We start from the raw sequence: 559,281 nt of genomic DNA, 5'->3' as shown, positions 1-559,281 counted from the left end.
CTGTGAGCTGCAAACTCCTGGGCCATAAGACGACCAATTCCACTGCCTGCCCCAGTGATTAGAACTACCTCACCAGATATGTTCTTTCTCTTCTTGGGTATAAAGCAGTAAATGAAAGACTCCACACTGTACCATATGGACAACAGGATGACTTGTATGGTTTCCAGGAAGAAATTCATTTTTAAGTGATAGACTGGTCTAAAACATGGATGAAAAGAAGAACAACGGACACAAGTTAGAACTAATAATGAACAAAGACTCAATTACTATGAAAAGAGGTGATAAAAACAAGAGACAAACGGCGTTAATATGACTACTCTTAATTGATATTACGCTAGCACTATACGTCTACATTACATGAACATCCCGACAACGAGCATATTTTACAGTATCTCCGCTCGTACTGTAAGGAAACACGCTTTGCACACACAAATTCGAAGCCTGAAAACGCAAAAACAATACAGAGAGACGTTAGAACGAACAAGTTCGTGTTAGTCTGTTAACGTACCGTGGATGTTTGCACAACTGGAGCAGGGGTATAACTGAAAACTTCTAGTCGGGCTCATTAACCCATAGTACCGTTTGTTTATGTAGCCTCAGGGCGTGTAACTTCAGGATGTTACGTATGCGGAACACAACTGGGAGGTGTCAGACAAGTCACGTGACTTGTTAGTAACTTCTCATAAACCTGTCACTGAGCGAAAGCTCCCCTAAATTTGGACTTTAAACGTCTTCTTGTGTCCATGAAAAGCACCCAAATGGTGATTCACTTATGCTATTGACTATTTTGATCTTATTTTTATGTCTAACTAGCTAGTAACGTTTCGGCGTGATGATACTACTAGTCCCACAATGCAATGCGATCAATGGGACGTGGCTGTCCTCTCGCCCATGTGCTGCCAGTGCAGTTCAGGTGATGATAATAATAATAATTAATAATAATAAAAGGAGGCAACCTGTAGAATAATTTGCACAGCAGTCCCTCTTTTCCACATTCTATTCAATATATTATGCCACTTACAATTGAGAAATACTCAAGACTAAAGATGAATAGAGAGCCCTCAAAAAGTGGTCAGAAGTGTAAGTCCCCGCCCAACTGATATGTTTTTCTGGTCTTTCAGAACCGACAAATGTATTTGGCTCCTACTTTAGTCACATGTTTGTAATTAAAGTTAGAACCACTGGCACATACGTTACTCAGCCAGTGACTTGGATGGTAGGTTGGCAAGATAAAAATAACCAATTTGAAGTGGTGGCTGAAGCACTGTCATGTCAAGCCAAAAAGTAAGCACAGCTGTAGTGTTGGCATGGCATACATTTGCTCACCAACATGTAGCATTGGTTTCTAATATTAAAGTTATAATCATGTTCAACTACGTTTTCGAGGTAAGGATGGGGATATTTATGTTTGGTGATGTTTTGCACCGAACCAGTTTATCAACTGACAGGTGCAATTTTGTAGATCGGTGATAAGATGCTGATTTAACGAGTGTCAATGTGATATAATCTCTATGGATGCTTGCTTTTGTGTAAATAATCCAGTGGTGACTTGATGTAAAACGTAAGTAAAAAGAGTTCTGCTTAACACACACAAAAACATTAGTTGATAACTAGCCACTTACAGTACTTGATTGCTCAGTGATGTCAATGTGGTGGCAAGGGGCACGGGATGTTTTTGTTTGGCAATGTTTCAGTGTGTCACATGTAAATGTGAATGGCAATCTAAATGAGCAACAACAACAAGAGAAATGCTCACTCTGAGGTCTGTTTCTACAAATAGAAGCAATCATCCGGCAAGTGACACAGAAGAGGATATGACCAAACACCGGCCCACATTCACCTGCAAACGAAAGCCGGCCTTCCCCATGGGGTGGGAGGACGGCTTACTGCATTAGACGGATCTGCAAACCTAGCCACTCATGAAGCTAGCCACCAATCCCCACACACAGCGCACAAGTTTAGTGAGCTTCGGCCACATTTCTCACAATAATCAGAGAGTACACTACGATTCTAAGACATCAAAATGTTGCGACCGTTGTTGTTCTGAAAGTTCTTCAGTGTCACAGATGCAGGCTTATAAACTGAGTGCTGATAACAACTTAGGTTGTCCTTGTCCTCTTTAGTCAGCATGATATTGCGCCCCAGTTTTCCACAAAGAACTTGGAATCGTGATTCCTCTGATCACAAAACCGGTTTCCACTTTGCCACACTCCATTTTAAATGACCCCTGGCCCAGAGAAACACCTGCGCTTCATGGTCTGCTTTAAAAAATGGCTTCTTCTTTGTACTGTGGCGTTTCATCTGGCAACGGCGGCTGGCACGGTGGATTGTGTTCACCCACAATGTTTTCTGGAAGTATTGCTGAGCCCTTTCTGTGATTTCCCTCACAGTAAGCATTCCTGAGGTGCAGTGCCGTTTAAGGGCCCAAAGATCATGGGCATCCAGTATGATTTTTCGGCCTTGACCCTTACACACAGAAATTTTTCCAGATTCTCTCAATCTTTGGATGATGATTACTTCAACCTTTTTGCAATTTTTCACTAGTAAACACCTTTCTGATATTTATCCACTATGTTTCTGTGCAACATTGGAGGAATTGGTGATTCTCTACCCATCTTGGCTTCTGAGAGACACTGCCACTCCGAGAAGCTCTTTTTATACTCCAATCAAGTTGCCAATGGACCTCATTAGTGGTAACTGGTCTCCCAGCTGTTTTTTTTTTATAAGTGCAATTGACTTTTCCAGCCTCTTATTGCTACCTGTCCCAACTTTTTGATTTGTTGGCACCGTGAAATTTACAATCAATATATTTTTCCCTTAAAATTATACATTTTCTCATTTTAAACTTTTGACCTGTCCTCTATGTTCTATTCTGAACAAAATACTGAAACAGTTTTTATTCACAATTTGTATAGTGTCCCAACATTTTTTGAATTGGATTTATATTATAGCAAAGTAAATGTATTTTTTTTAATTTAAAAAAAATATATATATTTTTTAGGAAATATCCTGTTGAGATTAAAACCCTCTTTTTCAACAAACAGAAACATGGAGTTACATATTGAACACAGAATTTTACAAAGACATTAAGAAAAACAAGTGCATATTGTGGAATTTTTCTCAAAAACTCTTAGTTTGGATTAAAAAGTGTTTCAAGAAAATCAGTTACCTTGCAACTTTTCAACAGCATATTCCATGCATAACATAAAAGAGGAGCTGATTAAAAAAAAAAAAAGTTTTACCAAACTCTGTTCGAGCATTAGGATTCAGCATTGTTCAGAGTAATTATGGCACAAATACTGTATATGAAGGTAATAATCCCAATAGTTTCCTTTACATAGTAAATAAAAAATAAGATAAAATAAAAGTATACCAGTGAAGTGACTGGCCTTTCGAGTGGCTCGAGCTGGCTATCCTACTCAAGAATTCACAGTGGTGAGTGGACATTCTAAAGTTAGTAATGAACCTCAAAGAAACGTGATAAACAGTAATGTAGACAATGCCACCATGGGAATTTCAAACACACTCAAGTAGAAAACTAGGCTTTCAGGTTCCCCACTTGAATCGTGTCAGACGTGATCTCAAACAAAATTCGAATTTACTGCAGTCCAACAAGAGTGTACAAAACAGATACTTGAGGAGAACGCTTTTCAGAGATGAGGATTCACAATGGGCAGTCTGGGAATAGGTGAAGAGCTTCTGAAGAGGACACCATATGGTAGCCAACAAAGTGCAATGGAGAGAACAAAAGCAAGCGCATAACTGCAAATAGCCACAACACAATTACAAATCACCACAACAGAAATGGACATCACTGCGACTACTTTAATGAAGTGGCTTGACAACAGAGTTTGACAATGGGAGGCTGGGAATTTGGGCAAGAAGTGAAACAAGGGTTGAGATTGGCTGGGGACCAGTTAGGATGCAATTCTGTGATTCACCTATCAAGGGAGTTGGGTGTTTCAGTTGGTGTCATGTTTGGGTTCTGTTGTTCCTTGTGTGTCTCCCTTGGTCTTGTTAAGTGTAATCCTGCCCTTCCTCGTGTCAACCAATCAGTGCCCTCAGCCACTTGTGTCTTGCCCCAGGTGTGTTTTGTTGTGGCGTTAGTGTGTGTGTATTTAGTCTCCTGTCTCCCCTCTGTCTGCGTCGAGTCATTGTCACACCCATGCCATTGGATTACACTTAACAAGATCAAAGGAGACACACAAGGAAAAACAGAACCCAAACATTACAGTTGGCTCTGTCTCTGAATGACTGTACTGACAAACAAACTGGCCGGTTGTGTGTTATCCCACTCACAGGGAACTTTTATTAATGCTGCTTCCACAATCCCAGCGCATTCAACATACACTGTCTGTCACTCACAACGGGAGCGGGGGCTGTGGGCCGGTGGGGTTCCTGATGGGCCTGCAGTGCCCCATCCTGCTGCATTGGGTTGGGGGCGCGGGCCGCGTTGGGGTTGGGGGGCGCTCCTGCTCCTGGGTTTGCTCTCCGGCCGGTGGCCCCTGCGGGGCCCGGGGGTCGTCCTTTGGCGCTGCCGCGGCCTGGGGGGCCCTGAGGTGTTGCGCTTGCTCTGTCCTGGCGGGGGTCGACGGCTCCCCTCTTTGGTGGAGATTTTCATGCATGCCAGATCGACCACACCAGCATCTATCGAAACTCAGACACAATCTTCCTCAGGTCATTGAATCGATGGAGGCTGGTGTCTGTGGATCTCACTCTGCTTCGTCTGTCCTTCCTTCCTTTCCTCAGTCTCTCCTTTGGTCTCTTGAGGTCTCCCTGATTTGTTGAAATTTAGATGTCTCTGGGGTTGGTGAAGGACTCTGGTTGGTGGCCTGGTAGGTGGTGTCTGGTCGGTGCTGGATTTCACTTTCCTTTCTTTTCTTTGGTCCTTCCTTGGGTTTCCTGACGGCCTCACGACTCTGGCTGGAAGTGTTCGGTTTAGGTGAACAGTATGGGATTTTTTTTTCAATAGGTTTTAGGTGAACTAATGAATACACACTCACTCGCACGCACGCACGCACTGTTAGACATTATTAACATTTTAATTCTTTATTTCATATATTAACCATGTTGAAATGTCTTATAGATGTGTAAAGTAGGTGAAATAGTGTTGAACTCAGTATAATTTGACCTTAACCTAAGCTGGTAAATTGTTTGGTCTAAAAAAATTCCTTCTCAGTGTTCTGTGCGAAAACACATTTGGTCCTTGAGAACAGAATCTGCTTCGAACACACACACACCCACGCACACACTGACTCTGCTGGCATCATCGCTCACGGCCACTTTAAATCTGATTCAATTTGTTTATGAGATGTTGTTGTGAGAAAAGTACCCGAAGAAGTATATTTTGTCTGGAGACCGGCACAGCTGCAAATCTGTTGTAAAACGTGTTTTAAAAAGGCGTTTCACTTTCCAAGCTCGATACTATAAGAAGCCTCTTCCGCAAGGGAGGGGGCACAATGGGCACTCTGAAAATTCACCCTCCTACGTGATGTTTCAGGGTCGGCCCCAATGTCCGGAGATCTCTGTTTTTAATAAATAAATCATTTTTGCAAAGGTGTTTTTTCTTACATTAAAAATCTGTCTTCATATTTTTGGAACACGCAAAAGAGGAATAAAATTTAACCTCTTCAGCACACGCACGCACGCACATACACCTAATCACCCACATACAAACTGTAATTTGTGGCTTCTTAGGGACTGGGACAATGGTGGAGGATTTAAACAGGGTGGCATGTGGCAGAGGTGTTGAAAATGTCAATGAGGACAGAAGCCACCTCATCCGCAGAGTGTCTTAGGGTGCCTTAAGGCCTATACCAAAGGAACTGAGATTGTCAAATGGAAGACAATCCCTAATTTTATGGAAAAAAAAAAGTCAATTGCTGAATCAAGAAAGTAGTCATAGTTTATTCATTTTAACTGTATGTAGGCCTATAGTTATTTTGTTTGTTTGTATTTGTGAACACTCCATATATACACTACTAACATTTTTTGGGGATATTTGGCTTTTAGGTGAAATTTCAGGACGAGCCTGAAAGGCATTCAAACCTTTACAAGTAACTTAAGGTGACCTAAATTTTCAGTATTTTTTGCAAAAGTTGCTGTTCTTTAACGTGGAGCTTAATGCCAAAATTCACAAAAGGTGTTTGATCCTTGAATCGACCAACAAATGTCTTGGTTCAATAAGAGCTTCTTTTTTTTTTAAAAAAAAGTCCTCCTCATCATGCTGTTCACATTGAAGTGGCCACTAAGCTTAGAGTGTCAAGGAGTGTCATCAGCAGGTTGCAACAGAGATACTGAGAGACTGGAAGAGTCACCGAAAGAAGTAGAAGTGAACGTCCTTTGGCCTCATCTCATGCTGATGACCGCTACATTGTGAACAATGTCCTGAGAAGCCGGATGTTGAATGTCACTCAACTCCAGGCATGTTGAAGGGAGGTGAGAGGCACCCAAGTGTCACGTCAGACGACCATTTGAAACTGTTTACATCAGTGTGCTCTGCTTGCTAGACGACCTGCAAGGGTACTTGACCGCACCACCAGGCACAGGTGTCATCGTCTTGCAAGGGCCAGGGCAGGGGCATAGCCAGAATTTTTTTATTGGGGTGGCCAGGGTGAAACCATTATTCATATAGGGGTGGCCATAAGTTCATATCTGAAATGTCTAAATAAGTGGTTCTTAACCATGCAGCTACACCGGTCACATGCCGACCTTGGGCAGCGAGCACCGACTAGTGGGCTGCATAAAAGAATTTCAGACTTATGAATTTAATGCATTGGAGCTGTTACAATTGTCAATGAGTTGCTCAGTTACAAAATAACTTTCTGCCACATGGTGGCAATAAGGCAAATGTCAGTTACTGACCTGTACACAATAAGTAGAAAAGGAAACCAGACAACAAAATTCATGACGAACTAAAAAAAAAGAAGAAAAAAAATTGATTTTACACACATTTATTTGTTCAAAACACTGAACATTAAACATACAAATAAATGAATAACAAAAACAGATAAATTATGCCTTTTCATGGACTAACATAGCATTAACATAGGCTGACTTTCAGGCAACATGACAACTGTGTCCAAAAACACACCCGCCAATGCGACACAGTTGTTTGTTGATTTTTTTTTTTTTTTTAAGGTTTACAATAAAAAAAAAAAAGTATTATGTTTCTATCTGCTTCAGGGTCTAAGATATTAATTATGTAGTAGCCATTGACAATATTGTTGAATATCCAGTATATATCCAGGGTGGGGTATGGCCGGGGAGATGGGGTGGCCGTGGCCACCACGTTCCTCCGCCATTGGGCCAGGGAGAATTTACGCTGGATGAGGGACTAGTGGGCCTCAGTGCTGTTCTCTGATAAAAGTCGATTCACGTTGAGCAGAAATGATGGCTGGCAACGATTTTGGAGACGTCACCAGATAAGCTTTTTGTTACAGTGTGGGCAGGTGTGTCCAGTCGGTACAGAGCTGCCCTACACTTTGTGAATGGTACAGTGACAAGCCCATACTACCTGAATAACATCATCAATCCAATGATTGTGCGCTTCCATGAACAACACGGGCCTAATTTCATCTTCATGGACGACAATGCTCCAGCTCATGGAGGTGGCATCATCAGGGAACGGCTGTTGGAAACTGGTGCACCTCATATGGAAAGGCCTGTACTTTTTCCAGACCTGAATCCTATTGAAAAGCTGTGGGATCAGCTGAGTGGCCATCTGGAGGCTGGAAACTCCGCACCCCAGAACCTCAATGAGCTGAGGGCTGCCCTTCAAGAAGAGTGGGATGCCATGCCTCAGCAGATAATGAGTCGACTTGTGAACAGCATGAGATGTCGTTGTCAAACTGTAATAGATGATCAAGTGGAATGTTGTGGTGTACCCACCATTGTTGTTAACTTTTGTTTCAATCAATTGTTTGAGATGAGGAAATCACCCGTGCATAATTCTACTTAAATGTCCTACTTTCATGATGTAGCGTGAACTTTTTACATTTTCCATAAATTTCACCTAAAAGCCAAATATCCCTAACTTTTTGTGAGTGGTGTATTTAAGAAATGTGAATTATATAAACTGTTTATATCTTGTGATCGTTCAAGATGTATGGAATTGTCTGAGACAGGCACAATGACAAGAAACTCTGTTTTACCTTGTTCTGAGGTGAGTCTTCTGACGAACCACCAGAATTTAGGGTAGAAATCCACATTGCCTCATAACTGGTATTTCAATGCATAGCAAACTCAAAATTGGATGAAACAAAATTCTTGTTAAAAGCAGCAATTCTTTATTTTAAAATGCTAAATATTTTATTTTTTAGCACAGTGATACATTGAATTGGCATATGCCCCACAAAATTGTGCTTCGCAGTATCTCTGAATAATTCAGCCTATATGTTTTTTGACTTATGGATGTATGTGATTGTTGGTGTGATTGGGAGAGAAATAGAAGTAGAAATATTGTATAAAATGTTTTCCTTGTGTGCGTATTTGTAAACACTACTAATATCCATTGCTTTATGGTAAATATTAACTCATTCGCTGCCATTGACGGCTATAGACGTCAACAATTCATTTGAACTATTTCTATTTAACATTTTTTTCCATTTTTGTTAACAAGAGTATGAAAACCTAGATTTTTTTTTGTACATTTAGAACAGATGTAAAATTTGTGATTAATCGTGAGTTAACTAGTGAAGTCATGCGATTAATTACGATTACAAATTTTAATCGCCTGATGCCCCTAATTTTCAATCATCTTTTCTTTAAAAAAATAAAAATGAATAAACTTTTTTTTAATTTAAGAAAAGATTTTTAAAAATTAGGGGCGTCAGGCGATTACAATTTTTAATTGTAATTAATCGCATGACTTCACTAGTTAACTCACGATTAATCCCAATTTTTATATCTGTTTTAATACAATAAAAACATTCTAGGTTTTCAAACTCTTGTTAACAAGAGTGGGAAAAAATGTTAAACTAATAAAAATAGTTTAAATGAATTTTTGACGTCTATAGCCATCAATGGCAGTGAATGAGTTAATTATAGTGCATTTATGTGGCTATAGTTGTCATACACTCCATAGACTATAAAGACAAATTGTGCAATTTGATTTATTTAAAACAACGCAAGGCAAATTAACAACGTTATAAAAGTATACAAAACACAACCAAACAACTTTGATCAACACAGTATTTTAATAAATAATATATTCAAATTCAATACAGCCAAATATTGATTTTGACAGAATGCATAATTATTTTTCATGTCATCACAGGACCCACTGAAGCAACAAAGTAGGCAGCAACACTTTATACAAAGCCATACGAAGGTGGCGGAAGGTTGAATATTTGGGATTATATGAGCCAGAACTGAATGAGGTTCGAATTTTGGGCTTCTAGTCCATGAACCCACCATACCTTTTCTGGAGCTCGCCATTTTCCCATGCGCGCTTTGATACTCCCGCATTCTTGTTGCCGTCCACCAGCCACTCAGGCCTGCCCACACGCCTCATGAAACCTCCATAACGCTTTCTCAACCCACGGCCTAACACTGCCTCTAATAGATCACCCTGTACTTCCCCGTCATCAGCACGACGCAAAAAGCCTCCGTAGCGCTTTACAGCTTCACCATCTTGAATGCCCCCCTCTTTGCCATGCTGAGAAGCCGTATTAAGGACCTTTAGGATCTCCAGGCGTATTTTTTCTTCCTCATCTTGGTTTACGGAATCATCTAACAACCCTTCTGAAAAAGAACGCCGGGACATGAAGCCACCGTAACGCTTCATAAAGCCGCCGTATTTCTTGGCCAGCTGGTGTCCTGGTGATGTTGCAGCCTCGTCATTAGTTGTAATGATGCCAGCTGCTTGTGGTTCGTCTTGTTGCCGTAGGTCCCCATCAAAAGGAGCACGGGTTTCTTCCTCTAGTAGGATGTCCCAGCAGAGGCGGAGCTTCTCACTGTCCAATTCACCATCACACTCAAGTGAGCATGCCTGGAGGAGAATGATCAAAACTTAATCATCATAATAAAAGTTTTTGTTAGTCCACACCCACTGAAACTATAATTGTTTGTGTAAATATTTACATTCTGTTTACAATTCTACTCTTACATGTTGTTAACTTAAAGTGGAAGTCTACCTGAAACGATTCTTGACAATAATGTGTTATATGTGACACCACTAGTCTAAACATGACATTCGGATTAATATTACGTTTGTGGAATTTGAGTTAAGCAGCAAAATCCAGCCATTTTTGTCCATCTGAGGAGCGGCCATTTTGCCACTTGCTGTTGACTGAAGATGGCATCAATGTTGCTCAGGTCTCAGGTAACAACCAATCACAGCTCAGCTTCAGAAAGCAGGTGAACTGTGATTGGTCGTTGCCTGAGCTGTGAGCAACAGTGATGTCATTTTCACTCGACAGCAAGTGGCAAAATGGCCGCCTTCTGATACTGATAAAAACTGTTGGATTTTGCTGCTTAACTCATGTTTCACTAATGCAATATTAACCAGAATACCATATTTAGACTAGCGGGGCTGCATAGAACATATTATTGTAAAAAAGAAAAGGAGAAAAAAAAAGGGTTTGACTTCCCCTTTAACATTCTAAATTGCCCAAAACGGATAGACTGTCCCAGCAATTGACTGCCAATCTGTCTGAGAAACCCACAAGCCATATGCCATTGATATTGTTCAGCCAGTCAGCGTTCTTAAAAACAGCTCGGGACGCGTCTCAAACTGGACCAGGTACCTCTTTAAACCAGGCCTCCAGGTCATCTCATACAAATTACAAATTACACAAATTCACAGCAGATGTTAGCAGCAGTGCTTTCCTTCATCTTCCACTCGATTTGTGATATTGATACATAAGTGAGTCCCTTGGGATCTCGCTGTTTTTAGATGATGCGCAACATTTGTTACTCTGCAACTCTAGTAGATCAATTACAGCTGTGCACATTCAGTTGCTGATATGCTGATCATTTTCATGCGGGAGACCAATGAGTACTGCAAACATAATTTGTTTGAAGGACTCCGTTTTATTACAACATCTTGTTGCAAATGGGCAGCCACCATGTAGTGTCGAGAAATGAAATATTCTAAGCAGTTGTATGTTGGTTAAATAAACAGGCACAAAAAACTAATCTTACAAATAAGTCACTAATACAATTTTTATTTTATTTTAAATAATGTGGAATTATAATTTTAAGGGCTACAAATAAATATTACAAAATCAACAATGTTGTCAGTCAAGAGTATCAACATTAAAATTGTTCATGGCTGATTAAAAGGATCTATTTTCCTATTCAAGTGCTGGCTATGGCCAGGGTACTATTTTAATGGAAATTGATTCCTTTCTACTTTCCATCAGGGATTTTCAATCATATGGGACCCATTCAATCTATCTTTGTTTCATTAACCCTCCACGCCACCCTCACCTCACACCCATTCCCCGAGCCATATGCCAAGCCATGCTGAATTGGCACTTGGACTAAAAGGAAGAAAAGGGGATATTGTTATCTGGGGAATGACTGACATGCTCTAAAAAAGAAGGAATGGCTTGACAAGGAGGTTACAACACATTACAGATCAGATCAAAAAAAGCCAAAATGTATCTCAAGCTCCATCACACTTGCACTCCTTTAACAATCAAGGAAAACACTCAACATTTTCCTCAGTTAATGACACAATGTTCAGCGCTGAAAATGAAAGTCTGTATTTCATATTTCAAAACTGCTCTCTTCACACTCTACCAAACACATCAGGACACCTACTATGACCCGGGGGTGGCTATTTGGAATATAATATGCTCCAAATCTCCTATGTGTCATTGGTTTTCACTTATTTGAACCATCAGAAACTCCTGTTAGACTGTACTGAGAACGGATTCTTGCTGAGCTTTCAGTGCCGCTGTCTTATGAAGACAGAATTAATGGACAGGAAAATTGAATTGAGGACATATTGGCACCTCAGGGGTGGCCCCCTCTCTTGGCAGTGATGAAAAGTATACAATAAACAGCTATTGTGTAGAGCAGGATGTGCTTGATTGTATATATATATATATATATACATATATATATTTGCGCATCACGCATTACTCCACTTCTTCACATCATAAAGTGACATGTGCATTATTATTATTAGTATTTCTGACCTGCAGATTAACTTGATAAATTGCAAACCAGACTGCTATTCTTCAGTAATGACCATTTTCAAAATATCCACTCAATAATAGTGTTACCAAATAATAGTTGTATTATTATTATTATTATTATTATTATTATTATTATTATTATTATTATTATTATTATTATTATTATGTTATGATATAATAGTAGCCTAATTTGTAATACCGGTACTATTATTGAGTGGCTCCCACGCATTTTAATATAATTGTATTTATTTATTTATTTAATGCTTTAACGTACTTATTTAAATTATTGGTACTGTGCATGTCCTTTGGGATGAATGAAGTGATTGATTGTTTGACTACAGGAACAAACAAAAAACAAACAAAAAAAACTATTAAGCATATAGTAACGTTACCAGAGAGGATAAACCAGCATGTTGTCCAAGCAGGCGGTAGACACAGAGAGCGCACTCTTTTCCACAGTCGGTCCCAACTACCAGCGACACGCATGCTCCCAGAAGCAACATCCATATGCAGCTGCGGTGTGCGGGGAAAGCCATGGACTGAGAGAAAGAAATAATGGAAGGAGGGGGAAAAAAGCAACAACAACAAAGCATGGAACTCTTATTAAATTTTTGATTAATCTTTTATATATATATATATATATATATATATATATATATATATATACAGTATAAGAAAACGCTACTATTGTTGGAAGTGCACAAGAATCTTACCTTATGACTATATCAAAGTTATGAAGTCGTTGTTAGCAATTCCTTCTTCAAACGTACTCACGGGATGACTGACGGACGCAGACGGTGCTCGCAATTTAAGTGCGTGCGCTCACTGAGTGGCACAGACGGTCACCTTTCAGCCAATCAGCAAATAGGCTACTTAGAGAGGAGAGAAAAAAGCAAATCTGCATTTCATTTTTCTTTCTTTTAAAAATTAAGGTGCATGTGCTACTCAACGTGTCAGTGTAGTGGAGCTTTTTAAGTATTGTTTTCTAGTTTACGTGACATGACGTGTTAGGGAGAGGAGGCGGCAGTCGGGGTGTTACTGTATTAAAAGCGACGTCATATTGCTAAAGGCAATATATAATGGAGGAGGAGTGTATAACTACTGCTGCATTTGTCAAAGTCAAAATTTAAATAGTTACATATGGTGCATAATATCATACTGTAATCTGATGGTGGTAACCGGTTGCTTGTGAATGATGACAATAAAATCATCATCCAGTCATTGTCTTCATCACCAGAGACGTGAGATTCATTCATTATCCCCAATTTCACACCGTGTCCTGAAACAAAAGGCAAAACCAACCTGTGACGACCAAACAGATATTATGTTCCCTTTTTCTCTTTGTATTTTGATAACTGACTTTCAGAGACAAAACAGCATTTCCAAATCAATTACGAGCCCTTTTAGGTTTCCATTTCAAAAAACAGCTAGCAGCCATGCTTAATAGCTATGCAGGGATGGGGGGGGGGGGGGGGCTTCATGCAAACAGCTCCTTGTAGTGAGCACATAGAAGGTATGATGTACTGATGTCACTTTTTCTGAGTGGTGAAACATGCTACTAGCAATTACAGTACTCATATTAAAAACATCTGTACTCTTAATAATTAATTATTGATTACGAACAAAGTGTCTATATGTGGCTGACTGACTAACTAACTAAAAATATGAAGGAAAAAAGCAAACATTAGTCATGTAAATAGTTTGATGAACAATGCATAGCTGGAGTCACCACCACCATCATCATCATCATCATCATCATCATCGAATCGTGAGACAATCAAAGATTCCCACCTCTAATAATTACATCTCCCTGTCATGAGGTTAAAGTCCCACTGATTGTCACACCCACCTAAGTGGGGCGAAATTAATTCCTCACATTTGACCCATCAACCCCCACCCCTGAGGGATTGGTGAGCAGCAGCAGCAGCAGCAGCAGCAGCAGCAGCAGCAGCAGCAGCAGCAGCAGCAGCAGCAGCAGCAGCAGCCGCACCAACCCGCCCCCCTCATTCCAGCACATAATGCTGAGTGTCAAGCAGGGAGGCAAATGGGTACCATTTTTAAAGGCTTTGGTTTGACCCAGCCAGGGATTGAACCCACAACCTCCCAGTCTCAGAACAGACATTCTACCATTGAGCTGATATAGCAATCTATAAGTGATTAAAAAATAATAATTACAAAACAGCAAGTGCAGCAACAAGACAAAAATGGTGGGGGCCGCACTAATATTAAATCTTTATGTTAAATAGGGGGCAGCAAAATATCATCCTGTGGGTCACAAATGGCCACCAGGCCACAAGTTTTATTTGGGGTATGAATTCCTGGTTTTATTAATACCTGTATTCATTAATACCTTTCTTCTTTTGTCAATGTATTTCAGTGGGATAGTTTATTTGGCATTTGTGTTGATGATCAGCTGCAACAAGAATCCAACCAGTCCCTTTGGGCATCACTTACTCCACAGCTTTAATGTGCTTTAAGAAAGCAAGCCGTTTTTATGGTTGCCATCAGGTCACATTGTTTTCTTCTATTCAAATTAGTGGCAGCAGGATGCAACACCACCACCATGGCACCTCAGGGGCTGTAGCCTGTAACATGGAGCAAGTTCATCTTATCCAGTTAATCTTTTAGCTGGGATAATAATCACAGATTGATCTTTCTCAGTCGTAGAATCCTCATTAGTCTATATAAAGTGTAAATGCATTTTTCACTGCTGCTAATGTTTTGGGATTTTTTCTGAAATGGGATTGTACGTAATATGAAGGAGACACTAAATATCTTACCATAGTATAGAGTAAGCCTATACAAAAGTCTTATGCTGTCACATTTCAGTTTTGTATGGGTTAGGGTTTTGTTTATTTTGGTGTGTTTGTTGTGTCGTTCTGTGATTGGTGTTTGTCTTGTGTTTCTGAGTGTTTCCCCCTGTCTCGTTATGTCTGATTACGTCCACCTGTGTGCCTGTACCCTTCCCAGTGTGTTTGACCAATCTGTGCCCTCTTCCTATTGTGTTCCCCAGGTGTGTCTCATTAGTGTTAGTGTATTTAGTCTGTTGTGTTTGTCCAGTCGGTGTGGGATCATACGTCAGGTGTCAAAGTCCTGGGTGGGAGTCTGTGTGTGTCCCGTCCCGTCCCGTCCCGTCCCGTCCCGTCCCGTCCCGTCCCGTCCCGTCCCGTCAAGCTAAGCCTCGTCACAGTTAAGTCGTCTTTGTTTCAGTCTAGTTGTCTACGTCTCAGTCTAGTCGTCCTCTTCACAGTCTAGTTGTCCTCGTTCCTGCTAAGTTCTCCACGTCCAGCCAAGCTTCCCAAGTTCTGCCAAGTCAACCCCGGTCAAGCCAGTCCAGGCACGGCAACCATCCTCCTTTCGCTCAGTCCCGTCACGGCAACCAGCCTCCTCTCGCCCAGTCCCGCCACGTCTTCCCCAGCCTCCTCTCGCCCAGTCCCGTCACGTCTTCCCCAGCCTCCTCTCCACCAGTCCCATCGCGTCGTCCCCAGCCTCCTCTCCCCCAGTCCAGTTGCGTCGTCCCCAGCCTCCTCTCGCCCATTCCCGTCTTCTCCAGCCTCCTCTCGCCCAGTCCCGTCACGTCTTCCCCAGCCTCCTCTTGCCCAGTCACTGCTTCCCCAGCCTCCGTCCTCTCCCCCGTCCCCACTTGTTCCAATAAAGTTTCTCTTTTTGTTCACAATTCCTGTCTCCCTGATGTGTCTCCTCGCCTTTGAGTCCACCCTCTCCTACGCACACCATTTCATGACATATGCTGTACACATAAATAATAATTAAATTACTATGCTATCTGCAACATAGCTCTTCAAAATATATGTAAGGTTTGGAGACAGAAATGTCAGTTGTCTGGGTGATCGTTGGTAAGTTGTCAGGGGATTTTATGCCTACACACATGGGCCCAAATAGGTCATGTGTATCCCCACTTTCCATTGGCTAACCACTTGTGAGAGAGGCCAAAGGGGTCGAATTGCAGTGTGATGGGGTGGTGGCTTTGGTGTTTTTTTGTTACCTCTGACTGACGGAAGATGGCTCTAGAGACATGGAATGTCATCTTTCTAGCATGGGAGAATCCTGAGGGTGTTTGCAAGTCGAGAAATATAATATAGTCAGGCTCACTGCCTAATATTTGTGGTGGATGAGACTGTGACTGGAGGGAAAGGCCTCAGGGTAATGTGTGTGTGAGTTTTGTTGTTAATTTTGTTTGCTAATCACAGTTCAATTAGCAGTCAAGAAACTATATCATCTAGAGAACTATAATCTATAGTCTTACACAATCTATAAATCTCATTTATGAGAGCCTGCACATGTCCCCGCAAGCCTCTCTAAGTGGCAGTGCATGCTAACAAATGATTGACGCATCCCCCAGTCACGACTTCTGTCTCTACAGTCTCTGATTGGCTAATTTTGTCCCACTATAGGTGAAGAGATAGCAATTCAAATTAAGAGGCATATAAGATGGGACCAGAGAGGGATGGTTTTCCAAAAGATCATTTAAATAATATTCTACTGTCAGGCCATACTGACAGTTTTACCATACGCGGTATGTTATTACTATTATTATTACTGTTTTTTTTTTAATGAGACTGGAGTGAAAAGCAATAATGCAAGTCCACAATCTACAGTAAAGTAGTACTAAAAATCTATATAGTGAAGTGATTGAGTGGCAGTGTGAAGCCTTAAGTGATTGTGCTTCAAGTCTCATTTCCCCTCTGCACATCTTTATACACATATTGAACCTGCTATTGTATTTCTTCATTGTCCATTATTCCACCGTGAAAATATAAGGCTTTCGCCAGTGGCGGTTCATCAATAGAGGGAGGTAGGGCGCCGCCCTCCCCACTCAGCTGAGCCACCTTGAAAGCGACAAAAATGAAAATGAATGAATGAATCAGATGAGCAAGATAAATAGTGTACAGTTATTTATGAGTCAAATTGGTTAGTTTATCTCTGACATCCCATATGATGATGTAACTTCCAGTTTAGGGCACATAGGACATCAATCGTAGACTCTCGTTAAAAGTTTGACATGCATATTTAGTCCTTGCGCAATGCACACATATTGAGCACCGTGTGGTGTAACTTTCACCATCCTAGGCCAATAACATATACACAGAGTTAACGTAAAAATTGTAGACAATATGTCGCGATCATTTTTGTTTGGCATTTCTTGAGGTATACCCGAAGAGACAAAATGGGAACAGGTGTAAAAGTGGTGGAGAGTGACGTATTTACAGCAAATTATGGTTTTTGGGCCTTTGGTACCCCACGACCCTTGTGAGGACAAGCGGTTAAGAAAATGGATGGATGGATGCTTTAGGTAGTGCAGTTGGTTTTCAACATGGTAAATTAAATTGAAAGTGATGGAATTGGAAGTGTAAGTGGAATACAAACAAACATATAACTATTAAGTAACAGAAAATAAATCTATCGCAACAATAATTTTGACATAGGCAGATACCCCATATAAGTATTTTTATTTAACTTGCCCGGAGTCAACATACTCGTGTAAAATTAGGTTTAAAACAATGGACAGCACACCAAAGAAGCTGCAATGGGAAAGGCCAATACCACAAAATGGTCACAGAGCTAAAATGACCTTGACACAAAGAAATGCAGAATTAAATGAGTTTTTTCATAGATGATATGGACTGACTTCTTCTTGTGACTGACTCCAAGTCAGCCCTTAGAACAGTGGTCCCCAACCACCGGGCCGCGGACCTGTTCCGGGCCGTGGGCACCTTTGGACCGGGCCGCACAGTTGAAAGAATAAAAAAAACTTACCGTACTTCCGGTTAATTGATTAGCCGAGGCTTAAAAATATTTTATTTTGAAAAGTGACCAGATTCTCTCTGTTTACGACGGACACTTGACACATGTCAATATGCTAATTATCTCAGTCGCGTTTTGTTACCCTTGTTATGGTAGTGGACTTGCGTTTGTTGTCGTAGCCTTTTATTAATCAGCCGACGAACAGCCAAGCAAACCCACCAAACCCAACCCACTGGGTTACCGGTCCGCCAAAGTTGTGGACATATATGAACCGGTCCGTGCTGAAAAAAAGGTTGGGGACCACTGCCTTAGAACATTCACAAACTCCAAAATTGCATCGTTGAATATGATATGTTGCGATGATTTGTGGCATTTAAAAAACGTTTACTCGAGCGGCATTTCTCACGATGCTATTTAAAGCCACAAAATCAGTCATCGTGAATTGCCTCATGTTTGATAAATCACATTGCGTGTGGTAATCTATTTGCATGTACTCCTCCCAGAATATGCCAAATGAACTGCACATTTGCCTGATGCAATCCAACCTTTCAGAAATGAGGCCAAAACATTAGGACACAATTTTAGAACACATAGGTCAAAACTGTAGAAACACTTAAGTGTCAAAATATTAGGAACATTCATTATATTAGGTACACATGACATCTAACCAACATCTTATGCCAAACTATTGAGCAAAGCCCAATATAAGGTACACCTGATTCCATCCACATCCACAATATTGCGTGTCCTCATTGATGCACATCGCAGATGAGGCGGAGCCTATATTTAACATGACTTTGGGTGATATTTGTAGTGTGCGCACTGGACTGGTTGCCATTAAAGAAAACACACACAGTGAGATCAGAAACCAAGATCAAATTTAAACTCAGATTCTCTCAAATGCAAAAGAACACCTTAACGACAACTTCAAAAATGGGAAGTTCTTATACGTTATTTTCCTGAGAAGGAAAAGGGTGGCTATCTATTTGGGGAGTGGTAGTGGGATTTGTCGAATTTTTTTTTTGAGACACACTCACTTCAAGTCGATTGCATAGAGTTGGGTCCACTATTTGAGGAAATACCACATATGCATATAAAACATCCACCTTCCTTTGTCATACACTGTGTATGCTCTATGCATAAGGGAAAAAGAAATTCCTCAAACACTATCTCCCTTTCACAGTAATCTGTTATCATTGCTGTGGCTATAACAAGCTTTTTAATTAAGAACAGGCATACAGCTAACATAAGCAAGTCGCCTCATTGTTTGTTCTTGGCACTTATTTGTCAGGAACAGGAACGACAATAAAGATTAAGCAGCAAAGCCAGTTAGGTGGACTTTGCATATACGTTATTCAGTGTGTGTGTGTGTGTGTGTGTGTGTGTGTGTGTGTGTGCTTAAAATCATTTGAGTAACAGGTATCAGGTGTGCTATAGAGTGGAAGCAATATCGTTATAATTCATCAAGAATTTGTAAGGGAAAATTACACAAAATGGGTCCAAAATAGCAAATTCAAAGTAAATAAAGGCGTCCTCAGTTAATGATAGTGCTGACACGTTTGGAGGTTATGAAAGATGCACACAATTAATTATGTGGCGCCACATGGTAAGAGTATGTCACGTGGGTCAAAAAGGTACAGTTATCACCTTCTTTACAGTTTAATATTTATAGCCTAGTGTTTTTCATACAAATATTTAATGCAATAATGAATCTTGGCTGGCAACCAGTTCAGGGCCCGCGACCCTCGTGAGGATAAGCGGTTCAGAAAATGGATGGATGGATGATTTTATTACTGCATTAATGTAGGTTAGTGATAAAATACAGCACATTTTGACTTAGGCCTACAACAATTTGGGTCACGTTGCCGCTTTAGAAATGGAAGTCCATCATCAACTACTGACCCTTCCAAATTTATTCATTTATCATACTAGTTTAATCCCTCGAGGAACATTCTGCTTTCACTGTACTATACGGTTGTATTTCAAGAAATCCAAATCTAACACATGCAGTAGTGCGGTAAAAAAACAAAACAACAAAAAACATCAATATCACAATGTATTGTATTGTTAGTTCAAACAATACAAAATCAATATGCAGGGCTGGACTGGGACAAAAAAAATAATCAGCCATGGTATTTTTTGTCAGATCGTCAGCCCCTCAAAATTAGCAGAGCACAACCGATTAGTATTTCATGTATGTGTTCCCCACAGAAATGTATTTTACTATTTGCTCAAACCCAACTCTAATTATTAAAGTGTGGTGTACAGATATACAGGATATGTTATATATTATGTCATTTCACCTCTCCCCTCAACTGTTGGGTCTGCTAGGTAGGACAGGCAACTTCCCCCACCATCGATCCAACACGCGACCAGATGGGGTTCAGTTGACAGCACCATCCTCTCTTCACTTGAGTGTCCAAAACAGGCCAGGACGCAAACTAACCACAAAGTCGAACTGCGGCTGGTGCCAAGTGCACATGTGGACGCCTGTATGTCTTATTGTAGTGTTTAGGGATGGCTCGATCCGATCCACTGGATCGGTATTGTTGTTGAGTAGATCTTGTCCTCCGCGTGTTTGTTTTCTTTCGGGTAGTGAGAATATTGGTTATCTGAATACAGGCTGGAGATCGATGAACAGTTTCTTCAAAGCTTTTATTTCTACAGAATATTCCGGGCACAAGTGAGTTACAGACAATGGCTGTAGCCTCTCACAAGTGAGAAGATTACAAAGGATTTACAATATTCTTATACTATCTTGAAGGGCGGTACCACACAGTTTCCAGTAAACAGTTCACCCGGAGTTGACCGGACATGAGATAAAACTCAAGGACATCATTCAAACCCAAAGCCCATTTGAAGAATAGAGGAGTTTATTCAGTCATGACTGCACCTGGCTGAAATTGCGATAACACTCACAAGGATACATCCGCAGAACAAAGCTCTACAGAGGAAATGAGGAAATTAAAACAGTTGTGACTAAATCTGGGCAAAAGATACATTTCAGTATCCAGTCCGATCCAGGCCAAAATAGCTGGATCGGGATTGAATACTTTTTCATTATAACCAATCCGATCCATTCCATAATCCATCTCACTTTGTGTGACATACCGTAAACACGGACGCACCGTCACCATGGTTGCCATGCGCCTGTGTTTTCGTCACGTGAGCAGAAGCCAACAGTGGTCATGTCTGCGGTGTGGAGTTACTTTGTGTTAAAGGAGGAGAAAAGCAGAACAGCTGAGTGCAATGCTTGCAAAATTAGTGTGTCAAAGGGGCAGTAGCAAAACCGAACATTTCAACATAACGAACTTGATAAAGCATCTGAAGAAGCATCCTGCAAAAGGAGTATGGAGAATTTATACAGGCGGGTGAAAACGAAATGCGCGGCAAACACATGCTGGAAACACTATAGACGACTACAAAACTTGCTCCGGAGAGCACCAGTGCCAAAACGATAACAAAGTTATTGAGTTCATTTTGCTGGATGACCAACCACTTTGTGTCGTGGAAAATGTGGGGTTTCGAGGGTCGAGCATTTGGAGCCGCGCTATCAACGACCAAACCGGCACACCATCTCTGATACACTAATCCCACTGAAATACAAACAGGTGAGCGAGTGGAAAGTGCAATTATGGTTAGTTTAACAACTGACATTTGGAGTTCAGACGTGTGTCCAGTGTCCTTAATCAGTCTGACAGCACAGTGGATAGACCCAAGTTTTACTTTGCGGACAGCTGTGCTACAAGCTAAGCAGTTTTGTGGCTCACACGCAGGAGAGGCCATCGCTAAAGCAACAGAGGAAATATTGTATGAATGGAAAATTGACAAGAGCAGAGTCCATGTAATCTTGCAGGACAATACCAACAATATGATAAAGGAAATGGACCATCTTGGGGTTGCTAGTATTGGATGCTTTGCCCACACACTGCAGCTTGTTGTTAACGAGGGGCTGCTGTCGCAGCGGAGCGTGTGTGACGCGGTGGCTGTTGGAAGGAAAATCGTGGGTCAATTCAAGCACTCACAACTTGCATACTCAGGGTTAGGGTACAGCTCATATTATATGATTCAGAGTCTCCTTGCAGACTTCCTGAGTTATACTTACCTTATTCTAGTTGAGTTGCAGTTATTTTAGGGAAATTTATTGCAGTTTTGCAACGACAGTGACTTTTCTGCTTATATACGAGGATTATTTTATTCATTTTAAATATTTGCACTAGATTATCACTGCACATTGTTTTATTTAAAACATTTGTATGGTGCAGCTGGGTCTGCTGTGTTTACAGTGTTGATATATCAGATGTGAGTATCAGAAGCCGCAGCAATTACACATAACCAGTGTTTTTTCCTTTTTTCTTTAGGGGACCAGAATAGTTGTTGTGGGGTGTTTTTATGTCAGTATCCAAAAAATGACATCCACGTATTATAAAAAAAACTTTTAGCGTGACAAAAAGAATCGGATCGGTATTGGCCATCAAGGCTGCAGTATCGGGATCGACATCGGTTAGGAAAAAGTGGTATCAAGCCATCCCTAGTAGTGCTTTATGGTCCAATTACAAAAAAACACTCGGGTTCTGATCGGGGTTGCCGTTCCTCAGGCGACAAGCCGTGAGTCAATAACTATGCCCACACATTCTCTGTGCCTCTCACTGTGGACAACTCCAGGGTAGAAGAGAGTCGAACCCCTCTTGAGAGCATCAGAACCAGAGCCAAATCTGGATGTGGAAGCAAATCCAACTATATCTACTCTACTTTACTATATTTGCACTTTGCAAATTTTACATCTATGTGGCTATGAATCCTCTTTATTGTGAGTTTTTTTTTTTTCAGTGACTGCTGCTGAATCATCCTCAAATGGCTCCAGTGAGATCTGTGCCAGCGCTCCAGAGGAGTTCTGATTCAGTGAAGCTGACCTAAAGCCCAATACACCCCTGGATGAATCCACCATGTATGGAGGCAAAACGGCATCCTCACTAGTCGGAGAGAAATGTTCACTTATTGCTAAAGCACAAAATACTTTATATTGCATTGTTCATTGTTACATTACACTAGATTTAGGTTTCTATTACATCAAGGGGGGAAAAAAAAGTAAAAAAAAATATGACACACTGTTGTGAGGTAAAAAAAAGAAGAAGAATATTTTGGGCATTTAGGCGCCATACATTTATATTGGGCAAAGGAACATGTATCGACAGGCAAAAAACAAAACAAGAAACAAAAGACATAATACAATAAAATTATTTGCAAGTCAGATCTTTTTTAAAAAAAAGCTCATTTAAATGTCCAGTGTTGGGTCTGATATCTTTGGTGTGTGTCATGACCAATTGTAAATGATTATGAAGGACATACAATGACATTCTCCGGGAGCGTTTGCAGGATGTGGCCGATGAGCTGATAATGAAGACAATTGGTTTGCGACTGGGTGTGTTATTATACTAAATTATACTCCTGACTGAATCAGCAGAGGAAACACTTCTTGATGACTGCTATGGAAATTTTTTCATAATAGCCTGCGTTTAAGACGGTACATACCTCAGAAACATTTCTCCCAATTGTTCTGCTTTATTTCCTGCTAGCTGACAAAAATATCCGACACCAATTCTACCCTTTATGAGCAAGCAAAGGGTACAGTTTTTCTTTTTAGTATCCCCCTTGTAAAATAATTGAGAACTTGTATGAAAAATTAAAATAAAATCACAGATTCCATGGGAAATTGTGGCTAAAATCACAGTGATCAATTGACCAGCATTCAAGTATTGTCCAAAATGAGTTTTGTTGTGTGTTATTGAGCTTACTTTACTACGCCTTGAATGTGCAATTTTGTAGTTGTACAACAAAATACTGTACAATGGAACCTTGGCTTTAAATCTGTAAATCCAACAACACTTAATGCAGCCCTAGCCTTTTGGCTTTGTCACTTTGCAATTCCTACTCCTAAAGGGAGGTTTGGTCAACAGCATTGAGGTAACAGACTAGTAGCTCTCAAACAACGAGTTGCAATTCGCAGAGTCATTCTGTCCACTGTAGACTTTCTTGTTGACCGTCTGGACGAAAGTCAAGCACACATTCAAAAGGGTATAAAACTGTCAAGAGAGTGGGAGAACCGAATGGCAAAAATGCACACAACACTAATAATGGGCCAAAATGTGTCAATGCTTCGCAGTGAGTCAGGAATTCCTATACTTAATTTATGAAGCTCGTATCATAGTGCATCACTGATGGAGATTTCTCCAATTTCCCATGACAAAGACGAGTGCTTATTTGTGGAGTGGCAACAATTCGATTCGATTTGTCGAAATAACACATAATATGCGAGTATATCATCAAATTTGCAATTACAGTAATGTCCCCCCCCCCCCTCCCCCCATCACATTAAGTTTTTGAGCTGCTTCTTTTGAGTTATGTATTCATTTTTAGCAGTTTTTCTTTTCAGGAAACTTGGTTCATTTACAGGTGCATCAATAAGCCTACATTGCAGAACCAAATGTTGCACATGAAGCTTTGAGAAATGACGCTTTAATTGACCAATTGGATGGAAAACTTCCAAGTTTGATTAGGATTCATCTGGTTGTCAATATACAACAAAGAATTCAAGCTTCACTGGATTTGGAGTTGTGTTTCATAAGCTGGTCTTAAACTGGGGTTTCCCGCTGTCCTACGACCCAGAGTTCTCCCTGTGAACCAGGCTGGCCAACACATTCAATGCGGGTAGAAAGCAGGTATATAGATTCAATCATCGAACAATACAGGCAAACAGAAGGGAGGTGTTATACAGAGGTGATGAGAGAAGTTCAGGAACAGACCGGGTTGGAACCCGACACACTCTAAAAATAGATTGGTTAAAAAAACTACCAATCTAGTAGGTTAAGCTCATATCGGCTTGATTAGCCAATAGATTGGTCAGACATTGACCATTCCGGGTGGTTACGGGCATACCAATTTTATTGATTAGCCAAAAAACAAACAATGAAAGTGGTTACAATAGAAAGTACGTCTAGATAGATCACTTGGAAATATATTGCATCAATTTATTGTAATCTAAATGTATTTATTATTATGTGATTTACTATAATGTAGTTTAAAAATGGAAATGTGTGTCTAGATAGATCACTAGGTGTGACCAGCTCAGTGGCTAGTGGTAGGGTGTCTGCCCTGAAACTGGGAGGTTGTGGGTTCAATCCCTGGCCGTTGCATACCTAAGACTATAAAAATGGGACCCATTTGCATCCCTGCTTGACACTCAGCATTATGGGTTGAAATTGGGAGGTTTCCCGAGTGCAGCCCCTGCTGCTGCGCACTGTTCCCTCAGGGGATGGGTCAAATAAGGAGAACAATTTTTGCCCTACTTAGGTGGGTGTGACAATCAGTGGTACTTTTTCCCGGGATTCCAAAGCTGCCTTTAAGGCCCCGTCCACACGAAAGCCAGTTTCAATGTATCCTTACAAGTTTCTTACCGTTTAAGCCGTTCGTCCACATGACGGCGCGGTTTCGGAGCTTGAAACCGATCACTTTTGAAAGCGGGCTCCAGAGTGAAAAGATTTCAATACGCGTCCGTCTGGACACCATATGCAGGATACTCCTCCAGCGATGACGTAATGGTCGCAGCGTCGATGACGATGCATTGTCGCATACTGATGACGTATGTGCCAATTCTCGTGTGACTACGCGCAAACCGTCAGTCTCTCAACAACAATGGTGGATAGCCGTGTCGTAGTCATTCTGCGCGGCCTCCTTAGCTTGCTTATGCAGCAAAATATTTTGCTTCTTTATTCCCACGTTCAACAAGCGGTGTTGCACTTGAATCACCCGCCATTGTCACTTCTCCTGTGTTCGTCTTTTTCATGTTGTTTTAATACATGCAAAGCCATGTTTGTTCCGTAGATTGCAATAAAGTATTAATTTTTTTAAAGTGTCCGTCTTCTTCGCTGATTCTTCTTCTACGCTTTCCATTAACTCCTTGTGGCTGCGCTACAGCGCCACTCCAGACTTGGCATATACATTACAGCCGTTAAACGTCCTCAGCGTCTTCTTTTGGACAAACGCGAGTCTTGAAATGCTTCTGTGTGTACGAGATTTGTTTGAGGAACGAAGCCGGTTTTGTTTCCGTCTGGACGGGGCCTAAGATAGTTGGGGAATGAGCCTCAGCTGGCAGCTGCAGGTGTGGGTGGCAGATTAATGAGGAGTGACCAAGAGCAGAGTGGAAAATTCCCCCACAGCATTAGAAGGTAGGTAGAAAGCATTGTGACAGAAATGACTCAAAACGTATGATTCAAATATAAATCAGCTGTAGAATGTAATGGACCATGCTGTACTTTCTATTTAAATACATTTTAAAATAGGTGAATCTCCCTGAGTCAAGAACACTTTTGTAAGAACAACACTGTATTAGCTTTGAATAAGCAACCCACACTTAATGGACTTGGAGTTGTGTTACTGCATGTGCCACACACACATACTAATTGAACTTTGCCACCACCCAGAATTTCAAAGAAGATTGGTCTAATCCGTTGTTCGAGGTGTAGGCGTAAACATCAGTCAGCTTTCCTCGATGATGCAAGGTTCTCCAAATTCAGTCATTTTGCAACCACAATCACTAGTTGGCTCTTTTTCTCCTCACATCTTGAGCTTGACTTGTCATCTTTAAATTTTATTGAATTTTCCTCATTCCTAAACAGGAATGACAAAATGTTCTTATGTTTCCTGGATGTCGGGCCTTGATATTATCAAGTCCTGTCCCACAAGCTGTAAAAATAAGCACATCAATGTATCTGAATGCAACACTGATTGCAATATTCGCGTGTCAGTCAATCAATGAACCATTGTCCACTCCCTTAGTCCTAGGGGAGAATGTTCTCAGAATTTACATTGTTACGTTTTAAGTGTTCTGCGGAAACAATGTGTTATTATGCATTGTAATCCATGCCTCACTCGTTTTCTTTCCACACTCTAGACAATGCTTAAGCAAGTATTTGTCTTATCTATGCTTAAGGAATTATCTGCATATCTGTATCTCACCTGTGGAATGATGAGATAATGAGATCCCGCCCCGCCCGTGTACAAGATCCATCTTGCTGCCATGCATGTATTTTTCAGCAAGAGGACAAGAGGCAGCGAGCGGATGTGTCTCTACCCTCAAAGCTCAGAATCAGTCCCTGGTTGTCATGGTAATGAAAGCCAGGGCTGATTTTAGTAAGGCAATAAATACGTGATGTATGTATGAGGTTATTTGACAAAAACATGTCACCGATATGTTATTAATCAGAACGCCAATGTTGGCTGTCATACTTATGCAGATGACACAACTGTATTTATCAATGTCCCTGAATGACAACAGTTTAATCAACGTAATGTCACTGTCTAGAGCAAATTAACAACCAAAATCTTCTTCAGATAAACTAAAAAACTGAGGTAATTATTTTCGGAAATAAATACAAGACAACAAAACACCTTGAGTTTAAAATCTTGGGGTTCTGATAGACTCAGACCTGACTTTGAGCAATCATATCAAATCAATCAATCACAAATCCAGACTGAAGGACTGCATGCTCCAAGCAAACCAAGAGAAGCTTATCCATAATTTTATCTCCAGCTGACTCAATTATTGTAACTGTCTTCTGACTGGACTCTCTCAAAAGAACATCGGCAGTTGCTGCTCATTCAGAATGCTGCAACTCGAGTTCTGACCAAAACAAAGAGATCAGAACATATCACTCGAGTCCTATAGGTTTTACAGTGGCTCCCTGTCAGCTGTAGGATAGATTTCAAAATTCTGCTATGGGTCTATAAAGAACTGAATGCTTTGGGTTCTGAATACATTCAAGAAATGCTGATTTAATATGAACCCAGTAGGACTGTGAGATCTGCAGACTTGGGTCAATTAGTGGACCCAAGACCTTAACTTAACTTAACTTACTTTTGTCTCGTGTTTCAAGACAGATCTTCATGTCGAGTAGAGAGGAACATTCTTGGCTTATACGTGACGAATACATCAATGTTGGCGCGCAAGAGTCATGTACATTTTGTACAAGTGAAGCTGCAAGTTTCCGAGGACGCTGGCACACAAGACAAGTGAGGAGGGACATACTAGAAACTACGTTCGTGTCGGCAAATAAAGAGCCACTTGGAAAAAGAAACCACGGGAGCCACATATCGTTTGGGCGTCTAAAGTGAGGTTTGGATTTTGCTTTACTTTTTTCTTTTTAATTCTGCTGCAGACACCGTTCAAACAGGTGTCACGTTCCAAGTGATATGTCAGCGCATCCGCCATATTGGATGTGGCAGTTGTATTCGCCATTAAATGTCGGCAAATAATTAGTAAGATTGAGTCAGAATGGGATAATATAATCAAAGGTAACGGTTCCTTATTAATCCAATGAGTTGTGGCTTGATGATACATCTCTAAGGAGAAACTGAATGAGGCATCTTTACAAATAGCTTCACTTTGCCTCATCCAATATGGCTGTGGCGTCAATGTACTCACGATGGAGTTGCCGTCTACTGTATGTGTATGTACTGTAGATGCTGTCTATGAAAATACTGTCAGCGGGTGCCATTCAATGGATAGATGCACGGCAGTGCTATGTGAATTTATCCAAATATTTGGGGCAAGTTAATGCTGTCTGTAGGGTATTCCTAATAATTGGGCCCACCCATGCATTTCATGTGCCCCCCTTAAGCCTGAGCTCTGGTGACGGGTCGTACTGGCATTGCTGTTCTGTCTTGTATTACTCATGCACCTGTGTCAGTGTGACGCCAGCGACAGTCACGACTCGCACAGCCTCTGGGCAAAAAGACATACAATGCTGGAACTCGATCCAAATTAAGTGCTCTTTATTTCTTCCTTTTGGACTTCTATTTATGTAAAAGCACTTTACAGGTGGGGAAGACAGCACCTTGCACTTCTGTTTATAGCTGATATTTCCAACCTACTATTCTTTCCACATGAGCAAAATTCAAAATCACTCCCTGGTTTTACCTGGTCAAAGATGGAAGGTGTGAGGTTACAGCGCATTGATTTTGTTGTTCCTCTTCTCACCCTTTGTGTTCCTGTCATCTAACTTGCCATTATAAAAAGCGTAAACAACAGCCACTTAGCTTTCCTTCTCTATTGGTTTGATCATATCATTAAACTGGGTGAGGGGGCACTGAACAATGCGGTGAACATGCATTGGGAATGATTGATCGGTATAAATAACCTGAAGCAGCATAATTGGTGTTGGTCATAATGGCGGGAAGAAAATTACTCTTTGCAAAGTAGAGGATAATTTTCTCTTATGCTGGTGTCTAACATAATCTAAATTATGTTGATGTGATTTCAAAATTATAGGTAATTAGATGTAAAAAACTAGCTGGGATATGTGTGATGATACGCTACATCAAACAGTGCACGGGTCGGATACATTGTATCTGCCAGTATCTGTAATTTAACTTTTAAGGCGATGGCTCCCATTTTCTCACACAGGTTCGATTACCCAGTCACGTGTGGTCAGGATAGGCAAGGTAAGCACTGCCTACCCTCAGGCTGAAATGATGCTCATACCTCAATTTAAAATGACTGATTACTTCGTCTGGCCTGCAGGCAAAAATGCTGCAAAAATGATCTTCCTGAAGGCACACCGCTACTGTGCTTTTCCCAGCCCTGTCCGCGTAGCGATGTGTGTTTGCGCATGCAATGTCAGTTTCCCAGTAGAAAAGTCCTTTACGCAAATAGGCAGATCGCTACGCAGCCTTTTTACATCTCTGTATTATTCCTATGCGAACGTACATTCATGAAAACGATAGGATGACGCCGCTCTGGAGAATATAAAACTATTTTCACGCCTTTCTTTTGAGGGAAAACGCCATCTTTTAAAGGATGGGAGAGCAACGCCTTAGCTACCGGATCTTCAGCAAATTAAGGGACAAAGAATTAGTCGTACTTTTCACAAAGAATGGTGCAAAAGGAAAGGTTGGCTTTGTGGATGTGCTTTGTTAGATATTATAACATTTTTAATACTTCATTTTATTCTATTAGCCATTGTTACACATTATTAACATTCCAATTCTTTATATTAACCTTGTCGAGATGTTTTGTGTCCTTAGCAGAGCAGATGGTGTTGATCTCGGTATGGTCTGACCTTAGGCTGGTACACACTGATTGGTCCAAAATTCCTTGTTTTATTTTGTACACGCACATTTCGGTCTTGAAAACAAAATTTGCTTTGAAATAACACACACACACTCTTTACTTTCTTCATCAGTCACGGCCACCGTAAATTTGGTTCAACTTGTTTGTGAGATTTTGTTATGGGGAAAAATAGAACCTTCAACTATATAACATATTCAGTCCCGAACACACACCCAAATCTGACCTTGTTTACGCCACTGCTCACGGAAAAGTACCAGAGAGTATGTTTAGTCTATAAATGAAAAGGAGGAGGTCTTTTTAACTATAAGAAGCTATTGTACACGTAGAGGAGTACATTTGACGCTCTGAATCCCACGATGTTTAAGTGATGATAGAGGTTGTTATTTGTCCAGAGATTCTCTGTTTTTTATTAAATCATTTTTGAAAAAGGTGTGTTTTTCTTACATTAAATCTATCTTCATTTTTGGAACACGCAAAGAGGACAAAATTCCTTAATTCCTTCAGCTTCCATTAACTGGCTGTTTCACTTTACATGGTGTTTGGAATTGCTATTGCTAGCTTGATTTTGTGAGGAATTAGCCTGTTTTACAGGGAGATATTCACTTTGTTACATTCTTTCCGGGCGTCCGGGCGTGTTTGAAATTGTCCGTTTTTCGTTGTGCGGCAAATGGGAGACGGAGTGCACTGCAACGTTTACTGTGGCTGGCAGACCGCACACTGGCTGACGGTGGCCCAGAACTTTAGCTGAATGGCAAGTGTTGAGCTTCCGCAGCGGAGGCGATGGGATACGAACCCCGCTCGAAGTAAAAAATAAATAAATAAATATTGCGGAGCAAAAAATTTAAGACTTCAAAAGAGAGTAATGTTGTTTTGTTTTATTTTCTACCCACACATTGGAGGCATATGTTAAAATAGTTTGAATGTATTGCATCTTGTACCTGAGTATCAAGTATCTCGAGGTCAAGCTGAGTGTCCTCTTTTTTTGGAAATGAAAATATGGTCACCTTAGGATACGTTGTACACTCGCCTGCCGACACACAAATTTGTAATTGGTGTGTGCGTCTCAATTTGCGACTGCCTGCCTACTCAAACCTAGAGCTGCACGTCACTGCTTTTACCTAATTTTATTAAGTCAAGACAGTCTTATTGAATTTTACCAAGACACTTTACTCTCTACCAGTAATGGGAACTCAAGGCAAAAACTTTCTTTGCAATAATATATTCTATGTGCCCCCCACACGTCGAAATGGCGTAATATGATTATTTTTGTGTTAATGGAGTAAGAATTAAGCAGATTAATCCAACCATTTTCATCAATGTCATGGCGCTGCCATTTTGTCCTGTTCCGCACTCTGATGTCGACTGAAATTGATGTCAGAGTGCCCTCAGGTTCGTATTGCGAATGTCACGTGACAAAACCCAAAAGGCAGGGGAGTCGTTTTTTAGTCCTGCTGCGGACATACGGTAAATGTGAAAAAAGAGTGTAGTTGAGATTCTATTCTGCTTGCTGGGTACAGCCGAGAGTCTCTTGAGCAAGGCACTGTCCTGTCCCCACAGCTTAAGTGGTGTAAAATTGTTTTTGTGCCTCTTTTACTCTGACATATCTCCTTGAAGGTGAGGATGCAGGACAGAATTGAACATCTTAGAGGAATCAGGTACAAGAACAGTGCATTTTATCAAATCTATGACAATACAAACAATAGCGACGAAAAGGTCAGCTGTTGTTGGGCTCTGCAAAAGATATTTAGAAGTTTTGATTTAGAAAGCAAAAAGCAATTTTGTCCAAACCTCACAATAGGGGCACAATAGCTCAAAGCATTTCCACGATCAAAGATGTATTCACTATGCTGTCAGTTGTGTTTGTATGATTGCATTATTATGGTTGATGGCCACAATTCGGAAAACCCAATTGGAAAACTTCAAGTATTTTTATCCTTTCTTTCTTGACTCACTCACTTGAGGCATAAAGTAATTTGTCCCGGCCATACCTGCCAGAAAATTGTAATTCACAACTATCAACACATAAACATACAAAACACAACGGAAAGGAAGTAGTAGTGTTGCAGTTTATGTAAGATTAAAGAAGTTCAGAAGATTACGCGTATTACACATCCCTGAGGGCATACTTTGCAAAAGCCAATTTTCAAAGGGATGCCCTATAAAAAGGCATTGAAAAACAGCATGCAACATACACCTGCAACAACACAATAAACAAGTTTAGCTACCAGAAAGCTACAGAATCAATTGAAATAGACAATTTGTACAGAGCTCACAAAACTGGTGCCTACATGACATTTCATAGCAAATTTGTATGGCCGCTGACGTCGCTGAGTTATGCAGTCATTGTTAAATTCGAATGGGTCGAGAAACTTGCTCGTCCTTCTGCATACCGGTATTTAACGTTTGACTTAGTGCAAAATATTTTGTAAAAAAAAAAGATTGAGTAAATAGGACTTGAAATTGAGCAATGACCATCGAACGGAATTAGACTACAATTAAGTCATAAACATATTTGATACAATTGTCAGTCATGTTCCAATTATTTTACTCAAAAATGTAAAATGTGTGGGTTCAAACTAATTATTTATCTTCTAGGATGTGTACTTGATCCAGATGTAAATATTTGGAAATAAAAGTTGATTTTTTTCAGAATTGGCTTCACTATTCCAATACCTTCCAAGGGGAGTCTAAAGTTATCAGTTTGATTCTTTTTGGGGGAAAATATACATCTGGTATGGGTTTTGTCCATCTGCATACCACATTCATAATTTAAATACTTGAAAGTGTTGATGCTTGACATAATTCTTTCAAAGATGCCTTTCAAATTTTGTAACGGCCACCGCATGAAAGGAAAAAACAACTACAGAATTGTACCCTCAAACCAGCAGCTGAGGCTGATGCATTGTGAGAAATGTCTCCTTTTAAAGGACTGGTCCTCCAGAATAATGAGGCTATTCCATTGAAAGCACTTAAATTGTTCAACACACCCACACCCACTCAAACACACGCACCTACTGAGTCCAAATGATTTTTTTTCTCTTCTGGGATTTGCTTATTTTTGTTTTGTTTTTCTTTACCGAGCGGTGATTGTCATTGCCTTATCAACTTGAGTGTTTTTGCAGGGAGAAAATAATATGGATTGGCAAAAATAAATAAATAAATAAATAAATAAATAAATAAATAAATAAACGTGTCTCCATTTGCAGACAGTTGGAGATTATTGATTAATAACAGTAAATTTGGCTTTGCTGTAAATTTGATTTAGCATGCATGACAGGTTTCAAACTCATGTTTTGGTCGTTTTTTTTAGACTTTGATTTAAAAAAAAAAACTAGAAGAAAATGGTTGAACTAGCACACATTCAAATTAAGTGATTCAACTGTCACTATAATGTAATATAATAGTGCATGCTTAACTCAAGTCCCTGGATGCTAAATTCAGAGTCTTGTAATTATTGAACATGACACAAGTAGAAAATCTACTCGCCGTCGTGCCACTGAGTATGTGAGAGGGTAATTTTCACAACCTTAATTGCAATTTGTTTTTATCTGTTCTCCTCAGACTTGTTCACAAAGCAGTGAATAAAGGAAAACTGTGTACTATGTTGTATATATGCTTTTTAACAAAGCACAATTTAAATGATAATTTGTGGAGTCAATCTATTCAAAGACATTGGTGTGCAAAACATATTATTTCCTTCTTTTTTTTTTTAAGGATCTTGAGGACAAACTTTTCTTTGCATGTGAGTTGGCTCTTACAGATCAGTCCTGCGTAATTTTTTTACTCTAGATCTAATCTGGGTCACAACAAAAATTAGAAACCTAAAGACCATTGGTCTGCACTATTTCTCAGTTGCTTAGGTACATTTCTCAGATCAGAATGGAGAGTGTCAAAACTACTTCAATGTTCAAATCGCAGTGTCACATCTGTACAGAAAGAAAAGTGATTCCTACACTACTGCCTATACGATATAATTTTTCCTAAAGAAACTGTACCATGTTCAAATGTCCATTTTTGTGTTATGCAGTGTTGTCTCAATCATAATGAGATGGTCCGTCAACAAATTACAGTACGAACAGAAAAAGAGAAAATGTGAATCTTGTCCAGGCACTTGCAATTGATCTTCTATACACATGTAGTTGTAACTTTCAACTTAGAGTAATTGTCATCAAAACTTTAGCTACAGTTTACATCAGAACATCAGTCCACGCAGACTACACTATTGTATTGATAGCATGACTAAGCAGAAGAAATAGAATAGAAGAAATATACCAATGTGAATTAAACCATAAATTAATAAAAAGCTGTCAGTTATCTTTTCTCTTTGTCTGTGTTTTTTTGCCACTCTGATGTGACATAATTGTTTGAGTTGCTTTCAAGTTTTGATAGGACTGTTGCAAATAAAAACTGTCAAAAATATATTAATGAATGGATTTAGCATTTATCAATTAACAGTGAAAAATACAAAGGCAAAGGAGGGTTAATTGTTAAAGTTTCAATGTAATTGTTTCGAGGAAAATCTGGGGAGAAAATCACGACAGGAAGGGAGGAGACTACTTAGCAGAATCGAATCAGAAGAGAAGGGAAAATTGTGTGTCTGTTTGTGTGTGTTTGCATCCATGCTTGTGCATACATGTATGCAGATGTGTGTTAGAAAAGTTTCACAACCAGAGTTGCAAAAGATGTATATCAAACGCAAAATACAAACCATGACTTTTTTTTTTCAGTTCTGTGTGGTCCAGATGAGCATCTGCACAGGCAAGAGTTGGAAAACTTGTGCCTGCGCACAATCCCCTGAGCATCTGACAGTTCCTGACCAAGAAGAACATCACCGTGCTGGAGAACCCTTCCTACACACTTGACCTGGCTCTGTGTGATTTTCCAAAACACCATCAGGTGAGCAAGGGGACCCATTTCGAAGACTTTGACGAGATCCAAACTGCCATGGCGACAAAAGCTGCAGTGGATCCTTAAAATAATTCTTCCAGTGGTGCATGAAGAGGGAGAAAGTGCATCGGACTCCTGGAGGGTTACTTCAAAAGCTGAAAACCAGTAGTTTGTGGTTTGTATTTGAAATGTATGCTTTGTGACACAAGTCCTGGAACTTTTCTGACACAAGGCGTTTAATTTTTTTTTGGTGAGATTAAAATCGAATTTGATCTGTAACTTTGCCACACTGTTCACCTATGATTCAAATTTTGGATCACAGCAAAACTTGTTGTGGTAGGTCAGCCACTCAAGAGAACTAATTCCGGTCTCAAATCCAGAAGTAAATATATGGAAGTCAGACGTATTTTCTTGATCTTTTGTCACCTATTTATAGTTTGATGTCAAACCTTAAAGATGCATTGTGCCGTTTAAAAAAGGTACCATATTAAAGCTTTTTCTACATCATGCATGCTCCGCCAATGCCCAGATGAGTATGAAGTGCCCTGACTGTTTTACTCCGACTGCTTTTATCTTCTCTTTTTATAATAGAGTGTGTGGACCCTGACACTCCACATTTTCATTGAGGAGGGGCGGGGTGGAGTTTTTCTTACCTCATTTGAAGTCATGTCTTTGTTTGTCAACTGTGGCTGTCGCTTTAAGATGGTGCACATACTTGCACACGCACCATGAACGAGCCTGACACAGATGCTGCAGTTACGCTTTATGCCAGAGGTGGCAGTCGCGAGTAAAGAAGTGACAATCTGCACAAAGATCCTTTAATGTTTTCAATCAAAAGCAAAAATAAAGTAAGTCGCCTTAATATTCCCATATTTTGGATGGGCGTGTTTATCAACATTATTTCTGGATTATTACATTGGTTTTCATATTATCATTGGAAAGCCTCGGTTTGCATAGTGATTGTGAATGTTTTTGTGATCTCTATGTTGTGAAAACCAACCACTGAAAGGCAGGGTGAGTGCAACTAGGTTGTTTTAGACAAGTGAGTGGTATGAAAATAGAAGCTCTCCTGTACTTGACCCGAGGACAAGCAGCTACCACCATTCTGCATATGAGTGCTGTCATAACCACTGCTGTTTAGCTCAAACAAACATACTGTAACTGCAGCAGTTAGAAGAGAGGCTGGGGTACACGAATCCTATCCTCATAGCTGGTAAACAAAGTGCTTCAATTTGTACACTTTAAGCTTGAAGGTTGGCTTTTATAGTCACTGAATTTGGGAAAAAGTGCCGGAAGCACCTCTTGATCCATTTCAATGTAACTGCAGTGGTCAAATTTGGGCAAGGCGGCATTTAGTTAGGAACCATTTTTGAGCAGTCAGACCTTCTTCCGCAGTCAACAAAAGGCTCCACAGCTGTGTACTAAATGCAGTCTTCTGGTTGTTATTATTAGTATTGGGCAGGGTTATGGGAATCCAGGTCCATTAAGTAAAACCCCTGAAACAGTTGGGTTGACCAACCCTGGCTTTGCGAGCATTAAAGCCTAGATACACTAATTCGACGTCGGGAGTCGGACAGCGTTGGGCCGACAGCGTTGGGCCGACAGCATGCGCCGTCTGATCAGTGTATAAATTACTGTTGTGAAGTCGATTCGAGTTAACCTACATCATGTTGAATCGGCGTCGGGGCATTTGATCACTGTGATTGGCTGTTAGTTGACGAATCAGAGGATGGGACGAACACGGATGAACAGTACTCAACTCAACTTTATGTTTTTTTAGGACAGCACACGTGAATATTAAAGTCCCCCATATAGAGGATATGATCATATTTCAGCATGATTTCAGCAAGAAGATTGGCAAAGTTGTTTAAAAAGTCCTTATTGTATTTTGGAGGTAAATGACACAGCACAGCACAGTGACAGTTTGGCTGATTTCAAAGAAGGTGGTTTCAAAGCTATTGACATTGTTTACATTTAAATTAGTTTTTAAAAATAGTCGCCGTTCCTCCACCTTGGCCTGACGTCCTCTGAGCGTCCAAGTAAACACAGCCAGGCGGTAGTAATTCAATCATAGCGGTGGACTCACCGGCGACAGTCTCGGTCTCCGTCATGCAGTGGCGCTCCTGTCCGGCCCAAATCGGTCCATACCACAAAACGTACCGTCTTGTATGATATTACTGTTAAAGAGTATGCCGACAAAGGTGTGACAGCCAAACTATGGCATGAAATGGGGACACGACTGGATATAGCAGGTAGGATTTACTTTTATATATGATACTGTGCAAAAAGTCGGAGGGTTTCATTCACGTGGTAGGACATTGTGAGAGAAAAAGTAACCACCGGTAGGCAATGTTTACGTTTTTATATCCCGCCCCCGTAAAGAGGTTTCCAGTTGCCTTTAGGAATAATGACTACCGCCGCCGATGGTATGAAGGTACGTAATAGTCGGGTCGGTGCGGTGTGTATTTACGTCATTTTTCTACGCAACGTGCCGACGTCTGGGCCGACGCCCCAGGGGGTAGGGGTCAGTCACATTTGGCCGACGTCGGATTGGTGTATAAAGGCCTTTAAAGATAAAAGGACCGGGCAGAAGTTCCCTCAAAACCTTTCAATTGGTGCCGTGACCTGGATATAATCTGTGACTTAAATGTCAGGCAGCTTTTTACCATTTTACCACATAAATCTAAACATGTTTCTGAGCACATTCTTCATCACTTTATATTCTTTCACAAACTTACAATACTATCCATTCATAAAATAATCAAACTGTTACTTGGATATGTTTTAGTAGCAGGTGTGAAATTGTTTTAAAAGAGAGTGAATATTTGGCCTCACTTGATAAATCCATGGATAGTCCTTGACATTGAAAAAGTCTTTAAAATATGAGTTTGTGAAAATGACATAACTACTGTATATTGTTTTATAGCCGAAGGCAGGGACAAGGCATGGTGCGTATAGGCTATGCGCCACCCTCTGACTCACAGATGGTGATGGTAATTGTGAGCATAGGCCTGAAGCACACACATAGTGTTACATACTGTAGTCTCTCCACACTGACAATTCTTGTGAGATACACTCAAAGTTACGAATAATCTGTCTTAAAGGGAGATTCAGTGATTCCTAGCACCATCTAGTGGTCAAAGAATATCATTTGAAGCAGGCAGAAGCACGCACACTACGGTGGCTGAGAGAGACCACATTTCCCAAGCCTACCACCAATTCTTATTTTGCGTGAATAAACGAGCATCTCGGCAGGCGACAGCAACTTAGCAGCCATTAAGAAGCCCGGCGAGCGACGCCGAAACCGAGCGAGCCAAAATTAGCCGGAGCAGACAGCGGGAGTTAGTCTGGGCCATAGGCTAGAGTAGCTAACAAGAGCGGCTAGCGGGAGGAGCTAGTAAAAAAAAAAAAACAAGTGACAAGCGACGGGACCAAATCACGAGAGTTAGTGATGACCACCTGCAGGCCCCAGTTGTGGAAAGTAAGCTGCGGTCGACCCATTGGTTCCGACACTCGATGCCATACCACCCGGGCTAACTATGTACGAAGTTGTCCCTTGGGCATCCGTAGCAAGAAGATGGCGGTGAAACATGGCAGCTCTAGTAAGGTGAAAGTGCAGCCATGTAATATAATTAGTGATTACTAGACCTACGATTATAAAATATATATATATATACGTTTATGCGATACAACAATTTTTTTTGCATACTATTGACATAAACAGAAAATGAATGAATTATTAGTTCACCACTAGATGGCACTAGGGCTCACTGAATGTTCCTTTAAACCTGAAATTCAATCAAAACAAAACTTTTGTGGTGGTGCATGCATGTTATACCGCTTGTCTTGTTTAGCGTCACTCTGTCCAGTCCACCTGTCAACTGGGTGCAGTCATTAAGGTTGCGTTTTCTATACCACTTACCGTGTTACGTCACAGAGAGATGGGCATAAGGGGCAAATGTTCTTTTTTATTTTCCAAGGAAGCAGCCCTCTACTTAAATGGCCCGCAGTCATTTACTTATGAAATGTCCCAAATTAGGCCCCACAATTATACACAAAGTGGTGATTACAAACTGTATAATGAATGTTCCACCATTATGTTTGTCTTTGGAGCAAAGACAGACGCAGTACAAAACTCAGTGATTATGGTATATATATATATATTTTTTAGGAGTACTTTGCGTAAATAAACATTTAGTATAAAGATAAATGACAAACACTCCTAAATAAAGAAATAAGAAAATGTCTTTTCTTCAGCAATAAAGAGTCTATAGAATATAATCAGTGAACATCCATTTAGAGACATATAGACACAAACATGAATTGCGTTCATTTTATGCCTTCAAAACATTGATTTATGTCAAAAATTGCTGTAAAGGCATCAAAAGTAAGGCAACCAATACACATCTCATTACCTTGCCTCCTTGCTATATCACAGGTCCATTTCTGACGTGCGATATGCTAATATAACTCATGACATTGACAGAGCAAACATGTTCTCTGCATGAAGTTAATTACTTATTATAGTCAGGGTTTAATAAAAAAAAAAAAAGATTGTTGACTTGTTATGCTGTGACACCAGAAGCCATTATCACCCACAGGCAGGTTTGCACACATGCACAAACACACACACTCGGTGGTGTCACATTTCTCACTAAGGGTGGTGGTTGCATTGATTTTGCAGAATTTGCTATGGCCACGTTTGTCACATTTAACGTGCAACCACATTAGACCCCACGTCATCTGGGACGCCAACTCAAACTCTCTTGGGTGTTGTTGGTGCTAATGTGGCGTTCAGTGACGGCTGACTCTTTTGTGAATGCAGAATAATGAGGATTATGTTATGGTAACCTCTGCCTGAAAGCTTTGTCTTTGGACTCAGGGCAGTTTGTAGCATCAAGCACGCATTGATAACGCCCAAGTTGATGGTTTGTTTTGATTGAATTGCTCCACAACAAAGTTTGTCTTGTGGCTCAGTTCACATTTCTTGTCATATCACTTGTCAATAACCATGTTTTCATCTTTTTCCGCCCTGGTATCAACAGATCATCTATCTGCCTCTCTTGGCCCCAAATTACCCAGTCGATTGCCACAGAGTATTCTTTCAAAGTAGATTTGTCGCTAAAAAGAAGCATCAGCAATAGTTATACTGAAGAAAATAAATTGCCTGTAAACACTTCAATGTTTTGATTTGATTGAGTTGAAGTGAGTTGTGCTCCTCCAGGGTGACATCGCTGAAACATGGAAAGACATGGACGGATCTTCCAACACTTATCCATTCCTGTTGGACAAGCCAGTGTTGTCAACTAAATTGAGTGATATCAGCAAGGTCTGAAAACGGTAGCGTGACATGTAATCTGACATCATAGAACACTGTGTGTCATTTTTCCAGTAGGCATAAAATTCTCAACATCTGATAAAGACCCATGCTTAGGTACTGCACTAAATGCCCCACAGTATTTTTTTTTATTTTTTTTTTTACATAATTTTAAAAAATATGGAAATTCAGACAATTCTTTGACGTCATGTCCTCATGCCACCCTCACGGCTTGCTCTCGCTGTTCACCTTCTGTTCTTCCTTCCAGAAAGAAGCAGAGAGCAGCTAGTCGTGCTGATGCGTTGTTGCTATGCCATGCCTTAGTCATTGTGGCAACTCCCTACAAAAACATTACCTAATAAGGACTATCTAGCTTCTAATTCGATCTAATTTAGTTTACTTTACACCTGTTGTTTATCCAATTAGCAACAGCTGGTAAAACTGATTTCACTGATTCTATTATAATGTCCCTGAAATGTGATTGACTTGAGTCACACTGTGAAGATTATGGGCTTTTATTTATTTATTTATTTAATTATAGACTTGTTGTCCCTTGCTTGTCTTTCATTTTAAATGATCTCCCCTGGAAGATGTGAGTATCAGTACACCAATTCTGACTCAAATGGGAAATACAGATTAGGGGCCAAGACCCATATCAAATAATTGTGAATAGTAGAAGACCCACGCTAACATGGTATAATCACTTACATTAATAGTTTCAACCCTAAAAATACCACAAAGTATCCCTTATTTTGCATTTATATTTTCTTCTTCATACCTAATGTTTACAAGGTGAGCCGTGATGGGTTGTTACTTGAGCCCTCAACACATGTGATGTCATTTTAAGTCTACAGCAAGTGGCACATTGTGGTTTTAAAGGGGTTAATTGCACATGAGAAATAATGATGTTATCAAATTCATGATAGACAAAATATTAAATTGGAAAATTAGTAAAGTATTACTTTAAGGGTTTCCAATGACTTAAAAAAAAGCTGTGTCAAACTGAGTGAGGATGCTCTTCATCGCAGCTTCACCACCAATAGAAATGGCAATTGCTACTTTTGTATTAGCCATTTCTTCACCTCAGTGATACATCGACAGTCATATTTAAAGAAATAAAAATACATAGGCTACTGTATATTCAAAATTATCACTACTTCGGCACCTAGTGTAGTCCTACCTTACATTGAGCAGCCAAGCCATTACCATTGGATCAGCTTCCCATGACTAGAAAATTGGCACTATTAATCAAAACATTTCTCTGAATCACCTTGAGAAGTTTCCTACTGTTGTGTCTCCGATGACAACCACGCAAGGAACCTCGCCTGCCTGTTGGACCTATCACATGAACTCAATGCAATAATTCTACATTGCGTCAATTACCTTCGGGCACTCTGGATATTGCATTATTATTATTATTATTTCGCCCCCACCACAACACATTAAGATTAAGATTCAATATATCTGTCAATTGGTTGGCTGCCATGACGTCTGCACAGACTCCATTCTCAGTATTTGAAAGAAGGACCAATTTCAGTCCAGCTCCAAAACGAAATATGGAAATTGGGACTGGTGCTTACAGTAATTGAACCCATAACTGTATGGTAATGGTTTTTATCCTTTTGGGGATGCTTTCTTTTCGTTTAAGTGCTGGCATAATTTTTGAACCACATAATTAGTTATTTTAGGGGAGTTTAGTGAATGTGAACATTTCCATCCTAACAAAAGGTTATTTGCGGGAGAGGCCTCACACAGCTACTTAAGTGACATAAAATGAGCTTCATTTTCACATAATTGGTTAGGAATGATTAGAGATATATGTTTTTGTTTTTACGTAAGCAGGTGTGATGAACTGGAGTGCAATATTAAAAGGTGCTGCTGATTTATAGGGAGTACAGTCCAAGTAAAGTAAAAGTGACCAGATTAGAAATAGCTATGTTTTTGATAGCCCGTTTTTGTCTAACAGACAAGTCGAGTGGCTTTGTTTTTACGTCGCATCTGCAAATCCAATCCTAGCTAACTGATCTGATTATTCTCCCGGTGATTCTTGGGTGAAAGACAATCAAAACTCGTTTGAGAAAATGTCTCCTCTCTTCCAGCTGGGCTGTAATAGGACACTCGAGAATGAATCTGACAAAAACTATTACTGCGTGCCTCTTGAGTTTCTCAACCTTTTTAATAAGAGGGGGCGGGTGTATGTAATTTCAAATCCAATGTTCAGTCTCATGTATCAGTTCTAATTTGTGTTCACAGAAATATCACCATTATCAACCTTCCCATCACCTAAGCCAATCTTTTCTACAAAATTTTGATTAAATTGCTAACACGTTATTATTATTATTATTAGCATTACACTGTTTCTTTTCCACAGTAGCTATATCACATGTGCAAGTCACAAGTCTCAAATCATAACCTTCGAGTTTCAAGCAAGTCCCCAGCGGCAAACAAATAAGCGCCATACATTTCAAACAAGTTGAGGCAAGTCATTACTTGGGTCAAGCAATACAATCTTGTTCAAAGCATATCTTGGTGTGATTGCAGCCACCATCAAAGTTCTCCAGAATTTGTCACATCTGTGAAGAGATTAAAAATTCTGCCAATATTCTGGTGTTCTTTGGCAAATATTTTATATGCACAGTGCCAGGTTTTGAGCACCACAAGTGTGGACATCCAAAAGGGACGTGGCATGTCACAGAAAGGGCACAAATTGATCATTTGTGAAACTTTGTGAAATTTTTCTTAAAATGTTAATTGTGATAAGTAAGTCTTTTTTCTTTCTTTTTTTTTTACACGAGACCTATTTTGTTTTGTTTAATGGAGAAAACAAACCCAAGCACAGCGAGAACATTCCTGACTGATCCGTGCTGCCTCGATCGATTTCCGTTTGTGACATTTAAAGTTTCCAACCGTTAACTTTCTACAGTTTAAATAATTATTTGGCTCAGTCTGAACATGTTCAACAATAATTGATCGATACATTGCTATTATTCTAAGGTTTTCCTTTTAAGCAGAATAATGTGCTGTAGTGATTTTGCACAATATTTTAACTACGTAGGCTATTGCATACCAGCCAAACCACATGATCAAAACGCATTGAACGCCAATATTGATGTAGCCCAACAGGGGTCAATGCACCTTAAATAAGGAGCATGAATAGTCGTTATATCTCAAGGAGCAGGTGCAGCTGCACCGCACACCTTGTTCAATAACCAAGTGCACCCCGCAGGAACAAGCGCTTCGCTGCGCTGACAATTTGCCATTTAAGGACAATTTATTAAGTTGAAACCTCAGACAGGATGTGGAGACCAGACTAGACTACATACTTTTCCTTGTAGCCCCTCCCTCATTTGTTACTTTAAGATTACATCACTGATTGGTCCCTCCAATTTCCCATTTACAGATTAAAAATTGATACAATTTTTGGGAAGTGACTGATACCTTTCTAATGGATTGCTGTTCTACGCGTGAGTTTTTACTGCCATCTTGTGTTTCAGGTATCCTACTACAAGATTTTTCACGTGCCTACTTCTTTCCACTCATTTTAAGTGTCAGGTAGCTTATTATTGCCATCTTGTGTTACAATTGCACTACCACACCTAGACAATGAGAGGTATAATTAGGAAAATATTTGGTTCATTTATATACTTAAATCGAATAAAGTGTTGTTGTTGTTGTTGTAATAGTTGTTGTTGTTGTTTTTCATTTCATTTGGGTTTACATACCCAAAATGTAAACTCATTTTTAAACCCATGCAACCCCTTTTTTTCTTTTCTTTTTTTTTTTAGAATAGGCCTGTATGTCTACTTGAGTCTGCACGCCTCTGCAATTTGTGCATACTGTGTAACGTGAATATATGTCACAATTTACAGTACATGTTCAAACGTTTGCAGACTGTTATAACAGCATATTTCAGTAGAGGGCAGCACTGTACAATGGAAGGACGTTAATATATGTTCTTTGTTTAAAAAAGTAAAAATAAAAAAAAAACATTAAATCATACTTCGAGTAGTTGCATAGCACACGTGCCTGGACAAAAAATGTGCTACACCTAGAAAATATATAAATATTTGGCCAGAGGAGCATGCTCAACATATGTGTCCCCTAATTAGCATCACAGGTGTCTTCAAATATGTAAACAGTCACACTTAACATGAACCAGAAATTCCCTCACAGAAATATTTCAATGCTAACTTAAGATTTATGTAATTTTTTTTACATGACAAATTCCCATTTACCTTTTTTTCCTTTTTTTTTTAAAGATAATTTTAACACAAACCTACCAAATAAAACTTATATGACACATCTTCATTAATCTAATAAAGCCTATTTATTTGAAATGCATAATCCTCAGGTTTATGTATTTAGTATTAACAAAGTATAATTACTCTGAATTAATAATAATGAGAGTTTTTATTTAAAACACATAAAGTATATTGTTGGAATTGCATAATAATCAGGTTACCAATACACAATAAATATATATGTGTGATATGTGAAAAACACTTATGTCCATTTTTTTTTCCTTTTTAAAATGTTTTTTTTTTTAAATGATTTTGGGGTGAAACTAAATGCAGACATCCCAAAAACGTTTTAAAAAAGACATTATACTTTATTAATACTAAATACATAAACTTGAGGAATATGCATTTCAAATAATTAGGCTTTGTTAGACTAATGAATATATATCATATACGTTGTATTTGGTAGGTTTGTGTTAAAATGATGTTTAAAAAAAAAGTAAGTGGGATTTTGTTATGTAAAAAAAATTACATAAATCTAAAATTAGGCTTGAAATATTTCTGTGAGTGAGGAAGAAGACTGTTTTAGGAGATTACAAGGGAGAAAATTATAGTGCCTCCGGAAAGAATTCACAGCACTTCATGATTTTCACTTCTTGTTATGTTACAGCTTCATTCCAAAATTTATTAATTTTTTTTTGAATTTTGTTTTTCCTCAAAATTCTAACACTCCATAATGACGATTGTATTAAATGTATTAAAAATACAAAACCAAAAAAATCACACACATGTATTCACTACCTTCGGCACGAAGCTAAAAATTGAGCTCCCCCTCCCCTGGGCCGGGGGCTCCATCCCTAGCCCAGCCTGCTGTGCCCCATTCTGCTGCGTTGGGCTTGGGGCACGGGCCGTGTTGGGGTGGGGGGCACTCCGGGCTCCTGGGTATGCTCTCCAGCTGGTGGCCTAGGGGGCTTTGCGGGTTGTGCTCCCTTTTTTGGTGGAGGTTTTCATGCATGCTAGATCCACCACACCAGCATCTACCGAAATTTAAACACAATCTGCTTCTTCCTCTAGTGGCTGAATCGGTGGAGGCTGATGTCTGTGGATCTTACTCTGCTTCATCTATCCTTCCTTCCTTTCTTCAGTCTTTCCTTTGGTCTCTTGAGGTCTCCCTAATTTGTTGGAATTTAGAAGTTTCTTGGGTTGGTGAAAGATTCTGGTTTGTAACCCTGTGGGTAGTGCGTGGTGCTGGATTTCACTTTTCATTCTTTTCTTTGATCCTTCCTCGAGTCTCCTGATAACTTCACGACTCTAGCGGGATTCTGATGTATTCGGTTTAGGTGAAGGGTATGGGATTTTTAATAGGTTTCACGTGAGCTCGGGTGAATGTTTACCTTCCAACAGGGCAATGATCCAAAGGATACAGCCCAGGCAACAAAGGAGTGGCTTCAGGATGTGAATGGCCTTGAGTAGCCCAACCAGAGCTCATGCAGACTTGAATCCAATCGAACATCTCCGGAGAAATCTGAAAATGGCTGAGCACCAATGCTCCCCATACAACCCGATAAAGCTTGAGAGGTGCTGCAAAAAAGAATGGGCAAAACTGCCCAAAAATTTGTGTGCCAAGCTTGTGGCTTAATATTCAAAAAGACTTGAGGCTCTAAATATTTGCCAAAGGTGCCACAACAAAGTACTGAGCAAAAGCTGTGAATATTTATGTACATGTGGTATTAGTTTATTTACCGGTATTTATTTTTTTAAATAAATAAACAAAAATAAGAAACATTTGGGTATTTTGAGATGAGGGTCGCTGTATAGTAATATAAAATGTGAAAACAGTGAAAATATGTGAAATCTTAATTAAATTAAATTAAATTAAATGTAAAAGAAAAAGTGTAAGTTTTAGTTCCGTCTTTGACAAAAAACCTTGTTGAAAAGTAAGACGTTTTTTGTTGATTTTTTTCCCAAATTTTGATTGGTCCCTCCACAGCTAGATTGTCCATATTTTGTAACGGAAATCAATCAACATTAACTCGTTACGCTCATAACACTGATGGTCTCAGATATTTTACAGCATCCAGCTCTAAAATTTATAAAAGTAGCGTTGGAAACGATGGAAAATAGGAGCCATTGTGGGTCAGAGTAAATTCACAAGTAGGCTACCAAGCAAACTGTATGCTGAAAAAAGGCATCTGTAAGTTGACCAATTTGCTTGAAATTTGGCAGAAGAGTACAAAAATATATAATATATAAGGTCATATGGATTTGAAGAATGGCCTTACTCACCAAACAGTTTTTGAAGAGGATGTGTCAACTACTGTACAAATTCTGGAAATGTTGACCGAGTTGTTTTCCACGTGTTGGTCTTTAATGAAATTTCAAAGTCGTAATTAAAATAACTAGCACACCTGTTCTACGTCATCATGGCTTATAGTAATTCGATGAAAACCCTAATACAGCCAAACATGGACAACTGTGTTTCCGAAATCACTCAAAATGCACAGTTATGGGGATTGCTTGTTGAGTGACCATTTTGCAGAGACATTCAGCGGTGGATGTGCGCACACATATGCAGCAACTTCTTTCCTGTAGCCCATTTATTTGGCAATTTTTATCATCCTTTTTATTTAGCTCCCTCAGGGGATGGGTCAAATGCGGAGAACAAATTCCGCCCCACTTAGATGGGTGTGACAATCAGTGGATCTTATCTTATCTTATTTTCAAAAAGCACAAATTACTAATTTTGTGATTTTTTTTTTATTCCTCGCTTGCAGTGGTTTTTGACAGCACAGCATCAACTTCCCTTACTCATTCATTCATTCTCCAAAATAATTATCCTCACAAATTGTCTTTACAATTTGGAGATGTTGACTGAAATGTTTCCACCTTAAAAGAAACGATGGTTCATTGGCAGCTATACATGTGGGGTTTCAACTGTAAGAACAGGTGTGACTGTATCTAAATTTAGAAAAACAGCAAAGTTAATGACCCCCAGTAGAGCAGGACTGGTCTTACCAAGTTAAACATTAAAATTCAAAGTCAACATATTTTCTGTTTGTTTGTTTTTTGGCTAAAACAACAAAGCATTGTTAATCATGAACTTTCATTTGTTTTATTTATTTTTATTCTATTAAATACCACAGCAGCTGCTCATCTATGGCTTCGTCCTTCTAATAGAAGATTATATGTCTCCCTCCGGTTTGTGAACGTCGTATTAAAACGTAGCGCTCTCTATAAAACATTTTCTGAAACCTCATTAAGGGCAACGTCGATAACCGGACATGCGGTGTTGTTTTATTTTGAAAATCTCAAAAGGAAGCAGCATGTCCTAACCCCCAAGATAGTATTGCGGACAGTGTGGCAGCCTCCAAGTAGCGAGAACCGTCACAGCTCTCAGCTGTGGAGTGACTGTGCCGCCTGTCGTGCTCCATGTCCCGTCACTACCGATGCTCCCAGCCGCCCCCCATCAGCGTTCCCCCCCAACCCCGCTGAGAGTTCGCATTCTCACCGGGTCTTGCCAGTCTACAGTAACGCGCTTTTAAAAATCACCAAAGTCTCTCAAGTAACACAGTTCTACTTTCTACTCTTTTTTCTGAATGACGGGCGGTCGTTTCGACTTTGACGATGGCGGCACCTACTGCGGAGGCTGGGAGGACGGCAAAGCTCACGGCCACGGTGTGTGCACCGGACCCAAGGGCCAGGGCGAATATTCGGGCTCGTGGTCCAACGGCTTCGAGGTGGTCGGAGTGTACACCTGGCCCAGCGGGAACGTGTACCAAGGCTACTGGGCGCAAGGGAAGCGGCACGGACTCGGCGTAGAAACCAAGGGCAGGTGGATATATCGGGGAGAGTGGACGCACGGGTTCAAGGGTCGCTACGGAGTACGACTGAGCCTGAACACACCAGCCAGGTACGAGGGCACCTGGAGTAACGGGCTGCAGGACGGCTATGGCGTCGAGACCTACTCTGATGGGGGTAAGTCTGTGGTATAGGAGATGATGATCCAACAAGTGAGTTCTTCCTGGATAGCATTATTATGCTTTTTTTTTTTGTAATGCAAAACAAAACAGCATTATTAATAAGCATCCTTGTGTGATGCTAATAAGCTGTTAATGTCAATTTAAAAAAAAAATAGAAGATACTAATAGTTTCAAAGTAGTCATGTTGATCATAGCGTGACCAAGCTAATCTAAGACAAACTGGAATATCATTCAGAGAATGCCGTGGACAGGTAAATGTTTTATATAAGTAATAGCACATAATGCCTGCAAATTTAAGTAATGTTATCACATCCACTCCCACCATTTTCCTGACAGTTATTACAAACACTCACATAAATGGTCTCAAAATATGCAGAAAGCAATTACATTTTAAATCACATTTGAAAATTGAAATTATTTATAAAATTTTAAAAACTGGTGAATTGCCTGCTAATATGTTTAGAGCAGAGGTGTCAAATTAATTTTTGTTATGGGCCTCATTGTAGTTAGGGTTTCCCTCAGAAGATGGTTATGACTGTGAAAGCATATAAATGTTTAATTGTCATTATATTCAAAGATTTGAAAATAATATTAATGCATACAGAATGAAAATGTTGTAGATTCATGAAAGTTGATGCATAAGATTTGCTTTTGCGGACCACATAAAATGATGTGGCGGGTCTGAGTTACTTTGACACCTGTGGTTTACTGATCTAAAGACAGGCTGAGGTTGAGGAACATGCTGAAAAGGAATCAGAGTTCAACCTGTCAAACCAGTAAACGGGCTTTCACATGTCTTTGCCTCTTTTCTACCTACAAGGTACTCAAGTCAAAACACTTCACTAATCACCCACCTACTGATAAAGCAGCATCACAAGCAACTGGGGGTTAAATACCTTGCTTAAGGACAACTCGACATGGTAACAGGGGCTGAGGCTTGAACCCACACACTCTACCACCTGAGCCATGCCAACCCCCAAGCGCCATCTTGATTCACAAATAAGCTTGTTTCTGAACACATTTTCAGACGTGCCTCAGCTTGCGAGCAATCACAGCTTGCATGTCTACTTGTTTTTTTCTTTAATTAAATCAATATGGCCCCCAAAAAGTGAAAAGTGCAAGTAATTATACTATTATTAGGATTATGTGCTGTTAGGAAGCCCTGGAAAGGGTCACGATTCCAGCGGTGTCGGGTGAGATCACGCTGGTGGCGCTCGGCGTGTGCTGCCCTGCTGTTAAAGCTGCGGTGCAGCGGGTCATGCTACAGCTCGCTGGGAGGCTTCCGGCTGGGCAAGTTGACCCGTGCTGGGGTGCCTCTATCTGTGCTGGCCACGTGTGAAGGTGACATATTTCTGGGGCTGGAACGGTTTCTATTTTCATTCATTTTTATGGAAAAATTGGTTTGTTTCGTGAATAGAGTCTCGGAATGAACAAACTTCATCAAATGCGGTTCCAGTTTATTCATTCTGACTGATCTTGTTGCTACTTAAAACATTACGCTATCCACTTTTAGAAGAAGTGAATAACATTTTAATTCTGAACATGTTGTTTAGAATTCATGGATTGAAGTAGTAATGTGACAAGATTTCCCAAATTGCTGAGTCTGGTTGGATTGGCCACTTCAACCTGAGTACAACGCACCAAGAGTTTTGAAAATCGGACAATGGCTTTTGGAGAAATTGAGTTTTTGTTTTTGTCTTGGAAACAAATGGCGTTTTTGGGGAATTCTTCTGTGTGAGATCACCTATGCAAAATCTGTCCCAAAAACACCTTCAAATTAGGGTAAAACAGTCTAACTTTATTATTTCTCAACATTTTTCTCGATGTCAATGTGTCAAAATTACTGTAATGTTTCAAATGCCGACACTTGCCCTAAAAACTCGATTTAAAGTAGCACTAAGAAACTTTTCAATCTTAATAAATATATTTTCATAACTCTTCTGATGAAACATTGACTTAAAACTAGTTGAATGGTACCTTTGCCATAGCCTCATTGGGTCTGTATCATTTTTACTGGCACGAAGCAACTTTGAGGAGAATGGGAGGAACACTGCCACACAAAAAAACTACAAATATGCTGACTGCTTTATGACATACGTCACTTCATGGCATACGTCACTTCCCCTTTTTCCCATTCATAAAACAAAAAAGAAAAAGGGAAGCATACCCGGATAAATGGACAGTCAAGGATCAACATTGGCCTGGCTTTCACTCGCTGGTGTGAGGTAACAAACGACAATGCGCTTGTCCTCATGGCAAATGTGGTCTTCCTTCAGACATAACATTACCGCTTGTGTCCTTATGGCACTGCCATAAACAACGTAAACTGAAAGTTTCTTACACTCTAAAAACAGTTACGTTAAAAATAACCGAACTATGGGTAAAAAAATTGACCGATCGTCTACTTGGGTCATTTTAACCCAACTTTGAGTCAAGAAATGGGTCTTTTAGTGTAAAACAACTCAGAAATATTGGTCAGATCCTTTACTTGGGTCAAAAAATTGGGTCATTTTGATAAAACAACCCAGTAAGTTGGGTCAAATTGATCCATAAAGTGGATTGGTCCTTTTTTTTTTTAATCCATAATTGGGTTACTTTTAACTAACTGTTTTTAGAGTGTAGTGTTGCTTTAAAGCTCCTGAATGCAGAAAATTTTATTTTTAATCACTACTGCCACCTGTGGCCAAATAATGAAACTGTATTTTCCCTCCTTCACATACACAACATGCACATGACTTCACATCCGCTGATAGACAGTAAACTTGCGCACATGGAGGATTATTTGTGAAAAGAACAGTGTGGGCAGTAGAATAGGTCATTCAGCAGTCAATTGTTTTTTCATCGATTTATTTGTTATTGACGATCTTAGAGGCATTTGAAGTGCTCATTTTGTTTTGCTTTTAATACAGGGTGACACAAAAAAAAAAAACGGTCATCACCAAAAATCTAATAACTTTTGAAATAATTAGTCAATTATTTTTATTTTTCAGATTTACCAAGATCATTTTGTGCACAAACTTTTATTAATGTTGTCTTTCTCCAACTGACAGAAGGGACAAAATGTAAATGCATGAAGAATTTTACACATACTGTAATCTTAATTGGGAAATATAATCAAGATCATGACAGTATAGCTGTTAGCATCCCTTGGTATGAGTTCAAGTTAATGATGGGAATGAATAGTTTTGTCTCTCTATATATGTGCCCTGATTGGTAGCTAGTTGAATACACGCAGAAATGCAAAATGCTTTGTAACTTTCTAATGAATTGATAGGAAGGAATTTCCACATCCATTCAGTATATAACACAGCATATCTGTTTAACTTGCAATATAGATTTCAGACACAGCCATGATAAGATAGATAGATAGATAGATAGATAGATAGATAGATAGATAGATAGATAGATAGAAAGACAGACAGACAGACAAAGATACAAAGTGCTATAATAAGTTGTCAGTTTCAACATAACTTTATTTAGAACATAAAGAAGACACGACAACTCAAAGTAAGCCACATTCTGTCTATCAGTGCACAAGAAATATTCATCATGCTACATTAGCAAGAAGCCCCCACAGAGATAAGGGGGGGGGTGTTTGAGGTGTGGTTGGGTGGGGGGCTTGATTTTAATTGGCTGTATATACAGTGGAACCTCGAAGTTTGAACGTCTCGGAACTCATACAATTCGGACTTCAACCCAAAAATCGGAGTAAAAAATGCTTCGGAGTTTGAACTCATTTTCGGAGTTTGAACACCCAAGCAAAGCAAGCTAAGCCGAACGTACCTTGAAAACGGGTAGACGAGTAAAGCCGAGCAATGCTGAATCCTCACGTTGCGGTAGTTGAGACGATGCACTGCTCATTTCCAGTCAGATCACATATACTCCCGCAGGTGCTCCATTCACAAGTGCGTTTTGATTTTTCCACGACAATTTTCTTTGCCATGGGCCCAAAGAAAGACAACAATGCCAGTGGCAGCAAAGAAAAACATGCAGTGATGCGAACCACAGTAGAATTAGGAAGGAGATTATTGCGCCATTGTAACTACCGTGACTACTTCTGTAAAAATTGGCACGAGGACCCCCCTTAGCTGTTCAACAACGTGCCTGACGTTAAACAACGCACGCAAGGACCGCTTAGTAGTCTTACAATATGCCCAATGTAAAATACACAAACTCAGCACTGAACTAAAGCTAGCATTAACATAGCATTTATCATCCACTGATGCCATCACGCCACAACAAAAAAGGTAAGGTATTGTTATTGTTTAAATACTGTACTGTACTGTAAATTAAAAAAAAAAAATCATAAATAGAAATTAAAATATGAATTTTCTGTTTTTGGAGCTTGGGAACGGATTTATTGCATTTACATTATTTCCTATGGGAAAAATTTTTTCGGAGGTTGAACAATTCGGACTTTGAACACTTCGCAGAAACGAATTATGTTCAAACTGCGAGGTACCACTGTGCTGTGTAGTTGTGATCAGCTTGCATGTTAATAATGGTAAAATAGCATTTGAAGCTTAACTTGCTACTCTATAGCAAGTTTGTCAGTTTTATTTATAGGCACTGTACTGTAGTGCTGACTGAACACAGAGTGTGGAAAACATCGCTGATGGTTGTCACCATATGTTTTGAGCTTCTTAGTTGGCTGATCTCCATTCAATAACTTGACATGGGGTATCTATTTCAGTTAAGTAAGGCTACGTTTATGATATGTTCTCAGCGTCCCCATTTGCCTAAAGAGAGACAGAGAGACAGGCAGAATGAAATTCAATATTAACCATTACAGATAAGATATGTCATGACGAGCATTGTAGAGAAAATTAAACCCATGGCTTAGGTTTAGAAGAGTTGTAGGCGGTGAATGTGGGAAACCAAGGAATTCATATGCTTCCCGTCCCTCAACGTACAGCCTTCAAATTGCCTAATACCCGATCACGTACAGTCAGTTTGAGAATCCATACTGTATGAAAGCTATGTAAAAAAGACCATTGGCATATTGGTTTTGTAAAAGTAAGTAAATCCGCTTCATGGCAATGAAATCAACTGCCCTCACAAGAATGGCATTATATCTGCAGCAAATGTTTAGGAGGGCTCTTTATACCAACTTGTGGTTACATGAAACCTGCCTTCCTAACACAGTGGCATGTGCCTCTTTTGCACTCCCTTCATTTTTAGCACTGTTAAAGATCTCTGTATAGCTGCTGCTCACATTTTACTTGGGATTCAGATTTAAGGACAACGCAGTATTCCAAAGAAATAGAAATGGGAAAAGAAATAGAATAGAATGGATAAGAAACCAACCAATTTCATTGTTAGTGTCCTCATCATACCGGGCATATAACATTTATAATGTTCATGCACGTATCATGAAATGATGTGGACACATGAATGCGATTACTGCTCGTGCTTGTGACGTGATTTACATTAATTGGTTGATTTACTGTCTGCTTAGCTGTATTGTACTGCACATATACTGTAGGACAGAGATGTGTTTACTACCGTATTTTACAGGGATGTGCGAGTGCCAATACCAGGTATCGATATCTGGCCAATACCAGCCTTATTCAAGATGTCGGGTATTCGTAAAGAAGGCCGATACCAGCTACAGATATGTATGGCAAAAAACAAACAAACATTAATTTAAGTCCCCACTGCCAGTAGCTGGTGCTACACTGCGACTCTTTGACACATCGGCGAATCCTCATTTGTTTTAGTTCTTCTCATTGTTGTTTTAATTCTTCATTTTAGTTTCATGTTATTTTTGTTCGTGAGTTTTCTATCTATCTATCTATCTATCTATCTATCTATCTATCTATCTATCTATCTAGCTATCTATCTATCCTCGAGAGATTTTAAGAACTTCTCCTAGCTCAGGAAGAAGGAGATTTTCCTCGAATTCATACTTTTAGGTGATAAAGATTAGTATTTAAAAATATTTGGTGGTAAATATTAGTAGTAGGCTAACTTTAGCTTGTCAGATAAGTGTAACACATTGAAAAAGCAGGACAAAGTGGCCTGTGTTTCATAGCACACCTTTTGTAAAAATTGAACTGAAGTACACGAGGGCGGGGAGCTCTGACTATGTTTGCTTTGGGCCCCCAAATAACTAGCTGCGGCCCTGGACTGAACCAGCTAAAGTGTGATTTGCATTGGCTCCTGCATTGATGCCGAAAGCTACTTGGAGCTGCCAGAACTGTGAATTGTGTTGCAGTAATAATGCTTCAGTTATGCAGCGACATTCTCACTCAGCATTGAGGTTCTTGACCCCTGATTGGCTATGAGCAGATTAGTGATGTAACAGTCAACAGGGCTAACACTGGACAATGTGGCCTCTGCTATTGGCGTGTTCTCAAACACATCACAACTGTCTACTACTATCTATTTTTGCTCATTTAGTAAGGTATTGTAAAGAAGCCGCCCGCGTAGGACGGAACCAAGAACAGTTCAAATGAATTAGTTTGCTTCTGCGGAGAGCATGACTGGTGTGAAAATTGTTACATGACGTAGGTGCTCGCCTTGCATTTCAATCTTTTTTGTGGCATTTTTCTTTACCACTTCGTCAACCACATGTGCCAAATAAACTTTAAAACTACATATGAGGAGAATATGAAATCCAAATACAGCTCAGGTAATTTTTTTGCGCTTTATACATTACCATACTGAGATGGTGAGGGCAGTGCACAATTGCTCACATGCACAGTTTCGAGGGAACATTGGTTGTCTGCACCTATTTTGGATTTAGGAATGAACATGTGGCTCAAAGTAAGGTATTGTTTAGAATGTGTCTTGTTACCGTAGCTACAACATAGCATTTACAAAAGTATCGTAAGGCTGTGTATGACAAGTGCATTGCTTAAAAAAATGACGAGCAGTGTGTCAAGTCGGCTGAGTACCATGCGACAGGGATCACTACTAACCGACATGTTTGAAAGCATATCTGCGGATGAACAAGATTTAAAACAGCACTGTGAAATTACTCATGCCATAGCAGAGTTCATTGGGCAATATATGATGCCCCCTCAACACAGTTACCATGGTTGGGATTACAGCTATGGTAAAGACACGGGATAAACATTACGGCATTCCATCCCACACATATTTTAGCCAGGTTGCCATACCAGAGCTACACTATACAAATTATGCAGACAAAGAGTCGCAGTAGCGCTAAATACAGGAGCGTTTTTTCACTATTTCTACGCACATGTGGTCAAGAAGGACAGCAGAACCCCTTACACCGTGCATTTGGTCAACAAAGAATTCAACCGTAAAGCTCATCATCTTCAGACTGCTTACTTCCCAGATGACCACACAGTGGAGAACATTGCAGTTGGCCTGTGCAAGAAGCTAGTGGGGCACTCCTCCCACAGTTCAAAGCCAAGAGCTATGACTCTTTGTACAGTGGGCGCCCAATCATCTGAGCAGTCCTTCAAAACAACAACAACATTGGAATCAAAAGAATTGATGGTAGCAAAAGTGCTGGAACAGATCAAAGTCTTTTCAAAGTACAAAGTACAAATCAATTCGTTTGAACCTGGCAGGATATTGACTTGTTAGTCATTCACAAGGCTCAACATCCTCTGTAGAAATTTACTACAATCCACAATTACATAATTCCAGTTGTAAAGCCACAACCTGGTTTATAGCCTACTGTAAATATTTTTCTACACTTAAGTTTGTGTGATTTGTCGCTAGGCATGGGCCGATCACTGGTTTTACAGTTTATCGTGGTTTGTTAAAAGTCAAGGTTTCAATAACCGCTAATAATGCCTGTCACCAGTAATGAGTAATTTCTCTTTTTTGAGGGGATGTTTAAGCAGGGCAAAATATGATTGGTTGCTCTCAGAGCTGAGTAAACAAGGCAGCACTTTAAAGTAAATTCACTCCAATTTCTTCTCCTTCTTGGCAAGCAGAGAGCAGTTGCACACGGAAAAAAGCGCTATATAAATAAAGATGACTTGACTTGACTGATGTGTTTTGCTGTGATTGATGTGCATTGTTCTAAAAACAAACAAACAGGTGCAAGCAGGTACTAGTTTGCCCCAAGGACAACATGAGTCGTAGTAAAGAGTGACTTATTTAATGCAGTAAAGACCTCAAATATTTAAAGAGTTGTAAAAATTACTCGTGTGACTGGCGATTGGCAAAAGCGAGGCTTACCGACTAGAGCCAGCACACTGACTAACTGTACCCGCTGGTGAGATTGCTTTGAAGTGCGTCATTCTCCGCTGTGACTGTGCCGACACCACGACGAAAAGGAATGAGAGAGGGAGAGCAGGGAAGGAAAGTGTTGAGAATCAACTAACCTGAGTTTTTCTGCTGGCGAGGCCACTTTAAAGCACGTCATTCTCGGTTGTTATTTTGCTGACACCACAAAGAAAAAGTAATGAAGGAAGAGAAGAGGGCAAAAAAAATAATTCTTTAATTTTAAACTACATGGAGAGATATCAAGTAAAAAAAATCTTCTGGGGCTAGAATGGATTTTATTTCCATTTATTTCAATGCGATGCTTGCCTATTGTTCCCTCTAAGGTGTGCGTGTGATCAATTGCGCACCTCTCATATTCTCAGCACGCGGCAAATGTATGCAGTGCATAAAAAAAATTCCAACCTGAGCTGGATTTGCAGTTTGTATTTTCATATTCTCCTCATATAAATACATTCATTTGTCACGTGGTTGACAGAGCGCGGCAACAGTGGCAAAGAATTTAGTGATTTCATCATCTCTGGTCCATAATACTGTATAATCCAGAAAATCCAGAGAATTTGGAGAAATCTCTGCATGAAAAAAAATCCAAAAACCAACTTGCAATGCACCTGATCGTTGATTCCACCGGCGGCACAGCATTAAAAACTAATTAAAAAGACCAAATGAGTAGCCAAATGAGAATTTAGATGTTCACGGTGTTGCCGTGTCTTAAGAGTATTGCGAGTTTAGGTTTCCATACTTTATCGTTATTCCCAATTTAATTCACTGTGTTTTTTTTGCGACTTTCAGTTAAGTCAAGCTGGGCCTGTTGTAGCTACTGGTACTACTGTAGCGTGTCAGCCAACACAACACAACTTGTCGACCAGCCACTCCGAACGGAACTCACAAAAATCGAGGTACATAAATGTGCATGCCACAAAATCAGGTCAGGGTATCAAACTGCGCTGTTGTATTTACTGTGTTTCTATATGCAGGGGGTCCTCTGCACCACCTCTAATGGAGTTTCATTTCTACATTAGCAGTGGAAACCCAATTTGTACGCAAGTCGTAATGAGCCACTGTCATTAACCTATGCCAGGGGTCTGCAACCTACTACTCTGGAGCCACATGTGGCTCTTTAGTCCCTCTCCTGTGGCTCCCTGTGGATCTCTGAAAAAAATCGTAGAAATTTGTATTTTTTTAAACATATTTATTTTTTATTTTTTAGATAAAATATTCTTCAAATGAATTAATGATTTAGATTTAAAAAAAAATTGTTAAATGTTCAAAAAATGTCAATCCAAATTTTAAGGTCATCAGAAAAAGACAAAAAGTAGCTGAAAAAGTTTTGAAAAGTACCTAAAAATGTTCAAAAAGGAAAAGGAAAACCAGAAAATTGCCATAAAATGAAATTGAAGAGAGAAATTAATAAATAAAAATCAAGAAAAGAAAACGTTCAAAAAGTAATCATAAAATGTCCCAAAACAAAAGAAGAAATCCAGAAAATTAATATTAAATGTCCACAATATTGCCAAAAATGTCAGAAATTTTAAAGAAAAGCATAAAATCCTAAAAATTTATGAAAAACAAAGTATGAAAAATTACCAAAAAGGAAAAAAAAATCCAAAGAGGAAGGAGGAAATGTAGAAGAAAATGAATGTTTACGTATTGGATGTTGCTGTCATATTTTTGTGTCGTGGTGCAGCTCTAATTAGCTCTTCGGTCCTCAGTACAATAGACTAACACTTCCTTCATCACAATCTTTAAATGTTTTGCAGCTCCAGACAGATTTTTTTTTAACCTTAAATGGCTCTTTTGACAGTAAAGGTTGCTGACCCCTGACCTATGCAAATGCAGGAGAAAGTCATGTGAAAAGCAATTTTTGGCCATAAATATAGAACAACAAACTGAGCGTGGTTTTTGTGCCGCTTCACAATGTATTGTTAGTTTCAATTTCTTCAAAAACTCTTACGTCAAGGCCCTTATCACCTCCTGTAATGTTTAAGAGGAAAGAGAAAGCAGGACGTTTGTCTCTGTGTGCCCTGTGATTGGCTGGCAACCAGTTCAGGGTGTACCCCGCCCGCCTATTGCCCGAAGCCAGCTGGGATAGGCTCCAGCGCCCCCCGTGATCCTTGTGAGGACAAGCGGTTAAGAAAATGGGTAATGTACGTGCTGTAATGTATGGAGTAATCAACAATGCCATTTAAACAGCCAAGCCCAGAGCAGTATGACACCTCAAAGTTTCAGCTGCAGGAGAAGAGAATTTTTTGAAAATATAGACCTGATATTCTGTTTCTGATTCAGAAGAAATGAGCTTTCCCACCACTGAAGCAGTCGTTCTCCCCTTATATTCATTTCTAATCAACAAATATGGCAACAAAATTTGTGTATATTGTCTATGATTGTATTCCACTTAAGTCATATTAACACTTTTAATATATTTCAACCATCCATCTATTTTCTTCCACTTATCCAAAGTCCGACCGCAGGGACAGCAGCTTAAACAGGGAAGCCCACACTTTGCTCTCCCCAGCCACTTTCTCCAGCTCCCCTGGGGGGATTCCGAGGCGTAATCCCCGGTGGGCTATGCCCCGAACACTTCACTAGGTGTCCAGAAGGCAGATGCCCGAGCCACCTCATCTGGCTCATCTCGATTCGACCAAGCTTCTCACCCTATCTAGCCCAGAGCAGGCACCCTACGTCAAAAACGTATTTCGACCTCTTGTGTCCGGGATCTTGTTGTTTCAGTCTCGACACACAGCTTGTCACCATAGATGAAGGTAGGAACGTAGCTCGACTGGTAAATCGAGAGCTTCACCTTTCGGCTCAGCTCCTTCTTCACCACGTCAGACCAAGAACGACGCTGCACAGATCCGTCTGTCAATCTTCCTCTCCATCCTGCCCTCACTCATGAACAAGACCCCAAGATACTTGGTGTAGGATCTCCTTCTCAACCTGGAGAGGGCACCCCGACACAGGAGGACCATGGCCTCATATTGGGAGGTGCTGATTCTCACCCCAACCACTTCGCACTCGGATGCGAACTCCTCTAGTGAGAAGTGGAAATCGCTGCTTGATAAAGCCAACAGAACCATCTACAAAAAGCAGACGTGATACGAAGATCACCAAACTGGACACCCTCAATGCTTCAGCTATATCTAGATACAGTATTCTGTCCAAAAAGGTTATACACAGAACCTGTGCCATCCTTGGCAGAGTCAAACCCTCACTGAAAATAAATCGACATTGTGGACCAAACTCTGACACCGGTTATATAGGGACCGAGCAGATCGTACTGCTGGAGCACCCCACCACAGAACTCCTTGAGGGACATAGTCTAACGCCTTCTCCAAGTCCACAAAGAAATTGTAGACTGGTAGGGCAAAACATCCATGTACCTTTGGGGACCCTGCTGAGGGTGCAGACCTCGTACGCTGTTCCTCACTTAATTCTTCACACCTTACTCTTCTTCTGATTTTTCTGCTCTAATTTCTGCATTTATTCAAACCCGGTTCCAACTTTCAACTGTTCAGCTCTTTCCAGGTCATTGTGCAGCATTCCATGACATTCAATATCATTGCAAATCATTCCACAGTTTTTCATTCAGCCTCACAGCCTTCACACGCAATTTCTACAGAAATTGCATTAATCAGTTATGTATGTGGTATACACTGTAGAGCAGGCATATCCGAAGTCCAGCCTTGGGGCCAAATGCGGCCCGTGTTGAGATTTCCACAATCAGTACTGTTGACCACAATAGAAAATATACACATTAAAAAAGCTGTTTTATATTTCACCAGAAATGGGTTCGGGGGCATTCGGAAACACGCTCCGAGCACACTCTGCCTTTCCAAACACACCACTCTAACAGTCGTGTTGGGCGTCAAGTGAATTTCCGAACGCACCTCAAGCTGCATGATTCTTGTTGTGTGTAAAAGCACCTTTGGCGAATGTGCTTCTATTCAACCGGCAAGTAGACAAGCTCGTTTACCTGCCGGTTGAGTAGAAGTACCTGTGGCAAACTCTGGGAAGCATTTTCACATTGTGGATCTGGATTTCCCATCTCTGGTGTTTTGTTTTTTCTATTGGCTCCTACATTTGACGTCTAGTGCAGTTTTCCATATGTCTGAATGCAAAACAACAGTACTGTACTCCAGAGGGAATATTTGTCTCAGGAACTAATGTGTCAAGATTGAAGTTCCCTGCTAATTAAGCACTAAAAGCGCCTTGATATGCTTGATTTGACTGTGGTCAAGTGTAATGTCAGCCAAATGTAGAAATGACAGGAAGGACAAACCTACTCAAATTAAACTGGTAGCAGCACTAAACATCCTAAGAGAAGTCATCCGCACAAGGGATTATCTCAGAAATTGGATGCAGCTTGAGTCTTTTCTGTTCATAATGTGATTCTGCTTATTGTTACATACAATGTCCCAAAGTTGTTACACCTAGAATGGGGCATATCTATATCTTCTTTTGTTCAAGCAAGATGAAATTTTCGTTGGCCTGGCAACTGGCTGGGAACCAGCTCAGAGTGCATTTGAATTGGCTCCAGTTCACCCTGAAGTAGTGATGGGAATTATTTTCACAAAAATAAGTCCTTGTTAATGTAGAACCCTGCATAACATTGAGTACAATACATTGATGGTTTGTTGAATTTTCATCATTTGCCAAATTTTAAGATTCTAAGCTGCGTAGACGCCTTTATCTCGTAGTGTATTTTTTTAGCTCTTTCGTCAAGTCAGTCGGTAAGGCTTCTTCCATATAGCAAGATAGTTGCACTGAGATATCTTTGGCAAGCCAACAGACTTCCAAGTGTCTCGAGTTACTTCCATCTTTTAAAATAGCTCATTCTCACATTCTCCAGCTAACTCATCGGGGCCAAGACCCAAGCCCGAGGCCAAAGCTCTCATAACCAGACCATGAAGCTAACTATTTTATCACCACAGTATATTCTCGAGATGGTTAGAATGTCATCTGCTTGCGAGTTGAAGAAACTCCTCTTTTGCTCATTGCACTGCGGGAAAGCTATTGTTGTCTTTTTTTCAAAGATTACGTAACCTGATTTTATGTCTCAGGAAAATGATTCAAGCTTTTTTGTAGCTAAGGTACTGTACTTAATTTTTCACATCTACAATCCACAGTTAAATGTATTCTATGCAGTTAGTCTATCTCTGATAAGCAATGGGCAGCAACGATGTCAAGTCTGGGGAATGAATCCAGATCTTGTGTCAGCACCTTGGTCAATGAACCTTACACATGTTTTAGTTGTAGGAAATTGGAGTACTTGGGAGAAAACTCTACACCTGTTCTTTCTGTGAGCAGTGCTAACCACTCTTACTTGGGCTGGCGATGGTTAAAAATAACCGTTTCAATTACTTTTGGTGGATATTGAAATCCCAACTCATATTCATTGATTTCAAAACTACTAAAACTCAACTTTAAATATAACTTGAAATAAAATCCAGAAACTAAATTAGTAACAAGAAATATAACAATATAATAAAACAACGGCGATTTAAAAAATATTCATCCATCCATCCATTTTCTTAACCGCTTATTCCTCACTAGGGTCGCGGGGGGTGCTGGAGCCTATCCCAGCTGGCTTTGGGCAGTAGGCGGGGTACACCTTGAACTGGTTGCCAGCCAATCACAGCAATTAAAAAATAAAAAAATAAAAATACTAATAATACCTGCTGTGCGCGCTCGGCCGTGAGCTGTGATTGGTCATTACTGGAGCCCTTAAGCACTGTGATGTCATTTTCAGTCTAAGTGGCAAAATGGTTGCCCCTGAGAAGGATACAAATGGGTGGATTTTGCTGCTTAAATCACAAAGGTAATATTAATCAGAATACCGTGTTTAGTGGGGCATGCAACATATTATTGTGAAGAAATTTTTTGACTTGACTACCCCTTTAATAATGTATTACAAATTACAATTTCATTTTGAGAACTGCGACACTCCTTTCAGTACAACATCATTGCATCTGGGGCTGAACCGCTTGTTGCTGTCGCTGTGCAACAGGAGTGTTGTGTGTGAGAAAACATGTGCATCCAGTCAATACTTTGCGTATGTACCTGTCACTCGTGTCACTGTCAGCATTACATTTTGTATGTGGTGGAAAAATTATATTAGATATATTTTCCATATGCACTTTTGTTGCTGCACGTATTCTACACCAAAAAAAAACATGCATTTTAGGCAGTGTTGGGCAGTAACGGCTTTACAAGTAGCAGCTAGCCTTTCAGTATTGAACCTACTTTTGTGATCACGTAATGCAGCAGTGTCTACGGAAGCTACATTTTTACATGTGGCGCTTAACCTTAAATGCATCTCTTATGTTTGACATGATGTACCATTTGACCCTAGATGTTGGATAAAATTATGTCGGTGAACTATTTGAAAACATAACGTAACAAATCCATGTTATCTATTGAGTCTTCACAGAAGTTTCCTTGTTTATTTTGTAATCTCATAAGAAAGCTACAGTCAACACACAAAAGATCCAATACAAATCGGATGTTTTGTTTATTGGATTTTTTATTTTTTTTACTATTAAATGTGATAGACTCTAAGAGAGAGAGAGAGAGAGATTGGCGTTGTCAATTTAAGTAATTAAGTTGATTTACTGAAACAAAAAATAATTAACAATACAAAAGACCGATGACCACCTCTTCAACTGTAACACATTATTTGTTTAGTACACACTGTTCAGTAATGTTTATAATAATACATTGCTGTCACTGAATTAGTCCAAGACATTGTTATTGTATTCTTTCCGTGGCTCCACCCAACTGTAGTTTAGCTTCTTGTGCCATTTTTGTGTGTGTTACATTTCTCTTTTGAGTAGCTTCAGTAGAGTAGCAGAGCTCCATTTAATGTAGAATAACTGGTAAACTAGGGCTGGACGATATGGACCAAAAGTCATATCCCGATATATGTTGGCTTAATATCAATATACAATATATATCCCGATATATAGTCCGCCACACCACCCGCAAGCAAGATTTCAGTCAAAGCCAAATATGACATGTCACTAGCTTTCTTGAAACCAGTTATTTCAGTGAACAGTGGCAAAATCGAATGAATACATTATAATAAAATTTTAATATCAATTTTACATAACAATAGCAGTACCCTTTTTAAATTTAAGCTCTGCAAGGTGCACACTGCAGAAATATATCTTAGATAAATATAGCCTATAAAATATAGTAGGCTAATCTTTTTTTCTGAGATCTACTCACAAGAAAAATGCAATAAACATTTTTATTTTATTTGGTAGCTATAAATGGTTTGCTGAAATCAAATTACAAAATTTCTTCCCCTTTCTGACAAATCCACAGGTGCAATTACGGATCGTTATGAAAAGAACAAAATATGACAAACCCTAACTTGTGGACGGTTCACAACTGGGGCTTCTGCAGCATGCAGCTTCACACACTTTATACTGACATTTGTGGTACTGTTTTAGACAGTGAAAATGATTTGTAGTGCTTCCACGTTCCACACCTCGCTAGAACTTGTCTATCGTACTCGTCGCTAACTCTAGCTCCTCGTTGTCGGGCTGCTCGCTAGCTCACTCGCCATCATTAGCCAGGCCTGCTCACACCCTCCCTACTACAGATTGCAATTCTTCCGTCGTGCTCTGCGCAGCCATTGTTGACAACAAATGACAAGTGTGAAATGGGTTGACCGCCGCTTACCTTCCACTGCTTTGGTCATCGCTGAGTCCCGTGACAGTCCTGCAGCTTGTCTACCTCTGCTTTGCTCGCTCTAGCTTTTGCTAGCTTCTCCCATTCACCGTTCTTGCTAGCCACTCTTGCTCGCCGCTCACACTAGCTCCTGCTTGCCAGGTAGGCGTGGGACTCTTTGAATGTCTCACGATTCGATTCAATTCCGATTTATGGGTGTGCATTTCGAGTCAATTTTTGATTAAGAACGATTTTTGATTCAAAATTATTTGATTGACAATGATTTTTGATTCAATCTATAGATGTGCAAGGAATTGTAGTGATCTACTCCAGTCTGACTCGCTAATGCTACTTAGCGCGCTACTCGCGGCACTTTTATCACTCAAAAGAACGGCTCCACGCTGCAAAAAAACAACTTTTATTCGAATAACTTGATGGTGACTTTTTCCTTCTACTCTCTAATGTGGCTACAACTTAACAGTGTATTAGACCGCGTGGAACCACACTGCCCCTAAGTGGCCCAATCGGGTACAACATGAACAGCGCTCCAAATAAAGGCACACACAGACAAAGGCAAGACAGTATACAATAATTGAAATAAAATCAATTTTGGGACATTTAAAATTGATTCTGAATCGTACTAAATGAGAATCGCGATTCTTATGGGAATCGATTTTTTGGGCACACCCCTATTGCCAGGTTGCTTGCTCACCCGCTCACTCCAAATAATAATTGGTAGTAATCGATGGTAAGCTTGCAAATGTGGTCTCTCTGAGTGCAGGTGCTTCAAAATTGTTGCTTTCTTTTAGTTTACCACTAGGTGGCACTAAATTCTACAAAGTACACATTGTACCTTCAAAGAAAATATTCGGCCTGAGTGTTGCATATTTCTATAACCTACTGTTGTTTTCATGGTTCCACTGTACCTCACCTAAGCTCACTGCAAATTATTTTTATTGATACTTTTATTACATCGTATTACTTTTTTTGAGAACACTGCAAAAGTGCAGATTATCATGGATTTCACATGTAGTCACTGTTTCTCTTTAACGTCTTAAACTGCTTTTCTGTCTCTGTTGTTGCTGCAGGGACATACCAGGGTCAGTGGACTGGCGGCATGCGGCACGGGTATGGTGTTCGTCAGAGTGTCCCATATGGTATGGCATCGGTCATCCGCTCACCGCTTCGAACCTCACTGGCTTCCCTGCGCAGCGAACAGAGTAACGGCACAGTTTTACGAGACAGTCTGTCTGATAGCCCTGCTGGCACACGTGGTGGCTTTGTGCTCAACTTCCATTCAGATGGTGAAGGTACTGAGAAAAAGAAGGGTCTCTTTCGTCGTGGCTCTCTTTTCGGCAGCCTGCAACGATTGCGCAAATCAGATTCGCGCTCTTCCATCTCCAGTAAGCGCAGCTCGGCACGTAGTGAAACCACCATGAGTCGTATCAGTTCAAGTGATGCCAATTCCACCATCAGCTTTGGAGACGGAGACCCAGCTGATGACTACTTGACTCTAGAGGACAATGTAGATGCCACCACTACTGAGTCCTACATGGGCGAGTGGAAGAATGACAAACGCAACGGCTTTGGCGTCTCGGAGCGTTCCAATGGAATGAAGTATGAAGGAGAATGGTTAAACAATAAGCGCCATGGCTACGGCTGTACTGTCTTTCCGAACGGCATCAAAGAAGAAGGGAAGTATAAAAATAACGTATTGGCCCGAGGTATCAGAAAGCAGTTATTCCCACTGAAGAACACCAAGACCAAACAGAAGGTGGATCGCGCCATTGAAGGAGCAGTGAGAGCCGCTGCCATTGCCAGAACCAAAGTAGAGATTGCCACTTCCAGGTAATCACAACCCCTGGTCACTCTCCTACGTGAATAACGCGACTCCACTGTAACTATATATGCGAGTTATTGCGTCATTTACACATGCTGCCAATTACTCTCACTTGTTAAGCAAAATTTATTGATCGCTATATTGCGTTACACACGAAGAATGGATGGCAGGATCTATATTTTAGATTCAAAATTTTAGAACAACGTGCGTTTTGCTTTACCTGAATTTAAAACATTTTTTTTTGTGAACAGACTTAACATCAAAAGATACATATTGTGCATTTTTTCCGCAATTGAATAATAATAAGAATGATAAGAATAATAGTGCAAGCTAAATAAAATGAGTAATTCCAAAAATCAAATAATGTTCATAAAAAAAAAGGGATTTAAAAAATAAAATAAACTAAAAGAAGTAAAAGAAAATAAAAGTTAAATAAGAACTACATGATTAAGAAACGAGATAAGAAAACCTCAACTATTAAAAGCCAATCTATAAAAGTGGGTCTTAAGAAGTGACTTAAAAGAGGGAACGGAATTTGTACGTCTCAGATCCAGAAGCAGGTTGTTCCAAAGTCGAGGCGTTCTGACTGAAAAAGCTCTATCACATTTATTTATAAGCCTTGACGTTGGGACAACCAGGAGAATTTCACTGACTATTTGATCTGAGACTGCGGGCTGGCTCATACAGTAATTATAAGTTTGGATAAATAGATTGGGGCCAGCCCCATACGAGTTTTTAAGGTAATCAGTAAAATCTTAAAATCAATTCTAAAACGCAGAGGGAGCAAGTGCAGTGATGCTAAAATGGGAGTAATATATTGCTTCCTAGTGGGTTCCATGATATTACTACCCTGTGTTACAATTTATTAAAAATGATATTTTCTTTGATTTTACATTTGAGTTGAGTTGATAGTCAATGCAAATAAGTCAGCATAATTGTCACTTCACATCAGATGTTAAGAATATAATTTGAATGAGTTTGAACAAACCTCCCAATAATAACAGTATTATTATTATTTTTAAATGCACTGTTCAAAAATCTTATACACAACTGAATTTCAAATAATTTTGTGTTGTACTGTAAAAAAAAAGAGCGAAAAAATAACCATTTGTTGAATTTGCAGCATTATAGGGTACGTTAACTAAAATTAAAATTTTAATTACATTGCAACATAGAATCCCTTAATTGATAGCAGCTTCGCCATATTTCTATTGATTGGAGATCAGTTTTTGCTTGAAAAGTGTAGAACCATCAAAACGTTTTTATTTTCATCACCTGGCCAAATGAACTTAAGAAAAAGCAACCTAATTACTACAAAGTACAAACCTTAGAAATAGGCACTTGGTTGGGTATAGTAACAATGAGCCAGTATAATTAAGCCATTTTGGTATCAAATGCTGCCCTTAATATAGAACAGTCAGCTAAATAAACAATCAAATACTCAAATAAATGGAAACTGCTGTTGACCTGATTATCTCAACCTGTTTTTGTTTTTGTTTTGTTTTTTTGGGGGGGAAGGGGCAACAACTTTTATGATACATGCGGCACCAGTCAAGAGTGCACTATTGCAATAAAAGGATGTATCTACAAACTTGTGACTGGTGCTGTTTATATACTGCAGTACATGATCCAACGAAGGCTGGCAGGTTGGTTACAATGTTGCTGCCCGCGGTCATGCACTCCTAATTTTCGTTATTATTGCATTTGCAAAATTGCAATAATAAGTGACAGCTCCGTCCTCATGTCCTTTTTCTTGCCATTACTAAACTATGGACTTTTGCAGGACATCCCACACTCGGGCCAAAGCAGAGGCAGCAGATCAGGCTGCACATTCAGCTAGCCAAGACGCAGATATTGCAAGAACCGTGGCCAGAGAACTCTCACCAAGTTTCCATCAGCCAGGTAACTATGACATTGGAACAACACTTTTATTGTCACTTAAGGTGGTGGTCTCCAGAATTTTGCATCGTAGAATGTTACCACAACAATTCGGTGGTGCTTTGTATGTTTTGGTGGGTTATGTTTGTTTGTGCACTTAACCACGCCTACCAAAAGACTAGGGCTGGGTATCTTTGTGAACCCGGCGATACGATATCTACTTGGATACACAGGTCACGATACCATACGTAACTCGATATGATTCAATACAATTTTACACAATTTGATACAGTACAGTAATATACAGTATGGCGTTACTGCTCCTTAGAACACAAACATCCATATACTCAACAAAGTTAAAATGTGCATATATCTTCAATTCATTGAAGGAAAAAAAAGCATAAAATGTGCTTAGAGATTTAAACATCATCTGAACAATAAATGGAGAGGCACGACGGTGCTCCAAAAATCTTGCTGGCCATTCTCATTAACGCAAAGCTGCCAACCTACTGAAATTATCTTCCAGAACAATTTGTTTAAATTTCCATATTTTTAACCTTTTGTCAAGAACATTATCGTGGGATCACGTTACCGCAGTATATTTTCTATTTCATTCAATGGCAATGACTGTATACTAACCTTTAATTGTGGAAATTAATATTAATGCTTCAAAGCATAAATCAATCCCAAAAATAAACTCTCTTCATTTTCATGTTGTCAAGCACCAAAAAAAAAAAAAGATTAAAAATATCACTCACAATTAGCTACACTTCACATACAGTCATTCATGTGTTTATTATTCTATGATAAATAACGTTGTCGTTAGCACAGACAGTGTCTTTCTGCACATTATTGGACGTAATAACATGCAGATGAAGCTTCACTTATGTTAACTTTTTGGAGTGTTTTGGTTTGGGTTGCTGTGAACGCAGCTCTCGTCTCAATCAGGTAAAATCCAGACGAAGGGAACCGGGTGTTGCATTGCTTATTCAACTCAGGCTTTATTCGCATTTCAACAGCAAATAATTTGCTTGGTGACATTTTGGTCGCGGAAGAAAAAGTTTGATCGCTGTAAACAAGCGTTCACCCGCTACACACACAAACGTAATACGTAACACTTACTATTAAAAAAGAATCGAGAAGCAGTAGATTAACCCCAAGTCCGTGAATAGCAAAACTGAAATCTGTTGGAAAGCTGTCATGTGTTATAATTTCGTTTTGGGAACTGTCTTGCAGGCCCAGACTATATACGGCAGAAATACAATGAACCAGTGGAGGTGAAGGAGGTCCCCGAGGAGAGTAAAATGGAGAAAACGCCGTCAAGTAGCCCGCATTTCTACCGCAAAGGCACGACACCAACACATTCTCCGTCTCAGAGCCCCACTCCCTCACCAACTCCCATGAAGAAGACGGTCTTCAGCAGTAAACCATCCGCCACTGTCAGTCCCCCAAAGCCTCCTGGGAAAGTAAACAAAAGCCCAACAGCTGAGACTTTAACTGAAGGTAAGATCTGTTTGATTGTTGTTGTTTGATTGTCGTCGTGATGAGTCGTTGCAAGTAAATATTTACTACGTGCTTGCATTTATTCATTTGGAAAGCATTTTTTTTCTTTCATTTTGATGTGGGCGGTACAAGCAAGAAAAGAATGGAATTGTCCTCATGTTGACAACATTCTTATTATTTCCTTCATGGTGGAATGGATTTGCCCTGATAGTGAGTAAAGATTTTGAAAATGAGGAACAATTAAGGCACACTCATAAGTGAGTACACCCCTCACATTTTTGTAAATATTTTATTGCCTTGTAAGCAGTGTGCTGTAACCACAAAACTGAGCAGACCTCTCAAAGCCAAATTATCCAAATTATACCCAAATTGCCAATATTTTGAGAGGCCACCTTTATTTTCCAGCACTGGCAATGGAGTTCACCAGAGCTTCACAGGTTGCCTCTGGAATCCAGTTACAGGGGGTTGCCAATCTTGTTATCGCCTGGACAATATTTATGTAGAGCAGGGGTGGACAAACTCGGTCCTCGAGGGCCGGAGTCTTGCAGGTTTTGGATGTTTCCCTGCTCCAACGCACCTGATTCCAATGAACAGGATCGTTATCAGGCTTATGAGAGCTTGTTGATGAGCTTCAGGTGTGTTGGAGAAGGGAAGCATCAAAAAGCTGTAGGATTCCGGCCAACGAAGACTGAGTTTACCCACCTCTGATGTAGAGCAACAATTTGTTTTTCATCGCCTCAGAGTTCTTTGCCACATTCCGGTGACCCTTATTAGAGCATATTAAAGTGGTGACGCAAAATTAAAAATTGTAAAATGGCTCATTGGGCACATTTGGGACGTTTTCACTTCTGTTGCTAAAAGGGAAAGAAGAAACAAGATTCACAAAACTTGTATAAAATTGAAAAAAAAGAAGAAAAAAATGTATAAAAACTTTGTTTCTTTACTTGAGTAGTTTTTTTCAGTACTTTGTACTTTCCTGAGTATTTATTTTTTAGACTACTTTTTAACTCCTATCTTTCAAACTGACGTAGGAGGAACATACGGTAAATATACTTTTTACTTTTACTTATGAAGTACATTTCAGAGCCTGTACTTTTGTATTTTACTTGAGTAATTTTTTGAGTGAGTACTTTTACTTTTACCAAAGTTGTTTTTACGCAAGTAATTGTACTTTTACCCAAGTAGAGAATGTCAGTACTTTTCCCATCTTTGGCCATAATTATGTGGGTTTTGAAATGCAATGCAATGTCTTTATTTATTGTTTGACATATACAGGTAACACATCTGACATTTTCATGTTTTTTTTATTTTTATGATCCAGGCATTACAAAGGCAGCAACGAAAGTCTCTCTGGGACAGGAAGTGAGGCAGCAGGCAGAATCTTCATCCGTGAAACCAGCCATGCCAAATAGTGGTTACCCTAACAATGGACAAATCCACTCCCAATATCATGGTTACTACGTCAAGGATGTCAAGATGCAGCCACCTGAAGAACCAGTTGAAGATGATTTTCACCCATCAAGCCTTGCGTGCTTGCCAACCCCCGCCAAGCAAGTTTGGGCACCAGCACCAAAAGCCTCACCCGTGCCCAGTCCTTCTCCAGTCCCACCAAAAGAGAACACCAAAGCTCCGGAGTCTTCCAAGACAAAAACGATGGAATCAATCAAACCAAAAAGTTTTGCAGAAACCAAGAAAGCAAGTGTGGAAATTAGCCCTGACATTGTTGAGGAGGAGTCGGTAAGTGTTAACATAGGATATTGGAAGTACAAAAGGAAGTTTGAAATGATCGACTTCAAAGTGTTAGTGGAAAAGGCATAAAACGTTTTACAAAAACAAATCCAGTGCTTTGATAATTAGGGGAAAGATAACCAATTCATAAAAGCCATGTTTTGTTTGATTTAACTCTCCACAAGTGCGTGGGAATGGGATGTACAATATCAACCATTCCTGCGTTTCAAACTTGGAACAGTTGTTGTTTGACTTTTGGCTTAGTCCCTGTCAGTCAGGGGTCACCACAGCACGAGTGGGAAAAAAAAATGCTGAGAGACTTGCACCAATTTTCACCATGCACTGAAGTGATCCATATGCATGCAGTTCAGCATTGCAAATGAAAATCTGTCCTCAATTGCCTTACCTGGATAAATCAAGGTTAAATACAGTTAAATAAAGATATTACATGATATTGCCATCAAATCAAATTTTGAATTTTTCCACAGGGTCCCAACTCGATCTTGGTGGCTCTGGTGATGCTATTAAATGTGGGTCTAGCCATTATTTTTGTCCATTTCCTGACTTGATCAAATCTAACCTGGGGTAAGTAACAACAACATACACATTTTTTTTCATCCTGAAATTTCTGAAATTGGATAGGTGAACTCAATTTTAGTATTACCATAACAATGGAACTTCCAAAGTCAAACTGTTTCGAGATTCTGCGATGTATGAAATTTGTTTTACTATAATGTCAATTAGGGGTGTTAGAAAAAATCGATTCGGCAATTTATCGCGATATTACAGCGCGCAATTCTCGAATTGATTCAATATGCGGCCGAATCGATTTTTAAACATAAATTTTTTATGGGAATATTCAACAAAACGTCTTACTGAGGGTTAGGATTTACACATCACGCATCGAAGAATGTTATATTAATGGAACATTAAGCTTTAATATTTTATTTCAGTGCTGTTCAAACATGAAACAGACTGAAACCTGAATTTTCTGATAAATATATTATCATACAAATCTTACAGTGTACATGTACAAGTTTACTGATTAGTATTTTCTATATTTGAGTTTTAAAAATCGCAATAGTCAATTTATAGATTCGTATCGGGATTAATCGGTATCGAATCATAATCGAATCGCCAGGTACGAGGCAATTCACACCCCTAATGTCCATCCATCGGGTGGCAGGGGCAGAAGCCTTAACAGGAAAGCCCAGATTTCCCTCTCCCCAGCCACTTCATCCAGCTCTTTCTAGGGGATCCCAGGCCATCTTGGTCCTCTCCAGCTTGTCCTGGGTTTTCCTGGAGCCTCTTTCCAGCGGGACGTGCCCTGGAAATTTAAGCAGCGCGGCATCCTGGAGGAATCCGAACCAAATGACCTAATGTGGGTCCTCTCGATGCAGAGCAACACTGGCTCTATTCTGAGCCATGGACAAGCTTCTCATCCTGCTGTTATCTTCCCTTTGGAGAAAACTCATTTTGGCTACTTAGAATCAGAATTGAATGTATTGTCATTGCACATGCATAAAATCTGGCACATACTGTGTAGCACAATACAACAATCTCTAGACTTTAACATGTAGGGGACAGGGAGTGATGAATGGGAGGTGGAGTGGGGACTTGTAGGCACTTATATCTGTGATCTTGTTCTTTCGGTCACCACCCGTACGTAGCTCATGGGAACACAGATCCACCAGTAAATGGATAGCTGTACCTTTCCACTCGCAAATCAAGATGCACTGTCCCCGATATCCACGCGACGTTGCAGAGGCACGTCAACCAGGACAGCCCCACAACATCCAGAGCCTTTAGGAACTCCAGGGGGATCCCATCCGGCCCGGGGGCTTTACCACTACACTGAGGAGCTTTTTTATCCATCTCAGCGACTTAAACACCAGCGATAGGAGAGTTCGCTTCAGTCTCCAGATTCTGTTTCCTCATAGGAAGCTGTGTCAATGAAATTGAAGCCATCTTCCAAGTATCTTCCCACCAACCCCAAAATGTCATTTGGCTATACATATGGCTGTTTTCATAAAAATGGATGTAAAGTCATGTAAAATATCGGAATATGTATCACCATGTATTGGGAGACGTGTATTGCGATATGCATCATATTGTGACCCCTGTGTCATGATATGCATTGTATTGCGATGCTGTTGATAATAACCAGCCCTACTGATTAGTTTACTTTCGACTATTCTATATTATCCCTTCTGTTCATTGATGCGTCAGTCTGAAACATCTGAGATTTGTAACTCACATTTGTAGGAGGCCTGATGGCGTTTGAAGATATCCGATTGCATGTGTTTCTTTTTCTCTTCGTGCTGCTTTGAGACACATCCCAAATTAATATGTGCTCTGTATCTCTTCTTCACTTGACGGCTCAAACTTGGAATGGTGTCACTTGTATTTGCGGACGAAATCGAGACTTAGATGAAGACCGTTTTAAAGTCTGATGACATGTTGACGTGAATGCTGACTGCTTGTTTGACCTTTTTTTTTCCCAGGATTTTTTTGTATGACTTTAGGAACATCTAACTGTTGATCTTTTTTCTTTTGACATCAATATTTGGACAGTGTTCAGACTGACCAGCCATGTCTGGTGATTGTCCAATCAGGCAACTGATACCCCAAGCCAGATATACACTCGCAGGCAGGCAGTCAGTGTCGAGGCTTTTCAGAATGTGTAAACCGCGCACGGTCGTGTTGCAAGGACAAAGTTAGTCAGATGCTTAAGGCACAATCTCCTTGCTGAACATGTGTTAAAAATGATTGCAAATAAAACATACTAAATAAATCACATTGGAACTCTTATAGAGGACATTTTTGTTTTATTTCTGAATATTTTAGTATCTAACATTTACGTTCTGTCGTGCACATGAAGAGCAAGCAGCATACATCCAATTCCAGTCAGTGACCATGACAAAACTGCATTTATACTTTTTATATATTTCAAAAGAGATCTCCAATTCTGTACTTTGAAAGTCATTTGCTTGGACACGGACTTTCACAGTCTTATATTCTTCTGCTGTTTCTTCACTGTGGCAATTTATCGCAGTGGTATTCAAAACATGCCAGGAACTTTGAAAGAATTCCTCACAGGGCATTAAGGTATCACTTGCAGAGCTGCCAGTTAAATTTGCATTGTCCAAAAAGCTCAACTGTGACACTGGTGATCCTGGTTTACTTTTACTGCCCTTCACTAGAAGATGATAAGTTTGTTTTTGTTTTTTGTTTCAATTAGGTTAGTGGTCACATTAATGGTGGGAAAAGTTTTGAAATGATTTATATTGGTTTCAAAAAAACAACTTTTATTTGTGAATTATTTTGGGCTGCATTAACCTGTACACATATCCATTACAATTGTTATTTAATAATAAACCAATCTAAAAATACATCATTATTCCAGTAGTGTTAATGTATGACTTCCACCATTAATCTCCAGCTTTTCCCATCTTTCAGATTTATCCAAATTTGTCACCCCAGACGATTACTCTCCACCAGCCAGGGGCCTTTTAAAATGGTTTCCAATCAGAATGGCAGACATGGGCAAAATGGAGGACTGAAAATAGATGAGTGAGGAAGGGAAGAAGAAAGTGGCGCAAGACGAACGCAAGCAGTGGGCGAGAGAAAGAGGAAACCGCCGCCACCACCACCACCGTCCCCGGATGGACTCAACGGCTGCCTCTGGTGCTGGGCACAACCTGATTGGGCTGGGGGTGATTTGCGATTCCACTTGGAGCGCAGTGAAAGTTGAAGCAAGTGGTCACCGGTCGGAAATAGGAAGGAAGAAAATAACAACACCTGAGACTCAACATTAGTGTCTCGATCAAGTTTCAAAACTACAGCGCACATGGACAAGTTGATTATGAATGCGAATGAGCGTGCAGACTTTGCCGTCTTTTTTAAATGGCTTGTGTTTGAGCTCCATTTGCACCCAGCAACTCTTGAAATTTGGAAGTGCTTCAATGCTGCAATAAAGTTTGTGCCTCGTCCATCGTATCTGAAGAGCGCACTTCTTTTTTGTTTTGTTGATTGAATGCAATTTTCCCCTACTAGTTAAACTCCAGTTATGTTATTCAATTCATTACAAGTGATCGGGAACTTCACAATCACATCAAGCTCATTTATGAAGCCGGTCTGTGCATTTCAACTGCCATTTGCTGTGCAAGATGGTAAGTATAGAACTAAGTCACAACATATTTCAAATAGTATTTTAATGTGTAAAAGGTATTTAAATGGACACAGATATCAATACAAGTCAGTGTTAGATTTGTGTCTGATTCTGTTGCTGTGTGTGTGTGTGCGCGATGTGTTCATAGATGCACTTTGAGCTGACGGATGTGGACAGCTGCCTTACAGTTTTACAGAGTGACGTGTTGGTGGGTGAAAAGGGCCCGGACAGGAATGTGAAGCGCTTGGCAGATTCTCTCCCTGCCGGGTCCTCGGAGAGCGACTCTATTTCTATCAGCCTGTCGTCTATTGATCTGTTCGGATCCGCTTCGTCTGTATCTGGGTTAGTCCAGGCCTGCCACAAAGCTGCCGGTTAGTAACTGACAACAGGCAAATGAGTGGAATTTGTCCAGATACAGAGCACATATTAATGAAAGGGGAAATGTTATGTTACAGATCCATACATATGCATGCATATACTTTCCCCTTTTTTTTGTGTTTGATTTCAATCATCTAAGTCGAGTAGCTGATGAGTGTGTTGATAATGCAAGTTGTGATTTTAGGATGTGGGAGGAAGCCGAAGTACACGGACTAAATCAAAAACGCTTGAATTTAATCATTATTTGTGTTTCCTTTTAAACATTTATGTAGGTACAATTGTATTTATTAAACTAACGTGCAGTATAAATTGAACTATTATTTTAATGATTTTTTTTATTTTCCTATATTTAAACCATTGTTCATAATGGTGCTGTGGCTTATAATAGGAAATATATTTTTTATTAGTTTTAATGTTGGTCAATGTGGTAGGCCTACTTGGAGACCTTTTTTGTTTTGTTTTGTTTTTTAGGTGGTACTTGTAAAACATTTAAGGAACACTGCTCTAGATTGCCAATATTATTTGATAATTACAAATTTAGACATGGCGACTTTGTTTTTTCAGGGAAATAAAAGGCAAGTCAAATTCTTTGATGTATGGTACCCTCTATTTGTGATTAATTGTGAGGCGTAAACTACAGCAACAATTCTTCCGTAGGTGGTTTGAAGACATTGCCGGTATGTAAACTTACTTGCGTGTTTGGTTAAATAAAGAATTATTTGGCAAATATTTGGCACAACAGTTTAGCATAGCATAAACGAACGTGTGTGTGTGTTTGCAAAAATCCATACCTCACATTTCTAGAAATTCGTCAAGGTTCAAATAGCGCAGCCACTCGCGTGGTGCAATCAATGTAGACTCATTTCGACACTTTCCAAACATCATTCTAATCAGGGACATTTTACATAAAGATACAGCATTGTGAAGATGTAACATTTTCATGTGGGTCACTATACAATACTTCGGTTTCCTGCATTTGTTCCACAAGATACATGTCATAAAATTTCTGCAATGGTATCCCAATATTGAAAGATATTGTGTCAGTGAGATTTATTTTACTAATTTGTCTTTAAAAATACCATTTTCATCAATTTATTACACTACCTATATAGAACTGTATCCTTCAGTTTTACCAAAAGGGTACAAATTAATTAATGTAAATAATAATAGTAAACTTTGGAGTTTTTGTTTTATTGGGGTACCTCCATGTTTTTTGCTAGATCACAGATAAAAGTCCCGAATATCATCAACACACAGTTTCTATATAAAATGGAGATAAAGCATGAAGGTGATTTATGTTATAAATATGTAATGCAAAATATGACATTTGTTTCAGAGTTTTTACAACTTTATTTTTTTAAGCTGTTGCGCATAATTTGGAAAATGAACAAAAAACATCTGTATTGAACTGATTCTGTTGAAATCTGTTAACTGTCCGCCACCTCATGGCCTGTCCATATAATCTGTTCTGAAGGTGAAGGGTTTATCATAACCCATGAGGTGGTTGTAATCCTGAGGGAGGGCAAACATGTCCGGGTTCACCAGCATCCCTGCGTTGTTGGCGTAGAAGGTGGTGAACATTTTGCTGACAGCTGGTACGCTAACCTCTTTCTGGTGGAAAACGGTCCTTTGCTCCATGAGGAAGACGCTGCAGGTTATCGCAGTGTATGTGTCCTTGTCTGGATTGTGGTACAGACGGATCACATAACCCTTGGTAAGGAAGTGGAGGAGCAGAGGGGTAAAGAAGGTGAAGAAGCCGATAATGCCGCAGAAAGCCACTTGCAGGGCAATGCTCTGAACTCCTAGTCCAGTTTTAAAGAGAATCTGCGGCATGAGAAGGAGACTGGCTCCACTTGAGCTATAAGAGAAGAATTTCACCCCTGAGACCAAACAAAAAGACAAAGGCAAACATTAGAGAAGTGTTAAAATGTGTATTAATACATCTCAATTAGGAAGAGATTCTTCACCAAAACCAGAAACTGATCATGGAGCTTCACAGTGATGGTCATGGTTGTTAACTTAACAAAAAGAATATAAAGCAATCTTCTTTTCTTGCAGGTTGACATGAGGGGAATAAAGCAATTTACCACGAACTGCAGTTCCCAAGCTTCCTGTGTAAATAAGGTTCCCATCTTCAGATTGGGGCACAGTAGAGAAACAAGACGATGGAGGGCGAGACTGTACCTAGAAAAAAAAAGACACATTTACTATTTATTACTCATCATCCACACATTTGCTTTCTATACTGTATGTCCTGATTAGTAAAATTGGTGGTGCCCCTGTAAATGAAAGAAAAACCCACAATGGTCACTGAAATTACCTAATATGATTTATGTAATCATCTGAAAACTTATCAATGAAATCGGAACATTTTGTTTGGAGTTGTGGTTCTACAGAATCACCGTCTCCACAAACGCATCCGACTGCTGCTTGTTGTGGCTGAGTTGAGTTCGCACACCGCCACCATTTTTTTTTTTTGCTCACAAGTGAAAGGAGAAAAATCTGCCAAACAATGGCTTGTGTTTTGAAAAAACGAGTCTTCGCTGCACCTGTACATGATCAAAATAAAAGCATTTCGAAATATGTAAAAGTCATCAGATTTTCATTCTTCTGTATCATATCATTCGTTCGTCTTGATTCTACACTCTTTACTCAAGGGGCACGTCTACCGACTATGTGTTCATATTGAAGCCTTGATAAATCCAACTCGGTACCTTAGGTTTCAGGTTAAGAGATGACCTTCTGACAGCATGGAGATGATTTACCCTCGGTCGACCAAAATTAGTAGACACGCTCCACAACGCTCCACATCGCGTGGCAGCAATGCATGTTGTACTCATCGAGTTAGAAATAAAACAAACTCGCGTCCTTAACATGCTATGAAGGGAAAGCATGTTTGCCTTGCAAAAGATGTCTAAAATGTAAATATGAATTGAATATCAGAAGCGACGAATACTATAAACTTCCGTTTAGCTTCTTCTTCTACGCCAAATTTCTTCTTCTCTTTTCAAACATAGACGATGACGTCATATTGAGCAGCCAGAGCTAGAGTTTTTTTGTTTGTTTTTATTTATTTACTTTATTTTATTTTATTTTTTTAGCTATTATACACAAACAAATAAGACACACATGTATTATCAAATGAGTCAAATCTAGAGTGGCTTGGCTGGTTTACGATGTGCAGACGTAGCCGCCATCTTGAACCGGGACTCCCCGGCAAGCGCTTCCATTCAACGAATGAATCATAAGTGGCGAATACTTGATCAATTTTGACACGGGTTGGTTTGTTATAAAAAAAAACACAGGCATGCAGTTAGGGTACCAGACACGTAGGCAATCGGGGCTTTCATAACATAATATCTTAATGTTTATAGTCAACTTTAAGCACCACTGAAGTACCTATTAAGACCTTTTTTTAATTCATAATTTCAAAAACAAACAATTGCGGCACACATTGTGCACTAAACTGCATCAATAAATAAAAAATAAAAAACAAAGGAGAAAAAAAAGTGAGGAACTAATTCCAAAAGAACATACAGGTCCATTAAAGAAAATAGTACCAATTAAGACCTAAGTAAGACATTGCATGGCTGATGGTTGCCCACAAGAGTGGTTGAAAGATCACGGCTGTTAGTTGCATTGTCTATGAGGTCGCCGCAATAGTTACATTAGTTTTTTTGTTTTTTGTTGGGGAAGCAAGACACAATATTGACAAATTTGACAACCACGTTATACGTTGTTGTTATTATTCATTTCCATATTTCATGACTTAAACATAAAAAAGGTCTCTAAATAGGCCTACCACAATAAGGACCAATATTAAAACTAGTAAAAAGTATATTTCCTATTATAGCGTTTAAAAGCGTTTTTAGTGTCATGATGTGACAGTGTGTTTTGAAATTAAATCAATTAAATCAATAATACTTATAGGCCTATTGTACATGCTACTTCAAAAGACTTGTATGTATTATTACTACTAATCGGTGTGCTGTATTGTGCAACTGCAATCCAAATTTTGAAAAGGAGTGGCTGAGCTTATTATTTTTAAATATGTATTTTACCAAACAAGTGATTAGCTCATTTTTACATAAATAATAAATAATCTAACAAAGTATTTATTATTCATAATTAAAATAAATTGTGAATACACGTTATATACAGTGCATACACATTTATTTATTTATTCATTTATGTATTTATTTTATTTTATTTATTTTACCATCCGGCCCGTCAGTCACAAGAGTTTGCATGAGTCTTTTACGCCATTCATCCAGTTGAGGAGCAATGTCCAGCAGATGGCAGTCAAACACCATTCTGCTCATTGTGCTGGAAGAACTTACTATTGAAAATTGAAAATGAAATGTGTTTAAATAATGACTATAAATTCCCAGTTATCCTCACGCAGTGAGTATAAACAGTTAATTGTTATTATTATGCTATTTAAATTACTCGGGAGAGTTTGAACGACCTGACTGGTTTGCTTTTGATCTAAAGAAGTAAAAAGGCCAGTTCAAATAAAGGACAGCGTGTAGAAAATGTTATTAGTGAAGTTATCTTAAACATAATTCACCAGAGACATTCACCTTTTAATATTTTAGAAAATGGCCAAACTCCAACCACTTAGGCCTACATACAGGTACTAATTGACAGGCGTATCTTCTTTATTTCCAAATTCTTACAGTCTCATGTACTTATTTTGATTCCAATTTATTTTCAAAAAGCATTGCTTAAATCGAATGGTATACATTTTTATTCACTATAAAACTTTAGGGGTGCAGTAAAAGTGACCATATGTATTGTTGCAATTCATAACTGTTTTGATTGTTTTGCTGTGCAGTATTTGATTTGACATCTTTTCATGTTTATGTGTTTGTGTCGCTGTCCTGTAAAAAACACTATGAATGTACTGTAAATCTTTGACCTTCAGGGTGATCTGTAAAGGCTTTTTTAGTTCATCCAGCTCTTTCTCAATAACATGTTTGCAGTCTCACACTGCTTGTACAAATATTCAAGTGGTGGGCAGAGGGCAATGATTGCCACAGCAATGACTTCCATTTGTTTAACAAAAAACACCCCTGCTGTTGGGTGACAGTTATATTAAGCACGTGACTCCTGATAGTAAAACATTTTATTAACCGAAGTTAACCTGTGAGACATGGAACCCTAATACCCTATGAAAATTACATATAAACTTTATGGCAGAAAGTTAAGGAAATGCATCAAAAAATATTTTTGGAAGAATGCTGGACTGTCCAACTTTGTGCCCATAATTTTATCTCTCTGGAGTCTAAGTTCCTTTACGAAGTGACTGGAGTGCACGACTTGTTTAATGTTATAATTATTTGATCTCTCAAAAACGAAATACTTTGGTCATTGAATATCTCCGTGAGCCGGCACCTTATCGTGGTGGAGGGGTTTGTGTGTCCCAATGATCCGAGGAGCTATGTTGTCTGGGGCTTTATGTCCCTGGCAGGGTCACCCATGGCAAAAAAGTCCTAGGTGAGGGACCAGACCAAGCACGGCTTACATGACTCCTTATGATGAATACAACCATTGGCAAAATGTTTCCCTTGCCTGGACGCGGGTTACCGGGGCCCCCCTCTGGAGCCAGGCCTGGAGGTGGGGCTCATTGGCAAGCGCCTGGTGGCCGGGCCTGCACCCATGAGCTTTGAGGTCCTCTGATAGACCGTCAGCAAAAATGGTCTTGAGACCCGCCTCATTCCACCCGCTTTCCGAAGCCAATATTCGGAATTTGATGGAATAATCGGCATCAGACTGTAGGCCTTGTTGTAGGGAGAGCAATCTCTTGCCAGGTTGGCTGCGAAAAGGGTGGTCAAAGACCTTGCGCATCTCAGCAGTAAAAGAGTCATATGATTCTAGGACTGGTGATTTCGATTCCCACAGGGAATTGGCCCACTTCCCAGCTCTGCCTTTGAGCAGGATGATTACATGAGTCAATTTGGAATGGTCAGAAGCGAATGCGCTAGGCTGTTGGTCAAAGACTAACAAGCAATTAAGAAGGAACTGTCTGCAAGCTCCTACCTCCCCCATGTAATGCTTTGGTGGAGGGATGGATGGCTCTCTTGTTGCGGTGAGGGCCGCAGCTTGACTGGCAGTGGGGGGTTGGGCTGGGGAAGAGACGCCCTGGTTTTGATTGGAGGCCAATGAACCGACATCGGCAGTAAGGCCCCGGAGACAATCAAGAACTTCGTTAAGGAGCTTGTCATGTTTGCCGAGGAGCGTTCCATGAGCTCGGACGGCATGTCGAAGTGAGTCCGCGTCTGCTGGGTCCATGTTTAGGCCAGAACGTACTGTTAAAGGTGTGGCTGGCTTATTACCCAGGAGCAGACACAAACTTCAAAGTAACAACTGAATTTTATTCAACAAAGGAGTAAACAAACAAAAAAGAAGCTTCTCAAAAACACCTAAGTAAAAAAACACTCGAAACTAGGGAAAAAACAGGATTGTTTTCAGCTTGTACCGTGAATACGATGAGATGTTCTGGTGAGTAGTGGAGGTCAGACCAGAGCTTAAGTACTGAGGGTGATTAAAGATTGGAGGCAGCTGTGTGAGGAGCCCACCCAGACCTGAAAGGAAAAAACCTTTAACCTTCGTCCTATCCTTTCTAATAAGAGATGTGCACCTTCTACCATATTACTGACGTATTTTTTGTGCCAAAAGTGGGAGCTACATTTTTCATGTAGAGGTTGTTTGGTTACAAGAGGCCAGATATGATAAAGCAGACGGTGGTTGGATAATACGAATCGGTTCCGTATTGTTTTGTCAAGATACAATCCGCAGTGGTTAATTTGCCGTGACTGGCAACTCGCCATGACTTTGTAATGCTAATCGGCTGCCAAGTGGTCTTGACGAGACCGCGCAGTGGCCTAAATGTGCACATTTGTGTTATTCATAACCGCTTGTAAATGTCTACAAGCATTCACGGCAAATCAGAGACATTCACGGCAAAATAATGTTCGCGGGAGATTTGCCGGTTTCGGCAAAATAACCATTGCCTAAACAATCACAAACTAACGCTACAACATAGTCTCTGTAGTAACGTTAGGTAAAACGTTATGCCACTTTTCCACATATTGAAATAGTTCTCAAATTTCTTTTCATCTGCTCCCATGGCCAGTCGTTTCCATTCACAACATTAGCACATGACTACCATGACCGAAATCACTTCCCCTTCGAGAGAGAAGGGTATGGCCTAGGCGTGGCCTGGTGCAGCTATTTACATAAAAGTGACACGCCCCCAAAACAGGCTGTTTTGAACAGAGCGTTTTTTGGCTGATTTAGGGACAGCAAAAATATTAGATCCAAAGTCAATTTTGACGAATGCATGTCACAGACATGCCTTTTACACATTTGAGAACTATTTTAGTATGTTGGAAAGTTGAATAATATGAGACCTTTAAATTGGCTTGAGAGGTGGTCAGGTTAGAACTTAACCAGTCCCAAGTTTGCCTGATTAGAAGAAGTCCTTCACGGTGTGTTAAGATTGTTCCTTTTTAGCTGATTTTATTGGATGAGTGTTATTTTAAACTTCTAAGTTCTCACTTGTTGCTATTCCTATGGCAGTAGTTGTTTGTCTAGTTTCCTGACCCTTTAAATTCCCAAGTTGTTTAGAAAAATAAACGTGCACACATTTAGAACTTGATGGTGTAGTATGTTTGTTTTAACAATTTATATTAACGTCTAAACTGAAAACAAACTCATAAACTATTAAAATGCAGCATCCTTCACTTTAATGACTGATTTTCCCAGGTGCCTCATGTTATTCTCTTAAAGCTACCTAAAAACCAAAGTGGTGCTCTGAAATAATTGAAATTGAAATATTAAACTCGAGTCTCGTCCAATTAATTAATCAATCAAATATTTAATACAATAGTTAATTGACTCAATTTACTCTACTCTAGTGTTTTTTGTTTGTTTGTTTTGTTTTTTAATTAAGGTTCCTCTCAGCGTATTCAAAGGTGGACATGAAAGTAAAATGAACGAGAATCAGAATAACTTTTGAGTCTGGACAGTAAGACAAAACCTTTTTTGGAATAAATAGCCCAACAGCTGAAATAATGAGTAAAAAAAAACTGATGTGCCTTTTGATCCCCAAGGCATATCAGCCTTTTCGGAATCATTATAGTTGGGGGTATTTCAGTTCAACCTGTCCGGTCCTATGTTAAGTGATGAGGTTACTGCAGGCAAATGGGGTTATTACAGTTAACACACTTACTTGCAAATGCTTATACAATGATTGAGACAAAGTAACTTGCAAAATCCAAATTATGTCATGTTACAACCCTAAACTTACATTTACAGTTATTTATAAATATTTCCTGTGATAGAAGTGGCTCATAAATGCACGGTGGAAGAAAAATAGTGCAAGGTTTTTAAATATATTTCCAAATGAAAATCTAAAAAGTCCATATTTTGGAAAACCACCTTTTGCTTATGATTCAGTCTGGATGTTTGTATGTTTCTTACACTCTGCTTGGTTCTCACTCTCAGGATCTTCAACATCTCTCTTTCCTGCTCAGTGTGCGGTTGCAGCCTAGGCTTGCTTGATTTTGTGATGTTTTAATTAACATCAGCTAGGAGCCATGTTGGGAAAGTTCATTGCCTACGTGAACTAGTTCAATTCACAAAATGAACTACTTCAATTCATTGTTCATTATTAAACATTTTACACTATGTGTACCATTTGAAAAAATTATGTAGTTCATATCATGCTTTATATTTTTATTGCTCATGCGGCCATGGGAGTGGCTTGGGTTGCCAAATAAGGTGATGAAAACTTGTTTACCAAGCGATTGGCCGAGTTTTATCCTGGAAGTCTTACAAAACGTAGCACTTTTGAACAAAAATTAACCATCATTCAAAAACTGCTCACAGACGCCAGAATGAGCACGTTCACAAAAACGGTCAGGCAGAAATACACGACATTCAGTTCACGTTTGCTCAAAACGAGTTCATGAACTTTTTTCATTAAACTTGTTCAGGTTCAACACTGCCTAGCAACATACAAAAAACTCAAGCTGCCATTAACATTGGTCTGACAGGCTGCTATTACTGTATGAGTCATAAAGTTGGCCAGCAACCTGTCTTGACAAGAAGCCTGGCCTTTATTTTTAGTAGCAATTATTTCTTGGTTATGATTGCCTCACGACGGGTGGATGCTAACTGGGTTGTATCAACAAAACACAGTAGGCCTAAAGATCATACTTGAATAATCGACTTGAGCGATGCATATTCTTGAATCAGTGCAAAATATCACAATTGTAATAATTATGGTATCATAGTATCGGAAACAAGTGGATGCTGACTTTGCGGCATGTTGTACATAGTTGTGGTAATTGCATGCTGGTTTTCATGTCATTGAATTGTTGGGATGTGTGCGCACTGCGAGTGTACTTTGTTGTCTGCTAGTGACGGCCTGCGTATTTATTCATCATGTGGTAAGTATCATGTACATCACCACGATATTGTACATCTTTGTCTGCCAACTTTGTTGTTGCAATGAAGCAAATAATAATAATAATAATAATAATAATAATAATTATAATAATAATTATAATAATAATTATAATAATAATAATTATTATTATTATTATTATTATTATTATTATTATTATGCTGCATAAAAGGTGCTGTACAGTAAAAATCAGTCATGCAATAAAGACAGGTAAAATACTACTACTACTACTACTACTAATACTACTACTACTACTACTAATAATAATAATAATAATAATAATAATAATAATTATTATTATTATTATTATTATACAGTAGAAATCTGTAAACATTTACAGTAAAAATCAGTCATGCAATAAAGACAGGTAAAATAATAATAATAATGATAATAATAATTAATATTATTATTATTATCCAGTCATGCAATAAAGACAGGTAAAATAATAATAATAATTTTACCTGTCTTTATTGCATGACTGATTTTTACTGTACAGCACTTCTTATGCAGCAATGGTTGTTTTAAAGTGCTTTATGAAGGTGAGTTGAGCTCATAGTGCTGTTTCATTATTATTCACAGCAAACGCAATAGCTGTGTTTCTGAAAGTGAATAAAATGTCTTCTTTCAACTTATGTAGGGTTTTGTTTTGTTTTTAAATACAGCATAACAGTGACAACAAATCAAGTTACAAGGAATGTGCAATGATAGGGGAGTTAACTCGTTTGTCAGGTGTGGTTAGTTGTTGTAGTTAGTTGCCAACTTGTCACTCAAGATGTATGGTGCACAGTTGTGTTTAAAGCATTGCAGCACAAAGTTGACTTTTCTCTACGTATGCATCACTATAGGGGAATATTTTTTGCAGGTTTGTGTGATATGCTTTTAGATATGCCAGATTCTGAACTTTATTGGCATTACACAACTTTTTTCATAGCAGGAATAGTGGACAGGAACATCTGTACCAAATATGGACTAGAGGTCCCAAAATCAAGATGGCAGACACCTCGGAAGGTGGTTGACAATAAACGGGACAAGATCCTGTTGGACTTCCAGATCCAGACTGACAAACTGGTGATAACCAACCAGCCTGACATAGTGGTGGTGGATAAACATCAAATATCCGGAAAAATGGACATGAAAAGCTGGAGAAATACCAAAGAATGAAGGAAGAACTGGAGAAAATGCGGAGGGTGAAGGCAACAGTGGTCCAGAGCACAAATGCTTTTAATATACAGCAGTGAAAACAACTATTTACATATGTAGCGAGACGTCTACATTAACATTTAAATATACACTATTTACATTTTGACACAACATGTAATTAAAAGTTAGATTTCAATTTGTATCTAAAATCAATATCATATGTTGGTTGAAGGATTCCTAAGCCAGCACGTGACTGGTCAAGAAGTGGGACTTTGATGGCAGGGTCCAGAAGTTCCATTTCGAAGTAAGACAGAACCAAAGTCAAGAACTGCTTAATTTCATATATGGCAAAAAATCTGCCAGGGCATTTGGTGACCCCAGACCCAAAGGGCATGTAGAAGTAGCGTAATCTCCTGCCGTTGCGATAGAACGTGCTTTTCTCCTGACCAGTTTCATCCAAAAATCGGTCAAATTTATATTCCTGCAGGTTCAAGAAGACAGAAATGTACAATTAACAAACTTTCTGTACTTGATGCTGATCATGCTCCTATACTAAATTTGAATGATTCTTACATAGGGGTCTTCGTAGATTTCTGGATCGTAGTGCAACAAAGGTGGGTACAGTGCAATGACATCATCTTTCCTTATATGGTATGCCTCCTGGTTGTCAAGGTGAAGTAAAAAGTCCTCTTTGGCAACACGCACATTCATGGAAGCACTGGAGAGACGCATGGCTTCCTTGATGATACTGTCTGTGATTGAAAGATATGTCAATATAATATAAACTTGCAACAGTTTTCTTGACTGATTGTGTAAAAATGCACTATGACGATTTACTTTTGTACTGCAATCAACTCACCTAAAACAGGCATATTGTCCAATTGGTCCCTTTTCAAATTCAATGTGGGGTCACTCGGGTTAACGGTCTGACCTGAAGCCTCCAGTACTCTTTTCACCTCCTCACGAGCTGCTTTCATTGCATCTGGACTTCTGTAATCACAGACAGGAGCAAGCGGGTCATTCACATGTGCCGTATTGTCATTTCTTTTGAACGAGAAAATCAGTTATAAGACAGATTGCTCATGAAATTAAAGGGGAAGTCAAGCCTACAAATTTTTGGGGGACAATAATGTGTTCTATGCAGCCCTACTATTCTAAATATGGTATTCTGTTTGATATTATGTTAGTGGAATATGTTTAAGCAGCAAAATCCAGCCATTTTTATCCATCTCAGAGGGCGGCCATTTTGCCACTTGATGTCGACTGAAGATGATATCAATGTTGCTCAGGTCTCAGGTACCAACCAATAGGTGCGCTCTGATTGGTTGTTACCTGACCTGAGCAACTGTGATGTCATCTTCAGTTAACAGCAAGTGGCAAAATGGCCGCCCCCTGAGATGGATAAAAATGGCTGGATTTTGTTTCATAAGTCATATTCCAAAAATGTGATATTAATCAGAATGTCATGTTTATACATGTGAGGTCTCATATAAAATATTATTGTCAATAATTTTTTATGGTTAGTAAGCATACTGTACTGATTTTTTTGTGTCGGTTTTCTTGTTATCACTATTTCAATGTACTGTGCGTTCATTGGTGTTTTATGCCTATGTTCTGTCTAAGTTCTAGTCAACAAATTAGGTGTGCTGGGGACATGTGACAGAAAACACATATCCTCAAACACTAACACTCAGCAAGGCCTTTAAACCCCAAGCCTTACAGCTAAGGGCAAAAATGCTAAGCACTAGGCTGCTATGCTGCCATATTCATAACCAGTTATCTGAAGTTGATAAAAGTTTGATAACATGATGTAACTCCAGCACAGAAACGACGTGTACAAGATGACTGGCGGAGGCGACAAAGTTTACTACTGAGTTTTCTTGATTACATTTTGATACATCAATAAATCAATTGCTTTCTGTTTGATTGTTGTATTTCATGACATTTAAAAAAAAAAAAAATCAATAGTAGATTGATAATAGATTATGATATGTGCACACTAGCAGATAGATGGCTACATTAGATGGAATAAAACATCTAGCAGTTTGTCAGCCAAAATAAAATTTAAAAAATGAAATGATCATACCTTATCATGTAAAAAAGACTCCAAAAGGTTGCCGGCAAGGTATTAGCTTGTGAAGCCCAGAGCAGTGCAACGTGAGTTCTGGCCTTGCTTACATCATTGAAGGTGGATAAGGAATCGTTGAGGATGATCCTCATGGAGATCAGATCCGAAACGTTCTCCCTTTTGGACAAGTTTTCAGCATGCATCGTTTTTGCTAGATTCTACACATTTATAAGAAAAAGACACATCAAGACATTAATCGAAATATTGAAACAAAAGTGTTTGCAGTAAATGAATGGTTTGGTCTTGTCCAGGTTGCCACTGACCTCTCTGGCACTGTAGGCACTCTTAAAGACATGGATAGGCAGTCCAGCCACCAAAGCTGGGAAGATCTTGTCGAACTCTTTGAAATTCTCTAACGCGTTCAGCACCAAGGCTTTCTGAGCTGCCTGCCGGGCCTGGCACTTATCCTCACCAAGATCTTTACCGAACAATGTCAGATAGCCTGACTCAAACATCACCTGGAGAACACAGTTTAAAGGGAAGTTTCATCAAATCTGTTCAGTCTTTACTACAAGCGGGGTACGCTGTTGGCTTACCTTGTAGCAAAAAGCAAAAATGCCATCCACTTCCCAGCGGTCCTTGCTGGGACTGAGTGTGTTGGACTTCAACATTACGTCCTGGAGGTGCTCCATCATGCTGTCAATCAGGGAGGGCAATGCCTCGCCTTGCAAAGTCTTCAGAAAAGTATGATGGAGATTTTCTGTGGTGTGACCGTGCCGAGGGTCGAAGCTATCGTGCCCAAATGCCTAAAGAAAAGATCAACAGTTGATAGTGTACAATATAAGCAAATGGGTGAGAAAACCCCCCCATTACACAACCTGGAGTTATTAAATTCTCTAAACATACCTTTACTGATGTAGCGAAGTGGAATTTCCTCCAGTCCAGGTGTCGACCTTGTCTGATGACTGAGTGGTACGAGAAGGGGTCACACAGGAAGTGAATGTATTGGCCCGCAATCTTGCAGGTGAAAATGTGGCCGCACTTCTTCTGACGGCTACGGAGGAACTGGAGAGGGTTGGCCCCAAATTGAAGAGCACAACCAAGAAAGGGGATCCAACCATTTTCAACTGCAGGCTCCCCAGGTTGCCTGCGGACATTGAAGGGGAAAAGACATTATTTACCTCCACAGATGAAAATCGGTTTGTTTATTCAATGAGACTTGCATGTTTTGTGGCTTTTCTTTTCTGCTCGATTACAAATAATGCTACAGACATTTGCTCTGTGGTATATCAATTTGTGAATGTTCCCTGATGTGTTTCTTAGATTGTTATCACCAGTTAAAGATGGCATTTTTGCATTAAGCCTTAATCACATAGATGTCCTTAATTCCTTTTTCTATTATAAAGAAGTATTGTGATTATTTTAACGTTGTATTATTATCTTACTGCATGATTATAATTTTTGTGATAATTCCAAGATAGAAGCAATACACTGCTCGCTCGTGAATGCTTCTCTAAGAAATAATTGGCCCGTGAGTTTATTGTACTTGATGGTGCAGTGGCATTGTTTTTAAAGCAGACATTAATCAAGCACAAGATATAAAATAAAAATATATGTATATAAAGAAGAGTACTGGAATTTATACTTGTGAATGAATTATTTTTTTTCAACATTCAACACAAATGTTTGTGCTGTCAAAAATTGTGACAATTAAATTGTGGTCTTACCTGCGTCGTGTCCCCACAGCCAGCCAAAGGACGCAGCAGAACCCCACCAACACTGCCCATATTAGAGCGATGCTTATTATCATATTGCCGACAATAGTAATGAGGGGAAGGTCCAAGAGAATAAAAGGCTCAGGTGTTTGACGAAGAACAAAATTGTGTAAATGTGCATGTGCGTCAATGAGCAGCATGCATGAGCCCAAGTGGGAGTGATGACACATTGCCATGTGGGAGGTTTTTATAACTGCATTGTGTCTTGGGGTGGGTCCAAAGGCGGACCAAAAAAAAAAAAAGTTGAATTATGTCATCACTGTCAATTCAGCAGGGTGATGATTTGTCACTATTGCTTTGTCACTACTACACTGAATAAAGACTTGTTGTTTCTCTCTTCAAATGTGATTACCGCTGTTTGTAACTTTGTTAGCTCTTGAGATTGATTATAACCAATTCATCCACATCCACCATGATGTCAATGCTTCTCTGGGAAACCCAGTTCCATGCATGCAGTGGACTGATTGTGCTTGTGTGTATGATGGCCTTGACCAGAGTCCATGGACAGTGCTACCTGAAAGACATAAGCGTTAGTAAATAGATTCAAGGTCCCTGCTTTGTGCTTGCTTTGTTTTCAATGGAACTGGATGTGTAACGCGGCAGAATCAGTTGTGTGATAAATACTGTATTCGTCCATTAGAGATGATTATTTGTTAAATTGAAGCACTTTTTATGGCCGATACCCAGTCCATTACAAAATAATTGTAAATAAATATGAAAAAGCCTTAGAAAAGTTTTAAAGTTTATCCAAACTCACCTCACTGGTGCTTGGGGGGGTGCAATGGTGTGCTCAATGTTAGTATGCTTCCTTTTTTCACCTCCGTTACAATTTCATAGATAAAAGCTGTATACTATACCAAAAATAGCATGTTCAAAATGTACACGACTAGCAGCTGAGTAAACAACATCCATCAAAATCAATAGGTAGATACGGCACACTCCTTTTGAGCTGTGTGTCTATGGTGATGCTAAGCTAATGTCCATGGAATAGAACTTTATTTGTCAGTTAAGATAAACAGAAATTCATCTTTGAACACAGCCTTCAAATCTACATCCAATACTCTCTCACATACCACAATTCTAAAAAGATTAAAAAAAATAAAATTTGACGCTTAAAAAAATGCTTTCCGTTACCTCTGAAGAGACCGTTATCCCTGCCAACATGGCTGCCTCTAGGATGTCGTAGGATGTCTACGGCCAATTTGACTGTAAATCTGCTGTAATCTGCTATACATCATCTCTGTGGCGATGCATCCAACCATCCTCTGCACAGCATAAAGGTCGCAGGCGTGTTTGGAGTCGTTCCAAAATGACTTTGTCTGGTTGCTGTATCATCTGTCTGTCAATGAGCTAATAGACTGTTAAAAGGTCATGGCTGGTTTAGATACCGTAGGTAAAGGGAATGAATGAACAGTCCATTGTGTCGGTTGGCGTATTTTGCGCTTCATAATGCTCCACACGTTTTCATGGACACGGGTCTGGACTGCTGGCAGGCCCGTCTAGTCTATCTGTTGTAACACGTGTGAAATGCGGCATGGCTGAAATAAGCAGCGATATCCGAGATGTTGGTTTTTGAACTGATAACTAAAAGCAATCTTGATGGTCCTCCTTTTCCTCGTTGGCACTAAGAACATGACTGCCATGATTTCCCAAAACTATTGGACTCGTCAGACCACAGCCTACTTTTCCACTTTGTGCCAGCCCATCTCAGATGAGCACAGGCCCAGAAAAGCCGGTGGCACTTCTGATTTGTTGCTGATATATGGATGGCTATATAGTGCATTGCACGGTAGCATTTTAACTTTTGCATTTGTAGAAGTTGCGACAAACAGTGTTAAGTGAAAATGGTTTCCCTAAGTGTTCCTGAGCCCACATTGCAATATCCTTTACACAATGACGCTTTACGGCTTTGCTACTTGCGTGATGGTATTATGGAGCGTAGATGATGAAATCCCTTAATTACTTGCACTTGTAGGTTGGGAAATGTTGCTCACAATGTTGTTTACCAAGGGGTGAACCCCGCCCCATCTTTGCGTGTGAGCAATTGAGTCTTTTGGAGATACAGTACTCCTTATATATATAATCATATTCCTCTGTGGAATGCGCCAAAAATGTGTTTGTTGTTGTTGTCATAATTGTTGTTTAGCGTTCCTCAATTTGGCCAGTCTTTTGCGCTCCTTTATTGGAATGTAGCGCAGGCATGAAATTCAAAATGAGGTTTCTCAGTTTGAACATTATGTATTTTGTCTTTGCAGTGTAATTAACTGCATAAACGGTAGGTTGAATAGGATTTGCAAATCATTGTACTCTGTTTTTATGTTTTACACAAGGACCACATTTCACTGGAATTGGGTATTGTAATATATTTGAATGCTCAAAAGCATTCCCAAAAGATCCACTCTGCAGCAACAGGGTTTGAAAAAAACAAAAATATGGAGGTTAAGAAGCTGCGGAGGGGACTCGACCCCACCAACCCCTCAGGCTACTTCAAATCATGACAATGACTTTACAGGGAGGTTTTGGTGTCTGTCTTGTTCTTTGCGTCAGTCAGCTCCACCTCATCAACCCCCATCTCATCAATTTGTTTGTATTTAGTACCCTAGTTTCTGTCTGTCAATGTTGGGTTGTTGTTGTTGTGGCAAGTCACATTCCCCGTGTCATTTCATGCTTCATGTAGTCGTGATCGTTTGTTTTCTTGTGTTTCTTTGTTACTTTAAATTTTAGGATTTTGATTTTCCACAAACTGTGTTTGCCTTTTATTTGTTAGTAAATACTTTACCTCCTTTCCCGCATTTGGGTCTATCTACTGGTGGAAACTGTGCACAATCCTTTTTAAGCGATTACAGAAAACAATCCTGAGAGTGACAACAAAGATTCAGTAGGGATTGAGTGGGCAAAAATGTATTGTGGTTGCAACTGTACAAATTAATTATCACAAATTACAGTAAGTAACTTTTTGAAATGTTTGCTTTTTACGACATGCTAAATAAACTAAAAACATATATATTTTTTTAAATCTGGATTCCAATAATTTTATTCAATTATCTTTACACTCTGCTCCACGTTTGTTGACATACATGCAAGACAGAGAGTGTGCAGTGACCTCATGAAAAGAACGCTATCAGAAATAGTCAAAATGTACAAATTACATTGTGAAGGAGTGTCAAAGTTGGAACTGTTGACCTTGGCATCTGCAGAGTTAACTTATCTGCGGGAAACATCTTGGCTTATCGCCTTTGTGCTCAAGCCAAGTTCTTGCAACACAAGTGCATGTAAAAAAGAAAAAAGAAAAAAATGAGAAAGGAAAAAGTAGAGAAAAAATAAGTTTTTGCAATGCTGTATACAGGTGACATAATTTTGTCACTGAGTATGTATGCTCAGGACAGTATAATTTTACACCACTATAGTACCAGTACAAACATAAAATAATACGAAGGACAGAAATCAATATTTAAAATGTTGCAGCAAAAGTCTGCCATTCTTATGAAAGGTCACTTGAAATACACAGATCTTCATTTTAGAACTAGAAAGACCTGATTAGAATTGAATTGCAGCGCTGTAAATGCTGATAGAGAGTGATATGCATTATCCTGATGAATTCAGCTAGTTGCCTTCTCAAGGTCAAGGCTGCGAGACTGACGGGGAGTTGTATTATTCTCTTGTCATTCACAGTCATGTGACCTTTGTACCCATGTCACCGAAGCCATTGCAGCATTGACGAGTGGATTGCTTGACCAAGATAGATACTGTTTTTTGAAACTAAACAATCAAAAAAGAAAAAAAAAAACTGCAATCCGCACTGCCACTAAAACAGTGAGACTTGAAAGCTGTTAAACATTAAATGATGAGTTTATATTATACATTTGGCTGTCGAAAAAACTGGTGTTCATGAAAAATGACTTACAAACCTGTAATATGTGTTTCATACAATAACGCTTTTAATGAACAAGAAATGCTCTCAACTCCATTCCTCTGTTCTAGTTAACATGAGTTCACACTCTAGTAACCTGGAGTGCCCCTCCCCTTTTAGGTCACTACCGGCTAAATTAAATCTGGCTTTCATGAATCTCTGGATTGTTGACACATGACACATGCACATCACACATGCCTCTGCACAAGTGGAGGTTTCAAAGAAGTACAAATAAATGTTTCAGTCATGTTGTCTTAAACAAGTCAAGACTGAAATGTTGTTGTAGAATGCCGAACGTCAAATTTACAAATAATTATATAAAAACACACTCATCACATGATTTAAAAATCATTGAATAATGAACAAAAATAATTGTGCATTAAGCATAATTGTAAACTCTTATCACAGTTAAAGATAAGAATTTTTATTTTTTGCTGTTTCTGTGCCTGCTTTGTGGCCCCTCTGACACCAGTTGTTGAAATATTACTGAACATGCAGGGTCACAACACGCTTGTGATATTTTAAATGCGTTGCCATTCCCCGTAAAGAAGGTAGAGGGCAGCCGATAGTTTCAGCCACAGTGAATGAGGATGTCCTTACAAGCAGTTTATCAGAGACGGATTTTTTTTTTCAATATTGTCGCTGCTGCGCCTTTTTCTGTCCACGTCAGCCTGTCAGAGATGGCGGTTCCCAGAATTTAAAGCTGTCTAACCTCTCCGTAGAGTTACCATTAATGGACTAGGAAGGGTTGGGGTTGCGTCAGAATCACACTTCCTAAGTCTTTTTTTTTTCTGTGCTGCGTGTCAGCTTGTTTCTTTTGCTGCATGTGACCAATTTGGACCTCTGCTCCGTATGACGGCACGTCTCCCCGAAATAAGTTCGGTGGGACTTTACCATGCTGTTACTGAAGCGGGACGAGGTGCAGTCATGTTGTGTACAGGATGTGTGAGAGTGAGGGAGGAGGGCACATGGGGGCGGAGCTTCACTGTTTGAGGTTGAGTTGGTGAGAAAATCCATTATCAAGCAGCAGATACTGTACAGTATGGTGTGATATGTCAAGATCACATGATGAGGATGTTTAAGATGAAGCAGTATTTTCACATGTGTGCTCCATGGATCTGTTTGGTCTGTTTGCAAACGGCAGTCGGTGGGAATTTGGTTTTGATGTGCTTTACCAGTCTTTCGAAACACTTGATTACTATATGGTTCAGTGCCACAGGTTTGTAGTCATTTAAGAAACTTTTCCGTCGTGCCGGTGTGGTCACTTTTCCAAAACACATTTGCAATCAATATTTTTTTTTTAGAAAGTTGTTACACTTGGTCAGTCCCTACGTGCGTTTGTTATTTTTACAAATTAATAACCAATCTTAAGTGTTAAGCAAAGCATGAAAGAAGTGGTCTTCACCCCAGGAGGTTTTGTAACTCCTCCTCTTCGATCGGCAGGATCTTTGAGGCATTTTTTCTCCTCAAGATTGAAAATAGCAGTAATAAATCCTCGTCAAACATGTCCTCAAAACACTGTATTCTTCATTCAATTCAGTTATTTACATGCCAAATAAGAATTGTCATTTCTGATGATGCTAGATGTTCCTTTCTGGGAAGTTTTTCACGGTTTCGTGGTAATAGTTGCAGTAGATTATCTACATTTACAATTAAGTAGGCATGCTTTATTAAAATGGATTTCTGCACTGCTTGGGTGCAAAATGAATCCTGGAAGCCACACGTTTCCAGACTAAATAAGCTTAAATAACTTGTTATTTGTAATCCATCACCATTTCTTATTTCATATATCTCAGCTTTAGTATCTACAATTGATCTTGATTTGTAGAAATAAATTGATTTGTCTGGGTTATCAGATTACAATCCTATTGCCAGAGTCAGTCCATGACCTTAACATGAAATTAACCTAACTGGCAGAGATATACTGTAGACATGAGATCAATGATAGTCACCAAGCTGCAATAAACCAAAAAACACTCCCTACAATCAGTTGTTAAGGCAGCGTGGCCTTGAAACTCCTGATAAACTGCAAAGAAGTGAAATCACACACATGCCGGTGGTGACGTGATCATTGCAGAAATGAATTCTGCAAGTGTGATATTGTTCCAGCAAACTTCAATCCTCAATTGAACTAGAAACTCACACATCGTCCTGTGCATATAAAAAGAGCACAAAGTTAATTTTTGACTTGTTTAAAACTGTTAGCATTGGTTTGAGCAAAAACCTGGCATGTTCATGCATTTTTTTCCCCATTAATGTCAGAGAAAGAGCTATTGTTAACATTACATGTTATATTTAATGCTTTTCCGCTTCTTCTTTTAAATATAATTTTTGGAGTTTTTACCCCCCGGTGTATTTTAATGGGAATCAATATTACGTGGAGTTGTGCGAAGGCAGGAGTTAGACTATAGAGTGAATATACATGTTGTTTAAAAAAACATAGATCTCCATCTTCTGATTGAACTGAAGATTGAGTATCTTTTTTTTTCGAACTCGCTTTGGCCTAAAAACTCTCATTGTTTTACATTTTGTGGTGTCATAAAACCCAAAATATAAAAGCATCAAAGCTGTACTGCTTGACGTTTTTCTTTTCCCAAAATGTTTTCTCCCTACCTCTTTTTGCTAAAAAATCATTGGTTTTGCTCAAACAGACAGACAGACAAACCCATACACTGTACACCCGAACGTTCAAAATAATCAAATAGATTAAGTACACAATACTCAAAGTTTTATGAAAACTACTCCTAATTTAACTTTTTTTAAGTTGCTGTAACTTTGTATGCTTTTATGAGTAATTTGTACTAAAAAGTTTTGATTAAATTGAAGTATACTAGTTTTTGGGGTAACTTAAAAACATAAATTATCTGTAACTTAATAAAATTGAGTTATTTCGTGATTAAAACCTTGTTTTTATCATTTCAAAAAAGTGAACATTTACAACTAAAATATAAAACATACTAAAAATAAAAATGTATGTAATGTAATATTTTATGTTTTGTGTATATGTTTCATAATTTATTTTACTTGATCATTTGTAATTTTATTTTAGCCCTATAGTTAACATTGTAAATGATCATTTGTTCTCAGTTTCTTACCTGGTTTAAATAAATTAATAATAATTTATGTTAGATTATAAACATATGCTCATAGCAGGCAGCATGGTGGCCAACTGGTTAACATGTCTGCCTCCGAGTCCAGAGGTTGGGAGATCGTATCCAGCCCTCTGGCCTTCCTGGCTGGGGGTTGCATGTTCTCTACGTTCCTGCGTGGGTTTTCTTCGGGTACTCCAGTTTCTTCCCACATTCCCAAAAATATGCATGGTATGTTAATTGAACACTCAATTGTCCCTGGATTGTTTGTCTGTGTATGCCCTGCAATGGCGGGCAACCAGTTCAGGGTGTACCCCGCCTACTTCCCGAAGACCGCTGTGATGGGCTCCAGCATTCCTGCGACCCTCGTGAAAACACCGTGTACTTATGGTTTGGACTTCTGTTAACTTAATCCAGTGGTTTTATAACATTTATAAGTTAGTAACTGAGAATAATTGAGTTGCTGTAACAGAAAGCTTCTAAGTAACTATGTATCAAAAACATGTTTTTTTGTGTGATCAAACCATTCAAGTTCTGCAAAACTTCAACTGTCAACTGAAAAAAAGTGAGGCAACCGATTACCTCACTTTTTTTTAGTTCTGCTAACTTCTTCGGGTTAACAGTATATCATACCACCCATTTTTGCAATGATTTCTTTAAATAAGTCAGTATTTCCTTGTCAACGGGGAATCAAGACAACAAACAAAACAAAAAAGAGGAAAATATTTTTTCAGAGACCAAATTTCAGATGCTGATATCAACATGTGGAAACATGAAGAGAATATTGTTTGGTGGCCTTGGCAGCGTACATAAAAAACACCAGGAAGGTCAAAGGGGCAAATAAAAAAGTGGTCAGATAAGTAGAGAAACGTAGCACACAAATATCGTCCATCTTCCGGAATGCAAATGTTGCTGGCCTTACGTCAGGAAGTGGAGGGAGACATCGACATGGCTTAGAGTCAGACAAAATCAGAAAAGCAATGTTCAGCATTTTATTGCAAACAAAATACAACATGTAAAAGAGCAATGACACAATAAAAGAAGTGGTCCAATGTGTTCTTCATTCCTCTAGATTTGGGAGTGGTAGGTGGCAAGGAGCAAGCCCCTCCCCTGCACTAGTGCGCATGCCACACAGCAATTATGTGATTTTTGCAATAAAAACATCTTGTATCACCAGCGGTCATTTTAAAAGGCATGAACAACATCAGTGAAAAGACTGACAAAACGTTAACAACAAAGTCGTACACGTGTAAAATCTGTAGGTAGTAGAGTGGGTCATCCAGTGATCGTAAGGTTAATGGTTCAAATCCCAACTCTGGCTGTCCCTAAATTGCTCCCAGTGGGCCTGGCAGTGTACGTGGCCCTGCTAGCAGGTGACACCAGCTCAGAGACTGATAATGAAACTGAAAATCAAAACCTCTGTCAAAATGCTACTTTGAAAAGGGGAACATGCTAAATAAAGAAGTTCTTCTTCCTTGGAAGTCCTTAAGGTACAGCTTATTGCTTGTTGAAGCTAACAAATAGCTACTGCGCTCTATTTTGTTATGTCTCATTGGAAGCATTTTGAATCAAGCTAATCTTTTTCTTGCTAACTAATACCTGAAGGAATATTTTGATTACTATTTTAAGTGTAATCTTTGCGTGTCCAAAATAATTGTATTCAGGATCTGATGAAGAAGTTTTCTTGCAAGAATTTATTTAGAGGCCTCTAAAGACACAGTCAGGACACCACATCAGAATGCAACGTGGATCCCCCCAAGTGTGTCACAATTTACAAAACATCGACTCATTTATACAAAAAAGATAAAAGGTTCCTCCTCCCGGCTCTTGATTGAACAAAGGGCAGACATGTCAACTCCTAGTGACCAAATGTGTGATGTTATTAGCAAGCAGACGTGATGTTATTAGTAAGCAGAAGTTTACATACAGACATGTTGATTCCAGGTTGGCCAAAGGTGTAATCTTATTAGTAAACAGACATTTACATACAGTTCCCCTTCTTGACTGGGGGAAAAATGCAATTAGGATCTAACCCCAGACTTTTAGACTCCAATGCCAAAAGGCTCTAAATAACATCATGCACATTCCTATCTTCAATAGCTTTGAGGGTGAGAGGATAAAATAAAGTTCACAAAATCATTACTCCACTGTATTATTTTAAACACTCATGATTATATCACATTGATATGCCTATAAGTAAACTCAAAAACAGTAAAACATCAAATTGAAAATATTAAATGTCTTCATACCCCATCTACCTTACTTTAAATAGATGTAATTAGAATGTGTGCCTGTAAAAAGAAATAATAGTCCCACCAAAATGTCAAATGATCTCAACTACCCAACTCAGCTTTCTTCAGACACAGTCGGGGCCTGTCTCCCAAAGATGCTAGCTAATGATTTGAATGACTGCCCCCAATCCCCAAGAGAGCTCAAATCTCCTAAATCATCCATTACCCATGACTCGGCTATAGAACAAAGGGAGCCTGCCACAGAGCGATGATCTTCAGATGCAAAAGTGGCGAGAGAGTCATATGCTGATACGACATAACTCTTCCGGCTCTCCCCCACACGCTCTTCAACAAACTCTCGGATTATTTCTGATTTACCTTGAGTCACTCTGCAACAGGGAACAAGCAACTGGCTATTAACAGGGGAGATAATGCTGGCGGTTTGCTGATGGATGTCTGGTGACTTGACTTCATCATTGCGAGTCCTAAGATGCAACAGAACCCCATGACCGTAGCTGTTTCTGTCCTTCTTGGAGTTGAGGCTGTTAGTGAGCACATGTTGTGAGTGCGTGTTACACAGGGTGCCAAAATCAAAGGCGTGAGTATCTTGCTCACCGCCACCCTCATCATCATAATGTATGACGGTATCACGGATATCTTCTTTGGACGTGATGACAGCCTTTTTGTCTTTGTGGTGTCTTCGACCAATATAGAGTACGAGAATAACTGCAAAATAAAGAAAAAGTGAACAATTTTATTTTGCTTTGTTTTACTCTTTTCTCTGCGTGTAATTTGCTTTCGTAACAGATTACACGTGCCCTGTACACTGATACTGTAGAATAAGTACAATAATGTAATTGAACATCGTCGCTGCTATGTGAAAAACACTTATGTCCATTTTTTTTGCACAATTTTTACATTTTTACGTTTTGGGGATGTTTGCATTTAGTTTCATCCCAAAAACACAAACTTGTAAAAAAAAAAAAAGAAGTGTTTTTCACATGGCAATGACGATATTGTTGTAATGAAAGGACAATTTGTACATGAATTGTCTGAGTTTAATGGATATGCATGAAATAGTAATAGTGGTGATTTAACAAGTAGAGAGCTCTCTATTGTAGTGATGTGAAAATGAAGCTTCATAAACCACTTGCAATATAGTTGTACTCCTCTCGATAGTGCTCTTGGTTTAAAGATGCAATGGAAATTGATTACATTTCCAGCCCATCTTGAGGAGTAAAAATATATTGCAAGTGGTTCGTGAAGCTTCCTTTTACCATCACTCCTTCATTGCATTGATAGACGCAAATCAAGAACTCTTTTCCATATATCATCATGGAGAATGTGTTAGACGCTTAAACATTTTAGGAAACGTAGGAATAAGAGAGGTGTGTGGTGTTTGATTGACAGTCAACATTTCAGCGGGGTGTGGTTTTCGCATATTCAACAAGACGCCCACAGTATTTGAAAGTAGAGAGGAGGGCATGATTTTTACCAAATAAAATCTCATTCCTTTTTTTTTATACACGGCCTTTTTCTAAATTGTATTATTATTTTCAAATTTGGCAGGGTTGCGGACATCTTCTCGGTGGCGTATCAAATTTAAAAGCAGAGTAATCTATTTTTACTGGAGTACAGAGAGCTGAAAACTACAAAAGCTGAGGAACTAGTTGTGAACTTTAGGAGGACCAGGAGACCTTTAAAGCACATAATTATCTCTTTGGGGACAATAATAAAATGGTAGTGTAATATACACACTCGATAGTACATTTGAACAATGAAATAGACTAGAGTACCAATGGATACTGTGTACAAAACAGGAATGTGACATACCAAGTAGGGATGAATGAGTTTACGATTTACTTTTTTTTTTTATTGCTACTTGCACAATGTGCTTTGCTGTGTGTGAACCCGCCAAGAGAGAGAGAGAGAGAGAGAGATGTGTGTGCATGTTACATAAGAATCTCCTATGCCACTTGTACTCATCAGGATTGCTGGTGTGCTGTAGCCTATCCCAGCTCACTTTGGGCAGGAGACGGCAGAAATGGGAAGGAGGGACAATTGTAAGATTTTTTTTAATTTGTGTCTATCTTTGAGCAAATATGTAATGTAGCATAAAATGCAGTTTCTAAATGGTGATTTAGTAATTTAAAAAAAAATGCAACCTTATGTGAACTACGTAACCTATTGAATAGTTGTGGATAAGTGTATATGGGAGAATTCTGGTCTGCTCTTCTTCATAGATTTTTTTTAAATCAGTCATATTGAAGGGATTTTGAATATGAATAATTGCACACACACATCATCTCAATTGGATATACAATACGTACTTTAAGTCTGGCTTTTGACTTGGCCACGCCAAAATTTATAAAGATGTCCCGATACATAACCACCAACCTTGTGCTTGCCAGAATACAGCAGAATTTTGGAACTAGCTTCCAAAAAGGGTAAATTTGGCTTGTCAGTCCACAGAATATTTTCCCAAATGTCTTGGGGATTATCAACATGCTTATCGACAACTATACAAGCCAAACTATACAATAATTGTATTATTCTTTGTCAGCAGTGGTTAGATGTAATTTTTGCCCCGTTTCAGCATTCTTAGGTCACATCCTTTAGGTGAAATTTCCGATTTTCAGTCCTGTCTTTCATGTTCTCATGTCTGCTTTCATTTTGGAGTAAATCCGGTGTGCTTTTCATTTTTTCAGTGCGCATGCGCAATAGACCACCATATGTGCGCCCTTGCATATATTCCTCACCTACCTGCTCTGTCCTTCATATTTTCATTATTAATAATATAGCTAGCTTAAGTTAGCAGTGTACAAAAAACTAACAACATACACATTATAGGCTATATTGTGGGTTAATTATGTACAGTAATTGATAACAAAAGAAAAGAACGTACCAATTAAGAGAACTACACACAGCAGAATAGCCATTGCAGTTCCAGTGCTGAGACGCATGGGCAGGAAGATTGCTTCAGCAGAACAAGTAAGCAGCGAGCCTTCTGTCCCACACAAGCACACTCGGATAGTGAGCGTCGATGTACTACTCCGAACAGGGTAACCGCTATCTTCAACCACAACAGGGAGGACATATATGTCGTGTAACCCATGCTGGATGCCAGAGCGTCGCGTCACTATACCAGCTGTGTTGTCTGAAAAAACATGGCATGTCAAATTAGAGAAAAAAAAAACACTTCACTGACAGTTATTCTTGATCATCTGTGAAATATGATCTGGTTTGATTACGTTAGACTAGAGCACAGTCTATACTGTGTATACACTCACTACTTATCCATCACATTTGAATCACTGAGTAGACACACGTCATCACTGAGGTTGAATGAGACATTTCTTACTTCCATAATCTCGAACAGTGAACTTTCTGTTGCGAATATCCTTTGGGGTCTTGAAGAAAAACCTTTGAGTGATAGGCGGAAGGTCCAAGTCCACAGCACTGACTATTTGAATCACCTGTATACAGGAGATGATAACAACAAATGATCGATTATAAGGCAAGCTGGAACCAAGCCCAGTTGACTGTGGGCCACCTATTTTGTTTAAAAATTGAGTTGTACAGATTTATAAGTCACAATGGTGGAAAAGGTTTTGAAAGGAGGGTATTATTTTGATATCACAAACACCTGGCATTTTAATAGGGGGGTGTAGACTTTTCATATCCACTGTACTGTATATCCATCAATTTGGGATAGTATCATGGAACCTTTTTTGATATTTTGTCCATTTATCATTTTCTGCAAATAAATGCTCTAAATGCCGATATTTGTATTTGTGTATGTAAAGTGTTTGTGCAGGTCTCTGTTTGTTGGAATGCAACTTTATACTGAATGGTTTGATCATGACACCATTGCATTACGACTCAAAGCAGAAGATACCTCAAGATACCTGACAGTTTACCTGTCCAGCTTTGGAAGTTTCACAGACAAATGTATCTGATGGAAACACCAGTTTAGGAGGGAACTCGTTCACATCCAGGACGTTGACGGTCACTACCACTTTGGTGGACAGCAAAGGGTTTACTGAAAATGGTCAACACAAAACCATCAATAAAAGCGTGATTAAAATTGTGCACAATCAACTTTTTGTAATGATCAGAAATGCTGCCGTACAAGCAGTTCTCACACATAAATATTCAAAAACATGCAAATCTTCCGCCTTGCCACACTAGTTTCACATACACTTAAGGTTAAAAACAGAACATTTGTTCTCTGGTCTTTTCATATCCTGCTAATTACAGTAATGCAATTTGTAGCACAAAGCTATTGTCACTAGATCAAAGAAGGCACTCGTGAAAAAATTCACATGAGTTCCTGTGTTCCAGTGTCTTTTTCTGGCACCCGTCTTTCATATTTCCAGCCATTCCTGTTCATCCTACCCTCAAAGAAGTCATTTAGAGTTTAAAAGCATTGAGGTTGGGATGACGTTTTATGTGGAAATTCTCATATCAGTTTAATCACCCACTGTAGCAGCAACACAAACATTTATAGTTCTGCCTAATAATGATTACTCACAGACTTTAGTTGCTACCACAGTGATGTTGTGCTGAAATGCTTCCTCTCTGTCCAAGTATTCATTCAAGGAAATGCTGCCATCAATGCTGTCAATGTCAAAATAGCTGTCATACTCTTTATGCCATTTGAGTGAATATCTGCAGAAATCAGGGCAAAATGGCAGACAAAGCTTAGGTGAGGGACAAGGAACAGACATTGACAACAAAAATAATTACACAATTATTTCAAATATTTCCGTAGGAATAATTTATATTGTTAAGTTAACATGCAGTATTGTCCAAAGGTCTTAGGTCAACATACATTTGATTTAGCAATGCTATAAAGACTTGATTTTCAGACAGTAAAACACAGACCTCAACCAACCACCTACTGTTAATAAATAAATAAATAAATAAATAAAATCTGTGGAATGCCGTATTTGTCTATGTTTTTAGTTAGTAGGATTCTTGATGACAAATGAATGGAGAGCTTTGCATCGTACTAAAAAAAAAAAATCAATCAGATCATGTCATGCTTGGCTAAAACACACTAAACAAGTTGGGCATCAACAATCATCTTGTAAGGCACTCTTCTATTTCCAAAGCATTCCATTTATGAAATGTGGCCTTCCAATAAATAATTCTTACCTAAATAACTCAGTATTTATAAACCACACTAGTTTTACCTGACTGCACTGCTACTGGCATCAAGGTCATGAGCTGTAACAGAGCCAATGGTGGATCCTGATGGAGTGTCTTCATATGCGTCCATAGAGTAATACGATTCCGTAAAGACTGGAGGCTCTTCCATGTCCAAGACGTTCACCTTGACGGTAGCGGAATCACTAAAGGGTCCCAAGTGCAGAAAACGGGGATCCAACTGTACATTAGAAGCTTCGATGTTGAAAGTGTAGGACTCCTTTGTTTCATAGTCCAGAGCCTGAAACGTCATGAGAAACAGATAATGTTACATAAACTGACAAGTAATTGCATTCTATAACATATTTAACATGTACAGTTGTGCTTGAACGTTTACACACCCCAAGGGTAAACTTATGAGTACAACTGTAAATGTACAAAAGTCACTTAATGACACAAAAATGGTATGAATTGTCACCAAAAATCACATGCACATTTCTACTCATGTCAACTTCAGCCTTTGGAAATATAAGATTTGCCACATTATTTTGGATTATATGGGCATTAAACTTTCAAGCACAACTGTATCCAGTCAATGCAAATGAATGTGAATAAAATGGATCTAACTATCCATCTTCTACCGCTTATCCGAGATAGGGTCACGGGGGCAGCAACTTTAGCAGGGAAGCCCAGACTTCCCTCTCGCCAGCAACTTCAACCAGCTCCTCCGACGGGATCCCAAGGTGTTCCCAGGCCAGCCGAGAGACATAGTCACTCCAGCGTGTCCTGGCTCGCCCCCAGGGCATCCCGCCGTTGGGACATTCCCGGAACACCTCTCCAGGCAGGCGTCCAGGAGGCATCAGAACCAGATGCCAGAGCCACCTCAGCTGGCTCCTCTCAATGTGGAGGAGCAGCAGCTATACTCCGAGTCCCTCCTGGATGACCGAACTTCTCATCCGATCTCTAAAAGAGAGCCCGGACACCCTTCATTTGGTCACGACCCACAGCTTGTGATCATAGGTGAGGGTAGGAACGTAGATCGACAGGTAAATCGAGAGCTTTGCCTTTCGGCTCAGCTCCTTCTTTACCACAACGGACTGATACAGAGTCCGCATCACTGCAGACGCTGCACGGATCCACCTGTCGATCTCCCACTCCATCCTGCCCTCACTCGCGAACAAGACACCAAGATACTGGAACTCCTTCTCTTGAGGCAGGATCTCATCCCCGACCCGGAGAGGGCACACCACCCTTTTCCGACTGAGGACCATGGTCTCAGATTTGGAGGTGCTGATTTTCATCCCAACCGCTTCACACTGGGCCGCGAACCGCTCCAGTGAGAGTTGAAGATCACAGCTTGATGAAGCCAACAGCACCACATCATCTGCAAAAAGCAGAGATGCAATGTTGAGGTCACCAAACCGGACCTGTTCAACGCCTAGAAATTCTGTCCATAAAAGTTATGACCAGAAACGAGTCCAACCCTCACTAGAAACAAATCCGACTTACTGCCGCCAATGAGGACCAAACTCTGACACTGGTCGTACAGGGTCCGGACAGTCCGTATCAGGGGGCTCTGTTCCCCGTACTCCCGAAGCACCCTCCACAGGGCTCCCCGAGGAACACGGTTGAACACCTTCTCCAAATCTACAAAACACATGTAGACTGATTGGGCAAACTCCCATGCACCCTCGAGGATCCTGCCGAGGATGTAGAGCTGGAAAACCACACTGCTCCTCCTGAATCCGAGATTCGACTTCCCGACGGACCCTCCTCTCCAGCACCCCTGAATAGATCTTACCAGGGAGGCTGAGGAGTGTGATCCCTCTATAGTTGGAACACACCCTGCGGTCCCCCTTCTTAAAAAGGGGGACCACCACCCCGGTCTGCCAATCCAGAGGCACTGTCCCCGATGTCCATGCGATGTTGTAGAGGCATGTCAACCAGGACAGCCCCACGACATCCAGAGCCTTTGGGAACTCCGGGCAGCTCTCATCCAACTCTGGGGCTCTGCCACCGAGGAGCTTTCCAACCACGGTGACTTCAACCCCAGAGATAGGAGAGCCCACCTCAGAGGGTCCAGACTCTGCTTCCTCAGAGGAAGACGTGTCAGTGGAATTGAGGAGGTCTTCGAAGTACTCTTCCCACCGAGTCACGACGTGCTGAGTCGAGTTCAGAATCACTCCATCTCCACTAAAAATGCATTTATATAAAATGGATATAGTTCAAAAATTTTAATGAACAATTTATCTAATAACATTTTAGAAACAAATGTTTTTTGAAATCATTTAAATATTGTTCCGCATGGGAAGCAATTTTGATAAGGTCGTACAATAACGATTATTCTACTCACACTGATGTATGGAAGGTGCGAATGTTTGGTGGTGGTCGGCGTGGCCGTAGGCGCATTCTGGCAGCCACGCTTCCACCACCAATAAATAATAATGTATCCATTCCATTGTAAAGCGTCTTTGAGTGTTTCGAAAAACACTATATGTATAAAACTGATGCATCATTATTATTATTATGAAAAAGAATTCACATTTTTAGCTGAACATCTAAATGGTGGGCATAGCAGCTACGGTAAATTAAACACAAGGCTTACATTTATTTTAAATAAGAGCGCACTACATTTACAGTCTTTATTTAGTCAAAAGGGTCACATAATCTAATCTAAGTATTTATCAAAACTACACATGGGTCATTGATAAAAATAAAAAAAAAATTTCAAAAAAAGGTTATATACTGTAAAACAACTATAAAAATAAAAAAAAGCAAATTAGTAATGAATTACAGTACCTTTGTTAAGACAACAACACCCTCTTGACTTTGAGCATTAGGGATGATGTCAAACATGGTGCTGCCATCCCCAGCTACAATGGAATAATCCACTTTTGCATTTCTGCCAATGTCTAGATCATCGGCCAGAATCCGGCCCACAACTGAACCCAGTAACGCGTTTTCAGGAACCTGAAGATAAAAAATACCTACGGATCATAGACAGACAATTAGATGATTTAAAAGGATGAAGATTCAAGTACTGAATTTATGATTGATTTTATTGGAAAGAAGTTGCAGTCACTCTTATCAAAACGGGGTGGGTTGTCATTGACGTCTCCGAGTGTGATGTTGATTGTAGTGGTGGAGGCAAGTCCCCCCAGATGGCCGCCCATATCCTTGGCTTGGATTATAACCTGATACTCCTCCTTCACTTCACGGTCCATGTTGGCTAAAGCTGTCCTGATCACTCCTGGAGGAAAAGCAATGCATTTACTTGTGTAGGATTTCATTACAGTAATAATGGATTTATTTTAAACTATATAAATGGATTCAGATGTGAATATCTGAAAGATGAACAATGTTAAGATTAAATATACAAGTGCGGTCACTGAGTTGCTATGTATGTTTTGTAGTACAGCTTGATGTTTTCCAGCAACATATTCTTTTCCTATTGCAGGCCTTGGATCTATGTAAAGTTTTAAGCGTTCTTCCTCCATAGCAGCTGGTAACCCACTAATCTTTTCTCAGACACAAGTGATACATTTACAATTGTCACTCAAGGCAATCCAGATTAACACTGTGTGGGTCCATCTGCTGGCATTTGTGTCAGAAACACATTTTACTTGTTGGATTGTAAAACTTCCCTGGCAGTTTTCCAAAAAACATTCATTGAAATTAAGTGTGAGGAGAGCTGCAGGTACTTCCCTGCCACATGAATTTATTTAGGAAATCAAGGAATCCACTAAAGCAAATAAAGTGTAGCCTAGTTTTTATTTGTAGCCTACCTATCATTAAAATGTCCCTTCTAGAAAAACAAACAAAAATGATATGTGATTATTCAAAAACAACAATGCAAAACCTTAAGTATCTCACCTGACTTGGCGTCCACAGAAAAGAATGGCTGTCCATGAAGGATGCTGTAGACAATTTTTGCACTGTTACCATATGTTGGGTCATCTGCATCTGTTGCAGTGACCTGCGTCACAAATGTCCCTAGACAAACAATGTGATAAAGCAAATTTACAAAAGTGAAGCCTCCCATACTACGCGTACTGTACTTTAGTTTTTACTTAAAACAGATTTTGAAGGCAAATTTGTTCTTGAAAATAAAGTCAGGTCTTAATCTAAACTTATAATGAATGTATTGACTAAATCATTTGAGATGACAAATTTACTGAATACCAATCAAGCTTTGCTAACCAACTGTAAAAGACAAAACTTTGCACTAGTCCCAACGTATTAACAGCTTTAGATCTAAAGACCATGATTGTTAAATTACCTCATAGTAGTAATAGCATTTGGCAGACAGATGGGCCACTAAGTCAGGCTTTGCACGCGTGCTTATGTTTCTGTTAAATTCAATTTCATCCCTGTTCAAGCACAACAAGTGAATCTTACACAAAGAGTATTGTGTTGTATCAATGTATATGTGTTAATGTATATAATCTATAGATGATCCTGGAAAAAGTCTTTAATAACTGATACCCCAATTTGTTTTCTGTTTTTGGAATTGTAGGAAAATTATTTGCAGTACCTGTTGCGGACATCTCAGGGACAACAGCAGTGTATGGTCCATCTGGAAATTGAGGTTCATTGTCATTGATGTCCTGCACCTTGACAATGAACTCTGACTCGGGTTCCAGAGGAAGACCTGTTCTGACATCTACGGCTTGGGCTTTGAGTATGTAGAAGGACTTTTCTTCTCTGCCACATAAGAGAAACACAATCACTTACTGAAAAAAATATGGAAAAAAAAACGCTGTGCTAGTTATAACTACATTGTCATTTCACTTTGGAAACAGTTGTGTGCAAAACTATTTGGCAGCATTCAATATATTGTTTTAGCCATTCTATAACGACCCTGTACTGTAAACTGTAAACATGGCTGGTAACAAATGAAAGAAAAAAAGTGGCGGTAGTTTGTGCCATTACAAATTTGGAGCGTGAACTGTCACATTGACAGAAAAAATAGACTCAGCTTTATATGCACATTTAACCATAAGCTCATCAAAATTCCATGTTTTCTTTTTTCTTTAGCACATGCACGCAGTGGCGGAGGCTAAACAGGTTAAATGACTAATATGCAATGAAATACTTTTATCGTGATACGCTTCTCAGCCATATCTCGCAACCCAAACAAGTACTGTACTAGCAATACTGACCTGTCTAGCGTCACCACAACATGTATGTCTCCTGTAATTTGATCAATTGTGAAGATAGAACCAGCTCCTTCTCCGGAAAGAGTGTACTTAACTGTACTGTCACCTTGGTCCATATCTGTGTGGAGCTGAAAGAACAAAATGCAGAGATGGTATAATGCATTTAGTTATACATACTGATTTCATCTCCACAGTGTCTGTCTTCAGTATTAGCAAGCTTGTCAAAAATGCTGCTTGCACAGGAAAATGTACTTTTTTATATATTTTTATACGCACACACAAGATTGTGATTTTTTTTTTGTCATAATACAATAAAGTGTACGTGGTAATTGCATATCAACTAGTACTACAGTAGATGGCAATCTTTTCTTCTTTTTTGTGTGTGTGTGTGGGGGGGGGGGGATTAGCATAACAAAAATAATCGAGAAGCACTGTACTAAATGCAAAAACTTTACATATACATACTGTGAAAAAAAACAAAAAAAAACATAATTTTCCGGCAGCTGGGGCTCCCGAAAAATACTGTAAAATAACAGAAAATTACTTTCACAATAAAAAAAAAACGTTAATTTTCCAGCACTTGGGGTGCCAGAAAATACTGTGAAATAACACAAAATTACCTTTTCGTAAAGGTTCTTTTTTACCATAATTAAAGTACCGATTTAACTGTAATTTTAACAAGATTGTATGTAATATAACACTATATGACAAAAAAATTAATGTGATTAATCTTTCAAAAAACGGCCAAAAACTGTTGAAAAACTAAATATTGGGTTTCAAAGTGCAACAGCTTTTCTGTTAAAGTAGATCATTCATATAGCATTTTTCCCCCTTATAAGGTTCTCAAACTGCTTTACATTTTAATGAGTCATTCACTTTCTTATGGCACAGCATTAGGAGTTTTTTGCTCAAGGACACTTCAACCTGTTCACAAAGGGGATCAAACCCACAACCTCAGGGATACCAGACAGTCACTCTACCACTGATCCACGGCTGTTTACAATTTTAGACGTATACTTGGTTGTGCTGAAGCCTCAGCAGAGGCAGCATCCGTAGATCCAATTGTTTGCTTTGCATATTATTTACCCTTTTAAGCTTTCCCCTGTTATATTCCATTTACTACCGCTTATCCGGGGTCAGGTTGCGGGGGCAGCAGCTTTAGGAGGAAAGCCCATACTTCCCTCTCCCCAGCCACTTCGACCAGCTCCTCCGACAGGATCCCAAGGCGTTCCCAGACCAGCTGCGAGACATAGTCTCTCCAACGTGTCGGGGTCATCCCGCCGGTGGAACAAGCCCGGAACACCTCTCCAGGGAGGCGTCCAGGAGGCATCAGAACCAGATGCCCAAGCCACCTCAGCTGGTTCCTCTCAACGAGGAGGAGTAGCAGCTATACTATCAGCTATATAATCCGTCCCGGATGACCGAGCTTCTCACCCTATCTCTAAGGAAGAGCCAGGACACCCTACGGAGGAAACTCATTTCGGCCGCTTGTATCCGGGATCTTGTTCTTTCGGTCACGGCCCACAGCTCGTGATCATTGGTGAGGGTAGGAACGTAGATCGACCGGTAAATCGAGGCCACCAAACCCGATCACTCAATGCTTCGAATGCGCCTAGAAATTCTGTCCATTAAAGTTTGTTGAATCGTTGACAAAGGGCATCCTTGGCGGAGTCCAACCCTCACTGGGAACAAATCTGACACACTGCCGGCAACGCGGACCAAACCCTGTTATATTGTATTGTTATATTACTTACAATCTTATTAAAATTACAGTTAAAAACTGTACTTTAATAATGGGAAATTGCTGGGGCAGTTTTAACGAGAGAGTAATTTTCTGTTATTTCACAGTAATTTTCTGGCGCCCAAGCTGCTGAAAAAATACAGTTGATTTAAAAAAAACATTTTTTTACAATGTATATCTCATTAGATGTACTTTCAAAATAAATGTTAATACAATGAATGCTACCATCTATAGGACATTACAAAAAAATTGTCACTGTCACAAAGACATTATGGTAAAATTATGAATTTTTACTATTAATTTCTCCTCAGCAAATATTTTTTTCTTTTTTGGGGGGGTTTTAAAGATGATTTTTACATTTATTGTCATTACATTAAATAACACAAATATTTGTGAAATTACGATACATTTGTGAACGTATTTTAACAATCAATATACTGTATGTATTTCTAATGGAGTTTTTTTTTAAGAACAGAATAAATGTGTTGTTTTTACAGATGCAGTGATTTCATGTTATTTTAAATTTTACATGTAAAATCTGAGTTTATTTTTGTAAATTAAATGATCATTTCAAAATACAGAAAAAAACTGTAGTTTTTTTTTTACAGTGTATGAATTGCTCAATCAATGAGACAAATTTGATTTGTATAGCACTTTTGTTGCAACTCAAGAGTGCAACAAGTGCCTTAGATTAATTAAAATGCAACCCTCCCTGAAAATATTCCAAAAATAAATATTAATCCGTAAAATCAGTTTTTTTAAATAAGTGATTTATGAACAAATTTAAATTTTTACTTTTTTATGCAAAATATCCTCACTTTAATGTTTATGATCAAATAAATAGTAGTATCAGGAAAACATAAATCCATGTTGCTATATATAGAGTTTGACAATAAAAAAGTTGATCTTATTACCATACCTTACCAACGTACTGTGGTCCAGAGCCCATGTATTCTTCCAGAACAAAGAACTGGTTCCATACCCAGCCTCTTTTAATACGCTGAACGTGAGACCTGCCGTGCCTCAGCCTTGTCCTGCCCTCTAAGGATGTCATGGCGGACATCATCACCCTGCAGTTTTTCCTAAACTGGAGCTGAGGGCATCGGGGATTGGGGGAACTGTAGTCCAACAGCAAACAGGAGCATACCAGAAATATTGTGGCATGTTCCCATGTGATCATCACTGGTCATTACACTTGTTGGTTATTTCAAGGGTGGAGCAAAGATTGCATCAAAAACTGGGTTAGCTGGTAGGTATGCACAACAAAGTTGGATCTTTTCAGTGTTGATCAAGTCAATGTATGGATATTAGGGTAAATGTTCACCAATGGCTGATAAAGGGTGTGTTTTAATTGCTACTGCCTGCTCTTCTTTTCAGGTCGCCTTTGGAAAAAGCCTAGAGAAAAAGACAGATTACAAGATATTTACCTCTGAAACTTTTATAGGTTTTACAGAACATGTGAGAGATTATATTTCATGAAAAATTATCTTCAGGTCAATTTCAAGGTCAAAAGGTTACTAAAATATGCACCAATCTTATAAATGATTTGGAATCCTTCTTGAATTCCCTTTCCAACAATACCTGTTTTGTAAAGCTTGTCCCAGTAGTTCCTGAGATACAAGGGTTCAAAGGAAGGCCACACCCTTTGTCACAAAAATATAAAAATTTGGTGGGCCGTAGCTGACAAAACCCTGCTCCGATTGACCCAAATTTCTTTTCTTGAATGAAAATGTATTTGGTTCATTGACAAGATAAATTAAAAAAAATAAATCAACATGAACAAAAACAAATTCCATACATAAATATACAACCAAGAGTGTGTAGGCAGAAGCAAAAGCTTTTCAGCATTTTTAGGGGGTAATTTGGCATGGAATTGACACCCCCATCGTCAATGGAATTGGGGTTTGCATTTTTAATGTAAATAAGAATGTACCTAACTAAATATGTAATTTTAATTAAATGTATCTATTGGGCACTTTGCTTTCCTTGCTCCTTTATGGTTTTGAATTGTGGCCATTTTGTTTATGTCTCTGAAGGTCCATAAATGATGAGCTGTAATGGAAATGTTATTATTTACTGTTTTTATTCAATAGTACATTCGTTCACTTAATAACAAAGGCCTCATCCTAAATGAATTCATCACTGACAGCAAACTGGATTTTCTCTGTCTGACTGAAACCTGGCACAAACCGTTGGACTATTTCTCTATAAATTCGCCCACACCTCCTGTATTCACATACATTGAAAACCTAGTTCTGATGGACGGGGTGGTGGTTGAGCAGTCATCTAAAAAAAGCACATTAAAGTAAGTCCCATTTCTCTTCTCAATATTTACTCATTTGAATACACTGCCTTCAAATTGTCTGGCCACTCCCCCCTAGTCACTGCTGCCCTCCCAAACCAAATTCTTTCTTCCTCTCAGAATTCATGGACCTTTTGACTCAGTTAAGTGCTATTTTATCGTCTACCCTACCCCTTCGACTTGGCGATTTTAACTTTCACATTGACTATAATAACTCCAAACCAGCAGTGGAATTAATTTCTGGATCTTCTCGACTCTTTCGACATCACTCAGCAAGTCAACTTCCCCACTCACACCCAAGGTCACATCCTGGATCTGGTCTGCTCCACTGGTCTCACGGTCTACAACCTCGCTAGCCATAACCTACACATGTCGGAACATCTGGCCATCACATTGGACATAAACATTACCATTACTACCACCAAAACGAAACGTGAAATAACATTCAGAAATCTTTAATCCATCGACTCTTCTGCTTTTTCCACGCTTCTTACCACCAAACTGGACATCTCCCCTCCCCCTCTGTCTGATGACCCCCATGAACTGGCTACTCACTACAACAACATTCTCTCTTCCTGCCTTGATGAAATAGCACCCATAAAAACAAAAATGGTCTCCTTCACTCACACCGCCCTTTGGTACACCCTGAGCTCCATAAAATGAAACATGGTAAGTGACAACTTGAGAGTCTGTACAAAAAAATCTAGATTAACTGTCCATCATCAAGCTTATATTGACTTCATACATCAACACAAAGATGCATTAAATTCTGCTCAGTCCAACTTCTACTCCAACCTCATTCACTCTGGCTCCTGCAACCCCAAATCTCTTTTCACAACAATCGACACACTTCTAAAGTCCAACCAAAGTACCGCCTCATCTTTCACCATGACTAAATGCAATAATTTCCAATCAAGTCCAAAATGAACACCATTTACAGTTAGTTCCCTTGATCTTTCTTCTGCCCATACTGCACCTCCCGAGTCACCGCCCTCCAGCTCCAAACAGCAGCTCTCTCAATTCACGCCCATCCACTCTGTACAACTCCCGGAACTTCTGTGAGCCATCAAAACTCCCACCTGCTCCCTGGATCCTGTTCCCTCTCCACTCATCAAATCCTGTCTTTCCATAATCTCTTCTTTGATCTCAAGAATCATCAATTCCTCACTTATCTCTAGCTCCGTTCCACAGTCTCTCAAGCTGGCAGCTATCATCCCAATACTCAAGAAACCTGGTCTGGACCCTGATGACCCTGCAAACTTCCGGCCTATATCCTTCCTTTTCTGTTTGAAATCCTCGAGCGTGTCGTAGCTGCACAACTTCAAACCCACCTCAACTACAATAGTCTGTATGAACCGTTCCAATCCGGTTTTCGTCCAGAACACAGCACCAAAACAGCTCAAGGTCAGAAATGATCTTCTTCTCTCCTCCGATTCCGGCCATTTTAGCATCCTCATCCTTCTGGACCTCACCGCTGCATTCGACACCATCAGCCACTCTATCCTCCTGTCCCATCTCAAGACTGATTTTAAAATCATTGGTTCCGCTCTGTCTTGGTTTCAGTCCTACCTCACAAACAGACAACAGTTCATTCACATCAATCGCTCCTCCTCCTCCATCGCAGGGTGTTCCCCAAGGTTCGGTGCTTGGTCCCCTCCTTTTCATTATCTACAATCTCCCCCTTGACAACATCATCCGTCGCCATGGCCTTTGTTTCCACTGCTACGCCGATGACATACAGCTTTACATCTCCATCACATCCATAAACTCCAATACCATACCCACTGTCTAACTGATATAAAAACCTGGATGAAACACAATTTTCTCAAACTCAACAGGGACAAAACCGACATAATCCTCAATGGTCCAAAAAACCTCACTAAATTCACTCAAAGTTTCTGCATTAATTTCGATGACAATATCCGCACTCCATCCCCACTCATCTGGAATCTTGGCATCCTTCTTGACACTACTCTTTTGTTTGAACCTCACATTAGGCAAAAACCCAGACAGCATTTTTCCATCTCAAAAATATAGCACAACTTCGCTCTTCACTCACCTTCTCTGCTGCTGAAACCCTGATCCATGCTTTCAATGCATCCAGAATTGACTACTGCAATAGCACTCTTTACGGCATACCATCCAAAACCCTTAATAAGCTACAATTCATCCAAAACTCTGCTGCCCGCCTCCTCACCCACACCCGTTCCCGTGAATACCTTGAAAAGCGCTATACAAAATAAATGTATTATTATTATTCATTCAATTTATGGTTTAGTTTTATGTTGCTCCAACTTTAACTTTCACAATTTATAACAACATTCAAGACTCACAGCGCGCCACATGTAATAACAAATGTGTGTGTTTTTTTTCCTGCTCTTTGCTCCTTGAATCAAGACAGCACAAAACAAATACGGAGCTCAATAAATTATTCCTCTATTCCAGAAATTACACAACACTAATCAACATCCTGGGCTACAACTGATAAGAGATAACCTGTTACGTCAAACAAACCTGCTGTGTCCCTTGCGGTGGCTACTGCTTAGATTGGGTCCAAAAAAAAAATTGTCCAGGTCAATTTTTCTTCTTTTTGGAGGTCTGTCCAACTAAATCACAAAATCATTCCTCTTTCCCACCTCATCCTCTTTCTCTCTCTGTGTTCCCACAGCTATCGCTCATTCTGTCTGTATCCCTCCCTCTCATCATGTCTTTTGGTCCCACATATCCCTTGATCCCTTTTCCCTCCCTCCAATCTCTGTCACGTCATTCACTTGAGAATAACTTTTGCATTATTACGGATTTTTTTTTTTTGGGGGGGGGGGGGGTGCAGGATTCTCAATTTATTCTCAGAATTCTCACTTTAAAGTCAGAAGTTTGACTTTATTCTCAGAATTCTGACTTTAAAGTGAAAATAATAGTAGCACTAAAATCAGAATTCTGACTATTTTCAGAATTCTGAGAATAAAGTGAAAATTCTGATTTAAAAGTCAGAATTCTTAGATTAAAGGCAGAATTCTCACTTTAAAGTTAGAATTCTGAGATTGAAGTAAGGATTATGACTTTAAAGTGAGAATTCTGAATTTAAAGTGAGAATCCTGCCAAACTTTTTTTCTCTTTCTTCACTGGCCTTAATCCTCTTCCGTACATATTTGTTTCTTAAATTTAAGTTTTGTTTTATATTTTTTATAGCCCAATGGGTTGTTCTATATTCTTCTCTGTGCATTACTCAGTGCTCAGATGAATTTCAGTCCTTTTACAGTTTTTTAGAAGCTAACTAACATCTCTACGTTCTTCGTTTGATATATTTCAGTTTTTTTGGTTTTTGGGGAAACCAAGAAAGGCTGAGATTCTCCAACAGGCATTAGAAAATTCACTCCTACATTAACACAAGTGAACATGACGCCTCCTAAAACCATAGTTAAGCCAAGAACTTGTTTGTGTGTGTTTTAGCCCTTTTCACTGCGTTCTTCCCTGCAGAGTTGATTACAGTGGATTACAATCAAATGATTGAATTGATTTAAGAACACAGCCACATTGTATGTGTTTGTTCCCTGGTCCGCCCTCGCACAGATGGTACGTCCCCCTTGAGTGATGCACAACTTAATCTCTCAGACACATGGTAGGCTTAATCGGAGCAACTTTAAGTATTTGTGTGTTTGAAAATATTGTCAAGTGGAGTTGCAATAATACGCCATGGCTGTGAATGCCAATTATTAATGAGCCACAGGAAGTTTCTAAGGTAAAGTACAAAAAACGCAGTTAATTAGCAAACTTTTCAAGTGATGCCTTAAATTTGCCAGTCAGGACATCATATGAGATGTCTGCATTTGCATATCTCATGTGATTAGCTAAAGTCTTCAGACTTCATTATAGTTCAAGAGCATTGAAAGATTAACTACATGGAAAAGAGGAAAAGAGGGATGGCTACTATAGGAAACTTATCGTGGCATACAAAAACTGCTCACACCTTGTTTGGCTGCTTCATTATAGCGTGGCAGTAATATGTTCCATTAAAAGGGAAAAAATAATAATCGGGGTACATTTTACACCAGAAAAGTCCAGTCACTTTTGAGTCACTTTCTATCCAATGGTAAGACAATTTTACGTTTTTATGTTTACCATTAACAATATATTGTTTGATCATTCTTATCAATCAAGTGTAAAATAAAGTAATTGTAATTACTTTATTTTACACTTGATTGATATGATCAAACTTTACCAAGATGACATTACTTATCAGCGAATAAACTTTTATCTTTTATTTGTAGCAGGAAAAGCCAAGTGCCAACATCATCAGGTATTTAAAGTATGTAAAATACTGTTAAAAAAAAAAAAAACAAGACAAAAAAAACACCCAAGTAACGGTGGTCCCTTAAGCCAAGTTGTGTTCTTTGATTTATTTTTCAAAATCTGCTTTTAGGGTATGGTTGTCCACACTGTCCACACTGTCACTCAGCACTCATGTGCTGGTGGGAGATGTTGGTTTCTGTATACTTGTTGCTTTGAAAATAAATCTATGTAAAGAACTTTGTGTTGCATTTGAATGTATGAAAAGTGTTATATAAATAAAATTTAATTTGATTTGATAGACCATGAACAAAAAAACAAAAACACCAAAAATATAATATGCGCCTATGGAGGGCGCTGTCCTCAACGTCATAAGTATGATATTCCCCTGTAGGCCCTTATGACTGAATACCATATAAGAGTCACCTCGCCATATTTAATATACACAATTGCATATTTGCAATTGGTTGTTACATATTGTTAACAATTAATTGAATTTGAATTTTTCAGAAGTCATGAAAAATTGTGGCACACAAATATGATTGATTGATTGATTCATCTGCAATATGAAGTGTACAACTATTTTTCACTTCCAAAGAAGAGATTTGTTGGAGAAAAAAAAACAAGTTTGTAATGTCTGTTAAAGTTTAGAAAAACTGCAATAAATACACATTTAGCAAGAAATCCCAAGTAGACACTTTAATTGCTTTAGGGGGCCGCATTAAGTGTTGCGGTGGGCTGGATCGAGCCACCAGGGCCTTTGATTTAGGGTCCCAAAAGATGCAATGGCCTCAACTTAAAATAGTACCTTTGGTAAGAGCAGTTTTATTTAACTTTTAAGTACAATACATTGGCATTTAAATGTACTTTATTTAGATTTATTTTTGAGTTTTTCTAGACGTGCAACAAGTACTGATTAAATGACAAGTAATCAATTAGAAAATTAATCTACAATTATTTTTGGTAAGCAAAATGATTAATTTAAGTCATTTAGATACCTTTTATGTATATATATATATATATATATATATATAAAATTGTTCCAATCCTCAGAATTTCAGTTTCTCATCAGTAAATGTTCTCCAATTTTTGTGTTCCTCCATGAAAGCAAACTGATTATCTTTGTGCTAAATCAAAATAAAACATTTTCTTTTACTTTGAAAAATAATGACCAATGAACATTTTTTGCCTAATTTCCCACATTACAGAACAAACCAATAACTGAATCAAAATTTATCAGTTTCAGTTTGAAATAATGCCCTGTTTTTGAATAAAAGAATATAAATTAACGTGGGGCGGGGGGGGGGGGGGGGGTTATACATCAACAAAATAATTATTAGTTGCAGCCACAAAATTTGTATTTAACTTTTATGTGTAACACATTTTAATTAAATCCCAAAGTACAGTTTGCATGAGTGAAGTTAACTTTGAAATTGATGAGAGGAAGTAATAAATTTTGTCTCTAATAGTATGGATTGTATAATTAAAAAAAAAAATCATGAAATCATCATGACTGGGAGTGATGGGAATGCAAACGTCAACTAACTCATATAAAATAAGCACAATGCATGTTCAAAGAGAGACATAGTCTGGACTTTCATTTGTTTTTAGCCAGGAAACGAATACCTCTGGGAGGCTCTGTGTCCAAATGACCTTCAAAGTGGACACCATACCAGCTCGAAGAGGAAGCAAAGAGGTAGAATCTCACATTCCGGTCAGGAAGTGGTGAAACGCGGGCAAGGCCATCTTTTATTTCAGCTGGGGAATCATCTCTCTAAATCCTTCATCATCATGAGCTGATGCGCTAAAAGGCACAACTGTGGCATCCTGTTTGTCAGCCAGGCAAGTGAGGTAAGGTTCTCTGTTAAAGAGAGTTGTTAATTGAAAATAGATATAATCATTTTTAAATATGAATCCTTTTGCATATTCTTCTAATTGTATGTCGATGAAATAATGTAATTAATTCCAAGCTGAACTTCTGTAGAATGAGGTCAGGAAACAGACAGCTTCGGGGGACTCCCTTTTGTTCAAAGTGTCCTTGAAACAGACGCCATGACAGCCAAAACAGGAAGGGACAGCAATGTACAATTTAGGACAGTGAGTAATGAAATGTTAGAAAAGCCAACTTTTTGTTCGTTCGAATAACTTGTTAACGCTGACAATATTTAAAAAGTACTGCTTTGAGTCGGCAGCCTATTACAACAGTTTTTCTGTTCCAGCATTTTTATAATCATGTAGTGTTTGCGTGCATCGTGCTAACTGTCTTGGGCTGTTTTCAGCATTTTGTCCATGACGTTCTTTGCCATTCACATTTCAGTCACCCTTAGTTGTTTTTGCGTCATGCCTAATCATTTACACTATTGCAGTGTTTTAGCTGTCATGTTCTTTTCAACCAAAAATATTGTCGCGATTGGACTTCTGTCATTCGTTTACGACGCTACAACCATAAGGAGCTTCCCCCCGGCATGATGAAGTCATGGAGAGGGACGTCGGTGATAAAGTGAAGTGAGAGAGAGAGGACTAAATGAGTCAGAAGAACAGTTCTTTCTGTATATGTGTGGATGGTGATCCGATGGATAAACTAACGGCATTTGTTTGTTTATAATCAAATTGCAATCACATTGCAAGCAATGTCAAATACATGATGTGACACTTTCAGCACTTTCACCTCTGCCTGTGGGGAACTTCATATACTATAACATCACAAAGGATTCCTGAGCAGCTGGCCAAAATTTGGGCCTCAAGGGTTGGGTTTGCCCGTCACATACTGCCTTATTAGGCTGTGTGTCCTTCTGAAGGACACCAATTGTTCATCAATTGAGTCATGTTCCTCCTGAGAGACATCTAGACATTGTCTCCAAAATAAACCATGGACCGATATTTCAGCACTTAATAAGTGTTCTTATGGAGAGATTTCAGCAGGGTTTGAAAGCGTTTGCATGATATGTTATCTGCAACCAAAATATTGTCGGCCGTTTTCCCATGAGGTATTATTTCCCAACATTTGACAAAAACTCAAATGCATGAAGAGGCCTATGAGTTTTTTCCAGTTCTATATGTGCACCGTTAACATGCTGCGACTCTCAGATTTTTATAAGCAGATTTTTCACTTTTTGTTTGTCTGATCTCTTAATAAGTCAAAAAATTCCTGCTGTCATAAACTTGCTGAAATTCTCAGAGAGTATGAAGACCAAGTGGAAGTCATAGGGTGCGATATACTGTTTTTTTTTAAATGCACACTCGTTGGCCTCAAAAGTTAAATATTTTGGACAATGTCTTAATCTGTGACATTTGTCAGCCCTGCAGACCATTTAATACGGTTGTCACAGAGTCACATCGAGTCACATGACTTGACCAGGATTGTGTAGATGTCACTTAGGTAGGCATCCACCTCAGCTTGGTGGGATCCACAAGCAGAATACAGGCCCAACCTGAGAAATGATGAGTAGGCAGACTGAATCAATCAGGATAAAGGATTAAAAAATTTTTTTTTTAAAGCAGCCACACCCCTTTCCTTCATACTGAATAGAGCTAAATAGAAGAAACTAATCAAATAAGATGAAAAAGCAAGTAGGCTATTAGATAGTACCATATTATAGGGCTTTAGTTGCATAGATTATGATAAAGTTTTTCCAAAAAGTTAAAATATTTTTAGTTTGAGTTAATTTTGCTTTAAAATCGCCACATAAACATTTGTAATAACCTCTCCTCTGAGTGTGTGCATGCAGTATGCGTGTGAGTGTCTGTGTGTGCCTACATGGTCTGGGGTGGGGTGAAGGGAGGGCTGAGGTCAGTCACGGAAGTGAGGTGCGAGGGGTTTGGGGAGGCTATGTGACGTGTGGGAGTGTGAATGGGAGAAAAGCTGTGAACGTGCCACATGTGTTTTGGAGGTCCACTGTACGTGGCTTGGTTTCAAGAAAAACTGCTCACCTTGGTAAGTGGCTTCTGGCTAAATTATTAACTAGTATTTGATATCATATTTTAAATAATGCCAACATGTTTTATTGTTGGAAATCTAAATAAAATGGTACATTATTTAACTAACATTTTGTCTTTATTAAACAACCAAAAAAGGTGTTGAACCTTTCAACTCATTCACTGCCATTGACGGCTATAGACGTCAAAAATTCATTTGAACTATTTCTATTAGTTTCACATTTTTTTCCACTTTTGTTAACAAGAGTATGAAAACCTGGAAAAAAAATGTATTGTACATTTAGAACAGATATAAAATTTGTGATTAATCGTAAGTTAACTAGTGAAGTCATGTGATTAATTACAATTAAAAAATTTAATCGCCTAATGCCCCAAATTAAAAAGAAAAGAAAAGATTATTAAAAATGAGGGGCGTAGTAAGTAGGCTATTACTTGATTTTTAAGTACCGGTAGATTAAAACACAAGAATGGGGGCAAATAGTTTAAGATTCAGCATAAAACAATACTAAAGTCTAACCAGACTGTTTTTCACTATTTTTGTTCATTGTTCACTAAATATTGTAATTTGTTATATAACATATGCTTTATGCTTCCCTCATGATAAATACATATTACATTATTTCAGACTACTTGTATTACCAAACGGTTCTTAACAAGTCATGATGATTTTATTATTGTGAGTACAAATGATGCATTTTTATTTCATACATGTCACCGTTTCTAAAAGAGGACATTTTTTCTGGACTATTAAAAAATAAAAATAAAAAATGGTGAAAATTGAGAGTATACCCACTTCTTCAGGGACCACTACACCACTGTTCACATATATCTTTCAACCAGCCACATCAAAAAAGCAAAGAGCTAAAATTTAGGTGAACTTATGTCTTGACAATGACAAAAAATAAACACCTCCTAATTTGTGGAGTGCAAACAATTACTAATTCATGTGTGTGTTCCTCATAGCAATATACTGTATGCTTTTATCCCAAACACAACTCTAGTTATTGTGGTTAGGAGTGTATATTTTAGATGTACAACAAATGGTGGCTCGTGAGAAAGCTGAGACAACTTGAAAAAAAAAAAGCCCTGGGACTGACTGGAGATCAGTTCAGGGTATAGTCCGCCTTTCGCCCAAAGTCACCTGGGACAGACGCTGAGCAGGATAACCAGTGATATACTTCTAAATATATGTTTATGTGTTTTTACAAGAATAGGACAAATAGTATACAGTTGTTAATGAGTCAAATGGATTAATCTATCTCTGTCGTCTCATCTCATGATGTATTGTCCGGTTTGTGTGTGCATTTTAAAAACAAATGAAATGCCTTTCTTAATTGGAATGTCAAGTAATAATTTTGTTAAGTTCCAGTGTGTCTCTCAGGGATTTCTGGGAAAGGGGTACTTTGAGAGTAAGGTACTGGATCCCTGATAAGGACTGTTCAGTGTCGTATGACCATTATCAGAGTCAATGTCAGAAACTGTGCACCTCTCCCCACGCTGATTTGAATGAGAGGAGACTTTTCCACTGGCTAGAAGACTGGATAACAACAAGTACAAAATTTAGATCAAATAAAACTGTATTCAGTCAACTAAGAAAGTCCCATACACAACATCCATCCATCCATTTTCTTAACCGCTTGTCCTCACAAGGGTCGCTGGAGCATTTCCCAGCTGGCTTCGGGCAGTAGGCGGGTTACACCCTGAACTGGTTGCCAGCCAATCGCAGGGCACACAGAGACAAACAACCATCCACACTCATAACCTAGTGACAATTTGCAGTGTTCAATTAACCTCGCTGAATGTGGGAGGAAACCGGAGCACCCGGAGAGAACCCACGCAAGCACAGGGAGAACATGCAAACTCCACCCAGGAAGGCCGAAACCCGGACTCGATCTCACATCCTCTGCACTGTGAGGCGGACGTGCTAACCAGTCAGCCACCATGCCTCCTGCATACACAACAAAGTAGATAAAAATAAATGAATACATACATAAAATATGTTCAGATGTTTTAAAAAATAACTTTAACTTAGTAAATTGAGAACAAACTCCTAATTCAGAATCAGAGTCAGTCAGAATCATCTGTCTTGGTATGTTAAAATAGACAAGGAATTTGTCTCCAGTTGAAGCCACTCTTCCAATGCAGCAAAAAAAAAAAAAGTAACTGTAACAAATTGTACATTTAGTACATAAACAGAGAAGTACAGAAAGTAACACAATGGAGTAATACATAGAGAGTCATGTATGGCGATAGTTGACGTTGACGATGCAGGATTCGAAGGTGAGTTGAGTCCACACTTTTGTCAACTGTGCACACAGACTATTTTTTGTATTTTTAAATATGTCGTGAATGCTGCTGTTTACAAGCTGCAATCACTGCAGCTTGCACCATGATGGGTTAAATGGATTCAAATATGGCAAGAAAATCTGCAGCAACAAAAAAGGGGTCTTAATTTCAGTACTTTATTAATTGTTCGATCTTAATTTTGATCCATTCTTTTTTTTTCACAAAGCCTTCTCTGTTTCTCTTTCCAGGGAAAACTTGACTTCCTGTTAGACCCATATCACAATTCAAAGCGATGTTGCTGGGAAAATAACACATCAGCCAAAATTCATACAAATAGAAACAAATATGAGAACTGCCTTAATTGGCTTTCTATGGCTCAGTCTTGGCCTTCATCGGGATGCTTTATCTTTGAATGGAATGAGGGCAGACTCGGCAGAGGAAGAAGCTTCTAAGGGCATCCCAGAAAAAGAGACACATAAAAGAGTTAGACGAGGCTGGCTATGGAAACAGTTTTTCCTGCAAGAGGAGTACACAGGCAGTGACTACCAGTACATTGGAAAGGTAAGAGGTATGTTACTTCTTTGCCGGGATCATCCATTTTGGGGGAAATCAGAGCTACTGCTTGGGTACTGATTAATGCAAAGGGCTACCAGTTTGATACACACTTCTGAAATAACACATTTGCTCAAATTACAGTTTGTACTGGCTTACATTATATGTTATTATTACTAATTTGATATGTATTGATAACGATTTGATGTCTGTTTTCATTTTCAAATCTACAACATTTCTTCATATCCCATTTTCACTAGCCACTAACACAGACAAATTGAGCTAGTTTTAGTACAGACAGAGGAAAAATCCTACTATGACCCTAACATAACAAAATATTGATGGGAAAATGAAGCTTCGTGAACTACTTGTGATATATTTTTTTACTCCTCTAGATGGTGCTCTCGGTTTAAAGATAGAAGCTAGAGCAATGGAAATTGATTACATTTCCACTACATATTTAACCCATCTGATTCTAGAATCTAGATGATTTTTTAAATATATATATATCGCAAGTGGTTTATGAAGCTTTATTTTCCCATCGCTACAAAATAACATGTAGCCAAAGTTGTTGCCATTGCAAGTAAAAATTGTCTTTTCAGGTAAATTTACATGGATGGATCATTTCATTTGGAAATAAATCTAGCAATCTGAAATCCAAAATATCATTGAGTTTAGTCATTCAGCTATTCCAAACCCTTTGAAGGTCGGAGGAAGACTTTTTTGGCACTCAACCTCAGAACTGATACATTGAATTGAATGATCTGCTTTAAATTACGCAAAGATTAATCAAGGGAAAACATGACATATTTTGTGTGATTTGGAAATTTAGCTTTGCTTTACTTTACTTTGTATTTATTTCATCCTAGATTTAATGCAAGTCTATTGATTGTACTGGTCGAATCAGAAAAACTAAACAACTGAAACAATTGCTGATTGTGTTTTTGTTTGCACTGTAGCTCCAGTCAGATCGAGACAGTGGAAATGGCCTTGTCCGGTATGTTCTCTCTGGTGAGGGGGCAGGCACCATCTTTGTTATTGATGAGACTAATGGCGACCTACATGCCACGCGCCGCCTGGATCGGGAAGAGAAGGCTTTTTACATCCTCAGTGCGACAGTTGTCAACAAAATCACAGGCAAAGTGTTAGAACCAGAGACAGAGTTCATTGTTAAACTCCATGATATCAATGATAATGAACCTCAGTTCAGCAAGGAGTTTTATACTGGGAGCGTACCTGAGTGGTCTGATATTGGTAAGGGGTGTGCATTAATTGGCATTACAGTATATCCAATAATCTTCTCCTGTCATATTAATGTGTGTCTTCTGAATGTGTTTTAGGTACATCAGTCATCTGTGTGACAGCTACAGATGCTGATGACGACATGTATGGCAACAGCGCTAAACTGGTGTACAGTATCAAACAAGGACACCCATACTTTTCTATTGACCCAAATACAGGTTTGTATTTCATTTCGTACTAGCTGTGTGTGACCCACACAGCATTAAGAGAAGATTAAATGAGAGCATGATGCTCCTATGATGGAGAAAGTCTGCAACAACAAAAAAGCACAACTGTTATAGATGAAAGACAAAGCTATCTATGAGAAAAACATTGCTGGATTCAACAAAGTATTATTGTTGTCTAGGTGTGATCAGGACTGCTTTGGGTCCGGGCGACATGGACCGTGAGCAGAGGGAGCACTATCGAGTAGTGATAGAGGCCAAAGACATGGCTGGACATAGAGGAGGACTCACCGGGACCACCGTAGTTAACATCACCCTCACTGATGTCAACGACAATCCCCCACATTTCACTCATAGTAAGAACATCACCATCCAGCTTAATATGTTATCACTTAGCCTGGTGACGAGTGAGCTGAAGCCTATCCCATCTGACTTTGGGTGATATAAGCAAGGTGCACAAATTGAGCACCGGGGCAGCATGGCTCAGTGATAGAGTGGCCGTCTCCCATCCGTGAGGTTGTGGGTTCAATCTTCAACCTGGTGACTGTGTCGAATTGTCACTGAACCGTGATTTGCTCTCAGTGGATGTGGCAGCAGCCGTCCATTGGTGTGTGAATGTGTGTGTGACAGGGTGAATGTGAGGCATTGTAAAGCGCTTCGGTTTGGTCACCATTTGGTGTAGTTAAAGTGCTATATAAAAAGCAATCCAGCTACCATTGACAGCTTTGAGCAATTTAGAGTTAGATCAATCAATCACATTTTCTAAATGTTTAAGATTGCTTGTGTTTCCCCCTAACTAAAAAAAAAAAAAGTCAAGTAGGTGTAAATTTGTTTTTGTGTTTTAAGGTATATACCAGTTCAGAATTTCTGAATTGTCCATACCTGGCTCTGAAGTTGGGAGGATTAAAGCCACAGACAGAGACATCGGAAAGAATGCAGAGATGCATTTCACAATCATTAGTGGAGAGGCAATGGACATGTTTGACATATTCACCAAGAAAGAAACCCAGGAGGGTGTAATAACTGTCAGCAAGGTAAGAAAAACAGAACTTCTGTAAGAAAAAAGCAAAAACGTTATTTAAGTCCCTTTGTAGCTTGATGCAACATTCAAGTTTAAAACACAGTAAAAAATAAAAATAAAAATAAAAATAAAAATAAAAATAAAAATAAAAATAAAAATAAAAATAAAAATAAAAATAAAAATAAAAATAAAAATAAAAACAAAAATAAAAATAAAAAGTCACCACTCTTGCAGGATGATCATTCAATGTTTAATTTGGGGGAAATGTAAACAAATTAGCATTACCTTGTTCATTTTGTATTATGTCTACAGCCTTTGGATTATGAGAACAAACAGTCCTACACAGTAGAGGTCCAAGTCCAAAACACCCAGGAAGACCTTCGCTTCACATTCTCAAGCTCCAGAGACATGGCCACTATTCAGATTGCCGTGGAGGACATAGATGAGCCACCAGTGTTTGACAAGCACAGTTATCTAATGGAGCTTAAGGAAGATGCTGCAGTGGGCAAGGTCATAGGCTTGGTCAGTGCCATGGACCCTGATGCAGCACACAGTCCAGTCAAGTAAGACAAAACAGACTTTGATGAATGGCATGTAACATTTTATCTTACATGAGGCATTCTAGAATCTTTTTGCATTGACTTTCACAGGTACTCAGTTGATCTCCGGACAGACATGGATCATCTGTTCAATATCCATCCAGCAAATGGAACTTTATTCCTTCTGAAAAATGTGGATAGAGAGAAGAATGCCTGGCATAACATTTCAGTCATCGCCACTGAGATCTGTAAATCTTTCCACTGCTGACTGCATGACAAGAGGCTTTTACAATCAAGTTTTATTTAAAGAATACATTCTCATCATGACTACGACACACTGAAGTAAAGGTGTAGAAATGAGTGAAGTGGTTCCCCTTAATGAAGCTTTTGTGTTGTCATTTTAGATAATCCTCAGAAGAGTAGTCCTGTTTCAGTTTACATCAAGCTACTGGATGTGAACGACAATGCTCCAACATTTGCCACAGTTTATGAAAGCTTTGTCTGTGAGAAGACCAAGAAGGGTCAGGTACGTGCGCACTCTCACTTATGGGTGGATGAATGGATGGCTTGATGGATGGATGGATGGTGAAAACTAATGGGAATCACACTTTCAACAATAAACAATACTTAATCCAGGAATAGACAAGTCAGATAGACAAAAATATCCATACGTAGCTCTTAATCATTGTTTATTCATATTTGTTGTTGTCCAACAGCGCATTCAAATAATAAGTGCTGTCGATGCAGATGAGCCATCAGTGGGGCACAATTTTTTCTTCAATCTTGCAACAGAGGAAAGCAACTACAGTAATTTCACTGTCCAAGACAATGGAGGTAATTTTTTTACAAACATGTTGTTTTGTGGAAAACACTACTTCACCTTTATATTTTTATACAAGATCGTGAGTGGTCGGCGGCAACAATGAATACACAGAGACTTGATATGCTTTGCTAGAATAACCGTGTCTTTTATTCCCCGCAAACAGCAATCAACATTTGTACTGTGCTAGGATAATCGTACGTTTTATCCCCCGCAAACAGTAATCAACACCTGCGCTATGCTAGAATGATTATCAGTTCATTCCCCGCAAACAGCAACAGTCACAACTCGATTTTCTTGAATTTACCTTTTATTCCCCGCAAATAGAAATAATCACAACTTGCTTTGCTAGAATTATTGTACATTTTATTCCCCGCAAACAGCAATCAATACACTACAACGTTAAGCAGCATAATATGATGATCATCAGCGCTTACCTTGACACTAGACCGGAGAGCCTACGGTCCAGGTAGAACGAGCTGCAAAACGGCTGGGCAATCGTACGTGTTCCGCAGCTGACTCTGTCGGGACCGCGTGTCGCTCCGTCTTTTATTCATTAGTGTGGGAAACCGGGTTAGCAAATCCCTTTCTCAAACACTTTCGAAAACATGTTTTGCAAAGCAGGGAAGGCTGTAGTATAAACAAGGAAGAGTTCCCAGGCTGATCCCGCCCTTTATTTACAAATTGTTGGGCACCTGGATTCGTACAACAGTTCAAGACAACAACATATCCTTATATAAGAGGTTTCATGAGGACATATCAAACCATGTTTTTTTTCCCTTCACATGTTCATAATCTCTGCTTAAAAAAAAAACAAATTCCGCACCACTTATGTGGGTGTGACAATCAAATGATACTTTAACTTATATTTAAAACTTTATAATCAACCAATGTGTTTAAAAAGTCACTACATACATCCAGATTTACTGTCCCAAACTATAGATTTGTGATTTTTAAACATGCTTTTGCCTGTGAAAATGTGTGAGCCATTTTGTGTTGCTCAACAAATGATCTAACTGAATTTTCCAAACTCAGATAACACTGGCAGCATTGTGACACGTAGGGCCAGCTACGATCGCCTTCAACAGAGTGTCCACCTGGTTTCCGTAGTGATCACTGATGGTGATTATCCGATGCAAAGCAGCACAGGAACTTTAACTGTGCGAGTGTGCACCTGTGATGATGAAGGCAACATCCAGATGTGTAACGTTAATGCTCAGATAAGCGCTCCAGGGATCAGCGCTGGAGCGCTCATCGCCATCCTGCTGTGTGTCATCATACTACTATGTAAGTGCAGGAACAGTGATTTGTCCTGTAACATACTCAAATTTATTAATTTTCAATCATTATAATGCCATTACTATTATTGTCAAATTATGTTTCACGTTACTTTACTAGATCAACAAAAATGTTTTCATCAGAATCAAACCAACGAGATCGCTTTTTTGTTGTTTTTTTGTATTTTACTATTTTTCATGAGTAGAGATGAAATAACCACATAATGATGATAATTGGCTGAGGTAAAGTTGAATTTCGTCGTTAGCCAATCAAAAGTAAACGAGGCCGTGTGTTATTGACACAAACTGGCAGCAAGGATGGTTGCGCAAACACACACAACAAATGGACATGCACTGGTAAGTTGTGACAGGGGACTATGGAAATAAAATGGTGAGTCCGGAGCCAACACCGCATCCTTTAACGAGAAGTAGAAATTACTTCTCTAAAGGCTTAAATACACCAATCTGATGTCGGTTGTGATTGGCTGTTAGCTAGCGAATTAGCGCACGGGGCAAGAAGAGCAAGTGACAACGCGGATAAACAGTACTCAACTCAACTCAACTTGTGTTTTTTCAGGACAGCACACGTGAATATTAAAGTCCCCCATAAAGAGGATACGATCATATTTCAGCATGATTTCGGCAAGAAGATTTGCAAAGTCGTTTAAAAAGTCCTTATTGTATTTTGGAGGTCGGTAAATGACACAGTTTGGCCGACTTCAAAGAAGGTGACTTCAAAGCTGAGATCGATGTGGTAAATAGACATCTTTACATTTAAATGTGTTTTTTGTTTTTTAAATAGTCGCAGTTCCTCCACCTCGACCCAACGTCCTGGGAGAGTCCAAGTAAGCACAGCCAGGCGGTAGTAATTCAATCATAGCGGTGGACTCACCAGGGACAGTCCAGGTCTCCGTCAGGCAGAGGAAATCGAAGTTGTTGGAAAGGAAAAACTCCCTCAAAATCGCGCATTTAACAGCGTTTTTATCCGTTTTTATGTTTAGCTGTCAACACCGGTATGAGTTGTTTACGTTGTTATATCTCGCCCCGTAAAGAGGTTGCCAGTTGCCTTTAGGAATAATGACTACCGCCGCCGATGGTACGGAGGGGAATTACTTCTCGCGCATGCGCTGAAGGTACGTAATAGGTATGGTGTGTATTTACGTCATTTTTCTACGCGACGTGCCGACGTCTGGGCCAACGCCACGGGGTAGGCGTCGGTCACATTTGGCCAACGTCGGATTGGTGTGTCTAGGCCTTTAAAGAATGTATACGTCAAATGCATATTGTGTGTTGTCAAGTACAGCGGAGATCATAAAAGCTTGTTTTCTCTTGGTTTGTGCGAAACGGCAATGTTTGGTGAACCCAACCTTTCTTCTATTTCTGACTACTAAAGAACAGAAAAAGGTTGACTCCAATTTTTTTTCTTGTGGAAGAAGAATACCTGTCGCTGTTTTCATAAAACGGGGATCAGAGGCATCCCAAAGCTAAGCTAACTAGCTGCGGAGATGTTTGCTCTTTGGAGCCGTTTCTTTTAGCAAAGTACTACGTCCGGTTTGAAATGCTCGGCACCAATGTGGGCGGGGGGACGCTTCTGTCCGTAACATAATGTGCATTGCATTCATCATGTAGATATTTTCATTGAATTTAGTCCACAGAAAAAAATAAAACACAAACCCTACCACCTAACTACCGTCACTACCCATCTTAACAAAACCTAAAAATTCAATTCAAATTCAAACCTAAAATTCCAATTTGAAACATGCACTCCTAGTCTGAAAAACCGTAGGAATAGGTCAAGATTATAATTACTGGTAATGGTAAATGGTACTTCATTTATATAGACCTTTTCCACCTTCGGCCCTTAAAGCACTTTACATTTGACTCCTCATTCACCTATGGGTCTTCAGTATTTTGCTCAAGGATACTTCAACGTAGTCACATGGGCATAGGATCAAAACCACAACGCCTGGGTTGGGAGACGAACACTCTACCACTGAGCCACACCACCTACAAAAATGTATGTCTATACAGTACTTCCAATTCAAGAAGACTGCTTTGCATGTAGATTTAACCATACCATTCACTTCACAACTCGCTATTGTGTCAACTTGTTGAGTGTGCATTGGTGTAACCACCCTTGCTTTTGTTTTTGTCAACAACTGCCTAACGCTACCATTGGATGGCTTGCAATGAAATATAACTACCTCTGCCAATCATCAGAAAGTATACGGTTGTCATGTGTTCCCCCTAATAGTAAAAAAATAATAATAAAAAGATAAAATGCCATTGGGTTTAGCGATCTCATGGTCAGATAAAAACAGCATCAATGATCTAAAAAAGTTACAAGTGGCATTTTTTGACAGTAACAATAACAGTTATCCTTATTTAAAAAGTAATTAAGTAAATTAGCTGTTACTGAGGAAAAAGTAACTCAGTAATTTCCTGAGGTTTTTTTCCCACTAAAAGGTAACCTAATTATATTCAAGCGATTTTGAAATTGTGAATGTAGATGTGACTGTTCACCGTCAAATGTGATCTCTGCATCATTTTTTTCAGTGATTATGGTTCTGCTTCTAAAATTAAAACGGCAAAGGAAAAAGGAGCCTTTGATTGTCTCCGAGGAACATTTCCGTGACAATGTGATGAGCTACAATGACGAGGGCGGAGGTGAAGAGGACACTCAGGCTTTTGACATTGCAGCACTGTATTACCAAGAAGCGACAACAGTTATGGAGGACTCTGCTCAACAGAGGCGTGACATCATACCCACGGACATGCTGAGCTACCCGATGCACTGTCAACATGCTCCTGATGCCTTCTATCCGGTCTTGCCGCCTGTCAGCTTGGTATCACGTGATGATAAGAGCATGCGGGAATTCATCAATGAAAGAGTTCAAGAGAAAGACTATACTCCGACTGCACCACCGTATGACTCACTGGCCACCTATGCTTACGAGGGAGCAGGTTCAGTTGCCGGGTCATTAAGTTCACTGGGCTCTACTTTATCTGAAGATGAGCAAGACTACAACTACCTGAGTGATTGGGGGCCCAGGTTCAAGAAATTAGCTGAATTGTATAAGAGTGAGGATAGTACAGCCTCCTAACAACATTTCTACAATAGAATTCTTACTACTCACATATTTTTACTCTGACACATGCATCTATCTTGAATTTCCTCCTGCCTATTCATTGCAATTTTTAAGAAAGCATTCATTTTGCTTGTACGGTTACATTTTCCATGTGTGCTTGTTAATTCTAAATCCACACTGTTCTAGTGCACACCAGAGGTTTTTGTGAATGTTTTGTTTGGAGTAGCATGGCTGACTGCACCGTATACAGTATGATCGAACGCATACTTCAGAAACATGTTTACATTTTCAAGTGCCTTTTACATGTCACAATACGTCTGTTAGCAAACTATCAAACAAGTAAATAAAGTGCCTTAAAGAGTACTTAAGGTGTGTAAATGAGATAGTCTTGTTTGGTGCTTCTGATGCTAGAATGCAATGTTTTTGGATTTAAGAAGTAGCTTTTGGTATTAGACGGGATGATAGGGGGTGTTCGGTTACCATTATATTGGATATACTGTAGTAACTGTACATTCCTTGGTGTTTGGCGTCATCTAGTGGCAAGCTCATTTATTACGGCCTCAGTATTTGTCCTTTTTGATCATTTCTGTAGACTATAATAATGTAAACAATGTTGAGGGGAAAACGCTAAATGACTTTTGCACGAAATAAACAGACCATGATGGGACGACAGTGGCTCGGTCTGAAAGGACTTGGGAGTCAGGACACTTGATGTAACTCCCAATGTTATAGGGACAAAATAGTAAAATAAGTGATAATGCAGAGAGGGAAATGCTTCCCTGCTAAAGCTGCTGCCCCCGCGACCTGGATACGCGATAGTAAATGGATGGATGGATGGGTGCAATGATGCTAGTCTGCTTGCTGGAAACTGTCGAGGTGCCCTTGAGCAAAGCATCGTCCGATTTGTCCCACTTAGTCCGAACCAACCCAGCTCAAGTGGTGCAGCTACTGCAGCGCTCTTTGCTCACCTCGTTCTGAATCTCTCAATGCCCGCATGCATATGTGTGATCTGGTTCGTGTGGGGTGGGCAACACAAAGAATAGATCTAGGAGATAACTGAATTTCCCCTAGACATGAAAATTTACAATAAAAAATGATGATGGCGATAAATTACTGGGACAATTTACACAGTTACAAAGAAAAGCATAATCCAACCGTGAAGGTTCTTTATAGGAGAGTCAGTGGCCAATCAAAGACTGATTGTTATGGGGACAAACAATTCAGTTTTGTGTTTTGCTCTCTAGCCCCAACCTAGCCCTCTGACATACACTCCATCACAATAGGTGGCGGTAATGTACCATAAACATTAGATGCCACCCGCCAAACAGGAAGAAGAAGGATAAGAACGAAGAAGAAAATTATTACGTCTGTCCAGTGACGCTCACGAACTATTTAAAGTCTCATTTTGGCTTACTGATGGGTTTGACAAGAGTCTGCATCCCATGTTTTTTGTTTTGCATGGTTTCGAACTAAGGTGCGCTATTTTATAATGAGTGTTAATCAGCCAGTGCGAGTCTATAAACACCTGCCGGTGTGGATCGTGGAGGATCACCACGATGTAAGTCAATACTTTAAATTTTTTATTAGTACACTACTACTGTAGCCCCAACCCCCTCCAGCGAAATCTTGATTGCTTGATTGTGAAACCTTAATTTTCATTTGAACTATATTATCGTACTATGGCTCGGGGGTGAATTGGGATCAATGGACTATTAAATTGTAGGTGCATGTAATTGTTTGATTCTTTTGCAGTTGATTCTATTGTGCGAAATAAATACAATAAGACGTGCAATGTTTATGTTAAAACTTCTGCAATTTATTTATTTATTTTATTTATTTTTACAAAAGATGGTTCGATTGTTTGCATATGAATAGGGGTGTACATTTATGAAATAAAAATAAAAGCTTCATGATGTTGATTGTTTCTAATTAGTTAGTTGAATTGAGTAATTCCAGTAACAATGTGAATCAGTTTGTACATCTCTGCAAAACAAAAGCCAATATAATTTGAAAAGTAATTGACGTTTTCAACAGAAAATAACCTGAAAGCCTTTTAGTAAAGCAATATTAATATAACGTTCACATAAAAGTAAAGTAAACGTAGTGAAATACAGCAAACAAGGCAAAGAGAGAAGAATACGTACTTTAGAGGTGTGCTCAGAAGTATTTTCTTACTGCTGTGCTGTTGGAATGATAAAAATGCCCGAGGTTTATAAACCAAGAGGTGCGACTGTTGTGCTTACAAGACCACTTAGTGAAAGGGAAAATTACAATAACATATGTACATTTATCTGTGTGCTTGCAGTCGATAAGTAACAAAAAATGTAAACATTTGAACAGATGAATGCAATTTTGTTTTCCAAATGTAAGATGCTCATGTTATTGTCTCCACTAGGTGGTGTGCCATATATATCGTGCCATTGCATCAAGACATCTGCCCATGAAGAACATTAAGCTTGTTCATTTAGACTCCCATCCAGATCTACTTATTCCTGTCAACTTGTGTGCTGATGCAGTTTTTGAAAAGGATAAATTGTTCAGGTATGTTTTATCAAGAATCGTCATATCACATTATTGATAGTGAGACTGATGTATTAATAATTAATTAATTAATAATAGACACCATTCATCTTTTTACAGTGAGTTGAGTATAGAAAACTGGATCATGCCCATGGTTTATGCTGGCCATGTCTCTTGTGTGGCATGGCTGCATCCCTACTGGTCGCAGCAAATCATGGAAGGGGAACACAAGATGACTGTTGGCAAAGACACATCCACCACCACCATCAGGTATTATGCACACCATAGCTGATTGAACATTGATTTGGCTTTGCCTGATTTTTTTTTTTTGTCTTGATTTGTCATTGAAGTTAATTTGTCTTTCCAACTTTCACTTTTTCCTTTCCGGCAGGGTGACAAGTAAAGATCATTACTTCCTCAGTGATGGTTTGTATGTTCCAGAGGAACAGCTTGAAAACCCCAAACCTCTCATATTAAATGTGATCAAAGTCAACCCTGTCAGTCGTCAGCAGCCTTTCACAGGCAGCAGAGGTGGGTAGTAACGTGCCACACGAGGCCATCAATGTTGTCCAAATGTTGATCACAGAACATGTTCCAGTCTGTGCGCTCAAAGTAACCCTTCAGCACCTCATTGGTCACTTGACTTCCTAACTACCCTTGAGGTTACATGAACTCTTTGAACTGCAGGGACAAAGTCAGGTGTTAACAGTAAATTATTGTGATCCGATAAGTGGGAGCAAGGGTAAAGCAGTGCATGCATCTCTGGTGATTGCAAACTGCGAGTCCAATGTATTATTGACCCTTTTTGTGCAGTGGACATACGGGTAAAGAGTGGGTAGTCCAAAGTCCAGTGACTAAAATCCCCAGTGATGATGCAAACCTCTTAAATGCTGGTTGGCCTTTCACGAAAAAGATCTCAACTTATCGTTCAATAAATAAAATGGATGTGATAGTTTTTTTTTTTCCCCTTTTACATGAGTGTATGTGTGTACTTCCTAAAAAGGATGTACTTGAAATATTCAGCTATAATATTATTGTATCAATGACTTAATTAAAAAAAAAAAAAAATCAAACATACTATCATATATTGTGATAGTTTAGTGGTACATACATACGTACATTGCCAAAATATTTTTCTTTGCCTTTTCCCCCCCAAAAATAAATACTACAGAAATGAAAACGTCTGAGGAGGACTCTGAGATCTGGCTTGCCAAGAAACCCAAAAGAGAATGTTCACAAGTTGGGGAAGCCAGTTGCTCTCTCCCGCTTTCAAGAACTGATGTGCCACAACTTGCACAGGTCAGCTCTGTTAATAAAGATGCCAGACAAGAAGACCAGAGCTGCAGTTTAAAAGGGGATTACAATGGTGAAGATGACGTAGGATCCACAAGTTATGTTGTTAAGAGGATATCAACTTTCCTGAGTCACACAGAGCCATACATCCTGGATATTGATTTGGATTTCTTTTCCTGTAAGAATCCATTCAAGGAGTTGTATACTGAGGTACCGATGGCTTCTTATTTTCATTTTGTGTTTGTGGATTTGTTAGAAGCAGATTTGTTATGGTGTACTCTGAGGTGTGATTGTTTTTTTTTGTTTTGTTTTGTTGAGTTTTCTGCCATTTTCCTACACTTAAATATGAACATAATAATTTGTTGGGCTTGTTTTAAATAGCATTTTAAATCAGTCAAGTATATAAGATTAATTAGACTGCCACAAATACAATTATAAATGGCAATAATTCAAATGCTGTGCCATTTAAGGATGCAATAGCATTTCTTTTGAGTTTATGCTTAAAGTGGAAGTCAGCCTTCAACAGTTCTTGACAATAATGTTATATGTGACTTCACTAGTCTAAACATTCTGATTAATGTTACATTTGTGGAATGAGTTAAGCAGCAAAATCAATTCTTTAAAAAAAAAATCCATCTCATGGGGCGGCCATTTTGCCACTTGCTGTCGACTGAAGATGACATCAATGTTGCTCAGGGCTCAGGCAACGTCCAATCACTGCTCACATGTTTTCTGAAGCTGAGCTGTGATTGGTTGTTACCTGAGATCTGAGCAACATCGATATCGTCTTTAGTCAACAGCAAGTGGCAAAATGGCCGCCCCCTGAGATGAACTAAAACGGTTGGGTTTTGCTTTATAACTCATATTCCACAAATGTAATATTAATCAGAAAGTCATGTTTAGACTAGTGAGGTCACATATAACATAATTGTCAAGATTATTCATGTTGTATTTTATTTATACATTTTTATTTTTATTTTATTTTATTTTTTTATTTTTTTTTGGGCGGGGGGGATGACTTCCTCTTTAAGGCATATCAGACAATACAAAAATCATTTAAATGCACCACTTGCCATAACACACCTTTGTCGGACATATTGTCCATATTGTCAAATTAATTTCAGTGTTTATTAGGAGTGCCATCATTTTTTTCCCCAGGCCTGTTTATTTTAAAAAGATAATTCTGTTGAACCAAAATTCAAAAGCAATGTCTGATTTTCATTGGTTATTTTTCATGACATTGGCATTTATTATTTCTATTATTTGTCTTTCCTTGATTATTATTAATTGTATTCATTAACAGAGGGGTGTCAACAATTAAGTCCATGTGTATGTCCCTTTTAATAGGACATTGTTTTAAAGGATACATGATTTTTAAATGCGAAACTGTTGTTGGAAAACCCCCCAGCAATCCTTGCTTTGAATACAGTATTTGGATATCTGAAGCAGGAGCATTTGTGAATTTTCGATTGTCTTCCAGGAGGAACAGTATTATACTGTACTGGTTAAGCCAATATTGCTTCAGAATGAACAGCTTGTCCACATAACTTTTCATTTACATTTGATTGAAAACTCAATTAAACAAATATATAAAGCATTTTATTACTCTAATGGTTTCCATCATACCAACCTCCTAATGGAATTGGGATTTACTTGTAAATTGCTTCATTAGGATTTCATTTTCATTTACTATAAAATATGATCAATTAATTAATTGTGTCTATTTCAAGGAGGAGTATGCCATCCTCCAGGAACTCTTCAGCTTTAGAGGGCCTGTCCCTAATGCTAATGAGGTAAGACTAATGAATACAGTGAATATCTCTCAATCACAACGGTTACGTTCCAGAACACCCCACCAATAAGTGAAATCTCCATCCATCCATTATCTGAACCGCTTTTCCTCAAGTCTGTAAAACAGAAATGCACACTAGGCATTTTGGGGTATGGTACTTTAAAGGTCTTTATATAAATAAATAGATAGAGCAAGATCAAAATATTATCCAAAAATATTGTGTAAATAAATGAGAAATTGTGTACTCTCCAGCAAAGGCAATGATGATGATGATGAAGAAGCTGTGCCCTGATGCAGTACATTCCTGTTTCAAAGTCTAAATAATATTTTTCGCTGCACACTGTTTGCCGTTTGCAAAGAAAAATGAGGCTGTTATTGAATGTGTAAAGCTGGGTGAAAACTCATGAAACTTTGAACACACATCAGGCTTGTCACAAACTACAGTATTACTTTTTAGAGGGTTATTTATTTATTGTGCAATTTCTTATAATTTTTGTCCTTTATAAAAAAATTTTTTAGCAAAGCACCCCTGGTTGTACATTTCATGATATATATATATATATTATTACTGGAATTTGATTTCATTTTTGGTCTTTTATAGAGGTCATATTTTAACAAACCGTTCCTACAGAATTTATCCAAACGTATTCAAGCTTTAAGCGTTTCAGCTAATGGCGTTTAAGATGAAAATGTATTGAAACCTTTTGATTTAGTCACATTTTCCTGCCGTGGCGATGCACTGTTGCAGAGAAAAATGATGCTGTTTTTTAGTGTGTAAAGCTAGGTGAACACATGAAAACTTTGCACACACCAATCAGGCCTGTCTTCTACATGACTATTGTCCCGTGTACCACAACCCCACCGTGGCCAAGGCTGCATAATTAAGTCCACTCTGAATCCACTCCGGCATTGTTGTCTTGTCCTTGCACAAATCATCCAAAAAGCAAAATCTCAAGGAGAAGGAATACATTATATTCTGAAAGAAATGCTTATTTTCTTGCTAGGAGATTAAATGTATTTAAAATGTGTATGTTCTTACAGTTAAAGCTATTAACATGTTTTTGTCCACATCTCCAGGAGGAGCTCGATGAGTGTGTGGATCATCGTATACGCCAGTTAGAGGACTTGGAAGCAGCATTCGCTGATCTGCTAGAGGATGATCGAGAAGAGGTTGTTTCACATTGGGTCAGCAAACTTGGGTGAGGAGGCTGTTTTTCTTAACATTGACCGAATGTTCTCTCTTTCTTGAGTTTTCATAGGTCTGACCCCTCCCAGATTTAGTGTCAATCAAAAGGTAGTTAAAAAATGTCATGATAGATCAGGGTGGCAAGCTTGTTTTCATTGTAGACCACCTTGCAGTTATGGTTGCTCTCAGGGGGCTGGTTTAATTGTGAAACCAAATAAATGTGAAATTGCTAGGGGTGTAATGGTATGTCGAAAATCAGGAACAGATTTAAAGACATTTAAAATGAAACATCAATAGCTTGAATCTTTTCTTCTTAGTAAAACTTGATGTCAATAGTGTGACTTTTTAGGAAATGACGGATGTAGACAAGTGCAACACTAAAAGTTTCAACTGTCTCAATTAAGTCAAGTTATTTCAATTAATCAATCACAATTAAAATAATTACACTCCTAAGGGAGGACAACACAGATAGTTTTAACAGCGGTCAGGGAAAAATTGTGGTAAGCTCTCAAGGGCCACATAAAATGATGTGGTTGCCTTGAGTTTGCCACCTGTGTAATCAAACATCATTATTTAAAAGTATGGTAACTTCCAGAGTGCTTAGTTACTTCGTCTTTTTTTTTTGTCTTCAGAAAGGAATGTTTTGTCCGCCTGGTTTCCAGTTTAAAGTCAAGAAATCCACACCCAGATTATGAAATGGTAAGAATGATAAATGTTTGTACAGAATGCACAGATGCATAATGACTCATTGAAATGTGCCCATAATGCTAATCAAACGTTGGGGGCATATATTGGCCCCAAGAATCTCTTCATTTGTCTGACCTGGACCTGGGGATTATATGACCCCTCTTTGGTTGACTGTAAAGATTGTTTGTGTTCTTTGGCTAATACTTGGTTGTTTTTCACGGCGGGTGATGCCAAATAGAATGATTGCGACCGATGACAGCACTTTTTCCCTAGCCTAAAAAAAATGAATGAAAGTGTGGACATCTTCACTACACTTTTTGATGGGATTTTTGCTAACTTCTTCACATCTGATTTGGTACTCTGTTGTGCTTTCTCATCCCCAGGTACATCAGGCAGGTTTAACCTGTGACTCAATCGAGTTGCCTCATCATATTAGCTCTGATGAAGAAATTGACAGACTTGTATCAGCTGTACAACACTTTCTGAAGCACCTGCCTCCACCTACTCTGGTGACAATGTCCAGGTGAACAGTTAGTCAGCCGTTAGTTTTAGCGCCGATGAGTCTAGGGCATTACAGTGAACTTCCGCATATGAGCAATTTTGCATTTTAAAATGATGTATTTTAACTTATCATCAGTAATTTGGGGAAAAAACATACTTATCTTGTGTGTTTATGCTTAAGCCAAAAAATATAATATATTCATCTTGTGGCTTCTTGTTGCCAATGAGCTATTTTACAGTGAGTTGAGGAACTTCATCTAGACAAAAGTTCTGCTTTGCCGCCATCTTAAAGTGTCTATTGACAATTATAATCCTTATTAGGGCGGGGTGTCAAGTATTCGCAAATTTTCACTATTCGTAGAAGGGCTCGGGCCCTATCCCACACAAATAGCGGGGGTCTCTGTATCTACAAAGAGATATGACTCTGCTGATTGTATACTGTTAATTATTCTTATTCTGCCTTGTGTATTTTTGCATGTACCTTAGATCCAGTCTCGATGAGTACTGCCCTGTAGAACAAGTGGATTCAGTCCAAAGCAGAGTTCTGGGTGTACTAGAAAAGCAGTATGGACCATTGGACATCCAAAAGGACTATGAAAACAGTAACACAGAGGTTCAAGACAGCCAACCTCAGATAAATCCAGGACTTCCTTGAAGTGATTCAAATTGTGTTTTGTCAAGCACTCCTGCATGTAAATTTCTGTCATTTTATTTTGTCTGCATGTTTCTGTATGGTTTGTGCCAAGACTATTAAAAACAAGACTGGTAAAAACAACATACATTCTTTGTCATGCAGCAAACAAGTTTGAATACTGTGCTCCCACTCAGAAGCTCTAAAACAAAAATAAAACAGAGCACTTTTATTTGTTTATATATATATATATATATATATATACAGTATATATATATATATACATATTAGGGGTGTGAATTGCCCTAGTACCGAGTATCGATTCGATTTGTATCAATCCATAGGTCACGATTCGATTCGATTCGATACCCATTAATCCCAATACAAATCTATAAATTAATTATTGCGATTTTTTTTTAACTCAAATTTAGAAAATACTTATCAGTAAACTAGTACATGTACACTGTAAGATTTGTATGAAAATGTATTTATCTGAAAATTCAGGTTGCAGTCTGTTTCATGTTTGAACAGCACTGAAATGAAATATTAAGGCTTAATGTTCCATTATTAATAACATTCTTCCATGCTTAATGTGTAAATCTTAACCCCAAGTCAGACGTTTTGTTGAATATTCCCATAAGAAATTGATGTTTAAAAATCAATTCGGACGTATATTGAATCGATTCGAGAATTGCGCGCTGTAATATCGCGATATATTGCCGAATCGTGCAGCAAGGTGCTCATCTAATCTCGCCCTAAACTAGCCAAGCCCCCAGGATACAGAAACCAAGGAACTGCCAGGAACCCCGAAAGCGCATACGACTAAGGCGCTGCATGGGCAGCCCCCAAGGAACCGCCAGACACTCCCTCCACCACCCTAGCGAAGACCACAGTACACCAACTGTCACCCTTCAGTTGCTCCCTTCCAATATTGTATTTCTGGGTTTGCATGAAAGGGGTGTATCATGTATGTTCTGTAGTCGTAAAAAACACGTCAAAGCTACTTTTCAGGTTGACAGATTCAATATTTGTATTTTAATATTTGCCATCACAGTAATTGTTTTACATATAATGGTAGCTGTAACAAAAAATACAATAGGACTTCACAGGTTAGTTTGGTGTTTGAGTAAACATAATGATCAGATTAAAAGTTACATAATTACTGTATTGTATATTGAATTGGGGGCATATTTTTACCCCGAGTGTATTAGTATGTGTGACTGAGAAGCGTAGAACGCAAAGCACTTTTTAAAGCGATTATTGAAGTTCAGTGTGCAGCTCTGCCATATCCAATTTGACAGACTCCCTTGGCGGTAAAGCATTGTATGATATGCAACCACATATATATCCTTTTAGGTAGATACGACACACCCTTCGTGAGATGCGTGCCTACAACGTCGCTAAGATAGTAGGGGCAAAGGGGTCCGCCCATTTTACGTATGTAGACGGCAAAAATAGCGAAAGACCGCATACGCTTTTGCAAAACGGTCTACAATTGGGAATAATCTTACACACGTTATCACTGTGTTTGTACCCCCCCCCCCCCAAAAAAAAGACAATAAAATTAAATAAATACAAATAATAAATATATATGTATTTATAGCACACTGTTTGCCATTGACAACAACAAAAAGTAAACCTCATGTACATGGTTGTGATACGAGCACGTTTTGACTTAATTTCGATGTCCATGCATTTCAGTTAATGGGAACGTCACCCCTACCAACATGGCCGCCACGTAGGCACGTAGTTTAGCCAGCCTGCGACAACTTGTTGGCGTGTCTTTTCTGATCGGAACCACCCGACAACGGACTTGCATAAATAAGTTGTAGTTCAAGTAGTTAAAATGAGAGACATTATTTTCACCCGAATCTTTGTCATCGTCCTGTGTGCGGTGGTTTTTGTGGCAGTTTTGGTCGTTAATGCCTTAGCTGGATCAGGTAGAGGTGAGTATGTTGGCGGTACTGTAACTTCGCTAGTGATTCGTTGGTGTAGGCAGCACTGCCACATAACATTTTAGTGTGTATACTCTGTGTATAAAATGTAATGGATTACCAATCTACATGAAACCAGCAAGCGCGGACAGACCGATTCCATAGATAGAAGTATCATTTTCCTTTGACAAACGTTATGAAAGCTACGAATCGGTGAAAACGCACCAATTTCTGGCAAACGTCTGGATGTTGATAGAATTAAATGGTGGGCGAATTTTTAGGTGTGTCCTTTTTTGTATAATCCGAGTTTCAAGACTCCATAACTTTCTTAATCTGCATCCTATTTTCACAAGACAATCACTATTGGAAAACTTGCTAAATACAGAAACGACTAACATGTAAACGTGATTCTGATTAATTTTCGCAGTGATTGGAGGTAAATGAATAAAGTGGTTGAGTAGATTTGTGCCCTCTGCTGGTTCATTGCTTCCAGACAAGACTTGAGCAACATATATGACATCATTTTATACACAGTATATATACAGTGGGTGAGTTTTGACGGAATTTTGAATATGTGGGTGAACGCTACTCTAAATTGTGCATATGTGTTAATGTCAACGTTTATTAGTCTATATGAGCTCTTGAGTTCAGTGGGCGACCAGTCGAGGGTGTACCCTGCCCCTCATCCAAAATCAACTAGGATAGGCCCCACTTTACCTGTGACCCTGAACAGACTAAGTGGGAGAAAATAAAATTAAATGAATGACTCTGTCTTGCAGGTTTGTTTGATTCCTCAACAGGTAATGTATCAGCCCGTTATGAGACAAACATCACACCTGCTGGCTGGACCTTCTCAATTTGGGGTGTTATTTATACCTGGCTCTCCTTGATGGTCTTATATATCACCCTATTTGTGTTCAGAGGGTAAGCAAATATCAGAGTGCATACTTCAGTCTAATATTTATTCTCAGATCAGCTGAAAGATATTTTTCACTTTTTGAACAGATCCTGGGCTCAGTGTCTGCTGCCATATGCCTTCTATTTTTTCTGGCTGCTCAGCATTGTGCTGAATATGATATGGCTGCTGTTGTGGGACAGAGAGTATGTCTGTTTTCTTATTCGTCTTTTTACAGAATGCAAGTTAATGTTAAAATGTCCATGTCACACCCATATGTTAATATGGGTGACTTAAAGTGCTCACCACCGGCGTATCCATTGTCAGACTGTAAAAGAGGCATATCAACTGAACATAATGCACATCCATGGCTGGATGCACACAACAGGAGTATGGCTGTATTTATACTCAGCTACTCCAGGTCCACTACTGTTTCACTATCTCATTAAGAGAGTGCTCATACTGTAATGTCCAACAAAAAATAGTTTGTTTGGCTCTATATAAATAAGACAAGCGTATAACAAAATACTTTTATAAAACATCTGCCTGTCAGAAAAATATTGATCATACGGCTAATTTGATTTTATGGCTTGTCTCTCTCTCTCTTTTTTTTTCTTCTTCTCATTTTCAGGTTAATGCTGTCAGCACTGGTTGTGTTGATCCTGATAGTGATTTCCAACTACGGTGCCTTGAGTATCTGTTGCTTTATCACAGATTACTATGGACTCTGGTTAAAAACCTATTATCCCAAAGACAAGACCTGCCTCACAATTCTGGTAGGTAGACGTACGTGCTTGTGTGCGTGCGTGCGTGCGTCCGTGTGTGTGTGTGCTCTTCACCATATCTATATAGCTGTCTGGCTGTTTGGCTGGCGTGTGCACATTAGCCACCTGGGGGCAGTATAAGACAGGCATACGGATATACGTACCCGGTATCAGCTCCTCTCTGTTTTCAGAAGAACAGTAACATAAATCGTTCTAATCTTCGCAGAGGATGAAGATTATATGTCTGTGAATATTGTTATACATGTTATACATATGTAACATGCTGTACCATTTGCATTTCGATGCTTAGAGTAAATGCTCATCATGTGCCTGTGGTGTTTCCTCAATCCTCATGTAAGATATCTGAGGATATGTGGTTGTTTCAAACCCACAACGTGAAATTGTCTTTTAGTTGGCAACAGCTTGAAGCCTTTTTTTGTAAGAATATTTACTAATTACAGTATATCAGCGAAACTCCTGCTTGTTGTCAAGTGAGTTGAGACACCTGCCACCAATCCTATCTAAAGTTTGCGCTTGAAAGTCAAAGAAAAAAAAACAGCAGATTGATGGGTCATATGTTGCAAGTCGACCACTGTATATAAAATGTTTATAGTAATTGTGGATGGTTGTTCGTTTATCTGTGCCCTGCGATTGGCTGGTCACCAGTTCAGGGTGTACCCTACCTACTGCCCGAAGCCAGTTGGGATGGGCTCCAGCACCGCCGCGACCCTTGTGAGGAATAAGCGGTTCGGGGAAATGGATGGATGGCTGATTTTTGCACAAAATCTATTTATTTGTTTTCAGTCATTTCATTTTGTCTCCGTGTATGCCAACTTTGAAGGTTCAGAATGGTTTGGCTCTCTACACTACGTGGACAACCATTGCATCCTTGATCAACTTCACCCTCGTTCTTCAATTGTGGGGTGTGGTCAAGAGCACGGCAGCAACGGTCTCCCTTTGCCTCCTGTTTGCTGAGCTGGTGGGCTGGTAAGCTTACTTAAGGCGTTTTGGCTTTGTTTAAATTTTGTTCCTGGCTGCCAGTCAAGAGAAAACAAACTAAGCCATTTTCCCCCTGTGGTCAAGCCTTGCCAAATTTTATACCGGTCCATCACATTATCCGTGACACTGCTCTATTAATATTTGGTAGTTTTTTTTTTTTGTCAACATGTACTTTTGTAATCTACCTCAACACATGCAAAATTCCCAATTTTTCACATTAACACTGCGCAGTGAGTTTGCTCTCAATTTCGCATTCATAGTCAGTGTTAAGTGTTATAAATAGGTATACCACAAGCAAGTATTGTGGGTAAATTAAACATGTGGCCTAAAAAAGGTAGTGTTAATGTAGTCTGTAATAATCTCTTGTCATTCTCCATTCATGAATGTTCTTACAGTAATGGACGGTTTAGCAGGCACCAAGCAAGCATTTAGTTTCTGCATTTATAAAGATAAAAACATTTGTTTTCGTTGTAATGTAGTACTGCCAGGGTTTGGGAATCCAGGTCCAGAAATAAAATAAAAAACTGCCACAGATTGACTTAAGCAACACGTGCTTCTACTCAACTGTCAGATAAACGAGCTTGTCTCCACCTGTTGAGTAGAAGCACCTGTGACCGAAGCCAAACTGTGTCAGGGTTTCTACTTTCTGGACCTGGATTCCCCAACTCTGATACTGCCCACTGTGTCCAGCATCATACTGAAACTTGTCATATTTTAGTTTCCTCATGTATTACATGAACAACAATAAGAGATCTCTGTCCAGGTTTATTCTTGAAAACTGGGTCCTGGATCGCTGGGTGCGCAACATTCTGACAGTGTACCCGGTTGTGATCGTGGCACTGCTTGGAAATGTCTTCAAACATTTTGTCCCAGCGGACCCCAGCCCAAATGCCATCTTTATGGGTGAGTTTAATGTAATCTCATCTTGACAGAAAATTCACTTCAATTTTGTGACTAATGCAGAGAAAGGAGAAGGGATGAGAAAACTATTCAAAATAATAATTTTATCTATAGCATTAGTAGTAATCTACCCCAAAAAATGTCTTTACAAAAATGTGTTTTATGTGCTACCACTAGTCCAAACAGAGCGTTCTGATTAATATTGTTTGTGGAATATGAGTTAAGCAGCAAAATCCCCCTTATCGATTTCAGGGGGCGGCCATTTTGTCCCTTGCTGTCTACTGAAAATTGCTCAGGTTATGACCAATCACGGCTCAGCTACAGATAACAGGTGAGCCGTGATTGATCATTGGGGCTGGCGGGAAAAGCCTCCCGTTTACTTCCTGGTTGGCTGTTACATACAAGCATTTTCAAATATAGGCATGCTTACATCGGGGCCCCGTTGTCATCACGCACTTTCCCCGAAAGGATTGCTCGGCTGAGAAAGTGATGCGCTAAAGCGCTTCAACATTATTGACTTATATTATATGTGTGTAGAAATATTTGATTGCCATGCATGCATAACAGTGGAAAGCAGACAATAAAAATGACTGCGAAAGGTGTGGAAAAACACAAGGGTAGACACTTCTACTGGTATGCAGAGTGCAGACACAAGCTATCCCAACTGACATGCTCCACAAAGCATAATGAACAATAAATGGCGGCTGATGCAAATGTTGATGCCATAAAAATTTACTTTGCATGGATTTTATTGGCTTGCACAAGAATTTTTGGACCTTCGTGGTCTTAAGAAAAAAGGAGGAACAGGCATCCGAGGCAAAGACTTTACAAGAAAATGTGGCCATAGAGCAGGAAGAAATTGCAACAAAGGCAAGGAAGGAAATGCATGCAATGCAAACTGTACTTGTTGAGTCTGATGCTAACGTGGAGATTTTACCAAAATATGAAAACACACGAAAAGAAAATAGTATCAATTCCTGGTAAGAAGATTGGTAAAACACAAACCCTACCACGTAACTACCATCACTACCCATCTTAACAAAACCTAAAAATTCAATTCAAATTCAAAATTCCAATTTGAAACATGCACTCCTAGTCCGAAAAGGAGTAGGCAGAAGTCAATATTATAATGACTGTTAATCGTACTTCACTTATATAACACTTTTTCACCTTACAAGGCCCTCAAAGCGCTTTAGATTCAACTACTCATTCACCTATTGATGACGCAGCATCAAGAGCAACTGAGTTGCCGGTAGACTATTAACATTCATTTATTTACTGTCTTTGAAATTCAACTTATTGATTTTTATTTTGGCATAATATTTTGGATGGTACCATATAGATGATACAGAATTAGATTTATTGTCTTCCGATTTTTATTTGTAAATGCCCATGACAATGGAACGCTTACATTGTAGGCCAAATAGTAAAAATGAACATCAGATTCAATACAGGCATCCTTCCCTTTTATAGGCATAGCCAGTTTTGTATGACAGATTCTAGGCTTCTTGGCTTATTAAAAACTCGGGGCGTCAGGCAATTAAAGTTTTTAATCGTAATTAATCGCATGACTTCAATAGTTAACTCGCGATTAATCACTAATTTAATATCTGTTCTAAATGTACAATAAAAAAATTCTAGGTTTTCATACTATTGTTAGCAAAAGTGGAAAAACATGTTAAACTAATAGAAATAGTTTAAATGAATTTTTGACGTTTATAGCCGTCAATGGCAGTGAATGAGTTAATACCTGTTATATAGTGGCCAACCTGTCTTAGCCAGTGGTTCTAATGCCAAAATAAAAATGGATGATGATCATGATATGTCTTGATCTACTGTATACATTTTGGTCCAAAATCAAACTTGGTGAATAAAAAAAGAATGGCCATTCTAGGCAGTGAAAAGCTTTTGAATCATCCAGCGGATTTCTTTGCCCTTTTAACAAATGTCACACTCAGTCATACTATAGTCCTAATGGTGTGGTGGGCTGATGTATGTTGTTGTTGTTGGTTGGTTTTATTGAACATATAAACATGAAGAAAACGCATTACAAGTCTAAAATATAAATTGAAATAAAAAACGAAAACAAGAATAGGAAGAAAGAAAAGAGTTTATATGTTGAAAAGGAGTAGAGGAAGTTAAAAACGTATCTAGTCCTACCCCTTATTCGTTTTATGTTAATAAAATTATATGTAATGTATTTCAACAATGTATATGAAACATTGCTGTATCATCATTCATGTCATGACTCAGTAATAATATGCAATGATTCTGGACTTTTGTGTGTGTTTTATTACGGTAGTTACTTTGCTGGTGTTGGCATGTATCCTGCTGCTGTTCCGAATCTGTAATGTCATCTGGAGAAACAAATGGAGGCCCCTCTTCTCTCCAGGGTCAGCACGGGAGCTGATCTCGCCCCTCGATGGAAACAAAATTAAACTCTTAACATAAATAGAACAAATCTTGTTTCCTTCAGACCACTAGGCGCAGTGGGCACATAAAGCCCCTTTAGACGTGTCGTTACCATTACTTGATACTTCAAACTTGGACTTGAATATGTTAACACGGAAACAATACGGTGCCCATAAATGGGATCATCATGGTGGAGGATGAAGTTACGCTTATGCTGTCTACATAAATGCACTTAATGCAAGCTAATGTGGAGTCAGTCATGCATACCTAACAGCGTCACGGTCAATGAAATGATACTTTCTTATAATATTTGATACATGGATACATTTTTATATAGATTAAAAAATAGATACCATTTTGGAATAAGGTGTAACACTTTTCACTTAACTTTTCCACTAAGGTGGTTGCCAATATTCAGGTCAAGATGTACGAAGCTTGCATTTCTACAATTATAGAACAGGTTTGCTTTTTTATATATTTTTTTTTAATAGCACATTTTGTGAGTCAAATGTGTATCCAATATTTGTTTCCAGATCAATTAACTGGCTTTCAAGACAATCTCACATGCATAAATGTGTGTTCGTGATTAGTAGTAGTTGAATTATACACTATTTGAACTGATGATGACTGCAGCAGACCTCATTCTGTCACCCACTGACATTTTTAGAAAAAGATGCAATAACACCAAACCAAGTTTATTTTGCTGTAAATGTCTTTCGCTTGTGTTTCGATGCCTGTTCAAGATTCAGATTTCACCTTAATGTCCAGCTTCCCCCTGCTGCTTGGCCTTTCCAGTGTGCTGGTTTTACTTTTTTGTTTAAACAAGGTGATTAATAGTATATAGTTAATTACACTTATAATTATTTGAAGTAATTTGTTAATTATATAGACAATTATTACTACTCCTGCTTAAATGTTTTCACTCATACTGCTGCCATTAGAAAACGTGCCTATGAAATGCATGCCACGTTCAGCTCTGCATGTAATCTTCAGTATCCTGTGTTTTTATTTTTTACTATTATTGTTGTTACAGCCCATATCTACTGACATGCACTAGTTATTTTATCAACCCTTTGCCATTTTGAAGCGTGTTCAATTTCATATTAAATAATTATGTTTTTGTGTATTCACAATCAATATACTGCACAGTCGTGCACTTAAAATATACATCTAAAATAGTCAAGTGAATACTCTCTTGATATTTTCAGTTGTTAATAAAGGACAAAAAAGACAAACATCCTTTTGTGTCTGAGGTGTAACCTATTTGGAAGGTGCTGAAGAGAAGCCTCGGATTCAGGAGCGGCAGTGTACAGTCGTTTTACACATGGATCAGGTCGAAGACCAAACTTCTAACCTATTAAAAGGCCAACTGAGCCCCTCATGAGCATTTAAAACTCCCTCTTGAGAAGAAACCTCGTGAAGATACGAGGTGCGAGGCTGTCTCCCTTGAGAAGTTAGTTCAGAGAGCAGAAGAGGGAGGAGTGACAGACAGAAAGACATTTTTGCATTTTCTGAACTGTTATGGACCAAACCAGTAACTGAATCGTAATGGATTTATGTTTGTGCACTGTCGATTTGAAATAATGTCCTGTTTTTTAATAAAATGATGGAAATTTATATATATGTTTAAAACCGGATTCATGGATTAATAAACAAAATGAGCGGCAGATTAATTGATTATTAAAATAATCGTTATTTGTCTGTTTTTATGTGTGGCATGGGACAATCTATGAATTTGGAAGCGGCCTTTTTGCATCTGCCATTTTTTCTGGATGCGACCCTTGGAGGAATAAGTTTGACACACATGGCCTAGTTTGGAGTAGACTGGCCATTACCTGGCACCTTCAGATGTTTGAATAGTCAGATTACTTATACAGTGTTGCCTCACTATAACGCGGTTCACTTTTCGCGGTCTCGCTGTTTTGCGGATTTTAGTGCAATTTTGCATGCATTTTTATTTACAGTAATGTACTTATTTGATCAAATTTATGAAAGTTTGAACATTGAGAATGTTTAAACAAGAGAGAAATGTAAGAAAATGTAAATGCCTCGATGGGGAAAATGTATAAACTGTGTGGTGAGGGGTTTTAGAGCCTAAAACATTTATAATAAATGTAAAACATAAAGCTAACTACTTTGCGGATTTCATTTGTCGCGAGTATTTTTGGGAATCTAACCCCAGCAGAAAACGAGGGAACACTGTATAACCATTCAATGTCAGTCGATTGAAAAATATAATTTACGTTTAATTATGTCTATAACTCCAATGCATAAAAAAACGTCCAGATGCACTTCAGTTATAGAGAATTCAAACACATTTAGGGGAATTAAAGTGCCAAAAGAATCACACATACTTTTAAAAGGAAATTATTTGAACCATTAATGGTGAGCTGGTTGAACTATAATAAGATGATTTTATTCTCATCGTCATCAACCTAACTTATTACAACATAAAACCAGCCCTGTTCAGTCGTAATTTTGTTGCGTTACATTGGGTTATTACGGTAACCTCTACTGCCTGCTTTTCTGTGCCACGCCTCCCGTCCCGTCTCAAATGCCACAGTAAAACAGTCGCTGCATAGCGAATAGATTGCCACTTCCCAGGACGGAGAATCCATACGGTCAACACGCAACGGGGTCAGTCGTTTAAAATCACTTTGTCAACATAATCATAATGTCATGTGTCGTGGTCCTGCTCTGCCGTAGTCGACGGAGCCTGTGATCGTGAGAGAATCGGGAATTAACCCTCCGGATTTGCAAAGGCATTTCTGGTTCAAAAGGCAACATTTCGGATGTTGAAATAGACCAACATAACGTTTTGTACTTTACTCGAAGATGCTCCGTCGTAACGAGACTGCGTCACACATGCGTGAAAGGGCTGACAGTGTTGTCATTTGTGCACTTTCATTTGTTATGCTAATGTAAACCCCCCAGAAACATGTATGCATTACGAGCAGTTGAAGGGTTTAAAAATAATAATCAGGCCATGTGTGTTGTTTGTTTTGTTGCATACGTATTCGACATATAAACGGTTTGCTATTTCCTTAGGAATGTGCAGTTTGTGCCGTTTGAAGCTACATTTGCACTTGCTGTTTGTGCTATGTATGTTTTGCACTGTAACTTGTAATCTTGCCGTAAGGGTTTACATGAGCTGAGGCTGTCAAGCAAGTTCAACAGTGACAAGAGTTTTATAAATACACGTTGACATTATCGGTTAGATTCCTGACCTTGTCCGAGGAAAAGCACGACGCAGAATCAGGCTCCAATGACCCTGCCTGCTTTATAAGATGTCATTTCATATTGCCTAAACCAGAGGCAACAACCTGCTTCATTTTCATCTGAAACGATGGATTTCAATTTGTGGGTTGCAGGAGCATGGGTCTACTGTCATTGGTAGTGTGATTTTATTATCAAAGTAAGTTAATTTCTTGAGTGTTTTGCTTGCTCCTCTATTCTTATTTATTTTGAAATAATGTCCTATTTTTGTATAATAAAGGGAAGGAAATTGGATTTATATATTTTTTGTCTGCTTCGAAAAGCAGATGAAAAGATGAGTTTCTGCGACTCTGAATGCCTCCATTGTTTTTTATTTGTGATAGAGAGACATGTAGATTCATCAACATTTCAATTGTAAAATGTAAATGCACCCAATTATAGCCAAAAGGTTAATTTCCTTTGGTAGTCCTCTTGCCTGAAGGAATATAGCCATACGGAGCTGATGCGAAAACAGGAAAACAAGCTATAGGCATGAAAGACATATACGTACAATATTTATAAAAACGGCAAGATTACACATGACTAATTAAACCTACTACAGGTGTTAATGTTGACAAATTTGGTTGTCATTTAGCCATTTTTATATATTTAAATGAGCTGTATGAGATGGACTTTCTTATGTTTTGTGGGATCACATTCCACTCATTACCTGTCATATAAGAAAGAATTCATCCATGCATCCATCCATACATTTTCTTAAGCGCTTGTCCTCACAAGGGTCGCGGGGTGTGCTGGAGCCTATCCCAGATGGCTTCGGGCAGTAGGCGGGGTACACCCTGAACTGGTTGCCAGCCAATGGCAGGGCATAAGAAAGAATTGATTGACCAAATAAAGTTATTTTTAGCGGAATGTCACAATCTTTTTGAGTAACCCCTAGTACCATAGTTGCAAGTGATCTAAATTGTATAAAGCTAGAGTGGAAGTGGGGCTAAACTGTGAGGGATTTTATAGACATGGCAGCAGTCCTTAAAAATAAGGGCTTTCCAGCTTTGCGGCCTATATTTGCTGAGTATTGTGCAATGGTGAAAGGATCTTGATTTTTATTTTTTAATCCAGAATTTTAAGCGTTTGTTTGTATGAAGACATTACCAGGTTTAGAGTAGTATAATTTGCAGTAGCCCAGGTGGGTAGAGTAATCTGAAGTATTGTAGAAAAAACTGGCATATTTGTGTTGCTTCTGTCAACATTTAATTTCTAAAGTGCCTGAAATTTGCAAGGGTGAATTTTAGAATTGTACTCACTTTATTAACTTGATGTTTAAAAGTGAGATATTAAGTATTCATACTCATTTACAATGTCAATTTTATGTCCACAAATGAAAACAAAAGAATCTATGTGTGGTGTAGTTTGGGCAAAAACAGTTTTGGACAAGTTAAGTTGTAAATGACAGTTACTCAACCAGTTTGAAATGTTTTACTACGACCTTTGTACGCGATGCAGCAGCCCCAAAATGATCTTTACCCTTTACAAAAATCACATTCAACAACTACACACATTAGGCACATTGTGGCCTAAAGATTAGACTCTAAACCAATTAGAGAGAGTGAAAGATGCTGCCACTCTCTGATTGTCCAGATAGTCACATTCATGTGTGTGTGATTTTGAAAATGCGTATGCTGCAGTCAGATATCGCTCAGACCAGAAATTAATATACTTTTGTGGGGAAAAAATTAAATTTTCTAAATTGTTACATGGAAGGTTTCGCTCGACATCAGTGATATGCATCAATTGTACTCCTCCTGGACATTTTGGGATCATTATTTGTATTTTTCCATTCCACTTGTTGGGAAAGTAGAATTAATGTGGATACGTAGTACGTACATAATACATTGCGATCTAGTGGAGTGATGCCATCTTGGAGAACATAATTGACATGCATTGTGGACATGTAGTTTATGAATGGTCAACGCACACTTTAGACTTATTCATTTGGAGACAATCGGGGCTTTTTAAGTTCTCATGGGCCACATTAAATGACGTAGCGAGCCACATTTGGCCTGCTGACCTTGAGTTTGACATCTGTGCTTTAGAGCAGAGATTGTCAACTGGCCGGTCGGGACCCAAAAGCGACTCATTTTGGGAGTGTTGCAGACAATTAATTTAAAATGTCATGTATTATTATTGGGATTTTTATGCTGCAGTGCAGAAGTGTACCAGCATGGAACATATTGGGTAAGTGACAGGAAGTGTAGCTGCTACCTGCAGTTTACTTTGTAAAGAAATACAGTGCAGCTTTTGGAGATATATATGACACTTGTGTTATCAAAGGCTATTTTTAAACCAAATATGTCAATTTCTGTTAATTTCTTAGTGTGTATAAAAGTGGGTTGTGACTTTACAACAAAGGGAAATGCACCTCCCAGGGTGAATGCATTGGATTTAGTTTAAGAATCTGTTTGAGGTATAATAACGCATCATGAAGAATTCTGATGAAATGTCCTCTTTGCAGGTGACCAGTATTCAGGAAGAACTCAAAATGTTGCCTCAAGACTTGAAGCAGATCCGAGTGCTTATCCTCAATGACAAAGAGAATTTGGAGAGGACCCTATTCAGACTTGATCAAGGTAAACTTTGTTCAAAATTTAAATCATCGCTATGATCCATAAGAAGGGAACATATCACAACCAACCTGCTGTTTTTCTTGTGGATTAAATTCTCTAACGCTGCATCTGGTTTTGCTGAAGTAACTTGAAAATGCATTTCTTTACAAAGTACAAGGAACAGGTTAATACTAATATGGTTGGTGTGACCTGCAATGGGCTGCTATTTTGGTGATCGTGGCCGGATGGTATGGAGGTGTGCAAAATGGTTGACATAACCCAACCTAAGTCATTCAAGTGTGCTGCAAAAAAAAACAAAAACAAAAAGCGGTCACTTGACTACGCTGCCTGAAATCACAATTTTGATCCTAAAATGATAAATCATTCAACCACCCATTTTAGTTTTGCCAGACTCTTGAAACCACATCTTGCTCGAGTCAGTACTTGAGCCGCAGCATTTTGAACCAGCCGGAGAGTTTTCTTAACGACTTGACTTGCTCAGGCAGCATGCTCATAGAATTACAATTACCCAGCCAAGAGGTTACAAAGCACTAATCACAAGTGTTTTCTAATAATGCAGCCTGCGGCAAGAATGTCAACACAGTACAGGTCTAAGCACAGACACCCGTGGGACGACATGATTGATTTTACACAAACTGAGTCTTCGTTAGTGATATTTATTCATTGTAAGCAAGGAGGATATTAACCAGTTTAGGCTTAATGCCAATGACATACTCTACTCTCTGTAGGAGGATGTGATGATCAATGGTGTCAATGATTACTGAGTGGTGTGAGCCTTTAAAAATGACTTTTCATTACAAACATTACTTTTAAATACAGATTTTATTTTATTTTCAGTTAGTCTTCTGTATTTACAATACAGAAAAAAATAAAATACAATTATCCTAAATAACAAGAGTCTCAGACTCCAAAGAGTTAATGCGCTTATGCTTCCTCAGGTTTTGAGCTCCAGTTCCGTCTTGGTCCAAGTCTTCAGGGCAGGAGAGTTACAGTGCACACCAACTACCCACTTGAAGGGCAGCGGTTTGAACGAACCACTTTCCGTGTTTTGGCCTGGAAAAACCCAACAGGACGTGAGGATGACTCTGATAAGTTTTGCTTTCTGGATATCAAGGTGGCTGGTTCTTTTCAGTACTACTTTGGATTTGGGTAAGATTCCACTTTAAACTGTCAGAATGTAATTGATCGGTTTTATTTATTTGATTTGACTAAATCGCTGCATTACCGTTTGCTAGGGCTGGGCAATAAATCAAATTAATTCGATTTAATCATCAAAAACAGCTCAGTGACCTAGTGGTAGAGTGTCCGCCCTATGACTGGGACGTTGTGGGTTCAATCCCTGGCCGAGTCATACCAAAAGACTGTAAAAATGGGACCCATTTGCCTCTCTGCTTGACACTCCGCATTAAGGGTTGGAATTGGGGGGTTAGATCACCAAATTATTCCCAAGCGTGGCTGCTGCTGCTGCTCACCTCACCGCTCCCTCAGGGGGATGGGTCAAATGCGGAGAATGAATTTCGCCCCACTTAGGTGGGTGCGACAATCAGTGAATATTTGTATTTTTTATTTTTATTTTCCTGGAGAGCTCATAATCAGTGAATCTTAATCTTAATTTTGAAAATCAAATCGTTGAAAATTTGCTAAATTGCAAAATCGAATTTTGTCTTCTGGATTATTAAAAGCTCTTGTTCTTATGTTCTGTTACATATTGTGAGTTGTAATTTTGCACAAGTGGCGTAATGTTGGATGGGTGGTTTACAAGACATGTTTACAATAGCTACCAACTGTTTTAATTGTGGCAATTAAGCACAAACTATGAATGTTAAAGTTTATGCTAAAACTGATTTAGAACCGGTATACATTATTGTTGTCTGAACATTTTATTTTGCACAGGAATTATTTTTGAATAAATTAAACATTTAAATAAACATTTGTTGGGTTTATTAGATTAAAATCAATTAAAATTGTAATCGTCCTGAATGACTGGGGGAAAAAATTTAGATTTTATTTTTCGGCCATATCTCCCAGCCCAGCAAAATAATATTGCACTGGGGAGAATTAAAAAAAAAAAATCAGTTGAGTTTTATTTTTACACTGATTAAAACCAAAATTGACTTGCTGATTTCAAAATTCCAGTCATTTTTTTCCCAGTACATCTAGGCCCGGTTTCACAGAAAAGGCTTAAAACTAGTCTCAGACTAATTTGCTGTTTGAGCTGGCCTAATTTGAGGTCACTTGCCAAGATGTATCCTAAAATAGTCATAGAATTAGCCTGTTCTGGTTTAACCAAAACCAATTGCAAGAGTGCAGATTAGAGCTACTCTTGGACTAAATTGAAGATTAAATTAACTTCATTTTAGTACTGTTAGTGAAAGGGAGCACAGATAGTTTGGGAGCAGGGAGTACTTAGAATATCGAAATGAACAACAACATTAACTACAGAGGTTCCCATCATGGTGGCAGAAAAACCAAGGACTTACATTCAGAGCTCCTTTCAAGTTGCAGCTCTTCAGTTATAAAATATATATTTTTTAACCATGAAATGATTGATTATGGCTTGCTTTTCCTCAATTGTGTTTGTGATACATAACATAACAACATATATAAATAACATGCTGAAAAATTGAATGACAAAACTAAAACAAGGCTTTTGTGGTGGACAAAATACTCTCAAGTCCGATTTAAAAATAAAAAATAAAAAAAATCATTACACAGCTTTCTCATACATCTGTCTTTGAACATCTCTCTCTTCTAATTTCATATTCATATTCTACGTGCAAAATTAAAGTTTTCATGTCTTTCATATATTTCATTTTCTGCTCACGAAATTCCAAGACTATCTTCATGCATGGACATCCTTTTTGGTTCTCTGCTTGGAAGGCAACATCTTCTCTTCAGGGATGCCTTACCAGATGTAGAGGATTCACAGTCTTTGTGCAATCGCTCCTTCACAAGGGTTAGAGTAATTTCCTCTGGGAAAACATCAGTATTAGAAAAACTTACATTGTTCTTAGAATGAAATAAAAATAATGGGAGAGACAGACAGTGGAATAATCTGTATTTACAAGTGGTAACTAATTTGGGTTCAGTTTTTCTTCTCCATTGTCCAAATGTTCATTACCTGGTTTCTTCTACAGTGTATATCATTCAGTGTAAGTAAGCAATGTCATGGAATTTTATGGTGTATGTGAACTCATAACAGACAACCGCAGTTATTTGCATTGAAATTAATTGCAAATGGCAGCCCAAGCACTCCTCTTATGTTCAATGGCAGCTGTATGGGATTTACTTTCAATAACAGCATGGTTTCCCACAATTTGTTTCTGTAGAGGTTTTTGTTTTCATACTCTATAGCTTTTTGATGTGTTCTTTTTCTTTCAGCCATGCTTTCGGGCCAGAGTTTCCTCCATCAAAGTTGTCCTGAATTCCATTTCAGGTTTTCATTAGCACCATTTTCGTTTAAGCTTACTTCAGGACTCCTTCATAGTCTAGGACCAACTAAGACAGATTTAAGACACACTCATGCAAGCCACTTAAATGAACTAGCGTTAGTAATTTGATTTAGGCCTAGTCCTGTCTTGATATAAGCCTTGTCTGTGAAACCGGGCCTATGTTTTGTTCCCCACAGCTTCCCTTGCAGATTAGCTGTAGTAAAACTGTAGTAAGAAGAGCTGATTACGATTGGACTCATCGACAGCTATGTGGCAACTTGTTTGTGCAGTCACAGTTGAGACCTTTAGATCAATATCTGCAAACGGAAAGCTGGCATACTTGTGCTTTTTTTTGTAGTTTTCAAAGCTTAGCTGTTATCTTAGTGTTTTATTAACATACACATTTAAAAAAAAAAAAAAATGTATTCTTCTTTTTTTAAAACGGATCCTGCAGCTCAAAAACCTGACATGATAGAGAAAAACTGAGACCAGTTTTGGATTCCGTACCCAAAAGTTAAAAGCAGCTGTCAGACCCAACTGAATAAATATTATGTTCCACAGTGTTATTGTTACTCATTAGCACAAGTCAATGAATAGTCCACTTCCTCACATAATGGAGTATGGTTTTTTTTTACATCACATTTATTCACCTCATATCTCATTGAACTGAAGCAATTAAATATAAAGCTTTATTGGCATCAATTTATGGCTCCCCTTACTGACTTTTTATTCAATTGTAAAGATAATTTATGGAGACACAGTACAGTATATGGAGTTGCATTCAAATTGAAAAATAACTTTTTTCCCCTCACAGAGACACGGAGAAGTCTGGAGGAGGCTACATTGTTGTCAACCCAGTTCTTCGTGTTGGACCAGAGAACCGCGTCCTCCCATTAGATTGCATCAGCATTCAGACCTATTTATCCAAGTGTTTGGGACACTTGGATGACTGGCCAGCCAGATTGCAAGTTGCAAAGGAGTCAGGTATGTGTGTGACTTCTTTTTAAGCAGAACATTTTACCAAACGCACTATACTGTATATGGAACTGATGTCATCATACACTCTAAAAAGAGAATTGTTGAACCAATTTAAGATTACAAATTTAATTGTTGACCAACTTTTTTTAAAAAATTGCTTCAATTGGTGACACACAATTGAATTAAGTTAATACAAAGTTGGGCTGCTTGATTATGGAAAACAAATAATCACGATTATTTTAGCAATAATTGAAATCATGATTATTCAAACAATTATTTTATTTTTTTGTACAAAACAAGAACATGTTTAAGCATTTAAAAATATTAAGACCAATAAATAAATAAAAAAGTAGAAACACTATAATTATGTAAGCTCCTTTTGGCCCAAGCAGAATTTATAATAATATATATTTATTATACTAATAATATTTATTTATTTATTTTTATGTTTGCAAAAACTTGAAGTTGTAGTGCAGCATGTGCACTGTGCACAGGGACAATCATTTATTTTTTGGTACAAAACAAGAAAATGTTTAAACATAAAAAAACTATTAAAAAATATTAAGAACCATGAAATTATTTGAAACGCTATAATTATGAAAGTTCTTTTTGGATGAAACAAAATGTATTAAATTAGTTATTTTAACTACTGCCCGAAGCCAGCTGGTATATGCTCCAAGCGCCCCCCTCCCTTGTGAAGACAAGCGGTTAAGAAAATGGATGGATGGATGGTTAGTTATTTTAAAATTTAAAAAAGGTGCAAATGTAGAAATTTAAGCAACTCAAAAATTTGTATTAATAATCTTTTTTTGCGATTATGTTGATTTTATAATTGTGGAGTGTGATAATTGAAATTGTAATTGAATTTCGATGAATTACACAACCCTAGTACAAAGTGAATATATTAAGTTTAATTAATTATGAGTTCATTAAACTTAATGTATTCATTTGAATTAAGTTAATCCAAAACAATCCAAAATTAATTTATTAAGTTTAATGAACTCATTAAATGAATCCAAAATTAATCCTAATTGAATACAACAATTCTCTTTTTATAGTGTACTTATCACCTGAGAGTTTGATTCTGTCTCGGCTGTGTGCATTTGTGCACATTACCTTGAACGCAGATTCATCATTATTATTCATGTGTGGCTGTTTTTTTTCCCGGGAATGTAGCAATCAAGCGTGTACCATATCATACGCGAATAATGCATATGTTTATTCCATTTCCTAGGGTACAACATGATCCATTTCACGCCTTTGCAGACGCTAGGAGAATCCAGGTCATGTTACTCCTTGGCAGACCAGCTGACCTTTAGCCCTGAGTTCAGCCCGGATGGCCGAAACTATAGCTGGACAGATGTGGGGGCACTAGTGGAGAAGATGAAGAAAGAATGGAACATGCTGTGTATTACTGATGTGGTGTACAACCATACTGGTAGGTGACTGAATATGTGTTGATGTGTGTTGTATTGACCTTTTGCACGTGACGTCACAGCCCTCATGGGAACGCCCACTCGGCGACACTGGACGGCAAAAGAGCCACTTGCCTGTATTGGAACCATTGAATCTCATACAGCGTAAAGTCCTTTATCTAATTGATTATTTTATAAAATGGTCATAACTTGCTGTGCGGTCGGTTGTACAGACAGACAAAGGAGTAAACCAAATGTTGCTTTTTATCGCATACCTACTAATGAAGACAAAAGACGTCGATTGATAGCAGCAATCAACAGAAAGGACGGGCAGTCCACAAAGTATTCACGGATTTGCAGCAATTATTTTTTGCGAGGTTAGTAGATAAATGTTCATACATTTTATTAGTAAACGTACACTCTAACAAAGATTGTAACAGAGGTGTCGAATTGAGTGTTTCAAATCACATTAACGAGCCAGATAGTTAGCGTCCACTACAACTGCACGAACACATAGCTTAGTTTTAAAATGTACCTTCTTCAAAACTATTAATAATGGGAGATTTCGTCTTTGTGCTTGGAGTTTTTCTGGAGCCGGAGTCATATTCACGAAATTACTGCATAGCTTGCCACTGCGATTTGTTCCATGCTAGTAAACATAGTAACATAACATCATCACAGCGTCTCAATATAAAAACAGACTATTTAAAAATAAGTCAGTTAGCATGATACACAAGTTTTACCTTTGCATTACGAGGTATATTGTCCCCCGGTGTGAGCGTAGCATCTCGTCCCAGAGACTCAGCCAGCGACAAGCTTTTGAATCAGAAGAGACGGCATTGACTACATAGTGATTTAGGTCGTGCGCTGTGAATTCCGGCAAAGTCGGGGATTTGATTAACTTGGTAAAAACAGCAGGCAACAGAAGGTAAGGGGCTGTTTTCAAACTAGCGATCTCCAACTTAAGTAAATATCGCGCTCTATGAGTCCCGATTAAATGTGCAACTTTGACTGACAGGCGAACATTTTTTTGAAGTCTCTATTGGCAATAATAACTTTTAATTTGTAAAATAACAGTCGCTAAGTCACTAAGTTGCTTTGCTCCGGGTCAGGTTCACTTCCATTCAACAATCATTTCCTTCCGCCGTCCGTCATAGGGCAGTCACGTGATCACGTGACGTCGGTGCAAATGGTCAATAGGATGTGGTCCAGAAGTATTTGGACACTGACATAGTTTTTATGATTTTTCCTCGCAACACAATCACAAGGGTTTTATTTTAAAACAAATCATGGTTGATGGTTACAAATTTCTTCCTGATGTCCACAATATTGTGCAGAAGGTTGGCATATGATTGGCAAATTCTACAATCGAGAGACACTTTTCTTCATTTTTCTTTTCCTGTATGCAGCCGCTAATAGCAAGTGGATCCGAGAGCATCCCGAATGTGGTTACAACCTGGTGAACTCTCCCCATCTACGTCCAGCCTGGGTCTTGGACAGAGCCATCTGGCATCTAACCACCAGAATAGCAGAAGGGCGGTACAAGGACATTGGCCTTTCTGCCGATATCACCAATGAAAATCATCTGAATGTAAGTGCACGACTGCTTTTTGCACTTTATCTTTGAGACTGCTGTTGAGGAATAGATCTGAGGAGGGTACAGGAAATGTTCTGCAACATTGAATTTGAATATTCAAATGAGATTAGTGGCCTTTATCATCTGTAAATGGACAAAGTTCAGAACCGCCAAGACTCTTCCTAGAATTGTCCGTCGTTTAAATTAAGCGATCGGGGGAGATGGTCCTACAAAAAAAAAAATAAAAAAAATGATAGCATACAATTTCATTTATTTATTTATTTATTTGACGATACAATAGTGTGTAACATTTGAATTTCAAACTATTTTCTGTGTGTTCTTGTGTGTTTGCGTACTTGTGTGTGTTTGTCAGGAGATCCGAAGTGTGCTGTGGCAGGATGTGTACCCTCAGATCAAACTGTGGGAGTTCTTCCAGGTGAAAGTGGACAGTGCTGTGGAGCAGTTCAGAACTCTCTTGCAAAATGGTCAGTAGTACAACAATTCCGCTCAGATACTGGACACTGTCTTTCAAAAGTATTCGAACAGAACCCTAAAATCCTTCATTTTTGCCTTAGATCAAAACCATTTGGGTTTCACATCAAAATATGAAACGCAACTTGTGTTCAATTGCTATTGGAAAAAATTATTCTCTTTAAGCGGTCCCTGGATGCACAAAGTTTGAGAAGCCCTGCTGTAGTTTGTCTGTTTTGACCTTTTGTCTCATATTTACTTTTTGTCTTTTGATGTCAAACCCAAACATTTTTAGTTCGCAGGACAAATTAAGGAACTGACTTTGCTCTTGCTGTCTCGTACTTTTGAATCGTGTCTGAATAACCTAACACACAAGATTTGGAGTATATGACTAATGTAACTTTTCATAATCAAAACAGATTTTATTATATACAGTACAGTGTGCCTTGACACACAAGTTTGATTCATTGCCTGACCAGGCTCATCACTCAAAACACTCCTATGCAAAAGCACCTTTTCTCATTGACTTGAATAGAAATGACATTACCGGTAATCGGTTCCAGCCTCCCCTGAAAAACAAAAACAAATGAGTACTGTTGCATTTAATTAACAATATATAAAAATGTACTTTATAAAAACAGTGTTATTGTTTGTGCATCAAGATAAATTCATCTTGGCTCCTTTGTTGTGACACTGGTGAGCAGTGTGCTGACAAACAAAAAATTGGTTCTACTATTTTGAAAATTGGTTCCACAACTGTGACTCAATAAGATGAAGTAACATTGGTTGTTTTTTGCAGAGGACAACTCATGTATGCCAATATTGGTATCTTGTCTGTTTACATGTGTTGAGGCACCATGATCAAATAAGCGTGATAGCACCGCCATGAAAATATTTGCTCGCAAGTCAAAGCAAAAATATCAGCTGAATGACGACTTGTATCTCAAAAACACTTGTGTGGTCACTCGTATTTCAAGGCACAACTGTATCTCTACAGTGAAAGTGAAGTACTGTAATGTCTTGATCGAGTCTCTCGCTGCAGCCTCAACAGGGAGGTCCAAACTTTTCTCTTCCGGCGGGATGCCGCGGTTTTCCCAGCACACCTGAGAGACAGTCTCTCCAGCGTGTCCTGGGTCTTGAATCTCACTAACCTGATCATTATGTGTCACATGTACTGTACCATATCTGTATGTGTATTGGAAGGTGCAAAACCAGATCGTAGTAAGACTAGAGGGGAAAAAGGCCTAATCATCATCCAGGATCCTGGTTGGCGACGTTATGGCAAAACAGTGGACATGAACTCGGCTCTTGAAACATTTGGACCTTCCAGGTAAGACACATTTTAACACAGTTCATTGTATAAATGTGTTAAGTGTTTTTTTTCTTCCTTGTTTGTATGTTCAATGTGTGGAAGAAGGATTACATTAATGTCATTTGGATTGTTTTTTTTCTCCCCACAAATGCTTTGTAGTGATCTGTTCTTCCAATTCCACAATACCATTCCAACATGAAAACATTTAGAAAATTGTCGTGAATATCAATTTGTACATAGGCTACTTCTTGAATCTGATATTACTAAATATATTGTAAATGGATCACGTAGTTTACATTCCTCTTTTCTTATTTTTAACTTTCTGTTCAAGGTGTATTCAAGAATCTTTTGTCACTGCGTCTTCTGGGTGGATCATCTTAACGGTTAGTTCTCGATCCCGTTAATCAATCTGCCGTAACGACGTCGTGCGTGCTCGTTCCTAGCTGAGCATGCACACTTGGGAGTGTTTGTAGCGTGTAGCCGCTGAGCTTCGGATTCAGCTATTCATCGTTGTAGCTCCACCGATCTCACCGCATACTTTGAAAATGGCTGAGTGCCGCAAGAGAACATCTGTCTATGAAGTGAGGCCGGCTGCAGAGGCTGATGAAGATGATGATGAAGATGAGCCCGCACGTTCTCGACATCTGATAGGCGTTTCCCCCGGACGAGCAGGAGAGCTGCTAGGATGGTCTTTCGCATGCGAATATTTAAAAAAGTGACAAACGGACGTTTGGCTTCTACTTTTCGTGAAGATTCTTGAATACAGCTTTAAACAGAAAAACGTTGATGCATGTAGTTGTATTATTTACCTAACTTTAATTTTCAAAGCATGTATTGAATTTGACAATTTAACAAATATTTCAAAACACTTTCAATAAGATTCAAACATGACTATATTACCACTATTACTATTAAGTAGGGTTAAATAGTATAAAGTTGTAAATGTTTTTGGAGTAAATCTTTGTGATTGTAGTAAAGGACTTTCAAGGGACTCCTCTCACCTAACATGAGATAGCGTAAATAGTAGCATAGAAATTTTATTTCTTCAGTTACTTGGATATAAATGTGTTATATTTATGTAAGTAATACAATTTTTTTCACCTTCAAATTGCACTTATGAAGTGTCTGTCCTGTTATGTAACACTGGCTATAATAATACATTTTTCAAAAGTTATTTTCTTTGTATGTATTTTTCTATATGGCTTATAAGCAGGGGTGAAAGTGGGCAGGAACGGTCCGGAACTGCGTTCCGGTAAAAAAAAACATCATTCCGGTCCGAAAATATGATGGCAACTGTCAAAACCCCATGTTAAATAACCTGCCAGGCTGCCACCCAAGAATTACTATTATAATTAAGTCATATATAATTAACAAATTATTATTAATTAAGATTTACATACACGACAAGTCACCAAAAGCGGGGGGAGCGCGAGGCGGCACGATTGCATATCACGTGCACCTGCGCGCCTGCGTGGGGCGGCGCGGAGGACGCGTTTGGAGACACGGTGCGGTGCGGCGAAAATTCGCATATTCGCCAAAGTTGAAAAATTTGAACTTTCTTTGCATTTCGCATCGCGGCCTGATAGGCTGAAATATGTGCCACATCGGCTTCGGGGATGGACTACATCACACACAGTGTACCTCTCATTTTATTTGATCTGCAATTAATTTTTATGCGTGAAAGTGCGTAAGAGTAATTGTTTTTACTCAACCCACAGCTATTCCCCACAGCACATAGAGGAGTGTTGCTATTTGTTGCGACAGAAACTTAACCAGCTGAATGAGGAACAACTCCACATTGTGCATCAGCATCAAGAGCAGGTAGAGTAAGAAAATGTTTCTGAGCTAAGATAAGAGATAAGGAATAATTCTTAAAGCGGAAGTCAAGCCAAAATGTTCTTTACAATAACAACTTCTATGCGCCCCCACTTGTCAAAACATTTCATTCTGATTAATATTGTGTTTGTGGAATATGAATTAAGCAGAAAAACACACCTCTTTTTTCCTTCTAAGTGGGCGGCCATTTTGCCACTCGCTGTTGTCTGAAAATGACACATTGCCTAAGGGCTGGATAAGAATGGGTAGAATTTGCTGCTTAATTAATATTCCACAAACGCAATATCTAAATTGTGAAAACAGGATCATTTCCTTGTGATTTGTTTTAAGCATTATGTAAATCATTTTTGCTACTTATCAACTGTTAAGGTGGTAAGCCTTATAAAAAAGTCAATGGAAATCATTATCTTATATTACTCTTTTTAGTTCATATTTGCTTGTGATTGTTTGCTTGCAGGCTGCCAACTGCATTGTGGGAAATGTAACATATGAACGTCTGGCAGAACATGGACCCAAATTAGGCCCTATTAGCAAGAAGAACCCTCTTGTTACCAGGTACATTTATTTTAATTCTTTGCTTGTATTTTTGTTCAGCCCTACCAGGACTGTTGTAACGAAATAATAGAAACACACAAGCACTATGGAGTGTTAAATAGTCAAATTTAAAAAGTTGTTAAAAAAAAATAAGTACCTAGAATGCTACATTAATAATATATACTATTTGTAATAAATCAAATTTGACCAAGATCAGGCCTGCTGTAGCTTTTGGCTCCAGTGTGTTGGGATCACAGGTTCAGATGGTACCAGGGCAAACCAGCCACCATGCCACACTGATCAGACCAGTGTTCTTCTTTCAAGCTTTCTCAATTTCAGCGAGTGGAATACTTGCTGAATGCACTCGGTCTGATCCAAAATGCAACTCTTCATTTGTAGCATTGTTCAGCGGACTGTTCTCAGTAGTTTTCGTAAAAAGGGCTTGATTTTTTTTTCTTCTGTTTTTCTCAGGTATTTCACCTTCCCATATCAAGATATGACTTTGGAGCAGGAGATGCAGATGCTGAATGACCCAGACAAGACACGTAACTTCCTGGCTCACAATGGTTGGGTGATGGGGGATGATCCGCTGCGCAACTTTGCTGAGCCAGGTAAACACTTTACTGCAATTTAATTACTGATTTGGTATTTTCTTTTTCTTTTCCTAAATTACATTTAGTCCTTGTTGTCAGATTGGTCTTGCTCTAATTCTTTGTGTCTGTGGTCTTAATTTATGCTTACATTAGGATCCAATGTCTACATTCGGCGTGAGTTGATATGCTGGGGCGACAGCGTCAAACTTCGCTACGGCAAAGGACCTAAAGACTGCCCTTTCCTGTGGGCTCACATGAAGAAGTACACGGAAATAACCGCCAAATATTTTCATGGAGTCAGACTGGATAACTGCCACTCTACACCATTACATGTTGCAGAGGTAAGCTATCCAGTAATAGCCGTCGATGTGACCTGAGCAATTTAAATAACCTGTTCTATTGAGTGACAGTAAAGACGCTGATATTTTATTAAAAAAAAAAAAAAAACTCTCCAAAACTACTGTATCCTGTTTACAAGTCTCTTTTTTTCTCCCTGTCTGTAATGTAATGTTTTGTCCAGGCTATGCTTGATGCAGCCAGAGTGGTCAGACCCAATTTGTATTTGATAGCTGAACTGTTTACAGGCAGCGAAATCATTGACAATGTATTTGTGAATCGGCTGGGAATTAGCAGCCTCGTGCGAGGTACTTGTTCAAACAAACTAATATTGTGGCATTTCTCTTCTCTTTCCCCTGCATTTTGTGTTCTTTCACTTTCCTTCCCATTCTCTTTTCCTGGACTGCATGGATTAATGTGGCGTTACTTTTCCCATTCTGTCCGCTGTCACTAACTGGCTTGACAATCGTTTCATATGTCCATTCCTCCACTTCCTTTTTGCCTACCTTAATTACTTTATATTGCCTTCTTGGACTTTGATGTGTTGCTTTGTGGTGCTGGTTGACCAGTTCATGCTAGATGTGGCTAGAACAGTGTGCCCTAACCTGTATGTGGTGGCTGAACTCTTCACTGGCAGTGAGGAACTGGATAACATCTTCGTTACAGATCTAGGGATTACATCACTGATACGAGGTACAGTATTGTATGTGTTTTTAAAAATACGCATTTAATGTCTTTATTCACAGATTGTATATGAAGTATTTAGCTATGACATAAGTCCAATGATTCTGCACTATTAGATCCGCAATGAATTTGAACTCATTCACTGCCATTATTGGCTATCAATGTCCAAAATTAATTTGAACTATTTCTATTAGTTAAATTTTTTCACTTTTGTGAGTATGAAAAACCTGAAAAAAATGATTGTACATTTCGAACAGATATAAAATTTTTGATAAATCGTGAGTTAACTAGTGAAGTCATGCGAAAAAATTTTAATCGCCTGACGCCCCTAATTTTAATAATCTTTTCTTTTTTCCAAAAAGAGTAATTTTAATTTATTTATTTTTTCTTTTTTTTATAATCTTTTCTTCAAATTTTTTTTTTAAGAAAAGATTATTAAAAAATAGGGGTGTCAGGCAATTAATTTTTTAAAATCATAATTAATCGCATGACTTCACTAGTTAACTCACGATTAATCACACATTTTATATCTGTTCTTAATGTACAATAAAAAAAAATCTTGGTTTTCATACTCTTGTTAAAAAAAGAGGGAAAAAAATTTAAACCAATAGAAATAGTTCAAATGAATTTTTGACGTCTATAGCCGTCAATGGCAGTGAATGAGTTAATTAAACAATCAAATATGTCAATTAAATCTATACTACTTTCAATTTAATTTAGGTCGGAAGCTTATCCGAAAGGACTTTGAGTTGACCAGGTCACGGTTCCCGTTCCAGTCCCACTGCAAACATAAATAATAATGGCAACTGTTCATGTGGCTGCTGATAGAAGTAACAAGATAAATGCGGACGTTTATAGCCCATTTTCAGCCAAATGCTCTGATACAGTAGACAGTACTTCACCATGCAGATGAAACGTGACCCTGAAGAAGTAACTTAAGACTTTTTGAAGGCAAAAAAATATATACTAATCAATGCCATATTTTGACAGGCATGGTTGTCATTGGATAACAATGATCACATTCAGAGCTGACCAAACTACAGTATACGACATTGCTAATCTTACAGATGTAATCATTTGCTACAACTCTTTTGCATATATCATCTTAACCACAATAACCTAATCAACTACAAAATCCTAATATTTTTTCATCATCACTCTGAAATGGATTGGAAACGTGACATAGCTGGCTTTGTAATCAAATAATTACCACTCATTTAAGAAGCCAGCCATCCATCCACTTCCTCTATCGTTAGACCTCACTTGGGTTGCAGGTGAAATGGAACGTTTCCCAACTGACTTGGAGCGAGGTACAGCCTAGATTGGCCGATAGCCAACTGCATGGCACATATAGACAAGCAATCATTTACACTCACATCACACTTATGGGCAAATTTCTTCATCAATTAACATAACTTTAATGCATGTTTTTGGAATATGAAAGGATGCCCAGAGAACATGGAAACCCCCCCATAAAATGTGCACAAATGTACATAGAACTAGGTACTACCAAATGTAACCATCTATCCATTTTGTAATATTGTGAGTTAAAGTTGTCTAACATCCAGTGAAAAGAGAAACTACTTAGGAAGAAAGGGGAAGTAAATAAAGAAGTTATTTGCAAGCTACACTATGTGACACTATGGGAAGTCTGTCATCAATGTTTGTCAAGCAACACCAATTACCGGAGATTTCTTTACTACAGTTTGGGACCTCAAAAACTATTACCACCATACCAGTGTTGTATTAACATTGCATTCAATTTTCCATTAACATACTAACTTTAATAACAGATTGACTGCTGTGTTGTATGAAACTACAATATCTGGGGGGGGGGGCAACTTTTGAGCACAACGAGCAACGCAACGGAGCACAACTGAAATCGAAAATTGCAAACAAGTTAGTTGCCGCACACACCTGACCACCAAATTACCGCAATGCAAAACTGCGACCCATGTTTTTGTTTCGAGGGGCTACATATGATCATTTTATTGAACCACAACGACATGCTGTGATTGTCAAAGAAGAAGCAGATTGATAGCGATAGTGAAATAATAACAAATAAAGGACATTTCATTTTTTAGTCGCAGGTACATAGGAAATTATAGTTAAGTATTATTGTAAAAGACACTGAATAGTGAGTTATATCATGTGATTCGGGAGGTCATTTTTGATTGAAATTGCAGCAAAACTAGTCGCCAGCCAAACATAAAAACGAGTTGCACAAACGTTTTACTCCCATTCTGTCGCGTTGTTCGGTGTGCAGCGGCCATAAGCAAGCCATTTTGTGATGTCATTAAAGCCACAAGATTTCCCTTCTCTCACCTTTTAGAGGCCCTGTCAGCTGGCGACAGCCATGAAGAGGGCAGATTGGTCTATCGTTATGGCGGTGAACCAGTTGGAGCGTTTGTTCAGCCAAGTCTCCGCCCACTGATGCCCTGCATTGCCCATGCCATGTTTCTTGATGTAACCCATGACAACGAATGTCCTATACAGGTGTTTTATCAAGAGCATATAATTACAGAACGTCTATCATTTTAATGAAATTATATTTGCTAGTATTTAAATACCGGTCATGTTTGATGTAATTTGTGTCTATTGTGCAGCTGCGTTCAGCACTCGACTCACTTCCGAGTTCGGCAATGGTCTCGATGGCCTGCTGTGCTACTGGCTCTACCCGAGGATATGATGAATTAGTACCACATCAGGTTATGCATGCATACACACACATGATTCAAGTACATGTCATAATCTGTCTAATGCCACTAAAATGGACGTGATGGTCAACCAGTTTAATCTACTTGTAAAAAAAAAAAAATCCAGTGTAAATTTTAAACAGATCGACAGACAGTTCCTTAGATTTCATGCTTGTTTTTTGTGCTGCAATGTGAGACATTATATTTCCAAATCATTTCCAAAGTTGCCAACAGTTGGTTGGTATATCCTGAGTAAAGAAACCACAAATGTGAATCGATAAGGAGTTAACATTGTGGCCTGTAGTTGGTATTATTTTGAAAGACGAGTAGCAGACACTTAACAGGAGAACTCAAATCAATATAAAAGTGCTTAGGCAGATTGAGAGTCATTTCAGGGAATTGTGTCAGATTATAACATCTTTTTATACCTCACTTGAAATATATTCAATGGTATGGACTTTATTAACTCATTCACTGCATTTGACAGCTATAGACTTAAAAAAAAAAACATTTTAACTATTTTTATTAGTTTAACATTTTTTCTTCCATTTTTGTTAACAAGAGTATGGAAACCTAGAAAAAAAATTTGTACATTTAGAACAGATATGCAATTTTGGATTAATCGTGAGTTAACTAGTGAAGTCATGTGATTAATTACGACTGCACATTTTAATCGCCTGATGCCCCTAATTTTTAATAATCTTTTCTTTTAAACAAAAAAAAACATTAAAAAAAAATGATAATCCTTTTTTTTTTTGTTATTTTACGGAAAAGATTATCAAAAAATTTGGGGTTCCAGGCAATCGCCAATTTTTAATCGTAATTAATCGCATGACTTCACTAGTTAACTCCCGATTAATCACACATTTTATATCTGTTCTAATACAATAAAAAAAAAAACTAGGTTTTCATAATTTTGTTAACAAAAGTGGGAAAAAATGTTAAACTAATCGAAATAGTTCAAATGAATTTTTGACGTCTATAGTACAATGTGAAAAAAATACAACACCAAAACAGAATTATAAATAAATAATTGTGAGCAATAACAATATCTATGACTATGAAGAATGCAACCGGCATTATTATAGCTTTTCGCCATCACCCTGCAATTTTTCACTTGTCGCACTATAATCTAATATAATACTGCTGCACTTTGCATTTCAAATTATTGTTTTGTTTATGTGTGTAGATTTCTGTTGTTAAAGAGGAGCGTTTCTACCCGAGGTGGAACCCTTCTGCCTCCCTGACCAGCGCCAGCGAGGTTGGACCACCGACTGGCATCATTGCTGGGAAACTGGCACTCAATAAGTTGCATCAAGAACTGGCTGCTCAGGGCTTCATACAGGTATCCTTTTTTTCTTTTAGTAAAGAGTATTTATTTGTAACCTTTGCCCATTTAAAGGCAAGGAACGTCAGGCGATCTGTTTGGTGTTTTGCATCGTTGTCCTAAATGTAGTTGCCTGTTCTGATCTGTTTCCTCGACAGGTCTATGTCGACCAGGTTGATGAAGATATTGTTGCCATTACGCGCCACTGTCCCAGCACCCATCAGTCAGTGGTGGCAGTGTGCAGGACAGCTTTCAAGGACTCCAAAACACACCAGTATAGAACGGATGTGCCACCAATGTTCATACCTGGTAGGAGAATCACACGCAGCTCAAATAGTTGCAGTGCAGGATTTGATGCTCTCATACACTTGTCTTCTGTTTTATATATTAAAAAGCCCTTTCTTGACACTAATATTATGTCTTTCCTTTTATTACATTTCTCAGTATTTGCACAATTTCAAGGGGAACTGTGATTTCCTGCTGGACAATGCAGTTTACATAGAAATTGCATGTCAAAGCTGATAATACTAATGTTGAGCGGGAATACCAAAAAATGTGTTAAAATTAGGGGTGTTCGAAAAAATCAATTCGGCAATATATCGCGATATTACAGCACGCAATTCTCGAATCGATTCAATATGCGGCCAAATTGATTTTTATGGAAATATTCAACAAAACGTCTTACTTAGGGTTAGGATTCACACATTAAGCATGGAAGAATGTTATATTAATGGAATATTAAACCTTAATATTTTTTTGCTGTTCAAACATGAAACAGACTGCAACCTGTTTGTTAAATGCAGTGGCTCAGTTATAAGCCTAAATTTTCAGATAAATAAATACATGTCCATACAAATGTTACAGTGTACATGTACAAGTTTACTGATTTGCATTTTCTAAATTTGAGTAAAAAAAAAAATCGCAATAATCAATTTATAGATTCGTATCGGGATTAATCGGTATCGAATCGTGACCTATGAATCATGATACGAATCGAATCGCCAGGTACTAGGCAATTTACACCCCTAGTTAAAATGGAGTTTGAGCATCTTTAATGATACAAAGTTAATGGAAAAAGTGTGGCTAAAATGTGAATATTATTTTAAGAAGCTTATAGACTATTGTAGTGTGTTTTAGCATTTGATTGGGGATCGAGAATCAAGGCAATAATAGTTGTTATTTGACTCATTAGTTATTTTGCATGTTTTTTTGTTTGTTTATTTTTTTGTCATGTTATTGTTGTCACGCATTAATTCTCTTATACAACTTTTCTCTGCAGGGAAAATTGAGGAGGTGGTGTTGGAGGCAAGGACAGTGGAAAGACATGCTGGCAGTTTCAAAAAGGATGACAACTACATTAATGGCATGCCTGAATACACCGTAGAGATAAAAGAACATATTACAGTCAGTAAAATACACATTTTCTTCAGCATTATTGTGTGCATGCCAGAGTTCTCTTTATTGAAGTGGAAAATGATTTGCTTCATTTATTTTAGATAGCAATAGTAATTAATTGTGCATGTTGATGCCAGTTATCACAACGGTTTATGCTTTAATATACATTTATATACATTTCCAGTTAGAGGAGAGCTCAGTGGTGAAACAAGCTGGAGTGACATCTAAAGGTCCATCCGAGTTTGTTCAGGAAATCAGCTTTAAGAAACTGACACCGGGAAGTGTCATTGCCTTCAGGTACGACAGCACACGCCTACACAAAACTGCATCCTGACCGTAAACATTTCAGCCCACGTTGAACGTTATTTACTTACAGTACATAGCTCATACAGTTATGTTTAATATACAGGTTATTAGGGGTGGGAATCTTTGAATGTCTCACGATTCGATTCCGATTTTTGGGTGTGCGATTCGATTCAGAATCGATTTTCGGTTAAGAACGATTTTTTTATTTATTTATTTTTTAATTCAAAATGATTTGATTGACAATGATTTTTGCTTCAATTTCTAGCGTAATGATCTACTCCAGTCTGACTCGCTTAATGCTAATCAGTGCTCTACTCGCGGCACTCTTATCACTCAAAGGAACGGCTCCACGCTGCAAAAAAAAAAAAAAAACTTTTGTTGGAATAACTAGATCGTGACTTTTTCCTTCTACTCTCTAATGTAGCTACAACTTAACAGTGTATCAGACCGCGTGAAGCCATACTGCCCTTGGCCAAATTGGGTACAACATGAACAGCGCTCCCAATAAAGGCACACACAAACAAAGGGAAGATAGTATAAAATAATTTAAATAAAATTGATTTTGGGACATTTAAAATCGATTCTGAATCGTACTAAATGAGATTTGCGATTCTTATAAGAATCGATTTTTTGGCACACCCCGACAGGTAATCCTCTGTTTTTCAGAGAGGTTTTAATCTCTATTCATGTTTTTAAACACTGATATTATTTTGAAAACAATTGTTAGTATATCACAAGATGCTAAACCTTTTCTCTTTTTTGTAGGGTTAGCTTGGACCCCAAAGCGCAGAGGTTGGTTGGGGCACTCCGGTATTTTCTGTCCCAATTTAGCCTAAAATACAGAAAAGGCAGTATAGCGGATGAAAACCCATCGGAGGCTCTGAAGATGCCTTTGGCACAGTGAGTAATCATCAACATGTACAGTTTTGAGTGTCCAGAAAGGCACAATGTAAATGTATTATTATTACGTTTCTTCTTCTTATTGTTGTTGTTATTGTTATTATTTTTATTATTATTGTTAATTGTCCCTGTTTTGTTGATTGTTCATCGGTTTTAATTATATCAGCACAACAAAGACAATAGTTGGCAAAAGATACTGCCTAATAATAAGCAGCCATTTGCAAATGACCGTATTCAGTTACAGTGATTTTAAAAACCACACACGCTTTGAATAGTTAATTTGAGTGGTTTTGTCTTTTAGAGCAATACTATGTTGTCCAGTATTTATCATCTTGAGTGAAATTCTCACCTAGGTTGATGTCAAAACTAACGCTAGCAGACATGAATGTCTTGCTATTTCGCTGCGATTCAGAAGAGCAAGAGGATGGCGGAGGCTGTTACAATATTCCTGAATGGGGAACGTTCAAATATGCAGGCCTCCAAGGTAAGTGATTTTGGAGTACCGGGAATTTTCCTGATCCACGGCAAGGCTTGGTCCTCATCCCGTGATTATTGATCTGTGAGTAAAGGTTTATAATTGCCATTGTAATCGTAACACTGGAGTCCTGGATATATTGGATTGGTAACATCACGTTTTAACAGGAAACTGACTGTTCTTCAATTGGGCCCAATTAAATGTTTGTTTGCTTTCATAGTTGACCCCGGTACACACATAGATTTTTCGAATCTTAAAAGATTGTTTAACTGTTGCAAACGTTTTGCGTGCTCTGATAATCTCAATAGAGAACATCACACACATCTACCACCAAAGTCAAAAGGCAGAAATTTCACGTGATCACATGTGATGTACCAAAAACGAAGTATAACTTTCGCTACTGGATATGTTGCGCCAATATTTTCCAAATCTGGAGTGTTGTAGCATGACAATGGCAAAAAAACAACCTTCCCTTGGAAAACACTTCTTGCCATCTTGGAACCTACTTTTATACAAAAAACAAAGTCGGTGGGACATTATTTTTATTTTATTTACGGCCACTTTTTTTTCCCCTTATGTCACAATTCATAGAGACATGATTTCGAAAGGCGCCGATGTTCCCCACACACAAAGACATTTGGTCAGAAATATTGAACACGTTTGAATAAATGAAAAATGTATTCGGTTCATTGGCAAATTAAAAATTCAACATAGTCAAAAAACAAATTCCATACATAAATATATAACCGAAAGGGTGTAGACAGAAGCAAAAGCTTTTCATTTCTGTGCCTACCCCTCTAGCAGTACAAAATAGAAGAAATAATGAATAATTCAATAATTGTACATTTTATAAAGCACCAAATCAAGACCAGGCGCTCCACGGCAGGGTCTATCCTTGCACGTACCCATTTAACATTTAAGATAGTCGGCCCTAACCCGTTTTGGACCCTGTTATCCGGACATCATCACTCTTAACACTCCTCAGACCACGGGATAATCTTATAGCATAATCTTCTAAAACGCAAATCTGCTGTTCATCATCCTTAGTCGGAAATGGGCAAAATGGGGACAAAATCATCCCGTTTATCTTTGTGTGTACAGACAGCCCTTGTGTAATGACAATCTTTGGAACAAACCAACTAATTGTCTAGTCTGTAGTTTTACAGTGTAATTTATGTGTATGCTAGTGAACACCAAAGTAATATTATTTCAGTGTGGGGCGGAGAATGTAAATGGAATGAGTCTTTATTTGCAATCTGGTACGGTTAGATCAACCAGTACCTGACTCTGAATATTGCGGTTCTGCCTTTGCAGGTCTGATGTCAGTTTTTGCTGATATTCGTGCCAACAATGACCTGGGCCATCCTGTGTGTTCTAACCTCAGACAAGGTGACTGGCTAATGGAATATATCTCCAATCGACTCATACATAGAGAAGGACCTCTGGCACAGGTAAAACTTAAAAGTGTAGGAAAAAAACCTCTTTGTATATGATCATACGCAACTACGGGGGGAAAAAAAGACTTGCTCACACTGAAATCTCGGTAAAGTGTGACTTGCATAATTGAAACACTTACAGTACATGTAATCGTTTAATGTGTGCAGGTCGGACAATGGCTGGAAGCCATGTTTGCTTATCTGAAGCACATCCCACGCTATTTGATTCCCTCTTACTTTGACGCTATCATCGTATCAACTTTCACCACAGCTCTGGATGCAATTTACAAACTCATGTCAAGGTAGTTGTTTCCTAATTATGCAACTTTGAGCACAGTCCTTTCACATGGAATTGAATCAAATCACAATACAACCTGAAGGCTGACTCCATGTTCTGCCTTTTATCCAGTTTTGTCCAGAGTGGCTCAAGCTTTGTGCGACACTTGGCGTTGGGATCACTTCAGATGTGTGGCGTCGGACGCTTCCCTGCCCTTCCTCCGCTTTCAATGAAAATTGACAACGTTCCGTATTGCATCAGCCCAATAACTGGACAGAAGGAGCAGCGCTGTGTGACAGTGGCCGCAGGTCACCGAACATCTAAAGTGTTTTGATGGCTTTAGAAAAAATTATGTATGATTTTATGGCTACTCGCGATTTGTACTCATTGAAATGTATTCTATCAGGTCTTCCTCATTTCTCTACTGGAATTTTCCGTTGCTGGGGCCGAGACACTTTTATTGCTCTGCGGGGACTGATGCTGCTCACTGGGAGACACATCGAAGCCCGGTAGGCATCTGCGTCTGTGTGATTCTTATATGCCATTGTCAGGGTTGGGAGGGTTACTTTTAAAATGTAATCCATTACAGTTACAAATTACCTGCTAAAAAATGTAGCTAGTAACGTAATCCAAGTACCATAATATGAAAATAATGTAACTGGATTACTTTTGGATTACTCCAATATTGAGTATGCCCATAAAGACGAAATAAAAATAAATATCACCACAATATATATTCTATACAATGTGCCCCTGTTATTTGCGGGTGATAGGGACCCGGGCAGCCTACAAATAGCAAAAATCCTTGTGTAATAAAAAAGTATGTAGGCTATTGATTGATTGATTGATTGATGGAATGATTTATTGAAGGCCATATGCTGTTTTCAAACTGTCAACTGAAAGCAACCACGCCTCATAGATAGATAGATAGATAGATAGATAGATATAGATACAATGAAGATGGTGATGCGTGACATCAATTGCGAAATTAATTTTTATCCCAGCCACAAGTTGAGCTGTGTATATGTTGCGCATGATGTTTAAATAATGAATTGGTGGGAGGAAGATTTGTTTGGAAGGTGTAACTCACATTACGGTTGTAGGCTAGCGGGCTAGCTAGCAAGAAGCTACAGCGCGTAGCATGCCGCTGGACTTTTAGCTCAAACTTTCGCTCCGAGTAAATTACAGTGAATACCGGTCGCCATTTCCTGAAATTGTAATCCCTCGAAGTAATCCCCATTTTTAATAAATGTACCTGTAATCTAATTACATGTCTTTTCCTGTAACTGTATTTTTTTTGCAATCTGATTACGTATCGGCGGTACATGTATTCCGCTACTCCCCAAGCCTGGCCATTGTACGACTTCCTGCTTCCTGGGAACAGTAATTGAACAATAAATGAGGCCTTCTGCTGTGTCCTCAGAAACATCATCTTGGCCTTCGCAGGGACATTACGTCATGGTTTGATCCCAAACCTGCTTGGAGAGGGCCGCTGTGCTAGATACAATTGCCGTGATGCCGTGTGGTGGTGGCTGCAGTGCCTCCAGGTAGGAGGAAAACAGAAAGAACATATGAAGCCATACTGCTTATGGGTTTAAAGGATTTAAATGCAATAATAGAATTCCACTTTTCATTTAGACAGTCAAAAGATCTTAAACAAGTCTTTATTGTATGCAGCTTTATTGAGACTGCGGTCAACAGAGTGTCATGGTTGAATGCTAAATGGGAGACGCCTTCATAAAATGGTTTGTCACTATTGTCAACTATCACATTGTTTATCTTTTTTTCCCCTACTTTTCAGGATTATGTCCTTCATGTTCCCCAAGGGCATTGCATCCTTCAGTCTCCTGTCACACGCATGTACCCAACTGATGATAGTGAGCCCAGCGTACCAGGAGAAGTGGTTTGTACCTTCATGTGTCGATTGACACCTCCCAAAATTACTGTAATTCAAAAATACTAATCCTACTAATCCAAAAAAATATATATATCATGTTGAATTTTGTATTGAGATATACAGTGTTTATGAACAGGAGCAGCCACTATATGATGTGATCCAAGAGGTTCTGCAGCGCCACCTCGAGGGAATTGCCTTCAGAGAGCGAAATGCTGGATCCAAGATAGATATGAACATGAGAGACGAAGGTGTGTTTGTTTGTTTGAAGAGTGTTACCCTACACTTAAGAGTTTTGGCAACATTTTCAAAATCTCTGCTGCGTCTGCGGCACAGAAAGCAGGAGCATATACGAAAAAGAGAGAAAGAGTGAGAGTAAAAAAACAAGTGAATGATGAAAACAAATCATGACTATAGTATGTAGAGTGTGCAAAGGGATAAAGTGCCAGCCAAGGCTTTGCAAACACATTATTGCTGTGTCTTACATTGACTTATGTAAGAAGAGTCAATTGTTTAAAAAGTCAATGTCATGGGCAATTTGAAAAACAACATTTTGGAAAGGTTATGACCATGTTGGGATGAGTCCTAAGAGTATTTTTCAAGCCTACCTCAAATTGAAAGGAAACAAAAATGTTTTCGTTAATGAAATGAAATAAAAACAAAAATGCTTTTAAAAAACAAAAATCTCAAACTACTGTACATTTCAAAATGTCCTTTATTTTCGTCTGTCAAACAAACAAACATCAGGGTTCATTTTCATTATTTCATTTTTGATGTACGTTCGCACCGAAAAAGGAAGATCATACTTTCAGTGTTTCAAAATTGTTGTTTATCACACAATACTCGTGACCTTTTTTTTTTCTTATCTTACAATCGAGAAATATTTCAAGTACTTAAGGAAAAAAAATCTAACTAATAAACACTAGTCTAAAACAAAGCATTTTAGAAAAAATCTAAACTAACAAAACTAACTGTATTTCAAAAACAGAAGTCAAAACGAAATAAAACTGTTAGAAAAATCCCAAACTAGTATAACTGGCCACAACTTCGATAGCAATCCTAGTTAAAGTTGAAATCAAGTTAAAAATAAAAAAAAACTCTTCACAATAATATGTTCTTTGCAACCCCACTAGTTTAAACACGGTATTATTATTTCAATGGTGGAATATGAGTTAAGCAGCAAAATCTACCCACTTTTATCAATCTCAGGGGGCGGCCATTTTGCCACTTGCTGTCGACTGAAAATGAAATCACACGGTGCCTAAGGGCTCACATAACCACCAATCATGGCTCACCTGCTCTCTGGTTGATTTCGCCGACAGCTGACTTCAACTTGATGATTTCGGCTACTTATCAGCTAGCGTTAGCAGTGTATTTTTGGATGGATGTTAAATAGCACTTGTGCTTTTCTTGTATTTGAGGATAGACTTTCTTATTTTCTAAGTGACAACCACCTGTTGATTTCTGTGATTTCTCATAATACCAAAACATGTGACATGGGATTACTCCACTTCAAACCGTAATTGTTATTGCAGAGAGATCAAGTAGAAGCGTTGACTATTTGACTAGTTGCTTCAGAACCTACAAATGGCGCGGCTTTGCCGGTGATAGTATTTTTTTCCCCCAAAAATTTGTAAATGCAGCATTGGGGGAAAATGTTGACAGTAGTCTGCCTGATGCTGAACAAGGCTTTCCCTGTGCATATGATAGTGCTGCCAAAAAATCAAGAAAATAAACAAAAAAGGTACTAAAGAGCACGGTACTGAGGCGACCATAAGCGGCACCATCTCAATGTGTTCCTCTTCCTTGTAGGGTTCAATGTGGTTATTAACGTGGATCCTGCAACGGGCTTTGTCCATGGAGGAAACCGTTTTAACTGTGGCACTTGGATGGATAAAATGGGAGAGAGTGAGAAAGCAAGAAACAAAGGCATGCCAGCGACTCCCAGGTAACATAGAGACTGATCACACATGAATTGGTGGATGAGTTAATGTTTGATATGTAATTCACAAAAAAAGAGGTCACAATTTTTTTTAAACAAATTACTTTTACCCTGGTGGGCTACTATTCACATTTGTTCTGTCAATTAAGGTTTAACAAATGACAGACAACAACCCAAAGGACAGAAGTAAGTCAATAATTGAACACCAAACATCCAAAGAATATTGATTGATTTGATCTTGGACTTTAGTTGTCCGTTTTGCTGTCACTTATAGAGATCCGGACGTTGACATCACGCGTCCCAAAATGTGCGTTAGCGAAGCCATTTTGGCAGCATAGAAAACAAAACACGTCTGCCACTTTTGTGTGAACGGCAAACACCACACTTTAACAATGATTGATAGCTATTGTGGACTAGCTGCCACAACAAGAACAGGCACACAAAAAAAAAGGATCGAGCATGCTCCAGGCTACCATAAGAGGAACCAATGCGTAGCCAATGTTGCACTTTGTACATCAGTTATGTATCTATAGCAAGTTGAGACACCGTCACTATGAAGAATTTTTTTTTTTAATTAACATTGCTAGAATAGCGCAAAAGAGACAACATTGATTGCATATTAAACTAAAGCATTTGAAGAAACACCTCAATTTCATTTCCCCAATTTTTAGAGTCAACTATTGCAAAACATGTCAATGAAAACCTGGAATTTGACATGATTACTAACGTGAATGAGATGGAATGTGGAATTGTCTATGCAGGGACGGAGCAGCTGTGGAGATAATTGGTCTAAGTAAGTCAACCATCCGCTGGATTGTGGAGCTACATGCCAAAGGACTGTTTCCTTATGATGGAGCAAAAGTACACAGAAATGGTAAATATAGTCTCAAGCACATTGCAAATGCACATTTAGATTTCTTGCCCGATTAGTTTGTTTTGATTTGATGCTGCTTATTGTGCTTTCACATAGTATTGATGGTTTCTATAATCAGGGTTAGGAGGGTTACTTTTAAAATGTATTCCGTTACAGTTAGAAGTTACCCGCTAAAAAAATGTAGTTAGTAATGTAATCCAAGTACCATAATATTAATGTAATGTAACTTGACTACTTTGGATTACTCCAATAGCGAGTATGCTCATGAAGACAAGATACAAATAAATATCACCACAATATATATGTTATACAATGTGCCCTTGCTATTTGCGGGGGTTATAGGGACCCGGCAGCCTACAAATAGCAAAAATCCTTGTGTAATTAAAAAGCATGTTGGCTATTGATTGATTGATTGATTGATTGATTGATTGATTGATGTCCATATGCTGCTTTCGAACTGTCACTGAAAGCATAGATAGATAGATAGATAGATATACAGATAGATACCAATGAGGATGACGATGTGTGACATCAACTGCAAAATTAACTTTTATCCCAGTCACAAGTTTAGCCGTGTATATGTTGTGTATGATGTTTAAATAGTGAATTAGTGGGAGGGAGATTTGTTTGGAAGGTGTAACTCACATTCTGGTTGTAGGCTAGCGGGTTAGCTAGCAAGAAGCTACAGCGTGTAGCATGCCGCTGGACTCTCAGCTCAAACTTTCGCTCAGAGTAAGTGCCAGTAAATGCCGATCGCCATTTCCTCCTCCCGTCCGTGAAGCTTTTTCAAACTGCTCATGTGTCTGATTACATGTTTTTTCCTGTAACTGTAAGGGAACACAGTTTAAAAAAAATTGTAATCTGATTACGTAACGGCGGTACATGTATTTCGTTGCTCCCCAAGCCTGTCTATAATTAGTTGTTACTTGACAGTAGTACACCCAAAGATTGCCCTGTGTGAAGACTTGCTAAAATGAGGTACCTCTGATTAATTGTGTAGTGTTTGTTGTCATAATGTAAACAGTATGCTAAAGAGGACTTTGTAAATGTCATTTTTAATTGGACCAGGTAGTGTATTGCATGATTTTCCACACTTTGTGGAAAACCAGAAACGTAAATGTTTCATACACTAATTTTGAAAATGGTGCGTGATTTGCGCAAGTGTGGTGCCAAAGTATTAAGTCCCATTTATTCTGATGCACCTAAATTCAATTTAGTACAGTATCCTGTGAAGCCCTCAGAGGTTTGTTAGAGAACATTATTGAATATATATCACCTTACAACCAAAGGACATAGTTGATCAGGGGTACAGTAGAAAATGAAAACAGGATTATGTTTGTTTTTCTTTTTTTAAAAACCCCAAGGTTTGAACATATTACCAAGCACTATTCAGTCCATCCATCCATTCATGTTTATTCTCGCTTGTCCTCATAAGGGTCGTGGGTGAGTTTGAGCATCTCCCAACTGACTACACCCTGGTCTGGTCAACATATAGACAACCTACCATTCACTCACACACCTATGGACGATTTCAGCTCAGTTAGTCTCATGTGTGTTTTTGGAATGTTGTAAGCCATGGTACAAGGAGAAATCCCACAACAGAACAGGGAGAGCTTACAAACTCTACATATGAGTGCCTGAGATATGCAAGTTTTGAAACTAAAAGCTCTTGACTGTGCAGCAGACGTGCTAACCACTAGCCTTCATGTTCCCCATGGAAATATATACAAACTAATACATTTATAATGCTGCACATTTCAAAAACTAAGTTTCAGATTTGGTTGCATTGTGTTTCAGGTAAAGAGGTGTTCATTTTGTACGCCAAATGGAATGAACAGATCCAGCAGTCCTTTGAGCCAAGTTTCTGGGTGTCCGGTGAGCCAATGGACCCCAATGAGAAGCATTCTGACCTTGTACACAAAAAAGGCATCTATAAGGACAGTTATGGAGCATCTAGCCCCTGGTGTGACTACCAACTCAGACCAAACTTTGCTATTGCCATGGTCGTGGTAAGTTGGTAATGCTACGATTATAATACACTTAGTATTAAGTACTGACAGAGCTGGGCGGGGGGGTTCCTTTTCTTTTCATGACAGGCTCCAGAACTGTTTACCGTGCAAAGAGCCTGGAAAGCTCTTGAATTGGCTGAGGAGAAATTACTGGGACCCCTTGGAATGAAAACCCTTGACCCTGAGTAATACATCTTTCTCATTTCTCCATACCCAAAAAAATTTTTTTAAGTGGGGATCATAACAATCAAATGGCAAAATATAATGTAGTGTGAGAGTTAAGGGGTAAATCAACCCAAAAAACATTTCTTGACAATAATATCTTCTATGCAGCCTAACTAGTCTGAATACGGAATTCTGATTAATATTGCGTTAGTGGAATATGAGTTAAGCAGCAAAACCCAACAGTTTTTGTGAATATCGTTTTGCCACTTGATGTCAAGTGAAAATGACATCACAGTTGCTCAGGTCTCAGGTAACAACCAATCACAACTCAGCTTCAGAAAGCAGGAGAGCTTTGATTGGTCGTGAAACTTTTTGAGTAACTGTGATGTTATCTTCAGTCAACAGCAAGTGGCAAAATAGCCACCCCCTGAGATGGATAAAAATGGTTCGATTTTGCTTCATAACTCATATTCAACAAATGTAATATTAATCAGAATGTCATGTTTAGACTAGTGAGGTCACATATAAACATATCGTTGTCAAGAAATTTTCAAGGTTGACTTCACATTAATGATGCAATATCAGTATTTTGTCCCATCCTGATGAACACATACACTTTCAATGCCATGTTTTTGTGATCTACACAAATGAGGCAAAACTAACCCTAAGAATATGCATATAACTTAAAGGGTTCACCAATTCCGGCCGTCAAGGTTTGGAATCCTGCAGGTTTTAGATGTTTCCGCCTACCAACACATCTGATACTACAGATCAGGATTGTTATCAGGCATGATGATGAGCTGATTATATGAATCTAGTGGGCGGAAACAACTAAAACCTGGAGTACTCCGGACCTCGAGGACCGGAATTGGTGAACACCGATGGTCCTATAATATAAATACAAAAAATGCAGTAAACTTACAGTACATTAACTCTTTATGTCTATGTGCCAAACTATGAAGGAAAAGCCATCAAAAGCATTAGAACATATAAACAAAAATATTGACCTTTAAAACTTCCAACAGCTCATTGTTTTGTTTTTACTGTGGTTGTATTTTTAAATCTGCTTCCTTATTGTGTGTATTTGCAGTGATATGGTCTACTGCGGTGTGTATGACAATGCACTGGACAATGACAACTATAACGTGGCAAGGGGCTTCAACTACCATCAAGGACCGGTGAGAAAGCCAATTTGAGTTTGATGATTGGTAGTGACAGTGACGGACGATGACAGTCATTGTTTAAAACTTAGGGTGAATGACATAATATTTTTTTGTTGTCAACTATATATTTTTTTACATGATTTTACAAAACATCCTCAGATTTCTGAAGAAGATTTTGCATTTTTTTCACTTTTAAATTCATCCTGTGGGCCAGATTAAAGTGCTTAGCGGGCTGAGGCCCGTAGGTTGTTTGTTGGATAGCACTGGACGAGTCGACGAATCAGTTCAGCTCTTATTTCACACTCGTGTGTTTGTCCAGGAATGGCTTTGGCCTGTTGGCTACTTCTTGCGTGCTAAACTGTACTTCGCCAGAAAGCTTGGCGAAAAAACCTACGCCGAGACGGTGACCCTGGTCAAAAATGTTCTTTCACGACACTATACTCATCTGGAAAGGTAGGAATGTTACATACATGAAAATGATGCTCGTTTCAATTTGTATTTTATTTTGAATGTGAATTTCCGCATCTTATTGTGGGCATAGTCATGGAAAAGACATCATGGAGAACATTAATCTGTGACCAATTGTTGCTTTCCACCTTTTCCTAAACTTTTTTCGACCTCTATCTATAGGTCTCCATGGAAAGGTCTGCCAGAGTTAACTAATGAGAATGGCCAGTACTGCCCATTTAGCTGTGAGACACAAGCATGGTCTTTGGCTACTCTGCTGGAAGTGTTGTATGACTTCTAGAAAACTTCTGCAAGGCCCTTTCCAATGCCTCTTTTACGCTTAGATGAATGTGTTGAATTGTCAAGCCACTGAAATTTATTGCATGTTGAAATTAATTTGAAAGAAGTGTCATACTCGTCGTACAAGTGTTTCTCATTAAATAAAACACGTCATTTTTAATACAGTTAGGTGATTTAAATCCACACAAAATGTAAACTTAAAGCAGTACATTTAATTAATATGGGGTGGTTACACTATTGCACTTTGGACAAAATTGTATTGATTGTTGCGAATGATCGCGTGAATTTGGCAGCTTCACACAAAGTGTCAAATGTATGTGTGTAGGGTGGCTAGTTCAACACTCGACTCACTGCGTTTGCCCATTTGAAGGGAAATCAGTTGTCGCTGTCCCAGAACATGGCAAAGAAGTTGCGATGCATCTAATGACCTGACTGCAAAGCCACAATGACTGAACGCTCACCTGACATTTTTCCTCCTCTGGGGATTTTTGTATAAAAGAGACAGGTGACCACTGCACCAGCCACCAATTTGCTGGGAAAGCAGTGCAACAGAATAGAATAGAATAGAATAGAAACGCCTTTTGGGGTGTAAAGCTGAGTTTGTTAAAAAAATAATAATTTTGAATACAACTATCAATAAAGTAAAACTAATAACTATGCTAATAAGAAATTAAATTATGCTGTGCAAATAGTGAGGCACAGTGGATTAATGTTATGTGTACAGGTAGCAGCGGAATCAGCAATCGTTTTAAATGTAAAGACAAAAGAAGCAGCCATAAGGGATAAGTGTGTTAATTGTGAGTTTGTGCAACAAAGGTGACAGACAGACAGCTAGACTAACAGTCAGACCAACGGTCAATTTAGTGTTTTTGGACAGTGAGAGGAAGCAGAAAGATCATGCAAGCGAAAGGATAAATATTCATGCACAAGGGCAAAAATCGAGGATTCACATGATGACGGGCAAAGAATGCAGAATATCTTACAATTGTGCAACATTACCATGATGCTGATAGCTTTGTACCATACTAGAGGTATGTACATGATTTAAAAAATAAAAAGAAAAAAATGAATATAACAAATATTGCAAACCACAATCACCTGCCAAGTTTGGATCATATGTCCTCATCATTCGTGTCCCTTGTTGTTCTTGTCTCACTTTTGCTGTTATTTTTAACTGTAAGCCAAGTAACTACTAGTCATTTGTAGCACCTTTTGTTATGTTCACACACTGTTCATTACTGGAAAAAGTCAGCCTAGTGCATCTGCACTGTACTGTATTGACTAATTCATTAAAAACGTGATACATGCTAATCTGTTGCCAATTTTTCATTCATATAATGGTATTCCTCTAGCCAAGGTACTTTTAGCATGCTAGACAAAATACTCCAGTTTGCACATTTTTCTTATGCTCCTTAGCTGGCCCACTTTTCATCGACACATTCTCCTGTCCAGAGTTTTGACACACCCACCATGTGTAACCAGGGAATTATTATGTTTTCATTTTCACACACCAAAGATGCGCGGTTTATTGAAGGCTAGTGTAAATCATGGAGTATGCTCTCTTCTTTTTTTTTGAGATATGAATGTCTTTGGAGTACACGGGGGAAAAGCTAACACACTTAAAATATGACAATACTGTACGTAGTTGAGACCCCCCCCCCCCCCCCCTCCTCCCTTTTATGTGGTACTGTACAACGGTACAGTCGACACCTGCATATTTGGGTATTTTTGAAATCCATTTTTTCCCTAAAATATTTTAAGTATTTTTTGGAAGTGGGCGGTCGGGAAATTTTTGAGATTTTTTTTCTCTAGGTTTTGGAAAATGTGGACAGTGTCTGTAGCTTCCCAGCCTTTAAAATAAAATAATCTATCTGACTATTATATCTTTGTCCATTATCTTCAGTGCCGGCCTGTAGCTCTATACAATTTACATAAAAGGAGCTCTTGGTTTACTTAGCCAATTGTTCCACGCAAATGTTCAGTAGGGTGCTATAAATTTGTATTGAACGGCCACAAATTGGCATTGTATGCACATATAATATTGTTTCTACAGGTATTTTCTTTAAGTGTGATATGTGCCGCTTTTTTAACTTTGCACATCAACACATCCAAATGTCTTTTGCATTCAGTCCTTTGCATTCTTCTGCTTCAGTCGCATGAGCACAAAATACAAATTCAAGAGCTGATGTCAGCTACAACTCGTGCCCACGCTCCACGCAGACTGATCATTGTCCTTTGCGCTTTCATTTTGTTGTCACAACGGCCCTTCGTCAGGCCCGCCCCTAACACATTTACGGATATTACTGTATTACGTATGATCGCAGGCGACATGACCAACTTCAATAAATGGCCTTTTTGTCTCATGTATTATTATTATTTATTTATTTCATTTTTTTATTTTCAATTTTTTTTTTAAACTACGAAACCAGTCTGGCCTGGACGACGCTCCATTTCAGAAGGTGGCGGTAATGCGCATTTGAGCTTCCTGAGCACCGGTCGAGACAAAAGGAGGAGGAGAAGAAGAAAGCCTCCTCGGCTGGTACTCCTCGGCCATATTGCATACACTGAAACGGACTGTGTTCCATCGACCTGTACCGTGAAGTAAGTACGGAGACGTTGTTATTGTAGACAATTTACGAGTGTTATTGGATGTATGTTCGTGTTGTCTGTGTTTTGTGTGGCTATTTACAACCGTCAAAACGTTGGAATTAATGTTTGGAATTCATACTTGTGGTGGTAGGGTTGGAGGGTTAATTAGGTCGGACACTACTGTTGTTATTTTCCATGTCACTACGACTAGCTAACTCTTCGGCACGTTTGTGATGCTGACGTTTTATTTGAAAGCATTTTGATGTTTTTAGTGGCCTGTTAAATATAACACGATTCAGTCGATGTTTCCTCGGGCTTCTTGTTAGATGATTACGACTCCAATAGTTGGACCAGGAAGAATTGGCCTAATGGCGAAGAAGGTTAGCATTAGCCTTCCATTTTAATATTACTGAGGCTGAGATGGGGGTAAAAGGTTTGAAAAAAATAATGTAGTTCTGATTCCCTACATCATTGTTTTAAATACGATCTAATTTGAGCCCCCCCCCCCCCCCCCATGTCATAATTTGTATTCTATTACAATGAACAAAATCAGATTTGTTATAAATACATATTTTGGTCTTTAGGTGAGGTTTACGCTAAAATAAATTAAATATATATATATTCTGCTATGTTAGTTTGTGCTGTCACCGTGACAACTGATAAAGCTTAAACACGTACACAACACACAGTCACCATCATACCGATACGAAATGACTGAGCTCAGTGAAAGCTAAGTGTATTTCAGACAGATAAAAAGGTCATAATACAGAAGGATGTGGAAAGTGCAGTTTTATTGATTAGAACTTACTGTCAGTTGTTTGTCATTGGCTGGCTTCACTTGTCAATAAAGGGCATGCATGAAATGAGGTTTGTTGCTGGCTGGCAAAGCATAAAATGAATGTTTGGGAATGTACATCCTTACCATTTTTATACTTTGCGGTATCAGTATTTTAAATGTTCATATCTAGTAGATATTGATGTAGTAATGGGTTATCGTTCAGTCCTACAGCTTACATTAGGTAAACAAAGACCCACACAAAATTCATAACATGGATGCTGCATATTAAGGATATTATTTATTAGCATTTCATTGGTCTTTAGTTACCATCCTAACTACATCTGTAAATGTTGATTGTTTTACAGCAATGACTCAAACCGTTCAGACCAATGGGGTTCAACCCCTGAGTAAGACGTGGGAGTTGAGCCTTTATGAACTACAGAGGACTCCTCAGGTAAAATGTTTTTTACTACATCATTAATTTCTAAGTTGTGTAAAAGGATGAGATGTAACCAGAATGTCCGCATTTTTCCAGCTTTTCTATCTAAGATTGCTAACTAACTATGTTGTATGTTGCTTTAGGAAGCTATAACAGATGGGTTGGAGATTGCAGTTTCGCCCAGGTCATTACACAGTGAACTAATGTGTCCTATCTGTCTGGATATGCTGAAAAACACAATGACAACCAAAGAATGCCTGCACCGTTTCTGTGCTGATTGCATTATCACAGCTTTGCGATCTGGGTAAGTATGATTTGTATGTGAGTGTTTTTAAACAATTGTTCTTATTTGTTATTTCAGTGTACGGTAAGTCTTGCTATTCGCTAGGGATAGGGATAGACACCTGCCACATATAGTAAAAACAAGTACTATATATATATAAACAAAGAAGTTTAGAATTGGGATGCACCGATATGAAAATTCTTGGCTGATGCGGAAAACTGAAAATGAGAAATTCTATGCTGAAAACCAAAACACACAAAGACATTATAACGCTGTACCTTAAAAAAAATCTAAGAGAAAAATCCTTGGCTGGATCATTTTCTGCACTTTGCCAAAATTGTCCAAGGCTATGTTCATACTGCAGGTCAATTCCATTTTTTTTTAACAAATGTGTCATGTATCTGATTTTTATGCCAATGTAAATTATTGGCAATTTTCTATTGTCTTTTGCCATTTGTTGATAAAATTTGTATTTTGTATAGAACACACAATAATTGAAGTTGTTATTGTTGAGATAAACCATGTGTTTAACCATTTTTTTTCCTTCTTTTTTGAGAGCTCAGTATTGTTCATTCGGTAATCTTACAGATTCAACATGTCATCATCATTTCTCATTAAAAAAAAATATATTTATTTATTTATTTATTTATTTATTGTGCATGCGTGTGAGTTTGTGCTCATTAATTCACCTAAAACCTATTAAAAATCCCATACCCTTCACCTAAACCGAAGACTTCAGAATCCTGCTAGAGTTGTGAGGTTGTCAGTAGACCGGAGGAAGGATCAAAGAAAAGAAAGAAAAGTGAAATCCAGCACCGACCAGACACCACCTACTACCCATAGGGTTACAAACCAAAATCTTTCACCAATTCCAGAAACATCTAAATTCCAACAAATTAAGGAGACCTCAAAAGACCAAAGGAAAGACTGAAGGAAGGAAGGAAGGATAGATGAAGCAGAGTGAGATCCACAGACATCAACCTCCGCCGTCGACCCTGGCCAGGACAGGCCAAGCACAACCCCCGGGCCCCGCAGTGGCAACCGGCCGGAGAGCAAATCCAGGAGCCCGGATTCCCCCCGACACGGCCCGCAGCCCAAACCCAACGCAGCAGAACGGGCCACGACAGGCCCACCAGGCACCCCACCGACCCACAGCCCCCGCCCCTCAACCACACCCGCCACTCTCCACAACCCAGCCCCCGCCACCCCCAGACACCCCCCAACAAGCCGCCTCAAGATCATCAGTTTGCGTTCATTGAGGACTATAGAAATCTGAGAATATTTACTGTTGTAAGGCTAAAATTCAAAGGATTTGAACTGTTGTAAATTTAAAAAGTCTCTAAATGACTAATTGATTATCAAGAATAATTATTGATTAATTTGATAATTGATAAGTTCCCGGGTAATAGATTACTCATTGCACCACTATTATTTTTTATACAGCAAATTTATTTTCTTTGTCTTGTGATATTTGTGATTTTTAGCAATAAAGAATGTCCTACGTGTCGCAAGAAGTTGGTTTCCAAGAGGTCGCTGCGTCCAGACCCTAATTTCGATGCCCTGATAAGTAAGTTTCCTATACAATACTTGTTTATTTTGTTGACTGCCGTTATCATTTCTGCAATTTCTTGAACTCGAATGACCTATTCAATAAAATATCATGTTTCAGATCTCATCACAGTACAGATACAGCGCTTATTAAAATACTAAATGATATAGGATTGAACACTTACAGAAGAAAGATCAACTCTAGTCTTATTGGATCTCAGTGCAGCATTTTGATACAGTAAATCATAATATATTGTTGGACAGGTTGGAAACTTGGATAGGACTAAATGGAACACTCGTAAAATGATTCAGGTCCTACTTGGAAGCATGGAGTTATTTTGTAACCATTAGAAGTTTGGCCCCTCAAGGGTCAGTCCTGGGACCCCTGTTAAATCTGTATATGCTACCCTTTTGGACAAATTCTTCAGGCTTTTAAAATTTTGGATGAGTTGTAGGGCCAAATTTATCTGACACGGCATGGTTGCTTCTTAATTAGAATGATTTCCCCACAATGAAAATCGATTGCAAACCCCTGGAATGTAATGCAGGTCGGCGGATGTCCATTTGGTTACATTGTTGTCATCCACGACTGTACTTTTCTAATTATAATGTTTACATTATTGCTATGGACAAATATGCAGACTCATTTGCATGTTTCACTGCCATTTGAGTAGTACCTGCTGAGTTCTTGCACCAATCTTTGATTCCTTATTTTTGCTTTGCGTTAACCCTAGAAGGACGTTCCTCTGAATGAGTTTGTCAACAAGCAAAAATAAAGAAATACTTGTGGTATATTGTTTAGTGATCCTCAAGAAGCAGTCTTAAACGGCGAGAAAAATAATTTAAGTTCTTCTTTTGATTTATCCCATTAGGTAAAATTTACCCCAGCCGGGATGAGTATGAAGCACACCAGGAAAGAGTGTTGGCCCGCATTAGCAAACATAACAACCAGCAAGCACTTTCCCACAGCATAGAGGAAGGTCTGAAGATACAGGCTATGACCAGGTAAACCAGTTTCTCACATGCATTCACGTAGACTCCCATATTCAGACAAAGCCATACAGTACCGTTTGTTTCCTCCACCTTTTATTAGACTTGCCTTTGCTCAGCAAGTGTGTGTGTGTAAAGAAAACAGAACATGGCACATTGTTCTATTTGGACAGGAAATAACTGGGGATGCACAAAATTTATCGAACCAATACAATATCTGCTGATTTGGGAAAAGATGGTACATTTTATCCGATGAAAAGGAAGAAACAAGAAGTTATGTCTTCAGAAAAATCACTACTATGCCCAGTGCAGTTAAAGCATTAATATTGTAGCGTCTGTGAATGTTTAGGCCAAGTGGTGAACTTAACTACTCTTTAACCAATTAAGGCCTAAAGTGCCTGACAAAACATGTCTCTAAAACCTATGGGTGACGTTAGTCACCCCCCAAAACCTGAAGTTTTCCTGGAAATTCAACAATATTATAAATCTCAGCTCCTGAAGCAGATAGAAACATAATTCTAAAAACATTTCAGAGCTTACACCTGTGGCGTTAATACAAACATAAGTGTATTATTATAAACCTTCAATATATATATTTTTTAAATCAACAAGCAAATGTTGCATGTGCTATATATATATATATATATATATATATATATATATATATATATATATATATATTTATATTTACCTTTACCTTCAACACTGGAGCGCAGTTGTAATAACCTCGGAGAATCGAGTGGTAATTGGGCTGTTTGTCGTCCATTCCGTTTCAAAGCCGATAAAATTTTCAACACCCTCATTATCTACAATATATTTCTTAACAATATGCCACTGTCGACTGGTTCCACTGATTTGAAGACCACCCGCGCCGTCGCCAATCACGTCATTTATTTCATAACTCGCGCAAATCTGCGTAAGCCATAAATGCTCAAATAAAATTCCAGGACATGCTACGAGGCCCACGTCACCCTCTCGTGCACATTCTGCTGCATTTCATTGGCTAAGAGACCAAGAATTGTTCGAAACAAAATGACTTTTCCACGCTTCCGGGTTTAAAGGGAGAAGAGCGCAGGTGCGCTCCCGGCTTAAACGGTAGAAACGTGTTTGCGCGCTCTCTGCCTTAAAGGGGCCAATTTGCAACAGTTATTGTTGACCGTAATCACGCCAAAATACAACTTGATAACGTGCGTTTTATGTTAGCCATTTCATATTATAAATGTTTGTCCTGTGATGAGTGTCTTTGCTACTGTTATTGTCATCAACAGAAAATGACCACAAATATATGCATGTTTATGAAAATAAGCATTTGAAAGAAAAATAAAACATTTGCTGTTATAGATCAGAGCGACTAAAATATCAGTTTTTCATCACTACAGCCTAGATTTGTTGCTCTCCTGGATGCACAAACTGCAGATAATATGAAGTTTTGAACACTATATTAAATATAACAATATCAATTTATCGGCATCGGCCATGCAAAGCAGGAAATCATCGGTATCGGTTGAAATTTTTCATATTGTGCATCAATATAAATAATACAAACTGTATAAATAATTATTTCCAGCTAAATCTACAATATTTTTTAAATAAGTTAATATTTTTTTTAAACCTCTACTTTGCTCAATTATATTTCTGAAGTAGTATTTAAACTTCAAAAATGTGACTGGCACTCTTGCAAAGACATGCTGGAAAGTGGGATTGCCTGGGTCAGATACTCTGAAAATGTGTGCTGAACTGAACTGCCCTGTACTGTAATGTTGGTGAAAACACTGTTTATATACTGCACACTACTAATTGCATTCCTTTATTGTCAGACTGCAGCGTGGTAAAAGACAAACGGTGGAGAATGGTAGTGGAGCTGAAGATAATGGAGACTCCTCACACTGCAGTAATGCGTCTGTCCACAGCAATCAGGTAATTCCTAATCGACAGCACATCATAATACTTTATGATCCCAAAGGAAAATTACATTTTTACTCTGCTCTATACTTGGTAGCGCTGGGTCATTAATCTAAACTTAATAGTAATTTTGGTTTTGGCTCCTCTTTATCATAAAAACATTAAGCATTGGGGTGGCTCAGTGGTAGCGTGGTCATCTCGCATCCCGGAGGTTGTGGGTTCGACCCCATTTTCCATTAGTATGTCAATGTAAAATCACATTGACATACTAATGGAAAATTAGCATTGATTTTAGAGTTATATTCCTTTATTCACGCATAAAGACAGGTAATGTAACAATACTAAAAAGCATATTCTACACTAGACAGGGAGAAACCTTAAAGTTTGGGTCCTGAACTGCCGATCATTATTTCACTTTACATGAAAATAGGGGCAACAGCCATTGTGCCACCGTAGTGCCTCCTGTCCATTTAACAATTCTTAAAACATGTGTGGGTGAAAAATATGGTTATTTTAACACCCCAATTTGCATCAATATTGCAACATGCACCTTTAAAGTAATAATTCTCACTTTAATCACAGAATTCTGACTTTAAAGTGAGAATTGTCAGAATTCTCACTTTAAAATGAGAATAATAGTAGCATTTATAAGTGAGAATTCTGAGAATAAAGTGAGAATCCTGCCAACCTTTTTCTTTCTCTTTTCACTGGCCTCAATCCTCTTCCGTAGTTTACCTTATGCCTGACCAGGAGTCAAAATATTTAATGACCGCTTCTGATGTTTTTTTTTAACGAGGCTGTTAATGTCAAACAAACGATTGGAAAATGTAATTAATCTCAATACGGAATTTTGATTTGAAGTTGGACCGCTGTTCAATGATGAGGAACCGCAGTAGTAAAAAATTGCGCTTATATTTTCAATTAAAGCCAAGCGTCTACACTTCAGTTGCATCTTAACGATCCTTATCAGTTGCAAGAGTGTACAGCTAAATTATGCAAGATCTCAGCTTCTTCTTTTTTTTCCCCCCATACTAACTATGAATGTGACACAATCCCCCAGGAGGCTGGTCCAAGCATAAAGCGCACCAAGACAAGTGATGACAGTGGACTTGACATGGACAATGCTGCTGAGAACGGAGGAGGCGACTCTGTGATTGACAGCGGTGCCAGCGAAATAGAATTGGTTTTCAGGCCTCATCCCACACTCATGGAAAAGGATGACGGTCACAACAGGTAAATCAAAACTTAATGGGCCAGCTCCCCGTACAGGGAATATACCTAGTTCTAGATTAAGTCATATTTACCAACTCAGTGGCCTTGTGGTAGAGTGTCCGCCCTGAGACTGGGAGGTTGTGGGTTCAATCCCTGGCCAGGTCATACCAAAGACTATAAAAATGGGACCCATTGTCTCCCTGCTTGACGCTCAGTATAAAGGGTTGGAATTGGGGGGATTAGATCACCATGTGATTCCCATTCGCAATCATTGCTGCTCACCGCTCCCTCAGGGGATGGGTCAAATGCGGAGAACGAATTTCGCCCCCACTTAGTTGGGTGTGACAATCAGTGGAATTTACCTTTACCTTATTTTAATTAAGGATTTACTGAAATGGCTTTCTCAGACATGGATTAGAATAGTCTCAGACGAGTCCTAGTCTTGAGTTAACTGAGATTAAATTAGGCCGGCCAGGGGCAACCGGGGTTTCTACAACATTCCTAAGAAATCAATCACTAATGAGCTGTTTTAATAACCGGCCTGTGGACATGTTAATGATAATTGTTTCTGTTTGTATCGATGTAGTGTGGAGTTTGTTCCTCGCTACATAAAGACATCTGGAAACGCAACAGTGGACCACCTGTCAAAATACTTGGCTGTCCGTCTGGCCTTGGAGGAGCTTCGAAGAAACACAGAGGCCAATCCTGTGAATGTGGAGGCAGCTTCAGAGAAACAGTACACCATCTACATACCTACTGCTGGAAACCAGTTCACCGTGAGTACATATGCATATTTATATATATCAAGGCACCACTGTGTATATATTAGGACTGTGTGATAGGACAGAAAAAAAGAATAGTAATATTAATTGTTATAGTATTACTAATTTGAAGACACAACTACAAATGTTGTTATCATAATAGGTCATTATGTGCTGCATTTTATTTATTAATTTATTTAATTAATTAAGGTATTGAAAGTGACACCGTTGCCATTTTTTGACACCCCCGGGATACCGTTTTACCGCCAACCCTAGTAGCCAAGATTCAATGCAAGCTCTATCAAAGGGTGTAAAAATGCAGTCAGTTTGTCTTATAAGACTGCAGAAATTGAACAATGTCACACCAGGCTTTATTAAAGAAAGTGTTTAATTGATTCAATAAGTTCCCTAATCAGATAGGGTTCGTCATTTGTGTATTTATGGTGTTTCTAAATTTCTAAATTCTCTCTGCAGGTTCTGAATGGTTCTTTCTCTTTGGAGCTGGTCAGCGAAAAATACTGGAAGGTGAACAAACCCATGGAACTTTACTTTGCCCCTACTAAAGAACATAAGTAAAGCAAATATAAGCAGCTTCAGTCATCACCCCCACCACCAAATTTTGCATTTCAGTTATGCAGATTTTCGCTCTTCATGTGCCAGCCAGGCCCCTAACACTCTGAACTAGCAGGGGTCCACTGTATTGGCATTTACTTCTCTCAATTCCCCTTAAAAATTAGTGTATAGTTTGATCAATGAATGACCGATTGCCTGATCTAACATGTTGTCGCATTATTCCATGTGTAGTCAGTCGATCACTCCTTCAGTGTGCCGTTTTTGTTGTGTTCTTGTGTTACTGTTAAACTTCTTAAGCTCAATTATATTGTATTCCTTAAAAAAAACTTAAAAAAAAAACATTTTCATCTGATGTTTAAGTGCCATTTTGTAACATTAAAACTGACTTCCAAAATGTTGTACAGTATTTTGTGACGGGCAGTTGCCATGTCTTCCGAGCGAGTAGTTATCTCGCGCGGCGCATGCATGTTACGCGGCATGTGATTGGCAGACACAAGGAATCACGAACTTCAGAGAAACTTCTGACGGGCAAACAGCTTAGAAGTTAACACGCTCCCCTCACCTTTGTAAACATTCTTCCACCTGCTCCCTGCTTTGACTGCAGATCACATCATCTGCAAACAATGTGGTCCATGAGGATTCTAGCCTATCTACTATTGCAAAGGGGTTTAGCGCCTCACCACTGTTCTGTTCGAACATCCTTCTGTTACTCCAGACTTCCTCGCAGTGCCACCAACCGTCGCGTAACCCTGTCATAGTCTTTCTCTAGATCGACAAAGACACAATGCAGCTCCTTTTCTCTGTACTTATTCATCAACACTCTCAAGGCAAATAATGCATCATTGGTACTTTTCCTAGGCATGAAACATCACTACTCTAACGGTATGTCATCAGGGCCAACTCCGTTTAAATTTTTCACCCTTTTTAACATCTTCCCTACCAATTATGGTTTCTTCCCGTTCCTCTCATTTTTCTCATTCAACTCAAAGTATTTCATCTATCCAGCACATTACTGGCACCAGTCAATACATTTCCATCTGTAAAGCCAATCACCATATGACCCTAACCTTGCTGCACACCCTTTCAATCTTTGGCCAACCAGTAAAGATCTGTACCGTCTAACCTGCCATAGGCCTTTTCTACCTCCGCGTTTGCTCTACGTCTGAACTCCTTAGTCCTCTCAATAATGTTGAAACCCGAGGTTTTACATACAATAAATAAAAAGATTCACACACACATCCTTCATTATCTGACATGAAATCAGACTAAATTTCTTTAAGGTTAATTATATAAGGGATTATAAAAAATATATATATTTTTGCTAAATGCTAGATAAATGTATTTAAGGCAATTTTCATTACTTTTCAAAGTCTGAAATTTACATACGTTAAGATTTGGGGGAAGCTTCTGATGGGTTTACAGATAAACCTGTGCATTCACACACACTTCTTTAGGTGGCAGAGTGGTCAACTTGTGGGTTCGGTCCCATGCCATTGTGAACACGTTGACGTATCCTTCCTTGAGCAAGATCTTGAACCCCCAGTTGCTCCTGATGCTGAATGAGTAATCTAATGTAAAGCGCTTTGAGGGCCTTGTAAGGTAGAAAAGCGCCTATTCAAATGAAGTACTATTTACTATTCGTATTGTTCCAATGGGGAAGTTAATGACACCAGCCACATTACCAGGATAGATTAAGTCTGGTTCATCATTTGGGTGTAGTTTCCAGATGCCGTATCGCACAGGAAGGAGACAGATTCTGCGTCATAAAGATGAACGTGCTTTGGTACAAAATGGGCATATCAACCCCAATACATTGTGAAGATGCTGGCTGAAGCTGGTAAGTGTCATTATTATCCAACCAACAAGTATTGACAAAATAGACAGTTTGACTTATTTGTAAATGTTTATAAATACATTTGATCACAGACATAAAATTCAATGAGTCTTACAGAACTCCATTAAAACATTTAGCTAAATGCAGATCTTCATCCATTTCTGTTATACTGCTGCCTTCATTGCTATGACAATCATCAGTTCGATGCCCTAGTTTTTGCCACTGCTCAGACACAATTGATTTCTTCTTCTTTGTCGCAAGCTTCTCCTCTTTGTCCAGTAGTTTTTGGTGTTTGTTTTTCATCACAGTTGTTTGGATGTTCCGATAAAACCTGGAAAATAGAAATTGTTAGTTATTGTAACTGTGTCTATGTTTCCATTTACATTCACAAAACCCCATTTCAGAAAAGTGAACCAACACCACACTCACCTTTCAACTCGTCTTAAATTCTCTTCCATCTTTTGATTGGCTATCCCGATTAAGAAATCTATATACTCATGTGAAACCAAGACCTTGCCTTGGTTACTGAGCGGAACCTCCAGGCTATGGGTACAGCGGACTGCCTACGTATAAAAAAACACAACAGATTAAACGTGAAACATGAGACCTGTTTTATTCAACACACATAAGTCTGAAATAAAACTAAATATATTTAGGCAAGTCATACTTTAAAAATGTGAGTTGGGAAACAAGTGGGGAGCAATTCGTTACACTTTACATTTTTCTTTATACAAAGCCCAATGTGAAGCTATTACATTCTAGCTACAACCTTACACAATAATTTGCACAAATCAAAATTGGAGTTTACAATTTTCAAACTGCAATCAAAATTTAAATGTAGACTCCTCAGTGAGTCACAATCTTCTGGCGCCCACAAAATACAGTGCTGCAGGTGGCAGTGCTGAGCTCCTTTGGGGAAATGCGCTCTTCCCAAGGATTTTATGGTAAATGGACTGTATTTATATAGAGCTTTAACTACACCATATGGTGCACAAAGCGCTTTACAATTAAGCCTCACATTCACACACTCATACACCAATGGTCGACTGTTGCCATGCAAGGCGCTGCCAGGTCCACTGGGAGCAAATCGGGGTTCAGTGTCTTGCTCAAGGACACTTTGACACTTGAACGTCTGCATTTGGAATAAAGGCACAAACTCTGGAAGGTGGAAGGCGTGTGTTACGGTTGTGCTATTGCAAAAGCGACGCAGGTATGTATTAAGAATATTGTTTAAAAAAAAATGATAACAGGTGGGCGCGTCAATGAATTTTGAGCGTCCGTCATTCGGCTATCGTCAACAGTTGGGACACCCTTCCGTCGCTCGTCAATATTTCAAGCCGGACCGTCAATTGTGAAGGAAAATGAGTGTCCGTCATTGACGGATTGACAGACCTTTCGTCAGTATTGACGGAATGCCCACCTCTGTTCGATACTGTATCATGACAGGCTTACTGTATTATAACCTTTGCTCTACAGTATAGGGTAATACAAGCAATTGTGTCATTGTATTTAGAAACTTGACAGTACCATGATGATCTTCCCGGTTTTGCTTAAAGTGATACCAGAGTTCCTGAAGCCAGACTGGACAGCCGCTGAAAGCTAAACAACAGAAAAGAGACTTTAATGGAACAAAATATTTGAAATTAGAAAAAAAGTTAATCATACATTTTCTGTGTGTTTGTCGACTTAGTTTTTTTGCTGACAGGACATTGACGGACAGACGCACGGTGCCATTTACTGAAAAGTAACCGTGCCATCACCATGTCCAATCTAAAACACTGATGCCACCTAGCGGCAGAATAATTACATGCACATTTAGCTCAATACAAATCAATGACTAAATGTTTTGCTATCCTTTTAACAGTATAGTAATATATCTTTTTAACTTCATATAACTATGAATTACTATAAAATTACTGTATCGAGCTAAAAGATACAACAATATTTGCATATTTGTCCACTTTGATGCAAATAGGATTAAAAAAATTTTATTTTTTTAAATACTGTTTGTACATTCTAAACAAATATAAAATATGAGATTAATCGCAAGTTATCAAAAATAATGATAATAATAATAATTAGAAATCGACAGACCTAATTTCAAGTATGACTTAGACATCTGGTGGAATGTTGGTATTGTTGTAAGGTTTAGTTTATTGATAGTGTTTTTTTCTTCTTCATCTATTTGAGATGACCGGTTTTGTGGATGGTCATTAAATGCACCTTGTACACCATCAAAATTGAAAGTACTAAATACCAGGATGTGCGTTTAATGACTTTACACTGTTTGTGTAAAGTTCTTTGCAAAAACCCTGTTACTCACCATTAACCGTGCATCCTCTAGTGTCCTACACTGAACATGGAGCACAAATGGCTCAAACTTCAGCACAGCACTTCCACAAGAGCTGGCCAGAGCAGACATCTGGAAAGCAAAATCGGTAAGGTAGTAATCGGCACATTCAAGCAGTCACATCATTGAGTTAATGACATATTGAAAAAAGATCCTCACCACGTCATCAAATTTGCATTTCGTATGTGAGACAAACAGCCAGACAAGGTTCTTCTTCTGTACAACACAGCTTTCGGGAGCCTAAAACAGAGAAATAACCCAAGACAAGGGATAGGATATACCAGGTTGTTAAACAGAAGATTTGTAAATGGCATTTTCTTTTTCTTGAGTGTATCGCTGACTCTACGGTTCGTTAAAAAAAATAATAATAATAATACGGCTCTTTATAAGTGATCTGATCGTGATCATTTGGCTCAACCCACCCCCATTAATAAGTGCTAGCCTGCTTAAGTGAATTTAGCCTTTTCAAACTTTTTTTTTAGCAGTTTGATGTGATTTACAGGCAAAATAAGTCAATTCACTACACTTGAGAAGGTGGCGTTGAAATTATGATACTAAAATATGAGATTGTTGTTCCTAAACAGTTGATATTACTGAGACCTTATAAAACTAAAGACCTATGCTGAGGATTTTTTTTTTTTAATCAAGGTCACACGTCGCACCACATGACATTTTTATGGGCTACAATTCAATCAAAAACATAAAACCGCCTAATTAAATCATTCATTATTAATGTATATAAATTAACATCATTAATGTTTGACTGGGTGCAGTATTCTTATTTAGTGTAGTTCAAAATTGACACATTGAAAAACATTGTGCTTTAGTGACGCGTTTACATTTGGACAGTATAGTTGAACATTCCTATTTTATATTTTGGCCTTTTGTACAATTTTTGGCTACTCTTACCCACCTCTGATGATGATTTCAAGAACGATACACCCCAGTTCCCTTCTGGCCTACTATGACGACACTGTCATTTTTGTATTTAAGTAAAGAAAATTGCACATAACGTTATGCAGTAATGTTTCAAAACAAAACAACAAGTCGCTCACCGTGTCAATGATTGTTATGCGTCCAGAGCATGAACTGGTGGTGAAATACTCCTCGTAGCTATTGAGTAAAGACACTAAGTGCACAATGTCTTCGTCTACGTTTCCCTTTTTACTAAGGTCACATTTATTGAGACACCGTTTCTTCCACTCACTGAAGCTTTTCTCCATTTGTGAAGTTTGTAAAGGATCCCCAAAACAGCATTGATGAAAGGTATCGTCGACTTCCTCTTGCTTGAATGGATGTTCGAATTAGAAACCTGCGTTCAGGTGTAATACCGCCACCTGCCAGACTGGAGTGTCATCGGCAGAAAGGCACGATAAAGAAAGAAAAAAGCCAAAGAGCGGAACTTTTATTTTCTATACGAGAACTTTATGACAATAACATGATTATACGTGTTTCTTGAAAATGTGTAATTAACTAACTCAGAATTGTGATTGTTGCAGGCACTTCAAAGGGAGGCAGACGTGTGCTGACTATTATTTAATATTTGAATGTGATTGTTTAATTCCAAATACAACACCTTTGCAACACCTGTGCCTTCACATTATCTAAGGTTTTGTTGTTGTTGTTTTTAACTGCCGCTTTTTAAATTATGCCCAACCCCCTGCAATTTACAGGTAACATTCATTATTAGCTATCCCTTTAATTGCCCCGTACAGAAAAGTGTCTAGGGGTGACACACATTGTAACAGCAATCTAATGTCTCGTGTTGTAGACATGCTTAGGCTATCGCCCAAAAACCAGTAAGCTAATATCAGTAATGCAGTGAATAAATGTGAAATTACTTCACAAGTCGGTTGATAGTGTGCACTCTGAACTGCTCTGCTCTCTAAAATTTGAGGTTCCACTGCGCTTGTCCAACTATAGGCCTAATAGTGGGCAAGATTTTTTTTCCCACACAGAGCCAGGTAGCTTTGAATACAGTAATTTATTTTCCTTTAAAAAAAAAAAATGAAAATTAACATTTGAAAATGCACTTTATGTTTTGTTAGTTATTTTGTCTATTAGTTTTATTATCCAAAACATTAGAGTGGGAAAACTATGCCCAAAAAAGTACACTGAAAAAATGGGGATTTATATTTACTTGAAAAAATCTAGTAAAGTTAGTTCGAATTAGAAATTCTAGTTATACTCCTAGTAAAATGTACGTATAATTTTTTAGTGCATCAACCTTTAAGCTTTTTCAAGTAAATATCACTCCCCATTTTTTTTTTCAGTGTAAAAATTTGAGAAGAGTGCAAATGCTTTGCCACGGACTGTATATATCTGTAATCACGTGTGTGTATTTTAATTGTATTCAAGTGGAGTCGTGGACGAATAAAATAGCGCAGGCTGTACGTGTCCGTATTCGCGCCTGCTTGCGCGCGTGTGTGAGCGCGTGTAGGCGTGTGCGTGTACATGTGTGGGGCTAGTGGCTCGCGAGCCGCAAGTTAGCCACCCCGATCTATTGCAGCGGAGCGGAGCCGGGGGTGTAACGATTTCGACATTCCATATTTGAACAGTGGACTTGAGGGACCGCGCTCCTTTTTGATAATAGTTTGAATTTGGGAGGACGTCATGCCGATCATACTGAACCTTGGTAGAGCGCCAGATACACGCATTTAGGACAACCAAGCCGAAACGCAGGACAAGCGTCAGCATCAGGTCATCATCTCGCCAGGCGAGAGACAATATTTTGCAGGAAAACGAGAGAATTGTCTCAATATTAGCACAAGTATCAAGTGCAGCTCCTTGTCTCTTGGCAACGGGGGAGATCAGCAACGGCTCGGAATGACTACCCTCAAACGTCTGAAATTTGGAAAGGAGACAAAGGACAGCGTTACGCTGCTGCCATGTTTTTATTTTGTAGAGGTTAGTTGTCTATCTATCTATCTATCTATCTATCTATCTATCTATCTATCTATCTATCTATCTATCTATCTATCTATCTATCTATCTATCTATCTATCTATCTATCTATCTATCTATCTATCATAAACAGTGCTGTGGTTCAACTATTTTATCAATTTGTTAAATCAGGAAAACAGTTAGGCTACATTTGTGTTTGGTTAAATGAACCTTCATTAAGGTTCCGTTGAGTCAGTTTGCTCAAAAATAGTCACTATATTGATTTATATTCCGTACTATTACACACACAGACGCGCACACCCACAAACATGCACAGACACACACACATACACACACAGGACATTTACTGTTTATGAAAGCTTAATAGATAGAAAAATATCAGAGAGATAACCCAAGTAAACATGAAATGCAGCAGTGCATCTCCCCAATAAAAACAATTCAGTACCTCGTTTATATGGGGTGTGATATGAATCAAGGATATATTCATTTTAAAGTGAAACCATTCGATTCAGTCCAGCTCAGTTCAAGAAGGTGCAATGCAATGATGCAAGTTCATTGCAGTTTTTAAATAGTGATTTAAGGGGGGGTGGGGGGGGGGATTCAATGCTACACGGCCCTGTATGGAAAAAGTACTTGCCCCCTAAACCTAAAAACTGCTTGGCCCACCCTCAGCAGCAACAACTGTGAAAATCACGTGTTTTCTTGATGAGTCTTTCACATCTCTGTGAAGATATTTTTGCCCACTCTTCCTTGCAGAATTGCAATTTTGAAGGTCATGCCACAGCATTTCAATCGGATTCAAGTGCAGACTTTTGACTATTTGATATTTCTAAACCATTCAGAAGTTGATTTGTTTTTGATCACTGCGATGGTGTGATTTTATGCTGCCGTTTTGTCCAGAGATAAGCATTAGAGACGTGTTGCAATTTTTATTCTGCAAGCCTGTGCACCCAATAGGAGTATTTCTATTTGTCTTTGTATAGTCGTAGAAAGTCATTTGACATCCATAGATTATATTAGAGCACTGGTTCTCAGCCCCGGTCCTCGAGTGCCCCGATCCAGCCTGTTTTCCATGTCTCCCCAGCCAACACAGCTGAGAATCGTTATCTTGCTTCATGCAGAGCTTGCTGATTAGCTGATCGTTTGAAACACCTGTGTTGCTTGTGGGAGACATGAAAAACAGGCTGGATAGGGGTACTCGAGGATTATCAGGATGAAGTGAAATGTACAGTAAAGTTCTGAGTCATCTTCATAGTTTGGGCAATTGATGTCATGTTCGCGTATGACTTGAGAAGGAGGAAGCATATAGAGATTGAATAGCAGTGGGCAAATAATTGACCCTTGAGGGACCCCACAATTCATGTTCTTAGTGTTGGATGCAAAATCGCCAATGTAGATAGATGTAGTGACTGTCATGTAGGTCAGATTTGAAACAGTTTAGAACTGGACCGGTTAAGCCACCCCATCATTCTTGCCTTTTCAGTAGAACTGTATGGTAAGCTGTGTCCAAAGCGGCTTCGGAGGTCAAGCAAAAAGAGTATGGATATTTTGGGGTAGTATGTGTTTGTAGGTCGTTCACAACTTTGATGAGTGGTTTCTGTACTAGTATGATGTCGAAGACCAGCTAACTAGATCCAAAACTGTTTTAAATGTTTAGGTTCCGAGGAGATCCAAGCAACAGGTGGAGGATCAGAGCTGACCAATCATATGTTTTAGGTCTGTCAATTTAGGCAGTTATAGGTCGGGTTTGTAGTTGACAGTACAGGTTTGTTTTTGGATCTTAGTGTATTGATGCCGTGTCTAATGGCACTGATTTTTCTTATTGAAGAATGAGTTAAATTGCATTTCCCATGGGGGTGTAGATGGTGGATTCATGAATTAGTCAACAGTGGAGTAAACCAATTTATTGTGTTGTATTTTCAGTTCTAATTTTAGAGAGAAAATAACATTGTCTAGCTTGTTTAATTGCTCTCTTATATTCATTCAGTTTTCCTTTATTGATGTCATTATGAATCATTATAGTTGAGTTTTTCTTCACTGTGCCTGGCGCCACGTTCTCTTTAGTTGCATGCTGACCACAACATTTCTCCAGGGAGCCTTTTGATTCCCTACATTTTTAGTTTTAACAGGTGCAATTTTGTCAAAAACATCCTGTGTTTTTGTGGCCAAGTTTTCCACAGGCTCACCAGCTGTAAACCCTGTGGACAATAATAACTAATTTTCTTTGAAGGCTTTGAATTGTATTAGTAATGTGTTGTTGTTTTTGTTGTTGTTGTTTTTTAATTATTTGAGTGTTTTTATACTATACGACAAACAGCAGGCCCATTAAAAGAAACGCAATAATAATTTAAAAAAAAGATTATTTCAGAACATACAATAATGACACTACTATACATTCTTCTTCTTCTTCTTCTCCATAATAGCAATTATTGTGAAAGAAAATAATTTAATTAACTCATTCACTGCCATTGACGGCTATAGATGTAAAATTCTATTAGTTTAACATTTTTTTCCACTTTTGCTAACAAAAGCATGGAAACCTAGAATTGTTTTATTGTACATTCAGAACAGATATAAAATTTGTGATTAATTGTTAGTTGATTAGTAAAGTCATGTGATTAATTACAATAAAAAAATTGAATCGCCTGACGCCCCTAATTAAAAAATATATATAAAAAATGAGGGGCGTCAGACGATTCAAATTTGTAATTGTAATTAATCACATGACTTCAATAGTTGACTCACGATTAATCACAAATTTGTTATAAATGTACAATAAAAATGTATTTCTAGGTTTTCATAAAAAAAAAATTTTTTAAATTAATAGAAATAGTTCACATGAATTTTTTACGTCTACAGTCGTCAATGGCAGCGAATGAGTTAAATGATAATAACATCTGTTATTTATTTATGACAAATAATATTTGTTATTTATTTAAACTGTCTTGGCTAATGAACAAAATAATTGGAGCAGATGATAATTAAGGTATATTTCTACGATGCCAATTCTGATTTATGTCAAAATTTAAGATAGCCGTTAAAGTATGAATTATGCTGCTCAATGCAACACTTTATTATAAGCTTTGTATAACAATGTTTTACCTCCCTATCCCATCAAGACAGGACAAGGAGCATAAAAGATCGCTCGGAGGCATACGTTTCAAAAGATTACACATCTACAGTAACAGACAATGAGGCTTGTGAAAAAGATGAATTAGTGAGTTTTTGTGTGTCTGTAGTTGTGCTATATTTGTACATAAGCCTTATGGTAATAATCTTTTTTTCAAACTGGAGAAAAATAAGCGTGACATACATTGCTTGCCGTTTAGACAATGATGATATGTAGCATGCTTGCACTGCAAAGACACAATTAACACCCATGCAAGAAAGGGAGAATATCTGAAAAATGGGGTCAGCTCTGTTATTTTACGCTGAGGTGTTTTTGGGGGAATGCTGATGAGCCTTCATGAAATAAATGATTGCACCGTGGAAGACTTGTTAGAGGACAGCTTTTTCAAAGAACATGATTTTTAATGGAAAACCTGCAGTCCAATCTATACTGATGGTGAAAATTGTGAAGGGGCTGTTTGGACATGTAAAAAAGGTCAATCCTAACATTAAATATAAATTTAATGTGTATTCATCGCGAAGCACTGGCTAGGAAGAGAACAAGTGCTGATTAAGGACTTTGATGGATTATGCTGTTAAAATGATCAATTTCATCACATCTCGGCCTTTGAATCACAGACAGTTGGAGCGGCTTTGTCATTCGAGCGGCACAGAACACAAACAGCTGTTGCTTCACACAGACGTACGCTGGTTGCCTCGTGGGAAAACATGACTGAGACTTTATGAACTTCGCAGTGACGTTTCTGTCTTTTTGATGAAGCATGTGCATCAATGCAACAAATCAGGGGAGTCAAAATTAAAGTATTCAGCTCAAATTCTGAAGAGGAAATGTAATGTGGGAGATGTGAGCTTAATGGCCATCTTGTCGCCTTTGACGTTGCCACAAGTCCAGTGGTCAAAATGGTACAAGCACATCCGTCCAGAAGCTGCACTGATTTCAGCCAATGTTTTCAGGACATTGAAGCAGCGTGTGTACAGAATTGTAGGTCAGTATTTTGTAGTTATTTGTGGTCTGGTCATATATCCCATTTATTTGTTTTTGTATGGATGATTTTTCTGTTTCGCCTCTCAGTAGCTATGTGTCCGCATTTTATATCTCACTCTGTCAGATCATCCTACCCGCTAACCGGCTGCTAGGCAACAAAGCGGACTGAATTAGGTTTATTTTTGTATCCATGCACGCCGCACTACAACTGTTTAAACAGGAAAATATCATACTGGGTTTTGCACAGTGATGGGAATTTTGGTTCTTTTTTAAGAATGTTTTTTTTTTAGGCTTTGCTAACCAAGTGGCTAAAATGAATTACTGATAATAATAAAAAATACAGTATATTGAATTATGCTACTTATATTGATTTTGTAACACGTTGTTTGGAAATGTGTATTTTTGTTTTTATTTGAAATGTGGACATTTCATTTCGTAGCATGGGAAGACTGTAACACGTTTGAAAATGTGTATTTTTTTAAATTTGGAAATATGTATTTTTTTTTATTTGGAAATATGTATTTTTTTATTGACTTGCAATTTACTAATTTGTTTTGTGGACTATTACTACTTTTGGTTATGTGTTTTAGTTTCATACCGAGGTGTTTTGTTTTGTGTACTGCGCATGTCATAAGGCGAGAGAAAGAGAGAGAGAGGTGTAACTGAGCGAGTCTCGTTCCAGAGAGTTTGGAATAAAGTGAGACGTGCACGAATCCTGTCCTGCCGTGTTGGTTTATTTAGCAGGAAGACCCCAGAAAATCATCATAAACTTGAAACCATTTTTAGCCCGCCTTTACCCAGCCTCCGGGAAACGACAACATATTAGGGTTACAATTTGTTAATTCACATACACAAAAGGCTACCAAAAAAAACTGTAAAATATCAACACAAGGACCATAAAAAATTGTACTATAATATTTTTGTTTTGTTGAACTATTGTAGGAGCAGCAACAGTTTTAAGAGACTTTTGCCTGTTAATTAACAGAGGTTCCCTTGTTTCTTTTCTCCTCTAACTAAAGTAATGGGTGAACAGTATGCATAATCCTGATATAGGTTGTTTGTGGAGCCTGGCCAATATGTTGCAAGGTATGCACTCTGCCCTCCAACTGATTCACTTGTGTCCAAATCTGACTTTTTTTGGTGCTCAATTTTCACCTAGGCTGCTGTGCCGGGTTGACTCTCACTATGCCCCCCTGCACTCTTTTGTCTCTCCGTTACGCAAGTTTGTGTGCTTACTCTGCCTGTAATCTCCCCTTTTCCACTTCTGCTCGTGTGGACAGAAAGACGCCACCACATTTTTGACCAATACGGCTTGAACAGAAAAAAACAACAAAACGGATCCCAGTTGGGTCCAATCATTCACTTCAAATTCTTAAGTGCCAGATTGTTAGTAAGTGACACTGTCACATCACTGGTTTGTGAGATTAAAAGTGCAATTGTGTAGTAATAATAATAATAATAATAATAATAATAACAAGGCAGCACGTGTGTCTTATATTTAAGAGGTGTGCGTCCCAATGTGGAGTGTGTAGAGTTTGCATTTTCTCCTTTTGCCTGTGTGTGGGTAATCTCCGGGTATTCTGGATTCCACCATTTTATGTTAAATTAAAATAATTTCTTATTTCTGTTTTTCTTTGTATTTGTCTTTATTGCAGATACCTATTTTAGCCCTCTCGGTCATCAGTCTCTACTTCCTGGAGCTAACAGATATTTTCCAGCCAGTGCATTCTGGGTACAGCTGCAGTGACAAAAGTCTTTCTCTGCCCTACATCATACCCCAAAAAGAAGTTTGTCCCCTGCCACTGCTCTTCAGTTTGGCTTTTGCCATTCCCACTGCTACTGTGAGTAGAATGGTCTTATTTGGGCTCTGCATTGACAAGCATAGCTCTTTTTATTTTATTTTATATTTTTTGTTTTTGATTGTTAATGTTTATTTTCTACATTCCCATTTATTTGTAGATATTTTTTGTAGCTAATAAAATGTAATATTTTCTTTCTTTAATGTATTCTTATTCTTATTGTTTTTTTATTATTTTTTTTTGCACTGTTGCTTTACAGCAAGTCAGTTTTGAACTTCTGTGTGTCTTGTGCCTCCTGTGTGGAGTTTGTCACTGTGCGTGGGTTTTCTCCAATGAGTCTTACATCCTCGTAGTCTTGAACTGCCGTAGTGGGAACACTGCTAGCCTGGATGGTCGGCGTTGTCGTGTGAAATCACATTTGGTGTCTTAATGGGTCACTGATGAAACAGTGAATGACTTATTTATAATCAATAAATAATTTCTTCACCTTTGCGAAAGGCAAAGTGCTTGGACCATAATTGTGTCTTGTTCATTTGTTATACCTGTTAGCAAATCCAGGTCCAGAAAGTAAAAACCCGCCACAGTTTGGCTTTAGCCATTGATGCTAGCTAGCTAGCTCCCTAGCTGACAAACGAGCACCAGCTAGGGAGCTAGCAAGCTAACACTTGGGGCTAAAGCCAAACTGTGGCAGGGTTTTTACTTTCTGGACCTGGATTTACCACTTCTGACTTTGCTATCGCCATCCCCAACGCCGTTTTCTTGTCTGCTGATAGATTACCGGTACCTTTTACTTCTCTAAATAGCAGGAAGGCCAATTTATATTTTAATACAAAAATTCAACCCAAAAATGTTGGTCAGCATACAATTTTCTATAGTTGGTCAGTTTCGTTCTATCTTTGTCACAAATAGACTGAAAAAGCTATATCTGGAACATTAGCCATCATAAGTAGTCATTATAGTCTTGATGCAATGCTGTCCAATGAATCATTGCACACTATTATTTTCTCTTGTTATTATTTTTTCTTGTTCTCCCTTTTTTTTAGATTCTCATAGGAGAGGCTGTTCTATTCTGCTATCTATCCAGGAGGTCCTCGACTATGCAGACTGAATCAAATATCAGTGCAGCAGGATGTAATTTCAACTCCTACATTCGCAGAGTTGTTCGCTTCATCGGTGAGAAAACACCTACAGCAGGATACTATATGTCTTTTTTCAATGACTACAAATTACAATGAACCATAAAATACAAATAAATGATTGACTGGGTTTGAACCAGGCATGGGCAACTGGCGGATTGCATGTCGGTGGGAGGCCATGTTTACCCGCTCCAACTTGTGATGATTTGATTCACCAACAGTCAGAGATGAGAAATAAAAAAGCTTGGCAACTTCTACCTGCATTTTATGAGCAAAGATACAGTTTGGGGAGTTGTCTGCTCAATAGGGCTATGCGGTTTGGGTGTGGTATGCGTCAGATGTCATCGTGTCCACAAAAGTTTATTGGCTGGGCAGGCCGGTGTTGTGTGGTAGACTGATAGTGGTTCGGGCTCCATTCTCATGGATGTCCCCAACCTATTGGATTCAGTTGCTAGGCACAAGTCAGGGGCATCTGAAGGGTTTCAAGAGAGCTGTTGATGTTAGGCCCCACCGAACATTCAGTTACCGACTAGTTAGCACACCCGCCTTACAATGCAGGGATCGTGGGTTTAAATCTGGTTTCCGGCCTTCTTTGGTGCAATTTGTATGCATGTTCTCCCGATGCCTGCATGGTTTTTTTTCTGGGTACTCCGGTTTCTCCCACATTCCAAAAACATGCATGGTAGGTTGATGGAACATTCTAAATTGTCAATGTGAATGTGAGTGTGAATGGTTATTTTGTCTTTGTGTGCCGTGGTTGGCTAGAAACCAGTTCAGTGTGTAGCCCGCCTACTACCAGAAGACAGCTGGGATAGGCTTCAGCACGCCCACGACCCTAGTGAGGATAAGGGGTTCTGAAAATGGATGGATGGATGGATAAAAGCTTGACACATCTCTGTTTAAGTTGCTTTGAAGGATAAAAAAATGTGACTAAGATACTGTAAATCAGGCTTTCTCAATCCTGGTCCTTGAGGGCCAAAGTCCTACAGGTTTTAGATGTTTCTGTCCTCCAACACACCTGATTCTAAAGATTAGGGTCGTTATCAGGCTTCTGCAGTACTTGCTGATGAACTAATCATATAAATCAGGTGTGTTTGGAGGACAGAAACATTTAAAACCTGCAGAACTCCGGCCCTTGAGGAATCAGATCAGGATTGGGGAAGCCTGCTGTAAATCATTAAAAAATATATTTTCTTAATGTGACACATAACTAAATTGTTTCGTTTTGTGTTTTGACTAAGGGAAGTAAAGATATACAATTGAAATAATGTGGTTGCACAAGTGTGCACACCCTCTTATTACTAGGGATGTGACTGTTTTCAGAATTAACCAATCACAATCACTCATATTAAATGGGAGTTAGCAGTAGTAACATTCGGGCCCTGCCCCTCGCCTGAGACCACCTGCTGAACTTCAGCATATCCAGAGCAGTCAACTGTTACGGATTGTCAGTATGTTATTACGGAAAATTATTTTTTTTACATTATCTACAAGTTAAAAATATGATAAAGAAACAAATTCCAACACTTCGGGGTACGCTCCAACCGCCTGTTTTAGCTAAAGATATTAACAAGCTTTCTCCGACAACAACAAAAAAACTTTCAAAAATATATAAGTTACTTTTATATACTGATGAAATGTCTTTACCCATCTCGAAATGGGAGACAGACTTGTCTATAGCACCGGAATCTGACTTTTGGATTCAAGTTTGTGAAAACGCATTTAAAATGACAAAACACACAAATTTACAACTTATCCAATATAAAATTATTCACAGAACATACACTACTCAATATATGATGAAGAAAATGGGACTCTCAGACTCCGACATTTGTTTCCAGTGTTTACAAAACACTACAGACACTTATTTTCATGCTTTATGGTTATGTATTTCTGGACTAAAATCTTAGAAAAACTTTCCGCTATTTTGGACTGTAGGATACCTCTATCTCCAAACTTGTGTTTGCTAGGTGACCTAACAACAACTGACTTACCACATTAACAATTTCAATCTACACTTGTAGCCCTTACTATCGCAAAAAAAACAATCCTTGTTAACTGGAAAAATAGACAAACTCTGAATATCGACCAATGGTCTAACCTCCTCATAAATCACATTTTAATGGAAAAAAATATCTGCCTCAAATAAAAACCAAATATCAAAATTTATAGAAACATGGTCTACGTATATAGAATATTTTAACCTAATTCTGGTTACTTAATTCTGCCTGTTAGCGAGAGCCACCACATCGTGATAACTTACATTGATGTTTCTGTATTTGGCAATTTGTAACTAATGGTTGTGTTTTTATAGTCAGGAACCCAGTTGCTGCCAACAGGATCGAGCAGATTCACCTCCATTGGGCACTAAGGGTTAATATTCGGATTCACTGCATGCCAGGGGGTTAATTCTATAGGTGCTGTCCCCCCCTGGCTGGGCGTGGGCGGGTCTGCCCCTCTGTTGGCTGCTGGGTGGCGGCTGCGTCTTGGCCGTTCCCTGGGTCTCTTGGGGGGTGCTGTGTTGCGGGGCTCTCCCTGGTGTCCTGGGCGGCGCCGCCCCGGCGTGGTCCGTCGCGCCGCCGCCCCAGCGTGGTCCGTCGTTCTGGGCCCGCCGACGCGGTTCGGGGCCTGTGGGCCGCCGGGGTGCCCTGTGGTCCCCTGTGGTCCCCTCTCCCCTCCCTCTTCCTCCCCCTTGCTGCCTCTCCCTCCTCGCCTCTCCCCGTCCGTCCTCCGCCCCCCTGTCCCTTCTCCCTCGTCACCCTTCCTCCTCCTCTCCCCCTCTCTCTGCGGCCCTGCCTCCTGTCCCTTCCCCCTCCCCTGTCCGCCTTCCTCCCCTCCCCTGGGCCGGGGGCTCCATCCGTGGCCCGGGTCTCAGCGCTCCGGGGGCCGGGAGGGCGGGTGGGTTGGTGTTGTGCCCGCCCCGCTCCGGTGGACCTCCTGGCACCTCGGGCGGGCCCAGTATGCGTGGGGCGAGCCCTATCGCCCCGCCGAGCTGGTCCCATATGCCCGCCGGGGTCCCGGTGGGGTGGATGGGGGTTTGGTGGGCGGGTGCGCCTCCCGCCCCCGCCCGGTTGGGGGGGGGGGGGGGGGGGCCCGCTGGTCGCTCCTCTTAACTCACTGCACTATATTTGCACAATACACTTGCACAATACACTTTTATAGACATATAGGGCACATAACACACTTTAGGGGGGGTGGGGTAGGGTGGAAACACCGTCTTCGCCCTACAACTCCCCTCCAATTTTAATGCACCACACAACTGTGTGTGTGGGGGGGGGGCATTGGTTGGGGCAAACTGCAGTATAGAGCAGTGCTGCGGTCCCCTGTCCGTGCCCCCCCCCCCCCCCCATTTATTTTTTTTAATGCACCACATACACTCACTGACATGCCTGGGAGGCGGGTGGATTGGAGCATGGGGATATCATTTCCCTCTGCTCCGGCTCACCTGCTCCCAATTTTAATGCACCACACACACACACTTGTATATACACTGGGTGGGGTCACATTCAAGGTTTAGGGGTAGAGTTCGCCAGTCGGCGAGCTGGCGAACTCAGTAACAGGGTTAACTCTCACTAAGAACGCTGGAGTGACGACCGGGGCCTTTCCCCGCTGGGCCTGGGGTTCGGGGGTGCCGCCCGTCCTCCGGTGCCCCCATCTCCCCTTCTGCCCCCGGTGTTCCGTCCCTCCACGCGGTGGGGGATGGGGTGGGCGCGGATGCCCTCTCCGCTCCGCTGCCCGGCCCCTCTTTGGCGCCGGTGCCTGGGTGCGGGGGATCCCCGGGATCTGGGGGTCGGTGACTGGGGGGCTGCCGGTTGGTGGTTGAGGGGTCGGGGGGAGGGGCGGCTTGTTTGGGGGGTGGTGGTGGTGGGGGTGGCTGGTTGGGGGGGGGATAGCTGGGGGTGGGGGGGTGTCTGGGGGCCTGGGGGCGGCTGGGGCTGGGTTGGGGTGGATGGGGGCGGGGGGGAGCGGGGGCTGTGGGCCGGAGGGGTTCCTGGCGGGCCTGCAGTGCCCCGTCCTGCTGCGTTGGGTTGGGGGCGCGGGCCGCGTTGGGGTGGGGGGCGCTCCTGCTCCTAGGTTTGCTCTCCGGCCGGTGGCCCCTGCGGGGCCCGGGGGTCGTCCTTTGGCGCTGCCGCGGCCTGGGGGTTCCTGAGGTGTTGCGCTTGCTATGTCCTGGCGGGGGTCGCCGGCTCCCCTCTTTGGTGGAGATTTTCATGCACGCCAGATCCACCACACCAGCATCTATCGAAACTCAGACGCAATCTTCCTCAGGTCATTGAATCGGTGGAGGCTGGTGTCTGTGGATCTCACTCTGCTTCGTCTGTCCTTCCTTCCTTTCCTCAGTCTCTCCTTTGGTCTCTTAAGGTCTCCCTGATTTGTTGAAATTTAGATGTCTCTGGGGTTGTTGAAGGACTCTGGTTGGTGGCCTGGTGGGTGGTGTCTGGTCGGTGCTGGATTTCACTTTCCTTTCTTTTCTTTGGTCCTTTCTCGGGTTTCCTGACAGCCTCACGACTCTGGCTGGAAGTGTTCGGTTTAGGGAAACGGTAAGGGATTTTTTTTTTTTTTATAGGTTTTAGGTGAACTAATGAATGCACGCGCGCACACACGCACATACACATTTTCACCCACATACAAAAATAAATAAAAATACAAAAAATATATATATATTTTAAAAAAAAAAGGAGAGCAATGATGATGACATGTCAAATCGGTAAAATTAATCATCAATAATGGTAAGGGGATAATTGGTGATGTTACTTGAGGCCAGCAATTCGTTAATATGTTGCTCCAAGCTTTCTCTCTTGCTTGGACATGTCGAGCTGGCTGGATGGAAGATGTGACCCCGAAAACAGGTCAAAAGGCAGAGGGGTATTTGTGAGAGACTTATGTTTGATAAATAACTCCCTAAATTATGTCTATTTGGTTCGAAAGATGTGAAGAAGGTGAGCTGGTAAATTGATGTATATTTCTTTCTCGTCATTTCTGGTCCCTCAAGGTGATGGTCCATTTTGTTGTGTTCAGAAATTGAAGATGGACTATTGTGCAATCACATCATTATCCAAATCATTTTCAAGTCAAATGGACAAAGTCAGATAATTTACAATGAAATAAAGTCCTTCTAATTCTTTCTTTGCAGGTGTCCATATCTTCGGCCTGAGTGTGACAGCATTGATAACTGACATTTTTCAGCTCTCCACTGGACAGCACACACCTTACTGGCTGGATGTGTGCAAACCCAATTTAACTCACATTAATATATCAACTTGTGATGAAGCTTTTATTCTGGATGATATTTGTTCTGGACAAGACGCCATTCTCATCATTGCGGGAAGGTAATGATGAAGACAAGAGTATACTGTATGTACTGTCTTTTAGATGTATTGTGTGCATGACAATGTCTTCGTGTCAATTAATGCATTGCTGTTGTGTTTTGACGGATCTGCACACACAGAAGCAGTATATGCAACCCTCTAAGGCAGGGCTCGCCAACTCTGATTCCAAATTAATTGCATTGCAGTTGTACGAGCCATTTCTGCTGTGTTAATCTGATTGAACTTGTGTATTTAAACCTCCCACCACTTTGGGGAGCAGTGGCAACAATTTGCCACAAATCTACTTAATGGGATGATGAGACTAAGGTGTTGCTAGTAGGGATGGCACAAATGGAACATTGAAACGATCAAATCATTTGAAACGATGGATTCACAAAAATAATCGATCTTTTGAAACGTTTGAAACATCTCCCCACAGCGACATCTGGTGGCCAGTTGTAAAATATTACAATCAAACAGTAGATCAGTGTTGCCAGCTCCCCAGTAAGGAAACTAACTATTGGCTGTCTGTCATCACCTAATTTACACAACTGGCAATTGGCCTATACTGTAATTGTAATGGACGCCATAAGAGAGAGAAATAATATCATGGGAAACAAAAACTGAATAACCCCCACCCCGTCAAAAATAAATATAGAAGTACAAATTAGTTTTTTGTTGCTATCACATTTAATCAAAACCTGTAGGCTACATTTCAAAGGCTTTTTTTTTTTTTGTGACAGGCCATCTTAAGTTTTGACAGAATACAAAAGTATTGATGACATTTTATTACGTAAGTCAATGAAGCAGCAGCCAGGGCAATTTTACGAAGTATGTTTAGGTTGGATTTATTTTAGATTTAAGACATTTTAATATAGTGCAATGCTTGCATTTAATTTTAGAAAAGGGATAACATGTTCACTTAACCCGTGGGCAGTATTTTATTTTCAAATGGCTTGGTCAGAACCAACAAAAAGCCAACAAATGGTCACAATAACGCCTAGGGGTTAATGTGACGTTTGGAGGCGTAATGGAACGCGAAAGGCAACTTTCACGTGACATCCTGATTTTGAGACAGATTTAGGAACGCCATTCAAATCACAAGTTCCGCCTGTGTTCCGGTACGTACCAAAACACAGTTTCGATTTTGCCATCACTAGTTGCTAGTGAGGAAAGGAAAAAAAACAAAGTATACTTTAGTCATGTGTTCATTCCGGTTTTTTGTCTGTATTTGAACAAAATTAAAACAAAATGTAAGTAAATACATCTATGTCAAGCTGAAACCAGCGGAGTAGACATTTTGTCATTTAACCACGTGGCAAACCAAACCATCAACAACCATGGTGGCCCGCATTGATAGGCAAGAGGTTCACTACATCAATAATTCACCTGAGATGTGACGAAGGCATTGCTGCCAACTGCCTTAGGTTGACAAAAGGGGCCATTCTAGGATCAGAGGTTTAGGGGTGCTACAGATTAAGAAAGATCATTTACCACTCCTCCAGGCATCTTATTGAAAGATCTTTGAGTGTCACAGCTAATTCCTCTTGAGAAACACAAAGAAGTAGGCCACAGTAGGCGTAACTAAATTATTTCCTAGTAATGTCTAAAATGCTGGATCTCCAGTGCAAATGCAGCAATTAGAAGAGTACTGTCCAAGTGTTTTGTCTACTAGCAGCTACAAGCTGCTGCTGGACAACAACAGATGGCCGAGCTACTGCAGAATACAATATTACCATATGAACCACCCTTCACTAGAACTGAGGTAGATTCATTTGGTCAAGTGCGGAGGAGCCACAGTGAAAAGATGTGGAGCAAATATTTTGGCGACAGTGCCCCCACTGTGCACATACACACGTCAAATTACATACATTTTATGCATTTAAAATAGTAGTTGTGGTCATAGATACAGTACATGACCAACTACCCAAGATGGAATTGTGCTGTCGTCATTGTCTCCCACATAATTTTAACCTTATTCAAACCACAAGTGAATATTTAGTGGTGTACAGTATATCCTTTTGCCGGGTGAAGCCACTAATAACTCATTCTTCTTATTTTAAAGGAAGTCTTTCCCCTCCCAGCATGCCTCTTTGGCTGGCTTTGCAGCTGTTTATGTCTCCGTAAGTGCACACACGCATTTAAAGAAACACACACGCGTACAAATCCTACCAGGTGACTTATTATATCTCGGTTTCATTGGCACTTACCTATAGTATTTTTTTATTTTATTTTTTGAAATAATGTTTTCATAAGTGAAATGGATGTCATGTCATGTATGGTACACGCCTGAAATTGAATTAAGTCAAATGTTTTGAACTGTGTTTCAGATCTATTTAAACAAAGTGCTGACAGACTCCACAAAGCTGCTGAAGCCTCTCTTGGTGTTTTCTTTCATCATGTTGGCCATCCTCGCCGGATTAACCAGGATCATACAGTTCCGAAACCACCCTGTTGATGTCTACTGTGGATGGATCCTCGGGATAGCTGTTGCTACCTACCTGGTAAAGCAGTCACCAAATCATTGTTTTCATTTGTTTTAGTGTACTGCTCACAGAACAAAATAACACAAGAGATCAGATCTGATTTAAAATGTAAGAACTTTGTGAAGGAAGAGACAAAAGTTCTTAAAGGCTTGAAAAGTTTAAACAAATATGTGTTGTAAATTTGACACACAAGCCTACCAAATGTGATTGACTATATAAGTGTATATAAAATTGGAAAATAATAGCAAACATGGTATTAGCTAGCTATAGACGACACACTGTCTAATGTTTTTAGTGACAGTACACAGTACATCAAATGTTCAACAATCTCAAATTTGAAATAAAATATAACAAATAGCCAAAACAAATAGACAGTATTATTTCCACATCACATGTACTTCCAGACAATACTTATCCAATCAACAACAAATTGGATTCAACAGGGTAACACCTGAACGGGCTGGCATTGCTTACCGCCATCTTGGATTTCTGTCTTTTCCAAGGTCACCAAAACGATATACCAAGCAACCACAAAGGAATCTCGTACCTCCAAAATCATCACTTTTCTGGAGACCCCAAAAATGGCATGTATATTGTAAAGTAAACAAACCCAAATTCTAGTGAGGTTGGGATGTCGTCTAAAATGTATATTTAAAAAAATGCAAATCCTTTTCAATCTTTATTCAACTGAATACACTACGGAGACAAGATATGGACATGATGAATGTCATTGAGGTTTTTTACCCCCAATGTTCTCTCACTTTGACTTTGAAATGAATGAAAAAAAATTGCTGAGCACAATGCAATGTATCATCACCATCATCATAGCCTAATGTATTTGTGTGTCTCACGTGTCATCAGACTGACAGTGTATATTTGTATTCAGGGAATTTTTGCAGTGGGAAGTTTCCGACCAGGCGAAGATAAGTCCAAAATGCAAACGCTGCCCTTCTCACTAAGGAAGCCTCCCCCATCTTCTTTCCACAGCGTCTGCCAATCCGAAGTCAGCAACAGCCACCAAGGTAAAGAAAGGTGTATTTGATGCAGATAGATAACACACATCATCCCGATCATCAACAAACGGCACACTTCAGTTCATCTCATTTCTGACCAGTTTCAAAGCAGGAACTAAACCTACAATTAAAATACCATATTGCTACTTTTTCTATTTGCAGTTCTGTTCTTATTTTTATTTATTTTCTGCACTGTGTAGTTTAAACTCCAGCGGTTTCACCTCTTTACCTTGTGATCTAGTGGGCCACCACATGTTGACAGCCAGCCAACCAGAGCCGGTCAACATCAGGACCACTTCCCACGCTTTGTCCCCCGGCCAGACAGAACGAATTCTCACACGAAGCGCTTCCTACCGGGAGCCTTCTCAATCCAATGTGAAGATCACCAATGCCGATTTGGAGATGATCATTCCCCCCAGTCCAATGGGGAATTGTGATAAAAACTTCAGCAGCAGCACGTTGCCAAGGTAACCACTGAATCCTGCGTTACCGCTAATTTTAAGTTTATTTTTAAATTTAATTGCTGCTAATTATCTACTAAGATATGTGTATCCATTCAATATATATATATATATATATACTATACATATACATTGTTTTGCTTCTTCCTCCAGGTCCCATGGTGGCTCATCATCGGAGGGGTGTCGCATTCCTCGACGTCATGCCTCTATCCACACCTCAATGGACTCAACCCGATCGAAGCAACTCCTCAGCCAGTGGAAGAATAAAAATGACAAAAGGAAACTGTCCCTGCAGGTGATGGATGGCATCAAACCAGCGTCCTTATCTCCTCAAAGAGACGTTCAGCTGCACTACCCCTCTGAATCGTCTGCCATAAGTTTGGATACAGAGGTCCACAGTGGCAGCCACCTTCTTTCAGCCACTGGCCAGGAAGCTGGAGCCCACATCCCAGCCTCATATATAAAAATAGCTGCGAGCTGTGTTCCTATTGCCAATAAAAGTCCCCTGACCCAGAATGGAGGAACTGGCTTTGCTGGTGGACCAAGAATGGTTATTCAGTCGCGTCCTGGATCTTCCCAACTCGTTCACATTCCTGAGGAGGAAAATTCCACCATCAAGGATCAGGAGAGTGAATCGGAAGACTGCGCATTTGATGTGGTCGGGTCTGCTAAACAGAAATGGATGAGAGTCGCGGAAAAGACCACCCTCCCCTGCAGACCCCTCAGTGCGGGTGGTCAGCCTCGACTTATGCAGGTGATTGATGCTGATATTTTTATTCCTGTTTAAGCAGCTTTAATTTTTTCAAATAAAGGAACAGGACTTGACCTTTTCTTTTTACCCAGATTGTGGATTTTTTTTTTAAGGGACTATACCATGATATTTTAAGCCCTTCCACAGTTAACTATAAGCTTATAATGATGAAATCTTACCTTTGACACAATCGGCATGTCATTTCTTATGAAATATGAGTTATTTCGGTGGCTATTTTTCTTACCCGGAAGTCAAACGCTCGGTTCAGTAAAACCCCGCCTCTCCCCCTGTGGCACGAAACATACACATAGGTTTTAACCCGATTTTTAAAATGGACTCAAAATTTCACGGGTTGCTATCTCTGCGTTTGGTCACACAAGCCATCAATTCTTGAATAAACATTTGAAACAAAACGGGTCCTTGCCGCAAGAAATTGTGGAAGAGGAGAGCAGAGAGGTTAGAGGAAAGGAAGAGAGAAAAAAGCACCATAGCAAGTCACGAACCTGCAACCTATTGCTGATGGGGGCGAGCGCACTATCCACTACACCATCCATTCATTTAAATTCATCAGCGCAAATGTTTTATTTGTAGTTTACGTCAGTGTCAGCCAATGGATTTTAAGACCGCCAATTGTCATTTCATTGCACTTTGGCATTGCAAATGTGAAGAATAATTGATTGCTTTGAATTCATTTGGACAGAATGTTTATTGATAGAGGCTACTTTTGTCATTATCCCATGGAGGCAGGTTTCAGAGAAAGTGGGCGTGCGTTTAGTCCGCAGAGGCGGTGCGGGGGTGGGGCCGCACGCAATGACGTCAAACCGTGCCAACAGCTCGTTTTCTCAGGTTGGGAGGGGCTGGTGCTGGGAGAGCAGAATAACCTAGCATTTCTTATACAGGGGCGAATGGAGGAAAACACAACTTCGGTCATGTTTTTGGTGAGGAATTAGCATTTTAACATGACTAAAAAAATATTTAAAAATTCGCCAATTATACACAGATCCTCACTATTCACAGGCAGTCCGTATCGCCGAGGTCCACTGTTAATCATTTTCTGACACTTAGAAGCAAGTTAACAATGAAACGCCATGAATCTTGTTTGTAAGCGTGTATTTGTGCTCAGTGGATATTAAATATCACACCATAGCTAACACAAAGTCATTTTTCACCTTAATCTGTCTTTCTAGGTCATTTCTTTCTCAAAACAACAGGGTTTGCTCAATTCTCGATCAGAGGACAGTGGCAGCACTGTCAGCTGCACTGGATCCATCCGCTATAGAACCCTGATGGACCAGGACCCATCACCACCAGCTTCCACTACTGGTGTAATGGAAGGTACGGACTGCTCAAAGACTCATATCACAACTCGTCTTTATTGATTTGCTACTGCACATTCAAATAAAAAGTTAAGCAGGCCTAAAAATGAACCAACATTGACTACACTCATCCTTCCCACCAAATCAGTTAGGTCCAAAGGTGCTGCCATTTTATTCCATCATACATACCGCAAAAAAAAGCTATAGTAGTACAGGTGTGCTCCAAGTGTTCCAAAAAGACATTCAACATTCAACTGCACTCATTTTATATATTGTAGCTTCATCTTCATATTTCGCATCTTGGAAATGAAGACATTTGAGAGACCAGTTAAAGATAAGATAACAGACCCAAATGAACAACAAATAAATCCTCCTTATCTTTTCAAGAATTCTTCTTGGCTGGTTAGTAGGCTTACTGGCCGACAAGGAACAGTGTACGGTTTTATCAACCCAGCTATCGTCTCCTGTCTCCTTACAACGTTGGCTTTTCTTATTGCTAGTTCTACTTTTATTTACATTTTTTTGTATAGACCAAAACAGACATGCAGTATATTTGAGTTTGTTACTGTTAGTCTTTAAAATATTGGGAAAATGTCTTGACTCCTTATTTTGTTATATTTAATATTTGCTGTGTGGCAGGATTTCATACTTTACTATGACAATGTGTACATAAAAAGATTAAGGATATATCCTTAAGATATCTCACATGATCAGATTGGGAAATTATTGTTGTTGTTTTTTTGTTTTGTTTTGTTTTTTTGGGGGTGGGGGGGGTGTAAGAGTTTGCGGGATTATTGTAATAGTTTCCGGAATAACCGGATAGTGGATCCCACAAACGCACAAAGGGTGTGGATTGACAAATTTAATTGTACACAACGGAATTCTACGACACAAAGTCCTGGACGAAGCCAGGAGAAAAACAGTTAACAAAAGTCGCTTGCAAATTATGCAAGGAAAATAAAGTAACAAAAATACACCCGAGGGTTGTAGAAACGCACAACGCAAATAAGAAAAACCAAAATACAAAACGAGCTATATAAAGCGGATAAACTAAAAGCGACGTGGGAGAACCAACACGTGGATACCAATCACTCAAGCGTAAAGCTGAGGAAACACAAAACTACGGAGCAAGAAAGGCTCAATGTGTGGTTAACAAGCACTCAGGCAATAAGCCGAGGAAACAACAACATAAAATTACGTGTCAAAAGACTCACGTGAGAAACTGGAAACAAGAAACGAAGCTAGCGATAGGAATTTGGAAACAAAGGGTGAGGACGTAGCAAGGTCAATACTCCAATGAGGAGTGGCGGCAGTTCCAGTCCTCATAAAGCGTTGATTTGTGAATGAGAAATGGGTGCGGCGCAGGAGGACGTGCCCCTCTACTCAATCAAAGACGCAATGAAAGCACAATTATAACAATTATAAATTCCTCAACTAGAGTGGACCTTCACATACTTGTGGTTCGGCACTGCAAAGTCACTTATTTGTGATTTTTTTTTTCACCAATATTTTTTCCTAGATTTGTTTCGATATTTAAATGGGAAATAAATATTTTCATGTGTATTTTTTGTTTTTGTTTTTTATTAGAAATAAATTCTTATTGGGGTTTATTAGCTTTAAAAAAATATATATTAATATTTTGGGGGGTTTACAAAAAATCCTTTTTTTGCCCAGTTTTCCTAATGCATTTCAATGGGCGTGTTTCGGGGGTCAACACATATTTTGTCCATAATAGAAATTGCATTCTTGTTATTTATCTGGTTAGGAAGTGTTTGGTCTATGTGGCCCCCCAGCAGCGCTGATGAAAAATTGTGGCCCCTTCCATTATTTCAGTTGCCCATCCCTGTTGCAGCAGGTTTTCAAGGCTGAGAAATTGTGGATGAGCACTGACTGTACATATTAGGCTACATCGTTTGGGATATTTTGTTTTTACTTGTGTGTTAAATGGCCACATAATAATTTGAATTAGTAGCAACCCTCTATGCAGGATACTGTTTCAGAATGTCAAGAATAGAGACACGTATAAAACCACCCTTATGCTATTCCAATTTTTTCTGGTCTTACTCCTTTATTAAACATGGACAGTTCCGTGCCCGAGTGACACACATAACAAATCCTTGACAAAAATCAGCTCACCCTATTTGCCAGAAGCTGCTAATGAGTGCTGGCTTTGCAATTTACCAAAGCCTCAAAGATAGATGGAGGAACAGAGAGCTTCACTGTCCTGCCAAAATACTGCTGGTAGAAACAAAGGCCTCCTTTTTGCCTCTGTTCCAGGTAACACTCTTGCCACCACTTCTAGGTTTGTAATCTCTGTTGTCAGCTGCTCTTATGTTTGTTCTTGCACAGTGCACCATCTTGTAGCATAAATTAGTAATCAATGCATGACTGATTAATTAATTAATTAAGAGCAAAATCCCAGCACTCTGCTTTTTATGTAATGAACAAAAGTGGACTTAAGACAAACGATTTAACCATGGCCACAACCTACAGCCTAGTTTAAAATTACCTTGGAAGGCGACCCAATTTAGGGAAAATTTTGAATCAGTCTCGTTGTAACTGAACATTTGTTAGGTCACTAGAAATTCCTTTCAAATACTCTCATAGCTTCAAGGCCAGGTGTTGCCAGTGAAACGTTTCCGTGCCCGTCCAAGTTTACATTTTGTAGCTTTCGCAACCTTGTGTGATTTGGATGCAGAGAAGATTTTCCCATACAGACTTTATTGCAGAGTTGGCAAGAATGGTATGGCAACCTTTGTGCGCAGACAAATGATGATTTAAAGTCTTTAATGATATTTGTTGTTATTTCTCCTTCATTTCAAGGCTACGGTTTGGAACGAACCGGCAGCATAATCCGTGTTGAAGCTCACCCAGAGTCAAATAGGCCTGTGGTAAAACCCCCAAGCACTGATGGAAGTGGCTCTTGGCGTTGGAATCCAGCAGAAAAACGTCCATCGCTCCGACAGCCGGCTTTTCACATCAACGATTTCCACAGAAATTCGGACACCGGCCATTCCACGCAGGATGCCGGCTCACAGGATGGCCGGCAGGGCGTACCGGGGACCAAATTGGACTGCAAAGTTGTCGCAGAAGGCGTGCACAGCATTCTCCCACACGTAGTATATCAGTCACAGTCTCATTTTCAGGATCCCAACTCAAGCAAACCTTTCACTCCCAGTGCCGTATTTGCTCCGCCTTTCCATCACCACCCTCAGGCGATCACGACCATTCGGGTCACCCCCGTGGAAGGCACTGCTGCCAGTAGCGATGGCAGCTCCGACAGCCAGTCGGCCGCATCTTCCAGCCGAGAGTCCACCTTGAGGAGAAAAAGCGCCTCGCATATTCACTTCAGCCAAGATTCCGGGCTTATCAATGATCACATTCTCTGTGAGAAAAGCGACGTCTTCAAAAGTGAAAGCGGCAATTTTTTCCAAGAAAACCTGAAAGGTTTTCAAGACAACCCCATCCATCCCAACAGGCATTTACAGGGAATGTTTGTCCGTCCAGGCCCACACCCTCCACCTACTTTACCCCGCCCCATCATGACTCACTCCCCACCCCCAAATCTCGGGTTGGCCTTTAAGGAAGCTTAATGTGAAGTGCATCCACTACAACGTGATCAAATGTTGCCGTGCATCACCACTGGAGATGTTATTTTCTGGGAAATGCAGTACAGCAGCCCGAACTTTGAGCTATTTCCCTCCACGGCCTTGATGAAAATCCTCTTGTATTTATCTTGTCAACATTTTTAAAACTACCTAGCGAATTCATGTCACAAGCCATAGAGAACATACTGAGAGCCCATAGAGTACCTACTGATGACAATTGTTGTCTGCCGTGTTGAGTTTGATGATCATTTTTCAACAACATGTTTCTCGAGCTCTACTGGATACGTGAACACAGCAGACTTTTTTCATTGGCGAACAAAAATACTGGACTGCTGAAACTGCTGAACTTCTGACGGCTGCTTTACATTTGACAAAGTCATACCAGCTCATTCACAATAATTGATTAACCCTCACAACGCTGCTGCCCTCTGATTATTGGGGCACGGATGAATCAGTTGATCTATGAATCAGATTCTATTTAGAAGACCACACCTTGGTGCAACATCACATAATCTTATACTCTGAATTATTGTTTGATTGTCGCAAAAAATGTACAAACCAACGTAGAATAAGTGGAGAATAAAGTTGCTAATGTATCTAGACTTTAGGGACACCTTGACATAAATGCAACAAATACATTTTTAATAATAAAGCAATAGAATGTATAAAATGAGATTATTATATCAGTCAACTGTTTTAAAGAAAACTATCAAATGAAGTGTACACTATATTTCTAATATTTCTTTAACAAAACTATTATTACCGCAATTTTTAATGACCACAAATTAAATTCTATACAGATATCTTAATTGAAGTGGTTGAAGAATGTTCTACTGTTACTTTATGGCCTTGTTATCCTAAATGTATAATCAAGTAAAATGTTATATAGGCACCTTATTTTCAACATGACGGTATATTATCATACATCAACAAGCTCGCTCGATATATTTTTTGATCAGGAAAATGGAACTTGGGTTCATTTTCAATGACATTAATCAGAGCAATGTGTAAAAATAAAAAAAAGCCCTTTGAATGCCCCTTTTTCATCGCCAATATCAACATGCCCTCATGTCTAGGGATGGTATCCCCCGGTGCCGATACTAGCCTTATTATGAGGTATTGGTACTCGCGACGGGGTCTGATACCAGTATTGTCCACCCTCTTGAGGCCATTTTATAGAAACTAGAAGAATAGAAAATTGCCACTAATTTTATGTGATTTTAAGGGGAAAGTGCTATATTGGACTATATAGGTCTTTACTTTGTTTTTAAATCAAAATTCAGCTGCCAGCTGTCCTCATAGCAAGCTTGCTCACGCCAAGCTATGATTTTCCGTTACACACTCACGTCAACGCAACAGCACCCCAAAATGATGTTCTATCACTAATTTTAGACCGTGAAAACTTGCTAATCTATATTACACTCTAATAACAGTTGGGTCAATTATGGATCAAAAATGGACCGATCCACTCTATTTTAACCCAACTTTCTGCATCGTTTTATACAAAATGACCCAATTTTTTGACTCAAGGAAAGGATCTGACCAATATTTATGAGTTGTTTTACACTAAAAGTAACATTTATTGACTCAAAGTTGGATCAAATTGACCCAAGTAGAAGATCGGTCCAATTTTATTTATTTTTTACCTGAACTTTAACCTGGCAAATGCGTGCTTTGAGCAGATACGAATCATGCAATCAACGCTGATGTGGTGCAATTACTGCCGAGTCTGTTTAGGTGTGTATTTTATTTTCTGCAGAAATGCTTAACTATAAAATAAGTGCCAATGTTTGGCCCATTGGAGGGGCACTTTATGATGCAATGGCATCAAGACAGCAAAAATAGGTTTTATAACACATTTAAAATATTTTACAAATATTAGTATATTCTATTCTATTAGTATGATGTTTGCTGACGACAATGTTGTTATCTCATGGCAATGTCTTTTTTTTGGGGCAAATTTTGGGCTTGGGAATCTAAATGCTTGCGTGATTAACTGTGATTTTGTGTTGTGTATAAGTATAAGCAGTACATTTAGCCTGTGGGTTGTATAATAAAAAGATATTCCCACTTCAAATGTTTTCCTTTTTTAAATGTATGTATTTAAATGACTAAAAATGTCATGCGGCTATGTGCTCATTTTGATTGCGCTTTTGTGAAACGGCATAAATTTAGATGTACCAACAATATCCTGATTTTTTTTAAATACATGAAACGGTGTAAAATGGACATATATAACTTTCTTTGTATACATGACATTTTGAAAATGTGTGTACATGACAAGCTCTGCTGAAATGTATTTCTTTTGAATGTATTTGTACTCGAGGTGTAAGACAATGAGCAAGGGTTGACGATCATACGCAAGGAAATTATAATGTCACTAATGACAAAGAGCGGACACTGCTTGGATGTTTTGGGGGTATGGCGTGGCTCAAGTGATGTAAAAATTATATTATTATAAAACAATAGAACTGAGTTTGACTTTATTTAAATAATTGCATTTTCTTTTCAGTGTTGCCTTAATAACCTTTGTGCATACACAAATATAGATGAACCTGCAATAGCTTTTACTATGATACCATGTGTGCATTCAGTATTGTTGTCGGGTAGATAAATGGGCATTTTGCAATTGTTGTATACATCAAATTATTTGCAGTAAAAAACCTGGTTTTGTATTTTGTCTGTGAGAATATTATTCAAAATTTACACCTTTCAGAAATTACTACAAACCCTCAACGAATTAAGGTGGACATGTAAAACATGACCTGAATGTGACGCGAATAAAAACTAAATAAAATTATTGACAAAATCCTTTTCAACCTTTTCAGTTCAATAAGAAGGTATTTAATAAACTATCGTTTTGTTTATTTGTTTTTGTGTGTGCAAATATTCAGATTACCTTCAAAACTGGGACATGTTTACCCAATTACTACTATCACATTTCCATTAAAAAGTCCCAGAAAGTTTGGGAACTGAAGTTACTAAAAAAAAAAATTTGGGGAAAAAATTATTTTCCATTCTTATTGGATGTACAACTTGTAAAGTTACACAGCAATTCGAGGTCTCTGTTGTCATGTATTGTACTTCCACACATTTTGAATGAAGGACAGGTCTGAACTGCTGTTATTCCATTCTAGAACTCACACTCTTTTATTACTTATGCTGTTTTAACATCTGCCGAATATGGTCAATGTGAATGCGCATTGTCTTGCTGAAATAAGCAGGGACGTCTCTAAAAAGATGTTACTTGGATTTCAACATATTTGTACCTTGAAGCATTAGTGGTGCCATCACAGGTATGCAAGTAACCCATGGCATGGACACTAACACATGCCCATACCATCACAGATGCTGGCTTTTGAACTTTTCACAGATAGCACTACATCCATGATTTACCAAAACCATTTTTAAAATTTGGTCTCATTAGACAACACCAAACTTTTCCAAGCTCAGAGGAGTTGTTGGCATTTCTGGGTGCTGTTTCTGTATGGCTTTCACTTTGTATGGTAGAGTTTTAATTTGTAGCTATAGCAACAAAGTGTGTTAAGGCACTCACTTGTGTAATGTTCCATGCAGGTCATTTGTTTCTTTTTGTCCATTCCTCAACTTTCCAAGTATTTTGTTGCCCCATATCGCAGCTTTTTAAAATGTTTCAAGTGTCAAAATTCAAAATTTGTGAATAGTAAAAACAATAATGTTGATCACTTTTATTAAATATCTTGTCTTTGTAGTTCAATCAATTAAGGGTTAAAAGGGATTGGCAAATAATTGTATTCTATTTTAATTGCTTCCCCTATATATATATATGTGTATTGCACTTTGTACAATACAGTATATTGTACAAAGTGCAATTAACACTTTTGGTTTTTTTTCGTTATGAATTTATGAACCAAAACATTAAAAAACACATTATTGTGTCCAAAGGCATCATGTGTCGAGCAGAAGATACTGTACATTGACTTGTCAAAATTGTGCATCTGTTGAAATGATGATCCATTTTTTTTTCTGCCTCACTTGTCCTCATTATGTCATGTCATGATCTGTGTTTTTTTTTTTTGGGTTGGATTTAATGTGATTTTTTGTCATTTATTTGTCATTGGTTTTGGTCTTGGTTTGGTCAGGCGTTCCTGTTTCTCCTATTTATTTTTTATTTTTTGCCTGTCTGCTCATCATGTTTGTCTCCACGATTTACGATAGGTACATCCTCGACGAGCTAAGGCTCCCTCTAGTGGTTATGAGGTAGACACATACTCCACTTCAAAAGGTGGCGGTAATGTTCTTAAAGTTGTTGTTTGTAACCTCCAGAAAAAGTAGTAGAAGAAGTAGTAGAAGAAGAAGAAAAATAAGAAGAAGAAGAAGAAGAAAGAGAAAGAGAAGCCGTAGCCACGAAAGAGGCCATTCCACATAATAATACGATTATTAAACTCCCTGTCTTGCGACATTTTCGCGCTAGATTCAATATTAGTATAATTTGTCAAGACAAGGCACCACTGTCATTTTTCGCGAAAAATGGCGAAATTCGGAGTCCATAGCTTTGCTACTGTGAAAATCAATCATGACTAGAACTAGACGTACACGTTTTTAGATTAGCCATGTTTCGTTTGTCCTAGTGGGTTTTTATTGAGCACTCGATCAGCGGACAGCGACCTGTGGGGGTCAATATATAAAATGAAATTCACAGAGCATCTTTCAGCTCACATCACCCCGGAATGGAGAAAACAGTATATTCAATATGAGGTAAGTCTGCAATACATGCTAACACAAAGCTCATGGTGTGTTGTTTACAAATAATGAAAATGTGTTATTGCAAATTCTATGTCGTTTAATTGTTGAAGAGAATCAATATCTATTTGAAACGACAGTATTTCCGCAATGTTTTCTTTTGCGTTTTCATCATCATCATCATCATCATCTGTCAGCGACTCAGCAGAACCCAGCGTCATGTCACACGCCGCTGAAGTCGAACCACTACCCCAATACATGCTGACTAAGCATGTTATTTTTTGGTGATTAGGGAGTGTTGTGTGATATCATTTAACTGCCGCCATTTAGAGCACTAATATATATTATTTTTACTACGCTAGACCACATTTCGTTTCGATTCTTGCTGCTGCATTAAAAAAAAAACTTGTCTCATATACTGTAGGGGAGGGAGGGGTGTTGTCGTAAGGCTTTGGATTAGCAGGACGCTTCCTGAACCTTTTATTGTCATTTTTAATGTGTCTGAACTATTTTGGAAAATAATCAACGCTATTTTCTACCTCAATATTGCAATTATATTATAGCACTATTTAGGATATTTTTTTCCAAAGTATTTTCAACAGACACAAGCTAGGAAACAATATTTATTACAATAAACAATATCAACTCACTGTATTATATATTTATATACAAAATGCACAAGAGGCTCCAGGTGTATCATCCTTCCAAGAAACGTGCCTCAAGATTACTATGAGGCAAAAAGACAAAGAAGACATATAGAATCATGGCTACAGAAGTATCTAAGATTTTGTGAAATAAATGACTTCCTTTACTGTAAACCAGACTTCCCCAATCCTGGTCCTCAAGGGCCCTAGTCCTGCAGGTTGAACCAAACCATGAATTGTGTTTACTATTGCACCCCTATTCTATACACCTCTTGCCATCACTGTGAGCCCTTCTGTGGAGGAATCTTTTTTGTTTTTTAAACTTCTTGTGTGACCACATGTATGATGTTTAAACCGCCAATAATTTTAGAGGCATCGTTTTTTCAGTGAACCCCAATTTTAGTTTTAAATAAATAAATAAATAAATAAAGACATTGTGTCCCTGAAATAACTCAGCACTGTATTTATAATGTGTTGTTTCTGTATCTTCAGGCTTTCAAAGAGATGTTATATGCTGCTCAGGACCAGGCCCCATCCATTGAAGGTATTCTCTCTCTCTCATGCTAGTTTGGTTCCAGTAATTCTAATGTTCAGCCATGCTCAGGCTTTATGGTTTATTTTGACAAAATTAAATGACAATGACGTCCTACTGTGATATGACATTCATAAAGACATGCCTTGTTCTTCTTATGTATAGCGTTCGCAAATGTTTAATTTCTCTTTCTGTAGTGACAGATGAGGACACCGTTAAAAGATATTATGCAAAGTTTGAAGAGAAGTTCTTCCAGACATGTGAAAAAGAGCTCGCCAAGATTAACACATTTTACTCAGGTAATACATTTTTTATATATATATATAAACATATAATGTACATAATGAAGACAATAAGTGATGCTCATTGTTCCACAATACATTTCATTCTATAAAATGTTATCCCTCAGTTTTATTTTCCTCTATCTTGCAGAAAAGTTAGCTGAGGCTCAGCGGAGATTTGCCACTCTACAAAATGAACTGCAGTCATCATTGGATGCCCAGAGGGAGATTGCAACCAATGGGCGGGGTCTGCGGAGGAGAAAAACAGTGTTTACCTTATCACAGCAAGAGAGATGTAAACACAGGAACATAAAGGACCTTCAGCTGGCCTTTTCCGAGTTCTATCTCAGTCTGATCCTATTGCAGAACTACCAGGTATAGAAACACAAACGGCACTCCAAAATGTTTTGTTTCAGACTTGGTCATCTCTTGAAGTTCAATGATGCCATCATAAAATGTAAATAATTTGTTTATGTTTGAAGAAGGTTAAAACGGATGGGTTCAAATTTCAAAATATAAACAGGCCACAAATAGGTAGCCTGTAACCCTGAATAATGAAAAGTGGTTATTGTGTCTTGTCAGCTGCAATTATTATTATTATTTTTTTTAATTCATTTTAAAAAAAAATTAGAATTTCTTTGTTAACGCTGAAAAGCTGAAGTTTTTATTTTAATGTAGAAGGTGAAAAATGTAATGGATCAGTCGAGAAATGTAAAAGAGCTTGGACGTCAGAGATGTCAAAGTAATAATAGCATGTGTCTGAATTCCGCAAATACTATGTGGACTTGTGTACGTGGCAGAAGACGCATCTGCAAACACAAATGCACACCACCCCCATTGCTTAGACAACCGCACCAAGCAATCAATTAGTTGCTGCTTATCATTGGCTTAACGCTGTTAGCTAATTCTAATCAGTGCATGCAGCAAGACCCGGTAGAGCTCTGCTTACTTTCCAGCTTTGATGTCGTAATTCACCCCTCCGGGCCCAGACTGACAATGACTGGCGCTTGAGTGAAACCAACAATGGCTAATTTTACCCTACTTAACTGCGGAATGTTGTTGTGCAGAATCACCTGCTCACAGAAACATTTCTGAGATAGAAAGATAACTAGTTGGCAAATTTCACAATTGATGAGTGTGCAGGCATTGAGGAGACCCAACTATTTGTACTGTAAAAACAATAACAATTCATTTTTCCACATTGAATGTTTTTGCGCTTACGTGACACTGAAGTCGCTCTCTCTCATTCTATACATGTCTGCAGAACCTGAATTTCACAGGCTTCAGAAAGATCTTGAAGAAACATGATAAGATTTTGGATACATCACGCGGTGCTTTTTGGAGAGTCGCCCACGTTGAAGTGGCTCCGTTCTACACTTGCAAAAAAATCACGCAGCTCATATCTGAGACTGAGGTAAACAGATTCCCTATAATCACAAGCAATTGAAAAAAAAGTGACCGTAAGATCGGTGGGGTCCTTTTTGTTGTCATCGCTGTCCCAATTATGTGACGTTAAACACTACACTTGCTGAAAAACACCTCCGTTCCAACGTTGTCGCTACAGAAACCTCATTAATCCAGAGTACAGGCACACCACAGGGCTGTATGCTCAGCCCCGCTCCCTTCACCCTCTACACACAGGACTGTTCTGCTATTCATCCAACAAATATGACTGTGAAGTTTGCGGACGACACCACCATGCTGGGTCTCATATCAGACAATGATGAGACCCACGACAGAGAGGACAGACTGGTGTTCAGACAATAACCTTGTCTTGCACACCAGCAAGACCAAGGAGGTTATTGTGGAATTAAGGCGATCAAGGAGGATGGAACACGCCCCTCTCCTCATTCATGGGGAGGAGGTGGAGCAAATAGATAACATCAAGTTCCTAGGAATCCACATTACATCTGACCTCACTTGGTCCATACACACGCAGCACCTGGTGAAAAAGGCCTAACAAAGGCTCTTCTTCCTCAGGAAGCTTAAAAGAACTGGACTCTCACCTTAGTTCCTAAAAAAACGTATACAGAGCCACAATAGAGACCATCCTCTGTTTAGGTGCAACAGTGTGGTATGGGAGCTGCTCTGCACAAGACAGGAAGGACTTGTCCCGGGTAGTGAAAACGGCACAGAGAATTGTGCCGAAAGCTGCTGGAACAAAAATGTTGTTATGCTTGCATAATGACAATACAGTACATATTCTTGATTCTTGAGATGGGTGGCCCAGCCTGAACAGGGCCATATCCTATTTAGTCACTTGTTATAAAAACAGTAATTAGTCAGCCCTAAATATCGAATTTGAGGAGGAATCTGATTGGAATCAGATATACCTGCAGTCTAAATGCAATCATTGATAACCATTGATTGTTTTTGCATTGTTGGTCTCCAATTATTGACAGCCCCGACATCAGCTCAAATAGACTTGAAACTAAATTTGGGAGGGGAAATGGAGATGATTATTTGAGTTTATAGTCCCTGTAATGTAAAGATAAAAATGTATTCTAAATTTGACACACCACAAATAAGAATGTTGTTAACAAGTCTGACACGTTTTAATAAAGAGAAAAATCGTAAAGTGCTGTATGTAAAATGAGGCTTCAGAATCGTGAGTTGGTCACCGAATGATTCCCGAGCGCGGCCCCTGCTGCTGCTCACCGCTCCCTTAGGGGATGGGTCAAATGCGGAGAATGAATTCCGCCCAACTTAGGTGGGTGTGACAATCAGTGGTACTTTAACGCGCCCCACACAACTTTATCAATCAAATTTGTTTGTATGTCCTGCATATGCCTACACATCCCTGTACACTCCGGTGGCTGGAATATATCCCACCAATTTGTCATGGGGCTTTTCCACACCGTGACGTGGTGCTTGCCAACATTTAGCTTGCGGGCTAACAGGCTTCCAGATGCCGCGGACTCACTAGAAGGAACGTTAACGATGCTCACATGATTCAGCCTGTGACTCACACCATAGAACCTTGTTGCTGTCTTTCAGGCATTGGTCACAACAGAGTTGGAAGGTGGTGACAGGCAGAAGGCCATGAAGAGACTTAGAGTTCCTCCCTTGGGAGCTGCACAGGTGAGACACCGATAATGTAATGTATACTCTGGGTAAGGCTGCATGAAATGACAATTTTTGACACCAAAAAATACAATGAGGTCAAAGGTTGGAATTCCATTCTGGGATGGAGGATGACCCCTGATTTGTTCATATGACCCAAACAAGTTTTCACTCTTGTTTTTATTTTTTACATTTTTCCTTTTTGTCGTAATGTTATATTATCATCATCATCATCATCATTTTTGAATCTATTTTCCAATTTTATTGGGTTTTATTATTCTTCGGTTCTTCCAGTGTTCCTCTGAGGGAGCCCTCTGCCCCGGGAGCGGTGGTTTGCTGCGGCTGTCTTGGTGCTGTCCTGTGGGGCCCGGGTGAAAGTTGGGTATCCTTCCCACACCTCCGCTGGGCACCTTGGCGGTTGTGGGCGATGTGCTGCTCTCGGTGCAGATGGCTCCTCTAGTGATGTTTCCTCTCCTGATGTGTACCCAGACATATTTCCACAAGTTATTTTGGATGGTCCAGATGCATCCACATAGAGTACTAACTGAATGATTTATGTCTGTTCCGTCTTGTTTTTGTGTTTTGATCTGTTATATTGTGTTCCTTATACTGTTTCTGTCTTCTAACAGCCCGCTCCTGCTTGGACCACCTTCAGAGTTGGACTTTACTGCGGTGTTTTCCTCGTCTTAGTGGTCACTGTTATTATTACAGGTATTACACACACCATTGGAATTACTGTATTTGCTGCAGTGCATTGTAGTATTCTAAAGAAGGCATAAATACACAATCCTTGACTCATTTTACGCTTTTTGGGATTTAATTGTTAAAGGGCGGTTTTAATGCATGCTTGATTCTGGTTATTTCACAACAACAAGAAGCAACAAAAATACTATTGTACTAATCGTTTGATGGACTATTGTAATAATTACATCGTAAATGGATATGTGTAACTCATAAAATTGAACATAAAAAAACTGTAGTACATAGATGTTTGTGTTTCAAATTGTCTCTTTAAAAATCTGCTTCTCCACCATCTTTATCTGTTTGTGTCCTTAAAAGGCATCCTTGCAGCCAACACTCCACTTAAAAAACGTAGACGCCACATTGGCGAGGGTTGGTCCCCCGCATATGATACTGTAAATCGATAGGCCACTTCATTCTGTGACTGTAGTTTGTTTGCCTTATTTGAAACTTGCTTGCCAACCTTTACAACATTTATGACAAACACGTTTGTAGCTTTGTGTTAAAAATCAATTTATATGGACTGCAACAAAATTATTTTAACCTGTGTGCATTAGTCAAACTTGGAAACTTGGAAATGTAGCTTGTATTACTACTAGTGTTCTGCTCAAATGTTACATTCATAATTGTGTTTCTTTTGTTCTTTATTCAAATGTTATTAGGTCCAACATCATGATGCAAATTGTGCAAATCAGCTAAACAAAAACTTTATTAAACATACATTCAAGTAAGAAAAAAGTATTTCATTTAATTGCAAAAATCAGCAAAGTAGGAATACTTCGGTAAAAAAAAAATGTTTTCAAACCAGCAGTAAATTGGTGGCGAGAAAATAGTCATGAATTTTAATGCATCCAATATAATATAACATTCTGCACCTCTTTTTTTTTTAGACCTCTTTGGGGTTTAATTGACCCATGGTCGAAAGTGTTGAACTAAAAAAAAAAAAAAACTTCAGTCAGCAACTACACTTTAATTGTGCTTTAATCTTTTTGCTTATTAGCATGCAGGGAAATGTCTACATTTTGAATATTTAAATAACAACGTGACACTTGTCAAAAAAATAGCAGGTGAAACAAAGGGGTCGAGGAGAATTGTGGAGAAATAATAATTATACAGTTTTACTCTAAAAATATTTTTTTATGACCAGGTTTTCGATGGGCAATATCAAACAAAAAAAGGCCCCCAAAAAGCTGACACTAAAAAACTCAATTTCTCCGCAACCCTTAATCTAATCTTCAAAATTCATACTTCTTTGTGCTCAGAATAACTTGACGATTTCAACCAGAATTTTGACAGACTGTCAGTTTTGTCACAGTTAATTAAATTAAGCTTTAGAAAGCCGTTTAATTTTTTTTGTCCATACCTTTAATTCCGTACACCTTTTTTCAGGAGCTGTCATGTTTCCCATCGCTGACGTTTGGCCAATGATCAGAATTTACAGAGGAGGCTTCCTATTAATAGAATTTCTCTTCCTCTTAGGTAAACACACACACACGTTTGTTTGTTTTTAAAGTTTGTTTGTGGGGCCATCTCATTGACATAACACATTTCCTAGCCCCTTTCCCTAACCCCAACCATCAAATATGATTGCCTACCCCTATTTCTTACCTTAACCTCAACCATAACCCAATTCAAACCTAAAGTCTTGACCCTCAGAAATAGGTCTAAACTTGTGGGGCCCAGCAAAATGGCCCCACATGGACGGGTGGGCCCCACAACTCTGTGAAATCCCGAAATGTTGGCTCCACTATGTATCAAAAACAAGACCACACACACGCGGGTGTGCGCGTGTCACACATATGGGTTGAGTTTCAATAGATGTCTGTATTCACCATGTGGATAAATTTCCTGTTCTAATGAAAAGCAAAACTGCCAGAAAGCTGCGTTTGTTGAATTATATTTTTGTGATCATGATCTTGAATGCATTGTGTTGCTTGCTTCTTATGGAATTGATTTTATTACTATTACTGCTGGTGACTAGCTTCATACACATAATGCTAGTAAGGTAAATGATTATGAATACATATTTTCTCACATGCATTTGTTTGTTAATGATGTTCTAGGTATTAACACCTATGGATGGAGGCAAGCTGGAGTCAACCATGTTCTTATATTTGAACTCAATCCCAGAAATAACCTATCCCATCAACATCTGTTTGAGGTTTGTACAAGCACACATGCGTGATTAAAAATTGTATTCTACTATATTGTGATGTTGATTTGAATTTGATTACTTGTTCAATACCCTAAACATGCATTGCACTTGAAAAAGAATTGCTTTAAAATGTTTTAGAATATTTGTTGTGGAGTGATTTTCTTGTGCGGCTAAAAAAGCTGCTAGCTAAAAGCGGCTAACAAGAGTAGCTAGTGGGTGATGCTAGTAAAAGCTAACAAGAGCAAAGCAGAGGGAGACGAGCGGCGGGAATCCGAATCACAGGACTCAGCGATGGCCACCTGCAGGCCTCAGCGGTGGTCGACCTATTGGGTCCACCACTAGCTGTAAGCACCACCAGAGGCTAACTATGTTCGCGAAGTTCTCCTATAAGGGTATCAGTAGCAAAAAGATGGTGGTGGAATATGTCAGCCTCCTGTAAAGTGCGGCGCGACCAATGTGTAATATAGCTAGCCATTACTAGACCTCTATGATTACAGTATATAAAACTGTTGATGTGATGGAACATACTTTTTTTCAACAGATTGATGAAAGTGTTATTTTTAATTGAATTAGTTCACCACTAGATGGCACACATGTCACATTAAGAAAAAAAATCCAGAAAATGCAACGGATGAGGAAAGAGTAGTATTTTCTATTTACCAATAAACATTGTACTAATTATGCTCTGGGTATTTACTATTTAACAACACAGAGCCATGGGTTGCCTACCCCTGGTTTAGGAAAATGGAATAACCAGGGTTGGGGAATCCAGGTCCAGAAAGTAAAAGGCCTGCCAGAGATTGGATTTAGCCACAGGTGCTTCTACCTAACTGCCAGGTAAACCTGTGGCTAAAGTCAAACGGTTTTACGGTTTCTCTCTGAACCCGGATCCCCCAACCCTGGGAATAACACTTGAAACATACTACAGATTGTTTATATTTAACATCAAGGGGAGTACAAGTTTTACTACTTTATGTGAGCTTATTTTGTTGTAATTCTGTCAAATTACTGCAAATCCTGTATTTAAAACGTTGCTCTATTTAACCAAATACTTCAGAATGTAATTTGAATGTCGTTGCGACATAGTTACTGCCAACATGTCATTTAACCTGCAAAGACACACAAACAAGACTTTTGAACTTGCTGTTATAGACATTCAAATTCATCATGGCATCACAAAAGACGGTGATTGCTAACGCAAATGAAATCATGACAGTAGTTGATTTGGCTGATTTTGTCTTTTTGTCTTCAGATTGCAGGCCTTTTGGGAGTGTTGTGGTGTGTCAGCCTGCTGTCCTGCCTATTTAGTGACAGCATTCCAGTGCCAATGCAGGCCAATCCTTTGGCTCTTTATGGCGTCTTCATTCTTTTCCTCATCAACCCATTCAAGACCTGCTACTACAAGTCACGCTTCTGGCTTCTCAAACTTCTGGTAACATCACTCACTATCACAAAATGTTGAATGTAAACGAAACAATATGCAGATTCAACTTTGAAGTGTGATTTAGATTTCGTTCTGTTCATCGGTTTGAAAGAATCACCTATCACAAGCATCTAAAATGTTACTTGGGGTAAAAAGAATAGCACCATTGTCCTTATTTTCTTCCACAGTTTCGGGTTATGACTGCACCATTCCATCGTGTTGGCTTTGCAGACTTCTGGTTGGCTGACCAGTTAAACTCTTTGGGAGTTGTTTTGTTAGATATAGAGTACATGATCTGTTTTTACAGTTTTGAACTTGACTGGAAAAAACACGATGGACTCATCAACAGTGAAGGTGAGGTCAATTGCAATGAAATAATGAAATTGTATAGTTTGCCAGCAATCCAATCTTATTGTAACAAGATTGAAATGTCATCCTGCTCAGGTAACGATGTGTGTAATACCTACTCCTATGGCGTCCGTGCAGTGGTTCACTGTCTTCCTGCTTGGTTCAGATTCATCCAGTGTCTTCGTCGTTACCGGGACACGAAAAGGGCCTTCCCTCACCTGGTTAATGCTGGGAAATACTCTACTTCCTTCTTTGTTGTAACTTTTGCTGCTCTCTACAGCACACATAAAAAAGGTATCATTAAGACAGTTTCACACAGATTGATGACGACAATATACAGTAGGAAATGTAACACTAACATTTCAAAATTTTATAACACAATTCCATTATGGTGACGTAAATTACGTTCAGTCAGACACATCACTTGTTTTTGATTTTTCATGACCAAACAAAAGGTTTATTTCTATTTAAATGGGAAGTCAACCCCCCCCAAATTATTTTCGACAATAATATGTTCTATGCAGTCTAAATATGGTATTCTGGTTAATATTGCGTTAGTGGAATATGAGTTAAGCAGCTAAATTCATTGATGTCATCTTCAGTCAACACCAAGTGGCAAAATGGCCATCCCGTGATGGATAAAAACGGCTGGATTTTGCTTCATAATTCTTCTTCCACAAATGTAATATTAATCAGAATGTCATGTTTAGGTGAGCAAGGTCACATGTAACATATTGTCTAGAAATGTTTACGGTTGACTTCCACTTTAAAGATTGTTAAACTTATACTGTAATACATATACACCAATCAGCGGATCGTTCCCTTTGACTATTCTGTATCAGAGACTAGTCTGATGGATGTAGTTTAGAATTCTCTGAAACAAAGTTTCCTTATAATGAAATAAAAATTTAGTTGATGGGAAAAGGCTATTTTAAGTAAATATTTTAGCCCGCATCATGCACTATTAGGCTTTTGTTCTATGTTGATAGTCTTACAATGGAATCAGTTCAAGAAAACTGGAGGGGAGGGGAAAAAAACTTTCAACAACAAGCTTCATTGATGTCAATCATTTTAGGTGAATTTGAAAAAGTACGAGGCAGTCGTCCTATTATTCCATTCTCATGTGCCAATACCACTGGCGGCGAAACAGCCCCAGAGTATGAAGTTGCCACCACCGTTCTAGCCATGTCCAATAGCTCAATTTTAGTCTTGTCTGACCATAAAACATTTGAACAAGCGCCATTCATATTTTTTATGTAGACAGCTACCAATTTTAGTCAATGATGAGGTTTTTCAGCCTCACAGTAGTGAGTTTCTTTAAGGTTGTGCTTATAACTGCTAGCCAACGTAATCCGTCTGCTCTGAAAGATTGACTTGGTAATCAAAATTTTAGTTTAATTATGACAATATTCTATTTTGATTATTAGCCTAAATTCTACATTAAGACTATATGAGTAAAAACCTGACTGATTTACCTGTTTCCAATTACCAAAGGCTTATTCGCAATCCGCATTCTGAATCCTCATATAACAAAAATGTTCGTGTGCTTTCTGCCAATCTGACCGACTACTTATGTTGTCTCCTCAGCTCAATCATATGATGCCAAGATCTTCTTCTACTTATATATCACATGCTTGGTGGTCAGCTCTTGCTACACACTAATCTGGGACCTGAAGATGGACTGGGGCCTTTTTGACCGCAATGCTGGAGAAAACACCTTTTTGAGGGAGGAGATCGTCTACCCACATAAGGTCTGTTTACAACTATTGCTTCTTCTGTCTATGGGCACAGAGTGCCTGACCGCAGTCTGTTGATGCACAAAGTCTTTGTTTCTTTCTGTAGGCTTATTACTACAGTGCCATAGTGGAGGATGTACTGTTGCGATTTGCATGGATTTTGACCATCTCCCTCAGCACAGTCTCCAGTGTTCATGGCATCTCTGACATACTGGCAACTGTACTGGCCCCAATGGAGGTCTTTAGGTATGTAGCTATCCATCCATGTTGTGGTATGTTTAAGGAAGTACTCCTTCAGTGCCTTCATACCTGTAGTTTGCTTTTTCTCATCCAAATTATTTGATGGGTTTAAAATCAATTTCTGTGTGTCCCCGGTTCAGCTTGTCTTCACAAATTTGTGTCACAACAAACCACGTGATGTTGCATTCTTGGTTTATGGTCACAATTTTTTTATTTTTGCACTAGTGATTAATATATGAATAAAGCAGCACAAGTCGTCACAGGTCGTCACCATTAAAGATAGCCACCATCTTGCACAAGGAAACAGAGAGACTAGAAATGGACCAAGAAAAACTTGTAGCATTATAGTGTTGTATTATAATTTGTGGGCTTATGGGGATGAGTGCAGTGTGTGTGTGTGTGGACCAGGATGGCAGGAGTAATTACTTCTTGGCTCTTCTTGACAGAGGCAGAAGCTTATTACTGTGCTCCCTCACTTCCCTAACATTTCCTGCTTGCTGGCTTTGTCTTGTGTAGTCTTTTTGTCTAAAACTATCACCCGAGCCTCATGCTGTATTTTCTCTGAAATCGAAATTATGGACTTTATCAGATGGCCCTTCAACTCAATTGACCAAGTATTCTTGAAGTACCGGTATTTTATACCGGATAATAGGCTGACGACGAATCACGGCTCACCTGTTTCTTGAAGCTGAGCCGTGATTGGTCGTTACCCTCAGCAACTCTTATGTCATTTTGAGTTGACCGCAAGTGACAAAACGGCCACCCACGAGATGGATACAGCTGACGTGTGTATGAAGAATCAATCATCATCAGCTTGATTCAAATTCCTTTTATTATTTTTGGGCAGGTATAGATGTTAATATTTTATTATTGGGGCTGTACTCAACAATTAACTGCCACATCTCGGCAAGCTACATTGTTTTTGTATAAAACGCTGTGATTTATTTTTTATTTTATTTTTGGTTCTTCATTGTCCCACTAATTTCTGAAAGCACTGCTACTTGTTTATTATTAGGACCTCACTCTGACTGCAACCCCCCAAAAAAATGAGCTGTTAGTTCAAATAAAGACAAATATCATGTAGCAATTTCCACATTTATTTAGAAGTATATTTTAATTAGGTATCATTTTGTACTTTCTACAAGACTTGTATAGCTTAACAGAAAAAAAGTTACAAACAGCTACTGAAAGTTGTTTTATTTTTCACATTGAGCAGATGCCTTATTTTTTTTTTACAGCGCGGTTAGACCCGTGCTGCTCGCGACACTATACGACAGAGCTGCGTGCCCGTAGTGTTTGCCAGCCCTTGTAAAAGCATAACAAAACATGTAACTATAGTGTTGACATATTTAGCAGATAGCAACAATTCTGCCTTGCTGAGTTGGACTCTTCAGAAAAAAGGGTTTATTAAAATTGGAGATAGTGTTGCAAATTCCGACATATTCTGTGTACCTTAAACGCATCAGTAGTTGTAGCAGAAGCTGTACACGCGAGGAGATTTTTGCCGCGGCGAAAGTTTGATGGGAAGGATCATGGTCTTTATGAAACTGAGGGTGACATCATCCTTGCGTCCTCAGAGCCAACTGCGCCCAAATGTCAGACTTCATTGTAGTTGCTTGGCTGATTCCAACTTGTGTCACTACATTTCAATTGAAGCTAGGCTAGCACGCAGCATGCTCTGTGATCATGTCGACAAGATCTATCAAATAAAGGTATTGGTTTTGCTTAAGTTTTCTGCATTCTATGACCTTGGCGTTTGTTTACTGTGAGTGAGACTACGTAAATAAAAACGGAACGACCAAACCCGTGAAGCGGCGAGCGAATGAGAGCGCGTCAGGTAGTATGACGTCATCCAAGGATACCGAAATAACAATTGGTTCTATGTAAATTATGTTGCTGAATTTTAGTTTTGAAAGGCAAGAAAATTACTTCCACAAACCCCAAAAATAAAATAACTAAATAAATGGACAAAAGGGCACTTTGGGCATCCGTGCCAAAAAGTGCCCGTGCCCTGGCGCCCATATTTTGTATTCTAAATTTTACATTTGTCTAGCCTGGCGAAGGGCCTACTTTTAATCTCATTGTACATGTTTATAGCCAGTGACAATAAAGGCCATCTATTGTATAAGGCTTTGCTCTGCACGTCACATCATCTGTCCTTAAAATTTCCCACCAATTTTGACCTTTCATGTTTGTTGTTGCCTTGAGACAAGTTTGATACAATTTTGTCACTAGACAGGTCTGAGAAGCTGCTCTGCTCCTCCCCTTAAACTTGGACTTGAGATGTGTTGTATTTAGCAATAGGCAAGGATCAACAACTTGAAACAATAGAACACTGTCACATCTGTGATGTCTCTATTCCAGGCGTTTTGTGTGGAACTTCTTCAGGCTGGAGAATGAACATCTGAATAACTGTGGTGAGTTCAGAGCTGTCCGAGACATTAGCGTGGCTCCACTAAATGCTGATGACCAGACCCTGCTGGAGCAGATGATGGATCAAGAGGATGGAGTCAGGAACCGACAAGGCAAAAAGAGCTGGAAACGGAGCTATAGCATGAGTCTACGTAGGCCAAGACTTGCATCACAGTAAGTCTTCCGATAGATACATGTACATATTTTGCCGGTAAACATTATCAACATACAAAGTGATAGTGAGGCATATTCATTTCGGGCTAATATTCTTGTTGTTTGTTGCATCATTATTATTTCTGACAAACACAGACTGTCATCTCGGTCAGCTATTTGGCGTGGCGGCCATGTTGGTGGTGGCCATCTTCTCATCAAGGCTTTTTAAATCTTTACATCTAAACATGTTGATGATTGTATTTTCATCCTACCTTAAACTCCCCACCCCCTGATGAATATATAGAATGTTGGAAGGCCAGTAACTCTGGGAAACTAGTAGCTGGTGGTGGCTGGTAAGCAAAAACGCTGATATCAGGCCTTGGGTATGATGTACCAGCAGTTTCGCCCCAATAATGCATCTTTAAGTTTTTGGATTTGTTAATGTTATACGTCAGAGGTAATGCATGTATATAGACTTAACAATGCCATTTCCAGCCTCCCAATTTCTGTTTGTCCTTGTCCTCCAGATCCAAGACCCGCGATACCAAGGTTCTGATAGATGATACAGATGACGACTCCTGACATCAGGCCACGCCCCTTGCCTGGGTCCAGAATTTATTCAAAGGAGGAAACGCTTCCTCCTAAGCAAGGAATTACCCAGCAAGTTGGGCGTTGAACTCAACTGACTCTCATGCCTATGGAAACCTCTCAACGCGTGAGCCTCTGCACAGGTTCCGCACTATTTCAAAAGAGAGTGAACACAATTGAGAGTGAAAAGCTGTCACTCCGTACTCTGACCTGTAATTTACCTTCACTTATAAGCTTCAAGATTCTTACCTCACCCTACTTGTGAGCGGAACCACTATCCATGTCATCAAGATGTCTTAAATGACACCCACTCCTCAACATTCCTCACCTCCATTCCTCCAGTTTGGCATGAACAATCCAGGTTTTTGGAACCTAAGCAGACTATACAGACATGAGGTGACGGTGCTCCACTTGGAGCTCTGCTACCGTTTAGGCAGAGAATGACTTCGAAGGCACTCCTGCTATGGACCACAAATTGCACCTGAGTTGATGTCTGTCTCAGGTTCATACATCCTTTACACACACACCATAGAAGATTGCATATTTGAGGAAGATGTTACTTTTATTTTTGTTCACCTTCGCAGATTTAATATGGATGGAGAATATGAACAACACAAACATTACAAATAGCAATTACTTGTAACTGCGGTTATGAGTCGGAAATGGACAAAGTTAGATTGAGGTGTAGAAATGTTTTTTTTTTCTAAATGTTCATTATAATTCCAGGAACATCTTCTTCCTAGCTTTCTAAACACCCGGTGATGTGTGAAATCATATACAGGTATACATAAGTCTATAAGTGTATTAGTTGAATATCTGTTACATGCTGTTTCTGTGACTGTAAGCAAATTTCTTTAGAAGTGTGTTTTTTTATAATGTTACAGTTTAACAAATGAAATGTGTCACTTTTATGTAAAGGATGTTACCTATTTTTATAGGTCGCATCTGGGTTGTTATCATTTTTATTATTTTTTTCATTAGTAGTAATAGTACATTACTATTACTATTGTTACAATTTTTATAGCACCTTTCAAGGGCCATAGGACCACTTTGATTTAAAGTTACTTGTATTCAACCAGCATTTTTTTCCTGGATTGCAAATGACACAGGTGTCTCCCAGAAGATAAAAGGATGTTATTCAAAATTATTTTATACCCTTCTCAAAAATCAATAGAAAAGTCTTTATTGGCTATTACAGCAAACAAAACACATCCTATAGTTCAGGCTTCACCAATTGCAGTCCTCACGGTCCGGAGTCCTGCATGTTTTAGATGTTTCCGCCCACGAGCACACCTGATTCATATAATCAGCTCATCAGCATGCCTGATAACAATCCTCATTTTTAGTATCAAGTGTGTTGGTATGCAGAAACATCTAAAACCTGCAGGACTCTGGACCTCGAGGACCGGAATTGGTCTGCTATAGAAGCTGATCAGTTTTTTTTTTAATTTTTTATTTTTTATTTTTTATTTTTTATTTTTTTTTACATGTCTTGGCTGATATTTTTGCCATCTCATCTTTAGCAATGAGCTCCATCTCTTTCCAGTTGGAGGGTTTTCTTGTCATCTCAGCCCCCCCCCCCATAGATTATGAACCAAATTCAAGTCTGGGCCACTGCAAAATGTTAATATTTTTGCCGATGAACCATTTCTTAACCACTTTGACTGTTTTGGGATTTTTTTCATGCTCCAATGGTGCCTAAAACCAAATTTCACCACAGACTGCCCAATGTTGTTTTCTCTTTCTTTTTTTTTCATGGTGCTGTTTACTGTGATTAGGTAGTAGGTGCCTTGGTCCATGGGCTGAAAAACACCCACAAAGTCTTGTACAACTTTCTATTATCTTCTGGGAAACACCTTTGTTCTTTCCAATCCAGGAAAAAAAAATGCTGGTTGAATACAAGTAACTTTAATTCAAAATTCCCCGGGGGTATGAATAATTCCATGCTTGGCACCCCTGCAGGATGAAGATGACCAGGGTGATCAAAGATCACCACTGCCAAATGGACATTTGGAGGTCACATTCCACCCCAATGTTTCGTGCCCGTGTGGAATTCCATGACTTCCACCACGCGTGTTCACGAAGCTCAGAATCTTTCTGCCTGCATCTTGATTAAATTCACCAAAACCATGTTACACCTTCTGTGCCAAAACTTAGATCTGGTTCCAGCAGAAGTAAAGTTTAGTCTTCCAATCACCAAATTTTCAAGTGTGTCAAAGAAAAGGCCCTCGTTCTGCCGAAATGCCCAGCATGGCGCAGAGCCTTGTGCAAAATTCTAAAACGCGCTAAACAATGCTTTCACCAGCATGAAAATCAGAATGTGCCAGCTCTTAGGCTGGACCGCAGCTGTGCTGTCTCCGAATATGAGAACCTCTTGTCTTTCTACATAAAAGCGGACAAATACTAACACAATTTCTCAGTTCATGTTGTCCCACCCTTAACTTTATGAATGGTCATCTGAGTCACTAGTTACATTTTTTTTGTGCCATTTGTAAATAAGATGTTTTTTGTTTGGATCATGTCGTGCTTGCTGACACAGGCATGGTAACCTCAGAAAGGCGTCAGGTGCCGTGCCTGGTTTTCCCACCAAATCTCGTGTTTTTGCATTTGTCTTTGAATGATCAGCTTTTCTTTCTGGTGACAAATATCCATCCATTTTCTTCTGCTAATCCGGGTTGGGTCGCGGGTTCAGCAGGGACGCGTAGAAGCCTCATTCAGCTCTTCCGCAGGGATCGCAAGGCGTTCCCAAGCCAACTGGGTGACAGTCTCTCCATTGTGTCCGGGGTCTCCTCCCAGTGAAACGTACCCTAAACACCTCACCCTGTGAATGCAGAAGAGTAGCGACTCTATTCTGAGTCTACCCCCGGATGACTAAGCAACTCATCCTACTTTTAAAAGACAGCGTTGACATCCCTGCAGAGTAAACCCATTTCGCTCACTAGTATCCATGATCTTGTTCTTTTGGTCAACAACAGCTCGTGATATGAGGGTAGGACCAGATTGACCGGTAAACCGGCTTCATCATGACAGGCGGGTACAGAGTCTGCATCACTGCAGAGTCAGAACGAGCCGCCTTTCGATCTTCCGCTTCATTCTTCCCCCAAGATACTTAAACTCCTCCAGCTAGGGCAGTATCTCAATCCTCCAGTCATCCTCCAGGAGCCTGAGGTGCGAGTTGAAACTCTTTCTGAGAAGGGACTCCTGATATTCTCAGCAGACCCGATACAATACGCTTGGGTCTGCCAAGTTGGACCGGTATCTTCCCTGTCCAACTGCACCAACATACCACCAGGGGTGATCTGTTGACAGCGCCTCCCCGAGTGTCCAAGACATGCAGCCCAAAGTCTGCATCCTAGGATGTCCTGGTGCACATGTGGACACCCTTATTTCTCAAGTCTCAATAACTATGGTGGGTGACTATGTCATTATTTTACCAGTGCTTTAGCTTTGGTCCTTTGGGGCATAAAGGCAAAAGCAGTACTTTGACTTAAATTCTTTAAAAACTAGTACAATCTCTCCTCCACGAGACTACAGGTACTACAAAATCAATTTTAATCATTCCTGATTCAGTGTCATGTTTGATTCCATTTTTTTTTTAAATTGAAGTCGTTGGCAGTTCTGTTTTCCGTGGAGCGTTTTTATTTTACATGAAGTGTTTGTTTCTAATGAATAAAATGCAATCAATGTCAATATAATGATTTTGATAGTGATGTTGTGAATCTGCAATTAAATGTCCAGCACCTGCTTCAGTAAAGATAGAAATACACTAGAAACATGAATGTCACTTTCCGTAAACGACTTGTGCTACTGTTCCTTTTTTTTTTTTTTCAGGTAGACCAAGCAACATTTACAGCAGGGGTGAGCAATTTCAGTCCTTGAGGGCCGGAGTCCTGCAGGTTTTAGCGGTGTTCCTCCTCCAACACACCTGATTCCAATGACAAGGATCGTTATCAGACTTATGCAGAGCTTGCTGATAAGATGATCATATGGATCAGGTGTGTGGAAGAAGGGAAACATCCAAAACCTGCAGGACTCATAATACAGCAGAAACATAAATCTACCCTTTTACATTATTAACGGTTTTATTTGTGTTTAATACCTTCAAATCTTTGAGCTGACTTTGGGCTAGCAATGTCTTGTCTCTTTTAATGGCTTCCTAAAAAGAATGAGTACTGAACTTGTGATCCATGAGTCCCGTGGCTCATCTGCCTCTCATTCACCATCGGTAGCGGGATAAACGAAATGTTTCCATGAAGCAAATAATTTATATTTTATTTCTGGTGCAATTTTTTATTTGTTTTTTAAGGCAGTGCAAAACATATGTCCTGTTTTTTTTAAGATAACATTCTGTAACATTGATGGCAATAATAGATGTGCAAAGTAAGATTATCATCTTGTTATGACGTCTTCAGATAAAGATTAAACCCAGATCACTGTCCATTTTAATATTTTCTTTTATTTATGTTGATTTTAAATATCAGCGATAAGCGGTTAGCAATTTTTCTACTTGACACAAATGTTTAAAAGTACGATGCACTCATCTCCAACAATCTTTTCATATGATCACTACATTTCCGTCGCACATTATCAAAGTGTGAGTTATTTTAGAGATTTTATTATAGTCATATAGTTTTATTATGCAGTGTTTAGCATTTGCTTTCACTTGCATATACATTGCTTGTAGGCTGCAGATGATGAATATAGAATATGATTTTGCATTTGATTTTATGGGGAAAAACATCTTACAACACAGACAAGGCATAGGATGGGCAACGTGTTGGAACAGAATGACAATTTTAGGGACATTTGAATTTTGGTTCCACTGTAAAAACTGTGTGTGTGACAGAATATGCCATAAGCAACGGATGAAAAACTGAATAAGCTTCATTTGCTACGTCTGACATAATTGTTTTTAAAGAGGAAGTCAAGTCAAAACATCTCTTTACAATAACATGTAGTCTAAAATGGTTCTCTGATTACAATTACATTGATGGAATATGAATTAAGCAGCAAAATCCACCCAATTTTATCCATCTCAGGAGGCGGCCATTTTGCCACTTGCTGCTGAAAAAGACACCACAGTGCCATATGCTGCATTTGAGGAAGATGGAAGGTTCTGATGTCTGATGTTCGAGGTAAATATAAATAACAAAAATAGCTGATTCTGATCAATTGTTTGTTGTTCTGGTTAACGCAGTCAGTACAAATCACATTCTGTTACATAAAGTTGTTTATTTCAAATAAATAAATTAATTCGTGATATATATATATATATATATATATATATATATATATATATATATATATATATATATATATATATATATATATATATATATATATATATATATATATATATGTGTGTGTGTGTGTGTATACATACATACGCACATACATATATATATATATATATATGTGTGTGTGTGTGTATACATACATACGCACATACATATATATATATGTGTGTGTGTGCATATATATATATATATATATATATATATATATATATATATATATATATATATATATATATGGGGGTCGCTATTGTAGTGTGACAACATCAGATTAAAATCGGTTACCGCCCACCTCCTCCCCTCTCAGCACCCCCTAACTCGTAAATCGGTCCTCCCAGTTCAAAGGTCCAGTCTTCTGCACTTTATCTGGTCGTAGGCCACAACATTCCAATTTCCCAATTTCCTCGAATGGAGCATAAGGGCTCAGCTTGCAAACGTCACGTGACCAAAGTTACCTGAGCCCTTAGGCGTTGTGATGTCATTTTGTGTAAATAATATTTTTTGGTGCACGACGTTTAAACGTCATACGTTAATAGCGCATATCTTTGACATTGTCATAAAAGAAAACCTTGAAAATTGGTTAAGAAATGCGAAAGTTCTGACTTTCCTTCATGCGTTTCCTTAGATGAGAGCGTTGCCCCCACCAAAGTGGCCGCCACGTAAGCACGTCACTTAGCCGGGCTCCCACCCTCGTCGGGTTTTCAGTGTGTGACGCAATGATCGTGGTCCTCTTTTGAGAGCAGCCATTGGTTGAGAGGCTAATCAATCTGGCAGCAAACGAGCTCGGTATTTTTTAAGACACTGGACAAGCGCTTCAAATTCCTTTTCGAAACACGCCTTCTCGTCCAGCAGGACACTCTGCCGTGAATTCTGGTGTCCGAGAATCATGACCCAAACGGAAAACGCCAATTTGAATATGAAGACGAAAGGTATGTTGCTGCGTCTCATCCCATTCGCTTTCAGGTAACAAGGACGTTATAAAGTGTGTTATACGCTAAGCGTGAACTTGATGCAGGGCCATAGTTCTGTGGCAACGTGTACGTCCAAGTGCTGGGTTTAAAACACTTTTTATTCAGTTTTGTTTTGGTGCCAAAGCCACGTACTAGCGTATGCAAATGCATTGCTCCGACGATATCATAGCACGATACATACCATAACGTTGTACAGCTACATTTACTATAAAACGTCAATGTTGGCTTTTAGTTTAGGGTGTGTGTAATTTGGTGCCAGAACTCTAGGAGTTGCGTTGAAGTGGGTGGGACTTTTGCTTCCACGTGAGACACAAAGTAGATTAATTGCTTTTAATGCAGCGTTCCAGAAGCGCTACAAATGAATACAAAAGTTATTTGAACCTTGCATTGCCACGTGGTTGAGTAGCTGTGGGGCATTTTAGATACAATGCCGGTTATTATTTTTGGGGGGTGGGTTGCTAACAATGCATGCATGCAATGTAAATATGAAAATGGAGATATCTTTTTTTAATGCAATGTTTGTATGTTTATATAAGAAGCTCTGGGAACAAGATGTTCAGCTTTGTCCTTAGCTCCACCCACCACTATATTGTTACAATGTTCAACATAAAACCAACAACTTAGATCTTATATTTGGAAAGACTAGGTCATCCAGTTACAGATAATTTATCTGTCTATGATAACTGTCATGTTTACTACATTGTTAATTGTATAAGCAAGCAAGTGAGATTAAAAATGCAGTAGAAATTCATTTGACATGGGTTGAAATGCACCAGTAAAAAATATACTGTATATGGGAGTGTAAGGGGTTCCAGTAATATTTTTGTGATATTATTATTATTTTTTTTAAATAAAAATTTTCATTTTTGGAATGTTTATTCATTTTTAAAACCCACTATTGATTTCAATAATATACACAAAATATGTTCTATCACATCAAAGTCATTTTTTTAATGTAATTGTAAAATGTAATTGTTGGTCTAGTAATTGCGAACGTAGTATTTGGCAGTAGTCTTGCGAAGTGTGGTCTCTCTGAGGCACCGTAGTGCGCATTGCTTTGAACTTAAAGTTGCAATATGGAACTTTTTATTTGACCATTTATAACTGAAATGCCTTCTAATTTGTAGATTAACACCTTAGCTGTTCACAATGGGTACTCCTGCAAGCCTGTGGCCAATAGTTTTTAGACTGGATTCGGGTTAGAATTTCCCGCGCCCTGTCTGCGGATGTGACATAATGTGCATGGTGTGTATGTGAAGAACGGTATGTGCCGTTTCATTTTTCCTCAGCAGGTGGCAGTAGCGATTTGAAATGGAAGATTCTACGTTTAGTAGTTTTAAGTCGTTGCATTCATTAGTCCACCATTGTCTCTTTAAATCTAGCTATGAAAGTACAGTAATTTTTGGACTACAAGGTGCACCTGACTATAAGCCGCGCTAGCTAAATTTGGGGAATACTCGACTGTTGGAATCTTAGTAAATCAGGCCCATAACTTTGCATTTAGGGAAAAAACTTTGAAAATGGGGAACTTCATTGTTGTGACAAAGCTTTGAAGGAAATTGGTTGCAACTAGATTTTATATAAGGGTATGAGAGTACAGTGGACTATAAGGCGCACCTGACTATAAGCCACGCTAGCTAACTTTGGGGAATACTCGAGTTTGTTAAACATATAAGCCGCAGGTGTTTTAATGTTACCACACCAGGTTCCCGCTACTTTCTTTTCCATAATGAGGGCGCAAATTGTCTCGGTCTCGTTTCGTCCATCTTACCGTATTTGGGCTCACTTGGTTTGTTTTGCTCTGCCTGACGCTCTTGCGCTTCCTTTCTAGTGCACCCCATTGTGATCTGATGGATAAGCCGCACCTTTGTATTAGCCGCAGGGTTGAATGCAAGTGAGAAAAAGTAGCGACTTGTAGTCCAGAAATTACTGTACTCGCATGAGACAACTGAGAGACATGACCTAAATACTTACACTTGCCTGCTTGGGTTATTGATCATGTTACAATTTCTGTAGATTTTGGTATAATTTCTGCTGTGGAGTCAGAATGCCAAAATCAAAAACAACACAAAGCAAATTCAACTGAGCATCTAAATAGCTGGTGTGATTATGCCACGTTAACCGTTCGTTCGTTACATCAATCACAAATCTTATGCAAACGCAATTACTTTGTGTTTGGATGGTTGAGGATGCGGAGGCAGAACTTCTGCCAACAAGTGCCAAGATCCCCTCACAAGACAGGCAGCAAGGCTTTAAGTAAACTAACTTTCGGACTCAAACATATATACAATGGCAGCGATGAACGTCCCTTAAGTAAACAAGAATGTTGTCTTCATTCGCTGATCCGATCAACGATCAACGAATTATGACATTACAGCCAATCACAAAATTTGCATAAAATGCAAAACATCAGACGATCCCATCTAGCAGATCAGATTGGTGGAAAGTCTGGTGAAGAGCTTTGACAGCAAAACCACTCTGTAAACAAGCCTTGTCACGGCACATCAAGCCTTCCAGCATTCTACAATGAACCCATCAATACAGGGAACTGTGTTTAAAATATTGTACCAACTACAGTATAGCGACAGCAATGTGGACTTGTTTGCATTTCCGCCACAAGTTGTGCGTGTATGTGGCACAGTTATTCCTCCACGTCCCAGATGGCAAACCGATTACACCCTAGACCTAAGGGACAAAAGGTGGACTCTGGTCCATTAATTTAACCAGCGCAACGTATTTACGGTAGTCTTCTGCTCATTACGGTTGTAAATGTAAGCAGCAAGCACACCACAAACACGGACCGTGCGCAGTGATTCCTCCGCCAACGTGACGCGACTCAGCCAATCAACTGCTTTAGTCGGAGCGGTTTTGTGATTGGCGCAAGGAAGGTCAACAGATAAGGTTGTGCTTGAACAAAAAAAAAACACTTGAGAAAAGGTTAAAACGTGTAAGATAACAGCTTGATTAGAAACAAATGAAGAGTTTTTGCAATGTGCTAATGTCCTATGGCTATGCTATGTATGTATTACTGTATATTTGGGCATGGCAATGTAAATGTATGCATTGAAATAGAGGTAGACTTCACATAAATGACCTACAGAAGGTGTACCTTCTCTATGCTTTCTTTGATGCCATTATAAACCATCCACTCAATACAGATAGGGAATAGGAGACATGTGCTCATTATTTGTTTGTGTCTGTTTACCTTTTTATTCCGTTTAATGTTATTTTTGTATAGATTTTGGTCAGCTGAACCTGTTCAACTCATTCACTGCCATTGACGGCTATAGACGTCAAAAAATCATTTGAACTATTTCTATTAGTTTAACATTTTTTTCCCACTTTTGTTAACAAGAGTGTGAAAACCTAGAATTGTTTATTGTTCATTTAGAACAGATATAACATATGTGATTAATCGTGAGTTAACTAGTTAAGTCATACGATTAATTACAATTACAAATTTTAATCGCCTGACGCCATAAATTTTTAATAATGTTTTCTTTTTTTTATTAATTCACTGCCATTGATGGCTATAAACTTCAAACATTAATTTGAACTATTTCTATTAGTTTAAAAAATTGTCCCCAACTTTTGTTAACAAGAGTGTGAAAACCTAGAAATTTTTTATTGTACATTTAGAACAGATATAAAATTTGTGATTAATCGTGAGTTAACTAGTGAAGTCATGTGATTAATTACAATTAAAAATGCTAATCGCCTGTCGCCCCTAATTTTTAATAATCTTTTTTACAATTAATTTATGGCATTTTATGAGTTAAATCTGGTGTATGAATAAACTTAATAACTATAATGATGGTAATAATTTTCAGATTTTATGTGTAAAACCTCAACTTCCTATTTTGTTTCACAACCTTTTGAGACCATCCCATCACTGCAAACGAGTGATTTTTTTGTAACTTCCAGTGAGAGTTGTGTGACTCTCAGCAGCTGATTTGGCCCACATTTCATGAGCAAACGGATGCGATCGTCTCGTGTTGGTGTGTGCTTTTTCCAGCTGGCATTTTTCAGATGCTCAATAGAATTGAGATCAGGGCTCATACAAGGCCACTTCAGAATTGTCCAATGTTTTGCTCTTAGCCATTCGTGTGTTTTGGGTCATTTTCCTGCAAGACCCGTCATGACCTGTGACTGAGACCAGGCTTTCGGACACTGGGTAGCACATTTCTCTCATAGATACCCTGATAGCAGGATGTAGCAAAGCAGCAAACTTTTCTTGGTATATTCATTTTTGTGTCTGTGTGCTGATGCGCCTTGCCAAAATTTCCCAGTTTTGTCCATGAGACTTTGTCCCAGAAGCGTTGTGGATTGTCAATATACAGATTGGCTTTTTTATTTTTTATGGTTGGCGTTCTCCCTGGTCAATGCCTATGAAGTCCATTTTGGCTCAAACAAGGACAGATGATGCGGTCAAACAATGATGTCTCTTGACCTTGGAGTTCTTCTTTAATTTCTTTGTTGGTTGTTATGAGCTCTTTTGTGACGTTTATGTTGTCCATCTTTTCAATGTCCCTCCTGCGCCCATGTCCAGTGAGGTTGGCTACACACACACACAAAAAAAAAAAAAGTAACAAAATGTCACTTTTTATTTGATAAGTTTTTCCTATATTTTTAAAATATCATTTAATTTTTAAAATAGACTGGTCTGTGCTAACATGAAATCTGTAACTGTGAAAACACGTTTCTGTTCTTTTACCAATAAAAAAAAACAAAACAATACATATATTTATTGTTAAAATATGAATAAATACAAAGGAATCTTAATTTCACAATTATTTTTCTGTTATTTAAGGTTAAAACACACAAAAAAGGGGGGAAATTATGTTCAATTACTAAGAAATTAACTAATTCACTGCCATTGATGGCTATAGACGTCAAAAATTCATTTGAACTATTTGGATTAGTTTAACATTTTTTTCCACTTTTGTAATCAAGAGTATGAAAACCTAGAAAAAAATGATTGTACATTTAGAACAGATGTAAAAAAAAATTGATTAATTGTGAGTTAACTATTGAAGTCATGCAATTAATTACAATAAATAAAAATTAATCGCCTGACGCGATGAAAAAAAAGGAAACGATTTTTAAAAATATGGGGCGTCAGGCGATTAAATTTTTTAATCGTAATTAATCGCATGACTTCACTAGTTAACTCACGATTAATCACAAATCGTATATCTGTTCTAAATGTACAATAATTTTTTTTATGGGTTTTCATACTCTTGTTAACAAAAGTGGAAACAAATGTTAAACTAATAGAAATAGTTCTAATGAATTTTTGACGTCTATAGCCGTCAATGGCAGTGAATGAGTTAATAGTATAAAAAAACTTGATTTTACGATAAATTCTTTGTTAAATGACTAATGTTTTCATTGAAAATGACTCCTAGACAGTAACGTTCATTGACATTGTATTAACTTTTATTTTGAAAGGACATCTAATGAGATACAGTAGGGCAGAGGTTCTCAACTGCGGTCCTCGAGTACCCCTATCCAGCCTGTCTCCCACAAGCAACACAGGGGTTTCAAATGATCAGCTAATCGGCAAGCTCTGCATGAAGCCTGATAACGATCCTCAGCTGTGTGTGTTGAGGGAGACATGGAAAAGAGGCTGGATAGGGGTACTCCAAGACCGGGGGCTGACAACCAGTGCAGTAGGGAAAGGGAAAAGCTTGAGAGGATAAATAATATACAACGCAAAGAATAGGACTTGAATTTAGGGCTGTTGCCTTTGCTTAAGGGGCATCAGCACTACCAACGAAGTATACATTTCATTTGATCTAAAATTACGAGAGAGAAAGGTCATCTAGAGGTCATCTAGTATCCATGAGGTTGTGGTTTCGATCCTTGGCCTTTGTGACCATGTCCAAGTATCCTTATGCGTAAGATACTGACTCAAAACCATTCACCTTCTGATGCTGCAACATCAGAAGGTGAATGAGTAGTCAAAATGTAAAGCAGTTTGGTGGCCTCGTAACGAGTCGTAAGGTAGAAAAGTGCTATATGAATGACCATAACAGTCAATTGTTGCAATTTTAAACCCAATATCTATTTTTTTCTGCAGTTTTGTGTCATATACTGTTATATTAAATCAAACACAAATTATTATACAACCTCTTTCCATGAACTAATGTAATTAAAAACAAATAATAACAGCAAATTTCTGTAATTGTAAGCATTACTATTCGTAATACAATGTTAACTTACTATGTTTCTAGGTAATTTAATTGTTTTAAAATGTGATGATGTTTCTAATTAAATATTCAAAACAACCTGAAAATAAGGCAAAATTTTGTTAAAATTACAACTACAAGCTGTGTTTTAATTATGGAGGGCAAAATTATGAATTATTAAGTAATTTTCTGTTATTTCACTGTATTTTTTGGTGCCCCGGCTGCAGGAAAATTACTCTTTTGTTAACATGTTTGTCTTTAGCAGTGTACAGTCCCATCGATCTAAATACAATTTATGAATAATATGATGAGCTGCAGTCACAGGAACATCAAACTACTTGGATGTGGCCTTGTAGCATTTACCTTTAGTGTTCCTGTGTTTAATTTTCTTTCTAATCTCCTGAGACAACTGCCTGCTTTGCTTCATCGGGTCCTGTTTTTTTTGTTTACACAGCATGATAGCAAACAGCGCAGTGACTACTTCTCACCCGAATGACTGCTTACAAGTCAGACGGCTCCTGTGATGCTAACTAAAAATTACATTATTTTCGTTCTTTTCTAGCAGTTCCATCGTTTTTGTTGAGGCCTGTTTCATGAGGTTATTTTATTTTGTTTTTATTTTATTGAGCCACAAAGCAATGTCATATTTTCTTGTCATGTATTGTCTTTCATGAAGTCTACGTGTGTAAGCAAGTGCCTTCGTTAGCATCAGCAGTCTGCGCTAGCTAGCTATCGCTATGTCCCGAAACTACATTGCCTTATTATTGCTTTTCAACTTGTTTTGCGTATAATTTACTAACGGTAATTGCCAAAGCAGGACTGGTATGCTTCATTTGTTTTATGAACTACTAGCAAATTGACTCTTGCTGCACTATTTACAAATTAAGCAGGTCTGTGAGCCTGTGTTTGGATATTTATTGTGTGTACGCGTTCAATAAACCCAATGAGCTCTGACGACACTTCCAGAGGGAGTTTAATAGACTGTCGAAGGTAGTTTAATGAAAAACTATACGTACTATAAAAACCGCCGTAGCAATGTTCTGTATTACAGTACTACTACTATTCGTTATATTGCCTCCTTGTCAGTTATCTCCGCACGTTAGTTATGTTTAACTCATTCACTGCCATTGACGGCTATTTCTATTAGTTTAACATTTTTTCCCACTTTTGTTACAAGAGTATGAAAACCTAAACATTTTTTATTGTACATTTAGAACAGATATAAAATTTGTGATTAATCGTGAATTAACTAGTTAAGTCATACGATTAATTACAATTACAAATTTTAATCGCCTGACGCCCTAAAATTTCTAATAATGTTTTCTTTTTTTTCATTCTTTCACTGCCATTGACGGCTATAAACGTCAAAAATTCATTTGAACTATTGCTATTATTTAACTTTTTTTCTCCCACTTTTGTTAACAAGAGTATGAAAACCTAGAATTTTTTTATTGTACATTTAGAACAGATATAAAATTTTTGATTAATCGTGAGTTAACTAGTGAAGTCATGCGATTAATTACAATAAAAAAATTAATCACCTGTCGCCCCTAATTTTTAATAATCTTTTTTTTGTTTAATGAATTTATGGCAGTTAATAAACTTGTGATAGTATGTTTTTGTTGTGATGATATAAACTTAACGCTTTTACCGCTAAAAACGTTTAATGACGTTGACTAAAATCCAAATGCATACCGCCAAAAACGTTAATTGACGTTTATTAGTTGTTGTTTTTCTCGATGGGCAGTGGAAATTGTTGCGCAGTGCTGCCTACTCGATGGGCTTGTGAAATCACAAACAGCCACTAACTATGGCCAGCAGATGGCAGCATTGTATCTCTTTTCAATGTTCTGCCGGTGTATGCAATTGCTGTGAATCACGACTGATATGATGAAATAGAACGTTTTCAAGGATGATGTGAATGATCAAAGCCTTTGTCACATTAAACCTAATTCACATAGCATCAATAAACCAAAAATATTAGTGTCAAAGTCACTGTTGAGCAGAAAATGTATCTTTTCACAAAAAGCTTATTTTCTTTGTATCTTTTCAATTTTCACTCAATGTCACTCAAATTACCTATTTTAAAATGGTGATTACTAAAGAACATACTTTTTTTTCTAATGAAAGAATGGAAATTTGAAATTTAGGATGAAAACAATTTGTACAGACAGTATCCTAAACATTTCAATGTGTAATGTAGTCATACATTATTGATAGATTTATTGCCAACAAGGGTGGCAACTGGGGTGGCAATTTCCACCGCCACCTTGCAGATCTGCCAGAGGTCCTTGCCAAAGAGTGGCCTCGGATGTTGAAAATTGCTGTCATGTGTACTGGAAATTAAATCCACTACAATATGCTATATTATAGTGTTAAAGAGGTGCTAACAAATCTACCAATATAGAAGGGTCATTTAATTTTCAATAGTAACGCTTGACTTATTGAGCCATTTTTAGCAGTAAGGAGATGATATTTTGTCTATAATTAATGTGATAACTTCATTATTTTTAATGACCAATTAATACCTTTAAAAAGTCCTTTTGCCACTTTCTGTCGACTGAAGATGACATCAACTGTGCTGAGGAAGTAGGTAAACGACCAATCATGGCTCAGTTTGCTGACCAAACCCAGAAAACGGGTGAGCCGGAATTGGTCGTTAACTGTTTCACGTGATGTCATCTTCAGTCAACAACAAGTGGGGGAAAAAGTTTTTTAAAGGTACTAATTGTTCAGGAAAAATAATCAAATTAATTTGGGACAAAGTATGAACTTATGAGTCAAATATCCCTATACAGTTACGGACTTCAGCCCACAGTCAAGCAGAATTTTCCCCAGTGTCGTTCTAATAAATCGTTCCTGTCTTGTAAGAGACACGATGGAAAACAACAGACTTTCCGTTCTGTTTTAGGTGGTACGAGGACCCAGGCAACAAAAAAAAATGCAAAGAAGATGGAGTCCGCTTCAAGTGGCAACACGTTCTTCACCTGTTTCATTGTTCTTGCACTGTTGGGTGTCTGGACATCTATAGCACTGGTATACTTCAACCCAATTGACTATGAGGAAGTTCTTGGTGAGTACTGTACATGTACATGTACATACTTTTTAAAATGAGATTATTATTGTTCAGCCTTCCCTGATTTCAATACATATGTTTGGACAAAATGTTGCTCCTTTGTGTTCGTTACTGCACTGTTACAAGTCTGAAACAAAACATTATACAACAAACCTTCCAAATTATGAACGTGTAAACAAAACCCCTCAGTCCAACTGGAAAACAAGTATCTAATGGACTGAAGCAACAAGATGTCGTCGGCCATTTGGGACATGCAGAAGACTCTGGCTGGCAGTTACACGCACAGTTTGAAGAAGAGCACGTCTTTTTAATTTTTTTTTTTTTTTAAACTACTTTGATTGGTGACCTTGTTTCCAAATCTTACTGAACTCAATTTTTTTCCCAGTAAAAAAAAAAAAAAAAGACATCCTGATAAGAGGTGTCCAATACATGTCTCATCTATGAATTTGAACCCCAGTTTATAAAGTAAAAAACAACATCAAGGGTGGAGAGGATTGGTCATCAAGCAGCGATGTCATAAGGTGTGCCGATTTTGGTGTGTCAAGGTTTCATACTGAATTGACACATTTAGATGTATTTTTCAATGTAATAACATGTGGTAGTGCCATCCCGCCCATTTCCCTTTGAAGCGATTATAGCCTTAATTTAGTTTTTTATTTTCTACCAAACAAAATCCAAAATACCAATAATGCCATTTGAGTTTTTGGAAGAAGCAGCAAGGAATACATATCGGTAAGCATTGAAACATGTAAACAGAAAACAGTAACGGACAGATTTTTTGATCACGTGTCAAGTACATGAATTTTATTAAAATTATAGTAGAATAAATAATATCAAATCGGAAAACGGTGCTTTCAGGAGCTCTATCATTATACCTGTACATTTCTTATTTTAATAATGTGATATTACCGATAATGTAATATGAAATTGTTGTGCCATTTCATCTCAATGCATTTCATAAATAATTGTGGCTGCAAGTTTACAATGAGAACAAACAAGCTTCTCTGCTTGTGTTTTAGGTAAACTGGCGGCATACGACACCGATGGGGATGGCGACTTTGATTTTGAGGATGCCAAAATGCTTCTTGGCAAGTATATATTTTTCCATGGAAAAAGAAAACTTCTTGTCAGTGGAAATGGAATGCAATGAATGTCATGAGAAATACAGTGCTTATAAGTGTCTCAAAAATATCAGGTGATATTGTTTTACCATTTGTGCAGGCCAAATCTCTCTTTTGAATTCCATTATTTATTACTTTATTATTATTTACTTTTTGTGTGGTCATGGTTATCAATGGAATGACCTCTTTTGAATGACGCAATACGTCACCACACAAATTAGGGTGGCCCAATAATGTATATATATATATATATACTGTAAAAAAAAAAAATCACCACAAGTAGACTAGCCTAGAAAGTAGCCCATCGTGTCACTTTTCAACCTTCTTCCACTTTACCTTGGTTAGCTGTTTTATCTTGGTTAGCTGTGCAAACCAATAACAGGGCCTTGAAAGCCATTAAGTCGTCACCTGTGGTACTTTTCCGACACCTCGATAGCTCTGGCTTTTTTATTATTTATTTATTTTTTTTTACACTAAGGTACCAGTAATCCATAACAAGCACATAAGTCCAATAACAGAACTCAGATTCTGAGTGGCGTAAGTGCCACGTGAGCTTTGAAGTCCCCCATATGAAGTCCCCAGTTAGAGCGCAGTTTTCTAATTGACTCGTAAAAATGCGAGATTGGCAAGGGAAAAAAGGGCTTGTACAGTGGTTTGCAACCTGTGGCTCCTGGGCCATATTATGGCTGTTTAGGCCCTCTCCTGTGCAACCATGTGGATCTCTAAAATAAATTACTAGAAATTATATACATATTTTTTACATTTTTATTTTTTTAATTTGAATTAATGATTTAGATAAAAACATTTTTATTAGTCCAAAATTTTAAGTTGTCAGAAAAGAGAAGAAAAGTAAATGAAAAAGTTTTTTAAATGACCTAAAAATGTCTAAAAAGTGATCATAAAATATCCAAAAAAGAAAAGCGCAGAAAATTACAATAAAAGGAAGTATGAATGTCAGAGAATTGCATAAAAATAGGCAAAAAAGTATGTTTAAAAAGTAAGTATAAATTGTCCAAAAACAAATGAACAAATCCTGAAAATTACCATAAAAATGTCCACAAATTTGCTAAAAATGTCAGAAATTGATAGCAAAAAAGGCATAAAAATGCACACACAAAAATAGCCATAAAATGTCCAAAAAGGAAGGAGAGGCATAAAATTACCATTTGTCTTCTCCATAAAATTGTCAAAAATGTCCCAAAAATTGACGGAAAGGTCGGAAATCTAAAAATGGAGCATGGAAATTTTTTTTTAATAAAAATGGAAAACGAAAAGTAGAAGAAAACACATCTCAAAGTATTGGATGCTGCATAATTTTCTGTTCTGCTGCAGCTCCAAAGAGCTCTTGGGCCCTCACTACATTAGACTAACACTAAATAACACCGTTTCCTTCATCACAATCCTCAAATGTTTTGCGTCTCCAGATAGATTTTGGTTATTTGTTCGACCTAAAATGGCGCTCTTGACAGGATAGGTTGCTGACCCCTGCACTAGTACATCTGCTCTCATTCTCGAGGTCCTGTGTATTCTTTTGAATGCCATATTTAAAAATGTTTGTTATTTGTCACTGATATGTGCATAATATCACAGGAATGAAAGCCAATGCTGTTCACATGGCTTCCAATGATGAAGATGATGTTGCCCAAGTCGTGATTTCTGCTCGTGAACCTTCACAAGAGGGTAATGGAATGATCAATAATACCTTGTCTTTAAATGTTTGGATTTTTTTTGTTTTAAGTAGTAACTCAGACACATCCGTTTGGTGCCAAAGAGTCCAATTATTTACAGGTGTTTTAGCAGTGGCATAGCCACTCCCACCACCACCACACGGCGCCGGTAGTGATTTCCTGTTCTGTCCTGCCCCGTCCTATTGCTACACGTTGCATTCTTTCCTCACAGGGTGTGTCAGTGCCTATAAGCTAATAATAATTATTATATTTAAATAATAAGTAGTCAGTCAATATGGATATATGCCACTATATTGAACACATCACTTGTTTTTAGTTATTCCAATCTAAAATTTTGCTCCATTTAGTTTCATTTAAATATTTATTAAATATTCAAATCAATTTTATATTAAATATTTATTTTCTGTCCGACAAATAAAAGGTGTGGTGGAGTTTCTCATGCAGCATGCTCGTCTGGCTGAGCTCAAACCAAGCCAGTGATGAATCAGACCGTGAAGTTATTCCTTTCAGTACGTTCACTCATGCGCAGTGGCACTCCAATCGGGAGCGTTTGTAATATTTACAGTGCACACCACTTATGTGCAGCCCTGACTGATTTTCCACTTGATTGCTATGCAATTCCGCAAAGCCTGTCTTAGTCCCATTATCACATTGACAAAAAAAATACCGGTGTCAATGGGGTGTTGGCTTTTCATAGCTATTACATTTTAAGCCCAATGACATGTATACTATACCAGCCCTCTCACTGCAAAGTTGATTATGCGCTAATTAATTGGTCAAACAGTGTGACAGACTTACATTCTGCACAGCTCTTCTGTTTTTTCCCTAGTGCCCGAACCTGAGGATCCAACTAAAGCCAGCGTCGTTGAGCAAGAACAAGAGGAGGAGCAAGAACAAGAGGAGGAGCTAGAGGAAGAGAATCTGGACCATGCTGAGGTTGGCAAAGGATAAACTTTATTAGCTAGATAAGTGATTGTCAAAGTGTAGTATGCAGGCTACACAAATCACTGGCCAAGTACCGTTCTGTTGTATTTAACTTAAAGCTACTGAACGTAGAATATTCCATTTTGAATCGCTACTGCCACCTGCTGACGAAAAATGAAAGTGCACATACCGTTCTTCACATACACACCCCGCACATTACGTCACATCCGCAGACAGGGCGCGAGAAATTCTAACCTGAATCCAGTCGCAGGAGTACCCATTGTGAACAGCTAAGGTGTTAATCTGCTAATTAGAAGGCATTTCACTCATAAATGGTCAAATAAAAAGCTTATTGTAAAGTTTTTTGGGGGAAAAAAGTTCCAAATTGCAACTTTGCGCTTACACCTTAAATTCATTTTTATTTACCAAAAATACAATGTTTTTTTTTAGATGGAACTTAGTGGCAAATTTGCATATTTTATATACATGGTGCTTAATGTGTACATTTATTGAAAAATGACTTTTTAATTATAATTTGTGTTTTGTGATATGTGTGCTGCATGCAGGGATCTGCACACAAATTGACAGGTGCAATTCACCACCTCTCATCTGGGTTGGCATGCGGTTTACAGTTTGCACTTACTAAGCAAATAGTCACCCACAAGCTAAAGCCCTTGTAATCATGCTAACAAAAGCTTGGCATTGGCCCCCGAGTTAATGCGGGCATGTATGAGACGGGACTGCTCTGCTCTAACCTGGCTTATTTCAGTTAAGGTAAAAAAAAAAAAAAAGAGGGTGATCTAATTCTCCAGCCTTAAGGTATTCTGTAGTGATGGGAAAATAAAGCTTCATGAACAGGCCATCCAGAGCAACATTTCTGTTTTCACATTATTGCGAGTCCTTTGCCACAAGGTGCTATTTTGAATTTCCACTACCTGGCATTAACATGTGTGGTTTTGGCGGGAGAAACATTATACATGGGATTGTTACTGGTTGCAGAACTCTGAATATCTTTCTGCACTGAGAATTGCCAATAAGGTTTTGTCAGCTATTCCTCACTTGTCCAGTTATTTTTGAGCACTTTAACAATGCAAACTCCTGAATCAGCAAGTACATCAGCTTCAAAGAACTTCTGCCATAATTATTGATGAGACGTTGATAACACTCATGCTCCTTTTCAGATATTTGAGGAAGAGCCTGAGGCGGTGCAGGAGGAGTCTGAGGCGGTGCAGGAGGAGCCTTCTGCTGTTGAAATGGGTGGACCTGTTGAAGATTTGGCCAGCAAGGTGTGTAGCCACTGTGCTTCCACATGACCTTGTTTGTACAGTACTGAGCAGTTGAAAATAGTTGTTATACAGGGAGGGGCACCTAGACTTTCCAGCTAAATTCATTCTGTGAGATCTCATTCGTCAAATTACTCATAGAACAAATCAATTTTCCCCATTGAAATTAATCGAAATGTCATTAATCTGCTCCAGCCCTCACCCAAAAAAAAATACTTTGAAGTATTACACTGCAAATGTTTTAAATTGCATTATTGAAAATATAAATAAAAAAACATAATAAAAAAGAATGTAAATAAACAATTTTTATGAAACATAATTAAGCCAAATTTCACACGCACGCACACACACGCACACACACACTTGTCTTTGTATCATCGTGGGGACATTTCATTGACATAATGCATTTCCTAGCCCCTCCCCCGAGCCCCAACCATCAAAAATGATTGCCTACCCCTATTCCTTACCCTAACCTCAACCATAACCCAATTCACACCTAAACAAGTCTTGACCCTCAAAAAGAGGTCGAAACTTGTGGGCCCCCACAACTCTGTGAATTCCTGGAATGTTGGCCCCATTATGTAACAAAATCAAGACCACACACACACACACACACACACACACACACACACACACACACACACACACACACACACACACACACACACACACACACACACACACACACACACACACAAGCTGTGTCCAAATTCATATGCTGGGTCCTTCAAAGGCGACTCCTCATGTAGCCTCCGTGGACTGCATAAACGGTGGCAAATTTGGACTGGCCTTCGTTTGAGATCAGCTTTTTTGTAAGTTCCATAATGTACAATTGTGTGTGTGACTTTCGGTTAAAAACAGGTATTTTTTTCCCTCCTTTATTTTATTATTCCTTGTAGTTTTGTACTTGTACAAAACTAGTTTTGAACTGAAAACTGTTGTGGTGATGTATTCAAAATAAAAAATAAGTGTGTGAAACATTTTTTCGGGTCAAAATTAATTTTGATTCTCTTCGGTCATTCTTTTGAATAAATTACTTTCGCTTTTCGCTTCCATTCATATTTTGACATTTGAGGTCTTATTTTTTCAGTTGCATGTTTTTACTTTTCAGATTCAGATCTTATTCTTTACCGTTTCAACACTTCTTTTCACTTTGAGAACTTTCTTTTTTCAGTCTCAAATCTTTTTTTCCTCCCAGTTTCAAATCTTGGTTTTGTTTTGTTTCTTTTACATGGAGGCATAGTATCAACTGAGCGGGGCGTTGAATCATGAGTGACAGATGCGCAAAAGTGCTTTGGAACCTCCCCCAGTGACTGTGCCTTCAGGAAACATAGGAAAGAAATCAAACTCAATACTTATATACACACCTCAACCATAAGCCTTAAAACACATACAGGCTGTTGTCAAGAAATTGTAGTAATATATTTATTATTATATAAAAAAAATTTTTTAAAAAGGTGACGGGAACCAAACCTTTGACTTTACACTTATGAGGCAAACACCTTAATCAATACACCATGAATAAGTACACACTCAGTTAAACAGAATTTTAGGAGACGATTCACGGCAGCACACCGGTCACGGCAATATTTTCCGAATGGTCGAAAAATACACGGACCATCACTTCTTATTCTGCCAATCACATAAACATGGTGTACATAAGTATGGAGTTTGATTTATTTTATTTCCTACGTTTCCTGAAAGCACCGTCACTGGAGAGGTTCCAAAGTAATTTTGTGCAGCTGTCCCTCATGATTCAACGGCCCCCTCAGTCGATACTACGCTCCCACGTAAAATACGGGACAAAAGTCTGAAATTAAAAAATATATATATTTGACACATTTTTCTTTGCATTTGGTATTGCATGTATTCAAATGTGAAACTAAGCTTTGTCAATGTTATGCACACCTGGCCAACAAAACACATCTGCCAATTGTCTTCCAATACTTTTTGCTCATATAAAAAACTAGGGGGGAATTAAAAGAAAATGTGATGTCTTAGTTGTGCTTTTTAGTGGATCCAGGTGTAAAATACCTGAAAAATAAAAGATGAAATGTTGATCACTTGTCTCATAACTTTTTAATGTCAAACACAAACATTTTGAGTCTACAGCAAATGTCTTTTCTTTTATCCAGCAGGTTGGTGAAAGTGGAGAAATGCCAGCAAGTGCAACTTCCCCAGAAACTGTGAAAGATATCGAGGAGCTAGCTACAGAATGGGCCACAGAGGACCATGAGGAAACCACTGAGGAGGAGGAAAATGTAGAAACAGCCGAGGAACTATCTGAGGTGCAGGCTGATGCTGAATATGACCAAAGAGAGGCGGCCGTACCCTCAGAAGAGAATGTGGAGAAAACGGGCGAAGGGGGGTCACCACCTCTTTATGATCACACTGAAGAGGTCCCATCAACAGATAGAGAAGTCATTGCGGATGTAGCCGAAGAACAGAAGGCAGTTCCTTCTGAGAGGAATACAGAAGGCATAGAAGATATCAATCCAACATTTTTGCATGATTCCATAAAGCCCACAGAAGAGGAGTCTGCTACAGATGAAGATGATAACGAGCAAGAAGTGGAAGAGAGAGCAGAAATAATAGAAGAAAATGAGGAGGTACTCTCAGATGATACTGAAAATGAGGAAGTCCTCTCAGATGCTGAAATTGAGGAAGAACTCTCGGATGATACTGAAAATGAGGACGTCCTCTCGGATGATACTGAAAATGAGGAAGTCTTCTCGGATGATACTGAAAATGAGGAAGTCTTCTCGGATGATACTGAAAATGAGGAAATACTCTCAGATGATACTGAAAATGAGGAAGTCCTCTCAGATGATAGTGTGGACGAGAAAGAGGAAGACATGACTCTCCCAACATATACAGAAGAACACAAACATGCAGAAAGACGCGATGATTTGGCAGAGGCCGTTGAAGCGGACACAATTGGAAAGGCAGCAGAAGAATTAGACGAAGCACAACTTGAAGAGAAAGCAGTTGAAATAGAAGTAGAAGACTAGAGCTGTGAGAAGATAAAAAGGGCTCTCGCAGCCCTGGACATGTTGGGCTACTGGCACATTGGGGCACTGGCACGTTGGAATTGGAATATTTTTGAAAATGGTACAATAAACGTCTAACGTGGATTTTTTTTTTTTTTGCCAGGCCTAACGTGTGTGCAAAGTTTCATGAGATTTTGTGCATTTAGAAGCTCATCTGTGGTCTCTTCTCAAGGTTTCTTCTTTTTCCCCGAAATGGGTATTTCCTCGTACGGTTGGAGATTTGGACCATGGGATGTCGCCAGTTTTTGTCAGCTGTGGGCCAGTGAAGCCGTTTAAGACTGTTTTTATGAGTAAGGACTATACAAAATAAAAATGAACATGACTTACCTTACTCCTGCTGTAGGTTTGAACTACGATTTAGCTGTGTTTTGATAACAGATAAAAACACATGGGAATTCATCTATCAATCTTTTGCTGTGCATATGCATAAATTATCTGTGCTTGAGCATAGCTTGAAAACAAAAGGACTTGTCCTCCAACCACTGAACATCTTGTAAATTTCATGAGTTCATTTTGTTTATTGTTAGGCCTTCAACAACTTTTTCTTGGTAAGCAGTACTGATGGGAAAATTCAAGAGCCACTTGATTTTTTGTTTTGTTTTTTTACTCCAGATGGTGTTTTTTTTTTCTTCTTCTTCAAACAAAGATCACCATCTAGAGGAGTAGAAAAATATCACGGGCAGCACGGACATCAAGCCGCCAATAGGAAAATTCCTCCCAAACGTAAGATGTCGCGGTGCAATGATAGCAACTGTTCAATCTTTCATGTCATCGATATTTGCTGGAAGTGGTGGTACATTCACTTTGTTACCGCCACAAGAAAAAGTCACACTCAGTGAGGTCCGGCGATCTGACAGGCTGAGGACACAGAGCGAGGTGCACCTCTCCAACCAATCCGCCACTCAGGCATGTTAAATGCATAATGACTTTGAATTGGCATCTCGAAGTTCGAGCTTATCTGATTGAAAACCAATTTTCATGGGCTTATGTCAAACGTACCTGGATAGGGGATTGCACTCTATAGGTGGCACTACACAACCAATTTTTTTTTTGTATAAGACAACTTTAACATACCAAATTTTTCACCAAACCCAATGTTTGTGTAAAATTAGGGGAGTTTTCGTGCATGTAGGCCCTTTTGCAAATAGAAAAAATAATTTCTACAGAACAATAAGGACCATGGAGCGGTCCCTGTCGTTTTTGTAGTGACCTTGTAGCGATAGCTGCTTTTACCCTAAATGTATTTTGTACAAGTATACAGATGTCATTGTTGCATTTACAAAGGCATTTTAGTCATGATCACGTGATGACAAAAAAAATCCAATGTGAAGACTCTACATGTGTCTGCTCTTTTCTGTGTTTTGAGAATGGGTGGATACTGTTTACCTCTGAGCCTTATTTGGGAAGTAACACATCCTCATTTGCTGCTTTGTTAAAAGGTACAATGGATATTATTTAGCACCATTTAGCGTTGAACTAAATTGTTTAAAAAATCCCACTATTTATTTCAAGGCTAACATGTTTCGCCCCTTATTTCTGCTACGGATATCTGAAGGTGAATAACTAGATATGTAGTTAGCCTCTGGTGGTACTTGCATGCAGCTAGTGTTGGACCCAATGGGTCGACTGCTACTTACCTCCCACAGTTGGGGTCTACAGGTGGTGGTCTGCCTCTGCTTTTCTCTTGCTCGCTTTTGCTAGCTTCTCCAGCTAGCCGCTCTTGTTAGCCGCTCCAGCGAGTTCTAGTCACTCTTGCTCGCCACTCCCACGAGCTTCTGCTTGCTGCTTTGTTCGCTCACTCAAAATAATAATTGGTGTTAGCCTTGCGAAGTGTGGTCTCTCTGAGGCACTGTAGTGCGCGTGCTTCAAAAAATCATTGCATTCTATTAGTTCACCACTAGGTTGCACTAAATAATACACACTTCAGATGTCTAACGTAATTGTATCTTTTTCTCCCACTGCTTTTTAATTTGCTAGTCATAATTTAAAAAAAATAAGTGTTCTTAGCTATTTACTAGTGAATTTTAGCCTGATTGATTTGCCTCCAAATAAAAAAAATGCTAGTCATTTTGTGTTTCTCATGTCACTCATTCACATCTACACACCAAAGATTTTTGTACTTGTCTTGGTTCTGCATGAATAAAAACAAGGTGGGACAAGATTAGGTATGCTTTCATTTTTTATTTATGTATAAATGTATCACTTTTTTTGTTTATGTATGAGCGCTGCTTTCATATTTTCACCTTTTTTTTAAATGTTACGTTGACATATTGTTTAAATTCACGAGTGATTCCATGGGCAGAATAGGTTATTGTCACCAGTATGTCTATCTAACTTGTACTCATTCCACTTCCTGTTATTCATTTCCTAAAACCTGGTTTCTGTTTAAGCATTAATGAGGAATGACTAGGGATGTGCATCTCTCCAATAAAAGAACTACGTATTTCGATACATGGAGTCACGGTGTGGTACAATTCAAGGACAGTTTATTTTAAAGTGGAATACAGTAATTCACTTCAGTGCACACATCAGTGAAGTCATCTTTTAAAGGACAACTCAACACTAAATCAACTTTTTTTTTTCTTTTCTGATTAACTGTATAAACTGGTGTCTACAAATGCTGTCTACATGCCCTGGTCATTACTTTGACATTTTAGTGCCTGTTTGTTGAAAGCTTGAATTTGGGGCAAAGATCGTTTGTTTGGCGCTATCTTCAGGTAACACACTGGGATAAACTAAATTTGACTCTTTGTCCCCTCATTACACAAGACAATGCATACTACGTCACTTGTGGACTGTGACATAATTGTTTGCTCAGACGAGGTCAGGAACCGGGTTATGGATGTTGGGTAGTTTAAGGAGTTGATTCATGAACAAAAATAATCCTTTCAGTTTGAAATGTTGCAGAATATCATAAATAATGCCAATAACGCTTGAAAAACCTTAACAAGGTGAGAGGCCTGCCTATAGCTCGTCTCCCCCACACACACAACCAGAGCCAAGGCAGCCATCTTGCTTATTAAAAACCTTTTCCCAGAAGGAAGTGTACACGTCTAAATGTAGTAGCCATACTTGGCCAGTGGGGGGCATACAAAACACAAATTACCACACTATGGTTAAGACTTTGAAAACAAACAACGTAGACCACAGAGGCCTCCACTGTTGTGGGGAAAGTGTCGGCGTGGCACGGTGGTGCAGCCCCAGTGATGCCCACCTGGTAGTACTGCCCTCTTCATGTGTTGCTGTAGAGCAGCCTTGGTAGGAGGTAAAACTGATATCTGGCGTCCTTTTTGCATGAATAGATTCTTTCTGACTTAATTGATGGAAGGAAAAGTTGCTGTCCTGTCATAGAGTAGAATAGTGAAGTACTCCAGAGACATATTTCACGAGCTGGGATGTACTTGAAGTCCTTTCCACAACCGAAGGCAATCCAAAGTTCTATCTGTGGTCTCTGAGCCAGCTGCTATACGACTGCCACTGCCAGTACTACCACGTCAGTGTCCACAGTTCGAACAAGGATCTTGCGGAAGCCCTGTATGACAGCGTCACTGACATGCACCATGATCCTCGAGGCTGCCTCCTCATGGTTGCAGGGAGCCACATTGCTGGTGTAGGTAAGCAAGAGCACATTGGCACCATCAGTAACAACAAGAGTCTGGTCTCCTGATGCATTTTCTAGCAGTTCCTTGTTCAGAAATGTGAACAAGTCTGTCTTGTTGTCGGCCAGGCGAAGAAACTGCTGCCAGTTCTTTGGTATTGGGCTAGACTCCTCCAACTCGTCTGTGCTGAATAGGACCTGTGACACGTTCTCTTGTCTGTGCCTTGAGGCGATTCATGAAATACTAGTCCCAGACAACATCCACTCTCAAAGCCTGACTTTGAGCATTGTTTACGTATAGAAGAAAGGACATGACGGCATGGTCTCCAAATGTCTTGCAACCATCAGCTCGAAGAAAGTGAGCAAGTGCTGCGCCATCCATGATTTGCACTTCCGTCTATGGTGTCACTTGACTTGATGATGCCATTTTCTTTTCAAAACATTCTATGAGAACAGACTTTTTCCCTGAACGTAGCTGCCCATAGGCAGACAGGGATGGAGGATATGGGAGGTTTTCATGACTGAAGAAATTGTTCAAGCCACCTTTCCGTGCCTGACATGCAACATACAGAGTTGCAAACAGCAAAAATTCAATTTTGAGGAGACTGACTGTCTTGTAATTTGACTTTGACAATGAACAGTACCACCTTGTTCCTGACACATGCTGCTGTGATTGGCTTAGTATTTGTTCTGAGCCGCTCTTCTACAATTTTTGCATATTGCTTCTGATTGATGCGAGACTGGTTAGACACTCAAATGACTGCTCATCCATGATCTCCTTTGTATGAAGTCTGTGAAGGTCCTGACCTTCCTCCTCAAATGGGTTCCCCATGTCCTCCATTACACCGACAACCACCTGAACCTGTCCAGCAAATAACTTCTGGGTTGACCGTGTATGTTCATAATGGTTTCTTTGCCCAGAACTTTGTTGTTTTCCTACCATGGTTGCTTCAAACTCAGAAATTACTCTGACAAGTTCTGGTCCTGCCACTGCCCATCTCAAAAGGGTGTTCGCACCCTGGGAAAGACCAATGATTCCACCTTTATCCTTCATTACACCATTGTTTTGTTCATGGCAATGATCGATAGCAATGAGAGAGAACTTTCTCTGGGATTTTGCCACAACAAATTTGCCTTGCTGAAATTCTTTGGCAACATCTGGATGAGTCCGAGACAGACAACTCATGTCACGCACATGTACGTGCGTAGTGGGTGTGGTTGAGAACCAAGGTGTCAATTTCTTCAATGTATCCACATACAAATCAAAGTACGTAGTGATCGCAAGAAATGTGAAGAGGAGAAGTTCCAGCTCTAAACTCGTATGCCAGTACATGAACTGAGGACGTTCGGCTTTTCGCCGTTCACACCATGTGCTGAAAGTGTCTGTGGATTGTTCAGAACTGTATGCAACATATCCCTCATAAGCCTTCTTGACAAGGATGTACAATGCACATGCAGTTACTTGGTGAGCATGACGGGTTCGAGTCACGTGATGCCTTCAGGAAAGACTCAGCAATGCCTGGCGTGGCAACATCAGCTTCCTGGAGAACTTCCATCCAACCACTTCCATCAAGCCAATGGCCCAAAGCTTTGAAGCCCATCATTTCAGTGTGTAACTCCCCCATGAGCATTACAAACTTGTCCTCGCCATACAGTTCAGACATATTCCATTGCAGCTGCTTCAGTTTAGCATACAGGTGTTGGTCTACACTAATCACTGGAGTCTGGCCGGGGTTGAGGTGATGAACTGCAATGCAATGCCGAAGCATAGATGGTGAACTGGCTTTCTCGGCAAAGAGGGGCAGCATGGCATTGACAGATGGCAGAATGTCTGGGTTTGGCATTCTGCTGACATGGTATTCTGCCCAAGACAAAGTTGACTCTGCTGATATGTCATTTCTCAACATGACTCAGCCAAGTCATGTTCCTGGTCCGTATCCTTGGTCAAAGAGTTGTTGGAAGAAGCCATGTCTGCAGGGATGGGCGGGACAAAGACATCATTTTTTGCAGTGTACGAAATTGGCAAGTCTTTCATTTTTCTTGATCCCGTCTCTTGAGTTATTGAATTCTCTGCCATTGCCTTCCACTTCACAGACATCTTGCGGAGTGAGATTTTGGAACAAGGACAAGCTGGTGCGCCATGGAATGAACTTGTTGATATCACGGAGCTCGGGTTGTGATCGATGGCGCATGCAGCTGTTGTGCATAAACAGCTGAGCAATAGATAGCGCTGGTTGACTAAGATTTGTGTTGCATGATTGATCAGTGATGAGCATGCTGACCAGTGACAAAAGGGACCGTGAAACAGACTCCACTTGGCTGTTATGGTCAAACGATCCACAGAATGTTACTTTGTGTGCAAAGATGTCCTGTCGGATCATTTCAGCAATTTGGGTCATCATGACACACTGCTCGTCTCGATCAGTCTGGTATTCTTCTCGGAGAATAGAGCCAACGTCTTCTTCACAAGCCATGAACACATCTCGTCCTTCATTGTAAGCTTTCATCCTTGAGAATGCGGTCTTTCAGATGCTTACAGTTGACTCGCGCAGTAATCTCCGCTCCAAGTTGATTTAGCCTGGCAGTGTAGAGCTTCACAAGATCCGCAAGTCTGAAGACCTTCACATCCTCATCTTGCCTCTTCTCCTCAATGTAGGACATCAGCTCAGCCAAAGCAATTCTTTTACATATTTGGTCATTTGAGGCGTCTTGATCCTGTGAGACCTTTGCACGTGCTCGATTGTACAGGTTGGTAAGGCACTTAGGATGATACTTTGTCTCCTGTGCAATAAGGTCTCCTGCGCTTAATTTTGCAAGAAGATTTTCATCTTGTAGATCATGTGCACATTTCCTCACACGATAATCTACTTGAAATGTACAGACTTAGCGGAGTTTCTCCTTTGTTTGTGGCTCGGAACAAAAGAAGCGTTTGGGACAATTGCTGCCAACTGTTCCACCCGTGGCAGCATCACCACCACTGCTCGTGCCACCAGTGAACATTTGTTTTGAAGCAGTGCCATCTTCCTCTGATTTGTGCTTCCGTTTTGCGCGTTCCAATTTTGTACGTGAAAACTTCTGATAACAGTATTTGTGCCACTTTGCCTTTTGTTCTTTCAATGTTGATTTTATACCATTCCCATGGTTAAGTCGTACCAGATTTATTTTTGATCGGCATTGAGTCGAGGTTACTAAATTGTGTAATGTTTGTCTGCTATGGTTTCATGGCCTGTGTCAGTTGGTGCTATGAGAGACTTTTTGGTGTGCAGTTGACAAAAAAAAAACAGATAGTCGAATTAGTTGTTTAAACAGATGGCGAGGCACTGGCCATTTCTGTGACTATTTAGTATGTCTTGACTATGACTGTGCCCAGATCAAATCTATCAAACTTGCTAAAGAAAATATGATTAAAGCCGAGAGTCTATCTTTTTACCACCTTTATAAAATACACCTGTTGCAAACATTCATGTTTAGGTTTAGTTAAGATGAGACACAAGGACATTCCTGTTTAGGTTTAGTTAAGATGAGACACAAGGTTTAGTGTCCCTACACATAGCCGACCGTTCAGCCCAGTGCAATCTGTACACCTTCCAGTTAGATAGATACGTAGACTGAAGTCAGCTGCAAAGAGGGCATTGCAAGGCATCAACAGGGACGAAACCCAAATGTACTGATGTCCATGGGTTCAAGCATACTTCAAAAGGAACAAGGGGTTGAACCTGAACCTTCCACTTATAACGAGCAATCTTCCACCTGAACAATGTCACTCCCAGTATTTGAATGCCTCATCAATGAAGTGATGGTTGGCGTCTTTAATCAACTGTAAAGAGAAAAAAAAAAGATCAAATTAAAACACTATGACAATGCATAATTCACCTGCAAGCCAGTCAATTTGTCATTGGGTAGCCACAGATTGTCTTCATATCTTGTGTCACATCTATTTTTTCCCACTATGTTATGCATGACACATGTAAAATGAGTCTGAGATCTTTTTTTTTTATTTATTGTATGAATTTGTCTACATACGGATTGTTGACGTGTGCGGCTACCTCATAGCTAAATCATTATTGCCAATGGCGCTTGGCTCTCAAATGACTTATAAGTAAACAAATGTTTGTTTTTTTAATCTTTGGCAGACAACCCTAGTATCATTACAAGTTGTGCGTTTTGTTTAGGAGCGAGTGTGAACTTGTTTGCCATCCTCCTTTTGATGCGCTGTCGCCTGTTCATGCCTGTTTTATTTATAGCTTGAGATTTTGATGTGAAGCAATGTAAACCTATGAGAGTATAGAGCACAAAAGCACATACTTACTGTAAAATAAACTGGTTGATGAACTCATTCTGCTCAGATTCCACTTTTGCCAAGGCATCACATTCAATGCGATATCTGAAACAAGGGTATATATCTCATTACATGTAAAAAAAACTTCAATCTACTAAATATTGACAATTTTCCAATATCAAATCATTTGTTTTCATAATAAAACAAATCTGATGATTTTTCTGCTAATCAGTGATGGTTGGTGAATGTCTCCTCTAAAGTGATGTGTACAATGTATGGCAATCATAGCAGTTGACATAGTTTGCATAATTCAATGTCGGAATTGAGAGAACCTCTTGTTCATTTAGAGCTGAGCTACAAATAACAGCCTAAGGATGCAGTATAAAGGGTTTGACCATCCCTGTAAACACTAAAAAGAACTTAATTTTAGTCTTCCGCCCACAGTGTAAATTCAACTCTAGCTCAATGCACATTTTTGTGTTGTGTTGTGTGTGTGTGTGTGTACATACTACATTGTGAGGACCAAAATACATCTTTTCCCAACAGATTAAGGAATTTTTTGTGAAGTGAGGACATTTTGGCCGGTCCTCTCAACTCAAGACCTCTTTTTGAGGGTCAAGACTTGGTTTTAGAGTTTAGGTTTGAATTGGGTTATGGTTGAGGTTAGGGTAAGGAATGGGGGTAGGCAATCATTTTTGATGGTTGGGGTTAGGTGAAGTGGCTAGGAAATGCATTATGTCTATGGATTTCCTCACAATTATATAAGTACAAGTAAGTGTGTGTAAAATACAACAAAAACAGTATGAAGTTGAGATAAATATGTAAAACCTATTAATTTAGGAATTTCAACGTGAAAAATTCAGTAGAGTTGTGAGCCGAATCATAATCATCTTTATTGGCCAAGTACGTAAAAACATACAAGGAATTTGTCTCCGGCAGTTTGAGCTACACAAATATTACAGCAACAAGCAACTGTAACAAAAAGAACATTTAAGACGTAACACTTAACGTACAGAGAGTCGTTAGGCAATGTAAACTAAGAATACAATTTAAAGTGCGAGAGTGCTGAGTTGTGCAGAAAGATGCAGACAGCTGCCACTCTGAACTATTACTACTATTAATTTTATACTGAGATGTGGTTTTCGTTGTCATTTACCTTTCAAGTTGCGTCTTCTTCTCTGCAATGAGAGCTTGAAGCTGCTGCTGCAGGGCCTCTCTTTGCTTGGCCACCAACTTCAGCAAGTTTCTTGCTCCAATGGCCTAAAATGACAGAATCCATGATAGTCGTAGCACTTGCAGACTTGATGTTGATATACATCAAAACGGCCCAACCTTACCTTGAACTTTTCTGTCTCTGTCTCTTTTGCCAACTGATCTACAAGCTCAATTAGGCAACCAACTTTTTCCTGAAACTGTCCAATTTCTGTAAAAGATGCAAAATTAAACATACGTGTTGTCAGACAGCGGATGAGGCAAATTAATCAATATTATGCGGAAATAACATAAGACAGATCTTACTGTCAACAAATTCTTTGCACTCTTCCTTGAGTTCTGAAGTCTTTTGGCTGACATCTGGTTCGAGTGCTCGTAGTTTGTTGAATTCGTCAAAAAAAATGCCTTCTTCTTCCATTAAATCTTGAGCCATAGCCAAAAGGCCTAACAGAAAACAGCAAAGTGAATAAATATGTCAAACAAGCCTGTCCATCAATACAAACACACGCAGGCACACAATAGGACTGACTCAGTCAGTGATCATGGACACCTGGTCAGTTAGCTAGTCAGTAGCACGTGTGCATGGCAAAAGTGTGCTTTTCTCACTCCAAATAAAAAAGGGCAGTGGCGCTCTCTGACCATCTGTAATGTTTCCTAGCTAAAGAAAAAAAATTTGCTAACTCCTCCCTGACAACATAAAGCTTGACCGACGGTAAAATGCATCAGAAATTAGATCAGGTAATGAGAATGTGTTGATATTGAGCGCTAGAAGTGGAGAAATTTGTCACATGTCCTAGTTTAAGTAAGGTAGAGTTACTCAAACTACTTTATATTGACTGCAGTTCAGTTGGGAAGAGGTTAGAGGCATCGGGTGGCTCAAATCATTTTTGTGTAAATAGGGGAGGTGTTACTGTATTTTTAATGGTAAAATATCACGTTTATACCAAGCACTGCATGGTTTAACAATATTTCTGTAGCTTGTCAAGAGAGGACATACTGTAAATAAAATCTTGAGAGCTCGCAAAAATGGGCTAACCATGTTCTGGACATCGCAAATAAGGTTTTAACATGATTAATTATAGAGTTGAGCCATATATTGTTGTGTTGTTCAATTTTTGCGGTTGACATCATTTTTATTTATTTTTTTACCATGCAGCCATAAACTGTAGAGGTACAGACATGGGTGGATTATTCAAACAGTTAAGTACATATGCACATATGCGTAGGCATGGTCTGTGGAAGTTGGTTAGCAGACTATGCAAAATTTCAAGTACGGACATTTCTGTGAATGAGGCCCATTACGTCTAAAGCTAGTATGTCACTGGGCAGCGAATACTTCCAAATTTAGAAAAAGTAGAGCTTTTGTTAGGGTTTGCATAAGCTTAAAAATTTATTTGCAACGAGAACAACTGTTTGCAACAAAACGGTGTGCCAACATGTTACAAAACCTGATGAAATTGAAAACCAAAAATTCACTATGTTCGCAAGCATTCGCTCAGTGCGATACCCGTTTATACTGAAGCCAAGTTGCTGATCTTGCTCGCTTGTCCTACTGACACAGGAAAATAAAAGAAGCGGATACATTTTATTTTGACTTTATAAAGACTGCAAGGGCTAAGCTGACAGTGTGGACGTGCCCACGGGCCCCGTTTTGCTTACTCTACGTTCATCCCTGATGCCGGCGTGACGGGGAAAAAAGGAACAGCAAACAACACAAGCTCTGGTGCTCATTTGAGTACCACACCAAAATTGTTTCGCACCCCTGGTTAGAACATCACAGTTGTGAAATATGTAGTCATCTCGCTTGGACATAGACGGAGCAGGGATGAGCCGGCTGTGAGTTCGTACAACGGAACGACGTGGCACACAGTGACGTAAAACAATAGCGAGCATAGTTTACCATCATCTAATATGACAGCGTTAGCAAAGCCCGTTAGCAAATTAAACCATACCATACGGCGCAACATGTGGAATGGACAATAATAAATCCGTCTAATGCTTACCTGTTACGATATTGTGTGAGGCTTCACGGTTGCAATGGACAAATAACGTCTCCGTTTAAACTAATCTTTTCCTATGTAGAGGTTGTTCGATGCGGGAAAAGTCCCGGAAATCTCTTGGTAGCGACTGCCACGGGTAGCAAGCTAACCTCCGTGCCTACGTGGCGGCCATGTTGAGAGGGGCAACTTTACCGTCAAAGGCAAAGCATGGACATTGAAGAGTCCAATTGTAAACTTGCGCATTTCTTCACCGATTTTCATGAGGTTTACTCGGTTAATGCCTAAACGTGTGCTATGAATACAGTACATTTGAGCAAGAGCATACGTGTGCACATATATATATATATATATATATATATATATATATATATATATATATATATACACATGTATATATATATATATATATATATATATATATATATATATATATATGTGTACACATGTATATATATATATGTGTACACATGTATATATATATATATATATATATATATATATATATATATATATATACATGTATATATATATATATATATATATACACATGTATATATATATATATATATATATATATACATGTATATATATATATATATATATATATACACATGTATATATATATATATATATATATATATACATGTGTATATATATATATATATATACGTATATATATATATACGTATATATGTATATATATATATATATACGTATATATGTATGTATATATATATACGTATATATACACGTATATATATATATACACGTATATATATATATACGTGTATATATACGTATATATATATACATACATATATACGTATATATATATATATATATACATATATACGTATATATATATATACGTATATATATATATATATATATACGTATATATACATATACGTATATATATATACATATACGTATATATATATATATATATATACGTATATATATATATATATATATACATATATACACGTATATATATATATATATATATATATATATATATATACATATATACACGTATATATATATATATATATATATATATATATATATACATATATACACGTATATATATATATATATATACGTATATATATATATACGTATATATATATATATCTATGTGGAAAGTACTTCTTCCCAATTTACTTGTAATGATTGTAATTTGTACGTTTTTGTGCACCGTGTGCATACAGACAGACACTTGCCGCTAACGACATTGCCCCTCCTAGCTTAGTGTCAAACATAGGCGTACAAGCTCTTAAGTGCGTGTCCTATCTTTGTTTCGTTGCTATGGCAACACTGGCAACAGCAGAACACTGTATTCTGCTACTGCTATCTTTTGCAGTTTAAACGTATATGCCATCCACTGGTTAACGGCATTACATAATTCTGTTTTCAACAGTTCTTAATATTGTTGAATATCCAGTAATCCTTTGACATACAAAATAAATGCTTTTGAATTCAAAATTGTTAGTGGAACCCCCATTAGCCAAGCAAAACTTGAACTGACAGCAATTGCCATTGTGATCAGGAAAAATAAAAGTTATGATTGTTAATTAAATGTGTTGGTATGTTGAGCAATTACCGAGGCATGGAAGCAGTCTATTCCAAAGTGTGGCAAATATTGTACAAGAAAAATATTGTGCCATGGTGGACAAATGAATGTAATACAGTAATTAAATCCAAAAATAAAGATTCCAAGAAGAGAGATCAGTTTCCAGAATTTTATTATTGGGGAGAGCGGCGTAAGATGCCCCCTTAAGAAAAATGCCTTTAATTTGAACATGTAAATTGTACTTCTGTTCTGGACAATATGTGACGGCATATATACAGTATGTGAGCAAACCTCAAAGGCTATACGTAATATCGTAATAAATCAGGCTTTGCTGGATGTTTAAAACATTACACGGTCATTAGGAAATTATACAATTATATGGGTTCAAAGTGATCACCAGCTCTCAGAGGGCAACCATAATTTAGTATGGCCCACATGTGCCTAGTGTCATCAGTGATTCCAAAGAAATGATTGTTTGGAACTACTATGATGCAAGCAAATGTAGCAACCAGGCACTTAAATTACACTAAAATATGAAATTAGTAGTTATTGCCTTTAGGGGGCGCTGGTATTAATTTTCTCCAGGCAACTGTCCCAGAAGTTCAGCAGTCTGTTGTCTTTATTGGCACAGAAGTCTGTAAAGTCTTTGAGCAGGCGGTCGGCCAGCCTCTCGTCACCCAGAACACCAGTCCTCCAGGCCTTTGTCAACATGGTGTTGTAGGCCCAATAGTAGCCAATCCGATCTTCACCACTGAATGACCCCTGGTTGTTAGATGTGGTAGAGTTCCTGCGTCGACGCTGTTGTCCACTGGTATACTTTCGTTTTGAGTATGGCAGTTGGAGCAGAACAGTGCCTGAAAGGAAAGGGGTAGAATGACGCTTTACCCTTACAATATATACATTCTGCATGTCTAAGTTGTGAGACCAATCAACCTGTTACGTGGATGTACTGGGGCCTGTTCTCAGATGGGAAATTAAAGGCTGATGCAGAAAACTTGTCCAGGACAAACCCAAATCTGCAAGAAGATTTATGTTGTAATGTCAGACATTTAATTAGGAAGTTCAGAAAAAAATACTTATTTTTAATGACTAGTATACATCAGAATTGGAATGCCTTTTATCATCATTGCACGTGTCAAAAAAAATGAACATTTAGGTTTTGGAGAACGGTATGTAGACATTGAGAGAAGAGAGAGAGAGAAAAAAAACAACCTGCTCAATATGGCCTCTTGAAAGAGCTGCATCCTGTCCCAGTAGGTCTCTGGTTCAAAACCTGTTTGATGAACAAATATGACAAAGGTAAAAAATAAAAATTAAAAAAATATGAAGAAAAACAAACCTGACATCCATTAGGAATGTGTACCTTCAAACAGGTTTTCGCTACCATTCTTCATCAAACAATTCATATTGAGATTAATGAAGAGTTGAGCTCTCAGAGGATCTCCATACAGGTGTGATGTCAGTGCGAATGGACCCTCCAACACCGGAACCAATAAGAAACCACAGGATGCTGCTTTCCTGTGCCAACCTTGAACCTAATAAAAATAAAAATAAAATTAGACTTGAAAAAGGGACAATACTGTCTCACAGATAAATGGACTACAGAGATTACAGTAGATAGCTAGCAATCAAACAAAATGTGCTGTCCTCGTTGACTAAACACATCTAGATGTAAATAAGATGGAATTCTGAACTTTTGTCTCATATTCATCTTTTGATCTGAATCGTAATATTTTAAGTAAACAGTACAACAAAATGAATTGACCATGCTGTTCCAGTACTTTTGGAGGGGACAATTGGACAGTAAACAGAAATGCTAGAGGACATCATGAAGAAACAAAAAACAAGAGTTACAATCTCAAAGAGGACTGCCGCAGTGATAGCCATCCAATGAAGTTTGATCTCAAAGGCAGAATTCATAGAGAAGTTGCCGTGGTAATAACAGGTGCACCATTCATTTCGACCCCGGCGATTACTAGCATCCACATCCAGAGTGACTGTCTTCTGCTCCGGAACTGTGGCAGCTAGAGGATAAACAAAGAGAATAAGTGACACAGCATCACTTACAAGAGAGACACTGAGCATAAACAAATAAGATGCAACGATTCCCCATAGAATACCGCATCCTACAAATACATTGTACCATAAAGTTGCAGCAGTTTTGTCAGTGGATAGTGGACCTTTCTTCTTTACACACACGCACACATGTAAATTCTGTGTCAAGATACTAGATCAAATAAATAAGGACAAATGAGATGGGGACTAAATTCGACAGATTGGCACTGTTCGCTACTTGAGTTGACAAAACTTTGAGGCTGGACTTTGATTTGGGTGTTATTGACCTTTTGCATGTGACGTCACAGCCCTCATGGGAACGCTCCCTCGGGGACACTGGACGGCAAAAGAGCCACTTGCCTGTATTGTAACTATTTGATCTCATACAGCGTAAAGTCCTTTATTTAATCGATTATCTTGTAAAATGTTCATATCTTGCTTTGTGGTCGGTTGTACAGACAGACAAAGGAGTAAACCAAATTTTGCTTTTTATCGCATACCTACTAATGAAGACAAAAGACGTGGATGGATAGCAGCAATCAACAGAAAGGACTGGCAGTCCATAAAGTATTCGCGGATTTGCAGCAATAATTTTTTGCAAGGTTAGTAGATAAATGTTTATACATTTTACTAGTAAACGTACACTGTAACAAAGATTGTATCCGAAGTGTGGAATTGCGTGTTTCAAATCACATTAACGAGCCAGATAGTTAGCGTCCACTCCAACTACACAAACACACAGCTTAGTTTTAAAATGCACCTTCTTCAAAACTATTAAGTGCATTTGACTGTTTAATAATGGGGGGTTTTGTCTTTGTGCTTGGAGTTTTTCACTCTGCAACCGGAGTCATATTCATGAAATGACCGCATAGCTTGCCACTACGATAGTCATTTGTTCCATGCTGGTAAACATAGTAACATAACATCATCACAGCGTTTCAATATAGAACGGATTGTGTAAAAATAAGTCAGTTAGCATGATAAACAAGTTTTACCTTTGCAGGGCTAACAGACACAGAGCGTGGAGCTCCCCCACCCGCTTAGCGGATGCAACTGCTAGCAGAAACGCCGTTTTACGAGACAACCAACAAGTGGCTCAAAAGGGGACCGGCAAAGCGCATCAAGCACCAAGTGAAGGTCCCAAGCGGGGACACGGGGCGGGTTCTTGGAACAAAGACGAGGGAGGAGGAAGGAGGCCACGAGTCTGTGGCATCCTACAAATTTTCCATCCACAGCAACAAGGTGAGCCGAAATGGCCGCCACGTAAACCTTGAGCGTAGAAGGGGTACGTCCCGTATTCAAAACAAACTTAAGAAACTCCAAAACAGCAGTAACCGTGCACGCTATGGGGTTCAACCCGCAGCCGGCACACCATTCCGCAAACAACTTCCACCTGTTAGCATACTGCAAAAGAGTGGAAGTAGCCCAGGCATTAAGGATCATATGCCTGACAAGAGGACGAGCACTCTGTCAGTAGAGGGTCGTGACGTTCAGCAGCCAAGCTCACAGCGGAAATCCGACCATGCCGCTGGGACACCAGATCCAACCAAACGGGCAGAGGCCACGGATTGGAGGAGCAGAGACTGCGGAGGAGGGAAACACGTTCGGACTGGGCAAAAAGGGGCCACCAACAGCATTGTGTGGTTCTCCGGAAGGACCCTCTGAAGGGTCAGGTGACTGAGGGGGAGAGGCGGAAAGGCATACAGAAGGCCCCCCGGCCAAGGGTGAGCCAGAGCACCATGGGAGAGAGTAACAAGCCGAACGGGAGCGTCCGGAATTGCCAGTGACGGCCCCGTAGGCAAAGCAAAGAAACCGCCTGTGATGAGGCGTAATAGGCACGTGGAAGTAAGCGTCCTTAAGATCGTGCGATCGTTTGCAACATGTCGGAAGTAGTCAGCAAGCGTAAGGATAACAATCTGAGGTAACGGTTGAGACCCCTCAGATCTAGGATAGTGCGGAATCCCCGTCTTTTTTTGGAACTTGGCAAGGAGGGTCGTTAGCTCTTGATCTAGAGCCAGTGCTCTCTCCGGGTCGTCGATGACGGTCTCTCTGACTCGGTTGGAAAGAGAGATCCGTCCATGTTAGATTAGTTTGTTTCCCATGGTGTCGGTGCTTCCTGGTTTTGTCACAGCTGCATATCCCGCCCCCCAAACACAATGTCGCTTTGTGATTGGTCATTACCATTGGTGCAAATCAATGGGCTTGGTACTAAATGTATTCTCCGGAGTTTGAGAACTCACAAATACCGTGAGAATTCAGCTTGCAGAACAAGGTTAGTGGAGGAAACGCGCAACCGCGATCGACAAGATCACAGGCCACCAGCGACGGACAAGAAGAGTAGCGGTGTGCAAAACACAAGTAAGTCAAGCGCACGAGAAGGTTCAAAGAGACTTTTTTCCGGGTTCCATGCCCTTTTTATACAAAGGGCATTCGTCACTCGGATTAAAGGACTACGTGCCATTTTGGTATGCAGACTCGCCTTCGCGTGTGCAAAGTCTATTTCCGTGCTGTTTCAGCACCGCCACCTGCCGGTCGGGAGGGACGAAATAGAACTCATCATCAATTGTCTTGGCAAAGAGCATATTGCCACGGCAACAGCGTTCAACCAGATAAAAAGCTTTGCTCAACTTTTCATCTTAAATTTAGGATTAAGTTGACAAAGATAGTCTGCATCAACTAAAGTAGAGAAAAGACTCTTAACAGCAACATGGGCTGAATTGGCTGGATGTACCTAGCATTGCAGCTGACTGGCTGCGTCCTCCAAAGCTGCGACTGAAGGAGCTATGCCTGCTTGCATAAGAGGCTGGTCGGCTAGGCAACCAGGGCAGAAGGAACGCGGGGAGGTCTGATGGTTGTTGCTCCTCCAACACAAAGGCCACCTCAAACCATTTTTTCTGAAACAGGGCAAAGTCTTCCAAGCCGGCAGTGGACCAGCCACAAGCCACTGTTGGGGGGAGCTGTGAGGTCTGGCCTGCTGAATGAGAAAGGAAATGATGTAACCTATTTAATTGTGGACCACTTTTGAAAGTGATTTTTAACCCATTTACCATCTTTCTCTGCCACAATTCTATAGATGTAGAACCCATAAACAAAGGTCCGCATAGCATCTCCTGATGCATGGGATACCAAACCTTCCTCCAGCATTTTCTAAAAAGACAAATAGAAAAAAAGTTTCAGAAGATGTACACTTCAGAAGGAATCTCCATTTTTTTCTATCAGCTCTTAATAACTAAAGATGGCAGACAGTTATTATTAAATTAATGTTAATGTTTTACAGTTCCCTGAAACTAAACTGTTACAATCATTTCTCTGTCATCACTATCAATCATCACTCTATATTTAAGGATGTAAGCCCTCTTGTTTATTAACAGAAAGTAACCCACAGCCAACTTTAAAAATCACATAGTATTGACTCTACATGGGCAGTTATGACATTAATATCACATTAAAATTGCCAATAAGCTTGTCATTATTGAAGTATGCAAGCAACATAATTGGAGGACACTGACAGTCATAGCTACTGTACCTCAAAGGATAGCAATTCTTCAATGGTCTATGTCTTCAAATGGCCTTCAATTGTTAGCCAAGTGGCACAATTTCATTAAAGGGGAAGTCCACCTTAAACATTTCTTGACAATATGTGATATGGCCATTATGTGACCTCACTAGTCTAAAAATGGCATTCTGATTAATATTACATTTGTGGAATATGAGTTACGAAGCAAATTCCAGACGTTTTTAGTCATCTCCGGGCAGCCATTTTGCCACTTGCTGTCGACTGAAGATGACATCACAGCTGCTCAGGGCTCAGGCAAAGACCAATCACAGCTTACCTGTTTTCTCAAGCTGAGCTATGATTGGTTGTTACCTGAGACCTGAGCAACTGTGACGTCATTTTCACTCTGTAGCAAGTGGCAAAATGGCCGCCTTCTGATATTGATAAAAACTTGCTGCTTCACACTATTAACAGCAATATCAACCATGCCTGGGTACGGGCGGTCTGGCGGTGTCGGCTTGGTTGGGGTGGTACGGGTGGCTGGGTGGGGGTGTCCCTGGGAGAGGCTGGGGCTGGGTTGTGGTGGATGGCGGGTGTGGGGCAGGGGGGAGTGGGGGCTGTGGGCCGGTGGGGTGCCTGGCGGACCTGCCGTGCCCCGTTCTGCTGCGTTGGGCTTGGGGCGCGGGCCGTGTTGGGGTAGGGGGCGCTCCTGGCTCCTGGGTTTGCTCTCCGGCCGGGGCCCGGGGGTTGTGCCTTGGCGCTGCCGTGGCCTGGGGGGCCCTGGGGGGTTGTGCTTGCTCTGTCCTGGCCGGGGTCAACGGCTCCCCTCTTTGGTGGAGGTTTTCATGCATGCCAGATCCACCACACCAGCATCTATCGAAATTCAAACATAATCTGCTTCTTCCTCTGGTCGTTGAATCGGTGGAGGCTGGTGTCTGTGGGTCTCACTCTGCTTCGTCTGTCCTTCCTTCTTTTCCTCAGTCTTTACTTTGGTCTCTTGAGGTCACCCTAATTTCTTGGAATTTAGATGTTTCCGGGGTGGGTGAAAGATTCTGGTTGGTAACCTGGTGAGTAGCAGGTGATGTCTGGTCGGTGCTGGATTTCACTTTCCTTTCTTTTCTTTGATCCTTCCTCGGGTCTCCTGACAACCTCACGACTCTAGCTGGATTCTGAAGTATTCAGTTTAGGTGAACGGTATGGGATTTTGAATTGGTTTTAGGTGAATTAATGAGCACACACTCACACGCATGCACACACCCGCACATACAAAAAAATAAATAAATAAATAAAATAAAAATATAATAATAAATAATAAAAAAGAGAGAGCAATGATGATGACATGTCAAATTGGTTTAGATTACTGAATGAACAATACTGAGCTTTCTCAGAGAAAAAAACAAAACAAAAAACAAACAAAAACAGCAATATTAACCAGAATACCGTATTTAGAATTGTGGAGCTGCATATAACATATTGCCAAGAATTTTTTTGGGGGTTGACTTCCCCTTTAATTTACTTTCTAATATAATTTCCTAAACACACCGTCTAAAACATGATGCCACTCTTACAACACACAGCTGGGGAAATATTGGTACTAGGCGAAGGGATTTCGACACAGGCAACAACCAACCACTTGGGCCACAGACAGACAACTTTTACCTGCATAACATCAACAGCCATGCTCTGCGTGGTGACACCCTCAACATTGGTGACTAACCAGTGGATGACCTCAGCGCTTATGAAGCAGTTGATTGGCAGGCCCCTCTGTTCTGGGAGCAGGAGTACACCTGTCCTATGTTATCAGAGACCACACAAATCATTCACATAAAAACACAACGCATGACCGAGGGATTTTGTCAGTCATTTCCCATGCACATACATCGCTAGGCACATAAAGCAGCGTAATGTAATGTTGCTACCCTTGTTTTGTCTCAAAAGCTGTCAGTTTCAGTTGACATTTTAGGAGGGAAACCTTGGCCGATTATAATAACAAGATTACTGTGCATGCTCCCACATCAACAGTTTTATACAAACACACTTACGTGGGATTTTTAATGGCCTCGAGGAGTTCCAAGAGTGTTGACGAAGAGGACAGAGAAAAGTCATCCACTGCTAACTGCCTATTGCATACCGCTAATCTGCAAAAGATAATAAATTGAGAAGAGATAGTTTGACATGGTGAGAACATAGAACGTTTGAAAAGTAATCATTCAATACAGCTTATACAGGACATGTCACCAAAAAACAAACACACACACACACACACACACACACAAACTGCTTGCTAAATTCCGTATCAATTTGTTAGGTTTTGTTAGCGTGGTTTTGGTGTCAAAGAGGAGAATTTTAGTATTATTACTGTTTAGGTTCAGAACATTGGACGAGGATGTGGCTTCACACATGCACTCTCCACTATATCAGTCTTCAGATACAGTATCTTGCAGCGTATTCATTTGGAAAAAACACATGTTTGTTATGTTTTTATTTCAAACACTCGACAAAAAAAAATCCTAACAGAAAAGGCAGTTATGAACCAGATCGTTTAAAAAGAAAAAAGAAAAAGAAAGATACAGCTGTCAAAAATTTCACAGCATTGAATTGAGTGTTACCTGGGATCAATACTAACACCAGTTGCAGTATCTCCTGCAGACTGTACTGACGTTCCAGCTGTCAGTCCCACTTGGAATCCCTTGTCCACAGCTTCAATGCATTCAGCAGCGAACTATACAAACAAAAACATCAGTAATATCATCATCATAATCATCATCAATTGCGCCAATGTCTTTTTTCCCACTGTTGCGCGCCAAAATAAAATAATGATTATACAGTGAACCAGGACAAACAGGTCCTAAACAGTGTTTTTTCTTGACCGGATCATCGGGACCCCACTCTGGAGCCGGCCATGGGTAGGGCTCGAGGGTGAGTGCCCGGTGGACAGGTCTGCACCCATGAGGCACGGCCAGGCATAGCACGGTTTAACAATATGGGTCACCCTTCCCATGGGCTCATCACCTGTGTGAGGAGCCACGGTGGTGGACTTGGCGATCCAATGCCCCTACAAGTGCTTGCATGCTGATGCCAAAACGTGTTCACAAGCTGGTGCTGTGGTGTGAACTTTGAGACATTGGGGGAAGAAATTTTACCTTGCGTGGACTTTCTGCACTTGAGAGTTCAGAAACAGGTGTTATGGACTTGACCTTTTGCTGTTGCTCCTCCAATGTCCTTAAAGAAGTAAACAAAAAGAAAAGAAAAAGAGCCCCATCTCATCAAGATGAAAATCCCTGACTATAGTGTAAATATGTTTGGTTACATGTCCACTTTAATATAGAGTTGTTATGATCTATTTCTACAAATGTCATGGGATCGTTTCAAAAAGATATTTTATTTTATTTTCACAGACCCACTGCAATTACACCATGGACCACTGTTGAGATACATTGCTTTCAGACACTTGGGAATTGTTTAATTTTGTGACAAACGTTGCACAGTATTGTTTGTCTCTTGATTTAAAGTAAAAAGCTACATATACATTCATGTCAAATCAATTGTGCTAGTTTATAAAAGCAAAATAATAAAAAACTGCCATTGTCCAAGTGCTTCTACACCTAAATTTATGTGTGACCACATGCACAGAGCGCACTTACCTATGGTTTTGATCCATCTCCAGTAAAGCTGATAAAGCTGATGTTCCTTTTTTGCCTTGCAGCGGCACCATTGGTTCGGAAGGATATGAAAGGAGAGAATTCATGGCCTTCAGTTGAGTTCCTTTCTGTGGTGTAAAAATATGAATACAGACACCAAGGTCAAGGTTAGCGCATACACACATAGTTAACAGTTTCCCATTTTTGTTTTTTGCCAAGTTTAAAGTTAAAGTACCACTGATTGTCACACCCACCTAAGTGGGGTGATATTCGTTCTCTGCATTTGACCTATCCCTTGAGGGAGCGGTGAGCAGTAGCACGGGCCGCGCCGAGAATCATTTGGTGATCTAACTCCCTGCCCTTAATGCTGAGTGTCAAGCAGAGAGAAAATTGGCTCCCATTTTTTTAATAGTCTTTGGTATGACAAAGCCAGGGATTGAACCCATGACCTCCCGGTCTCTGTGCAGACACTCTACCACTAGTCCACTGAGCTGCTACTTATCAGAGTGCTGAAAACTCTTGTCTTAATTCCCTGTAATTGCAAAACGTGATTGGAATATTAAACCCTGTAACATATATTGCCCGTCAACCTCAATTTTTCTATTTTATGTGCCTTTTTAAACATTTCCCTCTGGGGAATGTGTGTGTGTGTCTTAACTTTGTGCTTTCAGTTCAAAATAACTCTTTGAGTTTACCTCCAGCAGGGACTGGACTTCGTTTTATAACCCCCAGGAAACGCATATCACAGCTCCGACAGACCTGAAATCCTGTCTGATAAGCAGTCCCCAGAACCTCTTTTATGGTCTGGCCTATCCACAGGAATTAGCCATGTGTTTTTTTGGGAAACAATGCCCCTTGGAAGTTGTATGGTACAACAGTGCCCCCGAGCGGTCACTATCGGTTATCCTCAAGAATCCTGACGCTCCTAATTAATCTGAAGTCTACATAATTCGGGACATACACGGACTCTATGTACTTGACCGACATCAAATAACTCCTGTTGTTTATCTTTGTACACAACCTGTATGTCTATCTCAAATGAATGATGTGTGTTCTGTAGCCACCTAAGTTTAGCTAATTAGTAAGCTTAGCGGATTCAATAACTTTATGATCGCAGTAATGTTTGAAATGTGTTCAGAATGATAAATGACGCATCTGGCTTGTCCATTCTGATCCAAAAATTATCAAATACTATCCCAAAAGCTTGGTCTCAGTCGACCAAGTCTGCTTCATGCGCACGGAGGGGGCACACAAGGACCTGCAGACCTCCAGGCCGCGCGTGCATCACCGACCAGCAGCCAGAGACTCCCGGCAGCATTCCAGCAGTCAACCGAGGATCGACGCTCGAGTCTCTCTCTCTCTCACAAGCGACTGAAGCAGGTCGTGAGTTGCGCCTGAATTGCAATCTGACCATATACTACTGGCGCAACGCTTTTATTAAAACATAAAAGAATTGACAGGTCAAACGTTTCCATCTTTATCCCCCATCTATCTTTTCATCTACCCTTTTTTATCTTAGTTAGTTAGGTTGCAAATTTTCTTTTTATCTTTGATTCGCATTTTTATTCCGTTTCATTAATAGGTTAGGCTGTGACCTATATGTGTGTTTACTAAATAAATTTGTTGTCTAGAAATTCAATTTCTGTCGAATCATTTGTGTTTACTGAGTGGATTAGTAATCCTCTTATGAAAGCAAAGAACTCCATGATTAACTTAAGTAGCAACTTTAGATTATGAATACTTGCTAATAGGATTTTTATCGTTTATTTTGCTCCTACAAATAAGCAAAGTCAACGTGGTGCCCCAAAGGTTGCTGAGGAAATTACAACTCCCCTCAGTACCGTCTAAATTTCTCATTAAGCCATTACGGCAACCCAAATAATTGCAACAAGCCATACAATTACCTCTTATGACATGTGATGGACACGATAACAAATATGCAGAGGGAGGCCATACATTATGACTGAATTGAGATTCATACTATATTATGCATCGAGGACAGAGATGCGTGTACTGTCCAACTACGCTACCTAATAGGACAATTTAATGCACTGTTTAAAAAATATTATAAATGTTCTTTTACTGTTGTTTTTTTTTTATAGTATACAGTATAGATTCACTTTTATCTACACAGTGAGGTAGTCATTGAACAATGCTTTCGTTACTGTTCTAGTAGTTTGCAATGGTATAGAAATGTACCATTCTGGAAGCTAGGGTAATTGTAAAATATCTGTTGTAATTTCATGTATCTGAATTGCACAACCAAAATACTTGTTGTGATTTTGCGTCTCCTGTCTATTCAAATCACTGACCCAGGAGTACCAGGTTTGTTTTATGAGTGGTTTTATGTCTCCCATCCGTAAGGTTGTGGGTTTGAACCTTATCCCTGGTGACCACGTCGAAGTGTCTCTTGAGCAAGACACTTAACCCTGACTTGCTCCCAGTGGACCTGGCAGTGCCTTGCATGGCAGCAGTCAACCACTGGTGTATGAGTGTGTGTGTGTGCGTGAATGGGTGAATGTGAGGCTTAATTGTAAAGCGCTTTGTGCACCATATGGTGTAGTTAAAGCTCTATATAAATGCAGTCCATTTAACATTTAAAATAAGTTTTTTTTTTTTTTTTTATTTGCTTGTTATTATTATTATTATCAACATCATCATTATCACATAATTATTATCATTACTATCATTATTATTATTACTTGAGATTTATCTCCTGGTAGCCCCGTATGCATGAGAGGTTGGGTAGATGGCAGAAAAGGAGTAATCAACTGGTTCTTCTGGTTGGGGGTTGAGCACAGGGCTAACAACTACAGTACCTCTGAAGCAATTGTGAGGCTGTTTTCGAATAAGGAGTCCTTTAATAAAATGTACCTTTACCTGTGAAGATGTTTTTTTTTATTCAAACAGATCTGAATTTAAATTATCTTGTTACATGGCTATATTCAGTTCTTTACAACCTATTAAAATGTCGAAGTGGGAACCACTATTATATCTGAATACCCCCCCCACACACACACACACTCACTCTGATAATCCTGTCGGAACGATGACGTCGTCGAATGCGGTTGACTCCCTCAAGGAAGCGGATGAAGCCATCCAGCAGAACCCAGTCCCCGCTAGCGCCCACTCCTGTATTTGTTCCATCTCCATAAACATCCCAGTGACCATCTCCATCAGCCACACGCCGAGACCCTCCAGCTGGAAGCAAGAGGAACCTTGTCCTCCAGAACTTAAGTGAGTCGATCAAACTGGCATAGACAGAAGAGAGGAAAGTCCATACTCAATACAATCAAATTAATTACAATTATTTCCCCCCAAATGTTTGTACAATTAAATGATAAACTCCAGTGACTGTCCTAGGCTATGTTTAAAATAAAACTAAATATTTTATCATTTTAAGGTTATCTGACTTGAAAGTGTCCACTGTTGGAATCTTAGTAAATCTGGCCCATAACTTTGCATTAAGGGAGAAAACTTGGAAAGGCAAACTTCATTGTTGTGACAAAGCTTTGAAGGAAATTGGTTGCAACTAGATTTTATATAAGGGTATAAGAGTACAGTAATTTCTGGACTATAAGATGCACCTGACTATAAGCCGCACTAGCTAAATTTGGGGAATACTCGAGTTTGTTACACATATAAGCCGCACCCAACTATAAGCCGAAGGTGTTTTAATGTTACCGCACGGGTTCCTGCTGCTTTCTTTTCCATAATGAGGGCACTAATTGTGTTGCTCTCGTTCTGTCTCTCCTACTGTATTTGGGCTCACTTGGTTTGTTTTGCTCTGCCTGACGCTCTTGCGCTTCCTTTATAGTGCGCCCCATTGTGATCTGATGGACCTTTGTATTAGCCGCAGGGTCAAATGCAAGAGAAAAAAGTAGCGGCTTGTAGTCCAGAAATTACTGTAATAAAGACTGAACACTTTTGCATACCACACATTATGTTCAGTGAAACAAAGTTAGACAACCATATTTTTAACAATTTATTATTAACAATATTATTTGTGTGACTGAAATGAAAATAAAATAGATTTTTGATTTTGGTTTTAACAAAAAAAAAAAGTGTATGTGTACTTTTGCAAGCCAGTGTATATTTATGGTATATAAATGGAAAATACCTGAAGTCCTCCGAGCCTGCAGAGCAGATATACTGGTCCAGGTAATTCCATTTATATTCCTCTGGTCTTTCATGGCCAAACTCAACCCAACAGGACACAAACTGAGCATCCACATGTGGAGGACAAAGGCTGTAGCTGTACTGGATATGACGTGACTCATATGGGTACCTGAAACACACAGTCATTGCTATTGTGCCATTTTTAAATAAATAAATAAGTTTTATATATATATATATACACACTGTATATATACACTGTATATATGCTGTAATGCTGATTATAATTATAATATAGTGTACAATATTTGCCAGTGAACTCACTTTGGCAAATAACGAGTAACAGTGAGCATCTTGTCTTTGAGGCAAACTTTATGGAAGGTCCTTCCCATACTGAGCCAATAAACTGTCTCTTCTTCCTCTCCTCGACGCATTGATATCAAACCTGAAAAAAACAAAACAAATTGTTTCAATATATGAAACAATATTTAGAAGTCAAATGAACTCTATTGGTTTATTCTATACTATATTGTGTTCAGAAAAAGGTATTTACACTGTTATATTGGTGTGTGATCAGAAGCTATATTTAATCACTCCGAGTCGATAGTCTGAACCGAAACCACCCTTTCCAATGTTGACACCTTCACCCTCACAATCGATAATTTGTCTCCTCTTACCTTCAGGTTAAGAATCTGGGTGTCATTCTCAACAGCTCTATTTTGTCCCATGCTTATACAAATAACATTATCCGGTCATCATAACATCCCCTTCACAACATCAATCGGCTTCGTCCCTCCCTCACCCCCCACACTACCACTATTCTTGTGCCACAGTTTCATCCCGTCCCACATCCACATTTGTAACTCTCTTCTGTTTGAAAAGTTTTTCCCTGAACTGTAGCTGGTTCAACACTCTGCAGCCTGTCTGATTACCAAAACCTCCCAGTACCAGTAACGTTTTACAGAAACTTCATTGGCTCACAGTTTCATACAGATTTCAATTCAAAATTATTTTATAGACATTCATGGCAATTCACAAAATAGGTCTTCCTAATTTGTTCCCCCTTCCACATATTGCCACTCCTGTTTGCTACCTCTGATCCTCCTCAATGTGTGTATTATGTTAGTGTATTTTCTTTTTTTTTAGGCATGGTCAGATTTTTTGTATAAAATATTCAAATAACCTTATTAAATGTTTAGTCATACCCCAATCTACAATGCTGACATTGAAAATAATGGACTTGAACAAAAAGAATGATAATATTGTCATTCATTATTTAGCAAAAGTTGTTGATTTAAGAAAAACTTAGATTTCATGGGTGCAAAAGTATGTGAACCTCTCACTTAAGACAATGCACCTCCTTTTGCAATGAGAACTTCATCCAAACACTTTCTTTAGTGACTTATCAGTCTTTCACATCTACTTGGGGGGAATTTTTGCCACTCTTGCTCAAAATGCAGAGAGTTGAGAGAGGTTGGATGGACGTCTAGTATAAACTTCCCGCTTCAGGTCCCGCCACAGTATTTTGAAAAAATTTAAGTCAGGATTTTAACTGGGCACATCCAGAACATGAATCTTGTTGTTCTTTAGCCATTCCTTGGTTGCATTGCTGGAATGCTTTGGATTATTGTCATGTTGCATGATCCATCTTCTACCAATTTGTCCTACCTGGTCCTACTTGACTTTTTGTTTTAAGCAATGCAGCTCAGGGTTCACTTACTTTTGCACCTACAGTATATGAATTAACCAAAAACTATTTTTGATTAAGTTTTGACTACACAATTGATAAAAAAATTTTTTTAAAAAACAATACATTGAATTGATAAACCTACACCTGTTATTTCATATAAAATGTAATGGTTCAGATTGAAACAATTGGAAAATCCAAATTGCTCAAAAGGTTCACAAACTTTTGAGCAGGACTGTACATAATTTGGAACACAGTATACCTGTAGTCAAAGTACAAAAACAGAGAAATGGCAATAAGAGAGCATAAACATCCACTAGCAAAATATGTTCGTTGTACAGCAACTGATAAATTACTGTCTTTATAGTATATGATAAAAATACAGTAAGCCAGTAATATCTTATTATTAATCATTAACGGTCATGTGGCAGACTGATATTAATAACAGACACTAATTGTGACTAGCCTATACAAGTTTATGTTAATGAACACAATATTTATGAAACTGGGAATTACCTCTGGTGTATAAAGGACTGCTACCAAGGGTAGTAGGCACAGAGGGTTGCCGTCTCCTCTTATTAGACTGGACAATGATTTGGTAGCCTTGCATCAACCTCTGACAGATAAATTCTTCAAACACTTGAGTAGCATTCATCCCCGGCGATTCATCTTCTCGCCTAAAATGAATTGAGTCTTATAATAACAGTCACATACGATATTCGTACTGTAAATTTATAAAATGTATGAAATTGTTCTTATTCATTGAACTTTTGAACACAAATAGTAAGTAACGGTGTTTTATGTATGATTGGACCCCCAAAAAAGTTGTGCAAACACCTCTCAAGGTCACTGTGTGGCAGTAAGTAATAGCATCCTTCCGTGTAGTCATTTTGCAGCATTTGCTGGTCAGGGAAGTAATCAGTGGTGAGGGGCAAGCAGGCCGGTGTGGTCAGAGATTTCCAGTCAACCCCCACAGCACAGCAGAAGCTGGGAACTGTCAGACATACAGAAAGTATCAATATCATTATATAAAAACAAAAAATAAGCAGATGAACCCAGCAACACACAACAACAACAATCAAGAAAGTTGAAGAAAATAAATGCATTGACAGTTGAATAGGGTCATTTCATAAACAATGAGTATGGAAGCATGGAAAGGAAAGAATACTGTATGAATTACTGTTGAAAAATTCAAGCCACACCACACGCCAAGACAAAAAATGAGCCCCAGGAGGTGGTGGACCGGAACGGTCCTCGGGTACAGCACCCACTTGACCATTCCCAACGACAACCAGGCACCACTAGCACACAAAACATCATCTAGAGAGAACTACCCATGGGACGAGTATACTTTCCATCAGGTTTCACATACCAAGTCCCAGATTGGCAAAAATGTCCTTTGGCAATCTTCCTGTGAGTACCACAGAAAAAGTGTATGTATAAATGAATAGATTAAAAAATATCACGGCACACAGCTTCCCCGCAACACCACCACCACCACCAACCCACCACCCAAACCTGAAGTAAAAGCTAATATTTTTTTGCGTACTGGCTTGAAAAGCTGCTTTACTCTGTTGTCTGTTGTCTCTTGGACGGCTTGTCATTGCAAATGAGAATCTGCTCTCAAATGCCTTACCTGGTTAAATAGAATAAATTATAAACATTTTTGAGGGGCAACATACTCATACTTAAAAAACAAACAAAAAAAAAACCCAATATTTTTATTACAATTTTACACTTTAATGCACCCACAAATTCTGTCCCCCTCAAACCACAAAAAGAGGTTCAATGTACTTAATTTAGTTGAATAACTTACTTGGATTGACACCATTTCGGGATGAGTCATCAAATTCAGAAGTATTGCTGGTCCCTATACAGATGACAAATTTCAGGCCAGATGACACAGCACCGTTATTATATAAATGAAAGACCAGGCACATTTGATGATTAACTGAGGCAAAGCACTGTGGAATGTTTTTTGAATCATTATTTAAAATAGTTTTTCCATCATGACAGGATTTTGAGTAAGCTTACCACCACTGTTGCCTGGACTTGAAGTGCATTCTTCCATCCCTCCGCTAATGTAAAGAACATTCTCATCTACTTGCGGGTAGTTTGTTTTCCTGAAACAGAAAGCATTCAGTGTTGTCATGTATGTGTGTGTGTTTTTTCCAGTATTCTAAAAATTCTCTCTTTCAGATCCGTCTTCAGGAATACATTCATTGCCATTAGCTAATTACAGACTGCTTTTCCATTGGTGCATTAGAGGTGTAACAATAGAGCTGCCATTCACTGTATTTTACATAGCTAATTTGACTCTATGCATTCAGACAATTCAAATAAATTTTATTCCAGACTCATGGTCCACTCATATCATCAAAAATACATAAATTGATACTATTGCTTTCAATATAAAACTGTGTGGGGCAATGATTACATCAGAAGCTTGCAAATTCACATACAGTGGAACATCAGAGTTTGAACGTCTCGGAACTCGTACAATTCGGACTTCAACCAAAAAAATCGGAGTAAAAAATGCTTCAGAGTTTGAACTCATTTATGTTATGTTAACTCTGAGGTACCACTGTATTGACTTCACAGAGGACTATGAAAAAGGCAGCAAGGTGAAGTCAAGCCATGCAGCCCCACTCGACAAAACACGGTCTTTTGATTAATATTGTGTTTGTGGAAATGAATAAAGCAGCAAAATCCAGCCGTTTTTATTCATCTCAGGGGGCGGCCATTTTGCCACTTGCTGTCGACTGAAAATGGCATCACAGTAGCTCAGGGCTAATGCTGCATTTGAGGATGGTCTGAAGTCGGATTTATCCCAGTTGGCTTTTCTCAATTCCGACCTGAAAGCATTCGAGGTAAACAACCAAAATGGCGGATACTGGATAGTAATAAATTGTTTTTTATTTTGTTCCTCAAAACACATTTTGACCTCCAGCAAACTTGCCTTCTCGCAATTTTGCTTCATTTATTGTTTTTATCTAATTTCATAAGCATTCTATGCAGTTGAGTAGTTCACCGTATAATTTCATGCAGGGAGATAGCGGCATACTGTCACGTATGTTGCGCTGCGTGAAGTTATGGCAAATATTTATGAATGAAGAAAGCCATCTAGTTATATACTCGAGTAAATCGTGTTACACCATTTACGGTCTGTGTTTCCAAATGAGTTCCCATTGTAGAGTGATGACACATCAAAGTCAGTCAGTGAAGTCGGGGTAATTTTTTTCTTCCAACTTCGCAAGTGGGATTTACGAGTTCTTGTACACACTTTCTGGTTTAAAGTCGGAAAAGTCCGACTTTCCGCTTTCCTCGAATGCAGCATAAGGTAACGACCAATCACGGCTCAGCTTGCGAACATCACATGACAAAACACCTGCTTCCTTGTTTTTTGTCTCTGGAGAATGGTCCGGTAGATTACATGAACCAGTTACTATTGAGTGAGAATAGTCCCTGCTGAGTTTCACATACTATAGATGTGAAAAGTGAACACCAATCATTCTGAATAAGTTTGTGTCTTAAAACAGGTGATTATTTACATTACAGTATTTAATTTTAGGACATTACCTCAACTGTGATTTAGTGTATGCCAATTTGTAAGTGCATCTAACCTTCCTGTGGCCTCCTGATATGCGAGTTCCAGCAGCTCAGCTGAGGTGTGGGCATGATCTCTCTGGTAGCTGTCTTGTAAATCAGCAATGTTTTGCCTCGTCTGGTGATGAATTTGAATAGCTTCTCCAAAAGGATCTGAAGATCAAAATAGGAATTCTTAGACATACAGTGAATACAAAATGTCTCCACAAACCTGTCCAACGGCTAGGTTTTTGTGATACAAAAAAAAAGGAAACCAGATAAATTATTTCATTTTTTTTTTCTACCATTAATATCATCCCTTGAATTTTTACAACTCAACTGAAAATAAAAATAATTGAATGTTTTTTAGAGGGGAAGTAAACACCTGAGATAATGTTGCACAAGTATAGGTTAAGGTTATTATTATTTGCGAAATGCAACAACAATGGGAGTGGGCTGGCAATATTTGAGATCATTAGAGCTACACCTGTGAATGTGTATCTAAATTTAAAGGCACACATGAACCACACTTCGTGGCAAAACAAATGGACTTCTGAAGTCTGGTTCATACTTTTCAGAGAAGTCAGAAAATACTCAAGGGCAGAGATATTTAAATAATGAACAACAGAGTGATGAGCAATTTAAAACTAAATTTGAGTATGCTAAAGAAAGTACAGCTCACCAACAGGGAAAGTGTGCATCCAGCGCCTGCGGTTGGATGTGAGCTTCATGGGCATCCTGGTTGGTGTGAAGGGATTTATAAGCGCTCTCTGCGGTGTATAACCTCCAGGCTGTATGTACAGGGTGGACTCAGCACTTCCCACTGTGAACCTAGCAGGGGCACTTGAGTCTCGCTGTGAATCCGCCGTCTTCTCAAACAACTCTGAATAAAGAATGAGCATTAAAGGGAAGGAAATTGTCAATTACAGAGTTGTGTGTTCCCTCTATAATATGCAACCTACCTTTGGCACTTGTGTATCCTAGAGAGCTACTGACTTCATAAGCCATAAAGGGCATCCGAGGTATCAGAAACATGTTGGATACAGGGCCCAGACTATCATCAGACGCCAGGCTATGCTGTTCATCACCAGCAAAACACAAAGTTGGAGATGTGCCCACGCCAGATGCAACATCCACTGATCCACAGCTTTTCTTTACGCTTCTTTCTTTACCTCGAGCCACCCTGCAGGATAGACTTGCAGTATATTTCTGGCAAACATGGATGCAAGAGTTGAATCTAAATTGACAAACTTCGATTCACACACCTAGAACTGGGACTTTTCTGAATCAGTGAAGGACCAGGGAGTCTAAAAACCTGAGAATCATATGCATCATAGTCCACCTGTATTGGCAGGCCGTTGTCACACTCCTTTTGTATACATAAAGCTATAGCAAATAATAAAAAAAGAGGGATTGAGCACAAGAAAAAAAGAAAAAAAGTAAATTGATGCATTTTTACAACTTACTTTGTTCTGTGCCTTTCTTTAGTTTCTCACAATGGCGCTAAAAGAAAAAATATGTAGATATGATTTGGAGACTTGTTTTAATTGATCATTTTACATTGCACAACATAAATGCATGATCTCACCTTGTGAGTGGCAAGTTTCATTCGGGGAATGAAGGTATTACAAGAATTTTGACTTTTGGAAGTGTAGAAGCTGAAAAGGCACAAAACATACAGTGCATAAGCAAAATGATAATTTCAGTCCATTTTTAGAGTTTAAAAACAGCTTGATGAATTGATCAAAATACATTCTTGCCTGTGGTTGATCCAGTGAGGTAGATTATAGTCATTCCCAGCACAAGAGTCAGGTGCCGATTTATTGTGCAACTACGGAGTAAATGTGAAACTCATCATTAATAAATACACTTTATTTTATGCAGCTGCAGTGACTTTGTGGGTTTGCGTTTTACCTTAAAGAGCGGTACTACATGTAATGGCTGTTCTCCCATACACACCAAGTCAACACCAATACCTAAGAATAATATTTTGGGGATAAATAAAATACTTTGCATTGTAGTACCAACAAGAGTGTTAAATGATTTAAAGAGAAACATTGAAAATAAAGTCACAATAGACTTCAAAGATGAAATGTCTTTGGGGGCAGGGGTATGTGTTTTTGGAGGTGTATGGAGTGAGGAACTCAATGTGGGACATTGCTATGGTGCAAAGTACATTGCAGTAATCCAGTATGAAGGAGATGAAAGTGTGGATGACATCAGCCTCAGGACAGTTCTTTGACTTGACTTAAGAGTAAAAAGGTTGCCATTGCTTTTTTTTGGGGGGGGGGGCTCAGATAGTTTGGAAAAGAAGACCAGTTGTAAAACGTTTGTTATACATTGTCAATGAATCCTCATTATGGGTAATTAAAGAGAGAGGGCAGCTATATATATATATATATATATATATATAGCTATTACATGTCTGTACATGTGAATATTCGTTATTTGATGGGATATAAATCCCGGAAGTGAGTGTCAATTGCCATTAGCATGTCAGTGGGATCTTACAGTGACTTTAGCATTAGCACAGGCAATGTTTCTAAATAGAAACATATCATATATTTGCTGTAAACTTCAACTGGGGTGTCATTAAAAAGCTTAAATACAATCAGGGAGGGCAGAGTAACATATACGTAACATGCTTGCTGAAAATATGATGCTTCCAAAAAGTAGGAACTTCAAAACATTGACGTTTTTCATCTATTATAAAGTTTTTATGATTCCGAGAAGCCAAAACATTTGAAATCAAGATTCAATTTCGATTAATTTTCCTGCCCTAATGGATTGGAAATTTTCTTTAAAATATATTGGAATTATACATAAGAATAATTTTGCTTGCGCAATTTTCCATCATGTCCCTCCAATCAGCAAGCAGAGTATTTAGTTTTTATTTGACATTCTTTAAAGGAAGACATTCAACTTGGTTTTAGGCATCTGATTCAATAATTAAAAATGTGACAGAATCGCAACCAAGTATGTTTGCTTGCACATTTGCACTTACCATTGTCAATCATTCGTTGCTTGGTCAAAATCATTAGCAGGCGGTCAACTTCAAACACCCCCACATCCGGCGTGATGACAACAGACATCTGACCGGTCCGGTCAAAGTTACGATTGATATAATGCTTGTCAAAAACTAAAAGAAAATGGAAGAATATTAGCTTTGTAGATCTGAAAGCTTGACAAATATTTCAAAAGAACCGTCAAGAGTCAAACAGCCACCATCATAGTCCCATGTTAATTGAATTGTCCAGTCACACATGTTAACAGACACTGAAATTGCACTTCAACATCTTGGCTCACACATGCCAAATGTGCTAGCCAGAAGTGTCACAGGTCCCTGTATCCTGGTTCTCTTTTCAGCAATAATAAACTGAGCAGAACAGAGATATCAATATTTGAGCATCCGCTTAACAATAGACTAGAAAGGAATACCAATATGGATGCTGTGTGCAAGAAGTGAATTTTGAGACCTTCCTGAGTAGGCTCAGATCATTCAATGTGTGCAGCAAGATGTTGGAGATATTCTATGAGTCTATAGAGTCTGTATAAAATTAACTTTGCTATTGTCGGCTTGGGGAGCAGCATTAGTAACAGATGAAACAAATATTATTTTTTAACAATATACCGGTACTTCTCTTTTTCTCTATTTAAACTTGGGTACTAACCATTAAAAGAAAGGTTGATGGCTTCCAAGTAGTTTCCCTGAGCAGAAGTTGAATTATATCCAACAGGAAAGCCATCTGCCATGAGAAAAGACAAAGTTCCGATTAAATACACAACATCCAGAACAAAGTTCCAGCCAAAGTCATCCAAAAGTTGCACCTGCTTCTTTAAGTCGCACCAGGACAGGATACTGAATGAAGAGATTCTTGACAGTGACTAATAAGGCAGTCCACTCGTCACGCCTTTCATTCTGAGCCACGACTCTAATCACAAAAGAAAACAGAATTTTCTGTGCTATTTTGCCACCACCTCATTGAATTGAATTGTGTAAAATACCTATAAAAGTCCTCATAAAAACGTCCTTCGTGATCTTGTTGGATTGATGCTCTCAGACTCTCGGGGAATTCATCTGTAAAAGATGATTACTCATAATCCATTAATGCAATATTGATGTGCAAACATTAAGATGATGAATGGTTCACCTTTTGATTTGGCATTGTAGAATGTACGCGAAAAAAGCACAACTGTCACTTCATGACTGCAATTCTTATCCTATTCAAAACAGAAATAATTGACAAATGATTAAATTTTCCATAAAGTTATATACAACATATTATGGATGAAAATGGCCAAACCACAAGACAACTCACGAACCTTCCACTTTCCAAACAGGTCGGAAAGGAAACCATTCACAGCCTTTTCAAAGTATAGATCACCTATAAGAGAAATTCTGAGATGAGACAAAAAAAATAATCTATAAAAAAAACATGTGACGTGTATGGTAAAAATAAAATAAAATAAAAAGTTGACTAACTAACCATAAATGTCAAAGTCCCACATCTCACAGCTCATTTGGATGAAGATGTAAACCATTGCAGATGTGGACCTGAACACAACCTGCATCACAAGGTTACAATGTTTAATGTATAAAGATTTGCTGTGTTGAATGTGCTTGTATTAAACATGAAATTTATGAGAACAAATTTAAATAGTGAGTTGTAGAATCATTTGATCTATTTACACATCAACGCGATTACGGAACAAGGATTCTGGGTGCAGGTCCGGCCTCTAATTTTAATACAAGTCACACCTGAGTATAAGTCGCAGGATCAGCCAAAAATGTAAACAATTGTAACTTCCAAAAAAATAAAAATAATAAAACAGGAGGTAGTTTTGGCTCAATGACGTGCATACAACACATTTGGTTTTTCATTTTCTACAGTTTACGCATTTTAAATTACAATACAGTAATCAATCATTTTAAATTTGATTCTATATACGAAATTGGATCAAACATTTGAAAATGAAGACAATGGTTGGGGGGACAAATGCTATTCGATTTCTTTTTTTATGCGTATGTATTGTAAATCACTGATAAAGGAAAGGCATAATATAAACGCCGGATAGGTAACAAGTGTCTGTATAAAGTGGCCTTCACTTGCCCAAAGTTAATGTGTGATTCCAGTGGATCCCTTAAATAACGATGAATTGTTTGTTACTTATAAAAATAACCACTCTAATAACTAATTTCTATTAAGGCTAAACATTTTGGAAAATAAGGATTACGACTTAATTTGCAATTATTTTTTTAATGTCTTTTTGTAGTATATTTTCCAGCAAACAAGCAATTAATCTTTATTACAACAAACAATATCTGATCTATCATCCAAGATAAAGGCAAATGAAGCAATAATTAATATGAAAGACAGTTTATCTATTACAATTACTGTACATAAGTGTAACTTCTGCCCTGCGGACGACACTGACATTGTTTGTTGTCTTAATGAAAAAGATGCTACAATTCAATAAATAATATACTAAACAGTATTTTCTGAGCAAAATAAAATGGTTTTTGGACTTCTTTTAAGCTACCACGTCAATAATTTGTAATTGGATGATCGAGGATGTAGAGGCGTAACTTCTGCCTACAATGTGCTTTCCACCTTACATTGCGGAGGGACGCAACTTGTTTCCAGTTTATAACGATGCCTCATGCACAGAGCCAATAATGGTTACAAACTGCAGGAACAAGCACAACATAGACCTCTCTGCTCATCCGTGCCAAGACTGTTCGTACATAGAAAATAGTATGTAAATAGAGGTATAAAAATGTTGTGAGTGACCTGAATTATTCGCAAGAAGAGCCGTTCATAACTCGAGGTTCCACTGTACTTGATCATGAACATATTTGTCCTCAGAAGTACCTTTCAAGACTTTTGTGTAGGCAATATGCATATGCACCCCCCCCCCCCCATCACCACCACCAATCTTTTTAATCAGTGGATCTTTAGAAACTACATAATAATGGAGCTCCATCCATTTAGTTTCTTAATTACATACTGTGTCCTGTTTTATCTTAAATTGAGCCTCTGTCTTACCCTGGTGTCTTCACTGATATATCCACAGGTCACTTTCTCTCCCTTCACCCACAGTTCACTTGCCTGGGATCTAGCACAACAAACACACATGTGGAAAAAACTATTAGCACACTTCTCTGAAAAAAAGAAAGAAAAACACAGAGGTCAGTTGTTTTTTTTTTTAAACAAATCCCCCAGATTCTTCAAAATTTCTATGTTATTCATAACCCAGCTCAATTTTTCACTGAGCTTGGGACCAGAGAAGGTGGTGGCGTTTCTAGGTGTTGAATTTTCAGGAGACCCCAAAACAGCATGTTTGTTCAACCATTGTTCAAACATTGCATCGTTTTTCAACTCTTCATAAAACCAAATGTTCTTCCTAGGCTTTGAAATTGGCATGAGGGCCCATCCTTGTTTTTAGTGTTTTACTCATTTCCACATAGTTGTTGTATGTTTATGTTCGATATTTACTATGTACAGCACTTTTTCCAGCTTTGGTTGAATTTTAAAGTGCTCTAAAAATAAAATTGAATTGAAATCAACACATTTGAAATCATGAAATATATAGGATTGACATACCTGATTCCAGCATACTCCACTTTTTGTGACAAATAGGCACAGGTCCTCACCTACAATAAGAAGAAAACAAAATAAAATGCACCAAGGACCGAAAACACATTAAATCCAGATGAATATTTTTGCAACCCTTACCAAACTCTTTTTTAGTCTCCACATGTCACCCCTGCCGATGTACTGGTCCTTAAATGTCAGTTCCACCAAGTCCAGAGTGACGTCCTTTTAATGGAAAAAAAATACTTGGCATAGATTATACAGCGGTTTCCAAAATACAGCACCAATACCCCTTGAAGTTTTTCGTATTATGAGACATTACACTCACAAATACGAATGTTATTTTATTGGAATTTAATGTGGTAGACTAATAGGAATAGGACTTTTGTGGCCACACTTGAGAGATTTTCATTTGTCAAAATAAAGTTCCAGACCACCTCCCCAATAAGTGAAATCTGCAATATAGAAATACCCTATTTTTATATACTCCCTAGTCCCATGTTTTTATAGGATTTTTTACACTTATCTTTTCAAGGGTTTTAAACGCACGGTAAAATAATAAAAACACATTAGAAAACATTTAATAAATTGTTAGAGACAAAAAAATACTGTAACAGTGTAACAATCCCTATGTTAACAATTAACAAATTAGTTTTTTCGAAATTAAACTTAACTCATTATCTCACAATGCCTAAGGGCATACATTTTAAAATAAACCTACAGCGTTTGCTTTCTGTATGCTTAAAATGCAGGATGAGAGAGGATAGAGGCATTCAATAATCTCTTTCTAAAATCTTCAGCAAAGATTTTTTAGGCTGGCATTTCTCTTTTCTCTTCTTTCAAATTATACACAATTAATACATTATACTACCACCTAGTGGCCCAATGTGGAAATATACCGCAAAAGAGAGGAGGGGGAAAAAAAGGCAATAAAAGAAAGTGTAAGAGAAAATAAAGGATAAAAGTGAGAGAGACACCAGGACAACAAAAAAAAACTCTGAAATGGCGGGACTGTGAACCCGGAACCCTTGATGGAGTAGGGTATACAGTACTGCAATACTGAAGCTATCGTAGAGTGAGTAAATAAGTTAACAAACCTTTGGATCAACAATGTTAACAACGACATCTTGGTATGCACGGAGTCTGAAGGCTTGTGCCACAGCCTGATCCACACTGACAGTCTCTATAGAGGAATGGAAAAGGAAGAAGCATAAGGAATTGGAATTTGGAACGTTAAGACTTTGAAAATGAAATTTAGGATACCTCCTGCTCCTTTGGCATTTTGTTTGTCTCTCTTTTATATTAATTGGTTGACCCTTTTTTTGGTGGGGGTTGATGGGGAATTATATTACTGACAGTCTAATTTCCCCCAAGCGATGAATAAATAAATCTGTGTATCAATTAATTAGTCTTTCTATTTATAACCCACAAGTCAGATGCAGCATTAATGTTAAAAGGGACAAAGGGAAAATTGACTTGTATAGTAATAGTGGGAGATCTCTGGGGTGCCCTGTCGACCCATCAAGTGTGAAATTAAACACGTAAATCTTATCTAGCTGTTTCTGAAAATATCTGTGTGCCATTTTTTTTCCTCTTGCACCACAGATTCTACAGGTGCTTCGATAAGGGTTTTATTCTGCTGATTCTGATACAGATCATCCACAAGTGAGATTGGTCAGTACTGGATCTGAAAGCAATCACACGGATTAGCTGCATATTTATAATTATAGAACAGCTGACTAACGACTATTTATTTAATAATCTGTCAATTATATTTTCGATTAAGTGATCAATCTGATTTACAAAAAACAACAACATTTTATCTAAATTCCCATCCCTTTAATATACAAAAACAGGGCATTATTTCCAACAGACAACAAACAATATCATGACTCAATTTCTAGATTGATCTTTCTTTGTTAAAGTTAAGGGAAGGGGGCACTAAACTGCAGACAGCCTGATGTCTAGTTGGCTGCAGGCTGCAAGGTACAAGTTCCAGGTGATTTTTTTATTTTTTTTTTAAAGGCATTGACGACATGCCGATCACGTACTTTTCCACAGAAATTGGCTGATAGTTCGGAGCACTTCTAATTGATTCTATGATTTATTTTGTAACTTGAATTGTTTATTTGTTCAGTGTTTTCGTTTCAGAGTACAATGAGACAATGAACTGCTTGAATTTCAAGTTTAAAAATCTGGTGGGAAATTGGGGTGTTCAAAACTTTTTAAACTGACAGCATACAAACACACACATTTTTTTTTTCCTGCTCCACATGAATTGCAGAAAAGGGTTGATGAGATAGACATACCTTTCTGAAGGTCTTCTTTTAAGCTCTTCACTTGCAGCAAAAGGGGACTGTATATTTTAAGCACAAAGTGAAAGGGGAGTAAGAATAAGTTCATTTAAAATCTGCTGAATAATTGCAAATAAACACCGCCTACACTCTCTCTATAGTAACTTCCTCCCTATGGTACAAGCTCACCTGAACTCATCTGTGGGATGTGCAATTTCAATTACATCCCCAAGGCAGATTTGAGGGAAAACTTTTGGATTGACCACCACCTCATCATCTAAACAAAATAAATGATTCATTACAAAATAATCTCAAAGAAACAATATTGAAATTTATGTGACGTTTTTAACTTACCATTTCCACCAAAACCTTTCTTGTGCAGCACAAGCTTGTAAGATTTATTGGTCTTCATTATGTAACAGCTAATAAAACAACCATCACAAGTAAATTAGTAATCTATTTTTAGCACATTACATCACATACATACAAACGTGATTCTACTAAGCTATGAGGGAGAGAATATCAGTCATAACAAAAATTGATAAACCACAGTGCCCCCTCTTTTTTCAACACTGCAATACATTTTGACATAAACATACCAGGTTCTAGATGCCCCATTCCTATTGGCACTTGAGAGCCCCTATCCAGCTTGTTTGAGATGTTTCCCTCCTCCAACACACTTGATTCATTTGATCAGGATCATTATCGGGCTTCTAACTTGCTGATGAGTTGATCATTTTATTCAGGTGTGTTGTAGGAGGGAGATTTCTAAAATAGTCTACTCTAGATAGGGACTCTCGAACACCGAGCTTGGGCACCTCTGTTCTAGATGAAAGCTGTGATGATACAAAAATAAAGACTTAATTAATGGTGTCAGATTAAAAAATGTCACACTTCCTTTATTTATTTGTTGACAGATTATAATGCTGTGCAATTCACATTTCGATTCGACCATTCGAACATTGATTTAGAGTGGACAGAGAACGACTTGCATTGTAAACAATAGTCCGCTAGCCTTCAAATAATACCCTTCTTCATTTGTCATTAGTGTTGGGAGTGCAATATGCTTTTGTTACCTCTGCATAGACTTGTTTGCCAATGTTAAAATGACTGAAAATATTGTACAGTTGACAACGGTTTCATGAAGGTGACAGGTTGCCTACGTGAACTTTGAAATGATTCAAGGTAGCCTATAATTAATCTGAAAAGGCAATGTACAGTATATGACATGCAAGGCATACACAACACAGTATTACCTGTTCAGAATAAATCACGTGTGTGAGTCAGCGCAAAGGGAATCTGCGTAATACTGTACTCAAAAACGTATAATTGAGGATAACGTGATTATTTGATAGCTTACCAGTTGTTACACGTACTCAAAGTCAAATCCTTAGTCGCTTTTTAAAACCTTGGCAAGTTGCAAGAATAAATAATGCTTCCTCTTCATCTTCTTCTGGTGTTTTATGGCAGTTGCGAGAAATGTTTAGCTGCATTACCGCCATCTATTGGTAAAGAGTGTGAACCCGGGATGCCTACTAACCTATTTCCCAGCAAAATAATAACGGGGGAAAATAACACATGCTAGTCATACTGTACACCCTGATACAAAATTTCCAATATTCTTGACTTGAAGTGTATTGTTCATGCTTGTGTGTCCAAATCTAATCTTGATTTTAGGGCTTGTTTTCTGTCACTTCCAATCCAATCACTCCTCTCCAACTCTTCTTGTGATTCTGTAAAAATGTCTCTTTTTTTTTCATTATTGATTCCTTAATACTTATGTCACTGATACCAACATTTACCGGTAGTCTACATCTCCTTCTGTAAACCCGACCGAGCATTTCGTTACTTATTTTGTTTGTTTGTTGCTATTCCACCTGGCCTCTGATTTTCCAACAACACCCAAAGCAAAAAAAATAAACTATTAATCTCATCGTTTGTATTGTATTTTATACATGTTGAATTTCAAGTACTGTACTGTATATCTGGTCTGCATTTATTTATTTTTTAAACTAGTAACTAGTATATTATTCCACTAGGTGGAGGTATATGCATAACAAAATGTTGTCATTTATAGATTGTTACTATACATCAGATGTAGGCTACATGCTAAGTTAGGGATTCTTTGAGCATATACACGGAAGTTAAACATTTTTTGATGCCCCGTCATGTAGGCCTATGTCAAAACCTTGAGATTTTTACCCGTTATTATCCTAGTCCTAAAATGGGCCATTCAGAACCGATTATCATTTACAATGCTAAACTGGCTGCCGACATCTGATAAAATTTTTTTAAAAAAGGCAAAAATTAAGCCAGCACAAATAAAACAAACAGCAAACAGAACAATGTGATGTAAACAACTGCTCACATTAGCATTCAACATAAAACGTGCAATGATACCATCACAAATAATCAGATAAAATCTTCCTCGCCAATCAAAATATAGTCTTACCGCTGAAAGTTGAATAGCCATGGCCAACTCTCCCTAAAAGCAGAACACGTAAGTGTTGGGTCTCATCGACCAGCGCGCTTTGCGCTCCCAAAGCAGAGGCTCGGGTTCGATCCCCAAATTGTGTCAACGTCGCAAGAGTAGAAAGTGAAAACGCCCCCACATGTGAAATGGTTGTCCGTGTTTTTATACCACAAAATCTTGGTATTTAACAGGGATCTGTAGATTTGTTGTAGCCACTGTAAGTACCCAAGCATTTCTCATATCTCAAGTGAGCTAATTACAGAAGCGTGGAGCTGTCAATGTGGAGTCAACATTTTTGGCTGGCGAGTACCTTTGAACGTGCTTGCAAATATGTTCAAACGTACTCGCAAATACGTTCGAACGTATTTCAATAAGTTCAAACAGACTCGTAAATACGATCAAACACTTAGTAGCATTTAGCCTACAAGTACATTCGAACGCATTTGCAATACGTTCAAACGTATTTGCGAGTACGTTTTAACATACTTGCAAGCACGTTCAAATGTTTTTGCGAGTACATTCTAACATATTCGCAAGTACGTTCGAACGTACTCGCCAGCCAAAAATGTTTACTCCACATTGGCAGCTTTACGCTTTCGTATTTAATAGTCATGCATGCAACATAAAAAATAAAACATGGGTTAATGTAATCAAATTGGACACAAAGTTTTACCGTGATTCAAATTTTTTCTGCTGTTGATTTTTTTTCAGGGAAGTATCGTGAACTACCTGTGACTAAGCTCTACTGGGACAGGTGTAACCCTTTGAAACAATTGTTTATTTAAACAAGTTGATGTTACATAACTTGGTGAAGGGGGGGTCAAAACAAATAAGCATAGCGCTGGTGTTGGGCCAAAACCTTTTATTTCCAAAATGGTCACTTTTCAAGAGACCCCAAAATTGCTATGTTTGTTCAACCATTAACATTGCATCATCAAAGTCAGCAGGCCATTTTTCAACACTTTAAAATAACACCCACTCGTGTAGACTAATCAATCGATTTTTGAAAAAATATGAAATTTACCAAATTGTGACTTAAGAGGTTTTGACCCGACAACAGCTTTTTCCACTTAACCTTAAGGGAGTCTTAAAAACATAATTTCCCCCAACCTTTCTCAAACTTGCACACAGAATCACTGATTTGTAGTTGTAGTCATTAGAATGCATTGGGTCTTTAGTGCTCCACAGCGCCGTGAAGGTATAGGGCTAGGAATTTGCTGAATGTCTCTGGCTTGTATCCTACAAGACCAGCTGGTACCTAGCCAGAAACATGAAAAATACAAAACTTTAAACATTTTAGTTACACCACGACTACTACAACAACAAAATCTCCTGGGATAAAAAACATACATGAACATTGTACATCAAATCATGTGTGCGACAATTATTAGCACCCCCAATGTTAATACTTTGCACAACATGCCCTTTGCCAACAAAACAGCACCTAATCTTCTTCTGTAATGTTTGATATATGGTTGCCCCTTGCCTATGTGAGTGAAATGAAGAGGGCAACTGGTGAGAGAGTTGAACCATTTGGTAGTGATGACAAAATGAAGCTTCATGAAGCACTTGCGATACTTTTTGACTCCTCTATATGGTGCTCTTGGTTTAAAAATAAAGGCAAGTACAATAAAAAAATATTACATTTGCATTGCATCTTTGAATCATGAGTGCCATCTTGAGGAGTCAAAAAGTATCGCAAGTGCTTCATGAAGCTTCATTTTCCCATCACTACCATTTGGCTTAGCATGCTAGTGTTAGCAGTATGCTTGTAGCCACAAATGAGCGATATCGGGAATGTGATTTAGTAGCAGTTGTAGTGCTACCGCTAACAACACTTGTTGTAGAGTATTGATCCATTTCGGATTCCTACATGTTAATTATCAAGTGCCATTTTCATGTTCCAAATTATTGTGGCTAATTGTCATTGAATAAAGGCACCCTGGTTTTCCCGTTATCCAATTAAGCAGTCATTTATTTATTTACTAGATATTTAGCACTTGAAATGAACATACACTTTTACTGTGCAGTACTGTATGTACTGTAGATGATTAGATTTTGCAATATACTCAGATTATTTATTGCACATTGAATGTGTGCAATGAGATGTATTTGTGTTTCATACAGGCCAAGTGCCAAACCTGTGCTGATGGCTAGCTGGACAAGGCTTTCAGCCCAAGAACCCGTGAGCCTTGCATGTATTTTGTGGAATACAAAAAAAAAAAAAGTACGGTAGAACCATCAGAAATGTTTTATTTTCTTGATTGATGCCATTCTAATTATTACTTTTGTTGTGTGGTAAGCACGAGCCGGTGTAAATAAATATCTATTAAATTCTACCTCCTTTAAAACAGACTCAACAAAATAGCTAGGGAGCAATTACCTTCACTTCCTTCCGGTACATGACTGGTTTGAGGTTTGCAGAATCGTAGAGCTCAGCGTCTTCAACCAACCACACCTAAAACAAGTGAATTCAATAGTGCTGACTTACAAAAAGCATATACAATGTATGAATTAATTGGTAGAATATTTGCACATAGGTCTACCCCACACTGGAGCACATTAAAAGGCCCGAAAAACCATGACATTTATGAAATCAAATACCAGAATTTTCCATACTTGCGTAGGAACCCTAAAATGGGTTTGCAACCTATTCAAAGTTAGTGTCAATCATTTTGCTTCTTACTTGAGCTTGAATTTCTTTTTATCATGGCATGGTGTGTTTTTTTTTTACTATCTTGTTGCCTACTGTACTTCTTTGATATATACTACTCGAGTTAGTTCAAGATTCAACCTATACACAGCAGTATTTAGATCTGGGTGTGGCCCTAGATAGAGTTGAAATAAAAATATTAATTATAAAAAACACAGTTTGTTTGCAAGCTGATGGAGCTATATCTCAAAGTTATTTGAGTCTTTTCATACTTTGAGCTTCTAGTGCATCATTACCCCTTACAGAAAAATACATAAGGACAATAAATAACTACAAATCATCCGATTAAAAACCTGGTTTTTGATGCCATCGTTTCCACTAAGATCCGTGGTGTTGAGTTGAAAAACAATGAACTGGAAAAGTCTGCCGTTGGTCCCGACTGCCTGTATCGTGATAGGATGATCCAAGACACTGTTTGTCTTGGCCTGGGCGTATGTATGTATGTATGAACAGATCCAGAAATGATGATGAGAGGATGAGGGGGAGAAAGAGAAGAAAACGGAACGCAATTAGTCAAATTCACAAAGATCCGACAAAAGCAATTTTGGCGAATGGTTTTCTTTCAAAAAGATGAAACAAATGTACACTACTGTATCACCAAATGAGGAAACAAGCTCACGCACACACACTTACCCCATAGAGCATATGTGCACGTGCCAGAGCGTTTCCGAAAAGGAACATGATCATCTTGGCTCTGAGCTGCTCTGGGCGAAGTTTGCAGTGACTCTCCTCTCCCGCCACAAAGTAAAGTGTGTGGGCATGAGGGTAATATTGCTGCCCTCTAAAACCTGAAAACAATTGAAAACAGTCCCAACAAAAAAAAGGCAGTAAAAATGTAATTAATAATGTTGTGTGTGATACGTGATCATATACTTCATACTCAAGATGAAGTACTGTAATAATGATTTGATCCTGTTCTAAATCTGAAGGTTCATAGAACTATGAAAGAGACCCAAAAGACATTCCTCACCTGTGCAGTTCACCTCCTCCTTATACACATTAACTTTCTGCAGGTCCACCATAGGAGACACAGGATAAAATGTTTCAAGAATATGATCTGCTGTTTCTAACACTTGCTGTTTCCCAGAAAGCCTCGGGAGAGGATCCACGCTCCTATATAATAAGCCATTTTGACCCCGAATCTGTAACAAGTTATTGCCTGGAATAGAAACAACAAAAAACACTTTCAGTGCACAAATTATATTCAGAAGCATGAATCAAATGTTTAGATTAAATCTTGACCAAGTATGGAATAAATGTTTATAGCTATTGTGTGTCATTTTTGGACTATACTGTAAGTCACATGCTGCATCTCATACTCAGGTGCAACTTAACTCATTCACTGCCATTGACGGTTTAACTTTTTTTCTACTTTTGTTAACACAAGAGTATAAAAACCTAGAAAAAAAAATTATCGGGCATTTAGAACAGATATAAAATTTCTGATTAATCGTGAGTTAACTAGTGAAGTCATGCGATTAATTACAAAATAAACATTTTAATCGCCTGACACCCCTAATTTTTAATAATCATCTTGTCAGGCGATTAAAATGTTTATTTTGTAATTAATCGCATGACTTCATTAGTTAACTCACGATTAATCACAAATTTTACATCTGTTCTAAATGCCCGATAAAAAATGTTTCTAGGTTTTCATACTTTTGTTAACAAAAGTGGGAAAAAAGTTAAACTAATAGATTTTTTTTACGTTTATAGCCATCAATGGCAGTGAATGAGTTAAAATTACAGCTTGGAATTGCACCCAGAATCCTCCTCTTAATCATGTTGACGGCAGAGGACAAGTTTAGTTTGCATTCGAATTTCTGCTCCTTAACTCCGGCAAAGATCCGCTCCCTGATGTGAGACCAAACTCTTTGAGAAAGTGGAACCCCTCAGAGATAAAAAAAAATTGGCATAAACGATATCTGTGGAGACACCCCTACATTTTCATGAACACACACACAAACAATGGTTGGTAAAAATATTTGCAGCATGAAGTTTGTCAGCCTGTAAAAATCCATGAATTAACCGCACCATTGTTTAAGCCGCAGAATTCAAAGTGTGTGGAAAATGTACAGGCTTGTAGACCAGAAAATACGGTACTTAAGTTGCTCTCATACATAAATTGTATGCGAAGACTATGAATTCAAACATTAAATGTACACATACTGTGTAAAAAGGCTTCACAGCTGTGAACAAAAATACAATTTCAATTTGTGGTGCTAAAACTATTTAAGAACAGAGCTGACCTCGGCCAAACCAAAGTGTTCTCAGTTTTAAGATGATAGGACACTGGGCACGCGCGCAAAATAGACTACTGCATAGTTTCTATCTAGAAGCAGTTGAATGCATAAAACCTCCTTAACTCGTTCACTGCCATTGATGGTTATAAAACATCAAAAATCATTTTAACTATTTCTATTAGTTTAACATTTTATTTCTACTTTTGTTAACAAGAGTATGAAAACCTAGAATTGTTTTATTGTACATTTAGAACAGATGTAAAATGTGTGATTAATTGTGAGTTAACTATTGAAGTCATTCGATTAGTTACAATTAAAAATTTTAATCGGCTGACACCCCAAATTTTTAATAATCATCTCGTCGGGCGATTATATTTTTTCATTGTAATTAATTGCATGACTTCACTAGTTAACTCACAATTAATGACAACTTTAATATCTGTTCTAAATGTACAAAAAAAAATCTAGGTTTTTATACTCTTGTTAACAAAAGTGGGGGGAAAAAAATGTTAAACTAATAGAAATAGTTCAAAGGAATTTTTGACGTTTATAGCCGTCAATGGAAGTGAATGAGTTAATAGTAAAAAATTTGATTTTACGATAAATTCTTTGTTAAATGACTAATGTTTTTATTCCACTTTCAAATGGACTTTATATTGGCATTTGGACTTATTTTATTATTTGTTGTGTATAACTATGTCATTGTTGATAATTTATGTTTTTATGATGTAGTGGCGAAGGCAAGGATGCTGCTGAAATAAGTTTCATTGTGTACACAATGACAAATAAAGTTATATTCTATTCTATATGAATATGTCTGTTTGTTTATCCATCCGGTCTGTTAGTTAGCACGCAACTCCCTGGTTCATGGTAGTGGCATACTGATTCCATTCATATGGTGTTGATGGTGAACATAAATTCCGGTGTCTGCACCTTTATTCTAATCCTAATCAAAATTAAACCGCACTTGCTCATAACAGAATGCATTTGGTAATCATTTCGACAGCATACCTCTTTTCCATGAAGTTACCAATGAGTATTTCTCAGATAGCATTCTCCTTCCAATCAACGGATGGCTGGACTGAAGCGTGGCACAAAGATGGAGCAGGTTGAAGAGGAGTGTGCTCCTAAGAAAGATACAAAAATAAACATGTTCAGCAAATCTAGAGTGAAGTTATGACTTGACTATTGTTTCATCAAGAAGGTGGGACTACGAGACCCAATGTTTTTGCATTAGTATGAATGAATCTGTTCCTGTCCTCACAAAACCACCATACTGTTTTAAAAGTTTTAATAAAGGAAAGTAGTGGTGTATTGTAAAATATGAATTAAATCATAATACAAGAAAAAGTAAAGAAATTTCAAATTAAAGGCTATGCTAAAGTCACTCTCTTACAGAGAGGAATTTGTCGATGTGTTTCGACTCAAAGAGTCTTTATCAAGGGATCACACTTAAAGCAAAAAAAGCAGTTGTGACGTGTATCACGTGAGCAATGCCATCATGAGGGAAAAAACATGCAGTTGACTATATACACACACACAAAAAGACAAACACATTATGCAAAAAGGTCTTATGAAATATTAATATATTGAAATATAATTTATATACAGATCAAGGAAACTATTAAAAATATTATTTTAGAATGTTATTTTGGGTGGAAAAAATCCCCAGCAGCCTATAAACTCTAAAAAAATATATATAGCAAATATCTGCCCTTAGCCAGTTTGGACTTGATAAACTTGACCAAAAATGGCCACCATGAATGCAGTGTGAAAAAAACACATGTATCCAATATCATAAAATAAGGCAGACACTCACCCATCCATATTTGTAAACACAAGTTCTACAGTTCTACAAATATCAGGGTATAAATTAAAAAAATACCTGTATTTTTCTGTTTGCTCCTCTGTTGTGGCCCAGAAGCGAGCATGTTTGATGGCATTCTGAACACGGTTTTCCTGATTTGGTAACTGATTGGCGGGACTCTCCGCCAGAGATAGAAGCTGAGGTGGCAAACCAGAGATTGCCATGCTTTTGGTTAACCAAAGGGCCTGTCGAACACCTGAGGGGAGAGTACAATGTCACTCTGTTATCTCCTTGTCCACTTTTGGCGACTGGCCATTATGGCCAATAAATCAGAGCCTCTCATGGCAAAAAGCGCTAGCAGGAGAGTTGCCGGTCACGGTAAAATATCCACTGCCTGTTATTAAATTAGTAATTCATTTTACAAATAACTTAGTAGTACACTCAATGTGAAATTACAGAAAAAAAAATATTCTTAACTGTAATAAATGAATAGAAGCAACATTAAAATCGAGGAGCCTCTTGGGAGCCTAAATTCCCGTCTGAAAGAATACAGGTGGTAATTTAGTCGACTTTTATTCTAAAATAATTATTCTACAGGTTTTGGATATTTCAATCGACACTTTGGACTCGAGAGCATGACAGGGTCACCCTTTTCGGGGGTAGTTTATTCATAATCTGTCTTCGCATGCTTTAAGTCAATGGTCCCCAACCTTTTTTTCACCACGGACCGGTTCATACATGTCCACAACTTTGGCGGACCGGCAACCCAGTGGGTGGGTGGGTGGGGGGGGGGGGTGTGGTCTTGGCTGTTCGTCGGCTGATTAATAAAAGGCTACGACAACAAACGCAAGTCCACTACCATAACAGAGGTAACAAAACGCGACTGAGATGATTAGCATCTTGGCGTGTCAAGAGTCCGTCGTAAACAGAGAGAATCTGGTCACTTTTCAAAATAAAATAAAAATTCAAAATAAAATAAATATTTTTAAGCTAATCTATTAACCGGAAGTACAGTAAGTTTTTTTTTATTATTTCAACTGTGCGGCCCGGTCCAAAGGTGCCCACAGCCCGGTGGTTGGGGACCACTGCTTTAAGTAACCGTTTTGAAAGATGTTGAAAATCGAAGCTCATATTGAAAACTGACGATACCTTCCAATATGCTGGTCCTCTGGTTGAAGACATAACACGGCGTCTCTTGATACAACGGCATCTCATGTCTCGGGGGAGACCTGTATTGATTGGGATCCTTTAATTCCCTTTTCCACTGTGGGAGAACAGGTTTAGCTAGCCCCGGGACAAAGTGCATCTTTTCCGCATAAGTGATCTTTTCTAGTCCTGGGATATGCACATCTTCTATGGGCCGCTTTCCTACATTCGAAGCCTTCCTCGCAGAAACCCGGCTGCCAGAGAAATGTCTGGCCTGTAATCGGCTTCTGCCTCCATATGCAGAGAACCAGCTCAAGTCTCTGTTGTATACAGATTTCGAAAAACGCAAAGCCGCTGCCCCAACACAAGTCGTCTCTGGAAACATTGACATTCCTGATAGTTGCGGACCAAGCTAGAAACACACGACAATGACAAACGTGCTTCTGCTGCTTGACACTTTCTTCTTCGCCGTCTTCTACTTCTTCGTTGTGTTGAACGGCGGTTTGCAAATTGAAATGACGCATTACCGCCACCCATCCATCTGTGGGTATTACTGCTTTGGATTACAATCTATAATAAATTGTTTGTTTACGAAGGGGGCTGAAAAATAATTTATGCATGTATTTTGAAATATAAAATACAATACTGAGGGGCTACAAAGATGTCTGACAGTGCTATAGCACCCCCTAGCCCCTTCTTGTATGCAGAGCCCACAATGTCCCTACATACATACGGGAGTAGGTGCGGTTGAGATCCGCGCATGCCCCGGATTGCGTTTTCAATACCTCTGCAAGATGGCGGCTGCATGACGTGCCTGACGTCCTTCAACATCAACTGCCGTAAAGCAGGCGTCTGAGTCGATAAAGACGGAAGTTAGCGTGGTTTTCTTCCACGGACACCACTGAACCGAAGATTTGGAGGATTTTTGCGAGTGCGAGTGCGAGTGCGAGGGAAATTGTACGAATAGAGCTAAAATGTTGAAAGAGTTGGTGAGGGAGCGACTCATGGCGGCCGCCGACGAAATCTTCGGACTCTTTGAAAGAACAATCGCTTCGTATGAGGAGCAACTTTGCCGAGCGAGAGACGAGACCGAGCGACTCCGACGACAAGCCGAAGCTTTTTCCAGCAATACTCTCTTCCAAGGTCGCTTTTCTAAGCTTCCACTTTAACAGTCAACACTGTTTAATTTCTCTAACAAACTCATGTCCACTCCGGTGTAAATAATTCTGATAAACAATCGCTTATCGTTAAACTCATGTCCGGTTTCGATGCCCACCGACAATGACATGATTTACACAAAGCAATGAGACGTCAACCATGCCTAGTTGAACATTCATATCTGTACAGTGTCGTGAAAAAGTAGTTGCCCCTAAACCAAAGTGGCTGGGCCGCCCTGTGCAGCAACACCAGAAATCAAGCGTTATCTACAACCGTGTAAAAAAAAAAAAGTGGAAAAAATTCACATAAAACCGTGACACTTATCTTGCTAAACCGTGAAACGTATTTGTGTTCTGTCAAAATAAGACATTTGCAAACATCAGCTACTTTGGAAAAGACTGATCAACATTTTTGCCCATTTTTTTGACTGATGTTATGGACAAAATAAACTGGATTATAATTAGCTTGCTAGTCCATTTTCTGTACTGTCAATTTTAAACAATGTATTGTTTTTGAACAAAGGTATTGATTTAAAAAAGAAATCTGATTCATCAATTAATCGACAAAATAATTGACAGATGAATCAATTATTATAACAATTTGTAGTTGCATTTCTAATAATGTTGAAACGTGAAAAATACCACTTTCAAGTTATGGTCCTGCGAATTTCTGTTGCTGTTTGTAAACACAACATTCAAAACTGACGCTTGAGAAAGCTGAGGACCGCAGCCAACCAGGAAGCAGGCACAGCGTGAAACAAGTCCACCAACCAGGAGCAGGGGTTTGCACAGCTGAATTTGCATACGTAGACAAGACACAGGCATCAAACTCCTAACTTTGTCAGCGGAATTAGTCCACCAATCGTGAGCAGGGGTTCACACAGTGATATTTGCATATGCCACTGATAGTCGCTTGCTTCTGCGGCTTGGCTGGAGGGAAAACGTTTAGTCTCTGTCCAGAAACGTACCTGACAGGCCAAAGCAAATCCGCCGGACTATTCCTATAAAACATGAACTTATATAGTTATAACGTGCAACTTATCACATTAAAACGAGGAACTTGTCGCGTTTTAATATGAAGCTTAAAGAGTAACATGGCGATTTTCACGTTAAAATGTGATATTGAACTTAATTTTTTTTCTGGCATGGCAGCAATACACACTCTACTAATCCAACTTGCGTAAACTAACGTCTGTCACTTGTATTCAACAGAAGACCGCCCCCCTCGGCCGCATGGGGGGCCCTCCATTTTGGAGCGTGGACAGCCCTGCCACATTAAACAAGAGGAGGACGTCCGCAAGTTGCCGCTCACTCTCATCGTTGTGAAGAGTGACAAGGACAACAACGAGGATAACGATGACTATGATGCACCCCAGTTGTCCCAACTTCATCATCATCTTCACGATCCAAGCAAAGGCCCCCTCGGAAGACCCCGCCCACCACCGGACGATGTCGTTGCGCCACTGTCTGACAGCGATGACAATGAAATAACCCCCGACAGCGACACCGACTGGTCCGCCAGCAACAAACCCTCCAAGCGCTCGCGGCCGGCTGGCAGCCGGCCCAACTCGTTTACCTGCAGCGTGTGTGCCAAAAGCTTCACGTACAAGTGCAACCTGAACACGCACATGCGTACGCACAACGCGGAGAAACCTTTCGTTTGCGCCGTTTGTGGCAAGCGCTTCTCTCAGAAGGCGCACATGCTGTCGCACATGCGGACGCACACGGGAGAGAAGCCATTCACGTGCTCCGTGTGCGGCGTCAGCTATCCATACAAGCTAAGTCTGACCGTGCACATGCGCACACACACGGGAGAGAAACCCTTCTTCTGCTCTGTGTGCGGCAAGCGCTTCTCTCTCAAGTCCACCATGGTGTCGCACATGAGGATACACACAGGGGAAAAACCCTTTCGCTGCGCCGTGTGCGGGAACAGTTTCTCGCGGAAGTCGTCCATGGTGTCGCACATGAGGACGCACACAGGAGAAAAAGGTTTCACTTGCTCAGACAACACTTTAGGGAAGTAATATTGTTATTCCTGGAGTATAATGTTTTTTTTCTTCTTCAAGAGAAAAAAAATCCCCTTCGTCTACCGATTAGCGTGGGCCTTAAACGTAGGTGGCCAAAACATACCTAATTAAAATTAAACTGCACTAATAAATTAAGCACCAGAGGGCACTGGAACTGCACAAATGGAAAACAACATGCCCTTGGCCAGATGTGCTGATGTTAATATCGTAACATGATAACAATATTGTGGCAATTTTAATACTCCGATATTGACATTTAACATGACATCCGTAGTATAACATATATAACAGTATTACGATAACAAAATTTTTGTTTCAATGGGTGCCAGGTTGAAGCAAATGCCGCACACAAAAAAGTCTTCCGCCAATTGTTCAAGATGCAGATTTGTTGATATGGAAGTTGGCATCACCTATCCCAAAATGCATGTTAGCGTTTAACATAACTGCCATTTTGGCAGTGTAAAAAAACACATCCACTACTTTCAGTAACCGGCAAACGCCATACTTTAACGATGATAGACAGCTGTTTTGAACCAGGTGCCACAAGGTGAAGAGGCAAAAGAAGGAAAATGTTTAAATTATGCTTGATGATTGATGCATCTTATAGAATTCTGGGGACGGGAATCAATAAGCCATGGAATCAATAAGCCATGGCTTCAACCCGTCGGCCCTTCTTTCGGATGTTGTAATTGATGTGATCGGTTGTAATGACCAAAAGGAAAAAAAAAATTAAAAAAAATATATATACTACTCATAAAAAGTTAAGGATATTTGGCTTTTAGGTGAAATTTATGGAAAATGTAAAAATTCACGCTTGGACATTTAAGTAGAATGATGCATTGGGGATTTTGTCATCTCAAACAATTAATTGAAAGAAAAGTTAACAACAATGGTGGGTACACCACAACAAAAAATGTCAATGTCTCAATAACTCGTCATGTGCCCTTGAGCAATAATTACAGTTTGACAACGACGTCTCATGCTGTTCACAAGTCGACTCATTATCTGCTGAGGCATGGCATCCCACTCTTCTTGAAGGGCAGCCCTCAGCTCATTGAGGTTCTGGGGTGCGGAGTTTCCAGCCTCTACACGGCCACTCAGCTGATCCCACAGCTTTTCAATAGGATTCAGGTCTGGAGAAAGTACAGGCCTTTTCATTTGAGGTGCACCAGTTTCCAACAGCCGTTCCCTGATGATGCCACCTCCATGAACCGGAGCATTGTCGTTTGTGAATTTTGCCCTTAAGCTCCTTGTTAAAGAACAGCAACTTGTGCAAAAAGTACTGAAACATTTAACAGTTGGACATGTGCATTCAAAAGCTGAGAGGAGGTCACATTAAGTTCACCTGTAAAGATTTGAATGCATTTTAGGCTCGTTCTGAAATTTCACCTGAAAGCCAAATATCCCAAACTTTTTGGAGTAGTGTAAAGGACTGAGAATATTTCATGTCATCAGACTAAAAACAGGATTTGGAGAATTTGAAGTTAAACTAGGTGTCTAAACAATTCATTGATTATCAAAATAGTTGTCAACTATGCTTGATAATCAATTGCAATTAATTGTTGTTTCTCTATTTCTGAACCATAGGAAATTTGCTGTGTCATTAAAAAAGGAATAGCAGCAAATTCCGTAAGCTTCCTTGTGAGTCTGAAATTGTTTTGTGAGGAAACCTTTGTTTCCTCAAAATAAGGCAGTAAATTCTGTTTTTGTAATAGGGAAAACTCCAGAAAATTAGTGTGACTTGTTTTGTGAGGAATTGGTCGTGACGAAACATAGGGAGTTCTGTTTTCGTGATGGAGACAAATCCAGAAAATGTGTCCAACTCAAAACATTAGCGGTGAGCAAAGCAGTAAAATGAAATTTGCCAGAGCCAGCCTAATGATGAACTTGACATTTTCAGTGTTTCAGCTATATACCAATAACTTGTTAGTATCTAAACTTGCACAATAAAATGTGAATTTTAAATGCTTTGTAGTTTCTGCGTTTTATTGCCAAAGTATTTCTATTTTTTGGCATCCAGCTATTATACTATTCGCGATTTGTTGCCGTGGGAAGAAAGTGCACACAGCGGCCGGCGACATGCGGCAATTAATATTTATCGACTGGGGCGAATGGCCACTGGCTGGAAAATGGACTGGACATGAAATTCCCAATGGTCAGTCCTCTCCAAGTGTCCCGTGTCTGGTCATCTCTTTCATTATCCAACTATGCTATGTATGAACGTAAATAGCGCTGCGGGTTGCAGACCCCTCTAGTGCTGCAAGCCTGCAACTATCAAATATATTGGTATTCAAATATCTTACAGAAAATTCTATTAAATAATGGGCTGTTCGGATAAAAATAAAACATTTTTGCTTGGTGAAAGAACAATTATGAATAAAGACGCCATTAAAAACATATTTCCACTTAATAATGATCAACTGACTTCCATTTCTAGATAATCAACTTTTTTTTCTTTCTTTTTTTGCTTAAATTGAAATGTTCTTTTCTAGAAAAACAGTGAGATTTTAGACAAATCTCTCCTCATAGATTTTGGAATGATCTTCCTTTAAATATTAGGCAGGCAGAAAACCTCTCTTCAAACAAATCTTTGTTCTTTGGCATTTGACTCAGCATGAGACTTACCATTGTTTCAGTGTTTTATGTAGCCTGCTTTTGTGTTATTTATTGATATATTAGTATTTTGTGTTATTTATTGATATTTATTTACTTACCTACTTGTGTTATTTTATTTACTTACCCACTATCATGATGGATCTTTACTCCACTGTATTGTTCAACATGGTCATAATGGCATGAGATCGAATCCACAACCTCTGGGTTGGGATCGAGACAACCACTCTATCACTGATCCATGCCACTCACAGATAACGATATGAACAAAAGATATTATGAGACATAAAGTTGATCAAAACTTATAAATTGCGTCACTCAGCCCATAATTATGGCCATTGTTAAGTACGGTCTTTTTTCCTCTTTCCTGCAATTCCATCGGCTATAGGTGCATTTTAATAGACAGTGGATATATGTGACCAGCAGCAGCTCACCACCAAGCGCTATTTTGACCGTGAATCGCTCGAGAACAACAAGTACATGCACTAGTGAACGTGAAACAGCGCGATTGACGAGTCAGAGCCGTTCATGGCCAAATAATGCCAGCAGGAGAGTTGCTGGTCACGGCAAAATAACTGCAATAATAAATATAAATCAATCATTGTGGCGCATTTGATTACTTGATGCGACTACTTAAATGTTTTGACATGTAAGATAGTGATTGGAATATTTATTTGCTAAAATTATTTAGGGTTTGCAAATGTTTTGAATTTCAGTCCAGCGGAATATTACATTAAATTGTGGACTACTGTCGTTGTTGATGACTAAGTTTACATTGGCATTTATGTGGTATGCAACAAACTTATATTTTGTTGTTTGCAGGTATCACTGTCTCATCAATTATTGGTTAGGACAGCACAAGATATCAAAATTAAGATATAAAATGGGAAATTTTTGTCAGAAAGTATTTTCAGGCTTTTTCATTCATTACTTTTCATCGGAAAAAATTTTGGCTTCTGCTCCAGAAAAGAGCGCCTGCGGCAAGATGTCTGGACCAGCGTGATACACACGTTTGGAAGTTCTTTACCGTCTCGAGTTAGATGGCATGTTGGCAGATGTCTGTTTTGTGCTCACAATGTTTTCCTTCCACATCTAATAGAGGCCCTACACGCCTTCTCAGGAGTCTCGGGCAAAAATCTCATCTGAATCGTGAACTCTTTGGGCACCAGGTTTTGGGTAGCAAAGAACTCATGACCAGAACAAAGATTTGCAGGTTTGGCTAAAAAAGTTCATCTGGTCTTCAAATTTATACAGTCCTTTGCTTTTTGTTTAAGACAAAAAGGTCTTTACGTTTACCTTAATTAGTTTTGGCGTTGACTACCGCCTTTCGGATTTTCATCTATCACAGGGTTTTTGGAAGATAAATTTGGACAACGAACGAGGGGCGGCTGCACCAAGGCCTCGGGCAAGTTTGACTCTGCTCGAGAATGAGTGTAGGCTAAAAATATTGAAATCTAGTTTTCAGATTCGCTACAGAAGTGCACAAACAGAAAATGTTGAGTTTAGAACCACCAGACTCAAAAGTAGCTTCTACCAAGAAATTGCAAAATACAAATGAGACTCACCCCCATCATCAAAATAAATTACAATCAGGTGCAAAATGAAAACAACTCTGCAAATCGTTTGAGTATATTTTAAACACCATATATACTGCAATGGAAAGAATATTTATTAAAATATAGATTAAACATGCAACCAATATACTGTAATTAGAAGTTTATAGAACACCAGGATCATACCTTGACACTATTAATGACAAAGTAGCTGCCATGTTTAGAAATTTAAATCAAGTGCAAAAAAACTGTGGTGTGTATAGACTTGTTAAACCCAAATGGACACCAGAAAAATAGCAGACTTTATCTACATGATGTATACAGTACAAACTCACTCAAAAAAGCCAAGTAGAATCTCAACTGATACAGCTACTTTTATTGCTGAACAAGAGATAAAGGGGCTTCACAGGCCCACAGCTGACAAATATTAACAACATCCCCTGATTGAAGATCTGAAAAAAAAAGCATTTGATACTCAGTGTTGTGATAGATCAGTGGTCCCCAACTACCAGGCCGCGGACCGGTACCGGGCGGGCCGCAGTTGAAAGAATAAAAAACTAACTTTACTTCCGGTTAATTGATTAGCCGAGGTTTAAAAATATTTTATTTTGAAAAGTGACCGGATTCTCTTTTTACGACGGACTCCTGGCACTTGTCAAGATGCTAATTATCTCAGTCGCGTAGCACTTATGCTAATCAACAAGTTAGCAAAATGGGTAAAAAACAGACCTATTTGGAAAGTTTCTTTGCAACAGTGATAAGACAACACAGGAGCCTATGACCAAGAAGATGAAGAAAAGCTGCATGGATTTACAGCTACAGGTGATTCCCACGCATGATGGGCTCTGCGGCGAGCGGCTCTTAATTTAGCGTTATAATCAGTGAGTTACTCATGGACTTAATATTTGTTTTGTGGTTCCTTATGTTGGTGGCACAAACATAACATTCCCTCCTTAAATCCATCTCTCTCTTAAATGCACCAACTTGGCTAACCAAAAAAGGTTGGGGACCACTGCTCTAGATCATGATATACGAATGGAAAATATAGTATAAGAGCACATAAAGGAATGGAAAGATGCATAGATATTAAAGGTCACTTATGGGGTACCTCAAAGGCCTGTACAAGGTCCTAAATCATTCATATTTTTTATTAATGTATGTAATGTAATGTTTTTAAAATACTGAAATGTTATGATACAACTGTGCTGGCAAAAAAAAGAAGAAAAAGAACAGCTTCTGAATTCTGCTGAAAGTGAAATTAATAGACCGAAAAACTGGTAAAATAAATGACAGTGGCTAAATTTGAACAAGTTGTGAATTACTTTTTACTTAAATTATTACAAAACTAGGCATGTATTAAATAACAAATCATTATATACAATTTATAGCTCACTATTACTTGCGCAATGTATACATAAAAAATAGTAATATATAGAAAATGAAAATGTACTTTGTCAAAGTATCCATAAGCTATTTGAAAGCTATTTGAGTGGAGAATTTCTGTGTTTTGTTTACAAAAAATATTTTTGCTTTTGGTGGAAAAACCCTAACTAAGCTCAATCAATCCATTTCCCATTTTACAATTCTTTCCATGATGTAATTTCAGTCTATGAGCTGGTAAATTTTGTGTTGGCGCTTTGATGATTTTCTTTGTTGAAATGAATTATGCAAATGCATTGTCTTGATAAACTGTGTTTCAGTACCAAGCCTTTACAGTTGCCTTTGTTTTCCTGTACAATTCTGAAACACTTTTTTTTCCTTGACTGATTAAATAAAATCAATCAATCAATCGGTCAGTCTATCAATCAGGCATCAGATCTGCAGCTTTAAAAACAAATACTGTACTTGCAATACAAGTGACCCGACTGATGAGTTTTTCAGTATTCCAGCTACACTGAATAAGTAATAAGTTAAGTTCTGAGCAGCCCCACTCTCTTTAAAGCACAATCTACATTGGGAATCAGTTTTTGATGGAAGTCCCACAGTCTCACATCCACGTGGAGGTCCTCCAGCTTCAGGGAGTACTGCAAGGGGTGGCGCACGTGAATGATTCGGCACAGTTCCTGTGGGACTTTGTAGCTTTGCCCAAATTGCCGCAGTACTTCGTGCACCGACGTCTGCTCCACCAACCTGGCAAAAGTACAAACAACAGGCAGTGTTAGTCATTTGGCTCGTGGCGTAGTGGCTGCATCTTGAAGCGGTTTCCGTCACTCACAAAAAAGTTTCAGACAGATGCGGCAAATTCTCATTGCACTTTCAGTGGTAGGGATAGTTTTGAGAACACCCCCTTTGCACCAGTCATCTTGAAACCAAAATGGCAGACATCCTCTGCGTCTTCGCGCATGGCTACTTCAAAAAAGAAAATTGTGGGTCTACGTAAGATGAGCCTACCAAATTTCATGTTGCCAAGTGAAATGGTCTTCAGGGCTGAATTTTTTTAAATACAATTTTAGAGAACAAAACCAAAACAAGAATTTTAAAAACAATTCTTCAGGAAACTACTGAGCAAAAATTGTTGCTGAAAATTCAGAATGCCCTTGTGATTTGTCACAGCAATAAGCAAAGTGCGCGTTACGTTTGCGCATGCGTGAAAAAAAAAAAGCGAGGCTACCAACTAACCATCATTTGAATAGCCGAGATTAGAATGGTGACAGTCTTTGCGTAACTGTACACCTTAAAGCAGGGGTTGCCAAGTTCGGTCCTCGAGAGCCACAATCCAGCCTGTTTTCCATGTTTCTCTCCCCTAACACACCTGGTTCATGATCAGGATCGTTATTAGGCTTCTGCAAAGCTTGCTTAGCTGATCATTAGATTCAGCTGCGCTGCAGGAGGGAAACATGGAAAACAGGCTGGATTGTGGCTCTCGAGGACCGAACTTGACCACCCCTGCCTTAAAGCTTAAAGTCAATCCCCCAAGTCAGTAAACCACATGTTAAGCATGTTTAAAATACATTAAATAAAAAACAGCAACTTTCCAGCGGTTGAAATGTTAGAAATCAGAGCTCATTCCATTGGATCCAATTAATTTTCAATTACCGCTACTCATAATGCACCGTGCAGTCGAGATGCGCACTTTGCTTATTATGTCCCGCCTCCTGGAGACAAACTTTATCTTGGCTAATTTTTTCTTCTTGTTAGTTGAACAAGCCTCCAGATCAGACATTGGATTCCCCTTGAATGGAGATGGCCAAACCCATGCCTAGAACCAAGAACTGTGATCTGAGAAAAAAAAAATCTTCTTGAGGCCTTCTCCTCATTAAAAGCATTACGGGCTAACCGTTCAAACTGTCACAAAGGAGACCTTCTCCGAAATGTGCAAAATGAACCGACTTAAAAGTGGTGTACCTTGGCCGAATGATCATCTTGTATGGGTGATAAACATGCCTATCTGGCTCCTCTCTGTAGATGTGCTGCAAGATATTGAATCCTGGCACGCCTTCCCATTGAGGTAGTTTGAACCTGCCACTGGGCTCCATGTGCGTCTTAGGGAATATGTGGTTTTCAATGCGGAACTCGCTGGTCTGGAGGATGCAATGAGATAAAAAATGAGTTACAACGTTGACACTAAACTGGCGCCAGTATACAAAAGACTGTACGTCAGGATGCTGCCGTTGGAGATCGCTCATTAGAGATGGCAGGTCATCGTGTTGGTATGGCATTATGATTTCATCCAAGTCGTTGAGCAGGACGTAGCGCGACCGTTGCATGGACCTGTAGATGCACTCGTTCAGCGTGGTCAGCTGACCAAAATAGTGCAGATCGCCGCCGCTCTCGGAGTGAAGCCAGCCACTAGAGGGCGTCAGATGCTGGTCAATGGGCCATGGGACGATCTCCAGGAAGCCATCCTGGCTGTAGCTAAGCAGTAGGCGATCAAGTTCCAGGCCACTGCTGATGTTGTAGATCACCACCTTGTTTACACCGAGCAACCTGAGGGAGCAGGGGCAGGTACGACAATCCGATCAGGAATTTGAGGGCTTGGGTAGAGAACAATACTTGGAGTGGTGGTATCTATACGGGAGCAGGGAAGAAAGGCCTAGACCGAGTCAAGCCAAATAATTTGATTCTCAAGACCAAGTCTTGACAGAGAAATTGAGGAGGCGATGGTCAAAAGTCAAGACTAAGGGTTATATTTTCATGCTCAGCACATTTGTGCCATTGTGAGAAGGAAATTAGCTGAGTCCCAACCAGGCTTGGGGAGTAACGGAATACATGTACCGCCGTTATGTAATCAGATTACAATTTTTTAAAACTGTATTCCATTACAGTTACATGAAAAAACATGTAATCAGATTACAGGTACATTTATTAAAAATGGGCATTACTTCGAGGCATTACAATTTCTACAATGAGAGTGCGAAAGAAAGGCGAGAGAGAGGACAGTGCGAGAGATACTGAATTGTATAATTGTATTGGATTGCAGTTTTACTGAATTCTATCATAATTGTATTGAGTCTTTTCATTTGAGAAATCTGCATTCTAGCCTATTGCAATTGCATTGAATCACATTAACGGCGTCAACTGCAATGGAATTGTCATTCAATATACTTTTTAATCGAATCGCATAGTGTCATAATTGTATCAAATGTCATATCGTAATGGAGTGACCCCTAACCGCCAAGGCCCTAAGAACTCCAAGTGAGAAATGCTGACCTGTACATCTCCAAGGTCTGCGCAGCCTGCAGGGCATTGTTGAGCTTTCCGAACAGGACGGAGAGGCACACTGTCAAGTTGAACGGCAGGCTTGTCTCCTCCCGTCCCGCTTCTTTCTGGTTCCTCACAAGCAGCCACGTCAGGTTTTCCATGTTAGCATGCTGTCGGGACGGCACCAGGGCCACGTGTGACCCTCGACAGCCGGCCGGTGTCTGACACAGGACATCAGTGGTGACATAGGGGTAGCCGAAGTTGTCGGAATGTGGTAGAACTGTCGCTGGGCTCAGACGGGACAAGAAACCCTGGCAGCAAAAGACGCAATGCAGCTCCTGCGCCGAACTCCTCTTGAAGATGCTGATAATGCGTACGTCTTTGCCGGACACCCTATCGTCCGCGTAGGCCGACACCAGTAGATGCTTGGTGCCAGGCAGACGGGTGATGGTCTCCTCGCTTACCTGCACAAGGCACTTGGTGGGAGGCCCCTTGAACTCGGTGAGGCCATACACACTAATTCCAATCCTGCTCGACCAGAAAACAACGACGCCAACCAAAGTGGCCAAGGCGAAGAGGAACAATTTTCTTTTGAAGGTTTTGCCATTTTTCATCCAACTGTGTAGTGGACACATCCTAAGGAGAGGGACACATTGTATAGGAAACAGTTAGATTTGTTCAACCAGGGATGGGCAACCTGCAGCCTGAGGGCCAATCATCACACGAGACGTTTGGTCAAGATCTGACCTTGTTGACTTTCAATAGAAGCATTCTTTTATATATATATATATATATATATATATATATATATATATATATATATATATATATATATATATATATATATATATATATATATATATATATATATATATATATATATATATATATATATATATATATATATATATATATATATATATTCTATTGTGGTCCAGGATTGCGCGGGCCAAAACGGGCCCATCAGGAGCTCTAATCTGGCCCGTGGGGTAAGACAACACACTAACTTCTAATCTTTCCATTGAATTAACCGTGTGTTGCTAAATTTGTCCACTGGAGGACGCTCTGACAACCACTTAAAGCAGTGGTCCCCAACCTTTTCTGTACCACAGACCGGTTTAATGTCCGACAATATTTTCACGGCCCAATCTAAAGGTTTAGCTGATAAAAACAAAATAAAATGACAAAACTGTGGTATTTTCTCTATAATAATAATGAACGTAAATCTACTGTGTAATCATGTGCAACTTTATTAACGGTGTCTTGAAGTGCGTCAAGTGAGACGGATGTAACAGACAGAATCCGGCCACTTTTCAAAATAAAACATCCATCTTCTTCACCGCTTTTTCCTCACAAGAGTGCTGGAGCCTATCCCAGCTGGCTTCGGGCAGTAGGCGGGGTACACCCTGAACTGGTTGCCAGCCAATCGCAGGGCACACAGAGACAAACAACCATACTCACAATCACACTTATGGACAATTTGGAGTGTTCAATTAACCTGCCATGCATGTCTTTGGAATGTGGGAGGAAACCGGAGTACCCGGTGAAAACCCACACAAGCACGGGGAGAACATGCAAACTCCACCCAGGAAGGACAAAGCCCGGACTCGATCTCACGTCCTCTGCACTGGGAGGCAGACGTGCTAACCAGTCAGCCACCGTGCTGCCTCAAAATAAAACATCATTTTCGAAAAAAATAAAAAATAATGCAATTTTTTTTCTTTCGGTACCAAATGACCCGCGGCCCGGTGGTTGGGGACCACTGACTTAAAGGACACTAGAATTGGCTGTTACTCAGGATTTGACAGCTGATATTGATTGGCTTGTTAAGTTTAAAAGATGCCAAGTTTCAAGAGCAAAGGAAATGTTCTATGAGGTAGACTTCCTTTGCTCAACTCTACTCAACTTTAAAAAGGCACTCACTTTAAAAAGAAAGCGCTGTACTTTAAGTCAAAATCAAACATAAACATAGCTAAGACAAGAGATAGAAAAACTATCCACGTGTCACAGGCCAACTCAAAAAGCCTGTGGCAAAAATCTGAGGGGGAGCACATTAGTATTGTAATTTGGAAATGATAACCGTGTATGTGCAACAATGTGCAAATGAGACAACCCAAAAAACAAAATGCGTGTTACCTGAGGACAAAGAGAGATGATTGCAAGGAGGAGCACACTCAGCACACAGATACTGTATAGTAAATGAGCCAGGTTGCTCCAATCAACCCAATCAAGAGGGCCCTCCCCTGCTTGCCTGCGAAACAACAACATCCCCCAACTCAGCAACCCCAGCACCTGGGAAGCAATTTAAGAGGAGGAGAAATAGAAGGCGGCCGACGGGAGCACAGAAACAACAAAAGTTAACGTAATGGAGCATGAGAAAGAGCTTCAGCAATAATATTGTGCTTTCAACTGATGTGTTTTATGTCCAGGTTCTACGGCTGCAAAAATAAAGTCCAAGGCATTAACTGTTGGTTTGGATTTGGCAACGAGTTCAAAAACATAAATGGATTATGGTCAGTAAAGACTGTCAAGGGAGTTCGGAAGCAACATAGACCTGGAAGTGCTGTAAAGCCCAGATGAGACCTAAAGCCTCCTTTTCAATGACTGAATAGTTTTATGGAGATGTGTAAAAATTCCGTGAGAAGAAACTAGCAGGAAACTCTGTGGAAGTACAATTGTGGAGACAGAGAAAAAAAAAACTTTGGTAAAAAAGTACTCATTCAAATAATTAATCAAGTATAAGAAAAAAGGAACGGTTAGATGCACTATAAAATGTACTTGAAGAGTAAAAGTCAACCATTTTGGTTCCTCCTCACTTCACATAGTTTGAAGGCGATTCAAATGGAAAGAGATGTGGGTGATCAATAAAGAGGAATATTTCAAACAGTTGACAATACACGCCACACTTACACGCACACACATTTGTGTCATGAGTGTGAGGTTGTGAAATGGTTGTGCAGTGGTCTCATTTGAAAGAGATTTCAAATGAATATTCTTGAAAAATACAAAGTTGATGGTAAATCTACATAAAAAGTATTTGAAAGAGGCATTTTGAATGATCTTATTAGGGATTAGGATTCAATTATGACTAATATAATAACAGCCCCTTTCAGAATGTCTTTTCAGTGGTTGTCAGTGTGACCTCCAGGGGACAAAATTAGCAACAGTTGTTTCTTTATATTAGAAATTTGTACTGAATGTGTTCTGACTTTTATCACCATGGTTATTTTTTTTACATTTAAATGCAAGGTCCAAATCTCAATGGTAAATATTCCGATTTTATAGTCCTCGATGAAAGCAGACTGGTTAACTTTATGTTTGCAAACATCTGCTTTTACAAGGGAAACCACAATGATCAACATTTTTTTTCCTCACATTTGTTTCCCATGAACCAAACCAGGAATTGAATCAGTCGATTTATGAAAAAAAAAAGTGGAAATAATGTTGCATTTTACAGCAGCACTATGACTAAGCTCTAACTGACATGAAGTTGAAACAGAAGCAGCTACAGAGGTGGATATCACACTACTAACCGTGCTTCCTTCGCATAAATCAGCAGCCAATAAGTTGCTTGCGGTTTTAAAAAAGGTTCCTTAGCGAGTACATCACTCCCTCTTGGGTACTTCATGCTTTTGTTTCAACATTCAACAATACTAAATAGTAATAGTGGGGAGCAATTTTGGGAAAAAAAATCTGTTGAGTTAGATTTCTATGGTGATTAGAAGTAAAATTGGCAAGCTTGTACCTATGCATACAGCCTGTTAGAACAATTCCTTTGTTTTTAACCTTACAGAATTGTTTGTTGTTAATTTTATATTTAGGTAAAATGCTTATATAACTCTTCTATGCCGTACACTTAAGTGAATAATCTTCTTCTCTGTGATAATCTTCAAATGGTGTATGATAGAGTGGGTTACATTAATGGCCCAAGTACGCTGCTCTAGTTTAATGCTGGTCATTATGGTGGTACTTGGGAGAGTTTAGTATATATTTTTTAGGTGGTATGTGTGGGGTCAAAAATTTGAGAACGAGTGAAATTTGTATTTTATTTTATTTTATTTATTTTTTTACGGTTGCATTTGCCGTTTTTGCCGTTGAGGAAGTGGTAAATGGGTAAACAGATGCAGAGACGTTGCTTGGTTCCTGTCTCAACCTAAAACGAGAAGCACCCACCCGACTTGTTCTCCTGAACACCTGAAGCACTTTGTTTCTGGATTTTCTTTTTTTTGTTTGGTTTGTTCTTCATTCCTATATGCAAAGCCTTTGGATTGGTTCACTCTTCCCAAAAAAAACCTAAAGAAAAACTAACAAAATGAATAAATGGTTACTTAGCTGTCAGCCTATACAAAGGCAAAGAATTCATGTTTCAAAACAATAGTGAAAAGAAGAAATCTAATTTCTGATTCATGAAAAGCAGCAGTGAATATTCAGCGAAATAGAAAACTGGCAATGTGCCATTTTCAGCGTATGTTTGGGGAATGTGTGAGGAATTCACAATAGGAGGAAAACATACCAATCTGTCAAAGTCTTTCGCTATAGAAATGAAACAAAGTGAACTTACAGAGTGGTCGTCCGTCAGGCAGGCTCAAGTTGGCTGTCCTGCTCTTGTCGTCATTCCACCGTGTGTGAATGTGTCTGTGCGTGTGCATCCCCCATGTCAAGTGTCTCGCACTCCCAGTACTGAACCTTTTACTCAAAGTGCTGGTGGGCTGGTGGGTGGGGCGTTTCTCGCGTGCGTGCGTGCTTGCATATGCATTACTGCCCTCATAAATTAATGTCACACCCCAACGACTGAATGACTATGGATGACCTACTGTAGCCTACATCACGTCGTGTCTCAATACGTTTGCATGGAGCTGTCACTCTGACCGTTCAAAAATTACGTTCAAACAAACCTTACAACTATATTTAAAAGAAAAACGGCGTTAAACCTGAACCTAATTAATCCACTCGTTTACCTGTCAAATGTTGCCCAAGCGAGGTGATGATTAACAAAAGTGGACCAGGAAGTCAGCCCTAGCAATCTTTGAAAGAGCAAATCTCACTGTGGCGCAACATCAGCCAATTAAACTACAATATAGAGAGCACCACTGAAAGGGAACACATGACGGTAATCGAAGTCCAATGCGAAAATGAAACGTCCACAACAATGCCTTTCATTTTGGCTATTTGAAATGGAAAATCACATTGAGATTAAGTGAATTACAGCGTTTGGATTTGTTCTGTAACCAACACACTTTTATCTCAAATCATCTTGTCCCACTGGAAAGAATGTAAATGAGTGACATTAATCACTGCCAGCCTCTCCCCCAAAAACAATAATTGTTGTCATGTCAAAATGAGGAAAATATCAATTAGTGGTATCCATTTTGTATTCACACAATAGCAGACAGCAAAATCATAGTTTTTTTCCCTGAGCTAGTCTATACATTTATGAAATCATCAGATGTTGAATATCTCTTCACTGTCATTACAAATGTATAGAGGCAAGAGTGTAATGGGTGTCATGAGGGTTTGGGATCATTTACGTACTTGCAGCTGCAGCGTTTGAAGGGGAGTGTTTCAACGTTGAAGCTGTTTTATCTTTACTGTTGTGCCAGAAGTGTATTTAAGTATAGGTCACCACCATTTTCTCTGTCAAAGGGTTCATTCAACAAAGGTGTGGCAAAACTGAATTCATTATCATGTGTTTTGGATTCCCCCGATTTTCTTATCAGACTGTCTTTTAAAAAGGTCATTTTTTGTTCTCAGTGGAGATTTATCTTTAAAGGTTTATCTTCAAAGGACAAAAGGTCACAATAAACAAAAATAAATGCAATGCTGGTGCTTACTAAATAATTAATTTCCACTACAGCACTATTGCCTATTCATCAGTTTATCATGTATTTTTGCTCCAAATTATTCCTTTGATACAAATATATTTCCTGGTACTATTCACAGTCTTTCTGACATTGTTGCAATTGATCATGTCTTCATTCATCCATTTAACTATTACCTAAGTCACTTCTCTTCTGCATACTCTTTTGTGGCGTCATTGCTTTTCCACATTGTTCCTCATTTTTACGAATGACTAACATGTTCCCATTATGTTGAGTGTTGTATTTTTGCCTTCATAATTTCTACAAGTGTTCCACATATACAGTATGTAGGTATCTTTATTGAACACCTGGCTTTGACATGATCCAAAAATTAACATTTTGAATTCTTCCTCATTAATTTTTTATCTCTTATGTGCGTCTTGAATTCCTTGCTCAATTTCGTTATCCTGACACATCATAAGGCTCCTAACGTTGACGTCACACATCAGAATAGAAAATGTATTGCTACTTTGAGTAAACGCAAACACCTCTTTTTTACAATGGTAGACAGGGACCAGGGTGCCACAACAGGAGGCAAAAAAATCAAGGTCAAGGTTGATTTATGCAGCACATTTAAATACAGTAACACTGCCCAGTGCTTCACATATTAAAAACACTATAATAAAAAAGAATAGGAATGAGAGAATGCAAATTAAAAAACAATAAAATGGATATCCAGATCAGCTAGCATGCATTTAAAAATGAATCAACACTATTAAAACTAGAAATTAAAATAGCACTGAGATAAAACACAAAGAAAAAAAAGAGATTAGTTAACTATTTTGGTCAAACTCTCATTTAAAGGTGTTGTAGGAGCCACGTGTTTGCTTTTATTTTGGTAGATACCCCCCAGGAGGCCGTGTAGGCACTGCCTGGACCTCGACACCCTCCCTCCCTAATCCTTTTAAGCACAGATGTAGGTGATCAGGTGGGTGGAGTGGAAGGTCATGCGATTTTTACCATTCGCAAACACTCGCTCATACATACACTCATACATTAATTTCACCAATAGAATTTCAGTTAGAAAGTTAGCAGCATCATTTATGCCACATTTGTTTTGGATTGAACCATTGAAGCCATTTTTTGTGGACAAATATTTGTTAAGTTGAGCGTGTCAAAAATATCTCCCATGGATAGATGCATGGCGACTACAGGGCCCAAGGTTAGTCGCTACAGGGGTCCATTTCACAAAGCATGTTCAACAAACACAGAGACAAACCTTGAACAGCGAGTTGACATGCCCTGAGAGAGGAAACTCTGCGTTTTTTAGGTGCAATCTTACGGGGGAAAAGCGCACTTGACTTAAGATGAAATATAAAAACATTATTCAAACGGTTATTTAAAAAAAAAACGAAGCGCAACACACAAGAGATGTGAGCGCATAACTACGGCGCCGGTAATGTTGCAAATGTAAGGACAGATTAATTTATGTAGGTGATAGACTGTGAAACGAAAAGATAACTGTCCAGAAATGCCAGCGTATCTATGCCCGGTCTGATAACAATCTCACGACGAATATTTAATTCCCTGCGCAATAATGCGGCACCTTCATCAATAAGGTCATTGTCAAAAGGACATGTCATGTTCGTGACAAAAGTGGACTTTACGTTATAGACTATAGTATGGAGGTAAATATGGTGCAAAACTAACTTGTAAAAAATTATTACCATATCACTCCATTTTTTCACTAGTATAATATGATTAAGCTTATCAAATGTAGTTTTCAGATCTTAGAACAGGGGATGTCGTTAATACTTGTCAACTGTGGGCGTGTAAAGCCCTTTGAGACTCTTATCCATAAAAACAGCTGTGTCTGTTGAGATTGTACTTGGGTTTATAAAGGAGTTAAGACTACATAGATAAAGTCTGCAGGGTTTTTTTGGTGACCATTTCGGTTTAACAAGTCTGCACTAAAACCACAAATTATTTGCACTGTTAAGGTATAATCCTGGTGTTCTGTAAATTTAATAATTACAGTACATTAGTTGCATGTTGTTTAATATATATTTTAATAAGTATTCTTTCCTTTTGTCATGTTTATTTCTAGTCATGTTTAGTTCCTGTCACGTTTAGCTTCTGTTTTCCTTGTGTGTTCCCCTTGTCTTGTCATTTCCTGTTTTAGTTTGAAAGTTGACTCCTGATTGTTTCCACCTGTGTCCCCATTACCCTCATGTGTCATCCAATCAGTGCCCTCAGCCAGGTGTGTCTTGTTATGTCATTAGTGTTGGTGTATTTAGTCGGTTGTCTCCCCCCTGTCTGTGTCGGTTCATTGTTGCTGTTGTTGTAAGTCTTTCTCCATGTCACACTGTCCTTTTTTGCCTTGTCAGGAACCATGTCATGCTGTTAGATTTGCCTAAGTTGTTTAGCCATGTTTAGATTCATGTTTTGTTAGTTCAATTTATTTTGTACTTTGAAGATAGCTTTTTTGATTAGAAATTAAAACCTTTTTTCTTGGACTACACCTCGGCTTCCTTGCTCTGCCTTCCCGCATCTGGGTCCTAAAGTCCCACCTTACTGACAGAATGAACCGACCAGGATCAGACCCAGCGGGAAGCTCCCGTAGGCGACCGGCTCGCCGTCGGTCGACACGGAAGCACCGTCAGCTTGCCATCCAATCCCATTCCATCCAAGTAAAAGTTTACGGATTATTTTGACACCGGGTCATGTCACCCCTCCTCACCTGGGTCTCCGCCGTGTTCACCACTCCGGTCCCCATCGTGTGCACCTCATAGCCCCCCGTTACCGCCACGTCAAGACATAGTTTCCGCTTCACCTGGGTCCGTACCCACTCCCGTTAGTTTTCGTCAAGTTCCTTCACTCTCGGTATCCTCGGGTTCTAGTCTCCCTATTGCTCCAGGTCTCCGAGCCACGTCGGCCGCCGGAGCCCCAGGTCTCCGAGCCACGTCGGCCGCCGGAGCCCCAGGTCTCCGAGCCACGTCGGCCGCCGGAGCCCCAGGTCTCCGAGCCACGTCGGCCGCCGGAGCCCCCGGTCTCCGAGCCACGTCGGCCGCCGGAGCCCCCGGTCTCCGAGCCACGTCGGCCGCCGGAGCCCCCGGTCTCCGAGCCACGTCGGCCGCCGGAGCCCCCGGCCTCCGAGCCGGCTCCGCGGCGGCCCCCGTGCCGGCTCCGCGGCGGCCCCCGTGCCGGCTCCGCGGCGGCCCCCGTGCCGGCTCCGCGGCGGCCGCAGCCCCAGGTCCCCGAGCCTGCGTCGCGGCAGCCTCAGGTCCCCGTCCCGGCTCGTCGGCCGCCTCCACGGCAGCCTCAGGACCCTGGGCGTCCTCGCCACTGCAGCCGCGGGCCTCCTGGCTTCGGCCGCTCTCGTGCGGGGTCTCTTCGCTTCTTCCATGGCGGCGTCAGGCCCATGGGGTTGGACAGGAGGAGTACATTCCACGGCCGTCCTGTTCCGGTGTGGCGTCCGAGGCGCCCTCCAGACCGGCGTCGGCGGGCTCCCCTCATCTGGCGTTCGGGACGTCCCCCGGACTAGTCCTGATGGATGTGCCAGGGTCGCGCCCCTCCGCCCGCCCTGTTTTTGAACTTTTTAAAATGGACGTCTGGAAGCCGTCCCTCGACGGAGGGGTTCTGTCATGTTTATTTCTAGTCATGTTTAGTTCCTGTCACGTTTAGCTTCTGTTTTCCTTGTGTGTTCCCCTTGTCTTGTCATTTCCTGTTTTAGTTTGAAAGTTGACTCCTGATTGTTTCCACCTGTGTCCCCATTACCCTCATGTGTCATCCAATCAGTGCCCTCAGCCAGGTGTGTCTTGTTATGTCATTAGTGTTGGTGTATTTAGTCAGGTGTCTCCCCCCTGTCTGTGTCGGTTCATTGTTGTTGTAAGTCTTTCTCCACGTCACGCTGTCCTCTTTTGCCTTGTCAGGAACCATGTCATGCTGTTAGATTTGCCTAAGTTGTTTAGCCATGTTTAGATTCATGTTTTGTTAGTTCAATTTATTTTGTACTTTGAAGATAGCTTTTTTTTGATTAGAAATTAAAACCTTTTTTCTTGGACTACACCTCGGCTTCCTTGCTCTGCCTTCCCGCATCTGGGTCCTAAAGTCCCACCCTACTGACACCTTTGCAGTTTTTTGAAATATACTCAATCTGCGTGCAGAATTGTGTTCATTACAATATTTTTCAACTTTTTTTTAAATGTATTGTGATGATGGGGGTGGTTGGGTGCAGGTATTTTGCAACTTGTTGGTAGAAGCTACTTTTGAGCCAGTATTACAAGAGTAAAATGAGAGCCACGATAGTATTTTCAAGAGGAAAATTAGGGCCACCAGACCCAAAAACAAAGCGGACAGCAAGCACCAATAAAGTCTGGACTTCCAGGACCCCCAGTATTTAATTTTTTTTTTAATCCTGTTTTATGGGTTTTATGAGCTGGCAACCCAAAATATGTAAAAAATAAACATATAAATACTTGAAATCACTTAAATTGTGGGCCCTGAATTTATAATCTATGAATGTTTGACTTTTTGAATAGAATTATGGAAATTAACTTTTCCATGACATTCAATTTTTTTTGTGTGAAAAGGGTCTCTTTATACACAGTGGTTCCTCGCTAATTTGTGGTTTACTTATCGCGGATTCACTATATCCCACTCGCGCCGCTCCCCAACCCCGGATTTACTGTATTCTTTATTTATGCTGCTATTTTCTATCATATTTGCAAAGTTAACAAGTGTTTACAGTAGAAGGGGGGAATTGTGTGGTGGCTTTATTATGGCTCAGTAAAAGTGTAACTCGCCCCCAAAAAACTATTTTTTTTTTACATCCTCTACTTCGCGGAAATTCACCTATTGCGGGTGGGCGTGGAACCTAACATCTGCGAAAAGTGAGGGAACACTGTATTGTATTTCTGCTATCTAGTGAAAGCAGGACAGCTTGATGAACAAAGAAAACGTTGTTTGTCACACAAACAAATTATTCATTGGTTGTGAATAACTGAAGTGTTTTAATCCCTTGAGAGGAATGAGGAACTTTATCCCCATATAACAAGCAGCACATGTTTGTAGAAGGGAAAATGATTGACGTTTGCGATAAGGTCTCCCATTTCCGCCACAAATCATGGCTGTATATTACCTGCACGCAGGTTACTTTATGGCTTTTCCCCACAATAAATGCCATAAAACAAATATTACACTCTACTGCAGTGTCCTCTTAAAAAATAATGTTTAATCACAAGTCAGCTTGTAAGGGTGCAGCTAGTCAGTCAAACAGTCGTTTATTAGCACTGGAACGTTGTCGAGTTTTAGTCATAGAATTTTTATTAATACAACATTCAATGTAATTTACTTGCGAGGCGTTAGATCATTTTAGACTTTCAAGTGCCAAAATAAGCTTTAACAATCTTTGGCTTCATCCCGTCAGACCTTTTTCTTTTCGGGTGTAATTATGTATGTTGTAAATTGTATGTTGAAAATTGTCACAATGATTGTCCGAAAGGAAAAATGAACAAATACAAACAAACAAAAAAGCAAACAAAATAAAAACAATACTGGAAAAGTAGAATTAAAACAACACAAAGGAACTTTCAGGTTTCATTAATTATAGTGGCGCCATATGGACAAAAGCAGTAAAGTTTTGCATGAAGGAAGACCACATTTTTCCACGAGAACCAGCGCAAAGCGTCGTCCATGCCAGTGCCTGAAAGCAGGGTCAGTGTTGATCCTTGACTCTCCATTTATCCGGTTAGCCTCAGTTTTATTGTTGTTCTTTTTTTAATTTTGTCTCCTCAGACAAAACATTTCTTTTTTTTTTTGCAGCATCTGCCACGACGGCAGCAATTAATTAATTTGTCTTTGATTTAGGGAAGTGATGTATGCCTAGGGTGACCAGATTTTCAAATTAAAAACTGGGAGACTACAATTTAGCTGAAAATCAAATATACAGTAAATTCTCACCAGGTGGTAGGAACTATTTATAACAAACTAATTAATCGCTAGTCAACCTGGTGACTGGTGGTTGTGTTATTACTTTAGCTAATGCTCTCTTGGTTGACAGTTCAACAGTGCTAAACAAGTATACAGTAGTAGACTAGTAGGACTATATTTCCCATGATTCTTTGACACAGAAGCAGGAACTTGGAAGTAATTCTAGTTCGGTATGACAATAACATGCCTGCTGACGGATGGCAATAGGAACGCAAATGTGAATGTGAAAGTAAATACTAGGAAGGAATATAACCGTTAAATTCCTTTTTAATTGTTGGTTTATTGTATAAATTGCTATGGCAACTGTATGATTGATATACACATGACCCAAACAATTGGCTTAAAAACTGAGACACCGGGATGAGACCTGCGTAAAAGTGTAACTAAACAATGGGGCTTAGTAAATCCACTGGGACTTGGGACACGATTTCCTGTTTCGTTCTTTTTTAAAATAAAAAAAATTAAAAATACCCTGTTCCAAACTGAAAGGCCATCTAATGGTCAAAAGTAGAATTACATCCAATGCCGCGTCTTCCGGGTGGATCATCTTAACGATTGGTTCTCGATCCCGTCAATCAATCCGTCGTACCAACGTCGTGCGTGCTCGTTCCTAGCTTCGCATGTGCACTTTGAGTGTTTGAGCTGAGCTTCAGATTCCGCCATTTATCGTTGTAACCCCACCGATCTTACTGCATACTTTGAAAATGGCTAAGGGCTGCAAGAGGACATCCGTCTATGAAAGTCTGCAGAGCTCGATGAAGATGATGAAGATGAGCTCGCACGTTCCCGACATTCGATAGGCATTTCCCCCGGATGAGCATGAGAGCTTGTAGGATGGTGTTCCGCATGCGCATTTTTTTTTTTAAAGTGACAAACGGATGTTTGACTTTGAGAAGATCCTTGAATACACCTGGGGTGGATTTCACAAAGCAGGTTTACTGAGAACTGAGTCAAGAAACCCTGAAATGTGGGAAACTCTGCGTCATCCGTTTCAGAAAGGGAGGTAACTGAAACCAGAAAAAAAGCGGTAACTCTAGCCTGTTTCATAAAAAGAGGTCATTTAAAGTTGCAATGTGGAACTTTTTTCCCCAAAATAACTTTACAATAAGCTTTTTATTTGACCATTTATGAGTGAAATGCCTTCTAATTAGTAGATTAGCACTTTAGCTGTTCACAATGGGTACTCCTGCAAGCCTGTGGCCAATAGTTTTCAGACTGGATTTAGGTTAGAATTTACGGAAGCGTATTGTACGGAAGCGTATTGTACGGAAGCGTATTTCATTCACTTGAAAAAATAAAAAATGTCCTGTTTTTTTAAATAATTTTTTTTCCCTCTGTTTTTTGGAATAATTTTTTTTCTGTTTTTTTAAATAATTTTTTTTCCTCTGTTTTTCTGAATATTTTTTTTTTCTGTTTTTTTAAATAATTTTTTTCCTCTGTTTTTCTGAATAATTTTTTTCTGTTTTTTAAAATAATTTATTTTCCTCTGTTTTTCAGAATAATTTTTTTTCTGTTTTTTTTAATATTTTTTTTTCCTCTGTTTTTCGGAATAATTTTTTTTCTGTTTTTCTGAATAATTTTTTTTGCTGTTTTTTTAAAATAATTTTTTTCCCTCTGTTTTTCTGAATCATTTTTTTTCTGTTGTTCGGACTAATTTTTTTTTAAGGGGTTTTCCCTCAGAGATTAGAGAACAAACAACAATACAGTATACACATTCATTCCTTTATTGAGAGCCAGTAAGTAAACATGACCATCTTATTTAGTTTAATCAAGTTTTATTTTGATATGGGTTTAAGGCACTGGGAGATAGTCCTGTCTTTGAGTTATATAGACGGTATTATTATTAGTTTGTCGACTTTACGCAGGCACCTGAGGACTTTGCATTTGTTCAGGAGGAAAGCCCATTCAGATCTGCTAGATGTAGCAATGTTTGTCCAGGATCAGTTGGATAGATATGGCATGCTCCATGGCTACAAAATGATGCATTTGAAATGCATTCAGGCTGGCTATGTGGTGACTCAAGAAACGATCAGGATACTGATGAAAATACTGGATCCACATGGTGTGCAACTGAGGCGCAGGAATCGCCTTCGGCGCCGTATCTACCAGAATCCAGGCCAAAACTTTTTGTGGCATGTAGACTCTTATGACAAACTCAAACCGTACGGAATCTGCATCAATGGTGCAATAGATGGGTTTTCACGAATGGTAATATGGCTACATGCTTATTCTACAAACAGTAATCCGAAGATAATCGCTGGATACTTTATTAATGAGGTATCATCAAGGAATGGAACTTGTGCCCGAATTCGTTCGGACCTTGGCACTGAGAACTGTTATATTGAACAAATGCAGATGTTCTTGAGGGACGGCCATCAGGACAACTTTTCGCACAGATGCTATCTGTATGGATCAAGCAATCACAACCAAAGAATTGAGAACTGGTGGAGTTTTTTAAGGAGGCAACACGCACAGTTTTGGATGAACCTGTTCCAAGACCTAAAAGACTCGGATTCCTTTTCTGGTGACTTCCTGGATAAAAGTATCATTCAGTTCACATGTCTTGAAATAATAGAGGTAAGAACAGAAATAACTACTATTTTTCCCCTCATAGTGCACCTGCTTAAGATGTTTTACTTCAATCGTAGTAAAATGCCACACTGTGGGTCAGTTTGTGTGTGGTATTCATGTAATGTGCTTAGATAGTGGAAAAATGTTCACTGTCTTTAGGTTATAGGATTCCACACATTAAAGGAAGAGGCCAGTATTATCAGCAGTATACTGCAGCCTATATTCAAATGACCAGTACTTAAAAAGTGTGAAAATTAAGCAAAATGTTCCCGTTAGCGTTTGTTCTTAATTACATGATGCAGTTAGTTAAGCCTATTGCAGATGTTGAGAGCAGATTTGGAATAAATTACTGTCTAGTTTGCATCATGTTGTCTACTGTACTGCAAAAAATGTGTGAACCGATGTATATCACTTTCTTTATTTATACTTATTTAGAAAGAACTACAGGAAGTTGTTCACCTCTGGAACACTCACAGAATTCGCCCAAGCAGGAATGCTGTGTCTCCAGGTGGGCGCCCAGTGATGATGTACACCTTACCCCAACTTTTTGGTGCTAGAGAGTACCTGAAAAAGGTATCCCAACAAAAGATTGAAGCCTGCAGAGAGGAATGCCTTCAGAGGGGACCGTACCCCTGCGATGACACAGTGTTTGACATTTGCTGCCTTGTCATGGCAGAAAATAATCTTCATCCACCCACCTGTCCAGAGGAAGCCATTGAGCTTTATATGTTCTTACGTGCTTACATGCGAGCTCAGATTGTATGAACGCTATCTGCTTTATTGGATCAATTGACATGATGACATGAAAATTACTCCGAAAAACAGAAAAAAAATTATTCAGAAAACAGAGGAAAAAAAAATATTTAGAAAAACAGAAAAAAAAATATTCAGAAAAACAGAGGAAATTTAAAAAAAAAAAAAAAAACAGAAAAAAAGTATTCAGAAAAATAGAGGGGGAAAAAATTATTTAAAAAAACAGGACTTTTTTTTTTTTCAAGTGAATGCAATACGCTTCCGTAAGAATTTCCCACGCCCTGTCTGCGGATGTGAGATAATGTGCGTGGTGTGTATGTGAAGAACGGTATGTGCAGTTTCATTTTTCGTCAGCAAGTGGCAGTAGCGATTCAAAATGGAATATTCTACGTTCAGTAGCTTTAAGGTCTCGGTTAGTTACCGTAGCAACATGTCCCATGAACCAAACCTGGTCGGTTACAGGTTTTTCACAATGAACCTCGAGGTTTACTCTGTCCCCGCCTCCTTTCAGCCGCATTCTGACATTTCATTCCCTCATCCATAAAGTCCGCTGCGGCGACTTTTTGCGTAAATAGGCCTATAGTATGGAGGTAAATATGGTGCAAAACTAACTTGTAAAAAAAGTCTAAATTTGTATCTGTAAAAGTCGTGATTTGTACCTGTAAAAAAAATGTGTACCTGTAAAAAAAAAAATTGTATCTGTAATAAAAATTTGTACTAATAATACGTTTATTCTTAACAAAAGCCATTTTTGAATAGGCGCGCGCGAGGGCAGCTATGATTGAACCGGGGTCCTTTGACCGGCAGCATGCTCTTATTTACATGGGACAGGCTTTACTATGGGAAAGTGGGTGAACTATGGCGCCGTCTAAAGTTAGAAAAGTTGACTCTGAAAACCGAGTCTTTAGAGATGAGTGGACTGAAGCTTACGCTTTAATTTTGCCAGCAGCAAGTGCTACAAGGCCAGTGTGTCTTATATGCACGGAGTGTGTTGCTCTTGTTAAAAGCGCCAATATCAAGCGGCATTACGAGACAAGACACAAAACCTTCGACGCAAATTACCCGCCAGGATCAGCGACGAGGGCACAGAAATGACATGAACTGAAAGGACAGTATGAGCGTGCAACACGGGTAATTGCACAGACGCTAAGAGCACAACAACGAGCAGTGGATTTTGGGCAAGCACAAAAATCCTTTTAGTGATGGAGGCATGGTAGAAACGCTATTGGAGGGAAAAGAGGGACAGCAGCTTAAACAAAAGGTCCGACAGATTCCACTATCATCCACAACTACAACAAGAAGAGCCGAGCTGCTATCCGAAGATGTGCAGTCCCACCTCGACAGCGCCATTCAAAGTGCCCCATGCATCGCATTAGCTGCTGATGAATCAACTGACGTGAGTGACAATGCACAACTTTTGGTATATGTCAGATTCTATCATGAAGAGAGTAAAACATTTGTACAAGACATTTTAGGCATCACAGCTTTGAAAACACACACAAGAGGAGAGGACATCTATTTAGCCATAAAGGAAATGCTGACACAGAGGGGAATAAAATAAATCTAAAAGACGTTGTCTCTATCACTACTGACGGGGCACCATCCATGATGGGACGAGAAAAGGGTGCAGTTACTCGACTGAAACATGACCATGGCGGTCCTCTGCTCATCACTGTCAGAGCACTATGGAGATGCTATGAACACCATCACCAAACTAGTTAACTTTCTCAGGGCTTCATCATCTCACCAGCATCGTCTGCTGAGGGAATTCTTAGCAGAAGTAGATGCACCTGCCAATGACCTACTACTGCCCTCCAATGTCAGGTGGTTGAGTAAAGGAAAAGTTTGGGCACGTTTTTGGAAGATAAGGAATGAAATTAAAGATTTCCTGGCACAACAAAGGAGTCCAAAGGCTCAGGTGTATTTCGACTTTTTGGAGGAGGAAAGTAACTTGGATACACTTGCCTTTCTGGTTGACATCACAGGACACATAAATGACCTGAATTTGAAGCTTCAAGGAAAAGACAATTCTGTGTGTGACCTGGTCGCTGCTGTCAAGTCTTTTCAGAAGAAACTGGAACTTCTGAAAATGGATCTTGAGGAGGACTGTGCACATTTTCCTTCATTGAAAGAGATTCAAGGTGTCAATGTCACTGCTCGTTCTGACTTTATGCATAAGTTGATTGAAAACTTTAAGGCTCGTTTTGATGGCTTTACTTTGGGAGACCAGCTCTTGAATTTTGTTAAAAATCCATTTTTAGTTAAGAATGTTGTCATTTTTTCAAAAGAAGCCTGTGTATAAAGAATGTGTATAAATGGGCAAATGCACAGTCCCTCCAATGGAGCTTTTAGATCTGCAGGCTGATGTAGTGTTAAGAGGGCAAAGTGAATCCTCTTTTCCTGTCATGTTTTGGCTCCAGACTGTGCCAAAGGCAAAGTTCCCCTTTCTCACCAAAGTGGCATTGTACACATTAACAATGTTTGGCTCTACCTATAGTTGTGAGTCAGCCATCTCAACTGTTAATAGGAGTTAGTTAATGCGCAATACATTTTTGTTACACTGTGATTTACATTCAAATATATTTGCACTAAAATGAATGAAAGAGAGTAAGTTTAATAAGTTGTATTATTGTCAATGTAACAGCACGTTTGCAATTTAATAAAAGAACAGAAAAATGAATTATCGTCTGAATGTTGTTGCATGTTCGGACCCTGGTCTACTAGGCTGATGGAGTTACTGGACCTCTTGCCGGTTTAGTTGGGGACCCCTGCTATAGAGCTACAGAACCCTATTGAATGTTTTACAAGATGACCTGAACCTATAACCAAAAGAAGACAGTACTCAGCTACTTGTATTTGACTAACATTATATTCACGCATCTCTACTCTTACTATCATAATAAAATGAAAACAAAACGTTTTTAGAGTGGATCTTTAAGCCGCTACAGGTATTTTTACCTCAACCCTTTATCCTCTGTATTTAATCATTTTATTTTAAATATTACAATTTCTTGATAAATGTCAGTATTTTTGCAATGTATGCTTTGCAAACAGTTACAAAAAAAACTTTTGCTTACTCTCAGCAAAATGGCCCCACAAAGACGCGTGGGCCCCACAACTCTGTGAAATCCTGATATATTTCAATATGTAAAAAAAACAAGACCACACACAAACACACACGTATACACACATTTTAAACCTTTAACCCTATTATATTCCCCCTGTTTTTCCTCCTCAAGATGCCCTTTGTAGCTGGGGTACCCCCAAAAAAGGCCATGTTCCCCTAGAGGAACACCAGCTTCTTCAAGTTCTTCAAGTCTTGTGCTTTTCAAGATTAAATACCTAATTTTAGATCAGATCTGGTTTTAATATAATCCATCAAATTTAATCTTGGTGGATTATGTTTGAAATACTGGGCCCTGTTGATCTCTTTGTGTGTTGGTGTGTTTTTGTTGTTGTTGTTGAAGTTCACATTCCTGTATTTCTATTTTTAATATTTGCTTCCAAGCATAATGTCCATTTAATAGAAACGGTGTTTTGTAATGTGGTGAAGCGAGTTTGGCGGGTTTGTCTGCTGTTCAGGTGAACTCTTTGTGTTAATTTGTTGCTCCCTGCACATTGAGCACCAAGGAAGGGTAAGCAGTCTTATCCTTTGAACCCCCTTTCTCCTTGTTTTCTTTCTTTCTTAGAGACTCCTCTTTTTATAATCTGAGAAAGTTTGCTCTGAGGACCACATTTTGCTTTTGTTTTCTTTCACGGTGGCTTCAGGTGAAACTTTGATTCATTCTCGTTTCTTTTTATTTCACTCGGTTTTACTTGATGTGAGTTGTTGGATAGAAATGTATTTTTTTAGGTAAGAAATTGCTTTTGTGTGATCCCAGATAACGGCGCGGTTCGCTGCTTTCTTGAGAGTGACTGTTGGAAGAGTGAGTCGGTGTCTTCACAAGTACCATGGCTAGAAGAATTGAGGATGACCTCAAATGTCCGGCCTGTTTGGAGATCTTTAATGATCCTGTCGTGCTGCCGTGCAGTCACAGCTTCTGTCGTGTGTGTGTGCAGCACTGGTGGGAGCAGAAAGAAGATCAAACGTGTCCAGTCTGTAGGACGAAGTGTAGCTTGATCAATGTACCTTCAAACTTGGTACTGAAGAATGTGTGCGAGAACCTTTCGCAAGCCTCGGTGGAGTTGAATCACATGTGCAGCTTGCACGAGGAGAAACTGAAACTCTTCTGCTTGGACCACCAGGAGCTTGTGTGCCTCATCTGCAGAGATGCAGAACTCCACGCTGGCCACAAGTTCCGTCCCGTCGATGAAGCTGTGAAAGGTCGCAAGGAGAAACTCCAGGAAGCCCTGCTGGATGCAAAGCAAAGACTGAACGATTACAATGAGGTAAAAGACAACTGCAAAGATCAGGCGGCGTACATCAAGGTCCAAAGGAAGCAGGTGGAAAGCAAGATTCAGAAGGATTTCAAGTGGCTTCATCGCTTCCTACAGGATGATAAGGTAGCCAGGTTGTTTGCTGTGATGGAGGATGAGCAGAAGAAGACTCGGATGATGAAGGAGAAGATTGAGGCTCTGGACAGAGACTTGGCCGCCCTTTCAGACGTGATCACAATCACAGAGGAGGAGTTGACGTCTGACCCCGTTTCCTTCATGAAGAACTTCCACACTGCAATGACAAGAATCCAAGAGCTGCCTGACAAGCCCGAGCAGCTCCCAGGAGCTCTGCTGGATGAAGCCAAGCATGTGGGCAACCTCAAGATCAACGTGTGCGAACGAATGAAGAAGGAGTTCTCCTACAGTCCCGTCATTCTGGATCCGAACACAGCCGATCCGGAACTCAGGCTGTCTGAAGAGCTGACCAGTTTGAGTTGTCGAGAAGGACAGGAGCGTCCCAAAAATCCAGAGAGGTTGGATTGTAACGTCGTGCTGGGTTCTGCTTTGGCCTCTGGAACACACACGTGGGATGTTGAGGTGGGAGACAACACTGACTGGGGAGTGGGGATGGCGTGGGGGGACCCTTGTTTGCCAGATACAATGTTGCAATGGAGCATCGCTTTTCGGGACGAGAAATACAGAAAGTTTGCCGACCCACTTGGATCGTGGAATCCGCCAGTGAAACTGCAGAGGATCCAAATTTATGTGGACTCTAACGAAAGATCAGTTTTGTTCTCTGAATCTCTTACAAACACTCAATTGTGCAAAAAGAATCCTCCCGCTTGGCCACATTTGTCTGGTAACATGAAATTGTTTCCGTACTTTTGGACATATGATGAAATTCCCCTGCAAATAATTCCACTTGCACGTCGTGTTACGACTCAGAGTCAGCGATGATGATGTTGGAGTTGTTTTGCTACCAGAAATGTTGTTTTGAATCAGACCTTCTCCCCCATTTTACATTGATTGAACTGTTCAATAAATATTAAATATATTAATATGAAATTAATATTGTTGATTTAGATAACTAAAAAATAAAGAAAACAATCTAACTGAACAAAATGTCATTTTGTGTTTGAATTGTCTGCCGACTTGTATTGTTTTCTGTTCATCGATGACTCCATGCATAATCCTTAGTGACTCTGATTTCCAAGAGTAGATTTTGCGGTGTGCAATGGTCACCACAAGGTGTCAGAAATGATCCAGCCAACACAGAGCCGAATATGGCTTGTGTCCAAATTCACAAGGCTGTGTCCTCCGAAAGTCGAATTTGTCGGCTGCATGACGTCACTGATGGCGCAACGCGACAGCACGCACGGACTTACATTCGAATGGATGGTCATTACTGCTTGTCGGTAGCACATTGACCGACAATCAATTCATATGTAAATCAGTCATAAATCCGCGGGTGCTGTCGAGTCCCACCAGAAGTGACGTCAAATCACGCACGACAAATCCGGCGCCGGAAGTGATGTCAAATCACGCACGACAAATCCGGCCTTCGGAGGACCCAGCCTTGTGAATTTGGACACAGGCCATGGAGAGTTTGGCCAACTCTGTTTCAACAAGGTAACAAGATGGCGTCTATATGTCATGTGACCAGCAGTTGACCAACCACAGCGTGACCAATCACGCCATCTTGTTACCCTGCCGAAAGTTGGCCGCTCTCTCTATATAAGGCTCTGAGCCACTAAGAATTGTACTTTGTGTTTGAAACGTATCAAAGTAATCAAATACAGGGCAGGCGTGTAATAAGAAAAAAACATTTGAGACAAGATGTGTGTTTTGATGAGTTTGATTTTGTGCAAATGAAGCAAAAGATTCAACAAAAACAATCCCACCTCACCACACAAAGAAACCAATAAATAATCAGAACAAAGATTTGTACTGGTGGTGGTGACACAAAACCAAGCTTTTTGATCCAAGGAATTGACACAACGAGGCTGTTTTTGGACTCAGAGGAAGCGGTGGAGGGTTAAGCAGCTTTTAATTAACAAAACAAAAGCTCTTCGTTGAAAGGGAGAAAATAAAAGCTATTCAAATATTAACTGAAAGCGCTCCAAAAGGGAGGAAGTTCAAACTACATTCAAAAACAAAAATCACTCTATGACTAAACAAAACTAAGCTATACAAAAATTACAAACAAAGGTTCTCTCACGAGACAAGGCAATAAAGGCAACAGGGCAAAAAGGTAACAAGGCTGTGGTCTAAGGCAGGCTTCAGTGGCTCAAACGAAAACACTTCGGCACAAGACAGGGGGAACGCAGACTATTTAACACATGAGGGTAATGGGGCACAGGTGGACACAATCAGGGATCAGGGTTGACACAGACACCACACGAGGAAGGGCAAGTGACCTGAAACGAAAGGAGTCAGACTTTTCAAAATAAAACAGGAAATGACAAGACACCCTCACCGCGGTGTGACAGTACCCCTCCCCCTAGGGCCGACTGACGGCCCAGGCCGGTCAGGATGATCCCTAAAAAAGTCTTTAATTAGAGAGTCATCCATGATGAAGCGGGAAGGTATCCATTGTCTCTCCTCGGGCCCATACCCCTCCCAGTCCACCAAGAACTGCCTGCCCCGGCCCCGCTTGCGGACGGCCAGCAATCGCTTTACTTTGTAGACGGGCCCCCCATCCACAATCACAGGAGGCGGCGGGGGCGTAGGAGCCGGAACCAGAGAACTCTCCCTGACTGGCTTGGCTTACGTGGAACGTTGGGTGAACACGCAGGGACCGAGGCAGTCGAAGACGGACCGCGGCCGGGTTGATCACCTTGGAGATGGGGTATGGGCCCACAAACCGAGGCGCCAACTTTTGGCATGGCACCTTTAAGTGAAGATGTTTGGCTGACAGCCACACTTTGTTCCCCGGCTGGTATACTGGAGCAGGTCTCCTCTTCCGATCCGCTGCTCGCTTGCCTCTGTCCCTCTGGCGCTCCAGAACCTGCAGAGCGGCTGCCCAGACGCGATGGCAACGACGGACCAAGGCATGGGCTGAAGGAACCGAGGCCTCAGACTCTAGGTTAGCAAAAAAAGTTGGATCATATCCAAAAACGCATTTGAAGGGGGTGAGTCCAGTGGCAGAGGTGGGCAGGGAGTTATGGGCAAACTCAACCCAGACCAGGTGTTTGCTCCACGATGCAGGGTTCTGAGACAAGGCACCGTAAACCGGTTTCCAGCTGCTGGTTGAGACGTTCCGACTGACCGTTAGCCTGGCTTTGGCGCCAAAACTCCTTCCAAAAGCGTGACACAAACTGGGGCCCCCGATCCGACACAATGTCTCTAGGGAACCCGTAAACTCGAAAAACCTTTTTTAATCATGACCTCAGCCGTTTCCTTGGCTGAGGGAAGCTTTGACAAGGCTAAGAATCGGACCATCTTTGAAAATCGGTCGACTACTGTGAGAACGGTGGTTTTTCCTTTGGAGAGAGGAAGTCCCGTGACAAAATCCAGGGAAATTTCTGCCCATGGTCTGGAAGGAATGGGAAGAGGCTGTAGCAGACCCATGCGTGATCTGGTGGATGTCTTATTTCGAGCAGGCCTCGATGTACTCCCGGACCTCCGGCTCCATGGAAGGCCGCCAGAAACGCTGGGAGATGGCGTAAATTGTCCGTCGGACTCCCGGATGACAGGATAGAAGAGAGGTGTGACCCCAATGGAGCACCTGTGGGCGCAGCTGCTCTGGAACAAATAGTCTATTCGCCGGGCATCCTTTTGGTGGGGTTGCCTCACCGTTGGCTTGTTTCACTTCCCTCTCGATTTGCCATGTCACGGCTCCAATCACACAGTCCGGCGAAAGGATGGTCTCTGGTTCCTTAGTTACAGGCTCGGGGTCGTAGAGACGGGACAGGGCGTCGGGTTTGACGTTTCGAGACCCCGGCCTGTAAGTGAGAGAGAAGGAAAGACGGTTGAAGAACAGTCCCCATCTGGCCTGGCGTGAGTTGAGTCTCTTGGCTTTGCGGATGTATTCCAGGTTCTTGTGATCGGTCCAGACCACAAATGGGTGCTTTGCCCCCTCAAGCCAGTGCCTCCACTCTTCCAGAGCAAGCTTGACAGCCAGAAGCTCTTTGTCCCCAACGTCATAGTTCCGCTCGGCCTTGGATAGTCGTCGTGACAAGAATGCGCAGGGGTGCATCTTTCCATCCTTCTCTGCACGTTGAGACAGGACAGCTCCGATCCCCTCATTGGATGCATCCACTTCCAACATGAATTGCCGCTGTGGATCTGGTACTATGAGGATCGGAGCTGTGACAAATCGTTTCTTGAGTGCTTGAAAAGCGGCTTCAGCCGCCGGTGGCCAACTGAACTTCACCAGAGAGGAGGTGAGGGCATGCAGAGGGGCAGCTATCGCGCTGAACCCCCTGATGAAGCGTCTGTAGAAGTTTGCGAACCCGAGGAATTGCTGAACCTTCTTGCGGCTAACAGGAGTGGGCCACTCCGTCACGGCCCTAGTTTTAGCCGGGTCCATCTGAACCCTCCCCGGGGCTATGACAAAACCCAGAAAAGAGACGGTTTCAGCATGAAAGACGCATTTCTTGGCCTTGACATACAGCTTGTGCCCCAGTAGTCTTTGAAGGACCTTGGAAACATGGATCTGATGAGTGGCTAGATCTGACGAGTATACCAGTATGTCATCTAAATAAACATACACAAACTGGTCCAGAAAATCTCTCAAAACGTCATTGATCATGGCCTGGAAAACCGCAGGAGCGTTAGTGAGTCCGAAAGGCATGACCAGGTATTCATAATGGCCACTAGGTGTATTGAACCCTGTCTTCCACTCATCCCCCTCTCGGATCCTAATGAGGTGGTAGGCATTGCGCAAGTCCAATTTAGTAAAGATCGTGGCTTGTTGGAGATTTTCAAAGACAGTGGTGGGCGCTGCACTGACAGGGATCCGAGAGGAGCTGACACACCTGATGTTGGGAAGTGCGGGGATCCCTCCATTGTCCTGGCCCGGCGATCGCGGCTCTGCGTCACCTCCTGCAGCCGATGATCCGTCCGTATGGCCAGGGCGATGAGGGAGTCCAAATCCGGTGGAAGATCGACTGCGATGAGAAGCTCTTGGATGGACGTTGCCAGGCCCTTGAGGAAAACGTCGTAGAGCGCCGTGGTGTTCCAGCCACTCTCTGCCGCAAGAGTGCGGAAGCGTATGGCATCGTTACTCACTGAGTCCCTCCCTTGGATCAGGCTGCTCAGCTGCCGAGCCTTTTCCCGGTCGGAACAGGCTGGGTCAAAGACTCCCTGAAGAGCGGCTCGGAATTTCGGGGCGGAGCTGCAGAGTGGGGAACTGCGGGCCCACTCTGCCGTGGCCCAGGCTCTGGCTCTCCCAGTCAGGTGAGAAATCATGAAAGCCACCCGTGAACGATCTGTGGGAAAAGCCTGGGGGGAGTACTCAAAATGAATGTCACAGTCTGTTAAAAAGGCCTTGCATTGTCCTGGCTCTCCAGAGAATCGCTCAGGAGAGGCTAGCTTGATCCCCGATCCGGTATATGGCACGGATGGGATCGGCAAAGTAGCTTGAGTCTCTGGCTCGGACGGAGGGCTATGGGTGCGACTTCGAGAGCCCGGAATCTGAGCTGAAAGCTCGGTCATTTGCGTTGCCATGGCGGCCTGAAACTCCTCTTGCCGGCGTAGACGGGCATCCTGAGCCCGCAAAGCTGCGATCAATTGCTCTCTCTCTGCTGGGTCCATGCTGGCCGAAGTGTACTGACACAACGAGGCTGTTTTTGGACTCAGACGCAGAGGAAGCGGTGGAGGGTTAAGCAGCTTTTAATTAACAAAACAAAAGCTCTTCGTTGAAAGGGAGAAAATAAAGGCTATTCAAATATTAACTGAAAGCGCTCCAAAAGGGAGGAAGTTCAAACTACATTCAAAAACAAAAATCACTCTATGACTAAACAAAACTAAGCTATACAAAAATTACAAACAAAGGTTCTCTCACGAGACAAGGCAATAAAGGCAATAAAGGCAACAAGGCAACAAGGCAACAAGGCAACAAGGAAAAAAGGTAACAAGGTAACAAGGTAACAAGAAAACAAGGTAACAAGGTAACAAGAAAACAAGGTAACAAGAAAACAAGGTAACAAAGGTAACAAAGGTAACAAAGGTAACAAGGTAACAAGGTAACAAGGCAAAACGGTAACAAGGCAAAACGGTAACAAGGCTGTGGTCTATGGCAGGCTTCAGTGGCTCAAACGAAAACACTTCGGCACAAGACAGGGGGAACGCAGACTATTTAACACATGAGGGTAATGGGGCACAGGTGGACACAATCAGGGATCAGGGTTGACACAGACACCACACGAGGAAGGGCAAGTGACCTGAAACGAAAGGAGTCAGACTTTTCAAAATAAAACAGGAAATGACAAGACACCCTCACCGCGGTGTGACAGGAATTTGGTATTCTACACTCTTTCTATTGCAATAGAACGTACAACAATGTTCATTTGTTTTGTTATGTTTTTAGTACCGAAGAAAATAAACTCAGTTTTTGTTTTTCTTCAAAATTTAGCAATCATTTATTAACATCAAACCAAATTTTCAGTGTGTTCAATTCACTTCAACAGTATTCAGAAGCTGTTCAAGATTTTTGCCAGCACAGTAGACATTTTTTCTAGAATTTTTTTAGCATTGTGGGAATAAGGATGTTGGTCCGTAACAAATATTTGATATTATTTGATATGCACATCACAAAAAAAACATTGGACAAAACAGATGTATTGCTGAGAGTTTTAGCACAAGTGCTAATTCTTATCACTTGTTCACAGGAAGCTTTTTAAAAAAGTGCAAGAGTGTAGATTTCAAAACAGACTCATAGTCATTAGTTTCACAATTAAATATTTTGACTTTGTGAATTTTCTTATTCATTCAGGTCATTTCATTGTCAGGCCATTGAATCAATCACAATCAAACTCATCTGGTTGTCTTAGAAGCTGTCGCACGTGCCTTGGGTTTGAGCTGTCCTGGACGTAGTGAATGAATTGGGGAATCCTCAGATGGAAGAGAAGGAGCATTCTTTTGAGAGGCAAGACAGATGGTTTATGAGGAGTTAGATAGGGCCACCTTTCATACCTATACACTGTTGACATTTTAATATTTCATTTTATATTTTAACTGTTGAATTTAGTTACAGTTGTGAAGATGTAGATATAACTATGTTAACTGAACATAGCTTGATGAGTAATGCTTTTGTCCTCTTTGTTATCTTTTGTTGTCTTTTCCCAGAAATGAGAAAGTTAATAAGTGTCTTTTATTTATCTAAGAAGTCTAGTTTCTGTTCGTCAGAAATCCGGTTTTTGAAAGTTCAAGGACAATCTAGTATACTGGGAGAATGTAATTTGATGTTGTACTTGGAGGGAGGGGGAGGCGTTTTCTAATAAAAGTCCCGTGTCTGAGAGAGACGACACACATTTGGACAGAAACATGGCTTGGTGAAATTCCTTTGTGTCATCAGAAGCTTCTGATTAAAAAACCTTGCAAGGACCCTCTTCACGAGATCTCAACTCTGATTTATTTGAACACGCAAAATATTATAAAAACAGGTAATCTAACAATACCTATATTTCATAGCCTACTTGATCAAAGACATACCAGTCCAGTTGCGATCCATTCAATGCACTGAGAATGAAATGACCTGCATGGTTGGGAACAAGCATCGGATGACTGGTGAGATATTCATTGATCACTGCCATTCTCACCAACACACTTGTGTCTCTTAGCAGTATCCCTCCAAGAGAATCTTTGACCACAAACTGAGCAGGCAAAAGGTTTTTCACCAGTGTGGGTTCTTGTGTGGGTTAATAAGTGTCCCTTCTGAGAGAATCTTTGACCACAAACAGTGCAGGGAAAGGGTTTCTCTCCGGTGTGTTTTCTTGAGTGACTTATTAAGTATCTCTTCTGAGCAAATCGTTGACCACAAATTGGGCAGGCGAAAGGTTTCTCTCCAGTGTGTGTTTTCGTGTGTGTTGTCAAATAACTTACACAAGCAAATCTTTTGCCACAAACTGAGCAGGTAAAAGGTTTCTCTTCCGTGTGCTTTCTTAAGTGTCTTCTTAAGCTTCCCTTCTGACTGAATCTTTCATCACAAATTGAGCAGGGAAAAGGTTTCTCTCCGGTGTGACTCATCATGTGCCTTTTAAAATGAGAATTGTAGAAAAAAGTTTTGCAACACTGAGAACATTTCCAGCGTTTGTTGTCAGTGTGATCTATCATATCACCTTCCACCGCCTGTTCGTCATCCTCATCATCATCATCATTGGTGTCATTATCACTGTCAGGAGAGTGTGATGCTGGGTCAGCACTATCTGACAGTGGAGGTATGAGGCCGTCTGCTTTTGATCCTCCATGGAGGTCTTCATCACATGTTGTCATGTGCTGACTTGAGCTGCGACTGCCTGGAGGCTCCGCCCCTTTGCTTTCCTCACTTGGAACATCATTTTCATCTTCACTCGTCAGAAGGACACCAGTCAATGGGACCTTGATGATTTCCTCCTCCTCTTTCACTTTAATTCGTAGGAACTCTTCCTCCTCTTTTATTATGTAGGGGGTGTGTGGTTCCTCTTCCTTTTCAATGTGGGGGGGGCGTCCATGTTGCTCTTCCTCTTTGATGTGTGGTAACTCATCTTTCTCCTCTTTGATGTTTTGAAGCCTTTTGTCTTCTTCCACTTTAATTTGTAGGACTTCTTCTTCCTTTATTTTTCTGCAAGGGGAGAGTTGTTCCTTATTATGAGGGGAGGACTGTCCATACTGCTCTTCCTCTCTGATGTGTTGTAACTTATACTTCTCCTCTTTGATGTGGTGGGGCTTTTTGTCTTCTTCCTCAATGAATGGGGACTCTGGCTGCTCAGCATGTAGCACTTTGCTGAAACCTGCAAGACACAAGAAGACAAAGGCACACGGGCTAAATCTCATTTTTCTCAATGCAGTCTCCTTAGTCCTCAATTTTTATTTACGTCAGTGCCTCCCACCAGAGATCCATTCAAGGTGCCGAGATTAGCAGAGGTGGTCAGAGCCAGGAGGGAAAACAATTATAGAAATGTGGTCCAACAATCGCAAAACACAGAACACTTCAGAGAAGAGAAGATTTTTTTTCGAGTCGCAGGCGTCGCTTGATGGCTAACTGTATTCTGTAGTGGTAGAAATGAGGAAAGTGCGAGACAAATGCGACAGTCGAGTGAATGTTGGTCACACTGGCCAATGACGGTTTGGCGTATTCATCCATAGAAGTCAGTGGATTTGGGTAAAAAAAATCTGGACTTTACTGGACAGAACGTGACTTGGCTACAAGACGTGACTTGGCTACGAGACGTGACTTGGCTACGAGACGTGACTTGGCTACGAGACGTGACTTGGCTACGAGACGTGACTTGGCTTGGACGCAGCAGGATGTGGGGGGAACAAGACGCTACACACAACTAAGCACTGACGTGGACTGATCAAACAAAGGCTTTTTATTTAGCTGAAGATTGAAAGTACCGTTGAGCTGCTGATACAAAAACCTTTTCATGGAGAAAGAAGTGTTTATTGCTTAGTGAGACAAATAGAAATGTGTGTAGTGAAAAAGTGCATCAATATACATCAATCATAGCCCCTGATTCATAAGGTGCCCAAAGAGTCACACCCCATTTGTGATATACTTAACTTCCATATCGACACATCTTAAAAAACAACATGGGACTTAAAAACTTTTTTTTTCGATTATTTGAGAGGTTTTTCAAAATTTCGATGTATCCACATTACCCAGTTGGCAGCTATTGCGCAATTTTCATTTTGTGCATTTCTGAGGGAAATGGAAACTGTTGACATTGTTAACATTTTTTTGTTTTATTTGACATTTTACCTGTTTTCGATTTCATTATAGATGTGTTGATGAAGGTGTAATTATGTTGACCTAATATAACCTGATGAGTAATGCTTTTAAAATTCTTGCTAACTTTTCTACTGTTTTCCCAGACATGAGAAAGTTAATATGTTTCTATGTTTATCTAAGAAGTCTAGTTGCTGTTCGTCAGAAATCCGTTTTTTAAAAGTTCAAAAGACGATCTAGTTTACTGGGAAAATGCAAACTCATTCTGTATGTATGACAGAGGCGTTTCCTCATGTTTTGAATAAAGAGGCTGTGTGGGCAAAAGAGGACACACACATTGGATGACACTGCTTAGGTGATATGCAATTGTGTGACCAGAGAGCCATGTAATAAATCAACCTTGCAAGGACCCTCTTCACCAGAATCTCATCTTGGAATTATTTGAACATGCAAAAGATTACAAATCTTAAATATAATCCTTAAAAACCCAGCTACTGTACTTCCTGCTGTTTTTTGTTTTTGTTTTTTTAAATCACTCGCGCAGTTCTTGGGTTGAGTTGGACTTGCACAAGGACATGAAAGGATGAAAACCAGTTGGTCGTTCATTATGAAGTGAAATGTTCTTCTGTATTCATAATTGTTCTTCAACAAAGGAAAACAAGTGTGTGTGTGTGTGTGTGAGAGAGAGAGAGAGAGAGAGGGAGCAGGGGAGAGAGAGAGAGAGAGAGAGAGAGAGAGAGAGAGAGAGAGAGAGAGAGAGAGAGAATAAAAAGTGTACAAACTTGCTGTGGGTAACACTCGGTGCTTCTTGCAAACCGCATCCGGTGGTTGACGTTGTCACTCGTTGTCCTCTTCCGCTCCATAAAGTCCCTCCTCGTAATCTGCCGTCCTCCTTGCGCACATCTTCACAAGACAATCACAACACTTTCACACTCACACTTGATCTCCGCAGCGCTTTGTGTTGGTCACGAACGCGTCTGTGTTAGCGGTTAAAGCTAAACCACAAGCCGAGAAGCTTCCACGCACACCGCAAACGATTTACCGGACACGAAAATTGAACGAATGGTTGTTTTGGTCCAGTAAAGTAGTGATGGACGTACTATATGTCAAATATTCGTGCGTGTACTTGTACGTTCGGTACAAACTCAAGAAGAAAGAAACGCCCGTGATAGATGTGCGGAGGTAGCTCTGCAGGCTCAAATGTACGGCAACTACACTTGGACAAACTTGTAAAATAAAAAAACGGAAAAACAGATGAACGGTGTTTATTTTTACACTTCACAAATACGTACATAATTGAACACGTTCATGGGATTACTTAACTTGGTAACAAGATTCGCTTCATTAATACAACAAGGGTTTGTACTCCGTCAATTCGATTTGACGTTTGTCTTGGTGGCGTTGCTGTAAGAACGTTAACTGCATCGAGGATAAAAAAAAATACATTCAACATAAATTTAGACAAAAAAAAAAACGTATTCAACACAAGCAGAAAGCTGTTTTGAGTTGCAAAAAATAACAATAAATAAATAAATACATAAATAAATAAATGAATAAATCACTCTTACTTTGTTCTTACTAGAAGATTTGGATTGACATTCTTTACCTACAAATGTACGTATTAGAGATAACAAGGACGATTTCTGGACATCAAGCCCAGATCAGTTAGGATTTAAAACGCATGCCCCAGAACATCAGATATCACCATTCTGACAACAAAAAAAGTACTATTCCATCTTTAAATACTGTACCTGATCCACCCATACAATATTATTAAACAATTTTTTGATGTTTATAGAGAATGTCCTTTTTATTCCATAAGGGGAACATGTTATTGTAAGAGATATGAGAGCAAAAGAAGCTACCCAATTTGTGGCCTTGTTACAGACAATATGTTTTTAAATATTGTATTCTAAAAATAATTCAGAAAACTCCTAACCAGGAGGTGGCGGAAATGCATCATTACGTTGTTTGCCAACGGCCACAGATGTACAAGAAGAAGAACAACGACAACGAAAGGCGAGACGCTACTACGAAGAAGGACAAATGCGCTTTACCAATTTTTCCTGTCATTTGTAGCCATCGAGCTAAACTTCGACTTGGACCGTCCTGTTTGATGCACTGTACTAAAGCATAATTTGATGCATTCCGTGTCCACTTAAAGCTTTGTGGGCCTAGCATGTCTTAGCTTAGCTTGCCAGCTGCTAACAACGACGCCCGTTTGTGATCAACACGCTGCAAGTGTCAGGAGGAACTTTGTGGACAACGACAATTACTGGACGTCATTGCAAGATGAAGCCAAAATTTGTGCTTCACAGAGCAGGTTGGGTTACTTACTATCACTTGTTGATGAAATACTTTACATTATGCCGTTTCTGTCTCCGCTCATTGAAAATAATCGGACTTTGGATCGTTGTAATTCGATTTATGAGGATTATTTTAAAAATGTGATGAAATTTTGTTTGACTACTATAACAATTTGCCTGGTTTGTATGATAATCACAGACAAAAGCAGTACAATACACCGTTTGTTTTCATTTCATAAAGGAAGCATTGCATTGCATTGTGGAAATATCAGAAATGCCTGGATGTGAGGAATTCTCAGTTATCGGCAAAAAGTACACACGGGCAATTGTGATAATTTACATATATACAAAATGAATAATATGAGCCTGACATTTGATCCCTGTGAAACCCCACGCCACTTTAATTAATGCTCATTTAACTTCTGCACATAATGGGGTAGATGCCACAGACTTCCGACTTCCAGGTTTCACACATCAGCATTGTTTCCTGGCCGCGTTCCAACACTCGCACCCCCACCCCTAACCCGAACCCTGCCGGAATCACGTGAAGGCAACATTATCAGTCCACATTCACTATTATGGCACCAAATAAGTTGAAAATGCTTATGGATCACCTAAGTCGCGTGTTTGGGAGTATTTTGGCAATTAGGGGTGAAACAAGACGTCAAATTAATGATGCAGGATTTTTTTCTGCCTGCAGGAAACATTCTAAGTAACACACCACCAACGCTAAGGCTAACTTCAAAATAAAGCTTACTAGATAATACATTGATGCCAATGCAATAGCCTAAGCTGACTTTTACTTTGAAGTTGACCCTCGTGGGGACATGACGGCTAGCTTGACTTCCCATTTCGAAGTGTAGGATTTTTTTTATATCGTAGTTTTTATTGACATTACAGTTGTAACAAATATCAACACAACACTATCCTAAATTCATATTTAATCGCTAATTTAGGATGGTGGAAACTGCACAAGTCTCGACATTGGTGGCAAAAAGTTAGCTGCTAGCATTAGCAAGGAGTGCCTGGCAGACAACAAACAGTTCGTTCAAACTATTAAAAGCTGTTGTTCTTATGTTCTATTACATCCAAATGTTATTGTGAGTTGTAATTTTGTTAACTATGAATGTTAAGTTTATGTCAAAACTGATTTGGAATTAGTATACATTATTGTTGTCTGAACATTTTACGCAGGAATTATTTTTGAATAAATGAAACCTTGAAAAATGTGCATGCGCAAGACCACCTTACCTGCTCTACTGCTCTTCCTGAGGAAACACCTATCAAATGACAGGAGCATGCTTGGGCAAGCTCATTTTACCTGAGCGTGCACGGTTCTGTTTACAGTCTCTGCAGCTCGCTCATATAAGTAAAGTAAATTACGCTGTGAGATTGGTGGCGCTACAATGAATGGATGAAACCGAAGCTCACCGGCTACATAAACACTCAAAGTGCGTAAGAGCACGCACGACCGCGTTACGTAAACATTTCTCCAGATTGATTGACAGAATGGAGGACGAACCGTTAAGATGATCCACCCGGAAAACGCAGCCAAAACACATCCTCCACTATACCATTAAGTTTAAATAAGTAAATAAATGTGACATGCTTTTTCTGTTTACTTTTTTCTTAACGAGACAGTGTCCCATCACTGGTGAGCTTTTTTAAAATTATTATTTAGAAAAGACTCCAGTTAGTAGTATGTACATTTTTTTTTTTTTTTTTTTTAATAAGGACACTGCAAACAAACTGCAAATGCACCTGTTTGTCCACCCAATTCTTTAATGTGTTTTATACAACTAGGGCTGGGTGATATGGCTGAAAAATGTATCATGATATAAGTATTTCATATCAGTCGATATTAATAATATATATTTTTAATCTATTTAAAATGAGAAAAACAATTACATTAATTAAAGACAAAATACAAAATAAAACACAACTATCCAAAGGGAAAATAGCATATTATCAGATAGGAAAACACATTTTCAAGGATACTGCTTGTGTATACAATACATTGTAACTAGTGATTAAATTGCATTTTTCATCTGTCGGACTTAAAAGTGACCCCCCCCCCCCCCCCCCCCCCCCGAAAAATGCAAAGGATATGAATCAATTTGAAACTCATTCTCCAACGTCAACACAAATGGCTAATCGGGATTTTGGCTGCAAATCTGATCTCTGCTAAATATAAACCATAATACCATGTGTGTTTGTTTTCTTGTGACACGCAGACATCAGTGAAGATGTTCATCCTGAGTGGCAGGACTCAGAGCCCCCCCTTCACATTAAAGAGGAAGAAGAGGATGAAGAGGTCGCCCTCTTTAAAGAGGAAGAGGAGGAGCAGCCTCCTTATATCAAAAAAGAGGTGGAGGAGGAGCCAGAGCACCCGTGCACGGAGGAAAAAGGAGTCGAGCACCCCTATATCAAAGAGGAGGACGAGGAGGAGTTGCCATCAATTTGTGTCCGTTTGACTCGTGACGATGAAGGTCCAAGTGAGGGGAGCAGAGGGGTGGAGCCTCCAAGTAGCAGCTCATATCAACACATGACAACAGAAGTTGATGGAGACCACCAGGGAGGATCACAAGCAGACGACCTCTTGGCTCCACTGTCAGATAGTGACGACACATTGTCACATGGCGATGATGACAATAAGGAGGAGGAGTCTGAACGTGATATGACATCTCACAACGACAAGCGCTGGAAATGTTCTCAATGTGGGAAAGCTTATGTTTATAAGAGTTGTTTCAGACAACACATGAGAATACACACTGGAGAAAATCCTTTTGTCTGCTCCGTTTGTGGCAAAAGATTCTTAGAGAAAGGAAGCTTAACAAAACACACGAGAACACATACTGGTGAAAAACCTTTCGCCTGCTCAGTTTGTGATCAAAGATTCTCTCAGAAGGGAAGCTTAAGGAAGCACACGATAACTCACACTGGTGACAAACCTTTTACCTGTTCAGTCTGTGGCCAACGATTCTCTGAGAAGGGAAACTTGATTAATCATACTCGAACCCACACGGGTGAGAAACTGTTTGCCTGTTCACATTGTGACCAAAAATTCTATGAGAAGGGAAGCTTAACAAGGCACGCAAGAACCCACACTGGTGAAAAACCTTTTATCTGCACAGATTGTGGCCAAAGATTCTCTGAGAAGGGAAGCTTAAGGAAGCACACAAGAACCCACACTGGCGAGAAACCTTTTGTCTGCTCCGTTTGTGGCAAAACATTCTCTTGGAAGGGAAGCTTAACAAAACACACGAGAACACACACTGGTGAGAAACCTTTTGCCTGCACGGACTGTGGCCAACGATTCTCTCGAAAGGGAAGCTTAAGAAGGCACACAAGAACCCACACTGGTGAAAAACCTTTCGCCTGCTCAGTTTGTGATCAAAGATTCTCTTGGAAGGGAAGCTTAAGGAAGCACACGATAACTCACACTGGTGACAAACCTTTTACCTGTTCAGTCTGTGGCCAACGATTCTCTCAGAAGGGAAACTTGATTAAACATACTCGAACCCACACGGGTGAGAAACCGTTTGCCTGTTCACATTGTGACCAAAAATTCTATGAGAAGGGAAGCTTAACAAGGCACACAATAACCCACACTGGTGAAAAACCTTTTACCTGCACAGATTGTGGCCAAAGATTCTCTGAGAAGGGAAGCTTAACCAAACACACAAGAACCCACACTGGCGAGAAACCTTTTGTCTGCTCCGTTTGTGGCAAAAGATTCTTAGAGAAGGGAAGCTTAACACGACACACGAGAACACACACTGGCGAGAAACCTTTTGCCTGCACGGACTGTGGCCAACAATTCTCTCGAAAGGGAAGCTTAAGAAGGCACACAAGAACCCACACTGGTGAAAAACCTTTCGCCTGCTCAGTTTGTGATCAAAGATTCTCTCAGAAGGGAAGCTTAAGAAAGCACACGATAATTCACACTGGTGACAAACCTTTTACCTGTTTAGCCTGTGGCCAACGATTCTCTCAGAAGGGAAACTTGATTCAACATACTCGAACCCACACGGGTGAGAAACCGTTTGCCTGTTCACATTGTGACCAAAAATTCTATGAGAAGGGAAGCTTAACAAAACACACAAGAACCCACACTGGTGAAAAACCTTTTACCTGCACAGATTGTGGCCAAAGATTCTCTGAGAAGGGAAGCTTAACCAAACACACAAGAACCCACACTGGCGAGAAACCTTTTACCTGCACCGATTGTGGCCAAAGATTCTCTTGGAAGGGACAATTAAGAACTCACACAAGAACCCACACTGGTGAGAAACCCTTGTTTGTGGCCGGGGCATACTGATAGCCGTCGTTCCCAGGGTGGCAAGCACGACACAAAAAATAATTAACTTGTCTTTGAACTAGAAAATAACATTTCTGGAGAAATTGCATGTGAAGGCTGAGATGGAAAATTGTGGAATGATTTTGATTGAATGACATAGAATGAGCTGAATATGTTTACATTGGAATTTTAGTGAATGTGTAGACATTTTGAATAAAGGATAATCTAAACAGTTTAAAGTTAGAATGGTTTGAATCGGTCAAAAAAAAATTGAAATCGGAGGTCAAAAGGAAAATGGTAATTTCATTTTTGCCGCTTATTTTCTACCACACTGAAGGGAATATGCAAGCTTATAGGTGCAACCACATTTAAAAAGTCAGGGCTATTTGTACTCATCTGGGCATTGGCGGTACCGGCATGCATGATGTAGAAAAGCTTTGATATTAACGTTTTAAACTCCAGATGCATCTGTAAACACAGTTTACATGTTCAAAAGGGAATAGGAAGAACGAAGAAGCAAAAAAGTTCTCTCGTCCTACCTTGTATATTTTGACTACGTAATCTGTAATATAACCTCTGTATTACCTAATAAACTCTGAATAATTGATGGAGACGACAGTGAAGTTCATTCTTTTGCGAGGCTCTCATTACTTCTTACAGAGATCATGGCGTAAACCACGCACTGATAAGTGCTTTTAGTGAAAATTGCATTGAAGTTGTCAGGAAGAGTGCAAACGTAAGACGGCTGCCGCTAGGGGCCAATTGATAAATCTATTCTCTCCTCCCCTCTCTCCTTACTTTGACAATATGAGTGCAGTATTTATCTTACCTTATTTGCTGGCAATACAGTTCTTTTACTTTGAGCTTTCTAAATGACTTAAGAAACAAAATCTCTTCATTGTTCCTAGTGTTGCAGCTGAAACACACAATGACAATATCAGCGGTCAAGATAAGACCGACAGACACAATACTTAAAAAAAAAAAAAAAGAACACATAATATTACCAGAGTACATCTTCTGCCGTGTACCTACAAATGGCATGTATGTCAGCGGTATATGTAGTTTGTTAGTTGGCTAACTCTTCTCACAAATTATTTTAACCAACACGGACTAGCGCGCACACATTTTAGGCCTACATATACAGTACAAGCCAAACATTTCTACACACTTTCTTATTCAATGCATTACTTTGTAGATTCTCACTTAATGCATCAAAACTATGAATGAACAGTGTGGAGTTATATACTTAAAGGATTTTTTTTTTTTTTTGAAAACATGTTTTATATTATATATTCTTCAAAATAAATGTGCATACCCTTAGCGTTCTTACCTGTGGGAAATCCTTAAAAACTGTTGGAAAACCCTTTTAGGTGACTACCACGAGATAATGTCAAAAATGGGGGGAGGGGGAGTAATCAGAGAAAAGGATGGATATTTATTTATGTATTTTTGTTATTATTTTCACCTTTTTTGTTAAGTACATAACTCCACATGTGTACGTTAGTTGTGATAGTTTTGAAGCCTTCAGTGAGAATCTGAATAATTTGTTTGTGTGACAAACAACGTTTTCTTTGTTCATCAAGCTGTCCTGCTTTCACTAGATAGCAGAAATACAATACAGTGTTTCCTCACTTTTCGCAGATGTTATGTTCCACGCCCACCCGCAATAGGTGAATTTCCGCGAATTTCCGTGAAGTAGAGGATGTAAAAAAAAAAATAGTTTTTTGGGGGCGAGTTACACTTTTACTGAGCCATAATAAAGCCACCACACAATTTCCCCCTTCTACTGTAAACACTTGTTAACTTTGCAAATATGATAGAAAATAGCAGCATAAATAAAGAATACAGTAAATCCGGGGTTGGGGAGCGGCGCGAGTGGGATATAGTGAATCCGCGATAAGTAAACCACAAATTAGCGAGGGACCACTGTGTATAAAGAGACCCTTTTCACACAAAAAAAATTGAATGTCATGGAAAAGTTAGTTTATTTCCATAATTCTATTCAAAAAGTCAAACATTCATAGATTATAAATTCAGGGCCCACAATTTAAGTGATTTCAAGTATTTATATGTTTATTTTTTACATATTTTGGGTTGCCAGCTCATAAAACCCATAAAACAGGATTAAAAAAAATTTTAATACTGGGGGTCCTGGAAGTCCAGACTTTATTGGTGCTTGCTGTCAGCTTTGTTTTTGGGTCTGGTGGCCCTAATTTTCCTCTTGAAAATACTATCGTGGCTCTCATTTTACTCTTGTAATACTGGCTCAAAAGTAGCTTCTACCAACAAGTTGCAAAATATCTGCACCCAACCACCCCCATCATCACAATACATTTAAAAAAAGGTGAAAAATATTGTAATGAACACAATTCTGCACGCAGATTGAGTATATTTCAAAAAACATAGAAACTGCAAAGGAAAGAATATTTATTAAAATATATATTAAACAACATGCAACTATTGTACTGTAATTATTAAATTTACAGAACACCAGGATTATACCTTAACAGTGCAAATAATTTGTGGTTTTAGTGCAGACTTGTTAAACCGAAATGGGCACCAAAAAACCCCTGCAGACTTTATCTATATAGTCTTAACTCCTTTATAAACCCAAGTACAATCTCAACTGACACAGCTGTTTTTATGGATAAGAGTCTCAAAGGGCTTTACACGCCCACAGTTGACAAGTATTAACGGCATCCCCTGTTCTAAGATCTGAAAACTACATTTGATAAGCTTAATCATATTATACTAGTGAAAAAATGGAGTGATATGGTAATAGAGGGTAGGCACATTCAGTGTCAATATTGTGAAAAACACTTTACACACAAGAAAATATGAAATCTTGTGGAAAACTTTATATACACACACACGCACACACACAAGTTTGTTTTACTATTTTTGTGGGGCCATCTCATTGACATAATGCATTTCCTAGCCCCTCCCCCTAACCCCAACCATCAAAAATGATTGCCTACCCCCATTCCTTACCCTAACCCAATTCAAACCTAAACTCTAAAAGCAAGTCTTGACCCTCAAAAAGAGGTCTAAACTTGTGGGGCCCAGCAAAATGGCCCCACAAAGACGCGTGGGCCCCACAACTCTGTGAAATCCTGATATATTTCAATATGTAAAAAAAACAAGACCACACACAAACACACACGTATACACACATTTTAAACCTTTAACCCTATTATATTCCCCCTGTTTTTCCTCCTCAAGATGCCCTTTGTAGCTGGGGTACCCCCAAAAAAGGCCATGTTCCCCTAGAGGAACACCAGCTTCTTCAAGTTGCCGCTGGCCAGGGTGTCGCCAGCTGTTGAGAACATCCTCTCCACGGCTAGGAAGCGGGGTGTTATATTTTAGGAGCCACGCCTCTCTGAGGTCCCACAGAGAGATTCCCGTCTGGGCTTCCAGACCTCGATGCTGGCCCTTAGCACCTGTTCCACATTCTGGCTCGCCACTTCCTGGTTGTCATCGCCAAACATCTCCCTGTAATTAGCATTCACTGTTCAGTCTTTTTTCTTTTCTTTTTTGAATAAAAGGGAATGCATAGAATGGATTAAAAAAAAACACTAGTTGTGAGGAACAGACATGTTTGAAGTAGGTGTCAAAATCAATCTTAATTTTGAAGACTATAGATAGATAGATAGATAGATAGATAGATAGATATAGCCATATTGTATTACGTTAAAAAAAGTTGACTTTTATATATTATTTAGCATAAAAAATATTGAAAGTTTAAAACAAATGTAAAATATGTGATTCGTTTGTGACTAATCACGAGTTCACTATGTAAAGCATGGGAATAAATAAGATTTTAAAAAATTAAATCAACTAACAGCCCTAGTTTTAAGGTTTGAATATAAACATGAATCCTTACTTGAAAACCTTGTCCCGGTGGATCTCGATGTCAAGCTGGACCTGGGTTGCCTGTTGCTTCTGCCTAAACTGGCATAAAAAACCTAAAAGAAAGAATTTAAATAATAGTTAATGCTTGACATAATACGTGATGAACTGGTGAGTGGTGAAATAAATGTTTTCATATAAACTGTCATGTTTATTTTCAGTCTTGTTTACTCCCTGTCATGTTTAGCTTCTGTTTTCCTTGTGTTTTCTCCTTGTCTTGTCATTTCCTGTTTTATTGTGAAAAGTCTGACTCCTCTCGTTTCAGGTCACTTGCCCTTCCTTGTTTGGTGTCTTTGTCAACCCTGATTGTGTCCACCTTTCCCCATTACCCTCATGTGTCATCCAATCAGTGCCCTCAGCCAGGTGTGTCTTGTTATGTCATTAGTGTTGGTGTATTTAGTCGGTTGTCTCCCCCCTGTCTGTGTCGGTTCATTGTTGCCATTGTCGTAAGTCATTCGCCACGTCACGCTGACCTTTTTGCCTTATCAGGATCCATGTCATGCTGTTAGTTTTGCCTAAGTTGTTTTGCCATGTTTAGCTTCATGTTTTGTTAGTTCCGTTTATTTTGCACTTTGAAGTTAGCTTTTTGATTAGAAATTAAAACCTCTTTTTTGGACTGCACCTCTGCCTTCCCGCATCTGGGTCCTAAAGCCCCCACCTTACTGACAGAATGAACCGCCCAAAGAAGGACCCAGCGGGAGCGCTGAAAGCCATGATGGGGAATCAGGAGGCGCGCCTGTCGCGCCAGGAGGAGCTTCAGCACGCCATGGCCGCCCAAATGGACCTGCTGTCCACTTTGATTGAGGGAGTTGGGCGTCGTTGGGCTTCAGATGGTGGCGCTCGGAGTCGCCAGCCGCAACTCCCCGAGCCACGTCTGCCGCCGCAGCTCCAGGTCCCCGTGTCGGCTCAGCCGCAGCCTCAAGTCCCTGTGCTACCACGCCTGCCGCCGCTGCCTCCAGTCCTCTGCCAGGTCTGCCGCCACAGCTTCAAGCCTCTCTGCCGGGTCTGCCGCCGCAGCCTCATGTCCCTTTTGCTGCCAGGACTGCCGCCGCAGCCTCAAGTCCCTATCCTGCCAGGTCTACCGTCGCAGCCTCAAGTCCCTATCCTGCCAGGTCTACCGTCGCAGCCTCAAGTCCCTATCCTGCCAGGTCTACCGTCACAGCCTCAAGTCCCTATCGTGCCACGTCAGCCACGTCCGCCCCAAGTCCCTATCGTGCCACGTCTGCCACCGCTGTTCCCGAACCACGTCTGCCGCTGTTCCCAGTTCCCGAACCACGTCTGCCGCTGTTCCCAGTTCCCGAACCACGTCTGCCGCTGTTCTCAGTCCCTGAACCACGTCTGCCGCTGTTCTCAGTCCCTGAGCCACGTCTGCCGCTGTTCTCAGTCCCTGAGCCACGTCTGCCGCCGCAGCCTCAGGTCCCTGAGCCGCGTCTGCCGCCGCAGCCTCAGGTCTCCGAGCCGCGTCTGCCGCCGCAGCCTCAGGTCTCCGAGCCGCGTCTGCCGCCGCAGCCTCAGGTCTCCGAGCCGCGTCTGCCGCCGCAGCCTCAGGTCTCCGAGCCGCGTCTGCCGCCGCAGCCTCAGGTCTCCGAGCCGCGTCTGCCGCCGCAGCCTCAGGTCTCCGAGCCGCGTCGGCCGCCGCAGCCTCAGGTCTCCGAGCCGCGTCGGCCGCCGCAGCCTCAGGTCTCCGAGCCGCGTCGGCCGCCGCAGCCTCAGGTCTCCGAGCCGCGTCGGCCGCCGCAGCCTCAGGTCTCCGAGCCGCGTCGGCCGCCGCAGCCTCAGGTCTCCGAGCCGCGTCGGCCGCCGCAGCCTCAGGTCTCCGAGCCGCGTCGGCCGCCGCAGCCTCAGGTCTCCGTGCCGGCTCCGCGGCAGGCCCAGGACTCCGTGCCGGCTCCGCGGCAGCTCCCGGACTCCGTGCCGGCCACGTCGGCCGCTGTCCAAAGTCCCCGAGCCACGTCGGCCGCTGTCCAAAGTCCCCGAGCCACGTCGGCCGCTGTCCAAAGTCCCCGAGCCACGTCGGCCGCGGCAGCCTCAAGTCCTCGCGCCTCACGGCCGTCCTGTTCCGGTGTGGCGTCCGGGGCACCCTCCGGATCGGCGCCGCCGGGCTCCCCTCGTCTGGCGTCCGGGACATCCCCCGGACTAGTCTTGAGGGATGTGTCAGGTTCCCGCCTCCGCGCCCCCTCCGCCCGGCCTGTTTTTGAACTTTTTAAGGGACGTCTGGAAGCCGTCCCTCGACGGAGGGGTTCTGTCATGTTTATTTTCAGTCTTGTTTACTCCCTGTCATGTTTTCCCCTTGTCTTGTCATTTCCTGTTTTATTGTGAAAAGTCTGACTCCTCTCGTTTCAGGTCACTTGCCCTTCCTTGTTTGGTGTCTTTGTCAACCCTGATTGTGTCCACCTTTCCCCATTACCCTCATGTGTCATCCAATCAGTGCCCTCAGCCAGGTGTGTCTTGTTATGTCATTAGTGTTGGTGTATTTAGTCGGTTGTCTCCCCCCTGTCTGTGTCGGTTCATTGTTGCCATTGTCGTAAGTCATTCGCCACGTCACGCTGACCTTTTTGCCTTATCAGGATCCATGTCATGCTGTTAGTTTTGCCTAAGTTGTTTTGCCATGTTTAGCTTCATGTTTTGTTAGTTCCGTTTATTTTGCACTTTGAAGTTAGCTTTTTGATTAGAAATTAAAACCTCTTTTTTTGGACTGCACCTCTCCTTGCTCTGCCTTCCCGCATCTGGGTCCTAAAGCCCCCACCATACTGACATAAACTAAATGATGGACTAACTCATTATAGCCATAGGTACGTGACAAACAAACGGGTTTTGTTTGTTTATTTTTGGTTTTGTTTTTATCAGTAAGGCCATTAATGTCACTGAAAATAGCTTTAAAAGGAAGCAAACTGTTTAAATATTGCCAATATGTTAAGATTGAAAGACGTTAGGCCATTTTTAAGACTTCAAAAAGTGGGCAAATTGAGTCCTTTAGTTTCAAACTCAAAACAATACAATAACACGTGACTATTAATATTAAGAAAACCTATAGGCCGGCAATCTCCCCTGCATCTACAGACCAAGTTAACTAATTTAGCAACTTCGTCTGCCGTTTTGGTAGACGGGCGTTGAAATTGGCGTTTGCGCCACTGTGCGGCTGATATTAAGAAAATAAAAATATATTACATATTAAGAATATGTCAGAAAGAACTCAATCTGAGCGAAATGTCATATTGTGGTTTGCCAAAATGTAATAAACAATGAAGTATATATTAATTTTACTGTTTATTCAATTGTCTCAATAGTGTGTGGTGTGGTGTGGTAATTGCACTTCACACAACAAAAACAAGACAATGACCACGTAAGACAAAGATAATACGATGGCAGACTGGCAGGTCAGCAGCGGCTACTATTCTGGACGGCAATAAGCGAAGTGCGCATTACGTTTGCGCATGCGTGTGTGTGTGTGGGGGGGGGGGGGGGGGGGGCGAATGGCGCAGATTAGAGTGGTGACAGTCTTTGCGTAACTGTACACCTTAAAGCGTGCAAGTAAACCATATGCTACTCATGTTTAAAATACATTAAACAAGAAACAGCAACTTCCCAGCGGTTAAAATGTTAGAAATCAGAGCTCATTCCATTGGATCCAATTCATTTTCAATGGCCGTATGATAGTTTAGTCTACCCACAATGCACCACGCCGCTACCCATAATGCACCGTGCAGTCGAGATGCGCACTTTGCTTATAGCTGCAGGGATATTTATGTCTTTGTTTCAATGTGTTTATTCCAGGCAGGTGGTTAGGGGACTCCACCTACCATTTAGCCAAGGCAGACTGAAAAAAAAAAACAAAAAAAAAACATTACCAGTAAATTACCAAAATGTAGAATATGAAGTGTAGTGTGGAGACATCATTGCTCAAGCGGATGCTCATCTTTCATTTTGCCCGTGAGCCAGCTGTGTTTGAGTGGTCAAGTGTGTTTGGTGCTTTTGCCCCCCTAAATTCTGGGCCCACTATTTTAAAACATTTAAACGGATCCAGATTTCCAAATCCCCTTTTCCTGATCCATGGATTAGAATTTTCTATCGCGCTATTTCAAAATGTTGCTGGATTGGATCAGAATAATGTTGATCGTCTCGGATTGAGATTTTCAAATCCATCCCAACCCCAGAATCACAGACAGTGGACAGAAAGTGTGTTCTGTAGACCTCAAGATTTTGATTAATCAATAAACCAAGTACAAAAGGAGCGGCCATTTTGTTTAGACTAGTGGAGGCACATACAACATATTGTTAAGAATTTTTTTTTGTTGACTTCCATTTTAAATTTTATGTTGAAGCAATAAATTTTTTCGTTATTTGTCTTTTTTTTATTTGTCTTTTTTTCTTCTTCTTTTTTACATTTGTGGATTTTTTCAGTTAAAAACAAGTACATAATGAGGTTTTATTTATTAAGAATATCTCTTTACACTATAAATTCTGGGAAATGCAAGATATACTTTATTCATTGATGAGTATATGTGAAAGTAATACATGGGATCTGCTACCCCGAGGTGGTATTAATTTAATGTTATTTCAAATTGATGCAGATTTGGGAATGAAGTTTTGAAATTCCCACCATAGGGTCAAATCTAGATTACAGGCAGGATTGGATTTCCCAATCTGGATTAGACTTTTCAAGATTAAATGTACTTTGAAATACCCAATTTTAGATCAGATCTGGTTTTAATCTAATCCATCAAATTTAATCTTGGTGGATTATGTTTGAAATATTGGGCCCTGTTGATCTCTTTGTGTGTTGGTGTGTTTTTGTTGTTGAAGTTCACATTCCTGTATTTCTATTTTTAATATCTGCTTCCAAGCATAATATCCATTTAATAGAAACGGTGTTTTGTAAAGTGGTGAAGCGAGTTTGGCGGGTTTGTCTGCTGTTCAGGTGAACTCTTTGTGTTAATTTGTTGCTCCCTGCACATTGAGCACCAAGGAAGGGTAAGCAGTCTTATCCTTTGAACCCCCTTTCTCCTTGTTTTCTTTCTTTCTTAGAGACTCCTCTTTTTATAATCTGAGAAAGTTTGCTCTGAGGACCACATTTTGCTTTTGTTTTCTTTCACGGTGGCTTCAGGTGAAATTTTGATTCATTCTCGTTTCTTTTTATTTCACTCGGTTTTACTTGATGTGAGCTGTTGGATAGAAATGTATTTTTTTTAGGTAAGAAATTGCTTTTGTGTGATCCCAGATAACGGCGCGGTTCGCTGCTTTCTTGAGAGTGACTGTTGGAAGAGTGAGTCGGTGTCTTCACAAGTACCATGGCTAGAAGAATTGAGGATGACCTCAAATGTCCGGCCTATATGATGAAATTCTCCTGCAAATAATTCCACTTGCACGTCGTGTTACGACTCAGAGTCAGCGATGATGATGTTGGAGTTGTTTTGCTACCAGAAATGTTGTTTTGAATCAGACCTTCTCCCCCATTTTACATTGATTGAACTGTTCAATAAATATTAAATATATTAATATGAAATTAATATTGTTGATTTAGATAACTAAAAAATAAAGAAAACAATCTAACTGAACAAAATGTCATTTTGTGTTTGAATTGTCTGCCGACTTGTATTGTTTTCTGTTCATCGATGACTCCATGCATAATCCTTAGTGACTCTGATTTCCAAGTGTAGATTTTGCGGTGTGCAATGGTCACCACAAGGTGTCAGAAATGATCCAGCCAACACAGAGCCGTATATGTCTTGTGTCCAAATTCACAAGGCTGTGTCCTCCGAAAGTCGAATTTGTCGGCTGCATGACGTCACTGATGGCGCAACGCGACAGCACGCACGGACTTACATTCGAATGGATGGTCATTACTGCTTGTCGGTAGCACATTGACCGACAATCAATTCATATGTAAATCAGTCATAAATCCGCGGGTGCTGTCGAGTCGCACCGGAAGTGACGTCAAATCACGCACGACAAATCCGGCGCCGGAAGTGATGTCAAATCACGCACGACAAATCCGGCCTTCGGAGGACCCAGCCTTGTGAATTTGGACACAGGCCATGGATAGTTTGGCCAACTCTGTTTCAACAAGGTAACAAGATGGCGTCTATATGTCATGTGACCAACAGTTGACCAACCACAGCGTGACCAATCACGCCATCTTGTTACCCTGCCGAAAGTTGGCCACTCTCTCTATATAAGGCTCTGAGCCAATAAGAATTGTACTTTGTGTTTGAAACGTATCAAAGTAATCAAATACAGGGCAGGCGTGTACTTAAGAAAAAAACATTTGAGACAAGATGTGTGTTTTGATGAGTTTGATTTTGTGCAAATGAAGCAAAACATTCAACAAAAACAATCCCACCTCACCACACAAAGAAACCAATAAATAATCAGAACAAAGATTCGTACTTTGTACTGGTGGTGGTGACACAAAACAACCAAGCTTTTTGATTTTTGATCCAAGGAATTTGGTATTCTACACTCTTTCTATTGCAATAGAACGTACAACAATGTTCATTTGTTTTGTTATGTTTTTAGTACCGAAGAAAATAAACTCAGTTTTTGTTTTTCTTCAAAATTTAGCAATCATTTATTAACATCAAACCAAATTTTCAGTGTGTTCAATTCACTTCAACAGTATTCAGAAGCTGTTCAAGATTTTTGCCAGAATGAGTTTGCATTTTCCCAGTAAACTAGATCGTCCTTGAACTTTTGACAACCGGATTTCTAATGAACAGCAACTAGACTTCTTAGATAAACATAGAAACATTTTAACTTTCTCATTTCTGGGAAAACAGTAGAAAAGATAGCAAGAATGTCAAAAGCATTACTCACACAGGTTATATCAGGTCAACATAATTACACCTTCATCAACACATCTATAATGAAATGTAAAACAGGTAAAAAGTAAAATAAACCAATAAAAATGTTAATAATGTCAACAATCCTTCAATTGGGCTCGAAAGAGCCCAAAAATTAAGCATTTAAACATTTTTACAGAAAGATTCCAGTGGGATCTGCATTGGATGTCGCTATTGAGTGTCCGGAGTCCTTCAATTGCAATACTTAAACTTCCATCCGGTGCAGTATTGTTAGGAATAAAAGTACAACACTGATCACCAAACATTGAGCAAACTCCGCCCTTTTCTGCCAGTAACATGTCTAGTGCAATTCGATTTTGGAATGTCATCAAAGATGTAGCAGCTAACTGGCCGTGCACAGCCTCAAAACCAGATTGAGTCCAATTTCCTAGTCTTTGTACATTATAATGCACATAATTAATTTTATCTACGTTTTTGTTAATGGTGCACCACCAACAAATTAGCGATTCAAACCCTGAGAGTACTTGATCAGCCAATTTGTACTCATCTGGTACACCCCGTGTTACCCCAATTGCATCAATGTAGGTGGGAACATTTTGCTCTTGCCAAGAAGACCGTTTGAATCTCTGAAAAGGAGACGATTGTGGTTCCCATGTATCAATCATTTGTAAAAGGTTATCAACAGAGGTGGGGAAAAGTTGTACTGGCAGAAGGAGGGTGATGAGAGCACAATATCCTCTTACATTCAAAGGTAACTTGTCAAATATTTGATTATGACCACACCACCACCAAATGTCAGCTCTAGATTGAGGTTGGAACTTTTGTCCGACATCTATTGCTGAAATGCAGCGGGTGATGTGATTCAGTTCTCCCAATTGTTCGCCAGTACCTGTCAATTTAATACATGAAAAATTACCATGCGCAACTTCATTTGAAAATACTGGTTTAGTTGTCTGCCAATTTACGAGTGGGTACACCTTATCCCATTGAGAGCATTTGGCATTGGGGACAGTTTTATTCATAAATTCCATTACACAGTGATCCTCTATTTTAGCAGGGATTACTCGCAATAAAGGTCGTGGTCCTACACATACCACACAATCTTTGCCAGAGGCACGCGCTGCTTCGTTCGCCAGCAGTAGCCAGTTGTTACTGCTGTCGGACACTCCTGTCGTAACACGAAACCACTCTCTTACACCATCAGTCGGTACACTTACAGCCTCTACTCCGGTCTCCATCGTGTATTTAGTCATTTTTGGTTGTTCTAACTTACTCATTGTCTTATTTACACAAACTAAAATAGGAAAATAGTTCCAGAGGACCATGCCCATAACAATAACCCAAAACAAGAGTTGTTATATAGAGTTACATTAGGCGGCCGTATATTTCCATTGGGAAGAGAAAAGTTCAATTCGAGTTGGCCTCCCATTTTACGCAATGTTACCCTTTTGCTAAAGAAAATAGCCTCCTCGCTCGTTCCTGGTAGCCAATATTGTCCGCTTTGGGTGGTTATAAAAGCACTCCAGTCTCGCCGCAAAACATTTCCTGTCAAATACCACCAATATGTCACCCAGTCCCCTCCCGTGATCTTCTGGCCACTTCTAAATCCCTTCAATGATGTAATGGGCATTTTGACAGAGGTGTTCGTGTTTGGGGCAACTGTCAGAGCAATTGAGTCATCATAAGTCCAGGATATGATCAGGGAATGTGTGGAGGGGCAATGTCTCGCTTAACACGATGTGTTGTAGTTACGTTCAAAGTTGTGGCGAGGGGATCCCAGAAATACCAGATTGGCATAACAGTCAATATGAGAAAGAGTGTCATGATGTAACCGCAATTGAAGACGCAATTGAAGACGTGTTGTTGCTTGGACGCCATCTCGAGGTGAAGTTCTTTGTAGAATGAGAAAGGCGTTTGTCAGTTCTGTTTTGTTTTTGTGTATTGTGTTGTTTTTTTGTTTTTTTTTGAAAAGGGCGTTGTCAGCTTCTTTTAGAACCCTGGTCAACTGCCAGAGATGCAAGGGTTGATCACCGGGATTTATCTTCCCAAGGTGTGACTCAATCTTTGTGGAACGCCCCGGAAAAGGGATACGTTCCTCCTATCTCCAGTGAGGGATGTCCTCAGCGAAACTCAATCTCCATTGAGTGATGTCTTCAGCGAGAGCAGCTCGTCGAGGTGGACACTGGAAGCAGGCCTGTTTTTCCAGTTGAATCGTCAGGTGGTTCCCGTTGGTGGGGGTTGAGCAGGTGGCGGACCCGGCGGGTCTGATAGGCAAGATGTGGAACGATGTGTTCCCATTGAACTGGCCCAGATTGACCTCTCCGTCACCTCATCTGGATGCAGGACATTTTCATTTAGTCACAAATAAACATACATATTCACATCCCTTCTTTTTGAAAGAGCATCTGGTAGTTTTTAGTGTAGATTTCAAAACAGACTCATAGTCATTAGTTTCACAATTAAATATTTTGACTTTGTGAATCTTCTTATTCATTCAGGTCATTTCATTGTCAGGCCATTGAATCAATCACAATCAAACTCATCTGGTTGTCTTAGAAGCTGTCGCACGTGCCTTGGGCTTGAGCTGTCCTGGACGTAGTGAATGAATTGGGGAATCCTCAGATGGAAGAGAAGGAGCATTCTTTTGAGAGGCAAGACAGATGGTTTATGAGGAGTTAGATAGGGCCACCTTTCATACCTATACACTGTTGACATTTTAATATTTCATTTTATATTTTAACTGTTGAATTTAGTTACAGTTGTGAAGATGTAGATATAACTATGTTAACTGAACATAGCTTGATGAGTAATGCTTTTGTCCTCTTTGTTATCTTTTGTTGTCTTTTCCCAGAAATGAGAAAGTTAATAAGTGTCTTTTATTTATCCAAGAAGTCTAGTTTCTGTTCGTCAGAAATCCGGTTTTTGAAAGTTCAAGGACAATCTAGTATACTGGGAGAATGTAATTTGATTTTGTACTTGGAGGGAGGGGGAGGCGTTTTCTAATAAAAGTCCCGTGTCTGAGAGAGACGACACACATTTGGACAGAAACATGGCTTGGTGAAATTCCTTTGTGTCATCAGAAGCTTCTGATTAAAAAACCTTGCAAGGACCCTCTTCACGAGATCTCAACTCTGATTTATTTGAACACGCAAAAGATTATAAAAACAGGTAATCTAACAATACCTATATTTCATAGCCTACTTGATCAAAGACATACCAGTCCAGTTGCGATCCATTCAATGCACTGAGAATGAAATGACCTGCATGGTTGGGAACAAGCATCGGATGACTGGTGAGATATTCATTGATCACTGCCATTCTCACCAACACACTTGTGTCTCTTAGCAGTATCCCTCCAAGAGAATCTTTGACCACAAACTGAGCAGGCAAAAGGTTTTTCACCAGTGTGGGTTCTTGTGTGGGTTAATAAGTGTCCCTTCTGAGAGAATCTTTGACCACAAACAGTGCAGGGAAAGGGTTTCTCTCCGGTGTGTTTTCTTGAGTGACTTATTAAGTATCTCTTCTGAGCAAATCGTTGACCACAAATTGGGCAGGCGAAAGGTTTCTCTCCAGTGTGTGTTTTCGTGTGTGTTGTCAAATAACTTACACAAGCAAATCTTTTGCCACAAACTGAGCAGGTAAAAGGTTTCTCTTCCGTGTGCTTTCTTAAGTGTCTTCTTAAGCTTCCCTTCTGACTGAATCTTTCATCACAAATTGAGCAGGGAAAAGGTTTCTCTCCGGTGTGACTCATCATGTGCCTTTTAAGATGAGAATTGTAGAAAAAAGTTTTGCAACACTGAGAACATTTCCAGCGTTTGTTGTCAGTGTGATCTATCATATCACCTTCCACCGCCTGTTCATCATCCTCATCATCATTGGTGTCATTATCACTGTCAGGAGAGTGTGATGCTGGGTCAGCACTATCTGACAGTGGAGGTATGAGGCCGTCTGCTTTTGATCCTCCATGGAGGTCTTCATCACATGTTGTCATGTGCTGACTTGAGCTGCGACTGCCTGGAGGCTCCGCCCCTTTGCTTTCCTCACTTGGAACATCATTTTCATCTTCACTCGTCAGAAGGACACCAGTCAATGGGACCTTGATGATTTCCTCCTCCTCTTTCACTTTAATTCGTAGGAACTCTTCCTCCTCTTTTATTATGTAGGGGGTGTGTGGTTCCTCTTCCTTTTCAATATGGGGGGGGCGTCCATGTTGCTCTTCCTCTTTGATGTGTGGTAACTCATCTTTCTCCTCTTTGATGTTTTGAAGCCTTTTGTCTTCTTCCACTTTAATTTGTAGGACTTCTTCTTCCTTTATTTTTCTGCAAGGGGAGAGTTGTTCCTTATTATGAGGGGAGGACTGTCCATACTGCTCTTCCTCTCTGATGTGTTGTAACTTATACTTCTCCTCTTTGATGTGGTGGGGCTTTTTGTCTTCTTCCTCAATGAATGGGGACTCTGGCTGCTCAGCATGTAGCACTTTGCTGAAACCTGCAAGACACAAGAAGACAAAGGCACACGGGCTAAATCTCATTTTTCTCAATGCAGTCTCCTTAGTCCTCAATTTTTATTTACGTCAGTGCCTCCCACCAGAGATCCATTCAAGGTGCCGAGATTAGCAGAGGTGGTCAGAGCCAGGAGGGAAAACAATTATAGAAATGTGGTCCAACAATCGCAAAACACAGAACACTTCAGAGAAGAGAAGATTTTTTTTCGAGTCGCAGGCGTCGCTTGATGGCTAACTGTATTCTGTAGTGGTAGAAATGAGGAAAGTGCGAGACAAATGCGACAGTCGAGTGAATGTTGGTCACACTGGCCAATGACGGTTTGGCGTATTCATCCATAGAAGTCAGTGGATTTGGGTAAAAAAAAAGAAGATCTGGACTTTACTGGACAGAACGTGACTTGGCTACAAGACGTGACTTGGCTACGAGACGTGACTTGGCTTGGACGCAGCAGGATGTGGGGGGAACAAGACGCTACACACAACAAAGCACTGACGTGGACTGATCAAACAAAGGCTTTTTATTTAGCTGAAGATTGAAAGTACCGTTGAGCTGCTGATACAAAAATCTTTTCATGGAGAAAGAAGTGTTTATTGCTTAGTGAGACAAATAGAAATGTGTGTAGTGAAAAAGTGCATCAATATACATCAATCATAGCCCCTGATTCATAAGGTGCCCAAAGAGTCACACCCCATTTGTGATATACTTAACTTCCATATCGACACATCTTAAAAAACAACATGGGACTTAAAAACTTTTTTTTTCGATTATTTGAGAGGTTTTTCAAAATTTCGATGTATCCACATTACCCAGTTGGCAGCTATTGCGCAATTTTCATTTTGTGCATTTCTGAGGGAAATGGAAACTGTTGACATTGTTAACATTTTTTTGTTTTATTTGACATTTTACCTGTTTTCGATTTCATTATAGATGTGTTGATGAAGGTGTAATTATGTTGACCTAATATAACCTGATGAGTAATGCTTTTAACATTCTTGCTAACTTTTCTACTGTTTTCCCAGACATGAGAAAGTTAATATGTTTCTATGTTTATCTAAGAAGTCTAGTTGCTGTTCGTCAGAAATCCGTTTTTTAAAAGTTCAAAAGACGATCTAGTTTACTGGGAAAATGCAAACTCATTCTGTATGTATGACAGAGGCGTTTCCTCATGTTTTGAATAAAGAGGCTGTGTGGGCAAAAGAGGACACACACATTGGATGACACTGCTTAGGTGATATGCAATTGTGTGACCAGAGAGCCATGTAATAAATCAACCTTGCAAGGACCCTCTTCACCAGAATCTCATCTTGGAATTATTTGAACATGCAAAAGATTACAAATCTTAAATATAATCCTTCAAAACCCAGCTACTGTACTTCCTGCTGTTTTTTGTTTTTGTTTTTTTAAATCACTCGCGCAGTTCTTGGGTTGAGTTGGACTTGCACAAGGACATGAAAGGATGAAAACCAGTTGGTCGTTCATTATGAAGTGAAATGTTCTTCTGTATTCATAATTGTTCTTCAACAAAGGAAAACAAGTGTGTGTGTGTGTGAGAGAGAGAGAGAGAGAGAGAGGGGGAGCAGGGGAGAGAGAGAGAGAGAGAGAGAGAGAGAAAGAGAGAATAAAAAGTGTACAAACTTGCTGTGGGTAACACTCGGTGCTTCTTGCAAACCGCATCCGGTGGTTGACGTTGTCGCTCGTTGTCCTCTTCCGCTCCATAAAGTCCCTCCTCGTAATCTGCCGTCCTCCTTGCGCACATCTTCACAAGACAATCACAACACTTTCACACTCACACTTGATCTCCGCAGCGCTTTGTGTTGGTCACGAACGCGTCTGTGTTAGCGGTTAAAGCTAAACCACAAGCCGAGAAGCTTCCACGCACACCGCAAACGATTTACCGGACACGAAAATTGAACGAATGGTTGTTTTGGTCCAGTAAAGTAGTGATGGACATACTATATGTCAAATATTCGTGCGTGTACTTGTACGTTCGGTACAAACTCAAGAAGAAAGAAACGCCCGTGATAGATGTGCGGAGGTAGCTCTGCAGGCTCAAATGTACGGCAACTACACTTGGACAAACTTGTAAAATAAAAAAAACGGAAAAACAGATGAACGGTGTTTATTTTTACACTTCACAAATACGTACATAATTGAACACGTTCATGGGATTACTTAACTTGGTAACAAGATTCGCTTCATTAATACAACAAGGGTTTGTACTCCGTCAATTCGATTTGACGTTTGTCTTGGTGGCGTTGCTGTAAGAACGTTAACTGCATCGAGGATAAAAAAAAATACATTCAACATAAATTTAGACAAAAAAAAAACGTATTCAACACAAGCAGAAAGCTGTTTTGAGTTGCAAAAAATAACAATAAATAAATAAATAAATAAATAAATACATAAATGAATAAATCACTCTTACTTTGTTCTTACTAGAAGATTTGGATTGACATTCTTTACCTACAAATGTACGTATTAGAGATAACAAGGACGATTTCTGGACATCAAGCCCAGATCAGTTAGGATTTAAAACGCATGCCCCAGAACATCAGATATCACCATTCTGACAACAAAAAAAGTACTATTCCATCTTTAAATACTGTACCTGATCCACCCATACAATATTATTAAACAATTTTTTGATGTTTATAGAGAATGTCCTTTTTATTCCATAAGGGGAACATGTTATTGTAAGAGATATGAGAGCAAAAGAAGCTACCCAATTTGTGGCCTTGTTACAGACAATATGTTTTTAAATATTGTATTCTAAAAATAATTCAGAAAACTCCTAACCAGGAGGTGGCGGAAATGCATCATTACGTTGTTTGCCAACGGCCACAGATGTACAAGAAGAAGAACAACGACAACGAAAGGCGAGACGCTACTACGAAGAAGGACAAATGCGCTTTGCCAATTTTTCCTGTCATTTGTAGCCATCGAGCTAAACTTCGACTTGGACCGTCCTGTTTGATGCACTGTACTAAAGCATAATTTGATGCATTCCGTGTCCACTTAAAGCTTTGTGGGCCTAGCATGTCTTAGCTTAGCTTGCCAGCTGCTAACAAGGACGCCCGTTTGTGATCAACACGCTGCAAGTGTCAGGAGGAACTTTGTGGACAACGACAATTACTGGACGTCATTGCAAGATGAAGCCAACATTTGTGCTTCACAGAGCAGGTTGGGTTACTTACTATCACTTGTTGATGAAATACTTTACATTATGCCGTTTCTGTCTCCGCTCATTGAAAATAATCGGACTTTGGATCGTTGTAATTCGATTTATGAGGATTATTTTAAAAATGTGATGAAATTTTGTTTGACTACTATAACAATTTGCCTGGTTTGTATGATAATCACAGACAAAAGCAGTACAATACACCGTTTGTTTTCATTTCATAAAGGAAGCATTGCATTGCATTGTGGAAAGATCAGAAATGCCTGGATGTGAGGAATTCTCAGTTATCGGCAAAAAGTACACACGGGCAATTGTGATAATTTACATATATACAAAATGAATAATATGAGCCTGACATTTGATCGCTGTGAAACCCCACGCCACTTTAATTAATGCTCATTTAACTTCTGCACATAATGGGGTAGATGCCACAGACTTCCGACTTCCAGGTTTCACACATCAGCATTGTTTCCTGGCCGCGTTCCAACACTCGCACCCCCACCCCTAACCCGAACCCTGCCGGAATCACGTGAAGGCAACATTATCAGTCCACATTCACTATTATGGCACCAAATAAGTTGAAAATGCTTATGGATCACCTAAGTCGCGTGTTTGGGAGTATTTTGGCAATTAGGGGTGAAACAAGACGTCAAATTAATGATGCAGGATTTTTTTCTGCCTGCAGGAAACATTCTAAGTAACACACCACCAACGCTAAGGCTAACTTCAAAATAAAGCTTACTAGATAATACATTGATGCCAATGCAATAGCCTAAGCTGACTTTTACTTTGAAGTTGACCCTCGTGGGGACATGACGGCTAGCTTGACTTCCCATTTCGAAGTGTAGGATTTTTTTTATATCGTAGTTTTTATTGACATTACAGTTGTAACAAATATCAACACAACACTATCCTAAATTCATATTTAATCGCTAATTTAGGATGGTGGAAACTGCACAAGTCTCGACATTGGTGGCAAAAAGTTAGCTGCTAGCATTAGCAAGGAGTGCCTGGCAGACAACAAACAGTTTGTTCAAACTATTAAAAGCTGTTGTTCTTATGTTCTATTACATCCAAATGTTATTGTGAGTTGTAATTTTGTTAACTATGAATGTTAAGTTAAGGTTCTGTTTACAGTCTCTGCAGCTCGCTCATATAAGTAAAGTAAATTACGCTGTGAGATTGGTGGCGCTACAATGAATGGATGAAACCGAAGCTCACCGGCTACATAAACACTCAAAGTGCGTAAGAGCACGCACGACCGCGTTACGTAAACATTTCTCCAGATTGATTGACAGAATGGAGGACGAACCGTTAAGATGATCCACCCGGAAAACGCAGCCAAAACACATCCTCCACTATACCATTAAGTTTAAATAAGTAAATAAATGTGACATGCTTTTTCTGTTTACTTTTTTCTTAACGAGACAGTGTCCCATCACTGGTGAGCTTTTTTAAAATTATTATTTAGAAAAGACTCCAGTTAGTAGTATGTACATTTTTTTTTTTTTTTTTTTTTTAATAAGGACACTGCAAACAAACTGCAAATGCACCTGTTTGTCCACCCAATTCTTTAATGTGTTTTATACAACTAGGGCTGGGTGATATGGCTGAAAAATGTATCATGATATAAGTATTTCATATCAGTCGATATTAATAATATATATTTTTAATCTATTTAAAATGAGAAAAACAATTACATTAATTAAAGACAAAATACAAAATAAAACACAACTATCCAAAGGGAAAATAGCATATTATCAGATAGGAAAACACATTTTCAAGGATACTGCTTGTGTATACAATACATTGTAACTAGTGATTAAATTGCATTTTTCATCTGTCGGACTTAAAAGTGCCCCCCCCCCCCCCCCCCCGAAAAATGCAAAGGATATGAATCAATTTGAAACTCATTCTCCAACGTCAACACAAATGGCTAATCGGGATTTTGGCTGCAAATCTGATCTCTGCTAAATATAAACCATAATACCATGTGTGTTTGTTTTCTTGTGACACGCAGACATCAGTGAAGATGTTCATCCTGAGTGGCAGGACTCAGAGCCCCCCCTTCACATTAAAGAGGAAGAAGAGGATGAAGAGGTCGCCCTCTTTAAAGAGGAAGAGGAGGAGCAGCCTCCTTATATCAAAAAAGAGGTGGAGGAGGAGCCAGAGCACCCGTGCACGGAGGAGAAAGGAGTCGAGCACCCCTATATCAAAGAGGAGGACGAGGAGGAGTTGCCATCAATTTGTGTCCGTTTGACTCGTGACGATGAAGGTCCAAGTGAGGGGAGCAGAGGGGTGGAGCCTCCAAGTAGCAGCTCATATCAACACATGACAACAGAAGTTGATGGAGACCACCAGGGAGGATCACAAGCAGACGACCTCTTGGCTCCACTGTCAGATAGTGACGACACATTGTCACATGGCGATGATGACAATAAGGAGGAGGAGTCTGAACGTGATATGACATCTCACAACGACAAGCGCTGGAAATGTTCTCAGTGTGGGAAAGCTTATGTTTATAAGAGTTGTTTCAGACAACACATGAGAATACACACTGGAGAAAATCCTTTTGTCTGCTCCGTTTGTGGCAAAAGATTCTTAGAGAAAGGAAGCTTAACAAAACACACGAGAACACACACTGGTGAGAAACCTTTTGCCTGCACGGACTGTGGCCAACGATTCTCTCGAAAGGGAAGCTTAAGAAGGCACACAAGAACCCACACTGGTGAAAAACCTTTTGCCTGCTCAATTTGTGATCAAAGATTCTCTCAGAAGGGAAGCTTAAGGAAGCACACGATAACTCACACTGGTGACAAACCTTTTACCTGTTCAGTCTGTGGCCAACGATTCTCTCAGAAGGGAAACTTGATTAATCATACTCGAACCCACACGGGTGAGAAACCGTTTGCCTGTTCATATTGTGACCAAAAATTCTATGAGAAGGGAAGCTTAACAAGGCACACAAGAACCCACACTGGTGAAAAACCTTTTACCTGCACAGATTGTGGCCAAAGATTCTCTGAGAAGGGAAGCTTAACAAAACACACAAGAACCCACACTGGCGAGAAACCTTTTACCTGCACCGATTGTGGCCAAAGATTCTCTCGGAAGGGACACTTAAGAACTCACACAAGAACCCACACTGGTGAGAAACCCTTTGTGTGCTCAATTTGTGGCGAAAGATTCTCTTGGAAGGGAAGCTTAATTTATCACACAAGAACACACACTGGTGAGAAACCTTTTGTCTGCTTAGTTTGTGGCCAACGATTCTCCGACAAGAGCATTTTATTAAGACACACAAGAACACACACTGGTGAGAAACCATTTGACTGCTCAGTTTGTAGCCAAAGATTCTCCCAGAAGTATAATGTCAAGAGACACAAGTGTACTGGTGAGGAACGCCGTAACGAAGAAGCTTTGAATAAAAATGTAAAGGTTTAATACCTAAAATAGTTACTAAGATAATTATTAACAAAAAAATGACATGATTCTATGTCTCATCGGTTATTTTATGTTGTACTTTTTGTGTTTTCTAAAAGCGTGTTGTGGCCAAGTGTTGACTATTAGCTAATTTAGCTTCACAGCTAGCGTAGCTGCATCTGACAGATAAAATCATCACATCATAGATGTGTCATCTGCCTTCCAGTTTCAAACCTTGACTGTCGGAATTGTGTTTGATCTGGTTTCATCAGAATCATCATCATCCTTGAATCCAAATGTCTTCGTCTTTGGTGACACTTTCTCACTCAGCCCTTGTTTGTGGCCGGGACATACTGATAGCCGTCGTTCCCAAGGTGGCAAGCACGACACAAAAAATAATTAACTTGTCTTTGAACTAGAAAATAACATTTCTGGAGAAATTGCATGTGAAGGCTGAGATGGAAAATTGTGGAATGATTTTGATTGAATGACATAGAATGAGCTGAATATGTTTACATTGGAATTTTAGTGAATGTGTAGACATTTTGAATAAAGGATAATCTAAACAGTTTAAAGTTAGAATGGTTTGAATCGGTCAAAAAAAAATTGAAATCGGAGGTCAAAAGGAAAATGGTAATTTCATTTTTGCCGCTTATTTTCTACCACACTGAAGGGAATATGCAAGCTTATAGGTGCAACCACATTTAAAAAGTCAGGGCTATTTGTACTCATCTGGGCATTGGCGGTGCATGCATGATGTAGAAAAGCTTTGATATTAACGTTTTAAACTCCAGATGCATCTGTAAACACAGTTTACATGTTCAAAAGGGAATAGGAAGAACGAAGAAGCAAAAAAGTTCTCTCGTCCTACCTTGTATATTTTGACTACGTAATCTGTAATATAACCTCTGTATTACCTAATAAACTCTGAATAATTGATGGAGACGACAGTGAAGTTCATTCTTTTGCGAGGCTCTCATTACTTCTTACAGAGATCATGGCGTAAACCACGCACTGATAAGTGCTTTTAGTGAAAATTGCATTGAAGTTGTCAGGAAGAGTGCAAACGTAAGACGGCTGCCGCTAGGGGCCAATTGATAAATCTATTCTCTCCTCCCCTCTCTCCTTACTTTGACAATATGAGTGCAGTATTTATCTTACCTTATTTGCTGGCAATACAGTTCTTTTACTTTGAGCTTTCTAAACGACTTAAGAAACAAAATCTCTTCATTGTTCCTAGTGTTGCAGCTGAAACACACAATGACAATATCAGCGGTCAAGATAAGACCGACAGACACAATACTTAAAAAAAAAAAAAAAGAACACATAATATTACTAGAGTACATCTTCTGCCGTGTACCTACAAATGGCATGTATGTCAGCGGTATATGTAGTTTGTTAGTTGGCTAACTCTTCTCACAAATTATTTTAACCAACACGGACTAGCGCGCACACATTTTAGGCCTACATATACAGTACAAGCCAAAAATTTCTACACACTTTCTTATTCAATGCATTACTTTGTAGATTCTCACTTAATGTATCAAAACTATGAATGAACAGTGTGGAGTTATATACTTAAAGGATTTTTTTTTTTTTGAAAACATGTTTTATATTATATATTCTTCAAAATAAATGTGCATACTCTTAGCGTTCTTACCTGTGGGAAATCCTTAAAAACTGTTGGAAAACCCTTTTAGGTGACTACCTCGAGATAATGTCAAAAATGGGGGGGGGGGGGGGTAATCAGAGAAAAGGATGGATATTTATTTATGTATTTATGTTATTATTTTCACCTTTTTTTGTTAAGTACATAACTCCACATGTGTACGTTAGTTGTGATAGTTTTGAAGCCTTCAGTGAGAATCTACAATGTACATCCATCCATCCATCTTCTGCCACTTTACAATGTACATAGTGATGAAAATAAAGCAAATGTATTGAACGAGAAGGTGTGTCCAAACTTTTGGCTCGTACTGTATACATAGCATATACAATGCTTAAAACCATTAAGGGAACACTTTGTCCTTTTAATTTTTTTTTTTATCAGCATATGTTGTACATCACAAAACAATTAAGACAAAAACAAGCCCCATTGTCAATCATTAATGGTTATCTTTTCTAACTGAAGTGCTGCAACTTGAAAGGAGCTCTAGACTGTAAGTCCTTGGTTATTTTTTGCCACATGATGCCGGGATCTGGATCAATGATCACCTATCACCTTAGTACACACGCAAGCTTGCAATCTCTGAAAGTTATTTCATCAAATTGATTCAATAGATTTCTTCGAGTCCAGTGACCCCAAGGTTGTCCAGGCAGGAGGAATCCAGGTCGCAAATGGAGAGCTGCCCAGGCTGTGGATGTTGCAGAGTCAAAGTTAAGGCACTAGTGGCTATGGTGGCACAAGGAGGAGCGGGTTTAGGTAGCGGCAGGACCCCACACGTTGAAAAGGCACAGGGTAGAGAGAGGTGGCTGCTAATCCTTGAGGAGGTGCGAGCAAGAGTAGAGGAGAAGCGGGATGGTGGGAATGAGGCAGCCTGGACCAGATGGGAGCAAGCGCTGGAGCGAAAAGTTACTTGGACTGAAAAAACTGTAGCCGTAGAATAGTAGCGTAAACTAGCGTGTGGTTTGCGCACTGCCCACTATTAACTGGATGTGTCCTGTGATCATCTACCGGAACACAGCCGCAGTCAACAACAACAAAAAAACAATTACACAAGAACGCCTGTAGAAGGAGACAAAACACCACAAAAAGGGCAGGTCCAACAGGTTATGATAACATACCTTGCAACACCAATAATTTTGTTAATTCCTCGAAAGTGTTCCACCGTTTTGTTGTGATACTAGTCTCTTTTTGGCCCACAAGAGCCCATAATATGTAGCCCATGTAATATTGACCAATTGTTTAAATGTAGGCTTATAAACACGACTATGCCAAACATATACATCCTGAAATCAATGGACAAGCGGACAATTATTGGGAATATACCTTGATGAATCACTAAATTTAAAAAAACATATTGATTCTCTTGTTTAAAAAAAAAAGTGTGCCTCTTCACTGAACTGAGACATTTTCTTCCAACTCCGACGCTCCTTACATTATACAAAACGTTATTAGAACCCCATCTCCATTACTGCAATGTAATTTGGTACAACACTTTTCCCAGCTTTACAAAAACTACTCCAAGCTCTGCAAAACAAAGTGGTACGTATTTTTTCCTGGTCTGAATACAATGCCCCCTATTCGCCACTTTTTCATCATCATGGACTATTAACTCATTCACTGCCATTGACGGCTATAGATGTCAAAAATTCACTTTATTTCTATAAGTTTAACATTTTTTCCCCACTTTTGTTAACAAAAGAATGAAAACCTAGGGAAAAAATGTTGTATTGTACATTTAGAACATATATAAAGTTTGTGATTAATCGTGAGTTAACTAGAGAAGACTAATTATGAATAAAAAATGTAATCGCCGGACGCCCCTAATTTTTAATATTTTTTTTTTTAAGAAAAGGGTTATTTAAAAAAACAAACATTTTTTAAAGAAAATATTAAAAAAAATATTTTTTTTTATAGAAAAGATTGAAAATTAAAAAAAATTGTAATTCAAATTATTTTTTAAAGAAAAGATGATTAAAAAAAATAATTCAAATAATTAAAAATAATAATTCAAATAAATAAATACAAAAATAAAAAACACAATAATTACATTTTTTTAAAGAAAAGATTATTTAAAAAAAATACAAAATAATTAAAATATTTTGTTAAATAGAAAAGATTATTATTTTTAAATAATTCCATTTTTGTTTTTATAGAAAAGATTATTCAAAAATTAGGGGCGTCAGGCAATTACAATTTGTAATTGTAAATAATTGCATGATTTTACTAGTTAACTCACGATTAATCACAAATTTTATATCTGTTCTAAATGAACAATAAAAAAAATCTAGTTTTTCATACTTTTGTTAACAAAAGTGGAAAACAATTTTAAACTAATCAAAATAGTTTAAATGAATTTTGACGTCTATAACCGTCAATGGCAGTGAATGAGTTAAGAGATCAGTATGTACCATAACGCATGTTTAATGTATCAAGTCGTCAAAAATTTGAACCCTTAACTCACTTAGCTTATTCCACCTGCTCCTCCCAACATGGACACACAAATCAGTAGCACCAGGAATAAAGGCGTCATCATATGAAAAAGTGAATGCTCAAGACAACCATTTTAAACAGGGCTGGGCACATTTGGTCATCGAGGGCCGGAGTCCTTCAGGTTTTGGATGTTTCCCTTCTCCAACACAGCTGATATATGATCAGATCATCAGCAACGCTCTGCAGAAGCTTGGTAACGATCCTGTTGAATGGAATCAGATGCATGCTTGCACAAACGTGATTTGATTTCTAGGATCGAGGACAAAGGATGATAAACCGTAGAATGTTCCAGCCAATGGTTGAGCGAGAAGTAAGTCCTCCCATCAAACGCAACCCTGACCAGTGTGGATGATGCTGATGCTGAGAGGAAGTTATCTCGTCCTCAACAACAAATCAACTTGACCACACCACTTGACTACAAAAAGCCAGATGGGAACGAAGCTGCGCTCTTCTCTTGTTGTCTTAGTGTGTGGCTTTATGGGCCGGCAAGAGAAAGTCGATAGCCCAGGATTCTGTAAACTGTACTATTGCTGAACTTTGGAATAAAAAAATAGACAAAATGCAAAAAGTCTATGTGAGTCTTTTTTATTTGGTTTTCTTGTTGAAAAATATAATGAACGCAATTGAAAACCTCCTAAGTCACAATTTGTAATAATAATAATAATGCATCAGATTTATATAGCGCTTTTTCTGGACACTGAATATATTATTCATGAACACACACATTCACACTCTGGTGGCAGTAGACTACATAAACTACGTACAACCGCCAGTGTGCGCCTGCGGCCCTTCCGACCACCACCAAACATTCACACCATTCGTGCACATTTATTTATTTATTTTTAATCTATACTATTTGTCAGTCCACTCGTGTGAGTTTTTTTTATTTATTTTATTATTATTATTATATATATATTTTTTACAAATTATTAACCAATCAAACGTGTTGAAAATGGCCCGTCCCCTTTTATGATGAAATGTTAAGGGTAGAACAAACGTGCTGTTTTTGGAGTCTCCTGAAAAGTGATGATTTTGAAGGTAGAGCCGTACAAGATTATAAATATAAATAGAGAGAGAGAGAGAGCGAGGTAAGGCAACAGAACAGATTAAAACAATTCAACTTCACTGACAAGACACGGTACAGTATAGATTATATAGTTACATTACAAAATGTCCATTTTTTTCAGGATCCCATATGCTATTTTCCATTAGACAACATTAGACAAAGCAGAAGTATTCTTGCATGTGTTTTAGCATGCATGCTAATTCTCAACACTCACAGCAAGTAATTAAGTCAGAGACAAAGTCACAAGTTTCAAACTTGTCTTTGAAGATGACGTGACAGATGACAGGTGGGACCATCATTGATCACCGCTATTCTCACCAACACACTTGTGCGTCTTGACCTTTCCTTTCTGAGAGAATGTTTTGCTACAAACTAAGCAGGAAAAAGGTTTCTCCCCTGTGTGTGTTCTTCTGTGACTTTTTAAGGTTCCCTTCTGAGAGAAACTTTGACCACAAATTGTGCAGGAAAAAGGTTTCTCTCCAGTGTGTCTTCTAGTGTGTGTGGTCAAATGGCTTTTATGAGTAAATCCTTGACCACAAAATGAGCAGGCAAAAGGTTTCTCACCAGTGTGCGTTCTTTTGTGTATTTTAAGGGTTCCGTTCTGAGAGAATCTTTTGCCACAAACTGAACAGCAAAAAGGTTTCTCGCCAGTGTGTGTTCTTGTGTGTGTTGTCAGCTGTCCCTTCGTACAGAATCTTTTACCACACACTGAGCAGGCGAAGGGTTTTTGGCCATCGTGTGTTCTTGTGTGTATTTTTAAACACTGCTTCTCAGAGAATTTTTGACCACAAACTGAGCAGGAAAAAGGTTTCTCTCCTGTGTGTTTTCTTGTGTGTCTTGATAAGTTTCTCTTTTCCGAAAATTTTTCATCACAAACTGAGCAGGAGAAAGGTTTCTCTCCGGTGTGTTTTCTTGTGTGATTTGATAAGTTTCTCTTTTCAGAAAATCTTTGGCCACAAACTGAGCAGGCAAAAGATTTCTCACCAGTGTGTTTTCTTGTGTGATTTCTTAAGCTTCCCTTTTGAGTGAATCTTTCGCCACAAACTGAGCAGACAAAAGGTTTCTCTCCGGTGTGTTTTCTAACGTGATTTCTTAAGCTTTTCTTTTGAGTAAATCTTTTACCACAAACCGAGCAGATGAATGGTTTCTCTCCAGTGTGCACTCTCATATGCCTTTTCATTTGAGACTTGAAAACAAAAGTTTTCCCACATTGAGAACATTTCCAGTGTTTGTTGTCACTGTGACATGTCATACCACGTTTAGAATGTTCATCATCATTATCATCATCATCATCCTCATCATCAGTGCGAGGGGAGTGTGATGTGTGGTCACTATCCGATAGTGGAGCTATGTGGCTGTCTGTTTGTGATGGTCCAAAGTGTGCTCCATCACCTTCTGTCATGTTGCTTGGAGGCTCCGCCCCTCTGCTCTCCTCACTTGGATCGTCATCTTCCTCTTCACTCTTCAAAGGGACACCAGTCAATCGAACCTTGATGATTTCCTCTTGCTCTTCCTCTTTAATGTGTAGGAACTCCTCCTCTTCTTTTATGTAAGAGTAGCATGACTCCTCTTTTTTAAAGCGGGATAATCCTTCAGGTAGAAACACTTCCCCCTCCTCTTTGATGTGAGCTTTTTTGTCCTCTTCTTCTTTAATGAATGGGGATTTTGGGTCCTGCTGCCCGAGATGAAGTTCTTCACAGATGTCTGAAAGACACAAGAAAATAAATCTCACTGGTTTATCTTTAGCCTCCTTAGTACTCATTCCTGTTTTCATGTTGGCGCAAATTCAACCCTGGCACATAATTTCAAAAAAAAATTAATAATTCAAGCATTTTAAAACGTATTGCTCGAATGCAAGTACTTGAATCCTAACTCACAATTAAGTAGCTGTTAGATATTATTAACATTTTTAATTCTTCATTTCATATATTAACCATTGTTACACATTATTAACATTTTAGTTCTTTATATTGACCTTGTCGAGATGTTTTGTGTCCTGGGCAGAGCAGGTGGTGTTGACTTCGTATAGTCTGACCTTAAGCTGGGACATACTATTTAGTCTAAAAAGTTCCTTCTCAGCGTTTTGTGCGAAAACACATTTAGTCCTTGAACAGAATTTGTCCCAAAAACACACCCACACCTGACCTTGTTTACGCCATCTGCTCACGGAAAAGTACCAAGAGTATGTTTAGTCTATAAATGAAAAGAGAGGAGGTCTTTTAACTATAAGAAGCCATTCCACACATGGAAGAAACACATTTGACGCTCTGAATCCCACCTGTTTAAGTGATGAATTAGAGGCTGTTATTTGACCAGAGATCTCTGTTAGATTAAAAAATCATTTTTGCAAAGGTGTTTTTTCTTACATTAAATCTATCTTCAAATTTTGGAACACGCAAAGAGGAAATTTATTTTCATTCCTCAACAGTAGCCTAGTTCTAACTTTTTATTTAGGTGTAAACAAATGAATAACGCGTCACATGCGGGTAACACCCAGTGGCAATAACAATTTGACATTTTTAGAGAAAATTAACCGACTCTCCCCTTATTAATAAAAAAACTGCATCCAGTATTTCTCCCTATAACATGAGAATTGCAAACTGTGCGCACAACACAACATAAAACTGTGCATTTGAACAAGACAAAAGCAAAAGAAAACAAAACATAAAAGAGGTATAATCAGACAATAAATTCTTCAAATGATCAAATACCAATGAGGCTTGCTTTGTTTTAACCCTCCTTAATGTCCTTTCAAAACTTTAATTTTCCTTAAAATAAATAAATAAATAAATAAATAAATAAAGGTCGACGTTTAAATCACGGTTGATTTGAGGACGTTGTACATGCTTTGTTCAGAGGTAACGCGTTTCCGATGGAGTTGTGTTGTTGATATTGTATAGATTGTTTATATTCAAATTTTGTACATGTTTTGTATACTGTTTTGTTCAAATTAACTAATTTGTCATTTTATAAAGTTGTTTATTTGTTTAAAAAATATATTTGCGTTAAAAAAAGAAGCTCGAAGCAACGTGTTTCCGGTAGAGGTCACGTGTTTCCGGTGAGGCTTCACTCGCCCGGCGTCTGCAGAATGGCGAATACGCACACGATTACGTCAATTATCATGATGACGCGCCTTGCATGCAGGGGTCTATTTTTTTTAAATGCAGGGCTCTAATGGTCGCAGAATAGTGCATGGCCCACATTAGCTACATTCAGCGTAAGGGTAATCTTCACAGGAATATTGTTGAACATAGGGAGGTTTTTCCCAGGTGAGAGTAATAAAAGACCAAACCTGCTGTGTGTAACGCATCTCGAGGCTTCTTGCTAACAGCCTCCACTAGTTGACGTTCACATTCGTTGTCCTCTTTTGCTCCACAAAGTTCCTCTTCGCGCTCTGCTATCCTTCTTGCACACATTTTCACGTGACAATCATCTCACACTTGATAGGTGCTGAGCGAGGTTTCACAAATGCGCCTCTTTGTTAGCGGTCCAGAAAACTAAACCATGCGGACGACGGAAGGATAATAAATTATGTTTTAGTCCAGTAAGGTAGTAATTTGCATACTGCATAGAAGAATCAGTACGTTCGGTACAAATTTAAGAAAACATGTTTTGTGGTGCAGATATGGTGGTTGGTGTGCGGAGGTAGCCGACAATGTACGGCAATTCCACTTGGACAATTTTGTGTTAAACCGTTAAGCGATTTCAAACAAAAAAAGGATAGGCATAGCACACACAAAAAGAGACAATAAATTGGCTTGTAAATTACTTGAACGTGTTAAGTTAATGATTGGTGAATAGACGGGAGCTCATGTTAATTGTTTTTTAAAAATACACTACACTGGATATTCTTTTTGCTCGTTTGTCGAGACTCACGTTCCTGACACAAAGTTTGTCCTAGTGGCTTTGCCGTATATTATTAGGTACGGCGCAAATGTCTTTTTGACTGAATACTGTACTACACTGTTTATTTAGCACCAAGCGTATTGAAAACTCAACGTATTGCGCCCATCAATAAATCACTGGACAACATGCATTTAATCTTCGTGTCCGTTTTAAATCGTCTCGGTTCACGTTGAAGCTCTCGGCCTTGCTGAGCTTAGTTTAGCTTAGCTTGCTAACCGCTAACAAAGAGACGCGTTGGGATCCACACATCGCTCAGCAGAGATCAAGTGTGAGCGTAAAGTGTTTTGATTATCGTGTGAAATGTGCGCAAAAAGGACATCAGAGTACGAGGAGAAACTTTGTGACGCCAAAGAGAACGAGCGACAACGGCGACTACTGGACGCTGTTTGCAAGAAGCAGCCTCCAGATGTGCCGCAAAGAGCAGGTTTGTTCACTACGTAAACCCACTTTTTTTAATCACTCACTTTCTGTTATTAACAAAAGTCCATTTTTTTTTAATGAACCCAGACCTTCAGCTAAAAAAATATGCTTCTAGTGGCCCAGGGGACGCAGGTGGGTTTGTGGAACTTTGGGGGCAGATATCAAACGTCCAAAAAAAATTAATAGATATTTTACATACGGATATGGTATGGCCATGGGCGAATATTGTGGGATGGGTGACGTCCCACACCATCACGATGATCACACTATTCTCACCAATGTAGGAATGGACGGGTGTTGAATTAAATACACTAGTAGTAAGCGAACAATAATCCAATAAGAGGGTGGATAAACAAGTCTGTGTAAAGTGTGATCCTATCTGTAATAGACTACAGCAAAGCAAGATTGCAAGTAGAAACCATGTTTTAACACCTACCAATATTCATTTATTTCTAAAAAAAAAGATATTATAAAAGTCATAGTCCATATATAACAAAAACTAAAATGTCTTAAATTTTTGTTAAATGCGGAAAGCGTGTGTACAATATGCAGGGTTTACTGTCTTACCATTCTTGATATATATTGTTTTACACACTTTATTTTCCACTCCCCCCTACTGAATCGTTTACACATCTGGCTTGCCTGATAACCTCGAACAACGATTACACAATGTTAGATTCCCAACATGAGAATTGACTTAACCAAACCAAACGTGTGTTTTTCTTCTTGTGTCCTGTAGGCGTCAGTGAAGATGATTGTGCTGAACAGCAGGAGCTAGAGTCCTTTCACATTAAACAGGAAGTGGAGGACAAAGATTCCCCAGAGCCAGTTGACATTAAAAGGACAGAGAAGCCAGAACCCTCCCACATAAAAGAGGAAGCGCACGAGCCACCATATGTTAAAGAAGAGAACGATATTATCACGTTACCTTCAACTGGTGTCCGTTTGAATAGTGATGATGAAAGTCAAAGTGAAGCGAGCGGAGGGACGGAACCTCCAAGCAGCAGCAGCTCAAGTCAACACCTGACAACAGAAGGTGATGATGACCACCGAGGAGGATCACAAGCCGGCGGCCTCTTAGCGCCACTATCAGATAGTGATGACACAACGTCACACACTCCTGACACTGATGATGATGATGAAGAGTCTGAAGGAGATGTGACGTGTCGCACTGACGACAAACGCTGGAAATGTTCTCAATGTGGGAAAACATTTGCTTATAAGTGGGGTCTGAAACAACACTTAAGAATACACACTGGGGAAAAACCCTTTGCTTGCTCAGATTGCGGTAAGCGATTCACTCAGAAGGGTTATCTAAAAGTACACAGAAGAACACACACAGGGGAGAAACCTTTTGTTTGCTCAATTTGCGGTCAAAGATATTCTCAAAAAACCAATTTGATTACACACACGAGAACACACACGGGGGAGAAACCTTTTGTCTGCCCAGTTTGTGGGCAAAGATTCTCTGAGAGCGGAAGCTTAACAACCCACACAAGAATACACACTGGAGAGAAACCCTTTGAATGCTCGGTTTGTAGTCAAAGATTCTCTGATAAGGGAAACTTAACAACACACACGAGAACACACACTGGCGAGAAACCGTTTGCCTGTTCAGCTTGTAGTCAGACATTCTCCACGAAAATACAGTTAACAAATCACACGAGAACACACACTGGAGAGAAACCTTTTGCCTGCTCAGCTTGTGGCCAAAGATTCTCTCAGAAGGGAAACTTAAAAGCACACATGAGAACGCACTCGGGTGAGAAACCTTTTGCCTGCTCAGTTTGTGGTCAAAGATTCTCAGAGAACGGGAGCTTAAGAAGACACTCAAGAATACACACTGGCGAGAAAAAATTTGCTTGCTCAGTTTATAGTCAAAAATTATTTGATCACGGAAGCTTACGGAAACACACAAGAACGCATAATGGGGAGAAATCTTTTGCTGGCTCAACTTGTGACCAAAACTTTTCTCGCAACGGCCAGGTTAGGAGGTACAAGTGTGCTGGTGAGAAGAACAGCGATCCAATAAGCTTGAAATGAAAATGTGTATGTCTCCAACTGAAACTAGTTGCTATGATTCCGATTTTAATCAAACTACAGTACCTTGTGTTCTATGCATCTTCTTCAAAGTCTCTTGTGAATGGACATCACTGAAACCGACGCATCTGGTGTGTCCAGAATTTTTTTGTGTCGACTGTATTGACAATTTCGATCTTACGTCACAAGTCAAAATGGTGGTTTTATGCTGCATTCGAGAAGGGTTTGAATTTAGTCGGATTTATCCCACTCGAAGTGTGACAGTTCTGCCCTCAAAGCATTTGAGGCAAATGTAAACAACAACGATGGCTGATTCTGATAAATTCGTTGTTGTTCTGGTTAAAACAATCATTCCAAATCACGTTGTGTCATGTGAACAGTCGCTTTGAAGTCGAAGCTGACACAATCAGAGTAGGATTAATCTGATTTCCCACTATCCTTAAATGCAACATTTATCCTCGGTGAAATGATCCTCTCTGTCCTTTGAAAAGCATTTGACTTTGGATCATATTTGATTTGTGAGGATTCTTTTGATTATAAAATGTGATAAAATGTTGTTTGACTACTATAACAGCATGCCGTGTTTGTTTGTATGCTAGTCACAGGCAAAAGCAATTCAATACGCAGTGGAAATAAAGAGTTGCATTGTGGAAACATATGAAATGCCCGGAGTTGTCAATTGGTTGAAATAGACTGTGAAGGAAATCTTACTCTTTGTGATTATGAATAAAAATACAACTCTTGAAACAGATAAAGGTTGTCTCTTGAGTCCTCATTGAAGAGCAAACTATTTCCAACGTCTTTTCCGGACTCAGGCAACCGAAGCAACGGTCAGGCATGTCAAGATAGCTCAACGGATGCTACATTTTGCATGATTTATTTGTAATAAGAGTGTCACAACAGGCTTTCCGCTAACGTGTTATTAGCCCCGCCCCCTTCTCAGGAGAGGAATGTGGTTTATTTTATGATACTTTACTTAAGTCGTTTTTAACAGGAAGCCCCGTTGCAGTTGCTGTCTTGCTGTCTAAAGGGGGATTTGACCGAAGGCTGAGAAAATAATTTGTAAATATATAATACCACTCCTTCATTTCCTGTTTTTCATGAACGGGCAAATTGATTAATCCAGGTGTGTCTGGCCATTGTCGTTGTGGTTACTGAGGTTGCTGGATTAATTGGTTTACCCAATCATGAAAGACAGGAAATGAAGTAGTGGATTTGTGCAAAGAGCTCATAGGGCCACCCACTGGCCCCGGTGTAGCACCATCCCTGCTTGAAACCACAAAATGGTGACCTGAACTTTTTCACCTCTTTGAAATTTATCACAGATCTCCATAAGGATGGGGTCAATGACCTGGAAACACAGAATGTAGTGTATAGGATTAAATGTGTGCAGTCACTGCAATGTCAAAACCTGTATAACAGAGAATGCATCAAAATGGCACATAAAACTGTACATCAAATTCTGAAAGGGGAATCGGATGGACTTCATTTAGCAACATTTTGGCTTACACAAAAAAATTGAGAATTTAGATTTTGGATTGGCAGCCAATGCCCGTTGGTGGACCAAGCAAGGCCAACCACCGCCAGAGGGTGGAAAGGAGGTAAATTGTGGTCTGTGGAAGTGGGATGGTGAGGTGTTTTACAAAATTAAGATTTTTAGAAGTAGCGCAGCTAAAACTGTGGGGAACGTTGGAGCCCCCCCCCCCCCCAAAAAAAGTAATCATTGAAAAAATATAGTAAAAAACACCTTGCTCGCTCAGTAGGGACTCCTGGTGTTTCGCGGAGGGAGAGCAGATACCTCTGCAAACGTCACTCTTCAAAAGGAAAAGGTCTCTGCCGCTTTCTAGTGGGAAATTTTTATATTTCATTCTCCTAATTGTCTTTTTTTGTTACCCTAAACGTTTTATTTTAATTTCAGTCACTTCATACTAGATTCCCTAAATCCGACCAAAAAGATTTGTCTTTTCACCTGTTTTTTTTTCTTTCCTAATCTAAACGATGTCTTCTTTTCTATTCCCACCCCTTTTGTAACTGTATACTTTTCCTTCCTAGCCCGGTAAATTCTTTTCACTCACCCTTCTAATTTTGGGTTTTTAGTTTTAGCAGATATTCCAATTTAAGCCCTCATAATCAGAGCCTGCTATTTACATTTATCGAAATTGGGTTTTTAAAAGGCTCAGCCAGTTTTGATGTTTTTCACAAGGATACATTTTTTTCCAAGGACTGAAATGAAAACAAATGAGTTACAAAGCTGTAACGTTACAAGCTAAATTTTTTGGGATGGAGCAAAGTTCATTTTAATAAAATTGTTCATTTACATTTTATTTTCAAGTGCTGAATGCACATTTGTATTCTTGTGACAGCAATGACTCCACTGAAACACTCAATGGCGATTCTCATAAAATCTTTAATGGAGGTGATATCATGCAAAAAAACAAACACAAAAAAACCTTAGAAAAATTAAGTAAAACCATAACAACCCTTTAGGAGCACCCTACTTATTTCTACATTGAGATTAATTATACTCAAGTGATCAAAGTGATGACACAATTTGACACTTTAAATGAAAAGAGAACGATAGCCGATATTTAGGCAATTGTTAACTGTCGTCATAAAAATATTTTAAATTTTTAATGAATTGGAAATGTGTTTTTTGTCTTTAAAATTGTTCTCAGAGAGGATACATATGAAATAATATGCATACAAAACGAGAATTAAAAAAAATAAAAAATACTGTGAAAAGTAGGACATGGCTGTCATGAGGCACTCAGATACACATTTTGTTTTTAATAAGACTGTACATTTGTGCATTAACTTATCAAGAGTCGCCCTAATTGTGACTTTGTTAAAAAAAAAAGGCAAAAATAATAAGTGTATGAAGCTCAGGTGTGTGGGAAAAAAAAGCCTTTTCTCTTACCAAGAAGACAGCAATGAAAAAGAAGTTTAAGGCAAGAATGCTGAACATAGAAATCTGATGGTGGACTTGGAATGACTTTTGTTCAGCTGCGGCGTTGGTTGCCGTGTGCCGCCGTGGACCATCCGTCGGCGATCATCCATCAACAAGACTCTCAAGTGTTTGTTTGTTTTTTTTCCCCCCCATTAGATGCGGTCAGCTCTCTGGTTCGCTGGAAGGTGACGACATTCCGGCGGCCTGATTCCGCTGTCTGGGACTCCACGTCGGCCTACGCCGGCAGGCTCAATTTCTTGCCTTTCAACACTGAAAGCAAGGCACAAAGTACTTTGGCGTTAGTGGCTATGTTACCTTGCTAGGAAATAACTCAAATAAGCATTTTGAAAAAGTTAAGATGATTAACATGTAATGTGAGGAAAATATTCAGTACCTTGACTTGTGAGTGACCCAAATTACAATTTTTTTTTGGGTCAAGTTTGGCATCGATGTCTAGTATCAGAGCTTTCTTTTTGAATAAATATGTAAGTACTGTACCAATTACAATACTTCAGTATCAGTGCATCCCTACTAATTTGTATTTTGCAACATTACAACTTCATTTCCGCAACATAACTTTATTCGCTTAATATTTCAACTTAGTTTTTGTTATATTACAACTTTACTGTAACAATATGAATGTGTTGTCTTTATTCCTGTATTAACTTTGAAAAAATGCAACTTTTATTTACTACTTTGTCCAAACAATAGGATTTATTGTTTTTAATTTTTGCAAATTAAATGCGCAACAGTATAAAACTTTTATGGAGTTAAGTAAATGTAAACTCTTTGCAAACTTATTTGCAACCTACAGTGTTGGGAAAGTTATTTTTTTTACGCAAACTACTTCAAAGTTCGGCTTTCATGGTTCATATTCCAAGAGTTTTGCCCCCTACCCCATTTTCAGTTTTAAGCATTACATTAACCTAATCACTTAATCATATTTATTTGCTCTTATGTTCACAAGTCTTGGGATTTAGTGGGCTAACCTGGGACCTTAGGGATTGTACTTTGTGAAATGCGTTAGTATATTTGGATATTGGTACCCGTGAATTTTGCGGATAGGAAAATTCTTTGAATTCTTTAAATTAAACTATAAATATAACTTAAAAGGACAAGGAGAAATTAAATTTGTAAGAGAGTAAAATAAAAATACTTTATACTAAAATGTCATCTTAAAATAAATAACAACTGTTCCTGAGCGTGTTGGCCTCTTAGGGAAGTGCCGAGCATGGCTCCAGTAAGTACACAAATCGTTTTTCAGATTGGGATTGAATGCGCCAGTGAGTAGAGTTATTTTACCTGCGTGTCCACAACATTTGTGTGTAAATATTCGTTATTTGCAGGAGATCATTCTCGAAGTCGATGCTAATTTCCCTGATAGCATTTGAATGGGATCGACCGATCACTTAGCATTTTGTATTTAAACATACGCTTGTCAAAAAATTTCAAAATATTCAAAAAGTTGAATAATTTTCATAATTCCATTCAAAAAGTCAAACTTTCATAGATCATAGATTCAAGGCCCACAATTTACGGGAAAGTGATTTTAAGTATTTATTTGTTTATTTTGGCTTCCAGCTGTTAAAACCCATGAAAACAGGATATTAAAAAATGAGAATAATGTGAAGAAATCACCATGCATACTTCCCAGTGTTTTTCATGGGGAAAAAAGATGGATGGATTGTATTTTCAAAACGATATGTCAATCTTCAATAGTTGCTTAGATTCCCTTTGCCTTAACCACTGCCTCGATGCGCTGTGGCATTGCCTGGGGGTCCTGGAAGCCCAGGCTTTATTGGTGCTTGCTGTCAGCTCTTTGTTTTTGGGTGTGGTGGCCCTCATTTTCTTCTTGTAATACAGTAACTATCAAGTGGAAAATGAGGGCCACCAGACCCAAAGAGCTTCTCCAAAACTGACCACCAAAGCTTTAATAAGTGGTGACTGTGAGCTCCCAAAGTTTAGAACAACTTTTATACAGTCTAGCTTCTGCCAAGTCTCGCTAAAACTGCTCTCATTGAATGAGAGAGATTAGTTAGCACTATCAACTGTACAGGAGATGTACTCGTGTAATATTATTGTAAATTGATTTGTGATTTTAATGACTCATTTTAGGCTGTCTTTTACATCCGCCCAAGGGAGTGCCAAAGAAAATTAGCTTGACTTGGCTAATTTGGGCGCATTTACATTGTAAAATGTTGATTAATGTGCATTGTCCCTTCCAAATAAATACATTAAAATTAAATTCTTCATGTTGTGTCAGTTTGGGGGTTCATTAAACAACTCAAAAGACGCTTAGAGACGGCAGAATTACAATTGCAATGCAGGCAACATAAGGCAACCACGCGGCACATTTTGATGACGTTATCGCTTTAGACTTAAATTTCCACAATCAAACCTTTGATCTAATACCCCGTCACTGCTGCACTTAACATTGAGGGCGCTCAGGGCGGGGAAACCAACCTTTGGTGACGTAAAGGTAGAAGAAGTCACAGTAGAGGACCGTCTGGACCACGCCGGCGACGATGGCAATCATGTCGAAGAAGCCTTCGAAGTAGAAGCGCCAGATCCAGTTGAAGAGGTAGAGCGCTCGGTACAGGCCCAGGCAGAACAAGTAGTGGGTGGTGATGGTCTCCGCCTCGCCCGTCTTGCTGATCATGAAGAGCTGGGGCAGGATGGCCACCGACTCCAGGTAGATGGAGAATGTCCACAGGATCTGAAAAGGCAGGCAGCGAAAACTATGTTGATGTGAGGTGATGAGCTTCCTCTAGTCAGGCCAATGCAGTGCTTTACCGTCATCTTGTGGAATCTACAGTCTACAATCTATAAATAAGCAGCTCAGAAATTTTCGTGTGGGGTGGGGGGTGTCACTTTCTTGCAGGGCTCTGTCCAGTATGCTTGTTTGGACATGACATAATCTACATACAAGTCATAATCCAAAGAATACCACATCACCCATCCATCCAATGTACTGCATAATCTATGTACCATATTTTGAAATCTATCTATCATCTATGGAACAGATCAAGAGCCAAAGCATACCATCATCATCTACAGTATCCAGGCCGGCTGGAATATGAAATAAAATTAACAAAAATTGAGTCCCCCACCCCCCAAACCTCCCACACACACACACACAGTCACACACACACACACACACACACACACAGTCACACACACAGTCACACACACAGTCACACACACAGTCACACACACACACACACACACACACACACACACACACACACTTTATTCGGCAGGTGGCTTGTTTAAAAAAAGGTATTCTACTTCCAACGAAACGCACCTCAAGGGGGGAAAAGTCGTGGTTGATGAGCACAGCCAGACCCCCAACGGGGACCACCAGGAACTCCACCCTGAAGCTGTCATGGTTGCCGTCGTATGTGGCCCGGAACTTGGCATAGATCAGGTAGACGGTGGCGTACGCACAGCCGATATAGATCACCTAGAGAGGTAGAAACGTAGCGTTAGCATCAGTGCACTATTCGGTGAGATTTCTGGAGACCGGTTCACCATGACGTCACGCTGACATTCAAGAGGCAAAACACAAGTTTTTGTCATTGTTTCCAGTTCACGTCAGAAGGAGTTAAACACTTTCTGCCACCCGGAAAAACCTTGACACCTATTGTTTGCAAAAATTATGACAAGGTCTATTTGTGTGCTTACCTTCATGCTCGTGTTGTAGAGTGAGATGAAGGAGGTGAGCAAGTCCAAGTAGCGTGTGGTGAACACAATCGCAAAGAGGATTTGACTCTTTCCGGAGATACCTTTGAAAACATGCAGGGAAATGTTGACTACCAAAACTAATACTGTACTTGCATAAACACAAGTTAACTGTAGGATTGGAATTTTCAAACATTCTTCAAACACTTGTCGAACAGCGCCAGCTCATTGATTAATGAATAATTAATATAAATCATAATGACCATAATTCAGAAACCCCGGCGCATCCTTCCATGGAGCATGAGTTTGGCTCTTAAATACATACACCCAATGTTTGAAGAAGGGTCGAAAATGGAGCTGGGATGTGGTTTCATGCCTAATCGTATTTGTGGTGTTGCATGTCTGTTCTATCCTGGGTCCATAGAAAGGCAACACCCATGTTAAAAGGACCTGCAAGAACCCAGGCCTATAGCCAGCTGTTGATGTTCAGGGTGACCTGAAGAGAGATGCTGACAAGACACATGCCTTGAAAAAGGCAAAGGTAATAAATAAATTGGGTTTAGTATATATTGTGTTATGAGTCTTTAAAATAAACCACTTTCGCCTATTTCCTTTTTAAAGTTGCCACTCAAATGGTAAATTAAAAAAAGGCATTAGTTCTTATTAGCTATAACCTACACACCATCTAAATTCTTAGGTCAGAAATCAGTTCTTTTTTTTTTTTAAACATGTTATCATGCAGTTTGTTGTTAGCTACTTTGAATGTTTACAATGACCGTCGTTGGTTTATTGACAACAACGTAAAATGCGAGGTGACGTGTTAGCATGTTACCTACTTCCGTAGCGCTTTCTAGAACGCCACGTCAGACGCCAGACAGAAAAAATGGAACATCGAACGTCAAACGACAAGCGTGTGTAGAGAATGAATGCGATTGGGGTTACAGCAGCTTCACCACATTAAATATTCGCAAATGCAGATCTATAACTTATGCAGTTATGCATACATTTGACTTAAAAATATATCCACACGGTAATCATGGGTTAGCAAGTTTGCTAACTCTAGCGATTCCAACGCTCGTTATTAACCAATACACCTAAAGTATATATACATTAACATCCCTAAAACAGCGACTAAAGTGAATTTCGAATTTTTATGGTGATATTATTGTTAATTTGTTATCGTCGTGCATGCTTGTGATTTTCTGCCATGAATGAATGGGGGGTCGCTAGCTTAGTTAGCAGCTAACTCAGCTAGTGAATAAAGTAGGCGGTCATTTTTTACTATAACCAAACAATATACAGAATTTTATGACATAAAAGACGGCGCTATTGTGGTCTGAACTCACCTGCGCACGACCTGCTTTTCCATATCTTCAGTAGCAGGATGATGATGGCTGCCAAGTGAGAAAGGTCTCCCGTCAGGCGGAACACGTTCATGGTGGCAAAGTACACGACTGAAACGCCAACTTCGATATACTTCCAACTCTAAAAAGTCTACGATCTCCTTTTAATGACCTCTGGTGAGATCTAATTGTCCGGTTTCACTTATCAAGCAAACGGAGCCGTGCGGTCCTCTCCGGCTTGAAAATATGGCGAGTGTGCAGGTCGACGTGGAAGGGGGAGTGAACACAACACATGGACGGATTGCGATTGGGCATGAAGTTTGATTGACAACGAAACAAGCCACTCCCAAAAAAGGGCTGCGTGCATGTCACTAGGGTGGAACCATGGACCACACTCATCAAGAAAGTAAACTACATTTTACTCACATAAACAGACAGATATAAACAGACTCATATATAGGAACCAATGAAGGAACCGAGCCCTGGTAGCCCCGTCTTTTAAACCAATGGGGGAGCCGACCCGTGGTAGCCCCGCCATTCAAACCAATGGGGGAACCGACCTCTTTTCGATTAATAATAAAATATATCCATTAATACTAGGCTACTGTACAGTGAAATATTCTGCACAGATTATTTATTACATTTAGTCAATTTAAGTCAATATGTAGTCAAATATATACAGTGGTGCCTTGAGATGCAAATGACTGACATGAGTTATTCAAGATACAATCTGTCGTTTGGCTGTGAACTCAACACAACTCTCTTCTAAACGAACAGCAGTTTGGCCTGTAGTGAAGAATTCTTCTAAAAAGAGGCTTCCAGCTGTTTAAAGCTAAACCGAATTTAAGTTGAATGACAAACTAAACATAAAACAATGAGAATTACACATTGGGTATGTAAAACAAGCACATAGCTTCTTTGCCTGTGCACTTAGCTCAATGCTAACAATTGATGCAAAATGCCATTGACGGGATAACAAATAGCATCGTGTCATGGTGTTATCACCTTTGAAGCAAGTGATATCTGAAAACAAAACATCCAATACGCTCACAGCCTAGTGATTGGCAAATGAAGCTTTTGTGAAGCACTTAACCACTTGGATGAATTGTTTTGAAAATGTATTCAGTTCATGAAGCTTAATCTGGCCAACTGGAAACACGGACGCCATGTTGTTAACCTCGGCCACAGGAGGGGGCTGTGCTCAAGCTTGTAGCCCATGAGCATGCCTATCGTTTTGCACGCAAAACACTAGATAACTTTCTTTCACAAACTACAGGTGTACAGTTTATTTTATATTTTGCCCTTGTTCAATTTTTTAGCCTTTGAGGTATTTGACAAGCCAATATTATAATGAATACTGTACACTGCATATATAATAAATTATTACACAAAATTGATTGGTTAAAAGAAAACTACCAATCTAGTAGGTTAAGCTCTTCTTGGCTTGATTAACTAATCTGTTTTTAGGGTGTGCTAGTATAATATGGTATAGTTTTTTTACTGTACATGGATTTTGATTTTCAACGTTAAGAATGCTGGAAATGTATCAGTGTGTTCATACATAACACATAATATACTCAATTAAGAGATCTGATTACATGTATTTGCTTTAGCTCTTTTCTTTGGCTCCTGACATAACAAGCAAGATACTTGATAATAAAGCCCATTTTTCATGGTACCAATGAATGAATTATATCAGGTTCTTCTGTGATTTGTTTGTCATAATGACTATATGGTCCTAAATTTGAATTTAAACGTGATTTCAGTGTAACTGACAACCAAATGTCATATTTTATTTTTATTTTTTTATCAATGGCTTTCAATTGTGCATGTACAATATTTAGAACTTTTATTTACGACACAAAATCCACAATAACTCATTTCCATATTATGGGCCCTGTTTTATCAAGAGTTAAAATCAATATTAATTTTAAGTCAATTCACTTTCTACAGGCTTATAATTAAAATCAATTATATTTTTAATTATAACTCTTGATAAAAGGTCGAAGGCTGCATTGTGCAGTCCCACCTACTTCACATAAGAACGATGTGTTATTGGCTTTCCAGCCCTCTCGTTTTACTTTAACTTCCCACAATTTCCTCCTTTGTGGGTCTCTAGGAAACCGATGCATCTTAACGCCACTGACTGGCCGTTGTGAACAACGCCATGCTGAGCAACACGGCATAATTGCAATATGTAAGTGATAAGAACAATAGAAACACTCACGGCTCTGGAAGTTCCATTACGAAATCGCAGCGGCTGGGTAACAACATGGCGTTCGTATGTCATGTGACCAGCAGTTGACCAATCACAGCGTAGTAGCTCTGAAACCGAGTTGGCCAAACAAACTCTATCAAAGGCTCTAAAGAAGCTTTAGTTGCAGGGACATCTCCTTGCGAAAAGCAAGACTGCATTATGTTTAAAACGAGCTAAATAATACAACAAGATGCATTTAAGAAATAAAGTGATGAATGTGTGTTTTGTTTTAAGTTCTGGTGAAATATGTCATTTTTTGGGTGTGCCTGTGTTACTATGGGCATTAAGTGGGAGACATTGTATTCGAATGGTTTCATAGAATGAATGGATGGATTATGGTATCCTAACCCTATATTAATAAGTATTAACAGGAGAACAAAAAAAAGTTATTTTTGGGTATCGAAACTAAGGCTACAAGAGAAATGCTGGACCGACCGAGCTAGCCAGAGACTGAGACAGCGGGTAGAACCGCTATGCCATAGAGCAGTGGCGTATCAGCACCTTCAGAACCCACACGCTAACCACTCATATTATCGACCAACTGCACCGTGAGCCAGTCAAGTTGTACGTTCGTAACGATGCAGTTGAACTTGCTTGCTGCTTCACACGTCAAATGTCAAATGATTTGAAGCACATATTGAAACTTCAGTGTCAAACTGCCACCACTACTCAAAGGCATTTTTCTTGATCCTCTGGGGGAAAACAATCAATTAGGCCACAACTTTCTGATCTTGTGAAACTCTTCTTTGTGTGTGTCTGTATTATATTGCTCCCAGGTGGGAGGGTCCAAACGGTCACAATAAATTCTGACGCACAAACTGTTTCATTCTTTGCATTCTTTTTTATTTTTTATAAAGAACAATAAATTACACACAACATCTTTCTTTGTGTTTTTTGGGGGGACAGGTTGCAACAGATGAATGGCATTTACATTTATTTCAATGGGGAATGATCATTTGTGATACATATTGTTCTATATATATTTTTCACATTACATATTAAGAAATAAAATATATTTGACTGTTTTAATTGGAGAATCTCTTCTTTATGCTTTCGAGAGCAGGTGAATGAGTTTGCACGTGAAATGTTGGCTGTTGAGTTCCAACATCATGTCGGTTATAATGTTGCAAAGGCATGCTGGAGGAAAGAGGAAGGAACCCAGCAGTGTTGAGTAAGTGGAATTTACCCATTTCCATCATCACGTGCACGCTATCATGAGATCATTAATGCACTGTTAAACCGCGGACATGGTGCCATTGTTTTGGTTTTCTCTCCTTTCTCTCACCTGGCTGCCATCAAAAGGTACACGCTTGCTAGACCTTTGCACACACACGTCTGTTTTATTTAAGAAGCTTTGTGTCAATGTATTCCATCAGGAATGGCCCGACCTCAGAGCTGCCTGTCACAACCAAGTCGCGTCATTTGGCGTGGACCGGGACAAGATGCCGTGATCCGGTGCAGCGTCCATCGCGATTGCACGGCCGAAAGGTTATTTTACAAGTGGTTCGTGTTCGAGCGCCGATCGCACGGTTCTCTTAACCTGGACCACAACCATCACAAGTACAGACTACTTGGGGCCACTTTACAAATTATGTCCCTGAACAGCAATGACAGTGGGATTTACTACTGCGCCGCCACGTCTTTCGGAAACCCGACACCCGGGGCTCAGCATGTTGGGCTGGGAACAACTCTTGTTGTAAAAGGTAAAGAACTAACAAACATGAACTCCTGAGTACTCACAGTAACCGATATCATTTAAACATTTTGTACATAACCTGACTACTTGTGCATGTTTTGGGAATGTGGGAGGAAACCGGGGTACCAGGAAAAACCCAAGCAGGCATAGGGAGGACATACAAACTCAACGCAGGACGGCTGGAGCCCAGATTTGAACTCTGGGCCTCTGAACTGTGAGACGGATGTGTTAATAATAACATATTGAAAAGGAAAAAAATGTGAAATGGATTAAAATACAATAAAACACAACCATCTAGATGTTTTCCTGTAAGCTGCCTCGACTTTTAAAAGAAAAATAGAGATGTTGCCTGGGCTAAAGCTGATTGGTTGAGATTTAGATGTCTTAAGAATCATTGTACTCCCTTATTAAAAAGGCTAAAATCTGAATACTACTTGTCGAATACTGCCAATGATCTAAATAGCCCAAAGAAAGTCTGGAGAGCAATAAAATCAGTTTATGAAAACAAACAAAGAAATGCTTTTCAGATTACAGCTGAAATTCTAAATTGCTTTAAAGAACGCTCAGTCTCATCAAGCTGCTGATTTTAAGTCGTCTACAGAGAGAGCCATGAAGCAATTAGAAACTAGCAAATCTGTGGAGTCTGAGAAGATAGATCCCCATTTTCTTAAATTATCAGTTGATTTCACTACAGAACACCTGACATGTGTGGAACTTCATACGTTTGTCCTTTCAAGTCAAGTTCATTTGAATAGCCCTTAATGACAAAAAGTCTCAAGGCCTTCACACACCCACAATTGACAAATATTAAAAACATCCCCTTATCTTAACCCCACAGGAGGGCAAGGAAAGACTTAAAAAAAAAAAAACATCTGAGGAAAAATAAGAAGCGGTCAGAAGGGGCCACAGATGTGGGAATCCCCCCTCCAGTATGACCAGGCTGCAATGGATGCGAGTTCCTTTATCAAAAAGAGGTTATTCCTCAGTTCTCGATAATTACAGGCCAATATTGAAGCTCTGCAGTTCTGAAGTTTATGACATTTTCAAAAGTGACATAGCACAATAACTGCTGCTGCTATGAAGGCGGTAATAATTACATTTTACATTACATGGGGTTCAATCCGATTCAAGGACGGTACATTTTAAAGTGGATCCATTTGAATCAATACACTCACATTTTTAAAACCAAAACTAACTGTCCAATTCAAATCGCTTTTGGATACATTCCTAAGATGTTGAAACACTGATCCATCCAGCATCGAACAGCATCTTGCCAAAGGTTGTTTTTCCCCCTTATGCAGAAGTGATAGAAAAATTAAAACGTTTCCTTATGGTTGCAGAAAAGACACAACTCATGGTGGGTCATGTTCTCTTGTGGTTAACATTCGTCGTCTTGGCCCTCTACAGCTCGGCAACAGTGACGCTAATTATTCAAAAGAAGGTAAATTATGGAAAGTATCTTTTTATGTTTTGAGAGAACAAGTGCACTTTGTAACTTCATGTTTCTGTGTGTATATTTCAGTACGGCCTCAATATATGCAACTGTAGACGAATACACAAAAACAACAAGGTCAGTTAGTTTCTATTTTTATGAGTTTGTAATTTTGGGCCTTCATGTGTGAACAATTCAGAGTAAAGGTCTAAGGAAAAACAGAACAGGAAGCAATGTTTGCGTTATGCTACCACCAGCAGTTACTCACTTCTTTTCACTAAGGCAATGTTTGCACTACGTTCGCGCCGGTCACTCCAAAAAAAAAAATGGGATGATCGTGAGACATTATGGAGGGGAAGGAGTGAGGAAACGTGACATGTGATTGCCGTGGATAACTGATAGCATTAGTAATATTACAGCGGCTACATAGTTAGCATGAATCATTTCTAATAGTGTTACTATAACACTAAATGCTATTAATTTGAAACGTGAACATTTCAAATGTACTGTACAATCAACTAAAAATCCAAAAGAAGTGATACTGTTAATCAGAAATTTTGGGGTTAGGGTTATTATCCGTAAACCAGAGGTGGGCATTCCATCAGTTTCAGCAAAAAGCCTCCAGGTGTTAGCAGCCACGGCCGATGATTGCAAAACCTGAGAACAAACAGTGAAAATCAATGGCCAAGATCTCACGTCACTGGAGCCTATCCCAGCTGGCTTCGGGCAGTAGGCGGGGTACATCCTGAACTGGTTGCCAGCCAATCGCAGTCTATTTATTAGGTGGGTAATTGGAGACAGGTGGAAGCAATCAGGAACTGGAACCGGGACTGAGCATGGCAGGAGGAAGGGCAAATGACTTGGAGGGAAAGTGGTGGTTAGTTTTTTCAAAATAAAACCAGAAATAGATGGACCAAAATAAGAGCAACACAGGCCCGCTTACTGCACCGTGACAATTCCACTTTGGTTGTTAACAGAAAAACACAAACAAAACAAGAATATTCCGCGATGTGCTGCAAGAGATGGCCCACAGATGGGACGTGAAAAGAAGCAAGCAGACGGCGAAAAGAAACCCTGCGCCTCCAGAGGTACACTTCATTGAGTCAAGTATGCAAGTTATGCACATGACCTTTTATGACACTTTTTCATGCTCATCTCTTTCACAGGTAACTGCTGCCGAGTTCAACACACCTGATGACATTTATCAAAATGTGTAAAAAGGCGCTGAATGCTGTATTGAGCTTTTAATTTTACTACGATCTCATTCAACTGGAAAGAAAAACAACATTGAATATCATATTTCTGAGACTGTGACATGTCAAAATAATTAGTGAACGTGGACACTTTCTATTGTTTGACCTTCATACACTTGCATACGGTGACTCTTCAATGGCCTGAGCTCACCCCAATGGGCTCTTTGCACAAATCCACTACTTCCTGAACTTAATACCACGCTTTCATTTCCTGTCTTTCATGATTGGACAAACTGATTCATCCAGGTGTGTCAGGTCAGGCACGCCTGGCTAACAAAACAGCATAACAAGTGTCATGTTCATCAGCCAATAATTACTGAGGACAAATGTTTATTTTCCCCATTTGCTACAAATGAGAAATTCTGCAACAATACTATATATGATTCCAATAATGGTAGATGCATACAAAGATATATACATTATATATAAATATAATACATATATATATATATATATATATATATATATATATAGTGAGGAAAATAAGTATTTCACCCCCTGGTGATTCTGACCCTTTACAAAGAAAGGAACGGTCTATAATTTTCATGGTAGGTTCATCTTAACAGTGAGAGACAGAATATTAAAAAAAATCCCAGGAAATCACATTATATTAATTTTAAACATTTATTTGTCTTTTATTGAGGAAAATAAGTATTTCACCCCCTACCAACCAGCAAGAATTCTGGCTCCCACAGACCGGTCATGTGACCAGGAGGCACACACATTAGTCCTCTTACTTAATTGGTATTCCTAATTAAGTTCCCGTTACCTGTATAAAAACACACCTGTTCACAGAATCAATCAATGCATCAGATTCCAACCTCTCCACAATGGGCAAGACCAAAGAGCTGTCTAAGGACGTCAGGGACAAGATTGTAGACCTGCACAAGGCTGGAATGGGCTACAAGACCATTAGCAAGCAGCTGGGTGAAAAGGAGTCAACTGTTGGTGCGATAGTTAGAAAATGGAAGACACACCAATTGACCATCAATCTCCCTCGGTCTGGTGCTCCACGCAAGATCTCACCTCGTGGAGTGAACCGGATCATGAGAAAGGTGAGGAAACAACCCAGAACTACACGGCAGGAGCTTGTTGATGATATCAAGGCAGCTGGGACCACAGTCACCAAGATGACCATTGGTAACACACTACGCCGTAATGGATTGAAATCCTGTAGTGCCCGCAAGGTCCCCCAGCTCAAGAAGGCACATGTACAGGCCCGTCTGAAGTTTGCCAATGAGCACCTGGATGATTCAGAGGAGGCTTGGGAGAAAGTGCTGTGGTCAGATGAGACTAAAATCGAGCTCTTTGGCATCAACTCGACTCGCCGTGTTTGGAGGGCGAAAAAAGCTGACTTTGACCCCAAGAACACCATCCCCACCGTCAAGCATGGTGGTGGAAACATTATGTTTTGGGGCTGTTTCTCTGCTAAGGGTACAGGACGACTTCACCGGATCGAGGGGAGGATGAATGGGGCCATGTGCCGGGAAATCTTGGGTGAGAACCTCCTTCCCTCAGCCAGGATATTGAAAATGGGTCGTGGATGGGTGTTTCAGCATGACAATGACCCAAAACATACAGCAAAGGTAACAAAGGAGTGGCTCAAGAAGAAGCACATTAAGGTTATGGAGTGGCCTAGTCAGTCTCCAGACCTTAATCCTATAGAGAACTTGTGGAGGGAGCTGAAGCTTCGAGTTGCCAAGCAACAGCCTCGAAATCTTCAGGATTTGGAGAGGATCTGCAAAGAGGAGTGGGCCACAATCCCTCCTGGGATCTGCGCAAACTTGGTGACCAACTACAAGAAACGTCTGACCGCTGTGCTTGCCAACAAGGGTTTCTCCACCAAGTACTGAGTCATGTTTTGCTAGGGGGTGAAATACTTATTTTCCTCAATAAAAGACAAATAAATGTTTAAAATTAATATAATGTGATTTCCTGGGATTTTTTTTTAATTTTCTGTCTCTCACTGTTAAGATGAACCTACCATGAAAATTATAGACCGTTCCTTTCTTTGTAAAGGGTCAAACTCACAAAATCACCAGGGGGTGAAATACTTATTTTCCTCACTGTGTATATATATATATATATATATATATATATATATATATATATATATATATATATATATATATATATATATATATATATATATATATATATTTCTATATATATTATAACCAACGCTTCAATCACTTTTTGATTGTTCATTTTAAAAACCTTGTCCCTTATTGTACATACATACGTCAGTGAGAAATACCAGCAAAGGCATGAAGGGTAACATATTTTTTAATAAAAGACTAAACTCAACTTGTGCTTGTCATTTGGGCCGTTGATCATTATACATGTCAAACAAGGCACATTAGGTTAGATTATCCAGTGCGGAACTGAACGACAGCAATGGAGTTTAAGTGTGCAAAGTACACTCGGAAACTCTAATTATACTCAAAACCATGACAGGAAAATAACACCAACATTTGCCAATATTCCTTATTAAAGTGGAATCATTTCTTACTTCAAAATACAGTAGTGTATAGTCGCATCATTTTGGCACACAGAAGTAAATGGATACATGATTTATAAAGTTGTGCAAAAACAAAACAAAAAAAAACAGACACATGGAACCAGTCATTAAATTTAGGCGATCCAGAGTTGAAGACACACACAAAATTGCCTTCCCCTTACAATGGAACAATGAAACTTGAGGTCAGTGAGCATGTAACAAATCAACTCACAAAGTGTTTCATTTTCCCTTTGAATATGTGTTCTTCTCAAACATTTGAACTTGGTAAAATTGTTGGATGTGTATCTGCTTAGAGACGCACATCTTCACAAGAAGATCAAATTACCCCACCATTACAAACCCTGGATCATCTTGAAAATACACTTATTTACAAGGTACCATCACCTCTCTGCAATTATTTTCCCAAATTGAGGAAAGTCAGCCGTCTTCCTCTGCATTGCTTCTAGCTGTCAGTGTACTTGCTGTCCACGGTGTGACTGCTCCGTATGGAAAAAGGCCTCCAAGCCACGACTTGAACAGCAGCCACACACATGGGCACCGCACACACCAAGTAGAACATGACGCTGTGGAGGCTCTCCAAGGCACTGCAAAGGACACACACAGGCTTGCATTTAGGTGCATTAAAGTGTGGGTGGGGGGGATTTTTTTGTTATACACATTTGTTGTTTATCAGTTCTCTCACTCTAAACGCTCAAGTAAATCCATTATTACATACAATTATATTTACTGTCCAATTAGTTGTTAAGTTGCTAATAGTTTAAACGCAAATTTTGAATAATTTAAATGTGAATTTCATCCTTTAGTACGATTTTCTGTGCTCAAAAGGGGAGACTTAGTGAATGTGATTTAGTTTTATGGCCAACTGGACTGAAAGTTTTAAACGGGCTTGCGACCTGCTGATTTTGTTTTGTACCGGATGTGGAAAGTTTGAGGTTAATCAAACTTCAAAAATCAAATTTGTAGAGAACGACTTGTGTGAGAAATTTCAAGTCATTTGCTTTTATGGAGTGTGGGGACTGAATACATTGTCAAACTTTGGAATTTTTTTTAGGCTAAAACTCATGTCATCATCTAATGATCTATATCTATATATGATCTATATAGCTAACCAGCTACAATATATCGTTCTATGGGCACAACCCAACAGAGACACTAATTGTTGGCTGGAACTAGAACAGAAGGATTGTAATAACCTCAGACTTCGAGATTTAATCTTTATTACAACATCGATTAAGCGACATAATTGTTTTAAAAACCCAATGATTTCCGCCACCCTGACTGCCTGGTGGAAGGCATTAGAAATTACAAAAGCCCAAGTGGAGCCCTGTGGGCTTTCTCCCCTATGGCATAACCCTGACTTTCGAATTAACAACCAAACGTTTTATTTAGGTGTGTGGGAGCAGAAAGGAATCACACATCTTCACCATCTCTTCTCAGATAATATGTTTATATCATATACATCTTTGCTCCAAAAATACAAAATAACAAACGGAAATTTTTTACATTATCTGCAAGTTAAAAATATGATAAAGAAACAAATTCCAACACTTCAGGGTACGCTCCAACCGCCTGTTTTAGCTAAAGATATTAACAAGCTTTCTCCGACAACAACAAAAAAACTTTCAAAAATATATAAGTTACTTTCATATACGGATAAAATGTCTTTACCCATCTCAAAATGGGAGACAGACTTGTCTATAGCACCGGAATCTGACTTTTGGATTCAAGTTTGTGAAAATGCATTTAAAATGACAAAACACACAAATTTACAACTTATCCAATACAAAATAATCCATAGAACATACATTACTCAATATATGATGAAGAAAATGGGGCTCTCCGACTCCGACATTTGTCTCCAGTGTTTACAAAACACTACAGACACTTATTTTCATGCTTTATGGTTATGCACCCCGGTTATGTATTTCTGGACTAAAGTCTTAGAAAAACTTTCTGCTATCTTGGACTATAGGATACCTTTATCTCCAAACTTGTGTTTGCTAGGTGACCTAACAACAACTGACTTACCACATAAACTATTTCACAATTTTACTATCGCGAAAAAAACAATTCTTGTTAACTGGAAAAATAAACAAACTCTGAATATCGACCAATGGTCTAACCTCCTCATAAATCACATTTTAATGGAAAAAATATCTGCCTCAAATAAAAACCAAATATCAAAATTTATAGAAACATGGTCTACGTATATAGAATTTTTTAACCTAATTCTGGTTACTTAATTCTGTCTGTTAGCGAGAGCCACTATATCGTGATAACTTACATTGATGTTTCTGCATTTGGCAATTTATTATTATATTATATTATTAGTATGGGATTTTTTTTAATGGGCTTTAGGTGAACTGATGAATACACGCACGCACGCACGCACGCACGCACACACACACACATTCTCACCCACATACAAAAAAATATATATATATATATATATATATATGTGTGTGTATATATATATATATATATATATATATATGTATATATATTTAAAAAATAAAAAATAAAAAATAAAGAGAAAAAAAACTTTTTTTTATTTATTTATTTTTTTAAAAAAGGAGAGCAATGATGATGTCAAATCGAATGAACAATACTGAGCTCTCCTTAGAAAAAAGAAAAAAAAAGAGATGGAATTATATTTCTAGAAGACATTGATTAAAACGTGTGTAAGAAGTTTCACGTATATTTGGTCAAGATTACAGCTAGTGAGACTTAACTCATTGAGCATTTTCAGCAGTAAAAAGTTAATATTTTGTCCAGAATTTATTTGATAACTTCATTATTTTTTATGTACAATTAATACCTTTAAAACACATTTTTCCACTTGCAGTCGACTGAAGATGACATCACCTGTGCTGAGGAAATATGTAGGGAGCGGTGAGCAGCAGCAGGGGCCACGGTCTGGAATCATTTAGTGATCTAACCTACAATTTCAACCTTTAATGCTGAGTGACAAGCAGGAGGGCAAATGTGTCCCATTTTTTTTTATAGTCTTTGGTATGACCCGGCCAGGGATGAACCCTCAACCTTCCAGTCTCAGGGCGGACACTCTGCCACTAGGTCATTGAGCTGATGACAGGTTAAAAATAATGAAGTTATCACATTAATTATAGAAAAAACATTATCTTCTTACTGTTGAAAATGGCTTAATAAGTGAAGTGGCAAAATGGCAAAATTTTACACACAACAGGATTTTTTTTTTAAGAGACGTGTGAGAAATTTAAGAAGTGTCTTTGCTTTTAGAATTTTTACATTTCTGGTCTCATAACATTGCCACTACCTGGCAAAATTCTACATACACAATATTATTTGTAGATGACATTTAGCTAGAATTGTGTGAGAAATTTCAAGTCAATTGGATTTATGGAGTGAGGGCCTTGGGCTGCCAAACTTAACTGTAATTGCAACTCCATTACCAGCATCTGATTACAAAATATACATATTTTGTGTGTGTTTTTTTTTTGTAAAAGACACTGAGCTAGACTCATATGAAAAGTTTCAAGTCAATTACAACTGGTAAAAGGCTTTTATCAACTCATTCACTGCCATTGACGGCTATAGACATCAAAAATTCATTTGAGCTATTTCTATTAGTTTAACATTTTTCCACTTTTGTTAACAAGAGTGTGAAAACCTAGGAAAAAAATATATTATACATTTAGAACAGATATAAAATTTGTGATTAATTGTGAGTTAACTAGTGAAAATTTTACTCACCTGACGCTCCTAATTCTTAAAAATCTTTTCTTCTATCTTTTAAATTATTATCTTTTTTTTTTTAAAGAAAAGATGATTAAAAATTAGTCAGGCGATTACAATTTTTAATCATAATTATTTGCATGACTTCACTAGTTAACTCAATCAATCAATTAATTTCATTAATTTTTAAAAGAAAAAAGACAATAAAAAGCAATATTCAAATTCCAAGTAAAGCAAAAGAACAAAAGGGGACAGAAAGAAGTAAAACTTGCTTTGTTTGCCCCGATCAACTAAAAAGCAAAACAAAACGAAAAAGTCACGATTAATCACAAATTTTGTATCTGTTCTAAATGTACAATAAACATTTTTTTCCTAGGTTTTCATACTCTTGTTAACAAAAGTGGGAAACAATGCTAAACTAATAGAAATAGTTCAAATGAATTTTTGACGTATACAGCCGTCAATGGCAGTGAATGAGTTAAACATTTGAGCTCGACTTGAATGCGAAATTTCAAGTCAGTAGGATTCATAACGTTCATCTTTTCCTGTCAAGCACCCCCCACCCCCCCAAAAAAAAACCACAGCACATTCATCATTAAATACACAACTTAAGTACCTCAAGGAAAAACACAAACATTCTTATTTGCTTCAAGTGTTTGTTTGAAACTTTAGGGGCCAGAGTCTGTATTTACCTTGGGTCTGTGTCACTTCCAGCATCCTTCAGTTGCTCATAGCCAAACTGGTTGAGAATTTTAATCACCAACATTGGAGCCAAAGATTGAGCAGGCTTGGTGAACAAGGCGTTGGTTCCAAACACCATGGAGGATATTGGAGAGCTGCAAACACATAATGCCTACTGTCAGTCATTCTCAATAGACTGTAGAGCATATTAGCCTGCATATGGGAGGGAGCATGTCATCAAACAAAACATTCTTCGTTTAATATCAATCATAGACACAATACTATGTACCAATTTGCAATTATTTAATTGGCTACCAAGCTAAACACGTTGGCATGTAAAATAAGTACATTTTGGAAAATATATTATGAAAATGTATAATTTGGCTCTAAACTTTCCTGGCCAAGTGCTTTACTGAAAATATAGACAGTTAGTAGGAAATGCATTTTATTTACAAATAATTCCAAAAGCAAACAAACAGAAATTCTAAATAAATAGGTTTAAAGTAATCCGAATCTTGATTCTCTGAAGGTCTTTCTGAAAAGTGCAGCATTTGACAAAAAAATTACATTACAAGAGTAATAAATTATCTAGTAAGGTCCACCAAAGTCAACATATTGACCTGAGTTTTTATTTGAACTTTGCAAATCATCAACGTGAGGATTCTCAAAGGTAAACAATTACAATAAGGGAGTCTAGTACAGACGGTCCCAGACCCTTTAAAGCAGTCATTCCCAACGCCGTGCCAGAGGAAAACATCCAATTTCATTTGGATTCAGGTTGAGATATATGGTTTCACTACAAATTATGTGTTTTTGTTCATATGACATTGTTTGCTTGGGTGCCATGAGTTTTTTTCTAATGTAAAACAAATCAATGCTATCTTGCTGATACCAAAAAAACACATCGTTCATGTTGCCTAAAAGCAACAAATGTGGTTGTTACATTGTCTTACCAAACTCCTTTTCAAAGATAATACTGTCGATCCATGAGTGACTACATAAATAAAATGATGTGCAGTGCAATAGGTGGAAACAAATCTGCACACAAACGTACTTTTGTGGTCGATCACCAGCTACACTGTAGCATTAAGCCCTTTTCACTCTGCATTTATCAAGACGCAGTGCGTCGTAGTCAAACACAGTCATTGTGCATGTGGTTTAGTTTTGTTTGGCGGATTTATTTAGAGGTAAACGGCATGATCAAACTATCCAAGTTTCAGCCAAGCCTTCATTTTTTTCTGTGATTCTAGTCTCCTCCACCTCATCTTTTTTGAAATGAGCAAAGTCACGGCTTTCTTTTACAATAATGAAAGATACGCCTTGCCAAGGTGCGCTCTTACCTGCATCAAAATATCACTTGTTATTTCCGGATCGACTGTCGTGTCAATACTTCCAAATATGGCCACGCTGGCAACCGAGGTGCTGTTGTCACGCAATTCTTTCACAGTAGCAAATGCAGTGTGAAAAGGCCTTTACTGTGAGTTTTTTTTCACAGGAGCAAGTGCAGTCTGAAAAGGGCTTTACTGTGATCTTGTTTTTCTTGTTATATGAAATAGGCTTATTCAAATGTATTTAACTAAATGTGTTTGCTTTTGTCTAAAAGACATCCAAAATTTAAATCTTAAAAGGTGCTAAAGTGGCCTTTTTTTTTTTCAGTTTCCATCCAAAAAGATCTTTTGCAAACCACGTCCCCTAACAGCTAAGGTCCGTTAAGCTCGTATCCGCTCCATTGAAATCCACTGTAAAGTCGATCCACAAAACATTTATCAGCTTCAATAAAACCATACCAAAAAAAGTTCCAACAATCTGTGGACCTCCAACAAGAAAAATTGTGAAGCGATGTGCCCATGGATTGTGTAAATCGGACATGAGGAATTCCAAGAGTTTGTCAGGTGCAGTCATAGTCTTTTCATTACCAAAGCTACATGTCCACAGCTAAATGTCTCCAATGTAAACAAGCAGTCCTATGTTTGCTCCAAGGTTAGAAGAGCCTGTAAAGTAGCTACAATGGGCTAGGCTAAAGCTAACTAGCAACTGACCGAGCTAAAATGTCACATTTACTTTAGCTCTAGAGGTAAGATCATCCACAAAACTGGACACTAAAGTTATACTTATGATTATTAATATTGTACATTTACTACATTATCAGGATATCATTATCCTCACCAAAATTGGCAAGTGCTTTCCCATTTCAGGCGAGTTCTTTATTTATTTTTTTATTTATTTTCAGAGCTCAGTATTGTTCATTCGATTTGACATGTCATCATTGCTCTCCTTTTTTATTAATTTTTTTTTATATATATATATATATTTTTTTGTATGTGGGTGAGTATGTGTATGTGCGTGTGTGTGTGCGTGCGTGCGTGCGAGCGTGTGTGTATTCATCAGTTCACCTAAAACCTATTAAAAAAAATCCCATACTAATAATATAATATAATAATAAATTGCCAAATGCAGAAACATCAATGTAAGTTATCACGATGTGGTGGCTCTTGCTAACAGGCAGAATTAAGTAACCAGAATTAGGTTAAAAAATTCTATATACGTAGACCATGTTTCTATAAATTTTGATATTTGGTTTTTATTTGAGGCAGATATTTTTTCCATTAAAATGTGATTTATGAGGAGGTTAGACCATTGGTCGATATTCAGAGTTTGTTTATTTTTCTAGTTAACAAGAATTGTTTTTTTTGCGATAGTAAAATTGTGAAATTGTTTATGTGGTAAGTCAGTTGTTGTTAGGTCACCTAGCAAACACAAGTTTGGAGATAAAGGTATCCTACAGTCCAAAATAGCGGAAAGTTTTTCTAAGACTTTAGTCCAGAAATACATAACCGGAGTACATAACCATAAAGCATGAACATAAGTGTCTGTAGTGTTTTGTAAGCATTGGAGACAAATGTCGGAGTCTGAGAGTCCCATTTTCTTCATCATATATTGAGTAATGTATGTTCTGTGAATAATTTTATATTGGATAAGTTGTAAATTTGTGTGTTTTGTCATTTTAAATGCGTTTTCACAAACTTGAATCCAAAAGTCAGATTCCGGTGCTATAGACAAGTCTGTCTCCCATTTCGAGATGGGTAAAGACATTTTATCAGTATATGAAAGTAACTTATATATTTTTGAAAGTTTTTTTGTTGTCGGAGAAAGCTTGTTAATATCTTTAGCTAAAACAGGCGGTTGGAGCGTACCCCGAAGTGCTGGAATTTGTTTCTTTATCATATTTTTAACTTGTAGATAATGTAAAAAAATTCCGTTTTTTATTTTGTATTTTTGGAGCAAGGATGTATATGATATAAACATATTATCTGAGAAGAGATGGTGGAGATGTGTAATTCTTTTCTGCTCCCACACAGCTAAATAAAACGGTTGGTTGTTAAGTTGAAAGTCGGGGTTATGCCATAGGGGAGAAAGCCCACAGGGCTCCACTTGGGCTTTTGTCAATTCTAGTGCCTTCCACCAGGCAGTCAGGGTGGCGGAAATCATTGGGTTTTTAAAACAATTATGTTGCTTAATCGATGTTGTAATAAAGAGTAAATCTAGAAGTCTGAGGTTATTACAATCCTTCTGTTCTAGTTCCAGCCAACAGTTAGTGTCTCTGTTGGGTTGTGCCCATAGAACGATATATTGTAGCTGGTTAGCTATATAGTAGTACATAAAATTTGGTGCCTCTAGACCACCTTTGGATTTACTTTTCTGAAGAGTAGATAGACTAATCTTTGCTTTTTTTTATTCCAGTAAAATTTGGTAACGGCTGAGTCCAACAACTGGAACCATTTAGCCGTAGGTTTAAATGGAATCATTGAGAAAAAATAGTTTATTTTGGGTAAAACTTTTATTTGAATGGTGGCTATTCGTCCTATTAGAGAAATAGGAAGATTACTCCAGCGCTCCAAGTCACTATAAATGTTATCCAGAAGTGGAGAAAAGTTTAAATGAATTAAATCAGTTAATTTAGGTGAGATTTTTATGCCTAAGTATTTTAAATTACCTATAGGAAATGAGTAGTGTGGGTCCTGGCTTGCAGGGTTCCATGAATTTTCTGTAATAGGTAGAAGTGTTGATTTTGTCCAGTTAATAGAATAATCTGATAACTGTGAGAATTTAGTTATTAAGTTAAATACTTCCCCTAACAAAGTAGCCGGCTTTTCTAAATAAAGTAAGATATCATCGGCATATAGATTAATTTTATGTTCTGTTACCCCAGAGTGAATTCCTTGAATCCTTCTTTCCTGGCGTATGGCTAATGCAAGTGGCTCAATAAATATTGCAAATAATAAAGGGGATAGTGGGCATCCCTGTCTTGTGCCTCTCTGTAAAGTAAAGCTCTGAGATATAATCCCATTAGTAGTAACTGTAGCTTTTGGAGAATCATATAATACTGATACCCAGTGGATAAATGATTTCCCAAAGCCAAATTTATTTAAAACAGCAAAGAGGAAGGACCAGTTAACTTTGTCGAAAGCTTTTTCTGCATCCAATGATATAATAACTGCCTTTTTATCATGCCGCTGTGACATGCTAATAAGGTTAAAGAGTCTCCTAATATTATTAGTAGGGTGACGATCTTTAATAAAGCCTGTTTGGTCGCTATGAATGATTATCGAGATTACTGTTTCTAGTCTAGATGTGAAAGCTTTAGTGATAATTTTAATATCAGTGTTAAGTAGTGAAATCGGACGGTAACTTGATGGAAGGGTGGGGTCTTTTTCTGGCTTTAATAAAAGTTTAATTGCTGCTGTATTCATGTGGTGGCGTATGTAACCATTAGTTTTGATTTCTGTTACTACTCTTAAGAATAGTGGAGCAAGCATTAACCAGAAGTGCTTAAAAATATAGCCGGACTACCATCCGGGCCAGGTGCTTTGCCATTAGGCATACTATCTAGAGCACTGTACAACTCGTTTATAGTAAGTGGCGCATCTAACATGTCTTTATATTCAGTAGTTAACTGAGGTATATTTAAGCTACTGAGGAATGCCTCAATATGCTCAGGGTTAGGCCTATTAGTTTCTGAGTATAGGTTGCGATAATAGTTATAAAAAATTTGATTAATTTCTTCTGGCGATTGTGTGCATTCACCAGTTGTCCCTTTAATAGCCGTTATAAGAGATTTTTCCCGATTGCGTTGAAGTTGGTTTGCAAGAAATTTACCTGATTTGTTATTATATTCAAAGTTGTTGTATCTCAATGTTGTATTATAAATTCTGTCTTTTTAGTTAGCATATCGTCTAATTGTATTTTGTAAGTCAGTCCATATTTGGTTATTTGGGTTTATTGCATACTCATCCATCAGTTGTTTAATTTTATCTTCCAAGTCTTTTTCTAAATTTTGCTCCTGTTTCTTTTTATAAGATGAATATAATATAATTTTACCTCTAATTACTGCTTTCCCAGCTTCCCAGAGAAGAGATGGGGATAGGTCTGGAGAATCATTTATTTCCAAAAAGTCTGCCCACTCTTTTCTTATAATTTTAATCAAACTCTGCGTCGTTTAGCAGTGAGATGTTAAAACGCCATGTCGGTGGTGGTTTAAAGGTATAATCAACTTGTAGGGAAAGGGAGACTGGTGCATGGTCGCTAATAATAATAGGATGTATTTTTGTAACAGTTTTATCAGCAATAGAGTTATTTGTAAGAAAATAATCGATTCTTGAAAAAGACCTGTGCACAGCGGAAAAGAAGGTAAATTCCTTCTTATATGGATTTTTAAGTCTCCAGCTGTCGACGAGGCCAAAATCATCCATATATTCCCCTATTACTTTAGTAGACATCAGGCGAGTTCTTTATAATGCGATGCCACGCTTGTAAAAATACACGGACTGAGAAAGACAAATCTTTACTTAGTCCAGTCGACGGACGTAAACCTGCTTCAGTCTGTGCTCAGTCCATGTATTTTTTACGAATCTTTGCATCGTAAACAACTCGCTAAGTTTATCTTGATCATTGTTATTAATATTAGCTGGGTAACTTGGAACTTAGTAGCACTCGATTGGGCATTGGAGCATGCATAATGTAGAAAAAGCTTTCATATTAACATTTTAAACTCTACAATGCACCTTTAGAGTATCTTTGTGCAATTTTGTCACTTTGTTACTTGCGACTGCCACCTCTGGCCCAAAGCGTAACTGCAGCATCTGTGTCAGGCTCGTTCATGGTGCGCGTGAGAGTACGTGCACCATCTTAAAGCAACAGCCACAGTTGACAAACCAAGACATGCCTTTAAATAAGTTCAGAAAAACTCCACCCCTCCCCTGCCCAAATAAACTGTACTATAAAGGGAAGATAAAAGCTGATAGGTGCAGTCAGAGTAAAACAGTCAGGGCTCTTCGTACTCATCTAGGCATTGGCAGAGCATGCATGGTGTAGAAAAAGCTTTAATATATTACCTGACACAATGCACTTTTAATGTGACAAAATGCTGCAAAGCGCTCGCAGAGTAAGGGAAGAGGCGGAGCTTCACAACACTTGTCAGACAGTTCAAGCACAGAAAAGAGTAATAGATTTGTTATCAAGCTATTTTTAAAACTTTAAATTGAAAGAATTGGAAAAAAAAAAGTCAATAACTTGTAAAAACAACAAGCAATGTGAGGACAAACGAATAGTATTGATTTGTGAAAATTTGAAAAAACAAGAAATTGACCATATTTGGTCATATAAGCATTCCGCCCGACAGTGAGGTTGGGAAACACTGCTTTAAAGCATTAAAAAATAAACTAGAATCAATTAAAATGTAAAAAGAAAATGAAAAGTGACAGCTGGTTTAACACGCTACTGTGCGTATAGCAGCCTCTTGCTCACCTGCGCTTGTACTTCTGCATGTCAGTGTCAATAATATCAGCTAGAGGCAAGCTGAACAGACTGAAGGAGGCCTGCACGATGATCCTGCAGAGGATGAGAACAGTTAGCAGGCAGGCAATACATTTTCATTGATTAAAAAAAAAAAGTTAGAAAACTGATTGAATCTCTTACATGCTCAGAGTGATGAATAATGCCATGACACGATAGTTCTCAGCACCAAGCGCGAGCATAAAAGCCCCCATTAAGACCTCCAAGTAGAAGGAGTACAAAATTATTCTGTAGTAGCCAAGGCTGTGAAGAAGTCTGTCACAGCTCAACACCAACAGCTGGGGTGGACATAAAATAATATTACAATTAAAATATTAGGATAAAAAAAAGAAGGTGTTATACTTGCAATGCACTTAAAATTCAAGCCACTACCTGAGGACAAATGAATCCCGAGCCGTACATGACGCTTCTGGCCAGTGACGAAAGCACATGAGGAGGAATCAGGTGCTCCGTAAATATCAGAGTAAAATTACTAAAGAAAGCCAGCATGAAGACCTGGAAAAAGTTCATGAGCACAAACAGCCGGAAGTCCCTGTTGATGAGGATTTGCCACGTCAGCGTTTTCACTGTGGAGGCGGAAGACTTCAAGCTGTGGGAGGCGGGGTCAGTGAACCCGTTGGACGCATCGGCGTCAAACTGGCTGCGGCTACGGAGGCCCGTGTAGAGCATGCAGCCGCAGCTCAGGATGGCGACGATCACAGCGAACGCCTGGAAGGCTGTGAAGTCCTCCATGTTTTTGGACAGCATGCCGCAGAAGAGCACGCTTGACGAGCCCAGCAGCGACGCCACCTGGGAAATCAGAAACAAGACACGGTCCGGTTAGCAGTTTCAAGGAATACCGTGACTGTTTCAAAGCAGCTGGAACTTGCCATCAGCAGTATGAGCTGTATTTTCTTAGGTTGCTAGTACAGGCAAAGTGACACGAGAATAAAACGTAAAAATGTGAATTTGTAAGTGTATTTTTTTGTTTACATTGGCAGAATGTGTTTCTACAAGTTTTTCCTTCTTCCACATCAATGATTGTCTCAAAATCGCTGTCATGATACTGTCACTGGCAAAATATTTACCTGGTTGTACTTGATGAGTCTGAGTCGGTTCTGATGGTGGCTGGAAATCTCTGCGAACAGTGCGCACTGAGCCAGCAGCACAAATGTGAGCAAGCCGTCAAAGGCACACAACGCCACAATCAAGTGAACGCCGCATAGCCAGTCGCCGGGGACGTAGGATCTCCACGGGAACCAGGCAATGAGGAACGCCAACGAGTAGAACGGGGCGCCGTACAGGATGGAGAGACGACGCTGAGAGCAGCACGGCATCTTCGAGTTGTCTTGCAGGTAACCGAAGAGAGGATCGTTGATGGCGTTCCACAGCATGTAAACCACCTGTGAGAAGTCACAACACACATTTAGAATACCATCAAGATGATTTGGGTGTGGGGATCAAAGTTACTTAAAAGGTGTACAACTTGGAAGTCACAAAAAAACATCTCAGAATTTTAACATTCTACTATGACAACTATAACAATAATAGTGTATTTATAAAGTGCTTGTTATCATAAATACACGACAACCACGAAGATAAACATTGACACGGGCCTGCATATTGGCATAACGTAACTTTTGACACTCACTTGTGATTTGTGGAAAGCTCCCTCGGATATCTGGTACTTGTTGATGAAAAGCTTCACGTAGTAGAAGCTAAATATGTTGTTGATCATGGCAGCTCCCAACGTAGTCATGGCATAGGCCAGAGCCGCCGGGTTGACTCCCAGGTCGACCAAATGTCGCGGTAGCTTCATAATGCCTCGCACACCTTTTGCATCCGCGGCCATGACAGCCAGGTAACGCTCTCCAAACTGTCAAATATCGGCCAATCTCACCTTTTGTTCAGCATGTTTCAGTTGTTAGCGATTCAAAGCGCTGAAAGGTAGATGAAACGGTGTCTTGCGTTCGTGAATGATTGTCAGATGGTGCCACCGCCCTTGTAAAGTTTATCAATAAGCAACGATGCATTCTGGACAACACAGTGTTTTGTTAAAAAGGCGGTACTTAAACTTGGCAAGCATGTTGATAGGTCGAAACGCGTTGCTTGTTTTACTTCCGGAATGGTCCTCATGAATTACGAACGTGGACTCGATGCCCGTCATGGAATCAAGCTACCAGCTGCCATCTTGCGTTGCCACAAGAGCGCCTTTTCACTTTCTTTTTTCAGCGGCAAAAATGCAATGTGTGTGTATCATATATATATATCGATCCTTTCACTTTTGTGATGTTAAATCATTTTTGGATTTATTTGATATTTGATGTTCCTTCTGGAAATATCCTTATGTTGTTTTCATACATGCAAAGAATAACTTCACTTTGCATGTTTGTTTTGTAAATTAAAATAAAGTTAAAATAATAATAATACAAACCCAAGGAGAAAAAAAGTGTGTGTGTCATATGGTTGTACCAGTAAGATTGTAGGGAAGTGCTTACATCCACAGTTCATCTGTAGGAATGCGATTATATATTTTTCTCTTATTATGGTATATTTCTGAGTGCCGCTCAAATATTCGTCTGCAACATGTTTTCCATGAACAATGGAATGAAGTCAAAGCTCATCCAGAAAAAAATTGCAATGAAATATAAGCCTAACCTCTGTAAATCATGATTCACGACAATGAGAGAATAATAAATATACTGTGTCTGAATGGTCGAAGCAAACACTGAAGTTCGTCATTTGAGAGTCCCTCGTGTAATTGGCACAAATCTGATTCCATATCATATACGGGATTTTGGCGTAAAAAAACCGCACTAAGTGTTTTCAGCGAAAATTGAACGGCAAAAGTGGCAACGCAAGATGGCTGCACTCTGGCTTCAAGTCTCAAGTAGTTCGTGTCATGAATACCGGAAACCCGGAAGTTACCAACAACTTTTTAATTTAAAATACACACAACTTCTATAACGAACCGTTCTCTCAGAATTGGGAAAAGAAAAAAAACAAGAGCGTAGTTCTCAATAAAATGTTGACTCTGGAGTTTTCACATTTATTTTATGACAGCTGGCAAACTTTGCAGAAGGGGGCAGGGTTTATAGCTGAGCAGAATGTTGATTGGCCAAAACGCAGAAACCCGAAAGTTACAAACGAGTTCTTTAATTTGAAAATATAAATGTACTGTACTCTACTTTTATACATTTATAACTTAGAGTTAACGTTTAAGAGCATGGTTTTCATTAAAATACGGACTCTGGATTTGAGCAGCATGTTGATGTCTGAAACGCATCTTGTACGTCCTTTATTATTATTATTATTATTATTATTATTATTATTATTATTATTATTTGCGTGTATGTCCTGATTTAGCTGGAAATATATATATATACATACATACATACATACTCAACTACATGTGTTTTATATGCTCTGAGAAAATGTTTCAGTCTCAGAGAGATGTTGTCATTAAAATATTTCGAAATTATTTTCTATCGCGTGCCACCTGGCGACTGTTGGTATGTATTAACAGCTTGCCACGTGGCTGTAGTCAACACAAGGGGCGGATGTGGTTGCGATGTAGTGAGGCAACAGGGCGGGAGCGACTAGCGAGCCAGAGAGCAGCTGCCAACTTCAGAACAACTCGAAGACGAACAACACTTGAGGGGGCTCTGTTTCTCGCCAGGTGCTGCGGTGTTCGCTCGTGAAAATGCTAACTGAAGGGATTCTGGAGGAGGATTTTGACAAAAATGAAGATGCGTGGTGCGCTCAACGGGACCTTGAGCACGGTAAGAGCGGCTGCAGGCTAGAACTCGGTGTTTACCCAAATGTATTTACTTAAATACTTTTTTTTTGTAATGACGAAGAACGCTAACAAAGACAAATGTCACAACATTAAATGCTTTATTGTGGTTGTAGTTAGTGCTGCATCATAGTGAGAGGTGTTTGGAATATTTTGGTTACCTTATTTAACTAATACGAGTGGCACAAAACAGTAGTAGAGTAGACTGTATATCCCCGTTGTGAAACTATGTTGCACTTTTAAGAAATGCTTATTTTTATGATTATATACCACACTATATTCTGAACAATCTCATCCTCATGGAGAATTTATATTGTATTAGTTGTATCTAGGTGACCTGACCAGTGTACAGATTGAAGGTACTAAGCAGGCACATTTCTGTGTAGAGCAGGGTTCAGGACAAGTATGACTCGGGGGTCATACGGCCTAATCTGTTCTTTAATCCACCGAGTGTTTACATTATTATGAATCATATGGTTCTTGTTGCATTGATTTAGCAATTTTGAATGTACTGTATTTTTTAAGTTTTAGCCACTTAACCTATTAGATCTTTGATTTATTTTAAATAATAGAAGTATGTGTTACTGTGCTTACTTGTGTTCTTAGTAAGCCTGAACATAGTAGTTTTAAGAAAGAAATAATAGCTTAGTATGAGGATTGTGTTTGTCGAAATCTACCATACATAGTTTTGTAATAACAACAACAGTATTTACAAATCACATTGGAGCCATCCCACAATGCAATGTAGCTCTCAAAGTGTACAGTACGTTATGCGAAAAGGCTAAGATGTTGCGCAGTGAATTGCGAGCAGACACTAAGTGCTATTTCTTCTTGATAAAATGGGTTTTTACTTATTTCACTTATATGATTAGTGCTAAAAAAAAAAAAAAATCCATTGGCCCTTGAGCGCAAAGTTTGCCCATCCCTGACCTTAAAGGATAAAACAGAAGATATATGATGAATTTTCCCAAACTAGATGATGATGTAGAAAAGCATCTCAGCGGCAAAGGAAGTGGCCTCGCATGGCTCACATTCCTCTGATTCATCCGTGTGCGGCAACAGGATGCGTGTAGACGCCTTCTGTCTGTAGTTGTTGTTGTGCTACGTTTTGACGGGTTCAAGTGTGTTTTCCCGTGTTTGGACCAGATCTCCATTTGGCCGCCAAGCTCGGCAAAACCCTCCTGGACCGCAACCGCGAGTTGGAGCAAGCGCTGCAGCAGATGTACTCCACCAACCAAGAGCAGCTGCTGGAAATAGAGGTGAGATAGGCACGCGCACACACACACACAAGTTTGTTTCACTATCTTTGTGGGGCCATCTCATTGACATAATGCATTTCCTAGCCCCTTCCCCTAACCCCAACCATCAAAAATGATTGCCTACCCCCATTCCTTACCCTAACCTCAACCATAACCCAATTCAAACCTAAACTCTAAAACCAAGTCTTGACCATCAAAAAGAGGTCTAAACTTGTGGGGCCCAGCAAAATGGCCCCACATGGACTGGTGGGCCCCACAACTCTGTAAAATCTTGAAATGTTGACCCCACTATGTGACAAAAACAAGACCACACACACACACACACACACACACACACACACACACACAGTGGGTGAGCAAATCAGCAGTGGTGTTGACACGTTTTCTTCACTGCTGTTTTTGTTCCGTTTAGCAGCATGTGATTTTAGGAATGAGGCTGCAAAAGAGATGTTCTTTGTAAGCGAGGTGTCTCTGTTTCTGTAATAGGAATGAGTAAAAGCTAATCTGAGTCTGAGTCGTTGAGTTGTGGGCACAGTGCAGATCGTTCATTTAGCTAATTAGGCACTGGAACGCGCTCACCAGTCGGTTTAGCACATTCCTGACTTACACTTTCGGCGAACTAATTATTAATTTCTCTATTTTTGGCCCACTGACTCTTAAAAGGCCATAAACAAAATCCACCCAGACACTCAGACGCTGACTCACAGATGTGTCTTACTTAAACAAACCAGCACCCACCAACTAAAGACGCATGCACATAGGCACTACACCCAATTTACAGTCGTTGCTGTATGTTAGCCTCCTTTTGTGTGTTCAAATATGTTTACAGTGTGTAAACATGTTTAAAGAGTGTGAAAGGTGAAAAAACAATATAAAAAGAAAAAAACCTAGTCTGTATATACTGCAGATTTCCATCTTATGTGTGTTGGACTGAAACATCTCTTGCAATAAACAAGGGGTCAAGAAGTAGCAGCTGGTGGAGGTCAAGAAGTAGCAGCTGGTGGAGATTCCGCTGGAGGGAGCGCTATAGTTCCATCATTTTATATCCAATTATTATTTGTACTGTCAAGTGATTAAAACATCTCAACAATTATCCATAATTAATCACAATCAATTGCATTTTGTACTTGTATTTACTATGAAGCTTGTAACAGAATCAGTGTAAAATAATCAAATGGAAAGTATATTTTGCTTCAAGGACTGTTCGAGTAGCTTTATTTAATCCTTGAATATAATTCTTCTCCTGTAAACTACAACTGTTGAACAAAATGATCAGGGCACCGTGGACATAACTCGAGCAGGAGGATTTTGCTCCTGAGATGATACGGCAAAGATATATATGCTATTTGAATTTGGCCGTGCGATGTGTGCTTATTGCTTTAGGTTTCTCCAACAAGCAAGTAAAATTGAAAGTAAAGCCACCTATAGTTTGAGTTTGTGCAGCGTCCGCGCCAGTCACTCCTCTAAGTTTGACTACACATGTTGAGCAGAGGTTATGCGCCGCCACATGAAGTAAATAAAAACTGCATTAACTTAGTTTATTGAGTAGGTGACAAACTCTACTCCACGAGGGCCCTAGTATTGCATATTTTAGATGTTTCCCTCCTGCAGCACACCTGATTCAAATGATACGCTCATCAGCAAGCTGTATGACAATGATAATGATCCTGATTCATTTGAAGCAGGTGTGTTGGAGAAGGGAAACATCTAAGGCCCCGTCCACATGAAAACCAGTTTCAATGTATCCTCACAAGTTTCTTACCGTTTAAGCCGTTCGTCCACATGACGGTGCGGTTTCGGAGCTTGAAACCGATCACTTTTGAAACCGGGCTCCAAAGTGGAAAGATTTCAATATGCGCGTCCGTCTGGACACCATATGCAGGATACTCCCCCAGTGATGACGTAATGGTCGCAGCTCGATGACGACGCGTTGTCGCAGATTGAGGACGTATGCGCCAATTCTCGCGTGACTGCGCGCGAACCGTCTGTCAACAATGGCGGATAGCCGTGTCGTAGTCGTTTTGCGCAAAATATATTACTTCTTTATTCCCATATTTGAGAAGCGGTGTTGTACTTGAATCAGCCGCCATTGTCACTTCTCCTGTGTTCGTCTTTTTCATGTTGTTTTGATACATGCAAAACCATGTTTGTTCTGTAGATTGCAATAAAGTAAAAAAAAAAAAAGTGTTTGTCTTCTTCGCAGATTCTTCTTCTACGATTTCCGTTAACTCCCTGTGGCTGCGCTACAGCGCCACGCCAGACTTGGCATATACATTACAGCCGTTAAACGTCCTCAGCGTCTTCTTTTGGACAAACGTAAATCTTGAAATGCTTCTGTTTGTACGAGATTTGTTTGAGGAACGAAGCCGGCGCCTAAGGCCCGTCCCGACGTTCGTTGCCGGAATATTTCCCCCAATATTTTGGTCCGTTTCAAATTGTACAATTTGTGGTCAAGTTTGGAGGTTGCACTGTATAGAGACAAACAATTTAGTCTGACATATCCACAAAGTCTAAAGCATAGGTGTCAAACTCCAGTCATGGAGGGCCGCAGTCCCTGCAGGTTTTGGATGTTTCCGTTCTCCAACACAGCTGATGTATAATCAGCTGATCAGCAAGCTCTGCGTAAGCCTGATCACGATCCTGCTGATTGGAATCAGCTTGTGTTGGAAGAGGGAAACCTCCAAAACCTGCAGGACTGCAGCCCTCAAGGATCGGAGTTTGACACCTTTGGTCTAAAAAAAATGACAGGACTACAAGTTGCTGGATGTGGTGGCTCAAAGAATAAGAGCCTTAATTTTTCTGTCTAGGATTTCTTATCGTTCATTGTTATGTGTCTTTCGAACACTCCTACTTAAAAGGACAGCAACGAAAAAAAAATCAACTTTTTGGAGCTTTTAGCCATGTTAAAATGCTAATTCCTCCATTCGCCCCTGTATGAGAAATTCTAGGTTATTCTGCTCTCCCAGCACCAGCCCCTCCCAACCTGAGAAAACGAGCTGTTGGCACGGTTTGATGTCATTGCGTGCGGTCCCACCCCCGCACCGCCTCTGCGGACTAAACACACGCCCACTTTCTCTGAGACCTCCATGGGATAGTGACAAAAGTAGCCTTTATCAGTAAACATTCTGTCCAAATGAATTCAAAACAATCAATTATCCTTCACATTTGCAATGCCAAAGTGCAATAAAATGTCTTAAAATCCCAGAAAGGGTTCTGGCCGACACTTGTGTAAACTACACGTAAAACCTTTTGCGCTGTTGAACCTAACTGAGCCAATGGTGTAGTGGTTAGCGCGCTCGCCCTCTAAGCAGCAGGTCAGGGTTGTCTTTTTCTTACCTTCTTTTCTTTCTTTCTTCCCTCTTCTCCCCTCCTCCTCCAACTATGATTTCTTGCGGCAACGAGCCGTCTTGCTTCAAACGTTTATTGAAGAATTAAACATCCATCCAATTTCCACATGTAAAGAAGACATGGTTGTACTACAACGGTTGGCGGGTCTTGCGTGGCCACACAGCGCTCCTTGGGGGCGTGGCAACCACACGGGGAGGCAGAGGCGGGGTTTTACTGAACCGGGCGTTTTACTTCCGCATTAGAAAAATAACAGTTTCTGAGTGTGAGGTGTCACCTCAACAGAATCCAACTATTAAATGTTTTGCCTTTGTTCACCAGTATCTTGCTAAGCAGGTGGAGCTGTTGCGTCACATGAACGAGCAACACGCCAAAGTTTACGAACAGCTCGACTTGTCCACCCGGGATCTGGAGCGGGCCAACAAGAAACTAGTGCACGACGACCGCCTGGCCCAGAACAAGATCGACAGGTGAGGCTACCACAGTCTTATAAAGTTAAATAGTGGCCTATATATAGTAATTGACTAAAAAGCTCACTCGATCCCAATATAAAAATAATTATTTTGAGGTGATTAGTGAGTGAATCATTCAATTAGTCCCTACTCCATAATCATTATATTTCCATGCATTCCCAAACTGTCGTGTTCTGACAATATCACGTCGGGGTCACCAGTTGTGGAGATGCTGTAAATCAGGGGTCGCAAACCCACTTTACGCTTTCACTCCATATTTGATCTCAAGTGGGCTGGACCATTATGTCTGTAGTCTAATAAGCTATAAATACCGACAGGTCAAAAAATATTTCCTTTTTTAAAATGTATTATTATCTTATTGCAGAGAAACCTGAAATTTCCCCAAAATGAGCACACAGTTTTTGCATCAAATCCAGAGTAATCATCAAATTTCAGAATGTCATTAAAGTGTAGTGATGGCAAAATCAAAACTGCGTTTTGGTACGTACCAAACCCAGGCGCAACTTGTGATCCGAATCGCGTTCCTAAATCTCAGTCTGAGAATCAGGATGCCACGTGACAGTTGCCTTTCGCGTTCCATTACGCCTCCAAACGTCACATTGTTTCAGCAAGTGTCTTTTCTAGAATTAAATAAAATCCGACCATTGCACTATATTAAAATATCTTAATAAAATGTCAACATCCTCTTGAACGCTTTGAACGCAGCAGTTGGTTTAGTGGTAATGCACCCGCACAATGGGCTGAGGAAAAAGGTCCGTTATCTAGGTAACCCAGGTTCAATTCCCGCTACGGGTGTCATGTTTTCGCAGGTCATTCTTTTTCTTCTCTAATGGGGTAGATGCCACGGACATCTGGGTTTTACACATCAGCGCCATTTCCGGCCACTCCTGGCCGCCTTCCAACACTCGCACCCCCACCCCTGCGCCCCCCAACCGCGCGTCTCGGCTATCTGAAATGTTTCGGACACAGACAGACACTACACACTCGCAGCCTCGCACCCGTCGATGAAAATGCGCACAAAGGCTCATTTCAATGTTCCATTTCTGCCATCTCTATTAACTCATTCACTGCCATTGACGGCTATAAACGTCAAAAATTCATTTGCACTATTTCTATCAGTTTTGCATTTTTTTCCACTTTTGTTAACAAGAGTATGAAAACCTAGGAAAAAAATGTATTGTACATTTAGAACAGATATAAAATACGTGATTAATCTTGAGTTAACTAGTGAAGTCATTTGATTAATTACAATTAAAAATGTGAATCGCCTGATGCCGCTAATTAAAAAAAATAAAAAAATAAAAGATTATTAAAAATTAGGGGCGTCAGACGATTAAATGTTTTTATTGTAATTAATCGCATGACTTCAATAGGTAACTCACGATTAATCACAAATTGTATATTTGTTCTAAATGTACAATACAATTTTTTTTCTAGGTTTTCATACTCTTGACAACAAAAGTGGAAAAAATGTGAAACTAATAAAAATTGTTCAAATGAATTTTTGACGTCTATAGCCAATAATGGCAGTGATTGAGTTAAAGTGGTCATCAGTGCGCCCTCTAGTGGAAAAAATCAGCAACAGCAGTTAATTGGAGATTGGATGGCCTGACGGGCCAGTTTTGGCCCACAAGCCGTATTTTTGACACCTCTGCTGTAAATAATGAGACGAGGAGGTTGTGGCGAATTGTGCCTCTCTTTCATCTCCACAATATGCTGATTTTTATTCGTCAGTGAAATGAAAAATAGTTTTGGAGCACTAGTCATCGTTGATTCTCTCTGTCACTTTGCAGTCTAACCGAGTTCATAGATGGGCTTGAAACGCACGTGGAGGGTCTGCAGAAGCAGCTGGAGGCACTCATGTCTGCCCAATCAGAGCGGAACAAACAAGAGCAGCGACGCAACCTTGGCGCACAGAGCGTTTCCTGTCTTCAAGAGCTCTATGACTTGCACCAGGACAGGTGCAGTGAACCCTAGTTTATGGCGTTGAATGCGTTCCACACGCACCCACCTCTACTTTGTCACGGCACAGGTGTGTACTCAACAAGAGGCGACAAATAGAGGGAGTGCGGCCACCGCAGGGGTTCGTGTACGATCGAGACAGACGCCAAGACCCAGGAGAGGAACACGAGATCCTTCTTCGCTCTGTACACACTCTTCAGGGTCAGTTAGCAGCGGAGAAGAGCCGTCGGGAGGCGGCGGAGCGCGAGAGCGAGCTGACAGCTGACGACAAGCGAGGCCTGGAGCGCCGGCTCCACGTGCTAGCGGGCTGCCGGGCTAGGCAGACGGAGCTGGAGGCCCGAGTGGAGCAGCTGAGGCTCGTGTGGCGCGCCGACCGCATGTCCAGGTGCATAATGCCCATTTCATGACAACAGGATTTACATTTCGAGCAACATCTGTTGTGTTCACGTTGACGGAACGCATGAAACAACAAGCATGCACAGACTCCCAAACTGCACAAGTGTCAACAACAGGCAGTTGTAAACAATTAAAAATGGGAATTGGTTTTGTACACATTAACACGTTACAACATATGACTAATATGACCAAAACTACCAAAATAATATTAATAAAATGCATAGATATAATTAAAAATGAATAAAAAAATATGAAGATGCATAATCCAAAAATAAAATAAAATTAATATAAATGAAAATCAAAACAACAATATAAATAAATTCAAGTAAAAATGAGTACCAAAAAGATTAAAACATTTAAAATAAAAGTTGAAACGGAAAAATTTATATATAAATAGAATTAACTATCAATCAATAAATAAAACACTTTCTCTCATCGGTATTTATTTCATGCTGCAGACAAGTCAGGATGAAATGCAGATGGAAATGTTGTGACTATCCAAACCAAATGTAGTCACTGAGATAGGAAGACAGGGCTCCGTCCGACACGCTGATTCCAAGATGGAAACTTGAGGCCTTCACTGCAGTTTGTAGGTGTTTATTTGACTCTTTCAATAATGTATACTTTCCATGTACAATTACTAAAGATAAACCTGCAGAGTGGGACAATATGGTGGTAAAATCTAGCGGTTAACAGAAAATAACAGCACCCTGCCTCCTCTCTCCCTGTACCAACACGCAAACATTTTGAGGAACACAGGTGACATTTGGTAAGTAATCACTCTACCTTTTGTGACACACCCACATACACAAACACCTCTGACCCCTAGTGGCCTCTACAGGAAATGTTATTCAAATGAGGGTGTAGTCCTATTTTTAAATCTTGTTTCTTGTTTTTGTATTCATTTTTACTTGTATTTATTTATTTTAGTTGTTTTTATTTTCATTTATATTATTATTATTATTTTTTGTATTATATTTGTTATATTCATTTTTATTTTCTGTTTTATTCATTCATGTATTAATTCCTTCATTTTTGTTTTGTTTTAGTCCTCCATTAATGACATTCGAACATCTCCCCTTTAAAGAAAAAAGAAAAAAAATCTTTTTTTTGGCAGATTTTTCTCTGTTAACAATTACTAAAAGACCGTGTAATGTAAAACACTCAAATGTTCGGTCTGTAATTAATATCTTTAAACATATATTTACAATAACCTTTTTATTTGATCATTTATAACTGAAACATCTTCTACCGTAATTAGTAGATAAGCACTTTAGCTGGTCACAATGGGTACTATGTTCAAGCCTCTGGCCAATAGTTTGCAGACTGGATTGGGGTTCGAATTTTCCGCCCTCTGTCTGCGGAAGTGACATTATGTGCGCATTGTGTACGTGAAGAAGAGTGTGTGCAGTTAGATTTTTAATCAACAGGTGGCAGTAGCGATTTGAAATAGAATTTACTGCGTTCAGTAGCTTTAAGAGACTAAAAAAAAGTCATTTTATTCATTACAATTTTTTTTAAATTAAATAGTCGATTAATTGATTATTCAAATGTTATTCTAGCCCTAACCCTAGTTACAACTTAAAAAAAAAGCCAATTAAGGAACCACAAACAAATTAGGATGCAAATTTTTATGTTCTTTTCTGATCCTACCCAAAACAGGAAGCCAGACCAACTACTTCTTCCTGACGCGGTGTTCTTCACCTCAGAAGATAAGCTCCAAGAGGGTCAAGTTGAGTCAGAGGAGTTGGCTGAGGAGCCCACCGAGGACCAGAAGAAAGAACTTCAGCGGCAGGCATTCAACGGCACTGTGAACGCATCGGATGATCATGACAAGATGTGCGTGAGGCGAGCGCAAGTGGTGAAGCAGAGGGGCATCTTGCTGCTCAATGAGGTGGACGCACAGTACAACGCGCTGCAGGTTTGTGCCAGGGGCATGTTTGCTCATTTGGGGGCCCAAAGACCTCCACATCTGTGGACGGCAAAGATTTTCAATATGAATTTTGATCATCAACTAAAAAGTGTGAATGTGAGAAAATTGTCACATTTCCTGACCTACAGTAGATAAAGTCCTTCAAATTCTTCTTGAGAATGATTTAGTCATCCGAATAATTTCAACACTTTAACTATAACTGCTAAGAACAACATATATTATAGTTTACTGTCTATATTCTGTTATTTATTTATTTTGTTGCTGAGGCCAAAGCAATACAAGTGCTACTTTGCTGCCATCATGGTACCAATGTACTACATTGGAGTGAGTTGAGTAGCTTCATTTGGTCCAGGCTTGGGGAGTAACGGAATACATGTCCGCCTTTACGTAATCAGATTACAATTTCTTCTTCTTCTTTTTTTACTGTATTCCATTACAGTTACAGGAAAAAACATGTAATCAGATTACAGGTACATTTATTAAAAATGGGGATTACTTCGAGGATTACAATTTCTACGATGAGAGAGAGTGTGAAAGAGGGCGAGAGAGAGAGAAGGACACGGGAAGGATGCACGCCCGCGTGAGTGGGACCGTTGCTACATGTCGGGGAGGTGGGAACGAACGAACTGACTAGTCGTGTCTTCCGCATGCGGGCAGTTTGAAAAAGCTTCACGGACGGAAGGAGGAAATAGCGACCGGTATTCACTGGAACTTACTCGGAGCAAAAGTCTGAGCTAAGAGTCCAGCGGCATGCTACGCGCTGTAGCTTCTTGCTAGCTAACCCGCTAGCCTACAACCGTAATGTGAGTTACACTTTCCAAACAAATCTTCCTCCCACCAATTCACAATTTAAACATCATGCACAACATATACACGGCTAAACTTGTGACTGGAATAAAAGTTCATTGTGCAGTTGATGTCACGCATCACCATCTTCATTGGCTGACTATCTTTCTATCTATCGATCAAGGTGTGGTTGCTTTCAGTGACAGTTCGAAAACAGCATATGGCCTTCAATCAATCAATCAACCAATAGCCTACATGCTTTTTAATTACACAAGGATTTTTGCTATTTGTAGGCTGCAGGGGCACATTGTATAGAATATAAATTGTGGTGATATGTGTTTTTATTTCGTCTTCATGAGCATACTCAATATTGGAGTAATCCAAAAGTAATCCAGTTACATTACTTTAATATTATGGTACTTGGATTACGTTACTAACTACATTTTTTAGCAGAAAGCTTGTAACTGTAACGGATTACATTTTAAAAGTAACCCCCCCAACCCTGATTTGATCATGATTAGATTGAGCAGGTGTACCTTAAAAATTGGCCAGTATAATACATGCATGTTTTTCAGGTTAAATATGACGAGCTGCTTCAGAGGTGTCAGCAGACAACCGCGGGGCTCACTCACAGGTCCGTCCAGACGTCCTGCAGTCCGTCCGTGAGCATTCGTCCCAGACCCCGCCGCCTCTCCGGCTCGGCCAAAGAGCCCTCGACAGTGTCGGAAGAGCCCGAGTACAAAGTCCTCTTCAAGGAGATCTTCACCTGCATCCAGAAAACCAAAGAAGACCTGCACGAGAACAGACTTGTCAGGGACACGTCCGCCATGTGATTGTATCAGTCCTCATCCTGGAATGTTGTGCGTGCACTTTGCTTTCAAACTGTCCTGCATGGTGCTTCATGTGGATTTAACATGGTACCAAGTTTCTATGCAAATGCTACTATGCTTTAGTCAGTTAGCACTGATTCTTTTGATAAGTTTTTCCCCTCCGGCTCAATTACTTGAAATATTGACAGTATTAAAATAAAAAAACCTTTTTTGTTTAAACCAGACGTGGGGAACCTATTTCCTATCAGGGGCCAATCAAGTCCTCCGAAGGCCATACATACCATTTGAGAAAGCGTGGTTCAAAAGGTATTATATAATTTCTGAGGATTTACGTTATAGTTTGTGTTGTTGTTTTTTTAATAACAGTTCTACTTGGGTTTTATTTGATTTTAGGTCTCCACACCTGATTTAGACTTTAAAAGTGCTGCTGATATGCAAGCATTATGCCCACACATAACAGTTTAAAGCTGTCATGTGTGACTTGTGTGCAAAGAAATGTTGGAATGTTATAATAGGATCAAAAACTGTATAGGCTGATTGTGACGATTAGCTTATTGTTTTGTTTTTTTTGTTGATTCTTTTTTCTCCCTTTTTTTTCTTTCTCACAGTGACATGTTTTGGAACAAGGACCCAAGAAGCTTTGCACTTTTACGTTATTTATTTGGACTGATTGAGTTTATTTATATTTTTGTTGGTACAGTTAATAGAAGCGACTGACTGGGAATGTTAACACAGGCAACCATCACAGATGTAAGTAAATAAATAAATGTGAAAGAAGAGACGATCACGTACTCCCTTTGTCTAGCTTAACATATCTACTGCGACGATACTCTTAAACATGTTTATACATTTGTTAGCATTTTGACCAGAAATAGTCGTCTAACAGAATCATCATGGGTGCTTACCAACATAAAGTGGACCAGCACGAAAACAACAAATAAACGGTAACGACAAAAATGTTGGCGAGGGGAAGAATACGCGTTGATTAGGTGTAATGAAAGTCGGAGCGCCATTGGTTGCAATAGTCATTGTGTAGGAAATGTTGCTCCAATTTATTGAGATATGACTTCTACCTGCCTAATAATGTAATAATAATAATTTAGCGTCACGTCGAATATTCAGTTGACCACAGGAAACAACTTGAAATGGATGGTAACATAACCTTATGAAAAAAATACTTATGTTTACCTCAATTGAACAAACGAATTAATTTTGCTCCTCAATTCCCCATTTAATGATGAAAAGTTTACATAAAAACAGACAAACAAGGTGCAGGTCGTCCAAAAGAACCGTCAGCATGATGACACTACGTATTCCAACCATTTTTTTGCAGTACAATAGCGCCCTCTTTTGACAGCCTGCAGATACACATAGACAACAACTAACCAACAGAAGTGTTCTAAAAAAACAACTCAGTTTATGAGCAAAAAAAGTAGTTGTTTTATTCTAGATACAAACACAAAATTTATAAATGACACAAATAGATTCAAAACGCCTAGTATAACAAGTATATTACCTACTTTATTCTTTTAGTTAACTTTTTTTTTTTTTAGTGCTGTCAAGCGATTACATTTTTAAAAGTTCAAACTAATCACGAAACATTTTTCTACCTCTACTTTTTTTCTTCAAAGTTTGTTGTAACATATTTATTTGAGTGAAATACTGGAATTAATGTAAAATCATCAAATAGAAAGTATATTGTATTTCAAATCAAAGACTGTTTTAATAGCTTTCTTTGATCCTTGAATAAGAATAATTCTCCTGTAGAATACAACTGTTAAATAAAACGATCAAAATTGATATTTTTTTCTCATAGAAACAATTCTCAAGAACTTCTTGTTTCCAGATTTAGTTGTGCCCACAAGCAGCAGACTGCCGAAGGGTTGATTTGCAGGCCTGCTGGAGGGAACTCGAGCAGGGTATTTTACTCTGAGATGATACGCCAAAGACGTACAACTCATTTGAATTTGGCATTGGCTTTGTAAAGTGCACAAATTACTTGCAATTACTAGTGATGGGAAAATGAAGCCTCATGAAGCACTTGTGATATTTTTTGACTCCTGTAGATGGCACTATTGGTTTAAAAAGGCAGTGGAAATGTAATACATTTTCATTGCACTAGCCTTTATATTTGAACCAAGAGCACCATCTAGAGGAGTAAAAAAAATAGTAAAAGTGCTTCATGAGGCTTCATGAGGCTTCATTTTCCCATCTCTAGCAATTACTCCAACAAATATCAAGTAAAACTTAAAAGTAAAACTATTTATAGGTCATCATACTCACATCAGGTTATAGGTCATAACGGGAAGTAAATAAAACGGAGTTAATTTTTAATAAAATGCTTTAAAGAATTGAAATTAATATCCGGAGTTAACGCTTTAGTTTTGACAGCCCTAGTATTTTTATTGTAATTACAATTTATACAAAAATTGTCAAGCAGTGAAGAAAATGTATACAATTAAAAATTCAAATAAATGTAAATGTGAATTAAATAAATAAATACAACTGGAATGAAATGAAATTGAAAAATTAGTTCAAAGAGTTCAAAATTTTAAAAAAGATTTAACACTTCAAAAAATGTAATTATTCTTGTTAAGGAAGCACAATTGAAGCACTGAATCATATTCAACCGTGGCCACTCATGATTTATTTTAATATTTGTACATGAGGTGAGCATACTTGACAAACATGCGAGTCAAACACTGGTGCTTACAAGCCATGAGTGTATAGGCCTACATATTGTACAATGTTACTAGTCAGCCAGAGTGCAGCTCAAGATGACAAGCAGTGTGCCCAAAGCCATCGTGAGCACCAGCAGTACCGCATGGGGTCTGTGCAGTCGGGGGTCCCAGTGGATGGCAGGCGAACCGGAGCCAGCCTGCCTGCATCTGAGGTATTGCTCCACAGAATCCGCCAGGCTGTACGATTTGGGACAGTAGCCCAGTTCTTTGCGGGCCTTGTCTATCTTGAAGGTGTGGCTTACCGCTATGTTCCTCACCTGTGCACAATAAACATACACATAAGTCATGTGTACAGTCATGTTCGACTTCATTTTCCCTCTGTGGGACCGCGTCAGCTGATGTTTTATTCACGGGGACCATCATCGATCGCGCGGCTGCCGGCAGCTGTCTGACTGAGAATGAGCTCCAGGTGCGGCGGCGCAAGCTCAGCTTTGGTTTCGGCCTCATCACACATTCATGAGGAGGACTTTTCGGGCCGTGACTGAATCTCTTTAAGATGGATGCCGGGTCTTCGCCCCTCCACCCGGATCCCCTCAGTGGGATTACTGAAAAGCTTGTTATACGTTTTCATGCAAGTTCATGTTTTAAAGCATTAAAAAACAGTGGATGTAAGAAGTGCCGGAATTCTCGCTGCTTGTGTTTTATTCTGTGGAGTCAAAGACATGACATTGGCAAGCATTTTTTAATTGTGCCCTCAATTTAGATGTGCACAAGATGTTCATTTGTGGCCACTAAATACTCAATTGAGATAAAACGTGTGTTAAAAAACAACAACAAAAAATTATGTCATAAGTCAACAATATTGTACAAAAATGTAACATAACAGTATTAACAGCACACAACTGTGCCAGTTCAGAATCAATATTTATTGAATAACCCGATAATAGCATAGAATATTTCAATAAAATACACCATACTCACCAGAAATGCATTTTTTTTAAATGTATTAACTTGTGCATATTGTTACAAATGTGTTTTGCTAGTCAAAGTTGACTGTAACAGGTTTTGCTCAAACTAGCCAATCAGAGAATGGAACATTCTGATGCCATCGAGGGCCAGATGAGTTGAAATGTCTGATTAGTTCACGTTTCGTAAATATTGATGACAAATGTTCTTTTTGTAAAGTTATACCGGAAAGTGAAACACATTTATTTTTTGATTGCCACATTGGTGCTGCTTTTTGGAAGGATATTTACTATTATTTTATGTCAAAACATAATCAAAACACAAGATTATTTTGGATGGTAAAAACATTATGACCCTTTTTGAATCTAAGAACATAAAATTCTTGGGAATTTATTGGGAACATTTTATATCCATACATTTCTAAACTTGAAACCCTCATTCAAATTATTATTTATTTTAAGTCTCTTAAATTTGTAATAAACAAGAAATGTCATTTGATAATTAATATCCATGCACATTTATTAAAAAAACAACAACTATGGGAGCTACCTGAATGTTATTGTTTATGTTTTTTAATTTTAATTTTATTTTATTATGTGATTCATGTCAATTGGATTGACTGGTATTTGTATTATTTTTTCCATGTTCACTAAATAAATAAATAAATAAATGCCGGGTTAGTTAAAGAAACTGTCCCACTGTTAATATATTTTATTTTACATGGGCCAGCACTACTGATTGTGAAGGTCCTGGGCAGATTAGTTTGTCATGGTAACACAGAGAGACTGAAATTTGATTGAACAAAAAAGTTGACATCCACATACAGGTATGGAAGTAGAGCAGCCAAGAGAAACACTGAAACGTAGTTATATAGACTGTTAGGAATAAATGAATACAATTTCAAATGACCAAATCTTAGAATTTAGTTAGGTCGGTGCTTTGTCCTGACCGCCCATCACTGGTATAATGTGCGCACCAACACTGAGTTATGGGTTTAATATCATTTCCATGAAAAACTTGGGCACCTTTGGCTAGAAACTAAAGTATGAGATTAAGTTGTCTCCCTGCAGGTAAAACAACTCAACTCTTAATAGACCGTTTTCCCTGTTTTCGCAAGTTTATGATGAAAATTTAATCCCCACCCACATGTCATGTCAGGAGCACCATATTTCTCAAATCAAACGAGGGCTTTACATAATTCAGGTAGTAAGGGAGGCAGGTGAGGGCAGAAGCCTGATCGGAAAATACTCCCCTTAATGAAGTCTGCCTTCATTGTGGAGGGAGAGACTTGAACAAGAATCTATGCAGCCGCAGGTAACGGGAGCCCGGCATCGCCAGAAACACTTTCAGCGAGGCAGATAAGTACAGTCACTTCATTAGGTACACCTACACAATCTTAACAGTGCTTACTTTTGAGCTGTATTATATTTAATACAGTCAAAGCAGAACAGTTCTGTAAAATGCATGCCTCGAACGTTAAACACAATTTTGTTTGATTAAAATTTTATTTGACCGTACATATTATATTGGTGGTGCATTGAGATACGAGTTACCTGCCAGTTTTTATTTAATGTGAGCTGATTTTTTTTGCTTTCACTTGCAAGCAAAAATTTGAGATATGAGCACTGTTGTTTAATACAATTCTTCAAAAAGAAGGCTTCAAACTGTTTAATGCCACACCCATTTAAGTTTACTGTCAAACTAAACATCAGACTAAGATGCATATTGATACATATGATGATACATATTGTATCATTAAAAACAATCGCATAACAACCACTTCAACTAAAAAGTCCATTTAGCTTAATTCTAACAAACAACGGAAAATGCTATAGATGGGCTACCAAGTAACATCCATGTCGGGGTGTTGAAATGTTTTAAGCGACGCATATTTGAACACAAATGATAAAGCAACATACGTAGACAGATAATGTAAAAATATTCTTGCAGAACGTGCTATATAAGTTCAGTCCATTTACCATTTACAAGTATATGTTCTTTATCTCTGCATGGAACAAGTAATATTACTACATCTTACTGAGTGATCGTCTCCATGTATTCATGTCTGTAATATTCCATTTAATTATGTCAGAGTTCTATTTTTCTCTTTAAAAATGTTCATTATGTATGTTCATTAGAAGGGTTATTGGAAATTTGATTTCAGAGCTGCACTGCATATTTTGCCCTAACTGATATTACTAAACCAAAGATTAGGAAAGCCTCTCAGTAGTCAAGTATAACTACACAAATAAACAAGGTTAAATTAATGCCAATCAAAAGTGAGACAATTCATTTTTGTGAAAGGAGTTTGTATTCAATGTGACGAAATTGTGCAAGTGTGCCTAATGAACTGGCCAGTGAGTATACTTAAGAGTACCTTGTATCTGTGTTCAATTCAATTGAGTGGAAAAAGTAAGAAAAATAGACATCATTACTTCACTTCTGGTGAACAGGAGAGGCACCTCTATCACAGGTCTCAAAAATAGGTGCAAATATTCCATCAGGATGGCTGGGGAAAGAATGCATAGGCTATAAATAAATACATGCATTTCATAAGAATTCTGCATATGGTTTCATAAAAGCAATGTGCTACCTGCTGAATAGACGAGAGAAACAGGCAGGCTTATCAACGGCCGGCTGTAGCCCAATCTCTCAAACTGCGACAAAAAACAAGAAACCATATATCATCAAAGCAATTCAATGAAAAAAATAGATAACTTCTCACATTTTTAAAGACAAGTCTGAGAGCTTTTCTATTTCTGTTATCAAAAGTGCGTCCTACAGCTGCGCTTTTGGGAAAATGGATTCTCAACAACAGGTTATTTTGAGCAAATATACACAAACAGAAGGATATTGTGAATCTGGTGGTGACTAGTTTCCCCTTGTGAATATATAATTGCAGCGGGACTCAAAACAGGCTGCACTGGCCAGAATCTAATCATTTAGAAAAATACAATAATGACACAGTTACCCATGAACACATGTTTTAATATCAACTGCAATAAAAAGGCCCATTTGTGACCCAAATGAAACACTGGAAAATATTTTTGAACTCACAAGAGGTGTTAACCACACAAAGAGGTTAACTGAAAGTCCGTCGTTGATGAAATAGACTTGTCCACTCTAGAAAAACAACACAAACAACTGTTAAGAAAGGATTTAATTCAAGAACTAAGATGCCATACGATATAAGAAAAACAACTAAAGTTACAATATGATGCAGTACGTTAACAGTGTGTACGCTAAAATGCTAAGATATTCCGCGCTAACAATACAATCCATTGCGATAGGATACGAACCCGTGTGCACACTTACAGCGACGCAGCTCTTCTTCATGGTGAGAGCCTCTGCGGCCAGCATGTGGGCCAGCACCAGGTTGTCCACGTGCACCCAGTTCATCCTGGCCCGCCCATCACCAAATCGGAAACTGAACAAGCGACGCTCCACATTTACCTGACAAATGACAAGGATGGACTGCGAGGTTAGATAATGCATGCGCATTCCCACATAAAAACTCCATGATGGCGGTTTCGCTGCACGAAGCTTAGAGTAATTGTAAACCTTCAAACAATGGATATTTTAATCCACATAGAGCACAAACAAACTGTAAAAAACAAACAGTATTGCGATATAGTGGGGGAACATAAACGCACCATTCAGAAGTAATATATGCATGTGCACTATTCAAGGCCAGCTCGTATACAATTAAAGTCAAGTCAAGTCTTTTTCATTGTATTCACAAAACTCAAGTTTCTTGGCCACTTGACTAACAAATGCTGAATGCTTTCCGACTGCCCCACAGAGAAAACACTGGAAGAAAGGCGGAGTGTAACTGGAGAGCGACATTAATAATGCAAACGCTTCTGGCGGTAACACATTCCGCCAGGAGACGTACACAGGATGTGTTGTAGGTTTTTTGTGGCTTGAATATGTTTGTGTGTGTGTGTTCCTCACCATCACTCTGTGTAGGTGTCGGCGCTCTTCAGGGCCATAGATGCCACAAGGCCGCAGGACACAAGTTCTTAGCAGGCCGCCACCTACACATCACACAATGCAAAGCACAAAAGTGAAGGATTTCTCGGATTGCATATTCACGGCATTTCAAATTTGACACATTTTTTTTATTTGAAGTCTTATTCTAAAATGGAATGAATGTGTTCTCTCTCAAAATGTAACACCCCATATGACACATGAAGGCTTCAATCTGTGAATATCCTTGAGTGGCCCGAACTGGAATCTGGTCCCTGGAGAGACTGGAAAGTGACTTTTTATCAACACCCACCATCCATCTTGTTGGAGCTTGAGAAGTACCGCAACAATAAGTGTAGTGTGAGATAATCAATGATGCACACGGCTATAACTACTTATGGATATATGATTTTATCTTTCATTTTAATACAATTGGATACATCTAAAATAAAATAATAATAATAATAATAATAATAATAATAATAATAATAATAATAATAATAATAATAATAATAATAATAATAATAATAAATAATAATAATAAAGTGAGGGCTGGAGCAAGAGTCTGATTTCCTGTTGAGTTCCTTTTTTCCCTTTTAATAAGCTTTATTTAAACAATTAACAGTATACAAAATATGTGAGGAAATTGAATACAAACATTGTATGCAAAACAAACAACTCGAACACAGAACGTGCCAGGGAGGTTAAAGGATATAGAAGCTAACAAAATAAAATCAACAAAATAACAAAAACAAAGAAAAAAAAACAAGATTTTCCTGTTGAGTTACGCTTTAACTTGTCTCCCTGATATGACATCACAGCTCCTTAGTGCTCAGGTAACAACCAATCATGGCTCCCCTTGTGTATGTCTTTGTCAGTCAACAGTAAGTGGCAAAATGGCCGTCCCTTGAGATGGATAAAAATGGGTGGATTTTGCTGCTTACCCCCTTTTTCCGATTTTTCTCATGTAAAATATGTTCATATTTGCTCTTACAATGCGGGCAGATTAGAGAATATGCCTTTCAATGGCACTTTCAGATCAGTAGGGTGAGAAAAAATGTGAACTCCCGCAGGCTGGTACGCGATCTTTAACCCTGCGTCTATAATGAGAAGGCTCTAAGCTTAATTGAATATATAAGGAGGCAGCTGCTGATATGGTGTCGGGTCACAAAGCAGTCAAGAGGGGAGTCACACCTGTTAATGTCAATGAGGTGTAACATAAGAGGATTTGGAATGCTACAGTTTTTGCTCACATTAGAAACACCCACACCATCAAATGAGCAAAAAAAAATCTGACTTTACAAAGATATTAATGGTAGGAATGTATATCTTATCTAGATAAAAAACTCAGTGACAATGAATGTTTGTCTCGCTCTATATGTGCCCTGTCATTTGATTGGCGACCAGTCCACCATATATTGTAGGCCGCCTTTTACCAAAGTCAGCTGGGAAAGGCTCCAGAACAGGATAAGCAAGAAATGCTTCATTTTAATGAAATGGGATTAAATTAAACTCAACTAGATTAAAACAATTATGAGAATACACATTCAATTATATATAAACTACAATTACAAAGTTTAATTGAAGTAAATTATAAACTCAAGTATACATTGAATTATAAATAAAATTATGAATGACAATAGATACTGTATATTATCCTGCGATTGTCTGGCGACCAGTGTAGGGTGTGCCGCGCCCCTCACTCAAAGACAGCTGGAATAGGCTCCATCGCACCCGCAATACTAATGAGCACAAAATAGATGGAAGGCAGATTTTGTTCCGATTTTATAATGTTTCCATGGCAACTGTGACTGCATACCTTTGAGGGAGCACCCGTTGGCGGCGAGGACCATCTGCTCTGCTATAGCTTTCGTCCTGGAGTAGTGATCAATGTGCTGAAGCATACAAGAATGACTTATAAACATGAAGCTTGACTCAAGACCAATTGTAGTTTTACAGACCATGTCGGGGGGCACGGGGAGGATGGAGGCCTCATCGCCATCCTCAATGGGCTCCCCTGCGAATACTGCATTGGTGGTGCTGGTGTACACCAGCCGCGGGATGCTCCTTTCTTTGCACACTTCAAAAAAAGAAAAAAAAAGAAACGTAAATTGTCATCATTGCTGTGTTCTCACTCGATGAATGTGTTCGCTTTCACCATTTATGACATTATTGGTCCCGCCCACGTTGACAGACTCCACCTGCTCTTTCCTCAGCTGGGAACAAATATGAAAACAAATATCACAATTTACTACACACATCTATCCATTCTCTATAGCGCTCATCCTAATCAGGCATATGCTTGTATTTTAAAGAAATATACAGTAATGATATTGTTTTTAAAAAATTTAACAAACGAAACCTTTTTTTTTTTTTGCTTCAATTCAATGTACATTATAGATGTACATTGTGCTGCTCCTTCTCGTGTGCGGCAGTATAATACAGACATACTTTAGGCACATTCATGGAGGCCATCACTCCTCATTTAAGCCACAGTAATATTAGTCACTCTACACAGAGGATAAATAATATATCCATGTGAGTACTGTAATATTTTGCTCTACCATTTATGTTAAAGTGTCTTTTGCTTAAAGGGTTGTAACTAGTGTTGTTCCAATACCGATATTGGTATCGGCAGAGGCCCCGATACTGCATTAAAACAGGGGTATCGGTGTCGGTGAGTACTAACAAGTAACATGCCGATACCATTAATTCTGACGCTAATATAGGACTTTGGATGCAGCATCTTGTGTCGTGCTCATGCACGACATTCACTGATGTGTGACATGTTCACTGCATGCCGAGCTCAGATATCCTATTGGCCCTTGAATGCTCCAAACCAATGGCAGGACAGCTTTTTCATGCTGAGAAAAAAAACCCTTAGGTATCGGTATGGTATTGGCATCGGCCGATACTACAAAGCTGGGTATCGGAATCAGTATCAGGGGCCAAAAAACGGTATTGGAACGACACTAGTTATAAAACAGTGACATAGATGCTATTCAGTAGTCCATCTATGGTGTTTTGCTTTGTTTGATAAGGGATTTGTTAGCCATGGTTATTTTAAAAATATGTGTGTAGTACACTTTGTCTTGTGTTTAGTTTGACAGTACGCTTCAACTGGGAATGGCAATAAATAGCTTGAAGCCTCTTTGAAGAACTGGTCACTATCTGCCAAACTGTTGCCTGTTGTGAAGAGAATCGAGTTCAATGACACCACAAAGATGATGATGGTGGTGATGATGATGTTTTCATGAAACATTCACCTGTTCCGGGCCGGACATGCCGTAAGATGCCGAGTGGAACACACAGTCGACGCCTTCACAGAGGTCAAAGAGTGACGAATAATCCCGGATGTCGCTCTGCCATAACAAGAGAGGAACAGTAACCATCAGGTGATTTCTGTTCACCGTTTGTCACCACAGAGGAAATCCAGGCAAACTTCAAATGTGGACCATTTTTAAGTGTCTGCCATGTAAGATTAATTCCACGATTGTGGTTTGCTTTTTTGTTGGTGCTTTTTTGTTGGTGCTATTTTGTCACGTCAGTTTGTGCTAGCGTTTTTAGTCTAGTATGCTAGCTAATACTATTGATGAAGGTGGTTTTGTTTGTGTTGAATAACTGAAATCCTGCATACAGTCGTTTATGTAACATGGGTTCATGATTGTTTACATGTGTTGGTGCTTGGTGATCCTCTCCGTTTTAAGTGTTTTTGCCACCATCTTATGGCACCTATACCATTTTAGCGGGCAGTTTCAATTATTAGCGCGTTTCCACTATTCCACTAGTTCCTATCTCCCGCGAATAGTATAAGGCTTTGGTGTAATAATAAAACACCACTAGGTCACCATTCTGCTCATACCATTGCATGTCTGTTAGGGGCCTACTGTCATGTCTGGGTAGAGCTGGCTTTGGTTGAGGGTCGTGATTGGTCCTGAGTGGATGCCTGCCCTTCCGCAGGCTGACCAATCCGGGCCCTCAGCCACTTGTGCCTGGCCCCAGGTGTGACTAATCCACTAATTTGTGTGGGTGCATTTAATTCCCGGGTGGTGATCAGTCCCTTGTGGGATCATTGCCATTGTCACGGTCACCCCCGGAGTTTGTGCTGTCAGTTTGATTTTGAGTTATACAATAAAAGACGACAGTCTAACCCGCACTCCTGCCTCCCTGCTTTTTGGGTCCTCTACGCCACACATCGACAGTCACCACGCCGTTCCGTGGACGCATCGTGACACCTTCAAAGTATTTGGGTTAAGTTTGCATCGGTTAACTTTATTTTACACTCATATGGCAGTTGTAAATAAATGTTAAATGTTACTCAATACATTGCACGCATAATTAATTAGGTTTTATGAAGGTGTATTAGCAGTAATTCACTTGACATGATTCCCTATGGGGAACAATGACATTTTAAAAGGTATTCGACTTTGGCAATTGCACTTTACAGCTACCTGAAAAGAGAAAACAAGTGTAGGAGAAGCGGCACAGTGCACACAAGGGCTGCCCCGTGGAAAAAGAAATGATTCTAATTAGGTTAAGAGCGTCATGAAGCGGGCAGGTGAAACCTGAATCATGTCGTCTGACCTCTTTGACCCAGTCAGCAGCTGGCTGGCCCTCTGAGCTACATGAATCACTCGCCTGTGCATCTCTTTCCAGCGGACCGACCGCAAAGTGAGGCCCGCTGATGGCATCTCGATGCAAGGGGCCATGTAATAGGCATAGTGAAGCTGAGCTGTACTGAGTTTGTTTGCAGACTACGCATGTGGCTACAGTGCCAGACAATTGCACTCCTGGCCCCTTACCAATATATAGTCGCCCCATTATGTTACATAATTGCCCCTGGACTTGTTTACTAGCACTCTTTTATGGCCAGTTTTAAACACAAGTAATTCAAGACAAAATAATGGCAAGCTTTCGAAGGCTACATACAATGATGTGGACAGCCCACCTGTGGTACTGTAGATGCTGTACCTGATAGAAGAGCACTCCATCAGGGATGTCCCATGAAGGTTTGTTCATGTCCAGGAGGATCACAGACGTCCCCTGAGCAGCCAGCGCCCTCCCCAGCCTGAAGCCGAAGTATCCCCCACCTCCAGTCACCAGCACCGGGCCAGCGGACGAGGCCCACTGGCCCACTTTGGAGGCCCCGCACTCTGGGCTGCTGCAGCGGGACGCTCCATTCGGTCGCTGCCGAATGGCCAGGGGTGCCTGGTTGACCCGGCACGGGTGAGTGTGAGGGGAGAGGTTGTGCAGGGGCTGTCCGCTGGCCTGGAGGCGGCAAAGGGAGACGCCGTGGCAGGGAAGCTGCTTCACCTGGCAGAGGGAGCCTCCGCTCTCGCTCATGTTGGGACCGCACAGCTCCATTGATGCCCTGCATTATTTGGCAATGAAGTCGTCTTTAATGGGCTTTAATAGCATTTTTCTTTTAGCATGTCCCACAGGAAGTTAATTGGTATTTCATCTACACTATATGGACCACGTCAAACTGTGAAGAATATGATTACCATGTGTCACCACCTTTCATCTGGTCTTCACAAAAAGCAACAACAACAAAAACCTATTCCTCGATCCCCAGATGTTTGCAGACTGTTGTAAGAAGAAGAGGGGATGCCTCACAGTGGGGAAAATGGCCATGTCCCAACTTTTGGGAGATTTGTTGACACCATGTAATTTAAAATCGACATTTCCCTTAAAATGATACATTTTGTCAGTTTAAACTTTTGACCTGTTCTTTATGTTCCATTCTGAATAAAATATAAAATTGTGGCCCTTCCACATAATTGCATTCCGTTTTTATTCACAATCTGTATAGTGGCCCAACTTTTTTGTAATTGGGTTTGTAATATATATTATTAATATATTTATTTTATCATATAAAGTGTCAGATAAATATTATAAGCCTACTATACAATATTTAAAAGACTGTATATTTATTATTATTATTATTACAATTATTCATTTACCATTATAATGATTTTGTCTTTATAATACATATTTAATTCACATTCTGTATTATATTTTTCCATTGAAATTTTGGTTGCATTGTTGAATTACTAGTAGGGTAAAATTAATTTGTTATCATATAGTATCAAAAATTGCAAAAATATAGTATAATTCAATGTATAAGAAATATTTTTTTTAATTCACAAAAGTTTACTTTACTATTATCATCTAAGATGAAACTAATGAGGATAATCATTTAGCGGCAATCAATGTAAAACACAACTCCCTAAAATGTATTAAAACTGTCCATAAATGAACAGAGAATTTATTATTATGTTGGCAAATAATTCTCTTTTCTTATAATTCCACAAATCAACAAAAAAAAGCTATTATTATTCAATAAAGCATATTGATGAAAAATGCTCAATAAACATTTTTTTTAATATATATATAATAAATGAATGATCTTACCTCTTAGTTATTGCAGTGGTCCAGTCGCATCCATACTTCAGCACATGCAGGTGGCCTCAAAAACAGCCACACAGTCTTGTGCTGTCACCTGTCAGCCTCACATCTCCACTTCCACCTGCACACTCTGCTACCGTAATGTAAGACAGAGGTGCGCAACCTCATTCCAGGTGACAAGAGGAAAAGAGATGTGTGCTGTTTGTGGGTTCAATTTCCTCTCGAGCTTTTGGAGCACCTGGAAAATTATAAAAACTTCAAATGACTAAGAACAACCATCACATTTGGTACATGGGGATTCAAATAAAAATGCATCCTAATAACATTCTGGGGGTCACTTCAAGATAAATATGCAAGGTATACACGTTTCAAATTTTAATTGATCACAAATGACAAATTGGTTCCACTATTTGAATAATTTGCTATAAGTTGTTGAAATGGCTGCCAAATCAACTGGAATGGTCCAAATAATGCGTCCCATTGATTGTGCTTTAACTTCACTAAATAAATTTAAAAGCTGTGCAAAACCCATGTGCAAATGTAGAGAAGACGTTCTCCCAAACTAACAAAGAGATGACTTTTGAGAGGCCTCTAAAGGTCAAACTGTTAAATGATGTAAAAATGACGTGATAGCAGGTGGGCAGCAGCAAGACTCTCTTCCTGGGCACTTTGTTGTCCAAGAAGATGTAATTGGAGCCGCCGTCATGTTTCATTTAGGAGACAGCAAAACCAATAACCTTAGCTGACTCTGGAAGTCGTGAAAGCAGGGGAAAGCACTCAAGTGAGAATCTATCCATCCATCAATCCATCCACAGTCCACCCATCTCTAGAAAAGAGCTCATGATCTATCTATCTATCTATCTATCTATCTATCTATCTATCTATCTATCTATATGTCTTCAAGTGACGAATCACAAAACTGCAGTTCTTCTTCCTCCAACTCTGTCCATTACTGCAGCTTTTGGTGATAGAAGGATAATGGTGTGTGTGCGTGTGTGTGTGTGTGTGTGTGTGTGTGACACTCTCAATAAATTATGCCTTACACATCAGTCAATCAGTGGCCAGGGGAGCTGTAACCTTGTCTGACCCGCCATGCAAGCAAAGATGGAGGAAAGTGGTTGGGGACATGCTGCGGTTAAACCATCCACTGTCAACAGATCATAATGAAGAAGATGTGTTTCGTGAAAACAAAACAAAAAAACAAGAGGTTCCTATTTGGACTCAACTATGTCCTATTCCTAACTGCAGGGGGCGCCAGATAACAATAATGACCACTGGGCACACCTGCACAATCTACTGAGATCCATTAGACCACACCAGGAATGAAGTTCTGTTTTGATCGTAGTTGAAAATGGCTCAAGTCTTAGGACATAAAAATAGGTTTTGTTTCAGTCACCCTGAAACAAATGAATTCAATTTACATTATCTTCGATGGGAAGCGTTTCCTAAGAATTGTAAAGAAAAAAATGGAAAGGGACAACAGCAGATTTAAGACAGCGTATTAGTGTCACGATGCGTCCACGGAACGGCGTGGTGACTGTCGATGTGTGGCGTAGAGGACCCAAAAAGCAGGGAGGCAGGAGAACCACGGCAGGAGTGCGGGTTAGACTGTCGTCTTTTATTGTATAACTCAAAATCAAAATGACAGCACAAACTCCGGGGGTGACCGTGACAATGGCAATGATCCCACAAGGGACTGATCACCACCCGGGAATTAAATGCACCCGCACAAATTAGGGGATTAGTCACACCTGGGGCCAGGCACAAGTGGCTGAGGGCCCGGATTGGTCAGCCTGCGGAAGGGCAGGCATCCACTCAGGACCAATCGGGACCCTCAACCAAAGCCAGCTCTACCCAGACATGACAATTAGGGCCACGTATAAATATATAGGGCGGAGGCAATATTCCGAGAAAAAAACTTGCAAATTTGCCACTTAATAAACTCGCAAAATTTTATAAAGTGGCAAATTTGCGACTTTATATAGCGGCAGATTTGCAAGAAAAAACTCAAAAACTTACGAGAAATACATGTAGCGTACTATTCGACTGTTTGTACCAATACTTATCGGTCGGGTTTCCAAATAAGGAGATAGTAATTGCTTTAGCATAGATTAACCTAATGATGTAACATGATGTAAGCATTCGCTCTTTGAAGCGTTCTGTACGGCCACTGGCCAGCGACAAAGACGCCTCATTTTTCGAAGTTCCACACCCGGACGATCAAGCATTTAAGTTTAATTTGTTAAAATGTATATTTAATTATTATTTACACATTCATACATTTTGGTATTTTTTTGTACAAGTATCTAAGTTGATGTGTCGAATCTGCTGCTCTCCGTCATACACTTGCATTTACCTAAAGCATGCTAGCATCTGATTTGTTAGTGTTAGTCAGCTGATAGGGGATCAGTAAGTGTTGTGCGGTGAATGACGAGTAAAGTTAAAATTTAAGAATGAATCCGACTCCAACCTGCCTTTTCATTTTATAAACAGTGTCCCATTAACCACCAACGAATCCTCACATGATTAGACTATAGCTAAGCTATGTGTATTTCTTGAGTTTTATTCTCGCAAAAAAATTTCCACTTTATAAAGTGGCAAATTTGCAAGTTTTTTTCTTGGAATATTGCCCCCACCCTCAAAAAAAAAAAAAAGTTATACATGGCCCTAATACGCCGTCGTAGAAATTTGAGTTCTTCCCTACACGTGTGTAAATTTCAGTTCTCTATATCAACATTCAGTGTGGATTCATGGAAAGTTACAGCGGCGATGATGTCAAGGAGGACTGATAGTGGCGAGGGCAGCCGAAGGAGAAAAGTGAAAGATAAAGTGCCAAGGAAAGCTGCAAAAAAAGAAAAAGGAAAAAAAAAAGGTTCTCTGCATGCAGCTTACCTGCACACGTTGTGAATGACAAGGTCGCTGCTCCAGAAAGTTTCTGATGGTGCCACTGACAGCATTTCCCTTTTCCCTCAAAACTCCTGTCAGAAAATAGGCAAAATAAGACTTGATCAGTAGGCACAGTTAAAGGAGATTTATCTAGTTTAAATATTTCAGATCATCAAAGCAATTCTAATATCTCACAAAGACAGCCTAAGTATAATATGTAGTTTCGCTGTGCTCAGGCCAAAGCCATGTCTAATATAAAATATTGCTTTGGCGCCATCTTTTGGCATCTTGGTGCCACGGACGCGTGTTGAGGTGAAGAGCTTTGAGGACTGTTTTGTTGCTATTTTGTGGCATTCACTGCACATTCGCGGCGAGGCTTGACTAGTTTCGGCGTCCACTGCCGCCTTCCTCAGAAGCTGAATCAACTAGAAGACAAAATGAATATTTTTACCCAGGCCAATTTTCCATAAGTTTAAGTGCATTTTTAAAGCTCATAAGTAATTACTCAACAGCTTTAGATTTAAAGCCTGCCTCTGTTCAATTGAACAAAAATGGAAGCGTGAGTGTGCTGGCTGGTGTATTTTGGGTTCCAATGACTAATTGAAGTGGATTAGTCATTTCATTTCATGCCCATTTCAGGCGGGATGGGAGACAGGAGAGCACGCGCTCGTGCACTCTGAAGAGGATTTCCAGCTAAATCAATTAGCTGAAATGTATGTATCGCCGCCTCCGTAATAAAGTAGGACACTGAAGAGGACGATGAGGGAATGAGGTGGCACTGCAACAACTACTGGGACATAGTACACGACCTGTAAATAAAAATGTCCCTTTACATAAGTAAAAAACGACTCTTGGAGTTGTAGATTGCATTATAGGCTACGAAGGTTTTTAATGTTTTGCCCCAAGAGTGCAAAGAAAGAAAGAAAGCATAACATGAGGAACAGGAGAGCACACAGTGAGCGCACACCTTCAATATTCATCACATGTAAAATCAATGAGGGTCTTAATAAGATGAGGATGCTTGAGTTTCACAAGGGGAATGAAATGTAATACTATAGAAGCTCCTACATGCATTACAACCATTCTGGTGGATCGAAGTGTGGTAAGTAAGTGTGGGGGGGGGGGTAAAAAAAAACAACTTTTTGGGGGGGTCAGGTCAGGTTTTTCATTTTGACCCAACTTTTTAAGTTAAAGAAATAACCTATAAGGTTGTTTTGGATCTTTTGCATACATTTTTAAAACCCTTTTTTAACCCAACTGTTTTTAGAGTGAAGTATTTCCCAGAGTGCAATATTGGCCTCTGAGTTGCTTAAACAGTCCATACCCATTGGGCAAAACCTATATTTCATCCCTGCTGACCGCCAGAGGTGGTGCCTAACAGAACGGATTTTCCATTGGCGCACGTACTGTAAATTGCATGTGCATTTGCTGGTGCCGGCTGCATTCGCATTCCCTCTCCCAGTCTCTACCACTGCGTCTTCTCACATGGAGATCATGGACATCAAGGAGATACTGACGCGAAACCTCTCCATCGTTAGACAGGCTCGTTATTGCCATGGCTTGTGTCGGCCACTTTTTCTAATCAGCAGTAAAAAAAAAAAAGAAAGAAGAAGAAACCCGGTGTGGTTATGTAAAACAAAGATTGCAAACAGGCGACAAACTGTTGATGACGGCAATGAGTCAGAAAGTGATGCAACCTCTGGGTGTCATTCACTCCCCTCCCACCGAGCTGTAAATGACAGATGTGTCACGTGGGAAGCAGACAAAAAGTACTCAGACATGCAGGCTATCAAACTGTCAGCAGTCTTGTGGGTGTCGGAAAAATGATCTTCAGTTCACCTTTCCGAAAGGGATGGATGAAGGATGTTGTGGCATCATCTTGGCTGACGATGACTGACTGGCGGCTAGCCAGGATTATGGACTGACAGAAATGGAAGCAAACACATCGTATGTAAGATAATAATCAGCTTTTAGTTTCTTAGTTTATGGGTTCTAATCAAAAAAGAAAACATGAACAAACTTTGATAACATTCCAAAAATGTCTTTTCCCATAACATTCCTTTGACTGTGCAATATTCAAAACATGTAAGGAAGATTTAGTAGTTAATAAAATAATGATTCATGTTCCAATGGAGGCATTACATAATAATGCCAAAAGCTCAGAGGAGAACGACTTTTTAAACAATTTGTTAAATCAAGATGAAAAAACAAGCTCCTCTTTCTTCACGAAAGTCCATATTAGCATGTGTGTGTGTAGATGTACTGGCAGCAGCACACACTGTTCTCCCATGTATCCCTTCCCAAGCGGCTGATCTAAAATAACAAGGGAGGCCTATCAGAAAAGACATTCATACCCTGGTGGAAATAAACACTGGGGGGCTGAGCAGAAATAAACACGTCTGGTCAGGCGGGATGGTCTGCGGGCCGTGAGACTCCCCACGCCTCCTCCTCCTCCCCCTTCAGTTCCTGGTGCTACAACAACACAAACACACGGACATACTGAAGGTGGCTCAAAGGTCAAATGAATCCACTAGAGCTGGTGGGCTCTCAAAGATTTTGTCCATGGGCCGTTAGCCAACACCCTCCTGCTTGCTCTCCATTAGTGCTGAGTAAATGGTGAGCATTTGACTTTATTCTAGATTGATCATACAGCGGTTAACCTGTGTTTAGACTTGCATAGCAGGTGGGAATGTTCAAATGTGGCCAGATGGACTTAGTTACAATTTCTCCGTGTAACATTAATACACAATTACACAAAAAGTACCATAAAACAAAAACATACAGTACTCAGGAACAAACACACATTCAGTAACACACTCACACAGTTAACACACGCTCACAAAGTAACACACACCCAGTAATACACAACACATACTAAACTCTAAGTAACACACACACAATAAAACAACACACTCAGTAAGACGCGTCGCGTACACACACTAATTACCACACTCAGTCACACAATCACACAGTAAGTTACATACAGTGAGACGTTCCCAGACCACTCTGTGCAGAAGATGTGACCGCATCACATCCTCTGCTGGGGTCTCACTTCCTGCCCTGTGAATGCTAGAGGCGGTGTTCAAAGAAAAAAGGAAAGAAAAAAAAACACTTCCAGTCACTAGTTTGGATACACGCTGTTTAGTTGGATGCCCTCGTCAACCATTATAGTGGAATGACAGAGACAAAAACACATACACACACACTAGGATAGGCGATACGGCTTTAAAATTATTCTTTTTTTTTTTTTAAAGATGATTTTCAGATTTTCAAAAAGGCATATTCAATTGTGCCTTGAAATACAAGTGACCCCGCTTATGAATTTTCCTTTCATTCGGACGTTTAAAAAAAATAATAATAATTTGACTTGAGCGCACAAACTTGAGCTATAAGCTCTGGTTTTACAAATAGTGTACAATTGATTAAAAAAAAAAGCGGCTTCAGACTGTTTAATGCCACTCTCAGTTGAAGTTTGCTCTCAAATGAAACATCATACCAAGCGAAATACACCTTAACAACCATACAGTTTTGCCAAAGTCTGCTTAGCTTCATGCAAACAACGCAAAACACCTTTGACATGCTAACGTTAGCATCGCTAGTCACGGATGAACCCTTTACGCAACGTGTATTTGAACACAACAATGGAGCACAAGAGTGGAGCAACAGTAGGCAGACAATATAATAGTAATAATACTCACACGCATATATAGTTTACCAACTAGGAAAAATTACTAATATTACAGCATTTTACAGTAGTGGTAGATGTAATATTATTATTCTTCGTTTGGGTCTGGTGACTGTATTACAGTATACTGCCTCCCGGCGGTCAAAGCAGGCACTCTAGAAAGAGATGAACTAAACTCAAATCTCAAGGCACCAATGTACCTGGATATAAAATATTGTCCATACCGCACAAAACACAAGTCAACAAGTCATATAAAAACTGTTCGTGTTGGAATACTTTTATTCAAATAATAAAATGAAAAAAAACTTTTTCTAATTGGATATGCATTGCAGAACACTTGCCCATTAATTATACTGAAAAATAAATGGAAAAGACAATCAATAAATTAGCTCCAGTGTGTGCATCAGAAAGTGAAGCCTCTGTTAGTATGATTTTTAAACTAGTGTTAGTACATGACTTCTTCAGTGGGGCGTGTGTGTATATAGGCCAGAAGCGTATCTCGCCTCCATCTGGATGTCGAGAACTGTTTTGGGATCTGTCAGTGCTGATATGTCGCATTAGGCAGACTATCAACAAAGCCTGTCAAGCCCAACTAGTCAAGCGTTCACCGACTCTTCCTGGCAAATACCATCATCGTCATCGTGGTCACATACAACTTAAGCTAGGGGGGAAATCACTGTGGAAATGCAGGGGGGGTCATTTATTTCCAAATATTTCTACACGTGCAGGTACTTTGGCGTGGAAATCGACATTATTTTACACAGCTTTTGTGTCATTTTAAATGTTATTAAGATTTGAAGGACAGTTGAAATATTGATTTAGGCTTTCAAATGTGAAGCAAGATTTTTGATGAACTTCTAAATGTAGGCTAAATTTTAGGGCCCGAGTCGCCGACAAATATGGATTTTTGGGGGCTGATGAAGATTCCGATATTTGGCAGAATGAAATTCCGATAACCGTTTAATAGGCAGATTAATTTGAAGGGGAAAAAAATGTTGGTCCCCTAATACTTCCAACACTAAAGATACAGAACATTTTAATGTTTTACATTACTTTATTTAGTATAACTTTACAACACAGAGAAAAATCTGGAAAAATATTATCTTTTTTGGGGGGGCGGGATAATGTTTATCAACCAATTCCAGTTTTACTAAATTCAAAAGGTTTGGCTATTTCAACCCCAATAGATATGAGGCAACAGTGGAAGCTCCAAATTCAAAAGCAAGCTGGTTTTCGGATTTTAAAACCATGATTACATTTGGATGTTTTGGAAATAGACAATACAGTCCAGGCTCAAAATGTCACCATCATGACACCTTTATTAACTGCACAGGCAATGCTTTAGTGACAAGTGAACATTTTAACTGTCGTACAAGTGTAAAAATAAGTTAAGGGCGATTTTGTGTGACTTAATCGGCATCTTTGAATTCCTCAGGGATGTCCAACTTTAAGCGCGGTACACACACTTAAGAAATCAGGCTGAATTTGAGCTTTAAATTTGTTTTTTACACAATTCCGATCAAAGTTAGCAGAGGTCCGAATGTTGTTTTTACAACATTATTTTGACCAATTATCCTGTGATGTGGAAAAATAATATTGTTCGTTAGCATTTTTCAGCAGTGTGGACACACTAAAACAAACAACAAAGACAAAATAAGACTGCCAATTATTTATTTTTCGTAAGTGAAAGTGCTCACATTTTCAGATGTTAAATTTCAGTAAGTGTGTACCAGGCTTTCGAGTTTGAGACGTGATTGTGAAAAAGCGACACATGAAATCACTTCAAACAGATGTTGAACTTTCTCTCAGCAAGACCAATGACTCACACAGTTTGCCAGTCAGTCACACAGCCAGTTTCCTCTTTTTATTCAGTGATAAATAATTTCCTATGACCATAGGCTTTAATGTGAAGACATCCGATCAAGGCAAGAGACAAATTAAGAGGGCACACTTTGCCACCATTTGAAAAATAATACAAACAATGAGGTAAGAAGTTATTTTCTATTTTTTTGAAGATTTTTTTTTTTTTACACATTTGTGGTGCAACTATTTCTGTTAGCTATACTGTTGGATGCACAGTCCTTCCTAATACAGAAAATCCTGCCTTTGTGTCTGTACATCATTATCAAACAAAAACAGGCCATGGCACAATACTGAAACAACAGAGAAAGAGAACTTACATAAGTAAGGAGGGGAACCAATACAACGCAACTCAACTTATATAGTCTTAAGACTTGGTGATTGAGCTTTGTGATTGTTGTCACACACACACTTACTCAGAAGATGGCTCCCACTTTATATGGAAATGTGTACAGTAACAAACTCAACGCTGGACGTGGCTGCTTGGTGTGAAATTTGCGAAAGGTTACCGTATTTTGCCAAATAGTGGCCCCTGTTAGTCAACAGGTGTGTAATCAACCTCAAAGAGGACATACTTTGAAATCTATTGTACAAGTATATAAATAGTTGCATCTCTAGTATGATGGGAGAATCTGTGGCATAATTAGCTCTCACCCACATACACAACTAAAACCCTCTCAAACCTTGATTAACCCCTCACTCACAAACTGAAATGCTTTCCTCTCATAACATGCTCATAATGTAAAATAGCACATTTCAGTTTATCCTATGAATATATTTCCGTATGATGTGTGAAAGGAATTTAGTTGAGTGTGAGAGAATAAAAAAATAATAATTCTGTTGCGCGAATAACAGCTGTGTGTATGTATCAGTGTTTTACTTGTATATGACATATTCACACCCAACTGAAATCCTTTCACACATTATACGGAAATGTGCTCATAATTCACAACTCTCTCATTGCACTACTGAAGCGCATATTTTAGTATGAGAGCATTTCGGTATATGATAAAAGCGTATTTTAGTCTGATGCTCTAAATAATTTCAATTATGTGCTATGAGTGTTTCATTGTGTGTGAGTGGTGTTGGTGAGAGCATTTTATTGTGACCACAAAATATAACGTGTGAGATATTTTGTGTCTAAGTCGTGTGCATGAGAGACTTTCAGTCGTGTGAGAGGTAATGCTGAATTATGTCCCCTCATGTTGAGTGCCTGCCCACCCTCTAGGTGTGAAATGAATGCACAGATTTGCATCCACTAAGTGCGTTGGCAAAGAACAACTGTAGCACAAGTTAGGTCAATCAATATATTGATGCGATGGGGGGGTCTATATATGTTTGGTAATGTCCGTTGCATGCGCCACATGCAGATCTGGCACACTAATTGACAAGTATATAGTCATTTTTTATTGTCTTCATGGATTCTGTCTTTTTGTTATATTTTAGCTCATCTCGCTAAAATCCCTTAGCTCCGCCCTGTTCGTCATGGTAAAGCAGTGCTCCTGCATTCGCCCCACTGGGTGACACAGGACAGCCCCTTTAAAACAGGCTAATTTTAGAAAATAGGGAAGAATTGGACAGTAACTGTTTTTTTTTCTTTCTTCAAGTTAAATGATGCCTTTGTTCAGACACGTTCATTAAAAAGTTAACTGCTCGGCCCACTTTCATGTCCCAAACGCAAAACAGCAACGCCAAAGCTCATAAAGTCGTTTAAGCTATTTAAACTTAGCTTCCCAAGTAGTATTACAGATGATTTTGCCTTCTCCTGTTCGCCAAAACAATTCCTATTCATATTTTGTATTCTGTCTCTAATTGATAACCTCACTTTTGGGCTGAGTGTCTTTGCAATAGGTGTCTTTCTACTCGATAACACCTCTTTGTGTAGCATGCAAGTGTGTGTGAGTGTGTGTGTGTTCCATTCACAAAGCTCAAGAGCAGCACACTGAGGCGCAGCCCCATGAATGGACCCGACCTGCAGCCCCTGTGCTTTGGTTGTCATATCAAAAGAGGACAAAAAGACACCCCCGGCTCGCTGGCTTCTTATGCCGAACTTAAAGGAGAATACCACCGATTGTCAACATCCACATAAGTCAATTTCTCACCTTATGCAACTGCAGCTTTTTTGTCTAAAGGAGTCAATACTGGGCGCTATATTTAGCAGCGCAAGTCCCTTCCAACAGCTCTGAAGCAGCACACTTATCTGCACATCCTTGTGGCTGCACTTTGCACAACACAAGAGCGCAAACAAATAGAAGAGGTGGATATCAATTCACAGTCTATATTCAAATACTCGTCCATGCAATTCTGTTCTATTCCACTTTTCAATTCAATATGTTTGCTTTTTAATTCCTTTTAAAGTGAAAATTGTTTCTCAACACATCACACACATTTGAAGCTAATTGTTTAAAAGCCCCCAAAGACTGAGAACTAACATACGAGTATGTTATGTGACCTTGCTCGTAACTCAAAACACTCATGTCTCACTATTGACTGAAAATGCCATTAATCCATTACAGCCTTCCTAAAATACACACATTTTTTGGGATGTGTTTTTAATAAGCAAATAGTACTATTTCTATAATATTGCACTAAAACATAGAGTAACAAAATAATTTAATAGAATGTGAAGAACGAAACTGTTTCTGCATTATGAGTTAATTCTGCAATTCAATTAATTGTGCTGCCCATCTTGAGGACCGGGGGTAAGTTTACAGTCATGCAGAGTAAACGAATAATAGTTTCACAACTCCGTTAGTGACTCGTTAAGATGCTGAAATATTAGTTTTTTCATAGAGGATAAAGAATATATACCTGTGAATATTTATAGTTATAGTAGTTACATTGTCTGTCTACGTGTGTTGCTCACAGCTGGTGGTCAAACAGTCATTGCTTAAAGTTTTCAAAACTGCCATTATCTTTGTTAATCATTAGCATCTCAATGGCATTTTCCATTGTATGTTAGCATTAACCTAGCAGGGCTTTTATTAAGGCAGTTTCAAAATCACAAAGTGAAAAAATACTTTTACGCTTAATTTGACAGCAAACATAAACTGGGGGTGGCAATAAAGGGCTTGAAGCTTCTCTCTCGCTCTTTTAATTTAAAGTTCACTATCTGCCAAACTGCTGCCTATTGAAAAGTGAGTTAAGACACTGCAACCATGTAGCGTTCATATCTCAATTCTGCGCTTGCAAGTCAAACCAAAGGAGAAAAAAAGGCGCCTATGCCAAATTTGTAAGTCAAGTCACTCGCATCTAGCACCACTGTATTTCTTTTCACTTTAAAGGGAATTTAAGTTCAATATATTTGCATTTAAGTTTGAGAACCATTGGGATAGTGAATGTAAACTATTGCAGTCGGTGGCATTCTCTTCATCTGTATGTGCCCTCACCTCCGCCACCCACGTGCTTTCCTCTTGGGTGGTGGTGGTAGGGGGGTCATGATGTGACGGGCGAGTCGCAACCCAGGTCGACAGCCAGCACCTCCTCATTCACACTCAAAATACTTCTGGGGAAAGGCGAACACAATAAAAATGTACAACGATAATGAAAAAAAAAAGAACACTGAAAATAGCAACAAGGCCCAAAAAGTAGCAACATGAGAACATCAGTGACGGTGCGGATGTGTGCCAGGCCGGCGTGACCCAAACGGGCTGGGGGAGCGAGGGGAGCGTCAAGGGCTTCAGTGTTCCTCAAAAACTGCGCGCTGGCGTTATCACTGCAGTTGCCATGACAACAGCACCTTTCCCAGTAGGACCACAGAGACACCCTGTATGAAATAAACAGTGGCAAGTCTCCCCCACACTCTTCTTCGCCACCTTGACGCATTCACGGTCATCTTTTTGTAGTTCAATACTTCCAACAGGTCTCAGAAAATTTTGGCCAGAGTTTGTCGTCCTTAGATTTTCTGTCACTGCGTGTCCTGTAAATCCCGACAAGTCATTTTGTTTGTCCAGCAGCAGGCACGGTCCAGACTTCAGCCCGGAAGGCAAACTTTGCCGGCAAACAGCAGTCCGACTATCGTGAAGAAGATGGAGAGGACGAAGAGCACATAGGAGGAGCCCACCACCGTGTTGTTGGGCAGCTTGTACGGTTGGCCTCCTACCTCGTTTATGTAGAAGCCTATGGGGAAGATGAGCGCCGCCATGCAGAACAGGATCACTGGAGGACCAAGACAGAAAACAGATCAATAAGTGCACTTCATTAGGAACAGCTACAGCAGATAGCACCCCATTTTGTCTGTCTGAAATACTGTATGAAGCCGCAAGCCTTGTTCCTACCAAGCAGATTGATTCAGTAAAGGCTCCCAAAATATCGGACCAGGACTTTTTTGTTCAGGTACCAGTCTAGCATAATTTAAATTTCCTTGATCCGCTATGGAGAAAAGTCCTATTTCTGTTTAGATGCTAGTGTTGCATTAAGCAGAATAATACTGCTGAGTCGGCAAAAAGAAATCGACATAAACCGTCACAATAAATTTTTTTGTAGCTGTCCTGTTGAATTCATTTCTAAGGGACACTTTGGAAAATGTGAATTCTTGTACATTTAATAATAATCTAAAAATGTAATAAACAACGCAATGCAAATTCATATTATCTAAAGAAAAGGAAGAAATAATGCCAGCAGAATAAGTACAGTAAATTAACTAATTTGTTCCCAAAAACATATAAATATATTCTATTTTACATATTACCATGCTCCCAAAGACGCATTTATACGTTTGCTTGTTTTTATGCTAGAACATATACAAGGCTTTGATGCAGCCTCTGAACTGAAGAGAATGGTAGAAGCAATGGTAGTTATTGCAAAAACGGCCGGCAGGTGGCAGCAGAGTATAAGAGATCAACCAGGGCCATGTTGCAAAAAGCTCTTTCCTCACTGTTTTTAACAAATTTGTGAATAATAATGAAACTTAGCTATATTCTAATGCTAATTGCTGCAAAACGCTAACAGATAGACATATACTTTTTTTTCCTGATGAAAGAAGAGACTAATCTTTTGATAGGATCTATGTTTTTATAGCAATATAACAAAATATTCTGTGGGCATTGCAAAATCAGTCAAAATCCAGTAAAACAGCCGGGAGCGAAGGGGGTTGCTTCAGTGAAAATGGCTGGGAGGGAGTGAATGAGTTAATAATATAAGTAAATATTGAAGTAAATGGCATTCATTTTTAAAAGTATGTAAATGAAAAAAGTAAATGATGTAGTTGACACATTAATTAGACAATTAAAAAATATATATATTAGAAAAAGGCAGCAGTGTTTTAAAGTGCTCATAGTTGACATACACTGATCGACTTCCCGCTGTCTCGCATCTGTCACAACACATTATTTGTAAAGTACCCATCTGCTATCGACATGTTTCTTATGACTTCCTGTGTGCCTTCTTCACTTGCACTCCCTGTCATGTGATTGGATTAGATATCTGCATAAATAATTTAAACCTCTGTGACCTTAAATGCAATTCAGTTTGAAAGTGTACACTTGATGTTTACACTTCTGGGTAGTTCGGTACACTGCTGAAATAATGCTCATTTGTTTTCATTCGACGATGGGACGCTATGATGAATCACTGACAAAAGTATAAAGTTAAAATTTTCTGCAGTTTCCGAAATATTCCTTTTACATACAATACAGTGGAAACTCGGAGTTTGAACGTTTCGGAATTCGTACAAATCAGACTTCAAACAAAAAATCTGAGTAAAAAATGCCTCGGAGTTTGAACTCATTTTCGTAGCTTGAACACCCAAGCAAAGCAAGCTAAACCGAACGTACCTTGAAAACGGGTAGCCGAGTGAAGCCGAGCGTAGCGGAGCAATGTCGAATGCTCACATTGCGGTAGTTGAGACAATGCACTGCTCATTTCCAGTCAGATCGTGAATACTCCTGGAGGTGCTCCCCACTCACGAGTGCATTTTGAGGAAACGATTTCATAGCTAAATAGCAGCTTTAAAGTCCTCATGAAGCTTAAAAGATGAAAATGACTCATCACATTTTAAGCTATCAAAAGAGGGCGATACAGCGGGTAAGACTGATATAAAAATAGCAAAAGCAATATCACCGAAAAAACATGTCAGCGTTCTCAGTGGGACGGTAGGATCTTCCCAAGTGGATCTCATGGCCTAGATACACCAATCTGACGTCGGCCAAATGTGACGACACCTACTTCCTGTGGTGTTGGGCCAGACGTCGGCACGTCACGTAGAAAATTGACGTAAATACACTGCGCACCAACCCCAACTATTATGTGCCTTTAGCACATGCGCGAGAAGTAATTTCCCTCCATACCATCGGCGGCTGTAGACAATATTCCTAAAGGCAACCGGAATATCCAGTCGCGTCCCCATGCAATTCCATAGTTTGGCTTTCATACCTTTGTCGGCATACCCTTTAACGGTAATATCATACAATGCCGGTCTCTCTTGAACCAAAGAGACAAAGTCATCTTCACGATCTTCTGTCCAGACCGACATTATACGCTCAAATGCAGAGGATACAGCAGGGTGACGATGCGCAAAATGAGCACACAAAAAAAAAGGTCCATGCTTTCCATCAGTACTGTTAATCCACGTTCGTCACTTTCTCACTTCCCCGTGGGCTGATTCGCTAGCTAACAGCTAATCACAGTGATCAAATGCCCCGACGCCCGATTCAACATGTCGAATTTGCTGGAAACGCCAACTCCCCCAACCCCCAATTCTATATCTATTAATAGATTTTTTTCAACCCAGCCTCAACGGGCACAAAGTAGCACCCAAGGACCACACGAATAGCCTGTGGGCCAGTTCTAAAAACAACTCACCAGTGAGGTGACGTGATTCTCTTGAAATGTAGAAGGGAGCGAATACACTAGCAGAAATGTATAGAAATAACGTTTATATTTGTTTTCTAACTGAAATATCATTAACATGGTCAGTGTCTTCATATTAATGAATAGCATTCATTATTAATACTATCCCTCATTATTAATACCATCATGAAAAGTAATTTGAGCAAATGTGTTATTTCAGGACTTCCGTATTAATCAGTAACCTAAAGTAGCTCTCATTTTCACAAAGGTTGGTGACACCTGCCCTATATTTTAAAGACACAAACGCGCCCGGTGTGGAACATGGGGATGGCGAAATCAACTCGATTAATTGATGAGACACTCAGTAGATTGATAGCTGCAGCTGTAAGCAATACATGATTTGATCCATACTGTGTTTGACCAACACGGGTCGGCCATTTGGTTGAGTGGCTATTTTGGATCAACATGCTCCTCGTCAACCACATTCATTATTTTGGAAAGACATAATACATTCCGCTAACAGGTTGCTGTAATGATCAACATCTGGCTGATAGGCCCACATTTGCTTGGCCAGGAGATAATATTAGCGGCCATACAAATATGTGCTTGATGAATAAACTGGGGAAGAATGTAAAGGTCTGATGTACTGAGCAAATGGTAAAAAGTCTTGTCAAAGTCATAATTCTGGGGAAAACACTTTTATGGATTTGATCCACAAACTGTAGTTGTCAATGCAAAGCAAGCATCTACTGTTAAATTGGTAGGAATATTAGTGCCCCTCATTATTAACAGGTCCACCCAAGAGAAACTTGTGCACTGAAATAGCCTGTGTGGGCCACACAAAGCTTTCAATTCAGCACCAGTGGCCCGAAGCCACTAGCTAGACGGGCCACCTTCTGCCCCCCTTAATCACCTGCTTGGCCTGTGTGAAATGCCAAGTCATCGACTTTCTACCAGATTAACTTAATCCAGTGGTTTTGAAAAGGTTTACGGCATGTAACACATGAAAAAAATATTTGTCTCTCCATCTACTACCATCGTGAAAGACATTACAGACGCTCCCCTACTTACGAACATTCGTGTTACGAACAACGGTACATACGAACATGTCTGCGCGCATGTCAAAAAATGTTCGGAAAGAGATGCTGTAAGTTAGATTTTGTATTGCGCACCTTTTTCCGAGTACTGTAGTGCTTCTTTCCGCCGCTAATACCAACGCTTGGCGCTGTGAGAGCTCACCCAGCATTGGAGGCTCAGCAACGTGTCGAGGAGGAGGAAGAAGAAGAAACGTCTGTCGCTCATAGATAAAGCCATCGCACTCTTCGAGCAGCAAGACCCAAATATTGAACGTTGCACAAAGGTTGCAAATCAATTGAATGATGCCATACAGTGCTACCGCATCATTTATGATGAAAAAAGAAGAAAACTGTGCAATCGTAGTTAGATCGCTTCTTTCGGCCAGTTTCTAGTAAATCCTCCAAGGAAGATACTCATCAACCCTCATCTTCTTCTCCGCGACCCTCAACTTCTTCCTACATTGAAGTTACGGAGGAGGAAGTAACTTTTGAAGCCCATTCCAGCGACGACGAAGAACCTCTCATGATATAAAATCCTCCTCTTCCTCCTCCTCCATCAAATCCTTAAGCATCGCGTACATCTTCCAAAAGTAAGTTAAACTTCATTTTATTTATCTTATTACGTACATGTACATACTGTGTGTGTCTCTCGCTCTCTCTCTCTAACATACGTAGTACAGTACTGTACGTATTCTCTTTAAACATAAATTATAATACAAAATATAGCACTGAAGCAACTTACGAACAAATTCACCTTACGAACGATCGCTCGGAACGTAACTCGTTCGTAAGTTGGGGAGCGTCTGTACTGTAAAATACAGTAGCATAGGCCTAAGTGTTCAATCCTAAAAAGTGATCTAGCCACTGTAACATTAACAGTTCGAACACGAACACAGTGTAGAAGAAAAAAAACTGTACTTAAATGATTCAATCAAATTGTTTTGCACATAAGTTAATTGAACCTGAACAATTGTTTGAAAACAAACAGTTGCAAAAGATTAAATGCCAACTGCATCGAAGTTAAAAGTTATGCAGTTTGAATATTTCAATTCAGTGGTCCTTTCCCGCTAAAAGGACACTACAAAGTGTTACACAATAACCCTTTCAAATCCCAAATATTGGCAGTATTTGAGTTTTGAAAGGCCATGTAAACGCATGCAAAAACACAAATATCCTTTTATTCGGATTTTTAAAAACCTGAATATGACCCTTGGGTTACCCATTTCGTAACCCGAATTCTTGTTCATGTAAACGCATTCGGAATGCCTCGATTGAAGGAGGCATTGGTTTGCCTTCTGCGCATGCTCTATTGGCAAAGAATCTTGATCGTTTGAGTACAGAAACTACTTATATGCACGGCATCGTCCCACTCGTTCAACGAGCCTAACCTGAATAACATTTTCATGTTATTTCTTGTCTCAGCAGACAAAATGACAGTTTGTGTATATTAAGCAGTATATACACACATATATATATACATCCGTGCTTCAGGCGCGCAAGCCACCGAAAATACTCAAGCAGAGGTAAACAAACATGACGAAAGAACCACACCGCACTTTTGTAACAAGGAGGAAACCAACTTTTTTAGTGTGGTGAGTGACATGAATTACTGTCTTTTATTGACGGTAAAATGTTAAAAGCAGAAATGACATATTTGCGTAATGACGTTCACCGTGCATCGTGGGTTCAAAAGGGATATTCCAATTGATCACCATTGGTGTGTTTTCAACACCCTCAGAATTGCGCAAAATGTAAGTTGTGCAAAAGCAAACTGGTAATGGAAACACAGAAAAAAATAAAATATTTTTTTATTAAATATTGCAAAACTGAGGTGTTTTTTGAGACTTGTTGAAATCCAAGTATTTCCAAAAAGTGTAAGGGAAACACTTTTTTTTTTCAACATTTTCAGTAGTCATTTGACCCCGCCCGGGAACATTGGTGGGAGGTAAAGGAAGTACAGGACCACTCGCTTTTGTATCGGAACTTCCTCCCGAGTGGACAACAAGTCTTTTTAACCACAAAACAATTTAGCTATAGAGCCTTAAGGCCGCTGCTCCATGTACACAGACAATTTATTATCGTTGCATGAGAAATAGCCGTTCGACACAGGCAATGAGCTATCCAGCAACATACGGCGCACATCGTCATTCAAATCCGTTCTATCTGTCAGAAGCATACACGATCTCAAACGTGTGTTGCCTAAAGTCAAACAAACACATTTTAAAATCATAAACAAGATATATCCTGTGGCAGAATTTCAAAAGAGAAGATTTCTGTTTGACATAAATAACTGTTCCTTCTGCCAAAATGATGAAGAAACTTTCTTTGCCCTATTTGACAAGGATTTTGGGCTGATAAAAGAAGTTGGTTGTCAATAAGATTTAATGATGTTCCACAATTTGAATTAAGTCATATTATTTTCTATATGTATGACTTTTCTGTTTCGGATTTAATTAACATTATTTTGTCATTGGGTAAGGATTTATTGCTGATATGAAGTTTTTTTGTGTGCTTGAAAAAGTGGGAAAGGAACAAATATACAAGGAAAACAAGTGCCAATATTGCGCCGTATTTATTCTCAGTCATACGATGGTGAATCAAACTGACATGGATCGCTTGCTGCTGCTTTAATTGGAGTACCCGTGCAGAAGTTAAGGAGTGTCTTGTGTTTTCTTGCTCAGCTCTCAAATTCCAGTAATTAGTAATTGCCAAATGATGTTACTTTAGGCTAGGTTGCTTATAGCCTAATCTGCAGTGAGTGTTTTGTCTGCTCATGTGCCAAGTAACATGGCTGGTGCTAAGGGTGAGGACTGTCAATTTAATCTTCTCATCTGTCCTCTGAATTCCCTCTTTCTCCTTCTCATATTCAGTGGCCAAAAGGTGTGTTGTTCATCATCACAGCTCAAGCACAGAAACCTTGAAAGGCAAAACAAAACATATCTGCCTCCTCATCCCTCACAAACATAAAATAGAATCTTGACTGAACAACACTGACTTTGTAATTTGTGTCCCCCACAGAAATATACCGCACCAGTTCTGTTTTTCTCATTTAAGCCACTGATGATTTTCATGCATTAACGCTGCGAGAAAACAACCATAGCACTCTATTAATACACCTTGTGTCTTGTTTGACCACTAGCAGCACAGCAGGGAGGCAATTGCTCACGATTACCATGGCAACAGCTTGCATTTTCTTCTCTGTGTAATTGTTTAACCATGGATAAAGACTAAGGCCAATACTGTACGTCTGTACTTGTATTCATAAAAAAGCTCTGATACTCCGACTGACTTGCTTGAATACAGTACATGGGAGCCATGTTAACTGGGGATCTTTAAGGTAAACACGAGAGGTTGAACCAATTAGTCAACTTTGCGACGACAAAATGTTATGTCCCATAATGCGCAGACAACAACTGTGCGCTAACAAGAACTTGGACGATAGCAGCAGACGGGCGAGACGAAAGTGCTCTCTGTGGAACACAAGATTAGACCTGCAGGCTCGTTTTAGAGAAACATGCAGGCTCCCACTAATTACCACAACTGCTTTCCTGCAGCGTAATGGTGAGTTGGATTTTTAATCATTAGATTTAACTAATGCCGGCCCCTCGGAATGTCTTCAATCAGTAATGAAAAAAATAGTTCTGTGTTGAAAAATATCAGTGACATGATCAATTGACTTTGGCTTGACTTTCATCACATTAGTGTTGGCTACAAAAAAAAACGTCAATCCTTACTACTCATCCAAGTGCTCCAAAATTCTCTGGTTTGAAGGGTTCCTTCGACACATTATTTCAGCTTCTTTCACAGATCGTGTGATTTTATCAAGACACTTTGAAATAGTACAATATTTTGTTCTTGTTTGTTAGTAGCTCTGTGTTTGATTTTTTTTTTATCCTGTTGGAAGACCAATGACCGCCAACCTCGAGAACGCCTTGTCTTGAAATTTCTTGCGCCGAGCACAGGTTCAAGACATTGTCCCGGATTTAGCAAAAGCAGTTGCAGAAAATAACGGAGCCTGCTATTTGCTTTTCAGGAGGTACACTGTTATTTTTTTGTCTTTTTACATTTCAGCAAATTACATTGTTGACTTTTCATTTTATATTTCATTGAAGCCTCGATTAAAAAAAAAATTTCACAATTGCTAGGAGTAATTGCATTATCAAGTATTGAGTGACGACCCAAAAGTAAGTACTCGGTCAGGAAAAAACACCTAAGAACGCTTTTGAATTTACTCAAGGCTACAAATGTAGCCACTGAACATACAGTAATTTCTGGACTACAAGGCGTACCTGACTATAAGCCGCGTTAGCTAAATATGGCGAATACTCGAGTTTGTTACACATATAAGCCGCACCCAACTGTAAGCCAAGGGTGTTTTAATGTTACCGCACCCGGTTCCCGCTATTTTCTTTTCCATAATGAGGGCGCAAATTGTCTCGCTCTCGTTCTGTCTCTCCTACTGTGTTTGGGCTCACTTGGTTTGTTTTGCTCTGCCTGACGCTCTTGCGCTTCCTTTAATAGTGCGCCCCCTTGTGATCTGATGGACCTTTGTATTAGCCGCAGGGTCAAATGCAAGAGAAAAAAGTAGCGCCTTGTAGTCCAGAAATGACTGTACATAGATTTGACTTGTTTTAGATGGAATTTTAGGGGAAAAACAGGATCGATCAGCTTTTCATGTCATGCAAATCACAAGGGAAGGAGTCTGCGCCTGTCAAAATCGCCAAACATAGATGTCAGCAATATAAAAAGCATCCGGCAGTCTAACAATGTAATGGCTGCATTCAAGGCTCTGCCGTGGCATCGTCTGTATAAGCGTACTCGTGGCTGTCTATCTTCTGAGCTGAGCGACCATTCAACACCCACTCAGCCTTATGAATGCAGCCCTGTCAAAGAATGAGATGGCGAAGTACATCATTTCATACAATTCTGTTGAGAAAACAACAAAGGGTGGCTATGTTCAAACAAAACAAACGGAGAAGTACACAGTAGTTTACAAGGAAATGAAAAAAGGCTGCCGTTTGGATTAAGATATAAGGAGCACACATGTTAGATATAATAAATATGACTATTCTCCTCTATGTGGGAGACTGAGAAAAGCACAGCACAATCAAGTCCAAGAAGCCTAAAAATACCGTGTGGGAATATATTTAAGTAGCCTAGACAGTTTTGTAAAGGATGTGTCATGGCGGATTCAGTGAGATGGAGCAAAGTGGGGAAAGCTTCGGGGAGAATATGCTGGCAGCGAGTCTGGTGAATTAAAATTAACTCTCATTGTGCAGCTCACTTACTGCCAGTGAAGGCGATCCAGCGGGCGTACTTGGTGGCCTCTCGGCGCCAGTGTGATGCCACGAGGAGTCCGCAGGTGACAGTGAGGGAGATGATGCCCATGATTATGAAGAAAAGCGTGGTGACCCACTCAGGAGGCAACCGTGGAGGGATGCAAGTCCGGTCCCGTCCGTGGATGGTTTGACATTGCCGGACAAGACCAACTGTGAGGGCACCTGGAAGGAGAAATTCCGTTTAGATATAACTCACCTGAGTTGTCAACATTTACGCAAATAGTGGCCAGGATTTTTTTATGAGCACAACTGCAGATGGGCAGGCTGCCGTGTAAATACAATTAAATCCAGGAATCAGTAGTGACTGATAATGGGGGGGGGGAAGTAAATATAATTGTTGACCTCAATAGTTTACACCATAAATATACCACAAACTATGATCACAAGATGGTTTTAAATTTATCTTACAACATAATGATTGAAAATGAATGGCTTAAAGATGATTTTGTTATGGAAAAATTGACAAACGAACCAGAAGCAAGAGAAAAGACGAAATGGGATAGGGAACTTGAACCATTACTATGTGTCTTACCCATCATATGACATACTATCGGTTTTGAGAAAACTGCAGTTGTTTACATTCAAACTTCATTTTGCAGTAAATATAGATGACATCATGGACACCCAGTGATTGTATTTAACAAACTATCCATGGACATTATTATATCATCCCTAAACCTTATTAGGGATAGACCGATAATCGCCCGGGCTGATTATCGGCGCCGATATTCAGCATTTTGACGAACATCAGCATCGGCCATTTTGAAGAATTATATGGCCAATAGATTTAAAAAAATAAATTTTTTTTTTTGGTTTTAACTTCAGGGAACTAATTAGAAAAAAACTTTTGGGATTTTCAGAGATGCTGCTGACCCTGGGAACTCTCTGCACCATCTGTTTTTGTTTGAAATTAAAACTAAAATAAGTAAAACAATTTGTACTTTAGATATTTAGAAATTTGGGAATACTCAATTTACTGTGGAAAAAGTTTTTATTTAACTTTTGAAAACATGCCACTACCCCTGGGAGATCCCGGAACTTTTTGTTAGATTTTTAAAACAAATATGTCTATTGACTAAGACTGCAATATTTTACGAACCCTAAAAGCTGTTCAATAAATATATGCTTAAAAATTCCCCCAAAAAATTAAGAGCTGGAGTTTGTATTATTTTCAAATTTTGATGCCAATATTTTCCATTTTAGTGAAAATGAATATCGGCTCCAAATATCGGTTATCGGCGTCCTTGACTACTGATAATCGGTATCTGAAAAAAACATATCGGTCTATCTCTAAAACCTGACATAAGAAATCTCTGGACTGAGTATATACCCCGGGAGAAAATAAGCAAGAAAAGTTCAAATTGAACAGAGTCACACTGTAGACATGCAGCAGCAAATTCTGTGAATTTGTGTCTGAAATAAAGACATGAACCTGAGAGAGAAGACCAAAGTATGACTGCCCCACTGACAATTAGACAAAGCACGGATCCGGCCAGGCAGGATTTGGAAAGGCTTCTTTAATTTGCCACAGATTCTGTGACTGTTAAGGTGATGTCCTTCTCCACAACGGTGGCTCTAATTATACCAGTGCAAGACAGCCTGACTTGCTCATACATTCTCAATTGTAGAGATGGACACCTTGGGGAAAAAACTACATTACCCACAATGCAACAGTTGCCGCGACTTCACTACAGAGCGGCTCGAATTTACGGAAGTCGGAAGTCTGTGGCGTCCAACCCATTCATGAGCAGTTCGAGTGGATGACGTTTGTTTTCAGCCCCCCCCCTCACCAAAATGGCTAAACGGAAAGTGGATGTGGAGAACAGGGGGTTTCAAGACGCATGTGGGAAGCATGTTCGTGGAGGTGAAAGGCAAACCAGTGTGTCTTCTGTGTGGAGAAAATTTGGCTGTAATGAAAGATTATAATCTAAGAAGGCATCATCAATTGTCTAACGATGACAAATACAAGAATATGAACGCAGGAGAAAAGCTTTAAATACAGTTTTTTGTTAGGTGCAATCATAATGATATGTTTTAATAAATGTTGACCCAGTTTCACCCTCCGCTTGTGGCCAATTTTTTGGGGCGGGCCCTCGGTGATAATTGACTTTGACACCCCTGATTTAAAGGGATACTTGACTCATGTAGCCATTTTTAGCAATAAAAAGTTAATATTTGGTCTATAATTAATTTGATAACTTCATTATTTTTCATGTACAATTGATACCTTTGAAATTAAAACACATTTTGCCACTTGCGCTAGACTAAAAATGACATCACAAGTAGGGCCCAACCGATTAATCGGCCGATTATTGGCCTTCAAATATTGGCCAAAACAATCGGCTAATTGGGCCAAATGGCCGATTATTTTCCCCTTAAAATGTTATTGAAGAAAACCAAAGCTTCCGACGCTGTGAAAGTACCCTGAATGCACCATTTTTGCTCACATACCATTAGCAACTAGCAAGTGTGTAGCGTATGTTATTCTGGTTATTCTGTTGTCCCTAAGCGTCCTTTAAGCTGTTTCATGACACCGCAGTTGGAGTTAACTGTAAAACTAAACACACGACGTTAAGAATTACATCCACTGTATATTTAAATATAAAACATCCTTTGTTTTTAAAACATTGCTAGCCTAGCGCTAAGGCTAAAAGCGAAGGGAGGATCCCATTCAAATGCTAACAGGAAGTTAGCATCGACTAAAGACGACGAATGACGAATATCCACACACAAATATTGTGGGAACACATACCCACAAGTGGGATAACACTATGCGAAGGCACAAATTCTTCCCAATGTGTGAAAAACGAGTTATTTTATTTTATCGCAACTTTCTTCTTCTTCAATCAGGAACAGACACTATTTTGTTCTTACTGTTTTTCAGTTGCTATTGTTTCAGTTTATTCTATTCTTCTTTCACTTTTTTATTGTTTTATTTTGTCATTGTCCTTTCAAGTTATATTTAAAGTTGATATTTCAAGGATTCAAAGACTTTCTTTTCTCAAAATTCAAGGATGGGAGCATCCAAGGATTTTTTTTCCCGTCTTTCCACATGACATGGCACAAAATACAATCCCCCGAGGTCCCAGGTTAGCCCAGTAAGTCCCAAGACTTGTGAAAATAACACAAGACAAAAATATATAAAAGAAAAGTTTAATGCTTTACAGCAGTTGTAAACAATTAAGAATGCTTTTATTGTTGACACATAAATCTATACAATAACCTTGTGTACTTCATGAACTATTTTGATAAGATGATATTATGGACTTGGCATTCAAAGCAGAGAATCTTAATAGCGAAAGTTTGTGCGTTAGTGACACCCATTGAAAAGGAATGGGGGGTAATTTTATGCATTATATATATATTTTTTTAAAAATAGGCAAATTAATCGGTATAAATTTTGTCTGCCAGAAATCGGTATCGGCATCGGCCTAAAAAAATGCATGATTAGGTCCTAGGGTTCAGGTGACGACCAATCACAGCTCAACAGTTCTCTGGATTTGGTCATGTGATGTTAGCAAACTGAGCCATGATTGGTTGTTACCTGAGCCCAAGAGCTCATTTTCCATCAACAGCAAAACGTTTTGAAAATGTTTTTAAAGGTATTGATTGTACGTGAAAAATTAAGTTAAGTGAAGTTAACAAATTAAAATATCTTCTTAATGCTGAAAATTGCTAAATGAGTCAAGTATCCCTTTAAACAAAGAAAAGAGAAGGACAGCATGCAGAAAAGTACTAAAAACTGAATGATTCTTAAACACTTTATCCAAATGAGAATGAAGTCCAAAATGTCAAAATGAAGTCCAGTCTACTGATTTCCTGTTTAGAACATACATACAACATACTATGTTGACATCTGAAATCAACTACATTACCGTCAACAACTAAAGACACTTTCTCCAGTGTGATGCAGACGTCAAAATCTGCAACATGGACAACCTTGCTCCAATTATTTACTCAATTTGTTGTTGTGCATTTTTTGTGGGGGGTCTCGGACCAAGTTTTGCACTCTTTCCTTTCTTTTTAGGCTTGTACAGCAGCCTGTTTAAGCAGCAAATTAGATAGGCCTGAGTTGGTCTATTTTAAGCTCCTTTCACTTTGATAATTTGTCCAAAGTTGCTGTCCCGTCTGAAAGGCATCGATATCAAATGAGATGTTGAAGCTGGCGAATTTGGCAGTTCCTAAAATAGTGTCAAAAGGCATGAAGGGACAAGCGGGAAGCCAGAAAAAGGGTCTCCACTCAACTTTTTTTCTTTAAAGCTGTGTTTTGTACATGAACAAAAATCAAACATAAGAAAATTTAAAAACAATAAGACAGTCACAAAGTAAAAAAACAACAAACATTACACAAAAATTAGTTTTCTAAATGGACAGTGAAGCCATTTCAAGATTTGGAAGGAAAGAGCAGAATCTTAAAATGTACTCAAAAGCAGCCAGTGGAGGGAAGCCAGAATGGGAGTTATGTGCTCTCCCTTACATATTGCAGATAGGCTGCGTAGAAGTATTTTTTAACCGGAGATGTTTGATGGCTGACTCCAAAGTCAAGTGCATTGCAGTAATCCTGCTGAGATGTGATGAAGGCATGGATTACATTTTCCGAGTGCTACTGTAAGAAAAGACTTCACCTTTGCCAGCTGCCTGAGGAGAAACGAAAACGCCTACATTGGGGATCCCATTTAAAACCACTGTATTATTCAAAGTAGACGCTAGACAATGTGAACGGAATGTTGCGCTACGTTGACTTCTGTCTGGAAGGCAGTAATGCGGGCTCTGATGCGCCAATTTTGCCAATTAAATACTGAAACGTTATGGTTTCTCCCAAATCTACTATAAACAGCAGCTCCTTAAAATTGTAGTCATTCTGTCGTCTTATTGCACATCTAGCATCACAAAGCACACTGTAACTTGATGCGAGTGTACTGGGTACAATATCAGATCAGACAGAGGGGCAAATGTATGGCCCCGGGTAGCGAAATGAGGAAGAGCGGCGTCACAGCAAAGTGTCAGCAGTCAGAGCAGGAACATGCTTCACTGGCACTGGTGCAGCCACTCTAGAATTCAATTAGGCTGCGCCTCAAGGGGAATTTCTACCTGACTAAGCAAAAGCAGATTAGTGCAGTGCACACTTGATGCCTGCTAGTGCTTTCAATCAGTGGGTTAGCTGTCACACGTAATTACCAAATGTAGACAAATAACGGGCTGCTGCTGCTGCTGCTGCTGCTGCTGCTGCACTGTGTCCAGAGATGCAAATACCTGGCATCCCATATTATCCGGCAATACAGTCAAGCAAAAATTTTAAAGCTAAAAATGGTATTAAAAAAAAAAATAAAAAATAAATAAATACAATACTTCAATTGTCATCTGGGCAGCCATGCCTTAGTAGTCGTGGACATTAGAAAACATAGCTAAAAAAAACACAACTGTCTCTTACTGCCTGCCAATAAAATAAAATGTAAAAACTTCAAGCATACACTGTGACTGAGGAAGAGTACATTTGTATGTGACGCCCCTTTTGGAAAGAGGCACTGTTGCCCCAGGGGTGTGGCGGGTTTTAGCGGTCAAGAGGAAATCCTGCCCCTTGTATAAAACCCGGTGATAGCCTGGCTTTCACTTCAACAACAAAACACAAACCTCTGTGCAACCCATACAAACCATGCTTGTAATTCAAAATACTAGTTTTTCCATTTGAGCTAAATATGACAGAGAAGTGTAGTTTGGTCTCAGAACGTGTCTTATCGCCACAGTAATTCCCTTGTCACTCGGCAGAACACTCATGAAATAACTCCTTGGGGGAAGAAAATGGAGGTCAGGCTAAAGACAAATACTTAAATGACTCACAGGCTATATCTAAAGTCACCCTTCTATTACGAAGCCACCTTGGCCATCATTGAGGAATGAGAGGTGAGGGAGCCTAACTTGTGCTGAGAACAGGACAATATTGGACTTAATGGTAGCGCTTTACAACCACTTCCCCAGAATCTTTGGTGATCCTGCTGTTTCAGTGGCTCTCCGTGGAATGTCTGCCAACCAAGCGGAGGGCAGACGCACAACACAGCACATGGACAACGCCACAGAAAATGAGCAGCCTGTTGTGGTTACGACTTTTTCAGGACAAAATATCGGGCTTTCAGCTCAGCAAAGGCACGCCAAATCCATGCAGTGTGTGTTGTGAGGAGGCATTTTTGGAGTGCTTCACTACAACGTTTTTCGACACAGATTAGAGGTTATACCAATTTCTCCTTTTAATCGTTTGGAATTTTTTTTACCAATTTATAAATTTAAACAATTCACTATGTAACTGAATGATATGTTGCATAACAATGGCGTTTAAGAAAGACACAAATTTGTTCACAGAAAGTAGTCTCCGTTAATTAAGAAGACATTTGTATTGTTTAAAAAAAAATACACTTAAGTACTCACTGTGAAGAAGACACCAGTTTGAGTATTTTGTTTCAGTGATGGTACAAAAAAACTATTTTCTCATTGAAAAAACATCAATTTATGTCATGAGTAGTTTTACCGTAGTGGATTTATTACCTGACCAATATATTGATAATCGCGGTATCATCATATCGTGAAATAATCGTTATTGTGAGCCTTGTATCGCATATCGAGGTACCCAGAGGTTCTCTCCCTTACTGTATACTTGTATATAAGGTTGTATTCAGACCAGAAAAGTCCTTTAGTCCGCTTGTTTGGTCCGGACCAAAAGCGGACTTTATTTTTTTCCGTTTGGTACGGTTCAAACTGTACTTTTTGCAAGTGGACTACAGTATATTGCGTAATCACATCGACAAGCATGACGATCTGTGCTCCCATTGGACAAAAATGATGAGGGCTGAACGCATAACAAAACCCGGAAATAGAGGAAAATTACGACGTGCTGCATTACTGCTCTGCATATTTGTGGCATTATTAGATGCAAGTGTCAAGAGCAGCTCATTCAACGGAAGTTCTGCGTTTCTAATTTTGGAACAGCCTCGTCCTCAGTTGGAGCAGATCATCCGTGGTTTGTATTCAGTCTGCGAAGCAAACCGCACCGAGTGCGTTTAGGAGAGGACTGAGACCACGTCAAAAAGTGGGTCTCGGTCTGCTTGTTTGGTCCACACCAGGATTTGTTTATGTGTATTCAGACCTTCACAAAAAGTCCGGATCAGAGTGGGAAACAAACTCTGATCCGTTTAAAGAGGACCAAACAGTGCATGTCTGAATCCACCCTAAGTCCGTGCCTCTGGCACACAACCTACTGGAAATACTCGAGCAGATATAAATAAACATGGTGACTAGGGGTGTTAGAAAAAAATCGATTCGGCAATTTATCGCGATATTACAGCACGCAATTCTCGAATCGATTCAATATGCGGCCGAATCGATTTTTAAACATCAATTTTTTATGGGAATATTCTACAAAACGTCTTACTTAGGGTTAGGATTTACACATTAAGCATAGATGAATGTTATATTAATGGAACATTAAGCCTTAATATGTTATTTCAGTGCTGTTCAAACATGAAACAGACTGCAACCTGAATTTTCAGATAAATGCATTTTCATACAGATCTTACAGTGTACGTGTACAATTTTACTGATTAGTATTTTCTAAATTTGAGTTTTAAAAAAATCGCAATAATCAATTTATAGATTTGTACCGGGATTAATCGCTTTCGAATTGAATCGTGACCTATGAATCGTGATACGAATCGAATCGCCAGGTACTAGGCAATTCAAACCCCTAATGGCGACTCGTGCCTGGACTCGGGGCTATCATCAGCACTCGAGATTCTCGTTCACATCAATGACCAAGTCCCGAATAAACTCTCTCGCTTATTGTACTTTTCCCGAAAAAACACTTCATAGTATTAAAAATCCAATTTGATCAAAAATATTAAATGGAGTGCACTTTAATAGCGCTTTATCTACATACATTTACTAAAGCCATATGCACTTATTTCATTCACACACACAGAGTTGTCGAAGCCTACTTTGGCCATTGACACAATGTACCAACCCCACAGAAATAACAAATAACTTACTTTAAGCACCAGGCGGATGTTGTTTCAATGTTTTGTCGAATTGTAAATACATCTGCATCATGTGTCGCTCAAACAGCATACACACATCCTTTCCCTCGTCCATTTCCGCACCCCCGCAGATATGCAGCTCTTATGCTGAATTTGATGATGGTTGGAAGTCGGACTTTTCCGAGTTCAAACCAGAAAGTGTGTAAGGAAAGGCTCCCTCGGAAATTCCACTTTCCACAAATTCCACAAAAAAGGACCCCGACTTCACTGATTACAAGTTACGTCACTCTACAATGGCGACCACTATGGAAACACAGACCGTGAATGGTAAGACACAATGTACTCGAATATAAAACTAAATCGCTTTCTTCATTCATAAATATTCAACATAACATGACGTAACACAACGTACGTGACAGTATGCCACTATCTCCCTGCATGACATTATACGGTGAACTACTGAACTGTATGAAATGCTTATGAAATAAGATAAAAACAATAAATGAAGCAAAACTGCAAGAAGGTAAGTTTGCTGGAGGAGGTGTAAATGAGTTTTTTGAGGACCAAAATAAAAAACACTTTAACACTATCCGCCATTTGGTTTACTTTTGCCTCGAACGCTTTCAGGTCGGAACTGGGAAAAACCAACTTGGATATTACTGACTTCCGACAATCTTAGTCGGAAGTCAGACTTTTCCGACTTCAAAACCAGAACGTGTGTACGAGAATGCCCCCTTGAACTCGGAAATCCCACTTGCAAACTCGGGAGGGAAAAAAAGTACCGGGCGGACTACAATGTGACGTCACTCTATAATGGCGACCATTATGGAAACTGAAAGATATTATAACATTTTTAATACCTAATTTCATATATCAACTATTCTTACACATTATGAACATTTTCATTCTTCATATTAACCTATAAGACATATTTTGTGTCCTGAGCAGAGCAGATGATGTCGACCTCGTATGGTCTGGCCTTAAGCTGGGTCATATTATTTAGTCTAAAAAAGTTCCTTCTCAGCGTTTTGTGCGAAAGCACATTTAGCCCTTGAACCAGAATTTGTCTCAAAAACACACACACATACTCCTTTGGCTGGTATACACTGATTGGTCCAAAATTCCTTGTTTTATTTGTACACGCACATCTCGGTCATGAAAACAGAATTAGTTTTGAAATAACACACACACACACACACTTTACTTTCTTCATCAGTCACGGCCACTGTAAATTTGGTTCAACTTGTTTGTGAGATTTTGCTATGGGAAAATCCTTCAACTATATAACACATTCTGTCTCAAAAACATCCACCTGACCTTGTTTACGCCATCTGCTCACGGAAAAGTACCAGAGAGTATGTTTAGTCTACAAATGAAAAGGAGGAGGTCTTTTTAACTATAAGAAGCTATTGTACACGTAGAAGGACACATTTGACGCTCTGAAATTCCACGTTCTTTTAAGTGAAGAATCAGAAGCTGTTGTATGTCCAGAGACTCTCTGTTTTTATTAAATCATTTTTGCAAAAGGTGTATTTTTCTTGCATCAAACCTATCCTCATTTTTGGAACACGCAAAGAGGTCAAAATTTATTTTATTCCTCTTCAAAACACAGACCGTGAATGGTAAAACACAAGCTACTCGAGTATAAAACTAGATAGCTTTCTTCATTCATAAATATTCAACATAGCTTCACGTAATACAACGTACGTGACAGGATGCCGCTATCTCCCTGCATGAAATTATACGGTGAACTACTTAACTGAACTGTATGGTATGCTTATGAAATAAGATAAAAACAATACCTGAAAAAAAATTGCGAGAAGGCAAGTTTGCTAGAGGTCAAAATGAGTGTTGAGGACCAAAACAAAATACAATTTATCACTATCCACCATTTTGGTTGTTTACGTTCGCCTCGAACGCTTTCAGGTCAAAACTGGGAAAAGCCGACTCGGATAAGTCCGACTTCCGACCATCCTCGAATGCAGCATTGGTGGAGCATGCGGTCACATGACCAAATAAACACTATGTCAAAGAAGAGCGGGGACGGGAGGATCGTTGATACTCTCTTTGATTTCGAGGTTCGAATTCTTGACGTGCCACCCCTAGTTTATAGTCATTCTGGATAAACAGTGACCCCCATTCAGCTCTAGAGGGAGATGTGATAATAAAGTTCAAGGCAGAGAAACATCAACAACATCAAAAAGCCTGAATAGCAAGCTATTCATATTGCACAATAAATCAATGGTGCATGGATTGTGCACTTTGTGGGGCTAATGTGAATTAAAATTGAGTGCCCAGCAAATTATAATCTACACAGAAAAAAAATGAAGAAGGGCTTCAACCACTAATAGTGATCTGAACATAATGTGTTGTATTTCCATGCCTGGAGCTTGTTCGTATCCAGGGCCAACAAAATGCCCACCCATTAGGCAGCAGACATGGTCTGCATTACTTCCCCGTCTCTCGTTTACAGACAATTTTCAATGATAAGGGCTGCTAACTTTCGCACCTCCATTGTGCCATGCAATTAACTCACTCAGATAAAAATGAGCCTGTCGCCATGTGCGGGTCCAAATGAGAGGAAATGACTGCCGTAACTGCTCATCCTCAGCATGGCGATGCTATCATTAGCAGGGCATTGAGGGCACTGATGTTTGTAAATTCTGGTGGGATGAGTCAAACGGGCTCCTGAAATGCGTGGTGGGCAAAAAGAACAGCAGCCAGCAGCTGTTTTCTTGCTAGTAATGGGGGCTTTAACAGTGCCCACTAACATTGGAGCACAAACGAAGCACGTTTTTGTTCCTAATTTCTCTTAATTATGATACACAAAGCAAGGTTCTTGAAAAACGTGTCTTCTTTTCTAGTGCCTTGATGTATGCTAAATTGGAATATGAACAAGTGCTCTTGAAAGGTTGTTTGTTATGAATCACAGCATTTGCAAACCAGTATTACAGATATAACCTTTAGTAAATGGGTCCGTAAAGCAATGAAGGCCATTAAATAACTTTTGTCTACCTATCAAATGTTTCAGTCCTTTCAACGCTGCATCCAAGTACAACCGTTACAGAAAGAAAAACTACTATTGAATTTCTAATTGGAAACAAATGTGCATAGGGGATGCACATTTAAAAGTACAATTTGGTGGACTGCAAATGAACTCTCTTCTACCAAAGTGTGATATCAAGTCACTGGAAGCTGGAAAGCATCTTTCACTTCACACTAAGAGAGTCAAAGTTAGGGATGAACATAATAATGGACTTATTGATTGTTAAGGATTGGATTGTGTGACAGTCATTGTTGATTGATTGCATCTTAAAGCAATTGACGTACGACACAACTGCATTAGACAGCAACATTTGGCTCAATATAATGTTTTAACCTTAAACATGAAAAATATTATTCAAACAAACAATAACTGATTGTCAATTTTTACCGGAGTCAAGAAAATAATCCTAAATGATCAGTGTTTATTGTCACACCTGGTAGAAGTTTACTGTAAAATTAAACATAAAACCAAAAATTAAAAGTTGTGTGTCTTTACTCTTTAGCTAAACACTACATAACTGACTAAGTTCTGCTGGCTTAATGCTAACATACATTGTAGAACACCATAGACATGCTAGTCATAACACTTTAAGCAACGGATAATTAAACCCAAAAGGTGCAGAAACACAACACTCCAGACATTGTTTAACCTCTACAAAGACAACTAATATTACAGCAACTTATTGAGCAGTTGTGACCATTTAAACAACTCCTAATGACTGTCACTAATACTACAGTTGAGGCTAGAAGGATGCACTGGCATCTATCTTTTTTACTTTTATACTTCTCAATTTGTTGTACTCTAGATATTTATGGCATTGCAATAATTGTTTCATTCTAAATGGTCTTGCACCAAACATTGCTCTCTTCCTTTTTCACATTTGGTTCGATATCTGCTTTTGCCTAATTACGCCGCAAATGAGATTGGCCTGAATTCATTGTACCCTACCCACTGCTAGCTAGGGAAATGCATTTTACCGCAATTGCTTCGGGTACACACCATCACCTTGTTGATAGGATAGGAGCATTAAATTGATTGAATTCCACCTTTGACAGCATTGTTTAGAACAATTCGATCTCTTATGCCCATCCTGTGTTAACATTGAGCCAACAAGATTCACACTATTCCCCAAAAATGATGGGGGGTATTTAAAGAAGCTAGTAAAGATAACGTTTGTGAAAATGGTCTGGTGGAAGTGCAACAACAAAATCTATTTGTACCACAACAACAACGTGGTATTACGCTTCATGTAATAATCCATCCCTGGTCTCGGGTAGCAACGTGAAGAGAAGAAGGCAGTCTGTTCTTGGATATGATTTAGCAGTTTTCAGACGAGCACAGAGAGTGATTCAGGGGTTATTGAGGCTCTGGAGAAATGACATCCACTTGAAGTGGCGAGTATGGAGAGGGCAGTCGTGAAGCGCAGCTGCCAAGAATTACACTTTCTGTCTGCAGGCTGCAGCAACAATGGCTCAGCACAGGAAATCAGCCTCAAGTGTTATTGCCCGAGGATATCACGCTGATGTGAGAACAATGTCAGGGCTTTCTACACAACTTGGGGGTCACTCACTGCACTCTCTCTCATCTGAGGTGCTTCTGCTCAACTCCACAGTACAGTATGTTGATTCTCAAAGGTGAGGCGAGGATTACTAAGAAATGTTGAGTTTCACATATTTCCCCCCTCCGAGTTTTGGCTCATTTTAATGTCTATCCCTACAATAAATTATTGAATCATTTGGATCCAAGTATTGAGCGCAATGCCGTGGCTTTGGTCGTATAGTGGTGCCAGGTACTTACTATCTGATAAGAATGTTGAACTGTTAAGATTTATTCCTCACAAGATAGCATCTGCTTTTGATCAAATGTTCCCTACATTAAAATGTACCAAAAATATTTTATCTGCTTATTTCATGTAACATTCCGGTGTATCTAAATTATGGTTAAAGTCATATAAGTGTAAGTGATCATAAAACTCAAAGCCAAATGGTAAAGTGTGACATGCTTCAGATCCTTAAATTGTTTTTCTGGATGCAAATGAGTTGAGAACAGGTTATATGCATCAGTGCGTTACACATCTTAGCTTCAGCTCAGTTCAGTGAGCCAATAAAAGATGAACTGCACAAGGACGTTTTACTTTTTCATTGGCTTTTGATGGCAAAAAGAAGAACTTTGATGACGCAAAAAGAACCCAAAATAGCCCTTTTTGCCACTTAGGATAGGGGTATGTCTCGGTCCTGGCAGGTAAATACAATATTGTTAGCCTAACAGAATAATTGCCTACGTCATTTTTAATTTAGTGCCATGACGTCAATAAAATAGCAATATGCTTGCTAAAAATTTGTGTTTTTTTGTTTGTGTAGATCAGGGGTGCTCAAGTTTGGTCCTTGAGAGCCCCTATCCAGCCTGTTTTCCATGTTTCCCTCCTGCCGCACAACTGAATCTAATGATCAGCTAATCAGCAAGCTTTTCAGAAGCCTGATAACGATCCTGATCATGAATCAGGTGTGTTAGTGGAGAGAAACATGGAAAACCGGCTGGATAGGGGCTCTCGAGGATGGAACTTTAGCACCCCTGGTGTAGATTATCAGTCATTCAAGTACTTGAGTCAAGGCAACCAAACTAAATTTGTTGCATTTCCTTCTTGTTTTTTTTTTAAATTGATAATGACAGTTAGGCAATTATGCTATAAGACTAACAATTTGAAGATATTACCTGAGAAGCACTTGAACTATACTGTATGTTCATTGTGATATCAACAAAATGAAAATGAAAATTATTTTTATTTTTACAATACAGGTACGACTGTTAAGATATTAATTGACCTGTTTCATTAAATTTCCATCTTGTTCCTACAGGAAACAATTATTTCTAAATACGCACAAATGGCATGTCAACTGTTGATCTTTCACATTGATTTATGGTAGTTTTTTTTTTTTAATATGTATGCTGGATCCTATTGTACATTTACTGCTTATACTATTAAATTTGACTAATTGTGTAACGTGTTTGTTTCTTAAACTTAAAACAAACAACACTAGAGATGCAATTATTAATAGACAAGTAATAAATTACCTTAATAATTACTTTTGCTAATCAAGGAACTCTTAAGATCATTTTTAGTTTAAAATTGTCCAAATGCTTACATTATCATCTTCTCAACAGTAAATATTATCTATTCATGAAAGCATTCTGATTATCATTGTGTTGAATCAAAATAAAAGATTTGCTCTTACTATGGAAAACAATGATTCACATTTTTTTTCCCAATTTTCTGACATGCTAAGGACCAAACCACTAGCTGAATCATAATAAATTTTTCATCCATCCTTTCTCTGAAACGCTTCTCCTGCTGATGGGGCACATGCGTGCTTGAGCCTATCCCAGCTGTCGATGAGCGAGAGGCGGGCCACAACCTCAACTGGTTGCCAGCCAATCGCAGCATTATTCGTTTTTGCTTGTGCATTTTCTGCACAGTCAGTTTGAAATACTGTAATGTCCTCTTTTTGAATAAAAGGGTGGACATTTAAACATTTCTTTCAATCAGATTCATTGATTAATCAACAAAAATAATCAACAGATTACTGGTAATTGCTTGTTAAAAAAAATGTTTTTAGTAGAGTGGTAATGCTGGCATGACCAACACTTTGGCTAGAACATGCACAGAACGAGAGAAAACAGCCATTTAGACACTTGTTCCTTTGTCTGCACTTGTCTTCACGCAACCAGCCAACACACAAAGCACATCCAAAACAGCCCAACACAATGGGCATAGAGATAAGAAGTGACATCCGCAACAGTCAGCAGAGGAAAATGGTCACACTTGAACAACACCCATGTCACAACACTGTACTGTAGTGCGTTTTGGCCGTGGGACAATAAAGTCAAGAGTTTGACAGTCAGAGTTTGATCTATCACCAAAAACCTGCATCTCATAATTTATTAAGAGCAAAATTGTTGATTCTATGGCATTAATGTGTTGCAGAATGTGCATTTGTTAACGATGAACCCTCCCTGACCTAGCAACTAAGCTGTCATCCTGCAGTGGGAACAAAAAGACACAGCTGTCTATCAAAAGAACCAACACATTTCCAGGGCAGGCACTTGAATGTTGCACGGCTCGCACAAGCTTTTGTCAAACATGAATTATTCGGGACAAAACAAAATGAAAACAATAAGCTTTGTAGTTTTACGGATGGGCATGATAATCAATTAATGGAGCCTAAAGATTTTTGTCGACGTGTGAAATTGAAATGATTAATCACATCTTAACGGAACTGAGACAAAGGGGACTTGGCTGTTGATTTGATCTCAAGCAGTTTGCTGCTGAAGAAGTCAATGTGGCATCCAACGCATTGTGATTAAGTTCGCGGGTGGGCTGGAGCCTATTCCAGCTAACTTTAGGCAAGAGTACACAACTCTAGACTGGTCACCAGCCAGCCAGCCAATCAACCATTCAAGCCTATGGAAAATTTAGTCTTCTATATACTGAACAAGCCTCTTTTCAGAATACAGGAGAAAGCAGGGAGTAAACTGAAAACTCATGGGTGTTTAATCAAATGCTACAACGACAAACACAAATCCATTGTTTATTTTTATGTACCTGTACGTTGCAACACCATGAAGAGGGTAACAGCAATGGTCACTCACTATGGCAACACTTACCATATATGATATGAGCAACACAAAAACTGGGGTATTTTGTAGATATACTGTAACATTAAATATGAAGCCACATTTTGGATTTAGTATCAGCACTACACAACTGAGTTAATTCGCATATTGACATGTGTCAAGCGTTAGTCATAGACAGTTTTGACAGAATCCAGTCACTTTTCAAACTAAAATATATTTTAGCCTTAGATCCTTAATAAATCGTTAGTACACCGTTAGTTTTTTATTCTTTCAACTGTGCAGTCTGTCGTGGCCTGGTGTAAACTGGCCCTTGGTACCGGTCCACGGCCCAGTGGTTCGCGATCACTGGTCTAGGGCACAAATACTCAAAATATAGTGTTGTGGAATCACTGCCTAACTACAGTTCAGTTATATTTAATGCAAGTTTTAGGATACATATAATCGTTAATAAGTGTTTGTTTATAAACATGGTGGCTGCACTGGGGGAGTTAAGCATATTTTTAGGTGATAAAAGTTTGAGAACAACTGATTTAGGAGGCATGTTAGGGTGCACTCTTCTGTAGAGTGACTATACCCGCTTATATATGTAAATCTGGTGATAAATGCACCTGCATTTGGATGGAGAAATTGGACATCCAAGTTCCAACTAAAAGACAAGCGGGACTTCCTTTTACCTGCTGACTCGCCAGTGTTGATCCAGTCTGGGTTTGCAATGCTGGCTATTGCAAAGATATCCGCCGCCAGAAACAGGCACCCTGAAATGATGGTCAGCTTATCCATATTTTCTCCTTCATCCAACAAGCCTGTCAATGACGAGGGTGGGGAGGAGGCAGGGATTAGTGATGGGCAAATGTGGCGGCCGTTGTCCAAATGTGACCACGGGAAGAAGGAGACAGTGGGGCGGCTGTTGTCAGTTTAACCTCGCCCCCCCCCCCCCCGCTACCCCTTCTACCACCTCAGCGGAATCCCCGCTCTTGTGCTTGCACTGAGCATTTTTCGCAGCGATGTTTTAGCTCTCTTCTCCACCACGCCGTAGCATCACATCACATCTCAAACCATAGGTCGCGTCTTGTGCGCTTGGGTTCTCCCCTTGGATGCGTTCGGAAGCATCGGGCAAAGATGCAGCTAGCAGGCGGCTAGCTAGTTTCCAGAATCGGGCTCGGTGAGCCGAGCTGCGGCCCGCAAGCTGCTCGACGGCCGAAACCACGACTGGGCTAACATTTCACGCAGAAACCGAGGCGTGCGAGAAGCGAAGCAGTGGTGTCCGTAGGTTTTTGCTGTATAGCTTTCGGCGAAGTCACCATGGAAAACGAGAGCCAGTCACCATCACGGCGGCTGCCCTGGTTCTCCTTAGTTTGTTAGCCGAGCAGCCTCACTCCTCCCCGCTCCTTGTTCTTCTTCCATGGACCGGTGGTGGACGAGGATGAGAGTGGGGCACAAACGTATTTAAGTCCAGACCCGCTAATAAAGGTCCAAAAAGTGAGCAGCAAAATGGCACCGTGGTTGTTATTACGCGCGTCCCACCCGCGTAGCCGCTAGCAGCCGAGCCTCCCGTTCCGCCTCATGACATCAGGCCGAACATGAACACCCACTTGGTCCACACACCATACTCATTGCCCTGCAGTGTTCTCGTCCTATTGGGGGGGCTTCGTTCAATACTCTCGCGATATTACCTAAAAACAAAATAACATGGGAGGTCTTGTCCTGGGTTGCCCTGTCTGTGGAATTTAACAGTTTTTATTTTTTATTTTAAAGCGTTGAAGTAAGTACACGTACGATTTTCAAGGGTACCGGGCTAAACCAAGGTTACGTTATAGTGTTGTCAAATTTGTGTGTTTAAACGTGTACGTGTGTGTGTGTGCGTGTGCGTGTGTGCGTGCGTGCGCGTGTGTGTTTGCATTAATTTCTTCCCTTAAAATTGGTAAGTTAAAATGTTTTTAACTTAACTAAGTACTTTATTAATTCGTTTATCAACTTTTAGGCTATGTAATTAAACAATATGGTTAAAAAATAAAGCATGGTTAAAAAAAAAAGAAGCATTTTTCCAAATACACCAACACACTTCAATTAAAAAATGGTATACAATATTAAAATAAAATTTGACTCAATTGGCAAATGATATTTATTGTTGAAATATTAATAACTCTCAAATTTGTTATGAACATTTGCTATTTTCTTAAACTGTAATTACCCCCACCCCCCATTCATTTCATTTAGCCTATCTTTAACAATTGGTTTTATTGTAAATTGTGTAAAATGCGTTTTATTGTAAATTATTAAAAACAAAAATAGATTATTTGGAGGGGGTGTTCTCGTTTTTAAATAAACGAATGTTATTAAATGTTTAAAATGCTATTAAACTATTCTACATACAGTATTTTAATCTAAGATGGTCGCGCAGTAAAGCTAAAAAAAAAGCACTATTTAAATAGGAGCCCATTCCATTCCATTAAAAAACAAAAATAATAATGTGTGCTTTTATTTTGAAAATTCAACAAGAAATTGGGAATGAGCTGAATGGTTTAAAATTGGAAAAGCTGGAATCGGTCAAACAAAATGAGCTAAAAATCACATCGGTAGTTGCCGTATATGCGCGTGCAGCGTGGCTTGGAAAAAGGAGCTTGATCTGTGGATTCCCCCCTTCTCCATGGATTCCAATGGGACTTTTTGGCATTGTTTGGGGGGAATTGCATCGCATGACAACTCGGAGTTCCGAGAAAAGTTATTTCCCGCCGAGTCGGATCGCATTTTTTCTGAAAAAAAATCTGGGAACGAATAAATAAACCGTTTTCTAGGATAGTAATATGTGCCTGCTTTGCTTTGCTCTGCTACTGCTTTCCTGCGTAGCAGTTCCATAATTATGTCAACAAGAAAGGCAAAACATCACATTAAAAATGAGTAAGATGCAGAAATGCTTTGTCAAATAAAAACTGCACATAACTATAATTTCCAAAAGATTTGCCACTCCCAGAAATTTAGAAACCCAAAATTAAGTCCCAGTCTGATAGTTGATACAAATCAAATACAGTACCAAATATTTTTTCATGGTAGATTTGCTACAATTAGATTGTGCCGGTGTATTTATTCATGTGTCCAGTAATTGGAATACAGTACTGTACTTAGGTCCTGTTTTTATGTTCTACTGTAGATAGAAGTCAAAGGGTATTTGGCTCCCCGTAGTGGCTGATGAGTGAGTTAACATGACTAATATCAAAACGCATTGAAATAACATAAAATTTGGTTTGTCATGTTTAATTTACAAAGTTTTTCACAGAATCGCCTAAGAGCAACACGGTGATGACACTCATTGTGGTTGGACAAACTGTAAATGACTGGTAACATAAAATTACCCACTGAAGGAAGCTGTAGTCTTGAAGTCTTTGATCTTCATTAGTGCAGACATTCATTCACTGGAAGCTATTTTAGAAAGTTTCATAATTTTCAATACCAACAGGATTTGTTCAATAATTATATATAAACCTAATCTACCAAATGACAGAATCATGGACTCTCTTCTTTCTGCCTTGTTCTGTTCTTTTGGGCCCAAAGCACATTTAGTATATACACAAGACCAGTTATTACAATTACATTAAACCTCTTTAAAATTAATAGTAGAGATTCAAGCCAGGGTGAAGGTTTAATAGTTTTTTTAAACCAGTGTTTGGGTTTGTAAAAAGGGTTTCAAATAGTGCTGCCAGACGATTATTATTATTTTTAACTAATTGCACAATTTTCTGCAATTAAATCATGCTTAATCAAAATTTGAACACAAGATAGGGAGCTGTGACTGAAATTGTTTAAAAAAATTTTTTTTTAAATTTGATGAATTTGTTTTATTACCCTTAAATAGAAAACCTTTAGACAGGCAAATGTGTCAAAGATAATTAAACATTTTATTAGTGACTTCCTTCAATGTACTGACAACAATTACAAAAATATTCTACATGAAATTAATACAATCCTAAAAAAAAACAAAAAAACATTTAATACAGCTCACATTTGTATTTCTGCATGGGTACCTTACCAAAATATTCACAGCTGGATTTCTTGGCCCATACAGCATCTTGTTGATAGCAAACAGATTTCAGCATGTCATTCTCACAGACGTAGTTAAAATAAATATGTCACCATAATAAAATACAGCTCTGAACATTGTAGTGCCGTGTCTCCACTGAGGGTGCGTGTTGGCGCGAAATGCGTCCATCACTTAGCTGCTGTTTGGCATACTGGGGTAGTAGTGCGACAAAACGTCTTTCCTCAGCAGGAGTGACACACAGCTGAGCCAGCTTCGACTGGTGGGCATCTCCCCAACAATCTCCCACGTGTCGGTCTCGTCGCAGAATCTCTCAATTGTGTCGTGATATCTAACAGGATGGTCAGGCATACGTAAAGTTCATGTGACAAAACGCAAAAGGTGTCAATGGTTTTGCTTTCACCTCACCTGTCCCATCCTTCCTCCCCCCCCAGGACATAGATCTTTCCATCCACCACGGCAACACCGGGCCGGTAGCGTCGCTCCTTCATGGGGGCGCACATGGTCCACTGGTTGGTCTTGGGGTTGTAACACTCCACCTTGTCGGTGTTTTCCTTCGAGGCATGCCACCCACCTAAAGTTAAACAAAACAAAAAAGTAGCTTAAAAACTTTTTGCACCGCCACAAAGAAAAAAAAACCCTTAATAATACTACTAATAATAAAGTAGCACATATTGGTTTTAAATAAAATACAGTTTAAAGGGATACTTTACTCATAGAGCCATTTTCAGCAGGAAAAATATATACACACCAGAATTAATTTGATAACTTCATTATTTTTCATGTAAAATTAATACCTTTAAAAACTAATTTTTCCACTTGCTGTCGACTGAAGATGACCTCACCTGTGCTGAGGAAGTAGGTAACGACCAATCATGGCCTAGGCCCTGTCCACACGAAAGCCAGTTTCAATGTATCCTCACAAGTTTCTTACCGTTTAAGCCGTTCGTCCACATCACACGTGGTTTCGGAGCTTGAAACAGATCACTTTTGAAACCGGGCTCCAGAGTGGAAAGATTTCAATAGGCGCCTGTCTGGACACCTTATGCAGGATACTCCTCCAGTGATGACGTAATGGTCTCAGCTCAATGACGACGCATTGTCGCAGATTAAGTTACATTTTATTTATTATTATTATTATTATTTTTTTAAAGCATCCATCTTCTTCGCTTTCCGTTAATTGCCTGTGGCTACGCTACAGCGCCACTCCAGACTTGGCATATACATTACAGCCGTTAAACATCCTCAGCATCTTCTTTTGGACAAACGCAAGTCTTGAAATGCTTCTGTGTATACGAGATTTGTTTGAGGAACGAAGCCGGCTTGGCTTCCGTCTGGACGGGGCCTAATTGTACATGAAAAATAATGACGTTATCACATTTATTTTGGACAAAATATTAACTTTTTGTTGCTGAAAATGGCTTCATGAGTCAAGTGTCCCTTTAAAAAGAGCTAAATCTGTGACTTTTGCATACCACTAGAAGGAGCCAGCGTGGCACACAGACTAACAACTATATTTTAATAGAGCTTTTCTAAATACACAAAGAACATATTTACAACCAAAACAGTATACAAATGAGTCTTCACAACACCCAGTAAATAAAGATAATGCTCCACTTTCTGCTCAATGTGAACATAATGATACTCAAGTAAACAGTTAAGTGAATACTTTACCTATGACATAAATTTTTCCTTTCAACGTACAAGCTGCTGAACCAGAACGAGGAATCTGCATCGAGGAAACTTCGGTCCACGTAGCCGTTTTCGGGTTGTACACTTGTGTGAGATCTGAGCCATCGCCATCTTCAAGAACAGCTCCACCTGCAAGACAGACAAAACGCACATTGTAAGAGCGTTCAGAACCAGTCAAATGAAGCATTTCCTCACAGAGGGGCTTCTACACTAAATATGGACTTGATCACTCAATCGAGCAAAGCTGGTTAGTAATTCTAAACCGTCTTGGAAGGTGCTTTATTAATTACAGTACATTAGCAGCATGTCCTACCAGTGACGTAGAGAAGACCGTCCAGCGCCACAACAGCAGGACTTGTGACAGCCATCTTGACGGACCCCGTGAACTGCCAGGAGTTGGTGTGAGGGTTGTAGCATTCCACCGAGGCCAGACGAGAGTGACCTTCCCAGCCGCCCACAGCATACACAAAACCATCCAGCATCACCAGGCCTGCCAGCAAGGACAGAGACGCTTGATTTGGCCAAATTAATCATTTTTTGTTACGATTACACAGTTGCATCTTCATATGCTGCTAAACAGAGTTACACAACTGATTTTTACGGTTACTGATAATTGAGCGCTTAAGCAGTGAGTGAATGGAGTCTTGGGACAAGTCTGACTGTTGCGATGTTAAATAATGGCACCCACTGAGACAGACGCACCGAGTTCAGAGCGAGACGCATTCATGGAAGCCATTTCCATCCAGGTGTCGAAGCACGGGTCGTAGCGCCACATCTCCCGGCTAGCCGAGCCGTCAGGAAACTCTCCTCCAGCTAAATATAGAATGGAATCTACAGGGAAGGGATGAGAACACGTCTTAGTGGTGGCATGTGATCATATAGATCAATTCAAAATATCTTCTTTTTAGGTGCGTTCCGGCCAACGTGTACTGATTACAGTAACAGTATAGCTATGAACAGAACAACACCTAGCTTCCAAAAGAAGTTAGTGTTTTCAACTCTTTTTTTTCCAGTCTTGTAGCTACTCCTAAAAAAAAAATAATAATAATAATAATAATAATTAAATTGCTAATGAGGTTAAGAAAGATAGCATGAGCAGACTCATTTTCACATTGTTTTCCTGTATGACAAGAAAAGGAGGAAGAGCCCAGTGTGACGCAATCAACATTGAAAAGCTGAACACTGCCGCAGCCATGGTTCTCATTTTTGTTGTAGAAGCACCAATTCATCGATATGTTGGAAGGAGTTTCATACCTAAATAAATAAAAAAAGATTTATGGAGGCTCATGCAAGTCAAGTTTTGCAAATCTTGTTGCGCACCAGGATAATAAAGCATGTATAGTAAATAAATAAAAATATTTTTGTTCTCTCCCCACATCACCTTACATTTTAGTTGCTCATTTTATACTCTTGCATGTTACTTGGTTCCCTAAACAAGTGTTGACGCACCTGACACCACCAACCCGTGCTTGCTCACAGCGAAGGGCAGGCAGGCATGGTCCCTCCACGTATTCGTCACGGGATCGAAGCTCTCCACGCTGCGCAGTACCACTTTGTCGTCTTCACCGCCAACTGTTATGATGACTTCAGACGTCCCTGTTACCATGGAAACAACCTTGATAATGTGATGCGTGGGAGTCACTAATATTTTACAGAAAGATAAATAACACTCCCACACAGCATGCAATATCTTTAATGGTAAAATTTTACCTGTTGATTGACGCGGCCGTACCCTGGAGCAGAAGAGCTCCCTTCGGCGGTCCTTCAGCAGCATGTAGTCTTTGGCCTCGGAGATAAGCCTCTGGCAGCCTTGGTTCTCCTTCACCACATCCAGAGACTCGATCACATCATGGAGGTAGTAGGGGCTGATGAGGGGCAAACGGACATGCTCCAACACCTTCAGGAAAAGAGGGACGACTTTTAAAAAATGTATATAAAAAAAAATTAAATAAAAATAAATGTGCGACATGCAGTTACTGTATATTTTAACCCAGTAGTGTCAAAGTGCGGTCATTGAGGGCCTGAGTCCTGCATGTTTTAGAGGTTTCCCACGTTCAACACAGCTGATGCACATTTAAGCTCATCAGCAAGCTCTGCAGGAGCCTGATAATTAAAGCAGGTGTATTGTTGTAAAGAAACCTCAAAAACATACAGGACTCAGGCCCTCGAGGACCGGATCTTGAAACATGTGCTTTAACCTGACCTTGTCAAAGCTCTGCTTGCGAGTCGGGCATGTATTTAGCCACAGCATGGCGGCATCGAACACCAGCTCCTCTCTGCACACGTTGAGCTGGTCACTGGCAAGGATTTCAGTTAGTTTGTCCACACTCAAGGTCAAGAACTCCTCCTGAAAGACATAATTCAAATATAGATGCAATTAAAAAAAGTTTCACATCCAATGTTGCCCGAGATATGTGGTAATGCTACACAAATTGCACGCAATGAATTAGTGGCATGAGACTACATTACTACTGTGGACCCTTGCATATGCACAGTTAAGCACTAGTGGATTGTTTGTTCAGATTTAAAATATAATATGTACGCATACACATTTTTGGGGGAAAGTATTTTGTTCGTGTTCCATTTCAATTTCAATTAATTGGACATTATCTATATGCAGATTTTTGCTGGCCGGCCCGGTCACCATCCCCCTCAAATAGCTGGGATCCACTGAAATGTGATGACATGTCGCATGAAGGTTAGATTTTTTAAGAATTAAGCAGAAGTCCAAAAACTACTTTTGGGACATTTGACTATTGGTTACACAGTTCATGGGGTCCTTAGTATGTGACAGGTTTTCATTCCTACAGCCACGATAAAATCCCAACCAGTGTAACAAAGTCAGAAAGCATCACCAGCGCTTAAATAATAAAAAGACTTATAGGCCACAAATACGAAACAAATGCAAAATAGTAAATACTGCAGTAACTGAGCAGGTCTTGACGCGGTATCCGTTCTACCGCCGCTCAAAAAGTAATTGAGCAGTGTTCGTGACTGCAAAACCCGATGTTTGGACCGCAGTAAAGCCAGGATCTCATGTGCTTATTGAACAAATCATAATGCCGCTATTAGGGCTGCAGCAATCAAATATTTTTAGATCGACTGAACAACAGGATAAAAATTATATAATTAATTTATGCATCAATGCACAATACCAACACACAAAACAAAAGTGCATATGAGGTGAAAGTATTAGTGAGTTGTGAATTATTCAATAAATGTTTTCAGCATAGCTGCTGCGGTGGCACCACCAGCCTCTCACCTGTTGGCAAACACTGCTGAAGTGCTCGAGAATGTAGTTCATGCTTTGTTTTTCCAACAGCTTACAGGAATGGGCCTCAGCAAAGCAGTGGATGCCTACGCAGTTAATCTCATCCATCTGACGTTCCATGAATCTGCAGCAGGCCTCTCGCACGGCCATCACATCCAGCAGGTTGGCTGCGGCCAGCAGTGCCTGAAAAGAGTAGTTTGTTAAGTCACATTTCCACCAAACAGTGCAGTTCTGTTGAGCTTGCTGTGGGACACTTATCAATGGTTAAACGTGTAGTGATGCCGGAGATGATTCATAGTATTCTTCCCATGAGTGGCATAGTTGTCAAACTCCGTTTCTGCGGGCCGCAGTCGTACAGGTTTGAGATGTTACACTCTTCAAAATCAAATACACCTGATTCATCAGCGAGCTCTACAGAAACCTGATAGCGATACGGATTATTTGATTCAGCTGTGTTTGGGGAAAGATGTCTGTAAAACACACAGGACTGTGGCCCTCGAGGACCAGAGTTGGACACCGATAAGTTTAGTGTATTAAAAAAAAAAAAAAAAATAGAAAAAGACAAATTCACAATGCATTTGTTCCACTGTGCTCTAGCGAAGTGTGCTGAAGCTTGGCGTGACCAACATTTGGAAGATGTTTTATGCAAAAAGCCAAAGAACATAAGTGTGCAAAGCCTACCTGGACGTTTGCTTTGGAAATGTAGACCTCTGACGTGTAGGCATAGCTGACCAGCATGCCAACCATCTGCGGCTCTACTCCATTGATGGCCACCCGCTCCTGTTTGGACTCCTTCAGGTCAGTGGTAAACATTGTCTGGTTGGGGACAACAAGGGGGGAAGCCAAGCACAAGATCCATAGTTAGTTAATCAGCACCAGGTGAATGAGGAAGCCTCAAAGGCACTTTATGGTGATCTTGACTCAGGTGTACCTGAAAGTAAGAGCTGAAGGAGGCCAGCACGATGCGGTGACAGGGAAACTCCTGTCCCCCGCAACACAGCATGACATCACAGAAGGAGTTGTCGAGCCGCAGGGTGTTGAGGCCCTGCAGGACTGTGTTGGGATGCCGCGCTTCCACAAACACGAAGTCCGACTCCTCGCCATCCGGGGACGCCGGAGAAGTGACGATTAAGGTCTCCTTCTGGATGCTGGCGAGAGAGTTGGCTGCCACAATCTCAGACATTTCCGACGCTGGCGAGCAATCCTGCGAGTCGGATCAAGAAGCAGAGGGGAAAAAAATCAAATACCCGTCAACTACTTTGTATACTGCGCTCAACATGACGTGCTCTAAAGTTATGAAAACTCGATGCAATAAAGAAAAATATTCAATTTTAACATTTAAAGAGGCTTGTTAGCTCGCTCACTAATGGGGCTCAAGTTAGCAGTGCAAAGAAAACAGTTAGGTTGCCGGTTTTACGGATTCGTTTATTTGCTACCATCATTTTAATGTCTCGAAGACATTGCAAACTTCAAAACGAGAGCATGAAATTACCTGTATGCATAATCGTGAAGAAGTGCCAACAAACGCCTTTGGTCGAGGTAGGTAAACAGTAATGAGTACTGTCTCTTCTTCTTTTTATAGGCGGTTGACAAACCCGTTTACGAGCTCATTACTGACACTAATCGGCAAAGAAGTGTAGTGCAACAGAACTCGTGTTTCCTGTTTCCTTCTTTTTGAGCCAATGAGCCAAGGCAGTAAGGCAGTAAAGCACCCGTTTTACATTTAGAAACAAATCACCACGAAACAAAAAACGTCACAGAAACTATGTGCTCCATTTGCTTGTTGATTTATTTAGTGTGAAATCTGGGCCTGTTTAATTGAACAAAAAGATGACATATTCACAGGAAGTCCTGAGCCCCAGGAAAGTTATAAGAATATGGCAGCAAAAAACACACACAGGTTTATTGTTGCCATCTAATGGAAGAGCATTTAATTGTCTTGACTCTTGCCTGTCACTATACATCCCTGATATGTGCCTTGCAAGTGTTTTCAATCTTTAGTATGGTTGACTGTTTGCCCTGTTCAAAAAATGGCAGAAAGAACACCGTTGTGACGTTGGCTCTCTTCGCCCACATGTTGAGTGCATTGCTTCACCAAAGTCGATTCATTTTAGTTTTTCACTTGACTCAAGCGGTGGTACATGTTAAGCTTTCTTCCATTGTAACCAAAATTTTTACTCGTAACATGTAGCAAAAATTTATGACTGCATCAAGTAAGCCTTTTTCACCCCTGCAAACGTAAGTACAGTAGGTACACAGTGACAACAAGCAACAACAGCAACCTGCTGCCTCTAAATCACAGGCTACATTCTTAGCCACTCGCCAATCACCTGAAATGATCTGCAGTATTTATTTGATATCTGGCGTCACATGAGTTCAATTTTGTGTCTTGCTGCAATGTCATAGAGCCATAGAAATTCAAATGATTGACATTTATTAATTAAAAAGTTGTCCCCAGTATGAATGTTTTACAGGTGCATTGATCAAATCATTAAATTAACACATTTCTATTTGTCTTTGAACTTGACTAGAACAGACAGGTGTTTTTTCCATATTCCTTTTTTCTTTTTAACCACAAAAACATGATCCATAATAACATAATAGCAAACCGTCAATAATAAGGTGTGTATATTTTGTGAGGCTGTTGTCAGTGATGGAAAGCGTGGTTTGTGGCAGGCCTTTCCCGGGCAAGAGATAATCTTGTTTGATCACGGAATCATCTATTGTACAGTACATCAAACAACAGATTGCAAGAGTCATCTTTTATTGAGGTTTTCACAGGCAGCTGTCTCCCATAGCACCCGGTCTCTCTAGCGCATTCTTGCGACGCGCAACAGCTTCCAGGATCTTCTTTCGAAGCCCCAACTGGATGCGTATGCTTTTCAGGTCTTCGTCGCAGCAGAGCATGAGCGCATCCAGGTCCAGGTGCTCTCGGGTGAAGGCCAGGGCAAATTCGGTCAAGGAGATGGATGACAAGAATGCGTCAAGTGGAGATGTTTCCTCCTCATCGTCATCCAAGCCCAGGTCGTCCTGCTCCCATGGGACCTCCGCGTCAGGGTTGCCCTCTAAGGCTCCCTCGAGCGTTTCGTTCTGAACAAGGTAGCCGAGGTTTTCGTTGTTCCCACTCGCGACATCTTCCGTCTCCAGGCTCATCCTCTTCATGAAAATGAGACCACCTAGACCGGGCCTGTTGAAGATAGACTGTTTGACTTCATCGTCTCCATAGCCGGCCTCTCCTTCCTCTTCGAGCATCCTCTCGTCCTGCTCGTTGAAAACATCCAAAAACTCGGGATTCTCTGACGCCGCATCCTCCTGCTTGAGGAAAATGACGTTGCTATCTGCTGCAGATCTCTGCAGAGTGTCCTTTTGCTTCTTCCCAAGACTCTTTTGCAGTGTGCCTTTCACCCTGGCTGTTAGTGAGCCGGATTTTTCAGAGGCGATGAGCTTGGAGAACTGCTCATTGGCGCCAGTCACGGAGCCGACGCTAGACAAGGCCGACATGTCGCTGGCCTCTGAAGCAGACCCAGTTTCCGCCCCGCGGTACATCTTATCCATCTTGCTTTGGTGTCTCCTCTTTACCTTCTCGCAAAGTTTCACCCGTTTCTCCGCTTCTTTGCTGGCCTCTTTCTTTAACCTGGCAACCCTTTTTGGATTCTGGTTGGTCTGCTGGGAGGTGGCGGCGTCCAGGAAGCGCACACAATCCATGCGGTCCCGCGAGGCAGCCACGTCCATCGCCGTGTGCAGGTCGTTGTCCAGGGCGAACAGGTTGGTGTCGAAACTGACGAGGAAGCTGAGGATGTGCATGTGGCCGTTGGCGGCGGCGTGGTGCAGCGGCGTGTTTCCCCAGATGTCACTTCTGTTGGGGTCTCCCCTGTTACACACAAATGTTTTTGTGAGACAAAGTATTGCATAATTTTTCCAAACATATCCATACTACGTATCCTCATGAGCATTGTGGGTCGGCTGGAGCCTATCCCAGCTGACTTTGATCAAGTGGCATACACCCTGAACTGGTGACCAGTCAATCAGAGAGCACAAATAGACAAGCAACCATTGAAAATCACAATGACACCTATGGACAATTTAAATGAATCTAACATCCATGTTTTTGTAAGCATTGTTTAAGAAATAATAATGAATGGATATAATCTTGTAACATTTTTGATGCACAACATCATAAGGGTTGCACCAGCTAGTCCACACGTGACGGCTAGTGCTTGAAGTTGATTAATTGCCAATCCTTCTCACTGAAAGCAACAGGCTCATGCCTAAAATATGGGTAAATATTTTGATTTAAATGAAATCAGTAGCACAATCACTTACAAGTGTATCCTTAAATACAGTATAACAAAAGTACAAGTGCAATGAAATAACTAATAACTAACGCTAGCTGACAAACAGCAAATTCAGCAAACACCCTCTTGAAACAGATAAAAGACAGAAAATATTGTGTAGCATCTGCTTTCACTCACGATTAAACTTGCTGTTTCAACCTCTTTATTATGAAAATGGATAGTTAATGTCGGCAAAAACAAAACAAAACATCCAAATTGTTTTTTTATCAATCCTATGTTTCCCTGCAGACAGCCAGACATACACTCACACGCATTATCCACTGGCCACACCTCCTGACTCACTTATCCAATCACATCACAAAAGCAATTCAGAAACCTTGAAGCCCTAACAGACACTCAGAACGTGTAACATGCTTTGACAGTTATGCTACGATGCTAACCACATTTGCAAAGAAACAGACAACTAAAATAGGCCAACAAAAAAAGGTTTAAATTGATACCTGACTTATTTAGCCATTTTCAGCAGAAAAAAATAATATTTTGTCTAGATTTAATTTAATAACTTAACGTCATTATTTTTCATGTACAATTATTACCTTTAAACTCTAAATCTTTTTTTTTTTGCTGATAAACTGTATAAACTGGTGTCTACTTATGCTGTCTACATGTCTTGGTCATTATTTTAACATGCTTGTTGAAAGTTTGAATTTGGGTCAATATGTACAACAAAGGAAATAGAATACAGTGCTACTCACACTGGTGTATGGAAGGTGCGAATGTTTGGTGGTGGTCGGAGGGGCCGTAGGTACCCCGGGGCAGCTGTGGCTACTTAAGTAGCTTGCTGCCACCACAGTGTGGATGTGCAAGTACATGAATAATGTTATCTGTTCCATTGTAAAGCGTCTGTGAGTATCTGATTAGATAGATGCTGTCGACTGAAGATGACATCACGCATACTAGGTAATGACCAGTTGTGGCTCAGTTTGCTTGCGTCACATGACCAAACCCAGGAAACAGGTGAACCGTATTGGTCGTTACCTGTTTCCGGAGCACCTGTAAATTTTAGTCAACAGCAAGTGGGCAAAAAGTGTTTTTAAATGTATTAATAGTACATAAAAAATCATGAAGTTAAGTTATCAAATTCATTCTAACTTTAACTTTTTGCTGCTGAAAATGGCTAAATGAGTCAAGTAGCTTAAATGTTTTCTTCCACTTTCTGCTCCTTGTCAAGTTCCAATTATTGATTCTGAAAAATGTCAGCTTACTACCGATTTCTCTTGGTTTGGTTCTGTTGACATTGTTAAAATTTTTACTGTTTTATTTTACATTTTACCTGTTTTGCATTTCATTATAGATGATGAGTAATGCTTTTGACATTCTTGATATATTTTCTACTGTTTTCCCAGACATGAGAAAGTTAATATGTTTCATTTGTTTATCTAAGAAGTCTAGTTCCTGTTCGTCAGAAATCCGGTTTTCAAAAGTTCAAGGACGATCTAGTTTACTGGCAAAATGCAAATTCATTCTGTACCTCACGAGATGACAGAGGCGTTTCCTCATGTTTTGAATAAAAAGGCTGTGTGGGCAAAAGAGCACACACATCTTGGATGACACTACTTGGGTGATATGCAATTGTGTGACCAGAGATCTCTGTAATAAATCAACCTTGCAAGGACCCTCTTCACAAGAATCTCATCTTTGATTTATTTGAACATGCACAAGATTACAAAAATAAGGTAATCTTTCAGTTCTCATTGTGGAGATCGACATAATACAGGAGTTGCAGACCAGCCAAAAATTTGCTTATTGGCTTATAGAAAACTGTGATGTAGTATATATATATTTTTAAATAGCTACCATTTATAAAAAAAATAAAAATAAATAACGAAAGAGAAAGAAAGAAACTGCTTAATAGAGGTTTAAAATAATAATAATAATAATAATAATAATAAAAAAAATTAAGGGTGGAGAATTCCAAAGCGGGCCTTACACCCTTCTAATTTTTTGTATGTGTCACTTGGATGAAAAAGTTGCCTTACAACATCATAGCTGCGAATGTTCAAAATATAGATTATTGCATGACAAGGCAAACAAAATCATAAAAAAAAAAAAACACCCCCTCACAAGAGTAATTGGTAAGCCATTAAGATGTAAAGTCCTCTGCAGGTGAGCTTTAGTGCTCCGGCAATAAAAGTCATTACAGCAGCAACTGTCGTGCATGTCATGAACAATGAGCCAATTATTTATGGACACGTTATTGAAATGAGAAAGCCTTCCACTGGAAAGATTGAGAATGACGTGCGTTTAGTGACCAGGCTCTTTTGTTGTGTCTAATGAGCCCTGTGGATGGGGGCGTTTAGGGGTGAATGAAGCGTTCTTTTGTTTAGCTGTGTTTTTTTCCTCGTGCTAAACATTTTACCCAGCCTAACAGAGAGTTGCCACAAAAGGGGAATTACGTTTTCTTTTGGTTTGATGACCATAGTGAAAGTAACTCATGTTGCATTACTACGATATATATTTTTAAAGCTTTTGGGGGGGGGATTGGGGGCACATCCCCACAGATGGCGGTGACAAGTGAGTCAGTGTTGATAATTTAGCAGTTTGGTCAGTGTATTTACTGACTTTTCCGACTCCTAGAAAAGCTACTAGTGAATTTAATTTCTCCCCTCCCCCCCAAGGGACAACCTTCAAGGCCATCTCACCAACCCCTTTATTTCTTAATCCAAATAAATCACACACAGAGGGATATTCTGTATTTGAATCCAAGTAGCAAAGAAGAACATACGGTTCAATTCAATTTCTCACCCTCTGCTGCTTATGAGCTGAAGTGCATCCACATGTCCATGAAAAGCAGCCAGCAGCGTGGGCGTCATGCCATCTTCGTCCGGAGAATTCAGGTCCTTCCTGGTGGCCTCCTTCAAAAGGTCCAGGTAACCGTCTATGGCTGCCTTGTGGTATCGAGACATGGCTGTCCTCTCCCAGAATTAAAAAGAGAAAACAGAAACAAATTATTCACCTTCTTCAAGAGCACAAAGCCTTCAGACCAAGTGAGCTCATGGAGGGCGTCGACATGTCAGCAGCACAGAGCCATAAAACAATGGCAAAGTCCAGTCCAGTGCTCTCTGTTTATGCACAAGTACAAACCTCCCATTATGTAGCCTGCTGCAGGCCTGCTTTACTGATTCCATTCTACAATCCTCTTTTATGATAAGTGTGATAAATGGTAACCATTTCCTTCCTAATATTGGTGAATTAAAATGTGAGTGTGTGTGTCTGTCTGTCTGTCTATCTATCTATCTATCTATCTATCTATCTATCTATCTATCTATCTATCTATCTATCTATCTATCTATCTATCTATCTATCTATCTATCCATCTATCTATCTATCTATCTATCTATCTATCTATCTATCTATCTATCTATCTATCTATCCATCCATCTATCTATCTATCTATCTATCTATCTATCTATCTATCTATCTATCTATCTATCTATCTATCTATCTATCTATCTATCTATCTATCTATCTATCTATCTATCTATCTATCTATCAGCATCAATGTGGTGTACTTCACTTGTCAGCTCCTTAGATGGCGCTGGTGGGTATTTCAGTTTAATGCCAGCCACGACGAAGGAATGCGGAAGCCAAATGAATGGGGGCGTAAACAACGGTCTTATTTCCTGCTTCTTTCTTTCTATGTGACAGTTTGACATGTGAATGTTTGACTACTAGCAACTATTTACTCAGTAAGACAGACGTTTAAGACTCAACCAAGTTTTTGCCAGACAAACCTTGCGCCGTCGTACTCGGTGAGAGCTGTCAATATGTCCACTAATGGAAACTCACCGGTCGGCCTATTGTCTTACGAGACTCTGGTCCACGCTGTGGCAGGTGCAATGGTGAGTGGAAGGCAGAGAAAGTACGATAGCAAGACACGGCGTGGCATTTGCTTCTAATATTACGGTTTGTAACTTTCAACTCATTGTGAATCTCGGTTATCAATTTAAATGATGTAATTTCAGGGCAGCGTGACAGCGATGACCACCTTTTTCCCTTTGGACACAGCTAAAAGTCGTCTACAGGGTGAGTTCATCCTGAACACCAGCCCTTCTCCTGTCAGTCAAGCAAAATCTCTATTAACTGAAATTTCAGTTCTTAATATTATTAACTGTGGTTGCACATTTGACAGCGGAGCCTTGAGATTTTAGTGACCTGATTTACGAGATTTTTGTGGTACAAGCAGTTGTTTGACCATTTTTTCTTTCACTTGTCAGCAAAAAATTGAGATACGAGTGTATTTTGGTGGAAGTGAACTCAACTCGCTTCACAAGAAGCAGCACTTTGACAGTTGGTGAACAAAAAATAGGCTTCAAGCCATTTACTCTTGTCTCTTCCAGTTGAACTTTATCATCAAACTTTGCAATGCATTAAAAAAAAGGATTATACGTTATGTATTTTAATGAGACAAATTCCTTCTTCTTCTTTTTTTAGCTACTTGATGTAGATACCTGATAAAACAACCAAAGAGTTGTGCCTTGGAAATTCCGCTTAGCTTAAAGGTCCATTGTGCCATTTTAAAAGGTAATATAATTAAAGCTTTTTCTACATCATGCATGCTTGCCAATGCCCAGATGAGTACAACGAGCCCTGACTGTTTTACTCTGACTGCATCTATCAGCTTTTATCTTCCCTTTATAGTAGAGTGTGTGTACCCTGCACACTCCACAGTTTCTTTGGGGAGGGGCAGAGTTTTTCTTACCTCATTTGAAGTCATGTCTTTGTTTGTCAACTGTGGCTGTCGCTTTAAGATCGTGCACGTACTGCACAAGCACCATGAATGAGCTTGACACAGATATTGCAGTTATGCTTTGGGCCAGAGGTGGCAGTCACAAGTAAAAAAGTAGCAACCTGCACAAAGATCTTTTAATAAAAGTTTGCATATGACATTCAGAATATTTGTTCATATCAAACTATCGCGGTCATTTTTTTTCCATTTTAAATAATGCAAGTAATAAGTTGATTAGAAAATGAGGAGGATGAGAATGTGCAGTGGATAAAAAAACGTTGAAAACGTCCTCATAACATTAAATGTCAAAAGAATTAATAAATAACTGGTGCTCTTTAATGCTAGCAAACAATACAAAACAGAGTAGAAGGGATAATAATGAATACCATCATCAGTGTCATGTAGGGCTGGGTATCGATTCAGATTTCCAAAATCGATTCGATTCAGAAGGCCCCGATTCGATTCACGTTGATTTTTGATTCAGTTAAGGATTTCATGCAGTACCGTGCAGACATTCTCACAAGTACCAATGCTGTAATAAAAACTTCTTGCTCTTACTTGGTGCATTAAAATGAAAAAATATGAATATTTTCATTTAAAATGGAATCCAATGCAGTTACATGATTCATGTGTGTTTTATTGAACATGACCTGATCAAAACTGTAAATAATAATTATAAAAAATTGAATTGAAAAATTATGAAAATAATAAATCATTAATAAAATGTAAATATATATTTTTTTAAATAATTTAAAATAATAAATAAATAAAAACTAAATAAAAATCATACAAAAATAATAAAAAATAACTAATTTGAAATGGAAGAAATATCAATATTTACATTTAAAATTGAATCCAATGCAGTTTTATTAATCATGTACAGTATGTTTGATTGAACATGACCTGATCAAAACAATAAATAATAATTGAAATCTATTACAACCACAGCACTATGTAAATAAAGTGGCAAAAACACTGGGCTTTTTTTCCAAATACATTTCTCAGTGACGCGAGAAGGCACATTAATTTATGTTGAGGGTCAAATTAAAAAGTATTGATTCATGGTTTTATGAATCGATATTGGGCTATGAATAGGAATATCGATTTGATATCAATATATCGTGTTTTTTGTTTTTTAAACCCAGCCCTAGTGTCATGCGTGTATATCCTTTTTAGCCACAGCTTGAATGGTGGAAGAGTGTTTACACATCTGTCTTACAGTTCACAGGTCCTTGATGTGAATCCGGGCTCTGGCCTTCCAGTGTGTGTGTGTGTGTAGTTTGCATGCTTTGTCCGTGTCTTGTGTGGGTTTCCTCACACGTTCCAAAAAACCCCAAACATGCACGGTAGGTTAATTGAATCTTCTAAATCAGTATTTAGACACTTAAATACTGAAGTGGGCCACAATTTTTCTATCATTACTACTGTGGGGCCACACAGCACGACGTACTTCCTAACCAGATGCTTGACAAAAATGATATTTTAAATATAGACAAATATGTGCTCCTAATATATTTCATTTTTCATAATACATTTTTCAATACACGTATAAGAGCTCCAATATCCTCGAGATCAGTCTAGCTGCAGATTGCAATTTTTTATTTTTTTTTCACAAAAATCAACTCGCTCAAAATAGTAATATTATTGAGGTACTGTGTTTGTCCTGCATCCCATTCCAAAATATGCTAATATGGACGGATGGGTGGTTCACTGGTTCTGTCTAACTAAATAATATATTGTGTTTGTGTGTGTGTTTTTAGTTGATGAAAGTAGAAAGTCCAAATCCACCCCAGTCATCCTGGCTGAGATAGCGCAGGAAGAAGGCGTGTAAGTACGCTGTTGAATTTGAGTAATGCATATTAGTGATGTGCACAGATGACTGAACCTGTCCGAATAATATGTCCTTGCAGGCTGGCTTTGTACAGAGGCTGGTTCCCGGTCATCTCCAGCCTCTGCTGCTCCAACTTTGTCTACTTCTACACCTTCAACACACTGAAGAGGCTGACGGCCACAGAGCCACAGCAGTCGCGACTTGGCAAAGACCTGCTCATGGGCATCATTTCAGGTGAAATAATATAAAATGAATTTGTTCCAGGCTGAAACTGTCACCACCGTCCGTAAATTGTGTCTATGGAAACCATTTGCATTTGGTGCTCACGCAGGGGCAGTGAATGTGATACTTACCACGCCAATGTGGGTGGTCAACACTCGTTTGAAGCTCCAGGGGGCCAAATTCAGAAATGAGGACCTTCATCAGACGCACTACAAGGGCATTTTTGGTGTGTGTGTGTGTGTGTGTGCAGCTGTCAACGTTCAATCAAACCTTTTCTGTGGGACGCCCAGTTACGTTTTTGTGTTTTTCCTTCTTTAGATGCATTCTCCCAGATCGTAGCGAGCGAGGGGCTGGGGACGCTGTGGAACGGCACTCTGCCCTCACTCATCCTTGTCTTAAACCCAGCGGTGCAGTTCATGTTCTATGAGTCCATGAAGAGGAAGGCGGGGAAAGGAGGCAGGAAGGTGAGCAGAATGTCTAATAATTAAATGAATAGTACTCATAACATTTATGGATCTTGGGCTTTCAGAAAAAGCACTGTAGCGTCAAACATAAATAAGGTGGAATATTCGCTGTAAACACGACAAAAGATGATTACAATGTTGAGGGTTGTTTTTGCATCTTTAAACCATCTGCTTAAAAGTGTTTCAGTCATTTCTCTGCATGCATATGCTAGAAATGGGCTGTCCACCCTTTCCATTGGTCCCTAGTATTATGAAAATGTATTTCTTCAACGCTTTAAATAGTATTATGATGACGACTGAGTTGGCACTCCTCCACAGATATCATCTTTAGAGATCTTCCTCATCGGAGCTGTTGCCAAAGCCATCGCAACCACTGCCACATATCCGCTGCAGACAGTTCAAGCCATACTCAGGGTAAAATACAATAACATTTCTTTATTTTAGCTACTTCATTTGTTAAATAGAAATTGTTCAATTAAACTACTGGCTAAGGAACGGACATCACTGTATTTAGCCAAGAGAATTGTCAGCCGTGTGGAGTGTTGTGACCCTTTGATATTTGGTCAGTTGTGTGGTTGATTAATTTATTGATTTAGTCTGAAAACAACAGAGGCAAAATGGACTGCATTAGTTGGTTGCAACTAGCAGAAGTGCTATTTAATAATTATTCTCTAGTTCAGTGGTCCCCAACCACCGGGCCGCGGCCCTGTACCGGGCCGTGGACACCTTTGGACCGGGCCGCACAGTTGAAAGAATAAAAAAAACTTACTGTACTTCCAGTTAATTGATTAGCCGAGGCTTAAAACTATTTTATTTTGAAAAGTGATCAGATTCTCTCTGTTTACGACGGACTCTTGACACATGTCAAGATGCTAATTATCTCAGTCGCGTTTTGTTACCCTTGTTATGGTAGTGGACTTGCGTTTGTTGTCGTAGCCTTTTATTAATCAGCCGACGAACAGCCAAGCAAACCCCCCAACCCACTGAGTTGCCGGTCCGCGAAAGTTGTGGACATGTATGAACCGGTCCGTGGTGAAAAAAAGGTAAGGGTCCACTGCTCTAGTTAACAATCCAAGGAGGATTGTTAGCAAGAGGAAGTTGAGTTACTTCCAGGCAACATTATTCTGCTTTTGAAACAGGAGTAGCAAAAAATTACCATTCTACTGTTCAAATATTTTCATCTATATCAATGAACTTATTGGTAATTGCCCCGTATTGTGCATCCCATGTATTGTAACTAATCATCTTAGGTTATGACTGTTCATTAAAGGGGAATTAGTTTTCTGCGCAAATTTCATTTTGTACAGCAAATGCCGTGTTTAGTGAATTTTCATACCTCTGGGGCCACGGTAGATTTTGCATCGATTTAGTGGGACTTGCGCTCTCTCTTACTGATTCATTTCATGTGTGCTGTCATATCAGTTTGGCCAGTACAAAGGTGATGGAAAGGGCGGCCTGATGGGAAGTCTGGCAAACATTTTCTCCTTGCTGATGGAACGAATTCAGTAAGTGCTTCTCTCATGACACACTGACAACCATATTACTTCCTTTCATCCATTTTGCTTCCTGTTTTGTTATAAGGGAAATGCAGCATTATGGACTTTTTAAATTACTTGTACTGTATACAAATAGGTGGGTGTCTGGAGTGCCTTCCCACTCTAAAGCTCTAAAAAAAAAATCTTTGGGAAGAGAAGTAAATATAAACAATTGATATTGTGGTTGTACAAGTGTGCACACCCTCGTATAGCTGGGGATGTAGCTATGCTCATAATTAACCGATCACATTCAAACACATGTTGAATGGGAGTCAGCTCACACCTGCCAACATTTACAGTGCCTCTGATGAGCCCCAAGTAAAGTTCAGGTATTCTAATAAGCTTTTTTTCCCTTTCAAACAAAACCTGAAGGTTTGTACTAACATGGACCGTTATAAGTTATGCTGTTTCACATTCTCCAGCAGCCGCGTTTCTTTCAAAACTCAGTCGTCGGTATGGTAAAGCAAAGCTCGGGTTTGGCTCATTTGTACAACCTAGGACAGAGAGGGTGAAAAATGTGCTGTAATACTTGATCCTTGTATTATTTTGAATGAAGTCTACCACAGATAATTATGTTATTAAGACATTTTGGGACTGTTTTGATGAGTGAGTATGTCATAGTCCTTTCACGGGAATCTGTGTTGAAGTGTGACAGGAACAAAATGGTCTGGTATCAGTTTAAAGTCCAGATCAGATTTGGATTTCCAGACCTTGTACGATGGCTGGTCGTTCATTAATAAAGACGTGTTCTATTTGTGACAGAAAGCATGGTGTTCTGGGGCTGTACAAAGGCCTGGAGGCCAAACTGCTTCAGACGGTGCTGACGGCTGCCCTTATGTTCGTCGTGTACGAAAAGATCACTGCCGCCACCTTCAAGTTCATGGGCCTGCACAGGAAGCTCAAGCAGTGAGTGGGTAGTCACTTGCAGTAAAAATCCAGCCGTGCCAGTGGATGCACTGGGAGGTGGGCAGGGCGCAGCTTCCCAGTCTCTCCTCAAATGTGCACCATAACCAGGAGGAGGAGGAGGAGAAGTAGTACATAACACAGATCAAATGGTTCATTTGCGTGCTGGTGGACCTCTTAATTCAGTTTGGTTACTATGTTAAACCAACTAATGAGATGAAATAACGGCAAATTGCCTCTAATAGGGCCTTCATCGAGCCATTTCTCAACCAGTTTTGCAGTTTAGGGAATGCTAAAGATGACTATTCATCTTAATAGGATTAGGAAGTTTAAAACATGTTTTTTAACTTAAGAAAAGTTGTGCGCGACTGCAAATTAATGACCAAAGAAAAAAAAAACTTTAAGTGCTATTATGGATGGTGATTTACACAGTGACTTTTTTTTTTTTTTAACACAATCAACAATCCTCTACTATTGATATGAACGCTCGCTATGAATTGTGTAACAATGACAGCAGGATCATGTAGTTAAGCCCAAATGCAGTGATGAATGAGATATTTCATACTCAGCATCTCGCCTAAGGTAACTCCAGCCCTTCCCCTAGTGAAGATAAGCAGTCTACAAAATGGATGGATGGTTCATCCAACACAACTTTTGCCATGTTCTTAAGTCATTTCCAGTAAGAAATGACCTACAGTTGCAATCAAATTTGTTCAACCCCCAATACATGTTAGGCTTACTTGCAAAATTTACAAATTTTCAGCTGTTTTCAATAAACAAAATAGACGAGAACAGTTGTAATAGTTTAATAAAATAATATCCCATGTTTTTTTGTTTTTTTTAAAATCTAAATTCACAAATGCTACTTTTAATCACTACTTCAGTCTCATTTATTATTCATCCCCCTGTCTCGAGCACACCTAATGCAATTTATAAGCTTCATTAGTTCGGGTGTGCTTGAGACAGACCACATAAATCCCTAAACACCTGGACTGGCACAAGACAGAACATAAAAATACCTGGACTGAAGACTTGGGGTTTGTTAAGAGTGATGTTTGATTGCATGTTAGAAATCAAAAGAGAAGCAGTCAAAAATAATTGTCTTTGACTTGTCTATGAATGTGTGTGTCCCATATTTCTTCATGCAACTTTATCTGGAAAAGGGTCCAATGTCCTGCATTTGTCAAATTGTTAATGTCAGTGCAACTCTCACAAGATGTTACTTACCTTTTTAACAGCACACAGTCATTGTTGTTGGCATGAACAAGTGCCTGTGGTGCAGATACTGCACCGGACACAATTAGCCCTTTACACATGACACTGGCTTGCATCACTTGGGTGCAGTGTTTACATGAAAATAATTTGTACTGCAACTCTTACTTAAAGCCATTTTCACGTCTTTTTTTGTATACTGTACTGTAAATTGTCTAAAAATATCTCTTAAATCAGCTTGTACAGTTGTTATAGTAATAAAGGTGGTTTAATAAAAAAAAAAAAAAATGTTCATCAAGATTTCAACTTGATGTGCTTTACACAAGCAAAGACAAAATGTAAGTTATTGCGGACTTCGTGGAGATTCTATTCAGTTATTTTGCTTACATAATGTAAATGAATATGAAATAAAGGTGGCGTGCCTCTATCTCATTTCCTTCACGTCTGGTAGGAAAGAATTAGGGGAGTCCCTGTGTACAGTGAAGATCACATCACTGAATGCTTTCCGGTAGAACAGATAAATCACACTGGAAAAATGGATTTATTGTGAAGGGGAAAAAAAGTCAGAATGCTGGAGAATGCTATTTCTGTAGAAGTTGTGTGCGAATGCTCAAGAGCTGACCCTGAACTGAAAAGCTGTATAATTAGATGAATTTGAGGAAATGTAGAATGTGAGAATTGGAAAATCGTGATAATTGCTAACATGCTAGCAGGTCATATGCTAGCATACAGGAAAAACAGTAACCTGAGAATGGAACGCTTAAAGCTGCCCAATGCAGAAAACTGAATTTGGAATTGCTACTGGCACGTGTGGCTGAAAAATGAAACTACATCCTCCCTTTTCACGTACACAATGCACACATGACGTCACATTCGCAGACAAACTGCAGGAAATTCAAACCTGAATTCAGTCTGAAAACTATTGGCCAGTAATTGCAACCATTGTGAACAGCCTAGATGCTAATATGCTAATTCTAAGATGTTTAAATGTTCAAATAAAAATGCAATTGTAAAGATATTTTGGGCAAGTTTCTACATAGGGTAGCTTTAATGTCCTGGATGAAATTAACAGTTGAAAAATGTGAAAGTAGGAGGGAAATAGCCACGTCTCATAATTTGGGACTTTTTAAAATACAAATGTTGAATTCTGAATGAATGGAATGTGAAAAATTTGAATTAGTTAAACAATTTGAAGTTTGAATCGCTTGAGAAGTGTGAAAGGATTAGATCAAAGATGTAGAATGAAATGTGGAATACTGAAAGAAGAAGATATTTGGGGAGTGTGAAAAATAGTTCAGTAGCTGCATCTGAACAGTTTGAAGTTGGAATGGTTTCAAAAAGGGGAGAACTATGGAAGGATGAATTTATTATAGAAAAAAATATATTTATTTCAGTGGGATTGTATTCCATGAAAAGTTTTGAATGGTTGAAAAGTAAGAAAGAATTTGGGGAGTGTGGAAAAGAGGTGCCCAGATATCCTGAATGTAAGGATATTTAGATGTTGGAATGTTTTGAATTGGTTGAGAAATATGGTTGTTTTAGAAATGACAAAAAAATTGCTGTAATAATAAAAACTGGTTTCTGTGGTATAGAATAACATTGCTGGCGCGAGGTGAATACTTGTGCCTCCAAAATCATCACTTTTCACAAGACCAAAAAAGACAATATTATGTTGAACCAATACCATTTCATTGTCGAAGACCACAAGCCATTTTAAACACATGTAGGTTGACCAGTAGCATAGATTTGTGGAAAATGAATTACTGCAACTGTAGACCAAATTTTGATGTAGGAGGTTTTTGGCTCTAAACCAGCAATATGTGAATTGTCTTCAGCATTTACACAACTATAAGAAAGTACTTAAACTCTGGAACTCTGAGGATCATCTTCGGTCATCACACGCTTGAGAAAAGACAGGAAGTCGCTGCACAAGTTGAAGAAGAAGACTGCTGGCTTCCAACCGAGGCGCTCACCCTGCCCAAAAGACAGAATTGCTTTGCAGGTCGGGTCGAGGCGAGCTCAAGAACAGCATCAGTGTCACGGTTCTATCACACTTTCAATCGGTGGATATTTGAACACACCAGTGGAGCACAACATACCTATATGGATAGTATAACAATACTGAAAGGCATATATTCCTTATTATCAGCAGAAAACAACTATTACAAGGGCTTGACTGATTATTCAGCCAGCCGATATTAGCGCTTTACTTGTCACTAGTCAGGGTTTCTTTTAACAGTAAGCTGTAGTGAGTTGAGTCGAGTTTACTGACACCATACAGCACTCATGTTTGTTTGTTTTTTTTAAAGAAGAAAAAAACAGCCAAATGTTTTTATCTCACCAAGTTGGATGACTTGCATCTCAAGGCACCGCTGTAGCAACTTACGACGAAGGGGACGATGTAGCACCCTTCTGCATGAGTTCGGACTTGTTGGCCAAGATCCAGTGCAAAATGTGTTCCAGATTTTTCACATTCTCAGCTCTCTTTATGTAGCGGTCATTGTAGCTGTCCCTCAAGTCAAAATTTGGGGTTTCGTCGGGTTCCACAATGTCATCTGGCTCTGGTCGTTGTGGAATCTCCCCACAACTCTGTGTCGAGTGAGAAGGACCCTTCCTTCACTCGCTCTTTAAACGGAGGCAAGAGTCTTTCATAAATTTCCTTTGTGGTGCTCAAAGTCTCACGGTACATTGTTGTCTAAAATTGAGAATTCCAAATGTAAACTGAGTAAAAACACTGATCAGTTGGACATGCAATATAAAAAGTTTTCAAATTAAATTCACCTGTAAAGGTTTTAGTGCATTTTAGCGTCATCCTGAAATTGCAAACCCGAAAGCCGAATAGCAGCAGTTTATTCAACAATGGAGGATTTGTTTCTGTGTGTACTTACTGCTTAAGTTGCATCATGAAACTACGGAGGCATAATAGATTTTAATTCCAGCCAAACTAGTTTGCTGGAGTAGGAAAATAAATAAATAAATCATTTTAAAAAAGTGACTGTGGTTCCTTATTAAAAATAAATACATCAGAATCTATAAATTGATACTTAATTTATCAGCAAACAAATGTGTTCAAATACCCACCATCCATACTCATTGGTAAAACATTAGCTATACAGTACTGTCCTATACTATACTGTACTTACTACAATATATGAATTCTGCCTATTCCAGTACATTCATATATATATTTTTTTAAATGAGGTACATGCAATGCAATATATTAGAAACAACTCTTAGTGCAGTTCTACAATACTGCCAGCTGTGAGCATTTCCATCTTCATATACTGGATCAGTGTTTACAGCAACTCAATATTAAATGCCACATTTTCAGGGCTTTTAACCCCAAACATCTGTCTGGAATCATACCAAATTATAAAGAACATCATCCTGCCAAATTACACCTATTTGTTGATAGCCATTATTAAGAAGTGTATTTGTGTAATGCTCTAGTCTATCAGCACAAATTCAAGCACATAATGTTTAGCCTTACCTTATCTGGCCGGGATCGGGTGCGAGTGTGACGATCCCGCGGCACTATCAAGATCACGTGGATTTTGTTTCTCAAATCTCTTTTCAAAAGCGTTTGCCTTCAACACATGCACGCTGACCCACCCACACGTTTGTCTTTGCGTCTTAGTGGGGACATCTCATAGACATAATGCATTTCCTAGTCCTTTACCCTAATCATCACAACCCTAAAAACAAACCAAAATCAAATTCAAACCTAAACTCTAAAACCAAGTTTTGACCCTCAAAAAGAGGTCTGAACTTGTGAGGCCCACAAGGACAGGTCGGTCCACACAATGGTATAGTTAAAAAAAAAAAGAAGAGAATATGGGCCCATACTGTAGCAAAGAGAAAGACACACACGATTGTTTTACTATCTTTGTGGGGCCATGTCATTAACATAATGCATTTCCTAGCCCCTTCCCCAAAGCCCAACCATCAAAAATGATTGCCTACCCCCATTCCTTACCCTAACCTCTGCCATATCCCAATTCAAACCTAAACTCTAAAACCAAGTCTTGAGGTTCTAAACTTGTGGGGCCCAGCAAAATGGCCCCACATGGAAGGGTGGGCCCCACAACTCTGTGAAATCCCTAAATGTTGGCTCCACTATGTAACAAAAACAAGACCCCCCCCCCCCCTCCCACACACACACACACACACGACTGAATCCACTAAAGGTTGGCGTGGCTTTTGCGTGGTGCTAACTGGTATAAATGGATCAATCCGGGAGCGTCTAATCCACAAAGCACGTTTAGATGGGGAAATTCATTAACAATTGCGCTGCCAACTAGATTGCGCCCTGGTGGTTTATGCGTGTTTTTTAAATGAGGCAATATGCATATATTTGGCGCAGACATGGCAGCGATAGACAAGCTCTCTCAACTGCTATAATTTTGCCATTGTGTTCTTGCCGCAAATCCAGCACTGCCACGTGTGGTGAAGCAGGTGCTAACTGTACTCAACTGTCAAACTTTGTGGCCGTGATTACGCCGGTATATGATTAGAGCAACATCCTTGGTAAATAGGATGTTAAGAGGAAGCAAAATGCGCGTGCAAAAGAAGATACATTTATCAGTGGACGCAGTTCATTTTTTAGTGGATGGTCTTCTGTTTTTGCCCTGACAAGATCGAGACACTACGCCACACCAAATGCCTTTATTTGATGGTGGTATGCTGCATCACAGAGTTGTGTAAAAAAAGGCAAAGGGTACTCTTCTGTTATGGCGCCAATGCTACAATTTTGCGGGATCTTTCCGTGAAAGTTTGCTTGTCCTTGTTAAATCACCATTAAAAACAAAACAGCAAAAATAGATGTCGAGTCTTTGTTGAGCGCATCTGGGAACCTCTCAGGCGAGAATCTTTTAGCTCATTACCTTCAAGTACCAATCTGGCAGGAAAGAATAAGAGGAGTCCCTGTGGACAGTGTAGGTCACGTCACAGCGAGGGTTCCAGCAGAACAGATAGACCACACTGAAAGACAGAGAATATAGTTTAGGAGTGCATGTCTGACCCTTGTGCCCTCCTCTGGCATTTATGTACATTTTCTTGTTTTATAATCAGTAAGTTGCAAGTGTACAAACTGAGAAACTGATATTGTTAAAATTGCACAAATCAGAAATTTCATGTATATATAATAACTCAATTGCTCCCAAAAACGTTTAAATATGTTCTAGTTTAAATGTTTTAAGTGTCCCAAAGACGCATTTATATGTTTTTTTTTTTTTTTTTTTTTAATGCTAGAGCATACAGAAGGCTTTGATGCAGCCTCTGAACTGGAGAGAACAGGTAAAGCATTGGTAGTTATTACAAAAATGGCCAGCAGGTGGCAGCAGAGTATAAGAGATCAACCAGGGCCATGTTGCAAACAAGATCATTTCCACACCGTTCTAAACAGATTTGTGAATAATGATGAAACTTAGCTATATTAGAATGCTAATTGTTGCAAAACGGAAACTTTTTTTCTGATGAAAGAAGAGATTCTAATCTTTCTTTTGGTAGGTTCCATGTTTTTATAGCAATAGAACACAATATTCTGTGGGCCTTGCAAAATCAGTCAAAATCCAGTAAAACAGCTGGGAGTGAAGGGGGTCGCTTCAGTGAAAATGGCTGGGAGTGAATGAATTAATATGATTCACAATAAGATAATCATCAATAAATGTAAATATTTTCAGAATGCACTTGCAATTATGGGTGCAATGGGGCAAATTTAGATGCAAACCCAAATAATAGTGACAATTTAGAAAAGTCATTATTTACATAATTTTAGTTCACCATGAATATGCTGGGAACTCACTGAGGATTGTCTTCGGTCGCCACACGCTTGACAAAAGACAGGAAGTCGCTGCAGAAGTTCATGCAGACTGTTGGCCTCCAACACTTGTCCTCGGCCTGCTCCAAAAGACGCAGATGCGTTATTGCAATCGTCCGGTTCACGTTGCGCGCAGCCTGCAATACGTACCTTGATGAGCCGTGAAATCTTGGCGATGTGAAAGGTCTCCACGGAGACGACAACTCCGTCGTCATCCCGGAAGCCCGCCACGACGCGGGGGACTCCGGGGAGAAAGGACTGTGCCCACCACTTGAGCAGCTTGAACCTGATAAGCAAACAATGCAAAAGGTTAAATCCAAGACAATGTTATATTTACATATTTGTCGCTTTTCAAAGTGATCACCTGTGAAAGTTGCTTCGTTGTTTGGGGGTACAGATCTCTGCGGACGTCTTGAGCTCCACATAGCAGGCGGGGGGAGCCGGAGCGTCCGGATCTTTATCCCGGCAGTCCACCTCGCCGGAGAAGAGCAGCCTATGATCCGAGAGACGAGTTTGGACCACGGTGCAGAAGGCCTCGTTGGTGTTGACCACGCCGCTCGAATCGGGGGAGCCGTCCTTCTTGTCTTTTAGGGAGACACAATGCACATTTTGAAGTCAAAATAATTTGATCACAGCAACAACAAAAAAGTTGCAATACTTCAGCTGACAATATTGTACACCAGAAAGTGACCCTAATGAAAGCTTATCCTATCGAAAATAGATGATTGGGTTGCAATGTTATATCCAGCAGTCCAATATCAAATGTGTTAACTTTTTGCATTCAATTCACTTGTTCACATCCTTAGTGTTCATGTGTTTTTATATTTGGCCTTGGAAGTCTGCAGACTGCAGCTCTACCAGTATACACTGCCCTCCTTTCCTATGAGAGTAAATTTACTGCAACTCCTCCATGCTAGCCAACGAACAAATGGGAGATTAGAGTTTTAAGGAGGGTACGAATGGAGGTTTTGGTCGAGCAGACCTAACTGATAGCAGATAACTGGCAACCTTGACAGGAGAATGTTTTTCATCACTGGTGGTTCATTTGGATGCAGTTCTATATAAAAGCTAAAAATGCTTTAGTAAAAACAACCCAAGCCACTATATGAAGAAATTAACAGTAGACATCTGATCATAAAAAGTCGTAACTCCCTACCTGCGCATATATACTGCTCAAACTTGTACCCCCAGTACATCATTTCTTGGTGCCTCCCAGTACGATTCTCTCGATCCCGGCGAGCGGCGTCCGTTTCCACCTCGCTGACGTAAAGGGTCCCCTTGAACCGGGTGACGGCCAGGCACCAGCCCTCCCGTGTCTCATACGGCGTGGTCAGAAGTTTGGTCAAATGGCCTCGCCACGTTACAAAGTCGATATCCAAACCTCTAACAAGGAGTGAGAGGAAAAAGTTATGATGTGGTTGTAGTCCCGTCCAAATTGTGGTTTTATTTAGGAAAACCGAACTCCATAGTATTGTTATACAATGAGAGCATAATTTAATAGAATTAAATCCGTTTTTGTCACTGCATCAACTTAATGGCCATTGTGTGTTTTTTTTGGGGTGTCAAAATTTGTGCATTAATTAGTTAATTTAAAGTTCCTTTAACGCCACTCATTTTTTAACATGCAATTAATGACCGCCTCTTACTTGGAAAGCCTGTAGTAGGGGAATTCAGACACATCCAGTCGTCTACGTCAAAATTTAGCAGTAATAAATTTAATAATGCATATATTTGTGGAGACTGGGGTCAAGTTGTATTTTACAATTTTAAAAATGTGCAGAATTTCACAAGTTACTTCATGATTAAATAGCTCTTAATAGGAAAAGAAAAATGCACTGTCACCATGTTACAAATGCAATTATGCCATCTAGTGGCAGAAAAATGACTTCTTTTTTTTACAGTACAGTACATCTTTTTAAATTTTATGAATTATTTTGAAATTACTAGATCAATGACTAAAATACACAGCCATATTTCTCTTAGTTTAATTTTTTTCCCACTTTTATATTAAGAGTGTGAAAACTGAGATTTTTTTAAATTGTACATTTAGAACAGATATAAAATGTATGATTAATCGTGAGTTAACTATAGAAGTAATGCGATTAATTACGATTAAAGATTGTAATCGTCTGACAGTTAAGTCAATTTTTTTTTCTTCTTTAAATTTACTGTAATTACTACTGTATGTTGTACAACGTACAGTGTAGAAAGTTTTTTTTTAATGTCCATTTAAATGAGTCTTGAGTTACGACTGCAGCTGTAGAATCAATTTAAATTGTCAATAAGGCACCTGTATCCTGACATTAGATGGCGAATAAGTTTGCAATTCCCACCTCTACTTACGATGAAGACGACGCCTCCGCCTTCCGCATGAGCTTCAGTTTGTTGGCCAAGATCCATCGGAGGATGTGGTCCAGCTTTTCCTTCACACTTTCGTCCCTCTTTATATAACGATCCCTATAGCCATCCCTCAGGTCGAAATGTGGAGTTTTCTCAGGTTCCGAATAGTACCTCATTTGCCTGCTGTCATTGAAGAACCTGCGCTCGGAGTCCAGGGAAAAGGAACCCACTTCGACAGGCTGCTTATACAGGGGGAAGTCTCTTTCGTAAAGCTCCCTGCTGGTGCTCAAAGTTGGAGTGCTTGTTGACGTTTGCCGAGCTGATGGCCCGGAGTAGTGCTGCTGGTGATTTGGTTTGGAAAATTTATGTCCTCTCTCATTTTGTTCATTATCATCTCTCCATCTTTTGCATGTTTGCCGCTGGTGCTGGAAGCTGGAATTGTGGGAACGGTGCTGGTTCATGGTTGCCTGTTGGGGAGAGAGAACTGACAATCACATTCAATGAAGCAACAGTATATGAAATGCTCTAATGCAGTGATTCCCAATTTGTAGGATGCGAGCAGGTCATAAATTGCAGAACACCGTTGACATGAATTACAGCGGAAAGAGACAGGCTTTCTCCTCTGACATTAGTGTAACCTTAAAAATGTGCTGCTGGAAAGATGGTCAAAAATCACCCAAAACACTCTTAAACCTCATGGAAAGCTTCCCGGGAAGGGTTGCATCTGTTATTTCTGCAAACGGTGGACTAATGTCATATCAAACCATTAGAGATTCAGATTTATGTCTTATATTGAGTCAAGACAGCTGAGATAATACTTTATGCAGTATGTGCACGCAACAATATTGCACATGGACGTGTGTGCATTTTCATCAACGATGACAGCAAACTACCATTTCAGTATTAATAACTGTGCAGAATCAACACCTACAACAAGATTGTTTTTTGTTTAGTTGTTTGTTTTTACGCCAATTGACTTACCTCAGTGAGACGTACCACAGCCGGTAATGCTTAAACACGACTCAAGAATGCTAAATTGGCGACATTTTTCTGATTTAATATTGGCTCATCAGCAGGGTAAACGTGGGGAAAGGAAAAGAGCTCGTAATGGAAGCTAGCAAGCTAATTAGCGTTGTGAGCTATGCTATCCCCCAAAACAGCGCGGTTCCTGCTTCGTTTCGGTTCTAAACAGCGGCCAATGCAGTAATTACTTCTAACTATCGTCTATTTCCGAACCTAAGCCGCATGATAAGGGCCCAATACTGGCCCATTCTGCTTGTTATGTTCGTAAAAATATGCAAAAATGAACACAGCAGACACTGGCGACGCAGCAACCACGTTTGACCACAGGGGGCAATATTGTCATTAAGATTGTGGAAAAAGAAGAAGAAAACATACAAGTACAACGGGGCATGTAATAACAACCGTAACCACAGAGGGCAGAATGGCCAACTGGGGTGATCAATAGAAGAAGACTGTGGGCACATACCCCCATAGCACTATAGCATTCAAGCTAAGCCAATTGACACAAAGTTCGATCGAAATTATGTATATTTGTTTAGTTTTGCCAACAGTAACATTCCAGGTAAGCACAAAACGCATCCCGTTATTTTCTTAGAGCTTATGATACACACTGTAATTTAAATAAAATCACTCACTATGGACTGAATGCGTATTCAAGTTTGCATACAATATAAGCCTTGTATGAAAAAGTGTTGTTGGCACTTTAATTGTGATTGACGTAATCATCACATTTTCGTGCTCCCTGTCGGGAAAGGTGCTGTAACTAAGCCTAACACTGCTAAAATAATGTCTTTATCGTGTCAGGTAAAACGAAATTTATGAAAGTTACACATAAAAAATGACTCTTTTTTTTTTTTTTTTTTTTTACGTTGACAGGTATGAACAGGAAACGAGCTCTGATTTCAGACATTTTCAAGGTGAAAAAAAGCCGAACTGCCGCCGAGAAGTTTGGTATCAAGAGTAATGAACAAGGTAGGTGCTTACAGCTGTTTTGTAACGTGGAGGGAGGTGGAGATACATTCGGGTCAACTAAAATGCCTTGCATTCCAAAAGGTCCGACTGATGTCCGAGCTAGCCTGGAGTATCTCATGACGCTGTTCCCCAGAAAGCTTTTCAATGACACCTTACCTCAAATTGTACTGAAGCACCAACTGTACAGCATTCACCATGACAAAACTCTAGTGGACAAAGAAGTGGTAAGTGGAGTATTTTTTGGTGGTGAGTGAATAACCATAACCCTCAGAGCATATAGAATATATTTTGTCAAGAAATTGTAATTGGGGGAGTATAGTACAGCGCAAGATTCGAACTCATGTCCTCACACTTTTGGGGGGATATCCTTAATCATTATACCTTGAGCTAATACTGAAGCAGAAATTGTACTCGTAGTTCTCACGCAATTCACGGCAAAATAGCGCTACGTGGCGAGTTGCCGGCCACAGAAAAATATCCATGTTGTATATTTTTTCTCAATTTAAAAGCCAATTGTCATAATAACACGTCAGTGACATTCTTTTGTCTAAATAGATTGAAACAGTCGTTACACTTATTTTGAGGATGAAAATGAGTCACGGTTCACCCTGCCTAACCCTGCCTGTCTAACTCGTTTTTGCCACAGGTCCCATCGTAGTTTGGGTTTCCTTTGAAGGGTTGTTATGATTGTGAATGTGAACCCAAATTAATATATGATCACCTCATATTACATTTACGCAACAAAATGATGAATAACTAGTTATGAAACCAGAGGCCAGTAAAAGCTGTTTGCTCAAATATTATTACATTTATTTTAAACGGTGGATTGGTAACCAAAAATACTTGCAATATCTCAATGTTTTTCAAGTGAAGACAATTTGCAATTTTAATATTTCAGCAAGAAATACAAAGTTAATGCACATAATTTGCATTGTCGGGTCACATAAAATGATGCGGCAGGCTGGCTATGGCCCCCACGCCTTGAGTTTGACACTTCTGCTCTAAATAGTGAATGAACAACGAAGTTCACACAAGCCCCCACAAATTCAATATTGATCAGTCAGCACTTCATCCATCACCTTGTCAATTACTGTGAATTAACATAATAAATGTACACATTAAATGGCTTACGGTTGATTTGATTTTGAAAAATGTGGCGAAAGTACTAGTGCGTATAGAGTATTTTTTTTGCCCATGTAATGTCAAGTGAGTTTGTGATTGCATTTGGTTTAGGCAATATGTGAGCGTATACTATTGACAAGCCTCATGTGAAGGCGGTTTGTTTGTGTTAATTTATCTAACCCCTTTAAACCAGGGTTGGGTAACCTTTAGCCCATGGGTCATATACGGCTTGTAGTGTGAGAGCATTTGATCGACCTGCTGTGGCCCCTGATATGGAGTCTGACTGAGAAATCACAAAACAAAACACCTTGCAGAATAAGCTGCGCGAGGATGGGGAGTTGCTCATGTTCCAGCTTGGCTTTGACGCCGAGGCATTCGGACTGGTTTTCACGTCAGACTACAAGGCCAAAGTGTTGGCCGGAGAGGAGGGCAGAGAGACCCGAGGGGCCGTGGACAAGTTCTTGGACAAAGTGTTGTCACCTTGCACGGATCTGAGCTTCAACAAAGACCAGATGATCAGGGAGTTCTTCTTCACGGATGCTGAAATCACGTATGTAAAGAAAAAACTTTTCTCTACCCTGTAAAAATACTTTAGTAATTGAATGTAAAAGTAAATATGGCCTTTGGTAGTGTAGTGGTTCACATAGCTGCATTTTGTGGAATGGGTTCAGTTTGCATCAATATGCTGTTCACAATTGCCTTTGTGATGGTAACCAGAGAAGGGTGTAATTGCTGGGTTAGGCTCCAGGAAAAGTGTTACAGAACATGGATGGAGGTGTAGTTTTATTGTGTATAGTAACATATTTCTATAATACAAACTAGCTGGGACAGGCTCTAGCATCCAGAGACCCTTGTGAAGAATAAGGGGTTTGGAATATGGATGGACAGTTAAATATAATTTAGATAGGAATCAACTTTATTCAATACCTTAGACTGGGAATGAGCATTCATAAAAAGTCCTTGATAGATTAAAAAAACAAAACAAAAAAACAATCAATGACGACTAATTTTATAATTTTTATAAATACAAATACACATGAAAAATAATTTAAATACATATTTTGGAATGTATTGCATGTTTGTTTTCTTGTACAGTTATACAGTTAGAGCTACTTAAATTATTATAATTAAATTATACTTTTGCACTTTTATTACTGATGCATTTTTTTTCTAAATACAAATATAAAAATATTAAATCAATTGTAATACGCTTTTTTTTATAACGATATTCTGTTTAATGTATTTGATTTTTTTGTAGTTAAATGTACAAATAAGAAACATTCATACATTTGGTTATAATAAATACTTGACTGTCTTTGAGAATCTATTACTATCTAACCCACATATGGTGTTCAGGTCTGTGGGATGCATTTTCATTTCTTATGAAAAGAAAGGAATACAAATAATATATTTTTCAGACTCCTTGGCCTTGGTTCATTTACCGTAAAGAGCTTGTATCCGACCACATGTTCAACACATTTATATTACATACAGGAAATTATGATCATGGGTCAACATTTTGTGTTTCTGACCTTGGTCCTTGCAACAATGTAGAATTCAAACTCAAATTCTCAAATTCCCACACATTTTCGTTAATGAAGTGTAGTCCATTTATCAGTTTCCCACCAGACCCACGAACCCTGACTGAACTACAAAAATATGAACACCACACAAGGGGAAGTCAAGTAAAAAAAAAAAACAACAAAAAAAAAGTCTTTACAATGTGTTCAATGTGCAGCACCAACTCTTTGAAACACTGTATTCTGATTAATATTGTCTTAGTAGAATACAAATTAAGCAGAAAAACAATGTTTGTATTCATCTGAGGGGTTTTGCCATTTTGATATTTGTTGTTGACTGAAAATGACACCGTGCCTAAAGGCTCAAGATATATATATATATTTATTTATTTATTTATTTGCCTTCCAGGCAGCTTGTGAAGGCCGGAGTCTTGACTGTGAGGGACGCCGGCAGCTGGTGGCTCTCCATTCCCAACTCTGGCAGATTCACCAAGTACTTCATACAAGGTGGGTTTCGCGCTATACTCAGAAACATTTCTGGGTGGCGCTGATCTGAACTGGAACAATGACAAAAACTTGTGTTCAGGGTCGCGCTGTCAGATATCCCCCTGACGATAAGAAAAGAAAACATTTATTCAGCTGTGGGAGGATTAATCAAGTGGAGGTAATAACTAACTATAGATAAGTTCCCTACATGTATACATTACATCAGTAGCCATTTCTAAACAGATTTTCTCACTGGTCTATATAAAATATTCAGTTAAGTATTGTCGCAAAACACAATAGCTGGATTGCTAGCTAACGTTAGCCTGACAGCACATGATCCACTTGACCATCAGAACTGCATATCTGCGTAACAGGAAAGCCCATTTATTAGCCACTCCCTCAGTGATCACATTTACTGCAGTGGATATAAAAAGTCTGGATATGTCAAGAAAAGCATACTAGAACAAGCAAACTTTATCCATCCATCATCTGAATAACTTATCCTATTTGGGGTTGGTTAAACGAAGGCACTAATGGCGGCAGGTATGTGACGACTTGTTTAACATGAGTTGGAATGTGATTGGTTAATTCACAGTAAAGTCATAAGAGGGTGTGAAAATGTTTACAGTATATTGGTGTCTCCAATCGCCTCCCGCCATCCTTTACCCGCCTGCTAGGTCGTAAAGGCGTGCTGGGCATGGTGAAGAAGTCCAGGTACGGGGAAACGTTACAGGCCGAGCTTGAGGGGCGACGGACGACCTCACAAGTGAAATTCCACATCAAGTACCACATCCACGATCTTGTCGGCGCCGAGCTGGTGGACAGGTAAACGGAAATCCTCTATCGCATCCTTGCCGTCTCGCATTCTCTCCTACCTGACTTTTTATACTGGATTCTATACATCCCTATACTGTACAGAGGAATAGTTTGGCATTCAAATCAAAACTTAGATTCTTTCTATGTTAGCTAGTAAAATTAAATAAATAATAAATGTTCATTTGTAAATGAATTTGTAAAAGACACATTTTACTGTTCTCGGATGTGCTTAAATTAAATTAATATTGTTATTATTATTATTCTTTATTTAAATTATATACTTTTACTTTCTTAAAGCGGAAGTCAACCCCCAAAATTTCTCGACAATATGTTCTACTGTATGCAGCCCCAACTAGTCTCAACATGGAATAGTAATTCATATTACATTTGTGAAATATGAATTAAGTAGCAACATCCACCTGTTTTCTGCCATCTCAGGGGGAGGCCATTTTGCCAATTGCTGATTGACTGAAAATGACATCACCGTTGCTCATAGCTCAGGTAACCACCAATCACGGCTCACCTGTTTTCTGAAACTGAGCTGTGATTGGTGGTTACCTGAGCTATGAGCAACAGTGATGTCATTTTCAGTCGATGAATAAAAACGGACGGATTTTGCTGTATTCCATTAACGCAACCTTAACCAGAATCAGAATGCCGCGTTTAGGCAAGTGGGGGTGGCTACAACATATTGTAACATTGCGGGTTGGCTTCCCCTTAAAGTAATAATAGTATACAACATTATTTAGAATTGATTTATATTTGTAACACAATAAATAATTACTTTTTATAAAAAATATTGTATTTATGTTTATTATTAAAATTTAGTCCTTATTTATCAAGGACATTTGAAATAATGCTCATTTCCATTTTTATCCTATAGTATTTTGCATATATAACATTCAAATAATATTTTCCCCGTCAGCTAACTGGAAAAATATATATATTTTTTAAAGGGTGCTCTGATCAGGGTTTTATGCTGCTGAGTCCATTACCGATCATCCATGAGTGAGACAGGTCCTTGTACCGATTCCGATACGATCACATGAATTGGCTGCACACTCTCAAATCACATAAGCTCCACACAGCAGCATGTTTGTTTGTTTAATTTGCCACACGGCCGTGCAGGGTTAAGGAAAGAGGGAGGGAATGCTACACTGCACACAGGCTGGTCTACAGTTGGTTGCAGGCTGCAAAGTTAGCTCGAGCTGCGGATGATCGCTTTTTGTGATCAGCAATAAAAGGCATTGATGGACATATGCCGATCACAAAGTTTTCCACAGAAATAGCCCGATTACAATCAGTGGCTTATCCATTGGGGCACCTCTAGTAGTTTCCATTATTTTAGATTAGTAGTTAACTACTCTTTCTGCTTGCTAATAATATTGATGATTTTAGGGACCAGAACAAATAAATTCTCTATACTGTACATGATTTATTTTGGGAACAATTCCATTTAAATTAAAGTGAATTTATTTGAGGATTGTGTACAACCTGGTTGGATTGAATCTATCATATTCATTCAGCTTTGTTTTTTTTCTCCCCAGCATACCGACTACTTCGGGGACTTTGCTACGATTTGTTGACTCCTGAATCACGACAAATAAAATGGTAATCATAGTGTTGTATGTATAATTTTAACACATGTCCACAAATGATGGCCTTATAAAACCCTGTGGGTTTATGAAATCTACTTGTGCACCTTGTCAGGTTTTTGCTTTATGTAATAAAAGTCAACTGCATTTGTTTCTGGTGTTTTTTGGCACATCAGCTTAACTGCTCAACATAAGTAAGCTTCGGTAAAGTCACTAAAAATGAAGAGTCATTTGATTTATGTATTTAAGTAATGACAGTATGTCCAGAGACAAAAATGTAATAAAAATGCAAATAGGAAAGTAGTAATTGATATACAAAATGCTGACAAAAATCAAATAATCTTTTGGGCATTCATTTTAAAGTTGTAAAATAGGTTTGACATCAAAGTTTGGGGTAAGGTTATGGTTTAAATAATGAATGTAGGAAGTTAGTCCAAATATGTGACCATCCATTACTCACAATTTTTGCTTTTTGCACCTGAGCTTCACCTCAAGCATCAGTGATGAAAATGATTGATCGCACAACCTAGTTCAATTTTATTGGAATTTATTGGCTTTTTTCAAAAACAAAAGGTGACAATAGCTTTGTATCCATAAAACTGAAGGAGTCACAATGACATTGGCTTGAATTAAAGCACAGCTTGATGTCTGAATACAAAAAAACAACAGATGAGCAATATGTTCTTTAACCCCTTGAACTAGTAGTTTAAATACATTTTTGTAAAGAGGCAAACAAAAAATAAATGTAGCAATCCTAATCTTAACGTTTTTCAGTATACGTCGCACATACATGCCATCAGCGTAAATTACACAAAGACAGGCTTGGAAGGAGGTTAAGAGTAGTGTTAGCTGTAAAAGAAGTGACAAAAAAAAAGCATTCATAGTGTTAGTCCAACAATACAGTGAGTGGAGTGTAAGATGCAATAACAACAAAAATCAAATCACATGATTATAACAAAGAGGACTACACTGTCTACTACGCCAGAAGCGACAGTAGCTTTGTTTTACTAACAGGCACAGATGCTCGTCTAAGTGACTTCACTTTGCCAGTAGTGATGCGATTTCAAAAGAAAGAAAAAAAGTTGCTGATAAATGCCCAAGGAGCAAAATGTGCTCTTGTTCCCCACCACCACCAGTTCCTAAAATCTACATTGGGACATGGCTTGATACTGAGGAGAGGGGGGGAAAGAAAATGCTTTACCCGTTTGAGGATTAATAGCACTGTTGGTGTTAAAAATTTTTTTTTAATTAACTGCTGGTGAGGGATTTGCAAACAATTGATTGTGGGAGCAAACCAGGAGGGTTTATTTGGCAATGAGATCCCCACTGAGAACCCTGACTGTAAACAAAATGCGAGCGGTGATTGGGGAGGGGACCAACTGGATTTAACGTAAGGCCTCATGAAGTTGAACATTTTCAGAATTGTCTTTACAGTATGCAACGTTACAATTGTCTCAATCTTGACTCGTAACGAGGGAAAATGGTCGCTAGAACCGTTGCAGCTACGTTTACGGGAAGCAAAATGCCGATTGTTATCTGGTGGGTATGTACGTATATACTAATGCAGTTACTCCTTGTGCTCCCACCCTTAGAGGAGGCTGCACTTCTTGCCCTTCTTCTTGATGGGCGGGGGGCACAGGACGGCGCGGATGGCCTCGTCAAACACCGTTTTAAGGCCGCGCTGGGTCAGGGCGGAGCACTCCAGGTACTTGACGGAACCTGAGTGGGGACGGACGGGTTAGAGACATTTGGGGGTCACGTCCAGCATACCAGCAATTTGACAAATATAGAAAGCATCAATACCAGACACAAATGCAATCTAACAGCATGCAGCTGTGCCACGTACACCACGTGGAACGGTTGACAATTCATATTTAACACAGTGGTACCTTGTCATACATTTGGTCTGTGACTAAGCTCACCATTCAACTTAGTCATCTTGTATATTCAATTTTCCCCATTGAAATCAATTATAATGACATTAATCCGTCCCAGTCCCCAAAAAGCATAACATATAAAAACTAGGGGTGCACCGATTACAAGTGCTCTCCAATAAAAACGAGGACAGTGGCTGACCTCCGAGGTGGGAGATGAGATTGGTGGAAAAGATTGCTTTAGTTTTTAACTCTTTGACTGCCAAAAACGTTAAATAACGTTTAGTAAAACCCTACGGAGGAGTGCCAAAGACGTTAAAAGACGTTTGTTTCAAAACAGAGGTGAAACTAACCATTTTCTATTGTTGATTACTGAAAAACGGAATAAGGTAGAAACAAGCTTTTTTTTCTGATGAAAGATGAGAGTCCAATCTTTCATTTGGTAGTACGTGTGTTTCCATAGTCCAAACACATTATTTTCTGTGGACCTTGAAAGATCAGTCAAAATGCTTAAATCGGCTGGCACCCACGGCATCCCTTTTCTCAAAACGTCTGGCAGTCAAAGAGTTAAGGGGTCGGCCGATCACAGAGCTCCCAAAATTAAGGAAATCAGGGCCGATAAATCGGCCGACCTCGAAACAGAGTAGAGATGCACTAATTATTCAACAACTAATCAATCATGAAATTGACAGCTATTTTGATCATCGATTAATCATTTAGAGCCCGTTTAACTTAGATTGTCCAAGTCCCCTGATTTCAACCTCTCAACTGTAATACTCTGATTTCTGTAGTCCTTCACGTCCCATCCATCCACCCATTTATATTCAAATTTTCAAGAAATGTGAAAATAAAACTGAATGAAAATGCTAAAAATTGGGAAAAGGGCCAAAAATTGGCAAAAAATGCTTTATGCTGAGAGGGGGTGGATTTTGAAGCGTATCGAAAAAAGGAAAATGTGAATTTTGGCTATGGAAACGGGTTTTGTGAATAACCGCTGACAAGACCGAATACACGTCGCACGTTTTGACCGATATTTCGTCACATGTACTTTAGTAGTCACAAAGCAATGGCAGACGATAAAGTAAGGTATGTTTGGGGGGACGATGAAACTAAACTCTTTTTGGAATTAAGAAGCGAATATTAATGCTTTATTTAGATGGAGAACAGCAAACAAACGCTACGGTTTATCAAGAATTACAAAAGCAAACTCATACGCCGCCATCACACTTCTTTTAAATTACTAGTGGATCACATTTCTGTGGTGTATAGTATAGCGCCACCTACAGCGGCGGAGTCCCCTCTTAATATTTGCAAAAGAAGAACAGATGGAAACGGGCATAAGTCAGATGTCCGTTTTGCACATTTTCAGTAAATTTGCTTAAAACATTCAAACAACAAACCTGACTACTGAATGGCTTTTTTTTTTTATACATGTTACAGTTCAAAGTATCATTTATGGAAGAAATAATCTGTCAGTTAAAAATCCATTGCAAACATTATTATTAGCATCTGTATTAATGCCTGCAATTGACGTGAACCTGAAGTAGCCTCAGGAGTGCATTAGTGCAAACTAGTAGCCCTTCATATTACTGTAATCCATACCCAAAAAGTATCTCTCAGATAAAAAAAAAATTGGTGGGTACATTATAACTACCTCATGTAATATTGCCTAATTGTTATTTGGTTGGTTCAATCATCAAACAATAACAAATAAACTACAATCTCTTAATAAATAGTACAGTCGACACCCGCTATTGGTGGGGAGGGGGGAAAAATCTTTAAAAAAAAATTAATTATGCGTTTTTTTTGTAAAATGGGGGAGGGGGGGGGTAACCAAAAATATTTAAATACAATCTGCAAATATGTGAAACCGTAAGTGCTGCAGTGGTCAACTAATCTATAATCTTAAATTCATAATACATTTGCATCCGATGAACCATTGGAACAATCAATAGAATCATCATCAACATTCAAAAAATATTTTCGGGTTGCAGCCCGAATATTAATACAACTTTTGGAGGGAAAATAGCAGGAGGATGCATACCAATCTCTTTGGCCATGGCCAGGCCTTGTGGGTAAGTGATTGGTGCCAGTTTCTTCTCCTTCAGCTTCTCAATGGTGTCTTTGTCATCTCTCAGATCCAACTTGGTGCCCACCAGGATGATGGGAGTGTTGGGACAATGGTGTCTCACCTCGGGGTACCACTGCCGGCATACGGGTCACGAGTTAGCTTTCACATACCACAAAAACATCGGGTGTTCCATTTGAATAAATAAACACCACACCTCAAATACAGACCTCCGTTTCCCCCTCATGAATAAAGAGGACAGAGATAGTTTGCATGTGAGCATCGGGATGTGAGTTGTGACCGACAGCAGCTTGTGCATGTTCTCATTTTGTTTTTGACGGTCTGTCCTGTTCAGTCATCGATTTAATGTGCATCAGTGACTTTGGCTCTACTTTACATCACTCAACAGCATCACAGTGCACTGTTTTTTCACTCACGTGGCGACCTATCTACTCGCATGGAAAACATTTCCTCACAATATATAGCAAAAAATAACAAATAGCTCATCATAAAGTGTGGTGAAATTTGTTACATTAACAACATGTACATATATATATATTTTTTTTGTTTCTTTCAAATGGGGCTCAAAACAGATCCAGGTGTCACGCCATTGACTCACCTTGGCACGGACGTTTTCAAAGGAGGCCGGACTCACGAGCGAAAAGCAGATGAGGAACACATCCTGGTGGGCGGGGCACAAACGATAACGTCAGAGTGAAAAACGCGCAGGTGGTTGTGCGACCGTGCTGTTTCGCTTGCTACCGTCTGAGGGTAGGAGAGCGGGCGTAGTCTGTCGTAGTCCTCCTGTCCTGCCGTATCCCAAAGGCCCAGGTTGACCGGCTTGCCGTCCACCATCACGTTGGCGGAGTAGTTGTCAAAGCTGATGCAAGTGGAGAACGTTTGTCAACCATTATGAACCGAGTGATGTTAATGAGTAGCTGGGCCGATCCAGTTTCACACACCCGCAGTGATACTTGGGGGGCGCCACAACATAAAGAATTCATTCAACCTTTTGTCAAAGCACATCACTGAGTGCTTTTGAGGTCTATTCTTTTTTTGGATTGCTTAAAGCTGGCAGCCTGACATGCCAAAATATATACAGTATACTCAAAATGATTTTTAAATGTTACACGCATATATTCTATTGTGAAATAAGTTAACCAAAAAAAGGTGAAGTGCAATAAATTGGAATATGGTTGAAAAGTTCATTTATATACAGGTTCACGAGACCCTTTTCAGAAGACAGATTCTGACCTAATTTTTACATTTGAAAAAACAAACAAACACACCATTTGGATAGTTTGTACTTTTTGGGATTTTTTCTTTTATCTGTAGCGTCAATCATCAAGCTTCACTTTTGAACTCAAATAAATGGAGTTTTCCACATTATTCTCATTTATTAAGATGCACGTGTCCCACTCTGGCTGCAGCTATTGAATATTTATAGAATCGAGTATTTCACCCATTACCCATTGATTAACCAGATCAAACTATATTTTGCAGCATTTGCCCTAACCCTGCTTACATAAATATATACACTACTCACAAAAAGTTAGGGATATTTGGCTTCCAGGAAGAAATTGATGGAAAATGTCAGAAGTTCACGCTACAGTGACATCATACCATGAAAGTAGAAAGACATTAATGACATACCATGGATGTGATTTTTCCGCTAATTCGCGGAATTCCGCTTTTTTTATCTCCAAAAATAAAAATTTAAAATTTCCGATTTTTTAAAGTGGTAAAAAAAAACGATTTCGTCTCTACAGCATTCCATTTTAGTGTTTCCGTAACTGAAATGAAACTGATCTTGCGATTGGCTGAAGTCTCCGTGTTGACCAATAAACGCGCTTGTTATAGAAAGGATCCTTTTAATGCTCTTTCTAGACGCTCGGCTTTTCATCGACGACAAATGTGACTCGGATGCTAAAGTAGCTTAGCTAGTGACTAGCAAGCCGTGATGGGTTTCCAGGTTTAATGAAAGAAGCCACCTATTTTGGTCAATGGCTGATCTGGAATTGGCAAAGCAAATGTACGTAGCAATACGCACACATTTAACACATAAAACGTTTCAAATAAAAGTAAATATAATTGGTTATTTGGCTTTATCGGTTTATAACATTATTTTTAAGACACAAAAAAAAAACCTGAAAGACAACAAGTATAAGTAAGTATAAGCTACATTGTTTTAAATGTGCTGTAATTTAGCATGGTTCAGTTTCTACACTCAAGCACACTTCGACATTCGACAAGTCGCTATTGTTATTCATTTTTGGGGCCATTCTTCTCTAATGAAATGACGCCTCGTCAACAGTGTGTGGTTTTCTTATATATAAAAGTAGCTTATTTTTGACAACAGTCTAAAAGACGAAATCTATTCAAGCATGGTCTGACAATTGGGATGGGCATTCGACTGACCCATGTCATCGTCTTTATCTATGAGGTTGTTCATTTTCTCAAATAATGTAATTACAAAGAGGAATTATTAAATACTTGGTTTAATTCTTACAACTGTATTCCTAACCTTTGTACTCCCTGTTTTTTTCTTAAAGTAATACTTGACCCCTTTCAGCAGTAAAAAGTTAATATTTTGTCCAGAATTAATTTGATAATGTCATTATTTTTCCATGTATAATTATTACCTTAACTCATTTACTGCCATTGACGGTTATAAACGTCAAAAAATCATTTTAACTATTTCTATTAGTTTAACATTTTTTTCTACTTTTGTTAACAAGAGTATGAAAACTTAGACATTTTTTTACTGTACATTTAGAACAGATATAACATTTGTGATTAATTGTTGAGTTAACCATTGAAGTCATGCGATTAATTACGATTAAAAATGTTATTGCCTAACGCCCCTAATTTTTAACAATCGTCTTGTCAGGCGATTACATTTTTTAATTGTAATTAATCGCATGACTTCAAAAGTTAACTCATGATTAATCACAATTTTTATATCTGTTCTAAATGTACAATATTTTTCTCTCTCTAGGTTTTCATACTCTTGTTAGATAGAATTAGTTCAAATGAATTTTTGACGTTTATAGCCGTCAATGGCAGTGAATGAGCTAAAAACACATTTTCCCACTTGCTGCCGATTGAAGATGACATCACCTGTGCTGCGGAAATAGTGACCACCTATCTCTGCTCACCTGTTTTATGGATTTGGTCAGCAAACTAAACCAAGATTGGTCCTTACCTACTTCCTCAGCACAGTTAAGGTCATCTTCATTCGACAGCAAGTAAAAAAAATAGTTTTTAACGGTATTAATTGCGCAAGAAAAATAATGAAGCCATCACGTTAATTATACACAAAATATTATCTTCTTACTGTTGAAAATGGAAAACTCAATAAAAATTCTAGAATTCCCAGAATTCCAAGCAGCAAGAGAAAACGATCATAACCAGTTGTGCGAGCGGGAGAGATTTCCATCTCGACAGGCTGCCTTATCTCCAGCCACTAATGCAGTAATGGGAAGGCTGAGACGCCAATGAGGAAGAAGACGGCGGCTACTCACACAGTGGGGATGTACTCTCCGGGAAAGGCATTGGTGGTGTAGCTGATGAGCAGGCAGGTCTTACCCACGGCTCTGGAGAGAGTACGGAGAAAAGCAATGTTTCAACTGTCCTGAACACTTTCTGTAGTCAGACTTCAAGTATACACTATAATGCCAAACATGTGTCTGCTCTTTAAGAGGTGGAAAATGTGGCTTGAAAAAAAAAAATCAACATGTCAAGTCATTGTCTTTGTCCAGAAGCAGAGCAGTGATAGCAATGAGGAAATGCACAATATCCTTAGAACAGGAAATGAAGTCCGCTGCGACAGGAAAGTCACATTAGCATCTGCCTGCTAAAATTTGACCAAGTTCAACTGCATTGACCAATACAGATAAATATTTGGTCTTTTTTTATTTTAAATATCTGTCAGGCACACTCAAATGGAGAATTGTTTGTTTCATTTTATTGTTTGTCAAATTAATTTAGAATAACATACAGTTAATAAAGGTTTTATAACAGTAATGTTATAGCCTTGAAGAGATTATCTCAAAAAGAGTAATGCCAGGCCTCTACTTACCGTTCCACTTGGTGACAGTTAGTAAGATTCTGCAGTTGATAGTTTTTTTTTTATAAGGGTTACAGATTGAGGCGGGGGGAAAACGTTCTACTTCCAAAGGCAACGTTTACAAAAGTAATGTCAAGCATCTTCAAATGATAAGTAGTTTTACTGTACATAACTTCCTCTAATGACCAGCGAAATTTGTTGACACTTTAGTCGCCCATTATGTTTCTGTCAAACATCCTCAAAGGGCAAGTACCTTTATTATTTCATTTCAAGTTTGTCAAGTGCATCATTTTGCTTTTGACTTGTTTATATCCAACTTTACTTATAATGCTAACAGTTTGAACACGCAACAGTTTGGTTCTACATCATATGGAGAAAATGACAAAAGTAAGTAAGCAAGCAAACTGTTTGTTAACACGTAATAGTTGCCTGATCACCAAAAAGGGAAATTTCCAACGTGTTGCGTGCATGCTGCAGAAGTAGGCGGTCGTTGTGTCAAAATCAAGGTGGAAAGAAAGGCAGGAAGGCAGATCCACGCATGACTTTGCTGCTGTGGCATCCACCACCAACACCACCACACCCAGAACAAGAAGTTAGGCGCGCGTGCGCGGCCTCACACGCGTCCTGACATATCTCACGCACGCACCGTTTTCGAGCCCAAAGGGAAAGGAATGCAAACATACGGTGGCCGCCAAGGGTTGCAAAAAAAGAAAAAGAGGGGGGGGGGGGGGGTCAATCACAGTACGGATCAGACTTTAGAGTGCAAATTTGTAACAAATTTGTGCAGCACAGTAACCGTATTTAATTTAATTATTTATGTATGCATGGAAACTCAAAAATATGATGTACTTAATTCTAAGCTCGAGCAATTTAAACAGCCAAGTTGGGGGGAGAGCATTACAGAGGCTTTAAATGTTAAACACGTACATTGACGCAATCGCTCTCCTGCTCTTGTAAAACGTCTAAGTCTCAACAAAATAAAACAATTTTAAAAAGTGTACAGGCCCACTGTCTGGCCATTAGCTGACTCACCCGTCCCCGACAACGACACACTTGATGGCCTGCATAGCGGCGCGCTTGATGGAGGAATGCTGGTTAGCCCCGGGAGCTAGCCGATGTAAGCTCGCAAGTCTTCCCTTTGTCCGCTATGGCTTCGCCGCTAAAATGTCCCGAAAGCTTCGCTCAAGACGGCCCGTCGAATCGCTCCAAAGATACGGAAAGAGACTGTCGGAGAAGTTGAGACAACTTATGGAGCACTTGACACAACTTTTATCCGGGAGATTCCCTCGCTTACATTCCCATGCTGTCGAACTGGAAGCTAATGAAGCAAAACAGCGGCCACCACCCCTGACAAGGAAGAAGAAGAAAAAACAAGGCAGCTACCGCCACCAGATGGTACATCCGGGCTACTCGACCGTTACGCCCACGACTTGTTGTCTTAAAAAAATAGCAACTTCCACTTCACTAAATGCAAATATGTCCATACATATCATCAATATAACCTTTGAATGATTTGAATAAACGTATCATTTTATGTTTATGCGTTTAGGTCAGAAAGAACAAGGCCAGGCAGACTACTTAATGTGTTACACATGACGTCACGCAAACCCGTCCCATTTCCTACTGCAATGTTTCACTAAAACACAGACGGCGGTCTTACAGGTTCAATCTAGATACATTCCAAGAAGTGGACTAACAATACGACATTCCTTCATTATGTTTCCTTTATCTTTCATTGAATAATTAGGGCGTTGTTTTGTTGCGTATCGTACCAAAGCACAACAAATGATGTGAAGGGCCTTTAGCACGCGCGCGCACACGCACGCACGCACACACACACACACACACACACACACACACACACGCACGCACAGTGAAATTCAAAAATTAAATTTAAAACAGTGGAACCCGTGTGTATTATTATTATTATTATTATTATACTATTTTTGTATATATATTTTTGTATTTATGTATTTATTCATTTGGGGAAAAACATTTAATGGTTTATCCCCGTTTTTCCCCCCAAGAATTTTTGGTGTTATGGGGGTCAATTACACCTGTGAAGATATATTTGAATCTGACTGTCTTAAAAAAAAGAAGTCCCATATCGCTAATACTGTGCCAGTACGTTTGAAGGCCTTAATAATAATAATAATAATAATAATAATAATAATAATAATAATAATAATAATAATAATAATAATAATAATAATAATTATAATTGGCTAGCAACCAGTTCAGGGTGTATCCCGCCTACTGCCCGAATCCAGTTGGGATAGATTCCAGCAACCCCGTGACCCTAGTGGTTAAGAAAATGGATAGATGGATGGATGGATGGATGATAATAATAATAATAACAATAATGCATCAGATTTATATAGCGCTTTTCTGGACACTCAGACACTTTACAATGGCTCCATTATTCATGCACTTACACAATAAATTAGGTTGACATGGCACCACGTAGAAGCTAAAATTTGATTGAACAGCAAAATCCAAAAATACATTTAATTGAAGTGGTGAAACCAAGAGAAACATTACAAAAGAAAAGATTAGTCAGCATTAATAGTTATCTTGAGTCTATTCGCCTGACAGTATAAATTCGGGGTTAAAAGAAGAAGTCCAGTTGTGTGTCACACCATATACAGTCCCCCGCCCCGAATGAAAACAACAACACCAAAAGGAGTAATAAGCAGAAAGGCATCCGTTGGGTGGAGCACTGCAGCCAGTACAAGACAAACAAAGCCGGTGTTCACATTTTCACGCCGGTCTCATTCGGTGGCGTAAAACATGGACCGTCGTTCCCGAGCGGTCGCCTCTCTCCGCGCTCAGCCCACCGAGTGATCTGACTTGTTGGCCTCTATGACGGGGCTGTCTCACTTGGTGCTCCGCTTCTCGGGCACCGCGGGTCGCACCTACGGAGTGTTTTCTAAAGGCCTGACCAGGACTTTATTGATATTCTTCGATCTGGCCTGGCGACTGCGAATCAGATTCCCCTACATCTACCTTGTCGCCTCGATGATGTTTAATGTCAGACTTCAGGTAGGTAAAGTGGACACAGAACACACGGGGGGAACAATTCTGTTCGACATGAACTCATGTCAGCCCTCTGACAAGTAAAGTGGCTGAATAAAACCAAATTTAGACTACTTGATTGCCTATAATAATTTTCGAGTGTTTTAACATTTTTTTTTTAAATGATTGTTCTTTCTTTTTTCACCTTTATCTTGCCAGGAACAGTCAACACAGTACCACAGTAGTTATCATTAACAAGTTGTAATTCATAAATGCTTTATGATTGTTAAATTTGTTACAGTTTGACCCAGGAACCTTACATTTCTATTTACAATATTATTTTCTGTGGGAGAAAAAAGTATATTTAAGTATACACTTTGTGAATTTAACCAAACAACTCCTACAAAAGTGTGCTAAGATTTATACTAATACACAATGCCAGCATTGATGTTGTGGCCTTATAACCCTTTAAGCAACATACCGGTACATTTGAACACAAATAGTGTAGCAACACATGTAAGCATACAATCAAACAAAAGTCACAGGCACATACTATATTACTGCAGTTTACTGAGCAGTTGTAACCTTTTTCATGTTACATGTTACATGTGTGTGCTAAGATGTACACCAGAGGGAGCCACACAATGCTTGCATGGAATCATGATGCACCAACTCCTAAAATCTTTCTATTCAAATTTAATTATATGATTGGTTACGGTATGTTTTTATAAAGTACAATGCCAGAGAGAGCTGGAAGGGCTTAATGACATTACCATTTGATAGGGAACAATGAATTAGGATGGGAGTGTTCTAAGTTAAAATTGTGGAAATCAAGGCCACCATTAAATGTCTACTTCATGTCCAAAACGTTTCATTTCCTTGCTATTTCTTGTGCATAATCAGGTCCACATTGAGATCCACTGACGTCGACATCCATGACCCGACTCGGGCCGAATACCGAGCCTCCTGATGAGGACGAGGACACTCTCGCCACCAGCCGGGTGATGAAGGCAGCTGGCAACCTTTTGCCACGCCCTCACGCCTGTCCAGTGCCTTTTGGTGGAGGACGGAGATGATTCGTGAGTGGGGACGAAGGGTCCCGCTTGAGATTCAGGAGCTGCTCCGGATTTTTTTTTCCCTCTGGTGTGACACTGCCTTTTGCTCTGTGGATGTCAATGTATGATCATGTACTATCAACATTCATACATTACATTTAAAAAAAGAAAGATAAGTTTGGGATATTGGGCTTTTGGGTGAAATTTCAAGGTGAACACCTAAAATGCACAATAGCAGTGTCCACTGTAACATTATGTAGTTCAAACATTACAATTGCACATAAATATATAAAAAATGAAACTAAAGGAACTTAATAGTTAAATACAACTAAACTGTATTAAGCAGTGATTCTTTCACCTGACACTAGAGGGAGCCTTCATACCAGACTTAATTTTTACAGGTGAATGTAATTTGACCTTCTGTAAACTTTTAAATGTGCGGCGGTTTGCTTTTTTTCCCCACATCTTGCTCTTCTTTAACAAGGAGCTGAATGACAAAATTCACAATCGGTATTTGATCTATGAATGGTTTAATAAATGTCTGCTCTGGATCAATCAGAATGGGAATTTAAACAATCATCTTCATCTTGCCGTTCACATATTTGACATCATGACACCAGGACTACGCTAAAAATTGATCAACAATACGAGGCTTTAAAAAGGAAGTAGCCACCTAGCTTAGTAAGAGTGTCAAGTCATCAGCAGCTTGCAACACAGTCAAGTCAAATATACAGAATTTCTATAGGCCGGAAGTTACCAAAGACTTAACATCCCCTGATCTATCCTTCCAACTGAAAATTCTATTAGGGGAAAAACAAGAAACATTGAGTGGGAATGACAAATGGAGGGATCTTCCTTTCCAGGATGCTCCACGTTAAAATTAAAGTTAAAGTACCACTGATTGTCACACCCAACTAAGTGGGGCAAAATGTGTTCTTTGCATTTGACACATCCCCTGAGGGAGCGGTGAGCAGCAGCAGGAGCCGCGCTCGGGAATCATTTGGTGATCAAACCCCCCAATTCCAACCCTTAATGCTGATTGTCAAGCAGGGAAGCAAATTTCTTATAGTCTTAATACTAGGGGTGTTAGAAAAAATCTATTTGCCAATATTTCGCGATAATACGGCGCGCAATTCTCGAATCGATTCGATATGTGGCCGAATCGATTTTTAAACGTACATTTTTTATGGGAGTATTCAATAAAACGTCTTACTTAGGGTTAGGATTCACACATTAAGCATGGAAGAATGTTATATTAATGGAACATTAAGCCTTAATATTTTATTTCAGTGCTGTTCAAACATGAAACAGACTGCAACCTGTTTGTTAAATGCAGTGGCTCAGTTTTAAGCCTGAATTTTCAGATAAAAAAACATTTTCATACAAATCTTACAGTGTACATGTACAAGTTTACTGATTAGTATTTTCTAAATTTGAGTAAAAAAAAAAAATCGCAATCAATTTATAGATTCGTATCAGGATTAATCGAACCGTGACCTATGAATTGTGATACGAACCGAATCGCCAGGTACTAGGCAATTCACACCCCTACTAAACAGTCTTTGGTATGACCCGGTCGAGGATTGCACCCACGACCTCCCAGTCTCAGCACGGACACTACCAGTTTGATGCCTAGTAAGCAAATAGCAACACATAACACATACAGTGCATTTTCGGTTCATCCTAAAATTTCAACCCAAAGCCGAATACTCCCCAAATTTTTGTGAGCAGTGCATCTTCTGCTAGGACATTTCAATTTTATGCATCTGCTGTGACAACAAAACTGAAATACCGTACCTGTTCATGGACACGGAGCACACAAGCATGCCTTTTATTTTGTGGGCACTTGAATTGAGGTTGCGTGTCGAGCGAGTACACTGGCTACCTCACCACAGCTCCCCAAGTGGAAACTTTGCAGTCTTAAAGGAAATGTGTCTTGCGCTCATCCAGCCATCACACTCAATCTTTGTTATTTCTGCTCATCACCAATACTGCACGAAAAGAAAAGGTGGCATTTACAATTACAAACAAAGGCAGAAAATGCTTTTATCTTCATTCTCTATTGTGCAAGTGTTGAAGAAGAATGAATTTGTAAAAGCAATAAATTCATCAAACCAACAGGCTCAGCCTTTTCACTAAATCAACAATACAAATTGTACAACACTGCTTAAAAATTGTAAAAAGTGTACAGTATAGTTCATTTTCACCAGATTTTTTAAGTGTCATATATTTAAAAAAAAAAAAATAAATGTTACATGATGGACCTGGTATGTTAGTATATAAATATTATGTGTGTTTTGGTATTTACGATAAATAAAATAACAGTTTAACAAGCAAAGTAAATAGTAATAATAAAAAAAAAATAAACAAATGCATACTTTTTAATTTACCAGTTTTCGGAAGAAAAAAACCCCCAAACCGTTGTCCACAAGGGGGCAGCAGCACTTTATGTTTAGAAGAGCCGTATATAGAGAGAGTTTGGCCAACTCGGTTTCAGCACGGTAACAAGATGGCATCCATAAGTCATGTGACCAGCAGTTGACCAATCACAGGCAAACTCTATATATACGGCTCTGATGTTTAGCTATTGCTTATCTTTTTAGCCAAATAGTCTTTTTTCTTTTATTTTAAACTTTTTGAATTTTTAACAGAGTTACCAAATCAGTAAAAAGAAAAAATACAATATGCTTTCCAAAACTAAATAATAATAATTAAAAAAAAAGTTAATTATTAAACGAAAATGTTACAATACAATTTTACACATTTACATGCATACAAATTTAAACTTTTTTTTTTTTAACCTTATCTACAAATTGTTATGTACTGTATATTGTCTTGGCTCCCCTTTCTTTTATGATGTCCATCTACCGGTAATTATTAAATTGGAGGGAAACAATCAAATGAAAGAAATCATTGCTCATTGTTACCGTTGTGTTCTTAACTGTGTAGATGACAAATAAGCATACTCTCGAACCTTGACTCTTGAATCTTTGGAATGACTGGCTCATCATTCTATTTTTTTCCACTGCGTGCAAAAGTTTGCACACCCCTATTTGAGAGCGTACTCATCCCAGATGTACGATCGGAAAATACAGTACTCCTTTTTCGCTTCCAGCTTGTGCCATCCTCTCCAGGCACAAGATGTTCCCAGCAAACTTCCGAGCCACTCTTGATGCCAGGCAGCGGTACAAAAACCATCACATGTTGCCAAGGCAACCACATTTCTCTTAGTGACAGACAACGGCTTCCCTCCCCTCCCCCTCGCTGGGAAAAAAAAGAGGATTTATTTCTCAGGGATTTGCCAGGGGGAAATATTTTAATATACTTATCGTGGAGAGGAGGCTGGCACGCACACACACACGGACATTTATAGATGAAGGATAAGTCGGGTTATATTTACTGGCCTCCCCTTTTATTGCTAACTGCCGTGTGTACCCTCAGAAAAAAAGGGGGTGTGGAATCAAGAAGATGAAAGCACATTTAGCCGTTGGCTTCTGCGCCGGCTCACAGTTAGCAGACGAGAGCCACTGCCACGAGATGTGCTGTGTGCAATTGTAACAAGTCCGCACAGTACGCTGGTTGACTTTCAAGATGTTTGAGTTAAAAAAAAAATTCCCTATTGGTAATGTCGAGTGAAAACATTTGTTCCAGGTACGAATGGTCACCATCATAAAACTTTTATTAATTCACAGAAAAAAAATATGTTTTAACTGCTGGATAACAAAACATAAAAGTAAATCTAATGTGATTGGCTGACAACAGTCATGGGTGGACCCCTTCTTTGACAAAATACACCAAAAGCAAAACACACTGAGAGGAGCTGCCAATGCAGCTGGTTCCAATGACAGCTCTGGAGAAGCCTGATAACGATCCTCACTTGCGTTGGAATCGGGAGACATAGCTTGTGTCAAAATTCACAAGGCTGGGTCCTCCGAAGGCCGAATTTGTCGGCTGCATGACGTCACTCCCGGCGCGACTCGAAAGCACGCACGGACACATATGAATGGATTGTCAATGCTGCTTGTCGGTAGCGCGTTGACCGACACTCCATTCATGTGTAAGTCTGTGCGGATTGTGGGGTCGCCCCAGGAGTGACGTCATGCAGCCGACAAATTCGGTCTTCGGAGGACCCAGCCTTTTGAATTTGGACACAGGCATCGAAAACAGGCTGGACACAAGATAATAACTTATTGTAAACTCAGAAGTATATTGAGGTAGGAGTCAGACACTTGACTAAAAAAATGGGTCACTCTAATTGTGTCACACCGCGATGAGGTTTACTGTCTTTTCATTTCCTGTTTTATTTTAAAAATTCTTACTCTCCTTTTATTTCAGGTCACTTGTTCTTCCTCATGTGGTGTCGGTGTCAACCCTGATTCCCGATAGTGTCCACCTGTTTCCCATTACCGTCGTGTGTTAAATAGTCTGCGTCTTCCCTGTCTTGTGCCAAAGTGTATTCGTCAGGTTTATTCTAGTCTAGTCACAGTCCTCAGCCTTGTTGTCCTGTCTTTGGTGTAAACTTTTGTTTGTAACATTGCATAGCCACAGTATACTTCTAGTTTAGGAGTGATTTTGTTTTGTTTGTAGATTAGATATCGTCCCTTTTGGAGCGCCTTTAGTTTAACATTTTACAGCCTTTGTTTTTCCCTCGTAACGAGGTGTTTTATGTTTAATAAATATCTGCCACCTCCTATCTCTGCGTCTGAGTCCTAAAATTTCCACGCCCTGGCACAATTGAAACTGCAGACGCATATTTAAATAAATAAATAAATAAATGCCTCAATAATTGCACAAGTTTGTCAATATCTACATTTAAAAATATTCATTTAACAGTAAAAGTGAATCAGATTGGTTGTTTTCACAATTGTGCTGTATAATTAATATAATCCATTTAATAATTAATCCGGCTATATTTTTTAAGCACTTCTGGTTAATGCTTGCTCCACTATTCTTAAGAGTAGTAACAGAAATCAAAACTAATGGTTACATACGCCCACACATGAATACAGCAGCAATTAAACTTTTATTAAAGCCAGAAAAAGATCCCACCCTTCCATCAAGTTACTGTCCGATTTCACTAATTAACACTGATATTAAAATTATCACTAAGGCTTTCACATCTAGACTAGAAACAGTAATCTTGACAATCATTCATAGCGACCAAACAGGCTTTATTAAAGATCGTCACTCTACTAATAATATTAGGAGACTCTTTAACCTTATTAGTATGTCACAGCGGCATGATAAAAAGGCAGTTATTATGTCATTGGATGCAGAAAAAGCTTTCGACAAAGTTAACTGGTCCTTCCTCTTTGCTGTTTTAAATAAATTTGGCTTTGGGAAATCATTTATCCACTGGGTATCAGTATTATATGATTCTCCAAAAGCTACAGTTACTACTAATGGGATTATATCTCAGAGCTTTACTTTACAGAGAGGCACAAGACAGGGATGCCCACTATCCCCTTTATTATTTGCAATATTTATTGAGCCACTTGCATTAGCCATACGCCAGGAAAGAAGGATTCAAGGAATTCACTCTGGGGTAACAGAACATAAAATTAATCTATATGCCGTTGATATCTTACTTTATTTAGAAAAGCCGGCTACTTCGTTAGGGGAAGTATTTAACTTAATAACTAAATTCTCACAGTTATCAGATTATTCTATTAACTGGACAAAATCAACACTTCTACCTATTACAGAAAATTCATGGAACCCTGCAAGCCAGGACCCACACTACTCATTTCCTGTATGTAATTTAAAATACTTAGGCATAAAAATCTCACCTAAATTAACTGATTTAATTCATTTAAACTTTTCTCCACTTCTGGATAACATTTATAGTGACTTGGAGCGCTGGAATAATCTTCCTATTTCTCTAATAGGACGAATAGCCACCATTAAAATGAAAGTTTTACCCAAAATAAACTATTTTTTCTCAATGATTCCATTTAAACCTACGGCTAAATGGTTCCAGTTGTTGGACTCAGCCGTTACAAAATTTTACTGGAATAAAAAAAAAAGCAAAGATTAGTCTATCTACTCTTCAGAAAAGTAAATCCAAAGGTGGTCTAGAGGCACCAAATTTTATGTACTACTATATACAGTAGCTAACCAGCTACAATATATCGTTCTATGGGCACAACCCAACAGAGACACTAACTGTTGGCTGGAACTAGAACAGAAGGATCGTAATAACCTCAGACTTCTAGATTTACTCTTTATTACAACATCGATTAAGCAACATAATTGTTTTAAAAACCCAATGATTTCCGCCACCGTGACTGCCTGGTGGAAGGCATTAGAAATTACAAAAGCCCAAGTGGAGCCCTGTGGACTTTCTCCCCTATGGCATAACCCCGACTTTCAACTTAACAACCAACCGTTTTATTTAGGTGTGTGGGAGCAGAAAGGAATTACACATCTCCACCATCTCTTCTCAGATAATATGTTTATATCATATACATCCTTGCTCCAAAAATACAAAATAAAAAACGGAAATTTTAAGTTAAAAATATGATAAAGAAAAAAATTCCAACACTTCGGGGTCCGCTCCAACCGCCTGTTTTAGCTAAAGATATTAATAAGCTTTCTCCAACAACAACAAAAAAACTTTCAAAAATATATAAGTTACTTTCATATACTGATAAAATGTCTTTACCCATCTCGAAATGGGAGACAGACTTGTCTATAGCACCGGAATCTGACTTTTGGATTCAAGTTTGTGAAAACGCATTTAAAATGACAAAACACACAAATTTACAACTTATCCAATATAAAATTATTCACAGAACATACATTACTCAATATATGATGAAGAAAATGGGACTCTCAGACTCCAACATTTGTCTCCAATGCTTACAAAACACTACAGACACTTATGTTCATGCTTTATGGTTATGTACTCCGGTTATGTATTTCTGGACTAAAGTCTTAGAAAAACTTTCCGCTATTTTGGACTGTAGGATACCTTTATCTCCAAACTTGGTTTTGCTAGGTGACCTAACAACAACTGACTTGCCACATAAACAATTTCAATCTACACTTGCAGCCCTTACTATCGCAAAAAAAACAATTCTTGTTAACTGGAAAAATAAACAAACTCTGAATATCGATCAATGGTCTAACCTCCTCATAAATCACATTTTAATGGAAAAAGTATCTGCCTCAAATAAAAACCAAATATCAAAATTTATAGAAACATGGTCTACGTATATAGAATTTTTTAACCTAATTCTGGTTACTTAATTCTGCCGGTTAGCGAGAGCCACTACATCGTGATAACTTACATTGATGTTTCTGCATTTGGCAATTTATTATTATATTATATTATTAGTATGGGATTTTTTTTTAATAGGCTTTAGGTGAACTGATGAATACACGCACGCACGCACGCACGCACGCACACACACACGCACATACACATACTCACCCACATACAAAAAAAAGAAATATATATATATATATATATATATGTATAAAAAAAATTACATTTTTTATTATTATTATTATTTAAAAGAAAAAAAGGAGAGCAATGATGATGTCAAATCGAATGAACAATACTGAGCTTTCCTGAAAAAAAGAAAAAAAAAAGAAACTGCAGACACATATTTAAATAAATAAATAAATAAATGCCTCAATAATTGCACAAGTTTGTCAATATCTACATTTAAAAATATTCATTTAACAGTAAAAGTGAATCAGATTGGTTGTTTTCACAATTGTGCTGTATAATTAATATAATCCACTTAATAATTAATTCTTTAGGAAACCTCACATGAGTACAACTAGGTGAGATCAGCTAATCACTTTGTTGTTGTCCTCCTAAGAACACAGAACGATCATTTAAAGGTTGTGACTTCTCAATCTGCAGTTTGTCTAGCCTTTGACAACAACATGTCAGGATCACAACCTGGCACAGAACAAGGTTATTTATAGTAAACAGTGGGGCGAATTATATCGATCCGAAGACCGAAGGTGACAGGAAGGCAGTAATGAGAGGCAAAAAAGAAAGGCAGCGATACAAATGTGTCAGCGTTTTCAGCACCACAGACAGCTCAGGCATTTATTGATACGAGTCTGCATTGGCAGTAATATTCCACAAACTCTCATCATAAACCGGTCAATCTTAAACCAACACCTTTGAAAAACACATTTAGTTCATATCTTTTACTTAGGTTTTTGAGAAAAACAGATACACCACACATGATATACAGTACACATATATATGCAAAATTCACCGTTGTGGGACTAATACAAATTATGTTATTTTATTTGACCATTCCAGAAATGACTGTGTAACTTTTTTACAGACACTGACTGAGCTCCGTGATTGGCTTAAAAGAACCCAGAACAAATTATGATATATGAAAAAATATTACTGTAGTCACAGTAACAGAGTTGCAAAACAGTGCTAATGTTCAGAATTTTTGCTCTTGAGTATATGCTCACTGTGGTAGTTGCTATGCTAACCGATCAAGAATTTAGCCATGTATTAAAAACAGAAAAGTAGGCTACTAATGTTAATGTTTTATTTTTTATTTTTTTTAATAAGTTGAATGACACTCTCCCTTGTGGTAGAATTTTCTTTTTTAAATATCTAGAAATGGCAAGTAATTTGACAATATAATTTCTGCTGAGTCATATAAGATCACTTTTTTTCTCTTGTCCTCTGTGTGCTAGAAAAATAGAGCATAATTCTCACTATTTAAATTCTATCTGTGATAAAAACAAAAGTTATGCTTGAAGATAAAAGATGGAGAAAGAAAAGAAAGTAACTTTTAGACTGTACTCAAAAGCTATTTGACATAAAAAAAATATTTAGGAATCACTTTTACTACAACTTCAATTACAACTTGTTGTAGGACAACTCTAATTGAAAAGAAAAATTAAAATTTCATTAGGCATGTGGCAGAAAATGTCATCCAGTTGTGGAATGACCCAAATCCATTTTTGCTAAACAAGTCAAGAGGGTTACAAAGGACTTCTTTCTCATGTCTTTTGAAGCTGTGCTCGGATTATTCGGTGCATTTGAAATACACCTTCAGTTCAACTCGTGTTGACTTGCAGATGCAAAAATGTTAAAAGCGATGTAATGATGGGCCGAGGAGGGCTGACCTCAAAAGTGAATCAAAGGAGTGGGGGAGGAGGAAGAAGAGTGTAGAGAGTGGGGGGATGAGCGGAGTCATTTGCAAGGCAAAAAAACACTTTCAAATATCGCACAAATGTTCTATTGGTACTGTTTATTTGGAAAACAGTCAAAAGGCATCTGTGTTGTCTTCTTATTCAATGGAGGCAAGAATTCAGCGCTTACAATCGAGTTTATTATTATCCCGTAGCCATTCTTGTAACATAATTGTATGTTACTGTATTAAATTAATAGTGAAATTATATAACTCATTGACATTTGCACTGTCGAGTTACATTTTGCTGAAAATCCAAACAAAGGTGCAAAAACAAAGCACAAATAGTGTCACTTTAACGTAAAAGTCATCCGTCCTTTTTAGTTCCCAAAATTAAACACATCAATGTTTTGTTATCTGATCATTTTTGAAAATGTGTACCTTGTGCTAATTTACATATTCTGAAACCCCATTCAACCAAAGTTTCTCCGTCCATGACTTGATAGCTAGGCTGGGTGAAGATCCAAAACCACTTTCAAGTCACAGTTGCCAGACTACACTGTCTGACATGCAGTGGCCCTATTTAACAGGAACATCGTGTAACGCCCGTACTACCGTCTCAAAACCAATTGGTAAGCAGAGCTGCACTGAGTTTTGATGGCTGTATCGATTAGCGTTAGCCATCAGTGACAGTGTCTGACAAGTAGCACATACTTGATAGCTCTGTGAATTTGTTGACGGGGTATATTTGTGTTTGATGATGTATATGAACTGCTGCATCCATGAGTGAAAATGCTTGTATTGCTTTATTTTCCACAACTCTGGATTCTACAGAAGCTGCTAATTTGCTTGTTCAATTTTCTTATCTTCACCCAACGAAATTCTCACTTGTCATTGGCCAAGTAGATGAAACTGGACTGGCTTAAACGGGCTAATTTCAGCAAGACAAGCTAATTGCGTATAAAGAGTACTATAAAGTTTGTATCCTTGGGCTATTTTGACGAAATTGACGCTTTCATTTGTGAAAAAAACTTCAAGTTATATTAATATTAGAATGTTAAATTTTTTAATTCAGTTTGACAGTTTAACCCTGGAAAAGGTGAATTCACTTCCCATTATTTCCTGCGTGGGGAAGAAAAATATTGAGCTATTGATGTGCCAATCCCAATCACTCTGACTTCAACACAACGTCGCCCAGCAAGCTACACGTAAAGTACGTACGTAAGAATGCCGACCCGGACCATTGTAGGTGTGTAGTCCAAGTAGGAAATCCTGTCAGTCTCTGCTTCCCGTCAGCCGTTCCAAACAAGCCATCAGCCAAGGTCGGGAACCCCTCGCCCTCCGAAGGATGTGTGAAAGCCGCTCACATCCTCTCGCTGCCGAACCTCACATCTTGAGCTATGAAAACATACAGACTGGGTCAAAATCGTTACCAAATTATTTTCAATCAATTAAGAGATGCAAGGTTTTCCTTTGACTGTGGCTGCATTTGGGGCGGGGCGGGGGTGGCGGTGCTTGAATGCCCCTCTGGGCATCGCCATGGCGACTGGAGCATATGAAGTGATACGACTGCTCAATCAGGTCACGTGAAGTCGGTCAGGACAACCGCAGACGTTTCCCCCGCGATGCTCGGCCTAATCTGCCAGACGTGTGGCTCCTCGGGGGTTAGGGGAGGTGTGTGTGGGTTGCACCCCCCCCCCCCCAAAAAAAAAACACACACACACATTTTATCACATCACTTAGTGGCTTTGTTTTGCGGTGTGGAGGCTGTCATTTAATATTTAGTTAACGTGAAGCACTTTCACTGCACTGCAAATCCCGACACATTTGGAGTACAGCATTTTGCAAAATTTGCCTACCTATTCACTCATTTTGTTTTTGGGGTGCCTATCCTTTGTTATTTGAGGATAAATTCCCCTCTTTACTGTTCTTGTGCTCAGGCCAAAGTCATGCCTAAGTAAAAAATAAGTTAGTTCACTTTTGCCATATGATCTTGTGACAGTGGAAGTGAGGGAAGAACTTCATTCAGTCAGGCCATAGCCTTGTCTAATATATATAAAAAAGTGATTTGCGGTAATGAAAATTTTTGGGGGTGGATGTCAATTACCCTATAAAAGTTCACTCTATAAAGCAGAGGTGGGCAATCTCGGTTCTCAAGGGTCGGAGTCCTGCAGGTTTTGGAGGTTTCTCACTTCCATCACAAGCTGATTCCAATCAACAGGATCGTTATGAGGCTTATACAGAGCTTGCTGATGAGCTGATCATATATCAGCTGTGTTGGAGAAGGGCGACATGCAAAACCTGCAGGACTCCGACCCTCGATGCCCACCTCTGTTATAAAGCCTTGCTGCTTTTCACTGTATTTTTAAACATATCTAATTTCATATTGTGTATATTTTTCACAGGATTTTGCAGCAAAATGTCTGCCACAAAGCTTAGTCGTGATCATTATTCCAAACGGTTAATGCTACTGCAGATCAACAATGTCCAAAGTTTGGGATTATTTCACCCCCCCAAAAAAAGACAACATTCAGTCTGGCTACTACAAAGTCCAATGGACTTACACAACTGCACGTCCACAGTACAGTAAACATCGTCAGCTAATTTGATAGAGCCAACCACTGCTAGTTAGAATGAATTGTAATCCATCCACAGGTGGTCAAGGAGCTGTTGCAGGTGCACTTTGAATCGCAT

At 39.3% G+C, this 559,281-nt stretch overlaps 39 protein-coding genes and 3 long non-coding RNA genes across 75 annotated transcripts in view; 20 read left to right on the top strand and 22 right to left on the bottom strand.

Moving 5' to 3' along the window:
• The window catches only part of LOC144044490 (epidermal retinol dehydrogenase 2-like), a 23,517-nt gene extending 22,903 nt beyond the window's left edge, over nucleotides 1-614 (bottom strand). For both annotated transcript variants that reach the window (XM_077558937.1, XM_077558936.1), the window contains exons 1-2: nucleotides 509-614; nucleotides 1-198 (exon numbers count right to left, since the gene is read on the bottom strand). The exon at nucleotides 1-198 is cut by the window's left edge and continues 142 nt beyond it. In XM_077558937.1, the coding sequence (XP_077415063.1) occupies nucleotides 1-179 (179 nt within the window). In that variant the 5' untranslated portion in view covers nucleotides 180-198; nucleotides 509-614. The remainder of the gene's footprint in view (nucleotides 199-508) is intronic.
• An 8,483-nt stretch (nucleotides 615-9,097) lies between these two features.
• LOC144044013 (proenkephalin-A-like) lies at nucleotides 9,098-13,105 on the bottom strand. Its single transcript, XM_077558171.1, has 3 exons — nucleotides 12,863-13,105; nucleotides 12,542-12,688; nucleotides 9,098-9,991 (listed from the first exon to the last, which is right to left on the bottom strand). The coding sequence occupies exons 2-3, from the start codon at nucleotides 12,683-12,685 to the stop codon at nucleotides 9,398-9,400; spliced, it is 738 nt and encodes a 245-aa protein (XP_077414297.1). The 5' UTR covers nucleotides 12,686-12,688; nucleotides 12,863-13,105; the 3' UTR covers nucleotides 9,098-9,397.
• Nucleotides 13,106-26,088: 12,983 nt separating this feature from the next.
• On the top strand, nucleotides 26,089-35,320 carry LOC144044828 (uncharacterized). Its single transcript, XR_013291372.1, has 3 exons — nucleotides 26,089-26,137; nucleotides 27,845-28,083; nucleotides 34,767-35,320. It is a non-coding gene; the product is annotated as an uncharacterized LOC144044828 (long non-coding RNA).
• A 12,550-nt stretch (nucleotides 35,321-47,870) lies between these two features.
• Nucleotides 47,871-75,291, top strand: LOC144044452 (junctophilin-1-like). 3 transcript variants are annotated; one of them, XM_077558873.1, is made up of 7 exons: nucleotides 47,871-48,456; nucleotides 65,432-66,191; nucleotides 67,967-68,085; nucleotides 69,298-69,564; nucleotides 70,886-71,301; nucleotides 71,781-71,877; nucleotides 74,752-75,291. In XM_077558873.1, exons 1-6 carry the CDS (start codon nucleotides 48,078-48,080, stop codon nucleotides 71,859-71,861), a joined length of 2,022 nt encoding a protein of 673 aa, XP_077414999.1. In that variant the 5' UTR covers nucleotides 47,871-48,077; the 3' UTR covers nucleotides 71,862-71,877; nucleotides 74,752-75,291. The 3 variants fall into 3 exon arrangements, with proteins under 3 accessions (XP_077414999.1, XP_077415000.1, XP_077415001.1); XM_077558874.1 differs by lacking the exon at nucleotides 74,752-75,291 and adding an exon at nucleotides 72,546-74,736; XM_077558875.1 differs by lacking the exons at nucleotides 67,967-68,085; nucleotides 69,298-69,564; nucleotides 70,886-71,301; nucleotides 71,781-71,877; nucleotides 74,752-75,291 and adding an exon at nucleotides 57,462-57,568 and having other exon boundaries at nucleotides 65,432-65,935.
• Nucleotides 75,292-76,672: 1,381 nt separating this feature from the next.
• On the bottom strand, nucleotides 76,673-78,827 carry tmem70 (transmembrane protein 70). Its single transcript, XM_077558877.1, has 3 exons — nucleotides 78,556-78,827; nucleotides 77,929-78,025; nucleotides 76,673-77,721 (listed from the first exon to the last, which is right to left on the bottom strand). Exons 1-3 carry the CDS (start codon nucleotides 78,733-78,735, stop codon nucleotides 77,285-77,287), a joined length of 714 nt encoding a protein of 237 aa, XP_077415003.1. The 5' UTR covers nucleotides 78,736-78,827; the 3' UTR covers nucleotides 76,673-77,284.
• Nucleotides 78,828-86,519: 7,692 nt separating this feature from the next.
• On the bottom strand, nucleotides 86,520-90,441 carry LOC144043896 (cytochrome P450 7A1-like). Its single transcript, XM_077557978.1, has 8 exons — nucleotides 90,252-90,441; nucleotides 89,431-89,671; nucleotides 89,121-89,330; nucleotides 88,848-89,042; nucleotides 88,543-88,742; nucleotides 87,316-87,446; nucleotides 87,030-87,208; nucleotides 86,520-86,937 (listed from the first exon to the last, which is right to left on the bottom strand). Exons 1-8 carry the CDS (start codon nucleotides 90,437-90,439, stop codon nucleotides 86,635-86,637), a joined length of 1,647 nt encoding a protein of 548 aa, XP_077414104.1. The 5' UTR covers nucleotides 90,440-90,441; the 3' UTR covers nucleotides 86,520-86,634.
• Nucleotides 90,442-98,596: 8,155 nt separating this feature from the next.
• LOC144043344 (cadherin-12-like) lies at nucleotides 98,597-112,760 on the bottom strand. Of its 2 annotated transcripts, none has more exons than XM_077556882.1 (12): nucleotides 112,500-112,760; nucleotides 109,843-109,967; nucleotides 109,215-109,384; nucleotides 108,554-108,673; nucleotides 107,763-107,930; nucleotides 107,480-107,667; nucleotides 104,728-104,981; nucleotides 104,064-104,200; nucleotides 103,450-103,571; nucleotides 102,891-103,005; nucleotides 102,435-102,686; nucleotides 98,597-100,255 (listed from the first exon to the last, which is right to left on the bottom strand). In XM_077556882.1, exons 1-12 carry the CDS (start codon nucleotides 112,758-112,760, stop codon nucleotides 99,645-99,647), a joined length of 2,523 nt encoding a protein of 840 aa, XP_077413008.1. In that variant the 3' UTR covers nucleotides 98,597-99,644. The 2 variants fall into 2 exon arrangements, with proteins under 2 accessions (XP_077413008.1, XP_077413009.1); XM_077556883.1 differs by having other exon boundaries at nucleotides 112,505-112,624.
• Nucleotides 112,761-122,031: 9,271 nt separating this feature from the next.
• Nucleotides 122,032-133,536, top strand: LOC144044510 (cadherin-6-like). 3 transcript variants are annotated; one of them, XM_077558972.1, is made up of 12 exons: nucleotides 122,032-122,103; nucleotides 124,640-124,952; nucleotides 125,903-126,197; nucleotides 126,284-126,403; nucleotides 126,592-126,765; nucleotides 127,256-127,443; nucleotides 127,743-127,993; nucleotides 128,081-128,217; nucleotides 128,374-128,495; nucleotides 128,686-128,803; nucleotides 129,825-130,076; nucleotides 132,623-133,536. In XM_077558972.1, the coding sequence occupies exons 2-12, from the start codon at nucleotides 124,737-124,739 to the stop codon at nucleotides 133,168-133,170; spliced, it is 2,421 nt and encodes an 806-aa protein (XP_077415098.1). In that variant the 5' UTR covers nucleotides 122,032-122,103; nucleotides 124,640-124,736; the 3' UTR covers nucleotides 133,171-133,536. The 3 variants fall into 3 exon arrangements, with proteins under 3 accessions (XP_077415098.1, XP_077415099.1, XP_077415100.1); XM_077558973.1 differs by lacking the exon at nucleotides 132,623-133,536 and having other exon boundaries at nucleotides 129,853-129,988; XM_077558974.1 differs by lacking the exons at nucleotides 122,032-122,103; nucleotides 124,640-124,952; nucleotides 125,903-126,197; ... (4 more) ...; nucleotides 128,081-128,217; nucleotides 128,374-128,495 and having other exon boundaries at nucleotides 128,755-128,803; nucleotides 129,853-130,076.
• A 950-nt stretch (nucleotides 133,537-134,486) lies between these two features.
• On the top strand, nucleotides 134,487-141,909 carry c2h5orf22 (chromosome 2 C5orf22 homolog). The gene is made up of 10 exons (XM_077557776.1): nucleotides 134,487-134,713; nucleotides 135,551-135,696; nucleotides 135,796-135,945; nucleotides 136,067-136,206; nucleotides 136,847-137,178; nucleotides 138,699-138,761; nucleotides 139,838-139,959; nucleotides 140,579-140,645; nucleotides 141,017-141,156; nucleotides 141,621-141,909. The coding sequence occupies exons 1-10, from the start codon at nucleotides 134,645-134,647 to the stop codon at nucleotides 141,787-141,789; spliced, it is 1,398 nt and encodes a 465-aa protein (XP_077413902.1). The 5' UTR covers nucleotides 134,487-134,644; the 3' UTR covers nucleotides 141,790-141,909.
• Nucleotides 141,910-143,494: 1,585 nt separating this feature from the next.
• On the top strand, nucleotides 143,495-150,908 carry LOC144044936 (uncharacterized). Its single transcript, XM_077559653.1, has 7 exons — nucleotides 143,495-143,711; nucleotides 144,479-144,623; nucleotides 144,705-144,800; nucleotides 145,226-145,370; nucleotides 146,200-146,345; nucleotides 147,121-147,260; nucleotides 149,560-150,908. The coding sequence occupies exons 1-7, from the start codon at nucleotides 143,612-143,614 to the stop codon at nucleotides 149,706-149,708; spliced, it is 921 nt and encodes a 306-aa protein (XP_077415779.1). The 5' UTR covers nucleotides 143,495-143,611; the 3' UTR covers nucleotides 149,709-150,908.
• Nucleotides 150,909-152,166: 1,258 nt separating this feature from the next.
• On the top strand, nucleotides 152,167-187,589 carry LOC144043063 (glycogen debranching enzyme-like). 2 transcript variants are annotated; one of them, XM_077556300.1, is made up of 35 exons: nucleotides 152,167-152,306; nucleotides 155,395-155,509; nucleotides 156,445-156,655; nucleotides 159,752-159,921; nucleotides 161,150-161,353; nucleotides 162,740-162,921; nucleotides 163,280-163,391; nucleotides 164,581-164,707; nucleotides 166,408-166,510; nucleotides 166,983-167,080; nucleotides 167,531-167,670; nucleotides 167,806-167,993; nucleotides 168,558-168,681; nucleotides 171,005-171,168; nucleotides 171,279-171,380; nucleotides 172,558-172,713; nucleotides 172,854-173,004; nucleotides 173,975-174,099; nucleotides 174,275-174,387; nucleotides 175,162-175,296; nucleotides 175,650-175,780; nucleotides 177,086-177,222; nucleotides 177,376-177,509; nucleotides 177,617-177,792; nucleotides 177,891-177,993; nucleotides 178,908-179,031; nucleotides 179,286-179,387; nucleotides 179,518-179,629; nucleotides 181,191-181,326; nucleotides 182,082-182,194; nucleotides 183,992-184,203; nucleotides 184,291-184,388; nucleotides 185,459-185,546; nucleotides 185,851-185,984; nucleotides 186,162-187,589. In XM_077556300.1, the coding sequence occupies exons 2-35, from the start codon at nucleotides 155,422-155,424 to the stop codon at nucleotides 186,277-186,279; spliced, it is 4,611 nt and encodes a 1,536-aa protein (XP_077412426.1). In that variant the 5' UTR covers nucleotides 152,167-152,306; nucleotides 155,395-155,421; the 3' UTR covers nucleotides 186,280-187,589. The 2 variants fall into 2 exon arrangements, with proteins under 2 accessions (XP_077412426.1, XP_077412425.1); XM_077556299.1 differs by having other exon boundaries at nucleotides 179,286-179,429.
• Nucleotides 187,590-188,663: 1,074 nt separating this feature from the next.
• On the top strand, nucleotides 188,664-197,747 carry rnf2 (ring finger protein 2). 2 transcript variants are annotated; one of them, XM_077556302.1, is made up of 9 exons: nucleotides 188,664-188,879; nucleotides 190,011-190,099; nucleotides 190,228-190,388; nucleotides 191,852-191,934; nucleotides 192,788-192,920; nucleotides 194,723-194,822; nucleotides 195,871-196,040; nucleotides 196,606-196,795; nucleotides 197,255-197,747. In XM_077556302.1, the coding sequence occupies exons 2-9, from the start codon at nucleotides 190,013-190,015 to the stop codon at nucleotides 197,354-197,356; spliced, it is 1,026 nt and encodes a 341-aa protein (XP_077412428.1). In that variant the 5' UTR covers nucleotides 188,664-188,879; nucleotides 190,011-190,012; the 3' UTR covers nucleotides 197,357-197,747. The 2 variants fall into 2 exon arrangements, with proteins under 2 accessions (XP_077412428.1, XP_077412427.1); XM_077556301.1 differs by having other exon boundaries at nucleotides 188,673-188,879; nucleotides 195,868-196,040.
• Nucleotides 197,748-199,237: 1,490 nt separating this feature from the next.
• On the bottom strand, nucleotides 199,238-202,864 carry tyw3 (tRNA-yW synthesizing protein 3 homolog (S. cerevisiae)). Its single transcript, XM_077558308.1, has 6 exons — nucleotides 202,593-202,864; nucleotides 201,697-201,777; nucleotides 201,511-201,609; nucleotides 200,715-200,786; nucleotides 199,617-199,750; nucleotides 199,238-199,518 (listed from the first exon to the last, which is right to left on the bottom strand). The coding sequence occupies exons 1-6, from the start codon at nucleotides 202,758-202,760 to the stop codon at nucleotides 199,299-199,301; spliced, it is 774 nt and encodes a 257-aa protein (XP_077414434.1). The 5' UTR covers nucleotides 202,761-202,864; the 3' UTR covers nucleotides 199,238-199,298.
• A 1,113-nt stretch (nucleotides 202,865-203,977) lies between these two features.
• Nucleotides 203,978-229,406, top strand: LOC144044650 (phospholipid phosphatase-related protein type 4-like). Of its 2 annotated transcripts, none has more exons than XM_077559188.1 (11): nucleotides 203,978-204,444; nucleotides 210,211-210,396; nucleotides 211,398-211,527; nucleotides 216,625-216,820; nucleotides 218,865-218,922; nucleotides 219,130-219,303; nucleotides 220,172-220,307; nucleotides 220,540-220,765; nucleotides 220,913-221,513; nucleotides 222,698-222,845; nucleotides 225,650-229,406. In XM_077559188.1, the coding sequence occupies exons 1-11, from the start codon at nucleotides 204,364-204,366 to the stop codon at nucleotides 226,417-226,419; spliced, it is 2,706 nt and encodes a 901-aa protein (XP_077415314.1). In that variant the 5' UTR covers nucleotides 203,978-204,363; the 3' UTR covers nucleotides 226,420-229,406. The 2 variants fall into 2 exon arrangements, with proteins under 2 accessions (XP_077415314.1, XP_077415315.1); XM_077559189.1 differs by lacking the exon at nucleotides 203,978-204,444 and adding an exon at nucleotides 207,416-208,556 and having other exon boundaries at nucleotides 225,650-229,405.
• Nucleotides 229,407-230,800: 1,394 nt separating this feature from the next.
• On the top strand, nucleotides 230,801-249,902 carry LOC144044211 (xenotropic and polytropic retrovirus receptor 1 homolog). 2 transcript variants are annotated; one of them, XM_077558472.1, is made up of 17 exons: nucleotides 230,801-231,171; nucleotides 232,293-232,344; nucleotides 232,530-232,631; nucleotides 232,765-232,988; nucleotides 233,878-234,027; nucleotides 235,611-235,694; nucleotides 236,306-236,387; nucleotides 237,807-237,896; nucleotides 238,481-238,578; nucleotides 239,825-240,004; nucleotides 240,184-240,349; nucleotides 240,440-240,637; nucleotides 241,931-242,094; nucleotides 242,186-242,325; nucleotides 244,684-244,736; nucleotides 244,808-244,905; nucleotides 245,412-249,902. In XM_077558472.1, exons 1-16 carry the CDS (start codon nucleotides 231,103-231,105, stop codon nucleotides 244,870-244,872), a joined length of 1,917 nt encoding a protein of 638 aa, XP_077414598.1. In that variant the 5' UTR covers nucleotides 230,801-231,102; the 3' UTR covers nucleotides 244,873-244,905; nucleotides 245,412-249,902. The 2 variants fall into 2 exon arrangements, with proteins under 2 accessions (XP_077414598.1, XP_077414597.1); XM_077558471.1 differs by having other exon boundaries at nucleotides 244,684-244,905.
• A 1,616-nt stretch (nucleotides 249,903-251,518) lies between these two features.
• LOC144043157 (uncharacterized) lies at nucleotides 251,519-271,231 on the top strand. Of its 2 annotated transcripts, none has more exons than XM_077556423.1 (7): nucleotides 251,519-251,695; nucleotides 260,840-261,001; nucleotides 262,024-262,092; nucleotides 263,716-263,805; nucleotides 264,643-264,749; nucleotides 265,919-266,023; nucleotides 268,159-271,231. In XM_077556423.1, the coding sequence occupies exons 1-7, from the start codon at nucleotides 251,653-251,655 to the stop codon at nucleotides 269,029-269,031; spliced, it is 1,449 nt and encodes a 482-aa protein (XP_077412549.1). In that variant the 5' UTR covers nucleotides 251,519-251,652; the 3' UTR covers nucleotides 269,032-271,231. The 2 variants fall into 2 exon arrangements, with proteins under 2 accessions (XP_077412549.1, XP_077412548.1); XM_077556422.1 differs by having other exon boundaries at nucleotides 268,156-271,231.
• Nucleotides 271,232-276,085: 4,854 nt separating this feature from the next.
• Nucleotides 276,086-280,369, bottom strand: LOC144043158 (intraflagellar transport protein 20 homolog). Of its 2 annotated transcripts, none has more exons than XM_077556425.1 (6): nucleotides 280,163-280,369; nucleotides 278,466-278,603; nucleotides 278,285-278,370; nucleotides 278,104-278,207; nucleotides 276,978-277,052; nucleotides 276,086-276,485 (listed from the first exon to the last, which is right to left on the bottom strand). In XM_077556425.1, exons 2-6 carry the CDS (start codon nucleotides 278,590-278,592, stop codon nucleotides 276,482-276,484), a joined length of 396 nt encoding a protein of 131 aa, XP_077412551.1. In that variant the 5' UTR covers nucleotides 278,593-278,603; nucleotides 280,163-280,369; the 3' UTR covers nucleotides 276,086-276,481. The 2 variants fall into 2 exon arrangements, with proteins under 2 accessions (XP_077412551.1, XP_077412550.1); XM_077556424.1 differs by lacking the exon at nucleotides 280,163-280,369 and adding an exon at nucleotides 279,920-280,074.
• Nucleotides 280,370-281,890: 1,521 nt separating this feature from the next.
• On the bottom strand, nucleotides 281,891-311,979 carry depdc5 (DEP domain containing 5, GATOR1 subcomplex subunit). 7 transcript variants are annotated; one of them, XM_077557242.1, is made up of 44 exons: nucleotides 310,566-311,979; nucleotides 309,560-309,627; nucleotides 309,395-309,482; nucleotides 309,221-309,267; nucleotides 308,009-308,094; nucleotides 307,053-307,136; nucleotides 306,921-306,970; nucleotides 306,363-306,432; nucleotides 304,803-304,881; nucleotides 304,639-304,700; nucleotides 304,467-304,536; nucleotides 304,321-304,393; nucleotides 304,144-304,247; nucleotides 303,987-304,061; nucleotides 303,320-303,454; nucleotides 302,230-302,291; nucleotides 302,076-302,146; nucleotides 301,904-301,973; nucleotides 301,782-301,818; nucleotides 301,581-301,701; nucleotides 301,278-301,498; nucleotides 300,998-301,198; nucleotides 300,354-300,489; nucleotides 298,765-298,853; nucleotides 298,547-298,600; nucleotides 298,280-298,366; nucleotides 298,103-298,141; nucleotides 297,568-297,724; nucleotides 297,247-297,407; nucleotides 295,368-295,488; nucleotides 295,048-295,215; nucleotides 293,956-294,178; nucleotides 290,931-291,055; nucleotides 290,430-290,508; nucleotides 289,896-290,008; nucleotides 289,329-289,424; nucleotides 288,946-289,078; nucleotides 286,838-286,937; nucleotides 286,522-286,764; nucleotides 283,590-283,759; nucleotides 283,099-283,270; nucleotides 282,948-283,008; nucleotides 282,669-282,751; nucleotides 281,891-282,589 (listed from the first exon to the last, which is right to left on the bottom strand). In XM_077557242.1, exons 2-44 carry the CDS (start codon nucleotides 309,615-309,617, stop codon nucleotides 282,291-282,293), a joined length of 4,773 nt encoding a protein of 1,590 aa, XP_077413368.1. In that variant the 5' UTR covers nucleotides 309,618-309,627; nucleotides 310,566-311,979; the 3' UTR covers nucleotides 281,891-282,290. The 7 variants fall into 7 exon arrangements, 6 of the variants coding, with proteins under 6 accessions (XP_077413368.1, XP_077413369.1, XP_077413370.1 ...); XM_077557243.1 differs by having other exon boundaries at nucleotides 286,522-286,761; XM_077557244.1 differs by having other exon boundaries at nucleotides 298,301-298,366.
• Nucleotides 311,980-312,435: 456 nt separating this feature from the next.
• On the bottom strand, nucleotides 312,436-320,100 carry mrpl37 (mitochondrial ribosomal protein L37). Its single transcript, XM_077559919.1, has 8 exons — nucleotides 319,591-320,100; nucleotides 318,520-318,697; nucleotides 317,646-317,761; nucleotides 315,362-315,550; nucleotides 315,025-315,179; nucleotides 314,685-314,816; nucleotides 314,062-314,136; nucleotides 312,436-312,936 (listed from the first exon to the last, which is right to left on the bottom strand). Exons 1-8 carry the CDS (start codon nucleotides 319,976-319,978, stop codon nucleotides 312,853-312,855), a joined length of 1,317 nt encoding a protein of 438 aa, XP_077416045.1. The 5' UTR covers nucleotides 319,979-320,100; the 3' UTR covers nucleotides 312,436-312,852.
• Nucleotides 320,101-320,459: 359 nt separating this feature from the next.
• On the top strand, nucleotides 320,460-324,736 carry LOC144043281 (uncharacterized). Of its 2 annotated transcripts, none has more exons than XM_077556724.1 (2): nucleotides 320,460-320,730; nucleotides 321,960-324,736. In XM_077556724.1, the coding sequence occupies exons 1-2, from the start codon at nucleotides 320,562-320,564 to the stop codon at nucleotides 322,766-322,768; spliced, it is 978 nt and encodes a 325-aa protein (XP_077412850.1). In that variant the 5' UTR covers nucleotides 320,460-320,561; the 3' UTR covers nucleotides 322,769-324,736. The 2 variants fall into 2 exon arrangements, with proteins under 2 accessions (XP_077412850.1, XP_077412849.1); XM_077556723.1 differs by having other exon boundaries at nucleotides 321,957-324,736.
• A 2,550-nt stretch (nucleotides 324,737-327,286) lies between these two features.
• On the bottom strand, nucleotides 327,287-336,561 carry LOC144043280 (uncharacterized). Its single transcript, XM_077556722.1, has 5 exons — nucleotides 336,537-336,561; nucleotides 331,588-332,214; nucleotides 330,534-330,864; nucleotides 330,283-330,458; nucleotides 327,287-329,067 (listed from the first exon to the last, which is right to left on the bottom strand). Exons 2-5 carry the CDS (start codon nucleotides 332,211-332,213, stop codon nucleotides 328,848-328,850), a joined length of 1,353 nt encoding a protein of 450 aa, XP_077412848.1. The 5' UTR covers nucleotide 332,214; nucleotides 336,537-336,561; the 3' UTR covers nucleotides 327,287-328,847.
• Nucleotides 336,562-350,308: 13,747 nt separating this feature from the next.
• On the top strand, nucleotides 350,309-352,127 carry LOC144043279 (nuclear factor 7, ovary-like). Of its 2 annotated transcripts, none has more exons than XM_077556720.1 (2): nucleotides 350,309-350,326; nucleotides 350,573-352,127. In XM_077556720.1, exon 2 carries the CDS (start codon nucleotides 350,643-350,645, stop codon nucleotides 352,023-352,025), a length of 1,383 nt encoding a protein of 460 aa, XP_077412846.1. In that variant the 5' UTR covers nucleotides 350,309-350,326; nucleotides 350,573-350,642; the 3' UTR covers nucleotides 352,026-352,127. The 2 variants fall into 2 exon arrangements, with proteins under 2 accessions (XP_077412846.1, XP_077412847.1); XM_077556721.1 differs by having other exon boundaries at nucleotides 350,313-350,459.
• A 5,494-nt stretch (nucleotides 352,128-357,621) lies between these two features.
• On the bottom strand, nucleotides 357,622-384,804 carry LOC144043278 (uncharacterized). 4 transcript variants are annotated; one of them, XM_077556718.1, is made up of 4 exons: nucleotides 384,395-384,804; nucleotides 382,655-382,742; nucleotides 381,579-382,573; nucleotides 377,907-380,587 (listed from the first exon to the last, which is right to left on the bottom strand). In XM_077556718.1, the coding sequence occupies exons 1-4, from the start codon at nucleotides 384,513-384,515 to the stop codon at nucleotides 380,469-380,471; spliced, it is 1,323 nt and encodes a 440-aa protein (XP_077412844.1). In that variant the 5' UTR covers nucleotides 384,516-384,804; the 3' UTR covers nucleotides 377,907-380,468. The 4 variants fall into 4 exon arrangements, with proteins under 4 accessions (XP_077412843.1, XP_077412844.1, XP_077412842.1 ...); XM_077556717.1 differs by lacking the exon at nucleotides 377,907-380,587 and adding an exon at nucleotides 357,622-359,236 and having other exon boundaries at nucleotides 381,900-382,742; XM_077556716.1 differs by having other exon boundaries at nucleotides 381,579-382,742.
• LOC144043283 (uncharacterized) lies at nucleotides 359,914-362,134 on the bottom strand. Its single transcript, XR_013291076.1, has 2 exons — nucleotides 361,722-362,134; nucleotides 359,914-360,001 (listed from the first exon to the last, which is right to left on the bottom strand). It is a non-coding gene; the product is annotated as an uncharacterized LOC144043283 (long non-coding RNA).
• Nucleotides 362,921-368,163, top strand: LOC144043274 (uncharacterized). The gene is made up of 2 exons (XM_077556710.1): nucleotides 362,921-363,262; nucleotides 365,480-368,163. Exons 1-2 carry the CDS (start codon nucleotides 363,232-363,234, stop codon nucleotides 367,564-367,566), a joined length of 2,118 nt encoding a protein of 705 aa, XP_077412836.1. The 5' UTR covers nucleotides 362,921-363,231; the 3' UTR covers nucleotides 367,567-368,163.
• LOC144044829 (uncharacterized) lies at nucleotides 371,903-378,876 on the top strand. The gene is made up of 5 exons (XM_077559483.1): nucleotides 371,903-372,424; nucleotides 372,495-372,638; nucleotides 373,354-373,406; nucleotides 373,481-373,612; nucleotides 378,840-378,876. Exons 1-5 carry the CDS (start codon nucleotides 372,125-372,127, stop codon nucleotides 378,874-378,876), a joined length of 666 nt encoding a protein of 221 aa, XP_077415609.1. The 5' UTR covers nucleotides 371,903-372,124.
• Nucleotides 384,805-385,597: 793 nt separating the features above from the next.
• On the top strand, nucleotides 385,598-401,651 carry LOC144043277 (uncharacterized). 2 transcript variants are annotated; one of them, XM_077556713.1, is made up of 2 exons: nucleotides 385,598-385,939; nucleotides 387,958-390,303. In XM_077556713.1, the coding sequence occupies exons 1-2, from the start codon at nucleotides 385,909-385,911 to the stop codon at nucleotides 389,379-389,381; spliced, it is 1,455 nt and encodes a 484-aa protein (XP_077412839.1). In that variant the 5' UTR covers nucleotides 385,598-385,908; the 3' UTR covers nucleotides 389,382-390,303. The 2 variants fall into 2 exon arrangements, with proteins under 2 accessions (XP_077412839.1, XP_077412840.1); XM_077556714.1 differs by lacking the exons at nucleotides 385,598-385,939; nucleotides 387,958-390,303 and adding exons at nucleotides 398,506-398,912; nucleotides 399,648-401,651.
• On the bottom strand, nucleotides 394,426-401,109 carry LOC144043276 (uncharacterized). 2 transcript variants are annotated; one of them, XM_077556712.1, is made up of 2 exons: nucleotides 401,015-401,109; nucleotides 394,426-396,286 (listed from the first exon to the last, which is right to left on the bottom strand). In XM_077556712.1, exons 1-2 carry the CDS (start codon nucleotides 401,028-401,030, stop codon nucleotides 394,878-394,880), a joined length of 1,425 nt encoding a protein of 474 aa, XP_077412838.1. In that variant the 5' UTR covers nucleotides 401,031-401,109; the 3' UTR covers nucleotides 394,426-394,877. The 2 variants fall into 2 exon arrangements, with proteins under 2 accessions (XP_077412838.1, XP_077412837.1); XM_077556711.1 differs by lacking the exon at nucleotides 401,015-401,109 and adding an exon at nucleotides 397,875-398,240.
• A 1,684-nt stretch (nucleotides 401,652-403,335) lies between the features above and the next one.
• On the bottom strand, nucleotides 403,336-409,197 carry LOC144044555 (ER lumen protein-retaining receptor 2). Its single transcript, XM_077559043.1, has 5 exons — nucleotides 408,923-409,197; nucleotides 407,580-407,680; nucleotides 407,200-407,358; nucleotides 406,359-406,611; nucleotides 403,336-404,165 (listed from the first exon to the last, which is right to left on the bottom strand). The coding sequence occupies exons 1-5, from the start codon at nucleotides 409,011-409,013 to the stop codon at nucleotides 404,131-404,133; spliced, it is 639 nt and encodes a 212-aa protein (XP_077415169.1). The 5' UTR covers nucleotides 409,014-409,197; the 3' UTR covers nucleotides 403,336-404,130.
• A 3,164-nt stretch (nucleotides 409,198-412,361) lies between these two features.
• Nucleotides 412,362-416,011, top strand: LOC144042704 (immunoglobulin superfamily member 6-like). Of its 2 annotated transcripts, XM_077555596.1 has the most exons (7): nucleotides 412,362-412,478; nucleotides 412,553-412,664; nucleotides 412,782-412,879; nucleotides 414,213-414,313; nucleotides 414,395-414,442; nucleotides 415,282-415,392; nucleotides 415,471-416,011. In XM_077555596.1, exons 1-7 carry the CDS (start codon nucleotides 412,424-412,426, stop codon nucleotides 415,519-415,521), a joined length of 576 nt encoding a protein of 191 aa, XP_077411722.1. In that variant the 5' UTR covers nucleotides 412,362-412,423; the 3' UTR covers nucleotides 415,522-416,011. The 2 variants fall into 2 exon arrangements, with proteins under 2 accessions (XP_077411722.1, XP_077411721.1); XM_077555595.1 differs by having other exon boundaries at nucleotides 412,553-412,879; nucleotides 415,471-416,000.
• A 1,814-nt stretch (nucleotides 416,012-417,825) lies between these two features.
• Nucleotides 417,826-431,391, bottom strand: mfsd13al (major facilitator superfamily domain containing 13a-like). Its single transcript, XM_077557747.1, has 7 exons — nucleotides 430,956-431,391; nucleotides 430,393-430,707; nucleotides 429,698-430,114; nucleotides 429,449-429,603; nucleotides 429,278-429,361; nucleotides 422,485-422,628; nucleotides 417,826-418,662 (listed from the first exon to the last, which is right to left on the bottom strand). Exons 1-7 carry the CDS (start codon nucleotides 431,154-431,156, stop codon nucleotides 418,521-418,523), a joined length of 1,458 nt encoding a protein of 485 aa, XP_077413873.1. The 5' UTR covers nucleotides 431,157-431,391; the 3' UTR covers nucleotides 417,826-418,520.
• Nucleotides 431,392-432,873: 1,482 nt separating this feature from the next.
• Nucleotides 432,874-444,863, top strand: cdr2a (cerebellar degeneration-related protein 2a). Its single transcript, XM_077556397.1, has 7 exons — nucleotides 432,874-433,086; nucleotides 434,247-434,359; nucleotides 438,026-438,174; nucleotides 439,971-440,138; nucleotides 440,210-440,524; nucleotides 442,198-442,456; nucleotides 443,830-444,863. The coding sequence occupies exons 1-7, from the start codon at nucleotides 433,008-433,010 to the stop codon at nucleotides 444,085-444,087; spliced, it is 1,341 nt and encodes a 446-aa protein (XP_077412523.1). The 5' UTR covers nucleotides 432,874-433,007; the 3' UTR covers nucleotides 444,088-444,863.
• LOC144043146 (uncharacterized) lies at nucleotides 442,359-445,414 on the bottom strand. Its single transcript, XR_013291050.1, has 3 exons — nucleotides 445,273-445,414; nucleotides 443,887-444,045; nucleotides 442,359-442,507 (listed from the first exon to the last, which is right to left on the bottom strand). It is a non-coding gene; the product is annotated as an uncharacterized LOC144043146 (long non-coding RNA).
• Nucleotides 445,415-446,716: 1,302 nt separating this feature from the next.
• sdr42e2 (short chain dehydrogenase/reductase family 42E, member 2) lies at nucleotides 446,717-458,263 on the bottom strand. 2 transcript variants are annotated; one of them, XM_077556394.1, is made up of 12 exons: nucleotides 458,115-458,263; nucleotides 456,672-457,071; nucleotides 454,967-455,062; nucleotides 453,859-453,916; nucleotides 453,662-453,780; nucleotides 453,520-453,595; nucleotides 451,686-451,768; nucleotides 451,047-451,184; nucleotides 450,789-450,854; nucleotides 450,325-450,388; nucleotides 450,167-450,240; nucleotides 446,717-447,082 (listed from the first exon to the last, which is right to left on the bottom strand). In XM_077556394.1, exons 2-12 carry the CDS (start codon nucleotides 457,062-457,064, stop codon nucleotides 446,837-446,839), a joined length of 1,413 nt encoding a protein of 470 aa, XP_077412520.1. In that variant the 5' UTR covers nucleotides 457,065-457,071; nucleotides 458,115-458,263; the 3' UTR covers nucleotides 446,717-446,836. The 2 variants fall into 2 exon arrangements, with proteins under 2 accessions (XP_077412520.1, XP_077412521.1); XM_077556395.1 differs by lacking the exon at nucleotides 454,967-455,062.
• A 20-nt stretch (nucleotides 458,264-458,283) lies between these two features.
• On the bottom strand, nucleotides 458,284-497,039 carry mosmoa (modulator of smoothened a). Of its 6 annotated transcripts, none has more exons than XR_013291047.1 (7): nucleotides 496,117-497,039; nucleotides 479,693-479,905; nucleotides 463,349-463,466; nucleotides 462,834-462,915; nucleotides 462,402-462,723; nucleotides 461,001-461,086; nucleotides 458,284-458,346 (listed from the first exon to the last, which is right to left on the bottom strand). XR_013291047.1 is itself a non-coding variant. In XM_077556398.1 (3 exons), exons 1-3 carry the CDS (start codon nucleotides 496,220-496,222, stop codon nucleotides 470,513-470,515), a joined length of 504 nt encoding a protein of 167 aa, XP_077412524.1. In that variant the 5' UTR covers nucleotides 496,223-497,039; the 3' UTR covers nucleotides 466,510-470,512. The 6 variants fall into 6 exon arrangements, 1 of the variants encoding a protein (XP_077412524.1); XR_013291048.1 differs by having other exon boundaries at nucleotides 462,402-462,572; XR_013291046.1 differs by having other exon boundaries at nucleotides 462,402-462,915.
• A 2,277-nt stretch (nucleotides 497,040-499,316) lies between these two features.
• LOC144045015 (kelch-like protein 24) lies at nucleotides 499,317-506,066 on the bottom strand. The gene is made up of 12 exons (XM_077559781.1): nucleotides 505,931-506,066; nucleotides 505,370-505,642; nucleotides 505,120-505,254; nucleotides 504,430-504,621; nucleotides 503,371-503,514; nucleotides 502,878-503,064; nucleotides 502,617-502,763; nucleotides 501,870-501,998; nucleotides 501,481-501,657; nucleotides 501,150-501,296; nucleotides 499,884-500,049; nucleotides 499,317-499,806 (listed from the first exon to the last, which is right to left on the bottom strand). The coding sequence occupies exons 2-12, from the start codon at nucleotides 505,619-505,621 to the stop codon at nucleotides 499,650-499,652; spliced, it is 1,833 nt and encodes a 610-aa protein (XP_077415907.1). The 5' UTR covers nucleotides 505,622-505,642; nucleotides 505,931-506,066; the 3' UTR covers nucleotides 499,317-499,649.
• A 143-nt stretch (nucleotides 506,067-506,209) lies between these two features.
• On the bottom strand, nucleotides 506,210-512,316 carry anks4b (ankyrin repeat and sterile alpha motif domain containing 4B). Of its 2 annotated transcripts, none has more exons than XM_077558144.1 (2): nucleotides 511,539-512,316; nucleotides 506,210-508,309 (listed from the first exon to the last, which is right to left on the bottom strand). In XM_077558144.1, the coding sequence occupies exons 1-2, from the start codon at nucleotides 511,697-511,699 to the stop codon at nucleotides 507,214-507,216; spliced, it is 1,257 nt and encodes a 418-aa protein (XP_077414270.1). In that variant the 5' UTR covers nucleotides 511,700-512,316; the 3' UTR covers nucleotides 506,210-507,213. The 2 variants fall into 2 exon arrangements, with proteins under 2 accessions (XP_077414270.1, XP_077414271.1); XM_077558145.1 differs by lacking the exon at nucleotides 511,539-512,316 and adding an exon at nucleotides 509,489-509,609.
• A 57-nt stretch (nucleotides 512,317-512,373) lies between these two features.
• slc25a17l (solute carrier family 25 member 17-like) lies at nucleotides 512,374-520,116 on the top strand. The gene is made up of 9 exons (XM_077558147.1): nucleotides 512,374-512,635; nucleotides 512,759-512,819; nucleotides 515,283-515,349; nucleotides 515,433-515,587; nucleotides 515,685-515,801; nucleotides 515,894-516,039; nucleotides 516,358-516,453; nucleotides 517,462-517,544; nucleotides 518,337-520,116. Exons 1-9 carry the CDS (start codon nucleotides 512,561-512,563, stop codon nucleotides 518,482-518,484), a joined length of 948 nt encoding a protein of 315 aa, XP_077414273.1. The 5' UTR covers nucleotides 512,374-512,560; the 3' UTR covers nucleotides 518,485-520,116.
• Nucleotides 520,117-524,339: 4,223 nt separating this feature from the next.
• On the bottom strand, nucleotides 524,340-529,204 carry dxo (decapping exoribonuclease). Its single transcript, XM_077559367.1, has 7 exons — nucleotides 528,829-529,204; nucleotides 527,851-528,314; nucleotides 526,664-526,890; nucleotides 525,872-526,091; nucleotides 525,658-525,793; nucleotides 525,493-525,587; nucleotides 524,340-524,669 (listed from the first exon to the last, which is right to left on the bottom strand). The coding sequence occupies exons 2-7, from the start codon at nucleotides 528,306-528,308 to the stop codon at nucleotides 524,561-524,563; spliced, it is 1,245 nt and encodes a 414-aa protein (XP_077415493.1). The 5' UTR covers nucleotides 528,309-528,314; nucleotides 528,829-529,204; the 3' UTR covers nucleotides 524,340-524,560.
• A 62-nt stretch (nucleotides 529,205-529,266) lies between these two features.
• Nucleotides 529,267-535,528, top strand: LOC144044763 (winged helix repair factor 1-like). Its single transcript, XM_077559368.1, has 7 exons — nucleotides 529,267-529,432; nucleotides 529,747-529,842; nucleotides 529,924-530,066; nucleotides 531,279-531,514; nucleotides 532,894-532,991; nucleotides 533,648-533,795; nucleotides 535,334-535,528. The coding sequence occupies exons 2-7, from the start codon at nucleotides 529,749-529,751 to the stop codon at nucleotides 535,377-535,379; spliced, it is 765 nt and encodes a 254-aa protein (XP_077415494.1). The 5' UTR covers nucleotides 529,267-529,432; nucleotides 529,747-529,748; the 3' UTR covers nucleotides 535,380-535,528.
• Nucleotides 535,529-535,911: 383 nt separating this feature from the next.
• Nucleotides 535,912-544,870, bottom strand: LOC144043222 (ras-related C3 botulinum toxin substrate 1). The gene is made up of 6 exons (XM_077556570.1): nucleotides 544,425-544,870; nucleotides 542,848-542,919; nucleotides 540,086-540,203; nucleotides 539,943-540,005; nucleotides 539,300-539,459; nucleotides 535,912-537,100 (listed from the first exon to the last, which is right to left on the bottom strand). The coding sequence occupies exons 1-6, from the start codon at nucleotides 544,457-544,459 to the stop codon at nucleotides 536,970-536,972; spliced, it is 579 nt and encodes a 192-aa protein (XP_077412696.1). The 5' UTR covers nucleotides 544,460-544,870; the 3' UTR covers nucleotides 535,912-536,969.
• A 1,183-nt stretch (nucleotides 544,871-546,053) lies between these two features.
• On the top strand, nucleotides 546,054-549,580 carry smim10l3 (small integral membrane protein 10 like 3). The gene is made up of 2 exons (XM_077559789.1): nucleotides 546,054-546,434; nucleotides 547,311-549,580. The coding sequence occupies exons 1-2, from the start codon at nucleotides 546,255-546,257 to the stop codon at nucleotides 547,329-547,331; spliced, it is 201 nt and encodes a 66-aa protein (XP_077415915.1). The 5' UTR covers nucleotides 546,054-546,254; the 3' UTR covers nucleotides 547,332-549,580.
• Nucleotides 549,581-559,281: the final 9,701 nt, after the last annotated feature.

The sequence above is a fragment of the Vanacampus margaritifer genome, chromosome 2 (assembly GCF_051991255.1).
Source record: "Vanacampus margaritifer isolate UIUO_Vmar chromosome 2, RoL_Vmar_1.0, whole genome shotgun sequence".
Taxonomy (NCBI): domain Eukaryota; kingdom Metazoa; phylum Chordata; class Actinopteri; order Syngnathiformes; family Syngnathidae; genus Vanacampus; species Vanacampus margaritifer.
The sequence above is the reverse complement of the archived record's forward strand: the minus strand, read 5'-3'. Positions and strand labels throughout refer to the sequence as shown.

Bases quoted from the DNA above. Each gene is read 5' to 3' on its own strand.
- LOC144044013 (XM_077558171.1), bottom strand. From the start codon at position 12,685: ATGGCTTTCCCCGCACACCGCAGCTGCATATGGATGTTGCTTCTGGGA. The intron at 9,992-12,541 runs GTAACGTTACTA...ATTCTCCTCCAG, and splicing joins ATGCTGGTTTATCCTCTCTG to GCATGCTCACTTGAGTGTGA.
- LOC144044452 (XM_077558873.1), top strand. From the start codon at position 48,078: ATGACGGGCGGTCGTTTCGACTTTGACGATGGCGGCACCTACTGCGGA. The intron at 48,457-65,431 runs GTAAGTCTGTGG...TTGTTGCTGCAG, and splicing joins CGAGACCTACTCTGATGGGG to GGACATACCAGGGTCAGTGG. The intron at 66,192-67,966 runs GTAATCACAACC...GGACTTTTGCAG, and splicing joins GTAGAGATTGCCACTTCCAG to GACATCCCACACTCGGGCCA.
- tmem70 (XM_077558877.1), bottom strand. From the start codon at position 78,735: ATGCTTTCCCTTCATAGCATGTTAAGGACGCGAGTTTGTTTTATTTCT. The intron at 78,026-78,555 runs GTACCGAGTTGG...TTTTTTTTCTAG, and splicing joins CTCTTAACCTGAAACCTAAG to GTACAGTCTCGCCCTCCATC. The intron at 77,722-77,928 runs GTAAATTGCTTT...GTTTGGTCTCAG, and splicing joins CTTGGGAACTGCAGTTCGTG to GGGTGAAATTCTTCTCTTAT.
- LOC144043896 (XM_077557978.1), bottom strand. From the start codon at position 90,439: ATGCTGCTCATTGACGCACATGCACATTTACACAATTTTGTTCTTCGT. The intron at 87,209-87,315 runs GTGAGTTGATTG...TTTCAATCACAG, and splicing joins GGACAATATGCCTGTTTTAG to ACAGTATCATCAAGGAAGCC. The intron at 86,938-87,029 runs GTAAGAATCATT...TTGAACCTGCAG, and splicing joins AAATCTACGAAGACCCCTAT to GAATATAAATTTGACCGATT.
- LOC144043344 (XM_077556882.1), bottom strand. From the start codon at position 112,760: ATGATCACATGGGAACATGCCACAATATTTCTGGTATGCTCCTGTTTG. The intron at 109,385-109,842 runs GTCAGTATTGCT...CTTATGTGGCAG, and splicing joins GTTGTGGTGACGCTAGACAG to AGAAGAAAAGTCCTTCTACA. The intron at 108,674-109,214 runs GTACTGCAAATA...TTGTTTGTCTAG, and splicing joins CCCTGAGATGTCCGCAACAG to GGACATTTGTGACGCAGGTC.
- LOC144044510 (XM_077558972.1), top strand. From the start codon at position 124,737: ATGAGAACTGCCTTAATTGGCTTTCTATGGCTCAGTCTTGGCCTTCAT. The intron at 128,804-129,824 runs GTAATTTTTTTA...TTCCAAACTCAG, and splicing joins CACTGTCCAAGACAATGGAG to ATAACACTGGCAGCATTGTG. The intron at 130,077-132,622 runs GTAAGTGCAGGA...CATTTTTTTCAG, and splicing joins GTGTGTCATCATACTACTAT to TGATTATGGTTCTGCTTCTA.
- c2h5orf22 (XM_077557776.1), top strand. From the start codon at position 134,645: ATGAGTGTTAATCAGCCAGTGCGAGTCTATAAACACCTGCCGGTGTGG. The intron at 138,762-139,837 runs GTAAGACTAATG...CCACATCTCCAG, and splicing joins CTGTCCCTAATGCTAATGAG to GAGGAGCTCGATGAGTGTGT. The intron at 139,960-140,578 runs GTGAGGAGGCTG...TTTTGTCTTCAG, and splicing joins CATTGGGTCAGCAAACTTGG to AAAGGAATGTTTTGTCCGCC.
- LOC144044936 (XM_077559653.1), top strand. From the start codon at position 143,612: ATGAGAGACATTATTTTCACCCGAATCTTTGTCATCGTCCTGTGTGCG. The intron at 143,712-144,478 runs GTGAGTATGTTG...TCTGTCTTGCAG, and splicing joins CTTAGCTGGATCAGGTAGAG to GTTTGTTTGATTCCTCAACA. The intron at 144,624-144,704 runs GTAAGCAAATAT...CTTTTTGAACAG, and splicing joins ACCCTATTTGTGTTCAGAGG to ATCCTGGGCTCAGTGTCTGC.
- LOC144043063 (XM_077556299.1), top strand. From the start codon at position 155,422: ATGTTGCCTCAAGACTTGAAGCAGATCCGAGTGCTTATCCTCAATGAC. The intron at 177,510-177,616 runs GTAGTTGTTTCC...CCTTTTATCCAG, and splicing joins ATTTACAAACTCATGTCAAG to TTTTGTCCAGAGTGGCTCAA. The intron at 182,195-183,991 runs GTAAATATAGTC...ATTGTGTTTCAG, and splicing joins AGCAAAAGTACACAGAAATG to GTAAAGAGGTGTTCATTTTG.
- rnf2 (XM_077556301.1), top strand. From the start codon at position 190,013: ATGACTCAAACCGTTCAGACCAATGGGGTTCAACCCCTGAGTAAGACG. The intron at 190,389-191,851 runs GTAAGTATGATT...TGTGATTTTTAG, and splicing joins ATCACAGCTTTGCGATCTGG to CAATAAAGAATGTCCTACGT. The intron at 194,823-195,867 runs GTAATTCCTAAT...ACAATCCCCCAG, and splicing joins CGTCTGTCCACAGCAATCAG to GAGGCTGGTCCAAGCATAAA.
- tyw3 (XM_077558308.1), bottom strand. From the start codon at position 202,760: ATGGAGAAAAGCTTCAGTGAGTGGAAGAAACGGTGTCTCAATAAATGT. The intron at 199,751-200,714 runs GTACTGTCAAGT...TTTTATACGTAG, and splicing joins AAACCGGGAAGATCATCATG to GCAGTCCGCTGTACCCATAG. The intron at 199,519-199,616 runs GTGAGTGTGGTG...TCTATTTTCCAG, and splicing joins AATTTAAGACGAGTTGAAAG to GTTTTATCGGAACATCCAAA.
- LOC144044650 (XM_077559188.1), top strand. From the start codon at position 204,364: ATGACTACCCTCAAACGTCTGAAATTTGGAAAGGAGACAAAGGACAGC. The intron at 220,308-220,539 runs GTAAAGAAAGGT...CTTGTGATCTAG, and splicing joins AGTCAGCAACAGCCACCAAG to TGGGCCACCACATGTTGACA. The intron at 222,846-225,649 runs GTACGGACTGCT...CTTCATTTCAAG, and splicing joins CACTACTGGTGTAATGGAAG to GCTACGGTTTGGAACGAACC.
- LOC144044211 (XM_077558471.1), top strand. From the start codon at position 231,103: ATGAAATTCACAGAGCATCTTTCAGCTCACATCACCCCGGAATGGAGA. The intron at 235,695-236,305 runs GTGAGACACCGA...GTCTTCTAACAG, and splicing joins CTCCCTTGGGAGCTGCACAG to CCCGCTCCTGCTTGGACCAC. The intron at 238,579-239,824 runs GTTTGTACAAGC...TTTTGTCTTCAG, and splicing joins CCCATCAACATCTGTTTGAG to ATTGCAGGCCTTTTGGGAGT.
- LOC144043157 (XM_077556422.1), top strand. From the start codon at position 251,653: ATGACCCAAACGGAAAACGCCAATTTGAATATGAAGACGAAAG. The intron at 262,093-263,715 runs GCAAGTATATAT...ATAATATCACAG, and splicing joins GGATGCCAAAATGCTTCTTG to GAATGAAAGCCAATGCTGTT. The intron at 266,024-268,155 runs GTGTGTAGCCAC...TCTTTTATCCAG, and splicing joins TTGAAGATTTGGCCAGCAAG to CAGGTTGGTGAAAGTGGAGA.
- LOC144043158 (XM_077556424.1), bottom strand. From the start codon at position 280,052: ATGCTCGCTATTGTTTTACGTCACTGTGTGCCACGTCGTTCCGTTGTA. The intron at 278,604-279,919 runs GTGCGAAACAAT...GTTTTCTGTTAG, and splicing joins CTGTGATGTTCTAACCAGGG to GCCTTTTGGCTATGGCTCAA. The intron at 277,053-278,103 runs GTAAATGACAAC...CCCTTGTTTCAG, and splicing joins AAGAAGACGCAACTTGAAAG to ATATCGCATTGAATGTGATG.
- depdc5 (XM_077557242.1), bottom strand. From the start codon at position 309,617: ATGAAGACCAATAAATCTTACAAGCTTGTGCTGCACAAGAAAGGTTTT. The intron at 301,702-301,781 runs GTAAGTTGTAAA...TATTTGCTATAG, and splicing joins AAAGAAAGGCACAGAACAAA to CTTTATGTATACAAAAGGAG. The intron at 286,765-286,837 runs GTAAATGGGTTA...TTTCTCATTCAG, and splicing joins AATTGTGGCAGAGAAAGATG to CAGGCCAGACCTCACAGCTC.
- mrpl37 (XM_077559919.1), bottom strand. From the start codon at position 319,978: ATGTCAATGTTTCCAGAGACGACTTGTGTTGGGGCAGCGGCTTTGCGT. The intron at 317,762-318,519 runs GTATTTTTTTAA...TATCTTTCTTAG, and splicing joins GAGCAAACAGAAAAATACAG to GAGCACACTCCTCTTCAACC. The intron at 312,937-314,061 runs GTAATTGCTCCC...GTTTCTGGCTAG, and splicing joins TGTACCGGAAGGAAGTGAAG to GTACCAGCTGGTCTTGTAGG.
- LOC144043281 (XM_077556723.1), top strand. From the start codon at position 320,562: ATGTTGAAAGAGTTGGTGAGGGAGCGACTCATGGCGGCCGCCGACGAA. The intron at 320,731-321,956 runs GTCGCTTTTCTA...TGTATTCAACAG, and splicing joins CAGCAATACTCTCTTCCAAG to AAGACCGCCCCCCTCGGCCG.
- LOC144043280 (XM_077556722.1), bottom strand. From the start codon at position 332,213: ATGTGTCCACTACACAGTTGGATGAAAAATGGCAAAACCTTCAAAAGA. The intron at 330,459-330,533 runs GTACAGTCTTTT...TGCATCCTCCAG, and splicing joins TCCAACGGCAGCATCCTGAC to ACCAGCGAGTTCCGCATTGA. The intron at 329,068-330,282 runs GTACACCACTTT...TACTTTTGCCAG, and splicing joins AAGATGATCATTCGGCCAAG to GTTGGTGGAGCAGACGTCGG.
- LOC144043279 (XM_077556720.1), top strand. From the start codon at position 350,643: ATGGCTAGAAGAATTGAGGATGACCTCAAATGTCCGGCCTGTTTGGAG.
- LOC144043274 (XM_077556710.1), top strand. From the start codon at position 363,232: ATGAAGCCAAAATTTGTGCTTCACAGAGCAG. The intron at 363,263-365,479 runs GTTGGGTTACTT...TGTGACACGCAG, and splicing joins ATTTGTGCTTCACAGAGCAG to ACATCAGTGAAGATGTTCAT.
- LOC144044829 (XM_077559483.1), top strand. From the start codon at position 372,125: ATGAACCGCCCAAAGAAGGACCCAGCGGGAGCGCTGAAAGCCATGATG. The intron at 372,425-372,494 runs GTCTGCCGCCAC...TTTTGCTGCCAG, and splicing joins TGCCTCCAGTCCTCTGCCAG to GACTGCCGCCGCAGCCTCAA. The intron at 373,407-373,480 runs GTCGGCCGCTGT...CGGCCGCGGCAG, and splicing joins GTCCAAAGTCCCCGAGCCAC to CCTCAAGTCCTCGCGCCTCA.
- LOC144043278 (XM_077556716.1), bottom strand. From the start codon at position 384,515: ATGTGCGCAAGGAGGACGGCAGATTACGAGGAGGGACTTTATGGAGCG. The intron at 382,743-384,394 runs GTTTGTACACTT...TGTGTCTTGCAG, and splicing joins CCGAGTGTTACCCACAGCAA to GTTTCAGCAAAGTGCTACAT. The intron at 380,588-381,578 runs GTGAGAATGGCA...TCCTGCATCCAG, and splicing joins TAAGAGACACAAGTGTGTTG to ATGAGGTGACGGAGAGGTCA.
- LOC144043277 (XM_077556713.1), top strand. From the start codon at position 385,909: ATGAAGCCAACATTTGTGCTTCACAGAGCAG. The intron at 385,940-387,957 runs GTTGGGTTACTT...TGTGACACGCAG, and splicing joins ATTTGTGCTTCACAGAGCAG to ACATCAGTGAAGATGTTCAT.
- LOC144043276 (XM_077556711.1), bottom strand. From the start codon at position 397,998: ATGTGTGCAAGAAGGATAGCAGAGCGCGAAGAGGAACTTTGTGGAGCA. The intron at 396,287-397,874 runs GTTTGGTCTTTT...TGTGTCTTTCAG, and splicing joins AGATGCGTTACACACAGCAG to ACATCTGTGAAGAACTTCAT.
- LOC144044555 (XM_077559043.1), bottom strand. From the start codon at position 409,013: ATGAACGTGTTCCGCCTGACGGGAGACCTTTCTCACTTGGCAGCCATC. The intron at 406,612-407,199 runs GTGCGTTTCGTT...CTGCCTTTTCAG, and splicing joins ACGACTTTTCCCCCCTTGAG to ATCCTGTGGACATTCTCCAT. The intron at 404,166-406,358 runs GTTGGTTTCCCC...CCTTGCTTTCAG, and splicing joins CTACCTTTACGTCACCAAAG to TGTTGAAAGGCAAGAAATTG.
- LOC144042704 (XM_077555595.1), top strand. From the start codon at position 412,424: ATGGTGCCATTGTTTTGGTTTTCTCTCCTTTCTCTCACCTGGCTGCCA. The intron at 412,479-412,552 runs GTACACGCTTGC...GTATTCCATCAG, and splicing joins CACCTGGCTGCCATCAAAAG to GAATGGCCCGACCTCAGAGC. The intron at 414,443-415,281 runs GTCAGTTAGTTT...GGTTGTTAACAG, and splicing joins GAATACACAAAAACAACAAG to AAAAACACAAACAAAACAAG.
- mfsd13al (XM_077557747.1), bottom strand. From the start codon at position 431,156: ATGGCCGCGGATGCAAAAGGTGTGCGAGGCATTATGAAGCTACCGCGA. The intron at 430,708-430,955 runs GTGAGTGTCAAA...GACTTCTCACAG, and splicing joins GAGCTTTCCACAAATCACAA to GTGGTTTACATGCTGTGGAA. The intron at 430,115-430,392 runs GTAAATATTTTG...CTGATTTCCCAG, and splicing joins GACTCATCAAGTACAACCAG to GTGGCGTCGCTGCTGGGCTC.
- cdr2a (XM_077556397.1), top strand. From the start codon at position 433,008: ATGCTAACTGAAGGGATTCTGGAGGAGGATTTTGACAAAAATGAAGAT. The intron at 438,175-439,970 runs GTGAGGCTACCA...GTCACTTTGCAG, and splicing joins GCCCAGAACAAGATCGACAG to TCTAACCGAGTTCATAGATG. The intron at 440,139-440,209 runs GTGCAGTGAACC...GTCACGGCACAG, and splicing joins TATGACTTGCACCAGGACAG to GTGTGTACTCAACAAGAGGC.
- sdr42e2 (XM_077556394.1), bottom strand. From the start codon at position 457,064: ATGGAGCTGTGCGGTCCCAACATGAGCGAGAGCGGAGGCTCCCTCTGC. The intron at 455,063-456,671 runs GTACAGCATCTA...TTGTTATGGCAG, and splicing joins ATGGAGTGCTCTTCTATCAG to AGCGACATCCGGGATTATTC. The intron at 450,389-450,788 runs GTGAGTTCAAAA...TTTTTGTCGCAG, and splicing joins TTGTGTGGTTAACACCTCTT to TTTGAGAGATTGGGCTACAG.
- mosmoa (XM_077556398.1), bottom strand. From the start codon at position 496,222: ATGGATAAGCTGACCATCATTTCAGGGTGCCTGTTTCTGGCGGCGGAT. The intron at 479,906-496,116 runs GTAAAAGGAAGT...TTCTCCTTCCAG, and splicing joins CAACACTGGCGAGTCAGCAG to GTGCCCTCACAGTTGGTCTT. The intron at 470,698-479,692 runs GTAAGTGAGCTG...TTGGTCCTCCAG, and splicing joins CTGGATCGCCTTCACTGGCA to TGATCCTGTTCTGCATGGCG.
- LOC144045015 (XM_077559781.1), bottom strand. From the start codon at position 505,621: ATGTCTGAGATTGTGGCAGCCAACTCTCTCGCCAGCATCCAGAAGGAG. The intron at 504,622-505,119 runs GTAGGCTTTGCA...TACTCTTTTCAG, and splicing joins TTTCCAAAGCAAACGTCCAG to GCACTGCTGGCCGCAGCCAA. The intron at 501,999-502,616 runs GTGCGTCAACAC...CCTTCCCTGTAG, and splicing joins GCACGGGTTGGTGGTGTCAG to ATTCCATTCTATATTTAGCT.
- anks4b (XM_077558144.1), bottom strand. From the start codon at position 511,699: ATGTCTCGATACCACAAGGCAGCCATAGACGGTTACCTGGACCTTTTG. The intron at 508,310-511,538 runs GTGAGAAATTGA...TGTGTGTAACAG, and splicing joins CAGCTCATAAGCAGCAGAGG to GGGAGACCCCAACAGAAGTG.
- slc25a17l (XM_077558147.1), top strand. From the start codon at position 512,561: ATGTCCACTAATGGAAACTCACCGGTCGGCCTATTGTCTTACGAGACT. The intron at 515,588-515,684 runs GTGAAATAATAT...GTGCTCACGCAG, and splicing joins GCTCATGGGCATCATTTCAG to GGGCAGTGAATGTGATACTT. The intron at 516,454-517,461 runs GTAAAATACAAT...CTGTCATATCAG, and splicing joins CAGTTCAAGCCATACTCAGG to TTTGGCCAGTACAAAGGTGA.
- dxo (XM_077559367.1), bottom strand. From the start codon at position 528,308: ATGAACCAGCACCGTTCCCACAATTCCAGCTTCCAGCACCAGCGGCAA. The intron at 525,794-525,871 runs GTGATCACTTTG...TTTGCTTATCAG, and splicing joins CAACGAAGCAACTTTCACAG to GTTCAAGCTGCTCAAGTGGT. The intron at 525,588-525,657 runs GTACGTATTGCA...CTTTTGGAGCAG, and splicing joins AGATTTCACGGCTCATCAAG to GCCGAGGACAAGTGTTGGAG.
- LOC144044763 (XM_077559368.1), top strand. From the start codon at position 529,749: ATGAACAGGAAACGAGCTCTGATTTCAGACATTTTCAAGGTGAAAAAA. The intron at 529,843-529,923 runs GTAGGTGCTTAC...GCATTCCAAAAG, and splicing joins TATCAAGAGTAATGAACAAG to GTCCGACTGATGTCCGAGCT. The intron at 530,067-531,278 runs GTAAGTGGAGTA...AACACCTTGCAG, and splicing joins CTCTAGTGGACAAAGAAGTG to AATAAGCTGCGCGAGGATGG.
- LOC144043222 (XM_077556570.1), bottom strand. From the start codon at position 544,459: ATGCAGGCCATCAAGTGTGTCGTTGTCGGGGACGG. The intron at 539,460-539,942 runs GTGAGTCAATGG...GTATGCCGGCAG, and splicing joins TTGAAAACGTCCGTGCCAAG to TGGTACCCCGAGGTGAGACA. The intron at 537,101-539,299 runs GTATGCATCCTC...GTCCCCACTCAG, and splicing joins GGCCATGGCCAAAGAGATTG to GTTCCGTCAAGTACCTGGAG.
- smim10l3 (XM_077559789.1), top strand. From the start codon at position 546,255: ATGACGGGGCTGTCTCACTTGGTGCTCCGCTTCTCGGGCACCGCGGGT. The intron at 546,435-547,310 runs GTAGGTAAAGTG...GTGCATAATCAG, and splicing joins TGTTTAATGTCAGACTTCAG to GTCCACATTGAGATCCACTG.